The sequence below is a fragment of the Homo sapiens genome, chromosome 12 (assembly GCF_000001405.40).
Source record: "Homo sapiens chromosome 12, GRCh38.p14 Primary Assembly".
NCBI classification, from domain to species: Eukaryota; Metazoa; Chordata; class Mammalia; order Primates; family Hominidae; genus Homo; species Homo sapiens.
Window position 1 is genome coordinate 40115545 of NC_000012.12, and position 576483 is coordinate 40692027.

Sequence of the window (576483 nt, forward strand, 5' to 3'; positions counted from 1 at the left end):
ACAGAGGGACATACAGCCTGAAGAGGTAGCAGCAGCAGTTGTAGTGGGGATGTACCCATGTCCACATTTTAGCTGTGGTATGTTTTCCCAGTGGTAGCAGCAGCAGAAGGGTCTCTACTGCAGCAGCAATGGGAGAGTTAAGATGTACTTGAAAACAGCCTCCAAGTCCGAATCTCTGGCCCTTGCAAAAGTTCTAAGATTTCATATGTAAATTATATAGTATACATTTTATATAATTTATATTCTATAAATATAATGTATTGTGTGTGTGTATATTCATTACGAAGTGTATGACAGCCATAGTACAAGTGCCAGGAGGGCAGAAATGAAAATATACACTTGCAGTTTTCTCATACTACATGTGAAGTGTGGTATGATATCAGTAAATGAAAGATGTATATTTTAATACCTTAAAAAAGCATCAAAATAATGTAAAAGAAGCCAACAAGAAGTAAATGAAAGAAAAAGCAAACTTTTAAAGGCAGAAAAAGAAAATAAAGAGGAAAAGGGGAGTGAAGAACAGCCCAACCATATCAATAATCACATTGAAGATAAGTAGTCTAAGCACACCAATTAAAAGACAAAGATGATAAAATTGAATAGTTAAGTTGCAAAACTCAACTATATCCTGCCTATAAGAAACAAACCTTAAATATAATTAATATATTAAATATTATATATATTTATTTATCAGAGATTGAATATAAAAGTATATACAAAGATACACCATGCTAACACTATTTAAAAAAAAAAAAGAAAAGAAAAGGTAACCCAGGCATGGTGGCTCATGCCTATAAACCCACCTTGGGAGTCCCAGGCATAAGAATTGCTTGAGGCCAGGAGTTTGAGGCCAGCCTGGGCAACATAGCAAGACCTTGTGGCTACAAAAAAAATTTTTTTTAATCTTCTGGGCGTGGTGGCACACACCTGTAGTCCAAGCTACACAGGAGGCTGAGGCAGTGGTTTCCCTTGAGCCCAGTAGTTTAAGGTCACAGTGAGCTATGACCATGCCACAGCACTTCAGCCTGGCAACAGAGTGAGACCTCGTATCAGGCCATTCTTGCATTGCCAGGTAATTTTTAAAGGAAAGAGGTTTAATTGGCTTATTGTTCTGCAGGCTATACAGAAAACATAGCAGCATCTGCTCTTAGTGAGGCCTCAGGAAGCTTACAGTCATGGCAGAAGGCAAAGGGGGAGCAGGCACATCACATGGTGAAAGCAGCAGCAAGAAAAAGTGAATTGTCACACACTTTTAAACAGCCAGATCTCATGAGAAGTCACTCAGTATTGCAAGGACAACATCAAAGGGATGGTGCTAAACCATTCATGAGAAATTCACTCTCATGATCCAGTCACCTTCCACAGGCCCCACCTCCAATACTGGAGAGTATAATTCAATATGAGATTAGGATGGGAACATATATCCAAACTACATCAGATCGTGTCTCAAAAAAATAAAAAAGAAAAAAGGAAAAGAAAGAAAGCTAGAATGGTTATATTAATTCAGATAAATACAATTTCTGAACAAACAATATTACCAGGGCCATTTCTTAATGATAAAGGGGGTCATTCCGACAAGAGGACATAAATCTAAAAGTTAAACATCTAAAAACAGAGCTTCAGCCTGGGCAACATGGCAAGACCTCATCTCTACAAAAAAATACAAAAAATTAGCTAAGTGTGGTGGCATGCACCTGAAGTCCCAGCTACTTGAGAGGCTGAGGTGGGGGGATCACTTGAGCCTGGGGAGGTCAAGGCTGCAGTGAGCCATGATCGTGCCACTGCACTCTAACCTGGGCAGCAGAGTGAGATCCTGACTCAAAAATAATAAAGTAAAATAATCTAAATATAAATAAACAGAGCTTCCAAATGCATGATAGTGATGAAATAAAAATAGAAAAAAATCACAGAGTCAGAGATTTTAATACTTTCTCAATAATTGATAGAACTAGTACACAAAAAATAGTATGTAATAAGGATATAAAATATTTGAATAACACTATCAACCAACTTAACCTAATTGACACTCCATCCAACAGTGGCAGATACACATTTCTTTCAAGTACACACAGAACATTTACCCAAGTTAGAGCATATCTTGGACTTTACAACTAATCTTAGTAAATTTACGATTTAAGACATTCAAAGTATATTCTCTGACTATAGTAGAATTCAATTCAAACCAACAGCTCCCAAATATTTAGAAACTAAATAGCACACTTCTAAATTAACCATGAGCTAAGGAAAGAGCTAAAGGAGTGATTAGAAAGTATTTCTGAACTGAATGAAAAGGAAAACATGATAGATCAATATTTGTACGATCTACTAAAGCAGAGCTAAGGGGAAGCTACAAGCTAAATATCTGTAACAGAAGCAAAAAAGCACCTCAAGTCAGTGACCTCAACTTCACTCTTAAAAAACAAAAAAAGGAAGAGAAAATGAAATTTTAAGATGAGAAGTCAAAGAGGGAATCAGTGAAATGGAAGACAGAGACAATAGTTTTAGTTTCAGTCATCGAAACTAAAAGCTGGTTGTTGAAAAAATGAGTAAAATTGATAATCCTCTCACAAGACTCATAAGGAAAAAACGACAGAAGCCACAAATTATCAGTATCAGGAATGAGAGATGTTACATTATTGTAGATTCCACAAGTATTAAAAGGATCATAAGGTAATATTATAAATATTTCATACTGGAAAAATTTATGAAATAGACGTACTCCTTGAAATAGACAAATTACCAAAGCTCACTCAAAAAGAAAGAGATTATTTGAATAGCTTTATATCTATTAAGAAACTATTTGTAGTTTAAAACTTTCCCATGAGGCAAATTGCAAGCCCAGTCAACTTCACTGGCAAAGTCTACCAAACATTTAAGGAAGAAATAATGTAATTCTATACCCATTCTTTCAGAAAATTGAAGAGTATGGAATACTTCCCAACACATTCTGAGATCAGCATTACCCTGATTCCAAAACCAGACAATTACTAGAGAGCTACAAAACATTTTCCTTATGCACATAGATACAAAGATTCTAAACAAAATGTTAGCAAATGAAATCCAACAATATATTCAATATATTAAAAGAAGGATAATACATCATTTGCTGTTCCTTTTCTTGTTTCCTAAGGTTGGAGCTGAGGTCATTCAACACAGTGAAAGAACATTACGTGGGAAAAGGACAATCTTTTCAATAAATGATGCTGGAACATTTGGATATCCACAGGCAGAAAAATGAAATTCAATCCATAGCTTAAGTCATGTACAAAAATTAATTCAAAATGGATGATAGAATGGAAGGTAGGAAACTAAAGCTGAAAATCTTCTAGAAGAAAACCTAGGAGAAAATCTTTGCTACCTTGCATTAGGCAACGACGTCTTAAATATATAAGGCGTGGTGGCTCATGCCTGCCTGTAATCCTATCACTTTGGGAGGCCAAGGCAGGTGGATCTCTTGAGGCAGAGAGTTCGAGACCAGCTTGGCCAACAGGGCAAAACTCAGTCTCTACTAAAAAAAAAAAAAAAAATAGCCGGGCAGGGTGGCGCACATCTGTAATGCCAGCTACTAGGGAAGCTGAAGCATGAAAATTGCTTGAACCTGGGAGGTGGAGTTTGCAGTGAGTCCTGTTGCACCACTGCACTCCAGCCTGAGTGACAGAGTGACACTCTGTCTCAAAATTAATTAATTAATAAAATAAAATACCAAAAACACAATCCCTAAAGGAAAACACTGATAACTTAGATTTCACCAAAATTGGAAATTCCTCTACTTCAAAAGGTGCTTTATGTTTTAATTGTACTTGTTCACATGCAGTTGTCAGAAATAACACAGAACAATCCCATATATCCTTTACCCAGTAATCCCCAATGGCAACAGCTTGCAAAACTACAGTACAATATACAATATCACGACCAAGATATTCACAATGATACAGAGCATTTCTATCACCACAAGGATCTCTCATGCTGTCCTTTTATATCTACACTGACTTTCCTCCTGCCCTCACCTTCTCCTTAACCTCGGATATTAATAATCTGTTCTCCATTTCTATAGTTTTGTCACTTCAAGAATGTTATTTAAATGGAATCATACAGTATATATACAAACTCTTGGAAGTGACTTTTTTCACTCATCATAATTCTTTGGAGATTAATCTAGGTTGTTGCATGTATTGGTGTATATGTAGCTGTGTAGTATTTCATGGTGTGGGTATACAACAGTTGGTTTAACCATTCACCCATTTGAAGACCTGGGTTATTTCCTGCATTTGGCTGTTATTTATAAAACAGCTATAAATATTTGTATACAAGTTTTTGTGTGAATATAAGTTTTTCATTTATTTGACATAAATACCCAAGGATGTAATTGATGGATTATTTGGTTGGTAAGTATCATGTTTACTTTTTTCAAAAAGTACCAAAATGCCTTCCAGAGTGGTTGTACCATTTTACATTCCTTCATTCTCTAGATCCAGATCCTCCAGATCCTCATCAACATTTGGTGTTGTCTGTTTCTTTTAGCCATTTATATAGGTGTGCAGTGTTATCTCATTATGGTATCAATTTGCGTTTTTTAAAGGCTAATCATGGTCACCCTGTTTTAATGTCCCTATTTGCCATCTGTGTATCTTCTTCAGTGAAGTATCTCTTCATGCCCTTTGCCCATTTTCTTATTGGATTGTTTATTTTTTCACTCCCGATATTCGAGAATTCTTTATATATTTTAGATACTAATCTTTAGTTGGATATGTGGCGAACAAATATTTTCTCCCAATCATCTATAGCTTTCTTTTCATCTCTTAACAGAGAGTTAATAGCTCTTAATTTTGACAAAGCCTATAGTATCATTTTGTTTCTTGTATAGATTATATATTTGGTTTTAAATCTAAGAACTCTGCCTAACCCGAGGTTCCAGAGATTTTCTCCTATTTTTTTTTCTAAAAGTGCTATAGTTTTATGTATTACATTTAATCTCTTGACCCATTTTGAATTAATTTTTGTATAAGGCATGTGACTTAGGTCAATGGTCTTTTTTTTTTTTTTTTTTTTTTTTTTTTTTGCCTATGTATCTCCACTGGCTTCAGCACCAGCTTTGTGGAAAAGGCTATGTTCTCTCCTATTGGACTACATTTGCATTTTTGTCAAAAATTAGCTAGGCCTGCTTATGGGTTTATTTTGGAGTTCTCTATTTTGCTCCATTGACTTATATGTCTAATTTTCTCCCAATACCACACAATCTTCATTAATGTAACCACCTAGTAAGTCTTGAAACTGAGTAAACTGATTCTTCCCCCATTCATTCTTCTGTTTTGAAATTGTTTCCACTATTCTAGTTCCTTTGCATTTCCATATACATTTTAGAACAATCTTATATGTATCTCCAAAAATTCTTACTGGGATTAATGATAGAAATGTGTTAAACCTGTATTTCAATTTGGGGAGAATTGATATCTTTACTATATTGAGTATGTTGAGTCTTCAAATCCATGAACAGGGTTTGTCTTTACATTTATGTAGATATTCTTTGATTTATCTCATCAGTATTTTGGAGTTTGGGGTATACAAGTCCGATACATGTTACCTTAGATTAACATCTAAGTAGTTCACTTTTTTAGTGATCATAAGTGGCATGTGTTTTTAATTTTAGCATCCACATTTTCATGGAAAGTATAGGGAAATATAATGAATTTTTGCATGTTAATCTTTTGTAAGGAGACCTTATTAGTTCTAGATGTTCTTTTGTCAAAAGGCACTTCTTAAGGAATGAAAAGACAAGTCACAGACTGGTGAAATATTTGCAAATCATGTATGGGATAGAGGACTCATTTCCAAAATACATAAAAAGCTCTTGACACTCAATAATAAAATAGCAAGCAACTCAATTAAAAGATGGAAAATATATTTGAAAAAATACCCTGCCAAAGACAATTTAAGGATAGCAAATACATACATGAAATGATGCCTGAAATCTACTAGCTAGTAGGAAAATGTAAATTAAAACTATAATGAGGTATCACTATGCACCTAATTAAATGCCTAAACGTCAAACCTATTGACCATATCAAGTGTTTTGAGGATGTGGTGGGACTGGAACATTCATCTGCTGGTGGGATTGTAAAATGTCATGACCAGTAAAAAAAATACTCTGGCATTTTCTTTAAAAAGTTAAAAATATACATATTATATGATCCAATCATTTAACCTTAAGTATTTGCTAGAGAGATGAAAGCGTAAGTCCATCCAAAGTCTTGTTAATGTTCACAGAAGTTTACTTGTCGTAGACAAAAATCAAAACCTACCAGAATGTGCATCAACAGATAAAAAGACAAATAAGCAGTTATAGTATGTATCTATACACAAAAAACTAATCAGCAGTACAAAGTAATGACCTATTGATATAGGTCTATGTTATCACATAGACCTATATGTGGTTTATATTACCACATAGACGAATCTCAAAATAATTATGCTGAACTAAATAAGCCAGACAAACCAGTATATATTGTTATTCCATTTATTTAATTATTTTGAGGCAAGTTCTCCTCTGTCACCCAGGCTGGAGTGCAGTGGTGCAATCATGGTTCACTGAAGCCTCAACCTCCTCGGCTCCAGCAATCCTTCCACTCCAGCCTCCCAAGTATCTGGGACTACAGGCGTACATCACCACTCCCAGCTATTTAATTAATTATAGTAGAGATGAGGTACCACTATGTTGCCCAGGCTGGTCTCGAACTCCTAGACTCAAGTGATCCTCCCACCTGAGCCTTCCAAAGTACTGGGATTACAGGCATGAGCCACTGTGCTGTGTCTGTTATTCCATTCACATAAAGTTATATTAAATGTAAACTATTCTATAGTTAAAGCAGATATTGGTTGTCAGGGAATGGTATTGGTGGGAGGGGGAAGAACAATAGGAAGAGATTTCAAAGAGGTTTTGAGGAAATATTTGACCTAGATAGTTAATTTCGTTATCTTGATAGTAATGATGGTTTCACAGGTATGTACATATGTCAAAAGTGACCAAATTGTACACTTTAAATATGTGCAATTTCTTGTATGTCAATTATACTATAATAAAGCTGTTTTGTTGTTGTTGTTGTTGTTGTTGCTAATGTTTGTTTTGTTTTTGTTTTCGAGATGGAGTCTCTCTCTGTTGCCCAGGCTGGAGTACAGTGGCACAATCTCGGCTCACTGCAGACTCTGCCTCCTGAGTTCAAGCGATTCTCCTGCCTCAGCCTCCTGAGTCGCTGGGATTACAGGCGCCCACCACCACGCCAGGCTATTTTTTTGTATTTTTTAGTAGAGACGGGGTTTTGCCATGTTGGCCAGGCTGGTCTTCAACTCCTGATCTCAGATGACCTGCCTCAGTCTCCCAAAGTGCTGAAATTACAGGCATGAGCCACCACACCTGGCCCAATAAAGCTGTTTTTTAAAAGCTTAAATGCTTACATAAGCATTTTTTTTAAAAGGACTTTTTTTCCTATTTTATATGCTGACTTTCAATTTGTTTTGTTTGTTTGTTTGTTAAGCATGCAATATCTTTTGTCCATGAGAATGGGAAGGCTGGGTGAAAAATATAAAGATTTGTGTGTCTGATAACATAATGAAGTTGCCATATCAGCAATTTTCTGCCTATTTCTATATTCCTCATACATGAGAAAATTAAAAGCACTTTTTTTTTAAACAATAGATCTTTGGACTTTTTGTTACATGCAGTGTAACTCAAATTCTGACTGATTCAGAAGTTGTAACTGAACTGTTGAACTAAGCCACTGAAATATTTAAAATTGAATTATCATTATAGTATTAATAAGAGTTGTCTGTCCTAGGAAATAGGAAGTCTATGTTTTAAATATAAGACTCCTTCCAGATCAAAGGTAGCCAGAAAATGCATGTATACATCTTAAGTGTTTACAAACGACAAAACCAACCATGCAATATAAGCAGCTAGGCCAGGAGTGTGAGATGTCTATGGAGTTGGTAGAAGAATCAGATACTTTTAAGTTGAACCCAATGATGTGATTTATTTGGGCTATAAGTCACATTGATATATGATAGAAAACAAGTAATGCTAAACCTGTTCCATGAGCCCCTAATAAGAATCCAAAAGAGCCAAAAGCTCTGGTTGTGAAAGCTCAAGTGTTGGGAAAGAGATGCTGAAATTGTCTTAAGATGATGTAATTATTTCCTTACTAAGTAAGCATCCTCTAACTATTAGAATATTTAGAATTAAGTACAGAACTGTTAAAGAAAATCAGAATTATTATATTAATATTTCTATGTTATGGAATCTGAGCATATTTGGAATGTCCTTGAAATAAAAAAGAAAATCGGCTTTTTAGAGAAACATATAAAACATTTAATTCTAATTTAAAATGATTTATTTTGTTATTGATTTAGACTTTAAGTCAAGCCTTTATTAAGGGTATCTATTAAAATATTTAAGAGAACTTAGGAATCAAATTATTTAAAAGCTTATCATCTTTTAAGAACTAATTTTATATTCGAGAGGATTTTAAGGTATACAAGTGAAGTATTAAAGAAGGAAATTGAATATTTTGTAAGTATAGCTTAAAAATATTTTAACATATTGAATGGAACCTATCAAACATTATTCAGAAACTGCTAAAATTTTGGCTCTGCACAGTGGCTCACGCCTATAATCCCAGCACTTTGGGAAGCCCAGACAGGAGGATCACTAGAGGCCTGGAGTTTGAGATCACCCTGGTCAACATAATGAGACCCCATTTCTACAAAAAAATAAAATAAATTATCTGGTTGTCATGCGCATGCCTCTAGTTCCAGCTAGTCAGGAGACTGAGGCAGGAGGATCCCTTGAGCCCATGAGTTCAAGGCTGCAGTGAGCCATAATTGCATCACTGCACTCCAGTCTGGGAAACAGAACAAGACCCTGTCTCAAAAATTAAAATTGGCTGGGCACGGTGGCTCAAGCCTGTAATCCTAGCACTTTGGGAGGCCGAGGCTGGTGGATTGCCTGAGCTCAGGAGCTTGAGACCAGCCTGCGCAACATGGTGAAAACCCGTCTCTACTAAAATACAAAAAAAAAAAAAAATTAGCCGGGTGTGGCGGTGTGCACCTGTAGTCCCAGCTACTCGGTAGGCTGAGGCAGGAGAATTGCTTGAACCTGGAAGACTGAGGCTGCAATGAGCCAAGATCATGCCACTGCACTCCAGCCTGGCAACAGAGTGAGACTCCATCTCAAAAAAAAAAAAAATTTAATTAAAATTAAATAAACTGCTAAAATGCAAAGTAGAATATATTTGTCTGTTGAACATAAAACTTTAAAGAAGAGCCTTAATAAACTGAATTTCAAGTTTTAATATCATAGGAAATGATTCTTTTGTCATGAAAAACTGTTCTTAAAGGTATAAATATCTCACATATAATAAGACCTTCCTGTTTTCATTATGAACTTTGTGCCACATTTCTATTGTCTCTTAAATTCCTTTGTTTTTAACCTACAAATTATCCTGTCATTGAGTTTTCAAGAACATAATTCTCAAGGTTGAAGAAAACTGTATATGTATATGTGTGTTTCTTTTATTAGACTCTGAGTTTCATGAAAGCAGACATTACATTATATCATTATATTCCTCATTACCTTCTATGGACTTGGTTTAGTGCTTGGAATAAAGTATGTTCTCCATAGTTACTCGCTAGGAAGTAGCAGTTGAACAAATTTGCTTGCTTTTCTTAAATAGAAATGTTCTCCAGTCCTTGTACACAATTAATCCCAGCATGAGGACCATTGGTTCTTGTACACAATTCTCAGAGACTTTTGGCTATTTAGCCTCTGGGTCCACCACTGACTGTTGTCCTTGATTCCTAGCAGATATGCCAGGGGCTTTTGGTCATAGTGGCACCAGAATTTCACAAAGAGACTGGGGAAACATACTATGTTTGCAAAAGGCAGCCTTAGAAGAAATGTTTGTCTACCTACTCCGTTATAGTTTACATCATGTAATTTTCATGGTTTTGCTTATTAATAACTTGCTTATTAACTATTTGCTTATTAATCTATTAACTCATTCATTTAACCATTCTTTTTTATGTATTTATTTAAATAGATACAAGGTCTTGTTCTGTTGCCCAGGCTAGTGTGCAGTGGCACAATCGTAGCTCACTGCATCCTCTAACTCCTGGGCTCAAGTAATCCTCTTGCCTCAGTATCCCTAGTACTTGAGACTCCAGGCACATGCCACCACATCCAGCTATTTTTTTTAATTTTTTAATTTTATGAGACAGAGGTCTTGCTATGTTGACCAGGGTGGTCTCAAACTCCTAGCCTCAAGCCATCCTCCTGTCTGGGTCTCCCAAAGTGCTGGGATTACATGTATGAGCCACCATGCCCAACTTAACCATTCTTTATTTTGTACCTACTGCATGCCAAGTACGATAGTAGGTCTTGTGATCACAGCAGTGAGCAGGAGAGACACAGTCCCTTCCCGCATAGAGCTTTTCTTTTGGTTTGGAATTAATTTCTAGTCTTAAGAAATAAAATAGGCTGGGTGCGGTGGCTCATGCCTATAATACCAGCACTTTGGGAGGCCCAGACGGGAGGATCACTTGAGCACAGGGATTTGAGACCAGCCTGGGGAACATAGGGAGACCCCGTCTCAACAACGACAACAAAAATGTGAAAATTAGCTGTGACCAGAACACGAGGCACCCTGCTAGGGGAAGGAAGGTGATGGAGAGTGAGATGCTTTTGGAAAAATAGCAGGGGTGAGATCTCTAGAGTCTTATGAACTTTTAATAAGTTTTTTGTTGAACCTGTTTGATGTTTTCCTCTCTTCTCTTAATCTTTTGAACTCTAGAATATGATACTAAATCATTAATTTAGTCTTCAATATATTGCATCTCTGCTCTTGCTAGCACTTTTAATTGCTACAGTGTAATAATAATTATTATTCATTTTTTAATTTCAAAAACAACTCATGTAATTTCGATTTTTACTGTTAATTCTGCTATCACCAGCTTCTCTGGGAGCTTTCAAGGCCTGCTTCTAAAATAATTTATCTAATGAACATTCCACCCATAGGTAATTTTGCATACATATTCTTACATTTGTTCCTTTGTTCCACAAGTTCCCTAAGGCAAGTTTTTTTCTCATTCCTACAAACAGACCATTGTTTTCACCACTTACCTCTCATGCCAACTGTAGCCCACCATGCCATTATAGTTATGTATTTTTCAAGATTACTTTATAATTTTTTAAAATTCCACTATTTATTTCTGCTTCTGAATTTCCTCATGTAGTCTTTTCCTGTTACTCAAAGAAACATACCTTTGAGGGGACTTTGGAGATTCTTTGACCTTCCACCTTTATTTTACCAACAAACTCTTTTAATTTATGATCCCTTATGCAATGTTTAAAAGCCTAATATATAATGCTTCCATTTCTTAGTATCTTTTCATTTAAAATGGCCTAACTTTTCACAATACCTTGTAGTGGTCAGTTTGATGTTATAAATGTTCATGCAGTCTTTCTTAGCCAAAGTTGAAAATAAAATATTAGTTTTTTAAAAACCCTACAAACTAAGGGTTAATTATCTATAAACTCCTGGGTAAACAACTTTGTTATTTGCAGGTCTTTTATACCAAATATATATTCAAGTTCATAAAGTAATAAAAATGTTGCTAATAATATTGACTTCAGCTGGAAGTAAGCAAAGTGGTGAATAAAACAAAAGATGAGTACTTACATGGATTGATTAGATTAGATCCTCTTTTTATATTCTGCCATCCTTCGATAAGCTTCCTAAGAGATAAGTAAAAGGAAAGTAGCAAGACTTCCCAAGTTATTAGCTGGGAGCCCCTGGCAAATCTGATTTCAGATTTCAGATATCTATGTGTCTTCCTCTCTTCTTTCCCTTCATTTGCCAAGGCTGTTCTTTCTTGGTTAAGTCCTTGAATGACCCAACATTGCTTTCTAGTTTAAACATGTTTAAACATTTATTTTGCCTCTAGTCATCTAATCTGTTGCTAACAGGAAAAAAAGCCTAAGCAGAATTTCATAGAAATGACATTTTTCAGGTATTGGAAAGGAAAGTGCTGATCTATGCATGTTGCCATGGAGTTAGTGTCTGCTTACAATTGCATTCCTTCAATGGCAGGTAAAGAACAGTCCAATTACCAGGAAAAAGCAACACCTCATTTTGGCAAGATAATTTATTAGACTTTGAAATATGTCCATAAGTCAATTGTTTTCTTACTCTCCAACAGGCTTTTAAATACATCTGCCCAAAACAATATTACTAGCTATTTACAAAAGCAAAATCTTGTTGTTAAAATGCTACAGAGATTCTATAATAAAAATAGTGAATGTCTTTTTTTTTTTAAAGCATCTTGGGGAAGAAGAAACTCCATTTAAGAGAAAACTCTTTGTAAAAAGAAAATACTCCTGTATCTTTAAGAGTCCTATGAATAACAGTATTTATTTGATAAAGAAATGTCATCGCTGATCTTTTCTGTGGTTGCTCATCCTAAGGACTAGAATATGAGGCCGGATGTTTTTATTTCCTGTTATCTTACTCACTGCTGCTTTCCCATGTGGGATTTCTATTAACCTGAAAGGTAGCGCCAAAGCCAGAATAAATGTGTGTATAAGAACATAAGGAATGTCACAACAGCCGTGGAAAAATTGATAAAACATATATATACATACATTGCAGTCCTATCTTTTGCCTTCAACCTATGGCTTTTGTATGCATGGAAGAGAAAAGAGCATGTTGACTAGTGAATTGTAAATTACTTGTCACTATTAAAAAATACATATATATTTAAGATAATAGGGTAAAATTAAACACATAAAATCACAGCAGTGTCTATAAAATGAAAAGTACACACCTGCCTCTTTCTGCACCCCACCCCAACTCTACCAAGATGGTCCCCTGAAGCAACCAATGTCAATGATTTCTGTCTTTAGTTATATTGGTGGTTGCCAGAAAAGAGAGATAGATTTACCCTACAGCTAAGGATACTTTAGCTTCCTGGCCCTCCAAATGCATAGTTCCCTTCCAAAAGAAGGTAGAAGCTCAGTAGTGCATCCAAATTTTGTGGGTACCGAATTTACTCATCTGGGAGCACACCCTTTTAAGAAAAAGAACACAGAATTACAACTACACATTGTTAGGGCTCCTCCCAATGCTTTGCAAAGGGCCCCTGCAAGTCAAGATTCCTGAAACACATTTCGTTAGTTTCACAGTCAGTGATTGTCATTTTTAGATTTACCAACAGCATTAAACAGCATCTGTTGATTGTCTACTCAGAAACCAAGAGACATTTAGCAAGCCCTTCCTACCTCTCAATTCTCCTTTCCCATCTGCCTTCTACTTTTTGTTAGGTGTATTGAGTTATTATATTTATAGTTAAGGCTTACAGTCACTAAAATTATATTTGTATACATTGTAGATTCATTCTAAAAACTTTGAAAGGAAAATAAGTCTCAGTACCCCTAAATTGCTAAGTCAAAGGAAAAAGTCAAGCCGGGAACTGCATCGGGCAAACCTGCCTCCCATTTTTTTTCTAAATAAGACAGCTACAAAGATAAAAAAAAAAAAAGCTACATATCTACCTTATAATGTTCCAAAAAGGAAATTCCTGTGGGCCTCAAGATTTTTACCCTAAAACAGTTCTGTTCAATTTCACCCTGGCAATGTAAATTGATAGCTTATCTTTACAGGTGCGGGACAAAGGACAGAACTTAAAGTCATTCCTCTGCTCACCTGAGACAAATGCAGACCTGATGCTTCCTCTGCCCTATTGTTTACATAAAATTACAGATTCACTGAACCAAACTAAGGCATAAGTGACTATTCTACACTCACTCTCACACGTAAATTTGGTATTCAGTGAAAGGCTTATCGAAGACCCAAAAGAATACAACCTTTTGTCTCTTATCCACCTATGACATGGAAGCCCCACCTCCGCTTTGAGTTTTCTGGTCTTTCTGGTCTGAACCAATGTACATCTTATGCACGTTGATTGATGTCTCATGTCTCCATAAAATGTATAAAACCCAGCTGTACCCTGACCATCTTGGGCACATGTCATCAGGACCTCCTGGGGCTGTGTCATGAGCGTGTCCTTAACCTTGGCAAAATGAACTTTCTAAATTGATTGAAACTTGTCTCAGATACCTTTGGGTTCACAAAGCCAAGTATGTTTACACATATACAATAGTGTTTTGTATATGTGTTTTACACATATACAATAAGCACATATGCTATTGTATATGTGTAAACGTACATACTTTATATATACATACTATATATAAATATTTTCCATTGAATCAAGTAATGTGGTTGGATGAATAAAAATGTAAATGCAACCTTGTGTCTCTGAATTTTGCTACTCTAAAGAGAATTGTCCAAGCATCTTGAATTTATGATACTCTTAATTTTGTTTTAGACTTTCTTCCCCACTTCTTTTGGATCAGACATAACAGGCCTTGTTTCTTGTATCCTCTGTTTTTCTTTTTTAATTTCTTTATACATTTCCTGAATTAACTCCTCAAGTAATTTTTATTTAGTTTTGTAGGAGGTTAAGTTCATGAATGTCCTTCAAAATGGAATGACTTCATAGACAATTGCTAGTTTCAGAAAATGTTCTTTATGCAAAACTTTCAAAGGTATGTTTAACTTAGTTATCCCTATGTATTTTACCATAATAACAGGTCTTTAGGAAAAGTTTCAAGTAAAATTATGAGAGTTAAAGAAAGCATGGTTAGCATTGTGAGGTGATGTTTAATTTTTCCAAGGTAAATGAGACCATTCTGAATGGAGTCAACCCTTGTGTTTGTTAGAAGACATGCCTTAATGTGGATAAAAGCAAAAAGAAAATGGTAGACATTACATAATTTAACCAGAAGAGTTACTATTTTCTAAAAATCTAAGCATTTTTTTTCAAAGGGCTACCCTTTCTTTCTGCTTTCTCAGTATTCAAGTTGAGAAAAACCATGCCTTATAAATCACGAACAAATTCTCCTAATTCCTGTCTCAGAATGACTTCAGCGTACAGACTCTCCTTCAACAATTTGATATAAATAATCACCCTTTTGCATTGAACATTTTGTGAAATAAATTGTTTATACTCTGCAAGCTGAGGAAAATAGGCCACTCAACTAAAATGTTTAAAACTCTTCAAAACTATTACATTCATGGCATCTAATAAGAGATTATTATTTTCTTCATGGCAAGTTTCTTAATATTTTTTATAACCATTAGTGGCGGTGACAGAAGAGAATACTATTCTATGTAACTTTTTTATATTTGTGCAAAAAAAATGTGATCATGATGTATTATGTTTACATAAACTGACGTGACCAACATGAATGGTTTTTGTGTACTTACTATTAGTCTGAAGAGCTGTCCAGTGGAAAGCAATGTCTTTGCAACAGTATGAGTATACTGAAGCAGGGAATAAGGAGAAGACTTTGGATTTCTGCTTTGGTACTCCCTGATCTTTATGTTCATTTCCTTTCCCCTCCTTACCCATATTATACCCCTTGCCATCTTTTCTATCTTAATATGTTTCTAAAGTCTATCCATCAGTTTAACACTTAGCCCTATGCTGGGTCATGTCAGAGAACCCCAAAGAATAATAATAGAAATGCCCGAGTAGTTTCCACTCAGACTCGGATGGCAACATTCCTGGGTAGAATTAGAGAACATTGACGCTGGACTGTACGGTGTGGATTGTCAATATAATAGAGGTTTGGAGAAAGAAGTGATCTTTGTGGGTTGTAATTATGTATTGTTTGAGATTCTTTGATTGCTAGCAACAGAAACTGATGGTCTAATGTACGAAAAAAAAGTTCATTGGAAGGAGATCGTGGCTGCCTGAACTGCTTGATTGTATTGTAAGAATGCTGGCCCTGGAATAATTATGCTCTACCTGTTTTTCCATCCTTGTGTCACTTTACTCACATATCAAAATCCCAGGAGAGCATGTGATCATTTTGATTTAACTCAAATAACAACTCTTTGGCTAGGGTAGATGAAGGTACCTTGATTTACAACCTACAAAAATTAGGTATGTATTCTATTTCTGCCTATGATAGAATAGGCAATGATGGAATTGTATATAAGCTGGCAATTTGAAAGCACCAGCCTGTAAATTTCTTGTCTATTCTTAATTACACCTTTGTTCTTGGTTTGGAATCACAACATGACAATCCAAAGAATCCAAACCTAAAGAGACTTCCTACAAATATTTATAATTGTAAATTGAACAATACCTTTTTACTATTCCAGATGATGGTTCTGAAGGCAACAGGTTTGAGTTGAAATTCTGACTTAGGTGTTTAGTAACTGTTTAACCCTGGGGAAACTACTTCCCACACCTCCACAGTTATTTACCTCACAAGATTATTTTAGGGATTAAGACCAATTCATATAAGAGCCTATCACAGATATGCACAAATAAATGGAGGCATTATTGAGTAAACAAATGCATCTGGATTAAGTATAACTGGTGAAGTAGATAAGAGCCCAATCTTCTGTTGAAAAAGCTTTGTCCTGTTCACATTTGCTAACAATTATTAGTTTAACACATTTCCTTCAAATTCTTATTGAGTGAGAAAAAAGTATAAATTATTTTAAATAGAAAAAAACTAACACAGATATTAGAGTTTTTGAAAATGATTTACGAGAAGAAGATCTCATCTAACACTTGTGCTTTGAGACCTGTTCACCCACCTGGTTTTTTTTTTGTTTGTTTGTTTTCTATGTAATTATAGGTGATTGATAGTTTGAGGTCAAGTTTATAAAAGTATAAAGTGTCACCTGCTGCTGCTAATAAGACCTTGTGTGACCTGTTCTATTACCAACATTATAATTGTTCTACTTAATTCAGTACTACATTCTGAGTATCTTTTTTTTTTTTTTTTTTTTTTGAGACAGAGTCTCGCTCTGTCACCCAGGCTGGAGTGCAGTGGCACAATCTCGGCTCACTGCAAGCTCCGCCTCCCAGGTTCATGCCATTCTCCTGCCTCAGCCTCCCAAGTAGCTGGGACTACAGGTGCCCGCCACCACGCCTGGCTAATTTTTTGTGTTTTTAGTAGAGACGCAGTTTCACTGTGTTAGCCAGGATGGTCTCGATCGCCTGACCTCGTGATCCGCCCTCCTCGGCCTCCCAAAGTGCTGGGATTACAGACGTGAGCCACGGCGCCCGGCCTACATTCTGAGCATCTTATTGGTTATCTGTACATTGTCACATTTGAACACTTACAATCCTGAAATCAAACAGTAGGCAAAGAACAGTTGTACTGGTAATGGTAATTATTCTTGATTTTTATCTTTAGGACCTAGGGTTATCGGTACAAAATAATGACAGGGAGATGTATATCTAGGACCTATAGGATGTCTAGGAGCTGTTCACTGGTTGTGTCTTGGTGCCACAGGCCCAGTGATAATTGTGAATGGAAAATTGTAGCAACCACAGTTTGCCAAACACAAAGAAATCAGGGGTATAAACCCCTTGGGGAAGAAAGTCTGGGTCATTCCAGAAAGCAAACAACATAGACCAACCAAGGAGCAGGCCTAGGGTCAGAGAATTCTAAAATTGTTAGTGCAGGAAGGAGATAAATTATGTCAATTAAGGCTTTGGAATCTGGTGTTGCACTGGGGACTGCAGCTTGTTTCACTAACTTTCCTGCATTCAGTCTTTACAGAGATTCCAGCTGGCCACCATATTGAAGGGGATTCTGTAACTGACTGGATTTAACGCAAAGCAAAAAGAGACATGACTGGTAGGCACAAAGAATGGATTGTATTGAAACAATTCCTGTGTGCCACTTCTAATCCTCTTATTCTGGCCTTAGTTGTGGAGACTAATTCCCACGTAGGATTCAACCAGATTCACTGAGGTGCAACCTGGCAGCACATTGCCTTAGGCAGACGTTGGGTACCTCTTACTTTCTGGTAGGGGTATGCCTGCTCATTAGATATTCACAGGAACTCTTAGCATTTGTGCTTGTGTAGAGATGGTAATGCCCCGTGACATAGCTCTTGACTAATGGGGAAGAGACTTGATTGACAAATGCTTTCCCTTTTCTTTCCCCAGTGGATGATTCTGAGAAGCATTTCACTAGGCTTTCAGATGTTCTTTCAAGATTGATCTCCCTGTCATACAAAAGTGGTAGCCAAATCAATATGCATTCCTCTGTTACTTTTCTCTTCTTCCCATTCTCCTTCTGATTCCTAGAACCACAGTCCCAAATAAATCACTCTCAAATAAAAATTTCCCTCAGTTGGTGCTTTTGTAAAATGAGAATATTATTTGCATTCATTTAAACCCGATTAGAGGCCAGGAGTGGTGGCTCACCCATGTAATCCCAGCACTTTGGGAGGCTGAGGGACACGGATCACTTGAGGTCAGGAGTTCAAGACCAGACTGGCCAACATGGTGAAACCCTGTCTCTACTAAAAGTACAAAAATTACCTGAGAGTGGTGGCAGGTGCCTGTAATCCCAGCTGCTGAGGAGACTGAGGCAGGAGAATCACTTGAACCCGGGAGATGGAGGTTGCAGTGAGCCGAGATCACACCACTGCACTCTAGCATGGGTGACAGAGTGAGACTCCATCTCAAAAAAAATATTAATAATAAACAAATAAAAATAAACCCTATTGGAAACACTGTGATTCAAGATTTGCTGTATTTATTTATCTTTTACTTGCTTTTAAACTACGCAAATAAAATAAATGTATTTGAAATATTTAAAAGCAAATATCTGACATTACCATTTTATCTATAAATATATCAATATATCTTTAATATATAAGGACTTTAAAAATATAACTACAATTCCATTATCATGTCCCCAAAATTAACAATATTTTCTTATTATCTAATGCCTAATATGTATTTAGTTTTTTTCCCTGATTGTCTTTTTATAGCTAGTTTGTTGGGATCAGGAATGTAACAAGGTTGTACATTGTATTTGGTACATTTGTCTGTTATAGTTCTCCCAATCTATAGCAGTTCTTTCTTTCTCTCTCGTATTTATTTTTCATACCTTAGTGTTCTTTTCACCTTTACTTTTTAAATATATTATTTTAAAATTCATGGTTTGTATGCACATTTGTATATCTCAACTCATTACAGAATGAGCTATGATATTAACAAAATCGTCTTTCTTTCTTTTGCCATTTATTTATTGATGAAATTGGGTTATTTGTCCTGTTGAATTTTCCACATTCTGAGTTTGGCTGATTGTTTCCTTAAGGTTCACTTCAATTATTAAATTGAAAATATATAAATATTAAATTGAAAATATATAAGCACCATTCTCTCAAAAGTTTGCCCTGCAAAATGTGTGTTGCTAATTACTCAGAATGGTTTCTGTCTTTGCTTCCTTAATATTGACTTTCTGATTTCCAACAGGAGGGCTTTGCATTCTTGAATGTGCTGAGGCAAAGGAAAGCCCATTTCCTGTTCACTTGTTGGAGAAAAGAGTGACATTTATTGGATGTATGCTAAAAATGGACTTCTGCATTGAGATTTATCTATCTGATATCATACGTCATTCCAATAACAATTTGAGGTGTTATAAAAATGTGCACACAAAAACATTTTAAATAATACATTAAGGTACTGGGCAAAAAGAACACTAAGGTAGGAAAAATAAATATAAAACTTCAGCTGTCACTCCAAACAGAATGATAGACTCCAAGAGGCTTCATATAAAACACTCTTGGTCATTCTAGGTGACTGTAACATTTCAGTGGAAGCATGGTCAGTTCTTTACCACATCCCATGGCTTGTAACAGTGCCTGGCCCATAGGAGGAGTAAATCACTAGTTGTTAACTACCATTTAACTGCAATCACACCTCTCCATTTGTGACCGGATTGATTCCTAATAATTATGACTGAAGCTACATGAACTGTACAGACAATTTAAAACATAAATTCTATTATGTATGTATTCTTTGTGTAAGTCCCTCTGGGAATTAAATATTAAGACATTGATTGTAGATAGCATATAGGAATAAGTTCAGCAGGTTTCAAAGGTTTAGGTTGAAGAGGAAGACAGGAGAAAAAGTGAAACACAATCTTTTCATCTAGAAATAACAATTATTACTTTCCTTCAACGAAATAAAAAATAATATTTATAAGAGCACTGCAATAGCACAAGAATGAGGAGCAACTTCAAAATGAAGTGGTGACATGATATTTCACCTTAGTAACTGGGAAAAATATGATAAACAAAGAACACTGAATTCTTCAGATTATATTCATAGAAGTAATTTGGAGCTGAACATCAATCCATAGAGGTGATTAGAATACTTTGGATTAGAACTACATATTTTCTAGGCCAGGTGTGTTGGCTCATGCCTATAATACCAGCACTTTGGGAGGCCAAGGCAGGTGGATCCCTTGAGTTTAGGAGTTTGAGACCTGGGCCTGGCAACATAGCAAAGTCCCACCTCTACAAAAAAAATACAAAAAATTATTCGGGCCTAGTAGTGTGGGCCTGTAGTCCCAGCTACTTGGTAGGCTGAGTTGGGAGGATCACTTGAGCCTGGTAGATGGAGGTTGCAGTGAGCCGAGATCGTGCCACTGTACTCCAGCCTGGGTGACAGAGTGATACCCTGTCTCAAACAAACAAACAAACAAACACCTGCCGCCCCACCCCACAAAACTAATTATTTCATTGAGTGATTCCTGTCTACTTTATAGAAAACAAAACAAATGACTGAGACCAGCCTGGGCAATATAATAAGACTCTGTCTCTGGGGGGAAAAAAAAGAAAGGAAGAAAGAGAAAAAAGAAAAAAGATGAAGAAAACAAATAACTTAAAGTTCACTTAAAAGTATTATAAAGCACATGACAGACCTTTTTTATTATTTTTATTTTTTGTGGGTACAGAGAAGGTTTATGTATTTATGGGATACATGAGATGTTTTGATACAGGCGTGCAATGTGAAATAAGCACATCATGAAGAATGGAGTATCCATCCCCTCAAGCATTTATCCTTTTAGTTAAAAACAATCCAATTACAGTCTTTAAGTTTTTTAAAAGTGTAAAATTACGTTACTATTGACTATAGTCACCTTATTGTGCTACCAAATAGTAGGTCTTATTCATTATTTATATATTTTTTGTACTCATTAACTTTCCCTACCTTTCCCCCCCACTGCCCCACCCCCACTACCCTTCCCATATTCTGGTAACCACCCTTATGCCCATGAGTTCATTTGCTTTGATTTTTGGATCCCACAAATAAGTGAGAACATGCAATGTTTGTCTTTCTGTGCCTGGCTTATTTTGCTTCACATAATGATCTCCAGTTCCATTCATGTTGCAAATGACTGGACCTCATTCTTTTTTTTGGCTGAGTAGTGCTCCATTGTGTATATGTACCATATTTTCTTTACCCATTGATCTGTTGATGGACACTTAGCTATTGTAAACAGTACTGCAACAAACATAGGTGTGCAGATATCTCTTCAGTATACTGATTTTCTTTCTTTTGGGTATATACCCAGCAGTGGGATTACTGGACTGACAGACCATTTTAAAAATTCAAAACAAAGTTGAAACATAATTGAGATATTTTTACAAAATTGAGCCAAAATAGAATTTTAATTTTTAGATACAGTAAAATGAATCTATAACTTGGTTTCTTTTAAAAATCATCAAATATTCAGGAATATTAACTAAAATTGACATATCAACAAATGTTTCAAAGGAGAGAATTAACTTGAAAGTGCTTTTAAATGTAAATTGCTATATAAATAGAAAATATAAAAGATAGTTTTACTCAGTTCTTTGTACCAAGCATCATCAGGCACTGAGGGCAAGTCACAAATAAGCAAGGAAATAAACGAACCACAGCCTGTTGTTTCTTTTTAAAGGATGCTGACAGTCACTTCCTGTCTGAGAGCGTGTCATCTTTTGCTTCCCTATTTGAATCAGGATATTCTCGTGACTAGACATGTTTATATTCATGCCCACACAAATGTCTACCAACTGAATGTGTAAGTCAAGATCAAAAAAATTTTCACTAGAGTATACATATATATGTAATACATTACATAAATGAGGAAAAATAAAACTATATGAAAATCTAATGAGATGGTTTCTGTAGTGCACTAAACCCTCTTGTCTAAGAATTAACCAAAATGAAACATAAACATTTAGTAGACTGGATTTATAGAGGAGCATTTTGAATAGTGGGACAATAATTCTGGATTCTCATGTTATAGTATGGTTGGCTATATATTTAAATCTAAACATTTTAGTTGATTAAATTCATTCAGCTATTCATCCATTCAACAAACTTTTATTGCTTGCTACTGCAGCCAATACTGTGTTTGGTTCTAGTACCTCAGAGGAAAGTAAGACATCCCTTTCTCTCAAAAGTCAACAATCTAGTAGAGGAAATAAAAGTAAATCTAGGATTGTGAGGTACTCTGATGGGAAGAGGTGTGTAGAGACAGCTTTAGGTGAACAAACAGGGGATGCCTAAATTGGCCTAGGGCTATGGCTGGAGAGGTGAGGTGGGGTAAGATCAAAGAACACTTTATGGGGGAAGTGATGTTTCAGCTTACTTTTAATGGAAGAAGAGACAATGTGAAGCGTGTTATAAGAAAAAGAAAACTGCTTTATCCATGGGAGAATTCAGTCAATTCTGTTTGAATGGAGAGAAGGATGATTATTGGGAACAATGGGAATGGAGGGTGTAGTGGAAAGTGGGAAGCAAGTAGTATGAGGGTATTTAGGAATGTTTAAAGTTTCTGCTCCTTGTTTTCTTACTGATGGATTTTTAAGTAAAGGAGAAACATAATCAGATTCAAATACTAGAAAGATAACTCTAGTAGTGTAGAGAAGAGAATTGAGTGACAGGAAAACTCATTAGAGTCCATTGTGGTAAACTAGTTCTGGAGCTGAGGCACTGCATGGGGAGAGAGACTGGTCAGGGGTGGTGACCTTCACTGAGATCAAAAACACCCACCCATTGTGGGGAAGGTTGGGGAGGAAATAATGAGTTGGGTTTTGTAACTGTATTGAGATGTATTGTCCAATTATATGGGTTTAGTAGGAAGTTGGATACATGGGAAACAGCAATGCTTAAGAAGAGGGCATAAAGAAGGAAGGATGTGGAAAGAGGGGAAAACCTCGTGATATTTTGCCTTAAATGGTTAATTCTCTTAGTCAAGTTGGTGGCTATGTTTTGACCTGTCTGGTATTGTCAGGTACACATAGCCTTGGAATTTGAATTCTTGTGAAGAGAGAAGGAACAGTAGCAGCTGGTACCCCAATAAGAAACACAGTGAATGAGTTATCGGTTATTAAAGCTTTTGCTTAAAATACTCATAAAAACTTCTGTCTGATACTTGCAAAGAGCTATTAATAATCTTACCCATTAAAGACATACATTGTCATTTTTCCTTAATAAAAATGTATTCTCTGCCACAGCTGCTATTACCTTATCAACATCTGCCCGTGATTGATAGGAAAGTTTGTTTTTAAAATGAAACTAGGATAAAAAGTCTGTCATTTAATATACTTATATGCAATCTGTATCATGATGGATCAATGAATTTATTTTTAATATGAAATCTGGATGAAAATCTTTGGGTTATTAAAAAATTCAAATGTAAATATATTTTAAAAGACAGTCCTATAAATAACAATGTCAGGAATTTAGCAATAGGATTATTAGTTTATATGAAGTCTTTTGATAATGTTTTTTATTAAAACTATGGTTTTACTTTAATAATTGAAGATACTTTGTAGATATGATATACTTGAATTTTCCATTGACTTACTTATATAAAAGTCATTTGTTATGATAGTTACACAATGATATAAATGTACTTAATGCCATTGGACTCTATACTTAAAAATTTTTTAAATGGTAAATTTGTGTTATTTATATTTTACCTCACAAAAAAAAGTCATTTGCAACACGATTTAATATGCTTAGTCTGGACAATTTCTCTACTGTGAAAGTAAAACCTAAATAGTGAATTACATGCTTTGATGTTGCAATGAGAGGGCAGTTGTGCATTAAATAGCCTTTGGGTGCATCAGAGAAAGATCAGAGAAGAATAAATGTCCCAGCCCACCTCTATTACCCTCTGTTGGCATACCTTAAGAAAATAATTCTTTTAAATTATGTCAAAAAAACTGTAATTAATGAGGACACACTTTAAAAGAATGTAATTATTTTGTAAGTTAATCAAGGAGAATATGAAAGGAAGGACAGGATTTAACTCAGAGACTCACTTGATCCCTGTCCTTGGAAGCAGTCTCTCCTTGTTATCGTGGAGGGTAGCACGCTTGGCAAGAATATACATTTGACACACTTGAGATTTAAAAACTATAAACTTGTACTATGGGATTATAGTAGAATTCTAATTAGTAATATTAGCCAGTCATTTTTTGGCCTTTGATAAAGTTTGAGAGAATTTTCATCATTGCCCAAAGAAACTCTGTAACTACAGTCCCATTAGCAGGCAGTCCCCAAAACTGACAGTTCTTCAAAATTATCTGGAGCGTATTTTAATATGCATTGTCTCTCTTTTCACCCTAGATGGACCAAATCCGATTATTTGGGAATGGGGCCTCAGTTCTACATTTCAATAAAGTATTCTGAGTTAAATTAATGTGATCTATCTGTGAACTTTCATTTATGAAACACTGTGTTAGTTCTGTTTCCATGAGGCAAATATATACCTTCAAATTCACCTTGGTGGGCCTAATACAAGGCAGTTTATTCATTTATTCAAAAACATTTTATTGCATGCCTGTTTCACTTAAGTATATCATTGATGAAGTAGTTACAATTATTTGTGTTATTAAATCTCAACCCTTGAGAAAATGTTCTGCTAATATTCTGCGTGATAAAATGGAAAGTATGCATTAGGCACTTCTGCTGCTTACTCAACTATGATGGTTGTCTGGAAGAAAAGCATTTGTGCCAGTGAGTTGCAAATGAACTACACTTTTCTTCAGAAAACACCATTAAAAGAACGAACATTGACAAAGAAACCATGTCTATTCAGACTTGGATAATTGGCAAATATTTTCTCAAAAATGAGCAAAGTGAGTTTGATAATTCAAGGAAAACAACTGACCGCATTTGTTGTCAATGATAAAATTTGAGTTTTCAAGGAAGAGTTACATGTTGAAAAATGTGTGTCTACCAGAATGAACTTGATGCGTCCCAGTAGTTCAAACATTTTGATGATATTGGTGACATTAATAAATGTTCATTTTTGAAATTATAAAATGAAATGTGTCAGCATTTAGAAAATCTGCATAACCCAGTGGAATAATGTTTTCTAAATGACCAACACATGATGTTACAAAATCATCCACACTTTGTGTAAGATAAAACCAATGAATTTTAGTGTAACAGAGAATGAAAAGTTTATTGATGTTATTTTGGATTTCATGCTGCAACTACCCTTTAAGAAATAGTCACTTGTCAAATTTTGGTGTACTATCAAAGAAAAATATATACATTTATCTGAAACAGATATAAAAATGTCCTCTGTTTTCCAACCCAATATCTGCGAGATGTTGAGTATTTTCTGTACACATCAACCAAAATGACATGTTGCAGTTGATTGAATGCAGAAGTAAAAATATAATTAGTCTTCATACATAGGTTATTTATATTAACATGTAATGATCTATTATTGTTATATGTCAAACAGTTAATAAATTAAAACATGGGCTTTTATATTAGAAATACCAGGATCAAAATCGCTTGACATGACATTTGGCAATTTATTTAATCTCTCTGAGACTCAGTGTTTTCATTTGCACATGAGGAAAATATGAGCAAATCCATTAGGCTTTTTGTGCATTACTAGATAACACATGTAATAAGCATAACACCATTACAATGTAGCACATTACACTGGTGACATTATTTAAGTATTTCTTTTTTCCAAGAGTCTCTAAGTTTTACTCCAGCATGATGTTGAACATCGGAAATAGTGCCTGCACTATGTTGTTTCAGATGTATCTTGATTGTGTTATAACATATTACAATATATTTCTTTAACCTTTATAAAGATTATATAGCCCATATGTGCTAAGGAGAAGTGAAAAGGACAAAGTAATGTCTAATATGTGCAACTGATTTAACACAAGATCAAATCTCAAGATATGGGGGAATATAATTTAAAAACTTCACTGATTAAATAGTAAATCAATGATGGAGATGCAGGCGTTCATTTATTCATTCATTCACTTTTCAAGATGAATTTATTGAGTACATACTCTGAATCAGAACACTGCTAGGTCCTAGTAATCCAAAGGTGAGCAATACAATTTTTGTCTACACATAAGTTATGGTTGCTCAGTGGAAAATACAAATGCCAACAAACCAATGCAGTGTTATAAGTAGCATGCTACATAGGTCTAGAGTGAAGACAGAACCAAAGATAAGGTAGTTATTTTGTCTGTTGGTAATGAAGGGCAGTCTGACAAGATTCCCTAGGAAAGATGATATTGGGCTGATTCTGAAAACAGGATGTACTTGCCTAGTGGGTAATGGCAGTGGAGGTTGTCGGGGAGCTTTCCAGGGAGAGAGAAAAATATGAGCAAAGTCACAAAAGTGTGAAATAACATGGCATGTGTAAGGAGATGCTGGAAGTTCCACATGATTGGAAGAGGACTGAAAATAGGAATGTGGCAAGAAATAAGCTGTGGCCAGATCACAGAGAGCCCTTCCTATTCACAACTGAGTGAGTCACTGAGGGATAAAATAAAGGTTTGTACCTACTTGCTTACATTCCTCCAAATTCATCTAGGATATATTTCCATGAATTTTAACGCAGATTTCAAAAGTGTCTTTTAGATGAAATCTAGAAAATTCTTTAAAAATCCTTCAAAATAATTGAATATCTACTTCAAAAGATGCTCAGGTAGGGTGGGGGAAATTTCCAAGGACTGGATTTGATGTTTATCTTTGTGACTTCGGGTGCTTTTTATGGCAGTTTCATGATAAACATCTGCTTGAATCATCTTTGTTCTTATGAAATTTTGCTTATCCACCGGAGAAACACATACTGTTGGCCCAATTCCAAAACACAATTTCTTCCTAAGATTTTGAAAAAAGAACATAAGTTATTAAATGGCCAAGGTACTGAAAGCACATTAAAAATATCAGTGAAGGGCATGTCTAGGGTTGAGCATTTAGAAATACTTAGAAATTTCATACACAGTAGGACTAATGATTGCTGTAGTGATGGGGCCCTTAAATAATTTTTGAACACTGTTTTTGATCATATTTTCCATTGAACAAGAGGCTAATCTTTATAGCAAACAAAATAAAACAACAATAACAGCAGCAATAAAACAAACTATAGAAAAATAGATAATTCTGTATTATCCTTATACTTGAAAAGGTTTGCCAAAGCCTCAATGAAGTATATTTAAGTTGAGCTAAATATGCTTGGAAGGAAATCTCAATTACAGATGCCAAAAGTTAGAAAGAAGAAAAAGGAGTCATGAAAAAGGAAAAGACAAGTTGACATAAGGTGTCATTTTACATCTCTTTGAAACTATTCTTTTAGATCTGTTTTACTTTATCAGTGGCATACTGAGGTAAGAACTGGAAGCATCAAGTTTTCTTATTGTGGAGAAAAATCCCTTGAGAATACTGAATACCTAAGCAGAATGGTATCTGAAATAATAGGTTATAGATAGGCATACTGGGTCTCATATTCATCCACTCATCCATTTATTTATTCATTCATACATCTGGTTTAGGACATTTATGATGTATTTATTATGTGCCAGTTTCTGACTTGAGCAATTTGATATATCTTATGCTATTTTAAATGTTATTTTCTTTAAGGATCTATTAATATTTCATTCTTGTGTATAAAAATGAAATACCTAGTAATGGAACTAACAAAAGATGTATGTGACCTTTGCAAAGAAAACTGTAAAACATTTTGAAAGACAACTCCAAATAAAAACAGTAACACAGCATGGATTACAAATGGATTAAAAGATTCGACATACTAAAGATGTCAATTTTTCCCCAACTGGTACTTATACTCAGTGTAATTCCACTCAAAACCCGATGGATTTTCTTGTAAAGAATGTCAAGGTGATTCTAAGGATATAAAAGACCAAAGGTTTAAAAATAGGTAAGACTATAGCAAACTGTATGCCTTATCAAATATATATATATAATAATTAAATAATGAAGTATTCACTCAAGAATAAGCAACGTGACCTGTGAAACAGAATAAAGAGTCCAGAATCAAATCTACATATAATTGGAAACTTAATTTATGACACAGCTGATCTTGCTGATAACAGAAGATAGAAAGAAATTTTTAAATAGTGCTGAAATAACTGATCATGCATGTGAAAATGTCAAAACTGAAATGTTACCTTACATATATAATATATTATCTAATATATTTGGAGCAACAAGTCACTCCAAAAACTTAGGGCTCAAAACAATAATAAATATCTTTTTGACACCGTTTCTGTAGGTCAGAAATTCAGGAAGAGCTTCTCTGGCAGTTCTGTCTTGAGTTTCTAATGAGGTTGCAGTGGAGATGTCAGGTGCCACAGTCTTCTGAAGGCTTGACTGAGACTAGAGCATGCACTTCTCAGATGGCTTTTACCCACATGGCTGTTACCAGCCAGTTCCTCACTGCTTCTTGGCTCAGTTTCAGCTCCTAGCCACATGGATGGCTCCATAGTGCTGCTTGAATGTCCTCATGACACAGAAGTTGGCTTCCCTCATAGCTAGAAATAAAAAAGAGAGGACAGGTGGAAATTACAATGCCTTTTGTTATCTAGGCTCAGAGATCTAACACCATCATTTTTGCATATCTTATTTATTATACAGGTCAGCCTTATTCAGTAAGTGGGGATACCACAGACAAGGGTATGAATATCCGGGGCAGGGATTATTGGTGCCATCTTGGAAGCTGGTTATCACATAATTAATTATAGGTAGATGAGAGAATTCTATAACACTTTATAAGACAATCTATAAGAAAATCTTTATGATTTCAGAGCAAAGACTTCTCAAAGAAGCAAAATACTCAAATTACAAAGAAAAAGACTATTTAATTCAACTATATTAAGAATAAGTTCATCTATTTAACAACAAAACAGCATAAAGTAGGAATCAAATCACAAATACCATATTTGCAGCAAATATGATTTAAAATTGTTAATATCCAGACTATAGAAAGAAATTCAAACCAACACTAAAAAGATAAATGATACAAAAGAAAAATGAGCAAAAGCTTTAAGTTCCTAAAAGAAGAAAGAGGAATGGTCTATATTAAAAGACGGACAGTTTCATTAGTAACCAGGGAAATGCAAAGTAAAGCCAAACTGTGATACCATTAAACACCCATTTGATTTGCAAAACTTAAGAAATGTGAAACAAAACAAAACAAAACAAAAAGAAAAAGAGAAAAAAATTTTTAAATTAATTAATTAAAAAACATTCTGAGACTATGATGACGTGGAACAATGGAAAACCTTCCACATGGCCAGCATGAGTGTAAATGGTCCAACCGTTTTGAATCACAATTTGGCGTCATGTGCCATAGTTGAGTTTGTGCATATCCAATTATCCAGCAATTCCTCTTCTGGAGAAAATACTACATATGTTTGTAGAAACACTGTATTAACAAAAAACTAAAAATAACTCAAACAACCAACAAAAGAATGGACAAATTGTAGGATACAATGGAATATCATACAGCTGTGGAAGGGTGGGAGTAAGTCTGCAGGAATTTTTTTTTAATTTAGAGACGTTATAACATACTTAAATGCACATGAGAAGTAACCCATAAAGAGGGGGGAGGATAAAGACTCTAGGAGAGAGTAAAAAAATGAGTAGTGTGAGATTCCTGAAAGGCAAATGAAAAAGAATATGGAGACAAAGGAAAGGATTTCTTCATTACACATGATGCAGGAGGTAAGGATGGATATGCATTTATTCAGTAAATATTTACTATTATCCCTTCCATGCCAGGCTCTGTCGTTGCTACTAAGGATGCAAGTAGATTTGAAAATTGGGGACCGGGCATGGTGGCTCACGCCTGTAATCCCAGCACTTTGGGAGGACAAGGCAGGCAGATCACAAGGTGAGCAGATCGAGGCCATCCTGGCTAACAAGGTGAAACCCCGTCTCTACTAAAAATACAAAAAATTAGCTGGGCGTGGTGGCGGGCGCCTGTAGTCCCAGCTACTCCGGAGGCTGAGGCAGGAGAATGGTGTGAACCCGGGAGGCAGAGCTTGCAGTGAGCAGAGATGGCGCCACTGTACTCCAGCCTGGGAGACAAAGTGAGATTCCGTCTCAAACAAACAAACAAAAAAAAAAAAAAAAAAAAAAAGAAAAAGAAAAAGAAAAAAAAAGAAAAAAAGAAAAAAGAAAATTGGGTGATAGGAATATGATGGAATGTCTACTTAATGGCTCTCATGTTCCTTGTGAAGTAGGTGGTAAAGTCATCTCCTGGGGGTGAGGGGAAAGCTTGGGGCTTTAGGTTTAAGGAGAGTGAAGATTAAAAATTGTATACAGAACAGGAGAGCAAGTAGGGAAGGAAATAAAGCAGCACGGTTGGGCAGTGTTCAAAGCCTAGCTAAGGTTAGTGAATTTATGGACAGAATTCCCAGTTGTACCACTTTCTCCAGCTAGCTCAGTGCTAGCATATATATATATATATAAATATATATAAAATATATATAAATATATATAAATATATATAAAATATATATATAAATATATATATATAAATATATAAAATATATATATATATATAAATATATATATAAATATATATAAATATATATATAAATATATATATAAATATATATAAATATATATATAAATATATATAAATATATATATAAATATATATATATAAATATATATGAATATATATAAATGTATATATAAATACATATAAATATATATAAATATATATAAATATATATATAAATATATATAAATATATATAAGTATGTATATAAATATATAAATATATATAAGTATATATATAAATATATATATAAATATATATAAATATATATAAGTATATATATAAATATATATAAATATATATAAGTATATATATAAATATATATATAAATATATATATAAATATATATAAATATATATAAATATATATATAAATATATATATAAATATATATATAAATATATATATAAATATATATATAAATATATATATAAATATATATATATAAATATATATAAATATATACATATAAATATATATTTATATATATATATATTTTTTCCCCCCAGCAGGTTCAAACAAGAGGACAACATAGCAGAAAAATGTAGGACATGTAGGACACTGGCAAGAGGTTTTTTGAAATAACAGATAGCTGCCAGTGAGTTTGCTGATTAAAATCCTGGAGAGCCATGCGTGGTGGCGCATGCCTGTAGCTCCAGCTACTCTGGAGGCTCCCTTAAGATTGCAGTGAGCCATGACTGCACTCCAGCCTGGGCGACAGAGTGAGACCCCGTCTCTAAAAAAAAATTCTGAAGGAGAATGTATCATTTGAGTGTATCCAGGAATCAAGTAAAGTTATTACATATTTATTTGATGAGAAATACAAGTGTTTAAAACCACAAGTAAAGAGGAGTTAATGTCCTGTTGGAAGGAAACTGACCGATGAGAGACCCGAGATCGAAAGGGTCCTGCAGATATATTTTTCTGCCTTTCTCCCCCAGCTGCTTGGAGATGCAAAAACTTCCACCTGTCCTGTGATACTGAGCTATCTTTTCTTGTGAAACTATGGCCAGTTCCGTAATGCACCATCTCCTATTTTCTTTTCTTCCTTCCCTGCTTCACTTTGCTCTTTACCTCATTCTTGCTTCCCTGGGCTTTCACTTCCTGATAAAACAGCACTGCAGACCTTTTGGTTAGGCTCTGTCTTTTAGGGTACTTGGGGGAAGACAAAGTGAATTTCTCTGCTGAATTTGGAGTTCTTAGAAGTCAACTCATGGAGGGAAGGACAGGGAAGTGGTGAGATAGAAGTGGGAAGATAAATAAGGAACCAAAGAGACAGTAGGAGGCCTGGGTCAATCTGCGGTGAGGTAGCAGCGAGAAATCCCTGGCAGTGCATGGGATGACTGAAGGGTTTTTAGTAACTAGGATGTCTATTATTCAATTTAAGATAATCATGTTGCTTCATGGTAAAGTCCCTCCTATCCCTTTCCTCCCCCTAAATTTGGTAAATTATATTACATACATATAGGCTTTATTCGATTTTCTATTTTGAGGGAGAACAATAAATGACTGAACTTCACATGTGAGTTAACACGGCATGAAATAGAAAGGATATTTCCAGGTGGAAAGATGATCCATTAGCTTAACTAGTTCAAAGGGCAAACAAAAGCCAGAAGAACCAAGACAATATAAGACCTAGAAAACTTGAGAAGAATGTTACACCGACATAGGCATGGAATGGGATGATGGGAGAAAATTTGTTATGCATTAACGGATCTGGAGGTCCCATATGACATACGGGCAGCTTTCCTTACTAGAGGGTACTTCTGCAATTTTATTGATTTTTAGCTGTCTTTGTTTATGCACATATATTCATTTACGTGCTGAAGTCTTTTTAAAGTACATTTATTTTCTTTAATCAATAAGGATTTATGCAATAATATATTGATATTATAATTGAATTATTATGGATGCTACTTCCAGATATGAGATTTTGCTGCTAAGACTGTATTAGGACATTGCTATTTGAGACAATTTATTCAGTCCTGTGCACAGTTGTATAAGGCATGCCAAAAACTGTTCATGCCAATTTTTATGTTCACAAGGCAATAGATAGGGGTGTCCCTGCAGATGTGTCAGCTCCTATAGGTACTGTGGCATTTTATTTTAAATACAGTAAAAAAAACCTTTGTCTACTAAAAAGAGTATACCATAAATATTGGAAAAATTATTTATTGTTTGATAGAAATTTCTACTTTTCAATTTATTAAGTAACCAATAATTTTCAGGAATAAAACCATATACATGGAATAGAAGGAGAAAAAAATGACAAAATCATTCTAAAGCATTTCATAATTCATAATTTATGCATGTCAGTTGAGCTCACAGGTATCTGGCATTTCCTAAATCAAAATGACAGTGAAACTCCCCGCCCTTTGTAGCCTGGTATCAAAATACTTCACATAAAAATGAATTATGAGCAATGTAGCATAACTATACATATTCCTTTTGCAAATAGTTTATGTGAAACAAATATATTTCATTTTTTATGGTTTGATTGAGAAAACATGCCTTAGTGATATTGAATGGTCTGAGGTCACGGACTCAAGCAAATTAAATGTCAGTCTAAACTGTTATATGTATTTACAAAATTATGTCATTTAGCAATGTGGTTTACTCCTATTGGTGGGTAGGAACATACCTTTTAATTTTTCATTAGGAATATGACAGTATTACTCAACTTTTAAAAAATCCCTTTTGTAAAGTGACTTTTGATAAAATAGGAGTGCTATACCTTCCTTTAGTTATTTAGCAAAAAAACACTTCAGTGAAATTGGGAGGAACCTAGATCCTGGAATCAGACGTATTTGGGTTTGAATTATGAGCACTTACCAGATATGTGATCTTACACTTCTGTATTTGAGTTTCCCCATCTTTTAAATGCAGATACTAAGAATAGCTACTGCAAAGTATTATTGTGACAAGTTAATGTTATAATTCTTTTACATGCCTAGTATATTGCTCAGAGTATCATATATGCCTATTACTATTATCATTATTCACTTTCAAAGAAAATTAAGTACATTGATCAAAAATCATTATAATTTTAATTTTTTCACACTGCATATTCTCCCATGAACTCTGACACTCCCCTACTCTCCCTTTCTACCCCATATCCCCTCTTGCCACCTCAAGAATTATTAGACTATATACTTAAGATATTGAATCACATTCTGAACATCAATCTCTTATGATACTAATCTATGACCTTAGGACCCATACACAATTACCTTGTTTTTCCAAAGTTTGTTTCTTTAAATAGTATGTATGGATGAGCTTTTGGCTAATCCTGAAACATGCTGTTTAGAATAAGTAGTCTGAATTCCATTCATCTTTTTGCATACTAACTCTTGAACCTGAAATATGCTCTTCCACACCTAAGCATAATATAATGAACAAGCACTGGCTGGCATTTTATGCCACATATAATTACAATAATGGACCATCCAATTTATAAAGAAAAAAATATGTCCTTCTGTTCCTCCCAAGGGGTTAGATTACTGTGTTGAATGTTACACAACAGACAGAAGTGGCTTAGCCAAATATGAGCTCATTTTCCCCATGTACAAGAAGTCTAGGGGTAGGCAGACCAAAGATGATGCATTAGAGATGGTGCTAACAGAACTCATCAGACCAGGCTCCTTCTCCCTTCCTTCTCTGCCATTCTAGTGTCTTTTATCCTCTTGGTTGTAGGATGGCTGCCCCACCTCCAGATGTCATTTGCATGTCTCATATGGGAGGAGGAGAGCAGGATGAAGGGCAAAGGTGAATTTTATTGCGAAAACAATGACATTCCCACAAGCTTCCTACAGGAAGTTTCCTCCTGCATCTTGTAAGTCTAGATTACATGGGGGCAATTCTACCTTAAAAAGAGTCTATGGAGGAGAATTTTTAACTGGACACAGTGCTGTCCTTAAAATTTGTGGAATGAAGAAGAGATGAAATATTAGGCAGATAATCAGCAGTGTCTGCCACATGGATCAAGACATTTTTGCTTGATTTATAGAGAATGATACTGCAACATCATTATGCTACCAAAGTACACCAGCATCAGCTTAATAGGGAAACATCCTTTACTAATATAAAACATAATACCAAAAATATTCAGTTAATAAAAGGAAGTAAAGTTCAAGATTTTTAGTAAGTCTCAACAGAAGACTCAAATAAACTCTGTAGTACTATATATTAGTGTTAGAGACTTCAGTAGGAATCCCTATTATCTATTAATATCTACTAATCATCTATCTAACCACTTATCATCTATATATATATTGAGAGACAGAGAAATAATTATAGATGTGATTATATACATATATATGTATTATTAGCATACATACATGTGTTTCCTACTTCAGTTTGCTGGGAGAGCCTAGAAGCAATGACACCCTATAGCAATGAGCACACTAAGTCTCTAGATCTTGCTTTCTAAATATCAGTCACCAATAGAAACAATCAATCAGAGCTCCTTGAAGGAATTATTGATTCTAGGGCTGGGATCGGGTAAATACTAGATGAACCTGGATCATCTTTTAGTGCCAGAAGTGCTCAAAAGCAAGCAAGCAAGAAAACAAACAAACAACAAACACCCCCCACCCCCTAAAAAATGAAGGCATGTCAAAAGGTCACAGTAACAAACCTGAAAGAAACCACTATGGCCAAAGCTGGAATAATTTGGGCAGTGAAATAAATAATGTGGTAGTGAATTATAATCCAAAGTTTAAAACACCACACGAGTCTGTGCTGGTACAAAGAAATCATTGAACAAATAAATAAATGGGAGACAATTGGCAAATTTTCCTTCCAGAAAATTTCAAATAACATATGCAGATATTCTCTCCTCTCCCTTCCACCTTGAGTGTGGGCTGAACTCAGTGATGCTCTCCCAAAGAATAGTGAAAGGAAAAATAGCAACTTTCTAGTGGAAAAGCACAACCTTAACCTAGTGGTCAAGGTTCTCATCACCAGTGATAAGTTATGTTGATGCTATATACCCCTGCCTGATATGAAAACCCATAACTCCAGTCTAATCATGAGAAAAACATTCTTAGTGTATAACTTTTATCTTCTTGGTTAAAATTGAACTTGCTAACATTCTACAAAATAGATATTCCTTAAAACTGTGAAGGTCATGAGAAATAGGAAAATACTGAGAAACTTTCACAGAGAAGAGAAGACTAAGGAGACATGACGGCTAAATGCAATATGATATTCTGCATGGGAATCTGGGATAGAAGAACATCAGTGGAGAAACTAGTGAAATCTACATAAAATTTGGAGTTTAGTTAATAGGGATGTACCAGTATAAGTCTGTTAGTTTTGCCAAATGTAGCAGAATAATGTAAGATGTTAACATGAGGAGACACTGATTGAAGGTATAAAAAAATTCTTTACACTATCTTTGCAACTTTTCTGTAAATCTCAAATTGTTGCAAAATTAAAAGTTTTTAAAAAAACTTCCACATAGTTAAAACTGGAAGGGATAATAGCCGGTTCGTAAAGCTTTACAATAACAGTGTGAACTTATGACTAATGGTCTCCAAAGCATCTCAGAGTGGATCAATACAAACTGTTTAAGCTAGGTACAGTTATTATATCAATACTAGTCTGGTTCAGGCTCCAGATCCTAAGGAAACAGAAGTCCACGTGTAAAGAGATATTTAATTTGAACTTTTCACTAAACGGTACTTACGTATGAGATTTCTGGATAATTGTAACCTTTGCAAGGTCAAGTGAAAGCTGCCAGCAGTTGAAATTAATCTACTGTTTTCTTCAAAATCAGGATATTCACAGTTAGGAACCTATGCCTGCAAAAGGAATTTTGGTCAATTCTATGTCATTTTTCCTCACAAAATCATAGAATTACCTTGAGAAATTCCAACTAAAAAATTGTTTCTACTTAAGAACTACATTTGTAGAGCAACAGTGTTGGCAACCAGCTAACATCACTGTGGGATATCAGAATTTTAATCTTGCTTTCCCATTCATTCTTTCAACGACCTTGAAAAACTTATTTAATATGTTCCTTGGCCACTATATGAGGTTGATTAAATTCTGTAGATTAAAAAAAAAGAACAATTATATAATCATCAAAAAGCTACTTGAAATAAAAGTGTTAACATACATATTGTGGAAGGACATTATACCACTTTGTGGAAGTCATACAGATATTTATTTTTTCTCTAGTTTTCTATTTATTAAGAGCAAAGTTGAATAGAAGTAACGAAAAAGTCATTCTTGCTGAGAAACAGAACAAATTGAAGTGATGAATGAAGGTTAATCTTCAAAGATATCCCCTACAGAAAACACTCCAAATATTTTTTCTTGTAGAGAGACTTCCTCCAGAAACCCAACATGAACTTAAACATCCTAAGTTGCAGTTCCATAACAACCGTTAAACTTCAACTTTTAAAAACCTTCAAGAAATGAATAGTCTTGACTCTGCCAACTTAGAAATTAAGAGAAATCTCTTCAAAATATATCAGCATCCTTTTCTTCAGTCTCTGATCTTGAGTTAACTTTTGGGAGGCTTTTGAGGCCCCTGTCATCGAGGAATGCAAGCATGTATAATTCAAAAGAGCCTTGTAATTGTACAGGGACATTCAGGATTAATTATGCATGTTGCCACCTCGCAGAGGTCCACAAGGGGGCACTCTTTTGCTGAACTTTTCTATACATTTCAAGGTAAAAACAGACTATGATAATAGGAATTTGGTCTATATATATTTATTTGTTTCTCATGGTTCTTTCAATTGTATCCTAGTCAGTTTCCTCCTTTGCTATCTTTTTTCAGGTGATTCTTTTTTATTGTGATAAAATATACATAACGTAAAATTTACTGTTTTAAAGTGTACAGTTCAGTGGCATTAAGTACATTGACATTCTTTTGTAACCGTCATCACCATCCAGCTCCAGAACTTTTTCATTTTCCCAAACTGAAACTCTATACCCATTAAAAAATAACTCCCCATTTTCTCCTCCCCCAACCCCCAGCAACAACCATTCCACTTTCTGTGTCTATGAATTTGACTCTAGGTACTTTATATAAGTGGAATTATAAAGTTTCAATTGACATAATTTTTCAAAGTTCATCCCTGTTGTTCCAGATGATTCTCAAATGAACTTTTCAACAATTTTACTAAGTACCCAAAGTTTTAGGAAAAACTAGGCTAAAAGAAGCTGATATTATTGGCACTTCTATATATGTACCTGCTCTTTATTGGTCTTTTCTTCCTCATTTGTCCACATTCCTCAACTTCCTAACTGACTCACCATTGTTTAGTGAGTCAAATTCAACCAACCACCTTTTTTACTTAATTCATCACAAAAATTCCTGTCTTTCTTACCATGGGCTTCAATTCTCATTTAAATGACTGTTCATCTAACATTTGCAGTTGAACATAGTAGTAGCAACTCTATTTATTTATTTAAGACATGGTCTCCCTTTGTTGCTCAGGCTGGAGAGCAGTGGCACCATCTCAGTTCACTGCAGCCTTGACCTCACAGGCTCAAGCGATGATCCTTTCATCTCAGCCTCCTGAGTAGTTGAGACTACAGGCATGAGCCACCACGCCCAGCTTGGTAGCAACTTTTATACAAGGTCACAGCACCGAAAAGCAAAGATAACTGAGTATAAAGTACTTCCTGATCCAGTACTAATGAAGATGGGTGGGGGCAGAGGGTGGTGGCACTGCCTGGATTAAGTTTGTTTTAAAGTTCTCTCACATGATACTATATCCTCTTAGCCAAAAATTGTAAATTTCCTTTTTATTTTTATTTTTGTAGAGATGGGGGGTCTCTCTATTTTGCCCAGGCTAGTTTCAAACTCCGGGGCTCCAGGTATCCTCCTGCCTTGGCCTCCCAAAATGCTGGGATTACAGATGTGAGCCACCATGACTGGCCTGTAAATTTCTTCATATGGCCAGAGAAAGAAATATCAACTGGGAATATTTTAACCAGCTTCACATACTTTAAGCACTATATGGTCTTTGTTAATATCATTTTCCTCTTCTATATTGATGATGTTTGAAAACAAAGTGAACAGGCAATTAATCAAACAAAAAGACCTACAATGCCTTTCAGGGTCCACTGTGCTATCAAGTAAATAAATATTTTTGGAATAGCAGATTATTACACTGTAATGAGTTTAGCCTGAGAATACCATAGCCATTTAGAGTAGTTGGGGCTACAGGTATGAGCTGCTGCGCCCATCTTAGTAGCAACTTTTATAGAAGGTCACAGATAACGCCAAAACGCTAGCATCTGCTAGTGTGCACTGTATGCATGAGAGTCAGAGAAATTATTCCAGAAGAAAGACGAAAGGGGTGAAAGCTCTATTTAACTGCTCCCATTGCTTGATCCAGACACTTCTGACAGTCTGTTTTTACAGACATGGCAAAACAACACTTGGAAGTCATTTGAGAAAATATTCCTGGTATCACAGAGGTAGGCAAAAGGACAATTGATATCTGTTGAATATTTATGTTCATATTGATTAACTCTTTGAGGTTGCAGAAAGAATGAGTCTTCCTCCTCACTAGGCAAAGAGAAGACTGTTACAGAAGAGAGCATCTGACATGCAAAGCATAACACCGATAAGCGTGGCCAGGCCCAAGAGCAAGACTCAAACTTATTCTTTTTCTTAAAGAATCTAACCGCAGCCATGTTTTTCATTGTTATTTTAAGTGTGGGAGGGAACCCCTGCCTTGTTCTTTTTGAAAATCCTGATGCTTTGATAAAATAGTTTCTAAAATATTTCCTATCTACCTGCCCTGCTCTGTTCTGGCTATAATTACTAGGCTAGCCAAAAATAAACTCTCCCAAGTGTTACATCTAGTTGATTGTTGATTTCCTAGAGGGGGAAAAAATAAACTGTAGTAATTAATCATGGAAGCTTCTCTTTAAAAGAATGTTTACGTCATGGCTCAAGGCTCAAACTAGACCGGGTTTCTTATACTGCATATATTTTTGTTTTGTTCATTTTCTTCCTCTTTCCTCCCACCAAAAAACAAACAAACAAACAAACAAAGCAAAAAAAAACTGGAATCTGGTTTAAAGGGTCAAATGAGAGTTTTAGGTAGAAATACAAACTCTTGTTTCTTAATTCCACATTATATGTGGTTACTGTTTTGAGCTGGTGAAATTTGTTGAACACTTAGAATAGTCATCCAAGAACCAGGGGGGACAGAATTTTAAACCAAATAGTCAGTGATTTAGATATAGTTTTAAATTTTTAAAGCTTATTTGACTTTACAGTTCCATTGAATGTAGGATGCTCCATTCTTTTGAAGACATAGGACAATTTGTTTGTTTCTGGACCAGACAAATTTGGATTTCCTAGACCACCGAATAATAATAATAATAATTGCTAACATGTACTTAACTTGCACAAGGTGCAGTAACATGAATATCATGTGGATTGTCTTATGCAGCTCTCCAAATAATGCTGTAAGGTAGCATTGTGGAAACTGAAACCCCTAAAAGTTAACTTGGTGGTAGCTTGTAATTGAGAAATAGAATGTAAACCAAGGTGGTTATACTTAATGCCCTGTGCTCTTAAAACAGTATCATGCTGCCTCCTTGGAGGAATCCTTAATTCAAGTAGGAAGATTTTTCCTTATTACATCTTTGCGACTAAGTTACTGTTTTTATGACTTTAGGCAAATCAATTGAACTGAGCAAGGAAGGTCTTGATTCAATGATTTCTCAAGTCCTTTTTCCTTTTTTTTTTTTTTGTCAAGGGAGTGTCCTCTAGCTGAGTGAAGTCATTTTTCCTTGAATGACTGACAGAATGGCTTTGGTTCACCTGTAATTCACAGTTTAGCTGATCCAGTGTACTGTAAAGTCTGTTTCACTCCACCAGCCAACAAGGAGCAGGCGGCCGTGGTTTTCTCATGTTCTGGGGGAAGCTGTTTGTCAGTGTTAACCTGGCTAACTTTGGACAGCTGCAACAACAACATCTATCCCTTGGCATATGGTGTGTTTAGATGCTAAACACTGCCTCATCTGTGAGTACTTCAGTTTTTGTTTTTCACACGAGCCGGGTGAATATAAAAATAGAGGTAAATAAAAAGAAATAACTGAATCAGCAACCTGGAATTTTCTCTCCTCTGATTAAAGACTGTTGTTAACTGAAAATGCTCCACTAGTTGTTTGAGGGTTTAAGACAGAAAAAGTGGGATGGAGGTGTTTGATAATTTGGTTGCTATGCAACCACTTTACAATTATGTAAGCTCCTACCATATGAGGTGATACAGAAAGGGTGGTAGAGTATGCTGACGCAGTGAGCACACAGAAGACTTTTTTCATGTGACAGAGCCAGAGTCTGAGATCTGCAGTTGCAGAATATTTAGGTAAGAAGTAAATGTCACAAATTATAAAGGCCTTTATTTATAGCAAGAATATGGGATTTCTATTACAGAGTTGGATGAGCAAAAGCTCACCAGAAACAGTATTAGTTTCAAGGAAGGAAGACACACACATCTGTCCTTTGAATCAGGACTTACTCTAACCAAAATTCAGGAAAGATTTTTTAAAAAAGGAAACTAAGAATATGGTATACTTTATTATTATTTAATTAGCCTTGCCCAGTTGAATCTTTTTCAGTAATATTGTAAGGTAGGTGGTACTATTATCCTTATATAAATGCAAAAACGTAGGCTTAAGCGACATTCAGTAATTTGCTCAACATCATATAGTTGGGAGTAAATCTGGGCTGTGAACACAAAACTTTTAGTTCAAGTCCAGTATTGTTCTCATTACATTATGCTTCACAGATGATCATGTACCCTCAGTGTTTCTTTCATATTATACGTTCTATCTTTTATGAAATCCACTGATCTGTTGAAAATCTTATTTTTATTTGTTTTTGCTAGATATCAAGGGTTTATCTCTGACCCTTCCTGGTGGGTTTACTGAATTTCAGAAAAGGCTACCTAATTGATTTTATTGCATATGTTGTAATTTATTGCGTATGTCATTTACTCAAATATGCAATTTATTGCATATATCATTTTAACGTTAACTGAAAGAGAGAAAGTGTGCATAGTCTAAGAAACAAGACAATTGCAAGTTATTCAAAGTGGTCTTTACAATTTAGCCAGCCAAAATCTCTGACTCATGGATCTAATGCCAAGATGACAGCCTCACTGAGGAAGTTTCTTGGTGCGTCTGTTTACAGCTTGGCCAAAGGGCAAGTGGACACTTCTTTTCGAAGGGGTGGTATTATGCTCTCTGGATTTAGAAAAGATTAGTTAACATCATAAAGCTAGAGTTAGATCAGCATGATGTTATGTAAAACATAGTGTTCCCTAATCTTGAGTCACAATAAAGATTAGGTTTGTGTGTTAGGATGATGGTTTATCACATTGTGTAATGTCTGTATGGCTTTCACATATCCCGTATCCATTCATTCTCATTATGATCAATGAAGTAAACAGGGCATATTTATTCACTTCATTTTTGCAGATAATTGAAGTAATTAAAGGAAAGGAAGCTTAGGGACATTAAATGACTTACCTGAGGTCCCATCTGGGCAAGATGGCAAGCCAGGCATCAGCTTTATCCTCTAAATAAAGTTCCAGTCTTTTTTCTTGTCCCTTTGCTGTTAGAATCACTGGTGGCCTTACCACTAACCTTCCTTCTCCTCACTCCTTATCTTCAACTTACTTCTTGCGGGTACTCTTTGTACTTTTGTCATGGGGAACCAGGGCCACTGAAACTAAATTTGTAATTACATGAAGTTAGATTAGGTTGGTTAGATCTTAAAATTGAACTATATGCAAATAAACATGGGGTTCTGTGTCAATTTCAAACACTTGAATGTGGCTTTCAGAAAAATCTTGGATGAGAACTCTAATGTAGAACTCAAAGGAATTACAATGTAATTATTTCATAATTGTCCAGCTGAATTCAACAAACCACATACTAGTGCTAATTTATGCATAAATCACAGTATTAGATACTGTGGGAGACAAAATAAATAAATAACATATTGTCTCTGCTCCTTGGTGGCTTATTAATCATGGGAAAAAGAAGCACATTCTTTACTTTCTATTCTTTGTTCCCTCCCTTGTTGCATTAAGGATTCAAGAAACTCACCATAATAAGCTTTAGTAAAACAAGGTCCCAGGTGCTCTGGCCTTCTTACGTTTTACCTCCCCCTCTTCTTTTAAATAACCAAATACAGTATTTTGTGTCACCAAGCTACATTTGGCTATAGGAAATTTAGCTTTCTCCTCACCCCTAATATTTCTGAGAATTCTCAGGAAATATTTAAATGTCATGATGAGCACCTCTCAGTTCCACTTCTTACTCAAGAAGTTCCTCTTCTTGCTCAATATTCTTTTCATAATCACTTCAGACTCTCTCTCTTCATTGCTTTCTGTACAGGATGTTCCAAAGCTCTTTAATTCACTTTATTATAAAACAGTGCCAACACAGTCCTGATGTATCTGCTGAATCAGCTCTATATTGCCACAATAATGACATGTAGCCAGCAACCACAAAACCTTAGTGGCACACAACAATATATGCTTTTTCCTTGTGTGTCTTGGGTGGTCAGCTTTGTGGCTTTGCTGATCTCTTTTGGGCTTGCTGTCATGTCTAGGAGTCAACTGGCTGTCATCTGATTTAGTAATAGCATTGTGGCAACTAGGGAGGCTCAGCTGTGCTTTCCATGTCTCTTGTTTTCTAGCAGGCTAGCTGGTGCATGTTCTCATGGCAGAGGAAGAGGGCAAGCACAGGCATGCACACTCGCATGAGTGCTTTTCAAGATCTGCTGTATCCCATCACCTAGTCTCCCATTGCCAGAATGCTGGCAGACCCCAGCATCAGAATAAAAGGACACTTCAAATTCACATGGAAAAGGCTATGGAGTGAAAGATAAATTTAGGAAGATAACAAGTATCTAAAGATATTGAGGGGACCGTGTTCCTGCCATTTTGAAAAATCTACCACATACTGAGAAAAAGTGAGAATTACTTTAGGAAGGCAGTTACCACCTAAATAACTAGAGTTTATAGTTTCCAAAAAGCAATTGTTCACTGGTGATCTGAAATGTAATACAGATGAGATAAAATGTTTTTTTTCCATTTTGGAAAATGCCTAAAGGACTTTTTTGGACTTAAAACGTAACTCTAATACAATATGTTTATTTCCAATGTCTAAAATATCAGAAGAGATGACTTTTTTTCCCTTCTTTTACTTTCTTTTCCTTTGTTTTTGTTATTGTTGTTTTCTAAAATGTCAGCTGAGAATTTGATATGAGAATGAATATTAATTATGTTCCATTAAGTTTACTAAACTTTTTGACAGAATGTTGAAATTGCAGATTGGATATATGTAGGAAAATACATGTAATTTGTGGTTCCAAATATCCAGTTATATTTAGGAAATGTCCACAGAAAACAAAATTAAAGTACATTTAGGGAAAAATATTTAAAAATTTTCTAAAACACTATTTTCCTCTTTAGTAAAAAAGATATATGTCCCTTTTCTTGTCACTAGAAAAAAAGGTTTCTATCATTACTTGTACCTAAAAAAATACATCAGTTCCAGCATCTCCTTTTATTCTTTTTTTTTTGCTTTAAAAATCTGTTGCTCAATAAAATAGATATACTAGTCATGGCATTTATATAAATAATAGAATCAGAATATTTTCTACCCTTAATTTTATTGAAGTGAATTTTGATTTGAAAAAATAATTTAAAGATCAGAGCATAAAACCAAACCCAATCTAATTTATTTATTCCTTTTAATAGGTTTTGGAAGTTTTGTAATGTTAAAAAAAATCAGGAGTGGGACAAGAAAATAATTTACTCTAACAGGAGAGATCAAGTTATAGCAATGGTGTCCCAGGTTGCCCTGTAGTTATTAACGTATCCTGAGCATCATTAGAGTCTATTTAATTTTGAAAACGCTTTAGATTTTTGTTGTAAAATATGAAATAAGGCAGTGGACATCTTTATGTACCAAGTGATAGGCACTACTAGTGACTTCTATTTTTTAGACTTTTTAAAATAGATCCATTTTACCTTTACTGTAGAAAATTTAGAAAAAAAAAAAAACAGGAAGAAAGAAGAAAATGAACAATCTCCTGGGCTGGTTGCAGTGGCCCATGCATGTAATCCCAGCACTTTGGGAGGCCAAGGCAGGAGGATCTCTGGAGGCCAGGAGTACAAGACCAGCCTGGGAGACAGAGTATGACACCTGTGTCTTCTAAATAAATAAATAATCTCCCAGAATTCCACATCAGGGAGCAGGAACATATCCTTCCAATTGTTTCTATGTATTGTGAACCCCCAAAATTTGAGACAGGTCTGTTAATTTAGAAAGTTTATTTTGCCAAGGTTGAGGACACACCCATGACAGAGTCCCAGGAGGTCTGGACAACATGTGCCCAAGGTGGTCAGAACGCATAGCTTGGTTTTATACATTTTAGAAAGACATGAGATGTCAATCAACATATGTAAAATGAACATTGGTTTGGTCTAGACAGGTGAGACAACTTGAAGCAAATGCGGGCCAACTCAAAGAGGGGAGGGGGCTTCCAGGTCACAAGTAGGTCAGAGAAAAACAGTTGCATTCTTTTGAGTTTCTGATTAGCCTTTCCAAAGGAGACAATCAGATATGCATTTATCTCAGTAAGCAGAAGGATGACTTTGAATAGAACGGGAAGCAGGTTTGCCCTAAGCAGTTCCCAGCTTGAATTTTCCCTTTAGCTTAGTGATTTGGGGGGCCCAAGATATTTTCCTCTCACATTTCTCCCCTTTTCTTTATTAAAATCTTTTGGAGAAAGCATTTTAGAAGAAAATGAGTCTCTGGTCCCAGGTTTCGTCTGCTCTCTCATGGCTGTGATGGTTTACTCTTAGACAGGTACATACCAAGTTATTAGGAAAGCTCATTTTTGGAAGGTTGTGAAGTCTCATGTCCTGTGAAGAGAAAATAGGGAGAGGAAGGGAGAAAAACAGCAGCAAACAAAAGGACAATCCTAGAAAATTGATATAGGCCACATTACTCTGAAGCCTTCAGTAGGCAGGTATGAAAGTAGCTTATGCATGTAAATAGGTTGCTGTTATTTTCTTCTGAAGTTTAAGTTGTCTAGCTTCAGTTCATAGGGCTTTACAAAAGCAGTTTAGTTTTCAGTGACTCCAAATTAGGAATAATGGGGAAAAAGAGCAGAAAAAAATTGAAAACATTATTTTGAAGACTTGTAGTTAAGAAAAATTAGAATTAGGTTTAAACTAGAAAAAAATAAAAATTGAAAAATGTTAGGCAAGACTAGAATCTAAAAACAGGTATACTATAGTTTTTGAAACATAGTTTTTCTCTCTCCAGTTTCCCATTTTTACTAAAGGCAAATCCTGGCAGAACTGATTTGTTTTATTACACTTGGCCTGATTATTTGTATACAGTGCAGCAAGAATAATTATTTTTTTTGCATAGGTTTTTAAATTGGCTTTGATGGAACTCTATTCCATAGAAGGAATCTCAGATAAGACTTTTTTTTAAAGCCAAGCCCAGCCATGGATTTGTGTCATTAAATACCTACAAGTTGGGTGATCTTCTCCTCTTGACTTTCCAAGATAAACCTAGGGCTCCTGAACCTGTCAGAAAGTGACATTCTTTACCTACCGCAGATCAGGAGCTATGTAGACCAAGGTATGAGGCCAGTTTTTCCAAGGGACTTTTATTGTCTCCATAAGTCAAGCTTGATTCCTTAAAGGAAAGCACATCATTCCAGTCAAAGCCTTGGTAAAACAACCAGTTTCTCCAACTGTGTCCTGTTACAAATAAAAACAGATTTTTTTTTTTAAGAGATGAGATCTCATTATGTTTCTCAGGCTGGTCTCAAACTCCTGAGCTCAAATGACCCTCCCACTTCAGCCTTCCAAAGGGCCAGGATTACAAGTGTAAGCCTCCACACCCAACCAACAGATTTTTATCGCACTTATGCAGATAACTGTATTGTCATAAGAATACTCACAAATAGTTTACAAATTCTGGAGAAATCAGTAGAGAGAAATAAATATGCTCCAAATTTTGTTTGTAGGAACATACTTAATTGTTAAAAGCTGTAAATAGCTTAAAAGTTTTCTTGACTCTGAGAAAAAAAAAACAAAGAATCAGCAATGTTTTATCCAAAAAGTTAAAAAGATTACTTTGTCTTCTACTAGTTCAGTTCATGCATTTTATTCCTGTTCTCCTTGATATTCATGAACATTTCAGCTCTCCATGAGAGTCTTGAAAGTTTCTTCCTCTATTGTAATGTCACAATCTCCAAAGTTATCAGAAATCTGCTTTTAAGGACACCTGTTAGAGTTCTATAAATGATTATAAAACCACCTTCTAAGGAGGACCAAAACAAGACAACAATTGTCCATGGATGACAAAATGTTTTAGGGCAACCATAGTCAAAGACACAATTTACAAGCAAATTTGTTACTTCTGTGGCACACAACAATTTAACATAACAATTATAATTATTACTGATAATGTACACTAAGTCATATCAGAATTATAGGAGTTTCCCATGATTTTGGAAGACATAGCAATGATGTATTCATACAAATACAGCCTAAAGAAAAATAAACACCATTTCATATTTGACAATGTTTCCTGTATAATTTTTATACCAAGTAAGCCAAATTATGTCATTTTTGGATGTTAAGGAATCCAATATTTTGAAGGATTAGTTAGATCAGAAAAAGGCATAATTTATCATTTGATTTTGGAAAGCTTGTCAAATATCAAAGGTGTAAAACACTTGATATCACAGGTCATTGTAAAATAAGTCATTTGTTTGACAAAAGTGATACCTCAAGCATTTCAAAAAAAAAAACCAGCAAAAACCTTCATTCTTTTGGAGAGGAGACTCAATTTTCCAAATAATAAGTCCTAATAAAAACAGTATCAAGCTGATTAAATTTGTTTTTCAAAATTTTATAAACAATCATCTATAAAATTTTAATCTTGACCATGAGATATAACTTCCATATACCTTTCTTAACCTTTATAACCTTTATGTAGGAGTTGACTAATGCTTCAGGAAAACCTTGTTAATCTGAAACAGGCCCATGTGCTGGCCTTGCATCAGTGTGCCTTAGATATTAATGATTAATTTATAGAGAAAGTGAACTTATGTTAGCTCTCAAAATTGGCCCTTACAATCTTACATGCCCCCCTCTTCCTCAATGATCCCTGGGCCTTGAGGACTTGAATAGCTTTAATTTCTGGCCCTGTGTTTCAGGAATGCAGTTTATTTTGATTGACATCTTCTAGTGGGCCTGATGATGGGGTTTCGATTGCTGTTAGTGTTTAAAATTTAGCAGGACTTGGTTGCAATGTGCCAAGATCATGCCACTGCACTCCAGCCTGGGAGACAGAGCAAGACTCTGTCTCAAAAAAAAAAAAAAAGTCCAATGAAGGAAAAGAAGAGGTTGCTATGCGAGGAAATATCAGAGGTGACTAATTTAGAGGCCTCTCTAAAACATTGAGTGAAGACTTAAAACGGCCGGGTGCGGTGGCTCATGCCTGTAATCCTAGCACTTTGGGAGGCCAAGGCGGCAGATCACCTGAGATCAGCAGTTCGAGACCAGCCTGGCCAACATAGCAAAACCCTGTCACTATCTAAATACACAAAAATTAGCTGGGCATGCTGGCTTGTGCCTGTAATCCCTTTTCAGACTCAGGAGCCAAAGCCCTGTAATTCAATGCCACAAGTACTTTAAAAGTGCATACAGAGAGATGCTTGAAGGTAATAATCTTAATTTTAAATAATATTTAAATCTCAGGGTTTTTTTCTAAGCAATCCAAAACTTAATAATAATGTGACTATTTGATTATATAAAAGTTTATTTTTTTAAAAAAAATCCTCTTATTTTGACTTACACAGACTGTTCATGACATGCTTGGAGTTTCTGGTTTCTCCTGAACATCCCTCCTTCTTAAATAACCAGTCATGTTACTCTAGGGCTAAATGTACCATACAAGATTCTTTCTTATGCGAAACTGTTTCTCTTTAAGCTTTCTTCCCCCCCAAAACACCTGAAAAACCCTTTTTATTTTTATAACTTTCTTTACATCTCTTCTGTTTCCTGGTTCCTTTTACCTTGTTTTATACATGACCTTTAAATAAGATTTGAATTAGACAAAAATTATTCACCTTTTTAGAAAGGACACACTTTTTTTTTTAGAAAGAATGTTTTCCTACAAATCTATTTTATTGGAAAATACCCAAATAATGAAATATCTATTATTTAATTTAATATAATTTTAGATTCTAAGTTATGGTGAATTTGTCTACAAGTATTTATCCCATTACATTTACCTAATTATTTTATTTTATTTGCTTACCTAGATTATTTATGAAAACTCTGATAGTCATCATTTAAGTTATGGAACTGATATTGCAAAATTATAACTGATAGAGTAAAAAAGATTTGACCTAACTGACTTCATCTTGCTTTTAACCTCCGGACTGTCCATGTTCATTCCTGGGTGTGGGCCAAACTAACTTTGGGAAGAACTTAGTTTATAGTTTAGCTTTGAAACAAAGGCAATAATAAACCTTACTGCCAGTGGAGTAGACTGCCTAAAGCCACAAGATTAGAAGTTATGGTCATCTTACTAAATTCGAGGCATAGCTATTTTCATTAAACTAATATAAATGTCTTATTTATTAAAGATTGCACAAGCAAAGATCATTCTGTCTTCTTCTGGGTTTATAGATTTTTAACCCCTTCACTGAATTTTGCACAGAAAATGGTGATACCTTTTTTCTGCATTCTCAGTTCTCTGTCAATATCAGGAAGTTTTTCTTTAGCTGTACATTTAGTTATTGCTACTGTTCCATCTTTTCTGATCTCTTCTTTGGAAACACAAACATCCGCATGCTCATTGTCATTCATAGCTATCATCTTCTCTTTAATTATTTTATGTTTGTCCATTTCCAGTTTACTCTGCAAGTTTATTCTTCACAGCTTTGTTACACAATACATGGTGCTTAGACCAGTAGTTGTGAGAGCTTGTTAGAAATGCACAATCTTGGGCCCAGAGAGAACTAGTGCATTGGAATCTGTATTTTAATAAGAACCTTGGATGATTTCCATGCACACTAACCTGTGAGGAAACACTGTTCTACAAGACTGATAAAATTTTCTACGGTATAAATTTTGCTGTTTCTGGCTGTTAGTGCAGAATTTAAGTTAATCATTACATTTTGAGTTTCCCTGCAGAAAATTTCTAATCTTAGCATTTTCCTTTCCATTATATTGTATTTACCCTCCTCTTTTCTTCTATTTTATAACTTTTTCATTGCATAGCACTACCTTTTGGTTTCTCTATTATTTTTCTGTGACTTTCTCTTCATAGAAGTCATGACACTTTTGATGATAATACTAACTTATTAAAACTTTCTTTAGGATCTTGTATTATTAGAAATATATTCCTTCTAATCATTTCATTACTTTTAATGGCAAAAACCACAATTACTTTTGCACGAACCTAATAGTTACTACTCTCTCATTAGCAAATATTCCTCCTAGAGGTCCAACATTTTCTGTGTGTGTTACAAATTCCCATACAAAAGATTCAGTCCTAAGTCTCAGTGTTTATTAACAGACTAGAGAATAAATGGCTGAGGTCCTACTCCTGGTAAACTTTTCAAATTTCTAACAGAAATGCAGACTGGTATGCTCAGATCAGCCTCATTTCTAGGTTTTTGCTGATGTTCACCAAATGTTTCTATTGTCTTATGGCATAGTTTTCTTCCCTTAACCCACTGGTTCTCTGATACTTTAAACTAGTGGGACCCAGGAAGAATTTTTATCTCCAGGCTTTTTTCCCCATATGTAACTGTAATTTTTTACTTTTGTTAACAATACTTTATTTTATTTGATTTCACTGTATTTTATTTTTATAGCGAAGGACTCTCGCCATGTTGCCCAGACTCATCTCAAACTACTGGACCCAGACAATCCTCACACTTTGGCCTCCCAAAATGCTGAGATTACAGGTGCGAGCCTGTACCCAGCCCTAACAGTACATTATTTAGGTCAAAGTGCTACTACCAGTTGCCCCTACATATTGGAAGTCTTTGTGAACATGTTGGAAACAAATAAGGGAAAGGTTTGGGTGGCTGTTCTCTGCCATGTCATAGAGTAGGACTGCGAAGTTGGTTTGCCTGCTGATTTTATGCACAGAGGGGCAGTTATAAAAGCTATTTTTAGGCTTTTTTAAAAAAAGTTTTTCATCTCTTTCAACAAAATGAAGCATATATGTGTGGAAAAGCTTGAATTATTTTCTCCTAATCATTTGCTAGCATCCTTATACTGGCAGAATTTACTTCCAGATTAGGGCACAAAGTAGTCCAAGAGTCTTAGGTTTCAATGTTGTCAGTTTTCCTATGCTTTTCTGTGTTTCATTGGCAGTTTAAAGGGAAATAAGAATAAGGCTTCCTTGGAGTAATTAATTAATTCTTCTTAATTCCAATCCATTTTACTTTATTTCATAAATTTCATCCAAGGAAAATGTCCAGCTTTTCTTTGCAAAATTAAAAATTGTCTGCCAATTAGCTTAAGATACTTGCTTTAAAATCCTTGACGTCTATCCATTTTATTCCAAAACAAATTGCCATTTTTACTGTGCATCATAGTTTTACTTCCAAATTGAAAATTTTACTTTATATTAATCTCCCCTACATCACCTATAAAATTCAAGCTAAATTGATTAAATTTTATATCAATAAAGGCAAACAAGCAAACATTAATATTGAGATATAATTTGAAGTATTAGAATCTTCTCATTCATTAAAAAATACACAATTGTCTTTTTTAAATAAATATGCATTTATATTTATATTAATTTACTTTAGGACAACAATTTAACACATTAATTGTCTCTTTCAATACAGCTTACCTAAAGTTAACATCTGATGACATGATCGCAACTCCATATCCTGAGTTGATTTCAACCTATGATGTTGGAATTTTCCACATGGAGATAAACACTGGGAAGCAGCTAATCATTCTCTCTGGATTTATAAGGAACAAATGGATAAGTGAAACTTGAAAACAATGGCCAAAGTACTAAGAACTAATGTTTCTTCAACAAAACAAATACTTTTACTTTAAGAACAGAAGATAAAAGGCCAAAGTTGTAATATAAGACAAATTACGGAAATATACACTTATACATATAAAACCACTCCTCTTTTTAAAAAATCATGCTTTTTAAGAAGAATCTTCTCATATCAGTGAGAAAGAAAGTTATCTTAACAAACAAAAAGTATTTTGAAAAAAAGCGTTCACATGTATAAGAAAGAAAATGAACAAATAAATAGGAAAAAAGATCTCTGGTTCAACCATATCAAAGCTTCTTCATGTTTGTTATTTTACTCTAAAGGACACCTCCCTGATCTTGAACTGATAATACAGTTAAAAGAATTAACAGAAAGAGAGAGGGATAGAAATGGTCACGTACAGAATGAAAAATAAAGGAAATTTTTTTCTTATTATTTTCCTAATTTGTCTTAATTCAAATGAGCAGAATAGAGTGCTCCAAATCAGAACTGTGACTCACTAGAACTAATATATTTTGTCAACATATTTATAATTGAACATATCAGTAATCTTTCATTTGAACAATTAATTGTGTCAGTAATCATTTATCTGCATAATAGTTATAATTAATTTGTTACATTTATTTAATTATTCATAATTTATTACAAAATGCAACATCAAGAATCATCTAATAACAAAACTTATTTGACAGTGTTTGATAAATATGTTTATGAATGTCCCACTGAGATATGTTAAAAACCACATTGATAGCAAAATTACTTTAAAATACATGCTTTATCATTATGGCAATAGATGCTGTTTATGACTCATCTTGTTTCTATTCTGTACGACAAACTCTCAGATCTTCTTTTTTCAAACTTCGATTTGATCTCTGAGTTTCTGACTTTCCCCTCTCTCTTTCTTACTTATTTTTGAAAAAGGACATTTTGACACTACCAATAATGATAAAAAAAAGAGAGACGAAAAAGTGAGATTAGCAGGTAATTTTTAAAGTTAAAGAATAGTTATATTTAGGCAGGGCACAGTGCCTCACGCCTGTAATCCCAGCACTTTGGGAGGCCAAGGTGGGCAGATCACATGAGGTCAGGAGTTTGAGACCAGCATGGCCAACATGGTGAACCATGTTTCTACTAAAAATACAAAAATTAGCCTGCTGTGGTGGCACATGTCTGTAGTCCCAGCTACTGATGAGGCTAAGGAGGGAGAATCACTTCAACCCAGGGAGCAGAGCTTGCAGTGAGCTGAGATCGTGCCACTGCACTCCAGCCTTGGCGACTGAATGAGTCTCTGCCTCAAAAGAAAAAAAAACAGTGATATTTATTCATTATTGCCACAATAGGATAAAATGATTTAAGTCCATATAAATCTAAGTAAACCTGCAATTGTTTATATCCTAAAAGGACACACAAGGAAGTACGTTTGAAATTAATCATGTGGCTTTCTTCCCACCCCAAATACTCCCCCACTCTCCAGATTCTTTAGAGTTCACTTTTCAAAAGGATTGAAAAAACATATATTTCAAAGTTTTTTTTTTTAATTTAAGGAATTGAAAGAGCAGAAAATATATACTAATCATTCTTCTTAAGCCCTGTGCTCTGTTTCATTTTCCAAAGGCGTCTACTCTCAGTGGTTTGTTTTTGCTCTTTTTGTGGTTATGGTTATAACTAAATATGGTAATCATTTACCTCGCTTTGTTGCTGCATTTACCTGCTATGAAGTATGAGGAATTTAGTTTACTTGCACTTCTACTTTCAAAATTATTGTTTATAGCCTCAATATTAGTTCTCCTTGAATGATGCATTTGAACTCCCTATTTGTATTGAAATAGCTACTATCTTCTACTCTGAAAGATGAATAAATTAATGCACTTACTTTGGACTTCTTTCCATCTCTGTTCTTGATTGTCTTTTAGTTATATAATTGTTTTACACTGTCAAGAATTATAATTCTTATATTTTTGCTGAAACTATTTTTCATATCTCAAATTATAAGTATTGAGTATTTGACTTCAATTTGTATAATCAACTTATGTACAAAGCATGGAAGGATTAATCCACTGTAGAATTCATGGTGTCATGTGATTGATGTCAAAGAAAAGAGAAAATATGATACCATGTCATTTAAACTTTACCACTTGAAGAAAAATTTCACAAGTGCCTGAATATAATAAATTTTATTTTAATATTTTTCTAGCTTTCTTTACTTCTTTTGAGTCATACTCAGGTGCTGGCATTTTGGGGACAACACTTTGGTTTGTTTGGGGTTATATATTTTATTTTTCTGTAGTCTAGCCTAGTCTACTTTTATTTATGGTATATGGGTAGTTTGCTCTCTAAGTTCTTGCATGCTAACAGATCTTTGATTTTTGCTCATATCTGATTAATTATTTGGATGAATAGAGAATTCTAGGTATAAATGGTTTTCTGGAGTCTGTCTTACAGTATACTTATGAGAAATCTGGCCTCTCAGTTATTTTATTTCTCCTTCAATGATCTTGTCCTCCACCTCATGCCAACTTCCCACTTCTATGGTCTTAGACATTGCCATGACCAACCGTCCCATAATCATATTCTCAGATATTCCATTCTCTCCATTTAGCTATCTATAATTATCATATATAGATATAAATTATCATATATCTCCACAACTTTCTAGGGCACACATTATAATATTTTCATAAAATGCCTTATTTTCTTTTATGAATATGATGGGAAATGCTAGATCAAGGAATAATGAACAAAACAAAGGAATATAGATGTTTCATGTATTTATTCAACATTTATTGAGTGCTGACCAAGTAACAGACACAATGCAGACTCTGAGCCTGTAGAGGTAAATGATCAACAACAGCAATAACAAATCTCAGGTCTCAAATCCTAGTAAAGAATTTCACAATCTAGTACGTCAAAACATTAGTATGCTTAACAACTATTGTATTCATGGTGCAAACAGAAATAGGCCTCTACGCTGAAAAATAATAAAAATATGAGAAAGATTTTTCAGGATATATAGCGTTGTTAAGTTTCTTGAAAAAGTTTGGGGAAATATTTTGAGAATAAGATAAATTACCTATTACTAGAATTTTAGGTTTATGTTAAATTTTCTTTACAATAAGTAAGGGATAAAGTAAGTAATACTTTAGTGGTTTAACAATATGTCCACATATTTTTGGCATCCTTCCCTTTAATAATTGGAGCCTAATTTCCCTTCTCTTGAAAATAATCTAGAATTAGTGACTAGCTTCTAACAAGAATGTGGCAGAAGTGACAGCATCCGACTTCTGAGACTAGGTCATAGATGACATTGCTGATGCCACGCTCCTCTCTCTTGTATTGTTTGCCCTGGGGAGAGTCAGCCATCTGCTATGTCATGAGGACACTCAAGCAGCCCGTGGAGAGGCTCACATGGGGATAAAGGGAGGCCTCCTGCCAAAATCCAGCCACAACGTGGCAATCATGCGAGTGAGCCACCTCTGAAGTGGAACCTCCAGCCCAGTCAAGCCTTCAGATGACTGGCACTCACTTTCCTGACTGCAACCTCATGACAGACCCAAAGCCAGAATTGTCCAACTAATGTGTTCCCAAATGTTTTGACCCACAGAAACTGTGAGAACAATCAATTTCTATTGTTTTAAAGTCGCCTAAGTTTTGGGGTAATTTGTTATACTGTGATGAACAGCTACATACAAATTTAAGTTTATTAAATTAGAAGTTGAAGGAGAGAAATGAAAGTCAAATTCTAGTACTCAGTAAATTCTAAAAGCTTATGATACCAGTTAGTTTTTACATCATAACATAATCGCTTCTTTTTTTTTTTTCTGAACAAAATTGCTATGGAAAAACCCAACTCAAAGGTTAGTGAAAGAGAAATATAGTTTTCATTTAAAAGGGAAAGTACAACTTTGCTGTAGGTCTTAGATAAAAATAGATTGTATAATCTGAAAACCTCCCCACAACTTTTTTGTGAGTTTATATTATTTTCTCCTTTTAAAAGATGGTTAAACTGCTAACTAAAAGGAATTTCAGAAGAGAACTGCCATAAAAAATTTTAACTTCTTATACAATGGATAGACTTATTTGCTATTTGTACAATATACATACTATGAAATACAATGGTTTGCATGATTTAGAATTGTGTAAGTTTTTTTGAAAATAACTGTGGAGGTATAAGTGGAAGCTTGACTCCAAAATCAGACTTTTCCTAACTCATCCTCTTTCAACTGAGAAAACTGCCTATCGGAACTGGGTGCATAGGGAAATATCAGACAGAATATGGACAACTGCCAGGACTTGTGGTTTTTTTTTAAAGGACTTGGGCAATGACCATGGTTGGTGTCATAATAAAGCACATAGATTTTTCTTTTAAAAAACATTTGTAAAAGGGAATGGATTAAAGAAGTTCTTTGATCTCAGAAATGGCATATATCTATGTAGGTTGTTTTTTGTTATATTTTCAATTGACTACCTTTCATACTTGGGATTCCCTCAAAGAAATAAAGTTCTCTGAAAAAGCTTTTGATACTTTATTAAAAAATCCATCGTCTGGGCGCGGTAGCTCATGTCTGTAATCCCAGCACTTTGGGAGGCTGAGGCGGGCGGATCACGAGGTCAGGAGATAGAGACCATCCTGGCCAACACGGTGAAACCCCATCTCTACTAAAAATATAAAAAATTAGCCGGGCGTGGTGGCGGGTGCCTGTAGTCCCAGCTATTCGGGAGGCTGAGGCAGGAGAATGGCATGAACCTGAGTGGCGGAGCTTGCAGTGAGCCGAGATGGCGCCACTGCACTCCAGCCTGGGTGACAGAGCGAGACTCCGTCTCAAAAAAAAAAAAAAAAAAAAAAAAAAACAACTCCATCATATGAAGAATATGAAATAAAAAGAATTGGTTGAAGTACCTGCATCTAAAAAAACACAAAACAATGTCGCTTAACAATGGTGAACTTTCGGCTGGGCACGGTGGCTCACGCCTGTAATCTCAGCACTTTGGGAGGGTGAGAAAGGTGGATCACCTGAGGTCAGGATTCAAGACCAGCCTGGCCAAAATGGTGAAACCCTGTCTCTACAAAAATACAAAAATTAGCTGGAGTTGATGCTGGGTGCCAGTAATCCCAGCTACTTTGAAGGCTGAGGCAGGAGAATCACTTGAACCCGGGAGGTGGAGGTTGCAGTGAGCCAAGACTGCGCCACTGCACTCCAGCCTGGGCAACAGAGTGAGACTCCATCTCAAAAAAAAAAAAAAAAAAAAAAAAAAAAAAAATTAGTGAACTTTGTACTTGATCATTATTTCTTTAGATACTTTCTTTAGATACTTTAAATAATGATTTTACATAGATATATATGTATTTGTACATCTCATGGAAAATGTTAAAGGCAAGTCAGATATGAAAGAAAACTAGTTGTTCTAGAAAGAGTGGCAACACTCCAAAGCACAAATGAAAGAAGTCTTGTTGATGGAACTAAAAGAAGCACAGGCAATTAAGAAAAATGTTGAGAACTTAGATGTCAAGCTGGAAAAGAAAAAAAATAAGTTAATGAGATATGCCCATCCAACTGTTTTGAAACATGTTGCTCAGAAAAAGAGGTCAAATTTATTTGTCTCTTGATCAAAATTTATGACTGGATCCCCCCCAAATCAAACATGGTTTGTAAAAGCAATGTTGTATAATCGTTAAGACTGTGACCTCTGGAGCCACACTGCCAGGATTCGGACCTCAGCTATTGCTGTTATTGGTTAAGTCTCTGTGCCATTGTTTCCTCATCTATAAAACAGGAATATTAAGAATTGGATCTCCCAAGATTGTTGGAAAGATTAAATGAGATAAAATGTCTAAAAGTCTTAGACTAGTGCCTAAAGCATAAATATGCTATTATATGAATTACAATAATGGTAATATTATTATTAATTTTAACAATACTACTACTGCTAATAATAAAAGAGACAAGATCACAAGAAACAAACTAGAATGACTTCCCTGGAAGAACCCAGGGAAAACCCAAAACCCAAAACCTCCTGAGTTGTCCTCTCACCAGTGCGACACATGAGACTATGTTGGATTAAATCAACTCTTAAAAGATTGAAGGAACTAAGCCATTCCAGGAGAAGGTAGTCCTGGCCATAGGCACCAGGTAGACCCTGATGCTGAGACTGAGGTGAAAACAGAATTAGAAAGGAAACAATACTGAGCTTCAATTTCTTTAAACTTAAATTTAAAATATGGACAGAAACTTTACTTTTGGACTTTAATTTCTTTCTGGGATTTAATAATGGAAGTGAAAGGTTCATTTAAAAACTGGGCTGAGGATGTTATTTCATAACCAATCTCTGGTGAGTGTTTTAAGACTAATGGCTGAGTACATTTTGAAATAGGAAATAGAAAACGATTTTTTGGCGTAGGTTGTACCATGTCTATAGAATTAGATAATTTCTGTCTCTTTCTGACCTATTTCAAAGATCACTGGGTCCAGTGCTAAACTCCCCAGTTCACTGAGTAAGGAAGACACAGGGGAACAGACATAAGCAGGCTCATGAAGGTGGGGAAGGCTGGCCCAGATGCTCAGCTGGTCTCCCCAAGAGAAATGCATGCCCAAACATAGGCTTGGCTATTTCACCCAATGGGATATGAAGAAATAAAATATTGGAGAGTGAGAACTTCCCTGTTTTTCTCCTGAATTTTTGCTTCTACTAATAGGTTTAATAAAACTTCTACAAAAATATCTTTCCCCACTTGAGGGAGAGTTGGAAGGGAAGGAACACTTCCATATTTTCTCTCCAATCCATTCCTTTTTCAATCCTGCATTAGATTCTTAGGGCTGCCATAACAAAGTACCACAAACTGGGTGCCTTATTATTTCATAATTATTATTTCATAGTTCTTGAGGCTAGTATTCTGTAATCAAGGTGTTGGTTGGGCCATGCCTTCTTCTGAAGGCTCTAGGAAAGTATCCTTCATTGCCTCTTCCTAGCTTCTGGTGGGTGCTGGCAGTTGGCATTCATTCCTGGCTTTGCAGCTGCATCATACCAATCTCTGCCTCTGTCTTCACATGGTCTTTTGCCCACCTGTGTGTTTCTGTGTCCTAATGTATCTCTTCTTATAAGGACACAAGTCATTGCACCAGGGTACACACTAATCCAGTACGATCTTATCTTACATTGTTTTTTGTTTGTTTGTTTGTTTGTTTTTTGAGATGGAGTCTTGCTCTGTTGCCAGGCTGGAGTGCAGTGGCACGATCTCAGCTCATTGAAACCTCTGCCTCCTGGGTTCAAGTGATCCTCCTGCCTCAGCTTCCTGAGTAGCTGGGACTACAGGTGCATGCCACCACGCCCAGCTGATTTTTTGTATTTTTAGTAGTGATGGGGTTTCACCATGTTGGCCAGGATGGTCTCGATCTCTTGAACTGTGAACCACCCACCTCAGCCTCCCAAAGTGCAGGGATTGCAGGTGTGAGCCACTGTGCTAGGTCAATCTCATCTTACATTGATTACATCTGCAACGACCTTATTTCCAAAGAAGATCACATCCGTAGGTTCTCGGGTTTAGTACTTAAACATTTTTTGGTGGGGCGCAATTCAACCTATAATACTGTCTCATAGAAGAGATGGTAATTCTGGTAACTTAGAACTTGACATTCATTGATACATATTGATTGTTGGGTAGGCTCTTTATGCTTTATGGTTCAAGCTGGAGGATATGCCACACTTAGTTTACTTTTTGCATCCAGGCACAAGTGGCTCCATTGTGTTTGGTGTGGCTGAGTGGTATTTATACCTGGCAGGCCTACCCACATAGAAGAGAGAACCACTGTTCTCTGACTCAGATACAACTTCCTGCAACTGGGTGATCAATTCATATTGGGCCCAGGCTATGGAATCAGCTGCCTTCAGTTCAGAGGAAAGGGACTAGGAAGTCTCACTTCTGCTTCAGATCTAAACTGCGTTCTCCAATGCAGTTTACTAGAAACATCAAATTTGGAGGGGTGAAGCCTGCTGGTCTGGTTTAATCAGGTAGTGCTTCGTTTCCTATTTAGGTTGTACTCCTGCATATGTTCCAGTACTGCATACCTATAACTCACTAAAAGGAAGAACTTATGGAAGAAGTGGCATTTGAGCAGAGATCTGGACACAGTGAATTAGCCAGCCATGGTAAAGTGTTGAGGGAGAAAATTCCAGACAGGAAACAGCAAGTGAAAATGATGAGAGGTGGTAACAGAGAGAATCTACGTAAAGGTCAGAGCTACCTGAGAAGAGTGAACAAAGTGAAGTGGGTTAGAAATGAGGTCATAGAGGGACCCAGGGTATAGAGTATGTAAGGCCTTGTAAGACCTGGCAAAATCTTTGTACTTCATTCTAAGCGTGATGGGAAGCTCTAGACAGATTTTGAGCAAAGGGGTGACATTCCATGATTGAGGTTTGGAAGGGTCATCCTGGTGTGGTGTGGAGGAGAGAACATAGAGACAGACGGAGAGGTAATGGTGAGGAAAAGTCAGATTCAGAAGGCGAAAATGTCAGGCTGCGGCTGTTTGGATGTAGAGTGACAGATGAACACTGTTTGATTCCAAACAGTGGACAGATCATTAAGTAAAAATTCTTGTTAATTATACAGGTTGAATAGCACAAAGTTGTGTCTCCCTGGAGACAACTTCAGAATATGACCTTATTTGGAAATAGGACCTTTGTAGATGCAATCAAGTTACACTGAAGTCATACTCAATTAGGGTGGTCTCTAATTCAATGACTGGTGTACTTGTAAGAAGAGGGAAACGTGAACACACATGCACAGTCGAAAGAACATTGTATATAGATGGAGGCAGGAATTGGAGTGATGCAGCTGCAAGCCAAGAAATGCTAAGTGTTGAAAGAAAAACTTTAGACAAATTAAATGTAATACAGCTTGTTTGGGCAAATAATGATTTGTGAATTGGGCAGCCCTACCCCTTCAATCAGAACAAGCTCAGAGACAATCTAGCACCACACTACCATGTGGTTGGAGAGGATTTATGGAAAGAAAAAGGAAACTGACCTACAGAAATTGGAAGTGAGGTACAGAAACAGCTGGATTGGCTATAGCTTGGCATTTCTCTTATTTAAGCAGGGTTTGAACAGTTGGCTACCAATGATGTGCTAAATCTCTGTGACTGTTGGAAGAGTAAGTTACACTCTGTTTACACGTACAGTTAGCTACTGTTCACTATGTATGGAGAAACCTTTAGGCTGAACTTGACGTCACCTAATCAGTTCTTCCTGCTTGCTACACTGCTATACAGACAAAAATCAATTCACTGAGACCATGGCATTGCAATAAAGACAGAGTTTAATTGACACAAGCCCAGGCATATGGGAGAACTGGAGTTATCATTCAAATCAGTCTAAGAACTCAGAGGCTAGGGTGTTTTGGGTTTTGTTTTGTTTTGTTGTTGTTGTTGTTTTTGAGACGGAGTTTCGCTCTGTCGCCCAGGCTGGAGTGCAGTGGCGCGATCTTGGCTCACCGCAAGCTTCGCCTCCCGGGTTCACGCCATTCTCCTGCCTCAGCCTCCGGAGTAGCTGGGACTACAGGCGCCTGCCACTGCGCCTGGCTAATTTTTTGTATTTTTAGTAGAGACGGGGTTTCACCGTGTTGGCCAGGATGGTCTATTTTCTGACCTCATGATCCGCCCGTCTCGGCCTCCCAAAGTGCTGGGATTACAGGCGTGAGCCACCGCACCTGGCCCATGTCAGACTTCTTTTACTGCCATAATCTTTGCAAAGGTGTTTTCAAACTTAAAATATGTAAAGAGGCAGCTTTAGGCTAAATTTAAGTCAAGGATTGCCAGTAAACACTAGATGCAGAAAGAAGCAAAAGAGGATCTTGTCCTAGTACCTTTAGAGAGAGCATGTCCCGGCAGACACATTGATTAGAGGTTTCTAGCCTCCAGCCTGGCCAGCGTGGCAAAACCCCATCTCTACTAAAAATACAAAAATGAGCCGGGCATGGTGGTGTGCGCCCGTAGTCCCAGCTACTCGGGAGGCTGAGGCAGGATAATTGCTTGAATATGGGAGGTGGAAGTTGCAGTGAGCCGAGATTACCCTACTGCACTCCAGCCTGGGCAACAGAGTGAGACTCTGTCTAAAACAAACAAGCAACAACAACAAACACCTAACATGCTAATTAAGATGAATATTGATATTTTGTTTTAGTTTGCTTTTCTTGAGTGCCATGACTTTAAGTCCTTAAGTCCTCTGAGCAGTAGCTCTTCTTTTTAGTTTTCTGTTCACACCCTTAGCTTTTTCACCATTGTTGTCTTTGTGTTTCCTCATTGATATGTATGAGACCTTTTCTACAAAAGGTTTAACTCAAGGCTTCATTTCCTACAGTGTAGTAAGGTAAACTATGTGTGGAAGTCTTTTGCAAACATTTCAGATTTTGTTTTTTATTTAAGCACAGATTTAAAAAAAAAAAAAAAGATATGGACATGTTTTAAAGGAATTTGAAAGAAAATTTCTCCAAAACTAGAATTGCTCATTTCACTTGCATGGTATTATAATATTGGAATGTATAACTGCAAAAATACTGCTTTCGGTAAAACTAAAAAAAGAAGAGATTCCTGTGGAATATATATCTTTTCATACACTATGCTTGCATATGAATTTTATCTCTTCAAAGAAAAAGCCATGCTTTTCTAGTGCTTCTATTCTATATGTATGGAGGAGGCAGAAGAGGAGACTTCAAAATTAGTGACTTTGCATAAGCACTGAATTTAGACTGAGATAATTTTTGGAATGAACTCTGAATTTAATAAAAATAAATACATAGTTTAAAATGTATAGTACATGGTATGCACTTTGAAGCTATGTACTTTCTTCAAAAAGTTGATGTTTAATGTTTTAAGTATAGAAATCATGTTTATAGTTTTTCTGATTACTTGCATTAAGCTAGAACTGATTCCAACTACTTATTCATACATCAAACTAAACTTTTAAAAACATGTGTTGTAAACATCATTGGGCTTTGTCTATGTGTATACACTGTCTTCCCAAATACAAAACCGAAAGTCATGGGCCATGCTTACCTACTTCATTTGTATAGAAGACTCTCAATTTTTGGATGGATTGTCTTAAAAAGAGTTATTTGTAAATTGTTCAAAAATCTGAGATGAATTAGCCGTGACTTAAAGATAAGGCAAAAATGTCACTGAATGTTCTTTCACTGTTATACTAATCAGCCTGCATGAGAGCATTTAGAGGTTGCAACTTTCGTTGAATTTACTTTTTTTTTTTTTTTGAGTTGGAGAGTTGGAGTCTCATTGTGTTACCCAGGCTGGAGTGCAGTGGTGCGAGCTCAGCTCACTGCAGCTTCCACCTCCTGTGTTCAAGGGATTCTCATGCCCAGCCTCACAAGTAGTTGGGACTACAGGTGCGTGCTGCCAAGCCTGGCTCATTTTTTGTATTTTTTTTTTTGTAGAGATAGGGTTTCACCATGTTGGCCAGGGTAGTCTTGAACACCTGACCTCAAGTGATCCCCCTGCCTCAGCCTTCCAAAGTTCTGGGATCACAGGCATGAGCCACTGTGCCTGGCCAGATTTACTCTTTACTGTTAACAGGCGCTCAGACTGCAAAGTTAGACGTTGCTTTCTCAAAGACTGTTGGGTTGTAAATTATTTTTTTCTCATAGAGAAACAAATATTATCTTTCCAGTAGAAGAGATAAAGCCCAAAAGTTATAGTTTTATTGCCCTGACAGGTATTAATCAGTATTTTAAAAATCTGATTTAGCAACCTTTTTTCAGCATTCTTTCTTCGTTGACTTTTATATACTAGTCTCTCCTTTCTTCTTTTGAACCAACTTTACCATTCTTCTGGTTCCCTCATTAAGCAGGTAAATATCTTTGATGTATGCTCACTAGCATTTGTATGAGGGTCTTGTTTTTAACTTTGGAAATACATACTTTCACAAAATGAGAACCTAGAAATAATAGATACTGTGGTTAAGCCCCAACCATGTCTGCCCCCAAGTGAATTTCCTCCCCAGATGAACCTGATATAACACACAATGACATTTTTAAAAATTAGACAATTACAATGACAGTAATTTAAAAAAATATATTGAGAATTTTATTTTAATCAATTTTTTTTTCTTTTTTTCTTTTTGGGGACAGGGTCTTGCTCTGTCACCAGGCTGGAATGTGGTGGCACGATCATGGCTCACTGCAGCCTTGACTTTGGGCTCAAGTGATCCTCCCACCTCAGCCTCCTAAGTAGCTGGAACTACAGGTGTGTGACACCGTGCTTGGCTTGCTTATTTATTTACTATTTTCTGATAGAGATGGGGTCTCCCTATGTTGCCCAAGCTGATCTCAAACTCCTGGCACCTCCCACCTCCACCTCCCAAAATGCTGGATTACAGGTGTGAACCACTGAAACCACATTTGAAAAATTGTGACTGAGACAGTGAAAGAGATCTATCTTAACTGACTCCAACTTGCTTCTAACCTCCAAGCTGTCCTTGTTCATTCCTGGGTGTACACTGAACTAACTTTAAGAGAAACTTATAGTTTAAAACAAAGAAGGTAACAGCACTTTCCCAAAGCAGACCTTCTTGCCTGGGGATTAGATTGCCTTTGTAGGGCTAACATTAGCCACAAGATTAGAAATTATGGTTTAGGAGTCATGCAGCTGCAGCAAGAATCTGACCCTCCCTAAACTGCTACTAAGATCAATCCTTGAGAAATTTTGCAGTCCCTGCACTTGATGGATCAGCTGGCACTACCCAGACTGATTAACTGGATCATCTGACCTTGTGGGCCCCATTCAGGAACTGACTCAATACAAGAAGACAGCTTCCAATCCCTATTATTTCATCCCTGACCAATCAGCATTCCTGGCTCACTGGCTTTCTCCCACCCACCAAATTGCCCTTAAAAACTCTGCTCCCCTAATGCTCAGAAAGACTGATTTGGGTAATAATAAAACTCTGGCCTCCCACACAGCCAGCTCTGTGTGAATTACTTTTTCTCTATTGCAATTCCCCTGTCTTCATGAATTGGCTCTAAGCAGTGGGCAAGGTGAAGCCCTTGGGTGCTTACACCACCCTGCCCGGATTAATGAACTTTCTGATGACAGGTTTGATTAGAGGATGAGAAGAAAGTGGTGTCAACTGGAACATGCCAAGGTTCACAAATTTGGAAAGGAGAACTTTATTTGTCATAACGGGCTGCAGTCTCTGCAGGGTGGCCATTTTGAAAGGCTGGGAAGAGTAGCCTCTGGCCAGAAGCCAGAAACTGCACTTCACAGGAGGAGCAAAAAGGATAGGAATTTGTGCTGAGCATGGTAGCTGAATAGCCATATTTATGAAACTCTAGGAGGATCCATTAATATTTATGATAGGCAAAACATGAACATGTCCAATTGAGCTTCATCCAGTCATGAGTAGCATGCACAAAAAAATGGCAGCATTAGCATGATCTATGGGTGGAAATTTTGGGCCTCTGATATCAAAAGGTGAAGCACAGAACACAAAGAGTCTCACTGTGCAGCCTCCATAGACTGGCTAGAGCCACCCTGTGGTCAGTGGTCTCCTATCGCTAGTGAAGGCTGGTGGATTGTTTTGTTGAAACCTCAAAAGCGAAAGGCAGCATCAGGTGGTTGGTTGAAAACAGCTATGCAGGACGGGCGCGGTGGCTCAGGCCTGTAATCCCAGCACTTTGGGAGGCCGAGAAGGGTGGATCACGAGGTCAGGAGATTGAGACCATCCTGGCTAACATGGTGAAACCCCGTCTCCATTAAAAATACAAAAAAATTAACCAGGCATGGTGGCGGGCGCCTGTAGTCCCAGCTACTCGGGAGGCTGAGGCAGGAGAACGGCGAGAACCCGGGAGGTGGAGCTTGCAGTGAGCCGAGATCGCACCACTGCACTCCAGCCTGGGTGACAGAGCGAGACTCCATCTCAAAAAAAAACACAAAAAACCAAAGAAAACTGCCATGCAGTGAGTCTTTTGAGAGAACTGGTTTCTGCTTAGCCCTATGGAAGAAAGCCTAACGGCAGCTAGCAAGGAAAGGGAGCTGTTCTACCATCCTTTGCATCATGGCCAAGAATGCACTTTGAAGGTTTCTCCAGTGTACCCTTAGCCAAGAGGGAGTCTGTTCAGTCAGTGGGTGTGTGGTGGGGAAGGAGATTAGGATTTTATTTTTGTTTCTCAGTAGGTAGTGGGAGACATTTACAGTCATCTATTCTGATAAAACATTTTAAACATGCTCAATACTTTTAGACATTTGATCCCATTGGTTCTTTATTGTTCACTCTTATCTCAGAGCTTCCGGTGTTTGTTCTTTGATGTGGGTGTATTTTCACATCAGTTAAAAAAGTTATATTTTTTTCAGTCACAGGCAGGGTTACTGGGTATAAATATTAACTCAGCTTTATGAGGCAGGTACTCTTATTGACACATCTGCTTTACAAATGAGGAAACTGAGGTATGATAAGCTAAGTAACTTACAGCCATCAAACTAGTAATTAAGAAGCAGAAATATCCACTTAGGCAGGTTGAGGCCAGAATCCACCTGCTTATCCTCACACAAGCCGACCTGACTCTCAGTGCTGGCTTTGGAAATGGAACTCAATTATCCCAGGTCGCCAGGAGGGAAAATTGAGGTCCAGGAGGCTTCAAGCAATTTGCTCAAGGTTAACTAGTTCATTAGTAGTGACTGGGATTATTTCGTTTCACAATAAAAAAAAGAGAAGCAAATGAGGAAGGCTAGGATACCAAGAAGGAATGAGATCGTTTTGTGATAATTGAACAAAAGCTGGAAGTGACTAAATTCAAGAGAGAGGAAATTATTAATCAAAGTGAGTTTACATGTTTAAAAGTTGTCTCAGGTAGAATTGACTGAAATGTGCATCAATAAAGGTAGAAGCAACTAGATGCAGTTGCTCACGCCTGTAATCCTAGCACTTTGGGAGGTTGAGGTGGGAGAATCACTTGGGCCTAGAAGTTCAAGACGAGCCTGGGAAACAGGGACACCTTGTTTCTACAAAAAAATAAAAACAATTAGCCAGGTGTGGCGGTGTGCACCTGTAGTCCCAGCTACTTGAGAGGCTGAGCTGGGAGGATTGCTTGAGCTTGGAAGGTCAAGGCTGCAGTGAACAATGATTGCACTAATGCACTCCAGCCTGGAAGACAGAACAAGACCCTGTCTCCAAAATAAAATAAAATAAAATAAAATAAAATAAATAAAAATGAAGGTAGAAGAAAAGGTTGAATACAGAGATAAGGCAGAGGGGAAAAAACAACATTGTGAAAGCGCCTTTTTATAAGGTGTTCTCTGGGGTAAGGGATATTGTGTGGTGGTGCTATTCCAGCACAGCAGTATTGTGTAGAAACCCTACAGAGCAAAGACTAGGGGAAGGTCAGCAGTGCATAAGATGTTCAGAAAGCCAGCCTTCAGGTCTTGAATGCATCTTCACAGTCATCTGTCTTTTCACAATTATATTGCTATAGTAAAGCACATTTTCATGAATGGTATTGCTGATGATAAAACTCTAACTTATATAAAATAGGTCATTTTCAAACTACTTATTGCACAAAACATTTTACTTTATAAGCTTTCAGTAGGCCTTTATTAGAGTCCACGGTCCACCAAGCCCATAATTGCAGATTGGTACCAAGAAAAGTGCAGAGATTTCCAACTCAAGAAAATGAGTTTAGTGCATGACAATTAACAATTTGTTTACATTTATTTTTCCTGGTTGGTGTCTTAAAATAAATGAGTTCACTGAATGTCTTTATTCTTAGGAAAGGCATGCTGAAGTATTTAGGAGTGAGTTGTTATTATAATATTTTCAACTTATTTCCAAAGGTAAATATATATATATGCATGTATGTGTATGTATGTGTGTATGTGTATATATAGAGAGAGTCAGAGAGAGAGAGAGAGAGACTCTAAATGTGGTAAAATATCAATTCCTGAATCTAGGTGAAGGATATACAGATATTCATTGTACTACTTTCAATGTTTTTGTAAGCTTGAATTTTTAATACAAATGGAAAAAGATAAAACAGTGTTATAAACCAAAAATAAATTTCTAAGCCCCACAACCAACTGATGGAACCCCGATGCCATTTGGCCAATTGCATTCCAAAGTAAACCTGAAAATCTAGTTCAGGCCATGATGGGAAGAGGGGAGGATGAGACATGCCTCATTATACCCCCCTCTCTTTGGAATCCAGGCACAACTGACCAGCATTAACATTAAAACAGAGATCGTAAAACTGACAAGGCAGACTTTTTGTAGCAATAAGACATCAAGTATAGCATCACATGACAGATAGCAGGCCCAAAAAGAAATCAAAGTATTTTACCCCGAAATACATTTCTTGGGCATAACTGGAAATGGTTTTGCAGAGCTGTCTCTTGTGAGGAAAGTCTTCATTCTGTAGAGAATCTCCCTTCCTCTCCAGGTCTTTCCTCTCATCCAGGAGAGACTTAACTAAGAGTCTGGCATCTTTTTAGGCCTGATAAGAGCTCTCAAGTCTGCTACATGGAGGCTTCACTGCATGATAAAACCTTGGTTTCCACAACCCCTTATCTTAACCCAGGCATTTATTTCTATTCATTCCAGGCCTTCAGATAATAACTCTTTCAACCAACCCATTGCCAATCAGAAAATCTTTGAATCCACCTATGACCTGGAAGTCCCCCACACCATCTTCCAATTGTCCTGCCTTTCTGGACCAAACCAATGTACATTTTAGATGTCTCTCTAAAATGTATAAAACCAAGCTGTAGCCCAACTACCTTGGGCACATGTTCTCAGGATCTCCTGGGGCTGTGTCATGGGCCACCGGTCACTCACATTTGGCTCAAAATAAATCTCATCCAATATTTTACAGAGTTTGACTCTTTTCATTTACAGTATAATGAGTAGAAAAGATTCTTTCAGATTCTAGATTATGTTTTATATGAAGAATTGTAGTCTTGAGTGCTATTATTTTAAGCCAACGATTATTCCATAATTTTGTCTTATTTTTAAATGTTTTCTCATTTTAAAATTATTTTTTATAATTTTGATAATAGCTATTATTTATTTAATACTTACATATTAGGAGTTTTACATATATTATCACTAATCCTCACAAGAGTTCTGAAAGGTACATATTATTGTCTCAATTTTTCCGATAAGAAAATACATTTATTTGCCCTTGGTCACTTGCAACAATAAACGTTAGTGCCATGATTTGTGCCTAAGTGTGTTGGAATACAAACTCTGAGCTTTTCTCATTACATCACCTGCTCCTCATGCTAAGAAACTTCATTTGAAAGTTGGTGGGTAGGTGGTCCTTTGGAGGAGAGCCCTTTAGGCCAATTAAATTCTATTAAAACTTATTATTTTATGCCAAATGAGCAGGAAAACTAGTTCTGCTGCTTTTAGCTGTATCTCAAAGTCTTAACAACAAAGTTATCCACATCTGAAGACCTCTCCAAAACCTTCTCATGAAGGTTCCTTGCCTTATTTAATTGGATTAATTATCATAAGCAAGAGGCAATATACCAACTGCATGTTTAATAGTACTATTTCAACATATATTGACATTTGGTTGTTTCTTCAAGTTCCTAAAATTTTCTACTTTCAAACATGCATATTGTTATCATTAAGTGGCACTTTCTTCCCATAAGGCAATCATTCATTTAACAAATATTTGTTGAGCACTTAATAAGTGCTTATCACACCATGTTTGCATTTTATGGAAAATTCTGTTGCAATCTTAACTACATTTTGTTCCCGTTAAAGATAGTAACATTACATGATTTTCTTCCCCTTCACGATTTTAAAGTTTTCTGGCATAGGATAGTTATCTGGTGGACTATTTTTTAACATATTTACTCATAAGCTCCAAATTAAACAAGAATGTTTAAGTCCACAGTTCAAGAAAATTCACAAAGTTTTTCAGAGTTATTGATAAAGCCCCAGGATATTTTAAAGTAAAGGATCCTGTAATCCCAACATTTTGGGAGGTCGAGGAGAGTGTATCACTTGAGCCCAGGAATTCAAGACCAGCCTGGGCAACACGGCGAAACCCTGTCTTTACAAAAATTAGCTGGAGCTGGTGGCACTCACCTGTAATACCAGCTACTCGAGAGGCTGAGGTGGAAGGATCACTTGAGCCAGGAGAGGCCAAAGCTGCAGTGGTCTGTGTTTGTGCCACTGCACACCAGCCTGGGTGACAGAATGAGACCCTGTCTCAAAAAATAATAAACAAACAAACAAGCAAATAAGTAAAGGATCTTTTCTACTTTGGGATGATTTCAGTAGGGAGGACAGATGAGAGATGATTCCTTGGAATCACCTCTAACATTGTGTGCTTAGATATATGATGAGTGATAGTAAGTGTAGGCATTCTTGTTTTATTTTTACATTATTGGAAAAAAAGTGTATTTGCTTGAAATTTTGCTCATTAAGCTTGGCTATATGACTGCCATCAAGGTAAAGAAGCTTATCTGGAATGGATAATTTTCTCAAGCTCTGTTTGATGAAGTGAGATGCTGTCAAGATTCTCTTTACCATCAGCCCCAGGGATTTTTGACCTCATTTATCTGCAGATCTTTCTTCCTTTAAATGCAAAGTTAGAGTTCATTATTGAATGTGCCTCAACTTGTGTTTACATTTACTTAAGTTTATTTATTTTTTCTTCTTCAGAGCTTGAATTGTAAACTCTGCTTTAGAAGTAGTACAAATCTTCTTCACTCCCCCCATTTCATCCATCCCAGGAACATTCAAAGAAAATTCTTAGAGGTGAATCTGTAAAGGGGAATTAAAGGCAAGCATTGATTCCAGGAAAGATGGAGCAACAACAGCTTTTGCTTCTGGGGCTACAGTGACTTTGCCAACAGTAAGAAGAGTCTCAGAAATTGAGAAAAAAATAAGAAATAGGTTATTTATCTTGAGGCACATCGTTGACCACATATCCAGGCTCTTCCTTCACTTTTAGTTATGAAGCTTACCCTTTTCAATGACCTAGTGGCCTAAATCTCAAGGCAGCCTTAATTAAGGATACAATTTTCAGCTGAGAAACCAAGTTACAGCAAGATATTAAGTTTTTTTTTTCATAGATGTTAGTGTTTTAAAAAAAATAGTTATGTTGAGAAGGCAAAGGATCACTTATAGGTGATTTTAAGAATCAAAAGGATCCTTTGATATGCTTCTAGATAAAACATGTTGGCAATTTTCTACTTGATAATTGATGTACTATTGAGGTCATCACTAATCATTAAAAATATATGGATGGGTCACTTCTGATCAGATATTGTAGAATCGTTGGTATCTAGGTCGTACAATTTTAGAAAGTTCAGGAAAATGTCCCTGGCTCTCATTATCTCCCACATCTGACAGCAGTGATGTAGACATTTGATTCTTTGATTTGGGACTTTTCCTTTCCGGGAATGATCAGTAGAAATCCAAACACTGTGGATGTGGTAAGGCATATACAGTTACTACTCTTTTCACCTTAGAATAAGTTACTTCATCTGTTATCTGGAGAATGAATGGAACAAGACTGAAAGGGATTATATATTAATCATCACTTATCAGCCAGAGTGCCATATGAGGCCTCTAAATAGAGTTGGGATAGGTGGTTGGATAGAGACATAAAAGCCTAATCTCAGCTTTGCTATTATCAACAGGGCATCCTTGTGAAAGTCACCTCCCTTCCCCGGGTTTCAATTTCCTAATTTAGAAAAGGGTATTAGATTAGAATGATCTCTTGGTTACTGCCCAGTAATGTGAACCCCAAAGATCTGAAACAGGTCTCAGTTAATTTAGGAATTTTATTTTGCCAAGGTTGAGGACACACACCTGTGACACAGCCTCAGGAAGTCCTGACAACATGTGCCCAAGATGGTCAGAGCACAGCTCGGTTTTGTACATTTTAGGGAGACATGAGACATCAATCAACATATGTAAAATGAACATTAATTTGGTCCAGAAAGGTGGGACAACTTGAAGCAAAGGTGGGACAACTTGAAGCAAAGGTGGGACAACTCAAAGAGGGGACAGGCTTCAGGGCACAGGTTGGTGAGAGACAAATGGTTTAATTCTTTTGAGTTTCTGATTAGCCTTTCCAAAGGAGGCAATCAGATATGCATTTATCTCAGTGAGCAGAAGGATGACTTTGAATAGAATGGGAAGCAGGTTGACCCTAAGCAGTTCCCAGCTTGAATTTTCCCTGTAGCTTAGGGCTTTTGGGGGCCCAAGATATTTTCCTTTCACATTTCCCCCCTTTTCTTTCTAAAAATCTTTTGGAGAAAGCATTTTAGAAGAAAATGAGCCTCAGGTTCCAAGTTTTGTCTGATCTCTCATGGCTAGGATGGTTTATTCCTAGACAGGTAGGTCCTGAGTTATTAGGAAAGGTCATTTTTAGAAGGTTGTGAAGTCTCATATTCTATGAAGAGAAAATACAGAGAGGAAGGGAGAAAAACAACAACAAACAAAAGAACAATCCTGGAAAATTGATATAGGCCACATTACTCTAAAGTCCATACATTAGTAGATAGGTATGAAAGTTGTTTATGTATGTAAATAGGTTGCTGTTATTTTCTTCTGAAGTTTAAGTTGTCTAGCTTCAGTTCACAGGGCTTTACAGAAGCACAGCTTAGTTTTCAGTGACTGCAAATTAGGAAAAATGGGGGAAAGAAGCAGGGGAAAAAATGAAAAATGCTATATTGAAGAGTTGTAGCCAAGAAAAATTAGAATTAGGTCCAAATGGTAGAAAATAATAAAAATGGAAAAACATTAGGCAAGATTAGAATCTAACAACAGGTGTACTATAGTTTTTGAAACATAATTTTTCTGTCTCCAGTTTCCCATTTTTACTAAAGACAAATCATGGTAAGACTGGTTTGTTTTATTATACTGGGTCTAATTATTTGTATACAGTGCAGCAAGAATAATTATTTTTTTACATAGGCTTTTATTTTATTTATTTATTTATTTGAGATGGAGTCTCACTCTGTCACTGAGGCTGGAGTGCAGAGAAGTGATACTGGCTCACTGCAACCTCCGCCTCCCAGGTTCAAATTATTCTTATGCCTCAGCCTCCTGAGTAGCTGGGATTACAGTTGCCTACCACCACACCTGGCTACTTTTTGTATTTTTGGTGGAGGAAGAGTTTCATTATGTTGGCCAGGCTGGTCTCAAACTCCTGACCTCAAGTAATCCGCCTGTCTCGGCTTCCTAAAATGCTGGGATTACAGGTGTAAGCCACTGTAGCTGGCCTTACATAGGCTTTTAAATTCGATTTGATGGAACTGTGTTCCACAGAAAGAGTCCCAGATAAGACTTTCTAAAGCCGAGCCAGGCTATGGATTTGTGCCATTAAATACCTATGAGTTCAACGATCCTCTCCTCCTGAGGTTCCAAGATAAACTTAGGGCTCCTGGCTCCTGTTAGAAAGTGACAATCCTTACTTGCCACAAGTCAGAAAACATGTACAGGGGCTATGTAGACAAAGGTATGAGGCCAGTTTTTCCAAGGGTCTTTTATTTGCTCCATAAATCAAGTTTCATTCCTTAAAGGAAAGCACACCATTTCAGTAAAAGCCTTGGTAAAATAACCAGTTTCTCGAATTATGTCCTGTTATAAATGAAAGATTCTTATTACACTTATGCAAATAACTATATTGTCATAAGTTAAGAATACTCACAAATAGTTTCCAAATTTTGGAGAAATCAGGTAGAGAGAAAAAAATATGCTCCAAATTTTGTTCACAGGAGTATACCTTACTCAATTATTAAAAGCTGTAAACAGCTTAAAAGTTTTCTTGACTCTGGAAAACAAAATAAAGAATCAACAATATTTTAACCAAAAAGTTAAAAAGATTACTTTAGTCTTCTATTAGTTCAGTTCATGCAGTTTACTCCTGTTCTCCTTGATATTCATGAATATTTCAGCTCTCCATGAGAGTATTGAAAGTTTTTTCCTCCATTGTAATGTCACAATCTCCAAAGTTATCAGAAACCTGCTTTTAAGGACACCTGTTAGAGTTCTATAGCTGATTATAAAACCACATTCTAAGGAGGAGCAAAACAAGACAACAATTGTCCATGGATGACAAAAAGTTTTATGGCAGTCATAGTCAAAAACACAATTGATAAGGAAATTTGTTACCTCTGTGGCACACAATAATTTAACATAACAATTATAATTATTACTGATAATGTACACTATTATAATTATTACTGATAATGTACACTTAGTCACATCAGAAACATAGAAGTTTCCCATAATTTTGGAACACATAGCAGTAACATATTTGTACAAATACAGCCTAAAGAAAAACAAATGTCATTTCATATTTGACAATGTTTCCTGTATAATTTGTATACGAAATAAGCCAAATTATATCATTTTTGGACTTTAGGGAAACTAATGTCTTAAAGGATCAGTTAGGTCAGAAAAAGACATGTTATAATTTTATTTTGGAAAGCTTGTCAAATATCAAAGGTTTAAAACACTTGATGTCACAGGTAATTGTACAATAAATCATTTATTTGACCAAAGTGATAACTCAAGAATTTCAAAAAAAAGGTAAAAACCTTCATTCTTTGAGAGAGGAGACTGAATTTTCCAAACAATAAGCCCTAATAAAAACAACATGAAGCCAATTAGATTTATTTTCCCAAATTTCATAAACAATCTGTAAAATTTTAATCTTAACAATAAGATATAACTTCCATAAGCCTTTCATAACTTTTATTTAGGAGGTGGTAAATGCTTCAAGAAAACCTTGTTAATCTGAAATGGGCCTATATGCTGGTATTGCATCAGTGTGCCTTTGACATTAATTATTTATTTATAGAGAAACTGAACTTACTTTATCTCTCAATATCAGCCCTTCCAATGTCACACTCCCACCTCTTCCTCAATAGTCTCTGGGACTTGAGGACTTGAATAGCTTTAACGTCTGTCTGTGTTTCAGGAATGCAGTTTATTTTGATTGGTGTCTTCTACCAGACCTGAAGATGGGGCTTTAATTACCATCAGTGTTTAAAATTTAGCAGGACTTTGTATTCTTTTTAGACACAGGAGTCGAAGCCCTGTAACTCAATTTCACAAGTACTTTAAAAGTGCATACAGACAGATACATGGATGTAATAACCTTAACTAAAAAAAAAGATTAATTTCAGTTTTTTTCCTAAGAAAACCAAACCATATTAATAATAATATGACAACTTGATTATTTAAAACTTTGGGGTTTCTAAAAACTAAATCCTCTTACTATAACTTACACAGACCATTCATGACATGCTTCAACTGTATGGTTTGTTCTGAACATCCCTCTTTCTTAAATAAGCAATCATTTTACTCTAGGACTAAATTTACCATACAGGAGATTCTTTTGTATATGAAATTATTTCTCGTAAAGCTTTCTTAGCAAGAAAAACCTATTTATTTTTATAACTTTCTTTACATCTCTTTTATTTCCTGGTTCCTTTTACCTTGTGTTTTTTGAGATGGAGTCTCGCTTTGTCGCCCAGGCTGGAGTGCAGTGGCGTGATCTCAGCTCACTGCAAGCTCCGCCTCCCAGGTTCAGGCCATTCTCCTGCCTCAGCCTCCCAGGTAGCTGGGACTACAGGCGCCCGCCACCACGCCTGGCTAAATTTTTTTGTATTTTTAGTAGAGACAGGGTTTCACCGTGTCAGCCAGGATGGTCTCGATCTCCTGACCTCGTGATCTGCCTGCCTCAGCCTCTCAAAGTGCTGGGATTACAGGCGTGAGCCACCGCACCCGGCCACTTTTACCTTGTTTTATACATGACCTTTAAGTAAGCTTTGAATTAGACAAAAATTGCTCACCTTTTTTTTACAGGACACACCTTTTTTTTTGAAAGAATGTTTTCCTACAAATATATTTTTATTGGAAAATACCCAAATAATAACATATCTATTATTTAACTTAATATAACTTTAGATTCTAAATTTTAACAAGTTTGTGTACAAATATTTATCCTATTACATTTACCTAATTATTTTATTTAAATGTTTACCTAGAGTGTTTATGAAAACTGTGATAGTTATCATTTAAGTTATGGATCTGTCATTGCAAAATTATAACTGAGACAGTGAAGAAAATTTGACTTAGCTGACTCCATCTTGCTTTTAACCTTCAAGCTATCCTTGTCCATTCCTTGGTGTAGACTGAACTAACTTTGGGAGGAATTTATAGTTTAGCTTTAAAAACAGGCAATAACAAACTTTACTGCCTGTGGACTAGACCGCCTAAAGCCACAAGATTAGAAGTTATGATAATCTTATTAAATTCAAGATGTAGCTATTTTTAATAAACCAATATTAATGTCTTATTTAATTAAAGATTACACAAGCAAAGATCATTCTGTTTTGGCCTGGATTTATAGTTTTGTAACCTCTATGCCAAATTTTGACACCTTGGAGTACTTGTCAGGGATAAGTATAAAATTGCTTGACTAATAAATGCTAACAAAAATGTATACTGTCAAATTCTTATGACATTTCTAATATTATTTTACCAATAATTTTAAAGCCAGCTTATTTATTAAAGATTTTACTTAAGTAATATGAAGTTGAAAAAGCATTTTACTAGTCTTTTGTTTAGTATCTGATTTTAATTCCTTTTTTGTTAAGCCAATTAATTACAGCTCTTTTATATATTTTTAGTAGTGAAACATTGTATACACAACACATAAATATATAGAAGTATTAGGCATGCCAGTAGAAGTACATCTTATAGATTCATAAAGACTTCTTTCTTTTCCTTTTTTAAAAAAACCTTACCCTAGGCCATTGTCAGCTAAATAGCCTTAAATTTGCATATTAAAGGAAACAACTCCTTTAATCAGATAACAAAATTTACGTCATAAGGTATGAAGAGAAAGTCTGGTGAGCTAGAGGAAAATTAAAACGGATTTAATGGCTGATTAAACATAAAATTATAGAAGTCTATTATAAAGGCCCTCAAATGTATACACATACACATATGCATATACACATACACACACGAAGATTCTATAGCTTTTACCTCAGTACTCTAGCCTTTTGATACATACACATTAGCCAGCTTGCAAAAATAAAAAAATTAAAAAAAGAATACCTGTTAGATCCAAACAGCTGTTTTTATCTCAGTAGAAAAGTAACAGCAGATTTAAAGCAGGCAGAAATGAAAATGGAGATAAAGGGAACCTAGGAACTCTATAGTTTGCAGGTTGACCTCAGGGCACTTTTTCATTAATGTAAATGTACACAAAGACCATATTACTTTCATTTTATTCTGGCAAGTAGAAGTGCCATAAAACCTACATAGTGCTTGAAAGCAGGTCATTCTCCTTGTTTTCTCCTAATTCTTAGATTATCTGTTTCCTGCTTTTCTTTTTTTTTTTTTTTGGTCTTAAAAGGAGGAAATGAGCTGTGGCCTGGGGTTTTTGTGTGGTGGATTGATGCATGCTGCTTGTAGGCAGGACTCCATAGTGTGTCACCACTGAATTGTTTCCACCCCTTATGTGTCTCAGTTTCTCTCTCTTTTGAGACCTCTGAGAGGGCTCAAAATGCCGGGTGATCAGCCCTTATATGTGTTTCCTGGATGAGCCATTTTTAAAATTAATTTTTGTTGGGGATTTTCCTGCAGGGCCATTGCATGTCATAGGGGTCAACCCCTCAGACACTCTCACGAAGGCCCCCGTCACCCATGGGTGCCTTTCGGCTGGGAGGCCTTTTCTTTTCAGAACTGAGAAAACTCTGTCTCTTATTTACCTATGAAAACAACAGTTCAGTTCCTCATGCAAATGCACACAGACGAACCGAATTGAGATTATTTTGGGAGAAAAAGCAATAAAGAAAACCCTTTAGAATGCGTCTCCGAACTAGAATTAGGATCCTTAAGCAAATAACTTCCTAGGCAAGAAAGGAAATAAAGACAGCCAAGACCAGGTCCTGTAAACTGTATTCAGCTGCTTGTAAATTTGTAGCTGTCATTCGACATTATACACACCAACATCAAATCCTCTCACAGTGCAAGGTTATCTCTGGTATTCCCAAATCCATAGAGGTCAGGTCATGCAATACAGGAAAACAGAGCTTTAGACCAAAGAAGAATCTGCCCATGGCTCTTAAAACTCCCCAAAGAAAACAGAACACCCAAAAGGCCAAAAGGGGTGAGTGGCACCTTTGTTTTGAATTCTTTAAAGGAGTTCAAGTCATTAGAAGCCTTCTCTAGATTTTTTTGGTATTGCAGGAAGCAAACATAAAAACCAAGTGCACGTTTTTTTTGTTGTTGTTTTTTGTTTTTTTAATTCTCTTTTGCAGCTGTAAGGAATTTGGGCCAGATTAGAGAAACCTTGTTACCTATAATTTTGAATTCTTACTCTTATTTGACCAAGTCAGGTAGAGTTGATCAAATCTGATGGGAGAAAGACCAGAACAACCAACAACAACAACAACAACAACAACAACAACAAAACTCCAACAATATGATCAATGAGTGCTCTAATGGTAAGGAGAAATTAAGACCAGCTGGTTGTTAAACTTTAGTCAAGACAAAAACTCCCATGCGGCTGCTTACCTAGGGATGGGTCTCAGGCTGAAGAATGCTTTCTACCATTCTAGAAGTAGGAAAAAACTCATCTTCCCTGCTGGGAGCGAGCTCAAACTCCATAAAGGAGTTACCTGCCTTCCATCGTCGTCGTCATCGTCATGGAAACAGGAAATCTTGTCTTCCTGGTTGAAAGCCAGTAAAACTCCAAAAAATGGAGTTGTACAGCAAAATAAACTTTAGATCTCGACCAAATTTGGGGAGATAAGGGATTCTCTGGAGGTGCTGCTCCCAGACCTCAGCAAATTGTCCTGTTGTTTTGAGCCATAGAGTTAGCTGATGTTGGCACCAAGCACTGAAAGGAGATTTGTCAGATGTAAACCCTGAAAATCTGAGACAGGTCTCAGTTAATTTAGATAGTTTAGTTTGCCAAGGTTGAGGACACACACCTATGACACAGCCCCTGGAAGTCCTGACAACATGTGTCTAAGGTGGTCAGAGCAGAGCTTGGTTTTATACATTTTAGGGAGGATGAGACATCAATTGACACATGTAAAATGAACACTGATTTGGTCCAGAAAGGCGGGACAATTTGAAGCAAAAAAGCTGGACAACTCAAAGTGGGGACAGGCTTCAGGGCACAGGTAGCTGAGAGACAAACAGTCACATTCTTTTGAGTTTCTGATTAGCCTCTCCAAAGAAGGCAATCAGATATGCATTTATCTCAGTGAGCAGAGGGATGACTTTGAATAGAATGGGAGGCAGGTATGCCCTAAACAGTTCTCAGCTTGAATTTTCCCTTTAGCTTAGTGATTTTGGGGGCCCAAGATATTTTCCTTTCACAGTGATAATGTTCCATCAGTCTGTCCTTTCCTATTCTAAAACTTGGTGGTCTGGTGAAGAAGTTTACCTGTGTCCTATCTACATCCATCGTCATATTATGCTCTTTGACTTTACCTTATTTCATCTGTTCAGACTAAACAGTCATAAGTATTTGCTCCTATAGAAGCAACTTTGTCTCCTATGCTACTTTAGTATTCTCCTTTGATCCGCTCCAGATTTGTTAAGTCATCTTTAAAGTTTCTTCACCCAGAACTTCTTTTGACTTCCTTTGAGACAATGTGGATACTAAAGAAACTAAGCTAGACAACCTGCCTGTTTCACAATTTCCTTCCTTTCTGAAAAATAACTGGTGTTTTATTGATTCTTTTGACCAAATAATACCCTATACTGATGTTTTGAAGGCCTAATTATGCTCCTGTCTTTGCTAGTTACAGTCTTTGTCTTATTAATAGCGTATGGATTATTTTTCCCTCAATAGGTTATGTTGCTTTTTTCCCAGTTGAACCTTATTTATTATTTTGAGGCCCGGCTGCATTGCCCAATCTGCAAATACTGTTCTTGCTACCTCTTGGGCACCACCACACTCTCAAGTACAATATAAGACAGGAGGAACAGAACACACTGCTTCCATCAAAGTAAATCATGCTTTTTCATCTTCTTCCTACTTCATGCTCAGGAACATAAATCTCAGTAGAATCTCTAGAGGGCCTATCCCATAATGTAAGCTCTAGGGCTTAACCACTGATATGTACAAGGTTAGTAAATGAAGCCTATGGTTCTGCGACCAGACTGGGGATGTTATCTGGGTGGCTTTGACCCCAGTACATCAGACTCATGAGTCATAGATGACCCCTATTCTTATGCTGAATGCGCCACTGTCCTCAAGGTAAAAACTATCTCCACTAGAGAGTAGGAGGGAGAATACCTATAGCCAATGTGCTTTCCTTCCTGTGAGGCTGTTTGTTATTGATGCCACTCAGATGTGTTTTCTATCTTTACCCAAACATTCTGACATCATATTCTTTGTAACTATTTCCTTCATTTCCTATTCAACATATTTCTGTAAGGTCAGTAAAAAGATAAGATTCAGTTCTGTAATCTATATTATATCCTTAAATACAGTTTGTTTTTTTAAGTAAATGGAACATGAATTCAGTGACAAGTCAGAAAGAAGACATGCTCAAATCAATTGGCCCATGTTTAGCAAAAATAATTTGGCAGAGCACCTACATTGGTCATAAGGCCTTCATTAATTTAATAAATATTTATTTAGTCCTTAATATGTTCCAATCACTTTTATATTTGAACAGGCCAATGTGGTACCTCATTCTTTTGGAGGCTTACAAACTACCAGAAAAGAAAAACAGTAAACTAGTAAATCTAATTATATAGAAGAAGGAAGTGAGCTCTAAGAATTAAAGATATACAAAAACTGAATTTTGAGGGAAGCAATAACAATAAGAAATGCATATTGCCAGGCACTTTATATATATTAACTTTTAATCTTCATAACAGCCTTATATCAGTTTGCTGGGGTTGCCATAACAAAACACCACAGATTAGGTAAACAACAGAAATTTATTTTATCACAGTCGTGGATGCTGAAAGTCAAAGAAAAAGATGCTGGCAGGTTAGTTATCTTCTGAGCCTCTCTCCTTGCCTTGCAGGTGGCTGCCTTCTCACTGTGTCCTCATGTGGTTTTTCCTCTGTGCATGCTTACACACACACACACACACACACACACACACACACAGAGAGAGAGAGAGAGAGAAAGAGAAGAAGGGAGGGAGACAGAAGGGAACAATTAATTCCAAGAAATAAGATCTCTCATAGGCAATGAACTTTAATACACTAGTTTGTCCAGTAAAGAAACATGGGACAATAGATATCAGCTTCTCCCCAATTTTCCTATTAAACAAATCTCTCTTCTTTTGGGAAGTAAAAGGGTGGACAGAATGATGGCAGCGTTTTCCCCAGAACATCCCCAAGGTAGGGTAAGTATTGAAGGAAGGTCACTAGTACTTCTTGAAAGGCGAGAAGATTTGGTGAGAGTATCTATTTTATGACCCAACCCAAGAAAGAAATGTGAAGAGAGGAAGATAACAACTTTCTCCACATTTATCACTGAGGATTTCTAGATGTGCATTTATGTGTGCCAAAAAAAAAAAGAAACACTAAGGCTTTATAAATTTAGAAAGGCTAGTTATCACAACCAGTAAACTAGTAAAAAAAGTTAAAATATACTATATTATGCCCTAAAGGGGATATATCAGAATGGTCTGTGGGTCAGGAATGGAAGATACCTAGTCTGAAAAAATTATTCTAGTAATTCTGAAAGGGCCCTTCAATTCCCCTCTGCCCTCTTTCCCAACACACATTAATTAAGAATCATTGATCTCAAGCAAGAAGGGAAAAGTGTCAAAAATAAACCCTTGGGAAATATCAATATTTGGGATTTAAGGAAATGAAGATAAAATTATGAAATAGACCAATAATTTTCTAGAAAATTAGGAGAATGCCAGAGCAAAGTAGATTCCTAAAAGCCAAAGGTGCAGATGGTTTCAAGAAAGGAGGAGTAGTTAATATTAAATGTTGCTTAAAGGTCAATTATCATTAGTATTATTATGATTTCAAATGAAAATGTACCAGTTGTTTCACATCTGTTATCTCATTTGATCTCTCAACAATTGCATGAGGTGAAACTGAAGATTAGAGATGTTAAATAACTTGCTGGGATATAAATTCAGGCCTGTAGGATTCCAAAGACCACCCTATTTCCACACTGTTCTGTGAAGTCATTGGTGGTCTTGGTGGGAGTGGTTTTGGTAGATATTGGGCACAGAAGCCAGAAAGCTTTGAATTGACACAGTTAATAAAATTTAAGAGCGGATAGGCTATGAGGACACCCGAAGTTTAACTGACTTCGGTTTAAATTTTAAACTTTTAAACTTTAAAGTTTAAAAGTTTAAACTTTAAACTTCAGTTAAAGTTTAAAATGAGAGAGATGGAACCAAAGAAGGGAAATGAGTTCATCCTGTGTTTTGCTTTGTTTATATGATGCAGTTTCATACAGTGATTTAGATCACATGCTCTTCATCCATACTGCATCTGCTGGAATCCCGGGCTGCCCATCAGCCATGTGTTATTTAATCTTTGAGTTACTAAATGATATTGAGTTATTTTAAAATTTAGTTTCCAAGAATATTTATTGTTTGTTTCTTTGTTGTATTTTGTTTGGAGACAGGGTCTTGCTTTGTCACACAGGTTGGAGTACAGTGACATGATCATAGCTCACCATAATAAATACTACATTCACACTGTCTTTTACTTTGCTACTGAGTTAGTATCCAGAGACACAATATTGTGTAGGATACTTAAGAGCTTTTATGTATATGATAACACTTTTTGTTGTTGTTCCTAGTCTTAGAAATAATTGCAGTGAACAATACAGGTTTGAGCTGCACAGGTTCACTTCTATGCAAAGTTTCTTCCACTGCTGCCACCCCTGAGACAGCAAGTCCTACTCCACCTCTTCCTCCTTCTCCTTTGCCTACTCAACATGGAGACACTAAGGATAAAGACGTTTATGATGATCCACTTCCATGTAAGGAACAGTAAATCAATTTTTTCTACCTTACAATTTTCTTTACATTTTCTTTTCTCTAGTCTACTTTATTGTAAGAATTCAGTATATAATACATATAACTACAAAATATGTATTAGTCAACTGCTAAATCTTTTTTTTGAGACAGCGTCTTGCTTTGTCTCCCAGGCTGGAATCCAGAATGCAGTGGCACTATCCTAGCTCACTACAGACTTGAACGCGTGGTCTCAAGTGATCCTCTTACCTCAGCCTCCTGAGTAGCTAAGGCTACAGGTGAGTGCCACCATGCCTAGCTAATTTTTCATTTTTTGTAGAGACAGGGTCTCACTATGTTACCCAAGCTGATCTCAAACTCCTGGCTTCAAGGGATCCTCCTGACTCAGCCTCCCAAAGTGCTGGGATTGCAGGCATGAGTCACCATGCCCAGACAACTGTTTATGTTATCAGTAACATAAACAGTTGCTGTCAACTGTAGGCTATTAGCAGTTAAATTTGGGGCGAGTCGAAAGTTATATGCAGATTTTTGACTGCATAGGGAGGTCAGTGCCACTAACCCCTCCTACCTGGGTGAAAAAGCAAGACCCTATCTCAAAACAAAACACAACAAAGAAACAAAAAAGAAATATTTTGGGAAATTAAATTTTAAACTAACTCAATATCATTTAGCAACTCAAACTCATCATGTAAACCAAACAAAAATATTATTCAAGGGTCAACTGTACTCAATATAGGTATAAGTCTCCTCTTTTTATCTTTCCAAATAAATCTTTAATACTGGTAAACTCTAGGACCACTTATTTTGGATAATTTTTCAATTATATTTTATGTATGCTTTTCGAGCATTTACTACAGGAAAAATGTCATGCTAGATGCTAATGCCACATTTCATGTTTCATATTTAAAACTGGTTCAAAGTGCTTTTGGTTTTGGGTTCCTTGCTTCAGTTCCAGAGATATAAAAAGAAATATACAGATGTTATTTGAAAATATTTCTTTGACAACAAAGCAGTAAATCTTAAACTGTTGTTGAAGAACAATCAGGAATCAGCGACAAATTTAGTTTTTTCCTTAGATGCTGCTGAATCATAAAAGCCTATTTTAAAATGTTGCAGTGCTCATACTTTACATTTCTTTTCTTCCAAAGATACTAAAATAAGACATCAACACCCCAGCAATTTTCATACATCTGGAAGGGTCTCCTGGCAATGGGATGCTGATGCTGTAGGGAGAATAATGGTCAGCATTTGAGACATACGCAGCTCATCAGTGGATGAGCTCAGGGTGGATTCCAGCCAGTAGAAACCAAAGGGTTCCCAACTCCCCAAGGACCAATGTAACTCCCAGTAAATGCTCTCCACAGAAAGTGTTATATTCTCAAAGTAAGTCTCAAGCATAAAATATGGTAGTTTCAAAAGAAATACTGGCCAGGCATGGTGGCTTGCACTTGCCCAGCACTTGAGGCTGAGGCAGAAGGATTGCTTGAGTCTAGGAGTTCAAGACCAGCCTTGGCCAAACAGCAAGACCCTATCTCTACAAAAAATAAGAAAACGAATTAGTCAGGCATTTTAGCATGAGCCTGTAGTCCTAGCTACTTGGGAGGGTGAAATGGGAGGATTGCTTGAGCTCTGGAGTTTGAGGCTGCAGTGAGCTATGATCATGTCACTGTACTTCAACCTGGGTGACAGAGCAAGACCCTGTCTTAAAACAAAATACAATAAAGAAACAAAAACGAAATATTTTGGGAAATTAAATTTTAAAATAACCAATATCATTTAGCAACTTTTTATTAGAATTATAGAAATTTCTAAAATAGAGGAGGTAACATCTTTATTACTATAAAAAATAAATATTCATTGAGTGTTCATCTTGTTTCATATATATATTGCTCATCAAGTATTAGCATTTGTTACTGAAATTTTAGAGTGGACGAACTTAAAGAAAGGTTAAATAAACTGCCTGATGTTAAAAACAAAAAAAAAAAAAGAGAGAGGGTTAGGTGTGGTAGCTCATGCCTATAATCCTAGCACTTTAGGAGGCTGAGGTAGGAAGATTGCCTCAGCAGGAGGCAATACTTAGAGGGGGAACAAACTGAGCTCAAAGTTAGTAGAAGAAACGAAATAATAAAGATCAGAGCAGAAATAAATAAAATAGAGACTAGAATAACAATAGAGAAAATTGACAGTAAAAGATGGGTTTCTGAAAAGACAAACAAAATTCACAAACTTTTAACTAGACTAAGAAAGAAAGAAAGAAGTCTCAAATACATAAAATCAGAAATTAGAGAAGACAGTACAAGAAATACCAGAGAAATACAAAGAATCATTAGAGACTACTATGAACAATTATATGGCAACAAACTGGATAACCTAGAAGAAAGGACCAAATTCTAACAAATATATAATCTACCAATACCAAATCATGAAGAAATGGAAAATATGGGCAGATTTATAATAAGTAAGGAGATTTAATTAGTAATCAAAAATCTCTCATCAAAGAAAAGCCCAGGACCTGATGGCTGTACTGGTGAATTCCCCCAAACATGTAAAGAATAATCGTCAGTTTTTCTCAAACTTTTTCAAAATATTTAAGAGGAGGAAATACATCCAAACTCATTTTATGAGGCCAACATTATGCTGATACCAAAGCCAGACAAGTACCCTGTAAGAAAAGAAAATTACAGGCCAATATCCATGATGAACATACATGCAAAAATCCTCAATTTCTAGCAAACAGCACATTAAAAGGATCATACACCATGATCAAGTGGGATTAATTACTGGGATTAAAAGGTTATTCAACATACACAAATCAATAAATGTGATATATAACATTAACAGAATGAAGGATAAATATCGTATGATGATCTCAATAGATGCAGAAAAGCACTTGAAAAAATTCAATATCATTTCATAATGAAAAATTTGAACAAATTAGGTATAGAAATAATGTTCCTCAATACAATGCCTTTATTGTACTACACTACAAACCTACAGCTAACATCCTACTCAATGATGAAATGATGTACAAACCTACAGCTAACATCCTACTCAATGATGAAAAGTTGAGAGTTTTTCCTTTAAGATCAGAAACAAGACAAGGAAAATTATTTATGTTGTTTTAGGACAATCTTAGGGCCTCTTCTAGCTTGCAAGTAAAAACTTTTTTTTCACATGGCTTACTGATGTTTGGAGTAACAACATAAAATTTAAGCATCTTTAGTATACCTACATTAACTAAGATTCATAAGCTTTCTCTATGCCTCATGTAATTTATTAATCTTTTTCTTTAAATTATATTTATACTCTTTAAAATAAATTTAAAATGTCTTTTCCACTTAAAAGATACTATGTTACACAAACTTGCACAACATGTAATAAACCCAAATATATCAATAACCCAGAATAATTATCAGAATTTTGTCACGTATGCTTCATCCATCTATTTTTTCCCTTTCTTTCCTTTCACTGAAGCATTTAAAGCAAATAATAGTCATGTTATTCCACCCCTACATATGAATTTCTAAAACTATACGTATTTCTGTACATAACCACAGTATGTTCTTTCCATTTGGACAAGATGAAGATGATTTTAGAAAAGATAGCTTCTAAAGCTGCTTAAACTCCACACATAGGGAGGAATATCCACTTAAATAATTCTAAATGTTGTATTATAGTTTCAAGAATTCCATTAGTAGTTCTTTACATTGTTGTTCAGTTCTAACTGTATCAGCCCCTTAGAACTCTGTCTCTGACACTTATTATGAAGTACCCATTAAATCACTCAGCTGTGTTTTTTCTTTATATGCTCAAATCACAAGAAGAAAGTAGCATTTTTAGAGCTGTATATCATTTGTGAACAGCTTGCTATTTCTTCTGAATGACAAATGTGAGAAAAAAAAAGTTTTAAATAGCTGTGGCTCACCACAAGAAGTGTAGGGCATAAAGTTAATTGTGTAAAATATAGTATGCTTTTTTTTAAAAAAAAAGGGGAACAAACAAAAAAGAAACCCAATGAAGTACTACATTTTAATATTTTATCTTCCAAGATTTATATTCTTCTCCCAGAAGTCTAGTTTTGGGCATTCTTACATTTTTTTTCAAATTTGTTTCCATCTTTTTTCTAATGTGTCATTTCCTTTAATTGTAAAAATAGATGCCTGTGCTATGAAACAGGTTTAATGAGCAAAAAATTAAGGAAGAGATAAAAATCACCCACAAATGTCAGCACCCAGAAATAACTAATCTATGTCAATGTGTTATATAGACATAAATAGTACTCTATTTTCATACTTTAACATCATATTATGCAGTGTTTTACACATATTATTCTAATTTATACTTGTATCATGATATTGTCAAACCATTTGTATATTTTTTTGGATATTAGGGTTTTTCTTTATTTTTTGCTATCATACACATTGTTTTTAGACAGCTTTATTGAGACATAAGTCACATACTATACAATTCACTCATTCAAAGTGTACTTTTGTTTTTTATCATATGTATAAACGTGTGCAACCACCACCACAAGCAACTTATGAACATTTTCATCATCCCCAAAAGAAACCCTGCACCCTTTAGTCACCATCCCCCTATCCACCCATCCTAGTTTCTCCCTGTCCCTCAATCCCAAGCAACCACTTTTCTATTTGGTCTTTTGTGACTGTCTTCTTTCATTTGGCACAATGTTTTCAAGAATTGTCCATGATGTAGCATGCGTCAAAATGTCATTCCTTTTTAAAGACTGATTATCACTCTGTTGCCCAGGCTGAAGTTCAGTGGTGCTGATATGGTTTGACTGTGTTGCCAGCCAAAATCTCACTTTGAATTGTAGTCCCCACAATTTCCATAATCCCCACGTGTCAAGCGAGAGAAGAGGTGGAGATAACTGAATCATGGGAGTGGTTTCCCCCATGCTGTTCTCGTGATAGTGAGTTCATTCTCACGGGATCTGATGGTTTTTTTTTCTTTTCTTTTCTTTTCTTTTCTTTTTTCTTCTCTTCTCTTTTTTCTTTCTTTCTTTTTTTTTTTTTTTTTTTTTTTTTTTTTTTTTTTTTTTAGACAGAGTTTTGCTCTTTAGCCCAGGCTGATGTGCGGTGGAGCGATCTCCGCTCACCCGCAATCTCCGCCTTCTGGGTTCAAGGATCCTCCTGCCTCAGCATCTCGAGTAGCTGGGACTACAGGCACCTGCCACCACGCGCCAGGCTAATTTTTGTATTTTTAGTAGAGACGGGGTTTCACCATGTTGGCCAGGCTGCTCTCAAACTCCTGACTTCGTAATCCATCCGCCTCGGCCTCACAAAGTGCTGGGATTACAGGCGAATAAACTGTACTGAGCCACAGCGCCCGGCCAGGATCTGATGATTTTATAAGGGGCTTCCCCCTGCGCTTCGCACTCACTCCGTCCTGCCGCCCTGTGAAGAAAGAGCCTGCTTCTCCTTTGCCTTCTGCCATGATTGTAAGTTTCCCGAAGCCTCCCCAGCAATGGAGAACTGTGAGTCAATCAAACCTCTTTCCTCTATAAATTACCCAGTCTTGGGTATTTCTTCAGAGCAGTGTGAGAATGGACTAATACAGGCGCCCATCATAGCTCACTTTAACCTCAAACTCCTGGGCTCTAGCTATCCTCCCATCTTGGCCTCCCAAAGGGCTGGGGTTACAGGCAATCTGTGAACCACCATGCCCAGCCTTATTACTTTTTATGGCTGAATAATATTCCATTTTATAAATATGCAACATTTTGTTTATTCATTCTTCAGTGATGGCATCCATGTTTGATCATGAATGCTTTTACATTTAATCTTTGCATTTCTATTGTTTTTATTTTATATTAGAGTTTTAAGAAGAATTACTTGAACAAAGGGTATGAGTTCTTTCAAGGCTTTTAACAGATATTATCAAATATTATCAATTTTATAGAAGAAAATTAGTATTGCCATTGCTGTTTCATTTGTATTTTTTGATTACTTGAGAAGATAAATTTTTTTCGTATTTTTAACTTAATATTCTGATAATTTCGGTATATCCTGCCCCATTTTATTTTCTGATGCCAATTTTTTTATTGGTTGCAAAAGCTCATTATGGAATGAAGATCTCACCTTAGTGCACATGCTGCCCTGTCTCCATGTGCAAATCTTGCGCAATCTTCACTTCTTAATTGCTACTTCTGCCAACTACCCATCCCTGCTCTCTTCAGTTCTGGTTAAGAGCCCCCTACTCTGTATTGCTTTGCATCTTTATATAGTAATTGTTTAATTGACATTTTTTGCCTATTAGGTTGTGAGCAGAACTGGAATGTACCCAAATAGGGCCATGTAAGTTTATTGCCCAGGGGTAAAAACTGAGGCTAGCTAGTGGAACCTGAAATCCAGCCCTTCTTAATTCCACAATCTGCAATCAACAGGGGTGCCTTTTTCTCTAGCTCCCTCAGAGGTACCCTGTGGACGGCAGCAGTCCTGGGAACTAAATCTATGTTTGCCATTGAATCTTTAATTCCTACACAGCTTTGGCCAAAACTTAATACATGTTTGTTGAAGAAAAGAAAGAAGGAGAAAAGGAAAAAAGAAAAGATAACTTTTTACTCATAGTCTGTTTTTCAAATATATTCCCTCTGTCCTTTGACAAATAAATTTTAATATATTTTTATGTACTGACTTTAATTAATTAATTAATTTTTCTTTCACGAATCAGGCACCTCCAAACCAGGATAGGTTCAGAACGGCTCCTGTAATTTAATTTTTAAAAATTCAACTAAATGTAATAAACTTTCTGGTGGGCTTTTAAGACATTTGTGCTCAGAAAGCACTTCCACATTTTTTTTTTTACAAAGTCTCATATCCCTCTGGAATTTAAAAAGATGATGTTTATTTTAATATGGTGAGTAAAGTTGATATCCTTTTCCAATAATTTGTGAGTTTCTTCAGAGCTATTTACATAATAATCAATTTGTTCCCTATTGATTCATGATGTTTACTAAGTTCCCATGTACGCTAAACTGTTTTAGATCTATCAATTCTGTTTCATTGCCTAACAATATTTGCAAAAATTGCCTATTCTATTATTTTTGTGATATAATATACCTTAATATCTTATAAAGAAAATCTCCTATAATTTTTGTTTCAAAATTTTCTTAGCTTCTCTAGATGAATTTTCAAAACATCATGTTTAATTCCAATAATGATAATACAACCAGTGCCACCTTCATTGGAATCATGGTAAATTTGGGATAAATGTTATGGGTCTTTATCATATTAAATTTTTTGGTTTAGAAATGTGGAATAGCCATCTATTTAAAACTCACCATGTATTTGAATAGTTTTATGATGTTTTCTGCATGTGTGGATGTGTATGTATATGTGTTTAATAGACTCTGACATATTTCTTGTTAGGGCAATTCCTAGAGATTTGTGTATTGTTTTGCTTTGTATTTTTTTTTTTTTGAGACAGGGTCTCACTCTGTCACCCAGGCTGGAGTGCAGTGGCACGATCACGGCTCACCACAGCCTCAACCTCCCGGGCTGAAGGGATCTTCCCACTTCAGCCTCCTGAGTAGCTGGGATACAGGTGCATGCCACCATGCCTGGCTAATTTTTGTATTTTTTTAGAGACGTGGTTTCACCATGTTGCCCAGGCTGGTCTTGAACTCCTGGGCTCAAATGATCTATCTGCCTTGGCCTCTCAAAGTGCTAGGATTACAGGTGTGAGCCATCATGCTTGGCATTGTTTGGTGTTTATTATTTTGTTGCTATTTATATAAATCACTTCACCCTATTTATTTACACACTATTGTTGTTTTTCTGCAAATATTTTAACAAAAGCTTCTATTCTACCACTTTATTAAGGTCTGTTACTAATTCTAAAATTTTCGTAATCATTCTGTTAGATTTTCTAGAGTCATAAAAATATACGTTGCAAATAATGAAGCTCTTTCAAATAATTACTGCTCTCTGTTAATCTTATGCCCTTACCAGAATTTCCAAAGGAAAGCTAGGTAACAATCTTTGTTTGCCTCATTAGACACTGAAGCATGTTGCTAATGACAAATTATGTGAGTATCTGAGTTCCTTGAGAGCAGAGCTCATGCTTTTTCCTTTTCTGAATCTTCAGCACCTGTCACAATGCCTAGAATAAAGGAGGTGCATGATAAAAGTGTATCTCATCAATAAGCTGGTTCAAGTGAATGTCTCTAAGGTTTTCCCATTAGTTATTATCCATGTTAAGGGTATATCTTCTTATTCACAAATTTATGAGTTTGTATTTTAATTAATGCTACCTAATTACAAGAGTGGGAATTACTAATACTGTTTTGTTATATGTTTCTAGAGGATTATTCTCACTAAATATAGATACTATGTATGTTCTTTTTTATGGATATGCTTTACAATAAAAAGTTATGCCAATAAAAACAAACCTAGTAAGTGCTATGTTCATGATGTATTCAGTCTTTGAAAGTATCTATAGTTAACATGGAGGTAAAGAATTATATAGCTTAGTCAAGTGACACAGGTGTATAAACATTAGTTTTTCTTGGAATTATACCAGGCATAATAAATAACAAAAAACATTTTAAGCATATTTTTAGACATTGTACTAGATATTTTACCCATATTACTTTTTGTTATTGTTGTTAATTTCATCAAAGGACTGGGATAAATAAGTTTTGAGAGTTTAAAAGTATTTTTAAAATGTTACCATTAGACCCACTTTTGTATAATTGCCATCAAAGGAATCATAATTTTTCAGGTGGCTAGTCACGGTGGCTCATGCCTGTAATCCTCATCACTTTGGTAGGCCGAGATGAAAAGACTGCAAGGAGTTAATGACCAGCCTGGACAACATAGCGAGACCCCATCTCAAGAAAATATTCCCAGGTAAATCCAAATCGATTTCTTTTAGACAACTGTGGTATAGAATTGTGACTAGTGTATTATTTTATGATCTCTTTTGTTACATCCTTAGTGTCCAATAGGATTTTTGTTGCGTTTGCTTTATATCTGAAATTCTGCATTTTAATTCAGCTACACAAATAATGCATCTTTTCAACAAAACTCAGATACAAATAATGTTCTAATATTGTTATTTATTTCCATACAGCATTAATCTCTAGTAAGTCTAACTTCGCAATCTCTTTTCTCACTTTTCAATACACCTCTAGCTTCCAATTGTTTTGCCTAGAGACTTTAAGGCCTATGACTGCCAGAATGAAAGATTGTTACCTCTTTTCCCTTGCTTATTAAGGTAGGAGGCCATGATGACGCACTTTTCTCAATCTCTTGGCTTTAAATGGATCTTACCTTGGGAGAGTTACAGTGAAGGCATGAGTAATTGCGATTTAAAGTTTTGCTTCTGTGTCATACAACAATGCTGCATCATGAAATGTTGAGTCTTGTCTCTTTTCCTGGCAGATGGCCAGAGGGTGTGATGGCTCCTACCTGACTGATACAATTGAAATCAAAGACTTGCCAAGTTATACCAGCAACTCCAGCAAAACTGTGAACTTACTGGCCTTGGAGGACTATGGATTGAAACACACAAAACATCTTTGGCTGTGCATGCCCTTCACACTGGCTGCCTAGTCCCCTCACAGAAGATTGTACCATGTGGTAGTTGGCGTAAGAAACCATTGTGTATATGAATTTTGTCATGAGGACCTAGTGGTCAGCACTCTTGCACATTACAGAACAAGGAAAATATAGTATTTATAAACTCTTCAGCAGTCCCTATTAGGGAGCCCAAATTCAATTCACCTAAACGGGAAAAGTGCAAATATAACAAAGGATTAGATCAGTTATCAAGCTAAATGAATCCTAAAGCATATTGCCTTCTAAACTAATTTTATTCAATACATAGCTTTAAGATTACTATGTAGATGGACTTTATTTTTTTCAATTAGCTTTGTGCCACTCAGGAATACAAAAAATGTTTCAGATATCTTTTTTAATCCATTGTTTGTTCCCAAATATATATAAACTTCTTTCAATTTTAAGCTATAATTCTGTTGCACACTGTGAATATAAAGTCAGCTGAATCATAATGTCTTGTTCATCCAGCTTCTGTGAACAGGTAGACATTGACTGGAATCTTTCCAAGCCCTTGGAAATGGAAATTTTTAGCTATTGGTTAAGGCAACACTCTTTGCATCTGAAGCAGTGAATACGATGTTAATGCTTAAGCTATCTTAATTTTCCAAATGCTAATGGCATAGTTGAAAGTGTTAATAATATGACTATATCAGATCTTGACTTTAGGGGGGCTTAATTTATCCTATCCTTGAGCAAACCATCTGGCATTGCTAAGCCCAAAGTTGCCTGGGCCTGTGTAACACTGGGTGGGTTTTAATTCTTTTGTCTAGCCTAGTAAATCATTCAATATGGTTAGTTTTTGAATGCCAGCTTGTTTTCAAAACTGAAATATTAAGAGCTGATGATATAAACCAAAATTGAAACTAGAAGAAATTTCTCCTTCCTTATTTTACACAGAAGTGGGCTGGAGCTGCTGCAATCACGGGGATGTCTGATATTGCAACAAAGGAAGCAAAACAGAGCTAAATGAATCCTGTGCAATGAGGAGGCATTTTCAGGTAGTGGCCAGAAACTAGAAACTGCTCTTTTCTGGTTAAAAACGTTTGTGACCCATAAAACCTTCTCACTGCTTACTAAATAGCACAGTTCTGAGATACAAACCAGCAAATTTACAAATCACAATGCTTTTCCTGCTGAATCAATAGCTGTAGCAAATATATATATGTAAAATGCAATGGAAAAATGAAGACCTCTTTAGAAGCCTGCAGAAAATTTATACTAGATATGAAAGTTTGAGCAATCACGTAAAAGCCCTAGTCCCTTAACATTGCTTTTAAGGTCATCAGTGTCCTGGACGTTGGTGACTTCCCTGCACCCATTTCTTCACTCCCCACCTTGAACTTCATGTTTAACTCTTATTTCTTCCAGTACTTAGTGAACACTGTCTTCTCTCTAAGCCTTTTCCTGGAGGAACATTCTCTTGTCTGACTTCCTAAGTCTGAGTTAAGTGGTCTCCTATGTCTCCTCTAATAAACTTATTTTACCCTGTCATTATTCTTAGTGCACTTATTTAATTCCCTGTTTACTAGCTTATCCTGCTTCTAGGTTACAAGCTCTGGCATATCTGTTCTGTTCACCATTGTATCCTGAATGCCTGGCACTTAGAAAGCCTTCAATAAATACTTGTTGAATGGCGTTCATTGCAGAAGCACTAAAGAATTTTTGCATGTTTTTACATTAAGAAAAATCTTAGTAGCAGGATCAGATCTCAGTCATATAGTACACTCAGTTGTGCAAACATGATTCCGGTAATTTATATTCTTTAAATAAACTGAATTTTAATTCCAAACTACTATTTCACTAGGATGTCAAGAAATTTCATCTCAGTCATTTAGGGGCCAGATCCTTCCCTGGGATCTCACAGAACCAGGGAGGTTTATATGAGATCCACGAAATGGCTGAAAGGGCTCCACTGTCTTTCTGGTACTGCTCCTAGTCCACGCATGAGGAAAGAAGCCCTGTCAATCTCTGCTCCTAAGCTACACAGGGTTTCAATAATCTGAGCTGCTTCTGGGAAGCCCCTGCCCAGAGCCCTGTCTTCCTAGTTATTCCTGCAAGGAATTTGCTCTGAAGCCTGGTCACTGCCACGCCTTCTCCAGTTCACCCTACCTTCATCAATTCTGACCTCTTTTTTGATCTTAGAAAAATTTTACCTCCTCCACTTCCTTCTCATTTCTCCCCTGAATGTACCCTCCCCCTTTCATTGGCACTTAACCTTTCAAAATAGGACAGGCCTTAGAATAACAAATGCCAGGAAGGCATCTTGTTCTCAAGCCCCATAAATCTCGGGCAAGAAACATAAACGTCATGGATAATCAGTTACAAATAGGAAGTGGAAGGAAATATACAGAGAACAAATATCCAAAATAATTTTTCAACAGAGAAGACAACTACAAAATCCTGCTACTTCTCGATTTCCTTATGTAAAGATTTGGCCAGATGGCCCAAGATGTTAATAATGTTAGATACAGGATTGGAGATACTGCAGATGGGCAAAGATCACAACCACTTCCCTCAGGCACAAGCTAAAATGGGTACCAGCTTCTAGAAGCATTTGGAAATTAACATCTAAAACACACTGTTTTATTTAAAGTTTACTTTTCCTCTTTTTCTTTCTCTTTTGTATTTATATATACACACATATATATCAATCATATGTGTATGTGTGATGTTTGCATACAATAAACTTACATATATACATGCATACATATATAATACATGTTATATGTAAGTATATAGTATAACATATTTATTTTGTATTTGTTTATTGTATATTAAATTATATATTATATTTATATAATATATATGTTAATAATATTAGATAGAATTTGTATATTACATAATATTGTATGTTATATAATGTGAAAGGAAAATATCTTGTGCCCCCAAAATCACTAAGGTAAGGGGAAAATTCAAGCTAAGAACTGCTTAGGGCAAACCTGCCTCCCATGCTATTCAAAGTATTCCCTTTGCTCACTGAGATAAATGCATAACTGATTGCCTCCTTTGGAAAGACTAATCAGAAACTCAAAAGAATGCAACCATTTTTGTCTCTCACCCACCTGTGACCTGGAAGCCCCCTCCCTGCTCCAAGTTGCTTAGGGAAAAAAAATAAAAATTAAAAAAAAAATTAAAATTCAGATTATTACATCTGTGTATCTCTTTGTATGCACTTTCAAAGTACTTATGACATTGAGTTACAGGGCTTTGACTCTTGGGTCCACAAAGGGACACCAAGTCCTGCTAAATTTTAAACACTGACAGCAATTAAAGCCCCATCTTCAGGCCCAGTACAAGATGTCAATCAAAATAAACTGCATTCCTGAAACATAGAGCCAGAAATTAAAGCTATTCAACTCCTCAAGGCCCAGGGACTATCATGGAAAAGGTGGGTGTGTGAGAATGTAAGAGTCAATCCTGAGTTCAGTTTCTCTATAAATTAATCATTAATGTCAAAGGCACACTGATGCAAGACCAGCATATGGGCCCGTGTCAGATTAACAAGGTTTTCTTGAAGCATTAGCTGACTCTTAAATAAAGTTTATAAAAGGTTTATGAAAGTTATATCTCATGGTCAAGATTAAAATTTTGTAGATTGTTTATAAAATTTTGAAAAACAAATTTAATTGGCTTCATGCTGTTTTTATTAGGGCTTATTATTTGGAAAATTCAGTCTCCTCTCAAAGAATGAAAGTCTTTGTCTCTCTTTTTGAAATTTTTGAGTTATCACTTTTGTCAAATGAATGACTTATTTTACAATGACCTGTGATATCAAGCATTTTAATCCTTTGATATTTCATAAACTGTCCAAAATCAAACTATAAATTATGTCTTCTGATCTAATTAATCCTTTAAGATATTAGGTCCCCTAAAGTCCAATAATGACATAATTTGCCTTATTTGATATAAAAATTGTACAGGAAACACTGTCAAATATGAATGGTTTTTTGTTGTTGTTGTTTTTGAGACAGAGCCTGGCCTGCTGTCCAGGCTGGAGTGCAGTGGTGTGATCTCGGCTCACTGCAGCCTCTGCCTCCTGGGTTCAAGTGATTCTCCTGCTTCAGCCTCCTGAGTAGCTGGGACTACAGGCGCCCACCACCACGCCTGGCTAATTTTTGTATTTTTAGTAGAGACGGGTTTCACCACGTTGGCCAGGTTGGTCTCAATCTCCTGACCTCATGATCCACCTGCCTCAGCCTCCCAAAGTGCTGGGATTACAGGCTTGAGCCACCGGGCACGGCCTGTGTTTGATTTCTTTAGGCTGTATTTGTATAAATGTGTTATTGGTATGCATCCCCAAATCATGGGAAACTCCTATAATTCTGATATAACTTGGTGTACATTATCAGTCATAATTTTTATTGTTATGTTAAATTGTTGTGTGGCACAGAGGTAACAAATTTGCTTGTCAATTGTGTCTTTAGCTATGGCTGCCATAAAACCTTTTGTCATCTATGGACAATTGTTGTCTTATTTTGGTCCTCGTTAAAAGGTGACTTTATAATCAGCTATAGAACTCTAACAGGTGTTCTTAAGTGCAGATTTCTGTTAACTTGGGAGATTGTGACATTAGAATAGAGGAAAAACTTTCAAGACTCTCATGGACAACCGAAATTGTTCATGAATATCAAGCAGAATGGGAGTAAACTGCATGAACTGAACTAATAGAAGACTAAAGTAATCTTTTTAACTTTTTGGTTAAAAAGTTGCTGATCCTTTGTTTTGTTTTTCAGAGTCAAGAAAAATTTTCTTTTAAGCTCTTTACAGCTTTTAACAAGTAAAGTATACTCCTATAAACAAAATTTGAAGTATATTTGTTTCTCTCTACCTGATTTCTCCAGAATTTGGAAACTATTTGTGAGTGTTCTTAACTTACAATAACACAGTTATTTGTATAAGTGCAGTGAAAATCTGTTTTCATTTATAACAGGACGCAATTGAAGAAAGTGGTTATTTTACCAAGGCTTTAACTGGAATGGTGTGATTTCCTTTAAGGAATCAAACTTGACTTATAGAGCCAATAAAAGCCCCTTGGAAAAACTAGCCTCATACCTTTTCCTACACAGCTGCTGCACAGGGTTCCTGACCTGGGGTAGGTAAAGAATGTCACTTTCTATCAGGCCCAGGAGCCCTGGTTTATCATGGAACTTCAAAAGGAGAGAATCATCCATCTCATGGGTATTTAATGGCACAAATCCATGGGTGGGCTCAACTTTAAAAAAGTCTTATCTGAGATTCCTCCTGAGGAACGCAGTTCCCTCAAAGCCAATTTAAAAGCATATGTAATAAATAATTATTTTGCTGCACTGTATGCAAATAATTAGGCCAGGTATAACAAAGCAAACCAGCTCTACCATGATTCATCTTTAGTAAAAATGGGAAACTGGAGAGAGAAATATTATGTTTCAAAACTATAGTACACCTGTTGTTAAATTCTAGTCTTGCCTAACATTTTTAAATTTTTATTATTTTCTACAGTTTGGACAGAATTCTAAGTTTTCTTAGCTATTAGTGTGCAAAATAATGTTTTCAATTTTTTTCTTTTTTCCATTTTTCCTTATTTGAAATTACTAAAAACTAAGATGTTCTTTCATAAAGCCCTGCAAACTGAAGCTAAACAACTTAAACTTCAGAAGAAAATAACAGCAATCTGTTTACATACATAAGCCACTTTCATACCTGCCTATCAACGTATGGACTTCAGAGTAATGTGGCCTACATTTATCTCTCACCTCTCTGTGACCTGGAAGCCATCTGCCTGCTTAAAGTTGTTTCACTTTTACTTCAAGTTGTCCCGCCTTTCTGGTCCAAATCAATGTTCATTTTACATATGTTGATTATGTTTCATGTTTTCCTAAAATGTATAAAACCAAGCTGCGCTCTGACTACCTTTGGCACATGTCATCAGGACCTGACTGTCTTAGTCCATTTTTGCTGCTATATCAAAATTCCTTAGACTGGGTAATTTATTGACAAAAGAAATTTATTTCTCATAGTTTTGGAGAAATCTATGTACCTTGTACATAGCAACAAGATCAATGTACCTTGTTGCTGTGTTCTAAAATGGTAGAAGGGCAAGAAGGGCCTTGTTAGTTCCCTTGAGCCCTTTTATAAGCCTACTATTCCCATTCATGAGGACGGAATCCTCATGGCTTAATTACCTCTTAAAGGCCCCATCTGTTAATACTGTCACATTGGGTCTTAGAGTCCAAATGTATGAATTTTGGGGAGACACATACATTCAAATCATAGCATAGGCCCTGACTTTCTACTCACTGATTCATGAACCCTGTGGGCTGGCTTCAGCCCACACCACCCTTCTGTAATAGCTCTTGGCAAGAAAACCACTATGTCCCTGCCACTAACACTAAGAGACATGGTGGCACATTAGCTCCTGGAGCTTATTTGTCCTTACAAATGTCCTTTTCTTTCCATTCCTTAAATGTTGGTATCTGCTATGGTCTGAATGTTGATGCCCCCTAAATTCATATGTTGGAACTTGATACCCACTGTGATACACCACTAATAAGTGAGGATTTGGGGAAGTGATTCATGAGGGTAGAGAATGGTATTAGTGCCATTATAAATGAGATTGAAAGGAATGCACTAGTTTCTTATACCCTTTCTGCCATGTGAGGACATAGCATTAGTCCCTTCTACCATGTGAAGACACAACGTTCACCCCTTTTGCCATGTGTGGATGCAGCAAGAAGGCACCATCTGGAAGAACAGGTCTTGACCAGACAAAAGATCTGATGGTGCCTTAATAGTGGACTTCCCAGCCTCCAAAACTGTGAGTAATAAATTCTGTTGTTTATAAATTACCTGTTCTAATATAATTTGTTATAGCAGCCCAAACAGACAAAGACAGTATTTTTTAGAGCTCTGTCCTAGGTGTTCTTTTCCTATTCTATAGCTTTCTCTGAGATATTAAATTTTTTCCTAAGAATAATTTATTATTTTTAAATTGGAGGCAAATCTACTGGAAGCTACATTTTTTTTCCTCTTAACTCCTGACCAGAAGGTATAGCCACATACCACTTGGATATGCTACTCACATGTAACATCTAGGATTCTAAAATTGAACTAGTTACTCCTATCTCCACCCCTCCCCCACTGAGCCTTGTTCCATCTCTGGTGGTACTTGGCTTGGTGAATACCACCACTATCACTTATTTTGTAAGCATTCATATTACTTCCTTTGCACCCTCACATAAAATCAGAAAACCAATTTAACCCATTCTGTGACTGAAATTTGTCTTAATCCATTAACTGTTTTCCAATTCTATTGCCATGGCCCCATTCAGGCTGCCATCATCTCTCTCCTGGATCCCTTCAATAGCCTCCTAAAATACCTTCTTTTCCTCTTCCTCCAATCTTGTCATTTTTGTCTCTTTTCCCACCCTAAAAGAATAAACACTGGCATAATGATCACTTAAAAGTACGAATATTTGCAACTCACTATCTTAAGGAAGACTTTGCAGTGGCCACCTTGTTTTGTTTAGATAAAGTCCAAAGCCCCTAACATGACTTACAAGACCCTTCATGGTATGGCCTTGGCTACTTTCTCAGCTTTATCTCCCCTCTCACTTACTATCATGCTGTCATCCAGCTACCAGATCTGCCTTCCAGACTGAAAGGTTTATTCTGACAGCTACTGGCACTGCTGTTGGTAGTCAGCCCTCAGCTGTCATCTGTTTTCGGAGTTCCATATATCAAATGGCTGATATACATGAAGTTATTGTAGAGATCTGGTCCTGTCATTTCAATTCAGGACAGCTCTGAAGGGCCATCTCAGCTTCAGAGCTCCCGGTAGGGTTGGCTGAGGCCTCTGTTAAGACTATCACAGCCCGACTTTTCTCTCCTCTCAATCTCATTTCCTTCCTTCCCTTCTCTTCCATATTACCTGGTAAAGATAAACCTTCTGCACACTAATCTCTGTTTCTGAGAATCTGCTTCCAGGGGAAAACAACTTATAACAACTCTCTGGTTTGCATTCCTGGCTCTAGCCGTACTGAATATCATTGAGTTTCTAGAATGCCTGTCTTGCTCTCTTTTGCCTTCAGGTTTGTGCCAGGAACACAGGCTAGAAGAAAGCCTTCTCTCATCTTATGTCTTATTCTAAAAAGGTCTCCTTTTAAATGTATTCTCATAGTAACCTCATTTTAATGTATTCTCATCCCCTCATTGCGACACCTGTATTACTCAGCACTATAACATCCCTAGATCATAAACTCTGTCTATTTTTGTATCCCCAGTGCCTGGTGAATAACAGATTCTCAGTAAACAATTGCTGAATTCATTTGTTCATTAATTTTGGTAATAGGGAAGCTTCACCCAAGTGTCCAAAATCCACTAGTGAAGACATGCTCTCCAACAGTTCAGTCTCCTTTTCCTCCACTTTTCTCCCAAAATTTATGTTAATAGGACTTTTCCTAGATGGCAATTACTGAAGTTTACTGCTTGTTTTTTTCTGTGTGTTCGTGGTCAATCCCTTTCAGATAATACACTTGTTCTTTAGATATGTTAATACATTTAATCAGTTAAATATACTGTTGCCTGCCTGGGTACAGTTGTCTTTCTTCAAAGTGATTTTAATATATTAGTTTTAATCTGATCTGCTTTTGTTGATTTTATCCTTCAATTTTTCCCCAAGATCTTATGGGGGTGAGGAGTTTCTCTCTATAGTTGCCATGTTCTGGCTGCTAATTACAACATACCCCTGTGGTGGAGGGGACTGTGTCAACATTCTTATTGGTTTAATGTTCCTTTTGTTGTGTACAGTTAAACAAGTATGTTTTCAATTGTTTATAGCAACTTAAATTGTGTTTTAGCAGGGTTATTGCTTTTACTTGGAGAGAAACACTAATTTTATGGAAAAGGTGACAATGGTAATGTAGAGATAATAAAAAGAGGCAAGAAGTAGATTCAGAAATACTCTTCTTAAAGATACTTACAATGGGAAAAAAGTGACCTCATTAATATAAAAAAAAACCTGAAGATTAACTTTACCTGTAAAACAGTCATCCATTCCCATTCACAGCCCAGTGAGCATGCTACATTTGGATTTCAGAGCTCACCACTGTGCAGAACTGTTCTCAGTAAGGTTGTCACTGTTACCCAATCTCAAGGGCACTTTTCAGTTCTTCCTGCTTTTGACCTTACTGGTAAACACTTCTCTGTTTAAGTAGCTGCTTGTACTCCTTTTTTCTCCTCTCACCCTCTCCCTGTACCTCCTGAGCCTCCTTTTACTCTTTCACTTCTTAACATTCCTGAGTCTGCTCTCTTTCTTCCTTTCTAAGCATGGTGAGTCCATCAAACTCAGGACTTTCTAGGCAGTCTTAGGAAACTTTCCCTTTCTCCCCTTATAGCAATTACTATTGTATATTATAATGTAACAGTGTTGTATTGCTTCTTAATTGTTTGAGTATTTGTCTCACTAGATTGTGAGCCGCTTCAGGGTAGAGATTGGGTCTTTTGCATTCCCAACCCAGCAGAGTCCACAAACAATAGGTACACAACAGTTGTTGACTTAATAAATACCCTGGGAGATACTTGTTTCTATATATAAATATACTTCTTTCTACATAAATTCTTGTCAGAATTTGCCTTCTTATTAATTTCACACAGAACTCTAAACAAAGTAAAAAAACCATATTTAATATACTCTAAAAAGATGTGTGCTCCTAATAGCAGGTTTAATTAAAATCATCCATGTGATAGTAAAAAAAAAATCTGGATTTTTCCGAAACTCTAGTACCAGTGGTGAAGGATATAATCCAAACATATTTTTTTCATTTGGAAAATAAGCATATTTGTGTCTTTATTTTATAATTACCTTTGGTAAGGTCATAAAATTATATTCTAAGGATATTTTAAAGTTATTGACTTGAAAAAACAATGTCTCTGCAAAAAGAAATTTCAAGTTACTTTTTTCCTATAAAGAAAGGTGATGAAAAGATTCATCATTTTATTCTTGTTCTTCATATAATAGAGATTAAATACCATGCAGAGATTAAATATCATGACTAATAATTTAATTTAATCCAATAAATATTTCTTTACCTATAATATAGCCAGCAACATAAAGGCAATGATCTGTTTTGGGTGAAATAGACAATGGCTTGGTTTCAGCACCATTCGAGTTGTCTCTGATACACTTACTATACACATGCACTTTTAAAACTTTTAAACTAGAATATAATATTGCCATATAATTTTGGAAGACTGCTTTTCTGAGGGAACCAAGCGTGAAGACTGTGAATACTCTGCTGTTATAATCTCAGAGTGACTCGGATTTGACTTTAATGAGTGATTATTTCAACTGATATGAGAATATCATACCACAGCACAGTTGTAATTTTTATCTCTAGTTCAGAAACCAGAAAAAATGTTTTTTTTTTCAGTATACATAAGGCACAGATGATAAAGGATAAGTGCAGTTTCAGCGATTAGATGGCTTATTTCTGGTTTAATGAAACTCACCTAAAAACAATAAAGTGATGGAAAAAGTTTGGACTGGGAACCTGGCATCACACAGTCCAGTTCTGCCTCTTAGTGATGCCTTTGGGAAGATCATTTTATTCTTCTGGCCTTCCATTTCCATTCATTCAGTTATTCATCTAAGTAACAAATATTCCTCTAATGGCTCCTGTGTGCCAGGAACTGTTTTGAAGAGTTGGTATAGAACAAAATCCAGGATGTCCTCCTGGAATTTTCAGTTATCAATGAAGTACAGTTGACCCTTGAACGATACGAGATTGAACTGTGTAGCTCCACATATAAGTCTTAGATGCCTTCACTTTGTGGCTTCTCTTCCACCTTCTCTACCTCTTCTTCCACCTCTGTCACCCCTGAGAGAGCAAGACCAAGTTCTTCTCCTCCTCCTCCTCTTCTCAGCCAACTCAATGTGAAGATGATGATGATGAAGACCTTATGATGATCCCCTTTCACTTAATAAACAGTAAATGTATTTTTTCTTCCTTATACTTAATAGCATTTTTTACTCTAGCTCATTTTATTGTAACAATACAGTATATAACACATATACAAAACTATGTTAATTGACTGTTTATGTCATCATCTAACATGAAGCATTGTTACATGTGTGTCTTATCTACTTTCAGTAGTTTTATTAGGCATGCACTTTTTTGGGTGTTTTTGGAAAATTTGGATCAAAATTCTGGAATTTCATGACATTGTTTTCTCATATATTGTGAATAATTTATTATTTCCTCATAAGAAACTCCCACACAAATTTCAAAGACTTCTTTAATAATTTGGTGAATGAAAAGTGTTAATGTATTGATTTATTACTTTGAGCATCAGTGAAGTTGAAAATATGTTTAATTATTTTTATTATGAAATAAGTTAGAAACAGAATACGGGTAATAATGTAATGAATACCCATGTACCCAATGACAAGCTTAAAGAAGAAGAAAGTTACAGATACACTTGTAGCCTGTAAAATATCCTTCCTGGATGCATTTCTACTTTCTTCTCCCCAGAGATAACCACTAGCTAGAATTTGGTAAATATTATTCCCAAGTATAATTTTTATACTTTTATACATACATATATATCCCTAAAGTATATGAAACCTTGCATATTTTATAGCATTGGAGCACTGATATCATGCTATAAGTATCCTCTGCAACTTGTAAAAAGTCCAGTATTACAATTTTTTGCTCTTTAGCCACTAATATATGGAGCTCTAGTTTAATAGTTTTCACAGATTTATAAAAGTTCATTATATGAATATATTCACTTTAAGTGTTGATAGATATTCATATGGTCTACAGTTTCATTATAAGCAAAAAATGATACACTGAAGATTCTTACATAAATGTCCTTATGTACATTTGAGAATTTCTTTAAGAAACAGCCTTAGAGTGAAAATGTCAGGTCATAGGATAGACACATCAGCTTTCCTAGATTTTGCCATGTGCTCTCCAAGGTGCTTGCTCTGATTTACACTCTTACCAGTACTACAAAAAGTATTCTAGTTGTTCCACATCCCAGCCAGTAGTTACTGGTATTATCCAACTTTAAGTTTGTGGTTAATGAGATGGTTGTGAAATGGTATCTCATTATGGCTTTAATTTTTATTTCCTTGATTACTTGTGTAATTGAGCATCTTTGGATAGGTTCATGAAGTTTACTGGCCTTTCCTCTTCTACATATTGCCATATATATAATGTACATATATATAATGTACATATATATAATGTACATATATATGTACATATATGTACACATATATATATAATATATATATTTTTAGACATATTCTCGCCCTGTGGCCCAGGTTGGAGTGCAGTGGTGCCATCTTGGCTCACTGCAACCTGTACCTCCTGGGTTCAAGCAATTCTCCTGCCTCAACCTCCCAAGTAGCTGTGATTACAGGCATGCACCACCACAACTGGCTAATTTTTATATTTTTAGTAAGACAGGGTTTCACCATGTTGGTCAGGCTGGTCTCAAACTCCTGGCCTCAAGTGATCCACCCACCTTGGCCTCCTAAAGTGCTGGTATTAAGGCATGAGCCACCGTGCCTGGCCATATTTTTTAAACTTATATATATAAAAACTAGGATACTTATCTTTTCATTTATAATTTGTGATAGTACCTTTTATATATTCTTCTTATTAATTTTTAATTGTTACACGCTTTCCCAAAATCTTCCAGCCTATGGTCATCTTTTAACTTTGTTGATGGAGTCTTTTGTATAGTGTTAGATTTTAATGTCTGTAAATTTAATAATTTTTTCCTATATGAACTGTGATTTTATTTTATTTTTTTTTAGTTTAGAGACAGGGCCTTGCTCTGTCCCTCAAGCTGGAGTGCAGTGTCACAATTGTAGCTCAGTGTAACCTATAACTCCTGGAATCAAGTGATCCCCTTGCCTCAAGCTTCCTGAGAAGTTAGGACTACTGGCATGCACTACCATACCTGGCTAATTTTTAAATATTTTGTAGAGACAAGGTCTCTCTATGTTTCCCAGGATCGTCTTAACTCTTGGCCTCAAGTAAGCCTCCCACCTCGGCTTCCCAAAGTGCTTGGATTACAGGTGTGAGCCACCATACCTGGCCTTAACTGTAATTTTTGTTTTGTTTCTTTCCCTCTTAATGTCAGATAGTTTTCTATATTTTTTTCAAATTTTTTTTTTTTTTTGAGACAGTCTCACTTCTTCACTCAGGCTGGAGTGCAATGGTGCGATCTTGGCTCACTGCAATCTCTGCCTCCTGGGTTCAAGCAATTCTCCTGGCTCGGTCTCCCCAGTAGCTCGGATTACATGCACGTGCCACCACACCTGGCTAATTTTTGTATTTTTAGTGGAGACGGGGTTTCACCATGTTGGCCAGGCTGGTCTCGAACTCCTGAGCTCAAGTGATCATCCCACCTGGGCCTCCCAAAGTGCTGGGATTACAGTCATGAGCCACTGCACCTGGCCTGTTTTCATTTTTTATACAAAAATGTTCAATCCATGTGGAATTTATTTTTGAATATGGTGTGAGGTAGGCATAATCATTTGATGCTTTTTCCACAAACAGTGGTCTCAGATTCATTTATCAAATTGCCCTTTTTTTTTCCACTGATACATAATGCAACATCTCTCATATATCATTTCCATATATGTGAAGATGTGTTTCTGGGTTTTCTATACTCTCATTGGTCACTTTGTATAGCTGTGTCAATAACATGCCAATTAATTTCTATAGCTTCAAAAAAGTATAATGCTTCCTATACTGTATAAGTTGTGTCCTCCATAAGAACACCAGGGTAGAGACTGAAATCCAAATCCTGCTTGATACACCCAGATATAAGGCTGTGCCTACCTAAAAGGCACTTTTTTCTAATTCATAGAAAGACTGCCTGCTGGGTAAACTATGTGCTTTCAGGGCTCCCCGCTTTCATCCTAGGGGTACTTTTTCCTTCTTCAGAAATTGATAGAGAAAGGCTACTACATACTCTGAATGGATGTCAATTGGACATCCAAAAGGACAAGATGGCAATTCTCCCATCTTGTCCTTCTTCAAAAGTGTCTAGTCTATACTAGGCCTTTTGATCTTGCTGAAATCTATGTAAATCTTGTTGAGAATTTCACTAATCTTGCATTGTTTTTTATTACTTTGTAGAGAATTGACATATTTTTGAATTTAGTTTTCCCATTAATTAATGTGATATTAATATTTATTCATGCCTTTTTAATGCCTTTTAACAGAGTTCAATAATTTATTCATAAAGGTTTTGTAAATATTTGTTAATTTATTTTCAAGGTTTCCCTTTCATTGTCATCATACACACACACACACACAATTGCACTTTATGCTTGTGCATCACTCATGTTTAGGAACACATTTTTTTTATAATGATGACATTAAAAAATACTTATTGGTCATTCAAAATGAATTTCCTTTTCAAAACCTTAGTTTATTATTTTTTTTCCTGGTCTATCTGTGGCGTAATACCCTCCTCCCAGTGATTTGTAAGAACTTTTGAAAGTTGAAGGCAAATTGTATTTCATCATATGTATTTCAAATTTTTTCTTCCTGTTTGCCGTTTGACTTCTAGTTTCATTATTGGGTATTTTTTCTTTGACTGCAGAAAATTTAAATTTGATGGAGTCACATATACTACCCTTATGTGATTTCTTTTTTGTTTTTATGTTTCCTTTTTCAAGATTATATAACTATTAATTTATATTTTATTTTTGAAGTTATTTTTATTTAACTTTTTAATCTATTTGATGTTTGCTGTAATTAGTAATGTCAGTTTTATTTTTTTTCTTTTCAGGAAATTAGCCAAATGTTCTAGCACCATTTTATTCTCCACTGAACCCTGCTTCCATCATAAATTCATGCCTTAATCTTCATTTTCAGTCTTGTTAACTACTTGAAGAGTTGATAAATCTTGGAATTTCAGTCAATCAATTAAACATTTTTGAAAACTAAGAGAATACTTTACCTTAACACTGCAGTAGTTCATGGGAGAATGCTCCCAACAAATAATTCATATTTTCACACTGTCTACTCACAGTCTGGCCAATATAGAGTAGATAATAAATAGGCAATAGATGGATGAATGAATTGTGGAAATTAGGAGACATCTTTTAATTTAGATTTATTTTTCTTTGGAAGGGAGGTAGGTTTTAATTTCTTGCAAGGTTGTAATTCAGTAGAACAGGAAGGGAGAAACTAATGCAGAGGAACAGAAGGAATGCATGAGATGGAGAATGCCTAGAAATGTTTGAGACATTGATTAAGTCATCAGAAATGGAAACAAGTTTAGAAACAACTTAGAAAATAATACACTGTAGGTCTGATAAATATTGTAAGATTGGGAGTTTTTTGTTAAATTATGGAAAATTTTATATAGATACAATAGTAGAACAGACCACATGAACCCATCTCATATTATCTTCAACAATTATCAATTCAAAAGTTGTTATCGTTATCTCTATCTCCACACATTTCATCTTTTCCTCCACCACTGGATGACTTTGAAAGAAATCCTAACCATTTCAACTATAAATATTTTAGCATGTCTCTGTAAAAGTTAAAGACTCTATAACAACAAGACATAGACCCAATATCCAGGTTGAGTAGGAGTTTGCTATCTTACTAATCTAATGTATTAACAAAGTCTAGAGCATTCTTATTAAAGTGGTAGAGCATGAAGAACCTTCTACCTGGAGTTAGGAGATTTGCTGGGTTGAAGTCCTGGCTCTCAACTTCCCACCTGTGTGACTCCAGCAAAGCTCTTCACTTCTCAATTCCAAATCTCAATTTCCTCACTAGTGAAAGAAGGATACATAGTAGTAGTTGTATCCATTTCAGAATTGTCATCAGGATTGAAGTAACAGATGTGAAAACAAAACTAAAATTGTGAAGTAGTAACTTCCAGTCCAATCCTCTTCTTTGTAAGTGATCTTGAGGACAGACACATCACCTGAAGGATAGATCATCTTTGCCTAGCCTTGTCTACAATGTTCTTGCTAGGTTTCTTTTCCTAAAAACACATTACTTAGGTACTTAACAGAACAAACAAACAAACAATCAAAAGACAAAACCAAAAAACTTTGGGGTTATAGACACCCATACTCATAAGTATTTCTGAATACCAAGAGAAGAGTATTTAGGTTTGCTTCTCTCAACTTTTCACCTTTCATTTCATGTACCCTGTCCTTTGTCTCAGCTCTAATAGCTCTGAGAGCTGATTACTTTTCGGGTGTCCCAAGTATCAGGATCCTGCCTAGTGCAACTCAAATTTCCAAAAGTTAATTTAGTGGCCTTTTGGTGACCAGAGCTTCAGATAACTCACAGGGAAACAATGTTTATTTCCTCTCCCACTAACAGTCACAAAAAATCATAAAAAAGAGTAGCGGGGGCAGTTTTGATGGCTAACCCCTCTTTCCATCCTTTGGGGGAAAATTGCTCATCTCCCTATAGGTGGAACTCTAAAGACAATGTATTCCTAAAAGGGGCCATCTGGGCGGTGTCCTCTTTTCCCAGCGCCCTGATTTCTATTCTTAGATCTGGAGATAGGCGGCTTTCATTTTTCCTGCTCCCAGTTCCCAGACCTTCCGTGGGGCCGCAGGATCCCCGGCTGGCGGGTCGCGGAGGGTGGCCGGCCGGGCTGCGCACTGCGCGCCTCCGCTGCGGGGCTCCGGGCCTGTGGACTCAGCGGAGTCCGCTGAGTCAGTTTCTTCCCGCGCGACTCCCGGCCGCGCCGCCGCTGCGGTGGAATCTGGTCCCAGGAGGCGGCGTCCGCCCGGGGTCCGGTCTAGGCGTGCGTGGGGGCCACGGTCACGGTCATCCCAGCCAGGCCCGGCTCCAGCAGCCCCACGGCCGCCGCCAGAGTTCTGCGCGGCCCGTCGCCTCGGCGGAGCCTCTGGCAGGCCCCTGAGCTCGTTTTTGGGGCCTGAGTGGGGGAGGAGGAAGCCGAGCAGGAGGGCTCCGGAGAGGGAGGGCAACGCGGGGCGGGGAGCTGCCTCCTTCCTCATAAACAGGCGGGCGTGGGCGCCGATGGGGCCCGCGGGGAGCGCTGGCTGCGGGCGGTGAGCTGAGCTCGCCCCCGGGGAGCTGTGGCCGGCGCCCCTGCCGGTTCCCTGAGCAGCGGACGTTCATGCTGGGAGGGCGGCGGGTTGGAAGCAGGTGCCACCATGGCTAGTGGCAGCTGTCAGGGGTGCGAAGAGGACGAGGAAACTCTGAAGAAGTTGATAGTCAGGCTGAACAATGTCCAGGAAGGAAAACAGATAGAAACGCTGGTCCAAATCCTGGAGGATCTGCTGGTGTTCACGTACTCCGAGCGCGGTAATCACTTGAAAATAAACTGTGCTTTTATTTTTGCAAACTTTCTCCCCCTCCTTACATTTGCAAATTTTGTCCTCCTCCCCTTGACCCTGCTCAAACCCGGACTCTTAAGGAGCCGCAAACTCCCATATCCTTTCCTTAGGGCAGAAAGCAGCTGAGAATTTCAGGAAGGTCTTCACCTTTTTGACTTTTCTCCCCGTTTCAGACTAAAAAGGAGAGGGGGTGCTGTGGATTGTGACTTTGCTTCTTTTCCCCACCCACTTGTTTTCCAGCCTCCAAGTTATTTCAAGGCAAAAATATCCATGTGCCTCTGTTGATCGTCTTGGACTCCTATATGAGAGTCGCGAGTGTGCAGCAGGTAAAGGCATTGTTTTCACTTCAACTCATTCTCCCTTCTGTTTGGAAGGAGACGTTTTACTGGCAATGTTAATATAGCCGAGAGTTCTTGGTTATTCCCAAAATTTGGCTTGAGGAACCTCTGACTGTGATTTTAAGATGGGAATATTGTTAAATCATTACGCAATGTAAACGGGATGAAGAGCCCCAGTATGTGTTCCCTGAGTGTCTTTAAGAAGTAACTTTATAAAACCAACAGTATGGATGGTGGTAGAAGGAGGATAAAAATGGGTTCGGTTTTAGTCTCGTTATTGGCAAGATGAATTCATTAGTGTTTAGACTTGACTATTCCAAGTATCTTCCCAATACAGAGCATGTCCTAGATGAGAAGATTATGAATAGTTTGGAAAAGGGGAATAATTAATAGTGATAAAATGCAACTTTGTCACTAGCAAACTCTTGTAGAGTTCAGCACTTTTTAAAATTCAAAGATTTCTAGCCTTTAGTTGTAGTATACCTTGTAGTATCTAAAGAAAGTGATGTCTTATGAGACCCTCATAGTTTGCAACTGTTGTCATATAAAATGCATGTAGAAGTGAAACTTTTACAATCTGTACCATAGGAAACCCAGAAATTTGCTATGTATCTTGGATTTTTTTTTAAAGGGGGCCTTAAAAATGGTAATTAAGAATGATTTACAGTCAAAACAAAATTATAGGCCAAGGTGATAACTTCCTTCGGAGCACTTAGAGATTTGGGGAACTGAAATCAGTTTTGTCATCTGCATGTTAACTCATGCAGAGAAAGAGAATTGGACTTTGAACTCCTTGGAGGTGCAGTCAGAAAGCCAATGTTTCTTAATGGTTGAGAGGCTTGACAGACATGAGGCATCTCAATCTTTAAAGTGGTGTGGGTCTATCTTTATCTTGATGTTTATCTCTGTATCTAGCTGTATCTAGTCTGGGTGAACCATCTAGCTTCTTTGATATGAGGACATTTACATCTGGAAGAAATATTTTAATTTGTTTTCAACTGTGAAATATTTTCCATCTGACTATTATAGATTTTCACGCTGCTATCAAACCAAACCAAGAAAAGATGGAGGCATAATAAAGATGCTGTTCTTTTAAGACTCAAAGTCGGAATTTTGCCTGTGGAATATGAGTCACTTTTTGGGCACTGGCCTATTGTGCTTCCTGCTCTGCACCCACGTCATCCCTTCTTACTTGTCTCTGCTTTGGTGTTCAGAAGTGCCTGATTCTGGCCACCTTCATTCCCTAGACTCTGTACTTGATAGAGTCACTCCTGCTTGATACTGCTCAGGACAGTCAGATCCTGGGTAGGCGTTTTGGTCTGCAGGGTCTAGATAAGGCAGTGCTATACTTGACAACCCAGGGGAGCCTGGAACATACTTCCTAATTCTTAATTTTAGAAATTGCCCAAGCCTGAGCATACTTGTCCGGAGTAGTTATGAGTGTCACTTAGTATTTCTGCCTAGAGAGTACCAGAGGCAAAGTATGCTGGAAAATAAGGAAGAGTTTTTTTAAAAGTAATTAATTACTTTTTTGGATATATCATAGTTGTATATATTTTGGGGATACATATGCTATTTGATACATGTATACAATGTGTAATGTTCAAATCAGGGTAACTGGAATATCCGTCACCTCGAACATTTTTCTTTGTGTTGGCAACGTTGCAATTTCTTTCTTCTAGCTATTTTAAAATATGCAATGAATTATTAACCATAATTTCCCTGCTATACTATTAAATATTAACTTAATTGCTTGTATCTAATTATATTTTTGTACACATTAACCACCTTCTCTTTATCCCTCCCCATCCTTTCATTTCCAGTCTCTGGTAACCACCATTCTACTCTCTTCCTCCATGAGATCCACCTTTTCCGCTCCTACATATGAGTGAGATTATGCAATATTTTATTTCTGTACCTGGCTTATTTAATTTAACCTAATGACCTCCAGTCCCACCCATGCTGTTGCAAATGACAGGATTTCATTTTTTATGACTGAATAATATTCCATTGTGTATGTATACCACATTTTCTTTTATTTTTAGTTAAGTAATTAATTTAGAGACAGGGTCTCACTCTGTTGCCCAGACTGGAGAGCAGTGGTGTGATCAAAGCTCACTGCAGGCCTGCAATCCTGGGCTGAAGTAGTCCTCCTGCCTCAGCCTCCCAGGTAGCTAGGACTATAAGCATGTGCCACCATGCTCAGCTAATTTTTTTTTCTTTTTTTACTTTTTGTAGAGATGGAGTCTTGCTATGTTGCCCAGGTTAGTTTCAAACTCCTGACCTCAAGTAATCCTCCTGCCTCGGCCTCCATATTTTCTTTGTTAATCTGTTGATAGACATATAAGGTGATTCTGTATTTTAACTATTGTGAACAGGGCTGCAATAAACATGGGAGTTCAGATATATCTTTGATATACTGATGTTCTTTTTTTGGATATATACCCAGCGATGAGATTACTGGATCATATGAAAATTCTCTTTTTAGTTTTTTAAGATACCTCCATACTGTGTTTCATCATGGCTGTGCTACTTTATATTCCCATCAGCAGTGTACCACCATTCCCCTTTTTCTGCATCCTTACCAGCATTTGTTATTTTTTGTCTTTTTGATAATAGCCATTCTGCCTGTGGTGAGATAATATCTCATTATGGTTTTGATTTGCCTCTCCCTAATGATTAGTGAAGTTTAGGATTTTTTTTTCATGTACCTGTTAGCCATTTGTCTGTCTTCTTTTGAGAAATGTCTATTTGGATCTTTTGTCCATTTAAAAATAAGACTTTTTTTTTTTTTTTTTTTTTTGCTAATTGAGTTTTTTTAGTTCCTTATGTATTCTGGTTGTTAATCTTTTGTTGAATGGATATTTTGCAAATATTTTCTCCCTTTCTTTATGTTGTCTCTTCACTTTGTTAATTATTTTCTTTGTTGTGCAGAAGCTTTTTAGCTTGATATAATCCCATTTGCCTATTTTTGTTGTAATTGCCTGTGCTTTTGAGGTCCTACCCCAAAAATCATTGCACAGACCAATGTCCTGTAGCATTTCCCCAGTGTTTTCTTCTAGTAGTTGCATATTTTCAGGTCTGAGATGTAAGTCTTTAATCCATTTTGAAATGATTTGTGTATATGGTGAAAGCTGTGGATCTAGTTTCCTTCTTTTGCACAGCCAATATTTGATTCTCACTGAAATCTCACTGCCCTCCTGGAAATATTACCGGATGTTTTACTGTCATAGCGAAGTGAGAGTAAGCTGCTCACTGAGGATCAAAGAGCTTGTGACAGACCTAAGACTCAAGTCTTCTCACACCTTCAAAATCTCTTTCCATCATACAATCTACTAGCTGCTGAATTCGCAAGCTTTTTGTGCAAGCTAGTAAAAAGCAAAATGGTTTGATACAAATACTGTGGCCATGCTAGGTACAATGACATCAATTTAAATTATCATTGGTCTTAACAAGGGGATGTAGAAAGGGGTCTCCTACTGACATTTTAATACTCACTTAAAAGTAGTATTTTTCCTTCAGATTTCTTTATATTATTAGTATAATTACTGTAAGTATCCTTTACTGCTTTATATGTTGAATTAGCTGGAAGTGCCAAAAGAAAAACTCTTAATGATAAATTTAAGGTATTAAGGTAAATTTCTCCTTCATTTAATTTAATAGTAATTCTTAATTACTATTTAAAATAAAGATTAAGGTTTGTTTCTAGATGCCATTTAACATGATATTCCAGACTGCCAGTTTTATTTTCAAAGTTTGTTTCATATTTTATTAATGTTTCTTCATAAATGACAGTCTTTAGAAAATTGACGGTTAAGCTAGGTGCTTTATATTTTTCTTTTCCTGCCTATCTTTTCACTGTGCTCCTAAATTTTACATCTCTTTATTCTCAAGGGTTCAACCTTTGAAGAAGGGGAGCAAAATAAATGAAAGTGGCTAAAATTTTTTCTTTAACCCCTAGACTCTTTCCTGTTGTGCATTAATTACATGCTTGAGTTTTTAGAATAATTATAATAAAGTAAAACTACCAATTTAATTGTATTGTAACTGTGCAAGATGGGAACCTTCTCTCTTAGAGAGATAAGCTTTTAATTGAATAGATTAATGGATCAATTGTTACCTCTGCTTTGCTGCCAGAGATTCTATTTAATCACAGAAGTTCCATGTAGTGCTGGAGAGCTCAGTTGCCTGAATCTTTTTGCAAAGCGTTTACTGATACTGTTGCTTCACCAACCAAAACAAACAGGTTTTTTCCTTGAGTCAGCTTTGTAGGTACAGAGATGAGTTTGGCATCCTATGTGACTTTTTTTTTTTTTTTTTTTTTTTTTTTTACCACCAGAAGCTGTTCAGAATGTTATTTTCTTAAATAGTTCGGAAAAAAGTCTTGATGTATTCTATGAAAGCACAAAAATAGTCAGTTTCTATGACAGCTGGATTGTCAACGTCTGTTCAGCTTACGTGGAGGAGGATGTCCTACTTGAGTAGTATAGGTAGAAATAGCTATCAGAAATTGCCGCCTTTGAAAGCAATTTGAAATTATGTAAAAGGAAGTAATGACAAAATAAAGCAATTTATGTTTAATCTGGAAAAGATCCAAAAGTAATATTGTAAAGAGATCTTGAGTAATCATTTTTATCTTCCTAAAATAGCCGTTGTTTACTCCCGTAAGCGAGTAAGAAACTTGTGCCATTATTCCTTATTGGGTGCATATAGATTTCTCACCTTGTCATTCAACTCCTTGCAATATTCAACTTTACTTATGCATCCAGCCTTATCCCAAAATAGCCTCTTCCCTGTAGCAGCTTCCTTATCATGTAGCAGCCTACTCTCCTCACCGCTCATCCGTTCTTATACAATCTGGCTTAAGCTCTACCTCTTCATATTATATTCTTCTCTGAGTAATTTCAACTCACACTGAGTCTTACTTTCAGTATTTCTATTATATTGGTATTTATTACACATCACACTTAGATACTTTTCCATTAGTCTCTAGAGGGTACATATATGCACTTTCTCTTTTTTTTTTTTTTTTTGACCATGTCAAGTATAGTTCTATAGTATAATAGAATGAATTGGAGATCCTTTACATTTAGAGAGGGAGGAGTCTACAGTAGGAAGAATAGGTTAATTTTCATCTCCGGTTTGAAATCAGGACTTTCAATTTTTTTTTCAGAGGTAAAGAGCAACTTAGTCAAGTTGGCATCTTGTAAACAGACTGAGTGAAGATATACTTAAAATGCATCTATAATTTCATATTTTATTTCGAAATGTGAAAGAGCCTACTAGGGGTGTCTGTGATCTCTAGACCTTATCAATTCATTCTAGAGAAATCTGGAGGGAGCCATTGAGGAGTTCTACCTCCTGTCTATTTTATAGAGCTCTTTCTCTTTTTCTCCTATCAGATGTAGATTCAATTGCTAAAAATGCCACGTTTCTTGCCTCTATTATTCTAGCTTCATTACTTGGGGAGCAGCCATTCTGATAACTTACATTTTGCTACTAAAATCTCCAACTTCACCTAATCCTTCATTATAAGCCACTTCATTTTTTCCTATAATTAAAATTTTAAATATGTGGAGGAAATTCTGTCAGGTAGATATGACTTAAAACCTACTAAGGGCCAGGTGCAGAGGCTCACGCCTGTAATCCCAGCACTTTGAGAGGCCAAGTCAGGAGGATTGCTTGAGCCCAGGAGCTTGAGACCAGCCTGGGCAACAGAGCGAGACCCCTGTCTTCACAAAAAAAAAAAAAAAAAAATTAGCTGGGTGTGGTGGCACATACCTGTAGTCCCAGCTACTTGGGAGGCTGAAGTGGGTGGATCACCTAAGGACAGGAGTTCTAGGCTGCAGTGATCTATGATTGCACCATTGCACTCCAGCCTGGGTGACAGAGTGAGACCCTATCTCAAAAACAAAAACAAAACCAAAAAAAAAAAAAAAACAAGAAAAAAAAAGTACTAAGGATCTGGTATAGCCATTCTTGCACTTAATAATCTTGGTACAACCTCTAAAACTATTTTTTATAGTTTATTTTATTTTGCCTTATTTAGACAATTGGCATGTCTATGTTCTTCATAATTTAGAAATTATATGTATTTATATATATAAATTATATATATTATATATTATGTATAAATTAAATTATATATATATATAATATATATATATTTGAAATGGATTCTTGCTCTGTCATCCAGGCTAGAGTGCAGTGGCACAATCTTGGCTCACTGCACCCTCTGCCTCCTGGGTTCAAGCGATTCTCCTTCCTCAGCCTCCCGAGTAGCTGAGATTACAGGCGCCCATCACCATGCCTGGCTAATTTTTGTATTTTTAGTAGAGACTGGGTTTCACCATCTTGGCCACATTGGTCTCAAACTGCCGGCTGAAATGTTGTATTTTTTGTATGTCTTTCTGGTATGATTTTTGGAGAAAGGTGTATCCTAAGAATACGGCTTGCTTTTGTTTCTGGGTAAGCATTTTAGGGTATCATTTTGTTGTATAACCATTGTTTACAAGTGAGATAAGCATCTATTCCACTAAGATTGAAGAGATTCATGTTTGACTGAGTATGCTCTATTAACATTCTTTAAAACATGTGAATATATGTCTTTCTTGTTTTCAGGTGGGTTGGTCACTTCTGTGCAAATTAATAGAAGTCTGTCCAGGTACAATGCAAAGCTTAATGGGACCCCAGGATGTTGGAAATGATTGGGAAGTCCTTGGTGTTCACCAGTAAGTATGATAGATATGTAAAACAAATGGCCTTGAGTATTTATTTGTACACATGACAACCTTCCCTTGATACACTGTGTTTGCAATCCAAGGCTACTCCTGTGGAATTCTTTAAAATACAGATATTTTTCCTTGAGTCAATGATTTACATTTATAGAGAGCTTTAAACTCAGAAGTTTGATTTAGAAAGCAAACATTTAAGGTAACATGTCAGAAGTTATTATTTTAATAATATAATCATATAATTATAAAACTGGTTAAGTTGTAGATTTTTGATGAGTACTTTTGAATTCAAACCATGAAGAGATTTTGGCTTTTAATAATAGAATCGATACAAACCACTAGTTCTTAAAAAAATGGGAACTGAGAAAAGTTAGTTCTGTAAGTAGTAATTTGAAAGTTGATGTTCTACTGTCTTTAAATAGTACATTTATATATATATTCCTATATATACAGTAAGTTTAAACTATGGCTTTCAGAAAGAGTTAAGAAAGAGGAAATTAACTTTCAGCACATCTGTAGCCAAATCTTGATAGTAATTTTACCAGCTATGTTTTTGCAGTTTGCAGCATAATGGCTTCTTAGATGAGACTACTTCCTTAGCCATCATTAATTAAGAAAATATTTTCTCAAGAAGAATGTGTTTCCAGGAAAATACATTTTGGATAGCTTTGTTTCTTGACAGTTAAAAAATATCTTCTAAGCTACTGAGGAGGCTGAGGAAGGAGAATCACTTGAACCTGGGAGGCGGAGGTTGCAGTGAGCGGAGGTTGCAGTGAGCCGAGATTGCACCACTGCACTCCAGCCTGGGTGACAGAGCGACACTCTGTCTCAAAAACAAACAAACAAACAAACCTTTTGTCATTAACTTTAAATCTTTTTTATACCTAATATGACTTTTCTTTATCACAGAAAAGGAAATTGTGAATATTTTTTGGCTTCCAATGGTATATGGTTTATGAAAATTTAATTTATGAAAAATTTTCAGGTGTTTGTATTGCTGATCAGTGTCAAGTAGTGCTATAAATTTAGACAAATTAGAGCTATGTGTTTGTCCATAAGTGAACATGTCTGTGCTTATACATTTTCCCCTCTTTGACAAATGTGTTGCTCTTCTTGTTTTCAGTACATAAAGGGTGTGTTTTGGAAAGAGCATATTTACAATTAATTGGAGTTCTCGTCTTCAATCTAATCTCTGTAATTCTATGTATCAGTTCTAAAGTATACAGCATTTGATGAGGAATTACTCAAAATATACCAGTAATTAGGAATTGTAACTTTAAATGTCCCTTGGTTTGGGTGATAATTTCCAGGAAGTCCAAAGATGAGCCAGTCTATAACCTCAGGGAGTGTTTGGGAAACTCATCTAGTCATATTCCTGTACAAACCAACTGTTCAAATTAAATTACATAAAAGTTTATGTAGGAAATTTCATTCACTCACTCACTTACTCATTCACTCACTTTGTTCATCCAGTCATTCATCTTCTATTCATTGAATGTTTTTGAAGCCTGTCCTCTGGGTCAGAAACCATGCAGTTGTGAAGAAGATAGACACACTGCTGTCTCCAGTGGAGTGTATTAGATCACTCCCAGCAAAAATTGATTGTAAAACAGATTTCTCTTTTTTCAAGGCCTTTTCCCTCCAAAGACTTACCAGTACTGAAGAAAAATTTCTTCCGTGGTAATAAAGTCAGGAATTGTGGGAATGGTATAGGGAGAGGTAGGGGCAGGGTGATTAGGAGGAAGGCTGGCAGAGAATCGAAGACTGGCTTCATTCAGGTCCTCCAATTGCCAAATGGAGATTATGCAACGTTTCTTGAATACATACAAAACTCTAGATGTGGCCAGCTCAGTCTTCTTCCAATAATGTAAAGCCAAACAATGCTTTGCAGGAATAGACTAGAGATTATATTTTGGGATTAATAACATAGGGATTAAAATCTTATCTTGAACTAACTAAACATTATTGATATGCTAAATTCACTTTTTTTTTTTTTTTTTTTTTTTTTTTTTAGACAGAGTCTTTCTCTGTTGCCAGGCTGGCGTGCAGTGGCGTGATCTCGGCTCACTGTAACCTCTGTGTCCCGGGTTCAAGTGATTCTCCTGCCTCAGCCTCTCGAGTAGCTGGGACTGCAGGAGTACGCCACCACGCCCAGCTAATTTTTGTATTTTTAGTAGAGACAGGGTTTCATCATGTTGGCCAGGATGGTCTTGATCTATTGACCTCATGATCCCCCCGCCTCGGCGTCCCAAAGTGCTGAGATTACAGGCGTGAGCAACGGCCACCGGCCCACTACTTTTTAATATATCATTAATTTCTCTTTTAAAAACAGTAGCAATCAATAATTTAAATATTCAAATGAATTCTTAATTTATATACACAAACTAACATCTTTATTATATCTCTATATTTTAATATATCAACATGTCTAAGATAATTTATAAATTTACATCATATATAAAAATGGGTTTGCTCTCGATGTATATAAGGCTTCATGATATTTTGAATATGGAGTTGGGTGAAAATAGTGAATCTGAATATTTGAATTTGAATATTTATTGGAAAATAAGTAGTGCTTTTAACTTTTTAAATGAGACACATAATAGTCCCCTGTTGATTTTTTTTTATTTTTTTAACTTTATTAAAGTATAGTTGACAATTAAAAATTGTTTATATTTAAGGTATACAATTGATGATTTGACATGTGTACATTGTGAATTATTCACCACAATCAAGCTAATTAACATTCCCTGTTAGTTTTTATAAGCCTGGTTCAGGTTTGTAGAAAGAAACAAACACACATGGCCAGGCACGGTGGCTCACACCTATAATCCCAGACTTTGGGAGGCCAAGGCAGGAGGATCACTTGAACCCAGAAGTTTAGACCAGCCTAGGCAAAATAGCAAACCCTGTCTCTCCAAAAAAGAATGAAAAAATTAGCCTGGTGTGGTGGCATGTACCTGTATCCCTAGCAACTCAGGAGGCTGAGGCAGGAGGATTGCTCACTTGAGCCCAGGAGTTTGAGGTTTCAGTGAGCTATGATTGCACCATTGCATTCCAGCCTGGGTGACACAGCAAGACCCTGTCTCTAAAAGCAGGCAACAAAAACACATGAGCTTCACTACAGGGAATTAAATACAATGAGAGTAATAAAAAATAGGTGAGCAAAAAAAATGCAAATAAGCAAACTTTTGAGTATGATATTTCATTCTTATCTTGATTTCTGTTTTTAACTCCAGATTGATTCTTAAAATGCTAACAGTTCATAATGCCAGTGTAAACTTGTCAGTGATTGGACTGAAGACCTTAGATCTCCTCCTAACTTCAGGTAATATGTGTATATGTTTTTTGTGTTGATTCAAATTAAAAAAAAAGTTGATACCATTAAGTAAATGTGTGTGTGTGTGTTTTTTTTTTTTTTTTTTTGAAGATCAGGATTAGGGTAGCTTGATTTAAATGTCCTAAAATTGCATCTGTTTTTAGACCTAGTGATGGGACAGCCATAATATAATCTAAATATCAGTTATTTCCAAAATTCTTTCTGTTTCCATCTCTTCTCCTTATCTCTTTTCTCTATACTTTGCCTCTCAAAAATCTCATTCAATACATTGGTTTTAAACATTACCTTATATATTATCCCCAAATCTCTGTTGGTAGTCCGATGTTTGCTCCCAAAATCTGGACCTACATCTCATATTCCCCCAGGTTAGTGGTCATTCCTGCCCTTGCCATTATTACTTCTTTCTCCCTATATATCTTTAATAAATTTTCTATAATATATGTTCTGGAGTATGCCATAATCGTTACATTTTGAAAACACATAGTATTACTTCTTGAGTATTTGCTAGATGCCAGGCTTCACAAGTAAAATGCTTCACGTGCTTTTAAACACCTGAATCTGAAAACACCCCTTGAGATAGGGATTTTATCTCAGTTTTCTAAGTGACAAACACTGAAGTGCAGAGAAGTTGCTTTGGCCACTAAGAGGTAGAAACAGGGTCTGATTCTCCATGTCAGGTTCCTTCCCTGAGAAAACTTTGGCCTGGTAGATAATGGACCTGAAAACAAAAAATCTTGAAATGATGCAACAGTTGTGGGCATTGCTGTGCTGGACACTGGCTATTATATAAGGTTCCGAGAAGAAAGGCCGCTCACAGGGAGCTAATCTTGAAGGGCTGGGAGGAGTTTCCTTCCATGTAGGGGAGGGCTTTTTAGGTTGAGAGAAGTATGGGTGCAGAGGCCTGGGAGGATAGCATGAGAGAGGCTGGACGTGTGATTGGGAAGGTTTGAATTGTCCTCATCAGTCCTGCTAAGAGATGTAAAGACCATGCTGGAGAAAGAGGAAGATGAGAGTATGAGGGAAAAACAAGAAGGTACTCAACATTTCACTACAGCTTTTTATGACCATGTTGTATGGCATGCACTAAGAGTCTTTAACCATGATTTAATTTAACCTCACCCTTGGGAGGTATTTTTTTTTTGACGGAGATTCATTCTCCATTTGGCGATGGACAGGAAGATGAGGGTTTATTAATATGAAAAATCTACCAACACTGGAATATATTGAAGTTAGCCTCATACAGTACTACTACTCCTATTCCAGTATTATTATTTTTATTGACAGAATAGATGCTGTTTGTGTTAAGTTTTGGATTATGATAGGAAATGTTTGGTATAGTAAAAGGCAAGAGTGTGACATGCAGTTAGTCCAAGTACGAAGAGATACCAAAAAAAAAATGTTTAGTGAGGAGCAGAGTTTAGCATATTTGGAGTGAAGACAATGTGCGGAAGGAAAGGAGCTGATGAGATACATGTACTATAGTCGGTTGTGTGAAAGGTCTTGTTTTTCATACTAAGGATCATGAGAAGATCTTAGTAGATTCCAGCAAGGGATTTGCAAGACCACATTTGTGTTTTAGAAATATAATGCAGGCAATAAACCAGTTGGATAGAAATTGGGGACTGTAGAGCAATTAAGCAACTGTTTTTGCATTCTAGATGAGAATGCAAAACACAATAGGAATGAAGGTGCCTTGTTCAAAAGGAGTTTTGTTCAAAAGGAATCTTCAAGATGTGTAGGAGATATTCTTAAAGGACTTGGTAATGAATTGATTTGTTGCTTGGATAGAGAATGAGAAGAGAAAGGAGGGTGGAAGAAGGAAGATGACTTAGGAGTTTCTCTTGGGTAGCTAGTGGATTATGGTATCATTGATGAAGACAGGGAACAGGAGTAGGCCAGGTTTGGGGTAACTGTGGAATATTCAGATGTTGTCTAAGAGGCATAAGAATGTATTTCAGATGTTTGGGGCAAGTTGTCTAGGCTAGAAGTACTGATTGAGACTCATGAAATTATAGTAAAGTGAACTGGGAGTTTATCTCATTTATAAAGATCTAGAGCTTGATAAGTCTAACATCTAGGGCAGTTAAGTAGTTTATCAACAAACAAACAAACAAACAAACAAGAAAACCATGGGTCTACAAACCATTCACAGTCTTCATGTAAAAATTAATTCATGTAAAAATTAACACATTAAATGTTAAAGCAGCTCTTTACTCAGAGCATATTATTCTCTTTAAAATAGGTAAAATCACCTTGCTGATATTGGATGAAGAAAGTGATATTTTCATGTTAATTTTTGATGCCATGCACTCATTTCCAGCCAATGATGAAGTCCAGAAACTTGGATGCAAAGCTTTACATGTGCTGTTTGAGAGAGGTATTTTAAAATGTCAAATTCCTTAAAGTATATATAAGAAAAAAAGGCTTATACTGGGAAAAGTAGAACACAGTTATAATAAGAAGAAGGTTTCTAAAATCCTACTATTTATTAAGAAGTGGGAGTTGTCTGTCAAGGGTGAGGAATGGGGTTAATTCAGAAGTATTGCTTGTTTTGGTGGGGTGAATTTCATTCGTGGGTTATAAATCATGCCCCTGGAGTAGACTTTCTTCAATTGCTTAACAAGGCATAAGGTTTACTTTGAAAACTGGATGTGTGGGTGCTATGAAAGAAAAAATAAAACTGTGAAGCCAAGCATAGGTTACACTGGGATTATGATGTTGAGTCATCACCAGAAATCATAGAAATTGCATAAAGAGCCTGAAGGTTTACAAAGTGTCCTTCAGGAAAAAGACTAATATGCATTTCATAGCCTGGCCCTGAGATTGATAACTGAGATTATTATGTAATTTTAGAGTTGGTTGGAGTCCTTGTTTAGTCTTTCCATTGACCTTAGGAGGAAGTGGGTCACAGCAGTGAAGTGAGCATCCTGCCTGAGGACACAGAGCTTGTGACAGTACAGTTCAATTAGCAATTATTTTAAGAGCCCCTTTTGTATCATTATGAGAGCCAACTGTGCTAGGGGTTTAGATAAGAATGATTTATGTGGGCCCTGTGTCAGTTATCAGTTTACCAGTCTAATTTCTTGCAGTTCCCAGAATGGGATAGATCACCTGATAACTGTTGAATTCCCTGTCTCCTCCCAGAAGGATTTTAAACAGCTTATAGATAATTATAATACACAAGAGTAAACAAAATGGATGAGAAAATAGGTGAAGGGACAATAATATAAAGCTAGATTAAGTTTACTGTGTTTCTAAGGTCCTGCATATTTACAAAGGGGTGGGCCAGAAATTTGTCTGTTTGCTTCCTATCTGACAAAGAAAAGAGGTAAATATCAGTGGTTACAAAGTTCCTTAAGATAAAAGTAAACCTATTATTCAGGAGAAGCAATTGGTCTCATGGGAGATCTGAGAAACATCTTCCCATGGGTTTTCCTGGATGAGACAATAAAGGACATACATTTTGCAAGGAATACAAAGTGTATTGCAGCGAGAGTGACTCTGTCAAAAGTCAGAATAGCATGGGCCTGGTACCCAGCTCTTTGATAATCATACACCGTGAAGTAGAAGATAGTTTACAGCGAGTACGGAATTCCTTCAGGCTGTCATGTATAAATGTTCTATCTTGCAACTAAGCTTTCGATGACAATTAGGATAAAGTTTGAGGTTCTATTGTCTTGCAGGGTCTGTAATCTTCTGTGTGGAAGGTTAGGGGCACATTCTTCTTCCTGGAAGGAGGGCTAGCATCACTTTATCACCATCGTTGTTTAGTCCATCTAAGACACTGGAGGTAGACCATAGAATGTTACAAAGAAGAATGTTGCTCAATAGAAAAACCATCAGTGCTGAGAGGGTTATGACTATAAATGTAGAGTAGAAAAATTTCTGATTTTTCCAGGAGTATCAGGTTCTCCAGGACTCAGGGGTGACTATAAAGTTAATTTTCAAAATTTGAAAGTGTACTGTGGAAACTAGACCATAAAGTGAGAAAGTTCCATGATATTCTTCACTTGTTAGGAAAACTTAACTGATTTCACATTATATTATAGGGACACTCTGGCATAAAATTAAAAAAAATGAATGTTGATCACTTAGAGTGCTGTGTTTTCTAACATATTTCTGGCGCCATTCTCAAGCTAGATAAACTATAATTTTATACATGTTTTTCAGGTTGTTGCCCAATAACAATGACTCCAAATGGAACTTACTGGCTTGATCAAATGACTTTAATTGTGAAAATTAATGATTTATATTTTTGCTGTCTGATGGAAAACCACTAAGACAGAGTATTTCAAAGTCTGATTACTTGCCATTTGCTCAAGTTGACAACTCTTGAACTGAAACATTTAGCCGAGCTGCCCTTCAGCAGCCTACCATTAATGCCTCCCTTTTAAATATTGCAATATGTCCAGTTCCAGTTGGCCATCTTTATTAGTCACTGTCAGTTTTCTCTAGAATTTCCCAAATGAAATTGTAAATAATTTTGTTTTTCTGAGAACTGCTTGCTGACTAGCACTTTTACATTTCAAAACATGGAGTACCTAACATAGGCCGAAACAAAATTATTTGAATCTCCGTAGCTTGTTTTCTCATTATAACATTCTTAGGAAGGGCTGCTTCACAGAAATATATTTTTTATTTAAGGAGATTACACTTGATGTATCTCACACAACTATAATGAATATTGTAATTTTTGAATAATTAAACTTTCATATCATCTTTAAGCTTATTCAGTATTTTGTCTTTCATTTTTAAGTCTCAGAGGAGCAACTGACTGAATTTGTTGAGAACAAAGATTATATGATATTGTTAAGTGCGTTAACAAATTTTAAAGATGAAGAGGAAATTGTGCTTCATGTGCTGCATTGTTTACATTCCCTAGCGATTCCTTGTAAGTAGCATTTAAATGTTATTTATTTTTTGTATCTGAAAAATTACAATATATCTCATTCTGAGTATATTTTAACAATATTTTTATTATTTAGAAACTTGTGGATGCTCAACCCATTCATTCATTTATTCATTTAATTAATTTACATTCACTGACATTATACTGAAGTTGGCTGTGGGCTTGGTGCTGGAGAAACAATCGTGGAAAATACAGATGTGTTCCTTACCTTTTCAGAGCTTGTAGTACAATGGGGGACACAGATAAGTACAGAGGTGATTACAGTGGCAGAAGTGATGGCAGATGGCAGAAGTACCTAGAGTTAGGAGATCAAATAGGAAGTGAGGCAGTGTCTCTTAGCAAAGATTTAATAAGTGGAGCTTCCTGTGCATGAAGGTGTGACCTGAAGTGAGAATGCAGGCAAAGTGGCCCAGGCAGTGGGCATGGTTAATGTAAAGATGCTGGAGCAAGAGAGAGCAGACTGCCTTCAAGAAGACAAAAGTAGCTCAGTAAAGGTGTGGGGTTATGAGTGTGCGTGCATGCATGCGTGTGTGCCGCTGTGCATGCACATCCCCAAATATCCTATCCGTTTGTGTTTCATTGACAGAGGCAAGGGAGAGCTTGATAAGAGGCAGTAAATGAGGCCAGAGACATGGAGTGGAGAGCATGAAGGGCCTAAAAAGCCACATGAAGGAGTTTGAATTTTATTGTGACTCTTGATTAGCATTTTAATGAGGCTTTGAAATTTAGCCACATTTTTCACCAAAAATATTAATCAGAAGAAATTAATTTGATGTGTATGCTACCAATGATTGCTATTAGGCTAAAATAATGGTTCATATTCTGTTTTGTTTTGTATTAATGGTTCATATTCTGTTTTGTTTTGTAAGTGACCATTAACACTTTGTATTTTATGTATTACTTGTGTGGGTTTCTACAGGATATACATATGCATTTATCTAGTGATATTTTCATCCTCACACATGTGAAGTTTTGAGGATTAGAGTTAAACAATGTACCTGGTATGTAATAAGTGTTCTAAAATCACTGACAGGATTATTAGACAATATGTATTTTATATGTGTGTTGTATACTATATGTAATTGCATTTATGGTTTCAGATATGGAAATCACTGTGTCAATCTGAAGGTGTGAGCCTTCGGTGTAGGCAGAGTAAAACCCAATGCCCTTGTGAAAGAATGCTTTTTTTTGGTGATGTTTATAAAATCACAATGTTTTCTTATCCACAGGAAATTAAACACTGGAAAGTGGGTGGGGCTGAACAATAATAGAGAAAGGCCATGGTTTTACATTTCTCTGAGACATCACTGCCAACAAACTGAATATGTTTTTCATTATACTTTTTCCTTGGCTATATTTATTCATTTATTTATTTATTTTGGGCTGGAGGTTTTTGGAATCCATTGTTTTCCACCCACATTGGACATAACTCCAGTAAAAATGTGTTGATTCATAATGCAAAAGTCAAGAAAGTAGCAGCTAAAAATTAAGAAATCAAAAGTTTTTAAAACACTGATTCTAACTGAAAAACATTTGCTTTTCAGTCTTTAAGTCTATTGTTCTGAGTCAAAGCAGTTCATTTCCTTACGTTGTTAATTTTTTTTCTATGTTTAAGCATTGTAATATACTTTTTGTGAAAACAGTTGATTAGTTTTGGTTGTGCCAAAACAAATACTAAAATGTTTTGCAAACAGCCTTTTTTTAAACAAAAAAAGAACAGTTAACATTTGATGCAGAGATATACATGTTTTCTCCATGTAGGTTCACACCTCACTTCCTTTATTGATTAATTGCTTTTTCTGGTAGAGTCTTTCTTTCCTTTCTGTTTTACCTGTGTTTGTCCCTAAGACTTATATTTTAATATTATGCCTCCTCTCTTTCGTTCTCCCATCTTTTCTTCCACCTATTTTGGAGCCTTCAGGAAGCTTGATTTTGCTGCCTTGTACATTGGTTGCCCTTCTGGAATGGAGGAAACAGGTCATAGCTGATTTTAACTGTTCCATCTGGTGACATATTCTTGATTTTCTTTCTTTTGGTTGGGGAAAAAAAAACAATGCAAAAGTCATTCTCCAATGGGGTTGAGCCTCGTTAAGAAATAGACCCTCCACAATGGTTGAACTAGTTTACAGTCCCACCAACAGTGTAAAAGTGTTCCTATTTCTCCACATCAAAAAAAAAAAAAGGTAAGCAATATAACATGAGCCATATCTAATAGGACTTCAGAAATTATCTATCCTATAGTTCCAGGATGACGATGATGATGGTTGTGATAATGATGAAGATTGTGATGATAGTTATATGGGAGATAAAACTTTAAGCACTTTACATATTAAATTCTATAATATTCACCACATCTATTAAAATATGTTACATTATTGTCCCTATTTTACCAACAAGAAAACTGACCAACAAGATTAAACAACGTGACTAAGTTCACACAACCTGTAACAGCAGAATCTATGTCAATCACAACACAATTAGCAGCTATTTCTGTGGCAATTTTCAATAAAGATGTGTCTGGAAAAAAAAAAAAGAAATAGACCCTCCAATTTATTTATCTGAAAACTTATGACCAATACATTACATTTCCAGACTTTCATTTTCAGTACTTTTCCTTTCATTTTCAGTACTAAAAGTACTCTGAATTTTTCCTTTTTTTGATCTTAAGGCTTTAAGCCAAGAAACAGGAATAAAGTAAATTTTCCTTAATGCCAAAGATTAGTCCTACACCCCATTATGTTATTAATGAACAGCATAGTATTTTTTACAGCTACTTAAAGAACATGATGTTTAAATTTGGAAATGCAGTCATTATGCTGCCATCTATTTACAGTCTATATAAGACGTCTTTGTATGCATATTTGAAAGGAGAACATGGTTACCTTATTGATAATTATGATCTCTTTAAATTCAGGCAATAATGTGGAAGTCCTCATGAGTGGCAATGTCAGGTGTTATAATATTGTGGTGGAAGCTATGAAAGCATTCCCTATGAGTGAAAGAATTCAAGAAGTGAGTTGCTGTTTGCTCCATAGGCTTACATTAGGTGAGTTTCTTAGTTAATATGTCATCACACACTGTATGATATACATATACATATAAAACATATATATGTTGCATAATAATGGATAAGTAGCATATTGACATACTTTGAATGAAAATATTGTAAAATCCCAGAAAAAATAAATTAAAACAAAAAGAAAATACTGTAAATTACCAAACTGTTCTGCTGTGCTTAGATGGACTTTTAAAAGGAGTGTCAAAAATAGATGTGTAGAATGTAAAAGAAGTATTATCTTAATCTTATTTTTATAGATGTAGTTCTATAGATGAGTTTTTTTATTGTTGAGGCTATATTTAAAATATAATTATGTAAGAATTGATACATACAAAAATATGCATAACATATACAATATAAAGCATAATGCAAATAACTCACTATCCAACTTAAATGTTGTATATTCCCAGTGGGGGAAGCTACCCTGGGCTTCTTCCTGCCCTTGCTTTCTCTATAGAGGTTAACACTATCCAGAATTTTGTGTTTACAAATCTTTTGTTTATAAATATGATTTACTACATTTTCATGTTTCTCTAAGCAAAATTGTTAATGTTTGCCTGCTTTTGCTTCATCAAAATGTAATCATACTGTATGTTGTCTTCTGCAATTTTCAAATATCAGTGCTATGATTATAAGAATCAGAAATATTTTTGCATGTGGTTGCATGTAGTATTCTATTATTTGGAAATACCACAATTTATTTTTCCATTTTTCTATCCATGGACATTTGGATTCTTTCTTATTTTATGCTACTACTATCTGTGTTAAAACAGATAACTGAAAAAGAACAGTTAACATTTGGTGCAGAGATATACATATTTTCTCCATATATAAATAAGGGTTAATATTTTAAAAAATATTTATTTGCCATTGGTATGTCCTTCTTTGTGAAATATGCAATCTGTCATTTATCAATATTGTTCACAGGATAGTCTGTCTTTTTAAAACCGATTCATAGATTCTGGATAATAATGTTTTGGTGGTAGGTTATACGTATTGAAAATACCTTCCCTTGAACATCACACTCTGGGGACTGTTGTGGGGTGGGGGGAGGGGGGAGGGATAGCATTGGGAGATATACCTAATGCTAGATGACGAGTTAGTGGGTGCAGCGCACCAACATGGCACATGTATACATATGTAACTAACCTGAACATTGTACACATGTACCCTAAAACTTAAAGTATAATAATAATTTTAAAAAAAAGGAGATGAAGAGGTAGCTGCAGGTTGACTGAGCAAGGGTCATTGTCTATTTGAAGTTTCAAAGGTATCTCTGAAAATAAACACAGTTTTTTGCAAGAGTGAAAAAAAAAAAAAAAAGAAAATACCTTCCCTTGACTTGTAGCATGTCTTTTCACCGTCTTTATGGTGGCTTTTGTGATATAGTTAAATTTAATAATCAGTTCCTTTGTGATTTACTCTTTTTTATGTATCTTGTTTAAGAAATCTTAATCTGTCCTTTCCCTAAGATAATAAATATATTGTATATTTTATTCCAAATCTTACTCGTTTGTTAAACTGTTGCAGTTTGTTTTTGTAAAGAACCCAATTCCCCCTCTTTTTTTCAGTGTGGAGAGCTAGTTACCATCACAGCACAATTTATTAGAGGTTCACCTGTTTCCCAGTCATGTGGTATATAAATATGTAAACATATATGCTTATGTTTCTGTCCTTGGCGTTCTGTTGCATTAATCTGATTTGTCTGAATCAGATTTAAATCTGATGTTAAATATAACACTATTTAAATTAATAGTTCTGTAAGTCCTGATATCTGAAAAGCTAATAGGTCAAGTCACCATACATTCTTTTTTAGGCACAGCTTGCCTTTTTTCTTGGGCCTTTACTATTCCATGCAAATTACAGGATTAACTTGTCCAGTTCCTTGGAAAACACTGTTGAGATTTTGACTGGAATTGCACAAAATATGTGGATCATTTTAAGAAGAACTGACATCTTTACATTATAATTTCTTCTATACATGTCTTGCACATCTTAGTTTTTGCTACGTATCTTATTTTTTATTATTATTGTAAATGGTATTTCTTTTTAAATCATATTTTTGAACTGTGTTTTCATAAAGAAATGCAAATGATTTTTTGTATATTGAACTAACCTACCTTTCTAAACTCTTCGTTAATTCTGACAATTTGTTTCTAAATGCACTTAAGTTCTCTACCTAGCAATTATATAATTTGTAAATAATGACAGTCTGAGTTCTTCCTTTCTGCTTCTTATATTCTTTATTTCATTTCCTTGTCTTCTTACATGAGTCAGAATTATTAATATAGTGTTAAATAGAGCCATTGATACTAGACATCCTTGTCTTGCTCTTTTTCCTGATTTTAAACAGAATATTTTTAATATTCTCCCATCCAAAATAATGCATCTTACAAGGGTTTAAACTTTTAAAAAAAATTTTGTTAAGAAATTTTATTTTATTTCTTCTTTGCTTTTGTTTTTTCAATGTGGGCTTTTAAATGTTTGCTTTTATTTTTACAATGTGGGCTTAAAAATATTAAAATATTTAATTTTATCAAATATACTTAAAATGTAGTAAGTCTTTTTTTTCCTTTTCATTATGTTAATATGAAGAAATACATCTACAGGTTTTCTAATACTAAGCTACTGTGCACTTCCTGATAAATTTAACTTGGTCATTTATTAGATTTTTAAAAACACTTCTAAAAAATCTTCTCTGTTTATTTTCACATATACCAGGTGAGTTTTGGCAGCCTCTTGTTTTTTCTTTTTTACCCTTTCTTTTTTGTTAAAAACATCCTTTTATTTATTTAATGATTAATACATGGCTATTTTGTGTTTTGTATCTGATAACTATATATAAAGTTCTGGGGAGTCTAAACCAACTGCTTCTAGGCTGACTGCCTGTCAGTTGCGGAGCCTTGTTTTCTTGTATGGTTGTGAGTTTCTCTTTTATTGAGCATCCTGAGGACTTAAATTAAAGATGCTCTTTCAGAGGTGTTTGCCAGGAGTCAGAGCACAGGACTGACCTGGGAGCAGTTTAGGATATGATCCAGGCTTAATATGGGAGACTCTGGTTGAGACCTTACCTTGCAGAGAGTCTGAAACTGGTTTGTTGAATGCAGCGCCAGGATTCATGCTTTCCCACAAGACTACTCTGGCGTTCAACTCACAGCTCTTGTTTCAGCTTCTTTTTGAACTCCCTCTGCCCCTCAACACACACCTTGGAAATTTCCTTGATATTTTTGTGAGGACAACAATGCATTTAAAAGTGAGAGTGGTTGCTGAATAATAAGGAATGATCGTTAACTGTTGGACATTGATTCTGATGACATTTTCTCAAAAGGATAACCAGGAATATTTTGTACAAAATTAGGATTATTATAATAGGCATTTAGTTTTTCATTGTTACAAATTTTGAGGAAAATCATTAATCATTTGAAAAAACTAATTGACATGTCTCCATTGTAGCAACTTGTATTTTCACTTCTAGTATCATGATTATATCCCCTGTGTAATTTGGAAATTGATTTTAGCATTAGGAAATTTCCTAGTTTCAGTTAAAATGAATTTTTTGTAAGCTGAATTCTATTTTACATGCACAACTTTAGTTTGTTATTTCTTTCCTTGACAAGCATTTATTGAATGTTGTTATATGACTAAAACTGTAAGATGATAATGTTTTAATATTTTCACATTTCTTTCATAGCTTCCAAAGTGTATATATATACTCACATACTTCATATATATGAATCTACTTATATACTGTATATAAAAATATGTATATAAATATATACACATTGTATATAAATGTGTATATATATTTACACATGTATATAAATATACATACAAATGTATATAAATATACATATTTATACACAGATGTATATAAATATACATATTTATACACAGATGTATATAAATATACATATTTATACACAGATGTATATAAATATACATATTTATACACAGATGTATATAAATATACAAATATAAATATATACATTTATATATAAATATACATATTTATACACAGATGTATATAAATATACAAATATAAATATATACATTTATATATAAATATACATATTTATACACAGATGTATATAAATATACAAATATAAATATATACATTTATATATAAATATATATATTTTTTGATACGTACAACTATCTTGGGAGATGGGATATTGTTATTATTTCCACATTTACAGATGAGGTCCTGTGGTTCATCAATCTTTGTGTTTTATTCAAGATTATGTAAGCAGTAAGGGATGAAATCAGGCTGAGAACCCAAATTTCTTCATCCCTAAACAAAGTATTTCTTCTAAACATGGTATCCATTTACTAGTTTATCTCTATCAGGTGACCCTTTATTCATTATTTTTCATGAGAAGGTTGTAGTTGTACAAAGTGGCTGATATCTGATAATGTTTTAATCTAATTCAAAGTCGATTTCTTAAATCCAGGTGTCAGAGTAGCACACTACTGTACAATTCTCTGTTTCATGTTTTACAATTTACCACAGTCAAGTTACAACTTGCACATGTTACATTAAAATGTGAATTCACCTTAATTTCTTGAAATGAGCCAGAAGAAGAAGTGGTTTTGTTTTGTGATCAGGGAAATGCTACTTGACTGCCAAATTGTCTAGAACAGCACATTAAAGTTGCTTGATTTTATACTGTTAAAATTAAATAAAACATGGCAACTGTCATGTCATATGTAACTTTTGTATTATTCTGTAACTTTTTTTGAAAATAAAAAGTGATCAAATTGATCTTCAGGTAAAGAATCTTTTTTCTCTTGATTATCTCTTAGTGGATGATGATTTGTTCCATTTAATGGGTAGAGAATTTATTGTTGCTGTTATTGTTTCAAAAGTAGCTGAATGAAACTCTTAACTTTTTCTTCATAGTTAAAATTAAAACCTCAAGTAAATAAATATTTAACGTTTTGCCAAACTATGTAATCTAATTATGGGCTTAATGCATTTAAAGGCTTTGTATAATTTGCTACGTATTTTCACACAAGTTACCTGAACATAAGTCCAGTCTTCCTGCTGTTTTCTGAGTCACACAGTGATTCAGTGACCGAACAGCTGTTGGCAGTGGTGTGGGTATAATAGGGAAAAGAGACTGATGGGGACAACCCAAGTTTAGACAAGCTGGTAAAAGTAGAAGAAAATCTTCTTGAAAACACTAGTGATCACTAAGGGCTGTGGAGAATTTTTGCTTGGTGGGTGAATGTGGAAGAGGCAACAGCATGGGAAGGTGTTGGTAAAGGAGCTCCATACTTGCTTAAACTGCCTTTTGATTGTGAGGCCGTTGATGAATATTTAGTTTGGGCTTTAGGTTTTTTATGATACAGGATATTTTCCATTTCTGGCTTTGTATCTCAGAGATCACTTAGTTACACTTATAGATGAATAGGAGTTTCAATTCCTTGTTTTAGAAAGAAGCTTGGTAACTGTTAGTGAGTTACAAATAAGCCAAATAGAAGAAGGTACATATTTCTGCAGTATCAGGTAAAGTTTTTCCTCATAAGGATTTAGACTCTTGGATATCATATTAATTCTCAGAAGAGTGGGTATAAAAAGGTATGGGACTTCTTCCTGGGGTGGGTTGGAGGTGGTGAAATACCTTTTTTTTTTTTTTTCTGAGATCATCATAGACAAGATCAAATAATGGTAAACATGCCAATGAATTTTCTAAGCACTATTCCTTTAAGTGAAAGAAGAGTGTTTCAGTAAAATGATTTAATATTGGGTCTTCCAAAAGATGGATTTAAGAGTTTCAACTTTAAAAGACAGAAAAATTAAGTTATTTTACACAATGAATATTGTCGTGCCGTGTGTCACAGACATGACATGAGAGGGAATCAGAGAACATACAGTTAATACAACGCAAACTAGTATCATTACTTTTGCTCAATCACTTCCATTGTCTAAGTAAGATAATTAAAGGACAGCATAAAATAAAATTTCAAAACTTTACTCAATCATATTAAGCTATTTTAATTAAAGTAAATGTTTTAATGCCATTGAATATTCATCACCATTCAAAATTATTGATGTAAATAGTGTTATATGTTAAAGGTAATTTAACTTCCATGGATGAGAATTCAGCTAATGTTTCACTTAACTTTTAGGTAATTTTTTCAATATCCTGGTATTAAACGAAGTCCATGAGTTTGTGGTGAAAGCTGTGCAGCAGTACCCAGAGAATGCAGCATTGCAGATCTCAGCGCTCAGCTGTTTGGCCCTCCTCAGTAAGTAACTTCACTAAAAAGGGGATTCTTACAGAGGCATTTGACATCAAATATGAACATTGTAACAAGAGAATCATATGTACAGATGGAAGCATTCAATGCCTTTTCTGTCCTGTGTAGCTCATTTTCCAGTAGAGGATACTTTCAAGGAAACTAACAGTTGTGACAAATATACACATCTCAATGTAGAGTTTTGCTTTACATCATTCTTGATTTAGCTTTGTCATTAAGCAGCTAATCTGTTTTAAAAAAATTTTTATTTGTGCCTGGGCATGGTGGCTCACGCCTGTAATCTCAGAACTTTGGGAGGCCGAGGCGGGTGGATCACAAGGTCAGGAGTTCGAGACCAGCCTGGCCAACATGGTGAAACCCCATCTCTACTAAAAATATAAAAATTAGTCTGGCATGGTGGCGGGCACCTATAATCCCAGCTGCTCGGGAGGCCGAGGCAGGAGTATCGCTTGGAACTGGAGGGTAGGAGTTGAAGTGAGCTGAGATTGTGCCACTGCACTCCAGCCTGGGCAACAAGAATGAAACTCCATCTCAAAAAAAATAATTTATTTGTGTTTTAAGTTCTGGTGTACACGTGCAGGATGTGCAGGTTTTTCACATAGGTAGACGTGTGCCATGGTGGTTTGCTATACCTATTAACCCATCACCTAGGTATTAAGCCCAGCATGCATTAGCTATTTTTCCTAATGCTCTCCCTTCTCCAGTCCCATCCCCTAACAGGCCCCAGTGTGTATTGTCCCTCTCCCTGTGTTCATGTGTTCTCATTGTTCAGCTCCCATTTATAAGTGAGAACACGCAGTGTGTGGTTTTCTCTTCATGTGTTAGTTATCTGAGGATAATGGTTTCCAGCTCCATCCGTGTCCCTGCAAAGGACATGAGATAATTCCTTTTTATGGCTGCATAGTATTCCATGGTATATATGTACCACATTTTCTTTATCTAGTCTATCATTGATGGGCATTTGGGTTGATTCCATGTCTTTGCTCTTGTGAATAGTGCTGTGATGAACTAATCTTTTCAAATAATCCTCCTCTCGTCTATTAGGTTTTTTTTTTTTTTGGTACCTTCTTCCTCATTTTATTATTTATCTGGATAGGATGGTAGCATTATGAGACGTATAATATATTAAAAATTATCTTTATAATTGACCAAGGCTTCTCCTAAAGCACACCTCATTCTGTTGGTAATATTTCAAAATATGGACTTAGAGTTGGTCAAACTGTTAAGTAGATAATATATATAATGTTTTTATATATTTTTCAATTTTTTTCAAGCTGAGACTATTTTCTTAAATCAAGATTTAGAGGAAAAGAATGAGAATCAAGAGAATGATGATGAGGGGGAAGAAGATAAATTGTTTTGGCTGGAAGCCTGTTACAAAGCATTAACGTGGCATAGAAAGAACAAGCACGTGCAGGTAGGACTCTCATAAATATTAGAGTTATTCAAAATTATGTTTTCCAGTCATTTATATTTTGACAGATTTCTTTTTTCTCCCCTAATCCAGGAGGCCGCATGCTGGGCACTAAATAATCTCCTTATGTACCAAAACAGTTTACATGAGAAGATTGGAGATGAAGATGGCCAGTTAGTAGTTTTGATTTTATATGATAGAAAATTTCAGTTATATTTTAAATCAATACCTATAAAATACCTTAACCGTAACTTTTATTGTTAGAAATATTTTTGATATAGGCATTTAGTTTTAGATGTTGCTGCAAAATAGTAGTAGGTATGTAGTATTTTGATCTCATCACCTTCAGGAGTTAGAAAAGGTAGAATGAGAGTTATTATTGAGAGATTTGGAATCAAGGGTCATTTGGTAATTCATGAATCATGGAGAAAGAATCTTTCTATTTTCTGGCTGATCGTTTTAAAATGCCATATTAATTCATCTTGGGTGATAGAAATTGCAGAGCCATCTGTGATCTTTTCTTCTATGGTGACTAGCCAGCAGGTTGTCAATATCAGAAATTAGATTTGGTTAGAGAGCTTCCTATGATGAGTTCCCAACTGATGTGACAGAGTTGACCTGTCTTCTTTCGAGAGGGTTATTTGAAGCTGTCATCTCTGGATAACTCTTTCAATAGGAGTGCCATTCAAACATCATAAGACCGGCACTCTCTCCCAAAGATACAAGCTGTAGCAAGGAGTTTTGTGCATATCAGGTTTGTTTCATATCCGTGAGCCTTTGTGTTTTATGGCAACTGATTGATTATACTTGTGCTATTTGCAATGGGTATCCTCTGGGTTTTAAATAGTGAATGACTTATTTTGGAAACAAATAGTAGTATTCTATGTCTGAAATCTTGACCGTCTATTTGTTTAATTATCTATTGCTGATAAGAAGGGAATTAATAACACAGATGCTACTTAATTAAATATTTTCATTTTGACAAGAAACAGTAATTCTTTTGAAAACTATGCTAAATTGGCATCTTAATAATCTCATGTTGAGCAAGGCTTTTGGAGATTAGGGTAAGGGAGATTCATGTCGCAGTTTATAAATTTCAGTTCATAGGATACCTATTTTTCAATATCCATAAGATAACTTTAAAATAAATATATTATTAAAACAAAGAAAATATATTTACGTTATACATCTTTAAAACCTACCTTGCTTCTTTACAATTTTCAGTTTTTCCTCTCTTGTTTCCATTCTCTTCTCCTCACTTTACCTTTTTCCTCAGCATCTCTTTACATATCTGCTGAGCTTTTTTATTTCTCTCTGCTGCATATGCTTTTGAAAAAGCATAAAAATACTAATTTGTTAGGATTTAATTAATTCGAGTCTTAAAAAATGAACTATAATTCACTCTTGTAAGTGGAGGTGGCATGAAATATTGTTTATATGCTCTTAATTGTTGTTAGAGATATTTGATAATGGCAAGTGAGAATTTGAGATAGTTATTTAAAAGATTACTACTAACATTTTGTTTGAATTTTTGAAAGTTTCCCAGCTCATAGGGAAGTGATGCTCTCCATGCTGATGCATTCTTCATCAAAGGAAGTTTTCCAGGCATCTGCGAATGCATTGTCAACTCTCTTAGAACAAAATGGTAAGCAGTGGGCCATGTTTTCAAATAAAGGGAAACACATTTTTGTGGTATTTTTAATTATAGAAGCTATATACTGTGAAAAATTTACATAATTTATAAAGCTATATATTGTGAAAGATATCTCTATGTGTAGAGATGTATTGACATATGGATTATGAATATATAGGTAAAAGGATGAAGAATAAAATAAACATTTGTTGTATATTTTTCCGGACTTCTATGTGTAAACTCACACATGACATATACAAAATTTTATGTATTTTGTAGAAATGGGATCATATTATACTCTTTTATAACCAAATTTTATTTATTCTCTTTTTTATGTTGATACATGTGTATTCTCACATTATCATTTTATTTTTAATTTTTTAAATTAATTTTTGTTTTTAGATATGGTCTCACTCTGTCACCTAGGCTGGAGTGCAGTACCATGATCATGGCTCACTACAACCTCAAACTTTTGGACTCAGGTGATGCTCCCACCTCAGCTTCCTGAGTATCTGGGACTACAGGCATGCACTGCCATACCTGGCTAATTTTTTGCAGAGATGGTGTTTTGCCATATTGCCCAGGCTGGTCTCGAATTCCTGGGCTCAAGCAATCCATCTGCCTTGGCCTCCCAAGTGCTGGGATTACAGGCATGAACCACTGTGCCCGGCCCAAATTATAATTTTTAATAGCTTTGTAGTTTTTCAGTGCTTGCCTGTATTCTGTTTTATGAACCAATTTCTTACTGATGAAGTTTTAGTTTGTGTCCAGTGGGATGTTTCTGGAACCCATAGTAAACACCAGTGATCACTTTCCTCCTCTGTTTTCCTTTATACATGGTTCCTATTATTTTCTTGGGAAAATTTCATAGAAATGCAACTGGGTAGAGAGCTATTCACCATTTTAAAATCTGGTAAAATTGTCTATTATAAATTTCCACACTATACTTTTTTAAAAAATCGTTCTTTAATGTAATTCTTATAAATCTTATAGCTTTGTATAATTATGAAGAGAAAAATGGCTTGTATCCCTTTAGAAAGACATGAGTTTTAAGATTATGGTTCAGGCTGCTCAAATTTCTTCCCCCATAAACAGGAATACTGCCAGAAATCCTTAGGTGAAAACTCATCATAAAGGCATTGGGACTTGGCAGCTTTTGCAGGACATTTTTAGAGGGCAAAAAATAGAGAAAAACACTGAAAGTCAGAGACAGAGACCAGTGTAAGCATCAGCTTTTAATAGAGAAACTGGGTAGGGTGGAAAAAAAATAAAGCAACCACCTCATGCATGTTTCTTTATATTATTATTGAAGTCAAATAAAGAGGAAAATCATTTCTTCTTCCTCTTCCTCCTTTTTCATCTCACCTCTCCAATGGCACTTTAATAAAACGCTTGGAGTGGCCAGGGCACTGACAGACAGACAGGGGCTGCTCTCAAGGATAATGAGTCAAAGGGGAAGGAGAGGGAATCGCTGTTCTCGAATCTCTCTTATTCTACTGTGCAGTTAAAGAGGTCTGGACAGGGATTTCACTCCTGAAAATGAGGACTGGACTTTGTGGCTTCTGTTGGGGCACCTTTAGAGTGGAGGTAGACTTTTACTATGTACAGACAACATTGTGTTGGTGACATCATTCATAACCACCTGGAAATCTCCTTTGATATGCAAATCAAACAACCATAACTTTGTGAAATTTCGACTGCTTCCTATTGTGGTGTCTGAGGACTGGTTACATTCAGAGTCCACCCTGATGTCTTTGTTCAGTTTTCTGCTCTTTCTAGTTCCTTACTTCTTTGTTCCTGATCACCTGTCAAGTAAAATGTCCTCAGATCCTTTTGTATTGTCTTTGGAGTTCTGCCTTAATAAAGCATGAAGAACTTGAGTAGCTCGTTCATCAACTTTCTTGGGCAATTTCTCATTGAAAGACACTTGGGTGTCTTTGGGTGTGCAGAGCTGAGCATGGCTTTATGTTTTTAGAAAAAATGGCTACATTGGCAGGCAGAAGAACTGCGTCCTTGGAATCATGGAGGTCCCAAGGTTGCATACATTTTGTGTGACATTTTTCCTATTCAATTAATTAACTAATATTTATTGAGCTCCCAAGTGTGTAGTGTCTGTAGGCACTTGGGATGCATTCATTAAGTAAAAATCCCAGGCTCATGGAGTTTAAACTGTAGTAGGGAAGATAATAAGATTAACTAAAATATGTAATATTTGAGGCAGTTAAGAATAAAAAATGAAGCAAGGAAGGAGAATATGATATGTTAGACATCAGAGGAGATGAAGTTGTGAATAGGCAGCCAGGAAAGAAGGTGACTATTGAGTAAGACCTGCAGGGCGTCGCATATTGTTTTTTGCCTCTGAAAGCAGTTAATTTCCTGTTAAAATGGAGTGGATGAGATCAAGAGTATTACGTAGATAGCTGGTAAATGCGATAGTGTGTAAAATGTTCTATAAAGTCTAACGTGACTTTATGATGAAATTTCTTCTTCTAGGTTTATTGCTTGCAATTTTCAAACCACACATTGGGTTACTGTCTAGGATAGTGATTCTTAAAGTGTGGTTCCTGGACCAGCAGCATTTGCTGGGGGAACTTGATAAACAGTGTAAATTCAAGGACCCCATACAGACCTTCTCAATCACAAACCCTGGAGTTGAGACCCAGCAATCCATGTTTTAACAAGCTCTCCAGGTGATTCTGATGCACACTAAAGTTTGAGAACCACTAACCCAGTGTCATTTTTGTCTTTTAAAGTGTCTTCTTGGCTAGAAGCTAGCCACTTTGGGAAAGGTTATTACAACTTCTGATGTGATCAAGCAAAGTAACCAACTCTTTATTGTATCTTAATATGTGATATTCTGAATGTGTTTAAAAGGTATGAGTTTTTCAGGCTCTGGCAGTATTTTAGAATGTGTATGTGATTTCTATTTATTTCCATGTTTTGTCCTATCTTCTTAAGATAGACTACTTATTTTAAAAGCAGTACTTAAGTTAAAACTTTTTATGTTTCTTTTTCTGCCACTTTCAAAGTGTTGAATCACAGTGTGTAATGTTGGAACTGATATTTTTATAGCGGCTTCAAGACAATTGATATTTATGTGGAAACTTGAAGACAGTAGGTTTATGTTTAGTGAAGGAAGTTTATTACAAAGAGGAAAATTGGCCAGTTGTGGTGGCTCACGCCTGTAATCCCAGCACTTTGGGAGGCCAAGGCAGGAGGATTGCTTGAGCTCAGGAGTTCAAGACCAGGCTGGGCAACATAGTGAGATCCCCTCTCTACAAAATATTAACAAAAATTAGCCAGGCATGGTGGCACACTTGTAGTCCCTGGTACTTGGAGGCTGAGACAGGAGGATCACTTGAGGCCAGGAGGTTAAGACTGCAGTGAGCTATGATCATGCTACTGCACTCCAGCCTTGGCAACAGAGAGAGATGCTGTCACAAAAAGAAACACCAACAAAAAAAGAGGAAAATTATTCCTTAATCATTATTGCTGGAATATAGTTACTTTCCACAAATAGTGAAGTGCCAGTTGTAAAGCATATCTATATGTTTCCTAGACTTTGGCATTACTTTGTGAAAATAACTGTAATTACTTATGTTCTATGTAAATGCTTTCCATTCATTTGTATATGATGGCATATATAGAAATTATAATGTTTGTAAAGTCCACTGGGATAAATGGACAAAGCAGCTGAAGGCTGAAAGCAACCAAGCCTTTTACAGCCCCTTCATTCCCCACACTCCCAAAAAGCTGAGTGAATGGTCGATACCTCCACATGCTTATAACTCATTCCCAGCCCACCAGTGTCTAGCATATCTGGTTAGTCTTAGCTTTATATAAGTGCAGTTATTTGTGAACTTGTTTTAAGTATTGGAATACAATTTAACTTTCATTCTTATTTTGGAGACCATTATTTAAACAGATTTCTTTTTTCCTGCAAAAACACTCTTTTCACAATGGACAGAGACACGGTGATTACATTAAAACCATCTACTCTATGAATAAAAATGTTAAAACCAAAATCCCAACAAAGGGTTAATAAAGGCAAAAAAAATTGGAAATGACATGTGTTTTAAAGAAATAAACATGAATTATCTTTAAGCTGTCAATGAACTATAAATTATGTGTGCTCTTGTATATGCTTTCCTGTAAATTTGGACTATATTAATATTCTAAAGCTTATGGTAAAATTATGAAAATATGCTTTCATATCTATAAGTAACATTTTAAAAAATCTCAGTTAATTTCAGAAAAATACTGTTATCAAAAGGAATACACCTGAATGTTTTGGAGTTAATGCAGAAGCATATACATTCTCCTGAAGTGGCTGAAAGTGGCTGTAAAATGCTAAATCATCTTTTTGAAGGAAGGTAATATAGATTCATTAACTTGTACAGAATATATCATATTGGGCCAGGTAGAATATCAATATTTCAAGCATATTTCTAACAATGAAAAGAAAAAGAAAAACATAAGACACTTGAAAACTGAAGCATTTTGCAATGTAATCTCGTGTCACTAGTACCATAGACTTACTTTATCTGAACACTGAAAGGAATGGCAAGATTGTGGAAACATGTTGAAGGTTTGCTTTTGAACCTGATGCTTGATGTTGACTATATTTTGAAAAGTGGTAATTGTATAGCACATAGCATACAGCAGTTTTTCTAATTATTGTGTGTGTGAAAGTTATAAAAGATAAAATCAGTTTATGGCTAAATTTTGCTCTTTCACAACGAATATATTATTCCTTCATCTGAATGAACTTTGTCTTCTCTTCCTGCTCTCAATCCTTAGTTAGGGAAAATTTTAACTACATCTAGTCCAAGTGCAGAGATGCTAAGATTATATAGCTGGCGGTTAGTGGCACAACAGAGACCATATCCTTTGATCTATGTGTGGATGGTGGTGGGGCAGGGTGGGATGAGGTGGGGGTGAGGGGTGGTAGGTGTGGGCAGAACTCTCATGTGTAAAAAAAATAATTGGCACAGAAGTTGCAGTGAAAACTAATTTTGTTCCTGGTTTTGCCACTAATTTGAGCCAACTGTTTCATCTCTAAAACTTCACGTTCCTCATTGATAAAGAGGAATGATAATAACAACTTTGAAAGTTGTAAGCTTAGAATGTAAGGATTAAATAAATTAATTTTTACAAAGGGATTAGGATAATGCCTGCTGCATTTTAAGCACTCAACAAATTGTGTCTATTGTTGTTATACTGTTACTAAGTGTGAATAAATGAAGTGCATATAGCATGAAATGTAGCGTAACTGCAGACTTGTAAGAAGTAGGGTTACACTGTTTTTAACATCAGTCTAACTAATCTATGTTTATATATCTTTCTAAGCTGTATTTCTCTTATTTAAGTGTTGTTTTTGAACACTGAGATGAAAAGTTTATCTTAAATGTTGATTTTAATGGGGCCGGAAGTGTGCAAACCTTTACAAATGAGGCAAAAACACAGCGGAATAAACTCCAGTCTAGGATTCTGTAGATTCTGGGCAAGGCATTTAATGTTTCTCGCTGCATGCTCTTACGTAAAATGTGTACAGTTGCAGCCCTGGAGATTCCGCATTGGCTCTGACAGTGTGTCTGCCCCTACAGAACTCATGTGAGTCGAGAGACTGATAAGTAAACAGATTATTATAATACAGTCTCAGAATGCAGTGGCAGTAGTGTGTAAAAGACGCAATGGTAAGAGTAGAGTGGACTCAGCTGGGGTTACCCAAGGAGGGGAGGCTCCAATGGAGGGATGTGTTTAAACTGGGACTTTAAGTTGGAAAAGAAGGAATGTATCTCAGTGTCCACAGAACCATGCAAAGTGAGAACATGGTTCTGATATGCACAAGTTTCAGTTAACAAGCAAAGCAAGGATTGACTGTATTAAAGTTCATAGTACCTACTGCATTCTAGTCAAGTGACATTTGCTCATATGTAAAAGAAAGAATAGCTTAAATACCTGAGAGAAACCAAGACTGTAAAACAAATTAAAAATAATTAAAAATACCTTATAAGAAGTCCAGTGATGTTAATCTGGAAGAGGAAGGTTCGTGTGATGTAAAGAGGCCTTGTCTTGGGGTCAGACAAGTTTGGGTACCAGCCTTGTCTCTGTCACTTTCTAGTGATAAGACCTGAATATTTAACCTCTATCTGTCTAAGTTCTTCATGTAGAAAATGGGGATAATAACACCTACCTGCTGGGATTGTTGTTATTGACCCATCGTAGGTCAGAAGGATGTTGTTAGTTTTATGAAGTGAAATAATTCCCGGATTACTATGAATTCTATCTTATGAGTTCAAAGTTTAGACAATTAAAATTATGTATGCTCATACTACTGATTTCAAATGCATTTTCATATAGTCTTTCCTGATAAAATATATTGGTTCTGCCCTCCTGTACTTATTTCAATTTGGTGTTTATACCATTGAATCAGATCAGTCTTTCAATAAGCATGCCAATTTTATATCCCCAGCAACACTTCCCTGGATATAATGGCAGCAGTGGTCCCCAAAATACTAACAGTTATGAAACGTCATGAGACATCATTACCAGTGCAGCTGGAGGCGCTTCGAGCTATTTTACATTTTATAGTGCCTGGTAAGTTACATAGTTGATTGTGGGAAGAGATAACAATTTAAATGGATTTTTGATTTTTCATGAAATAGCAATATTCTAGGCAAATATTAAAAGACTAGTTTCTGTCGACTAAATGTAAATCTTTCTGTTAAACCAAAAAGAGGTTAAATATGATGCAGAAGAGTCACTTAGATTAATTTTTATAAGAAAGCAATATGAATTCAGTAATTTATTTATACAAAGTAACTACAATGTAAAATGTGGAGCTTTTATTTTTAAGGAGGGTGTTCATCTCTGATAATTCTTTTCTATTTTTGTTGCCATGACCTGAGTTCAAGCTTTTTTTCTCTTGTTTGAATTGTACTATTAGCTAATTTTCATACCTGTTCTCTTCCTTCATTTCTATCCTTTTCTTACTCTATGATTGAATTAATCTTTCTCCAATGTGGCTTGTACTCATTTACCTCAATGGCTTCCACCCTCCACCCACCTTTAATTGTTACTGACATCTGTTATCACCTTATTTGTTCTCCAAAGCCCCTTTAAAACACCTATGTCTGTATTCATCCAACACATTTATTAAGTGCTTCTTATGTTCTAAGCACTGTGATGCTGTTAAACTTTAAAAGATGAATTGGAAAAAAAGCACAACTGTACTATTATAGGAGCTTAGAGGTAGATGGAAGTGTAAATAGATAATTAACAGGCAGCGTGAGAGAGGCGATGATAGATGCATATATAAAAGGCTTTGAGAATATCGATGGAGGCACAAATAATTTCTTCAAAGGAGTAGGACAGAGATTGTAATATTTGAGGTGGAAGGGTAGATAGAGCTGGCCTGGTAGAAAGGCCAAGGAAGACATTTCAAGCAGAAGAAAGTGCACATGGTCGGGGGTGAGTGAGGCATGGAGGATAAGGAGAGGAGTGCTTGGGGATGAGTGTGGAAGGAAAGGCTGAGGCCCAAAGAAAAGGGCCTTGAATGCAGTGCTAAAAATTTTTTGCCTTTTAAAAATGGAAGCCAACCCAAGTTTATTAAAATTGTTTGCAGATTGTAGTGTCACACCGAAATTTGCAACTAAAGACAATAGCATTGTGGTGCAGAGGATGATAGACAGGGAGAGAGACTAGATACAAGGAGATTGGGTTGGAGGTCCATGGTAGTCAAGTGAGACCCAGTGAAGGGACCCAGCAATGGAAACACAGATGAGAGGGCAGATTGGACAGATGGTTGGGAGATCTGTTTGATGTGACATCGTGATCCCTAAGTATGAGGGATGATACTTTGTTCTGTGAAGTTCCCAATCTTTTGAAGTCATTTTTGCTTTGTTCTTTTAAAATGAAATCTTCCTAAATCTATCATTTTCTCTAGTTATATAGGTATTTTGTTTCTCTGTATAAGAGTATTACTCAATATAAAAGTTTTTTCAAGGACAGAGCTTTCTTCAGTCATTTTTTTCTGGGCCCCCCAGTCCTCTGGTGGCTATTCAATCAGTATTTTAAAAATTGAATCATGGTGTCCTATTCATAGTTTCAGCTTAGTTTTGAGACGTAATGTAACAGATGTAATTTTACTTGAAAATATTATTGCATGTTTTATTGAATTTTATTTTTAGATTGTAATTAAAAACAATAAAAATGCCTTTTGATTATCCTTAAAGTTGACAGCCTTATTCTTTTGAGGGAGGTTTTGGGTTTTAAAGATAACCAAAGGACACTCAAAAACCGTTTCTGTTAGTTAATAAAATAATACTCTTTTAGTCCAAAAGCAAGTTTTGAATACAGTATTTCTTTTCTTTTATTGTTCTTAAACTGATCCTGAAGGAAAATTGTTAGTTAACAATCAATCAGATGTATTATGGGTGCCCTTGAAAATAATCACTTGAGGACTGTACTTAATGTAAAAAAATACATTTTATAAGCATATCAGTATGTAAGTACATTCTTCTAGTAGGTAAAGGCTTAATCATTTACTGTATGCTAACATATTATACTACCACAGTACACCATACTGTACTGTACCCAACGTAATGTACCATGCCGTGCAGTACCGTATCATTCTAGGTATCAACAAGTAACTATGGTAGCAATACTCCAGTAGTTTTGAGGTTGAATATGATTCTGGTTTGAACATGTTAAGTTGAGGTTCTTATGAGATACCTAGGTGTACATGTATTCATTTATTAGCTAGATTATATTCAGGTTTTTTAGTGGCAAAGATGTACATTATGGCAAATGTGTATAATTTAGGGTCCAATTAAGGATAGCATATTGCATCTAGTGCATATATCTTAAGTTTCTTTCAATCTATTACTGTACTTTTTCTCTTCTACTTTATAATAACTTGTTATATAGACATTGAGCTGGTTGCTTTAAGAAAATAATAATGAAGACCCAGTTACTTTAATAAAATATCATTTGACTTGTTTCTTGAGTTACTGCTAGTTTTAGAGGAAATAATGTGAAATTCTTTAAGAAGGGATATAGGCAAATTGGGAAGTATATAGAGGAGAGTGATTAGGGAGATAAAAGCACATCAAAAAGAGCAATAAGAGGAACTGAGATTGTTTTATTTGAAGAAGAGATGACTCAAAGGGATATGAAACTCTATTCAAATCTACTTACTTATAACCAGTAACAGTAATAATACCAAACAATATGGAGGACTTAAAAAGTATTAGGCATTGTTTGAAGTATTTTAAGTATATTATCTCTTCTGATTCTAACAGCACTCCATGAGGCAGATATTATTATTATTATTATTTTGGTATTGTATGGACTACAAAACTGAGGCATAGAATTGTAGAGATTTTTAAGGTCAGGCCTGATATAACAGCACCAGATTTTCAGCTTATGCAGGCTGACTCCAGAGTAGGCATTTTAAAATAAATATTTGTGCAACAATCTTGTCCTGAACAACTGTTGTATTTAAAGCACTATGTCTAGAATCCTTAAGGTATCGGGAGATGATGAGATTATGGATACTGCTCTCAAAAAAATTTACAGTCCACACGACCTAAAGGACTGTTATGTAGAAAGGAAATTATATCCATTTGAATAGTAGGACCTCAAGTGATAGAACAAAGACTGGAGAAGAAATTTACAGGAATGTTCATTTGGTCTTAATTTAAGGAAGATGTTAAATAAGACCCATTACATGTAGCATGATGTTTTTACTACTCAGGCCAGTTTTAGTGGTCACATCTTCTTAAGGTGTAATAGGCAGCCTCAGAAGTTACTGTGGTCTTGCTCACTGGAAATGATACACAGACAGTTTAAGGGACTTGCCCCAGACCACACGGCAAGAGGTGAATGTCAGAACCTCTTTGAGTACATTTTAAAATAAGGACTGAAAGTTGGAGGAGGGTGGTTATCAAGGCTGCCTTCCTTACCATAGTATTCCCAGCATTAACAAAATCCTTGGCATGTAATTGGAATTCAGATGCTTCTTAAATAAATGAAAAGCCTGTTGTAGCCAGCTTACAGTTTGCATTAATGCAGATTATTAAAGTGGAAGATCATAAATGATTTTTTATTAATATTTATGTCTATAATCTTAGGTTTGGAAAACATTATTCATTCATAATAATTTTAATTATATGTTACATTACCACATTTTTGACTTGTAGTGTTTTTAGCATAGTTCAGCTACAGTGTAGCTTAATAAAGAATATGATTTTTTAAAATAGCAATGCTATTATATAGCCTTTACAGAACTTCTAAAAAATGACATGTTCTCTACCACCTTAATACTGAAACTCAAATCTTATTTTTTGCTACGATTATTCCAGCTACTCTTTTTTGTCTATATTTCATTTCTGCCTTTTTATGTTGTGGTCCAAGTAACTCTGAGCTTTTCTCATGTTGTCCATTGTTGCATAAAAATCTTCCAGCATCTTAAAGCACAGCCTACTCACACAAAAAAGTGATTGTTTGCTACAGAAAATTTCTTCACCATCGTAATTTTTTGCTACTTCAAATTCAGTAAGCATTCTTACACATTATATTTATTTTATATTCAGTGATGAACTATTTTTATAGATTCCTTAAAATTTCTGGTTATTTATTTGATAAGGAAACATGTACTAGAAAAAAGTACAACACATATATTGTGAGATTAATTATGACAATTTCTAGAAAGTAACAGTCTGTTCAACTCAAATGTTTATAAGAAAATTCTTTCTTTATTTATTTATCTGTGCATTTAGGCATGCCAGAAGAATCCAGGGAGGATACAGAATTTCATCATAAGCTAAATATGGTTAAAAAACAGTGTTTCAAGAATGATATTCACAAACTGGTCCTAGCAGCTTTGAACAGGGTATGTTGAATATAAGTTTTCTGTATTTATACTATTAACTAAAATATTAAATTTGGAGAACTAGGGGCGCTTTTTCAGTCTAAGTTTTCTGTTCTCCGTTTGCTATGATAGGAGGAAGTCATGTGGTTAGAGACATAAGATGACAGTGGGGATGTGGGAAGTGAAAAGATATGTACTAAGCTAAGTCCAGCTAAGTGTATTATCAATTATAGATGTAGGCAAGATTCTTTTGATTGCCAGTAACATAAATCCACTCTAGTTTGCTCAACCAGAAAGAGAACCAAAGAGCCATATATGCAGCTAGACCTTGTGAGTCATGCTGGGTACTATGGCTGCTGTTTTCTCTTTCTGTCCTCTGGCTACTTGTCTTTCTTTTCTGGTCTCATAGTATATGGTTTAGCCCATGAAGACATACCAGTGTTAACAGTAAAGTCTTCGGCTGGGCACAGTGGCCCACACCTGTAATCCCAGCACTTTGGGAGGCTGAGGTGGGTGGATCACGAGGTCAGGAGTTCGAGAGCAACCTGGCCAACATGGTGAAACCCTGTCTCTACTAAAAATACAAAAATTAACTGGGCATGGTGGCACGTGCCTGTAATCCCAGCTACTCAGGAGGCTGAGGCAGGAGAATCGCTTGAACCCAGGAGGCAGAGGTTGCAGTGAGCTGAGATCACACCACTGCACTCCAGCTTGGGCGACAAGAGTGAGACTTCGTCTCAAAACAAAAACAAAAACAGACAAACAAAAACAGTAAAGTCTTCTTTGATTCCCTACGCTCCTTTTCATTGTTCTCCGGAGAAATAACCTCTGAAATGATTTGGTATACATTGTTTCCATTTTTTAGCATTTACATATCCATGTTCCTACATTATAATTAAAGTATCCATAAATCATACTGAGTATGAAAAAGAGAAGAAGGGAATTACATTTAAATTGTGTAATGCAAAAAGTATTGGTGGAATTAAGAAGTTTTGGAAATTTTGCATAAGATGAATTGGTTCTTTATTAAAGATGTTAAGAATAAAGACATAATTAGTGTGAACATTTTTATAAAAGGAGGAGCCTATTTAAAATAATTAATGGAAATGATTCCATGTGATTTGATATACTTTGATGAATGTCATAAATTAATTAAAGTGGCTTCCAGAGAGATCTCCCTTAAAAATTCATTTTAAATTGAACTTTATACTGTCACTCACTGCCTATAATATGTTTGAGTCATTTATACTCAAACTTTAATACAATCCTTGAGTATGGCAAGAATTTATGTTGTAATGGGTTAAATTTATCTTGAGAAATATTTGTTGAAAATAAGTATATGGAAGGAAGGGGTTAGGCATTTAGAAGATAAATAAATATGCTTTGTACTCTTCTCTCCTGAATCTCATAAGCCGGTTGTTGATGGCTGTTGTGAAACCTTGGTTCTTTTCTTTAAACAAGAGACACACAGCAGAGGAGATGCAGCATCGAGTAATTTATTGCAAAAGAAAAAGAATATTTTGCAAGTTAAGTGAGGAATAGACACTTATACCCTGACAGAATTCAGGGTGGGCTTACTAGTAAGGATGAGACAGCGTAAATTGGCACTAGGAAGACTCCCTTTGTGGGAGTTGTACATGATTTTTCATAAGTGGGTGGGAAGAAGTGTTACTAGTAAGCATATTCTAGGTTGTCCTCTGAGTGAACATGTGCAGTAGCTGTACATGCTTGTTCATATATCGCATGTCTCATAAGTATCTGAAATCTCCACCCAGGGGTGTGTGTTTTACTATTATAATGAGCAAAGGGTCAGTCTGAGGACAAGGAAAATCAAAATGTGCATGCTCCCCACGCTACCTGACTTCAAACTATACTACAAAGCTACAGTAACCAAAACAGCATGGTACTGGTACCAAAAAAGAGATATAGGCCAATGGAACAGAACAGAGCCCTCAGAAATAATGCCGCATATCTACAACCATCTGATCTTTGACAAACCTGACAAAAACAAGAAATGGGGAAACGATTCCCTATTTAATAAATGGTGCTGGGAAAACTGGCTAGCCATATGTAGAAAGCTGAAACTGGATCCCTTCCTTACACCTTATACAAAAATAAATTCAAGATGGTTTAAAGACTTAAATGTTAGACCTAAAACCATAAAAACCCTAGAAGAAAACCTAAGCAATACTATTCAGGACATAGGCATAGGCAAGGCCTTCATGTCTAAAACACCAAAAGCAGTGGCAACAAAAGCCAAAATTGACAAATGGGATCTAATTAAACTAAAGAGCTTCTGCACAGCAAAAGAAACTACCATCAGAGTGAACAGGCAACCTACAGAATGGGAGAAAATTTTTGCAATCTACTCATCTGACAAAGGGCTAATATCTAGAATCTACAATGAACTCCAACAAATTTACAAGAAAGAAAAAACAACCCCATCAAAAAGTGGGCAAAGGATATGAGCAGACACTTCTCAAAAGAAGACATTTATGCAGCCAACAGGCACATGAAAAAATCCTCATCATCATTGGCCATCAGAGAAATGCAAATCAAAACCACAATGATATACCATCTCACACCAGTTAGAATGGCGATCATTAAAAAGTCAGGAAACAACAGATGCTGGAGAGGATGTGGAGAAATAGGAACACTTTTACACTGTTGGTGGGACTGTAAACTAGTTCAACCATTGTGGAAGACAGTGTGGCGATTCCTCAGGGATCTAGAACTAGAAATACCATTTGACCCAGCCATCCTGTTAGTGGGTATATACCCAAAGGATTATAAATCATGCTGCTATAAAGACACTTGCACACCTATGTTTATTGTGGCACTATTCACAATAGCAAAGACTTGGAACCAACCCAAATGTCCAACAATGATAGACTGGATTAAGAAAATGTGGCACATATACACCATGGAATACTAAGCAGCCATAAAAAATGATGAGTTCATGTCCTTTGTAGGGACATGGATGGTACTCAGCAAAGTATGCCAAGGACAAAAAACCAAACACCATATGTTCTCACTCATAAGTGGGAATTGAACAATGAGAACACATGGACACAGGAAGGGGAACATCACACTCTGGGGCCTGTTGTGGGGTGGGGGGAGGGGGGATAGCATTTGGAGATATACCTAATGTTAAATGACAAGTTACTGGGTGTAGCACACCAACATGGCACATGTATACATATGTAACTAACCTGCACGTTGTGCACATCTACCCTAAAACTTAAAGTATAATTAAAAAAAAATGTGCATGCTCCATACAGGGGCAATTCCCTACTGGAGATAGCTTTGCTTAAATGAGCTGGACTACAATGCAAATGCTGAAACTTACTATATTGACAGTAAGATTGCCACAGTTGCCGCGTCCTGAGGACATGGTTACTTCCTTTTAATACCTATCCTGTCTCATTGTGAGAGGATTAACAACTGTGCATAAAACCAGTTGTTCTACATGAGCACTTAGGAGGGATACCAGCATTGTGAACATAGTTTAAGTACGTAGAGGAGGGAACAGTTAAGTTTATTCATGGTGAGTGTTGGTGAAAAGTGGAAGAGGTACCAAAACAGCCGTATAGATAACTGGTTCCAGTTAGCCAACATTCTCTAAAGTTATTAGAGAAGCCTAAGTGAGGTGTAACCTCAGCAGTCGGGAGCCAAGAGAGCAAGTAAGTGCTGTGATGTGGAGAAAATCACTTTGTTCCAACTGAGAAGAAATGGTTGAGCACTGCTTTTCCCCCATGCCAGTACTGACGCACAGCCTTTCACTTAGCACTGATTATCGATAGGGGTGGGGAGTTAAGGTATGGGGAAACACAAGTAACAATATTTTATTTCAAAAACCTCTCCACTGTAATTCCCCTAATCCTTCATCATGGTTGAGGAAAATGGCTCTAAAAAATGAGAGCAATTACTGTAGCTCCAAAATTCTGTGATTGCATGTCTTACTCTGAATAGCAATTACAAAGCATCAGAGGATTTAGGTCCAAATATTGCAGACACAAGAAAATGAATTACATTTTAATACATCTAAACTTGGAGAGCAGAGTTCCAAATAAGGTAGAACTTGAGATTCAACTCTGATTTATAAAGCAGAGACTAAGAAGAGTATTTATAAAGCGAATCCATGTTTGGATACATAAAAGTGCAATAAAATTCAAGCTGAAGTTAAAATCTCTGTCTAGAACAGCGATGTTCCATTTATGCCTGATCCTTTTAGCTTTTCCACAGATGAAGACTTTGTCACCTGTTCCAGAGAGATATATTTGTTCATTATTGTTTCCAGAGAGCAAAATGGAAAATAAACTCTGCACATTTTGGCCGCATCTGTGTTTTATATGCGGTGACACTCCTGTTCTCTTCAGTGAGGAAATCCAGTAAAGTAAAACCAGTCTTCTGATGAAATGGGCACAAATCAAAGAACTTGTGAGCTTCACAAAAACCTTGAAGCAAAATATACCAAGCTTAAATATTGAATGTATTGATTTCAGTAGTCAAAAACAGAGCTCATCTGCAAAAGCAACAACAACAATGACAACAACAAATTACATATAAGTAAAATTTAAAAAAGGTTTACAGGATGAATATACAGAAAACTATGAAGCTTAGGGGTAGAGAGGAGTAGTTGAATATATGAAAAGATACATCTTTTTTGATGAAGGACTAAATTTTTAAAAATGAAAATTGATCTATGTTTATGAACCATTAGTAAAAATAACAATAGTATTTTCTGGAACTAAGTAAGCTAGTGTAAAATTTGTATGAAAAAATTAATACATATGAGTAATCAGGAGAATTTTAAAAAAGAGTGTTGATTCATATGGCCTAACTCCAAAAGATAATCAAATGTATTATACAATTTTAGTAATTATAATGGTGTGATACTGGCACTAGGGGAGAGAGATCAGTGCCACAGAAGGGTGGCTCAGGAAATAGACTCAAATAAAAATTTGTAATGTTATGATATTCCTCGACTGCGGGAGGAAAATAGATTACTCAGTTACTTGTGTTGGAACAACTAACTCTTCAGCCATTTGGGAAAAGCAAAGAAAGCTGAATATTTATCTTACTCCTTTTGCCAAAACAAATTACAGATGGATGAGATTTAAAGTCTATAATGAAATTGGTATATGTACATATTAAAAGTTTCAACTATAATTGTTATTAACGTAAATGACAACGGAACACCTTGTTGGAGGGAAATTTGGTAATATCTATCAAAATTAAAATGCCATGTTTTCTGATCAGCAATTTCATTCTAAGAATTTTTAATGTAGATATACTTGCTCATGTACATAAAGATTATTAGACATGAATGTTCACTGTGGCATGATTCGTAATTAAAAATGTGGCAACAAACTAAATGCTTACATGGTAATCATTCATGCTGTTTGCCAGATATTTTTATTTCTCCACCTTGTGGTGATTCTGGCATAGTATTTAGTAGTTAGGTTGAAGCATGTGACTAATTTTGGTCAGGGAGTTGTAAATGGAGGGAATAGCTGGTGAGACATCTTGCGGAATACTGTCTCAGGTACCATCGTACCTGCAGTGTTTGAGATAGTAGTTGCTCCATCAGTAGAGGTCCCTGAGGGACTACAACAAGCAGAGTCCCCTCCTGACCTGCAACACATATGTAGCATGAGCAATAATGGAACTTATTATTTTTGCACCCTATAAAATTTTGAGAATTGTTACTGCAGCTTAATTTAATCTTTCCTGACAATACAATACCTATCAATAGAGACTAATCAGATAAATTATACCATTTCCAAATTGTATCATCCTGCATAAATATTAAAAAACAATGAGGTGAGATTCCTAATGTGCTGCTATGGAAAAATCTTCAATTTTCTATGTGTACGAATGTATTTCCCAGGTATTCGTTTTTTCCTTCCTGTATGTTGACACATTATGCACACTTTTGGATGAAATTAATATATTTCCACCGCTTTATGTCCTCTCCCTCACTTTTATCACCCAATTGTAGCAAAGTATATGTTTGCTTTTATAGCTTTAGCTATATAAAATTTTCTAATAGCTAAGTTTGTGGTTCCTGGAATTAAGATATCTGAATTTAAATCTAACACTACTACCTACAGACTATGCACCCTGGACAAGTACTTAATGTCTTGGTTTTGTTATGTATAAAATGGAGATAATAACTGATTTTTCACTTAGAGTTGTTGAATATTTTATAAGATAATTCATGAAAAAGTGTCAGTATAATGCTTGGCACATAGTATGCGCTCAATAAATGTTAATGTTATTACTATTAGATTTAAAAGTATCTTTTGACCCCTGGCTATAGAAGATGAGGAAATCAGAGTATTTGCACTTCTAATATCTCCTGTTTTCCCACCTACTTTTGTTCAATAAATTAACTCCACATTGGCAGGGTAGATAATATTTATATTCAGCTTTCTAATTATGCTTTCTAAGTTTGTGTTTATCTTACTCCTACCGTTATTTGGAAGCAGTCTTCATCTCAAGTCCTTTTGTTACTGTTTTTTCACTCATCTTTTAGTTGTCTGAATTTCTTTAGAAAAGTTTAATTCCCTGAATATTTAATGTTTATATTTTGTTGTTGTTTTTGCCTTTATATTTGGACTCCTAAAAAAAGTTTTGTTGGTTGTAAAATATTGTTTTTTTTTCCTTGAAGTGTTTGTAGGCATTTCACTGTGTTCTAGTACTGAATGTTTTAGTGGAGAAGTCTGAGGCCAGCTTCATTTGTTTCTTGGATATTTTTGCCCAGTGCTGAAAGGATTTTTTCTCTTGAAATCCATCCACTTTATTAGGGTATATCTCAATGTTAGTCCTGGGATATGGTATCCTCATTCTAGCTATACATTCAACTTTTTTCCTGGAAAGTTTTCTTGAGTTGCATCTTTATATACATATACATACACGAATACATATACATGGTAAAGATATTAAGGATAAAGATAGGTGCTTTATAAATACCAATTTGATATAATTTTGGCATGAAAAAAAGCCTGTGGTGCATTCTGAGTTTGGAAGTAGAACTGGATATACTTACTTATTACTATTGTTTTTAATACAAAAATGGAGACAGGGTCTCACTATGTTGCCCAGGCTGGTCTCAAACTCCTTGACTCAAGCAATCCTGCCTCGACCTCCCAAAGTGCTGAGATTACAAATGTGAGCCACCGTGACCAGCCTAAATATCTAAATTTTTCTCTTTCATTATTTTAGCTCTCTTCTTTGGGGCTATCAGTCATATGATGTTGGATCTCTTTTGCCTTAATCTTCTAATTTTTCAAAGACTAATCCAGAGACCACTATCTATCACCATGCCATTACTCATAGACAAGGGACATCATTCCACACATTTAGCTTATTTGTCAAAATCAGAGATGGGATTTATAAAAGAAAAAGAATAAAGGGAGAAAACAAAACACAAATTATCTGGGAATGCGAGTCTGTTTTCCTTTCTTTGGCTAATCTACTTACCTAGTAGCTAGGAAAGAGGCCAGCATGAGTATTTTTCCATTGAGCTGGCTAGCTCAGTCATTGGAGAAACCATTTCAATATTTATGGATTCTCTGAAAAAAACTTGGAGAGTAAAAAAGCATAGGTGGTAGGATGCTGCCATCCTTCTGTTGGCATCTCCAGAGTTTCACTTGAAAAACACCTCCTAAGTAGACACTGATAAATTGATTTTAATCCCTATTTGAGCACCAATGCAATACATTACTATTTCAAGATGGAGCATTAGATAACTAAAGGAAATTCTATTGTGGGCTTGTAAATATCATGATAGTCATACCTATGTAATACATATATGTATATATAAATATTAATTTTTAAACATTTACTTAGCTATTAAAAATCAAATGCTCATATTTAAAATTATTGGTTTATTAATGCACCATCACATGTTATCATGTGATACTCTGAATTCTCTTTTTGCATAGACAAATCAGAGATTACCTGCTGCAAGTCATTAGTCATCATTAACCTGTACTGAAATGGTTAGAGCCTAGGGGAGTTCCAGGTAAAAGGACCAGTAATGAGTAGAAGCTTGTTAGATGTAGAGATATTGAGGACAGAGATAGGTGCTTTATAAATATCAATTTGATATAATTTTAGCATAAAAATAAGCCTATGATGCTCTTTGAGCTTGGGAGTAGAAGTGGATATGTAATTTTCAGGGCGTAGTATAAAATGGAAATGCACACTCCTTGTTTGAAAATTATTAACGATTTTACAAGGGTGACAACAGAGCATTGAAGCAAGTGCTCTGTGAGCATGAAGCCCTGTGTGAAATACACACCTGTGAAGCTGGCCTTGCCTGCCAAACAGGAATGCTGGTACTGTTAATCAAACAGAAAGTTCAGAATGACAATCTGACTTTTTTTTGTAGAAGATACTAAACTTTTGGCCTTGAATATCTGAATTTAAGATACTGGTATCAAGCCAAAAGAAATTTGGGCTTAGAACTTGAAAGATTTAAACTTGTGCTTTGACTTGTGTGCTCACAGCTCTCTGTGTCACAATTTTTTTCATCTGTACTTCGGGACAACAATAGTGTGTCGACATCACAAAGGTTTTGGGAGGATTAAGTAGGTGAATACATATGAAGTTCTTAAAAGAATGTCTGGCACTGAGTGAGTGCTACCTCGGTTTTGGCATCGTTATTGTGGTCATTGCTATTGTTATTATGACTTGAAGTCATATTAGTGTATGAAATCCCATCCATGAATAGAAGACAGAAAGAACTTTGGGCAGGGTTTGGAGGTAAAAGAAGACATTGTAAAGGAGATGGGTAAAGGAATGATTTTAAAGACTGAGAATAATTAGGGGAGTACGATGTCATGGAAATTAAGGGATGATAAGCACCAATTAAGTTGTTATTGGACTTTTTTCTTTGAATGGTTCAAATTCAGAATAATAAGGAAAGAAGTCTGATTATACGAAATTAAAGGGTAGGGTGACTGTGGAGGTAGTGGGAGTTGACTTTTCTGCTAATAAGTTTAGAAATAAAGGAAAAATGGTAGCTTGAGGAAAGAGAGGAGCGATTAAGGGAAAGTCTCTCGTTAACTCTTGTTTTTCATCTCTGAGGACAGCGCTTAGCCCAAGGCCTGACCTGTGATCATTACTCTCTCAAGGTTTATTCCATGGACAGAGCTATCTCATTTCATGCTTATAACAACCCTACATTATTAGAATTGTTTTAGAGATGAGGAAGCTGAGACACACACCAAACCAGCCTTCCAATTTCACTTTGCACAACTTTGAATTTCTTTATATTTCTTGAATAAAAGTTCCACTTTTTAACTTACCACTTCTTAGCAGTCATTGTCTAACTGAGTAATTGTTACTTCATTCATTTAATGGTTCTCAGATTCGCATAATTTGAACCTAAATTTAATTGGCCTCCAAGCTGATGTGCTTACAGAAACAGTGACAGGAAACAAAAATGTCAAGGGAGACTATGTATTATTAAGATGATAAATGAAATGATGTCCAAGCTGAGCAATTAAAGTGTGAAGTAGAAGGACACAGGGTGAGAAACTGATGCTTCTCCTCAGCCTCTATAAAAAAGATACTGAATAAAGATAATTGAGAGGCATTAGGGGACTAGACTGAGAAAGGATTGGAAATCTGTTCACTGAGAGTACAGAAATGAGGAAGCTTGGAAGGCAGAAGATTTTGGTCAAAGACGTCTGGCTTGAAGCTATTTCAGCTCTTTGGATTATCTGTGGTGGAGGCCATCACGTCTTTGGAGTGGAGGTACCATGAAACTAGTGTCTGCAAAACATCATCTAAATGAAAGCAAAATTCCTGAGAAGGATGGCACTATAATTTTTAAAAGAAAAGCTATGAGTTAAGCATTCATATCAAGGTAGATGTTTGGAGTGTATTGCTTGTGTGTGAAAAGGCAGAGATGACCAGAATAAGAGTTAGAGGTATGCTGCGTTTTCTTCTTGGTTGATGAGTAGGATGGCCTGGACAAAGAAGTGACCTCTAGTAAAATACCTTCATAGTGTCAAATCATCTGGAGGAAATTCAGATTAAAGAGGTTGGATGATGTCGTAATTAAGATCCTGGGCTTTTAAGGTGGACACATTTATATTCAAGTCCCAGGCCCAATGCATATTAGCTCTGTTACTTGAGCTTTTATTTCTGCATCTTTAAAGTTTGGCAAACCTATTACATGAAGCTGTTGAGGGGATAAATGAAATAACGCATGCAAAGCACTTGCAGTAAAGACTAATTATCAATATTTTATTTGTTAAGAGGCAGCATTGCGTTTTACTGGTCAAGTATGTAGACTCTGGGGTGAAACATATTTGGTTTGGTTTCATCTCTGCAATTTATAGTTTGTGTAGACTTTGAGAATAGTTCTCAATCATTCTAACCCTCAGTGAATTCATCTTCTAATGGGAGTGATATCAGTATGGATTTCATGAGATTATGAAAAGAAAATGCCTACAAAGTATTTATTACAATGCCTGGCACAGAACAAGCTCTCCTTAATTGTAAAAATGCTAACTCTTATTCTTCATAATAAATAAAAGTAATTAATGTTATAGAAAACAAAATCAAGGATACTGATTTATATTTGGATTACTTGATTTATATTTTGTCAGTCTATAACTGGTCTTAACTAAGGTAAGTATTAAGATCTCATTTTTAACAGCGAGTATTCTTTTGATTTTAGTTCATTGGAAATCCTGGGATTCAGAAATGTGGATTAAAAGTAATTTCTTCTATTGTACATTTTCCTGATGCATTAGAGATGTTATCCCTGGAAGGTGCTATGGATTCAGTGCTTCACACACTGCAGATGTATCCAGATGACCAAGGTCAGTACAATTTGAATTCAGGATTTAGAATAGATTTTTGTAGGGCATTAGCTGGTGACTGGATGTCTTTAAATATTTTTCTTCAGTTTTGAGATTTAAAACAATTCTTTTTTTTTATTTTCCTAGAAATTCAGTGTCTGGGTTTAAGTCTTATAGGATACTTGATTACAAAGAAGAATGTGTTCATAGGAACTGGACATCTGCTGGCAAAAATTCTGGTTTCCAGCTTATACCGATTTAAGGATGTTGCTGAAATACAGACTAAAGTATGTGCATTATCTTGGAAAGAATTTGGGAACTTGTGCGAATTTCACTTTTGGAGCAGTTTGTGTAATTCCCACTTTGCATGAATGGGGTATTCTAGTTAATGGAAAACCATTTATCCTTTTGTAGTATTTTAATTATACAAGCAAAGAAAATTGGATTGAATCTCTAAAGATCCAGTGTTTCATTATGAAATCTCTAAAGTCAGCATGGTTATTCACCATTTATCTTGCCCATAAAAGTTCAGAGAATGTGCTAAGAAATCCCAGCTAGCTGAGTTTATTCGCTTAGATTTTAGATAAATAGAATTTATAAATATTCCAAAGTTTGTCACTCTCTGGGTTTTATTGCAGGTTGCTTACCTTTAGTAATTTTGCTTGTTGATTTTTTTCCTTGCAGTGAAAAAATGTTTTTAACATTTTTCATCAAGCAAAATTTAAAACATGATATATAATAACTGTCTTTGTAAGGAATTCAAGATACTGGCCTAGAGTTAGTTCACGGGAGATTAAGAATAAATTTGTTTTGTTTTGTTTTTTAATTGTAGCAAAACAAATAGTTTTTCTTCAAGAGTTTCTGCCTTGGTTGTGGAGTTTGCAACTTTCATAAACTACAAAGGAATTTTTTTTTTTTTTTTGGAGACAGGGTCTCACTCTGTCACCCAGGCTGGAGTGTAGTGGCAGATTTCAGCTCACTACAACAGCTGCTTCCCGAGCTCAAGTGATTCTCTTGCCTCAGCCTCCTGAGTAGCTCAGACTACAGGCATGCACTCCCATGCCTGGCTAATTTTTGTATTTTTTGTAGAGATGAGGTTTCACCATATTTCCCAGGCTGGTCTCAAACTCCCTGGTCTCAAGCAATCTGTCCTGCTCAGCCTCCCAAAGTGCTGGGATTACAGGTGTGAGCCAAGGTGCCCAGCTGACTCAGGAAATATTTTTTGTAACTGGCAGCATTGACCAGGAATAAAAATACCTGGTCTCTAATCTTTGCACAGACATTATCAGTAAATGAGAGAATATGTGTAAAGTTTTTTAAAAAATTATAAAGTTATGAACATACAAAATTCTTAGATTAATAACAACAATGTGTTTTATAACTGCTTTTCATAATGTGCCTCAGGCTAGGCTGATTAAACCAAGATAGGATTGATTAAAAGTAATCTTAGGGAAAGGGAAGGATTTTGTGCCGGTATGGAACTCTCAGTTACTCTGGATTAATTCATCTAGGCATAAATTTTAGAATCTCTATAGTAGAGTTTATGAACTAAATCTGGCCTGCCAACATATTTTATTTGTCCAGTTCAGGGTTTTGCTTTGTTTTTTGAGACAGAGTCTCACTCTGTTGCCCAGGCTGTAGTGCAGTGGCGCAGTCTCAGCTCACATCACCCTCCGCCTCCTGGGTTCAAGCAATTCTCCTGCCTCAGCCTCCCTAGTAGCTAGGACTACAAGTATGCACCACCATGCTCAGCTAATGTTTGTATTTTTAGCTGAGATGGGGTTTCGCCGTGTTGGCCAGGCTGGTCTCAAACTCCTGACCTCAAGTGATTCACTCACCTCGGACTCCCAAAGTGTTGGGATTACAGGCATGAGCCACTGCACCCGGCCTTCAGTTCAGTGTTTAAAAGTTTTTAATTCGAATGACGTACTTTCTGCACATTTGCATGGCCTGCTCTGCTGTAGCATTCACTTGTTTTCAGAGACCTCTGCTCTAGAGGCAGGTGGATCACCTGTCCCTCAGACATACATAAATTAAGGCTACTTTGCTTATCAAATATTAGTATTCGTAGATACTCAGCATCATAAGAGTTCGAAGTAATAATTTTAATATTTAGATGACGTAAGTTAATTTAAAATTTTTTTGAGATGGGGTCTCACTCTATGGCCCAGGCTAGAGTGCAGTGGCACAATCTCGGTTCACTGCAACCTCTGCCTCCTGGGCCCATCCTCCTGGGTGGGCTCAAGTGATCCACCTCAGCCTCCTGAGTAGCTGGGACTACAGGTGCATGCACGGGTAATTTTAAAATATTTTTTATAGGCACAAGATTTTGCCATATTGTGCAGGCTGGTCTTGAATTCCTGGGCTCAAGCAATCCCACAGTGCTGAGATTACAGGTGTGAGCCATGGTGTCTAGCCAATTTTATTAATATGTAATATTAGAGGTAATAAAACATTAAAAAGTTAAGATGATCCTTGGTGGCTTTACCCAACCTAAATAATACTAAAGTCAAAAGCCCAATCTTTCATTAAAACATCACATGAGTGAAGAGGACAGACTCTGGGGATGTGCTTAAGGTGGTTCTAAAAAAGTAACGGTGTTCTTTATAAATAACTTATTATTAGAATGTAATCCTCAGAGTGCCCTCAGCGCTTCTCAACTACACTCAACATAAATGAAATCTAGGAGTCCACACTAGCCTTTCTGAGATAAACATTTCGGAAGACAGCGCAAAAAGCTGGGGGATATGCTAGGCTCTCTAGAGAACCTACTGTTCAATATTATAATACAAATTTTTACTCTATTGACCTGTTTGGATGTGTAGTTCTGCTGATCCAACCGCTTTAATCCTGTTTAATATCTGGGTTTCATCCTATAACTATGGCTTTAGACAAGCATCTTTGAAAACCAAATTTGAGGGTATTAGTTCTTTTTCCTGCTTTGCTACTGAATGGTTTGTTAACTAGCATTTTATTCTCTGTGCCTGCTATATTTCTTAGTCATGAGAGAGAGAGGGAGTATTTATTTACAGGATAAATACTTTAAAGCACCAACCCAATATATCTATAGTTAAATGAACATCCTAGGTATTGTTTCATATACAAACTCTCTCTGCTTTATACTGTTTATTCATTTTGCCTGTAATTGCTTATTTTATTATTTTTTTTCTTATACTTTTAGGGATTTCAGACAATCTTAGCAATCCTCAAATTGTCAGCATCTTTTTCTAAGCTGCTGGTGCATCATTCATTTGACTTAGTAATATTCCATCAAATGTCTTCCAATATCATGGAACAAAAGGATCAACAGGTACAGTGTTTTTCACTTGCATCCTAAATGTTATGTATTTATCTGACTCTAATTCTCATTTCCACTCTTTTTAGTTTCTAAACCTCTGTTGCAAGTGTTTTGCAAAAGTAGCTATGGATGATTACTTAAAAAATGTGATGCTAGAGAGAGCGTGTGATCAGAATAACAGCATCATGGTTGAATGCTTGCTTCTATTGGGAGCAGATGCCAATCAAGCAAAGGAGGGATCTTCTTTAATTTGTCAGGTAAATATTCAAGGCCTCACTTTTGTCTTTGCTCAGTATTCTTATAGAATGTAAGAGCCCTGCCATTGTGTATCTCTTACTTATATCATATTATTCTTCACTACAGAAATTTACCAGTTTATTGCAATTGTTTGTGTCTTGTAGTAGATTTATAGAATTCCAGAAGTAATAGGGTCCTTTAGGTGTTATCCAGTCTAATCTTTCATTTCATCTGTTTACTTATCTTGTTAAGTTGATAAATAACTTTTCAAATGTGTCCCTTAGTAGGCATCTCTACAACTTAGTCTCCAGATACACTCCACATAACACATAGTTCTAATGTTTTGATAATTTTTTAACCATTTTTTTCCATGGTTTTAGTTTCTTTGCCTAGAAAGTTCTCCCCTGAGGGCTACCACACATGGCTATGCAGGCTGTGGATGGCACACTTTTGTCGGTGCCATTCACAGTGACATGAGTTGCTGTTGGCCAAAGTTGTGTAACACTGGTCTTTCTTTCCTTCTCTCTTCCCTCCTGAACCATGTAAACATATATCTATCTGATTGTTCTGCTCTCCCTTCAAAATATAATTCAAATTATCTTTCTTTAAAGCCCTCCCCATACCTCCAAACCTCCAAACAAAATTAAGATTTACTTCTTTTGTCAGTCTATGAAAATATATACATATCTCTTGTATACTTGGTGAGTTGTGTGAAAATAACAGTGTACAGTGTTCATCTTTGTATCATTCAGAATATCGAGCTCATTGCTTTACATATGGTGTGTATTCAATAAATACTAGGTTCATTGCTTATATTTCAGATTTGTATTATTTGTATAAGTGTTAGAGTTTATACTAGCATTCAGGTAGCACTATGTCTATTTTCTAGAAATTTAATATTTCTAACAAAGCAATTATGTAGTGATTTAATACACATTATTAAATAATCAATAAAGTACTATGTTTGCCAATAGTTTACTTTTTAAACCTTACTGTATTTAATATCCCTACTGTATTTAATATCCCACTTGCCTATGGATTGAAATCAATTTGTTGACTGTTAAGATTAAGTTAATACTAATTAGTAATCAACATAAAAAGAAAAAGAATTTGTAACCCATTTTCATGCATTACGTTTATGAATTAAAATCACATAAACAATCTAATTATTTAAATTTAGTCAAATTTCTTTTAAGCAAGCAACAATTAAAATAGTTGCTCCGCTTTACTAAAGATAATTAAATTTTTCCATCAATAATTTAATACATTTTTACTGTGCATCTTTTGCATGCAGATTATTGCATTAATTTTAATTGAAAATACCGAAGAACTAAAAAGAAACTTCCCCTTCTAAGTCCACATTAAGGAAACAACATACCTAAAAGCACCTGATACAACTGTACTACATTCCCCACAGGAAATCATTTCTACTATTCTTTCAATTTATCCAAATCTTTCTACCCAACAGGATTTTTACTTTATTCCTCTTTCCATATTCTTTTGGACTTCATATGCTTAGTTTTATCTTTTCTTTTTAAAACGAAATCTTAAATCCAAGGATTATGTATTAGGTTTAAAGAATTTATCCCAGTTGTCAGAGGTTATTTATATCTAGCAAACAATAACTGCTGATTAAATCTTGTGGATGAGTTTGTCGTATGTACCTTATTTGTGCCAGAGCAAAATAAGGTAATCAGGACTATTTATTCATTTACCAAGAGGTTACATATTGAAGGACTATCTAGAGCAAGGGTGGAGTTGTGTTAGACTTTCTGCAGAGAATTTGATAATGGAATGTACATGATTGGTAGAGAAGAATATGGAAGTTTAATACTGGGTATGCAAATGCATGGATAAAAACCTCAAGGTAAAACTCATCAAATCACAGTGGAAAAAGTATAGTGAAGTCTGAATAAAAATAATAAGAGGCTGGGCATGGTGGCTCACATCTGTAATCCCAACACTTTGGGATGTTGAGGTGGGAGGATCACTTGAGCCAGGAGTTCGAGACCAACTTGAGAAACATAGTGAGACTCCATTTCTACAAAACAAACCAACAAGCAAAAAACCATGTATGATGGCACACACATGTAGTCCTAGCTTCATGCAGGGTGGCTCATGCCTGTAATCCCAGGGCTTTGGGAAGTCAAGGCGGGAGGATCATTTGAGCCCAGGAGTTCAAGACCAGCCTGGGCAACATAGTTAGACCCCCATGTCTACAAAAAGTCAAAAAATTAGCTGGGTATGGTGGTACCTGCTTATAGTCCCAGCTACTTGGGAGTCTGAGGTGGGAGGATGACTTGAGCCTGGGAGGTTGAGGCTGCAGTTAGCTGAGATTGCACCATTGCACTCCAGCCTAGGCAACAGAGCCAGACCCTGTTAAAATAAAATAAAATAAAATAAAATAAAATAAAATAAAATAATATAATAAGGCTGAGGTGGGAGGATCACTTGAGCCTAGGAGGTCAAGGCTGCAGGAGCTAAGATTGTGCCACTGTACAGCAGCCTTGGTGACAGAGGGAGACTCTGTCTCAAAACCAACCGGTCGGGTGCGGTGGCTCACGCCTGTAATCCCAGCACTTTGGGAGGCCGAGGTGGGTGGATCATGAGGTCAGGAGATCGAGACCATCCTGGCTAACCCGGTGAAACCTTGTTTCTACTAAAAAAATACAAAAAATTAGCCAGGCGTGGTGGCAGGTGCCTGTAGTCCCAGCTACTTGGGAGGCTGAGGCAGGAGAATGGCGTGAACCTGGAAGGCGGAGCTTGCAGTGAGCCTAGATCGCGCCACTGCACTGCAGCCTGGGCGACAGAGTGAGACTCCGTCTCAAAAAAAAAAAAAACAAAAAACGAACCAACCAACCAACCAACAAAACAAACAAACAAAAAACCAACAAAACCAAACACTTCTATCATGCTCATTACCACCTGGGCACTGCTCCAAATACTTTACACAATTTAATCCTTACGACAACCTACGAAAAGGTCCAGTAGGTTCTAATGTTATTCCCATTGTGCAAGTGAGAAGCTGAGGCACTGAGGGTTTAAATAACTTGCCTAAGAACAAGCTCCTGGTAACAGTGTGAAATCTGCCTCCACAGTGCCTGCTTTAATTTCTTGGCTACACAGCAGATTCATGGTAGTGGTGGTAGTGGTGTTCATTTTCTCTAAAATAACAGTTTGAATAATTTGGTTTTGATAATGCACTGCATTTATTATAAATTAGATGATCAGAGAAAGATTGCAGGGATAAGAAATTATGCTTTTGATAATCTTTAGTTATATTCTTAATTTTCTTCATTATTATTTAAATGTAAAAATAAATATCTGTGAGCAGTAGTATTTTCCTGTCATGAAGCTGAAATTACTTTCATAAATATGTGTGAATATTCTAAAGAGAATGACTCTGTAGGATTTAAAGAAATTAATTCTTATTTTTGCTGGCATTTATTTATTTTATCAGATTCACTTTCTCATATATGTCTCTCTTCATGGCACCATATGCCTAAAGTCAGCTTGGATAGTTTGGATCCTCCAAGGAAAATTCCTTCCACAAACATGTGCAGCACACAGTGCTAGATAATTAATAGAGAATATAAAATGGGTTTCCTGTTTCAAGATGGTTTGTAGGTCTGTATGTGTAGGGCATTGACAAGAGAGTAAAACATAAATCACCTTAGTACAAAGTAAGGAGTGAATGGCATATCTTAGAGAAAAAAAAGTTACTGGGCTATAAGAGAAGGCATTTGTGAGTTTTTCCCTCCCTCCCCGCTTCCCTTCCCTTCCCTTCCCTTCCCTTCCCTTCCCTTCCCTTCCCTTCCCTTCCCTTCCCTTCCCTTCCCTTCCCTTCTCTTCCCTCCCCTCCCCTTCTCTTCCCTCCCCTCCCCTCCCCTCCCCTCCCCTCCCTTCTCCTTTCTCTTCCCCTTCCCCTTCCTCTTCCCCTTCCCCTTCTCCTTCCTTCCTTCCTTCCTTCCTCTTCCACCTGCCTTCCTTTTAATTTTGCTATGAGCCCTTAAAGAGGATTTTAGTAATTTGCTACTTAAATTAAATATATTTGCTAGATGTTGTGCTAGGCTTCAGGAATACAAGTTGGATTGCAGTAATGTAAAGCCCTTTGCATTCTAGCAAGAAAACAGATGGGTATGTATGTTTGCTCAGTGCTACATTAAATGAAATGGATGGGAGCCGGGAGGAGAAATGGTGTGTTTGGCCTGAGAGGTTAGTAGCAAGGACTTCTCTGCAAGAAAGTTTGAAGCCAATTCTTCAAGAATGAACACCTTTTTGCTGGGTGAAAAGTAGAGGAAGGCATTTGGGGTAATAGAAATAGCATAAAAGGTAATGAGGTTTGAAAAATTACATGCTGTGTTTGGAAGAATGTCCTGGAGCAGCAGCGTTTTAGAAGGTTTTTAAAGACGATGGTGACTTGATCAGAGCTCTGTAGTGCTTTGAGGATGGGTTGAAGGTGGGCGTACTTGGAGACTGGTGGGCATTTAATTGGTGCCTTCCAACCACATAAATGAATGTCCCCTCAAATCCCTTGGAAACACTTTAATTCTAGAAAATTCAAAAATTGTCCCCAACATCTTTTTCCTCTGAGTTGGTACCCTGGATCTTTGGGTCTTCTTTTCTTTCCTTTTTTGATGTTTTATTTTGGGTAATGAAAGTCACACAGGTTTTGAAGCCAGCAGATTTGGCTTCAAATCCAAGTCTCAGTTGCTTGCTAGCTGTAAGGGACAAATTATATATCTTTTCTAAATACTCATCTATAAAATGGGAGTAATAATTGCTATGGCATAGGATTTTTTTAAAAAAAAGATTAGAAATCATGTGTGTACAGAATTTAGCACAGTAACTGATGGATATTATTTCTATTACCTGTTATCTTGGTCTTCTAGTTGATAGCTCCTTGCTAGCGTCTAGCTCCTTTCCATAGCTCTTCCTGAGTAGGGCCAGCATGCAGTGCCACAGCTTGCTAAGGCTTCTCCTGGATTGCTGAGTTGTTCTAGTTTTTGTGGCACCTCACATGCTAACCCACCCTGAACACATGCTCTGAAAACATAACATTTAGAGGAAGGTTGAAGACTGAGAGACAAGGTATATCTTTGAGGAAATTCAGATGCTTGTCTTGAGGAGCTCAGGAAAGCTAGACACGAGTAATGACTGTCGTTTGTGTGTGGCATTAATAAATTTTACAATAGCTATGTCCCCATTTAGTTATTCTATGTCACAAATAAAGGCAGGACAGTAGTATTTACTGTGTTAAGGTACTGGTTTCCCAGGTATCTTACAGTGAGAAGACAGAAGCTCAGAAAGTGTAAGCAATGTGCATATTTGGTGGAGTCTGGATGTAAACAGAGATCTTGATGCCAAGCCTGTGGAGCTTTGTCTCCATATAATGTTGTCTCTTTCATAATAACTGACTGTCATGTGGCAGATTATTCATGCTATTCTGACATTGATGGCATTAATATCATCTTATTTTCCCAATCTATTCAAGGATCAGTTTTGCCTTATTTTATTTTGTTTCATTCCAAATTGGAGATGTAGAGAAAAATCACATGAAGTTTGATTTGCCAGTCTCCTAAAAGGAAGAAAAATGTAGATTTTTAATATACTTAATTTTTTTTCTTTAATAGGTATGTGAGAAAGAGAGCAGTCCCAAATTGGTGGAACTCTTACTGAATAGTGGATCTCGTGAACAAGATGTACGAAAAGCGTTGACGATAAGCATTGGGAAAGGTGACAGCCAGATCATCAGCTTGCTCTTAAGGAGGCTGGCCCTGGATGTGGCCAACAATAGCATTTGCCTTGGAGGATTTTGTATAGGAAAAGTTGAACCTTCTTGGCTTGGTCCTTTATTTCCAGATAAGACTTCTAATTTAAGGAAACAAACAAGTAAGTAACAAGGAGAATATTTTTTACAATTCTTATTTTTAATAGTATTTTTTTAAGTCACTAGTCTTTTAGTGGTTATTCATGCCAGTTTGAGGGACCTTAAGCCAAAGATATTGCAAAGGTTTGGATTTTTTTTTTTTTTGGCTATGAAATACTTCAAAATGACATTTAAGTTCTTTATGAGATAGCAAATAGTTATTTATAAAAATAGAGCAAAATAGTGGAAGCTTTTTGAAGGGGTACTTTTTAATATATATTTTTTATTATTAAAGTAAGATATCCCTGTTTTTAAAGGAAATATAAAATTATAAAAAAGAAAATAAAAATAACTTATTTTATCTCTTATAAGTAATTAATATGGATATTTTTCCTAACTTTTTATATGCTTACATGTACCTATGCATTCAAATGTATGTAAAAGCATACACACATATTTATTTGGCATTTTTAACTTAGAATATACTTTATATTTCAATTGATAATGCATTTTCTTTATACTTTCAAGCTCATGTGTATTTTGTACATATTATGTGTATTGATGGTAAGTTACCATCTTCTGACACTATTTTTATCTTTTGAGCTCTCTCATTTGTTCACACTAAATGTGTTTTTAGCGTGAAAGCTCCCAGCTTTCCCTGTGTTAACTTAGTCCCATGCCCATCTCCTTCCCCATGGTCATCAAACTCCATGAATCAACACCTTAAGGACCATCTTGCAAGTAACATGTTTGCTTCTCTCATTTTTATGATGCACTCACTAGCAAAACACCAGTTTTGGTCAGTCTACCAGTCTACTTTTTCCCTCAGTTTCACCAAGAAAACTGAGTGCTGCTAGAGAAAAGTACCCATCCATGCAATTTGGTGCCTTTATACATCAAGGTTTCCAACCGCTCAGTAGGCTCCAAAAGTTCCAATCAGGCTGAATTTTCCTCGGTTTCTCAAACACTTCGTGTACCCTTACTTCCAGTCTTTTTCCAGTGTTACTCTCTCTCTACCTAGCTCTAAATTCTCTCTTCACCTGGCTGTCTCTTCATTCTTCCTGTCTCAGTGCTATCACCAGTCTGGAAGGTTCTCTTACATGACCCTATAGCACTTTATTTCTCACATATACTACCATTCACCACATTATATAATTTAATTTTTCATTTTTATAATCTACTTTTTGGTAAATTGTTAGTACCATGAAGTCAATGTCAATTTTGTTCATGGTTGTAACCTTACCATTGATACTAGTGTTTTGCACATAGTAGATTATCATTTAGAATTAAGTATTCAATATTGGCAAAAAATAAAAATTGTGTAATACATTATGTTGATAAGCATGTGTGGAAACATGCTTCATATATTGATATGAATTTAAATTGTCCTCTTTTGAGGACAATTTGGCAATATCTACTAATATTTTTAATATATGTACATACTTTTTTGACCTCACAATGTACTGTTAGGAATCTATGATACAGACATTCTCAATGTGCACAAAAATTATGTACAAAAATGCACATTAAAACATTGTTTATAATAGCAAAAGAGTAGGAAAAAAACCTAAGTATTCCCCAAAAGGAACTATTCAAATAAATAATGGTACATACATGTTGTGGAATGCTTTGCAATCATTGAGGAAAAAAAAACGTGGAGCAAATTTAATGTCCTGATAAAGATTACATTACTCCGTGGCAAAAAAAAGGGCACAGACAGTGTTTTTACTATGCTAATGTTGATGAAAATGCAACTGGAATATGATAGTTATAAAAGTTTGAATATGAAATAAAACCCTCCAGAAATGGGTTCCCTGGTTGTCTCTGGGTCTTTGGAAATTACTGAGACATGGTTAGATCCCATGTTTCATTACTTAAACTAGTCTTATGCCAAAAACCTGCTTACTTTAATCTTCAATATCCGATGGAGAGGAATTGTGGGCCCATTGGAGAGGGACAGAGGGAGATTTATCATTCACTATATTCTCTTTGTTCTGTCTGGAGTTTTTACCATTGACACATCTTACCCAGTTAAAAAAACATAGAATTGTCATTTGATTAATTGGAGGGTATAACCATGATTTCACTGGCAGCTGGTCTGAGTAAAGAACACTTTGGGTCATAGCTTTCAAACATTTTTCAGGTAGTATTTGCCTAAGTGACATATTTGTGTGTGAGCTCATCCTACCGGGCTTCGGGATAATTTCCCATATCATAACATATTACTCTGGAAAAAGGAACCATTTGGGTATATGGGTATAGTGTAAGCCATAGTATCAGTTGCCTTCTTGGGGTTTATCATATGGGTCCACCACATATTTACAGTAGGAATAGATGTAGATACATGAGCATACTTCACTCTGCTACTATAATTATTGCTATTCCTACTGTTGTCAAAGTCTTTTAGCTGATTATCTACACTTCACAGGGGTAATATCAAATGATCCCCCACCATGCTCTGAGCCCCAGGGTTTATTTTCCTTTTTACAGTAGGAGGCCTAACCAGCATTGTATTAGCCAACTCATCACTGGATATTGTACTACATGATACAGCAGTATCATGTAGTAATATTTGAAGTCATTACAGTAGTAATATTTGAAGAAATCTTCCTGGCTGTATGTAGAACAATGAGGACTCAGCCAACTTATTCTTCATAGTAGAGCTAATACATAATGTAATGAAGTTGTGAGAAGAATGTTAACTTTGAAATTCCATCAGGTTTCCCAATAGTCATAATGAATCACTCAGCAAACTTTATAAAAATAACAAGATCCTTTATTTAGCAGTTTATGTGTTCTATGCATTGTGCTAAACATTTTATATGCATCATTTCAATTACTCTTTTTCATCACCATATACTGTATTTATTATCATCTTCATTTTCCAGGTGAGGACACTGATACCCAGGGAGCTCATATAACTCACAAATGGCATTTCTATGACTTGAACACAGGCCTGTCTGGCTTCAAAGCCTAGGCCTTTTCCTGAATAAAGTTAGTTCCATAGAGATTCAGTTTTGCTGTCTACATGAAAGCATTGTGTACATGGTTATGTTTTTTTAAAAAATATATGATCTGCCACCTGTTAATTATTCAGGATCACTAGTGTAAGGTGACTTTGAAAGGAAAAATAGAAATATTCTCCAGAAGCATAGCAATACGTAAGAACTTTGGTCCTATGTATGTTTATTTTTGCATAATTGTTGATTTCTAAGTTGCTGGTGTATCTCTTATTTTCAGATATAGCATCTACACTAGCAAGAATGGTGATCAGATATCAGATGAAAAGTGCTGTGGAAGAAGGAACAGCCTCAGGCAGCGATGGAAATTTTTCTGAAGATGTGCTGTCTAAATTTGATGAATGGACCTTTATTCCTGACTCTTCTATGGACAGTGTGTTTGCTCAAAGTGATGACCTGGATAGTGAAGGTATTTATTATAAAAAAAAACCCTTTATGCTTTATATTTACACACTGACATTGAACAATAGGACCCAAGACAAAAACCTGACCTAAATCATCTGGAAAAACTTGAGTAGAAATGTGTTTATTATCGCAAACAGTTAAGTTTACTAATTTTGGTTAAAGTGATGGGTCAAGGAAGTGTGTCTCTGTGCTTCTAAATGTTATACTAATTGGTTAATGGTTAATATTCCAGGAAACAAACTCTGACTAGACTGGAACGAGATTCCACGCTCTGTCATTGACTAGATCCTTTCGTGGCTTGTGTAAGCCCCTTAACCTTGTTAAAGGTAGTAATGTCGACTTTGCAGGGTTATACATAATAATTAGAAAAAATGTATGTAAAATGTCTGCAACAATGCTTGGCAAACAGGAAGCGCTTAATAAAAAAGGTTTTTATCTTTACTATAGCTTAAAACAATATTAATATTTTAATAGCTCACTTGAGATAACTTTTTAAAAAATTAATATGGTGAAATATATAATGACAATGATTAGGGCTGATGTATTTAGCATTAGCAGTTTGGTAAAAATGGAGTGAGGGGCTTTCTTATTAATATAGTATGATTGAAAACACTGGGTGATAGAATAAGGATATTTGAGAGGGCAAAAAATGAGAGTTGTTCCAAAATATTGTGTCTCAAGTCAAACCATTTTTAAAAATCAAGTGTAGTGATTTATATACATATATAATTTATATAAAATAAAATGCATTCACTTTAAGTATATATTTTCATGCGCTTTGAAAATTAACATATTCATGTGGTCATTGTCGCTATTAAGTTATGCAATATTTTCATTATCCAAAAAAGTTTCTTCATGCCTCTTCACTGAAAACATCCCCTTCCCCTGGCCCCCCTGACCCTTAGCAATCATTTGCTTCCTGACAATGTAGATTAATGTTTTCTCTAGTTTTATATACATAGGATCATACAGTGAGTACTCTTTTGTGTCTGTTTTCCAAAATGATTGTACTATGTTCTACCCCCACCAGCAGTACATGAGCATTCTGGTTGCTCTACATCCTTGTCAGTACTTGGTATTTTCAAGTTACTTTTAGCTGTTCTAGTGGAGGTTTAATTCATTTAGATGTAATTTTCATTTCCCTGATGACTAATTATGTAGAGGATGTTTTCATGTTCTTATTGGCCATTCTTATTTTTGTGTGAAGTGTTGAAGTATTTTGCTTTTAATTGGGTTGTCTTATTATATAAGAGTTCTTTGTATATTCTAGATAGAAGTTGTGACAGGTATATGTATTGCATATTTTTTTCCCAGTCATAGCTTGTCTTTTCATTTTACTAATTCTATTTTTAACAAAACAGAGGTTTTAAATCTTGGTGAAATGCAGTTTTCCAGTTTTTTTCTTTTATGGTTTGTGCTTTTTGTATCCCACTTAAGAAACCTTTTCTTAGCCTAAATTTGTGAATATTTTCTCCCATATTTTCTCTTAGAAGTGTTAAAATCTCAGCTTTGGCATTTAGGTCTAAAACATTTTAAGTTGATTTTTGTGTGTGGTGTGTCAATGAAGAGTTGACATTTATTTCTTTCTGTATGGATATCCAGTTGTTCCAACATTACTTGTTGAAAATATTATATAATTCCTCATTGAATTAATGGAAGCTTTGTTCTCTTTAATTGACTATTTAGGTATGGTTCTATTTTAGCATTATTTATTCTGTGCCACTGATTTATACCTTATTCTTATGCCAATACCACACTGTCTTGATTACTCTAGCTTAATAGCAGTTCTTGAAATCAGATAGTGTAAGTCCTCTGGTGTTCTTTTAAAAAAAATTGTTCTTATTATTCTAGGTTCTTTGCATTTCCATATAAATTTTTAATCAACTAACTTTATGCTGGGATTTTTATTGTAATTAAGTCCATATTTAGATTTTATATAGAATTTATTTATAAATTAAATCATATTACCTATGATTTTAATGTAATCTATAATATATAATTAATACATAAATAATAATTTATATAGATTATATCTATAAATTAATTTGAGGGAACTAATATATTAATAATGAGTCTTTTGACATATTAATGTGATATATAGTTCAATTAGTCTTTTAAAATTTCTAACAGTGTGTTGTATTGGATGTTTTCTGATACTATTATAGATGGTATTGTATTTGAATTCTAATTTCCAGTAGTTCACTGTTGATATATAGAAACATAATTCATTTATTTGTACATGAATTTTGTATCCTGTAAACTTACTAAGCTCACTTACGTGTTCCAGTACCTTATTATAGATTCTACAGGATTTTCTTTGTTCACAATTATACCATTTGGTAATAAAGACAGATTTGCTTTTTCTTTTCTAATATTTATGTCTTCTTTTTTTTTCTTGTCCTATTGCACTGGCTAGGACCTCCAGTACTATGTTGAATAGAATTGGTCAGACTGGGCATCATTCCCTGGTTTCCAAACTTAGAGGAAAAACATACAGTCTCTAATCACTAATTATGACATTATCTGTAGTTTTTCATAGATGCCCTTCATCAAATTGAAGAAGCTTCTTCCTAGTCATTTTTGGAGAGCCTTTTTTTATCATTAATAGGTGTTGAAAAATGCTCTTCAGCATCTGCTGAGGTATTCATATTTTTCACCTTTATTTTGTTAATATGGTCAAATACACTGACTGATTTTCTAATGTTAAACCAACTTGCATTCCTGGAGTAAATCTCACTTGGTTATGGTACATTATCCTTTTTATATAGTATTAAATTTTGTTTTCTAAATTTTGTTAAGAATTTTGCATCTGTGAGAGATATTAGTCTGTAGTTTTATACTTCCTTGTAATTATGGGAGTAATGCTGGCCTCTTGAAATGAATTGGGAAGTGTTTCCCATTCCACAATTTTCTGGAAGAATTTGTGTAAAGGTATTTTCTTCTTAAATGTCTGATAGACTTCACCAGCAAAGGCCATCTAGGTTTTAAATTTTTGTGAGGAGGAGATTTAGAATTATGAATTTAATAACTTTGATAGATGTATGATTATTTTAATTTTCTTTTACTTCTTAAGTCAGTTTTAGTAATGTGTAACTTTCAAGGAATATGCCCATTTCATATAAGTTGCCAAATTTATTTGTTTAATGTTACTTATAGCAATTATTTAATTATCCTGTTAGTGATTTAATTATCCTGTTAATCTCTTCAAAGAATCAGATTTTTGTTATATTGATTTTCTCTATTGTTTGTGTTACTTTCTCACGGACTTTTGTTCTTATCTTTATTGTTCCCTTTTCCTTACTTATTTTTATTTTAATTGACTCTTTTTATAGATTCTTAATTTGGAAGCTTAGAACACTGGTTTTTAGAACCTTCTTATTTTGTAACAGAAACATTTATTTAAGGCTGTATATGTCCTTATAAATATCACTTTCACTGCATCCCAATATTTTGATGTGTCCTCTTTCTATTCATTTAAAAAAATTTAATTTCCCAAATGTCCAACAATGATAGACTGGATTAAGAAAATGTGGCACATGTACACCATGGAATACTATGCAGCCATAAAAAATGATGAGTTCATGTCCTTTGTAGGGACATGGATGAAGCTGGAAACCATCGTTCTCAGCAAACTATTGCAAGGACAAAAAACCAAACACCGCATGTTCTCACTCATAGGTGGGAATTGAACAATGAGAACACTTGGACACAGGAAGGGGAACATCACACACCAGGGCCTGTTGTGGGGTGGGGGGAAGGGGGAGGGATAGCATTAGGAGATACACCTAATGTAAATGAGGAGTTAATGGGTGCAGCACACCAGCATGGCACATGTATACATATGTAACAAACCTGCATGTTGTGCATGTGTACCCTAGAACTTAAAGTATAATAAAATATATATATATATATATAAATTTAATTTCCTTTGTGACTTCTTTGATTCACGAGTTATTTAGAAGGCTGTCATTTATTTTCCAAATATTTGGAGATTTTCTGGATAACTTTCTGGTTATTGGTTTCAGTTTGACTTTTTTGTGCTCAGATAACCTACTCTGATGATTTCTATCCTTTTATATTTATTGAAACATGCTTTATGGATTATCATATGGTCTGTCTTGGTGATGTGCCATGTGCAACTGAAAAGAAAGTATATTCAGCTGTTATTGGGTCAAATCAATAGGCCAAATTGTTTGGTAGGATTTCTCAAGTTTTCTGTGACTTCACTGACTTTTCTTTCTATTTATTGTATTTGATAGAGAAATATTGAAGTTGTAATTGAGGATTTGTTGGTTGCCTTTTCAGTTTTATCTGTTTATGCTTTGTATATTTTGAAGCTCTGTTGTTTGTTGTGCAAACATTAAGGACTATATAACAAAGGACTATATATAAAAATAATTTTTTAAATAAAGTAACCACTTTATATTAATCTAAGTTTGCAGTTAGTATCATTTTCTTCCTCTGGAAGAATTCCCTTTTACATTTCTAGCGCAGATCTTCCAGAAACCCATATGCAGATTACTGGAGCACTTTTTCCATAACTGCCCCAGAACTCCCAGCTATCTCAGTCTCCATAAATGTTGATCTCTATCTCCTCATCTCAGGAAAGCCATGAGACTGTTTAAATTTCTTCTTATGTATATGGCCCTTAATTTGTCTCTAAGCAGAAGGCCAGAGTGATCATAGGGCTCACATAATTTGTTTCCCTTCTTTCGGGTATTACATAGTCCTATGCTGTCTGTTGCCCAGTGTCTGTATCCAGTCATTTAATATATTTATCCAGTTTTCTTGTTGTTTATGTGAGTAGGTTAAGTTCACATTTGTTACTCTATCATGCCTGAAAGAACTCTCTTCAAGTATTTTTCAAGAAAACATTAGAAATTTTAACATAAAATAATTATAAAATGCACTATGCTGCTTGTACAAATAATGTGCTAATAGACATTTCACACACATATAAAGTGGGATAATTATGATAATTTAATAATCTTTATAATTATGTAATTGTTACTAAATTATAAATTATATTTTATTAAAATTCTTAAGCATTAAAATAATTTAAACTATAGAATTAATTAAACTTTAGCAATGAACCAGGCAGGAACTGTTTATATCAGGATTTATACTGAATATTATAAGGGTGGTATTTGGATATACAGATTTTATAATTTGGTTTTGACATAAAATGAATTCTTTCTTTTTCTAAGATAAAGAGTAGGGGAATTTAAAATCATAATTAATTTTTCACAAATGCATTCACATTATTTATCTTTAATATGATTTTTTTATTGATCTTTGTTTTCTTGTAAATTTATTATTTTGAAAGTACTGCCTTTTCCTTATTTTATAAAACAATTATTGCCAGCCAAATTTATTGTGTTTATTTTAATACCATTCCATAAAAGAAACCATGAAACATGAAATTCAAATAGAAATTTATTAAAAATTGCTGACTGTTAAATAATTTGTGTGATTACAACATTTAAAGCAAGATTTGAAAAATTTATAAGAAAAATTCAGGGAGTTAATCCACTCTCTTTCCTATGCTGCTAGACCCTATTCCAGCGGTCTCCATAAAAAAAATTCAGAGAAACAGAAAGCAGTAACAGTGATCAGATTGCATACAAACTTTCTGCACACACATATATTTGTTATAACTTATGTAACCGTTGATTGATTTGGCTTTTTCCTGCTGGACTATGAGCTCCTCTGAGGAATAGATTTATTTTTTTTCTGCATATCAGTATCCCGTGCTTACCCAGTGTCTAGTCTGTAACAGCCATTCTATAAATATTTATGGGTGAAGAAAAATGTTGTTGAATTTTTAAAGTGAAAAACCAACATGGCTTATCATCTCTATTTTAAAGATTTTACAAAGGGAATGGACTGTGAAATTTCCATTAATAAAAATAGGTCTAATCTTCCATGATTGAACTATGATAGAAGGATCTTATGATTGAGTAAGCTTTTTGTATTCACCTTCATGTTATTTTATCATTTTCAAAATAGGAAGTGAAGGCTCATTTCTTGTGAAAAAGAAATCTAATTCAATTAGTGTAGGAGAATTTTACCGAGATGCCGTATTACAGCGTTGCTCACCAAATTTGCAAAGACATTCCAATTCCTTGGTAAGTTAAATTGTGCAATTGTGATTATGTTGTGTTTTGCTGCTGACATTCTCTTGATAACTAAAATTTATGCCAAAGCTAGGAACAATTGGTAGGGATTTCCCTGATGTATGAAAACTATAATTTTGAGATTTTTATATATGTAATAGATATGAAAACATATTAGATGTAAATTATGCTCAATTCACATTTGTAGTCTTTTGAGTATGCAGGGTATGAATTTTTTGGGGCACATATATATATATATATATACTTACAGTACACTTCAAGATGGTTTTCTTCTTTCTTTTCAGAACTCCATGTCTGAAAAGAGCCCAGGCTAGACCTCTACCTAATGGTGTGGGTTGGTCCCATGAACACTTTAGCTAGAAATCTGATAGTGATTTCTAAGAAACCAGACAGAAGTCTGAAGGACACTGAACAAGATGGAGTAGCATAATATAATTCATTGTTCATCTATCTATCTATCATCTATCTATCTATCTATCTATCTATCTATCTATCTATCTATCTATCATCTATCTATCAATCATCTATCTATTTTGGTGTATTGAAAGTCATTTAATTTTTTAGATACCTTTATTATTATTTCAACCTCTTGTCTGTTTTGGAACTATGGAAGGACTATGGCATATTTGCATGAGGAGTCTGATAATTCTAGTTGAGGAAATTGGGAGCCACCTTATTCTCAGGTTCACTTTGAAAGACCTGTTCTAACCTATTCTCCAATTTTGATTATAGCTGAGTACTAAAAATATGAGGGTTGTTTTGTGTTAATTCTAGATCTTAAGATGGGTGAAATGAATGACTGTAGTTGAATCGGTTAAATTAGCTGTCAGTCTTTATATGCTCTTTCGAATTTATATATAAATTTAGTTATAAAAAGTAGTTTGGTTAATGAGAAATTATATGGATATAGCTTTTTCACTCAACCTTTCTGTTTTTCAGTTTCCTTATATTTAAAACAAAGGAGAAAGAGTAGATGCTTTCTAAGGTCATTTGAGCACTGAACTGGAGTTTTCTTTTATCCTCATAATTGGGTTCTTAGTTTTTACTTGCCTATTTTTTCCCATAATTATAAATACCATTAACCCTATTAAAATTTCATGGTTCCTTCCTTATAAAAATGTCCTCTTCTCCAATAAATGACAGCAATTTTATTATAAATTATTTTTTAATAGGGGCCCATTTTTGATCATGAAGATTTACTGAAGCGAAAAAGAAAAATATTATCTTCAGATGATTCACTCAGTAAGTATTTGGATGTAATCATAAGTAAATAGATATTTTGGGCAGAATGCAGTGTTTGGTTGAATTTCCTCCAATTATTCAAATATTCTTGGTGCCAGTTTCATCTTACATAATCTTCATATATATTTACCTAATGATTCCTTCCATAAGCTATAGAAAAATGAAACATACATTTAAAAATTTACCTTTCTTGAATATTATAGAACACATTAGTCTTTTTTTTTACAAGTTTTCTGAAATGTAAATAACACCTCCACCAAGGCCACTCTTCATCCTCTCCTCCAGTTTTCTTTCTTTCTTTTTTTTTTCACACCACTTACACCACCTGATTAAATGCTTTTTATTTACTGTTCATCTCTGCCACTGGAATGTAAACTCCATAGTTTGGTTTTCTACTGAATCTTCAGTGCCTTGAAGAAAGCCTGATTGCTAGGAGGTGCTCACTAAACTTTTACTACATGAATTTAAATTATTTGCTTATATTTCCATTGTTTGTTTGTTTTTGACAAAAGGGTCATCAAAACTTCAATCCCATATGAGGCATTCAGACAGCATTTCTTCTCTGGCTTCTGAGAGAGAATATATTACATCACTAGACCTTTCAGCAAATGAACTAAGAGATATTGATGCCCTAAGCCAGAAATGCTGTATAAGTGTTCATTTGGAGCATCTTGAAAAGCTGGAGCTTCACCAGAATGCACTCACGAGCTTTCCACAACAGCTATGTGAAGTAAATTTAATTTATCCTTGTAACTTTCAAGACATTTGAAGAGCTTTTGTATTTATATCTAATTTGCATAATTAAGTCGTTTAAAAGAACATTCTACTTTTGTGTCACTGGGTGATAAGTCCCCCGTGCCTCTGGTTTTTGCACACATATCTTAGTCTGTGTGATGTTCAGGAGCATCTTTGAGGGCAGGCAATGGAAACAGATCTGATTAGAAAGGAATTCCAGGTTCTGTACGGAGTACATGTTAAAGTCTGTCAAGTGTATATTGATTATACTTTAATCATTTAATTCAAGTAAGACAACTTCAACAATTTAAATTAGATTAGGTAAACTAGAATTAGACCTGGTTTGGTAGTACTGGCTCTGACTCAGCTACCAACTGTGTGACAATATGAACATGTCACTCCGCCTGCTCTAATCCTTCATTTTCTCATCTGTGAAATAGAGATTCAACTAAATGATTACTGAAAGTTTTTTTTTCAGTTTAAAATAATGTGTAACTTAAAGATTTTTTTCTTTTTGGTCAAAGTTCCTGTCTTGTAAGAATTAAAGTATAACATAGTTTGTTGATAGGATAGCTCTCTGAAAATTGACTTTGCTCACCATTTGTATGTACTACAGATCAAAATAGTTTTGAAAGCCAAAGAAGATATCATAAAAGTTAAAATTATTTTAATGCAAATGTTTAAATTGTTAAATTCTCAAGGCTGGGCATGGTGACTCATGCCTATAATCCCAGCACTTTGGGAGGCTGAGGCGGGTGGATCTTTTTGAGTTCAGGAGTTCAAGACCAGCTTAAGCATCAGCAAAATCCTGTCTCTACCAAAAATATGAAAAATTAGCCAGGTGTGGTGGGGTGCACCTGTGGTCCCAGCTACTTGGGATGCTGAGGTGGGAGGATTGCCTGATCCTGGGAGGCAGAGGTTGCAGTGAGCCAAGATCGCACCACTGTACTCTAGCCTGGGCAACAGAGTGAGACCCTGTCTCAAAAAAAAAAAAGTCTTGTTGCAAATGCATTTCCCCCTTTTTAAGCCTAAAAAATTAATCATAATTTTGAGATGTTTTAAAGGCAACATTACATAAATTTTAAGTATATTTAAGGGATGTTTTTTCTCTAAAGTTTTTATATCTGGAGACAGAGAGAAGAAAGAAAGGTGACCCACTCCTCCAGCCATGCCCTAATGTCTAAAATGTGTCTTTCTCTCTTCTCCACTTCTTTGCCTTGCTAAATACTTCAAGCCACCCAGGGCTCAATTTAACTGTCACTTCATCACTCTCTGCTTCTCTTCCTTTTTCCTTCTACCCTCCAGCCAACCTACCCACCTAGCCTCCATGTCCATAACACCTGATGCTTTCCACCTAATTCTCATTCGGTCATCCAATTTGATTTAAAATACCTTTGCCCCCACTAGACTGTGAACTCTTTGAGGACAGGACTTGTTTCAGGCTTGTTTCTGTCTATTCCCAGTGCCTAGTGAGATCTGACATATGGTAGAAGTTTAGTACTTACTGAATTGATTTGTGGAGGAATAAATGTCTGAAACTTGGTAATCCTTCAATTAATATTTGTTAAATGAGCAAGCAAAATAATTTTGGGATTTAGTCTAGTTAAAACAAAGAGAATTGGAAGAGACTGTGACAAGGTGAGACATGCCGGCATTCAATGACTGGACAAGCTCAGAACCTTCTCTTAGGGAAATTTCAAAATGACACCATTAGATGGCACTTTGTTTGTTTGTTTGTTATTGTCAAAGGGTCTCATCTATGTTCCTTTTATAGGAACATTTCCTGATTAAACCTTGGGAATAATTTTAAAATCTTTACTTCAGAATAAGTTAATGAGGGTCTGAAACAAAAGCAGGAATTTTGAAACAACTTCTGGGGCTAAGAGTGGTTAATAAGCCTCTATAATGATATCAAACTCTAGAGTTTCTCGTGTGGATAAATATATTGATAAATAAAGAAGACCATAGAGAAGTGATTGATTTTGGTATTTTAGCTCTTTGAGAGTATTACGTACCTAAGTTTTAAAAAATTGACATAATGTGTAAGTAGGGGTTTGCTATTATCATTATAAAATTAGAAATTGCTTAAAAATAGAAAGTAGAAATTTGAAACAAAAAGTTTCGTAAAAAACAGGAGGTTCTAAAATGAAACACATTATAAGTAACTATTTTTATAGTTAAATCTTAAATATATCAAAATATGTAAAATTTCTGACAGCATTTAAAACATATTCCCAGGATTATATTGTACTTTTTGTTAAATCATTAATTCAAATATTTGTTGAGGCGTATTCTGCTTCCATTTTGCTCTTTCTGGAAATAATTTACAAAAAAGCTGAAGGAAGCTTTCAACTCTATTTTTGTGAACCTGCTTTTTACAATCTACCTGTTGTAATTTTCCTGGTTTTACCCATGCTACAAGCAGAGACGATTGGGCCAATTAGTATACTGAAATTCTGTTGTGGATTGTGTTTTCAACTTTTTGAAAATTCTTGATGGTTCTAGTTACCAGAGGTGTGTAAGGCAGAAATATTAGCTAGACTTAAGTTCCTCAGATGGTTCACTTTAGAATTTTAAACTATTGTCTTTTCAGACTCTGAAGAGTTTGACACATTTGGACTTGCACAGTAATAAATTTACATCATTTCCTTCTTATTTGTTGAAAATGAGTTGTATTGCTAATCTTGATGTCTCTCGAAATGACATTGGACCCTCAGTGGTTTTAGATCCTACAGTGAAATGTCCAACTCTGAAACAGTTTAACCTGTCATATAACCAGCTGTCTTTTGTACCTGAGAACCTCACTGATGTGGTAGAGAAACTGGAGCAGCTCATTTTAGAAGGGTAAGAAAGAGCTCATTAAAAATAAAAGGGTTGCCTAAATATGCTGATGTTAACAAAATATGCTGACATTTTTATAGCAATGAGTTTTAACAACATGGTGAAACTCCATCTCTACTAAAAATACAAAAATTAGCCCAGCGTGGTGGTGCGCACCTTATAATCCCAGCTACTCAGAGGCTGAGGCATGAGAATCGCTTGAACCCAGGAGGCGGAGGTCGCAGTGAGCCGAGATCGTGCCATTGCACTCCAGCCTGGGTGACAGAGGCGAGACTCTGTCTCAAAGAAATATATATATATATATATATAATATATGTATTATAATATATAATACATATATTATATATATTTATTATATATAATACCTATATATTATATATATACTATATATAATACTTATTATATATATACTATATATAATACTTATTATATATATAATAAAAGACCGAGGCAATGAATATTACAACTTTTATCAACTGACTTACATTTTTACAACTAATTTTTAAATTAATGAGTCCTCTTTGATGCTGTTCTTTGAAAGCAAATTGTTTTTGATATTTTTTCTTTAAAGCATATGAATTTATGCAATTTAATCATTATCTTGTCTCTTGTGACTAGAAATAAAATATCAGGGATATGCTCCCCCTTGAGACTGAAGGAACTGAAGATTTTAAACCTTAGTAAGAACCACATTTCATCCCTATCAGAGAACTTTCTTGAGGCTTGTCCTAAAGTGGAGAGTTTCAGTGCCAGAATGAATTTTCTTGGTAAGTGTTCTGTGTGGGTCTCCTCCTTACCAGGCCCTCTAAGTTGTACAAGATGAGTCATATATGGACCCTTTAGTTGTGGATTTAAAAGTGGCATTTCAGTTTAAATATTATGCTGGATTTAAAAAATAAAATTAGCAGGTTGGCAATAAAACAAAATGCTATAAAACTATGAAAAGACATGAAAGAAACATAAATGCATATTGGTAAGTGAAAGAAGCCAATCTGAAAAGGCTACATACTATTCGTTCCCAACTATAAGACATTCTGGAAGAGACAAAATTATGAGGACATTAAAAAGATCAATGGTTGTCAGGGGTTAGGGGAGGGAGAGATGAATAGATAAAGGACAGAGGATTTTTAGGGCAGTGAAACTGTTTTGTATACTATAGAGGGGGATATGTGCCATGGTACACTTGTCAAAACCCATAGAATGTGCAGTATAAAGAATGAACCCTGATGTAAACTATGGACTTTGAGTGATAATGGTGTGTCAAATATTGGCTCATTGATTGGAACAACTGTGCCAAACTAATGCAAATTGTTAATAATAGGGGAAAATGTGTGTGGGGTGGTGGTGGTGGTGAGGGAAGAAGGGATTTATTGAAAGTCTCTGGACTGTGTGCTCAATTTTCCTGTGTATCTAAAGCTGCCCTAAAAATAGTCTATAATTTAAAAAAATTATCACATTTTTATTGTCAGAGGTTAAAATGATAGTTACTTGGCCTACTGTGTAGTACCCTGTGGTTCCCTTTAGTCTTAAACTAAACATGCACATGGCTGCCTGAGCTGGGTAAGGCATCCTGATACTGAGATATTGTTTTTCATACTGAAGTTTCTTCAGCAACTTTTTGTATGATAAATATGATTACTCTTTGCTGTTGTTAGAAATAAAATTAATCATTTAATGGTTTTCAAATTAGTGAAGTTAATGTATATTCATTCAGCTCTTGTGCTTTGCAAGACATTATAATAATGCAAATTATTATCATCACTTTTATTAAAAGTTGTAGAATCCCCTGCCTTCTCTTAGCATATGAAATAATAGAGGAAATTATGTTCATTTGTATCCTAAATGAACATTTTAATTTTAAGGAACAAAATACTTTTATGACAATAAACAGGAATTCCCCATATTTTATCTTCCTTCATAGAGAATACTCACATCTTGCCACCCATGTGTTTATTCTATACCTGACTCAGTAAAATAATTTTTAATTCTATTTAATAGCAGAATATGGCTTAACTACTTATTAATAGTATTTTAATTTGTCAGAGCTTTCAGAAACTAATAATGATCAAAGCCATCTTAATTTGGATAGTATTTTCCTCCTTTTCCGCGCCCTCCCTTCCTCCTACCCTCCTGAATATTGGCCACTTTCCAACCATGATCTTGAAACTGGGGATAGAGTTGTTGACTCACTCACTAGTAAGCAAAGCAAACTCGGTCTCTGTCCTTAAGGAACTTGTGATTAAGTTCAGAGCACAGACAAACATTAAGTAATGATGGCATAAATAAATGTAATTTTATATTGTGGTGCCTTCTGTGGAAAAGTTTCAGGATGCTCTGTGGTACCTCAGGGGAATCTGATTCAGACTGTGGAGTCAGGAAAGCATTTCTGTGCCTGTGACATTTAAGTTGGGTCTGGAAAGAGGAGCATCCAAAAGGACCTTGAAGCTTGTGTATGGTCAGTGTGTCATCTCAGCTGAATCTCACAATGATCCTAATGGTCATACCTAGGACAGGTATGACCTCTGCCCAATTGAGGAAATTGAAGCCGTGAGATTTTTTGTGTGATGCTTACAGGTGCATACAATTAATTATCTTGTTGTGAAAGTTTGAATGGACCCCAGTTCAAAATCTGTTTGCTTTGCACTACACAATCTTAATAGTTTGAGAAGTGGTCTTACATTTGAGAAGATGCCCCATGGAGGTGACATCTGAGCAGGACCACTAACCATTAAAAAATAATCCCATGTAAATGGTGAAACCCTGTCTCTACTAAAAATACAAAAATTAGCTGGGTGTGGTGGCGTGTGACTATAATCCCAGCTACTCGGGAGGCTGAGGCAGAAGAATCGCTTGAACCAGGGAGTCAGAGGTTGCAGTGAGTGGAGATCAGGCCACAGCACTCCAGCCTGGCGACAGAGCAAGACTCCGTCAATCAATCAATCAAACAATCAATAAATCCCATGTAAAATAAAGTTTTAGTTCTGTGGCCTTATGAGTGTTTTCCATACAGCATATGAAACTCAAGACTCTGAAGTCTTAAGTGGAGAATCATTTCGATTCATTTATTTTGCGAATAGGTGAGGTATAATAGCTATCTTTCTGCTTCTCAGGAAGACAGCTTCTAGGAGTGTCCTGGAACATTTTGACCCTTGAAGATTGTCTAGATAAAGAATAACCCATATTTTTAACCTTGAAAATGCTAATAACTAATTCCTCAATCCGTTTTCCTAGAAACGGTAGATTTGTAGATCTCTCAAGTGTCTTAGTGTTCATCTGATCTAGCTACACTCTTTTACAGATAAGAAAAGAGACTGTGTGATTTTCTGTTTCCCAAATTGTGTTTCACAGAATTTTATTTCTTGGAGGTACCTCATACTGCATTTCCTTCTTAACAATTCATAAAGTAGGCCAGGCACGGTGGCTCATGCCTGTAATCCCAGCACTTTGGGAGGCCGGGGCGGGCAGATCACAAGGTCAGGAGATGGAGACCATCCTGGCTAACATGGTGAAACCCCATCTCTACTAAAAATACAGAAAATTAGCTGGACATGATGGCACCTGCCTGTAATCCCAGCTACTCAGGAGGCTGAGGCAGGAGAATCTCTTGAACCTGGGAGGCGGAGATTGCATTGAGCTGAGATCACGCTACTGCACTCCAGCCTGGGCAACAGAGCGAGACTCTGTCTCAAATAACAATAATAATAATAAAATAATAAAAAATAAAAAAATCATAAAATATACCAGAGTATTGAGAACTCAGATATTTTACTTTATTTTACTGAATGTTTCCCAATCTCTTAAGATTATATGATCGAAGAATACTTTTATTAAATAACACCCATTATTATTCCATAGAACACTCTTTATGAGCTAGTACCATAAAGAATTTTTGTCCTTATAATATACTGTATTTTAGTAAAGTGTTCATAGTTGTTTTGCTATAGTTATTTAAGAGTAATTCTAGTTAATCTATATGGTATATAATAACATCACACATAATTTGAAATGAATATTCTAGGAATTTTTACTTTGTACAAATGTTGGGTAGACAAATTTATATTTAAATAGCTGTTTAGCTTCCAGGTTAAAAGGTTCTGGTAAGTATAGCATATTATTTTATTGTTTAGTGGAAGTATTAAGGCTATTACCTTATTTTTAAAAGTGGATTTTTAAAAATTGTCAGTGTGAGAATGGAAATCAAATTAAGTGACACACTATTGGTAGCTGTTCTTATTTTTGAATTTAATGGAAATCTGGTTAAAATGATTAAAATGTTTATCTCATTTTTTTTCTTTTAGCTGCTATGCCTTTCTTGCCTCCTTCTATGACAATCCTAAAATTATCTCAGAACAAATTTTCCTGTATTCCAGAAGCAATTTTAAATCTTCCACAGTAAGTTTATTGTTATTTTAATTTTAAAAGCACATTAGCTGGAACAGAACCTTTAGAAACATGATTTCGATTTAGTCATATAGAGGTAATTGATTTCTAAACCTACTCAACTTGATGTTTTTGTATGTATGAATGATTTTCACTAGATAAAAGACCCAACTCATTACTTAAAATGGAAACTTTTATATTTATTTAGTGGATCATTGTGTAAAAACAACTTAAGATTGTTTAATTAATTGCTGTATTAGTATAATGAAATGAGATTATACTGGCTATCACTTTAACTTTTAAAATTTTAATTGTTTGTGGAACTTGATATGTTGCCAAAATACCCTTAACTTTCACATTATGCTTAAGTTATGTTTGAGTGAAATTTTGGGGGAAGATTAGGCAAGTTTATGTAGTTCCAGGTTTTTGAGATATTTTGGTTAATTCATGAAACCAGAAGCTTCCTGTTAACTTTAAATTCAGGCATTAATTGGATCTTGAGTGTGTTGTAATCTTAAATGCTATTCTAATTATATCATACATGATAAACCAAATTCATAAAAATATATGTGTAAATTTATCTTTTCCTTTGTTTTCTTGCTGTCAGCTATTCCTTCAAACACTATGGCTTTTTAGAATTGACACTAAAATGCTGCTTGCATGATGCTGCAATGAGCTCTTCTGTGAGCTTATATTTAGGCAAATAATAATTAGAATTTAGCCATAGAGAGTGTTACACAAACCTATAATAGCTAAATTACGTCTAGCTTTAGAATGTGTTTAACTGTTCTAACTACTCTACAGCGGTTCATCTCTTTAATCTTCCTAATAATGCCCTACGATAGCCACTGTTATTATCTCCACTTCATAAGAGATGAAGTAACTTGCCCAGAGTCATAGTTCTTAAACACTGGTGGTTCAACTTCAGGCTCTCAAATCACATGCATACTCATATGTCAATAATGCTAGTTTTGACGTTACACTTTATTCTCACCCTGGGGAAAATTATTTGTGATGTTATTTCATGTATTTTGGAAATACTCATTTGGTTTATGTCTTTTCTGTGTATTGTTTTAGCTTGCGGTCTTTAGATATGAGCAGCAATGATATTCAGTACCTACCAGGTCCCGCACACTGGAAATCTTTGAACTTAAGGGAACTCTTATTTAGCCATAATCAGATCAGCATCTTGGACTTGAGTGAAAAAGCATATTTATGGTCTAGAGTAGAGAAACTGCATCTTTCTCACAATAAACTGAAAGAGGTAAGACGATTATTGCCACTTAAAAAATATACTTTATGATTTGCATCATTACAAATTATCATTTTAAGTGATATTTAGCTTCTAAATACCAATTTCATGAAACTAGAAGCTTCCTGTTAACTATAAATTCCTGTCAACTATAAATCCAGATTTCCATTAAATTTAAAAATAAGAACAGCTACTAATGATGTGTCACTTAATTTAATTTCCATTCTCACACCGACAATTTAAAAAAATCTACTTTTAAAAATAAGGTAGTAGCCTTAATACTTCCACTAAACAATAAAACAATATGCTATACTTATCAGAACCTTTTAATCTGAAAGCTAAACAGCTAGATATAAATTTGTCTACCCAACATTTGTACAAAGTAAAAATTATTAGAATATTCATTTCAAATTATGTGTGATGTTATCATATAACATATTATAGATTAACTCAAATTATTCTTAACTGTTACTTAACTATGACAAAACAACTTAGAACGCTTTGCTAATACACAAGATAGTATAAGGATAAAAATTCTTTATAGTACTAGCTCATAAAGAGTGTTCTATGGAATAGTAGTGGATGTCATTTAATAACTATAAATTCAAAATAAGCATTGTAAATATCAATACCATTCAATTTTTTTTTGTTTTTTAAACAAGTTGTAAGCCTACCCTATGGTAAATGGATATGGTAACACAGCATAATTTCCTCAAAAAATTACTTTTGTGATATACTTTTAAAGGATTATATGAATATATACATAATTATAGATGAATGTGATGCTGTGTGTCATTGTATCACCAAATCTCTGTCCAATCTGTTAACAGACTCTTAAATAAACCATTTTTCTCAAGTTGTTACTGGCCTGTATACTGTATTACTTGTTTTTCAGCTTTCCTTGGTACATTCTTAAATTTCTGCATTCCGCCACCATGCTATCACCCTAATGGATCAACCTTTTTTGTTTTGCTCCATTCTCTCTGTTGTAAATCTGAAATTGATAATTTGTTTGTCTCAGAAAATATTATTTTTCAAGTTCTAGCGTATTGCCTACAAAAACCAAAAGAATTAAGTGTCTGACACTGTGAGGTTCAGCAAAACTGTGCATATATTTTGCTACCTGATTTTTTGCCAGCAAATGAGTGTTTTCTATTATAAATATAGTATATATTGCTTAAAAATTTGGAACAGAAAAGAAATTACTCCAATTAGGATGCCACCTAAAGTATAAGCATGTAGCTGTACTTTGAGAACACTAAATTGCATGCAGGTTTGTAGTGACTAGGTCTTCTTGCCTTTACTGAAGGAGCAGAATGAAGTCACAGATAATGGATAACCAAATCCATTTTGTGGTAAGAACTTCCTTACTTTCAATGTCTTGAAGAGATGAAGTATGTTACCAAAGGAGATTGGGTTTTTTAATATTACAGATGAGTGACATAGATTGTTTGGGAGTAAGTTTTTATATGTAAGTTTTTATGTTTTTAAACACATACTGACAACTTATGACAAACCTTTGGAAAGTTTTAAAACTCTGTTGAAAGGTTGTGCAAGCTGCTGATGGAATCTGTGAGCCTTTCTTGTTTCTTATCACGTTTTTTGGCAGAGCACATTTCTTCCTTCCCACCAACAGGTTTTGCCCTTTTTTTTCCCATTAAGATTCCTCCTGAGATTGGCTGTCTTGAAAATCTGACATCTCTGGATGTCAGTTACAACTTGGAACTAAGATCCTTTCCCAATGAAATGGGGAAATTAAGCAAAATATGGGATCTTCCTTTGGATGAACTGCATCTTAACTTTGATTTTAAACATATAGGATGTAAAGCCAAAGACATCATAAGGTTAGATAATTTTTTTCTATTTGGTTTTACTAAATTTATTTCAGATTTTCTACTCTCTGTGACTTTGATGGACATATATTGTTACTATTTAGGGAAAAATAAATAGTAATATTTGGCATTAATATGCTGTGTGTCATTTGCCTTTCATTTAATGAATGTGTTTCTGTGGTGCCACTGTAGAGATTTCTCATTCTTCTTAGCCAGACTAATGTTGAGAGCGGCTTCTCCTCCTTCTGTTTCTTTTCAGTGGAGTAGACTCTAAAAGAAAATAAGTATTGCTATTTGGTCTCTGGTTACCAATTACACAATCTAAAGAAATACAGCACAGTATAATAACTTCTCACACTGTATTTCATATAGCAACTAGTTAACATATGCCTCTTACATCTTAAAGCATTATAGCTACTGACATCATGTGAAATTACTAACTTCTATTTTGCCCATTAGGATGAGTAATCTACTCACCTTGATCAGTTTTGAAAGCACCAAAACTTCTCAAGTATCACTGTTTCTGGTCTTTACACTTTAAGCACTTTAAATATCTTTGGTAATGGATTTTATCCTCCTTTTTGTTCCCTTTCAGCACATCGGTCTTATTACTTTCTCATAAAATCCTTTGCTCCCTTTTCCACAGTTACTGTATTAACGTTGCAGACCTCAGCTCTGTCATCACCTCTCAACTTGACTGTAATATCCACCAAGGCAGAGACCATGGCTGTGTTCACTCACTATTCAAATCTTGGCACCCAACACAGTGCCTGGCATACAATTAATAGTTGTTTAATTACCAGTGATTTATACTTACTCATTCTCTTCTGCCTAAAATCTCTTAAATTTATATTTAACTTCATCTGTTTTTATGAGGAAGGATTTTGTTTTCTGAACTCCTGAGCTTGATTTCATTTTAAAGGAGTTTGTTATCTTTTGTGCTAATTGTGGCTACCCTTCATCCTACCCAATTATTTTTCTCTCTTGAAACTGGAAAAGATGGTCATATAAAAATTGGTTCAGTTCTTACTAAACATTTAGTAGAACTAGCTTTCAGTGTATTATACTGTATTATCTAACTAAATATTTTTAATATTTAATATTTAATTTAATATATAACTAAATATTTTTAAACATGTTTAACATTTTCAGAAAAGACAGAAAGACCTAGAGCAGATTAGAAATTGTAGGCATCATTTGCTTTTTGAAGAAAGACATTTTTTCAAATAGTGGTGCATTCTTAAGAAATAAATCAAGAAAGGTAATGTTGCTTTTTGGTCATATCATCAGGAATGTTGGTCAGATTCTTATTAGTTACAGGAATGAATTGATCACTACTCTGATGTAAAATTCACTTATGATTTAGTCTTTTTCTCTAATTTGAAACTGTGGCAACATTTTAACATATTTCAAAATATATCTTTCTCTATCCATTATATTTTTGATAACACTTTGACTCTACTATTAGTTTAAAGGTGGTTTTTTAGCTACCTAAACACTTCTATTTCATTCAGGTTTTACATTAAGATCATTAGGAATGAAAGCTAACATCTGCTGATAGTATAATAGTTTATATTTATTTATGATGTTATGTGATCTCACTATCCATATATACTATTATATGCATATGTGATATACATGAATATATAGCTATACATCATATATACCATATATGAATATATACACACACATATATAATGTAACTAATATGACCCTATTATCAAGCTTTAACAGTATACATATATCTCTACCTTGTTTCTATGTCATATGGACTTTGTGAAATTTTGAACTTTATAATTTATAGGGTTTTTCTTTTCTTTTCTTTTCTTTTTTTTTTTTTTTTTGAGACTGAGTTTCACTCTTGTCACCCAGGCTGGAGTGCAGTGGCCTGATCTTGGCTCACTGCAACCTCTGCCTCTTGGCTTCAGGCGATTCTCCTGCCTCAACCTCCCAAGTAGCTGGAATTACAGGCACCTGCCACTGTTCCCGGCTACTTTTTGGATTTTTAATAGAGACGGGGTTTCACTATATTGGCCAGGCTGGTCTCAAACTCCTGACCTCATGATCCGCCCACCTCGGCCTCCCAAAATGCAGGGATTACAGGTGCGAGCCACCGCACCTGGCGTATAATTTGTAGGGTTTTTCATACTATTTAAAGACATTAGAATATGTATACATGTATGTATATGTGTGTATATATAGAGGTATATATATATTGCATATCGTATTCTAATTAGTATTGCAAACATATTTTGGCCTTTTGATTATTTCTGGTGATAGTGTAACATGTTTTCTTTGGTGATTTTACCAAACATTATCAACTACCCTAAAATCTCTAGCAAAATATATGCATTAACAGTACTCTGAAAGACATGTACATTATTAGTTATATGAGATATGCACTCTTCTGGATACTATATTTTAGAATAGTGTGACATGTAAAAGAACTCACCTAAATCTCAAGTATACTTTTAAGCAGTTTATTATTTTATTTTTATCTTTCAAATACTAGGTTTCTTCAACAGCGATTAAAAAAGGCTGTGCCTTATAACCGAATGAAACTTATGATTGTGGGAAATACTGGGAGTGGTAAAACCACCTTATTGCAGCAATTAATGAAAACCAAGAAATCAGATCTTGGAATGCAAAGTGCCACAGTTGGCATAGATGTGAAAGACTGGCCTATCCAAATAAGAGACAAAAGAAAGAGAGATCTCGTCCTAAATGTGTGGGATTTTGCAGGTATTTCTTTCTATAGAATTTTAAAATTCACTTTTACCATTTGTTTGGAACAGGGATTCAAAAACTGAGCTTTCTGTTCTAATATCCAGAAACCTGGTAGACTGTATGGAATTATTCCAAAGCCCTTCATTTCTCCTAATTTTACCCTTGCCTCCAGAATGGAGAAGAACATGGAGGGATATGTTAGGAACAATTTGGTGCTAGGTACTTTGATCGGTTGCTGACAAATATGCTAAAAGTGGTCAATCCTAGTAAAAACCCAGAATAGTTCTCTAAACATGGTCTGTTGTTTTTCTCTTATTAGTATGCTAAATAATAAATAGTATTATTCTCCCAGATTTTTTTTTAAAAAAGGATTCTTGCCTGTCGTTTGAAAGATTAAAAAAATTTGTCTCTAATCTTTATTTAGGTCGTGAGGAATTCTATAGTACTCATCCCCATTTTATGACGCAGCGAGCATTGTACCTTGCTGTCTATGACCTCAGCAAGGGACAGGCTGAAGTTGATGCCATGAAGCCTTGGCTCTTCAATATAAAGGTGATTTGTTCTGATCATTTGAAAATAGAAAATAATTCATGTGTCTGTGTGCGTGTGTGTGTGTGTGTGTAAGTTAATTTATTTTGGGCAAACAATTGCTTCAGTCTCTTTAAATACTTTCTTAAAAGAAGCACTAAAATTTTGAATTGGGAAACTTTCCGAGTAATGAAGTCATAACATGAAAATTGTATGTTCCATGTTGGTGAATGTTATTGGTAACCTGAAACTCTTTTATGCTGTAAAACTTGAAAATATATATGTTCAACTGTTTTTTAATTATATTATTTCTTAAATGAAATCTAAATTTTTCTAATTTAAAATAAGCTATATTAAAGAAAAGCAATCTATATATATATATCTCATCAACTTTGTACTCAGGGGCCATTTAGTGTGAAATTCTTCAGATTGTATCCTTTAAGTGGTCCCAGATTATTATGCTGTTACATCTGGAATCTCCCTTTTGTTGCTTTTCTATCTTTTCCTTTGTTGTCTTGTTGTCAGCTATTCCTTCAAACACTATGGCTTTTTAGAATGGAGACTAAACTGCTGCTTGCATGATGCTGCAATGAACTCTTCTGTGCATAAAGTCCTTAAAAAGCTTGTGTCAGGACATTTAACCATGTAATTGGCTGCATACATGCTTGTTTTGTAATTTGGGTATTTTTTAATGTTTCTTTTATTAACTTTTTTACAGCTAGCCAACGTGAGCAAATAGTACAGTGGCAGTCATATTTGCTTGAGTGGCTTTTATTCTTTCATTGTAGACTCCAAATTGGTTGACTTTAAAACGAATTTAGAAGATTAAATTCACAGATAAGGAAGAGAAAATATAAACTATATGACGTTAATTTGATATAATTTGTGGGTTTATGAAATGCTTATTTTATTTAGGAGTGAATAACTCATCTTAAGGCATGAAGATGGGAAAGGAAAACTATACCACTACCGTTATATATGCCACCTAAAAGGGTGAAGAATTGGGTTAAGAAAGGCCAAAAATGACTTTTTAAAATGTCGTAAGGTTACATTTTTTTCTTAGGTTTAAGGAAAAAAGGACAGTTGTTCTTTTCTTCTTCTGAAGTCTGCTAGTTTCTCTTTTCCATTCAAGTGAATGTCACGGAAAGCAAATATCAACAGGAATGTGAGCAGGCCCAGTTTGAAAGCAAACACAAGAGGGTTTTGTGTCTTTCCCTCCAGGCTCGCGCTTCTTCTTCCCCTGTGATTCTCGTTGGCACACATTTGGATGTTTCTGATGAGAAGCAACGCAAAGCCTGCATGAGTAAAATCACCAAGGAACTCCTGAATAAGCGAGGGTTCCCTGCCATACGAGATTACCACTTTGTGAATGCCACCGAGGAATCTGATGCTTTGGCAAAACTTCGGAAAACCATCATAAACGAGAGCCTTAATTTCAAGGTAACATGGTAGGCTGGTAGAGAAATGTAATTTATTGATTCTCAACTGCCTAGAAATGTCAGAAATTTTGAGAAGTGAGCAACTCACTTAAAATTGTGGGTTTTCTTTCCTTGTTGCTGTTAGCATTATTAAAGTCCTTTCCATTTTAAAATTATTTATGCCAGACTTCATTTCTAATTCATAGAAATGGGAACAAAAAATAATTAGAGGAACCTGAGAGAAACTAAGAGACCGTTTCTGGGATACTGAGAAAATGTTTCTGAGAGAGAATCTGAGAAAATGTTTTTGATGCCTTTTCTGATTCAACTTCTTATAGTGGTGATTCAATCACAAGGGTAAAGGTGAATACTGAGGTCTTGGGATCATCTTTCTTCTATTATTCTTTAACTGTTATTTTTCCATTTCCTCTTTTCTTTTGGAATTCCTGTTTTATGGACATCTTGATCTTTTGTGCCACTCATTCATGAATTTTGTCACTGTGATTCCCATTCCAATTTTTTTCCCTCCGTATTGTGAGGCAGCTGTTTTATTTAGTCATGAAGACCACTAACTTGGTTTTCAGCAGTGTCTCACTAATTACTTAGTTCATACAAAATGGGCTTTTTATTTTAGGAATTATGTTTTAAATGTTTAAAGTTATCTTCTCGTAAGCCAAATTTTTATAAAATGTAAATAAATCAGTTATCAGAGAGAACACTTTTTTTTTTAAATACTTGGCAGAAAAAAGAAATCTTCACTGGGTACTACAGGGAGTGTGGTGTAAACTGTACTGAAAAATACCCTTGATAGTTCCATATGACAAACATAATGATGAATTTCACTTAGTCTGTCTTGGCTTAGCTCAATAGCACTAATGATCAAGATACTGGCTGATAAATAGAGTCCTATTTGGCCTGGGCAGTCCCAGCATAATTATGTAATAGTGTCCCACTATATTCTCAAAAGCATTCCAATTTGGATGATAAATTATATAGTCACCTTGGTTATAACTCCATGCTGGCCAGTTAGCTTAGTTCTGTTCCATTTATATAGATTATGTGTGCTTCACTCCAAAACCTAATGAGCCATTTGTAAAAGTGATGGCTTTTGCGGTGCCCAGGGAGAGAATTTGTATGTTTGTATCCTTCAACACACATTTATTACAGTTATTAAAAGGTTTTATTGATGATAGATGGTAATGTCATGTAAAAATGACATATTATTTATTTGTAGACTTTCCTATTCTCTTGTTGGACATGTAATTAGAAACTAATATGACTTAAAGAAAAACAAATACACAAAATTTATTCATCCAATTAATCTCTTAATCCAGGTGTTTTTTTTTTCTGAGACTATACCCATACTTCAATAACTTTGTTGTTACTGAGAATATTTTGAGTTTCCCTTTTTGTCATTGTTGTCAGAGAATGTATCATATCTTTAAAAAGACTTGTTGGAGGATGAGTTTGTTTTGAAAAGGCCTGAATTTAGTTGATGCAAAGTCACAGATAAGATGGTTCATTAAGCTGTATTAATACTGCTTTTGTCTAATAGATATCATTACCAATAAGTCAGACTAGTTTTTCTTTTGGCACTTATAAATCACCTTTGAAGACAACTTTTTACAAGGAAATAAAACAAATGCTTTGAGAAATACCAGTATTATTGAAAGAAAAGTATATATTGCTAATGGATGCAGCATTCTGGCATAATGGTTTGAAAACTCATTTGATTGCTTTGTAGAAGAATGACTCTTTCAGATGACCCAGGGCCTGTGAGCCTGCCAGAACTTGAAAATTCTTTCTTCCCTGAGGTGCTTCAACCTGAATTCAAAGAGCAGCTTTTAATCTATTAGAGATCATTTTTTGTCCTCTCATTTATTTTTCATATTTGCCTTTGATCTTAGCTCTTCTCTAATCTTTTTCTGTCTCAACCTTATTAACAGGTGTCTGTGCAGACACTTTTAAGTTTTGTTTTTTGGCTCAGCCTGTCAGTTAACTGATAATCATGCTGAAAGGAGAAGCAGGACAAAACAGAGTTCAATGCTGACAATACTCCTTTTAATCTTGTCCAGCCCATTAGCAGAGCAGGCATCTCTGTGGGCCTTGAGACGTAGTCCCGTAAAACTCATCCCGTTTCTACTTGATTTGCTTTCTTTGAGAACTCTTGTTTATTTTTATATGGAGGTTTCCTGCCTTGGATTAAAACATAAACCTCAATCTGAAGTTCAATTTCATCTTAATTTATGAACGACTAAGAGAGGGAACATGAAAAGTGGAGGTTAGTGAAATTATCTCTAATTCTCTGGGTTAAGAGATACATGAAAACAGTCTCTTGAGTAACCATTTGCAGGTAAATATGGAAGTAATGGTTATGGTTGTCTCTTTAAGTTTTTAGTCACAAGTAGAAAAAGACCAAGTTAATTTTTTTCTGTGTGTGCTGAATTTCTATTTGTAGTAAGTGTAAGAATTTAAGCAGAAATTCTGATTCGTATTTTCAGATAAAAAGAATATGTAATTTCCATAGGTCCAGAAATAGGGAGAGTTTGCCATCTGGTGGTTCTTAACGGCACTCTGGATATTATTAAGAGTTGCATTTCTATTTAAAATTATATTTTAAAAAACGTTTGGAAGATACTTTTATTGTAGAAACTATCCTCTTAGGGCCATTCTTTAAAAAAATCTTATTTTATATATTTCTCATTTTGTTGATAGTGATTAGATTCTAAGAGCAACAGAACAATGATCATCCTCTCCTATCAGAATCACTGATGTTTAGATGATTTCTCATTTTCCCAAGTTCAAGGTTCCATGAAAAACATAGCTTGAGTGGGATTTTATGTCTCTGCGTTTCACTGTTGATATATATGTCCTCCCAATATAACATTTTACAAATAACCAAGCACAAAATTTAATATTTTACCTTGAATATTTAAAATATAATAATATCCAAAAGCTCTTGTAATTTGTACTGATATCTTATACTAGCGTGTCTGTTTCACATTAAGTTTAATGTCTTAGGATATAAAAAATCTTTTTTATGGTTAGTGATTTATCTTGTTTTTTTTTCCATGGAATTTCTGGATAGCGAGATAAATATTTCCATACTATTTTATTTGATATTTCCAAATTTGCCTCTGAATCAACAATTTTCCTATTTTAATTTCATTGTACTTGTTCCTTACAACCTAAATAGCTTTTTATTATATTTTGATTTTATTTAAAAATGTACTTCTGAATAATATATCTGTTTCTGTAAAAACTGTTAGCACTGAATTTGCCAACCATTTGACAAATACACAAATAAAATAGATTTTTACGGCTTGTCATTTGTAATTTCATAGATCCGAGATCAGCTTGTTGTTGGACAGCTGATTCCAGACTGCTATGTAGAACTTGAAAAAATCATTTTATCGGAGCGTAAAAATGTGCCAATTGAATTTCCCGTAATTGACCGGAAACGATTATTACAACTAGTGAGAGAAAATCAGCTGCAGTTAGATGAAAATGAGCTTCCTCACGCAGTTCACTTTCTAAATGAATCAGGTTTGTGTTTTTCGTTCCTTATTTTCAAAGCTCAGCTGTAGTAACTTATAAAAGTGTTTCTGAATCTTTTATAGAATTTACATTCAAAGTTGAGAGAATATCCATACGGTTCTTTAATAGGCCACTGATTTTTTTCTTTTTGGAAGATCATCATGTGTGTTCATGACAAATCATGTATCATGTCATAAGAAAACAAATTTAGAAATCACCTAGGAGTAAAGCAGTGGAAAGAGTCCCTGAGTGGGAGTTAAAATATTTGGGTTCTAGAACTTGTCTTTACTATTCAGGAGCTGTGGAACCCTGAATAGTCAAATGACATTCATAATGTCAAATGAGTTTAGTGCATGTGAAAGTTATTTTTATATTGCAAAGGGGAATTATTGTTGGCATGGTCTAACTGGGACGCTTGGAGAGTCAATGGCTCCCTGAGATGATGCAGCTTCTGAGTGGAAGATCTAGCTCTCTTGCATCAAATATTGATCTCAAAGATGAAAATTCTCAAAGCAACTTCAGTGCTAATTGTGTACTTGATCATATTACCTTGCTAGAAATGTGTGAGTTGTTTGATAGTACTAGAGTAAGTGACTGGGAAGCTGCTTTTGATCCCTAGATTCTGTTGTATAAAAAATAGCTTCCCGTGGTTTATGATCTGTTCCTTTTCCCCATCGTTCTTAAGGTATGCTGAGATATGCTGTGTTTCTTATCTGTATTTGAAAATAAAACATGTCTTTGTAGTGTGTATTCAGCAAGCGAAACAGAAAATTATGAATTTCTACTTATGTGTGAAATATGCTCTGTAATGCATGTCAGTGTCTCAAATATGCTTAAATATGATCATTTTATGTAGTTTAAAAATACTCCATTATAATATTGGAACTTTAGACCATAGGATGCACAGCTTCTAGTCCCAGCTCTGTCACTAGCTATGCTGAAATTTCTTCACCTGCAAAATGAGGAAGTTGGACTAGATTTTTTCTAAAGCCCCTTGATATTTGTTCTAGATTCCATGTTTCACTGTTTGATGACTTTTTACTACAGGAGTCCTTCTTCATTTTCAAGACCCAGCACTGCAGTTAAGTGACTTGTACTTTGTGGAACCCAAGTGGCTTTGTAAAATCATGGCACAGGTTGGTGTCTTTTATTTTTGTGGCACGGGGGTTATGGTCAAAGCATAGAACAGATGGCGCCCAGAGCATTGAGCATTTTAGAATTTGGGTTTAGTTAAGGCAGAAACTTTTGTGAATTTGGAAAACTGTGGAACATTTCACATAGAAGACTACTTGAAGAGCTTCATGGAAGAAGGAAAGATGTCTTGAGTTCACTTCCATGACTTGGTTTTCAAGCCACATACAGATGTTTGTATCACTCTGCCCCATGCTGCTTTACTAGATCCTGATGATGTCATTGGTTTGGTTACTGAATTAGTCAATTGAATGATGGCTTTGTGGAAATCCTTGGGGTAAACACATATAAGAAAATTAGGTTGCTGAGCCTGTGAAACCTCTATCTAGATAACATGGAGGTGAGTTTTGACTTAAGTGAAATGATCTGAGCTTTAAATGCTTACGATTTTGAAAACTTTGGATGGCCTTGGTTATAGCTATTTTTTTCTTATATTTCACATGGAAAATGATTTTTTTCTCCAAATGATAATCCATTACCAATGAGTTTAATTAGTTATAATAATCCATCTCTGTAGCTTTGACATAAAAGACCATTTGAGCAAAACATACTACCTCAGGGCTTTTCAACCCCAGCATGATGACATTTTGGGCCAGATAATTCTTTGTTGCACATTGTAGGATGTTAGCAGCATTTTTGGCCTTTATATTCGAGACGTAAGTAGTATCCTCTAGCTGTGACAAGCAAAAATGTATCCAGACATTGCTAAATATTGCTTGGAGAATGTGAAAAATTACCCTAGTTGAGAAACATTAAGCTACTGATTTGTTGATGAGTAAAATTTATAGTTTTGCATGTGGCTGCCCGAGTTCCTAAAATTATTATATATTTTTATGTTAGAAATATCTCTTCCAATTAAACCATAAAGGTAATTAAATTCACTCAGGCAGCCTTGAATAATTGTTCCTAAATTCCATCTAAGGAAAAAAAGGAAGCTATTGTGAAGAGAGAACTCAGTTGAGGCTAAATCCTGTACCATGGAACTCAAGAGCATATTGAAACATTGCAATCAGCAATTATTTGCAGTGTGTCAGTTATTACTATTTTGGTAGGTATTTTTAAATTAGATTTTCAGCCTTCTGCACATATGTCATGGATAATGTGATTTTACTCAATTATTAAATGATAATGGAGACAGTAGTGTGACCCAGAGCACTTACTTGAGCATCAGCTTGACCTACGTTTCAGTCTCTTTAATTACTTATTAGCTCTGTGAAATTTCTTAATGCATTAAGCCTTTGTTTACTTACTTTTTAAATAAGGAAAATAACAATTATCTTCTATATTGCCTCCCTGGTTCAGTGTAAGTGAGGGGTAAATGTTAGCTAATTTTATATTGGATCTATTTGGCAATTTAAAGAATGTTAATCAGGAAATTTTAAAAAATTCAGAACTATAAAGAGGTACTTACGTAGTTTTGGAAAGTGTGTCATGTATGGGGACAAATAAAAAAGATGTGTAGGTAGCTGCATCCTGTACAGCAAAGGAAGTTTTAAATATATCCAGCAATTTTGTTGTCCTAGCTGGCGCACAATAGTTATCAGGAGGTAACTCAACTCCACATAGTCAAGGAAAAGCTAAAGTTGCTCTCTAAAGTGGTGTGTTTCCATGTCACTATGGAACACTTGAAGTTGCACACATGTGAACATTAGGATGGGTATATCTTATACAGTAGAATAAGGAAGAGGTTTGCATCAGAACTCCCCTTTTAAAAAAATGCAGATTTTCACTATGACTGCAATAAAATTCCTGAAGATTCTGTGGAGTAATTAAGTTGAAACTCCATGAAAGTTCTTCTCATTAGCATAGTTATAAATATGATAATTTAAGTAAAAATTAAGTTAATTTGAGCCACTCAAAGTTACTTTTAAAGACAGATTTAAAATGTCAATAAAATGATAATTTAAATTTCCGATTAACCTAAAAAAGAAGTGCCATCATTTTTATTTATGCCAATAAATTGAAATATAATGTCATTTTATCACTAAGGTTTAAAGGAAATGAAATCTCTAAATAATCAAGTGAAACCAAGAGCAACTTGTCTGACAGCTATTAGCAAAAATAAATAGGAGTATTCACCTTCATGAATCAAGGCAAGGGCCGGAATAATTTCATGGTGCAGAAGCTCTAATGAGCCCACCCACTCTATGCGCCCCGAGCTGTTAGGTCACTAAACTTATTAAAAAAAGGTACCATTAAGGCAGGGAGAAGTTTACAAGACTCATTTAACTGTATGATAAAAGAGATATGAAAGAGACCTATTCAATTAATCAGGTGGAACATTAAAAAGCTTACATGGCAATTTAACCTTGATAAAAATACATGGGAGAAATACAAAGGAATTTGGAAAATTCTCTTTCCTTGAATAAGGCATCAGTTAGCTATTCAGGTTATGAGGTTGAAGGAATGTTAGGAGCTCTTTTAAAGGTGATAAAGTCAAGATAATGTTGCAGATTTTATTCTTATGTAACAAACCCCCTCGAAACTTGGAGGCTTAAAATGTGAACAATTTATCATTTCTCGTTCTTCTGTGGCTTGACTGGGCTCAGCTGCGTGGTTCTGCTCCACATGGTATTGGCAAGGGTTATTCACTTGGCTTCATTCATTAAACTGAGCTGGAAAGTGCAAGAAAGGTACATGCATGTTTTTGGAGTATTGGTGCTTCTCCATGTGGCCTATCATATGGCTAAGTTGGGCTTCCTCGTGGCACGGTGATCACAGAATAATTAGACATCTTTCATGGTGGCTGGTTACCAAGAGAAATGAAGCAGATTTTTTCTGTCCTCTTAAAGGCTAGGCCAAGGACTGGCAAAAATATTAATTCTGCTACATTCTAGTAACCAGAGCAACCACAAACCTAGCTCAGATTAAAGGGGAAGGAAAAGAGACTCTATATGAATAGCACCTATGTATAGGGATGGAAATGATGTGTCCATCTTTGGAAACTTCCACTATAAATAGTGGTAGCACGCTATAGATCCACTAGGAAAATCAAGCACAAACTCTTTAAAAAATAAGTGTATCTTAGTAAAATAGATTAGAATAACTAGATAATAATGGCTAACATACATGAGGTTAATATGTGCTTTTCAAAGATTAGCTCATGTAATTCTCACAGCAACCTTTCCAAATGGTACTTTATTAGCCCCTATGATACAGATGAAGAAATTGATTGACAGAGAGGTTGAATAATTTATCCAACGGTACACATTCAGGAAGAGGTAGAGTTAGAATTTCAAACCAAGTAGTTTGACTCCAGGGCCTATGAGTTTATACATTCATAGGGCTGATATTCAAATGAGAGAAGAGAAGTAATAAATAAACATATAATATGTTGAGTGGTACAGAGTGCTACAAAGAAAATATGAAGTGCAGTTGGAGATGAATTGTCAAAAAAGGTCTTAGCACTTAAAAAACACTAAAACAGCAAACAATTCTCTTTACCACCTAAACTGTAAGAGCGATCTGGAATTGCTATAAAGTACACAACATGGGAGAAGTCTTAAACAACAGTTTTTATTATTTATAGGCCCATTGCACACTGTCATTAAATACCAATATGTTCAATCAACCATGCATTCATTGATTCAATAAATACTGTACATACAAAATAGAAATACAGAAATGGGTAAGACAAGTCCTTGGGCCTAAGGACTTTATAACCTGGTATTTCACTCAACTACATGATAGCATAAATAATGTTTGCTTCTGTTTAAGTATTCCTTAAACATTATAGATCTCCCAAAGAAAATTAAATACAAACCTCTTTTTAAAGTGAATTTGACAAAGCAAAATAAATTGGAATATATAGATAAATATGCTAAAATTTGTCATATGTACTTTGCGTACTTTACATGTGTTATTTCATTCTCAGGGCAATCTAAGACAGTCACTTTTATTATCTCATTTTATAGAGAAGAAAGCTGTGCAGTAAAGAAATCAAATACCTTTCCCAAGGTTACAGAGCTAGTAGTAGAGCCTGGATTTGAATCTGGGTTCTGACTGATTTTTAACTGCCATGACAAGGATCAAAGCTCAAAGTGTGATCTCTGTGTTAGAAACATCGGGGTTGCTCTTTAAAAAAGCCGATTCTCAGGCCTCAACCCAGACCTACTGACCCAGACACTGCAAGTAGAATCCATCAAAATGCAGTAGTTACTTTGAGAATCATGAAACTCTGCTACACAGTCTGTCTTCCTATTCATGGAAGTCCTCTCCTAGTATATAAATGTGAAGTAATATTTCTATTTCAAACCTGTATTGATAACTGTCTGGAAGATAATTTTCCTGGGAATATATTATTGATGAGACTGCAAAACAGATGTGAGGTATTGGATTGATCTTTCCATTGTAGCTAGGGAAATACTGATGTTCATTGTTTCAGTGAAGTTCAATGATTTCCTATCCGAATTAACTCCCTTAATTTAACAATTTTTTTTTTTTTTTTGAGAGTGAATGCCCCTCTGGGCTTCTAGGCCACATGGTTGCTAGAGAAATTAGGTACTGTGTTGCACTTGAAAACACTAAAATCTTTCTGACTACTTTCACTGAGCAAAGAGACATAAAATGCTTTAAATTTGCAACATTTCAGAAAATAAATTTTAGTGATTATTTATGACTCGAATCTTTCAGATTTTGACAGTGAAAGTGGAAGGTTGTCCAAAACACCCTAAGGGCATTATTTCGCGTAGAGATGTGGAAAAATTTCTTTCAAAAAAAAGGAAATTTCCAAAGAACTACATGTCACAGTATTTTAAGCTCCTAGAAAAATTCCAGATTGCTTTGCCAATAGGAGAAGAATATTTGCTGGTTCCAAGCAGGTAAAGAAAACCTTAAAAAATTAATTGCTACATGGAAATTCACTATCTATTCTTTTAATTGTCAAACTAACTGTAGTCTATAATAGATGTATTAAATAAATAAATATATTTTGCTTCTAGTGTAAACCTCCTACTGACATGTATCATTTATTTTGGAATAAAACATTGCATCTGACACTTTAACAATATAGTAAATCACTTACTTTATGTGTATAGTTACTAGTTGGCTTATCACTGTTGAAATTATTTAAGAAAGGTAAATAGTGGAGATTAATGTGTGTGTGTGTCTGTGTTTGTGTATGTGTGTGTTCTTAAACAACACTGAGAGAGTTTATTAAGCAAGTTCTGAGAAGATAGTGAGTTTTCAACAGAATTTTAAAAGCATTTATGGCATCACAATGGATGCCTATGTTTTAGCCTATACTATGGAAATTTTTCCTACTGCTCTAAGCAACTGGGAAATTTATAAAGTAATATGATGTTGAAATGTGCAAATTACATTGATTGATGGATGCAGCCAATTTTAAAAATAAATATACACTTTTTTTCTAGGACATGTATTTTTCAGGATTTATATAAGATTACATTTGTCTATGCATAACTAATTGTAATAATTTATGTATTAGTGCACAGGGATTACCGAAAATATTTCATGCATCTACATCTGAGCATGCATTTGAATTGGTTATTGACCACTGAATTTTTGGTGTAGGAAAAATATGTAGTGAAACAATGTTACAAAAAGATTACAATTGTTTGGAATGATTACCTTCATTGACTTTAAGCAGTAAAATCATTTGCTCAACAAGGTTGGGTGTTTTGTGAGGCTGTATAACCATAGTGTCCTTTTGCCTTTAGTTTGTCTGACCACAGGCCTGTGATAGAGCTTCCCCATTGTGAGAACTCTGAAATTATCATCCGACTATATGAAATGCCTTATTTTCCAATGGGATTTTGGTCAAGATTAATCAATCGATTACTTGAGATTTCACCTTACATGCTTTCAGGGAGAGGTAAGTATCTAATGAAGACTTATTAGATTTTTAGAGACTATTAATTTAGACTTATTAATTTTTAGAGAAATTAGGGAGATGGCATATGAAAAGTAATATGCCATTTTCTCAGAGTTTACTTGTTTGGAAGGCAGCTGAAGAATTAGAAAATAAGCTCATAAAACCTTGGAGTAGGCAATCTAAAGACACACAAGCACATATAACCTCATCTAATTTGTCAGGAAGAAAATTCCTTAGGTGCTCACTCAGATCTTGACTGTGATTACATTGTAGGGACTGTAATTATCTCTTTTCTGTTGCACAGCCACTAAGACATTTACAAAAAAAGAGCAAATCCGGTGTTTATAATGCTAACTCTTTCTTCTAAAATAAATAGAGACATTTTGGTACTCCAAAGGGAAAATATCATTTTGGGGATTAAAATTAGCTTTACACAGGTGTTACTGGTTTCCAAAATAAACCTTACCTTGATTGGAATTAATCAACATATAGGTAGTTACATTGCATTAAAAAGTTCAGAAAGTTTTGCGTTTAGCATGATCAAAAACTTCTTTTTAAAAATTATGAGGATTTATTTATGATTTTCTTTCTTCATCTGTCGAGCATATTAAACTGCTTAACAGCATCAACCTGAAATGGATCTTAATGTGCAGGGGATTTAACTCTTTTTATTGTAAAGTTGTGGATAAAATATTTAATAGATATGGATGAGGACTCATATCAGTAACAACCCAATACTTTATTTCAAAATGAATAGATCTGTATTACAATCACTTGTGTTGTGTGCAGTAGATTTTTTCCCTTTAACTTAGGAAGCAGTTAATAATTAATGGCTCCATTTTTTAGAACGAGCACTTCGCCCAAACAGAATGTATTGGCGACAAGGCATTTACTTAAATTGGTCTCCTGAAGCTTATTGTCTGGTAGGATCTGAAGTCTTAGACAATCATCCAGAGAGTTTCTTAAAAATTACAGTTCCTTCTTGTAGAAAAGGTAAGGAAATCAATTTGAATGTTTTCAATTGCAACACTAAAGAAATTTAAACTTAAAAAAAAAAAAAACTTTACCTTAAAGCTTTGCGACAGTATGAGGTTTAGACAAGGTGTTGAGCTCTGTTTTGAATCATGTAGGCTGTATTCTTTTGGGCCAAGTTGTGGACCACATTGATTCTCTCATGGAAGAATGGTTTCCTGGGTTGCTGGAGATTGATATTTGTGGTGAAGGAGAAACTCTGTTGAAGAAATGGGCATTATATAGTTTTAATGATGGTGAAGAACATCAAAAAATCTTACTTGATGACTTGATGAAGAAAGCAGAGGAAGGTATGTTTTGATACAACTTACAAATGCTTTTAAGTGATCCTTCAATACTTATGAAGTGACTTTTAATAAATGTAAATATTCTTATCCATAAGGGATGAGTTGAAAAATAGTATATTCAATTATAGGGACAGTTCAGAAAACTGAATTATATTTATTACCAATAAAATCTTGTATTCTAGATTCAGAAAATGTTGATTTGAGGGTTTGAATGCTGGCTTATTGAGCAACATAACCTCATCTGTGAAACCGGAATACCAACCACATCTATCTCATAGAACTGTTATAAAGATTCAAATAGACAATACATGGACCTAATTTACCAACATGTCTGCCATATAATAACAGCTGCAGCTTCATGAATGTGGCAAAAGCAGAGAGTAGATAACTTTCTAGTCAGATGTCTGGTAGTCTGCAGCAGTTCAGAATTCTACAAGTGAACGTAGGAATAAGTTTTTAAAATTCCAAGTAGATAGATACTAAGTGAATCTTTAAAATGTTCTCAAATTTCCTAGAGAAATATAGGATTGGTTAGAAAGGGAGGGATTAGAAATTATAGAAAATATTCCATTATTTTTTCACATCAAAACCACAAATTTATGTATCTCCTTAAATGTTGTTTTTATTTAAAAAATGTTTTATTACTTCTCAGGAGATCTCTTAGTAAATCCAGATCAACCAAGGCTCACCATTCCAATATCTCAGATTGCCCCTGACTTGATTTTGGCTGACCTGCCTAGAAATATTATGTTGAATAATGATGAGTTGGAATTTGAACAAGCTCCAGAGTTTCTCCTAGGTAATTCTTTTTGTTAATTTGAGAATAAAAATTAGGATGTAATTTTCTCCTTATAATTTAGAAAATAGATTTCATAATTATATTGTCATAGATTTTACTGTCTTCATATATTTGTTATAATTTTTGTATTTGGAATGATATATTTTAAAGGAATATAATATTACAGATCTGGAATTTGTTTTGCACATAATCATGTAGACTAGGATCAAGATGAGGATGAGATTATCATGGAAGCAGAAATATTTATGAAATATATCTTTGTATTTGCCTTAATTGCCAGGGATATGGGAGGCAAATAAGACAGTTTTCAGGTGAGTTAAGTGAAGCAGCCATATTTTATAAAATGACAGAATAGGTAAAGGAAGCACACCTCAGTGTAGCCATAGCAGGGGTTTTATGACTCAGTGTGACAATGCTGAATTCTCATAGAAATATTCATTAAAAGCCTTGAAATTAAAGTCAAAAGTGTTACATGGTGACATACTCAAATACTTTTTTTTTTTTTTTTGATATGCTGAACAATTTACATTTCTTGGTTCCGTGAATTCAATCAGTGATTTTCAGTAGAGTATGATGGAAATCATTGAATTCATGTAGCATGTTTAGGTGCTCATTGAGAAAAGGTGAAGTCATGGTAACCATGTTTCAATATTCTCATTTGTATCTTGACTTCCTGCACATGGATTTTTGGGCCTAAAAGATGTTTTTAAAACATGCTCATACACTTCAGAAGATGAAAAGTGTATGCATTATAACTACTTTGGGAAAGAAACAGTCAACATATGTTACTGTATGTCATTCTGTAGATTACATGTGTGGTTTCTCATGTCTCTCAGAATAAAAGCTAATGTCTTTACAAGACCTGCGATGCTGTGATCTGTCTGGCTCCTCGGTTATCATTTTTAAAAAAAGATATACTTTGTACAAATTTTTTTAATTGACAAGTAAAAATTGTATATATTTATGGTGTACAACATGATGTTTTGATATATGTATATGTTGTGGAATGGAGAAGTTTAGCTATTTAACATATACATTATCTCAAATATTTATGTGGTGAGAACTATTAAAATCTACTCTCATAGCAATTTACAAGTATACAGTATGTTATTATTAACTGTAGGCTGACATACTCAAGTTTTAAACATTCCTGAGAGTCATTGGGACAACTATGAAATGCATTAGATTGATTTAATATAAAGCATTTGAAGACAATTTTGACCTTACTTTGTTTAGTTTTTGTTGTTGTTGTGTGTATACATTTAATTTTAATCAAATTACCCCAGAAATAATGCCTAAGATCTGTCAGTCAGGACATAATATTATTAGCAAAAAGTTGTCCAAAATTTGAGACATGATATTTAAAGCTAAATAAACTCCTTTATACCCCTCTTATTGGCATTGATTGGGAAGTTTAGGTTGAATTTAAATGCTTTGGAACTCAGGAAGTTAATGTATTAGTAATAGTGGGTTAACATAAAATGCTGAATTGTCCTTGCTGAATCCTACATCTTAACCCCAGACTTCAAGGTATACAGGAAAGTACCAGACATGGTGCATCCTTCCTCTGAAGAAATCCCAAACTGTCAGACACAGATCCCTAAAATATTTCTTTTTCCTGCATTAAAATGTGTTTCAGATGAATGGACACGTTTTGAGTAGTGTATGTGGAAACGTCATTTACAAAGTCTGTTTAGTTGGCCAGGTGTAGTAGCTCACTCCTGTAATCCCAGCACTTTGGGAGGCCGAGGTGGGTGTATCACGAGGTCAGGAGTTGAAGACCAGCCTGACCAAGATGGTGAAACCTCATCTCTACTAAAAATACAAAAAAATTAACTGGGTGTGGTGGTGGGCATCTGTAATCTCAGCTACTCGGGAGGCTGAGGCAGAGAATTGCTTGAACCTGGGAGGCGGAGGTTGCAGTGAGCCGAGGTTGTGCCACTGCACTCCAGCCTAGGCGACAGAGCGTCTCAAAACAAAACAAAACAAAAAACAAAAAAGCAAAGTCTGTTTAGCTACCCATATAGGAAAATGTTTGTGATTACTCTCCCTTCTCTAGACCCATGTCCCATAAATCCATAAATCCCATGTTCATTTACAGAAAGCAGTCTAGATAGGAGTTTCTCAGTCTTTGAGCTGTTGCCATTTTGGCTTGGATAACTAACTCTTTCTTATCGAGGGTCATCCTGTGCACTGCAGAATGTTTGGCAGCATCTCTGTCTATCCACTAGATGTCAGTAGTATCTCCCCTTCCCTCAGATGTGACAATCAAAAATGTCTCCGGATGTTGCCAAAGATAAGGGGTGGGGTTGAATACCAGTGATTTAAACAAATTAGGTGTATCCTTCTAAAAACATTTTACAGGTAGCGACTCCAGCATCTTTATATTAGAGTAATCTGGAGAAGGTTATGCCTCTCTCAATTTTCCCTCTTTCCATTTTTATTTGTAGGGCAGCAATGCATTCAGGCTTTTGGTAACTCTTTTTCCCAAGATAGCAGTAACTATTATGCAGTGAGTAATACGACCCACCTTAATAGATATGAATAGACTTGTTTTGTGAATATATTTTAAAATATAAATGTATGGGATTCTGTTCATGCGTCTGAGAAGCCACAGGGTACATTTCCTCTTTGTGGAGCTATTTATTTTTCTGGAGAGCCAAGACAGGTATTTCCACTTCAGTGGTGTGATTTGAGGGGTTAGGAAAATTTCCTTGCCTTCAATTTTCTTTCCAACCTAGATGTCACAAATACATAATAGTAGTCCTTAACTTTATTTTTGTTTTCAGTCACCTGAAAGACATGACAATCCATACTCCATATTAATGCAGCGGCGATTCTCAAATAGAGAAGGGCTTTAAAAAATTAGAAATCTCTGCCGGGCGCAGTGGCTCATGCCTGTAATCTCAACACTTTGGGAGGCCGAGATGGGCGGATCATGAGGTCAGGAGATCGAGACCATCCTGGCTAACACGGTGAAACCCCATCTCTACTAAAAATACAAAAAATTAGCCAGGCGTGGTGGTGTGGGCGGCTGTAGTCCCAGCTACTCGGGAGGCTGAGTCAGGAAAATGGCATGAACCTGGGAGGCGGAGCTTGCAGTGAGCCGAGATCGCGCCACTGCACTCCAGCCCGGGCGACAGAGCGAGACTCTGTCTCAAAAAAAAAAAGAAAAAAAAAAAGAAAAAAAAAACAACTAGAAGTCCCTACTCCAACTTGAAATTTGGATGTATCTCCCTAGAGTATGTTTCTTCTCTATGCTGCATTGCAATTTTTCTTTGTTGTTGATAGTTGTCCAGATTGAGGGGAGGCAGAACAAGATGCATCTATATGTTTCCATCTCTCCGACCGATTCTCTCCCTTCCCCCTCTACTTGCTTTCTTTCTCTTTTCCCTCTTCTGTTTACCCGATTCTATTTCTGATTCCAGTATGTAACAGTTCCCTCTGAAGCTCTCTCAATACCAACAATCCTAACTAATGGTTTTTAAAAGTCAAATATTAAGTACTGGAGGGATAGAATGAGAGAATACCAAGACTGATAAGATGCAAATAATACTTTTAACATATTTACAATCTAATAGAAATACAAGACATGCTCAAATAAGTTAATTATTTTAATATACTCTCTCTGAGCATAAAATATAATTATATATGCTCATTATAGACATATAAAAAATAAATAGGTAGAGGCTTTCCATAGATGTGTAATTTCACCACTTGAAAATTACTATATTTCCTTATAGACTGTTTTGTGTGTATTCACTTATATCCATCAAGTGACTACATTTCAAGGCACTATATGAGAACCATAAATATTGTACAAACAGGATTTGCTAAATGTCGGTGGAGAGTAACAGTCCACGGGGCTGATCATGGTCAGTTTGTGAGGCAGGCCTCCAAACTCCTTGGGGATTGAGATGATGGAGTAGCAGAGCTCTTCAAGGGTATGGAGGCCTGAAGGTACAAAGCATGCTCAGGAAATTTTGGCTATTGCGGTTTGTCTAGAGCACTTGTTCTCAACCTTACCTGCTCATTACTAATTCTACTAAGTACAGAATTAAAAGAAGAAAAAAATCTAATGACCATTTCCTCCTGGGACTAATTAGATCAAAATCTTTGAACCCAGACATTAGCGTTTTAAAAAGCTCCTCAGATGTACTATTCAGCCAGGACTGGGGCAGGGAAAGCTACTGAACTCCAGCCTTGAGAATGAGAAGTAGAACAAGAGGAGAACTTTAAAAGGATTTAGGGGCCACTATATGACTATGGAGCTGAATTTAGATTTGATTTAGTAGGCAACGCGGAATAATTTGTTTCTGAACAGGAGAGTGACACAATCAAAGTGGAATGATAGGAAAATTAATTTTGCAAGAGAGAGAGAATGAGTTGGAAGTAAGGAACTCAGAAGGCCTCCTGGGACTCAGCAGAAAGCTCTGAGGCCACCAAATGGGTGTGGTGGTAGTGGAAATGGAGAAGAAGGGAATGTAAATGAGGCTACACAGTGGACTGCCACTGTTAGCCGTGGGGTTAGACCACAGCAAGAGTTAAAATAATTCTTCAATTTTAACTCCAGAAGGGCCTCAAAAAGACTTTTTGTCTTGTTATCATCAGCTATATGGAAGGTAGAATAAAAACTAGTTAGGAGAAAAGGTAATAAATGTGGCTTTTGATAGGCTGTGATTGAGTTGGAAGGGCATACCAGTGAAATCACCAACACAAAGTTGGAAGTGTAGGAAAGCACTTAGGAGGTGGCTATAAGTGAAAATGTGAAAATTCTCTACATTAAAGGGATAGATGAAGTCACAGAAGTGGATGACATAATTGAGCAGGGTATGTGTAGAGGGAAGACGGGAAGGTTAAGGACAAAATCTTTACATATATCTTTCTTGGAGTAGAAGGAAGAGGAAATGTTAAAGGAGATTTGATTCAATGAAACAAGTAGGTCAGGTTTCTATTCAAATTTACAACAGATATAATTACAACAGATATAATTTATTTAGTTTTTTTCGCTTGGACAGCTTAATTTAAGTGCTTTGTATTTTCTTTTCAAAAGGTGATGGCAGTTTTGGATCAGTTTACCGAGCAGCCTATGAAGGAGAAGAAGTGGCTGTGAAGATTTTTAATAAACATACATCACTCAGGCTGTTAAGACAAGTAAGAAATTCAATAATATAATTATATTAAATTGCACATTATTAATCTACTGGAACTCTTATTTTGCATACAGTTGTGAAAATGCAAAATAATGACCACATTTCTACTTAAGTTTAATTATGCAATCCTAGTTTGTCTTTTCGTTGTGGAGTAGAAAGTTTTGTGTTATTTCTCCTGTTGAGAAACAAAACACTGTATCTGAGAATCCTTATAATCGTGATACATAGTGTGTTGTAAAACTTTTTGTAAGACTCACTTACACTCCTCTTTTTACTTTAGAACCTTGCTGTTCAAAATGTGCTCCATGGACAAGCAGCCAGGCATTACCTAGGAGATTGTTAGAAATGTAGAAACTTGGGACTTTTCAGTGCCATATTATTGTTCCTGATACTCCACAGTAGTCAGACTCCTAGCTGCCTCCACCTGCTTCCAGACCTTGAAGCCTAGCAAGCTCCTGACTTCGCCTTCTGTTTTCTTCAGAGTATTTATCTTTTACTTTTCTGGTCTAGGGAGAGAATGATTTTTATTTTTATTGAACATGACTTCTGTGTGTTCAGGGTGAAAGAAGAAGTTTAATGCATGATCTCACATTGCTAATTTGATTGAAGGTTAGAAATCTTAAACTAAAACTCTCACTGATAAGCTTGCACCTCTCTTTTCTGGATTTATCCACTTTAATAAGAACTGCTATTGATTACTTGCTACAAAGATGGAGAAAGTTAGCATGCTTATCCTATTTCCTACTCCCTGTCCCTGTCCACTTCCTAAAACTTAAAATTGGTTGCATTAATTTTCCTGATATAGTAACAATTATAACTTGGAATGATTTTCAAAACTTTTGTTTTTTTAGTATACCAACTCTAGACAGCATGGACTGACTCCTTGCTATGTGAGATGAGGAAAATTAACGCTATTCTTTCTCCTTTTCCCATCACCTTCTCAAGTTCTTTAATTTATTCTATTATTTTTATGTAGTGAAAGTTTATAACATTTATATTCTGGTCTGTACTCATAATTAAATTGTTCACATTTTGTCTATAGTTTGGTTCTGAGAACAAAACCAATAAATGCCATTTATATATTTTTTTATTTGTACAGAACCAAAATATTTCTACTTCTAGATAAAGAAATGCAACCTTCTGTCACTAACTTCTTTTACTAATAGAATAGTAACATTCCAAATATCAAAGTCAAATGGATTCTCTATTGTTATGTATTTATCATCAATTTATAAAAATAAAGGCATATTTTAATTTGGTCACATTTTTACCCTGATTTAAAAAAAAATTTGTTTTTAGAGATGGAGTCTCATTAGGTTGACCAGGCTGGTCTGGAACTCCTGGCCTCAAGTGATCCTCTCACCTTAACCTTCTGAGTACCAGTGGTGATTTATTTTATGTAGCTTTTTGAGGTTTTCTGATTATATACATATATTTTTAAAAAACGTACTTCAGGAAAAGATATATATTTTCATCATGACTTCAAGTGTTTCTAAGTTCTTAATCATACAGTTTGTATAACAGAATCTACTTTCTTCTTGAAGACATTCCTCATTCAGCACATGACTTACTGCTCTAAACAGGAGAGATGGATTTCTAGGCTGCTTGTGCAGTGATTAATCTATGAGTTAGTTTCCTCGCCCTCTTTGATTACTCTCAATATTTCTTGGATTCCATCCATTCTCTTGGTTGGATTGTCCTTAGTTTTTGTTGAAGAATATCTTCGAGTAATTTTTTTAAGAAAAGGTGTTTGTGAGGTAAATGTTTTCAGTCCTTACATGTTAAAAATATCTTAGTTTTGCCCTCCCATGTGGTGGATATGTCATCACACTTTATTTTTTAGGAATCTAGGCTTGAAACAATTTTCTTCAAAATTTGAAGAAAATTCCATTGATTTTTAGTGCCCACTGTTGCTAATGAAAAGTCTGCAGTCAGTCAGATGTTTGCTCCTATCTAGGATACCTTTAATTTCATTTTGAAAACTGAAAATTTGACCTTTTGAATTTCATTTGTTTTCAGTGTTCTGAACCTTTACAAGTATGTGTTTGTGTGTAGGTTGTTTTTCATTCCATCTAATTCATTATTTTGTGAAAAATTGTCTTCTGTGTATTCTCTTCTATTATTTATTATTTCCTCCCTAACATTTATTAATCATTTTTATTGACAACTACTATGTACCAGGTTAGGTGATGGGACATATGATATATATATAGTAGTAAGCTAAACCCAGTCAAGGCTCTGCTTCTCTGGAGCCTATATCTAGTTACTTATGATTCATTATTGCTTATCATTGCTCCAAGAGTATATGTTAGATGACAAGCCTTTTGGGTCTATCATCCATGTTTGAGTTCCCTCTTCAAGTTTTATCTATAATTTGTGTTACTTACTTGACTGTCTCTTACAGGTTTCTAATATTTTTTAGAATTGCATCATCTATTATTTAGCTTTCTGGTGAATTTTGTTTTGATAATCATATTTTCCATTTCCAGCAATTCTTTCCATCCCCTCTGGTTGTTCCTTTGTAGCCATGTTTTTGGATAAAATGTCCATAGGTGTTTCTGTTCATGTCAATTAGAATTTTTTTTTGTATTACTTGCATTATTGCTTTTTTCTCTGAGGTTATTTGCTCTGTGGGTTCATCTTGATCTTTCTCTTTTATCTTGTCAGTTTTCCAAATTGAGTAGTTTTGGGTGACTTCGTATGAAGTAAGTACTCTATTGATTGTTAAAGAAGGACTGTATTGATTATTAAAGGTAACTAGAATGGGCATTCTTCACATTCATGTAGGTTTGCTTGTTCAAGTTACCACTTTCTGAACAAGAAGGTTAGACCATAGACTTTTAAGGGCTGCATACTGCAAAGGGATACTCTGTTCTTTAGGTTACATGGGCAGGGATCACTGCTGAGACCATACCTGCCAAAGGAAGGCAGGCTTTGCTCTCTAGATGCTGGACTTGAAATTGTTTCCCCTCTGCTTAGTGCTGCATTATTTTTTTTGCTTCTTAATCTGCTGCAGAGTATCTAGATCAGGGTGTCCAATCTTTTGGCTTCCCTGGGCCGTATTGGAAGAAGAATTGCCTTGGGCCATATATAAAATACACTAACACTAATGATAGCTGATGAGCTTAAAAAAATTACAAAAAAAAAATCTCATAATGTTTTAAGAAAGTTTATGAATTTGGGTTGGGCCACATTCAAAGCCATCCTGGGCCACATGCGACCTGTGGGCCACAAGTTGGACAAGCTTGTTCTAGATACTTCAGACTCTGTTCTACATCTCTTCATAGATCAATAACTTGCAGCAATGAGTTTATCAGATAAATTATGTTCACTTTTCATCCATAAAAAAAGTCATGGGAGGTACTCACCATAGGATTGGTTTAATCCAGTCACTCTGGCCAATTTTCTTTAAAATTCCTTTAACCTTGGTATATTGGTTTAATTCCTTCAGAATGGCTTTTCCCATTGTGATAAACTGGTTCCAGGCTTCACGAGTACTTATTCCAAGTACAGAAGGAAAGAGGGTACCTCTTTTGAGTACTTGTATTTCAAAGGAATCAAATGGCCTACATAATAACCCATTAAATAAATAGATGTCTCTCAGCCCCAGTGAGTCATCTGTGCTTTTCTCAACAAGCACTATGTTCAGGGCAATGCTTTGTGCTAATTGGCTTTAGGCCTTTGTTACCAAACTGATCACTGTGGCCCTGAGGGTGCTGTTACTTAGAATATTCCCACCTTTTCTGAGAGGCTGATGTTGGGGTCACTTCCCCCTGAACTAAAGTCCAGGGGCTGCATGGGTGAGGGTTGAGTAACTCAGTACTCTAAGGAGGAAAGGAAGGGGAATATACACTGTTAGTTAACAGTGGTTATTCCTGTATTCTCTCTTGTTTGGATTCTACTGGGGATTTCTTTCTTTTTTTGAGTCTTTATTGACATTAGGAATGAGAGATAGAAACAGGGTGAGAGAGGAAGTAAAATTAAATGTGAATTCTTCCATCTTATACCAGAACTCAACTGTATTTTTGGAATCTATATATCCTTACTTTTCCCTTGATTTATTACAAAAAATTCTTAGTGGCTACACTAAGTAAATTTTGTAACCTTTAAAAAATACATAGTTATAATATTTTAAGTACTCTGAGTAATAGAAGATTTCATGTGAGTACAAAATATCCTGGGGGCATTTTAATTATTAGTAACAACAGTCACACTGTAGTTCTAGAACCAAATTGAACATTTTATATATAGAAGCTTATCTGTGAATCAAATCTGACATAATCTCTTTTAATGTGTAGGTAATTTCTTATATAAATTGATTTTTTGGCCTTGCTGTCAGCATGCATTTCAAATTTTACACCATGTGTTTGGGGAGCTATGGTGGAAATTAGTACATTAAAAATGTCTACAGAGCCAATTAGTGTATAAGCAGGGAGGCAAACTAAGGGAATGGTGGAAGAAATTAAAAAAAAAGGGGTGTGCATAATGTGCTTCTTCTCTTAAAAAAAAAAAAAGAAAAAGACAACAACAAAAAGAAAGAAAAATGACATTTGACGGTCATTCTACCAGTAGTCATGGGGCAGATCTATATTATACTGTACTATTACGCTGTTTTTTCTTTGCAATTAGTGAGTTGCTTTTCCAGGATAGAAAATTTGGATTAGACCTCTGTCTGTGCCTATGAAAACAAGCAGAGCTAACTTAACTCCTTCTCATCAGTTCTAACCAACTGACATGGGCATTAAAAAAAAGATTTTATCTACTAAGCAAATATGATCACAGTCTGAAGCTTTGTTCTTGGAAAATCCCCTCTCAGGGTGTTCAGCCTTTCTTCTTCAGCTTGCAGAATTCTCCATGTTTCAGTTTCCTGATAAATCAGTGGGCGCCGCTACTCCACATCTTTGAAGCTGGTTGTTAAGAAGCAGTGCTTCTGCAGCAATCACAGTTTAAAGCATGAATCAATTTAACATCACACAAGCTATACATTTCAACAGAGTTACAGTTTCAGAGTAAAGTGCAATATACAGTATAAAGCGAATCTGGAATTCAAGCCCAACAATGTCATAAAAGAGGCTGTGAAGTCTCACATGATGTGGGCCACAGAGAGGGTTGTTGCCATTGGATCTTAGCTCAAATACTACCACATCTTCGGAGTGGCCTGCCATGGGCCACCCTTACTAAGGCAATCCCTCTGTCCAAGCCAAAATGATATCTCGGACTTTTTTTGAATTGCAGAGAGATTGTTGCAGCCAGGGATTGCCTTAGTAAGGGTGGCCCATGGCGGGCCTCTCTGAGGATGTGGTAATATTTGAGATAAGATCTGAATGGCAAGACTTCAGCCATGTGAAGGGTGGAGGGATTTCTAGGGAAAGGGGTCAGCACAGGCAAAGACCCTATGATGGGAAGAAGCTGGGCACAGCTTGGGATTGAATGAATGCCAATGTGGCTGAAGGGTGGTGATTGAAGAGGAGGGGGAGACGAGAAGGTCTGGAAGGCCTGGGGCATGATCAGATCAGGTGCTGAGGCCGTGGAAGTAGATGGGATTTTCATCTAAGGGAAATGGGAAGTCATTAGAGAGTTTTCAGGAGGGGATGATATGTATTTTTTTAAAATTGAGCATTATCCTCGGTAAACTTTTGTAGTCGTTAAACCAGAGATTATAAGCAGGTTTTACCTCATATGCCAGTTGCAGCTGATTAGTAGTGGCTATAGAGAATCCTGGGCTGAGAAGGATACTGTGGCTAACCAGAATTCAGTAGATGAGTTTGACGTGGCCTGTTAGTATGACTACACTGTGTGCACTGTTTCTGCATTAAATGTCTGATAAAAACAGAGCCAAAGGAAAAATAGAACTTAAAAATTTAATTCTGACAGTACAGTTGACCCTTGAAAAACATAAAGGTTGGGGTGCTGACCCCTTGTGCAGTCACAAATTTGCATATAACTTTTGACCTCCCCAAAAAACTGAACCACTGATAGCCCACTGTTGACTGGAAGCTTTACTGATAACATAAACACTTGATTAACACATGTTTTATATGTTATCTGTATTATATACTCCATTCTTACCATAAAGCAAGCTAGAGAAAAGAGTATTTTATTTAAAAAATCATAATGAAGAGAAATATATTTAATCTTCGTTAAGTAGAAGTGGATCATTATAAAGGTCTTCACCCTCATCATCTTCACATTGAGTGGGCTGAGGAGGGGGAGGTAGAGGAAAGGTTGGTCTTGCTGTCTCAAGAGTGGCAGAGGTGGAAGAAAATTTATGTATATGTGGACTCATGCACTTCAATCCCATGTTGTCCATAGGTCAACTGTAGTTTCAAAACCAGCTTTTTATTACTGAAAATACGGGAAAAAAAACTCAGAGAAGAAATGGAAAGTTTGCTATGATCCAGTCATACAGAGAAATCCATGTTCAGCCTGTTGATGCACTTTAAAGAAGGAGATACGTGGGTAAAACCTGATGTTGAATTACTCTTACATGATTTTGGACTTTTGCAGGAGCTTGTGGTGCTTTGCCACCTCCACCACCCCAGTTTGATATCTTTGCTGGCAGCTGGGATTCGTCCCCGGATGTTGGTGATGGAGTTAGCCTCCAAGGGTTCCTTGGATCGCCTGCTTCAGCAGGACAAAGCCAGCCTCACTAGAACCCTACAGCACAGGATTGCACTCCACGTAGCTGATGGTTTGAGGTAAGTAGGTCATGTTGTTTTCTATTCAGTGCATGACAAGTGTGATCCAGACTTGCTCTCAGGTTCTGAGAACACTTCCCAGTAACACTGTGCCCCAGTAACAATTTATAAACAATTTGGATGAAAACTACCATTTCCCTGATCAAATTTTGTAATTTCAGAAAATAAGAGTATGGAAACCATGCAGAACCTCATAGCAAGTAGTAATAGACTTTGAACCCACAAGTTCTGCTCTAGAACCCATCATCTTAACCCTGTACTGATCTGCCTTCTATAAAAATGTATAAGTTAGGCTTCACAGTATCAAAGTAAGTGTCAATTACATGATTCCAATGAGGAAAGATGAGTCCATACTTCTCAAGGGGACTAGAGTGATTCATGTTGGATTCTTCGGCATGACCATCTCACATGTCTCAGAGGCACACCTAACCCTGCATCCAGAGCAAGCTTTGGAGAGGGAGCACACTGGAGTGGAAAGGCTGTGGTCTTTGAAGACAAAAGGCCTGGGATTCATCACTATTCCACACATTTAGTAACTGTGATTTTATATCTCTGATTCCCATTTTTTAAATAGTCTGTGAACCATGACTAATATTTAATGCATAAAATTATGATGACTTCTGTAATAATTGGAGACATTCCAGATGAAACTCTTGATGTCCCCTCTGCCATTGCTCCCCAACCCCAGTCACCCTGTTACACCTGAGAGTCACCTTACATTCCTTTCTTCCTCTCTCATTTCACAGCTAATCCTTCAGCAAATCTTTTCAGCTCTGCCACCAAAATATATCTTAATGCTTCTAACAATTTCTCTCACTAACGTCTAAATCTGAGCCAGTATCATCTCTCATTGCCTACTGGTCCCCTGCTTCTACCTCTGTCTCATGATAGTCCCATTCCTCACCCAGCCTCTGGAGTGATTTTTCTAACATGAAAGTTGGATCAGGACTTGTTCCTGTTATTACCCCTCCCCTGCCTTATTTCTTGGGTACAGTGCTCAGCCACTCCCATCCCTGAGGTTCCTTGCAGATACCAGAGGCTTTATATCTGCTGTTGATTTCACTCAGGAATGTCTGACTCCCAGATGTGCTCTCTACTTATTATAAAGGATTATCTGAATCTTTCTGAATCCTTTCATTTAGGACTCTCAGCAGAGAGGATGTCCGCAACGACCCTTTGTCTCTCCAGCCCCTATAGGACTATTGCTGCCTAGGATTCTTTATGTTTTCATTTTTTAAAAACTTATTTATTGTCTGTCTTGCCATCAGAATCTAAGTACCATGAAAGAAGGGACTTTTCGTCTTGTTTGCCATTGTATCTCTAGCTCCTAAAATAGTAAGCCTTCAGAATTACTGTGTTGACAGTAGGGGAAGGGGGAGAAAGGAGGAAAGAAGGAAAACAGTGCCTGGGGCATAGAAGCCAAGCAGTGTATGCAACTTTCCTTCTCTTCTTTCTCTTCTGAAATGCTATGAATATGCCTTTTAGGTAGTATCCAGAAATGTTCCTTCCTGAAAGGGTCCAGAAACTACTGAAAACTGTACAGATTATGAAATGAAACAGGGTGCAGGGATTTGGATTTGAGTTGATGTTTCTGCTTTTGAACACCAGGGGGAATCTTGGGTTACATTAATCTAGGTAAAGTGCAGAATAGTCTCCTGTATTTCAGTGCCCTCTTTCCTTCATTTAACTAACTCTAGGTTCTAGTTTTTCCCTAATTCTTCCACAAATCCCCAAAGTGTTTATTTATAAAGTGAAGAATTGCTATTTTTTAACACTGTTCGAAACACCTTATCTCTAAAATGACTTATTCTAGTTCTCTGAAACCTTACTTTAAATAACAAATCCAGCAGTTTCTGATGAAGTAAATGAAATGTCAGCATATTTTAAAATAATTTGCCTAATTTGTTCTTAGCATAATGCCAGAAAAGCTTTCTGGATTTTGTATCACAAAAGGCTAGTAGATTTCAGTAGCTATCAATCTTCTACCAGCACTAAGTATATTTTAAAAACTCAGCATTAAGGTTTATTTTTCCAAGTATGTTTCAGCACAGGAAATAAAATCATGCTCCTTTGGAGTCCCTTAAATGCTGGAGCTGTTTAGAGTGACATACAAGAACTTTCTTCACGTTACATGCTCTCTCTTCCTCCATCTTGCTTTTAACTGTTAGCTTACTTCTCCAATTCAATCCACTTCGTTTGAACTCTTTATCATAATTCTATAAAACTTATGAAAATACAGTCAACTGCATTTTCTGTATGTTTCTGTGTTTCAATATCTTCAAAATGGAATGTACTGCCTTGGTACATCACCCACTATGAATCTGTTATTTCTGTTATATCCCACAGTTGCCAGGCCAGGATACTTGTCCCATCCAGGCCAAACACCTTCCCCCGAAAGCAAGTATGCATTTGTCCACCAGGTCCTTGACTCTATTTTACATTATCTTTTTAGTCAATTCATTTATTTTTATGCCACTCCTGCTGTCTTGGTTCAGTATGTCCAGGGAATTATCAGAATTTCTTTTCTAAAATAAAAATCTGTTTATGCTTGCAATTCCTTGACAGTTCTCAATTATCTGCAAAGTGCATCCAAACTTCTTGGCATAGCATCAAAGATCTTTCTGTATGCCTCTTGCTTCCCTTTGCGGCCCCTGCCACCCCACTGCCCACACTGCATTCTAGCCGTGATGACAGGCTTGAATTTTCAGTTATGCTCATGTCTGTCCATCATTGTATTTGTTATTCCTCTCTTTCCACCAAGTTGTCTGCCTAGAGAGCTCATTTTCCTTAAGAATTTCTTCACAAACCATCTCTACTATGAAGCTCAAGTGTGTCATGAAGTGTTAGCTTCTCCAACTTGTGTTTCTTGCAGACACTCTGTGCAAGACATTGACTTAGGTGCTAAAGAGGGAAAGCTAGATATTATATTGTTCTTGAGGTTGAAAGCTTACAGTCTAGTAGGAGAGTCAACTTTGCTGTCTTTACCTCAGTGTTTTTCTCCCTCTGTGCTTCCCTAGCACGTGGTACTTACATATTTCTGGAATCTTGATTAAACACCTGTTTGAGGACTGTCTGAGCACAATCCTTCTGGATTGTGACACCCTCAAGGGAGCAGAGATACAAAGATGGCTTTGTATACTAAATGACTGGCCCTCATAGATACCTAGTACATATTTGTCAAATAAATGAATGCATTCTATTTTTGGAATAATTCTATTCAGAATCAGATAAAGTTTACTTTAAGCTATGAAGAAAGAAGTCTCTTAGCAACTCTTACAATAATCACAATCAAAGAATGACTGTTTAACTTAATATAAACCAGTTTGTTTTAATAAAATATTTGACAATAGTCATGGTTACACAATGCATAAATTATGGCTAAATTATTATCAGGAAGGAAAAATCTTTACTTATTATTTCAAAAGCTATTTTGCTAGTCTATTAAAAGCTATTAGAACTGCACTTCTTAAGATTAAATTCTATAATTGAACATTTTAACTAACCAAGATATTATCTCTTTGCCACTGACATTATTTCAAATTAAGCTTAACTATTTCTTTTTAGCCTTTGGAAAGTATTCTGAAAGAGTCTGTGTTCTATAAATATACTTAAAGAGGCATGTCTTATAAAGGATTTGGATACTATTCAATGATGTATGACTTGGCTTTAGCTTTTTTATTCTTAATCTCTCAGCTTTTCTCTTCAGCAGGGGAAGAGTACCTAATGGCCTTTCAGTAATCCCTTGGTAAATTTTTCTTTCAAGCCCATTACTTACTGTGAAGGTCAACTTCATTAGTGTATTTATCTTATTTTTTTCAGCCCAAAATAGGTATATTGAAATGAATGGGCCTAATGTCAAATGTCCCGACTACATCCTGGAAGAGAGAGAATCTTCAGCTGTATTAGTTGATGCAGTTAAATAATATGTACTCTCCAGGCCCTCATACAATTGAAAGTTCAGGGTATCGTTGCTGCTCTGCTTCTAATCCTTCCAGAAGTGATTGGTGCTAGGTGATGGAGTAACTATTAATTGATATAATGTGAGCCAAAACCAACAGTCACGAATAAGCAAAGGATTTAAATTTAACTCCATTAAGTCTTGTGAGAAATTATTTTCAACATAGGTTATAACATACCTGTGACATCACATGAAATGCTGTAGTCAATTTGACATCATGGGGCAGAGAAGACAGAGTTGGAAATCAGAATTTTATAGACATCTAATGTGATAATAACATTAGTAGCTGAGATGCGGTAAGCTCTTTGACCATGTTTCCAGAATGGATAAGACCTGGTTGAGATGAAAACTTTACACTGTTTTTTTATATTAACTATCTTTTACTCTTTGCCTGAAATGTCCAACTCTAGTTGCTCGTGATTGCGTGGGTCAGTCTCCAGAAGGTTGGACTTTAATATTACCCGTCATCTTTTCCAAGACAAAATTGTATTCATTCTAACTCTTAGCCCCAAATTTTCTTTTTTAACCTTAATATCTAACATGATTAGGTTTATGGTAAATTATATACTCAAACAGAAGAAGAGACTAATAGCAAGCAAAAGTCTTATATTTTCATTTGTTTTCATCCAAAAAGTAGAAAATATTTTCCAAACATTGGGAAACATTTTAGTCAGAAAAATAAATATCAATGATAAATAGAATAGAGAAAAATTTTAAAGCTGAGCTAAACCTCTATGTGGTTTTAGGAAAATCAAAACTATTAAATAAATGGCAAGTACAACAAAATCCCATCAATTCTTATTTAACATACTTACATTTTGAAATAGTTAAAATATTCATATGATCATTGAGAGAATTCAGAATTGCCTTTAAGTAATTGTTCACATATACAAAAGAAAAGTCTCCAAAAATTGGGTCTTTGCCTGAGATAGATTTGTCTTAAAATTGAAATCATTCACTTATCAGATTTGACCCTTTTTTAAAGCATAACTTTGCTGTGTAATATTAGACTTATATGTTTTGATTTCCTTCTACAATATCTCTTAACTTTAAGGGACAAAGTGAGCACAGAATTTTTGATGCTTGACATAGTGGACATTTATATTTAAGGAAATTAGGACAAAAATTATTATAATGTAATCACATTTGAATAAGATTTCCTGTGCATTTTCTGGCAGATACCTCCACTCAGCCATGATTATATACCGAGACCTGAAACCCCACAATGTGCTGCTTTTCACACTGTATCCCAATGCTGCCATCATTGCAAAGATTGCTGACTACGGCATTGCTCAGTACTGCTGTAGAATGGGGATAAAAACATCAGAGGGCACACCAGGTAGGTGATCAGGTCTGTCTCATAATTCTATCTTCAGGATGGATAACCACTGACCTCAGATGTGAGTTCAGAAGAGTCAAAAGGAAAACAGAGTCTATCACATTGTGAACAGAGGTTTATTTTGTGAAAAAATGCAAGCATCACATTGTGATTTTTATCATTGTATTTTGTAGGAAAAAAACAATTGATGTAATTTTTCAGGGCAAAAACTGAATAAAAAGAAGAGAATGTTTGATATCAAGTTATATGTTTTAAAGTTAGATTTGTAGATTCTTTAGATACTCTAGAGGTCATAAAAAGTAACAGCAAAAACTTTAGTCTAGGTATTGTTGGCACTTGTGAGGCAAATCAAATTCAGGTCCACAAATTCTTTTTCATAATTCTGAAACCCAAAGAACTCTGAAAATCCCAAGATTTTTTAAAAAATGACTAATTTGGTGTCAAAACCTAAGCAAGCTGACTTGTTGCTTATTACAATCTTTATTTCTCATGCTCAGTGTGAATATGCATACATTTTGCTGCAGAAATATATACATGTTTGAGTACAGGGGGCTGGCCGTGACCCTACTGAGGGTTTCTGTACACATCACTGTCTACCCTGTGGAATCTTACCTCCCTTTCTTAGTTCCCAATCCTGAAAAGCAGTTATGGGGCCAGTGCTCTGTACAGACATGTTGTCTCAGACATCAGTTTGAGCAGGAAGTAAATCATTTAGGGGTTGGCATTTGTTTGGAGTGTGGGGAACACTCTATCTTTAGGGAAACTTTATATAGTTAGTTATTTGTAAGTAAAATTACAGGTGGCTATACATCATCTTGCTGATTGCAACTCAATTAAATCACCGTGCCTGGCACAGAAGAAAATATGCTACAGGATATCTCACTAGGGAAAAGGTTCTAGTTCGTTTCCTGCGCACTCAACTTTTGTACTTAGATAAGCAAATGGCCCCAGATTCCAATGCCTGGTTTTATTTTTGCTCCAAATACATATATACTCTTTTGTTTTGGATAGTTACATTTTAGAAGTAGACTGTGTATTCTCATAAACACTTCAAAGTGTATGTTCTGGCTGAGAGTGTCTCTGTGTTGTTCAATAATAATAAGACTAATTATCATTTTTTGAGTACCTGCTGTGCGTCAGGCCCAGTGCCACGTATATTAGAGACAAGATCTCTTATCCTCATGCCAGGGCTGGAAGTTAGCTATTAGTTTCTCATTTGCCAAATGAGAAAACTGAGGCTCAGGGAGATTATGTAACTTGCAGAATATCACTCAGTAATTGGCCAAGATAAGAATTCAGTCTAAATGAGAACCAGATCCAGAGATATTTGGCTTTAAATTCTATAGTCTCTCCTAAACCATATGCAACTCTAACATGAAGAAGCTTATTTAATCTTCACTATTAAAAAAGTCAAAACAAAACAACAGAGCCATGAATAGCAAATATTGTCAATGAGAGGTTTGGAAAAACAGTCTTAAAGGATGAAATTCCATAGACCTGATATATTTCCACCTGGAAAAAGTGGGCATGGGACAGTGATTTTCTCTTGAAAGATCTGCTCATTTTTGTCATGGGACATGAAGGTGGACTGGACCACTCAGTTTCTTCTTTCTGCATCTCCCAACCCAGTCTTTCTGTTCATGGGGTGAAAATCTGTTGTTGAAGCCTTGTCTGCTTAATTGGACAGTGGATCTCTCGGGTCCCTGTGGGCTGTGCGCTTGTACTTGAGCTCTGCTTCTTCACTCTGTGGTCTAGGCCAGCTAGCAGCCAGCTGAGTTCACCTTGGTTCAGACTCATGGCCTTTCATTTTCAGTATCTGACTTCCTGGTTTTGCTGAAAACCTGTCTAAAATGTAATATCCATCTGATTCTTCATACCAAGCCACACAATTCTTCCTGATCCCTTTTAATCTCCAATATTGAATGGTGGTAACATAAATATGGAGACAGATCATGTCAGAAACCCAGGGCCTAATCTTTTCTTTTCTGCCTACTCTTCTCACAGGCTGCTTAGTACTTTGTAAGCTTTTTTTTTTTTTCTGGCTGTAACCTAGATTTTCTCTTTATCATTACTCTATTTATTATTGTTAGAGCACTTCTGATTATCTCAGCCCTAAACTCTGCCTCCAATTTTAAATAACAATAACTCCCACTCCTGCTAATACTGCTACTACTACTACCATCACCAAACTTTTTCTTCCCCAAAGCAGTTCTGTTTGGGAAGGAAACAGTTCCCTCTCATACAATTTCAGTTATCTTCTTGTCTTTTCCGTTTAATGAATCTTCCTGTTAATGTTACATCTTTTAACATGGAAACTTCTAGAGAAACAAAAGACGATGGATTTGTTAAACCTTTTGGGTGTATTTTTATACTAACTCTTACTGCAGCGTGTGCATTATGAGTGTAGGTCCATTACGGCTGTATTAGGAGCAGAACCTTCCAGAGCATGAGCGATGTGCTGGGCTTGTGCTTAGCTCTATCCATGAGTTAAGTATCTCAATCCTTAGGACCCTCTGACATATGTGCTATTATTATTTCTAGTCTATAGATACAGAGACTAAAGTTTAGAGAATATAAAAAAACATTTACAAGGTCCTATGGGACAAAAACTGTAGGACAAAATGCAAACCCAAGCAGCCTGAGAGCAGAGCTCCTGGTCCAGCACTGTGATAGCTGGGGACGCAGAGACAGAAACAATGCAATTATTGACAGGGACCATGGTGCTGTGTCTGTCCACATTTTGAAGATAATTATGGTTTGGATATTTTCACCTTTAAATAACTTGGAGAGTTTCAACATTAACTCAGTCAGATGGATACATTTATATCATATCCTGCTGGGAGTGACAGTTAATTCTGGGTCCTATGGCAATTGCACTTTTGACTGAGATGAATGCTGACTGATGGCTTTAACATTTAACTAATGCGATAGTATTTAACACACCCATATAAATACTATAGTCTTCGGGTAAATAAAATGTTACCGGCTGGACATACATGAATATCTGATGGAGATTATGGAACATACTCTACTCATACTTCTCTGAAAGTAAAAAATAAAAGATATGTTTCAGTACACAATGTGATATGTACTCAGACTTAATTCATAAATTTCTCTTATCCTTCATCCGTGGATCTTTTCTTTATTTACTTATTGCGTTTGTTAAAATGCAGGCTTCTCTGAAAAATTATTTTTAAAAATAGTTTTTAGACAATGAATCATATTTTCTCAAGTATTTTAACATTGTAATCATTATGATAATTATCCAAGGGGAAATTATACTTATTTTTTATTCATTTATTCATTCATTTGGCAACAATACATTGAACATTTACTAAGCATCAAACTGGCTCTACCACTTAATAGTGGCATGATGTTCATCAAGAAATTGTTAGTGCAATCAAGAACACTAGAAATTCATTGGATGAATTTAAAGAAGCTTTTAGAAGGGTATTATATTATAATTGAGGCACTTTATGAATATATAAATAATATTATGTTTTCATGCTAGAGATCATGCCAATGAAGATATTTACTTTGAAAAGGAGAAGATTAGAAGTTTAAAAGCATTTCCATATTGAAGTAAATATTCATTTCCATATCTTCACAGTTATCTTTCTCTGAGTTCTCTGACTCATTGTGAAAAAAAATCCCAACCTTCTTCACAGCTCTACCATCTTCGGATTGTTGCCTAGAGGGGTAAAAACTATTGTAAAAGGATGTGTGCACTGGATGAGAATTTAGAATTAGACGAAATGACCCCTAGAGTCTTTTCCTGCTTTAAGAGCCTGTGATTCCAAATTCTAACAGTACATTTATCAAGAAAAAATATGCTGAACATTTAAATAGTTTTTGAATAGTACCTAGATATAATAGATACCTAATAAATGTGCTCAATGAATAATAAATAACTGGTTAAGATTTAAATAAGCCTCCAAAATCTCTTCCACATTCTAAGAAGGGAAGCATAAAGGTTGTTAATGAACTAGTGACTGTGTGGGTAGCTCATTATTTTTAAGTACTCTTGACTTTGCTGTTCATTATCTGTGTGGCCTTAGGAAAATACACACATTTCTGAAAGGATTATGTCGTTTGTAAAATAGAAAGTCCTTATCTGTCTACCACAGATGATTCTTATGCAAATCAAATGAAATGTTCAATAAGGTGTCTGTAAAATAGTAGAGAGAGATGAATTAGGAGCTATTGTGATTTGTTTACATTATGTCACAGGTGCACTTTATTAGGGATATGTTTTATCTTAATTACACAATTCTTTAACTTAGATTTTGAGAATTATATTATGGTTATATAGGAAAATGCCCTTATTCTAAGGAAATGTATAATATATTTAGGTCTGAAACATTGTATCTGTAACAATATAGTATGTAAATTATGCTAATTCACATGATAATTATATGTAATTATATTAATATATTACTATGTATACAATATATTTACATGCATATATGTGGGGAAATGTTATCAGTTAGTGTAGTAGGGGTTATCATACTCAAATTCGATGTCTCCATCCTTCCAACTCTTCATGCTTTTCCAGCATGGTGAGGACTGCTGAGCTCCATCTTTTGCTGGTAGTCTCTCTGTCAAATAGAACTGTTTCCAAATTCAGTCATTTGCTCCTTGAAGGCTATGAATTCATACTTCGTTATATTTTTCTGGCTGCATATTTAAATTACTTTAACAATCATATAAGTTCATTGTAAAAATTTTGGAAATAAAAAGGAAGATAAAATGCACAGATAATTTTAGCAAATGAAATAATAATTATATTGGGATGTATTTCTTCCTAGATTTTAATTATGTACATTCCCATCAACTTTTTATTTTGAAAATGTTTAAGCCTAAAGAACAGTTGAAAGAGTAGTACAGGCTGGGTGCAGTGGCTCCTGCCTGTAATCCCAACACTTTGGGAGGCCGAGGTGGGTGGATCACTTGAGGTCAGGAGTTCAAGACCAGCCTGACCAACATGGTGAAACCCTGTCACTACTAAAAATACAAAAATCAGCTGGGCACGGTGGTGGGCACCTGTAATCCCAGCTACTCGGGAGGCTGAGGCAGGAGAATCGCTTGAACCCAGGAGGCAGAGGTTGCAGTAAGCCAAGATCACACCCCTGCACTCCAGCCTGGGCAAGAGAGTGAGACTCCATCTCAAAAAAAAAAAAAAAAAAAAAAAGAAAGAAAGAGTAGTACAATATACATTCATACTCATATACCCGACGCATAAATTCATTGATTATTTACTTTTTGCCCTACTTGTTCTTTCTTGCTCTCTTTGCGTATGAATGAATCATTGAAATTAAGTTGTAGACATCATGCCATATCACCTCTGAACAGTGTGTATATTTCTTTAGAATAAGGATGTTTACTTACATAATCATAATACCATTATCACAGCTAAGAAAATTAATTCAGTTGATTTTTTCCACATATTTGATAACTTTCTGTCTATCCACGATTATGTCTTACATATTCTTTTAATTTATGTCATAGCATATCATCTTAGAAAGTGATCCCTAAGTTACTGCATGGTATACATTGTTTAACCATTTCCCTTTGTGATTGGATGTCTTTAGGTTGATTATATTTTTATTATTATCACAAATGTTGAAATCACTCTTTTTTTCTGAAGAATTTAAAAGTAATTTATCTGTCTTATGGAATAAAATATTTATTTCCCCTTAAAAGAATTTCAGGCATGAACCCAAGAGAGAAGGCTTTTTTTTTTGTTTTAGTTGTTGTTTTTATTTTTATTTTTTATTTTTTGGGTAGAAGGAGCAGAGAGACAAGTTCAGGAAATAATGAGAGTGTTAGAATTTTGTTCAGGTTAAAGTGAGTTGGAGTGAAGTTTAGAAATCTCCTTTCTACTCATCTCTCCTGTTTTTAAAACACTGTCCTGGAAATAGTTAATATTAGGAACGAGAAAAATGGTATAGGTTTTCCTAGTACACTTTATTTCTTAATTATGAAATTCTACTTAATAACTTACCATTGAATGTTTATCCTTATTATCATTCAAGGTAATTTTATTGAAGATTGAAGATATTTATAATAAAGATTGAAGGATTTTATTGTCCTGTGTGGTCAACCTTGGGGGGTGAGATGTTATGAGACAGGACAATTAATTGACTTGATCAAGGTACCTTGTTATAAAAATAACACAGCCTGGTTTAGAACATCTCTTCCTGACTCTCTTATTTGGCATATAGCCTAAGTGTATGCCTCCTTGGATGTATGAGCCCTGATGTTGGTCATATTTATTATTTTATCTGCTTACTTTCAGGGTTTCGTGCACCTGAAGTTGCCAGAGGAAATGTCATTTATAACCAACAGGCTGATGTTTATTCATTTGGTTTACTACTCTATGACATTTTGACAACTGGAGGTAGAATAGTAGAGGGTTTGAAGTTTCCAAATGAGTTTGATGAATTAGAAATACAAGGAAAATTACCTGGTAAGTTCTGTTTTCTCTACAATGAAGATTTTTTTTCTTAATATCAGCAGCTTCATTTTTATTTAATTGTAGTTGTATGCTTAATTCCTTAAACAGATGATCATTTTTTTTGTTTAGTGCATAAATATTCTTAAATCTTGTGATATATTAATAAAAATCACCTGAAAAAGGTAGCAGTTTTAGGCTTTTTAAAAAATCCGCAATTAATATTGGTGTAGTTAATATTATATTTAGAAACATAGAGAAGGAAATTGCTGTTAGAACTCCACATTTGGTGATTTTTAATTTTCATAAAGAATTACTGTGTACTCATTATCCTGGAATGTTTTCGTTTTCTTGGAGTGAAATAATTTACATGCAGGAATGGAAGACTGAATGATCTATAATAATAATTTTTCATAAGAATCGGTAAATGTGTATTTAATGTTATCAAAGCTCATTTGGAATGGTTGTCTCATGCTTTCAAGAAATTAGAGGACTTTGTAATTCATTCCTTAACCATTACTTTAGTTCTCACCACAAAATAACATTTTAAGTTTATTTAGCTCTTTCTCATATTTTCTGCTTTCCCTTTCATTTAAAAAATACTTTTGAGTGTACACAATGTGCCATGTACAGGAAATAGAGCTTTATCTTTTTTGGGTATAACTTCAAGATCATGGCAAAAGAAAACTTATTATTAATTGGATAAACCTTAGATATAATCTAGGTTATTTCCCTTATTTTACTAGTTTTCTAGTGAAAATATTCAGGTCTCTGCTGGGTACAGTGGCTTACGCCTGTAATCCCAGCACTTTGGGAGGCCCAGGCAGGCAGATCACTTGAGGCCAGGAGCTGGAGACCAGCCTGGCCAACATGGTGAAACCCTGTCTCTACTAAAAATACAAAAAGTAGCTGGGCATGGTGGCATGTGCGTGTAGTCCCAGCTACCAAGGAGGCTGAGGCACGAGAATAGCTTGAACCTGGGAGGTTGCAGTGAGCCGAGATTGCGCCACTGCACTCCAGCCTAAGCAACAAAGTGAGACTCCATCTTAAAAAAAAAAATTCAGTTCTGTGTTCTGCATCAACCAGAATAAGCTACGCCTCTTATAAAAAACAAATGTGCACAAACCATCTGTGAGGACATAAGGATTAAATGCTTGCTTACTTTGAGTATTAAAATAAAAAGTAGAAGCTTTATTATATGAGTAAAAGTGTTTCCAAAGTCTATTTGAAATGCAGGTACAGAATGAAAATCTGTTATTTTATTAAATCGTTATTTGGGTCTCTTTTTATTCCATAAAAAAAAAATCTTTTCCACATCTCTTAGTGGAGATCAAGTTAACAAAATTAGCTTTAATTTTGTGACAAGTAAATTTACATAAATATAGGATTATGGAGATAATATTTTTCTTTGCAATGTCTGGACCTTTTATAAACATTGAGAGGAAATATAACCATTCTTACTTATTTAGTATGCTAGCATGATGTTTTTTAATGTTTTAGATCCAGTTAAAGAATATGGTTGTGCCCCATGGCCTATGGTTGAGAAATTAATTAAACAGTGTTTGAAAGAAAATCCTCAAGAAAGGCCTACTTCTGCCCAGGTATTCTTAAAGTTTTGTTAATATTTTGTACAGAACATCATTTGCATATATGCATATATATATAATCTTCAAATATATATACTTAAACACATAAACACACAGAGACAGAATTAAAAATAGTTATAAGGCAAACCTCCTATAATTTTCACCATCCCAGGCACAAAAAAAGGACATTGCCAAAACCTCACATGCTCCCATATGCCTGTCTCCTCTTCTCTTCTTTGAAATGCCTGCCCATTATTTTGCCCATTTTTCTGTTGACTCTTTTGCCTACAAATCAAATCAGAAAAAAATTTTTATATATAACATACTAATCCTTTCTTGGTTTTATATGTTGCAATTTCTTTTTCGAGCTGGTGGCTTGCTTTTTAAATTTCTTGTAGGGTGCCCGTTAATGAATGGAATTTCTTAATTTTAATATATATAAATTTAACAATTCTTCTTTTTCCTTCTTTTCCTGGTTATTCCTATTTGGTCCTGTTGTAGAGCCCATCTTTCTTTTAGAGCTACAAAAATATTTACCTGCAATTTCTTCAAACATTTTAAAAGTTTGCTTTTGACAAGATTTTAATCCATTGGAATTGACATTTTTATCTGTATCCCATTCCTTTTTTTAATGTGGAAGACTAATTTTTTCAGGTTGATTTACTAAATGGCTTCTCCCCTTTTGTCCCATAGATCTGATGTGTCCATTTTGTAATTTATTAAAGATAATGTGCATATCCACGTGTACACTGTCTTCCACTGATCAACTCATTTATTTTTCCTCCAGTATTACCCTGTCTTAATTCCTGTAGCTTTATAATGATCTCCTCTCCCTATTTATTTTTCTCATCCAGGAATATTTTAACCAGTCTTAGGCTTAGCTTTTCTATATAAAATTTAGAATCATGCTGTCAAATCTTATGAAAAACCACATTGTCGTTTGGATTGGTCTTGGATTGAATATGTTGACAATCTGGAGATGATATCCTTATGATATTAAGTCTTTGTATTCTTTTTCTTATTTATTTATTTATTTAGAGGCAGGGTCTCACTCTGTCACCCAGGCTGGAGTGCTGGAGTGCAGTGGCAGGATCACAGCTCAATGCAGCTTTGACCTCCTGGGCTCAAGTGATCCTGTCGCCTCAGTCTCCATCAGCCAATTGTGTGCCACCAGACCTGGTTAACTTTTCCTTTAATTTTTTTGTAGAGAAAGGGTCTCACTCTGTTGCCCAGGCTGGTCTTGAACTCCTGGCCTCAAGCAATCCTCCCGCCTAGGCCTCCCAAAGTGCATGAGCAACTGCACCTGGCCAAGTCTTCCTATTCTGGAATGGCATGAATTCTCTCTGTTTACTTAGGTCTTCTCAAGCGTCTTTCAATAAAGTTTTGTAATGCTACATACAGGTCTTGCATATCTTTTGCTGGATTTTCTTGCTGCAAATTGCTTTAAATGCAGTTCATGGCTTGAGATTTGTTTTTTAACTGCCCAGTTAACGTAAATCTGGTCTATGAATTGTATTGACAACAAGCTTGTGAGTAGCAATTTTTCAGCAACCTTTTGCTCCCTCTCCCCGCTCCCTGCACAGTCCCAGAACAACTTTCCTTATATACCAATGAAGGTGGAAATGTGGACAGGTTGATTTCTCCTTCTTGTTTATGCTGAATATGCAGTCCTTTGGGGTCCCAGCTTTATAGGTACAGTCCCTTTACTAAGACTGTCTATCTTGGGAAGGCCCTAGACTCCAACTTCTCTCCCATGGGCCCCACAAAGCATCCAAGAGTATACATTTATATTATCTCACTTTGTCTTGGCAGACAAATGTCTTCAGGGCAAGTCTGGCTTTAGGGGTCCACTGACCTCTCTGGTTTCTGTCTCTCACTGTGATTTCGGCCTGATAATTCCTTATGGTGTCAGATCTTCAATGTTTTTAATACATTGTTTTTAAAAAAATCATTTAGCATTTTAAATTGTTTTTAGTTGGAAGATTTGCCCAAGTAACCTTGTCCACCATATTATCTGAAAGAGAACTCTTGTCATGTTTTACACTGATACACATTTTAATAAATGTGGGTTATCTTTATGTTGTGAGCTCTTGATTTGGTATTATAATTAATTGGAAAAGTTTTAACTTTAAGTATTCTGATCAAAATAGTCAAGTACAACTATAATGACTTTATCAAATATTACATAATTTTTCTTCTACTTGGTTTACTTGTTTTTTAATTTAGGTTACCATCAATGTTAGTCACATGAACTTTTATATTTATGTCCACAGTAAAAATTTTTCATAGCTTGTTGTTTTTCTTTCTTGTTTTTTCATTTTCAATTATACTTCACCTATACTTAACAGAATACTTAACAAATATGTATATATATGACAATATTAAAAAGCTTAGACATACTTATTTTATGTTTAAAATATAACATATACTAGGCAAGACAGGAAAACTCATCACTTTTATGAAATGAGGCACAGACAGAGTAATGGGCTTTCTTGGTGTCTCCTGAGTGGCGGGCAGGTGGCCATGTCACAGCTCTAATCCCAGTTTCCTGACTTCTGGTTCTGTTTTCTTACGGTGCCTTCACACTGTCTCTCCAGATCAAAAACAGAATCTAGAGATGACTTCTAAATTTTGTTACCAAAGACTGAAATTCCTGTTCCTTTCAACTACTAGAAGCTCAACTAAATTGTTGGCCCAAGGGTTTTTCTCTCACTGGCGGTGGCTCTGCAATATAGAATTGCATGCAGAGTACCTCCTGACTCCGCTAAAATCCTGTTTAATTGACCCTTGAGATTTTCTTTTCAAGTTAAAAAAAATACTACACATACCAAAGAGTATCAAGCACAGTTTAAAAATACATATTTGTCTTTTCATGTAATTTTATTTGTAGTTTAGATTACTAATCTTGGTGATCTAGTTGGGTTCCAGTTTAACAGTTTTAGGTTTTGCTTGACAGAGCTATAACACTTCAGTCTATATTTGATTTTTCAAGGGAAATGAGTTAACTCGATAAGTACTGTTTTGTTATCTTTAAACTTTCTCAGGTCTTTGACATTTTGAATTCAGCTGAATTAGTCTGTCTGACGAGACGCATTTTATTACCTAAAAACGTAATTGTTGAATGCATGGTTGCTACACATCACAACAGCAGGAATGCAAGCATTTGGCTGGGCTGTGGGCACACCGACAGAGGACAGCTCTCATTTCTTGACTTAAATACTGAAGGATACACTTCTGAGGTAAATCCAAATGCTCTTTAAATCTTTCATAATTTAAAGCATATACCATTTGGAAAGTTACTTAGGAATAAATTAAATAAGAGCCAATGTAGGATTATTATTCAATTAGCCTTCTGTTAGAACAAGAGTATTCAAGAGCAAATGTGTTTTGCTTTAGAATCACAGCATATGTCTTAGCTCAGGGTCCCTAGAAACAGAGCCTGAGATGGGTTATCTTGCACAAGTGATTTAAGGAAAGAGAATCTTAGAGAGAAGTAGAGGAAGCCAGAAAGGGCAGAGGAAAAAGCTCAGCAGAAATGTGGTTTCTGAAGAGGTCCAGCCTCAGTCTCTGCCCACAAGGAGCTCTGGAATATGAATAGGAGCACAGAATTTTCCCACTGCCAGGCAAGGGAGCCAGTCTTTCATTCTCACATATTGTTCAGTCATTGGCTGCAATCTGCTGGGAGGTGGGGGTAGTGTAACTTTCAAGGCATTTCTGGGCAAGCTGCCTCCTGTCATCTGAGGGTATTCTGTGATAAATAGCACATCTCTGAACTATAGTAGCCAACACTCAGGGTAGCTGGGGATGGCGTACCTGATGGATAAAGGAGATCTGGACATGGCTCCTAAAAGTGGATCAATACATTGTGTTGGCAAATATAAGATAAGTTTCTAGACTTCAAAGACAACCTAGTATTTTGACTGCTGCCTGAAGATAAATATTGTGCCTCAACATTAGTTCTGAGGTTAAACAATCTTTTTTTTTTAATTGATCATTCTTGGGTGTTTCTCGCAGAGGGGGATTTGGCAGGGTCATAGGACAATAATGGAGGGAAGGTCAGCAGATAAACAAGTGAACAAAGGTCTCTGGTTTTCCTAGGCAGAGGACCCTGCGGCCTTCCGTAGTGTTTGTGTCCCTGGGTACTTGAGATTAGGGAGTAGTGATGACTCTTAACGAGCATGCTGCCTTCAAGCATCTGTTTAACAAAGCACATCTTGCACCGCCCTTAATCCATTTAACCCTGAGTGGACACAGCACATGTTTCAGAGAGCACCGGGTTGGGGGCAAGGTCATAGATCAACAGCATCCCAAGGCAGAAGAATTTTTCTTAGTACAGAACAAAATGGAGTCTCCTATGTCTACTTCTTTCTACACAGACACAGCAACAATCTGATTTCTGTATCTTTTCCCCACATTTCCCCCTTTTCTACTCGACAAAACCGCCAACGTCATCATGGCCTGTTCTCAATGAGCTGCTGGGTACACCTCCCAGACGGGGTGGCAGCCGGGCAGAGGGGCTCCTCACTTCCCAGAAGGGGCGGCCGGGCAGAGGCGCCCCCCACCTCCCAGACGGGGCGGCGGCCGGGCGGGGGCTGCCCCCCACCTCCCGGATGGGGTGGCTGCCCAGCGGAGACGCTCCTCACTTCCCAGACGGGGCGGCTGCTGGGCGGAGGGGCTCCTCACTTCTCCGACGGGGCGGCTGCTGGGCGGAGGGGCTCCTCACTTCTCAGACGGGGCAGCTGCCAGGCAAAGGGGCTCCTCACTTCTCAGACGGGGCGGCTGCCGGGCAGAGGGACTCCTCACTTCTCAGACAGGGCGGCCAGGCAGAGATGCTCCTCACCTCCCAGACAGGGTTGCGGCCGGGCATAGGCTCTCCTCACATCCCAGACGGGGCGGCAGGGCAGAGGCGCTCCCCACATCTCAGACAATGGGCGGCCGGGCAGAGCCGCTCATCACTTCCTAGACGGGATGGCGGCCGGGAAGAGGCGCTCCTCATTTCCCAGACTGGGCAGCCGGGCAGAGGGGGCTCCTCACATCCCAGACGATGGGCGGCCAGGCAGAGACGCTCCTCACTTCCCAGACGGGGTGGCGGCCGGGCAGAGGCTGCAATCTCGGCACTTTGGGAGGCCAAGGCAGGCGGCTGGGAGGTGGAGGTTGTAGGTAGCCAAGATCACGCCACTGCACTCCAGCCTGGGCAACTTTGAGCACTGAGTGAACGAGACTCCGTCTGCAATCCCGGCACCTCGGGAGGCCGAGGCTGGCAGATCACTCGCGGTTAGGAGCTGGAGACCAGCCCGGCCAACACAGCGAAACCCCGTCTCCACCAAAAAAATATGAAAACCAGTCAGGCGTGGCGGCGCACGCCTGCAATGGCAGGCACTCTGCAGGCTGAGGCAGGAGAATCAGGCAGGGAGGTTGCAGTGAGCCGAGATGGCAGCAGTACAGCCCAGCTTCGGCTCGGCATCAGAGGGAGACGGTGGAAAGAGAGGGAGAGGGAGACCATGGGGAGAGGGAGACGGAGAGGGAGAGGGAGAGGAACAATCTTCTTATATGGTTTGAAGGAATGAGAATTCACACTGAAAAATAATTTTTAATTTTAGTTTCAGATGTCATCTTGATAGGCAAAACTTGTCTGCCAATTAACTCATTTATTGCTGAAAATTAAATAAAATTGGCATTGTTTTTAAAAGTAATGCAAGAAAGCAAAAAGAGTTATGTTGATAACAGAATCCTTTATTCTGTACAAGTTCTAGTTGCTTAAGCTTAAATCAAATCCTGCTAAGTATATTTTCTTTTCTTAACAGGAAGTTGCTGATAGTAGAATATTGTGCTTAGCCTTGGTGCATCTTCCTGTTGAAAAGGAAAGCTGGATTGTGTCTGGGACACAGTCTGGTACTCTCCTGGTCATCAATACCGAAGATGGGAAAAAGAGACATACCCTAGAAAAGATGACTGATTCTGTCACTTGTTTGTATTGCAATTCCTTTTCCAAGCAAAGGTATGGTAGTGAATTTGATCAATGGGGAAATTACAGATCTTTTAAACGACTGAATTGTGTGCATAATTGTTATTGCATCAGCAAAGATTGTTCATTTTTAGCCTATTTTCATTGGTTTGCATATATTAAAGGGAATTGTGGAAGGTCACAGAGATATTTGTTGTTTTTCTGAATACAGATCTAGCTGAGACATTTATAAAATAAGTCAACCATTTATTCAGGCCTACCAGCCCTGCTCCTGGTATTACCTCAACTGTGGCTCTATCTCTTTACTTCTCCTCAGATCAATGAATCTTTGTAGGGCCTCTTCAAGGATAAATTCTCATTCATTCATTCTTTGAAAAAAAAAAAATATATATATATATATATATGAAACCCATTGTGTGCCAGGCTTAAACATACCAGTTATCTAACTACCAAATTAAGAAAAAAATTAAATAAATGAATTAATAAATTCTTAATAGGTGAAAATGACTTAGCTCTTATCAATTGCAGGGTTCTTGTCCCAAAGAAATATATCTACATAGCAAAATTTCAGGTGTGAGTTGTAGGTTGGTGACTGTAATATTTGGGGCAGGATGATTTCCAGGAGGCATTAAGATTATACCCTATATATTTCTCTGGTTTAAGTTAGTATTGGAAAAAAAGTACTAGAAAAATGTGAAGCCTGTTTTTTGTACCTGAAATATCAACTCCACTGGCAGTTTCGGAGTTGAAATTATTTGAATATGGTCAAAGAAAAATTTCAATGGATGGAATTGGGCAAGGACGACTTTATTCAAGCCTATCACAGCAGGGGAGAGAGATCAGACTGAACTAAACTCCACTGAAACAAAAGGTGGGAGAGTTTTAAGCGCAGGGGTGAGCTAATGGAAACGTACTGGAGCACCTTGTTGGAAGGAAGTGGGAGCAGTTGTCAATGTGATTAGGCCATCTGTGTTTGCTAATTGTCCCTTATTGAAGGTAGGCTCCTACTCTCCCACAGACACTGGGGAATTCCTTCCTTCCTTCCATCCCTCCCTCCCTCCCTCCCTCCCTTCCTTCCTTCCTTCTTCTTTTTTTTTTTTTTGAAGGAGTTTTGCTCTTGTTGCCCAAGCTGGAGTGCAATGGCATGATCTTGGCTCACTGCAACTTCCACCTCCTAAGTTCAAGCGATTCTCTAGCCTCAGCCTCCTGAGTAGCTGGGATTACAGGCGTGCACCACCAAACCTGGCTAATTTTTTACATTTTTAGTAGAAACGGGATTTCACCATGTTAGCCAGACTGATCTCAATCTCCTGACCTCAGGTGATCTGCCCACCGCAGCCTCCCAAAGTGCTGGGATTACAAGTGTGAGCCACCACGCCAGGCCTCTGTCTTGATAATTACATTTCAAAGGAATGGCTCCCAGGTCCTTGGAAAAGACATTCTTGGGGTATAAAACTGGGAAGAGTCTGGGAAAAGGGGCAGAGAAAGAATTTATAATTCCAAGTCTTCTAAAGTAAATACTCTAAGAAAAGGGAGGTTAGGAATTTATAGTTGAGAAGTCTATCTAAAGTTTAATAAAGTGGAGGAGAACATTAAGGCCATTTTAGTCAACATACATGTTCTTTTTGTAACAATTTCAACATTTTTCCTTTTAGCAAACAAAAAAATTTTCTTTTGGTTGGAACCGCTGATGGCAAGTTAGCAATTTTTGAAGATAAGACTGTTAAGGTAAATGTTGAATGCATTCTACATCTAAATTTATTTTAAGTCTTTTGTTTTATATATATCTCACACCCCTCTTATGGGATTATAAACTCCCTGAGAGCAAGAATCATAAATTATGCTGTATTTGTATTGCTTCATAAAATCTTGAACACAGTAGATCCTCTGAAAATACTTGCTGATTGACTGTATATTTTATATGAATGAACTAAGAATAAAATGATAAATGACATCTGATTGATAATATTGGGAATGGAAATAATTCAATTTGTACATAACTGAGGCAGATAATTCCTTATAAATATATTGTGGAAAAAAAACAAAAATATACTTAAGTTTTAAATATGGCTTGCCATTAACTTTTTCTTAAGCATTGAAGAAATCATTTAATTTTCTTTTCTTCAGATTCCTATTTAGTCATTAAAGCATTCATTTCTCTATCCATCTATTCATCTTTGGTTCCATCTATTCACTCAACTTCCTACCCGTTCATTCTCCTATTGCCAAAAAGCTTATTATCTGATGAGAGACAGGGAAGTAGAGTATAACCCTTAGGTTATTTCTTTTGTAATTTTTACATGGGAAAAAGAATAGATTGAATGTAACAATAATATTTCGAATATGACCTAAATTTTTTTATGTATAATATTTGTACATATTTATGGGGTACATGTGATATGTTGTTACATGCATAGAATGTGTAATGATCAAGTCAGGGTATTTAGGATATCCATCACCATGAGCATTTATTTCTCTGTGCTGAGAACATTTCAAGTCTCCTAGTTATTTTGAAATGTTTTTAACTGTAGTCACTTTATTGTACTATTGAACATTAGAACTTATTCCTCCTATCTAACTGTATGTTTGTACCCGTTAACCAGCCTCCCTTCATCCTCCCCTTCTCCCACACACCCATATCCTCCCAAGCCTCTGGTAACTATCATTCTACTCTCTACCTCCATGAGATCAACTTTTTTAGCTCCCACATATGAGTGAGTACATGTGATATTTGTCTTTCTGTGCTTGGCTTATTTCACTTAACATAATGACCTCCAGTTCCATCCATGTTGCTGTATATGACATGATTTCATTCCTTTTTATGGTCAAATAGTATTCCGTTATGTAAATACACACATTTTCTTTATGCATTCATTCATTCATGGGTGCTTAGGTTGATTCCACTTTTTTTTTTAGCTATTGTGAATAGTGCTGCGATAAACATGGGGATATAGGAATCCCTTTGATATACTGATTCCCTTTCCTTTAGATTAGTATCAGTAGTAACATTGTTGGATTGTATGGTAGTTCTATTTTTAATTTTTTTGAGAAATCACCATTTTGTTTTCCGTAGTGGCTATAGCAATTTACATACACACCAATAGCATATGGGCATTCGTTTTTTTCCGCATCCTTGCCAGCATGTTATTTTTTGTCTTTTTTATAATAGCCATTCTAATTGGGTGAAGAAGATTTCATTGTGGTTTTCATTTGCATTTTTACTGATGATTAGTTAATGTTGAGCATTTTTTTTCATATATCCATTGGCCATTACTATGTCTTCTTTTGCAAATGTCTATTTAGATCCTTTGCCAACTTTTTGTTTTGTTTTAAGACAGGGTCTTGCTTTCTTACCCAGGCTGGCTCACAGTGGCATGATCATAGCTTGTTGCAGCCTTGACCTTCTGCACTCAAGTGATCCTCCAACATCAGCTTCACGAGTAGCTGGGACTACAGGCGTGTGCTACCATACCTGGCTGTTTATTTTTTGTAGAGATGCGGCTCCACTATGTTGTCCAGACTGATCTCAAACTCCTGGGCTCAAGCAATCCTCCTGCCTCATCTTCTCAAAGTGCTGGGATTACAGGCATGAGCCACCATACCCAGCCCTTTGCCTACTTTTAAATGGAGTTCTTTTTTTTTTTTCCTGTTGAATTGCTTTTTCGAGTTTCTTGTGTATTCTGGATGAATAGTTTGCAAATATTTCCTCACATTTAATGGATCCTCTCTATATTGTTGATAGTTTCCTTTGCTGTGCAGAAGCTTTTTAGTTTATTATAGTCCCATTTGTCTAATTTTGTTTTTGTTGCCTGTGCTTTTGGGATCTTAACCATAAACTCTTTGTCTAGACCAATGTTCTGAAATGTTTCCCCTGTTTCCTTTTAATAGTTTCATAGCTTCTGGTCTTACATTTAAGTCTTTAATCCATCTTGAGTTGAATTTTGTAAATGGTGAGAGAGTGGGGCCTACTTTCATCCTTCTGCATACTGATATCCAGCTTTTCCAGCACAATTTATTGAAGGTGGTATTCTTTCTCCCATGTATGCTTTTGGTGCCTTTGTTGAAAATTAGTTGGCTTTAAATATGTGGGTTTATTTCTGGGTCCTCTACATTGGTCTACCTACCTGTGTTTTTGCCAATACTGTGCTGTTTTGGTTACTCTAGCCTTGTAATATATTTTCAAGTCAGGTAGTGTGATGCCTCCAGCTTTGTTCTTTTTGCTCAGGATTGTTTTGGCTATTTTGGCTCTTTTTCGGTTCCACTCAAGTTTTAGAAATTTTTTTTTCTATTTCTGTGAGAAATATCATTGGAGCTTTCATGGGAATTTCATTGAATCTGTAGATTGCTTTGGGTAGTATGGTCATTTTAACAATATTAATTCTTCCAGTCTGTGAGCATGAATATCTTTCCATTTGTTTGTGTCCTCTTCAATTTCTTTCATGTTTTTCAGGTTTCCTTATAGAGATCGTTCATCATCTTTGTTAAATTTACTCCTAGGTATTTTATTAATTTTTTGTAGCTACTTCAAATGGGATTGCTTTCTTGATTTTTCAGCTACTTTGTTGTTGTTGTTGTATAGATATGCTACTGATTTCTGTATGTTGATTTTGAATCCTTTACTATACTCATTTATCAGAACTAAGAGTTTTTTTTAATGGAATCTTTAGGTTTTTGAGTTTTAATTTTAATATCTCTAATCATTTAAGATGGAAAGTAGTTTTTTGAAAGCACAGATTTTATGGAGTTTTGTTCTGTGGATACTCAATTTGCTGAGTGTGTTTTCTTTTTTTTTTGGCAAAGCTTAAAGGAGCTGCTCCTTTGAAGATACTAAATATAGGAAATGTCAGTACTCCATTGATGTGTTTGAGTGAATCCACAAATTCAACGGAAAGAAATGTAATGTGGGGAGGATGTGGCACAAAGATTTTCTCCTTTTCTAATGATTTCACCATTCAGAAACTCATTGAGACAAGAACAAGCCAACTGTAAGTTATTTTTTATCTGTACAAGTAATTTATCATTATACTTTTGTTTTTTCCTTATAATCATTAATAATACTGTTGATAATTCATAAGGAAGATCTTTTAAAATGCATAATTTATTTTCTATCATAAAATTAAACTTTCATTATAAAAAATTTTGAAAATTCCAGAAAGCAGAAGGGTATTTTTAAGAAGTCACTCAACCTAATCACTTTTAGGGATAAAATATGTAAACTCATTGTAATCTTAGTAGTATTTATCAATCTAAATTTTTTAACAATTTTTATTATCTGTGTTTCAAATTAGACATGAAATTGGAAGACAATCAACTTTGTATTTCACCAAATTCACGGACTATACATATGCAATTTGGGTAACTTCCATTAAGTATTGATTGTAGGAAAGATAGACAGCAAGTATTCTTGCTTGTCCAAAGTTGTTTCTAGATTTGATAATTATACAGATGTCTACTCACAGCCAAGTTAGTGATACCAGTTTCAAACAAGAATAAAATAAAATATTAATATAAACCTCTTTCAAGTTTGCTTTTTTTCAGTGGTATTTTAATCAAATCTTTGCAGTTGGTTCTTATTTATCACATTCCTCAGTGATAAGCAGTATAGGATTGTGGATAAGAGCATAAATCATAGTTCAGATATTGCTTTGCCATCTATTGGTTTTGTGAACTTGGGCAATAACCTTTCACATCTTCAGTCATCTCTTACCTGAGGATTGTAATATTCTCTATCTCAAAGAGATATTTGGAGGAGTAAATAAGAATGTTAATATATGGATCTTAATTAACATAATGACCAGCACCTGGTAAGCTGTCAATAAACATTAGCTATTATTATTATTATTAGCTTTGAGTCACAAATCCCTACCTTAGGGAATATCCTGGTTTCCCATTATCCATCAAATTTCCCAAGATTGGCACTTGGGAGTAATCTTTGACTCCTTTGTTTTTTGCTCCCTTTATCCACTTGACCCTCCTAATTGTCATTTGAATCTTTGTACTTCTCACTGTTCTCAGTGCTGGTACCATGGGCCAGACTGCCATCCATTATCTGTGGCCACATTAACAAGAGCATCCAGTTCTCACCCTCTGATTATACTCTCTTCAACATATTTTCAGCATTGCAGACAGAGGGACCTTTCTAAAATGTACATCAATCTGATGCAATTTTCCTGCTTAAAACCCTTCAGTGGTATCCCATTGTCCTTTATATGAAGTCCAAATTCCTTAAGACAGCCTACTGGGCCCTTCATAATTCAGTGCTTGCTTACCTGTCTAGATTCATATTTTGCAAGCTTTTTGCCATCTGTGCTTTACCCAAACTGAAATTGACTCAGATCTCTAAGACAACCTGTTATTACCTTTCACCCCCAACCTTTGAATGTGGTCTTCTCCTTACCTGGATGACTATTATGCCCCCTGCCTATTTCAGTCCAAGCACCACTTGCTCTGAGTGGCAGGTTAGGTGACTTTGTGCTTCCATTGCATCTAATGTTTTCCTTCACAGTAGCTATAATTGTATTTGTTAAAGTAGTTTCTCAATACCACTAAATCTACTGGCTTTCAACATTGGCTGTGCATTTAGAAACCACTAGGTAGCTGAAAATAATATGATACCTGGGCCCTACCTCAGACCAATTAAATCAGACCAGTTAAGCCTGGGATGGGGATCAGATTTTTTTTTTCAGGTTCTCAAGTGATTCTAAAGTATATTTGAGGTTAAGATATACTGCGGAGTGCAGTGTATTATAAGTTCCCATGAATGAGGATTTTTATTTCTGTCTTTACATATTTATTTACTAGTATGTGGTTAACATTTGGATCAACTCATTCTCATTCTGTAATACCCACATTTTAAAAAATGAATGTAAAAATGTCTTTTATTATTTTTATTTTTCAAATTTAATTTTAGATTCCAGGAATACATGTGCAGGTTTGTTACAAAAGTATAGTGCGTGATGCTGAGGTTTGGAATACAACTGAACTCACAACCCAGAAAGTGGGCATAGTGCTTGATAGGTAGTTTTTCATCTTTGCTCCCCTTCCTGTAATTTCCACTTTTAACCCAATTATACAAGCCTGAAAACCTTTAAAAAGAAAGGGCCTCCAGTTTATTTTTTTATTTCATAGCACATTTTATGGGATTATGGATATCAGTTAACTCTTTAAAGTTCCATATAAGATTTGGAGCATAGATGCTTTACTAGAGAGCATCCATAAAGATCAAGCTCTCAAAGATGCTCATCTCCCAAAAGAGATTGGGACCTAGATGCATAAACACTTAAATATAAATATTTGCTCTCTTCTGAACAAGTATCTCCTGTGGCCTTGGTCTCTACCCCACAAAACAGACATCACATCACTAATCAGGGGTTGCCTCATCATCAGTACCCTCATCATCATCAGTACACACCGACTGAGAGGCATGTTGGGTAATGAAAGATGACTGCCTTTGAAGCCGGAAGACTCCATAGGACTTTTGGAGTTCTAGGTCTGCAACATGTTTTTAGTCCTAGGTCGGCAAGCATGATGTTAGTCATAGGACCTTGAGCAAATTATTTAGCATTTGTACATGTTTCTTTCTACTATTAAAAACATTGAGATTTATCATATTTTATGTTTTTTTATTAAGGATCAAGCAAGATAACACACAAAAGTATTTTATAAAATACGGAAATTCCATGCAAAACTTTGTCCTAATTGGAACTATTTTCTATTAAATACAGCAAATATCCAAGAAGGAATTACCTAAAGCGTAGTGGCTCTCTGACAACACATCATATTTTTACCTCCTTTTCCAGAATAGAAAGAAAAGGGGGAGGAAAAAAAATCTTCCTACTCTAGGATATACTAATGATTGTTAAATCTTTATGGTATTTTCATGTTATCTATCTGATTTAAATGCAATTTTGACTATTTTTACATATTCCTCGTTGTTCATTCATACTGTAGTGCCTTCTTCTATTCCCCCACTTAACAGACTGCTTGATTATATCAGAGGTGCTTATCTGTGCAACTGTTTACTGGACGAGGGGTATGTAGAAAATACATTGTCCTCATCCTTATGAAATTACACTCATAATCTAGTGTGAGGGATGCACTAATAAAGACAATTTTATATTTAATAAGGTCTATAATATGACAGTGACACCAGTGGGGAAAAGGGACTGGTTGGTCTATTTTGATAGGTCAGGGAAGAAATCCAGAGGAGCCGACATTTAAGTTCATCCTCAAAGGCCAAGTAGGAGTTTGCCATGCTGATGTGGCCCAAGGTAGCCAATCTGTTTGTGAAATATGTACAATGCCAGATGTCTTAGGTTGAAAGGGAAATATTTTAAGGTGTTCGTAATTTTTCTTTATGTTTAAAAGGGGAAAATGGCAAATATTTTACTTTCTGTTTATGTTTGGATGATGTGGATTTTTGTTTTCTATAATTTGACTGGCTTAACTGCAAAGATATCCCTTGCTTTAAAATTTGAAGACACTGCAACTAAATTTTATTTCAGCATTTTATATTTTATAACTCTAGGTATAAAAGGCTAACACTTAATTTTCTGAGCATTCATGAAACAAAGTTTTGCAAGAACATTCAAAAGTTACAGATATAATATTTCCTTCAGAAATTTAGATATAGTACAAAATTCTACAAAGAGCCACATAGAATTGAAACTAAAAGTAAGACCAAAGTAAACATTGGACATAATCTTTATTTTATTATCACAAGAAATTAATATAAAGTAACCAAAAGTAAGTAAAGTACCAAAGCATGTTATATATTCAATTCAGAATGGTTAGGGAAGAATATGAAATAATTGCAATAGTCTAGCTTGTTTAGTTTTCAAAATAGTGTTTTTACATTAAGAACTAATATAAGGTTGTATTACACGTAGAAATTTTAAGAAGAAAACAAATAGTGATGACTTTCTATTTTTTTTTCTCTGTAGGTTTTCTTATGCAGCTTTCAGTGATTCCAACATCATAACAGTGGTGGTAGACACTGCTCTCTATATTGCTAAGCAAAATAGCCCTGTTGTGGAAGTGTGGGATAAGAAAACTGAAAAACTCTGTGGACTAATAGACTGCGTGCACTTTTTAAGGTAAATTCTGTGGTTTTTAATTTTATTCCCAAAAGAATTATCTTTGCACTTCATGTGTCACAGAGGAAGGATTTTTCTTCCTTTCTGCCTCTGAATAGAGAATTTTTTTAAAATGCAGAAAAAAATTTGTAATGCTTCTCAGCACCATCTTTTCAGATCAAGAAAATTTTGTCTTCAGAACATAAAAGAATAGGCACATAATGTGCATAGTTTTCTCATGGTATTACAAAGAATGTTCTCGAATGAAAATACTACATTATTGAAAATGAGCATATTGGAGTCTCTGCTAGCTTTGACATAGTTCTGTCACAGTGTCAAATATACTATTTATAATTAAATTATGGGCCCCAGGATTATCTGCTCTAAAGAAAAAGAGTCACAAAATAATAGACAAATATGGGGGGAAATGCAATGGACTGACCGAGGCGCTAAGGAGTGGGGATCAAGACCCCAGAATGAGAGCATAGTGCTTAGTCTGATGCAGCCTGTGAGTGACAAATCCATAGCAAGCACATTCTTTCTGTGCTGGTGCTGAGAAACAGGACCATTTTCAAGCTTATTTGCTAGCCACTTTATATTTTTATTTTGTTTTGATTTTACCATATAGATCTATGATACTCTTGAGAACATTTTAGATTACACACTATATCTGTAAAAGGATACTTCAAAGTTTCCTGTCTTAGATTCATCTGACAGTTTTTCTATGGATTGTGAGAAGGGCTCACAGTTTATGTTCAGAAGGGCCAACAGGTCTCCTTGATAAAGGGTTCCTTACTTCCTGAAGTACCAAAACGATTAGGATTCTTTTATTTCTGGACACTTCATTTTTGTCATGAATTAGACTATTCACTGGTTCTGGGAAAAAATTCAGTGGTTTGTATCGATATCTTTTACATGTGAATGACTATAATTTTATGTTCCTTTGTAACATTGAGACTTCATGTAAAACTTTTGACTCTAACTTTTTTTTTTCTTTATCCTGGGCACATGTATGCTATTTTTACTGAATTAGATAGCTTTGGTATTTATAAAAATTGTATCCCTCTTATTCATAATTTCCTGAAAATGAAGGGCTATTGTTATCTTTGATAATTTATGCTTCAAGTAAAGAAGTGTGGCTCTTTGGCATCTGTATTTAGCAAAATTTGCTTTGTATAATTTTAATGATGCATAATGGTGGTGGTGTCATGTTTTAATAATTTAAAATGTTGTTTATGTTATCATATGTAAATAGCATTTATCTCTTAATTGGTGGTAAAATTATTAATGTATACTTTATGGTTCTAGGGAGGTAATGGTAAAAGAAAACAAGGAATCAAAACACAAAATGTCTTATTCTGGGAGAGTGAAAACCCTCTGCCTTCAGAAGAACACTGCTCTTTGGATAGGAACTGGAGGAGGCCATATTTTACTCCTGGATCTTTCAACTCGTCGACTTATACGTGTAATTTACAACTTTTGTAATTCGGTCAGAGTCATGATGACAGCACAGCTAGGCAAGTTTCTTTCCTTTAGATATTTTTCATATTCTCTAAGTCTTATAAAATATGCCTTTATTTTACGTTTACATTTTCTCTGAACTTTCCAGTGTCATATGGATGGTCTTGGAGGGTCACACAGTGAAACATAAGACTGGTATAAATTGTGAATAGGGTCATTACAGAAGTGGAGGGAGTAAATGCTCTCAGTCCCACAAGAGAAGCAGATTACTGCAGCTGAACACTCAGTTTGGGTCTTACTTGCTTTTTTCCTTTTTACCTAAGGCAAAAATGGGAAATACATGGTATTGAATATATTTTACTTTTTGAGCAAAGAAAATAAAGAAAATGTTTGTTTTAATCATAGTCTAGCCTCCCAGCTTGTTAAAGAATCTCATTTGGTTTTTCATTCTATAACAAATCTTTTTTCTTGCAGCAATACATGCTGAACTGCACAACCTACAAATATTGACAAATCATATTTTACTCAAACTTTGTCTTTTTTTGCTTCTATTTTTATATTTAAATATGATAAAATTGTGATAGCACATAAAATATATTTTCTGCATAAATATATTTGCGTCTTCCTTTGATAATAATTTGTTTTAGAAAATAACAATAATAGCATATATACAAAAGTTTACAAAAACGACACTATGGGGTTTAATTCTGAAAAAAACTAGAATTTATGTAACTTTAGCAAATAATGAATGTTTTGAACATGGTGAAGAAAATATATTCATTGCAAGTATATGTGAAAGAGGAACATGTGTTTTTCTAGCACCTTCACCTATTTTTCATTTATAGACTTTAGAGTTGCACAGGAGTTACAATTAGATGCTCTTAATGACTGTAAACTATTAAGATACATGTCCACACAAGCAGAGCAGTAGGTCTCTCAATAGGTTGTCTCAGTAGTCTTATTCTACCAAAGTTGTTGCATTCTCTAGTTGAATTGTATGTACTTTGGGACCCAAATAGCTTGCTTATAACTGAAGTTATAGTGGAATGTCTATGGGTTATAGTTTGATTTTAAAATAAAGATCAATTGGAGGATAGCCTACAAGGTGCTGCATGAGCTGGCTTCACTGTACCTCTCCTGCCTCCATCATCTACCACATTCCTACCAGATCTTGCTTGTCTAGATGAACATCCAGTTCTTCTCAATTACTATGCTATATTTTGCCTCAGGGATTTGCACATGCTGTTTATTTCTTTGCTTAGTTAACATAGCTTTTTTTCATGCTTATTTAACTCATATGCTTTGAAATGTTAGCTCCTGTGTCAAAACCTCTGAGAAGCCAACACTGATTAGGTCAAAGTTCCCGCTTTGGGTTCCCATAACAGCTTTCTTGCATAGTTTTGATCATGGTCATATTTTTTTTTCATTAATGCTAGTCTCTTCACTAGAATATAAACTCCAAGACGGTTGGGTTAGTGTGTTTTTGTTTACCCCTTTTTTCCCAGGATCTAGCCTAGGGCCTACATAGAAGACTTTTGATGCAAATTTGTTGAATAAATTAGTGAATGATTTGAAAAGAAAATATGATATTTTGACATAGTATCAGTATATCCATCCATCTAAGTGTCCATCTAAATACTCATATTTGTACTAAATACTCATATTTGTACCTTACCATATCCAAAGAACTTTTCACACACATTACCTCGTTTAACATTGTAACTTTGGGAAGGGTAATGTATAAATACTGAGCCTATTTTATAGAAAGGTTAAGCTGTTTTCTCAGACTCACATAATTAAGAATTGCAGCAAGGAGTGGATCACAGATTTTGTTATTTTTTAAAAAAATGCTGGTCTTTATTCAATATAATTGAAGGGTCACCTAGAAAATAGAATTGTGAATTCAGTTCCAAGGTATTTGTGTCTTAAACTATGAACAACTTTACTTTTTTTTCAGGCCAGTTTAATATATAGTTTTAACAGAAAACTTACATATTTTGTTTTTGTAAAGGAAGCCTTAAAAATGTCATGCTGGTATTGGGCTACAACCGGAAAAATACTGAAGGTACACAAAAGCAGAAAGGTAACATTTAGAAGGATACTGTTTTCCAAACAGGGCAATGATGTGAATGATGGTAACATATTATGTGTTTCATAAATTTGTAGAAAATATTACATATGGTATAATCAGGAATTTTAATTGGTAGTTTATAGTGTAAAGAACTTAGACATAAATTTTCAAAATTACAAGTGATATGAAGTGTTAAATATTTATATTTTCAGCTGAAGTAGAGGTGTCAATCACTAGCTCAACCTTAAACGAAATGTGAATATTTTTTACAACTTATCTATATCTACATAATGTCTAATTTTGAACAGTGTTTGAAAAAGCTTTTATTTCTTTTAGAATATGAAATGTTAATTTATTAAATGTTGATACTCTATTTGAAATTTAATAGTTTCTATAATGTATTATAAAACTTTTCCAAGTATAGTTTTTTATAAATAATAATTTAGTACATTAGTTATAGCTGTGTTTATATTTACATTTATCTAAGTCAACTAAAAATACATGAGCCAAACTGAAATAAAATAAGAATGTTTTATGATGGATCTTTGAAACATGATTTCATTTTTTTCTTTTTCTAGAGATACAATCTTGCTTGACCGTTTGGGACATCAATCTTCCACATGAAGTGCAAAATTTAGAAAAACACATTGAAGTGAGAAAAGAATTAGCTGAAAAAATGAGACGAACATCTGTTGAGTAAGAGAGAAATAGGAATTGTCTTTGGATAGGAAAATTATTCTCTCCTCTTGTAAATATTTATTTTAAAAATGTTCACATGGAAAGGGTACTCACATTTTTTGAAATAGCTCGTGTGTATGAAGGAATGTTATTATTTTTAATTTAAATATATGTAAAAATACTTACCAGTAAATGTGTATTTTAAAGAACTATTTAAAACACAATGTTATATTTCTTATAAATACCAGTTACTTTCGTTCATTAATTAATGAAAATAAATCTGTGAAGTACCTAATTTAAGTACTCATACTAAAATTTATAAGGCCGATAATTTTTTGTTTTCTTGTCTGTAATGGAGGTAAACTTTATTTTAAATTCTGTGCTTAAGACAGGACTATTGCTTGTCGATTTTTCTAGAAATCTGCACGGTATAATGAAAATATTAAGACAGTTTCCCATGTAATGTATTCCTTCTTAGATTGCATCGAAATGCACTATCATATATGCTTGTAAATATTCAAATGAATTTGCACTAATAAAGTCCTTTGTTGGTATGTGAATTCTCTTTGTTGCTGTTGCAAACAGTGCATCTTACACAACTTCACTCAATTCAAAAGAAAACTCCATTAAAAGTACTAATGAAAAAACATGACATACTGTCAAAGTCCTCATATCTAGGAAAGACACAGAAACTCTCTTTGTCACAGAAACTCTCTGTGTCTTTCCTAGACATAATAGAGTTGTTTTTCAACTCTATGTTTGAATGTGGATACCCTGAATTTTGTATAATTAGTGTAAATACAGTGTTCAGTCCTTCAAGTGATATTTTTATTTTTTTATTCATACCACTAGCTACTTGTTTTCTAATCTGCTTCATTCTAATGCTTATATTCATCTTTTCCCTAAATTTGTGATGCTGCAGATCCTACATCATTCAGATAGAAACCTTTTTTTTTTTCAGAATTATAGAATTCCACAGCTCCTACCAAGACCATGAGGATAAATATCTAACACTTTTCAGTTGCTGAAGGAGAAAGGAGCTTTAGTTATGATGGATAAAAATATCTGCCACCCTAGGCTTCCAAATTATACTTAAATTGTTTACATAGCTTACCACAATAGGAGTATCAGGGCCAAATACCTATGTAATAATTTGAGGTCATTTCTGCTTTAGGAAAAGTACTTTCGGTAAATTCTTTGGCCCTGACCAGTATTCATTATTTCAGATAATTCCCTGTGATAGGACAACTAGTACATTTAATATTCTCAGAACTTATGGCATTTTACTATGTGAAAACTTTAAATTTATTTATATTAAGGGTAATCAAATTCTTAAAGATGAAAGATTTTCTGTATTTTAAAGGAAGCTATGCTTTAACTTGTTATGTAATTAACAAAAAAATCATATATAATAGAGCTCTTTGTTCCAGTGTTATCTCTTTCATTGTTACTTTGTATTTGCAATTTTTTTTACCAAAGACAAATTAAAAAAATGAATACCATATTTAAATGGAATAATAAAGGTTTTTTAAAAACTTTAAATGCTTTTAAGCATGTTTATGAATTTTTAAACTTTGTGATAGTGTTTTGCTTTTCACATATAGGTCTGTTATCCATCTCATAGGAAACTTTGTATTAATTTGTATATGGGACATTCCACAATAAGAAAGTGCAACTAAAGTTTTTTCCTTGATAACTTATGGAATATTTAAATTTAATTTTCTATAATACATATAGTTGCCAGGATCCCAGGACAAAATCTGATGGGCATGATACATTCTATTTTCAAGTTCTCTTAAAAAGTTTTTGTAAGTAAACTTGTTTGCTCTTGAGTACTGAAACAAAATATAAGACTTTAGAGCAAATGACATATACAAAAAAAAGGCACAGTCACTTCAACTGTTTTCTGATTAGAAGCCTAAAATAACTTGCTAATTATGATCAAAATACAAGCATATTATCGTAACAAAATATTCTTTTGGGAAAATTTTGAATTAAGAAAAGGGAGCCTCTTTGACTCTAATTCTGGTAGGTACTCTATCGATTATGTGTGAACTATTTCAACTAAAACGCAACTTATTTTTCATCAAGGCAGTGAAATATATTGATGAAACATAGCAGAATTACCAAAAAAAGATTGTCAATTTTCCTAAGTTAAATGTAAGGATGCAAATGTTCTAATATTGAGGGGAGATAAAATTCAAAACCATTGGGACTTTGCTTCTTTATCCATCACTTTGGGTAGCTGAACACCTAACCTGGTAAATTGAATGTTTTTCATGGAGGCTTATCAGCAATTCAGTAAAATAGTAAACTATGTCAACTCGGGAGAAACTGACATCCTCATTCTCCATGCTAGCCAGTTTCTCATCCAGGGTGTCATTGTTTCTAATAACAATTCAGAATCTGGCTGCTTAAAGGCACCTACGTACGTGGTTCTTTCTAATTTGTCAAGGCATTTGGAGTGATCCTATCACCCTGATTTCAAGCAAAAGACAGGGAGGCACCTGACCCAAAGGCCTGCTGTCTGAACACACTCTGAATGGGTGAGCAGAGATGTGCTTTAAGATAGAACCTAAGGTGGTTCTCTCTATGTGCTGCCCTCACACTGCTCTTGATTTCTACCCTTACCTGGGAAGTCTCTACTTGATGTCTGTCTTAGGCTAAGAAAAAGAGAAGAGAAAGGGAATGAGTATTAGCATCTGGATTCTGGGGCTGCTTCTTGGCCTCTGTGAGAATCCACTGTTTCACAGCAATCACAGCCTAGAAAACTAGACTTTATGGAGTAAACAATAGGTATCATTCTGACCTGGGCTTCACCACAATCACCCACTGAACACTCCCAAGAGAAGGTTGTTACCATTTATTTATGAAAATACCAAACTATGTGATACATACTCTATTAGAAGTATTATGGAAAAATAGAGAATATGTCTACCTGGCCAGAGAATAGAGGATCTGGATCACAAAAAAAGTACAAATATTTAAGCAGAGACTTAGGACAAATGGGCATTCAACAATTTAGGACACATGGGCATTCTACAATTTCCAGAGTGAAGTAAACATTCTAGGCAGATAAATCACACATGTGCTGTCTTAGGAATGTGAGCTTATTTTGAAAGCATCCCTATCAAATACGTGCTAAAACTTGTGACAAGTTCCCATTCCTAGAGTACTTACAGGATACACTTAAGTGACTGAAGATGCAAGAGAAATATATATTTGTGTATGGATATAGCATTTTATCATTAATTGAGAGATTATAAAGCTAATGAGCTTTTCTTTGCAGAGGGAGTATTTGTTAGGATGAAATGGGGAGAGATGTTTCAAACACCAAGTTTATCTTATAGGTTAAGAAATCCTAGAAGGAATCCATGACTTTATGTATATATACAATATATGACAAGAGATTTCCCCATCTCATTACAAAATGAGCACAAAGTAACTAACTCAAAGCTTTTGCTATTATGATAAAAGTTTAAAAGGCTAGTACATAGCAGAAATGTGATTTACTATAACGGGGGTCCAGGGGATAAAATATTTGCAAGCTGATTGTCTCATGTTGGCAATGTTTTCATTTCCTACTACGTTAGGTAACACAGATGAGATTGTACATCAGAGTAAGAAGGCAACCACTAATAGAAGCTGCATGCGGGCAAAAGACTATTCTCTGACCATAAGCTTAGTTTAGATGGATCCTTGCTGCAATCACTAAATTCATAAATCTGTGCTAGTATTGGATCAGGAAATCTCTGCACAAGCAGATAAATAAAAACTTTCTGCTTTGGCTGAAATAACTGCTTTTAGGAAAAGAAAGAGTATATGCTTATTAATATAGCTTGGGATGTGGACCTCTTTGACGAGACTATACAATTCAAGGTAGACAAAGTATGCCTAAAAATAAATCTAAAATAAACTTGTATATTCAAATGGAACATATTCTTTAATAATGTCATTTTTAAGGGCTCTGCATTTATTCCATAAATGCTGCCATTATTGTTCAGTTTTTCTTAATTACCTGCATTCACTTTAGAAAACAGAAAAAAAAAAAAAAAAAAAAAAAACAGAAACAGTTGCAAAAGAAAGCAGCCAGAAAGAACATACATTTAGAATTGAAAAAGACCTTGGTCTAAATTCTAGATTTGGCATTTACTTAGTAATCTGAACTGGAGCAAGTTGCACAAATGACCAGAGAATCATCTTTTTTTTCTGTAAAATGGCAAGAGTAGTATACCCACCTTCTAGAAGGATGAGTGTAAATTAAGGAATTGTGCAATTAATTCCCAGGCAAGTCACACACAAGCACCACCTTATGAGGGAATTCATATTAGAAATCAGTGTCACTAAAAATACTTTTCTCTAATAAAGCACACATTACTATACATTTTGGATCTTTGGAAGTTGCTCCTGGAAACTACTAATAATAAGTTCAAGGTGCCAAGGGGTTTAATCTAATTTACCAAACAATTAAAGTGTGAAAAGAAACTACTATCAAGATATTGACTCATTACATTATGTTTTTATGCTTTTAGTGAAAGCCACGGCCAGATACAGCTAGAAAAATGATCTCTGCCCTCATGATGTCCTTATGATTGCCTTCTCATCTGTTTCCATTGTCACTTACTGATCTACATTTCTATACTACATGGGTCTAAATTTCATTTCAGCCTGTAACATCAAGAGGATTTTGTAGTAGGAAACCTAAGTGGTAGTTGCAAAGATTTATCAGGGGTTTTCAGTCTGCAATTACTAAAATAAACACATTAAGTTCATCTCTATTAACAGTATTAATTACAGATGTGCTTCATTTGCTAGTATGAAGAGCAGTGCAATGGATAACATCTATGATTTTTTCTTTAAACAATTCACTCCAATGAATTGCCTGAAGCTCTTGATTTCTGGATAGTACACATCATCCATTCTGAGTGGGATAATGTTTTGTGCAATAAGAAGGAGAGTGAGTTTGCTCTTTTTGTTGATTTTGATGGATGGGGTGGGAGAAAAGAGCAATACTGAGGTTGAAGATCACTGGGTGACAACTCTTCTGCTACAGCCAGAATTATTTTTTTGATGTAACTTACACACATTGCAAACAACCTCTATTTTCCTTTGTGCTCCTCCCTTCCCCACCTACAATATAGAATTTTACTATTTATCCATTTCATGTCCACTCTGTCTAACATTACTAACTAGTACAATGCATGTAAGACATAATTATATGTGAGAATAAAATTTCACATTAAAAACCATCTACACATTTCTGATAATTTTGGACAGTTCTTTATTCTTAGAGTGGAAAATTATAAAATAATTGAGAACATTTTAGTTTTGTGTGTCATTGTCCTTAGGTAAAGCTGGCAGTATCTTTGGCTCTCAATAAACTGCGTGTTTAGCAAGAAGGATTTTATTTTAAAGATAAATGTTTTTGCCACATACGATAGAATATCTTCATTGTTATGTACTTATTTCAAAAGTAAACATAAGTGGTACCAATATGTTGTAATACCATAAGTTAAATATTGTGTTAAGCTTTTAGGTAAATTCAGTCACCTCTTCTCTAAATGCTCTCAGTGATTTTATACACTTTGGTCTTCCATAAAGATAATTAGTATGTGTCAATTACTGAGAAATAAGCTGTCCTTCATCCACGGGCTGCTGACATTTTGCTTTTTACTTCTTCCTTTTGTGTTACTGACTTTCTTTAAAGAAAATGGTTTTCCAGGTGTTATTTTCTAAATGTCATCACATAAACTGAGGCATAAATTATTTAATTTCTCTCTCAAATAACTTTTATGCTTTCAAGGTAATGTAAACAGGAAGAAGGAAAACACATAATTTGAAACACTGACTGAAGAAGATTTTTATAGCACAACTATAAATTATGGAAAATGAGAAGAAACAGTCAACCTAAATCTTTAATCACTAATTGGAATCTTGTGTATCAAAAACTGATGCAAAAAATCTCCCTTGCAAATCTACACAAGCAGAAGAATTAATCCTTTTTTTTTTTCTTTTTTCATCTTGTGAGTCAGAATCAAACACATCATAGAGGTTAGGGACATGGGCCCTGGGCTGTTGGGCCTGGCCCCCTCTCTTATGCCACTTTGTTGCTCAATCTTTCTTTGTACAAATGTCCTCATATACAAAAAGATATAAAAATACTACCACAGACAGCTGTTGTGAGGAGCATGTTGTTCTCAGATTCTCCTTATACCCAAGCCTAAAAGGACTTTTAGGTGCTTTCTATTTGTTGATAAGAAAAAGGAGAGTTTTAAAGTTTGAAGCTGGTAGGTGGAACCAATATTCTGGTGATTATTCACTGAACTGATTTACTTGAGTGAGTGAAAGATTAAGGTCCCTGGATTATAAAGCAGTGACCAGGAAAGCTGGTAATTTGGCATCCTATCAAACTCATACTTTGTGTTTAGCATTTGTTTAGTGGGAGCTGGGAGAAACTGACTTTGTGTTAATAAAAATAATATGAAAACAAATTGGCTTTTGTTTCATTTCCAGTAACAAGTTAATGATTTGGAGAAGTCCACCTCCTGAAAACTAAAAAGGTTAGCTTAAAAGGAAAGGAAGAACATTAAAATGAACATCTAAAATTACCAAAGATCTGATGAGATGGTATGGAACTATATGGCCAAAATCAAAGTGAAGGTGGGAACACAAAGATATAAGCAGAACACCAAAGCTGTGTTTTCTTGTGAGCATTTGCTTAACCTGGTAAATCTGACCTTTAGTTTCCCCAGCCTTGAAAGGATCAGATCACATCTCAAGGTCAGGAGTCAAATACATGGGTATTTCCATTAGGCTGGGGCACCAAAGGGATACAAGTCAGTGTGACAATCAGAAGCAAAACCGTCCACCTTCTACTCACTGACAAGACCCAGAGAAGGCTCATAAGCAATTCCTCCTGGAGTTGCTCAAATTCACATCATGTATGTTATTTTTTTAAAAAAAATTACTGAAGCTTTTAATTAAATGAAAATTTTAGACAGAGAAGACCTCAAGCAAGGAAGTTTATCAGGGAAAAGAAGGGTGTTGTGTAATGATAGAAGTGTCTTTATACCCACGTAGACCAGTTGTTAGATGGGGGATGCCTGAAGAAGGCAGAGTGAGCTTGGGCATGGTCACATTTTCAGCAGAGGTATTTCTAGGAGAGGGCTGTAAGGTAAGTTGACAACCTTCCCAGTGGCTGGGGAAAATGAGTTCCTTCAGGTGTGGGTGGCACTGAACAGTATTTATGAAAGAAAACTCAATAAATAAATTAATAAATGCATGTGTAAATAATTGCCTTGGTGAAGGCATTTATTGATTCTAGTGAAATTGAGATGAGGTTTCAAAGGACTTAAGGTATATGTGGAATAGAAGACATAAAACGTGGAGATACTAATTACAGATTGACTCTTCAGTAAAAGCTGAAACCCAAAATAACTACAGTCGTGTGCTGCATAACGTGTTGGTCAATGATGGACTGCATATACAATGGTGGTACCATAAGATTATAATGAAGATGAAAAATTCCTGCCCCCTAGTGACATAGCATTGTAGCACAACGTGTAACTCACTTGCCTGTGGTGATGCTGGCATAAACAAACCTACTGTACTGCCAGTCGTATTAAAGTTTAGCACCTACAATTATGTGCATTACCTAAGACTTGATAATAAACGTGATATTACTGGTTTATATATTTACTACAGTATACTTTTAATCATTATTTTACAGTGTATTCTTTCTCTCTTTTTTTTGAGACAGGGTCTCATTCTGTCACCCAGGCTGGAGTGCAGTGGCGTGATCTCGGCTCACTGCAACCTCCACCTCCTGGGTTCAAGGGATTCTCCTGCCTCAGCCTCTTGAGTAACTGGATTTGCAAGCATGCACCACCATGTTCGACTAATTTTTGTATTTTTAGTAGAGATGGGGTTTCACCATGTTGGTTGGGCTGGCCTCAAACTCCTGACCTCAAGTGATCTGCCTGCCTCGACTCCCAAAATGCTGGGATTACAGACATGAGCCACCACACAGTGCCTGGCCTATTTTAGAGTGTACTTCATATATATATATATATATACACACACACACACACACACACATATAAATATATACACAGCTTCATTATAATCTTATGGGACCTCCATTGTATATGCAGTCCATCATTGACCAAAACATTATATATATATATATACACACACACACACATATATACACATATATATGTGTATATATATGTATATATATAGATATATAAAGTTAACTGTAAAACAGCCTCAGGCAGATCCTTCAGGAGTTGTCCCAGAAGGCAGTACTCTAGGCTATGGTTTGTGTTTGTGTTAGTTTTTAACCAAAAAGTTAAAAAAAAATTAAAATAGACAAAAGCTTATAGAATAAGAATCTAAGGAAAAATATTTTTACAGCTGTAAAATATGTTTCTGTTTTAAGCTAAGTGTTTTTACAAAAGAATCAAAAAGTTTTAAAATTAAAAAGTTTATAAAGAAAAAAGTTACGGTAAGCTAAGTTTAATTTATTATTTAAGGGGAAAAAAATAGGATGGGTGCAGTGGCTCACACTTCTAAGTCCAACACTTTGGGAGGCTTAGAAAAGAGGATTTCTTGAGTCCAGGAGTTCGTGACCAGCCTTGGCAACAAGGTGAAACCTCATCTCTACCGATAATGCAAGACATTAGCTGAGTGTGTTGGCACAGGCCTGTAGTCCCAGCTACTTGGGAGACTGAGGTGGGAGGACTGCTTATGGCCAGGAGGTGAAGGGCAAAGGTTGCAGTGAACTGTGATTGTGACTCCAGCCTGGATGACAGAGCAGGACTCTGTCTCCAAAAATAAAAATGGAAAGAAAAAAGAAAAAAAATTGTTTTAAAATACATTTAGTGTAACCTAAGTATACAATGTTTATAAGGCCTACAGTAGTGTACAATAATTTCCTAGGCCTTCACATTCACTCACCACTCACTCACCGACTCACCCAGAGCAACTTTCAGTTCTGCAAGCTCCATTTATGGTAAGTGCCCTATACTGGCGTACCATATTTAATCTTTGATATCATATTTTTACTGTACCTTTTCTATGTTTAGATATGCTTAGACACACAAATACCAGTGTGTTACAATTGCGTATAGTATTCAGTACAGTAACACGCTGTATTGATTTGCAGCTTAGGAGCAAAAGCTTATTCCATATAGCCTAAGTGTGTAGTAACTTATACCTTCTAGATTTGTGTAAGTACGCTCTATGATCTTTGCACAAAGATGGATTTGCCTAATGACACATTTCTCAGAAAGTGCCCTTGTTGTTAAGTGATGCATAACTGCTATTCTTAGAATGGTAGACCAGATTTCACCCATGCCACACTTTTACAGTCCCTCACTGCACAAAGTAAAATAGTCTTGGTGTTGAGCATAGCAAGGTGGTAAGAAAAGCATCTGAGTCATTGTAACTCTGAAGTCACAAGAGATTTACAGGTCAAATTTATATCACAGATGTTTCTAAAAACATTGAGAGGTTTATTATTGAAAGTAGTTCCATTAGTAGTTAGGTGCCTGGGATAAGAAAATCTAAATCTTCTCTAATGAAATATATATTTATCCTATTAATATTTCTCAAATAATATGCTTTCTAAAGACAATAAGCAGTGTACAATGTACAGTTCAAATAAATGAAGCTTAAGAGAAAAATGACGACGTGAAAGAGATGCTTCAGGATCAACTAAGAGCAGAAAAAAAACAGCTAAGAGTCCAAATACCAGAAGGTGAAACATAGGATCTGAAATAAAGACACATTTGAACATTTCTTCAGCGGGCAGGAAGCTATAAATATGATTAAGGGGATTTGAAAAAGAGTCAAGTAGAACTTCTAAAAAGAAAAAATATAATATGTATAATTTAAAATATCATATATGGAGTTCATAGCATTTTAGATACAGATGAAGGAAAAATTAATTAACTGGAAGATAAGGCAAAAAGGATTTTCTAGAATGCAACATGGACAGAAACAGAGATGAACAATGTAAACCAAATAGTCAAGACTCTTCAAGGTGGAGTAATAATGTCTAACTTATGTCTGATTGGAATGCCAGAGAAGGGGAATATAGAGGAGAAATATGTTTGAAGAGATAATGACTAGGATATAACTAGAACTGATGAAAGATACCAATTTGCATACATACAAGAAACTGAGACTCCAAATAAAGATAAATTAGGACATCCCCACATTGACACACTAAAGTGAAAATGCAGAAAATAAAAAGAAAAGGCATGGATGACTCCCACAAAAAATGTTGGGTGAGAGAAACACAATGCAAAGAATTTATATAGTATGCTTCCATTCACATAAAATTAAAAATCAAAACTGAACTCGATTGTTTAAGGATGTATAAATATAAGTGGTAAAATTATAAGGTAAGTAAGAAAATGAAAAATAGAAACATTAAGAGAGTGGTTATTTCTATAAAGAAGGGAAAGAATTACAATTGAGAAGTAGGCAGGTAGAGGATTCTGAGATGCTGGAAAATGTTCTATTTCCTGACCTAGCTGGTGGGTAAATGGGTATTTCTTGTATAATAATTCCTTAAAATATAATTTTATGTTTTACATATTTATTTAGTACATTATGTCTCTAAATTTAAAGATGAAACAAACTAATTTACTTTCACTGAATGAACTAAAATTGTCCTGAAAACATTTGATAATACATTTCCCAAATGTCTGAGCTTCTCATCTCAGTTTTAGTTGTTGATTTTCTCCAGCCTGTCAACTAGAGCATATGGTTTAATAAATATAAATGATTCACAGATAATGAAAAAAGCCATTCATTTCCACTTAACATTGCTACATCATGCCTTTTCAGTTTTAACATCAAAATTAAGACTATACATTCAATAAAATTGTGAGATTTTAAGCTTAGATTGTTGGGTACAGAGATATACTGAGAAGTAAAGAAGAGCAGCAGGTCTGGTGCAGATAATTATTTAAAGTTTGACATATGTATTTAAACTTCTTATAAAACATACAGATGGAAATATTCAATAGATGGTTGTGAATACTGATCCAAAACTCAGAAGAGACTGGGGGGTCAGAAGCAGATTTGTAAGTCATCTGTTGAGAGGCCATCTGTATTTGTTTGCTAGGACTGCCAAAACCACAGACTGGATGGCTTAAACACTGAAATTTATTTTGGCTAGAAGTCTGAGATCAAGGTATTGGCAGTGTTGGCTCCTTCTGAGGGTTGTAAGGGAACTATTGTTCCAGGCCTCTCTCCTTGGCTTGTAGGTGGCTGTCTTCTTCCTGTGTCTTCACATCGTCTTCCCCCTGCACCTGTCTTTGTCCAGACTTTCTCTTCTTATAAGGCACCAATCTATTGGATTAGGGTTCACCCTAATGGCCTTACTTTAATTTAATTATTTCCTTAAAGATCCTATCCACAAACAGGGTTATATTCTGAGGTACTAGGGATTACGACTTCAACATAGGAATTTTTTCAATGTACAAGGAAATTTAGCCCATAACACTATCAATTAAAACCTGAGACAAGATGACCTGGCCAATGTGCAGAGCACATTGAGAAAAGAGAGCTCTGAAAAAAGCCATATTCAGAAGAGTTAGAAGAGGACAGAGGCTGAGAAGGAGATAGTTTAAAGAGATAATCAGTGAAGTAAAAAATGGCAGAACATTCAATGAGGATCTATCTGGACTTAGTAAAGCAAATGAACTTGATGAAGCTATACGTGGTGACCACTGATAGAACAGAGTTTACAGAGTGGGAAGGAGTGGAAGGCTGAATGAAGTGCATAAAGGAGTACATCTAAAAAGGCACAATGAGAATGGAAAGACAGTAATGAATGTTAAGAAGTAGAAGAGGAGATGTAGAAAGAAGGAGCTGATATAATAACTGTGTGGGTGATTGTGCAGGACAAATGATAGAGTGACCATTAAAATATGGCTTATGATTGAGCACAAGAAATCATTTCAATGATACAAATGCAGACAGAAGACGCAGGTATAGAACTTTTGTCAGGAATACAGCTTACTATAGAGACCTATTTACCAGGGGAAGGCCAGTGTTCAAATTCCTCTTAAAATGTTATTAAGGGGAGTTCATATGACAACTGCAAGTATCAATACCACCATAATATTCTATTCAGAACACTGACAAAATTTCTCATGTATGCTTTTTTAAAATCACTATCCGAAAGTCCATTCCAACATTGTGAGTTTCTTCTGCATACTAAATACTACTCTAGGAAAATGCTGAAAAGTTAAATTGGAGGAGATAAATCACTTTAGAAAATTATTTATTGTTTACATCTAATAACATTATTTATGTTTTACATAATTATGTTAATTTAAATAATATTTATTTTAAAATTTAATTGTACTTTTACTTCTCTTGGAATGAAACTTTCCATATAACAAAAATTTTTTAGATTTTCAGACAATCCATTTTCAAATGTAATTTCAGCTCATAATATATAGAAAATGGGGAGCTTCTTTTCCACAATCCAAATAGATATTATTTAGCATTTTCTGTATTTTCTCCTAGTACAAACATTTCATAAAAACAAACTGATTTACAGGGAGGGGAACAACATATACTGGGCCTGTTGGGGGGCGGAGGGAGGGAGAGCATTAAGATAAATAGCTAATACCTAGGTGATGGGTTGAGAGGTGCAGCAAACCACCATGGCACACATGTACCTATGTAATAAACCTACACATCCTGCACATGTATCCAGGAACTTAAAATAAAATAAAATTAAATTAAAATTGCCTTGCACATACTGATGCTATTGTTCTTTCAACAGTTGACCTTTTCTCTGGCATTGTATCTTTAAGTGTGCAGACACTTAAGCCACAACATTTTAAAACAAGGAGACATTTGACTATTGTTCTTTCTGATGGATATGCTTTTAATCTATGTATAGAAGTTATGCAGTATATGTTTTCATATTATTAGACGACTTTATCCAATTGATATACTGTTACAAAAGAGTTACATGCTTAATGTCATTGTAAAACAAGCTACCTAGTGAGAAGTTCCTGAACAAAATGAATCTTCTTCCTAAAAAAATTCTTTTTCTGCATTCTATTTAACATTTGCTAAGTTGATAGTATTAATTCATGTGTATATATTATATACTTTTTCTATTATGTTATCAATTACACATGCTTTGAAATCTGAGAGGATAAAAAAGCTTTCATACATAATCATCAAATTATCAGGGTCTTCATAAAAGTTTTAAAATACTCATAGAAAAGCAACAAATATAAACATAATATGCTGTCATTTTATTGTTATCTTGACTTTTAGTTCCAGTGTAAACCAAATTTTATCTATGGTTATTAACATTGCAGTGGAGAAGTTCTAGAAAGCATCATTAAAACTTAGTGATTATTTTTCACTACTAGTTGATTTTGAACTGTTAAAATCAAACAGAAACTGTTAACACCACCAGTACATTCGTCCTTTGTAATAACTCACTGGGGGTGAATTTAGGCTAGAAGTTTCTAATGGTAGGACTCTCTTCTTATCCATCATGTATTCCCAGTTTAAGTACTGTGTGAAATAACTGCATGTTGTATTAAACTGAATCACGTCTCAATGTAAATAGTTGCAATAATAAAACCTATTTAAGAATTGGTTTTTTGAATAGACTATTTAAGTCTATTTAAGACTAAATGACTATTATGACTATTACTATTGCCATTGTTATTTAATGTCACCTTTTTTTTTGAGATGGAGTCTCACTCTGTCACTCTGGCTAGAGCGCAGTGGCGTGATCTCAGCTCACTGCAACCTCTGCCTCCTGGGTTCAAGCGATTCTCCTGCCTTAGCCTCCCGAGTAGCTGGGATTACAGGCACCTGCCACTAAGCCCAGCTAATATTTTGAATTTTTTTAGTAGAGACGGGGTTTCACCATGTTGGCCAGGCTGGTCTCAAACTCCTGACCTTGGGATCTGCCCTCTCTTGGCCTCCCAAAGTTCTGGGATTTCAGGTGTGAGCCACCGTGCCCAGCCTTAATGTAACCTATTTTTGAGCCCAATAAAATTATTCACTAAATCAATCATTCAATATTTATTAAGCACTTATTTGTGCCAAGTTCTCTTCCAGGCATTGAGACTCAAGAGTGAACAAAACATGCAGAGATCCCTGCCCTAATCAAACTTACATTCTACTACTAAAGACAGATAATAACTACATGTAGTAAATAGATTACATTAAGATGTATACATCAGCTGGTGGTGAGTGCTTCAGAGAATAGGGATAGGGAAGGAGTGGAGTGGGGTAAGATTTGCAGTTGAAAGTAAGGTATTCAGGAAAGGAGTTCAAGTGAAATTAGTATTTGAGCAAAGACATACATGGGGTGAGAAAGTGGAATCTGGGAGAAATAGCAATTACACAAAAGTATAAAAGGGTCTGCAAGAAATTTAAAAGTCTTTTAATTTATTACAGAATTTGGTATAGAATATTGATAATATAATCTTATTATGTTATTATCCATCTTCTTAGACATCTGCTTAAAACATATGCAAATTATCCACATTTTAAATCCCTTACATATAGGGAGGTTTTAACTCATTAAAGCTGAAGTCTAATTATAACTCTGAAAAAGTTATTTTGGAGGAAGAACTAATTATAGCATGTAGAAGTGTGTCAGGCCAGGTGTCACTAATGCAGGCCTCCACAACAACTGTTTCCGTGCTGACTGAGTGGTGAAGTTAAATATTAAAAGCCAGTGCCCTTATACAAAGGCTGAGATTTAACAAAAGCCCATCAATAGTTTTGCCTAGGCATTTCCTGGGCCTTAAAGCATGACAAAATAATGAAGGAATTCTTAACAGGACCACTGAGGACTAAATAAGTTTTATTGTGGGTCTAAAGAAACTCCCCAGGCCTCCATAAACAAGTTTATTGGGAGTCTGAAGGAACTCCTCAAACCTCCGAGATTTAGCAGGAGACAAGATAAGGATAATCACCCCAGCACCTGGACCCATTCAGATTAAGTAAATTTACTGAGGCTCTATAGGAACTCCTTCAGAACTCAGACGTTAGTTATAGATTTAAAGAAGTTAGGCCGGGTGCGGTGGCTAATGCCTCTAATCCCAGCACTTTGGGAGGCCAAGGTGGGCAGATCACGAGGTCAGGAGATTGAGACCATCCTGGCTAACACAGTGAAACCCAATCTCTACCAAAAATACAAAAAATTAGCTGGGCATGGTGGCACACGCCTGTAGTCCCAGCTACTCAGGAGGCTAAGGCAGGAGAATTGCTTGAACCCAGGAGGTGGAGGTTACAGTGAGCTGAGATCGCACCATTGTACTCCAGCCTGGGCAACAGAGCAAGACTCCATCTCAAAAAAAAAAAAAAAAAAAGACGTTATATCACTTATGTCTTTAGATGAATGCACATTTACACCTAGACATATAGTTTATATACTATATAGCTTAAGGTATATAAGCTCTTGAAAAATTTGTAATTTGGAGTTGGCCTGGTGATAATTTCCAGGCCTTCTCCCTGTAACTGGTTGCAGAAATTAAAACTCTCTCCCTCCCTATTTCATCTGCATCTCACTATTCGGCCCTGAGAAATAGCCCAATCCTCAGTTTGGTCTGGGAACGGAAGTAAATACTAGCTATTTGTAAAATATGTCATAAAAATCTGAGTTTTAGTGAGGTAAGGGAGCATATTGCGTGGCTATCTGAGGAGCATATTCTAAGGAGCAGAAGCAGCAGTACAAAGGTGGGATGGTGTATTAATCCTTTCTCTCACTGTTAATAAATACATAACTGAGACTGGGTCATTTATAAGGGAAAGAGGTTTAATTGACTTACAGTTCAGCATGGCTGGGGAGGCCTCAGGAAACTTACAATCATGGCAAAAGTGAGAGACAGGACTAGCTGGATTTCCTATAAGAATTCCTAAGCCTAGCTGGGGAAGGTGACCACAGCCACCTTTAAACACAGGGCTTGTAACTCAGCTCACACCTGACCAATCAGGTAGTAAAGAGGGCTTACTAAAATACAAATTAGGCTAAGAGCAGGAGGTAAAGAAATAATCAAATCATCTATTGCCTGAGAGCATAAGGGGAGGCACAATGATCAGCATATAAACCCAGGGCATTCAAGCCGGCAGTGGCAACCTCCTTTGGGTCCCCTCCCATTGTATGGGAGCTCTGTTTTCACTCTATTAAATCTTGCAACTGCACACTCTTCTGGTCCGTGTTTGTTCCGGCTCGAGCTGAGCTTTCATTTGCTACCAAGCACTGCTGAATGCTGCTGTCACAGACCCACTGTTGAATCCTACCCCTCCGGATCTGGCAGGGTGTCTGCTGTGCTTCTGATCCAGTGAGGCACCCATTGCTCCTCCCAATCAGGCTAGAGGTTCACCATTGTTCCTGTGCAGCTAAGTGCCCGGGTTCATCATAATTGAGCTGAACACTAGTCACTGGGTTCCACGGTTCTCTTCCATGACCCAAGGCTTCTAATAGAGCTATAACACTCACTGCATGGCCCAAGGTTCCATTCCTTGGAATCCATGAGGCCAAGAACCCCAGGTCAGAGAACAAAAGGCTTGCTGCCATCTTGGGAGCAGCCGCCACCATCTTGAGAGCAGCTCACCACCATCTTGGGAGCTCTAAGAACAAAGACCTGCTGGTAACATCTGGTTGCCTGCACGGGGATTCTCCAAAGCGATGAGTAATAGACCACTTTTGCTTGCTATTCTGTCCTATTCCTTAGAATTGGAGGAAATACTGGGCACCTGTTGGCTGGTTAAAAATGATTAGCGTGGCCACCGGACTTAAGACTCAGGTGTGAGGCTTCCTGGAAAAAGGCTTTCTAATGACCCCCAACCCTTCTGGGTTGGGAGCATTGGTCTGCCTGGAACCAGCTTCCACTTTCACAATTTCCTGGGGGAAGCCAAGGGCCAACTAGAGGCAGAAAGCTGTCGTCCTGAACTCCCGGCATTGGCCGGTCGAGTTCATGGCACAGCCAGAAGTCTCTACTCAATAGTTGCCCATGAATGTGCCCCTACCTCTCCTTCTGACCCATACCTCCTGGGTCCTGACCAAGACTTTCTTGAAAGTGTAGCCCCAAAATTCTCCTTACCTCTGATCCCTGCCTCCTAGGTACTAATGCTTCAGACTTTCATTTCCTATCCCAAGTATTAGAGCAAGTTGTATCTCCAAAGGGATCTAAGGAAGCTCAATGCTGCGTCCTCAGGCATCTAGGCTGTGAATCCAGTGAGTCTGCCCCTGGTATCCCTCCCAATTTAGGTATACAGCTCTTGACATGGGCAGTTATGTGGGACCCGTTCCCCACCACCCTTGCCAGGGCCCCAAGTTTGTAAGTGGCTAGGAGGATTGCTCTCCCATTGTGCAAGATACTCTCCTCTCCCAATTTCTACCCAGCTTACCCTCCCCCTGCAATACAATCTCCAAGCCTTGGCTCCTTGGCCAGGGCCTTAGAGCTGATGACCCAGTACTTTAACAACTGGAATTGGGTCTACAACAACATAACAGATCAGGGTGAAAGCAAAATGAGTAAATTAAAGGGAAAAGAGAGAAGGCAGAGAGAGGGAGAGAGAAGAGAGAGAAAAAGGGAGAGAGAGAAAAGAGAGAGAGAAAGTCAGAGAAAAGAAAGAAAGAGAGAGAAAAAAGGGAAAAAGAGGGAAAGAGAGAAAGATAGAAGTGGTAAAGAAAAAACAGTGTGCCCTATTCCTTTAAAAGCCAGGCTAACTTTAAAACCTATAATTGATAATTGAAGGTCTTCTCCATGACCCTATAACACTCCAATACTACCTTGTTGTCAGTGTAAACAAGGGCATAGCCTGAAAACACTGAGACCACGGACAACCCTTAGCCTTCCTATCAAAAATCCTTAACCCAGTAACCCACGGATGGACCAAATGCATTCAATCTGTAGCAGCAACTGCTTTGCTAACAGAAGAAAGTAGAAAAATAACTTTTAGAGGAAATCTCATTGTGAGCACACCTCACCAGTTCAGAGCTATCCTAAGTCAAAAAAAGCAAAAAGGTAGCTTACTAACTCAAAAATCTTAAAGTATAGGGCTCTTCTGTTAGAAAAAGGTGATTTAACACTAACCACTGATAATTCCCTTAACCCAGCAGATTTCATAACAGGGGATTTAAATCTTAATTATTATGCAAAGGTCCGACCAGACCTAGGAGGAACTCCCTTCAGGACAGGGCAATAGATGGTTCCTCCCGAGTGATTGAGGGAAAAAAACACAATTGGTATTCAGTAATTGAGGGAAACTCTCGTAAAAGCAGAGTTAGGAAAATTGCTTAATAATTGGTCTGCTCAAACGTGCAGACCAATTTTGCACTCAGCCAAGCCTTAAAGTACTTAAAAAACCTGCAAGCCCATCTTTTTCTCCTCGCTCTCCTTCTCACAGGAAAAAGGCACATAGGATAAAAAGATCCATCTCTCATATTTCATACCCAAAAGGACTTAATCCAGGGCAACAAAAAATTTAAGACTGATAATCAGGGTGTATTTCTACAAAGGAAAAGAAGGACAAAGGCCCTAGTGGGCAAAAACTCTATCTCAGTTCTGACTCAAAAGGTTGTCTACACCCTCTCTGAAATGAATTTGCATAAGAACTGTTGTTTATGGGAATGCATCTTGATGGGGCAGCTGGGTTCTTATGAAATATTCAGAAGCCCAGCCCAGCTCTAGAACTCACCCCTAGCGCAAAGGCAATGTTGGGCACGCTGGTAAAGGACCTCTAGAATCCAGCAGCCCAGACCCGTTTCTCTGTGGTCAAGAAAGGTGGGAAAAGGCGTGCAGGACTACTACATCGGTGAGCGTAACTAATCCGATAAGCAGAGGTCCATGGGTGGTTATGCACCCTGGAAAGGAATAAGCATTAGGACCATAGAGGACGCTCTAGGACTAATGCTCATTGGAAAATGACTAGGGTTGCCGGCATCCCTATGTTCTTTTTCCAGATGGGAAACATTTCTCCCAAGGCAAAAATGCCACTAAGATGTATTCTGGAGAATTCAGCCCAGAGTGCATATACCTTTTTCTCTGTCAGACTTGAAGCAAATTAAAATAGACCTAGGTAAATTCTCAGATACCCCTGATGGCTATATTGATGTTTTACAAGGGTTAGGACAACCCTATTATCTGACATGGAGAGACATAATGTTACTGCTAGATCAGACACTAACCCCAAATGAGAGAAGTGCCGCCATAACTGCAGTCCGAGAGTTTGGTGATCTCTGGTATCTCAGTCAGGTCAATGATAGGAAGATAACAGAGGAAAGAGAACAATTCCCCACAGGCCAGCAGGCAGTTCCCAGTGTAGACCCTCATTGGGACACAGAATCAGAACATGGAGATTGGTGCCACAGATATTTGCTAACTGACGTGCTAGAAGGACTAAGGAAAACTAGGAAGAAGCCTAATAAATTAGTCAATGATATCCACTATAACACAGGGAAAGGAAGAAAATCCTACTGCCTTTCTGGAGAGACTAAGAGAGGCATTGAGGAAGCATACCTCACTGTCACCTGACTCTATTGAAGGCCAACTAAGGTTAAAGGATAAGTTTATCACTCAGTCAGCTGCAGACATTAGAAAAAAACTTCAAATTCCACCTTAGGCCTGGAGCAAAACTTAGAAACCCTATTGAACTTGGCAACCTCGGTTTTTTATAATAGAGATCAGGAGGAGCAGGCAGAACGGGACAAACAGGATAAGAAAAAGGCCACCACTTTAGTCATGGCCCTCAGGCAAGTGGACTTTAGAGGCTCTGGAACAGGGAAAGGCTAGGCAAATCAAATGCCTAATAGGGCTTGCTTCCAGTGAGGTCTACAAGGACACTTTAAAAAAGATTGTCCGAATAGAAATAAGCCACCCCCTCATCCATGCCCCTTATGTCAAGGGAATCACTGGAAGGCCCACTGCCCCAGGGGACAAAGGTCCTCTGAGTCAGAAGCCACTAACCAGATAATCCAGCAGCAGGACTGAGGGTGCCTGGGGCAAGCGCCAGCCCATGCCATCACCCTCACAGAGCCCCAGGTATGCTTGACCATTGAGTGCCAGGGGGTTAACTCTCTTCTGGATACTGGTGTGGCCTTGTCAGTCTTACTCTCCTGTCCCAGACAACTGTCTTCCAGATCTGTCTCTATCTGAGGGGTCTTAGGACAGGCAGTCACTAGATACTTCTCCCAGCCACTAAGTTGTGACTAGGGAACTTCACTCTTTTCACATGCCTTTCTAATTATGCCTGAATTCCCCACTCCTTTGTTAGGGAGAGACATCCTAGCTAAAGCAGGGGCCATTATACACCTGAGCATAGGAGAGGGAACACAGGTTATTGTTCCCTACTTGAGGAAGGAATTAGTCCTGAAGTCTGGGCAACAGAAGGACAATATGGACAAGCGAAGAATGCCCATCCCATTCAAGTTAAACTAAAGGATTCCACCTCCTTTCCCTACCAAAGGCAGTACCCACTTAGACATGAGGCCCAGCAAGGAGTCCAAAAGATTGTTAAAGACCTAAAAGCCCAAGGCTTAGTAAAACCATGCAATAGTCCCTGCAATACTCCAATTTTAGGAGTACAGAAACCCAATGGACAGTGGAAGTTAGTGCAAGATCTCAGGATTATCAGTAAGGCCGTTGTACCTCTATACCCAGCTCTACCTAACCCTTATACCCTGCTTTCCCAAATACCAGGGGAAGCAGAGTGGTTTATGGTCCCGGACCTTAAAGATGCCTTTTTCTGCATCCATGTATCTTTAACCTCCTTGTTAAGTTTGTCTCTTCCAGAATCGAAGCTGTAAAACTACAAATCATTCTTCAAATGGAGCCCCAGATGCAGTCCATGACTAAGATGTACTGTGGACCCCTGGACCAGCCTGCTAGCCCATGCTCCAATGTTGATGACATCGAAGGTACCCCTCCTGGGGAAATATCAACTGCATGACCCCTACTACACCCCAATTCAGCAGGAAGCAGTTAGCGCAGTCATTGGCCAACCTCCCCAACAACACTTGGGTTTTCCTGTTGAGAGGGGGTACTGAGAGACAGGACTAGCTGGATTTCCTATAAGAATTCCTAAGCCTAGCTGGGGAAGGTGACCGCACCCACCTTTAAACACAGGGCTTATAACTTAGCTCACACCTGACCAATCAGGTAGTAAAGAGGGCTCACCAATTAGTCTAAGAGCAGGAGGTAAAGAAATAGTGAAATCATCTATTGCCTGAGAGCACAAGGGGAGGGACAATGATCGGGATATAAACCCAGGGCATTCGAGCCGGCAGTGGCAACCCCCTTTGGGTCCCCTCCCATTGTATGAGAGCTCTGTTGTCACTCCGTTACATCTTGCAACTGCACACTCTTCTGATCCATGTTTGTTCCAGCTCAAGCTGAGCTTTTGCTCACCATCAACCACTGCTGAATGCCACTGTTGCAGACCCACTGTTGACTCCACCCCTCCAGATTTGGCAGGGTGTCTGCTGTGCTTCTGATCCAGTGAGGCACCATTGTGACTCCTGATCATACTAGAGGCTTACCATTGTTCCTGTGCAGCTAAGTGCCCGGGTCCATCCTAATTGAGCCAAACATTCCACGGTTCTCTTCCATGACCCACAGCTTCTAATTGAGCTATAACACTCACCGCATGCCCAAGGTTCCATTCCTTGGAATTCATGAGGCCAAGAACCCCAGGTCAGAGAACAAAAGGCTTGCTGCCATCTTGGGTGTGGCCTGCCACCACCTTGGGAGCTCTAGGAGAAAAGATCCACTGGTGACAAAAGCAGAAGCAAACATATCCTTATCCACATGACAGCAGGAAGGAGAAGTGCCTAGCAAAGGGCTAAAGCCCCTTATAAAGCCATCAGATATCATGAGAACTCACTCACTATCACAAGAACAGCATGGTGGTAACCACCCCCAGGATTAAATTACCTCCCACTGGATCTCTCCTACAATACAGGGGGATTATGGGAACTACAATTCAAGATGAGATTTGGGTGGGGACACAGCCAAACCATATCAGATTCTGAGTGTGATTCTGAGGTATGAGTGTACCTGGTGAGCTCCACCAATAGTAGGGAGGCCTCTGAGGCTGGAGTGGAGACAGTAAGAATAGGTAGGTAGGAGGTGAGATGAGAGAGTTGGGGCTGATGGAGCAGGGCCTTGTAAGCCATGTTAATGGTGTTGGTTTTATTTTGAATGAAATGAGGCCATGCAGAGTTTTGAGTGGAGAAACACAGCATAAGAGTCAGTTTGCACAGGACCATGCTGGCTGATGTCCTGAGATTAGCCACAGTGAATAAGTAGATGAATAGAGAGACTAGCTGAAAGTCCATTATGGTAATCTAGGCCAGAGGTGATGGCAGCATAAATGAGGGGTATCAGGGTGGTGGTAGTGGGGGTGCAGAGAAGAGGTTGGACTCAAGATTAAAGTAAAAATTAAGAGGATTTTCTGATGGAATGAGTAGGAGATGGGTGAGAGAAAAAGAGGAGTCAAGGATGGCTCCAAACTGTAGGTAGAGGTAACTGGAAGAACAAAGTCTCCATTAACTGAGATGAAAAGACATTGGGAGAAGCACATCTGTGGAAGAGATGGAACATGGAAGTGGAGTTTCATGTTGGGCACATTGAGTTTCAGCTGCCTAGCAGACATTCAAATGAAGATGATTAATATGAGCCTGGAGCTCAGAGGAAAAGGCCAGGCTAGATATATAAACTTGAAAGTAATGAGCATATACATGGTATTAAAATTCATAGAATTTGAATAGAATCCCCCAAGGAGTGAATAACAAAAAGAAAGATTCAAATTTGAGCCTCAGGGTCCTCATGTTAACAGGCCTTGGGATATGAGAAGGAATCAACAGAGGATAAAAAGGAGCAGCAAATGAAATAGAAAAAAGCTTGGAATTTGCAGAAGTGACATAAAGTGTACTGAAAAGCAGGAATTGATCAACTGTGTTCAATGCTGTTGTTGAGAGGTTGATAAAATAAGGACTGAAAATTGACCATTAGATTCACAAAAGGGGATCAATCACCACTGTCCTTGCCAAGAACACATCTTGTTCAGTGATGGAGTGAAAACTTGAAGGAACAAAGTTTATGAGTGAACAAGTCAGGAAGTAGAGTCCATGAGCACAAATACCTCTTTTGTGATATTTAATCATTAAAGGGAAAAGAGAAATGAGAAGAGAGCCAGAAAGGAAGTGAGTTCCACAGTTTTTTTTTAAACAGCTTTATTGAGATATAATTCTCATTTCATAGCGTTGTTTCATGTATGTATTTATTTATTTTGAGTTAGGAGAAATAAGCTCATGCATTTATACTGTTGAGAATAATCCAAAAGGGGGGAAACCTAGAGATGAATGAATTGCTGGCATAATATTCTTGGATGGAATCCAGTATACAAATGAAAGAGTTGGCCTTTGATCATGGCACAGAGAGTTCATCTGGATAAATAAGAACGTAGGTAAAGTTTGAGTAGAAATCTGGTAGAGTTTCTTTTGATAGCTTTTGTTTTTTCAGTAAAACTGGAAATAATGTTATTAACAGAAAGGGATGATGGGAAAGAGGTGTTGGATGTTGGAGAGGAGAGAAGATATGAAATAGAAGAATATGACAGCAAATGGACTAGAAAATATAATTGCCTAGCTGTCTTAAGGGTCCATTCAGGGTAATGAATTTAAGAGAGACAAGTTAGCATATGGTTCATAGATGAACCAGTTGTGTTCATCTGCACTGTGTAGTTGGAAAGAGGAAAGAGTTTAATTTAAGCATGGTTAGGGTTGTGCCAAGCAAATGTAATGAAATGTTCCCCGATTCTCCTAAGCTAAAAGTAATCTCACCTTCCTTGGAGCTTCCATAGCATTCCCTTTCAATCTTGCTTATTGAAATGTTGTATCTTGCATATATTCTTAGTTGCTCAACAGCCCCTGATAACTTTGTATCATTCTGGCTCCTACAAGTCTAAGCTTACTGTGAAGCATATAGCAGAATAATTATGTCATAATGATAATCTAAAAAATGGGTTTCCTGAGATCAAATCTTCTTCACAATGAAGTCGTGTATGATAAAGAAAAGAACATCATCAATGGCAGTGTTATTGTGAGTCATATGTCTCAATGTATAAGATAGTTCCCTCTGAACTATATTTTTTTCTATGTTGGAGAAAAGTCCTTTATGTACCATCTTAATGAATTTGTGAATCATTGAAAGAAAAAAGGCTGGGTTTTGGAAAAATGACAAAGTCTATGAGTTGTTAGTCTCTTTAACCTCCATTTGTTACCTCTTTCTCTGTTCTTGGAGTGAGTCCTCTTCTCCAGCTCTAAAATGTCTATTGTTTACCATCTCCAAATACCTGACTCATAGAAAAAGCTCTGATACTTACACTGGTGTCAGATTTAATATTGCATGGCCTTCAGTAAATGTGCCACCTTAATCAGGCAAATGCAATTAAAATGTTGTAATCTGTTAAATTCTGTCCCCTTTTGAAATAATTTAAGACTCAACAAATAGACTAAACAGATTTGGCCAGCCAAGGAGTATGTGTAAAAGCATTCAATATGTATTGGTGAGGCCCTCTGAAAAGGTAGGAATTATTTATTTGTTTTAAGTGAGTTGAGTCATGAGTAAATAAAGGGGAAGAAAAAGGCTGTTGGTCCATACCTTTTCCCCCTTTCCTGGATTCTTCTGCTTTTCTGGGGAGATAAACTAAGGACTGCTTTCATTTTAGCTGCTAAAGTCTTTTCTTGGTAGCAACTGGGAGCAGATGAGGAGCAAATGGCATCAACGAAGCTGTGGAGGTGGCCTTTCCATTTTCCAGGTCCACCTGACTGGCGCAAGAGATTCCTCCCTTGTTAATCCTCTCTACCCTGCTCATCACAGACCAGACCAGAACTCCTCCCAGATTCTAACTTGAACTTCTCTCTTTACCCAGGATATCTAGATATATATATTGATGAATGACATTTTCTATTTAAATTTGTTTTTGTCCTAAAACATTCTTTTTATGTTGTTTTCATTTTAATATATTTTCTACTTATTTACATATCTTATTGTAAAGTAAAAACCTATATCATTAGAGTCTTACATATCCTTTTGAATAATAAAGCTATTACTGTACAGTTATACATCTTAGTGCATCTATACCTATACTTATAACCTGTGTTTCTTTAAGAAAATGCCTAATAACGTATTGATAAGTAAAGAGTTCTTTGTTTCAAAGTAGGTTAATGTTTAAAATATATTTTGTTGTTAAGGGAAAGACAATTACAATATTTAATCACAATATTTGAGTTTCTTGAGGTATTAAGACTTCTGCAGTGATTAATAGGGGATAGATAAATGTGTGTATCCTCAGCATATTTAGTTTTTAATCCTGGGGCTTTTAGTTCCTGGTTTTGCTGTTTGCACAGGGTGGCAAGAAGACATGTTCTGGGTTTGGTATGAGCTGGATTTGGTCCAAGATAGAAGATGTCATAGGAGTAAGGCACTAAACAGACTGAAAGTGGATTTCATCTTTGGCAGCCTATGACATTTACCTTTGCTCTCTTGTCACCAAGTTTACCACACCTAGCCCATGATGGCAGACAGTGGGATGAGTGGGTATAAAAACCAAAGTTACAAGGGCCCTTGTAGACTTGTCTCTCCAGAATGACTATCCTCCATTTCTAGGTCCCAAATCACAACCATGAAGTTGATCTTATGGTACTTGGTTGTGGCACTTTGGTGCTTCTTCAAAGGTAAGAAACTAATTTAAAGAATTCTTTCAAATGTGATGGACCCCAAGTATATATTTGTCTGAATGTTTAGTGTTCTGTAGATCCAACATTTTTCTTCCTAGCAATCTTTCTTACACTACACTTTAAAGTAGGATAAGAAAACTGGATTTTTCATCTTACTGTGTATTACCTCAGCTTTAACAATCGTGTCTTAAGAGTGTGGATACAAGCATACCTTGGAGATATCTCGGGTTTGCTTCTAGCTTACCACAATAAAGTGAATATTGCAATAAAGCACACACAGTTTTTTGCTTCCCAACACTTATAAAAGTTATGTTTACCCTATACTGTAGACTAAGTATACAATAGCATTATGTATAAAAACAATATATATACCTGAATTAAAAATACTTTATTGCTAAAAAATGCTATGATCATATGAGTTTTCAGTGAGTTGTAATCTTTTTGCTGGTTTGATGTTGACTGCTGCTGAGTACCCAATGTGGTGGCTGCTGAAGGTGGTGGGGGTGCTGTGGCAATTTCTCAAAATAAGAAAGCTATGGCATTTGCCACATTGATAGACTCTTCATTTCATGAACGATTTCTTTGTAGCATGCAATGCTGCTTGATAGCATTTTACCCACAGTAGAACTTCTTTCAAAGTTGGAGTCAGTTTTCTTAAATCCTGCTACCGCTTTAGCATCTATCTTTGTCTACTCTTCTAAATCCTTTGTTGTCATTTCAACAATGTTCACAGCATCTTCACCAGAAGTAGATTTCAATTGAAGAAATCACTTTCTTTGCTCATTCATAAGGGGCAACTCGTCATCTGTTCAAGTTTTCTCATGAGATTGCAGCAATTCGGTCACATCTTCAGGCTCCACTTCTAATTCTAGTTCTCTTGCTCTCTCTACCACATCGACAGTTACTTCTTCTACTGAAGTCTTGAACTTCTACAAGTCAGCTTCTTCCAAATTATTTTAATGTTGATATTTTGGCTTCCTCTCATGAATCATGAATGTGCATCTAGAAAGGTGAATCCTTTCCAGAGGATTTTCAGTTTACTTTGACTATATTCATCAGGGGCATCATTATTTACGGCAACTATAACCTTATGAAATGTATTTATTTCTTCAATAAGAAGACATGAAAGTCAAAATTACTCCTTTACCTGTTGGCTGCAGAATGGATGTTGTGTTAGCTGCCTGAAAACAACATTAATCTCCAGGTACATCTCCATCAGAGCTCTTGAACTCTTGTCAATGAGCAGTAATATTTTGAAAGGAGTCTTTTATACTGAGCAGTAGCTCTCAGCAACGGGCTTAAAATATTCAGTAAGCCCTGTTGTACACAGATGTGCTGTCATGCAGGCTGAGTTATTCAATATTTAGAGCATGGGCAGAGTAGATTTAGCATAATTCTTAAGGGACCTAGGACTTTCAGAATGGTCAATTACCAGTGGTTTTAACCTCAAGTCAGAAGCTGCATTAGACCCTAAAAAGAGAATCAGCCTGTCCTTTGAAGCTTGGAAACCAGGCATTGACTTCTCCTCTCTAGCTATTAAAGTCCTAGATGTCATCTTCTTCCAATCAAAAGCTGTTTTGTTTACAATGAAAATCTATTGTTCAATGCAGCCATCTTCATGAATTATCTTAGCTAGATCTTCTGTTCTGAACTTGCTGCAGCTTCTCCATCAGCCCTTGCTACTTCATTTTGCACTTTCATAGTATGGAGACAACTTGTTTCCTTAAATTTAATGAGCTAACCTCCGCCAACTTAAAACTTCTCTTCTGTAGCTCCCTTACCTCTCTCAGCCTTCAGACAACTGAAGAGAGTTAAAGCCTTTTTCTGGATTACAGTTTGGCTTAAGGGAATATTGTGGCTGGCTTGATCTTTCCAGGCCATTCAAACTTTCTCCATATCAGAAATAAGGCTGTTTGGCTTTCTTATCATTCATGTGTTCGCTGGAGTAGCACTTTTAATTTCCTTCAAGAACTTTTCTTTTGCATTCACAAATTGGCTATGTGTTCAGCACAAAAGACTGAGCTTTCAGCCTATCTTGGCTTTCCACATGCCTTCCTCACTAAGCTTAATCATTTCGAACTTTTTGATATTAAATGCAAGATCTGTCACTCTTCACTTGAACACTTAGAGGCCATTGTAGGGTTATTAATTAGCCTAATTTCAATATTATTGTGTCTCAGGGAAAAGGGAGGCCCAAAGAGAGGGAGAGAGATGGGGGCAATGACCTGTTGGTAGAAAGGTCAGAACATAAGCATATATTAAGCTTGCCATCTTATTGAGTGTGGGTGATGCCTCAAAACAATTACAAGAGTGATATCAAAAATCACTGATCACAGATCACCATAACAGGTATAATAATAATAATAAATTTGAAATATTGTGAGAATTATGAAAATGTGATACAAAGACCTGAAGTGAGCTCATGCTATTGGAGAAATGGTTTCAATAGAGTTGGTAGTCACAGGGTTGCCACAAATCTTCAATCTGTAAAACACACAATATATGTAAACCTCGGTAAAGTAAAGCACAATAAAATGAAGAGTGCTTTTAAATATATGTATACACATTTAGATATATTTGTTTTTAGCAACTGCCTAGAACTATTACTAAGCAGGTCACACAAGATACATACAGTGTTGTTTGTTACTCATTTTCATCACAGTTTATGCTTTGATGGTTCTATCTTGAATGCATATCCATATTAAGACTAAAGACGCAAACAGGTAATCATGTTTTTCACAAATCAAGAAATTATCACCAGTTAAAAAACTGGGTCATCATCAAAAACAACACTTTAACATCTTTCCTGGATATTTTAGAAAGTTCATTAATTAATTTCAGAAATTAATTTAAAGGTAAGATGTCATTTATTTTGAGAAAATTAAACACTAAGCAAAATGAAAAAATGTCTAGAAACAAACATTGTTCTGTTCCTGAAAATGGCAGAAAAGATAACATTATCCAAATGTAAGGGAAAAAGTCTGCAAAAAGCAGGTTTTTTCCATATCTAAACTTAAAAGTCTATTCTCTAAATTTGAAAGTAGAACACAAAACATATATCTTATTTTTCTCTGAGATGTCAGAATATAGAGAACTGCAATTATTTGTTATAATTAAGAGAAAATATTTCTGTTTAATCCAACTATCTGGGAAATTGTCTGATGAACCATTAGAAAATGATTACTTTGTGTAATAGTGATTTTCATAATCTTACATAGTGCTTTGCTATATTCTTTTTTCCTGTTGCATAAATGTGTTTCTTGTTTCCTAAGTAATGGAGCAAAGAGTACATTATTTTCAAAGTATTTATTAAATGTCATATCACCATAAAAATAATTTTAAAATTACTTGTTAAAGTATATTAAATTTACTGAAGAATTGGCTCATGTTTCTAAGGTAAATTCCTATATATCCATCCATTGTAGATCTGGAAAATGATTGTGACTATTTCAATAGGCTTTCCATGGATAGGCGACTTATCAACAAAATTCAGATTTTATGTATTTATTCATGATGTCATCGTGGGAACTAAGAAACATACTTGGAAAACTGCTCTTTGCAGAAATCCTAGGTGCCTTATTTGAAATAAATTTTTGTTGCTATTAGTCAGTGTGATTTACGTTTCAAATACAGACACTCATCATTTTCAGTAGGTTATAGGATGATAAATCTTGGGGACTGGAAGTTGCTGAAAGCAAATATTTAGGCAGTATCCATATAATCAATTGGAAGAAACATTTGCATTGTTTAATCAAGCATAACTATACAGAAAGAAAAAAATTGAAAAACAATTTTTCTGGTTAAGTAGAAAAAAACAGTTATAAGAGACATAGTTCAGGCATAAATATGCATAATCTACTTTTATTTTTTTCTCAGGCTATCCTATATTACCATTAAAGTCCATATTATTGATTCTGTTCTTTTATTCTTGTTTCTTTTTTGTCTAATTCACTGCTTATGAACACATTACCCAGAAAATGTTTAGGGGAAATAAAAGCATGTAAAATTTAGATCAGAAAATATACTTTAGATCAACAGCTGTAGTCATGTGAAGAAGATATAAAATATTGGCTAATATTAATTTGTGAGCTTAATTTATTTCGTCATACATATTTTCAAGTCTTAGTTGGCACTGAAAATTTGATATCAAGTATGCTGGTAGGTAAATGTGTTACATAGATCATTTCCTATTAAATAGAAAAGCTGTGAAATAATAAATTACTATTGAAGTATTACACTTATCAGATAAAAACAGTGGATTGCTTATATTGAATTTTAGGGAAGAACGAAAACAAAAAGAACATCTTTTTCATTGTCTTAAAATATGTTATAGAGAATTATAAAATAACCTGTTTTTTTTCTCACTTTTAAAATAGATGTGGAAGCCTTACTTTACCGACAAAAATCAGGTCAGTATCTTTCAGGAATTAATCTTTACTTTGAAACATTATGCTGCATTGTGAGGCTGCTTTTGGAATCATAAAATTAGTGTGTTTCTTACACACTTGGTTTTGTGAATGAGCTCCCATGATGCCTCATTTACCCCATGTGATCTGAACTCCTTAATGACAGGATTTTGGTCTATGCTGTTCACCCTATATTCATAATGCCAAGAGCAGTGGCTGCAATGGAGTAGGTCCTCAGTACATCTTTGTTTTAAATGAATAAAATAAATTGGGATGATCAATATAAGATTTATTTTGCCTACAAGAATTTTCTACATGAAAGTAACCAAATGCTTTGCAAGGTAAACTTTCTGAAATAAACCAAGGATACCCTAACTTCTTACCAAAGAAGACATGGGACTTCTGAAAATAGCTTAATCTTTTTTTAAGGACATGAAAATGCATGTCCATTATCATATTATATCTATACAATGATGCCCTTGGAATGTACTGACTTGAGTAAGACAGTTTGTCCCTATTCCAGAGATTGTTTCTGAGTTTCTTTGTCTGCTTTTGATTTGCCTTTCTGTCCTCTGTCTTCCATTCAACAGCTAGCTCTATATTCTCATGGGATCATCATGTCTACTTTTAGCAGTCAGTTCCAATTCTTACCTATTGTTTTCAGTCCACTGGGCTGAGAACACCATCGATCCAAGCTCATTAGCCTTGTACTGTGGTAAGGATGTGCACTCTGAGTGAGGTCTCAAGAGATTTCTCCTGATGGGTACAGTGAATAAGCAAGAATTCATACATGGGCTCAGTGATATCTCTATTTGCTGCAAGAGGATTTGGGGACAACTTCTTGACTGCAATCTACATTTCAGATAGTCAGAATTTTCCAGGTGTTTAACTTACATAAAGAATATTACTGTGCAGTTTTCTTTTGAAGCATTTATATTAAGTGTCTCCAATCCACATCTGTAAACCATTTCTTCTTAGCCTTTGGCTAAATCCGTGTGTGTGCATTTGTTTGTGAAGCTACGTAAGATTTGGTTTTGACAACAATTTATGAGAACATATGGGAAATGCTTTATCTTTTAAATGTGCTATTTACTGTTTGTCTTAATTTACTCCTTCCTCTCTGGGATAGGTTTACTGACCGTAAGTCTTGGATTTTCCTGAATTGGGTTTTAGTTCAAATTTCTAAAAGTTTATCTTAGTATCAGACCATGTGCCTTGACTATTTATTTGAATAATGCGTTCAGTTTGGGTTTAGAAAATTTAAAGGTTACAGAGCATAGATAAGCATTAAAAACAAAGCACAATCCTGTAAGTCTCCAAATAAAAATGTTACTGAAAACATCTTTGAGGTTTCTTTAATATGTAATCAACATGCAACTTTATGCAAAATTCTATTGCCATTGTTAAGTACTTTATTTCACAGAATTATTGAGAAAATTCTTTTGGAAACCAATGACTTGATGTATTTAATAAAAATATTTTTGTATTTGTAAATCTCAATAAGTGTGTGTGTATGTAAATTATACTTTTTGTTGTAAAGTACCCATTCTTATTGTGAGTTTTTGACTCAGCTGTACTTACAATAGCTTGACAAGGTTGCACATTTACATGCCATTTATTTAAGTATGGAGAAAATTTACCTTGATTTACAATAATGACATTTAAATAATTTGTAAGTTGTGTATACATACATTTTAGTATTCAGCTGGAAACTAGAAATTGTAGATATTTGACTCAGATTAAGTAATTGTACTCTATTCAGTACCTTTGTCACGTGAAAATATCTTTTAACTAAAGCTTCTGCGTTTTACCAAAAGAATAATAGTCTTTTGAAGCACCTTTTCAGGCATCTAAATATTATTGAGTGCTGCATTCTAATTTATGCATTTAGACTGGGCGTGAGAGTGACTGGAAAATTAGCCCAGACTTTCCCCTTTCTGGAGAAGCAGAAGTGTACCATGGGCAATGGCTAATTACCATATTTATGCCTGAGTATTAAATTCAATGAGTATATCTCTTTGGGAGCACCTCCCAAAGACAAGAAATGGCTGTAATCAAGATTCACTTTCTAATGGCAAATCTGTCATTTAGAGACACTACTAATGACAGCAATTCTCCCTTTCTTTCTTCAGATGGTAAAATAGCAGCAAGCAGATCAGGTAAATTACTTTGTTCTCTTTTCTTATACTGTTTATACTCAAAAGCAATAGGGTGGTAGTGCTTTGCTTTGGACATAGGGCATATCTCCCCTGGAAAAATCCTTCAAATGCTTAAAATATAATCTCTCTTATTATTACAGACATGCTTTAATGTGTTTTTGTATAATCTGGGCCAGACATTTTAATCTTTGATCAATACTTACACAGGTGGTGAAATTTAAAATGGAAAATTATTCTGGTTATTTGTTTAACCTAAAATATCTTAAACCTGTGATAGAAATGTGTATGTAAATTTAAGGCTTTACTTTCCTATATTTTCATTGGCAGGACATGCTGTTGTTTTTCTCTTCCAAGATTAATTCCTTAGTGATCTGCTTCAAAATCAATCTAGTTTCAACAGTCTTACTAGATCCCATCAGGTGACTGAATATCACCATTATCCTTTACTGTTTGTTTCTCTACCCACTGAAATGAAAAAATGAACCATAGCAAATCAACAAGACTGCTTTTATGAAGTTTTTCTGAAATCCAACGTTAATATTATTGCTAATATCAACTTAGACTCAATTTTATTCTGGTCTATTGTACACAGCAATCAAAATAGCCCAATATACGTTCCTGTGCTTTTCTTATAGGGCATTTTACATCCCTACCTCATTCTACAACATAAATAAAATGTAATTTTAAACAGCCTTCTTTGAGGGAAAACATAAACTGAGATTAGGCAGCAGCTCAGTTGTGTCAGGAAGACAGCAAGATTATTTTTCACAGCCATGGACAGGACTCATTAAGTTCCATCACAGTGATATAGTAAGAGTTTCTCTACAAAATCTGGTTGTTACTTTTGTAAATGGGGGCATACGAGTTTTCAGCATTCCTTTAGAAGCCCCCATTCACAAATGAGAAGGAAGTAAGGGTACGCTTGGGGTTCTATAGTTCTCTGAAAGTTCTTTAAAATTCTGAGGAATTGAATTTGTTCCTATGTGTCTCAGGGAACCTTCCAGGTCTGGGTATTATTTAGGAGGGACATGAGGTTCTCCAAAGCTAGAGCTGCCTTAAGTGAATAAAAATGGCAAGCAAGAAAGCCCCCATCAACCACTCAACCAGTCAACATAAAACTGGACAAACTGGCCAGGCATGGTGGCTCATGCTTGTAATCCCAGCACTTTGGGAGGCTGAGGCAGGCAGATCACGAGGTCAAGAGATCAAGACCATCCTGGCCAACATGGTGAAAGCCCATCTCTTCCAAAGAAGAGAAAAATTAGCCGGGAGTGGTGGCGGGGGCCTGTAGTCTCAGTTACTTGGGAGGGTGAGGCAGGAGAATCGCTTGAACCCGGGAGGCAGAGGTTGCAGTGAGCCGAGATTGCGCCACTACACTCCAGCCTGGCAACAGAGCAAGACTCCATCTCAAAAAACAAACAAACAAACAAACAAACAAAACTGGACAAACTTCAGGGCATTGTTATCCCTCAAACTCTTCATTCTTCAATGAGATCAAGATTCCTACATTTGAGATAAGGATTGTAGGCCAATACAGGACTTCGTGTTTTTTGATATCCACTGATTTTTACTGATGTCAGAAACATAATTCATTTGTTCCCGTTACTTTAAAAATCTTCCCACCCGCACAGTTGAATCATGTTCACCTCTCTTATCCAGCCATTTCTCTCCATGAGGTAGGGATGAAGAAGCAGAATTATGTCTATTTTTCTTTTCTACTCCATTCTGTGGTTTAAAATTAAAGTGTAAGCTAAACCTTCCGAAATTTTGTGCAAAATGTATGCAAAATCTAGTATGACTTTATTATGAAAAATATAAACATTCTATTTATCCTTAAGCTATAAAGTAGATAAACATTTTATTTATCTTTGTGCATTGTATAAGCAACCTGTCTTTAAGCAAGATGAAGGCAGTGTACATCGCACTTAAGAGCAAAGGATTTCTTGGCAGATTTTTCTAACCGTGTGATCTTAGACAAATTAGTCAGTCTCTTCTCAATATCTATTTTCTCATCTACAAATGAAGTAGTTTAATGGCACCTATCCCATAGAATTGAGGCTATTAAAGCAGTAAGGCATACAAAGTACTGTCATACAGATGTTGTACATTTGAAAAACATACTGACCATTACTCCTAATAACTTCAGCAGCAAATATTTCTGAGCAAGTTTTATATAATAAAAACAAAAGGGATAAAGTAAAGTTAATAAAGTTAGTGAAGACGAATGTGACACACTGAATATCTAGGATGCCAGGTCTACTCATGTCAACATTAAAATGAAGAAATACTGCTCTAATAAAATGAAGACTCTAATATATCTCTGGGGTTGAACTTGGGAGAGGTATGATGAGTATGGTGAACAAACACATCATGAATTAAATAAGTGATATAAAATGCATCTAAATGAGTTTGACGCAGTAAGTTTGCTGAGACAAGTCATATGTATTAAAGGGCAGGGTTTATCTCAGTTGAATGCTGTGTTTAAGACACTGGACTAGGTGCACTCATCTCACTTAATACAGTCATTTAATTAATACTTCTATTATGAAGCAGACATGATCTTATCCTTTTTTATGATGTACTCCCCATTTAATAGATAAGAAAACTTTGTTTTAGAAATGTTAAATTGTTTATCCAAGGACAGGCCAAGAACACAGAACACAGCCAGGGGCAAAAGTACAAATGCAAGTGTGTAAATAATAAAAAAGTTACAAATAAAAGGAACAAAGTAGCAAATAAAATGGTTTCTTTCTCCTACTTTGACAAAAATACATTCATGGCAAGCTGGAATGACATTTCCTATGCAGAATTTTTAGATTCATTGGAAATCAATGCAAGAACAGTGTTGCCTGTGCCCTATCCAAGAAGTAGCCCTGCTCCATCTATCTCTGGCTTAGTCACACCGGGAGGGACAGCCCAGCTTTCCTATCTCAGTCCACCCCTTTCTGCAAACTGACCACCCTCTGTTCATTCCTCACACCTAGGGCTTCAGTCTTTGCAATGTGGTCTCACCTGGGGCAGAAGATCTCAGGAAAGATGCCCGTGCACGTCCAAGTAGCAGGCTTGGAGCTGCAGCCTGGGGGACTTAGAATATTGTCCAGAAATGGGGAAGGGCATGCACAGGCTCTGAGTAGACAAAAGCTCTTCACCCTCACCCTGTATTCTGTGTTCTCTGAGGAAGGCCATGACCCAGGAAGGCCAGCATGAAACCAACATAGATCAGAGCAGTAACCTCTCTTGCCTAGGTCTAAGAGAGGTAGTGGCCAAGACCACACTGATTGCAAGAAGGGGAGCCCAGATGGGTTTGCTGAAAAGTGCATACTTTTCACACAGCTAAATACTTCTTTTCTTCCTTCTGCTTTGTCATCAAACTAAGATATTTATATATTAAAGTGCAGTTCTGAAACTACATGGCATCGAAGAAAGACAATGAGAGAGAGGGTAAAAGAGGAAAGGAAGAACAGTATGTGGAAAACACGGGTGGATAGAGGGAAAGAGGAGACAACGAGAGGAAACACTGCATGTGGAGAAAGGTAGTATAGTCATTGGAAGGTTACCTAATATAGGTAATAATATAAATCGACTATACATGATTTAAGCACTTGTATTCCTACAATAAAAAGTTTTATTATAGAATAGACTTTAAAGCAGAATGTGATGCACATACAGGTTAAGATTGCCAAAACAGAAAGACATAGCCAAGCAGATGTAATCTATCACATACATGTTCTCAAGATTAACAACTAGTTCTCAAGTGAACTTCATAGCACCATTAGCCATATAGTTCAATCTAAATTTACAGGGTAGTTGGGGTGGCCACCTGTGTCTGCTGATTGTCTTTAAAAGAAAAAAAATAAATTTCTTGTATATTATGACTGGAGGTAGGTTTGCAATTTGTAACCAGGCACCAGCTGAAGTTAGGCTCCTACCTCCCAGGAACCTAGGAGATGGGGAAGTTATCTTCCTCTGTGATGACATGTCAAAGTGATGGTGCCAGGCCCTTGGGGAAACATTCTTGGGGTGCTTGTCTAGTCTTTAAAAATATTTTTATTGCATTTCAGAGAGGTAGAGAAATAAATCACAAGTTTTCTTTTTCTTTTCTTTTCTTTTTATTTTTCTTTTTTTTGAGATGGAGTCTTGTTCTGTCACCAGGTTGGAGTGCAGTGGTGCAATCTTGGCTCACTGCAACCTCCGTCTCCTGGGTTCAAATGATTCTCTTGCCTCAGCCTCCCGAGTAGCTGGGATTACAGGCATGTGCCACCACACCCAGCTAATTTTTGTATTTTTAGTAGAGACAGGGTTTCACCATGTTGGCCAGGCTGGTCATGAACTCCTGACCTCGTGATCTGCCCCCCTCAGCATCCCAAAGTGCTGGGATTACAGGCATGAGCCACCATGCCCGGGTGAAATCGCAAGTTTTCTAAAGTAAATAATCTAAGCAAAAGTGTGTAGGGAGAGAAGTCTCTTCTCCTATTTTGAGTATGGAGAATTAAACTACTTATTTTTACTTGCATTTGCTCTTACGTATTCTTCAAGTTTTACTCACAAATAATGTGCTTCATTCTCTTGTCTATTCACTGTTCAAAATGTATGTCTTCCACAACTTTACAGGAATGTCATCATTATTATGACATTATTAATTCTAAAGTATTTCAATTTTATCGTAAAGATTTAAAAAAATGCCTTGATGGAAAGCACATATGCATCATGTAAGACAGTATTTCTTCTCTTAAAAGTGATCTTGTTGGTGAATGTATTTACTAAATAAATATGAATTGAGTATCCTGTATAGTTCAGGCACTCCTCTTGTCACCTGGGATACTTCAGTGAATTAAACAGGCAAAGAAACATTGGGTTTATGCAGCTTAAAACCTAGAAGGATACAGTCAATAAACAAAAAACATTATAAGCAGTAAACATGTTATATTACAAGGTGATAAAATCTGTGGGATAAAATAGAGTAATATTAAATATAATGGTATTTGGGAGTATAAAGGTGGGGATGAAGTTGCAGTTTTAACTTGTCAGAGTGTGCCTCACTGAGATGAAATTTAAACTGAGACTTGAAGGAGGCTAACTCTACAATTAATTTATGAGTAAATGGTTACATCTTTGCAGGAATACAGAAAAGAGAGTCAGATATGTTATCTTAATTTTGTCAGTTATAAGGAACAGTAGCCAAGGACAGTGTGGATTCAACATAGCAGAATATTTTGCTGGGTGTCTACGTTCATTTGCCTTGCTATCCATAAGGAAATATCTGAGGCTGGGTAATTTATGAAGAAAGGGGGTTATTCACCTCCTGTATTTGAAGGCTGTATAAGAAGCATGGCACCAGCCTTTACTTCTGGTGAGGGTCTCTGGGTGCTTCCGCTCACGGCAACGGCCAAGGGCAGCTAGCCTTTGCCGAGATCACACCGTGAGAGAGGAAAAAAAAGAGAGGGACGAGGAGGAATGACAGCTCTGTGGGAAGTAACAGAGCGATAGCTCACTCATTACCAGGAGGACAACCCAAGCTATTCCTGAGGGGTTTGCCCACATGACCCAAAGAATTCCCAACAGGCCCTACCTCCATCACAGGGATCAAATTTCAACATGGGTTGTGGGGAGACAAACTCCTAAACAATAGCAGTGGGAAGAGGTGGGATGCTGGAACTTGGGACTTATGAATGGGGAAGAAAGCAGATTGGGGAGTTTCTGCTCTGTCCAGGAGAAGAGTCTCTCTAGCACACATCGATGATTGAATTTCCACAGCTTGATTCTCCTCTCTTTCTTAAGGTCTTAGAACCATGACAAAAAGACATGGATAGGTGGTATATGCTGTTCAAGTGCTGCCAGAATAATAAGACTTGTATAAAATAAAAAAGTGGCTTTTGATAGTGTCATAATCAGACCACTTTTATAGTCTATGCTAACAATGCTGTTTTCAAATAAAATCTTCTGTTATTTGCTGTAGGTGGCTTCTCTTATGGTAGTTCATCCTCTGGTGACTTGGACAGAAAAAAGCCACTCTTTAGCTTGGAATTTGGTTCTCCAGGAGAGACTGAAGACAAGTCCAGACAACGTCAGGATGCTGGGAGTCCAAAGTCAGAAGACACCCCAGCAGGTACTGTTACAGAAAATACACTTACATAGCAAGCATGGTTTTTTTTTGGATAATATGATAACCTTTGTTTTATTGAAGATGTGGCCTTAATAGAAATGTGAAGACCCTATAGGCACTAATGCTAGTTCCAAAGAGAATGCTAAATTCTGTCTTTAGAGAATTCTGGCAAAGAGGTTTACAATAATTATTGCCCTGGTAATATTTATTTTGTATGCTATCTTTATATGTAGTATCTTTATTGTTATTATAATATATTTCATTGTATAAATTAATAATTTAAAGTTCTTCCTGGACCCAAATATAGTGTAAGATCTCTCTATTCACATTTCTGTAATCTAACCACCATTCATTTCCTACATTAGGATTCTCTCTTTAAATTACACCCTTAATTTGCTAAACAATATTATAAAGCAGAGTTTCTAAAAAGTTTATGGCCTGCAATTTTTTGGGGAGGAAAAATTTTAAATGTCTTTAGGTGAGGTATTTCATCTTTTGCTGTATAAAATTTTAAATATCTTTAGGTGAGGTGTTTCATCTCTTTTTGTATTAGTTTTATTCTCATGCTGCTATGAAGAGATACCTGAGACTGGGTAATTTATAAAGAAAAGAGGTTTAATTGACTCACAGTTCCACATGGCTGAGGAGGCCTCAGAAAATTTACAAGCATGGCAGAAGGGGAAATAAACACATGCTTCTTCAAATGGTAGCAGGAGAGAGAAGAATGAGAGAAGAATGAGTGAAGGGAGAAGCCTCTTATAAAACCATCAGATCTTGAGAACTTACTTATTATCACAAGAATAGCATGGGGGAAACTGCACCCATGATTCAATTACCTCCCACTAGGTCCCTCCCACCACATGTGGGGATTATGGGAACTACAATTCTAGATAAGGTTTGGGTGGCCACAGAGCCAAACCATATCACTTGTTTAACACATTTCTTCCCCCTGCCAATTCAAATTTTTTCTGTATTTTCCTGGTCTCTGAAATCTGTATGGTTTGCACCTCTACAAAAAAGAGAAAGAAGGAAGTCCAGTGAAATCAATAATTTCAATATCTCATATGAAAATTTAATATTGGAGTTCATGTAATGAAAAGGCAGTAACCGTTTTGGGTGTAGGAGGTGTGGTTATAATATCTTTAGGCAGGACATAAAATTTTATATCTTTCCATGAGGTTGATATTATTTTATCCACATTCATTATGTAGTCTTCATTTAATAGTAAAATAAATTTTGTTTAAGGGAACTTTGTTTTAGAAGTGTTAATTTGTTTAACCAAGGACAGGCCAAGAGCACAGTCAGGGTCAAGAGTATAAATGCAGATATATAGACAATTAAAGGTTACAAATAAAATAACAAAATGGTACATAAAATATGTTTTTTTTTTCCTTCCTTGACAACAATATATTTGTGACAATCCGGAAGGCAGGTTCCAATGTAGAATTTTCATGTTTACTGGAATTCAATGTGAGAATAAGGTTGGCTGTGCCCTAGGCAAGTTCTCTATAGCCTCGCTCTTTCTATTTTCTGCTTAGTCCCATACTGGGAGGGATGCCCCAGCTTTGCTATCTTAGTCCATCTTCTTCCACACACTCACCATCCCCTGTCCATCCTTCAGATCTAGGGTTTCAATCAGTGTAATGTGGTCTCACCTGGAGGAGAAAGTCTTGGGAAAGATGCCCATGCAGGCCCAGATCCCGGGTTTGGCTATAGCCCTGGGGACTTAGAACATGGTCCAGAAATGGGGTAGGGGATCACACAGGCTCTAGGTAGGCATGCCTTCTTCACCCTCAGCCTGCAGCCTCTGCTCTCTGGAGAGCATCATGACCCAAGGAAGGCCAGAGTGAGACTTGCGTAGATCAGATTAGGAACTTCCAAAATGTATGGATTAGATGATTAAGTCCCAGTGGTATATGTTGTTTCAAGTGCTGCTAGGATAATGGGATTTATACAAAATAAAATGTGGCTTTTCATAATGTCATAATCAGATGACATTTATATTCTGTGCTAATAATGCTGTTTTCAAATAACATCTTCTGTCATTTGCTGTAGGTGGCTTTTTTAACAGTAGTTCATCCTCCGGTGACTCAGACAGGACAAAGCCATTCTTTAGCTTAGGACTTGGTGCTCCAGGAAAGGCTGAAGACAAGTCCGGAGACAGTCAGGATGCTGGAGGTTCAAAGTCAGAAGACACCCCACCAGGTACCGTTCCAGAAAAACATATGTACCTAGCAAGCAAGTGCTTTTTGTTTTCATTTTGGATAATCTGATAACCTACGTTTTATTGAAGACAAAGCCTGCATAGAAATAGTGGAAACCCTAAAGATGCTATTTCCAGGGCCAGTGAGAGTGATAAATTCTGTCTTTAGAGAATTGTGGCAAAAAAGTTTACATTAAATTAATTATTGTCCTGATAATATTTATTTTTAATGTTATCTTTATATTTAGTATCTTTATTGTTATGACATATTTCAGTGTGTAAATTAATAATTTAAAATGCTTCCTGGACCCAAATGTACTACAGAATCTCTCCATTCACATTTTTATAATCTAACCACCATTCATTTTCTACACTAGGATTCTCTCTTACACACTCAGTTTACTAAATAGTAGCATAAAGCTGAGTTTCTAAACAGTGTGTAGACTCCATTTTTTTTTTTTTAGGAAAAATTTTAAATGTCTTTAGGTGAGACATTTAATCTCGTTTGACATATCTTTCCCTGCTGGCCTATTTAAACTTTCAATGTACTTGCCTAGTCTCTGAAATCTTTAGAGTTTATACCTCTACATGGGAAAGAAAGAGGTTCAGTGAAATAAATAACTCCAATATTTTATATGAAAATTTAATATCTGAGTCCATGTAATAAAAAGGCAGAAATAGCTTTGGGTATAGAGATGTGGTTGTAATATCTTTAGGCAGAACATAAAATTTTATCTCTTTTCATGAGTTTGGTAATATTTTATCCTCATACATTACGTAGTGCCCATTTAATAGTGAAATAAACTTTGTTTAAGGAAACTTTGTTTTAAAAATGTTAATTTGGTTAGCTGAGGACAGGCCAAGGGCCCAGTCATGGTCAAGAGTATAAATGCAGGTATATACATAATTAAAAGTTACCAATAAAGGAACATAATAGGACATAAAATGTGTTGCTTTTTCTACCTTGACAAAAGTACACTTGTGACAACCTGGAAGGCAGGATCCAATGCAGAATTTTTAGGTTTATTGGAATTCAATGCAAGATCCGTGAGGACTGTGTCCTGGCTAAAGTCTCCACAGTCATGCTCCTTCTGTCTCTGGCTTATTCCCGTACTGGGAGGGACATCCCAGGTTTTCTATCTCAGTCCATCTCCTTCTGCACACTGACCACCCCTTCTCCATCCCTCAGACCTAGGGGATGGTATTTGCAATGTGGTCTCACCTTGGAAAAGAAGGTCTTAGGAAACATGCCCGTGCATGCCCATGTAGCAGACTAGGGACTGCAGCCCTGGGGCCCTAGAATGTGATCCAGAAAGGGAGACTGGGATAGCGCAGGCTCTGGGTAGACATAATCCCTTCACTCTTGGCCTGTATTCTGTGCTCTCTGAGGAGTGGCATGACCCCAGGAAGGCCAGAGGAAGATGTGGGTAGACCAGAACAAGAATCCCTGTTGCCTGAGTGGAAGAGAGCTACTATCCAAGGCTACCAATTGCAAATGGAGGAACCCAGATGCAGAGTTTATACTTTTGCTCTGACTGAATACTGCTTTGCTTCCTTCTGCTTTGCCACCAAACTAAAATATTTATATATTAAGATGCAGCTCTGAAACTACATCACATTGAAAAAGACAATAAGAAAGATGGTAAAAGAGAAAAAGAAGAGTGTGTAGTGAAGAATGGTAGATAGAGGGAAAGAGGAGAGAAAGAAGGGAAATACTGTATATAGGAAGAGTAGTACAGGTAATAGTGGTTGAAGGGTTAGGTAATAAAACAATAGTATATATTGGCTGTTCATAATTTAAACATTGCTTTAGTCCTAAAACAAACACCTACATGCAAATTTTATAATTTCAAAATCTCTTGAATGTTGAATGCCTTTCCCTAACACTACATAATAGATTATTATTTTGACTATTCTTATAATCACAGACATATTTTATTTTTCCTATTAGTTTTAGAAAAGTAGAGATATACTTGCTAGAAACATGGAAAATGGCTAAGAATTCCAAGAGAGGTTGTTGGGGAAATGTCTTTAAAAACAGTCTCCTGCCACCTCTGAAAACCTGTTCTGACAGGCATCTCGCTATAAAGATTGCAGACACACAGAAATATTTCTTTTTTATAAAACAAGCAGATAAAACAATTACATGTAAGTTGTGAAGATAAGAAATAACTAGTTTTTGAGCAGACTTGACAGCATCATTAGCTACAAGGTTCATCCTACATTTACATGGTAGTTGGGGTAGCCATCTGTGTTTACTGATTGCTTTAAAATAAGAACTAATTTCTTGTATATTATGACTGGAGGTAGGTTTGTGATTTGTAGCCAAACACCAGCTGAAGTTAGCATCCTACCTCCGAGGAATTTAGGAGATAGGGAAGCATCTTCCTTATGACTACATTTCAAAGTGTTGGCCCCCAGCCCCTTGAAGAAACATTCTTGGGTGTTTATTTAGTCTTTAAAAATGTCTATATACATTTCAGAGAGCTAGAGAAAGTACACACAAGTTTTCTGCAGGAAATGATCAAATAAAAGGTGTTTGTGGAGGGAGAAATCTCTTTCCTTATTTTAATAGGCAGAATTAAGCCACTTATTTTACTGTATTTGTGATTACACAGTCTTCAAGTGCTATTTACAAATCATTCACTTCATTTTTTGGTCTATTTGGTGACCAAAATTTATGTCTTCCACAACTCTACAGGAATATCACAGTTATTAAGATGTTATTAATTCTGAAGTGTTTAAATTTTATATAGAGATTTCAAAAAATATACAAATGGCATGATAGAAAGCATATACACTTCATGTAACAAGGTGTTTATTACCTTAAGAAGTGGTCTTTTTTGGTGACTACACTTATTAAATAAATACTGAGTGCTCTCTATTGTTGAGGCACTGGTCTGGGCACCTGAAATCCCTCTCTCCATAGAACAGGCAAAGAAAACTTGAGTTTATGGAGCTTAAAATGTAGAAGAAGGGTACAGTTAATACTCAATAAGCATTATAGACAGTGATAAAAGGTGCATCCCAAGGGGATATATTTTACCTTGTGTATTACAAGGTGATAAAATCTATGGGATAAAATAGAGTAATATAATGGTTATTGGGAATGTAATAGTGGAGTGGGGTTGCAATTTTAAGTTGTCAGAGTGTGCCTCATTGAGATGAAACTTAAGGAGGTGGATGCTACAATTAATTCATGACTAAATGTTTACATGCTTTCTTCCTTGCAGAAATACAGAAAAGAGAATCAGGCATGTTATCTTCATTTTATCAGCTATAAAGAACAGTAGCCAAGGACCATGTGGATTCAACATGGCAGAATATTTTGATTGGGGGAAGTGGGATGCTAGAACTTGGGGCTTAGGAATGGGGAAGGAAGCAGACTGGGGAGTTTCTGCTCTGTCCAGGAGAAGAGTATCTAGTACACATCAATTATTGAATCTTCGTAGCTTGATTCTCCTCTCTTTCTTGAAGTTTTAGAACCATGACCAAAAGATGCAGATAAGGTGATTAAGTCAACCAGTGGTGTATATTGTTCCAAGTGTTGTCAGGATAATGAGACCTACTCAAAATAAAATGTGGCTCTTCATGGTGTCATAATTAGACTACCTTTTTAGTCTGTGCTGGCAATGTAAGTGTTTTTTTCTTCACTGTAGGTGGCTTTTTTTATGGTAGTTCATCCTCTGGTGACTCAGACAAAAAAAAGCCACTCTTTAGCTTTGAATTTGGTGCTACAGGAGAGGATGAAGACAAGTCCAGAGAACGCTGGGATGCTGGGAATTCAAGGTCAGAAGACAGCCCAGCAGGTACTGTTCCAGAAAAAAATACTTACCTAGCAAACAAGTGCTTTTTGTTTTCATTTTGGATCATCTGATAATCTTTCTTTTGTTTGCAGCACATGGCTTTAATAGTCATAGATACTCTAAAGGCACTGATTTCAAGGCCAATGAGAGTGATAAATTCTGTCTTTAGAGAATGTTGGCAAAGATGTATACATTAAATTAATTGTTCTCCTGATAATTATTTTCATATGTGCTCTTCATACTTGGTACTATTATTCTAATGATGAATTATTTTTCTGACATTTTTACTGTATAAGTTAATAATCAAAAATGCTTCCTGGGCCCAAATGTAGTATAGATTCTGTCCACTCATGTTTCTCTCTGTATCTAACCACAATTGATTTTCTATATCATGATTCTCTATTAAACTAACATATCCAGTTTGTTGAGTGATATGATAAGGAACAGTTCCTAAACAGTTTGTGGCCTGCAATTTTGTTTTTCAGAGGAAAAAATTTAAATTTGTTTAGGTGAGGTGGGGTCCTGCTGGTTCAATACAATTTTTCCTACTGTTCTACTCAAATTTTTGCTGTACTTGCCTGGTCCCTGAAATCTCTATAGTTTGTACCTCTATAAAATGGGAAGGAAGCAGTCCCAGTGAGGAAAATAAGTTCTATATTTTACATTAAACATTAATAGTTTTGTCTCTGAGGTGAAAAGGCAGAAACAGCTTTGGATGTAATATCTTTATGAAGGACACAAAATTTTCTATTTTCCGCTCACCTGTTTTGGGACTGACAAACTCAGTAGGACTAAGGAGACAAGACAGATCCATTTACACTTGTTTACATTAGGTGTTAGTCATTTTCTCATGTTCTGTAGAGCACAATAAGTTTATCGTTGATGGCCCCAAAGTTTCACCTTTCTTATGGAATTATTTCAAATCTCATAGTAAATTGGTTGCCATTCTTACTCCTGATTCTACTACGTAGAATTATATATGGAAAGATATGGAATAAGGGAGATCAAGGAATATATCAGAAACTAAAATGTAGCTCTGCTTCAAGCAGTGTGCAGGGATTAATTTCTTGTATTGTATGAATGAATACAACTTTTCTGTGGTAATGATTGTATTTCTGTATGGCAGATAAAACCAGTTCAGCAGGTGGTACTGTTTGGTGGTACTGCTTCAAATCAAAATTAAATTGGTAGGGGTCCCCGATCAAAATGGATTAGATGTAGGTTCAGTAAATGCATTAGCTGACTCTGACTCTGCTGCCAGGGAAACCAGGTACTCTGTGTTGTTTCTTAGTTTATGCTTTTGTCAGAATAATCAATTAATTAATTGATTTAATTAGCAAAGCAGGAATTGGTGGTGTTTTTGACAAATACAGATTTACTGTTAGAGGAATTAATGAGAAAAATTTGTAAACTCTTTGTCTGGTTCATAAAAAATCTATATTAACTTCAACAGAAATCAGTAATTTAAACAATTTAGTGAAGAGGCAAGTAGGATTGAGACTTCCCAGGAGCTTAGACCTGGGAAGAAGAGTTTCTATCCCCAGTCTTTCACACTAACCTTTGGGAAAACCATTTAACCTCTCTTGTTCCCAAATTTTGTCATCTGGAACAGATAAATCTTGGGCTCTTATGTTTGAATGACATCTACCATGTCAACTTTTAAAATCCCATTACCCATATTTGAACTAGTTTTCTTGAAAAAGAAGGCTGGAGAAAATAAATTTACAAAAGTATGGGTGAATAGCCTTTCATATTCAGAAACTAGAGCCAATGAAGGAAGTGAATGACAAGAATGCATAGTAGCTCTAGGTATTTTTGATTTAGAGCAATTTACCTGAAAAGATGTGAACACTGGTAGAAACAAGAACAAGGAGTTCACTAGTTGTGAATCCATTGACCTTGGTGCTCATGTCAGTGACTCAGGAATTCTGATCCAGAGACTATTAATGTAAAATACAAATAATTCTTATTCTTTCTATATTACTCCCAATAACACTTTAATTTTTCATTAAGCAGAAACATTTTGCCTTTTGATTTTGGAGTTGGTGGTGAAAAGAAGAGTGAATTAGTATTTGGTTTTGGTAATTCTGGCTCAGTTGGTGTCAGTGGTCTTCAACAAAAGGCTTTGGTGAAAATGAAATACAGAGCACTGGAAATCAAGTTCCAGTGATCTGGATATTACTATTCAGGTTTTTGCATCAAAATAAAGAATCATAAGATGTGTTAAAATACTCCCTTGGTGACAATGATTTTTTTCTTTCTTTCTTTCTTTCTTTTGTTTTCAACAGATAGCACCAACACAAGATATGGTGCTGGCTTTAGTAGCAGTGGTGCCTCTCTGGATGTGGGATTTGGTTGGGGGATATCTGATGAAAAGGGATTGGAAGTCAGTAAAGCTGATGGGAGAGAAACTAGAGGCAGTGGATCTGCTGGGGGTGAAACCATAGTCTTTGGACCTGATGCAGGTAGCTCAGGTATTCCAACTAAGACTCAATCCTCAAAATTTTAGATTGATTCAGTTAATTAATTGGTTAAGATGCTTTTATTTTAATGTCACTTAACAACAAGATTAATTAATTAATGTTAACTTTAATCACATTTTGATTTTCCATTAGTTGGAACTGGTTCTTCTGGTTTGAAACTTGGAGCAGGGAAAGGTGATGCTGCATTTGGTTTTGAAGTTTCTGATTCGAATTCATTTGGTGACACTGGCATTAGTAGCAAAACAGTTGAAGGAAATCAAACGAGTAGTTCTGGAGGATCTGTTTCCATTGATCTAGGTATTAATATCTGACTTTTGTGCATAAAAACGTCTGAGTCATAAAATATTTTCAATGCACAGTGACAATTATTTTATATTCTGCAGGTGATACCAGTTTCAGAAGTGAGAATCAATTTGTTGGTGGTGGCTCTCTAAATTCGATATCCAATTTATGGGATTCTGGTCAAGAGGGATTTGGAATCAATGAAATTGGAGGGAATGGAATGAGTGGCAGTGTATCTGCTGAGGCTGGATTCAAAGGTTTTGGATCTGATTCAAGTAGCTCAGGTATTCTAGCCAGTTTTGTTCCCGAGATATCCACCTGAATTCCAAATATTCATTTATTTAAAAATATTTTGATTTTTCTGTTAGTGGGAATGCTTGAGTCTCTTGAATTTGGACTTGGAGGAAAAAAAGTTGGAGCTGGATTTGATTTTAAGTATTCTGGTTCAAGGAAATTTGGTGGTAATGAGCTTAGTGAAAATGGAATAAAAGTTACTAGAGAATCTAGTTCTAGTGATTTAGGTATCGATATTTAATTTCTTTGCATTAAAGTTTGAATCATAAACTTATTGAAATGCATTCTGATGATAACCATTTTATATCATGTAATTGGTACCAGTGCAATAAAAAAGGGATTTTTTGTGTGTGTGACATAGCAGAAAATTTGGGCTTCGGTTTGGAGAAATTTGGTCAAAAGGGATTTGGAACAAGTGGATCTGGTTGGAATGAGCAGAGCAGCAGTAAATCTGATGTCAGTGGCGCAGGTGGTTTAGTCCTGGACTCTGCTCTGGTGAAATTTAAATTGATTTCAACCTTTCACCCATTATTTTATTAACATTTTATTTCTTCACCAGTGGAAAAGTCCTGGTTGTTTGAATTTGGACTTGGAGAAACGAAGGGTGGAGCTGAATTTAACTTTAGAGATTCTGGTTCAAATCAATCTGGTGACAATGGCAATAGTAGTAAAGATTTTGATGGAAATGGAGTAGGTAGTTCTGGAGGCTATAGTGCTAGGTACTAATTGTTAATTTCTGTGCACGAATGATTCTGAATCATAGTAGGCATTGAAAGTAATTCTAGTGACCATAATTTTGTATTCAACAGGTGATTCAAGTGCAAGAAATGGGTTTGAAAATTCTAGTGGTATCTCTGAAGATTCAGGAGTCATATTGGGGTCATCTGATCAACATGAAGTTGAACTCAGTAGAACTGGTGGGAATAGAAAGAGAAGCAGTGACCCTGATGAGGCTGGAAACTTGAGTCCTGGATCTGATGTCAGTGACTCAGGTATCCTAACCTGGACTCTATTTCCAAGAAATTCCAATTAATTTCTTTCTTCTTTATTTCTTTTACTCACATTTTGATTTCCATTAGGAGGAAACACTTGGTCTTCTGATTCTGGAAGTGGTGGAGGAGGTAAGAGTGCAGATGAACTTGGTGTTGGTGCTTCTGGACTAAATGAATTTGGTGAAACTGGCCTTAGTGGTTCAGGTACCTGTGATAATGGAAGCAATGTTACTGGATCTTATTCCTATGGCATAGGTGTTGAGATTTCTGATGATCAGAAAATCAGAATTCTAAGATACATCTTACAATAACAATGAAAATTGGAAACACTATTAATAGTAATTTAAAAGCAAGTCTGCATTCTTGAATGTTGAAATATACTTAGATGTAATCAGGCAAATGATATTTAACATTTGTTGGAGTAAGATGTGGAACCGGTTTCACAGCTGTGAATATATCAATGTGGAATTCTTTTTGTTGCTTTTATGTAAAATTGATTTAGAGTCAGTTGAAGAGATAGTTAAAGTAGCAGCTGAACTGTTGGTCTCAAACTTTGTATCCCAAATCTGGACTTGGCGGCTTTAATTTTCTTTGCAAGCCCATTGCTGAGAAGAGTAAGACTTTCATCCATTTTTAAAATCCTTATAAAATTTAATATTTCCACTTAATGAAAACATTTGATTGTATAGTCTTGGAATTTGTAGTACAAATTGTTAAAATAATATGTATTCTTGATGCAGAAACTGTTTTGATGCTGTTACCAGGGCTGGAATGTCCTGGGAACCACTAAAGTAGGCGACAATAGAACTGGGGGCAGTGGATCACTTCCAGTAAAATGGAGGTTCTGGAAAATATTCAGGATTAATCTTTAGAATTCAACTTCAGGATTAATATCTTTTTCTTAAAAAGTGAAATGTAATGAGCAAGACGTACAGTGTAGTGTAGTAACAGTTGACCTGACACAGGATTGACTATCAATTAACCTGTTCCAAGAAAGGCCTGGCCATACAGAAATAATAATTTTAATTTTGGTCGTTCTTAAACTTTGGACATCAGTTTTGAAGTCAACACTTCCATAGAACTAAGAAATTTGAAGTCATTTATTATTTATTGGCACAGATTTTTTTTAATCACAGTTGGTACAAATGGTTTAAAAGACACCTAATTTAGGAACTCCAAATAGGCTACCATTAGCTCAGGTATTCAAATATAGGTTTTCTTTCTGAGAAATGTATTCAGAATAATTACATCTTATGTTTCTAGTGTGGAGTGGTTACCAATTTGTGGTGTTTTTTTTTTTTTGGCTATTTGGATGTTAGATTTTAACTGCTTTGATTTTTCCACGTGAGATAGACTTTACTAAGTAGTGTTATTTTGGGTAGTGTTCCTAATGGCAGTAAATCTGGTGGCTTTGAAATGGGATGTCTGAATCTCTTGACATTAATGAAGGTGTCAGTTCATTTAGATTAGTGGTTTTCATATTTCTGGTTTCTGTGAGTGCAGAATCTTTTGTTTAATTGACCTCTTGAAATAGTACCCAGGTTTCCTAAAAGTAAAACAATTCAGAATGGGAAACAGTTTGGTTGACACTGGGATAGGAGACCTAGAACCCTGTGTACTGAACTCTTTTCTGTTACCCTTGACAAGTTTTAAGACAAATGATCTAGAAAAAAATTGATTTGGTGTCAGTTAATTTAGAGGCAAGGCATTTAATTTTCTTACCCCAGCAAATTTTTGAGTTGATATTTTTTTTCTTGTACAGCTTTACACAGTCTTAGTCTGCTAGCATTAGCATTGCTGGACTAGGACCTATGGTCTATCCGTCAGATAGTCTTTAAAAATCACTTTACCAAGTAAAATTATACACATAAAATAGCCTGATAATTTGTATTAAAATAGGTGTCACAAGCTCGTCTGAATATAGTACGTCTGGACCACTCAATACTCCAGGTAATCTGATTTATGACTTTGGGTGTTTAAAAGGTACACACATATATATACACTTACAATGTTGTAATGTTCTGCTGATTATTGATTTACTAGGACTTGATATTATTTTTTCTCATATTGAACTCTTAAGTGCTACTTCTCTTTGGATACTAAAGTTTAGATGGCCAACTAAGTATTTGAAACAATTTCATGAAATAGAGAGATTAAACCACATTTTAAGGGAATTCGAATAAAACATATTACAACTCCTTTACTATTTTAGACATAGTATTTTTTAAATGCCCTCATAAATAAATTAGGAGTTCAATATATTTCCACTCAGTCTGAGTAAATACAACCTGTAGTAAAGAGAAGAAGCTTCAAGATAGGTGATAAAGAGTATTTTGGAAAAGATTTTACAATTCTATCAGAACATCTACTTTTGTTATTGTTGTTGTTGCTTGCTTTTAGGCAATATAAATTTATTTGTTACAAAAAAGGGTCATTAGATATAAACAATCATGGGAAATGTAAAGTTTTAAAGTATACAGATTTTGCCCTGTGAGTGGGAGAATTGAATTTTCCTTATAGATAATTAAATTATTAGTATTAGATAATAGACTGATTTACTAAAATGTACCTCGGTCCTATTTGTGTCATGGCTCCTGATAAAAATAAGCATGCAATGTTTTATTTCTAAAGTTGAAAAATATTTCTTTAAGGGGTGCAGCATATGTTAGTAATTGTACAGGACCGCAAATGCATAAGCTCTTAATGATTCGTGAACATACTGAAAAAGTGTAGACTGTAGAGTTAATCATGTATGTGACTTTGGCAAGTCCCAGCTCTCACAAAGTTATCTATTATATGTGTCATATAATATACAGAATAAAAAATTCATTGATGGCCTTCAATGCCCACTTTTAAGTTCCCATGTAGAAGTTCCAATATCTTGTATATTTAAAATGAATATATGTCTTAACATTGAAATAATCTGTGCATTGTGTTGAATAGAAAAAGGATCCCACATTCCAGAAGCAACTCCAAAATACTCAGAAACAAATGCAATTATTGGTAAGTAAAAATGGTTGTGATATTCATTCATATATTTATGCCCAAGCCAGTACCTAATGAGGTCACAGAATCAAATTTACAAAATTTGAAACTCGTTTTATTTATTTATTTATTTACAAGGTCTCATTCTGTCATCCAGGCTGGAGTGCAATGGTGAAATCATAGCTCACCATAACCTCTGACTCCTGGGCATGAATCCTCGTGCCTTAGCCTCCTGGGTAGCTGAGACTATAGGAAGGCACCACCATGCCTGGATATTCCTTTTTCTTGGTAGAGGCAGAGTCTTGCTATGTTGCCCAGTCAGACTTGAACTTCTGGCCTCGAATGATCCTCCCACCTCAGCTTTCCAAAATGCTGAAATGACGGGCATGAGCCGCTGTGCCCAGCCTGAAACTAGTTTTTAAAATGTCCCCATCATCTGTCTGTTTAATCGTTGTATGTTTGAGTGATATCGCATTTGTACTATTTTTTCTCCAAAAAAACATGTATACACACACACATATATACATACATCTATACACATTCATATATACACACATTTATATGTATAGAGATAAATGACATAATTCTTTACCTTCATTCAATATAAATGGGACTTCATTCAGACTTAGAAAAACTATCTCTACAAAAAAAGCAAAGCAAGAAAGCATACAAACCACCACTTCCCTCCATATATTCCTTCCCATATTAGAGACAATTTTTGTTTTCCTATGGGAAGCAAGATGTTTTAAATCTTGCTTTATTTTAGCCAGAATAGCCAACTTAGGGTATGCTAAAGAAGTACTCATGTACTAGTTTTAGTGAGTCTTTGCAGTAGTGAAAGAAAGAAAGCACTGATTTAAGGTGGTGGCTGTGAGAATTGAACCTGTCAGTGATTTTATTTCTCTTAGGACAAAAACACTTTAAAACAGACCTAGAAGGTATGCTAATTGTTCTAAATAATTATGTACACGTTCCTCTGAATATTTTATAGGTGAAATATCTACCTGGAGCAAAGGAGCATATAAATCTTTCAACGGCCGCATCTTTTTCTTTGAATCTTCATGCCCATACACTTTCTGCCGTCACTGCATTGAATCTGGAGGGGATTTCAATATTGAGATCAAACGAAACAATGATAGTGAGATTGAAAAAATAACAGTTCTAATTGACAATAACGACGTCTCTATTTTTGGTGACACCATTTTAGTTAATGGAGAAAGGTAAATAACGTAGTGTTTTGGGTAAATGATATAAAATTATTTGAAGTAACCTGAGCAAAAAAGGAAAAAAAAAAGAAAAAGATAAAAAGGGAGATGATACTTTCTTCCTATTTTGATGCTCTTATCGATATTTATAATTGATCATTGGCCAAGAGTTTGATAAATGTGTAAGACTTTGACCTATTTCGGATTGTAAGACATTATATTTATTCCTGTAACAAGAAGGAAAAAAATTCTGTTGTTTGAGTATACTGACTATCTAGATTATGGGAAACGTGTATTCAACAAAACTGAATATTTTTGTTGAACATCTCAGGACATTTCAGTTTTCATTTGCAAGTTTAACGCCAAGTATAAATTTAAGATTTTATAAGTTAGAAATTGAGGAGATTAAAACTCTTAGTCCATAATTTTTAGAGGGAGCAATTCAGATTTGGAAGGGATGGCATATTTGAATACTTTCCAGGATAAGAAAATGAGGCATGATATTCTACTTGTGAACATTTCAAGTTATTTTTTTCTGACACCAAACCAATGTTTCATCCTGTTAATTTCTCCAAAGCCCCAAGGATCTATTAGTTGTTTTTTAGAAGTTCTTCCAATATTCAAAAAAGCCATTGTTTCTCTTTTTCTGAATTGATAAAAAAAACTTCAATATTTACCAGCAAGTATAAGATACTAAATTGTTGGGTGACATGAATTATCAGAAAACATATTATAATAGCATGATTCTTACCTTTTTACATATACTTGTATTTTATATTTTTCACTGTACAGATACCATATAACAATAAGTTGATTCACATAAAAAAATATGGAGAACATAATGTTCTGAATAGCCGTAGAGGAATCCTGACTTTAATGTGGGACAAAAATAACAAACTCTCGGTAAGTCTATCTATGATTTTCTTATAATCCTGTGCTTTTTGTCCTTTAGTTAAGTTACAAAAACAATACATTATTAGGGAAGTAAGAGCTAAGGCTTATTGAGAAATCTCTATGTATTAGTCACTATACTAAACATTATCTCATTTAATATTCAAAATATCTTAAAATACTATTAATAATATTTTGCAAATGATGAAACTCAGGAAATGCAGAGTAAGAAAGTTATTAGGCTGGTGCGAAAGTAATTGCAGTTTTGACCATTACTTTTAAATGGCAAATACTGCAATTACTTTTGTACCAAATAATTTTTTCAAAGACACATAGTTAGTAAATGGTGGCCTCAGGACCTATTCAAATTCCAGAGCCAGGTCCTTAAGAAAAAGCCCTCTAACATCTCTAAGTAACCAGCTTAGATAGAATTGTATTTGAGGAGGCGTGGCCCTTTGGTTTGGGTACATTTTGTTTTGAGATATGTTTAACATTTCATGAACATATACATGTAATTTATTTTTAAAGCTCACTCTTCACAAGCAGTATCCAACTTGTGGTCTTTGTGGTAACTTCAACAGCACTCCAGGTAACATTCCAATGTATCATTCCTAAGAACTTGCTTTCCAAAATAAAGCTAAAAACTAAAATAATTTTTCAATTTTCTTTTGTCTAAAGAATGAGAACTCATTAAAATGAAAAAAAAATTTACATTGCCAAGTTCATATGTAGCTTGAAAATAATGCACACATAAAAAGAATAACTTAAACTAAACAATGCTTTCTTTTTAAGGGCAAGATATTAATGAGCACATTGCCAATAGTAAAATTCCTGGTGATTGTCCCAATGCTGTTGGTAAAAGCTATGAAGTTTGTGAAGATGGAATACAGGTAAGAAATTTATATTTCCTTGTGTAGCAAATTCTAGCAATAGTTCCCTTGGTTTCTTTTTTAAAATAAATGTTATTGTGTATATTTAAGATAGACAACATGTATATATGTTTGTCTGGTATGTGATACACATGGATAGTAAAAAATTTACTACAGGGAAGCAAATTAACATATCCATCATCTCATCTGAAAGATACTTCAACTTTTTTTTGTTTGTTTGTTTCTGTGGTAAGAGCAGCTGAAATCTGCTCATTTAGCATGAATCCCAGATACAGTACAATTTTATTACTTACAGTCTTCAGATTGTACATTAGATCTCAAGACTCCCCCAGCCCCTGTAACCACTGTTTTGTTCTCTATTTCTCCAGACTTAATTTTTTAAAAAAGATTACACATGTAGGTGTTGCACATCTTTATGTGTAAAAAGATTACACATAAAGATGTTGCATGATCATCTTCCTGTTTCTGGCTTATTTCACTAGTATAATGTCATCCATGCTCATCCATGTTATGCCAAATGGCAAGATCTTGTTCTTTTTTAGGGCTGAATAATATTCCATTGTGCATATATGAGCCACAGTTTCTTTATCCATTTGTTTATTTGTGAACATTTAGGTTGTTTCCATATGTTAGTTATTATGATTAATGCTGCAATGAACACAGGAGTGCAAATATCTTTACAAGGTGGTATTTCATTTCCTTTGGGTATATGCCCAAAAGAAGGATTGCTGGGTCATATATTAGTTCCTTTTTTTTTTTTTTTTTTTTTTTGTGACAGGGTCTCACTCTGTCACCCAGGCTGGAGTGCAGTGGCATGATCTCTGCTTACTGCAACATTTGCCTTCCTGGTTCAAGGGATTCTCCTGCCTCAGCCTCCCGAGTAGCTAAGGTTACAGGCACATGCCACTAGGCCTGGCTAATTTTTGTATTTTTTGTAGAGATGGGGTTTCACCATGTTGGCCAGGCTGGTCTCAAACTCCTGACCTCTAGTGATCCGCCCGCCTTGGCTTTCCAAAGGTCTGGGATTATAGGCGTGAGCCACTGCGCCCGGCGGGTAGTTCTATTTTTAATCTCTTTAGAAATCTCCATCATGTTTTTCATAATGGCTGTACCAATCTACATTTCCACCAACAGTGTATAAGACTTGCCTTTTCTCCACACTCTTGCCAGCTCTGTTATCTTTTAACTTTTTGATAATAGCCATCCTAGCAGGTGTGAGGTGGTATCTCTTGGTGATTTTGAGCTGCATTTCCCTGATGATTAATGATGTTGAGGACCTTTCATATACCTGTTGGCCATTTGTATGTCTTCTTTTGAGAAATGTCTATTTAAGTCTTTTGCCCATTTTTAATTGGTTTATTTCTTTTTCCACTTTTGAGTTTTATATGTTCTTTATAAATTTTGGATATTAACCCTTAATCAGATATATGGTTTACAATTTCACCTCCAATTTTTAGGCTATGCTTTAATTTTGTTAATTGTTTCATTGCTATGCAGAAGCACCATTTGATGCAGTCCCACTTGTTTATTTTTGCTTTTGTGGCCTGAGCTTTTGGTGTGATATCCAAAGCATCACTACCAAGGCCAATGTGCAGGACCTTTTCTCCTGTGTTACTTTTGAGATTTTATATTTTCTGGCCTTAAATTTAGGTCTTTGATTAATTTTGAATTGATTTTTGTGTATGGTATAATATATGGGTTTAATTTTATTCTTTTGCATGTGGAAAACCAGTTTTTCTAGCACCGTTTAGTGAAGAATCCATCCTATCCACCATTGTGTCTTCTTGGTGCCTTTGTCAAAGATTGTTGGCAGTGTATGTTTGGATTTATTTCTGGGCTCTCTCTTCTGTTCCACTGGTCTGTGTGTCTGTATTTATGCCATTATTATGCTGTTTTTATTACCATGGCTTTGTAGCCCTTGGTTCCAATTTAAGCCCTTGGTTCCATATTCTCCTAAGCACTCATATCTTCTTCTTAGAATTCTGTAACTAATTCCTCTCCAATGTTCCTATTTTCTGTTTTTCAGCTTTAGTCTAGCTGTATGTGCCAAAATAATTTCCCTCCCAAACACTATGATATTTACCATATATTAGTGTAACAATTATAATTTCCTTTGCATAGTGTTTTAGTTTGTCTTTATGGAAACTGACATGCTTCACCTTTGCGCTGTCATCTCTTGATGGGTACTGTCTTTGATTCCTCTCTTACAGTTTTGAAATCCATTATGTTCCACTCCCTTACTTTCGCCCCAGATAGCCAGTCTGAATTGTCATCCCTCATATATTTTACTTTCTTTTTAAGAAAGTTACAGATAATATTTTTGACAACAGCATTTGCAAATAGTTATCATTTACTCTGTGAATTTTCTGCACTTCTGTAATGCTATTATGTTGAATTTGATAGACTGCATCCATTTGGTGACTGAATGAATGTTCACACATTCCTATTGCAACTAGAATAGAATTCTCAAGATCAAGAAATGTGTGGCTAGTATTGATAAAAATATTTTTGTTTTATTGAAAGAGGGTGTTGCAATTATAGCCATCCAGTCATCTTACAGCAAAAAAAAATTACACAGTGGCATTATACAAGATCATCTGGCATCTTCGTTGTGAAATCTTACTTGATCTTTGCAGTTGGAATTGGTTTCTCTTTCTTTTTTTTTTACCTTATGGCTCTCATTGGTACTTATAATAAGATACCATCTATAAAAATTGCCCAAGTTTTTCTCATATGTTCCCCATAAAATTAGAAGTTCCATGATAATAGGGATTATACATTGCGGTAGTTGCATAATACGTTGAAAACTTATTCCTTGCTGCTCAAAAGTGTTAGTTAAATGATTACATCAATTTACATTCAAACCAATGTATATTTACTAAGGACCAACTTATGTACAAGATATTCAACTTATGTACAAGATATTGTGTTTAGCCCAGAGCATAAAAATTCATATTTCTTACTCTACAGAAATCTATAATCTAGTGAGAAAAATGTACAAAAAATAAATAGGTGAAGAGTAATATTTGAAGATTTTGTTTCACTTAATTTTATACCTCATTTGGAGAATGTTATCAGCCTGCCTCCAGCCTAGTTGGTACAAATTGTACGTTCGGGCCGGGTGAGGTGACTTATGCCTGTAATCCCAGGACTTTGGGAGGCCAAGGCGGGTGAATCACGAGGTCAGGAGTTCAAGACCAGCCTGGCCAACATGGTGAAACCCCGTCTCTACTGAAAACACAAAAAATTAGCTGGGCGTGGTGGTGGGCAACTGTAATCCCAGCTACTCGGGAGGCTGAGGCAGGAGAATTGCTAGAACTGGGAGGTGGAGGTTGCAGTGAGCCGAGATCACGCCACTGCCCTCCAGCCTGGGAGACAGTGCGAGACTCTGTCTCAAAAATAATAATAATTAAAAAAATTGTACATTTGTTCGACAGTAGCTTTTTTGTTTCTCTAAAAACAAACAAATTATTACAATAGAAAACAGCTATATGGTGGTTGAACTATGTTGAAATTAGAACTTTTTTCATTCAATAATATATGTCATTACTTCTTTTACTGAAACAGAACAAATATGTTGTTCCCAGAGCAAATACCCATGACTCCGACTAAGAAAGGACAGAGTCACTTTATTTTATGGTCATCTGTTTGATTATAAAATATGAGGAGATTAACAGTTAAAGGGACAATATCCCTTCTGTCTATTATGGTATTCTATCAAGTACCATCCCAATCTTTGGCATTAATCAATCTCTCTTCTCACCGCTTCCATTTTCTCTAGCTCTAAAATTCATGTCACCTTTAAAGATGGTTTGGATAAGCTGAAGTACAATAAATTTTGAAGTCATTACATAGCAATCCAAGATGCCAAGTTTCCAGAAGTATTCTCTTAGGAGTCACTTTACCAGCTATAATACTTCAAAAACCTCCATTTCAATGAACATCGTTATACAACAATCCAAAATGCCAAGAATCCAACAGTATTCATTTAGGAGTCATGTTACCAACCATAATACTTCAAAAACCTCTATTTCAAACAGCATCCAAGCACTTTCCTTGTCAAAGCTACAGGATATAATGCAAAACAAAAACAAAAAACTTCTGTATTTATCCTTTAAACGATTCCTTATTGCCCATTATCCTTATTGCCCATTTTTCTTATTTTTATTGCCCGTTTTAATAAAATAACATGCTTTATTTTGTAGCACTGTAACAAAATTATTGGAACCTACTTTGAGAAATGTGGAAAGGTTGCTGCTCTATCCAATGACTACAAAATGATCTGCATTGATGAATACTGCCAAACTAGAGACAAAACATCTACATGTGACACTTATTCAGAACTGTCCCGCCTCTGTGCCTCAGATGGTCCTGGCACCTTTGAATCCTGGCGAAGCGACTCCGATGTGGTTTGTGGTAGGTTTTTACCTTCATTGTAGTTACAGCTCTGTAAGTTTCTACAGTATTTTTTTTCTTATTTTTTAAAATTATACTTTCAGTTCTAGGGTACATGTGCACAACATGCAGGTTTGATACATAGGTATACAGTACTTTGAAGTTAAGCTCCATTGCAATGTAATCTCAAATGATTCTAAGCCCTGGAAGGGGATCCTAGAGATGATGAAGTCTCATTTGTCACATGTACTTACAAGGAAACAGGTTCGTTTAGGTGATGTGACTCACCTCAAATTGCAGTGCTTTGTGTTAAGATCTAATTTAAAATGTTGTACTCATTACAATCAAAAAAAGTCACTGAAAACCACAAGTAAATTCTGTAAAAAATAACTGGACAATTTATCAAATGTATACTGATTAGTGCTATCATTTTCTTTCAAAAAGATTAATAAAGTGTAAATACGAGCTTCATATACAAACATACTTTCCACATATGCTTAAGTCAATCCTCATAATACAAGCAGAATATAAATTTCAACTTACGATGAAATGAAATTACAGAAAATATATATTTCCTGTAAATTAGATATTGTATCATAAAATAATGCACAGGAAATTGGCATAATTTAGTTGTACTGAGTATCTTTAAAGGCTGACTTCTACCTTGTAACTCAGACTCAAAGAATTCCATTTGAAAAGCTCCTCCTTAGAAGAGTGTGTATTTATTACATTAGTTTCCTCTAATATCCGTGTACACATATTTTTATATTTCTCCAGGAACACAAAGATGTCCAGAACAACATATCTACAAAGAATGTGGACCCTCCAACCCTGCAACTTGTTCTAATGTGGCTCCTTTTCAAGACAGTGAATGTGTGAGCGGCTGCACCTGCCCAGAAGGTAGTACACCAATGAGAGTATTTACACTAAAACAAAACAAAAGCTAAAAACAAAGTGGAACTCAAGTCATGTCAGAGTGGTGTCTTATTTATAGCATGACATTCCAACAATTTAACTACTTCTAATATATCCTCTTAGCAAACTGCAGAGGAGGGTTAGAGAGAATTTTAAAGCTAATGTGTATTTCCATCTCTACAATACCTGAGGGCTTCTGTATTCCACAGAATATGTTTTAGTCCCACATTGAGTGCAATAGGACTGTGCACTGTGTAGCAGTAACTCAAACTCAGAAAATTGTTTTCTATACTCTTGCCAGTTTTCAAATTAGGAGTAATTGCTTTAACAAGAAATTATCATTTTCAGTGCATGTTACGCTCGAAAGAACTATCTCAAGAGTAATTTCACAACACACTGCTGAACAATTTACTGATGTTTGTAGAGTTTTGTGGTTAGCCTTATATGATGTGTTCTAGGTTATCTGTTGGATGACATTGGAGAGAAAGGAAAATGTGTATTAAAAGCTGAATGTCCCTGTGAATCCAGTGGAACAGTGTATCAGCCAGGAGAAGTCCGAGAAGGTCCTTGTGGTTCTCAGTGGTATGTGTGTGCTTTTTGTTCACATATTACTGATGGTAAAATAATACCAATATTTTTATATAATTTGAAAAAATTCCTAAATGCACCCTTAAAATAAACTTTTAAGAAATAAAAAGCAATCTCACTGCATTTTCTGTGTTGTTGATGTTTTGTTTTTAGACTCAGTGTGTTTTTTATTATAAAATATATGATCTTTCTTGGTGCCTTTAAAAGATAATATTCACTAACAGAAACAGTGTTTTCAATAGTAAACCACTTGGCAGTTGCAAATATAGAACAAAGTATAGTATAAGATTTTGGTTATAATAATGAAACAATAATGATGCTAATTCTGCCAAGAATATTTAATAAAACATACAGTTAGAAAGAGCCAAATACTTTTCAAATAGTTTTTATATGTGGCTAGATTGGTGAAGATGAATAATATATCTATTCATCAGTAAATTTTAATGTACCAAAAGTTATTGTAGATGATTTCACTATTAACTGAATACCCAGCTTGGGTCTTCCTTCTGAGTTCCACAACAATATAATGACCATTGAGATTTCCCCAGTCTTCATTATGGCTTTTCTCTGAAGCTCTAAATTTCTGCAATACTACAAAATACTTTTCCTGAAATGTATTGTGTCTTTCTGGGGACATAATTTGGCTTAATAAAAAAATCTATTTTCTCTATAAATGGAAAATGTTTTATTTTGGTGATAATAATCAATATTAATTTATATTATATGTATATTAATAATTAATTTTAATTTGTATGAAGAATTATAAATAATAGTAGCTATAATTTATTAAATGTCTATAAGAGCACTGTTCAAGAGAAATATAATGTAGGCTACAAAAATGATCCACATATATCATTTAACAGTTTTTAGTTGACAAATTTTTAAAAGACATGAAGAAACAGGTGAAATTAGTTTTAGTCGTGTATTTTATACAACCCAATATATCTAGAATACTATTATTTACACATAAAATTAATATGAAATCAAGTTAATGAGAGATTTTACAATTTTTTTTTCCTCCTTAAGTCTTCAAAATCTGTATGTCTTTTACATTTATAGTGGGTCTCAATTTAGATGAGACACATTTCAAAAGCTTGCTCGATGTATTGTGTGGTGCAATTCTACAATGTGGCTTGTGGCAGGTATTTTAATACTGATAATGAACCGTATTCCATTTTAAAAAATCTCTGAAATCCAGCTTGTAAGTTTCATATGCTTAATTCATGAGAAGTTATCATTATAGTCAGGGCTTCTAAAATATCAGGCTACCACCATCAATGAGACATTTTATCAGAGCTGAGACGTTGGGTGGGAAACAAAGATGGTCTAATAAAGCTTAACCAAATGTCTTAACTTGTGATGATTTTTTAGTGTGATATTTTATTTTCACCATAGAGAAAATACAATTGATAACCCTCAATATAACCATTACATTTTAATAGCACATGCCAAGATGCAAAGTGGTCTTGCACCGAAGCATTATGCCCTGGAAGATGTAAGGTGGAAGGAAGTTCCCTTACCACCTTTGATGGTGTTAAGTACAACTTTCCTGGAAACTGCCACTTCCTGGCCGTTCACGTATGTAATAGCCTGCAATATTTGAGCAAACTGATATACAAACAAAGCTATTCCTCAACCAATTTAGAACACAATCTTCACCTTGAATTAGTATTTAAAGAAATAAAAAGTGAACAATCCTTCAGTTACTGGCTATGTATTTCAGTATGCTTTCTATCACATACTGGCACTGATGGTATTACCTGTCAGTATTAAATTAACACTACCTGTCCTCCTTGGAAATTCCTTGCAAAAAAACAACCTAACAAATAGAACGCTCTTCATTCACTCATAATCATCTAAATACACAGGGAATTTATTTCATTTTTCTGCTTTTCTTTGTGTGTGCTCACTGTTCACTACTGCTTCAAATAAAATAATCTTTTTTTTTTTTTTTGAGATGGAGTCTCACTCTTTCACCCAGGCTGGAGTGCAGTGGCATGATCTCGGCTCACTGCAAGCTCCGCCTCCTGGGTTCACGCCATTCTCCCACCTCAGCCTCCCAAGTAGCTGGGACTACAGGTGCCCGCCACCACGCCCGGCTAATTTTTTGTATTTTTAGTAGAGACGGGGTTTCACCATTTAAAGGATGTTCTCGACCTCCTGACCTCGTGATCTGCCCTCCTTGGCCTCCCAAAGTGCTGGGATTACAGGCGTGAGCCACCACACCCAGTCAAAATAATCTTTTACATTCCGTGAAGCATCTTTCACTTCCATTATTATTCCCTTAAATTTATTTTTAGTTTTTATAATATAATAATAACACTAAGATAGAGGCTATTCTTACATTTAGATTCTTCTCAGTACGAAAATTTTAAGTCATTTGAATTTCAATGAAAGAGTGATTCCATTTTGTATTTTGTGCTACAGAGGATTAGCAATCTAGTCTACCTGAGAATTAGCGATTTTATATAATCTGTCTGGTAAGAAATGAACAGAATTTATGAATCCTGAACTGAGAAATGTTGTTTAATGTCCTATAAGCTACAAAATGTAGTTGCTGCTACTAAAAGTCACTCTTCCAAAATAAAGCTTCTTGGTTGCCTACCAACATAATCTGCCTTTCCTTCTTTTTTTTTTTTTTTTTTTTTTAATTTGAGATGGAGTTTCACTCTTGTCACCCGGGCTGGAGTGCAATGGCTTGATCTTAGCTCACTGTAACCTCTGCCTCCTGGGTTCAAGCGATTCTCCTGCCTCAGCCTCCCGAGTAGCTGGGATTACAGGCGTCCGCCACCACGCCTGGCTAATTTTTGTATTTTTAGTAGAAACGGGGTTTCACCGTATTGGCCAGGCTGGTCTCGAACTCCTGACCTCAGGTGATCCTCCCACCTTGGCCTCCTAAAGTGTTGGGATTACAGGCTTGAGCCACTGTGCCAGGCCTGCCATTCCTTCTTTTTATGCTCCTCTAAATCCATTAGGATACAGGATGGGGAAAGTAAGAGGGAAAAATGACAAAGCGTAGGGAACATTTGCTTCTTATAGATTACAGATTTCCAGACATTGAAATGAGATCTGGAAGTCCATGTTTGATATGACTTATATTACAGTTTAACAAATTAAATACCTCCCACATTGGATTTAAATAGACATTGTGAACTGTCCAGAGAAGAGAGGCAAACTATGTTACTGCTAATTCCTAAGAGTCCTTATGTGGCAGCACATTCCCTTTGGGAAGACAAAAAGTAAAAATAAAATTAAAAAATGATGACTGTGAAAATTCATCAATGGTAAACTACACGGATATAGTTTATGCAAGATACTTGGACCATCTATAAAGCTCTTGGCCAGTCCTGAGGCTGTACTATGGGCTGAACTAGGTTTCTATTCTCAGAGCACTCTGATTGTAGTAGGAATTGTACATATTTAAAATTCAAACTTTCATTTGGAATGAATTACCTAGTAATAGCATACCATAAATAGAATTAAATGACATTCTAATAAACATTTTAATGAAATTCATTTTTTACAGAATGAAGATTGGTCTATTAGTGTTGAGCTCCGTCCGTGCCCAAGTGGTCAGACAGGAACGTGCTTAAATAGCGTTACACTTCTCTTGAATTCTGTAAGTAATAAGCTTCCTAAGCCTTATTCAGAGTCAAATCATATCACTTATTTTATAAATTCAGGATTTCTGAGGTTGAAGAAGAGAAGTTTTACTATGTATAATCAAAGCTTAAGTAAAATTGCATAGAAAATTGATGAAGTCTCTGGAAGTGCCGGCTAGTTGCAAAGGTCTTGAAGTATATCAAAATTACTCTACGTATACAATTAATATGTTGATTATGGATCAAATTTATGTGTTCATTGAAGTGTTAAACTTTGCGGACCATTTATGAAGGAAGGCAATGGCATTAGTTTAGAGTTTTATTTATTTGGAGTTGACATTATAAGTGGAAATAGACCTAAATGGGAAGGGAAGACGAGTAGTTTGGACTTTGGCCTTTACAAGCTGTTTAACCTTTGGATACCCAAGTTACTGTCTTAGGTTTCCATTTCTGCATCCACACGTTGGGGATGAAGATTTATTTACAATCTGCTACACAGAGTTGGTATGAGAAACAAGGAAGCAAAGTGTGCCTTAAAAATGCTTTTAAAATGTCTATATTTTAGATATTTATTAATTAATCCAATAGCATTAAACATGACATAAAAATTTGGGTTCATATATTACATTAAAATTAATACTGTAAATTAATATTAACAAAGTGTTTTAAATATTAGTCTGTTCCAGTTGACAAATACGTATTCAACAGTGATGGAACAGTCACAAATGACAAGATTAGAAATCAAGGTTATTACTATTCAGGTAAGTTTAATGACAACATTTTAAAATAAGTGTAAGATGCAGTCATTTATTCAATTTCTAAAGCTATTACGTTTCTGACTTTTAACAGATATCAAAATGTTAAAGTATTTTAAGAAAGTAAAAACTGTTGAACATGTTATTAATGTTCATAATTATTTTAACAGATAAAATACAGATATTCAATGCATCTTCCTCATACCTTCAAGTAGAAACATACTTTCATGTGAAACTACAAATACAAATTGTTCCTGTGATGCAATTGTATGTTTCTATGCCACCCAACCAATTCACAGACACTGTGGGTAAGTCCTCTGGATACAGTTTTATTCCCAAGGCTGAAATATTACCATCACTTATTCTAATTTCCATTGTCTCTTAATTAATAACATTAAACCAATAAACCATTTTGACTTAATCTTTCCTTCCACATTGTAGTAAAATAATTCCAACTTGCTTTTTCTAGTAAATATGCCTTTACTTATTACAAAATCTATTCTGTAAAGATTTGAACAATTTAAATATTTTAAACATTTTAAATTAAGGCTTTTATTTAAATGAGATTTGATAATATATGTGTTAATGTATCACTTTGCTAGTATGTGCTACTAAGGCTTTAACCTGTAGTTGAATAAATGAAAATATTGTAGATATAAATCTTTTGAAAATCACAATTCATATAAAAGCTACACTATGACTTGTCTTTCTGGGAGATCATATGGTCATTTCTTTCACTGATGTTTTCTATCTTAGAAATCAGTTAACTACAGCCATAAAAGTTGAGCAAAACAAACAAAGATTATGGCAAGTGCCACAAAGACTATTAATTTATAAACAGTAGAAGCTTTTGTAACACACCTTTACTTGAGAAGGTAACTTATTTACACAAAGGAATAGATGTAACTTATAGGTCAGAAGGGTCCAGGTAAAAAAGGCATATAGCACTCAACATGATTCAACTCTCCACACTGAAATCATGCAAATGTGAGTCCTAAGTTCCCACTTATAAGCACACTTTCTGTTGGCTCCTCAAAAGAGATAAAGTTACAGTGACAAACAGGAAAAAGACAGTATTCATGGCAAATGGCGTTTCAGTGCTCCTGGAATTCTAATGAAAGGGCATTTGGGTGAAATCTGAAATGCCATGAAATTTTTCTTAATGTATGAAGGCTAAACAAGACATATTCTCAGGTAGCTTCTACAGGTTTTCACTTGGGTGAAGAACTGAATGTGCAGTGAGGATGTGAATCCAAAAAATTGAGTAGGTGAGGAGATGTGAAACTTTGTTGTGTGCTCTTACACAGGACTCTGTGGTTCCTACAACAACAAAGCAGAGGATGATTTCATGTCAAGTCAGAATATATTGGAGAAGACATCTCAGGCATTTGCTAACTCTTGGGAAATGATGTCCTGTCCTAAAGGAAACCCCTCTTCATGTATTAGTATAGAAAAAGGTAATATTAATTGACTATCAAATCTGTAATTACATATTTGTTGCTAGGAATTATGTACTTATGTATGTATATATGTAATAATATGATAATCCTGGTTTAAGCTAGTTTTTGTTGTACTGTCTGAATTTTGGAGGACACAGCAGAGAAGCAGTCTGGCTGGCTGATCTTATTCCTATAAAACAAATATTTCACTGGGAGTTCATCTTGGTTGTTTGGTTTTCTATATCTACTCTTTTCCTCCTTACACAATTTTCACCATCATTATAGAATAACAAGATTAGAAGAGATTTGGGGCACATTTAGTTCTTCAATTATTCCCTCCTTTAACTTAGTTATAAAAATGGTCATTGGTTGAAATAGCAAGACTTGCCCAAACTGGTGAAGCCACTTGATGAAAGAGCTATAGCTAGGTCCAGGTGTCCTAACCACTGCTGTCCAAGCCCCAATACAGAAATTAATTAAACTTTACACTGGTATGATTCAGCTTACATTTATGCTTACCAAAAGGCTTTTAAAATATTACTGCAATTTATTTCTACCAAAACTCATGAACAGTATAGGCGGGACTATTACCCCCACTAATGTAGATAATGATAATGGAGCACAGAGAGGGTTAATAAAGATCCTTAGTGAGTAAGGATGACAGATCAGAAATCCAAGTATTTTAAATCCAAGTCATGCTTTGGTTGCTCCCCTGGTATTGCTGATACTAACAAATGTTTTATTTTGTGTTGCTTCTTTCATTAAAAAAAGAGTGCAATGGAAGCTAAGTTAAAATATATTATATTGACATGTTAATTAGTTGTTTCTAAATTAATAAATATTAGAAATAGTCTTATCAGATTATAATAATATTTTAACATTACTAAGGCAATTCCTTTTGAAAGCATAGTTTACTAATTTTGATTTAAGAGAGTTGTTAGAAGCATTAATGTAAACATCGTAATATATATTTCAGGGTTTTGATTATCATATTATTTTGGTTTTGGTGTGTTGCAGTGAAAACAATTATAATGAGAATGTATATCTCATAAGAAAGCAAGTCAATTTATGTTAAGCAGACTATATGCCACCACTTTGGAGAGATATATAAATTAATTAAATTTAATTTTCAGTGCTTTACATTTAACTTAACATAAAATACAGAAAATTAAACTGTATTTTACTAATCTGCTAGTAATATTTAGATAAAAAGTGGTGATACTGGGTTGCAAATTTGTTAAAAATTTTGAAATAATTGGCCTCAGTTTGTTTTTAATAGAGACAGCTTCCTTTATTACCAAAAATCATTAAGCCAAGCACTTGTTACTCAGATGCTATTGTTATGATTTTTTTTGTTAATTTAATACTATGCTAGTTATTTATAAGCCAACGAAATACCAATTAAAAAACAAAACAAACTTAGTGTATTGGAATTATTGATACTGGTTGTGCTAATATATGACCTTCAGGAAAACTGATATAATCTTCTGAGGTGACAGGGATCGTGTAGTGGGGGTGGAGGGGGGGCTGTTGTTGTTGATTTATTTGCCAACTCATCAGAATTTAGCTATAAGTATATATTTTAAAGTTAAAAGACATCTAAAGATATAATATAGTCCCCTAATTCCATTTTTATATAGAAACTGCATTTCAGAGAAAGGTAAATTGATTTAATCCAAAAATCCAAAGCTAACAAAGACTTTGCCTCTTAGTGTAAGATTTTTTTTAAATTACAGCATGCCATTTTTGCACATAGTGACAAGTTAGATGTATTACAGCAAAACACTTTAAAAATTGTTTTAATAGTGAGAATTATTAAAATTTTACATCTTTTCTTTCAATTAAAGAATTATGGCCGAGTGCGGTGGCTCATGCCTGTCATCCCAGCACTTTGGGAGGCCAAGGTGGGCGAATCACAAGGTCAGGAGATCGAGACCTTCGTGGTTAACATGGTGAAACTCCATCTCTACTAAAAATACAAAAAATTAGCTGGGCGTAGTGGCACGCACCTGTAATCCCAGCTACTCAGGAGACTGAGGCAGGAGAATCGCTTGAACCCAGTAGGCAGAGGTCGCAGTGAGCCGAGATGCCATTGCACCCCAGCCTGGGTGAGTGAGACTCCATCTCAAAAAAAAAAAAAAAGAAAGTATAGTATTATATCATTACTGAAACTAATTTTGAGTGCACTGATTTTCTTCCAGAAAAATTTGCTGAAAGGCACTGTGGAATTCTTCTTGATTCAAGTGGGCCTTTGGCTTCCTGCCACCCAATTGTGAACCCTAAACCCTATCATGAGGTATGTGAGGCTCTAACATTAACACCTCTTGTTGAGAAATACTTTGCTGATATTGACAAAAGCATGTAGATATTAAATATTTTCAAATAACAACCATTGTCAGTAGATTAAAGTATATCCTTAGATATGCATTAGATTCTATTAATTTATTCTTGTGTTAGATATACCAACTTCAAAAGTGGTTCTGGAAAATAACCCCAAATAAGAAAAGTCTTGAATAAGTTTCTCTTTCTGCCTTTTCTAAATGTTTTGACAAGCAGGCTAGTAATTCATTTACTATTTTGAATATTTAAAAATGTTTTTGAAAGTTTCAAAGAAACTTTTTTGGGGTAGAAGAGTGGTTAGGAACTAAATTATTATACTCAGTTTACCTGTTCTTCTGAGTAACTTCATAATGCAATATAAATTTGTTTCTTATTTTCAAGGAATGCAAAAAATATACTTGCACTTGTGAAAACAGTCAGGACTGCCTATGTACAATTTTAGGCAACTATGTGAAAGCGTGTGCTGAGAAGGAAACATACATAGTGGGATGGAGAACTGGCCTATGTGGTAAGCAGCAGAGAAGATTTCAATAACTACTTCCTTCTCAGTTTCGCTATAGTCGTGTGTGTGTGTGTGTGTGTGTGTTGTGTGTGTGTGTGGTTTAGGCACATGTGTTTACAAATTTTTACCTGGTTCTTTCAAAGATGATTTTTTCTGTTTTATTTTTAATATCCTTGTGCAATCCTTATATATTTTACTTCTTGATTTATTGATCTTGATTTAATATATTCACATATAAAGAAAAAGCAGAATATATGTGTATTTATATATAAATATATGTTTCTGTTCAATTATCGTGTGCTGAAATTTAAATAATGTTGTGACCGCTAATGCATTTGTAAATGACATTTTAATATGAATAATTTATGTTGAGAAAAAAACAAAATGAACCAATAAATTAGGGGCTCAACTATCATATTTTTAAAACCGTGCTTTGTTTTAAAATATTTATTGCACTGTTTGAATGTGACTTCACAAAAACACTTGATTCACCAAGAGAAAAACAAAAACAAACAACAAACTTTGTAGAAACACACCTCCTGTAGATCATATTTAACACCTCATTGCTTGTATCCAGTTAATCAGTAAAGTCTGTCCATTTCACCTGCAAAATCTCTCTTAAATTTATTCACATCTCTCCATCTATATTGCCACCAACCAGGTTCAAGAAACCACCATTGTTTTTCTCCTGGGTGATTTCAGTAGCCTCTTTCAATATTCACTCTTGGCTTCCTCTAATCCATTTTCTACAGAGAAACCAGGGTAATCTTTAAAACCAAGCCAAATCGAACTAAGCTCACTATGTGACACTCCAGTCTAAAACAAGTTAATGGTGTCTCATTGCTCTAAGGCTAAATACCAAACTCCTTAAGGGGGCCCTGTAAATTTTAACCACTGATTCATTCTATCTCTGGCCATATAGCTTCTATTCTTCTATGTACTCTTTAAAAGACTCATTCTCCCTCCGACTTAGGCTATTCTCCAGACAGAATCACCTCTCCCTAGACTGTCTTATTGCTCTTCATCTAACCCACCCTCTTCAGTAAGTGTAGATCCTCATCTGTACATACTTAGTGCTTCCCCTCTTGTTTCTTCATAGCATGTACCACGACTGTCCTTCCACCAGGAATTTAAGCCATGTGAAAGCAATGTATTGCCTCTCCTGTTTATGGGCTTAATCCCCAGCAAAGTGTTTAAACATATAATAGGAATTCAGTATTGACTGAGAATAAAAAATAATTTAAAAAACTCAATGAACAAGGACTTAAAAAATTCATAATCTCTATTATGAAAACTCATGATAATATCTATAAACATCAAGCTGAAGTAAAATTGTTTGTTTCCCTGGATATGTACATATTCTTTCTTTCTTTTGTCTCTGTACCAACAGAACATTCTTGCCCAAGTGGCCTAGTGTTCAAGTACAATGTAAAAGCCTGTAATAGTTCTTGCCGATCCTTGTCAGAAAGAGATAGGAGCTGTGATGTAGAAGATGTTCCAGTTGATGGATGCACCTGCCCTGATGCAATGTACCAGAATAATGAAGGAAACTGTGTACTGAAATCTCAGTGTGACTGTTACATAAACGACGAGGTCATGCAACCAGGCAAACTCATCCATATTGATGACAATAAATGGTATGGAAATTATACGTATACTTGCTATGACACTGAAATCAAGAGACTGCGTTCTTTTCAGATAAATGATCTTTCGTCAGTATGAAGTCTTTTTAGACCTACCATACTTATGATTCTTATTTATTAACAAAAATCTATTTTATTCTGGAAGGCTCATTGCATCCTAATGGATATAGATGACTTATCCCACTCTGGTTTTGTTTTAACACCAGTAGAAAAATATTCTGGTAGCTTCTATATACCAGATGTGAAATGATTTCATATTCAGAAGATGCTCTCTAGCTGTCTCTCAGTAGTCATCATTCAACAAACACTCATTAAGTGTCTGCAGTGTGCCAGGCCTTGTGCTGAGTGCTGGAGTTGCAAAGCTGAACGAACATTGTCCTGGACTCCGAGCAAGCAGGGCACAAACCACTAGAAGGAGGTTTATATACTAGAACATGGTAGCAGAAGGGGCCAGGCACTACCTGAGGAGATTAAGGAAAACTTCTCAGAGAAGACAGGCATATGAATTGTGCTAGGGAATGGATCTTTTTCCAGACAAAATTGAAATGTAGAGGATGACTTCCTGTAGAGTAAAGAGAATGCACAGATGTAGGAAATGTTTGAAAAAATTTTACACATGCGGGTTGTTTTGTATAGGATTGGGCTAGAAACATTGACAGTGGTCAGATCATAACCAAGAATTTGGACTTAGTTTCTGAAGAATTTAAGAATTTTGACTATTTTGTAATGGCTGAGGAGGCTATGATTTCTACAGTTTGGAGCAAATTCATTTTTTTCTTTTTTTTATTTTTATTTTTTTTGAGATGGGGTCTCACTTCAATTGCCCAGGCTGGAGTTCAGTGGCACAGTTTTGGCTCACTGCAGCTCCAACCTCCCTGGGCTCAAGTGATTCTCCCACCGCAGCCTCCTGAGTAGCTGGGACTACAGGTGCATGCCACCATGCCCAGCTAATATTTTGTATTTTTAGTAGATACGGTATTTCACCATGTTGCCCAGGCTGGTCTTGAACTCCTGGACTTAAGCAATCCACCTGCCTTGGCTTCCCAAAGTGCTGAGATTACAGGCATGAGCCACTGTGCTCAGCCTGGAGCAAAGTAATTTAAGCATGTTTCTAATTCCATAGAGAGGTGTAGGAATTCTTGCCAAAATGAAGTAGCCACTCAAAAATATTTTGAATATGCTTCCTTTCTTTTCTTTGGTTTCATGAGGCTATCATTAACAGTAAGTAATTTTTCTTGGTCATTCAAAAGGAAAGCCTAGGTAACCCCTTTATATCAAAGCCCATGAGCCTTTTGCTGGGGTTTGATAATGATAATTTCTTTTTCTCTGTAGTTTTTGGGGAATCAATAGATTAACTTTTTAATGGTGCTTAATAAAGAATTACACTATTTTATCTGTATTGGATATTAGCAAATATGCAGTCTGCTCTTTTTTTCATGGGAATCAATAAATTAACTTTTCAATGAATCAGGCTAGGACCTCCAAATTACAGTTCCCTTCACCACTACCCTATTTGAGACTCTCCTCAGCTGGCACCACTGTGATAGCTAACTTGGTTGCTCATTATTGCTTTGTCTCTCTGTCTCATGTTTCCTGCAATGCTGCAAGAATGTGTAGCCTAAAACCACATGCATACCTATGTAACAAACCTGCACGTTCTGCACAAGTATCCCAGAACTTAAAGTATAATAATAATAATAATAATAATAATAATAATAATAATAATAATAAAGAATATGTAGCCTAAAGCACTATTCTGATAGGGCCACCTCCCTGCTCAGAAACTTTAGTGACTGACAGTTACCTGGAGAACAAATACAAATTTGCAAGTCATTTAAGGCCATCTAAAGTCTGGCCCCAACCTACATATACCACTTCCGCCCATTTTGCATCCTGCCTTCCATCCAAACATGACTCATTTGAGTCACTGGAACATATCTTATTCTCTCCTACACCACAGTTTGGCATCTTATCAGAAGTATTAAATTTCACTTATCATCAAGATCCAGCCATCCTTTCCACAAGGTTTTCTCTGATGTCCATAAAACCCTGTTTGTATATTCCTGTAATATTTACAAGGTGATATCTTATCCTTTGGTACATTTTATGCATCTTCTGGGGATGGTGTCTCACTCATTTAACTAATTGTCCTTGAAACTTATGTCTAAATTTATAAAATTGTTTTATTTCCAGCGTCTGTCGGGATGGAATTCTTCTTTGCCAGATTCCCATTGATTTAACCCTACGTAAGTGTTAAAATCACAGTGCAAGTTTAAAATATCCACTTTGGCTAAAGAAAACAGATCAATAGGCTCTTGATTAATGACAATTCTTATTCTGCAGAAAATTGTTCTGGAGGGGCTGAGTATGTAGACTGCAGTGATCCCAAGGCACAGAGAAGAACCAACAGAACATGCAGTACTCGGAACATACCTGTTTTTGATGTAAGTAACATAGTATTAGAGTTTAGCCATTGAAAAGTTTTGTTTCGAGTCCTAGGAAAGCTACAATTTTAATGAAAAATAATTAGAAGGTCATGCTCTTTTTGTGTGTTATTTTCAGTTGTCAAAGATTGACTCCAAATACATACTTGGCATATTTAAGCATTTAAATTAATGCTGATAATATGACATGATTAGAATGGTGCCTCATGGTGTATATTTTATATTTATTCTTGTAGGAGAACTTGCCTTGCAAACGTGGGTGCTTTTGTCCAGAAGGAATGGTTCGAAATTCTAAAGGGATATGTGTCTTTCCTAATGACTGTCCATGCTCTTTTGGTGGACGAGAATATGATGAAGGAAGTGTCACTTCTGTTGGCTGCAATGAATGGTGCTTAATAACGGATTCTTATTTTATTTCTTCTGGATATTAGAAAATATGCAGTCTGTTCTTATTTTCATAGGAAAGAAGAAGTCACACTTTGGGATATTTGAAAAAAATGACCAAATATAGTTAGAAAAAATGCTAGTTTTATTATTTATTTATTTATTTATTTATTTATTTATTTATCTATTTATTTTGAGACGGAGTCTTGCACTGTCACCCAGGCAGGAGTGCAGTGGTGCCTTCTTGGCTCACTGCAAGCTATGCCTCCCGGGTTCATGCCATTCTCCTGCTTCAGCCTCCCCAGTAGCTGGGACTACAGGCACTCACCACCATGCCTGGCTAATTTTTTGTATTTTTGGTAGAGACAGGGTTTCACCGTGTTAGCTAGGATGGTCTCGATCTCCTGACCTTGTGATCCTCCTGCCTCGGCCTCCCAAAGTGCTGGGATTACAGGCATGAGCCACCGTGCCCGGCCAAAATGCTATGCTTAAAACAGAACTTTATGTAGCATTGTATATATTGAACATCCTACTTTATAATGAAGACAACTCCAAAATTTAAATCAATATGAAACATTATTTTGTTCTTCTTTACAAAAGCAATATTAGTATATGAATCCTGACATAATATAATCACTACACTCTCTCATTTTTTCCTTTTAGTACCTGCATTAAAGGGTCTTGGAGTTGTACCCAAAATGAATGTCAAACCATCTGCCACATCTATGGGGAAGGTCATGTTAGAACTTTTGATGGGAAGAGTTACAGTTTTGACGGTCTCTGCCAGTATTCATTTCTTGAGGTAATTATGAGTATGTCTTATTAAAATGTTTCTGTACTTCTTAATTATTCATTTGTAGATTAGTTCCAAATAATTTTATTTTCAAAATGGGAAATATTTTTAAAAGGTCCCTTGTATGTTTCCAGAAGGCAGTAAAATGTTATATTGTGTACTGCTGGCTCTGGAGGCTAGGACTAGATTTCGATACTGGCTCCATATTTTATCAGATGCATGTCTTTGGGGACATTCCTTAACCTCTCAGTGTCTCAGCTTCTGTATTTACAAAATGGGCATGAAAGTAGCCCCTACTTGAAACCACACGAGAGCACACACTGGAGGACATACTAGTGCTCAATAAATAAATGCTAGATATGATTGTTCTAACAACAGCACTGGCAGCAAAAATTATGACTACCATTTATGAGTGCTTCTTTGCCAAGCAAATTTATATATTTCATTGCATTTAATAATTATAATATGATGAGACTGATATTATTATTCCTATGATGCAGATGAAGAAATTGAAGTTTAGAGAGCTTAAGCAACTTAAGCTACCAAATAGAAAATGTCATAGTAAACCTAGACCTGTCTGATTACAGAGTTCATGCTTACATACATTCCAGAGTTCATCTTGTTAAGCTGTAAGCTTCCTAACTAACATTTAAGGGGTAAAATTTAGATTGTATTGTATTTATTCATTAGTTTTGTTTGAATATCAAGTTTCATAAAAGTCTTTGAGGAAATAAGGCCAAATTTATCTAGCTATTTATAGAGTCTAGAAATAAATCTGTGACTACAAACATATATACTTTAAAGACTTACATATTTATAGAATAATTCTGAACTTGTGCAGAAGTAATGGGAAAATAACTGAGTCAAAACAAGTTAGCTAGAGTGGACTTAGTCAAGGCTAACTATCTGTAAATGTGTTAAACTATTGTTTTTTTGGAAATTCCGTAACACAGCATATGGCGATTTATTGAGTTTGAGGAAAATATTTTCTCTAAGAATATTTGTCTGACACAAATACTGTAGTTGAGTTCGTGTCTCTAATATTCACAAACTATTATAATTTTTATTTTAAAGGATTATTGTGGTCATGAAAATGGCACATTTCGTATTTTAACGGAGAGTGTTCCATGCTGTGAAGATGGGCTAACGTGCTCAAGAAAAATTATAGTTGCTTTTCAGGTACAGTACTATTTTCTTTATTTTTTCCTCTCACATTGTGAGAAGCCAAATAAAACTGTTATTGTAAATCTGTCTGAATTTACAGGATCAGAATATTGTCTTGCAAGACGGTAAAGTAACAGCAGTCAAATCTACAGAAAGTAAGAAATGTGAACTCAATGCAAATGCATACTCCATACATACTGTTGGCCTGTACTTAATTCTGAAATTTCAAAATGGAATAATCGTGATTTGGGACAAAAATACAAGACTGTCTGTTATTCTGGATCCAAACTGGAATGTATGTATATCGCTAACAAGTGAATAATGGGGAAGCAAAATCATTTCTGTTACTAAAATTAAAGACGGGTATTCATAGACAGAGTGTAGGAGAATGGCAGGGTCTCTGTTAGAGTAACAAGCCCTCCACCTTTCTTCAACCTTATTGTGAGATATGAAATGTAATCAAAGATAATAAAATCTGGTTAAAAAGTAAATGCAATAACCTGAGGCATTGTAGCTTAACCGTATTTGGTTACTTGAGATTATCACATGATGTGATTTTCAGGTAGTTGATATATTTTGAATTAAATGTGTTCCTTGGAGTAAATATTTTAAGAAACCAAAGTAGTCTCATGTGTAATTTGAAACTAGCAGACATACCTGTTTTGGTTCTTTAGACATTTTTTCTGCATGATACTAGATGATTTTGTGACATGGGGTATCTTAAATGGGAGAATAATCTTATCCACAAATTCTGGAATCTTATCCATGGAAACTGGAATTTTATATAGATTCATGCTCCAATATACATAATCATGATATCTATCTGTTCATCTATCATCTATCTGTTTGTCTACCTATCTCAATGTCCCTAGTACAACTAATTTTTAAATTTCCCTTTCTGATCAATACAGGGCAAAGTGTGTGGTCTTTGTGGAAATAACAATGGTGATCTCAAGGATGATTTCACAACAAGATACTCTTCAGTAGCTTCTGGAGCACTGGAATTTGGGAATAGTTGGAAAACAAGCCAAGAATGTTCAGATACAGTGGCTCAGACTTTCCCATGTGATTCAAACCCATACTGTAAAGCCTGGGCTGTGCGGAAATGTGAGATCCTCAGAGACAGCACCTTCAGAGACTGCCACAACAAGGTAGCATTGTTCTGAAAGCAGTGACTTACACAGGGTTTCCTCCCAGAGACTCATGTGCTGTGCTCTGCCTAGGTTGACCCCAGTGCTTACCATGATGTGTGCATTGAAGAAGCCTGTGCATGTGACATGGAGGGGAAGTACCTGGGATTCTGCACTGCCGTGGCTATGTACGCAGAGGCGTGTAGTGCAGTTGGAGTCTGTGTCTCATGGAGAAAACCAAATCTGTGTCGTAAGTGAAGTCCATATGTTGTTGTTCTTTCAAAACGTAATTAGATAGAAGTGTTTCGTTAGACCCTCAGTCTTCCTCTCATATTTTCTATAAAACACATGTTTGTATACCTACAAACATGTTAATATTTTTGTTTATGATGTGCAAAAATACCTAACTTAAAAAATAAAGCACGTGGCCCAGAGCTTCAAGTTTAATTTTAGTTTAAAAATTTGTATTTTCACAGGGGGAATAATGAATACTGATGGAGAATATTTCTCATTCATACTTAGATGATGAACTGTTTACCTATCTTGGTATATTTACATCTCTTTCAATATTTACCGAATATATTACTTTTGCTTAAAGTGCTCACACATGTTTCCTTGAAAACTTTCATAGAGTCCTATAGAAGATGAACTGAAAATTGAGTATAGACTGAATCTCGATACATATAGAATGTAATAACTTTAATAGAAATGAGTCAGCTCTTTTCCTTCTAAGTATTATGAGAGAAAATATAAGAAGGTTAAAATAGAACCCTCATTTTATTCAGTTTTTTATGCACAGGATTAGATTATATTGACATCTTTAGTTACTTCATTTAGGAACTGTTATTTACATATTAAAGAGCTTAATTGTCTAGGATTTAGTTTTCCAATTTAAAGCTGAAATTGAAACCATGAATCTAGACTATGACCTAAAATATCTCCAAATGATAAAATTAATGTTTACTTTTTTAATCTCAAACTAACCTGACTGTGAGATGGCAAAACAAAGTGCTATTTTGAGTTTATATGCCTTCCCCTCTTGTGATCTATTTTGACTTATATGACAGTTTAGATAAAGCCAAAGGAACTTGATAAGACCTGATATACTTTAGATATGTTTATTATTAATATCATCCCAAATCCCTTGTTAAAATGCTTTGGAAAATGAAAGGTGAAAATTGTCATATAATGAATGAAAGTAATTTAATATAATTCAATTACAGCTGTCTACTGTGATTACTACAATGCGCCTGGGGAATGCAGATGGCATTATGAACCTTGTGGCACAGTGACTGCAAAAACATGCAAAGATCAGCTCGTTGGCCAGAAATTTTCTTCACTTTTAGAAGGTAAGACATACTTTAAGAATATGCATAAAGTAGTGCAAATGATATTCATCTTAACTGGAAAGGATTGTTTCTCCTAATTTCGTGTCTAACATTTCGTAATTTAATGAATAGTTATCTTTATTATGACATTAATGTTTCTACATTAGAAACATTTTCTCTAAACATAAGCTTAGTGGGGGATGGGAGACAGCACTCTGATCCTATTGTCACTCTTTATATCTTTGATTAGACAATGTTGTTTAGTGTGAATGCAGTTTCAGAATGCAACATATAGTACAGTCTTGCTTGAGTAGTATAATTACCGTAATAATTAACTGTATCTCACACTTAAGCAGCATTTTATTCTTAGCATTATATATTTTAGAGAGAAACAAAGAACGGGCAAGAAAACAGGATAACATGAAACTTTTCCAAAAGTCACATCTGTGTTAAATCCTTTGGCATACTTTTAGCCTATTTTGCTATGACTTCTGTATCTTTACCTACTGTTGCAAAGACAGATATTTGAAACTGGCATTCACATTTCAAGATGTGTATTTACCAGAGCCTGTTTTATGTCACAGCATCACACCCATTATGAAAGTAGCAAATCATTTAAAATTACTTTAAGAATCATTTTAGAAAAAAATAAATCAACCAAAATCTGTAAGTTCTTAGTTTGACATTTCACTGCAAGAAGATCTGAACCTTCTTTTATTTATATATTTTCATTATGAGTGTGATGTTGTTTTGCTATTATCTACTTCACTTCATGGCATCATTTAAGTAATTTTACAAATATATAATATACAGTATAATGTGTTTCAGTAGATAGAGATGAATTGTGGGTATTTTTACACACAGGTTGTTATGCTAAGTGCCCAGATAGTGCTCCTTACTTGGATGAGAACACCATGAAATGTGTCAGTTTATCTGAGTGCAGCTGTTTCTATAATGATGTCATACCAGCAGGGGGAGTGATTGAAGATAATTGTGGAAGAACATGGTATATTCTCTACTAACTTTTCAATGAGCAATTTTGACTTTTGCCTTTTCATTTAGGAGAAAAACCAAATATATGTATGAATATATTATGTTAATAATATATATGTTATGTATACATGTATATATCTATAATTTTTGATCCTGCCATTTCTAAATGAGAAGGCCAGCTTTAGCTTCACTTTATATCAGTTATGTGAGTTATTTTTATTTTCAGACAATTCACATGTCAACAAATGGTTTGTGTAATCTTATACTTAATAATGCAGAACACAGGACGGAAAATGTCATTGTGTAGTTTTAGGGGAAAAGAGTTTTAATTCTATAAATGTAAGATTATGTTCACAGGCTTTCAAACAGTTACATGGAAGCAAATTGACAGGGTCATAGTAGGTCACCACGGCCATCAAATAACATCGTGTTTGAAATTGACTATGTAAGAACTACCTTTAAGGGTCACCTGCACACCATTTCTTCAGGTGCCCAGAGCTCCTCAGTGAAACGATTGGGTATAGCAGCACATGGAAAAACAAGCAATTTGAATCAATAGTATTCTTTTGGGGAAACAAATATTTACTTCTATTTGGTTTTGTTTGTTTTCAATCAGACAAGTCATTGTTTTAAATTTGTGAGCTGTATGCAAATAAGAGTCAAATTTTCCAATTCTTTCTTTTTTTCTTTTTTAAATTTAACTTTCAGCTACTGCATTGCAGGGCAGTTGGAGTGCAGTGGTAAGTCATTAAATTTTACACTAATTGATTTATGACAAATCAGAGGAGGGGCTGGGAATCTTTTTTAGACCAATCACCAGAAGGGCAGGGACTTAATGCATTAAGCTGTCCCTCCGAAGACTGGTACAATTCCATCCCAGAGCGATTATCCATGGTGAGTCGCTGTTGGAAACCAGTGCTGCCAAGATATGCTGAACAACTGTCAGATGGGGCCATGGCTGATACTCAGGGGGTGCACCTACTGCATACATGCCCCTGCCTAACTGTAGGTTCTGGGAATTGAGGGAGTGAGGCATCAGTGAAAACAGTTTAATGAAGGGAAGGAATAGAAGATGAGAATCAATATAGAATGAATTAAATAACTGAAGGATTGTTCGTGAGCAACACATATCTCTCACTGCAACCTCCACCTCCCTGGTTCAAGTGATTCTTCTGCCTCAGCCTCCTGGGTAGCTGGGATTACAGGCACCTGCCACCACACCTGGCTAATTTTTATATTTTTAGTAGAAATGGGGTTTCACCCTGTTGGCCAGGCTGGTCTCGAACTCCTAACCTCGGGTGATCCACCTGCCTTGGCCTCCCAAAGTGTTGGGATTATGGATGGGCATGAGCCACTGCACCTAGCCACAACACACATCTTAATAATAAATCTCAAAAACCTTCAAAAGAATACGTGAGCTACTCCTTTTTATATTAGGAATTGCAAGAAGTAAAATAAAAAGAGACATGACTTATAGACAAATTGAGTTGTAGAATTTTTTCAAGATATAAAAATTCCTGTCAATAACAGTAATGTATGATTATTTCAGAAACTGCTCCTACCAATTCAACATTTGCAGGTAAAATCATCATTATATTTTAAATGTTGTATTTCTGATTTCTTTGTGTAGCTAATCCTTTATGATTTCACTTCAATCTATGCCAGTAAAAGGTATGATGGTAAATCTGCTGATATAAAAATTTTAAATTAAACTGAACAGTTACTAGAAATATGTCAGAATATCATTTCATTATATTCCTATTAAGTTAGGAATATGATTAAACATACAATAGGTATTATTAGTTAATATTTATGTTATTAATTCATTAATATTTTAAATGCATGTTAGTTAAATATCATCATCCAAAGCTTGATATTTTTAGATAATAATTGAATAAGTGGATGAAGTAGAAGTAAATGTTGCCTTCTGTGAAGTAAATATTTTAAAACCATCATCATGCTGGAGGATGATTTGAAAACAGAAATAAAAAATTATTTCCTTCCTTCCTTCCTTCCTTCCTTCCATCCTTCCTTCCTTCCTTCCTTCCTTCCTTCCTTCTTCTTTCCTTCCTTCCTCCTTCTTTCCTTCCTTCCTTCTTTCCTTCCTTCCTTCCTTCTTTCCTTCCTTCCTTCTTTCCTCCCTCCCTCCTTCCTTCCTTGCCTGCTTTCTTGCTTCCTGTCTTGCTTTCTTTCTTGTTTTGAGGCAAGGTCTCACTTTGTTGCCCAGGCTGGAGTGCAATGGTGCGATCACAGTGCACTGCAGCCTCTATTGCCTAGGCTCATGTGCTCCTCCCATCTCAACCTACCGAGTAGCTTGAACCATAGGCATGTGCTGCCATACCTGGCTAATTTTTTATTTTTGTAGAGACATGGTCTTGTTCTGCTGCCCAGGCTAGAGTGCAGTGGCATGATCATAGCTCACTGCTTCCAAAGCATTGGAATTATAGGCTTGAACCATCACCCACCCAGAGCATTACAATTATGTTTACTCAGGAGGATGCTGGATGTTAGTTTTGGGACATTTAACTTCTTGGCAATATAAGTACACTTTGAGTTGCTGTAGTACACTTACATATTCCTGCCTTGTGTGTTATAAATTGGGATTTTATTTCCTGTTGATTGATACTTGGAGGTGGGTAGTATAAATTAAGAGATAGTACAGAAAATAGGAGACCTTAGGCTTTGACAATTTCTTTAAAATTATGCAGCCTGCTGTAAAATGCTAGTTAAATTTTAGTTATTTTTGGTCACTTATCTGAAGCGAAGTTATCACATGTCAGGGTTCTGAACCACATTCCTTTAAGTTATTATTGGCCCATAAAGAGACCTTATAAAGTTCCTATGGGATTTTGGTTAAGTGATAATAACAGGAAATAGTTATTTTTGGTGGACGTACATAAATATATGGTGTTATTTGTATTGATATAAATAAAAAATTATTTTGTCACTTAACATCTGTACACGTTTCAGAAATTTTAATTTTAGTTTACGACAACTGGTTTCTTGAACTATATTTCCAAGCAAAAATTATTCAATTAATTTATTTTCATAAATATTGTGTTTCCTAAACAGTTTCCACTACAACAGCTACCACCATATTAAGCACCGGAGCAGGTAAATAAGTTAAAAATTGCTAATTATTTTTATAGCTCCTAAGTGAGCAGCAAAGATAATTTATAGTTCAGGAATCATGGCTCTTTTTTCAAATTTTTCATTCTCCATTTATGTATTTGCTAAAGGCCCATGCCAAGTAGGAGGTCTGTATGTAATTGTAACATTAGTAAAGAACATCTTCCCTTTTCAAAGGTTGTCTGTCCTAAGAACATTCTACATACTACTGATGTGGAGGAAGTGGCTATGTCAGAAAATTCTATGTTAAATTCCTTGAAAGTAATTTACAATTTCTTTTATTAACATTAAGAAAATTTTAACTTTAATTGGATGCTTTATCATTAAAACAGTAGCTAGTGGAGTACAAAAGTATATTGAATTGTGTAAACATCTGATAAGTGAACTTAACTTACATTTAATCATTTATTTGCATTCTGGAGATCTCAAAACATGTTTAAATAGATATGGTTAACCTCATCTTTCAATACCAGTTTAATGTTCATTTCCAAATATTTGTCTTCTTCTTTGCATAGCAATTACACTGGTTACCGGTGGCCCAAGCACAGGTAAGCTGTCACCTCTAAGCCACAACTTAATCAATGGGGGATTTTTAAAAACACCCAAACCTTCTTTTGCAGTATTATATCTTTGCAATGACATTTTTAGAAGAAATAGACAAAGTTTCTTTTTTAAAAAAGAATTTTTTAGAGAAAGCTTTTGGGGAAAAAAAGCATTATACCAAATGATAAGGTGTTTTGACCTTTTACTCAAGGCCTATAAATTTTAAAACTAATATTTGGGCTTCTATTCACCTATATGATGATTTTTTTGTCTGATACAGTCATTTCAAGTTGATCCATTTTACATATGACCATAGATGTTCTTGGAAGTATAATTTTCCCTGCATATAAAACTTAGTTTTTCCATTGTTTTCTCAAATTCAGCAGCATCCATTCCAGCGATTACAACATCAAGCAGTGAAACAACAGGTAGGTAAATCAGAAAATCCATAAGTGACAAATAAAGTTTTGAATAAAGGTTTGTATCTGAAACCTTGAACAACTTAAATATTGGAATCAACATCAGTTTGATTACACATTAAAAATATTTGGGTTTGAATTTTCCCTCGGACCATCCAAACAGTTTCCCTAGTTTAGTTTGCTATTTTATCTTTCCACCTAAATTTAAAAATTCATTGAGTATGTTTCAGTGTCTTTAATGAAAATGAAAATATGAGAAAAAAAGAATTTGAAAACAATGGCTAACAGACAATTTAGCACTGTGACTCTACACGTTATTGTTGTTTTTAATATATAATAGTCACCTTCTTTTCTTTAAACTAATTAATTGTACAATTAAAAAGATGTCAGTTTTGCTCAATTGAAGATTCACATGCGTAATGTATGTCATTTCTTTCTAGAGCCTATGTGTTTGAGAAAATCATCCATAGATTTCTCCCTTCCAACTCTGCGCTATTTTTCACATACTCACTTTTCTATACTTACGGTCTTTACCCCCAACTTAGCACTATTTCTCTTCTTTGTTATTTATTAATTTATCCAGTCTTAAATGAATACATTCCTTCAAGTCACAGACCATGCTTCGCCATCCTTGTATTCCCAATTGTACCTAATGGCAAGGTACAGAATAGTTCGCATTCAGTATTTACGGAGTGAATAAACAACTCTTCTTTTTCCCCGTGGAAAATTTAGAACTCAGGTTTAGAATTTTAGCGCAGAATTTCTGGTGAAGGTTAAACTATTTATTAGATATTAGTTATACTGGTAAATCCGACAGTTCATACATTTCACTCATTAGAGCTAATCTTCTATACAAAGATAGAGTGTAAAACCAAGACTATTATTGGATTATAAATTGATATCATAATATAGAATTATGACTATAATTTAAAACGTTTTCTATATCTTAGTATTGTCTGAGTTATTTTTTAATCAATATATTTTTATATTAAAGGAGTAAATATATGTATATCTTAAAGCATCAGCCATCAGTGCACAATATTATTAAAAATACCGAAAACAGCATGCTACTTCCTGTCAAACTTTCTCTTATGTTGGATACCATTAGCAACACAAAGCATTACTAGCTCTTTCAATGTAAATCTCAGAAAGCCTGACACATTTCACAAATGTTCTTCTTCAGTCTGTAATCATAAATTCATTTCAGAAGACCAATAACAATTTCATCCCAATGGTTTTTTGAATTATTTCTTACACACTGCAGAGTAATTTTCTAGTTACATATTACCCTCAGTCACAAGCAGTGGACTACATCCCTAATTCTCAGCCTGGTTCTGTTTCAAAGATGATTAATTTGGTTCAGTTACTAAGTTCTCCTTTAGTCAAAGTCATTCATCAGCTATTAAAACTTTTGAATCTTGTGATCATTTAAAGAAATAATTTTTTCCTTGATTTGATGAACTGCATAGATATGCATGAATCATAAGCAGCTTAGATAACAATTTCATCTATTTCTTCAGTATCATGATGATGATATCTATATCCTATATCACAATACTTACCTAAAACTATTAAAAGTGGTTTGATTTTTCTAGCTTATATATATATATATATATATTTTCATTTCAAACACCTAGTTTTGAATGTAATATTCAGTTTTGTCAACCACTTTGTACTGTAGCAAGCAAACTGTCCATGGAAAACAGAAGAACATAAGTAGATTACCCTGACAGGGTTTTTGTGAGAAACTGATTAAGTTTTGGATGTAATATTTTGTCTCATTTACTGTAAAACACTATAAAAATCTTATCAGTCATCTTCATGGCAGCATTTTAAAAATTATAAATCAAATGCAGAGTTGAATTATAGGAAAGATTACCTGGGTGATTTTTTCCCTGAATTCATTTGGCATTATTTATGACTTTTGTGCTTTGCCTTACTGAATCCTAATGTTTTATTTTATTTCCCTGAAATTCTGGTAGATATTTCATGCTCTGTAAGCATAATATTAATAATTAACAAAATGCTATGTTAGTATTTTATTGAAAGATATCCTAAAATGACTTTTATTGAGGATTTACCTCATTCTAGTCATTATATTAAATATTTTTCATTCAGCATCTCATTAAATCTGAATCCTCTGATTGTTATTCTGCACAGTCCTCCTCACCTCATCATTTTATAGGTGAGGAAATGCAAAGAGCTTAAGTAACATTTTCAGGGTTATAAGGATCAGAAGGAAAAGGACTTTCTGGCATGATCTAGAGAGAAGTCAGGATTGGTTTTCTTTTCCTTGTTATCCTTGAAAGCCAGAAACCGTAGTCAACATCATTCTAAAATCAGGAGACAAAGAAGTATAAAAATGTTTATTTTTTCCCTCATATTAAAATTTTCCAATTGTGCCACAAAATGTATGTGTTTCAAATAAACTTAGTCAAGTAATCCCAAGGTACAGAAAACATTATCAAATTATCAAATTAATAATATATTCCCAGCATTTATTAATAATGTATGTGTAGCTTATCTTGTTGCTGGAACAGATTAGGAAGTGCTAATTTTCCAGATAAACTGAAGCATACAAAACTTTAATTAAATTTTAGTTAGATGTATCAAATTTCAATTAAAAATAATGATCAGTGGTAAGAATTAGAGGTAATTCTTAGTTCCTTATCTTTTCTGAGGCTATGACCATATCACACTATACAGATGGGCATTTAGAAATCATTCAAATAATGATTAACTTAGTTTTCCTTTAAATCTGTGACTTGAGGGCTTGGAGCATACCAGTTGGCCATCTTTGTTGATTCAATTAACTGGAAATCATAAATAGTCTACTTCAACTTGTGCTAGGGACTTGGACTGAGTACAAACTATTCAAAATAAAACGTGATATTTCTGAATTTTAACAACTAAGAGATGACATGCCGATTTTCTTATGACCGAGGAATCATGATCATTTATATAAAGTGAGGATGGTAATCAGAAGAAACCCAGAAAGTGCTAGATAGGTGTTTACTGATATTTTTATTTTGGAGCTCCAAAGGAAAAAAAGTCACATCTATTATTTTTCATTTTTCATGTAAGAATAAAACATTTTCCTTTAAGAGATACCAACTTATTTTTTCTTTTTACACTCTTTTTCTTTCTAAATTCATCCAATAAACATTATGCCATTGTGAAAACAAAACAGTTTAAGTTGTTTACTTATGGAATTCTTTTTAAAAGAAATAAAGGTCTTTTGTAGGCAATTGTTTTGCACAAATTGTAGGCTTGAAAGATGCATCCTATTTCTTTTACTGACAATGGTGGCGTAAAAGTGGAATTGACAAATTGTGATGAATCCATAACTACAAAATGATTTTTGTTTTTAAGTCTTCTAGTGGTAAGCCTCACTTGATCAGTGATGAGAACAATGAATCCCACATTTGTTTTATTTTAAAATAAATGTTTGGATATCATCACTAGCAAAGGGTTTTTTTTTGTTTGTTTCTTTCAAAATATAGTATGCATAAACCAAAGATATTTAAATAGAGATTGAAAAGTAAAAGGTTATATTCAGGTATAATATAACTAAGAAGACACTTCATTTCAAATATGTATTGCCTTTCCATGAGCTATCTATAATAAATGAAAAGATTTGTTTCTTGGACATGGGAACCCATTTCATTTTGGATAATATATTAGTGCTTTTGAGCAGAACCAATATGATAAGTGGGATAAATTAACTTAGTTAAAACTTTCCTACTTTTACTTTTTGCTTTGTCTTAAAATAAATCAATTAAACATAAAAACCTATAATTATTGAACACAAAGGTAAGATTTATTTTAAAAAGAGTCTCAGTGGGGCAGTGGGCTAGGGAGTGCAGGTTTTTGCCACTAACTTGTTCTCTGGATAAGTACTGAATAGAAGACAAGGTATGACTTCATTGTTGAATAGATCTTAAGTTTTTTGTTGGGGTAAATAGCATAGAAGTAAAGGGTAACTTTTGAGGAGTTTAGAAAAACATCACAGAAAACTCTAAAGTGAAAGGGAAGCAATATGCAAACTTTAATTTCTCCACATGCTTTCTGTATCAATTTTCTTTTCCATACAGTGAATGCTTTCAAAGGGCTAAAATACCCTGAGAGATGCCTAACCATTCTAATAAACATGCTATTTTTAGAAGAAAAATTATGCAGTTATGGGGCTTTTCCTCTTTAGATTGACTGATCTTGATACAGAGCTAATATTTACTGAGCGCTACTTTGCGTATATGGCATATACTATCTGATTTGATACAGAAAATTCCCTGAAGTGATGCCATCATTTCCCCCTATTTACAAATGAATAAATGGAAACACAAAGAGGTTAAGTTATACATTCAAGGTTACTTGCTAATAAGTTGCAGAGATAATTAAAATTCAGAACATATTTCCTAGACTCCAGTCCTAATGCCCCTGTGTTTCCATGTTTAAAGAAGAGGATGAAGTTGAATTTAATTTAAATCAGTTATTGAAGTAGCAACATGTAATTACAGATTCTGATTTCAAATTGGGACTTACGTTAAAATCATAGGTTGTTTAGTAGGTTTATATTAAAACAAAAAATCCCCCTTTTGAATGAGTATGTATGATACTGACATATAATTTAAAAGTGGGTTTCTGTTACACAACAATATAATCTGTTAAAATGCATATTTGCTCAAAAATTTAAAATCTTAGAATGTTACCACTGTTAAGTTATATATAAATTTTGTTTATACAATGTGCTTATTATAAAATAGCATCAATCATAAAAAAACAGAATCGCATCAGGCAAAGGGAGGTAGATGAGTATAGTGGAATGTGGAATTCGAGAAATAAGAATTTGAATCCCTCCCCTTAAAGTTTGACCCTGTTTTAAGTCCCTCAAGCAGCCTGAGGTTTAAGTGTTCTCATCTGTGAAGTGGGAACTAATAATAATCTCTACATGGAAAGATTTGAGAAAACAGTAAATGTAATAGTGCAGCTTAGTGTAATACATAGTAAGTATTCAGTAAAGGCAACTTTATTATTGGTGAATTTTATAAGGAATAATTAACTAGGTGAATGAGTTTAATACTTTTTCAGTTACTAATCAGAAACATACTGCTTCCTGAATTAAAGCCAATTTTATGAATTTTTAAATTTTTTCAGAATAAGATATTTTGCAAAAGCTATAGCTCTGCAGTACTGAATTTGTTGTTTATAAGGCGAAATGTTATGGATACTCCTGAAGCTTATCTTTCAGACATGTATTTTAAGTAAAATAAAATTCATTGAAAAAAATGCCAAAATATTTTTTCCTTGTAAAAATTAAAACGATTCTTAGAAGTAATTTAAAAACTTAGTGGTAGCTAGAAAATTAATTAAAAGACTTTATATTAAGTTTATAACGAGGTGAAACACAAGTGGAGAAAGCCACTTGGAAAAGTTTTTAGGGTGGAGTATCATACTACCATGTAGGCATGCAGAGCTTTTAGTGTTTCAGTAAAGGCAGCTCCTCCTATTACTATTTACGTCTTGTCCACAAAGAAGCTGATGCATATAATTGACAGTATCAAGTACTTCCAGCATGTATGTTCATTTGCAAGTAATGGAAAAATCAGTTGAAACTGTAATGGTTATGGATGTAAAAATTAATGAGAACGGGAATGCTGTCTCTATCAGTTTTGGTAATTAAACCCAGAAGAAAAGTGAGTTCTCATGTATTCCTGTCAGCAAAGGCTTATGCCTACTTTTATTGCTGTATCAATAATTTCAGATTACATCTTCTGAAATTCATTCATGGGAAAAAGGAGCTATATCATAGTAGCCTGACTGGTATGCACTCCAGTCTGTGCCTAGTTTAGATAATTCTACGACCCTGATTAAAGATCGGTCCTCGAAATGCACGTGAGCATGTTGCCATCTCAGCAACATCAATTATAAGGAAAGGCCTATAAATATGTTCTTCTGTGCATATGGTAAAAATAGTGATGATCAGCGCACTACCACCTACGATGTGCAACTGTGTTCTTGAATCCATGTTGATTAGAGCATATTTATTTAGATGTGTAAATATTGGAGATTTGATTTTATTCCACATGATAATGCTGCTTTTAATTAAATGTAATCGTCTTCAATTTGAAAGTGCTCAAACTGGATCACTGGAATTCCATAAAGTTTAAATCAATACTGGGAAATGGAATCTGCACCAAAATCTTTGGGAATATCAGGGTCTATCTATTCTTCCACATCATTCTAATCTTGATAGTCTCTGTGGATCATGGCATAACAATCTTTCCATGCTATTCTTACAATTAGATCAGCAAGATACTTTGATTCAAATGTCCAACTATTGTGCTCATTAGTGAGAAAAGATATTAAGATCTGATTTGGTCAGTTGGTGGAGTCTGTGTGATACTGATTTTGAAAATTCTTAACTAAACCTTGTCAGCTCTTGAGAACTGTCACAAAAACTTTTTCTTAAACTACTTACCATACTTATTTAAATATACATTCTGTAAAGAAATTTGGGGAGACAGGATATTTTATTGTTTACTTGATATTGTGTTCTACAATTTCTAGTCTAATTTTTAATATTTCCATTAACAAGATGAAGGGGTAATTAAGAAAACTTGAAAAGTGCAAGAGGTGATGTGTTATACACACAGGCAGAATAACATAAAAAGCAGTATAGGTCACAGTCCTGATTACTGGGTGACTTACATTTGAGTCCTAGTTTTGTCACTAACCAGCAGTGTGATCTTGAACAAATCACTCAACTTTTCTGAGCCCCATTCTCTATAAGAAAAATGGGTAAAATATTTTTACTCCATTCATTCATTCAGTCTATGAACAAATACTTATCAAGCTCTTATTATGTGCTAGGCACTCTTATAGGCCTTGGAGATACTAAAGTGAATAAAATTGATGTGGTTTCTGCCTTTATAAAGCCTACAGACTAGTCAGGAATATGGATATCAATTAAGTAATTACAAAAACAAATGGAAACTTACATCAACACAAGAGCTATGGAGTACCTAAAAGGGCATGGGATGAGAGGGAAGGGATTTAATCCTGTCAAGGAGCTCAGGAAAGACTGAAGAAAAGATGATTGAGTTGAGAACTGACCAATGAAAGCTCAACTAGGAGAAGAGGAGGAAAGAACCATGTTCCAAGTACAGAGAACTGCAAACAGCAGGTAGAAAAGATAGAAAGACCAGTGTGGCTGGATGAGGAGTGAGGATCAAATAGATTGTGTGAGAAGTTTGTTTCTCTCCTTCTTTTTTTGAAGTTCCAAAACACTATAAAATTGCAAAATGGTATTGTTTACATAAAGTAAGCAATGGATTTCCATGGATTTTTCAATGAAAATTAACACTGAAATAGAGAAAATACCTGACTATTTATTATTTATGAAAACCTCAAATTAATAAAGGCTTATTTTTAAGTGCATAGGCCCTCAATAAACATTTGATGAGTTTTATCACATCCCTGGCAATGGGCAGGCATTGGGAATACAAAGGTAAAACATGGCCTCTTCCTTCAGGAGTTCACTGATAATCCACAACAGCTGTTTAGGGTAAATTCAAATTTATTTTTATAAACCTGCTATATCAAATCATAAATATAAATTTTAAAAAATATTTCTCCTTTTCCCTCCAAGTCCTTATAGACTAAGTGTTACTCAATATAAAAATATCCAAGCTGCAGACAACCAGAAGCTAAGAAATGTTGAAAAAACCATAAACTGCAAAAATCAGCCTCTGCTTAACAGAGAATTTATTGCCATTGTTGATATACATTCCATTTACTTTGTATTTAGTAGAATTCAGCATATGTGTATGTGTGTGTATATATACATTGGAAAGTACATCATGTATGTCACTATTTTAAAAATGAAATATAAATTTATTATTAACTCTAAACACTAAATATATTACAAATTACTCTATATTGAAAACTACACGACAGCAGAACAATCTCTCTAGTATTTTTTCCTTGAGGTTGGAAAAATTCACATTTCTGTTTTCCTTTTTAGGAACAACTCTAGGTCCTCTCACCGAACCTTTTACTACAGGTCAGTATATTAATTCCTGGTTTTACATGTTAAATAAAAATATCCAACTCTATAAATTATTAGTCACTTTGGGTTTTAAGAAAGAATTTATAGGACAGTTTGGCTTTAGAAAAAATATTTCAAACAAGTAGTTTACTAGGTTTTTACCACTGGTTTTAAATTTTTCTTAAAAACCTTGAATTTTACTTGTTTTCGATCAGTTTATATTGACTGGCTATAGAAACATGGTTTCTAGTTTGATTTTCTTCTTTATCATTAACTATTAACATAGCATCTGCAACAGTAGTAAATATCTTTAATTTTTTTTTAAAGAATATGGGTTGCACATCTAATAACATATGTTACTCTCTTAGCTTTCTAAGCCTAAAAGTAGCAATTAACTATTTCATGATAGTGTTTCTTTATTGTTATTATCAGTGCCAGGCAACAGTGATTAGGGCATAAAGATCTGCTTATTTTATTTTATTTTTAAATTTTAAAAATTATTTTCAAAAATGTGGATACATAGTAGATATATACATATATAGCATACATGAGATATTTTGATACAGGCATGTCATGTGAAATAAGCACATCATGGAGAATGGGGTATCCATCCCCTCAAGCATTTACCCTTTGTGTTCTAAATAATCCAATTATGTTCCTTATTTTAAAATATATAATTATTATTGGCTATAGTCACCCTATTGTGCTATCAAATAGTAGGTCTTATTCATTCTTTTAATTTTTTTGTACCCATTAACCATCCCCACCTCTCCCTCACCCCTCACTACACTTCCTAGCTCTAGTAACCATCCTTCTACATTCTGTGGTCATGAGTTCAATGGATTTGATTTTTCTAGATCCCACAAAGTAAGAACATGTGATGTTTGTCTTTCTGTGCCTGGTTTATTTCACTTAACATAATGATCTCTCATTCCATCCATGTTGTTGCAAATGACTGAATCCCATTCTTTTTTATGGCTGAATAGTACTCCATTTCGTATATTGTTTATCCAGTCATCTGTTGCTGGACACTTAGGTTGCTTCTAGATCTTAACTATTGTAAACAGTGCTGTCACAAATATAAGAGTGCAGATATGTCTTTGGTACACTGATTTTCTTTCTTTTGGCTATATGCTCAGCAGTGGGATTGCTGGATCATATGGTAGCTCAATATTTAGTTTTTGGAGGAACCTCCAAACTGTTCTCCACAGTGGCTGTAGGTTCTGCTTATTTTAAAACAGTTATTTAGAAAAATATATGAAGACCTAGTGTGACTCAGTTCAAGATGCAGAAAGCTATATTTGTAAAAAAGAAAAAAAGGCAATGATATTAAAAGAAATTCTTAGGGAACTCAAGGCAGAAAGTCACTGGCTTTACTGATTCTATTTTCTATAGTAAAATTGATTAAACAGTTAACTCACTCCATGGCAATAAAGTCCTAATAGACTTCAGATGAGAAGTTAATTTTATGTTTTCTCAGGCATTACTGAAACTTCAGTTCCCATCATCTCAACATCTGGAAATGCAGGCATGACAGGAGTAGTGAGCCCCACCGTCACTGGTGCTTCAGGCATGGCAGGTAAATTAAATTCAGAACAAAGTATACCAGCCTCAGCTAAGCAACTCATTTTAGGAGATGCTACTCAGGACAATATTTTGCAAAATAAAAGTATTAGAGTTAGGTGATTATTCCTCATATGTAATTGAAATGTCATATCTTTAGTCTTTTCACAAGTTGCTTCCTTAAAGTATATCATGTTACAATTATATGTGATCATGACCTCGATAGTTGTTGGCACCTATGCATTTTTTTTTTTTTTTTAGCCAGATGTTTGTTTTTTCTTTACATTTATCAGGGACAACTGGAGTGTTACCAGGTATAACCACAGGAGCTGAACATGGAAATTTAAGTGACTTCAGAACAGATGAGACAAATAAATGAGTCAAATACTATCTCTTCCATAGCCGATTTCTACTAGGAATCCTCTGTTTCAACTTGGCAACAACTTTACCCTGAGTACAACATTATATAACAGGGCCAAATGTCAGAGCTATTGAAGTCAGCTAAATGACCATGGAGAAAAATTCAATGATTAATATTTAATAAAATACTAATGATATGTTTCTGTGGCACAGGAAGATTTCTGAATTGTCTTCAAATATGTAGTATGTAATTTAATCAACAATTACACCACGGTAGTTATCTGTTGTTATTCGCAGTAGGTGAGAAAATAATAAAAGGTCTCCAAGCTGGAAGAGGCAGGTTTAGAACACAGAATCCTGTCTGGTGTGGAATAGCTAGCTCCACAGCTCTGTGTGTGTATAAAAACCTAGATCCAACAAAAGCCAATGAGGATATGCTTGCCGTACACATCATTGACTGAATTTTAACTACTGTTGGTTTCATGAATAAAATATTATTGGTTTCCTTAAGCAGAGGTAATTTGGATAGAAAACAAAAAAGCCACAATTCACCCCTGTCCACCATGCAATCAGCTACTAATTTTAAGTATCTCTTAAGTTTCTTCTCTGCATCAATTTGCCTCTGCTTTTGTTCAGATGTTAAACATTTTCAACCTAGCCTCCACCTTGCTCACCTTCCTCCAAACACAATGGTGTTTAAAGTGTGGTTTCTGGACCAGCAGCATCAGCATCTTCTGGGAATTCGTTAGAAATGAAAATATCTGGGCCCACCTGCCTAAAATCAGAAGCTATTGGAGTGGAGCCCAGCAAACACTTTACTAACAAGTCCATGCAACAGATGCTCATCAAAGTGGAAAACTACTGCTCTAACATTTCCACTCCTTTCTCGCTTCCCTCCCAATCTATGCTGCCGTCAATACCATGGCAGAATGGACTTCCAAAATCTCAACTATCATCATGTCACTCCACTACTTACAATTCTTCAATTGTTCTGATTGCTTTTAATATAAATCAAAACTTCTTTACATACATACGTGGGTTAAAAGCCATTTCTTTAGTGTATACATGGAACTATTTCTCTTTATGCATTTGCTAACAAATCCATGGCCTAATTTTATTTTTTCTACATTTACTTTCCCTTAGCAATTTTCTTGATTTAAACGTTATAACTTAAACACTTTTTGGAATAAGATATAATTTACGTAACAATTAATGGTTTAAAGGATATAATCAATGTACACTAGCACAAATTAAGAAACTGGTTCATTCCAATTAGGTCAGTAAACTTAAATTTTAGAGTAATGACCATTTGTTTACATTTCTTAAAACCTGCATCAAAATTACTTGGATAATAATGATAAGTCAATCAGCTATCTCTTTTGGTTATGAGGCAGTATGTATAAGGATTTTGAGCAGGGCTACTCAAAGTTTGGTCGACAGATGAATACAAGCCAGATTGTTACCAGTTTTTGATGTAATAAGAAATGAAACAGAGACTAAGCATTTAAAAACATAGCAATTTTACAGGATGATTTTTGTCTATTAAATAAAGACTTGTGTTTCATATGGTTTTACTTTTAAAAATTTCATTTCTCTATTTTATGGCCTTTTTCAAAGTATCCATCTAGCACACACTGGAAATTTTACAAAATTGATCTTTTGCTACAGATTGTTTGAGAAGCACAGGTAGAAGTATTAACTGTAGGTAGACTGCTTGAATTTGGCTCCTGGATCTGCTGTCAACCAACTTGGTGACCTGAAGCAAATCATTTAATCACATCTAATAAATAAGAATAATATTATGACTTGTTTCAGAGGAATTTTATAAGAGTAAATGAGTTGGTTTATGTGTAGGACATTTTTTTTTTTTTTTTTTTGAGATGGAGTTTCATTCTCGTTGCCCAGGCTGGAGTGTAGTGGTGTGATCTTTGCTTACTGCAACCTCCGCCTCCCGGGTTCAAGCGATTTTCCTGCTTCAGCCTCCTGAGTACAGGCACCCGCCACCAGGCCCGGTTAATTTTTGTATTTTTAGTAGAGACAGGGTTTCGCCATGTTCGCCAGGCTGGTCTTGAACTCCTGACCTCAGGTGAGCCACCTGCCTCTGCCTCCAAAAGTGCTGGGATTACAGGTGTGAGCCACTGCGCCCAGCCAGGGAATTTTTAAAAATATATATATTTTTAAAATCAAAAGTAACCAGAGGCCCTCCTGCCCTAACAAGGAGAGGAGAGGAGGGCAACACACCCAGGGGACCAAGCAAAGGAGCTACAACCCCAGGACAATCACGCAAGTCAGGACACGTGTTTTAGATCTTGTTAAATGGGTGTAGTCAAAACATGCTTTAGCACCTGATAAATGGGCATAAGCAAAACATGTAAGCTGCTCAAGAAACTTGAAATTTGACTTGAATCTCCCAGTCTTTTCCTTCAGAAGTACCATATGTTGAAATTACTGCTACTGTGTTTGTCAGGTACAACTGGAAGATCCATGGGCACTACCACAGGAGCAGGCAGGGGAAGCACACCTGGAGTGTCAGGCACTGGGGCCACCAGCCCTGGGAACCCAGCAGGCAAGACAGAGACCCTTTTGGGGGCTGTGATTGGGGTCTAACACAAGCTTTCCCAAGACCCCAGAATACGATAACGAGATTAAGTAAAGAAAACCAAGGACGATATTTTAGGAAAACGACATGAAACTGAATATCCTGAAAGAATTTTTTTTGCTAACTATCCATATATATTAAGCACCATTATTCTTCCAAGTAGGAACAACTGGAGGAGTGGATGCAGCCACCACTGGAGCTGCTAGTGAAAATACATCTGAGAGAGCAGGTACTGGAAGAGCAAAATCATCATGATGCTGTCCTATGGACACGTGACCTTTCTGCTCAAAAGTTAGTCAGAAACAAGGTTTCTTGGGGAATCCAAACATTATGTAAGGCTGTGTGTCCAGAAGATCAGAACTATACCAACAAGTATATGCTGTATATCTAATACTGTGATAGATTCTCTGCGGGATACAAGAAAAGAATAGGGACATACATTTGTTCTCACTCTACTTTACTATAGAGAGGAAGGAATAAATATTCCTACAGATGTAGATGATAAAGACTAAGAAAGGCAGGAGTTAATCAAACAAATAAAAGATGCATGCTGGAGCATAAGGCAATTCTAGTAAGAAGAGACAAGATAATTCAATGCTGAACTACTCAATGTTGAACAATGAATTATCTGCATGATTACTATATTTTACAAAGAAAGACTCCTTTATTATAATCAGTACAATATCAGAGTTTCCTGATTTATCTGATTTACCTTGAACAAGAACTTAGGATATTTATGAGATAGATTCATTTTTTAAAGGAAAAAAATGTATATTTTAGGTCACTTTTATAAGGATTTAACTTTCTTAGCAGACATTGTTTTTTTCCATGATAAAAAATTAGGCACACCGAGGGTATCTGGAGAAACCCCTGCAGTCGGAGGTGGCAGTACCCCTGGAGAAGCAGGCCCTGGAGCCACAGTTTCTGGTAAGATCAACCAGGCTGGACATAATGTCTCAGAAGCTCCCAACCATACCTCCCACACTAAGTGATGCTGTGTAAATTCAGGCTAGAACTAGTATTAGAATGCAGGGCTGAGGAAAGTTGGAGGGATAGTTTCTTTCACTTCCTTTTTCTGGAAACTTCCAAGTAGTCATAGTAACAGAAGTAATAACATGCATACCTGCTCCTGTCTTGGTTTCAGGAAGTACAGGAGTTTCTGCAGGCTCCATCACTGCCAGCCCTGGAGCCTCAGCCACAAGCTCTGAAAGCAGCAAATCAGGTAAGTAAAAGGGAAAAGTCAGTGAGTGTGCAGGAGTAAAATGGAGCATGTGGATCTGCCCACATTTTCTTTATTTAGCAGCACTGTAAAGAATGAGAAGAACTGGAGTTAGGAAGCCCAGTTACTGACCACAGGTATTGCAGGTAGTAATCGGCCATGCAGATTCAGACAGAGGTTCCTGTGCTGGAACTTCTGAGTCTGTGAGTCTGGAGTGGGGCTAGGGTCATAGTTTGCAATCCTAACTACAAATTAGAATCAACTAGAGAAATGTTTGAAAATACATATTGAAGAATCCTTCACAGACTAATTGAATCTGTCCCTGGAAGAAGGGACCAGGCATTAAATATTTTTTAAAAGCCTCATGGGTCCCACATGCAACCTGGGTTGAGAACCGCTAGGTTCAAATATCTGAATATTGAACAAGTAAATAATAAACAAGCTTATTTACAAGGAATAAGTAAATAAGCACTCTGAGGGATGCCAACAATCATATACGATTCTTATGATCAATTTTTGGAAAGAATGAGCCATTTCTGGAAATGAAGAAGTGTAAACAAAAGGTATTTTGAAAGCAGAGAGTAGCACCCTATGTTCTGCTAAATCAAAGATCATGATACATATTTATTGTCTATTTTGAAAGGAACTACTGGACCCTCAGTGGGTGGAAAAACTGGAGCCACAAGCAGTGAAGCGACATCATCTGAAGGCATGTCAGGTGAGTAGAGGATGTCATTCCGAGGCTGTGGCTTTTGGTGAAAAGGACAATATTTCATCAGACCTCTGCAAATTTCACTAAGTATAAATGCCATCCAACAAAAGATAGAATGGTATATAACTTATTAACATTTTTCAAGAAAAGTTTTAATTTATGCTTTCTCTAAATATTTCCTTCAAAACTACTATGGCACTGGGTTGTCACAATAATGTATATGCACTCCCAATACTGTGTTTGTCAGGTGTAACAGGACAGTCTCTTGGATCTACTGCTGGATCTGACAGTGAAATCACAGCTAAAACATCTTTCACTGGTTCCAGTCCACCTGGGAAACTCACCAGGCCAAGCCCGGGCTCACCTGGTCACTTTAGTGGTGGTGAGTCAGAAACCTAGTTGGAACTTCAGATTCTTATAAGTTTAAGTGAATTTAGAAGGGATGTAATTTTACAACAAATGATCATGGATAGTTTAAGTAGACCACCTACCTCTTTAAAGAAACCCTGAAATTTGTTCAAAGAGTTACTTCATTGTAACCTTTTATGTAGACTAGGCTTGCCAGAGAAAATATAGGAAACCAGTTAATTTGAATTTCACACAAATCAGGAACAGTTCTTTTAGAATGAGTATGTCCCATGCAATAATCAAAACACAGTGTTTATTGTTTGTCTTGGATTCATATTTAACTGGGTGCCCTGTATTTTTATTTCATGATTTTGAAAACTCTGATGCAGACTGAGCACTGTTGCTCTTTTCAATTAGGAACAACTGAATGGGGAAATGTAGCCACCACTGGAGCTGCTGGTGAAAACACTTCTGGAGCATTGGGTATGGAAAGAGCATAATCAGAATAAATCTAGACAGTAGAAGTGTAATTTTTTTTAAATTACAAAATTAAAATTTTGTCGGAGACAAGTTTTCCTGGGGAATTTAATTATTATTATTTGTGTAATGTCAAAACTGCAGAAGATCAGAAATAAATCAAGAAATATTTGTTGTGTGTTCAGTATTATCCTGGGGGATACAGACAACATAAAAGAGGAGTTGAGTAAGGTATTTGTTCTCATAGAACTTCATTTCTGAGCAAAAGAAATTAATATTTATAATACACACAAAAGCAAAACCATGCAAGGCAAAAGATAATCAAAGTGGAGGAATTGTTCAATGACACGCATTGGAGTAAGACTTGAGAGGCAATTCTAGTAAAGTGACTGATTAATTTGATTAAAACAACAGAATTATTCTATTTTGAAAAGAATGTATTATAATCAGTGCACTACAAGCTGTGTCTGTATGCCTCAACTTGAACAAAAACTCAAAATACAAGGAAGCTGAGTGAAATTTTAAGAATCTATCCAACTGCAAGGGAATAAAAAGTAGTTATTCAGGTTTTGGGGAAGGAGGATTAAAAACAAAATGTTCTTCGAATCCAGAACCCCCTGCACAAAGGTAGTACAGAATAAAATATAGGTTTATTATTGAATAAGCATTAAAACAGAATATGATGCACATCAGAGGCAGTCTGTTAAGAGACTGCAAAGTCAGAGAGATATTTCACTCTTTTATATTATATAGCCAAGCAGGTATGACCTACTACACACATGTTCTCAATATAAATGATTATAGTCTTCAAGTAGAAGGACTTGAAAGCACCATTTATTACACATAGTTCACCCTAAATTCGTCTCTGGAAATGAAGCAAGTGAGTAAGCTGAATCTGTGAAGAACCTTCCTTAACCTAATTTCTTACATATTATATCTCTGTTGTAAATATCTGATGACCTGGTTAAATATTCAAACACACTAAAAATCCTTTTATCACAAGCAGAATGTAATTTAATTAGTCATAGTATCAACCTGATCCTTAATTTGCACTGACACTAGTAGAATCGAATAGGATTTAAGCTCAAGAAACCAATGGAAAAATTAAAAAAAAAAAAACCAGGAAAATAGTGGCTGCATAAATTAGAGTCTATAGATACCTCTTTCTTCAAATCATAAAGATCAAAACAGAGCCCACACCTACGGTGTGTAGAGGAGACAGAGAAGAGCCAGACTCCAAAAACTGGGAACGATGGCTCTGAGGCTCACCATAGGGCTGAAATATAGGTAAGGGCATCACAGAAAATAGAGAAGTATAGAGAGGTCCTAATAGTGGTAGAATACCATGATTCTAGTGGTTCAATCAACTAGAGTTGAGCCTCAAAAGGAAAGCCCCACAACTTGAGTGGAAAATGCTGAGAGAAAATCTGGGACCTGGCAGGTCAGAGAGCCCTCATGAATGGAGTTGGAAGAGTACTGGAGAATGCATGGAAGTCTTTGGACAGGGGAGCAACCCTTGGAGCCTGGGTGCCAAAGGAAAAAAATAGGTATGGAAAAATAAGGGTCTCAATAAAACAAGATAGTGATGAAAGCATCAGAAGACAGACAAGGAAAACGTGCCACTTATAAACGAAGCTCCCTCACTGTAAGAACGTAAGAGGGGAGCCCTTTATCTGAGAAATCTGGGAAGTATACTGAAGCCTCCCTGCTGCCCCCTGCGTAGAATCTCCCGCTATTACTGGCCCACAAAACAATAATAATAATAATAATAATAATAATAATAAAGAAATTCCAGTATCGATACACAGCTATTCCTTTATATACATTTTCAAAAACTTTGCATCAATAGCAAGCAAATTCTAAAGATCTAGTCATGAAGCAAAAGAATACAAAAACATAACATTAACGTAAAATAACTAAGGAAACAACCGCAGCTACAAAGATACATCAAAATTACAGATTAAAAATTAAGACTGGAAATAGATAAACAGCAGGAATGTTAAATTGGAATTGGTGAAAACCCAGGAGAAAATTGAAGAAAAAGAAAAATTATCTCAAAAGACCAAATAGCAAGGTGTTCCATTGAGAATAAATAAAACTGAAAATACAGCAAGGATATTAGAGGATAGAGCTGAGAAGAGGTAAACCCTACCCCTGAAATATTGCAGACACTTTCAGAAAAGGTATAATGGGCTAGAGAATGATATAGTTTTAGGAAACAAACAAAAGTATCCAAGATATATTATTGCCTTATCTGGAGAAGAAAAAGCAATGAAACAGAACTAATATTTAAAATTATAAATAAGGAAAAACATTCTGAATTTAGAAAAAAACCCCTAAATCTATGTAGTGAAATAACCTATCATATACCTGGAAGAATTAATCCTGAAGAGTCAATTATGCAAAGTATTCTGAAAAACAATTGGACTTGCTGTACTCATAGATAACAGGTAGTAAGTAGTCAAGCGAATTATTTAAATCTCATGAGCTAAGTACAAGAAGCTTCAGTTTACAAAAAAGGAAAAATGAGCATTCAGGAAGAAACTAATGCTTGATTATTTTTATTAATACTGATTTTTAGTGACTTTTTCAAAATTAAGGCATCTTTTAATGTAATTCATAATATTAATAGTAGATCTAAGGGAAACAAAACGACCCACAGAGGCTAAAAAGGTATTTGATAAACATTGAATAATCATTTCTGATGGGAAAAAAAGACCACTCAAAATAATAGGAATGAATGGATACTTCCTTAAAACAGGGCCAGACTTGGTGGCTCACACCTGTAAGCACTTTTGGAGGCCGAGGCAGGCGGATCACTTGAGGTCAGGAGTTTGAGACCAGCCTGGCCAACATGGCAAAACCCCGTCTCTACTAAAAATACGAAAATTAGTTGGGCATGGTGGCGGGTGCCTGTAATCCCACCTATTCGGGAGGCTGAGGCAGGAGAATTGCTTGAACCTGGGAGGCGGAGGTTACAGTGAGCTGAGATCGCACCACTGCACTCCAACCTGGGCAACAGAGTGAGACTCCATCTCACAAAAATAAATAAATAAATAAATATAAAGTACATATACCTCAGCCACACGTGTAGCATCTTAATAAGGAATTTCTAAACCTATTCCACTAACTTCAGGAACAAGGTAAGGAGATATGCAATCATACTATTATTTAACAGTTTCTGGAGTTATTAATAAATTGGATTATATAGCAATTGATAGCATGGAATTTGAAATAGAAAATATTAAAGTATTTCTATTTACAGATGATATAATAGTGTACCTGCAGAACTGTAGAGAATCAATGGAAAAACTATAAGCAGTAAGATAATTTAATAAGGTACCAAGATACAAGATTAATCTATAAAAATTAAGTCTTCATAAATACAAATAATAAGTTAAAATATATATTTGAAGAGAAAACTCCAATTTATGCAAACAACAAATAAGATAAATTACCTTGGAATAATCTGAACAAGATAAAACTTACATGAAGAAAACTTTAAAACTCTCCTTAAAGACATAAAAACATTTTTGACCAAATGGGAAGGCAATCCATATCAGCGTGCCCAAGAGCCCTTCAAGTTTTGGGACTTGCTAGAAGGACTCACAAGACTCAGTATAGAATCATACTTGTGGCTATGATTTATTGCACAAAAGGATGCCAAGCAAAATCAGCAAAGGGAAAAAGTGCATAGAGCAAATCAAAAACTAGAATAATAGAAGATGTGAATTGAATTACAGAGAAAAAGAACTATAAGTGATTCTTAAACCTCTGAGAAAATGGTCAACTTCACACAAGAAAAATGCAAATCAAAACTACACTGAGATAACATTTCTCACTTTTTAGATTGGCAGAAATTCAAAAGTGTGACAACAGCCCTGTTGACAGTTCTGGAAAGAAACAGGTGGTGCTCTGCGCATTGCTGGTGGGAGCACAAAATGTTACAGCCCGGAGGAGGATAACTTGGCAAAATCTAACAGAATTACAGACTCGTTTATCCTTTGACCCAGAAATCCCGCTTTTAGTGCTCCTGAAGCTAGACGACCAAAGTATAAAATAACATATGTATAAGCTTTTCATACCGGCATTGTTTTTTTATAGAAAGAGCCTGGAAACAACTCATTAAAGACACATTGAATAAAAGATGACAAAAAGCAGCACTAGACCATCCTAATAGAAGAGTGAGAAAGATCTCTATGGACTGATCTAGTTATTTCCAGAATTTATTGTAAAGGAAAAAAACAAATCAGAATTGTATATACCATTTATACCTTTATGAAAAAAGAGGGATGTGTGTATGTGTGTGTACATATATGTATATATGTTTTGTAAGGATATGAATTATATATACATATGCAAATATGTATACAAAAAACACAGAAGATAAACTAAAAACTAGTGAAAATCATTACTTATAGGAAACAAATCAGAACAGCAGAATTTTGAGTTCTCTGAGTATTCTTTTAAATATAATTTTGGCTTTCAAAAAGGAAAATGTCATAAGTATTTTTAAAAACACAATTAAATCAAAATAAAAAAAGCAAAACCTAAAACTGAAAACCAACCAAAACAAGTGAACCTAATTGAATATCAAATTATAATCACATGGAGAAAATAATTATTTCACGTGACTTTAACACACAGTAATTAGACAGTATATGCTAGTATCATGTATTTTAATGGCAAAAAGACTGCTAGGAAATTTTAAACTTCATTCAGTAATTTTCTTCTTAGTAGTTACATGAGTGTTCTCACTTTGAAATGGTTTTTTATATATTACAGAATAAAACAATTAGTAGTTATATGAATGTTATTAGAAATCAAGATTTTAAATGTAAGAGAAAAGAAATACAATAATTAAATCACGGCTGGATGAAGTGCTCACGCCTGAGATCCCAGTACTTTGGGAGGCTGAGGCCAGCAGACTGCTTGAGCCCAGGAGCTTAAGAGCAGCCTAGGAACACAGTGAGACCCCTATCTCTACAAAAAAAAAAAAAAATACAAAAGATTAGCTACGCATGGTGGCACATGCCTGTATCCCAGCTACTTGGGAGGTTGAAGTGGGGAATCACCTGAGCCCAGAAGTCGAGGCTGTAATGAGCAGTGATTGCACCACTGCAATCCAATTTGGGAGAAGGAGTGAGATCCTATCTCCAAAAAAAAAAAAAAAAAAAAAAAAAAAAAGAAAAGAAATCAAATAAAGTAAATTTCTTCTGTAATGTTCCATTTGAGTGAGAAATATATATATAAACTTATATATACCATTTATATAAATCTAAATATATGATATATATAGAAAATGTATATTTTTGTATATTAGAAATATATACAAACTTATTACAAATATATGTGATATACTCAAATATAGGTATAAATATATATACTTCTAATATATGGAAATCTATATCTTCCAATATAATACATTTATTATCTATATATTTATTTGTCTTTATATCTTCCATCTCTGGCCACTGAAATGGCCTAAAAGCAGTGGTACCCTAACAGTAGTGTGCACCCCTTGTCAGCCAGTTTGGGCTCCTAAATTTCTGTGTTCACTGTTGCTTGGAGAAATGGTTAATTCTAGGTCTTGGACAAGAAAAGTACAAGGTGAGCTTGGGACTTCTTAAGTCAGAAAATGAGGAAGCATTCAAAGACTTAGGGAGCTCTGCCTAAATGACAAGGGTGCTAAACTGCATGAGTTCCTGTTGGCCAAATTTGGAGAATTTTGAGCACTGAAAAAATTATTTGTAATAGATTGAGGCACATTGATAATATTGAAACATACATGACCCCAATGATAATTAATAAAAAGAAACAACCACAGCAACATTTGATAATGTTAGTGGTGACTATCATGTCAAGTCCTTATTCTGAAGATTGGTAATTCAAGAGAAAAATTAATCAATTATCAAGTATTTTTATTAGAAACTATGGATCAAGATATTCGAATAGTTCCAGTTGATCAGAGAAATCTCTCTTTTTAAAGAAAAATTCCAACTAATATATGTTGAAAAAAGACACAATTGGAAAAATCACTGTTTTGAAATGCTGAATGAAATAGACAAGGAGCATAAATAAATGCTGAAATCATTGAGTGAAAGGTTGACTAGGACTTGGATGTTTGCTTGATGCCAAAGTATCACCCAACAGATTACTTGCTAATTGCAGAATTGAAAAATGCTTTACACTGGAGAGTTCTGGTTGTCACCACCTAAACCTAGTGATCAAACATAGCATCACTGATAGTGGGGACTTGATGTTTTGTGTCTCCTTTTGTGATATATCACCTAGAAATTATTCCTGCCCAAAATGATGAACCTGAAACTAATCAAGTTCTTATATCCCTTTCTAGATATTCTAAATTTAGCTATTCTCCATGATGTCAATTAACTTATTCTTTCATCCTCTGGATGCTCTGCAAACTGAAAGTGAATATAGGAGTTTAATTGCAATACAAGACCAACCTCTTCAATGTTATAAAATAGAATTAGAATTTCTGCTTGGAAAGATAGGGAATTTGCATTTTTAATAGGCTCACCAGATGATTCTTACACACATTAATGTTGAAGAATTACTATCATTCAATATTCTCGAACAGAGAATATATTTGTGATGAAGAATATTGACCTGTTAATTGGATAAAGAGGAAACAATTGCAATATTTTAGGTAGGAGGAAGGAAGACATGAATTTGGGTGGTGAAAGTAGCCATGGAAACATCATAAATAACCAAGTTGAGTTTAACAAATTTTATCATATTACTTTTATCCTCCTCTTCCTCCCCCTCCTCTTCCTCCTCCTCCCTCTTCTTCAAAACAAAACAAAATGAAACAGGAACAACCAGAATATCAGGTGAATTGACAACACTGGCAGGAAGAATGACTGGGATGCTAGGCAGTGAGTTGGGATTTAGTATCGAGTAAATGGCTAAATAATCACAGAAGCTTATTCACTCAAATCAATTACACTGATCAGAAACAAAGCTATTGAAATACTCAGACAAAAGGATAAATAATGGGGATGTCTAAGAATGTTTAACAGTTGCCTTAATTTCCTAGAAACTTTGGAAATTAATGTAATCCTAGCTGCCTTTGTATGTTGACCAGGTTCAACAGAAGGGTCTGTGGAAGCCACCACCAGCGCAGGCAGTGGAAACACAGCTGGAACATCAGGTACTGGGGACACTGGCCCTGGTAACACAGCAGGTAAGACAAAGCACATCTAGTTGTCAGAGCAATGGTCAAACACAAAGGTCTTATATATAATTAGCATAAGTCCAAGTGAGTTTTAAAAAAAGAAGTTAATTATAAGAGAATGAGGAAAATTCTAGCAGTAATGTTTAATAATGAACTTTTGTCAAAAAGCATTTGCAGCATGGCAACAATCTATAGGCAGAACCTCGTTATTTTTCAAATTGGATACAACTGGAAGATCAGATGCCACAACCACTTTAGCTTCCCGTGAAGTCACATTTGGAATATTATTTATATCTAAAATTATGTTTAATTAGCAGAAGTGTGAGCTCTGATTTCAAAATTTAATTTATCAAAAGAGATTATGAAGAATTCAGTACTTGTAAATAGATAAATGCAAATGTTACCGAAAAGTGTGGGAATCCTCGATTCTTTTCTAACTTGGAAGAAATAATTCAGCCAAGAGATGCATAGCAAGGATTAAGTAGCAGAGTTTATTGAAGGAAGATGAAGCACATTCTTAGAGAGGAGTGGAAAACAGTTCTGAGCTGGTAGGGCTGAAAAAATAGTAGTAGCAGGGTTTATTTAAATATGAAGTACACTCTGAAACACAAGGCAGAGTGGGCTGCTTAAAAGAATGAGCCAGCAGCAGCTAGTGCTGGGGGACTGCTTTTATGAGAATCTTACCTGATTATTCATGAAGGGGCGTGAGGGGTGTATTACTTGCATGCATGTTTCAGGATGTCTCTTTGGGCGCGCATGCTCTGTCGTTGTACATGCTGGTACACACATTGTATGTCTCATTAGCATTTAAAATCTCCACCCAGGGATGTGCTTTTTACTCTTATAATGAGCAAAAGTCTACTCCAGGACAATTTTTTGGAGGAGTGTGCATGCTCCTCAGTGAGGAAAGTCCCTAACCTGATTATCTCCAGCTGGGGCCTGGTAAGTCCCCTTCAAGGCAAGAGGAGCTCAATCACAAGGCCAGAAGTAGCCAGTGTAGCTGTTGTCTTTTTTTGCTGCCTGTCAGAAGGCGGCACTGACTATGAGTTGACAGCGTCTCCAGGACTTCTTTTCCCAGGGGGCTCCCTTGCCTGCTCATTTCTGGCTATCTGCCTACTCTAACACAAACACTTGTATTTTGGTCGGACAGTATTTATTGAGAGCTTAGTAATGTGTTAGGTGCCAGAAGATGCTCTTATATTTACAAAGCTTAGAATTTTTAGAATAAAGTAATATTTAAACACATGAAAAAAGCAAAAAGTTAAGTAATACAGCAAATGGTAAATGCAGTTTGGAGAAGAATTTACTCTGGAATTATAATTTGTAGATAATTCTAGAAAGAGGCACATTCAGTGTTGAAGGCAAATAAGGATTGTGATGGGGTAATAGTGCCTTATCAGATTAACATGTATACTCTTCCTGAGCAAGAAACTATGAGTATAAATATTCTGGAAGAGATTTCCAAGTTGTTTCAGGTCACAGTGATTGAATAAAAGCGAGTTTCTTAAACTGTTTGTTTTCTCTGAAAGTCTCAGGCACACCTGTGGTATCACCTGGAGCAACTCCTGGAGCTCCAGGTAGCAGCACCCCTGGGGAAGCAGACATTGGAAACACCAGTTTTGGAAAATCAGGCAAGTCTGGACATGACTCCTTAACAGTTCTCAACCCTGCCTTCCTCAGAAGTGTGTGATGTGGACTATTGGTCAGGCTATAACTGACATTAAAAGTGTCAGAACAAAGGGAAAGCATAGGGGAGATGCCCTTAATCCACTATACTTTAGAAATCTCAGTTCTGTGCTATCAGCACAGAATAGGGACCAGTACATTTGCAGCAGTGAGCCTGAACCATTGTTGTTGATAACCAGGGACCCCAACAGTATCTGCTGCCTCAACTACCAGTAGCCCTGTGAGTAAACACACCGATGCAGCCTCAGCCACAGCAGTGACAATCTCTGGAAGCAAACCAGGTAGGTAAAATGGGAGACCCTGCACTTGCCAAGGGGCAATATGGGATGTTCGTGTGAATACTGTTCCTCAGAATCAATGTCATGTTGTTAAGCGAGTAAATCACTTAACCTCTGTAACCTCTGTTTTTGTATCTGTAAAATGTGGGTCAAAGTGATCTATTTTGTGAACTTGGGATGAGGAGCCAAGAAAATAGTGAATAGTGTAAGTCAAAGTACATTTTTCAAATGTGGAAAGGATCATTATTGTTATCGATACAGAAAAATGAAGATTTCTGTAATTTTTAGGTGGAAGTTAATTTAAGTGAGAATTGGTTATATCATAGCTTAAGAAATTCTGTGAATGCGTCCTTTCCATTTTTGCCTTTGCCACAGGTACACCTGGAACACCAGGTGGTGCAACTAGTGGAGGCAAAATTACATCTGGATGGTCCAGCAGTGGCACCAGCACGGGCGCTTCAAATACACCAGGTGAGATTAGCAAAGCACTAAAAGGTCACAAAAATGGGAGTCAGTGTAGAAATTTGTTTATAAAAGCTTATTCAGTAGGGTATTAATTCAGTTGAAAATCTTTCCTGCTTGAAACTTAGAGCACTGTTATTTAAATATTCTGTGAATCCTTTAAAGAGGTTGCCATTGTATGCTTTGTTATTCAGTATTTATGCACTATTGGGATATCAATTAGTGCAATACCTGAAATCACATATAATAAAAATGATCTGATAATTTAGATATTTTCCATTATTAAACTAGACTAGTGCAGCATTTTAAATCTGATATTGTCACATGGCCAATTTAGAAATCACTGGAATGTTACTTGATACAACCATAATGGAGTTAAGTTTTAAAAAAAAAAAGCAATAGTGACCCTCTAACACTTTATCTCATGGTTGGTCCATAATTATTGTTTTGGAGTTAAGGGCTTCTTAGGATGTATTTGCTCATTTAGTTACAATTTCATTGTCTAAGTTCTGCATTTTTCCACACAAAATCATTTAGACAACAAGCTAACATAATTCAATATAGGCTAAAATACTAAATAATTACAAAATAATATGTTAGTTATTTTTGCAGATCATTAATTAATTATATGATTTTCCCATAGTACAAACATTTGAGAATTCAATAAATTCTTCTCTGCCACGAATAATATAATATGCTGTTGGGCATTATAAGGTTACCTTACATCAGCAAGAATATTCAAATTTCAAACTAGAATTCTTTTTTTGCAATCTTTTGCAAAACACCACTGTCTTTAGTATTTGAAATTGTTGTGGTTTAAAGTATTAGCCTATTTTCCCATATGCTCTTTATTGAACAGAGACCTAGAACCTTGATGAACAGCTTTCCCCATTTCTAAGAACAATTTAATAAGCAACACTGTCTTCTGAATTGTTGAAACATTCAGAAATCAGTTTTCTTCCTAAAACCTCTACACATGGGTTTTTAAAAAGTCTTCTTTTCTAGAATTTGCAAGTAGGGTTTGTCTATAACTCATTTGCTCAAAGCTGACCTGTTGAGGAAATATGTAAACTATGCAATGGGTGTTGCAGATCCCTTGCTAAACAATGTTTGTGTCTTGTAAGACTTAACTTGCTTCAAATGACCAAAGAGATAGATTACGAATCAATTTATTTATTAATATTTGAATACTTCTCAGAAAATAAGCCAAAAAAGTGCCTGAAAAATATAATTAGTAGGATAAAAATTAGTAGATAAAACCATTCTTATATCTTAGTTTCTACTGGATATATTTAATACAATATTATTTATAATATAAACATATGAAGCAGTCATTAACCATTATATAATATCATGTATAAGTTATCTTAATCTGTTTTAACAAAAGTAAAAATGATCATCAGAAAACAACTATACAAAGTATAAAATGGACAAATGTTTTCACATATATTAACTTACTTGAATCTTACAGACACCCTATGCAGTCAATAATATATTAGTAATTATTCACATTTTATCTATGAAAAAATCCATGTGTTTACCCCAAAATCACAGGATAAGTATGTTGTTAGGCCAGGTCAGGGCCTGGATTGTTGATTCTTCATCCAGTCATTATCTTTTACTAGACAGACCACCAACATGGTGGATTTCTGTTAAAACTAGAGAAAGATCTTGTCACGTTGCCTATTTTTGTTTACAGTTGTGTTCCTAGTGCATAGCTCAGTTCCTGGTTTGGGTACTTGATAAATATCTGGTGGATATCTGGTAAATAATTCAATAAGTGAATAGTAATTCCCAGTCTGGTAAAGGATGAAGTGGTTTTATTCTTATCAGTGAGGTAAAATAACAGGTCACATGGAAGGGAAACTTCTGGAAGGATTGGAGCTGTCAGGGGGTAGTGAACTCTTTTCTGCTCTACCCAAGTAGTGGAGTTTCACTCGAAACATGTACCCATACACACATAGACACACCACTGTGCAGATCCATGTCTCTACAGATCCAAGGTTTCCATCTTCATCTGGTTCCTTAGTGGTATTCTTGATATATTAGGATCTTCAGAACCAGAGCCTTCTGGGTGATACTGGATTTCCCTTTATGCTCACATCTGTTCTCTGAGTCTTCCCCATATTAGAAAATGTTACCATCACTGACTCAATTCACTCAGGTAAAAATATTGTAGTTATCCTTGATGGCTCTCTTTTTTTTTGTACCTCTCATATCTAAACAAGGCCTGTTACTGCTACTTCCAACACATATCTTGACCCTATCCACTATTCTCAGTCTCCTTTATCACAGTTTCAGCACAAGCCACTCATAAATTGTCAGAACTTCTGAAATCACCTCATAATTGTTCTTCCTAATTCTATGATGCACCCCCTGCCATATATTTTCTACAGAGTGTAAAGAGGGATTTTAAATGTATATCAATTCTATGCTATTTCTCCCCTCTTTAAAATTATAGCCCCTTGCATTTAGAAAAACCTTCAGTCTTCCTCCCCTGATTCATAACATTTCGCTTGCTCCTACATATCTGACCTTACCTTATAATATTCCCCGCCTCAGCTCCCATTATCCAGATATACTCAACTTCTAGCTCTGCTTTTCTAGCAAGCATAGCTCCATCAGACTTACGACCTTTGTACTGGCTGTTACCTCTGCCTGGAATGCCATTCTCCTAGAGCTTCACTAGCAGGTTGCTTCTTGTTATCAGACTTCAGAATAAAGACCATCTTCTCACAGAAGCCTTTGCTAACCAGACAGTCTAAAATAGAACATCCCATTTTGTAGTATCAATTCACTTTATATTAATGCTCTGAAGCTTTTCTTGTTTGTGAATTTGGTTATTGGTTGGCTAGTTATTTTATTTATGTCTACCTCTCTCTTCCCACTAGAATGCCCCACGGAGCAGAGAACTGTTTATCTGCATCCCCTTTGAACAGCTACTTAATCTCGCTTTAGTTTCTATTTTATAAAAGAGAAAAGAAATATTATATATCTCATAGTATTAATCTAATGGTAAAATGAAGTGATACCTGTAAGTTGCTGACAACTTCTTTGACACACAATAGACATTAGATAAATGATTTTTATGAAAATAAACAAACAGAAAGAAGTTACGCTAGAGCTGGCACAGTGAAGATCACTGTGGTCCCAGGTACTCAGGAAGATTACTTGAACCCAGGAGTTTGTGATCAGCCTGGGCAACAAAGTGAGACTCTTTTTTTAAAAAGAAGTTACAATGTAGCAAAAAGACAAGTATGAAATAATATGGTGGTTATGGAGATGAAGAGGTATAAAAGCTGTACTAGAGAAATAAAGCCTCATGAGTCTTAAAGGTTAACCAAGGACCAAAACAGCTATTAATATCATTCTGCTTTTACTATGTGTTTGTGACAGGGGCAACAGGATCATCGACCGGACAGACAGACACAAGTGGACCATCAGCTAAAGTAACAGGGAATTATGGACAATCATCTGAAATACCAGGGACAATTAAATCATCATCTGATGTTTCAGGGACAATGGGGCAATCAGATACAACATCTGGACCATCAGTTGCAGTGACAAGGACTTCTGAACAATCGTCAGGAGTCACGGTGGCATCTGAACCATCAGTTGGAGTATCAGGGACAACTGGACCATTAGCTGAAATATCAGGGACAACCAGACCATTAGTTTCAGGGTTAAGGACAACTGGATCATCAGCTGAAGGATCAGGGACAACTGGACCTTCATCAAGAGAATCAGTGACAACTAGACCATTAGCTGAAGGTTCAGGGACAAGTGGACAATCGGTTACAGGATCAAGAGCAACTGGATTATCAGCTACAGAATTAGGGACAACTGTGTCTTTTACTGGAGGATTAGGTACAAGTAGATCATCTGCTAGAGAAACAAGGACAACTGGACCATCAGCTGACGGGTCAGGAACAACTGGACCATCTGTTGTGAGATCAGGGACAACTAGATTATCAGTTGGAGTGACAAGAGCAACTGAATCATCACCTGGAGTGACAGGAACAACTACACCATCAGCTGAAGAATCCAGGACAACAGGACCATCTGTTCTAGTGACAGGAACAACTGGACAATCAGGCCAAGGATCAGGGACAACTGGAAAATCTTTTATAGAATCAGGACCATCTGTTGTAGGATCAGGGACAACTGGACCAACATCTGCAGGATTAGGAACAACTGCACCATCAACCAGAAGATCAAGCACAACAAAACCATCAGTTGGAAGAACTGGGACAACTGGACAATCAGGTGCAGAATCAGGAACAACTGAACCATCAGCTAGAGTGGCAGGTGTAACTGGAACATCAGCTGAAGTATCAGGAAGAATTGAACCATCAGCTACAGAATCAAGTACAAGTAGACCACTAGGTGAAACAACAGGGACAACTATACCATCAATGGAAGGATCAGAGGCAACTGGACCATCTGTCATTGGATCAGAAACAACTAGACTATCAGTTATAGGATCAGGGACAACTGGAACTTCATCTGGAGGTTCAGGTGCAACAAGATCATCAGGTGGAGGAATGGGGACAACTGGACAATCAACTGCAAGATCAGAAACAACTGGACCACTTTTTGGATTGACAGGAACATTTGGGCAATCTGCTACAGTGACTGGGACATCTTCAAATTCAGCTGGAGTGACAACACCTGAAAAATCACCTGGAGTGGCAATGACAACAGGACTGTTGGTTGAAGGATCAGCTACAACTCAACCACGTATTTTAGAATCAGAAACAACTGAATCATCAGCTGGAGTGATAGTGACATCTGGACAATCAGCCAGAGTGACTGGGGCAACTGGACCATCAGCTGGAGAGACAGGAACAACTGAACCATCAACTGAAGGATCAGTTGCAGCTGTATTATTTGTTATTGGATCAGAAACAACTAGACCATTAGATATAGGATCAGGGACAACTGGAACTTTATCTGGAGGTTCAAGTACAACAAGATCATCAGATGGAACAACAGGGACAACCAGAAAATCAACTGCAAGATCAGAAACAACTGGACTTTCTGGATTGACAGGAACATCTGGGCAATTGGCTGGAGTGACTGGGACATCTTCAAAATCAGCTGGAGTAACAGTGACATCTGAAAAATCAGCTGGAGTTGCAGTGATAACAGGATCATTTGTTGAAAGACCAGTCACAACTGGACCACCTCTTTTAGAATCAGAGACAACTAGACCATCAGGTGGAGTAACAGTGACATCTGGACAATCAGCCAGAGTGACTGAAACAGTTGGAGCATCAGCTGGAGTGACAGGAACAACTGGACCATCAACTGAAGGATCAGGGGCAACTGGACCATCTGTTGTGGGATCAGGAACAACTAGACCATTAGCTGGTGAATCAGGTACAACTGAGTCATCAGCTGGAGTGACAGGGACAAGGCCATCATCATCAAGAGAATCAGCAACAACTGGACCATCAGATGAAGGATCAGGAACAACTGGACTATCAGCTGGAGTGACAGTGACATCTGGACAATCAGTTAGAAAGACTGGGACAACTGGAGCACCAGCTGGAGTTACAGAAACAACAAGACCATCTGTTGTCAAATCAGGGACAACTGGACCATCTGTTATAGGAACGAGGACAACTGGAACTTCATCAGGAGGATCAGGTGCAACAAGATCATCAGGTGGAGAAACAGAGACAACTGGCCAATCAGCTGTAAAATCAGGGACAACAGAATCATTTACTAGGTTGACAAGAACATCTGGGCAATCAGCTGGAATGACTGGGACATCTGCACAATCAGCTGGAGTGGCACTAACAAGTCCTTTTGTTGAAGGATTAGTGACAACTGGATCATCTACTGTAGGATTAGAGACAACTAGACCTTCAGCTGTAGGATCAGGAAAAACTGGACCTCCTGTTGTAAAAGCACAGACAACTGGACCATCAGCTGGAGTGACAGTGACATCCGGACAATCAGCTAGAATGACTGGGGCAAGTGGACCATCAGTAGGAGTGACAGGAACAACTGGACCAGCAAGTAAAGGATTAGGGACAATTAGACCATCTGTTGTAGGATTAGAGACTACTGAACTATCAGCTGAAGGATCAGGGACAACTGGACCACCTATTGTAGGAGAGACAACTGTACCATCAGCTGGAGTGACAGTTACATCTGGATACTCAGATAGAGTGACTGGGGCAACTGAACCATTGGCTGGAGTAACAGGAACCATTAAACCATCTGTTGCAGGATCAGTGACAACTGGACCATCTGTTACAGGAGTAGAGACAACTGCAAAAACTACATCTGGAGGATTAAGTACAACTATATCGTCAGTTGGAGGAACAGGGACCACTGGACAATCACCTGAAAGATCAGGGACAACAGGACCATTTACTGGATTGACAGGGACATCTGCACAATCAGCTGGAGTCACAATGACATCTATCCAATCAGCTGGAGTGCTAGTAACAACAGGACTAAATGTTGATGGCTTAGGGACAACTGGAAAAGCTCTTATAGGATCAGGAACAACTGGATTATCAGCTGAAGCTACAGGGACAATTGGACCATCAACTGAAGGATTAGAGAAAACTGGACCATCTATTACTGGATCAGGAACAACCAGACCATTAGTTACAGAATCATGGACAGCTGGAACTTCATCTGGAGGACATAGTACAACAAGTCCATCAGTTAGAGGAACAGAGACAACTGGACAATCAGCTGCAGAATCAGTGACAACAGGGCCAGTTACAGGATACACAGAAACCTCTGGTCCATCAGCTGGAGTGACAGTGACACCTCGGCAATCACCTACAGTGACTCAGACAACTGGATCATCAGCTGCAGTATCAGGGACAACTGTACAATCTCTTACAGTATCAGGGACCACTAGACCATCATCTGGACAAACAGAAATAACTGGATCGTCAGTTAAAGAATCAGGGACAACTGAATCATCAGCTGTAAGGTCAGGGACTACTGGACCAACAGCTGGAGTGACAGGTACAAATGGACCATCATCAGCTGGAGTGACAGGGATAACTGGATCATCACCTGGAGTGACAGGGACAACTGGATCATCACCTGGAGTGACAGGGACAACTGGATCATCTGCAAGATCAGGGACAAGTATACCATCAGTTGGAAAAACAGGAACGACTAGAACATCAGTTGAAGAATCAAGGACAACTAGACCATCAGCTGGAATAACAGGTACAAATGGACTATCAGCTGAAGTGACAGGGACAACTGGACCATTAGCTGGAGTGACAGGGACAACTGGACCATCAGCTGGAGTGACAAGGACAACTGGACTGTCAGCTGGAGAGACAGGGACAACTGGACTATCACCTGGAGTGACAAGGACAACAAGATCATCAGCTGGGCTAACAGGGAAAACAGGACTATCAGCTGGGGTGACAGGGAAAACTGGACTGTCAGCTGAAGTGACAGGGACAACTAGACTATCAGCTGGAGTGACAGGGACAACTGGACCATCACCTGGAGTAACAGGTACAACTGGAACACCAGCTGGGGTTACAGGGACAACTGAACTATCAGCTGGAGTGACAGGGAAAACTGGACTATCATCTGAAGTGACAGAAACAACTGGATTATCATATGGGGTGAAAAGGACAATTGGACTATCAGCTGGGTCGACAGGGACAAGTGGACAATCAGCTGGAGTGGCAGGGACAACTACACTATCAGCTGAAGTGACAGGGACAACTAGACCATCAGCTGGGGTAACAGGGACAACAGGACTATCAGCTGAAGTGACAGAGATAACTGGAATATCAGCTGTGGTGACAGGGACAACTGGACCATCAGCTGGGGTGACAGAGACAACTGGATCATCAGCTGGAGTGGCAGGGACAACAAGACTATCAGCTGGAGTGACAGGGATAACTGGACTATCAGCTGGAGTGACAGGGACAACTGGACTGTCAACTGAAGTGACAGGGACAACTGGACCATCAGCTGGGGCGACAGGGACAACTGGACTATCAGTTGGAGTGACTGGGATAACTGGGCTATCAGATGTAGTGACAGAGACAACTGGATCATCTGCAAGATCAGGGACAGGTATACCATCAGTTGGAGAAACAAGAACAACTAGCACATCAGTTGAAGAATCAAGGACAACTAGACCATCAGCTGGAATAATGGGTACAAATGGACTACCAGCTGAAGTGACAGGGACAACTGAACCATTAGCTGGAGGGACAGGGACAACTGGAATATTAGCCGGGGTGACAGGGACAACTGGACTATCAGCTGGGGAGACAGGGAAAATTGGATCATCAGCTGGGGTGACAGGGAAAACTGGATCATCAGCAAGAGTGACAGGAAAAACTGGACCATCAGCAGAAGTAACAGGGAAAACTGGACTATCAGCTGGAGTGACGGGGACAACTGGACTATCACCTGGAGTGACAGGGACAAGTGGACTATCAGCTGAAGTGACAGGGACAACTGGCCCATCAGCTGAAGCTACAGGGCTACCTGGAGTATCAGCTGGGGTGACAGGGACAACTGGATCACTAGCTGGAGGGACAGGGACAATTGGACTATCAGCTGGGGTGACAGGGACAACTGGATCATCAGCTGGGGTGACAGGGACAACTGGACTATCAGCTGGGGTGACAGGGATAGCTGGACTCTCAGCTGGGGTGACAGGGATAACTGGACCATCAGCTGGAGTGACAGGGACAACTACAGTATCAGCTGGAGTAACAGGGACAACTGGACTATCAGCTGAAGCAACAGAGATAACTGGACTATCAGCTGGGGTGACAGGGACAACTGGACTATCTGCTGGGGTGACAGAGACAATTAGACTATCAGCTGGGGTGACAGGGACAATTAGATCATCAGCTGGGGTAACAGGGATAACTGGACTATCAGCTGGAGTGACAGGGACAACTGGACCATCAGCTGGTGTGACAGGGTCAACTGGACTATTAGCTGGGGTGACAGAGACAACTGGACAGTCAGCTAAAGTGACAGGGACAACTGGACAATCTGTCGGAGTGACAGGGACAACTAGATCATCAGGTGGAGTGACAGGGATAACTGGACTATCAGCTGGAGTGACAGGGACAAATGGACTATCAGCTGTGACAGGAATGACTGGACTATCAGCTGAGGTGACAGGGACAACTGGACTATCAGTTGGGGTGACAGGGATAGCTGGACTCTCAGCTGGCGTGACAGGGATAACTGGACCATCAGCTGGAATAACAGGGACAACTACCATATCAGCTGGAGTAACAGGGACAAGTGGACTATCAGCTGAAGCAACAGGGATAACTGGACTATCGGCTGGGGTGACAGGGAAAACTGGACTATCTGCTGGAGTGACAGAGACAATTGGACTATCAGCTGAAGCGACAGGGACAATTGGATCATCACCTGGGGTGACAGGGACAACTGGATCATCAACTGGGGTGACAGGGATAACTGGATTATCAGCTGGAGTGACAGGGACAACTGGATTGTCAACTGAAGTGACAGGAACAACTGGACCATCAGCTGGGGTGACAAGGACTACTGGACTATCAGCTGGAGTGACTGGGATAACTGGGCTATCAGCTATAGTGACAGAGACAACTGGATCATCCGCAAGATCAGGGACAAGTATCCCATCAGTTGGAGAAACAGGAACAACTAGAACATCAGTTGAAGAATCAAGGACAACTAGACCATCAGCTGGAATAACGGGTACAAATGGACTATCAGCTGAAGTGACGGACAATTGGACCATTAGCTGGAGGGACAGGGACAACTGGACTATCAGCTGGGGTGACAGGAACAGTTGGATCATCAGCTGTGGTAACAGGGACAACTGGACTATCAGCTGGAGTCACAGGGACAACTGGACCATCAGCTGAAGAGACAGGGGCAACTGGACCATCAGCCGAAGTGACAGAGACAACTGGACCATCAGCTGGGGTGACAGGGACAGGTAGACTATCAGCTGAAGTGACAGGGACAACTGGCCCATCAGCTGAAGTAACAGGGCTACCTGGAGAATCAGCTGAGGTGACAGGGACAATTGGATCACCAGCTGGAGTGACAGGGACAACTCAGCTATCAGCTGTGGTGACAGGGATAACTGGACTATCAGCTGAGGTGACAGGGACAACTGGACTATCAGCTGGGGTGACAGGGATAACTGGACTATCAGCTGAGGTGACAAGGACAACTGGACTATCAGCTGGGGTGACAGGGACAATTGGACTATCAGCTGGGGTGACAGGGACAACCAGACCATCAGCTGGAGTGACAGGGACAACTGGACAATCAGCTGAAGTGACAGGGACAACTGAACCATCAGCTGGGTTGACAGAGACAACTGGATCATCAACTGGGGTGACAGGGGCAACTGGACCATTAGCTGGAGTGACAGGGACAACTGGAATATCAACTGAAGTGACAGGGACAACTGGACCATCAGCTAGGGTGACAGGGACAACTGTACTATCAGCTGGAGTGACTGGGATAACTGGGCTATCAGCTATAGTGACAGAGACAACTGGATCATCTGCAAGATCAGGGACAAGTACACCATCAGTTGGAGAAACAGGAACAACTAGAACATCGGTTGAAGAATCAAGGGCAACCAGACCATCAGCAGGAATAACAGGTACAAATGGACAATCAGCTGAAGTGACATGGATAACTGGACCATTAGCTGGAGTGACAGGGACAACTGGAATATCAGCTGGGGTGACAGGGACAACTGGACTGTCAGCTGGGGTGACAGGGACTATTGGATCATCAGCTGTGGTGACAGGTATAAATGGACTATCAGCAGGAGTGACAGGGACAACTGGACCATCAGCTGAAGAGACAGGGGCAACTGGACCATCAGCTGAAGTCACAGGGACAACTGGACCATCAGCTGAAGAGACAGGGGCAACTGGACCATCAGCTGAAGTCACAGGGACAACTGGACCATCAGGTGGAGTGACAGGGACAAATGGACTATCAGCTGAAGTGACAGGAACAACTGGCCCATCAGCTGAAGTGACAGGGCTACCTGGAGTATCAGCTGGGGTGACAGGGACAATTGGATCACCAGCTGCAGTGACAGGGACAATTCGGCCATCAGCTGTGGTGACAGGGATAACTGGCCTATCAGCTGAGGTGACAGGGACAACTGGACTATCAGCTTGGGTGACAGGGATAGCTGGACTCTCAGCTGGGGTGACAGAGACAATTGGATCATCAGCTGGGGTGACAGGTACAAATGGACTATCAGCTGAAGCAACAGGGACAACTGGACCATCAGCTGGAGTGACAGGGACAACTGGACTATCAGCTGGGGTGACAGGGACAGCTGGACTATCAGCTAGGGTGACAGAGAGTACAGGACTATCAGCTGGGGTGACAGGGACAACTGGACTATCAGCAGGAGTGACAGGGACAACTGGACCATCAGCTGGAATAACAGGTACAAATGGACTATCAGCTGAAGTGACAGGGACAACTGGACCATTAGCTGGAGTGACAGGGACAATTGGACTATCAGCTGGGGTGACAGGGATAGCTGGACTCTCAGCTGGGGTAACAGAGAGTACTGGACTATCAGCTGGGGTGACAGGGACAATTAGATCATCAGCTGTGGTGACAGGTATAAATGGACTATCAGCAGGAGTGACAGGGACCACTGGACCATCAGCTGAAGAGACAGGGGCAACTGGACCATCAGCTGAAGTCACAGGGACAACTGGACCATCAGGTGGAGTGACAGGGACAAGTGGAATATCAGCTGAAGTGACAGGAACAACTGGCCCATCAGCTGAAGTGACAGGGCTACCTGGAGTATCAGCTGGGGTGACAGGGACAATTGGATCACCAGCTGCAGTGACAGGGACAACTCGGCCATCAGCTGTGGTGACAGGGATAAGTGGACTATCAGCTGAGGTGACAGGGACAACTGGACTATCAGCTGGGGTGACAGAGACAATTGGATCATCAGCTGGGGTGACAGGTACAAATGGACTATCAGCTGAAGCAACAGAGACAACCGGACCATCAGCTGGAGTTACAGGGACAACAGGACTATCAGCTGGGGTGACAGGGACAACTGGACCATCAGCTGGAATAGCAGGTACAAATGGACTATCAGCTGGGGTGACAGGGACAACTGGACTATCAGCTAGGGTGACAGAGAGTACTGGACTATCAGCTGGGGTGACAGGGACAATTGGATCATCAGCTGTGGTGACAGAGACAACTAGACTTTCATCTGGAGTCACAGGGACAATTGGACCATCAGCTGAAGAGACAGGGGCAACTGGACTATCAGCAGAAGTGACAGGGACAACTGGATCATTAGCTGAAGTGACAGGGACAACTGGGCTATCAGCTGGGGTGACAGGGACAATTGGATCATCAGCTGTGGTGACAGGGACAACTGGACTATCAGCTGGAATAACAGGTACAAATGGACTATCAGCTGAAGTGACAGGGACAGCTGGACCATTAGCTGGAGTGACAGGGACAACTGGACTATCAGCTGGGGTGACAGGGACAACTGGACTATCAGCTGGGGTGACAGAGACAACTGGACAATCAGCTGGGGTGACAGAGAGTACTGGACTATCACCTGGGGTGACAGGGACAATTGGATCATCGGCTGTGGTGACAGGGATAAAGGGACTATCAGCAGGAGTGACAGGGACCACTGGACCATCAGCTGAAGAGACAGGGGCAACTGGACCATCAGCTGAAGTCACAGGGACAACTGGACCATCGGGTGGAGTGACAGGGACAAGTGTACTATCAGTTGAAGTGACAGGAACAACTGGCCCATCAGCTGAAGTGACAGGGCTACCTGGAGTATCAGCTGGGTTGACAGGGACAATTGGATCACCAGCTGCAGTGAGAGGGACAACTTGGCCATCAGCTGTGGTGACAGGGATAAGTGGACTATCAGGTGAGGTGACAGGGACAACTGGACTATCAGCTGGGGTGACAGGGATAGGTGGACTCTCAGCTGGGGTGACAGGGACAATTGGATCATCAGCTGGGGTGACAGGTACAAATGCACTATCAGCTGAAGCAACAGGGACAACTGGACCATCAGCTGGAGTGACAGGGACAACTGGACTATCAGCTGGGGTGACAGGGACAACTGGACTATCAGCTGGGGTGACAGGGACAATTAGATCATCAGCTGTGGTGACAGAGACAACTGGACTATCAGCAGGAGTGACAGGGACAACTGGACCATCAGCTGGAATAGCAGGTACAAATGGACTATCAGCTGAAGTGACAGGGACAACTGGACTATCAGCTGGGATGACAGGGACAACTGGACTATCAGCTAGGGTGACAGAGAGTACTGGACTATCAGCTGGGGTGACAGGGACAATTGGATCATCAGCTGTGGTGACAGAGACAACTAGACTATCAGCTGGAGTCACAGGGACAATTGGACCATCAGCTGAAGAGACAGGGGCAACTGGACTATCAGCAGAAGTGACAAGGACAACTGGATCATTAGCTGGAGTGACAGGGACAACTGGACCATCAGCTGTAGTGACAGGGAAAACTGAACTATCAGCAGAAGTGACAGGGACAACTGAACTATCAGCTGAGGTGACAGAGAAAACTGGACCATCAGCAGAAGTGACAGGGAAAACTGGGCTATCAGCTGGAGTGATGGAGACAACTGGACCATCAGCTGAAGTGACAGGGACAACTGGATCATCAGCTGGGGTGACAGGCACAACTGGACCATCAGCTGGAGTGACAGGGACAACTGGCCCATCAGCTGAAGCGACAGGGCTACCTGGAGTATCAGCTGGGGTGACAGGGACAATTGGATCACCAGCTGGAGTGACAGGGACAGCTCGGCTATCAGCTGTGGTGACAGGGATAAGTGGACTATCAGCTGAGGTGACAGGGACAACTGGACTATCAACTGGGGTGACAGGGATAGCTGGACACTCAGCTGCGGTGACAGGGATAACTAGACCATCAGCTGGAGTGACAGGGACAACCACAGTATCAGCTGGAGTAACAGGGACAATTGGACTATCAGCTGAAGCAACAGGGATAACTCTACCATCAGCTGGGGTGACAGAGACAACTGGACTATCTGCTGGAGTGACAGAAACAATTGGACTATCAGCTGGGGTGACAGGGACAATTGGATCATCAGCTGGGGTGACAGAGATAACTGGACTATCAGCTGGAGTGACAGGGACAACTGGACCATCAGCTGGTGTGACAGGGTCAACTGTACTATCAGCTGGGGTGACAGCGACAACTGGACAATCTGTTGGAGTAACAGGGACAACTGGACCATCAGCTGGTGTGACAGGGACAACTGGACTATCAGCTGGGGTGACAGGGATAGCTGGACTCTCAGCTGGGGTGACAGGGATAACTGGACCATCAGCTGGAGTGACAGGGACAACTACAGTATCAGCCGGAGTAACAGGGACAACTGGACTATCAGCTGAAGCAACAGAGATAACTGGACTATCAGCTGGGGTGACAGGGACAACTGGACTATCAGCTGGGGTGACAGGGATAGCTGGACTCTCAGCTGGGGTGACAGAGACAATTGGATCATCAGCTGGGGTGACAGGTACAAATGGACTATCAGCTGAAGCAACAGGGAAAACTGGACCATCAGCTGGAGTGACAGGGACAACTGGACTATCAGCTGGAGTGACAGGGACAACTGGACTATCTGCTGGGGTGACAGAGACAATTGGACTATCAGCTGGTGTGACAGGGACTATTGGATCATCAGCTGGAGTGAAAGGGACAACTGGACAGTCAGCTGAAGTGACAGGGGCAACTGGACAATCTGTTGGAGTGACAGGGACAACTAGATCATCAGGTGGAGTGACAGGGATAACTGGACTATCAGCAGGATTGAGAGGGACAACTGTTTCATCTGCAAAAGCAGGGACAAGTATACCATTAACTGGAAAAACAGGAACAACTAGAACATCAGTTGAAGAATCAACGACAACTGGACCATCAGCTGGAATAACAGGTACAAATGGACTATCAGCTGAAATGACAGGGACAAATGAACTATCAGCTGGGGTGACAGGGACAATTGGATCATCAGCTGGAGTGACAGGGACAACTGGACTGTCAGTTGAAGCAACAGTGACAACTGGACTATCAGCTGGAGTGACAGGGACAACTGTCCCATTAGCTGGGGTAACATGGACACCTGGACCATCTGCTGGAGTGACAGGAATAGCTGCACTATCAGCTGGAGTGACAGGGAAAAGTGGACTATCAGCTGGAGTGACAGGGAAAACAGGACTATCAGCTGGAGTGACAGGGACAACTGGACCGTCAGCTGAAGCAACAGGGAAAACTGGACTATCAGCTGGAGTGACAGGGATCACTGGACCATTTGCTGAAGTGACAGGGACAACTGGATTATCAGCTGGGGTGATAGGGACCACTGGATCATCAGCTGAAGTGACAGGAATAACTGGACTATCAGCTGGGGTGACAGGGAAGACTAGATCATCAGCTGGAGTAACAGGGACAACTGGATTATCTGCAAAATCTGGGACAAGTATACCATCAGCTGGAAAAACAGGAACAACCAAAACATCAGTTGAAGAATCAAGGACAACTAGACCATCAGCTGGAATAACAGGTACAAATGGACTACCAGCTCGAGTGACAGGGACAACTGAACCATCAGTTTGCACAACCACTGTAATAGGAAGAACTACAGGAGAGCCAGGAAGTAAGGTTACAGCCCCTGAAGGCAAATCTAGTTAGCTAAAGATGGGTCATTTAATGTGAATAACGTAATTTTTGGTGTTCCAGACTTGAATCTGTGTAAATTTATCACAATTAAATATGTTATTAAGAACTCAAATTGGTGAACAATGATGGGGGCTTTCCAGAATATTATAGATTCCTTAGACTTTTTGAGTTTATGTTTTCATGAGGACTACTGTAGGTGTTGGCAAGGGATGCACAGCTGGAGGACCAGACTCGGGCCACTACAGTTGGGAACCCAGCAGGCACAGCTCACCTGGGTACTGTGGTGTGGTCCAACATAAGCGTGGCTGAGACGTCCAATTATGATCGTAAGACGAATCAATTATGATTTAACCAAGGACCTAAATAGTGGAGAAATGATTAAGAGATGACCTAGATTTATCAATGTCTAAATTTGAATTTTACATAAGGGGCAGTAAGTTCATTATATTTACTAAGATGAACCATGTAAAGCTGATAATCAATTAGTGCTTTAACCAGGCAAAACTGAAGAACCACATGGAACTACCCCTGGAGCAGGTGAAAGCAGGACCAGATTAACCACACCTGGAAAATCAGGCAAGTGGGGTTGGAAGAATTTGGTCCCAACTGTAGCTCAACATAAGGTTTTCTTTTTTTTTTTTTTTTTTTTCTTTTTCTTTTTTTTAAAGACAGAGTCTCACTCTCACCCAGGCTGGAGTGCAGTGACAAGATCTCAGCTCACTGCAACCTCCGCCTCCCAGGTTCAAGCAATTCTCATGCCTCAGCCTCCCAAAGTAGTTGGGATTACAGGCACGCACCACCATGCCTGGCTATTTTTTATTTTTATTTTTATTTTATTTTTAGTAGAGACAGAGTTTCACCATGTTGGCCAAACTGGTCTCGAACTCCTGACCTCAAATGATCTGCCTGCCTTTGCCTCCCAAACTGAACATAAGGTTTTCTGATCAATGTAATTATCGTAATGAGTATATTGTAAATAAGGAAATCAGAAAGTCAGATCCAAATCATCTATTAGGTTCGTGCAAAAGTAATGGCAAAAACCGTAATTACTTTTGCACCAACCTAATAGTATTTAGGACCTTATATTTTATTAGGTGTTTTAGGACTAGGATGGAAGGAAAACAAATTGTCTTTACAGTGCTGATTTTATCAGGAAATAAACCTTAAATGAAGAAGCTTAAAGCAAGAAAATAATTGAGCACTTTTTGGTCAGCCAGGAACTGTTATAAGTTATGTAAACATGTCACTAATTTTCACAGCAACTGCTGAGATAAATGCTATTTTTATTCACATTTTCAAATGAGAAAGTCAAGGAGAAGTTTAGTTAGCTGCTGCAAGTGATAGTGTACACCAGAGAGGTCTGTCCTCAGAGCCTATTTCTTACCTTCTACACCATCCTCCCTCCTATGGCAGTGGGTATAAACTAGAGCAGAAAGGAAATATATTCCCTGGAGGGAATATCTCAATGGAGTCTCAGATATGCCAAATGCAACCTCTCAAAGAAAATCAGATTGATGAAAAGTCTACTATACCCGAAGTATTTGGACATTTTCTATTATAACAGCAGTGTCTCATGTTTTACTATTTAATTAAATTTTAATTATTTTTATTGCCATCTGTGTGTCAGACACTGTGATAAGTGTGTGGGCACAGAAGTGAATGAGTCTGACAGGGCCACTACTCTCAGGGCATCCTGTCTAGTGGGGGATTTAGCCAGTAAGAGAGAAGTACCTCAATAGTATTACAATTAATGTTAAGTGCTAAGAATAAGGTGAGGGTGCCAGGACAGTGACCTTCCACCTGGTGTCCCAAAGAATGAAGAGGCAGTTGTCAGATAAAGAGGATAAGACAGGGAGGGAAATGCTAAGAGAGCTCCATGGGGAAGGAAGTCAAAGGATCTTAGAAAGTTTAAGGTAGAAAGAGGCCAGGGTTCCCAGTGCTCTGTTAGGAAGCCAGAGGGTGTACAAAATAAGCCCAGAGAAGTCAGAAGGACCCTGTTCACACACAACAGAGCCTTGCCGCACAAGTTAAGGATTTTAGACTTGTTGCTAAGAGCTACGGGAAGTTACCAGAAGGTGAGAGACAGAAGAGTGACATGATCAGCTTCCCATTTTTAAAAGATCAGTAAGACTGCAAATGTGAAGAATTGTATAAAGTGAAAATGGAAGCAGAGAGATTTGCTAGGAAGCTATTGCTCAATCAAGGTAAGAGGCAATGGTTTAGGATAAATTATGGTGGTGGATGGAAAAAAGGGAAAAATTCAAAACCTATTTTTGGAGAACCATCAAGGGAATTTGGCGGTGGTTTGATGGGGATTTCGTTAAGGGTACTTTTCAAGTTAATATTTAGTTACTAGGATGATGGTTCTATCAGTTATTAAAATAGGGAATGTGAAGGAGCAGCAGTTTGCGGTGGGAAGATCACAGCTTCATGTTTGAAAGTTGAATTTGAGATGTCAGGGAGAAGTACAAATGAAAATTTCGAATTATGCTATTAAGATTCTTTTTCATTTGTTTTAAATTCAGCTACAACTGGAGTGCCTGCTGCAACTTCCCCAGGAGCTGAAGGTGAAAGCATAGCTTCCACGTCAGGTACTGGAACCACAACTGGGTTCAAAGTAGTTATGTTGATAAATATCTGGATAGTGCTCCAATAAAATAAGAACACTGCTCCTGACTTTACACTTTTTAATCTCAGTTGCCACGGGAGCCATCCCTCGGTCAACAATTGCACCAGGAAGTACCACTACTGGTAAGTAAGCAGGGGGATGTCAGATGTATTTTTGATTTGTTTTCATGCTCATTGCTTAATTTAAAACAGTGAAGTCATTAATAATAATAATGCCAGTTAATTACAATGTCTTTAAATATATTATCTCATAAATTACTTGAATGAACATTATTATCTCTTTTTGCTCATTAGGAACTTAGACGAAGATATTATCTAAGTTGATATGTTCCTGCAGCAAGCCAAATGGTGAAATCAATATTTTTCTCGATTGTTTATTGATTCCAAAACTGTGCTCTTCAGTGTGACGCCTTCCTTTGCTAAAGCAAAATATACGATGTCTTTAGTAACCCATCAATAGGCCAGGCGCGGTGGCTTATGCCTGTAATCCCAGCACTTTGGGAGGCCGAGACAGGTGGATCCCGTGGTCAACAGATTAAGACCATCCTGGCCAACATGGTGAAACCCCGTCTCTACTAAAAATATAAAAATCAGCAGGGCGTGGTGGCGTGCACCTGTAGTCCCAGCTACTCAGGAGGCTGAGGCAGGAGAATCGCTTGAACCTGGGAGGCGGAGATTGCAGTGAGCCGAGATCAGGTCACTGCACTCCAGCCTGGGCGACGGAGCGAGACTCCGTCTCAAAACAAACAAACAAAAAACACCAATAAAGCTCGCTTTTAAAATCACAAAGCTTAAATGTTTCCCATTTCTAACTAAAAGAATTGGAGCAGCAGGTTAAGAAAAATAAGATTTTTATTGTAATAAACTGTGGCACTTCCTATTCTGAAATAAGATTTGGAGAATTTTATTTGACAAAACTATAATATTATTGTTTTATAAGTCCAAATTTTATAACTTTCCTTCTTTTTACAATGATTCACAAATACTTATAGGGCAATTTCTTTTTCCTAACACTGAGTAAATGAACAAAATTATTATTTCAAGGCTACAGTATATTATTGCTTAAGGTTCTCAACTAGTAATATATTAGTATGATAGCACTTGAAAAATACATCATTTCTCAATGTGCAGGTGTCTAACAGAACCCAGAATCTAATGACTACATTGCTCATTAATAGTTTAAGGAATAGAATGCTTACCTTTTTTTTTTCTTGTGAAGATTTATGCCGCATTATTCTAACTACTGTTATAAAGTCTCCTGTGTAAATTAATTTTACCAACTGTTTGCTAGAAAATAATTAATTCAGTAATTTAATTCAAACTAAATTTGTATTGGCTCTTTATTCAATCTGTGGTTATGCAAATGTAAACAAATTGGCATGATTCATATTATATATTGAACAACATAATTATAAGTTAACAACATGGCCATGAACAGGTAGCTATTGGGACACAGTGTGTGACTATTGGGGCATAGTATGTCTTTTATCATTTTTGGCACTTTATAATCTCAAAACAGCTTTAATTAAATGTAACCAAATAATAATTACCTGTGTATAAATATTTTTCTTAGAAAAAAGGCAGTGTTTTGTTTTCAGTTTGATAATCTGTGATCATAGAAATCATACACGATTATTTAAAAGAGCACTTTACAATATGTCTCACAAGAGAACATTTACTCTGACTTAAATTTCTAAGATAAGCCTCTATAGGAATAACATCTGTTTCTTAAACAAAATTTAATTATCATGGCATTTGCCACACTGAAGCAAAATTTTTAAAGGAAATTCAAATAAATTCTTTAATTTAAGTGTGGATTTAGTTTATCCTTTAGTAAGCTCTGTTAGAATTCCACCACAACTAATTGTAGGTAAGCTGAAATTCAATGACATGAAAATTTATTTCTGCACAATGTGCTTGAAATAGAATTTCTATCTTTTCCATTTGAGCACTGAAAAACATTTAAAGGACTGTGTGTGACATGCGTCTCAAATTATAACCTAATATACAAATTAACCTTTGTAAATGGAAATAAATCAAATATTTACATTTATAAATATATTTGTTTTTAAATTTCGGTGACATCAAAAAAGCCTGAAGTAGCAGGTGAAAAAATATGAGATTATGAATGTGCATTTGAAAATATAATGTTACATTAATGGAATAGAACACATGGTACCAGAAGTCTTACTTTATCTGATTAGTAAAACATGAACTTCAAATTTGATTTTTGTAGAATAGGGCTTTTGATATTTCTATTCTCATGCCTTCTTAAATCATAATAAAGTTGTATTGAATCCTTTATATAATACTTAAATTCTACAGTGATTGTATACAAGTATACAAACTCAGACAGACCAAAATCACTACCAAAACATCCCCCTTATTAAAAAGAGGTAGCACAGTATTTCTCAGCATATTAAGAGTTATTTGTCACCTACTATTTACAAGAAAATTATTTAGCTTTTAATGTATCCTGATATCTCTTTTTTAAACTTAAAAACAGTTTTAAAAAATAAGCAAAAGTAGCTGATTCTTTTTTTTTGTTTGTTTTTGTTTTTGTTTTTTCAAGACAGGGTCTTGCTCTGTCACCCAGGCTGGAGTGCAGTGGCACAATCTTGGCTGACTGCAACCTCCACCTCCTGGGTTCAAGTGATTCTCTTGCCTCAGCCTCCTGAGTAGCTGGGATTACGGTGTGTGCCACCACACCTGGCTAATTTTTTGCATTTTTTAGTAGAGATGGGGTTTCATTATGTTGGCCAGGCTGGTCTCAAACTCCTGACCTCAGGTGATCTGCCCACCTCAGCCTCCCAAAGTGCTGGGATTACAGGCACAAGCCACCATGCCTGGCCAAGAAGCTGATTCTTTAGAACATCTCACTTTAAAAAAAAAATGATTTCTCCTTCTGATCCTTTTAGCACTTAACATTGGAATATAAGCTCCCTGAAAACAGGCATTTTTGTCTTATTTTTCACTGATTTAAAACCTCTTCATGGCCCTTATCTGATGAGGTGATTATTTCCATACTTGTCCCCCTGATCCATTAGATTCTGCCTTTGTTGAAAGGGGACCAAGCCTTATGCATCATTAATGTCTTACATGGGGAGCTTTGTGTATAACAAACACTCAATACAGCTGAAATATGTTTAGCTTTCATTCACTATCTATTTGAATAATGTAGGCATTATTTTCCCTAATTTGCTGGTAAGGAAACTGAGATTCAGAGATTTTTAACCTGTTTAAAACCACACAACTCTTTTGATTCCAACGCCTGAGCTCTTTCTACTCCTCTGCATTTCCTTTAGTCTAGACTATTGTAGGCAAGTTTCCTCTCTTCCAGTTTTCTCTATTCTCAGATGTGTTCTATCCGAAGCAGTGGTCAGTGGTCCTCTATTGACTGTTATCTCTATTCATGTCATTTCTGTCATCAGTCTATGTTAGCAGCTACCCATTGCCCTTCAAGTAAATTCTAAATGCTTTAGTGTAGTATTTGAGTCCTTGGAGACCCCATCTACTTTCCAAACTTCTCATCAGCCCCCTTCACATAACAACTTTTAGCCTCACTTGAATTAGTTGTTGGCACTGTTAGAAGTTCCTTTATAAAATTTTATAAACTGATCACTAGAAAGTTGTTTTCTCACTGAATTTGAGCTAAGTTTCCAGTTATTTTTTACTCATTCTATGTTCATATAACACATATTGCTATGTTTCCCTAAACCTTGGCTCTTACTATGTCTTCTGCCTGATGTTCCCTTCCTGGACTTCACATAGACAAATCCTAGGCAATGGTAAAGATCTAGATGCTGTCTTTTCCAGAAAGCCTTCCTTGACCCCACTAAGAAGGAGTAATGCTCAGCAGTTTCTCATTGTCTCAGGTACTCAGTATATATAAACTGTCTTTTGTAGCAGAGAGCTAAGGCATACTGAGATCAAACTAGGTGAACACAAGAGAAGATCATTTTTCATCTTTGTCAGGGAAGGCCAGGAAAGGACATCTCAAGTAGAGAACATTGTCACTCCCTATGATTTACAAATGGAATAGTTCAAGCAGAGAAACTCGTAGAATTATAGATTTGTTAAGTACCCAGAAAAGGCTACTTGTTATAGCAAAGAACACACAGATAGTGTCTAGATTCAGATCTTTTCATGGCAGAATGAGTCAGTATGGTGATCTCTGGACTTTCTGTGTTTCAGGTACCACTGGGGTAACCACTGGCACAACTCTTGCCCCTAGAAGTTTCAACATAGGTGAGAACAAGCTGAGTAGAATTTTCCCATTGGAACTTCTTTCAAGGAGCTATCTCCTCAGGTTTTATTTCTAGGCAAAATTATCATGATAATAATCCAAAATCCTTAATGTCTTCCCAATTGTGTCTTTCTTCTTTTCCTCATTCTCAGAGGCCAGAAGTTCCTAGGAGGAAGCAGAATCTCTGTAGGTGGAATAGCTCCAGCTCAGCCTGCTAAGCCATTATTGCGCTTTTTGATCATCTTTCATTAAGCAGTGTTGCCTGAAATGCAGCCACACTGCTTTATTCCATAAACTAAACCTTTAAAAAAATGCAAAGCAGTTACTAGATAACAAATGACAAGCTTGAGGAGCCTAAGACTTCCTTCTACCTTAAGGAGCTCATTCAGTGCACTAAGAAGTCAAGTCACTGGCCACTGGATATATGTGTACTGAGAAAACTTTCATTTCCAAGCACCGAATCTCAAAGACACTAAAGCGCCTAGAATGTTGTTAGGAAATTTGCTATAAGAAAGAGATGCTACATTGGAAACACAGATTAATTCTTGCCATTCGAAAGCTCAAAGAAAGAGCATCCTAATATATTGTAAGAAATACAAATTTTTGAAAAAGCAATTCCCTAGTCATGGCATGTTGACCACCATTTCTTTATTTCAGGAACTTCTGGTGGAATTTCTGGGAAAACCCTCAAACCTGGAAGTTATGTCTCAGGTAAGTCACCACATACCAGGACATCCTGGAGGGAGCCACTTAGGTAATACAGTTGACCCAGCATGCTTTTCTTTTTCTTTTCTTTTCTTTTTTTTTTCTTTTGAGATAGGGTCTCACTCTGTTGCCCAGGCTGGAGTACAGGGGCATGATCTTGGCTCACTGCAGCCTTGACCTCCTAGGCTCAGGTGATCCTGCCACCTCAGCCTCCCAGGTAGCTGGGACTACAGGCTATTTTTTGTAGAGATGGGGTTTCATTACGTTGTCCAGTCTGGTCTCAAACTCCTGGACTCAAGTGATCTGCCAGCCTTGGCTTCCCAAAGTGCTGGAATTATAGGTGTGAGTCACCACACCCAACCGTCAGCATGTTCTTACTTTTTCCCTTTCTTTTCTTTCTCAGAGGCTACAACTGCTACAGGGACTCCTGGAGCAGGACCGTCAGGAGGTGAGTGTTCTCATTCCAAGACTTTGGGTTCTGTTGATTCATTGTTTGGGATTGCAGCTTAAAACAGAAGAATACGAAGGTTGAGGACACATTTTACACAAGGCCAAGTCAAATTGTGAATCCCTCTGGAACTGCCATTTTCATGACCCTCCAACAAGTGTGCCTGAGTCCTGGCTTTCAGAACTAGTTCTCTGAAGTCAGGAATGAGACCGTCATTGCTTTAAAGTTCACAGAATTTTTTTTCACAGGCACCACTATCAGTTCTCCTGAAGTCAGTACCATTTCAGAAGTTTCCAACACAGGTAAAATTCCATAAAGAAAATGTAAGCTGGCTCTTACTCCTATGTGAGTTTTGTGCATGTGTATGTGTGTGCATGGGAATGGTTTAAGGATGACATGAAATCAACCACAAAAGTATCACAGAGACATTTCTAAAGAACTTTATATTTCATTTTTCTCCCTCTGTAGTCATCCCTGGTACACCAGGGAGACATAACAGGAATTGAAACAGGCAGGCATGAAATGAGCCTCCATCCCTCTGTCAGCAGGCTAGAATGTAGGGGTGTTCACTGGCAAGTCGCCTGCGAATAAATGAGCCAAGGAAATGAAATGAGAGAAGGACACTCCTAATTTAGCATTTGCACCATTTATAACATTAAGTCCTGAGAAAGGCCCTTTTAGTTGCTTCCATGATGAATTTGCTAAATTTGCTTTTTCTTGTTTTAGGTATCACTGGAGTAGGCTCTGAGACATCTATTGAAACAGGAATTTCCAACACAGGTAAAGTTGAAAGAAAACCGTCTCTATGGACACACAGATGAAATGATGTTTTTTTGTAGAGTTGTTCTGATGAATAACACAAAATCTGTCTTCTCACTAGTGCAACTCCCCAGAATTTACAATTCCATATCCTGTCTCAAAGGCTACAATTTCTGCAGAACACGTTGGCACCACTGAAGCTTCATTCACAATAGGGGAGAAGGAGCAACTCATGTCTTTGTTGTTTTCAGATTTTGACACTCATAGCGAGACTAGAGAGAGGAGGATTCTGGAGAGCAGTTTGTATTTACTTTACTAATACTACATTTTTGGCCAACAAATTCTTTATCAGTTTAGACATTTTTCCAGAAAAGCTACTAATTACAGATTGCAGAATCATACTTCTAATCCTGGAAGACAGGATGATTATACTGATTGTTCTAAGTAACTTCTGCTGTGAAATTACAAACATTAGAAGCTTTTAAAACAGGAGGGGGTGATAAAACTTGCTGAGAAACACAGAGGAGCTACAAGAACCCAGGAAACACACCTGCCCTGTGTCAATGCTTCCTTTTCACAAATGAAGAGCTAAATATTTTCACAATGTCTGGAGTTCTCAGCACACTCATGGCATTCTCAGCAACCACCCCACAGCAGGCACCACTCTTGCATCTGACAGCCAAGACACAGGGAGGAGAACAGGTGAGCATGGGAGAAACCCACATTGTCCTCCTGACAGGAAGATTATCACAGGTTGAGAACATTGTCACTTTGGTTGCTTTGGTAATCAAACGGTTAATGAGAAAATACATAGGGCTCATCATCAGGGAAGAGCTAGGGAAAATGCTAGTTAGATATAAGTTAGATTTAGATTCTTTCTAGAGGCAGGTCCATAGGAAAGAAAGATTAATCACCATGGTGATCCCAGTCCTCTTGGTGTTTCAGCTACGACTGGGGTGGCTCCTGGCACAACCCTTGCCCCTGGCAGTTCCAGTACAGGTGAGTCTGCAGGTTGGCAGGGAAGTCTTCAGAGCTCCTCCCATAATTTGATATCTTCTCTGGTGCTTGTCTTTTTAAGAGTAATATCTTATTCATTTCATAGTGATTGAATATTTTTCAAATATGTCTTTTCTGTTTTTCTGTCTCTCAGAGGCCACAACTTCCATAGGAGGAAGTGCATCAACAAGAGGAGGAATAGCCACAGGTGAGCATTGCTGGGTCATTGCACTCATTTGCCAATAATATCCAATAAAGACTGTGGTGCGAAATGAATCCATGTGACTGGATTCTCCCATATTGAGTACTGATCGAGAACATATTACCGTTGTTCATTGATGAAAGATCGGAAACTCAAATTTCATTCTTATTTCCTGTGCTGTAAGCAGATTCTCCTTCCACACCCAAGGCAGTCGTACAGTCATTTGATTGACAGTTATATAAATGATCTAGAGATAGCCCCCATTTCCCTGTTCCAGAACACTAGAAAAAAAAAAAAGTATCGATAAGTGAAAATGTCTTTGGTAGATATACTGTGGGAAGGATATTATATGAGAAATATACAGATGTCATTTTAGCATTTAAAACCCAGTTTACTGACATATTGAATAAGTATATAGATTTTATCAATTTATTTGCTTGTTGCCCATTACCCACTTTCTTAAGACCACTGGGGCATTCTCTAGAAAGACTCTGGAACTTGGGAATGACAAGACAGGCTATTCCAAAAGCACACAGGGAATACTACACCTTGGCTGCTCAGGTGACAGGCTCCTAGGGCTACGTAACCCTGTATGTATTCATACTGCAGTCTTTATTCTTGTTTTCTTTTCTCTCAGAAGCCACAGGTTCCACAAGAGGGGTCAGGACCACTGGATCAGAAGCTCCAGAAGGTAAGCTTCATCAGTCCCCAGGCTTCAGAGTTCTCATCTTTGCCCTGTTGTGGGATACTGAGGTAAACACATAAATGAGAATGAGGGCCAAGGAAAGACAGTTACTTTTTATCTGGAAGCACAACATGTATTCTGATCTTCTGAGTTATTCTGCTAAAGAATTTCAGAAACTGGGTGTATTAGTTTGTTCTCACGTTGCTTTAAGGAACTACCTGAGACTAGGTAGTTTATAAAGCAAACGAGTTTAATGATGGACAGTTCTGCAGGCTGTATGGAGGCATGGCTGGGAAGGCCTCAGGAAACTTACAATCATGGTGGAAGGTGAAGGGGAAGCAAGTACATCTTTACTTGGTGACAGTAGAGAAAGACAGAGTGAAAGAGGAAGTGCTACACACTTTTAAAGAAGCAGTTCTCGTGAGAACTCACTATCACAAGAACAGCAAAGGGGAAATCCAGCCTCTATGATCCAATCAGCTCCAAACAGGTTCCTCCCCCAACACTGGGGATTATAATTCAACATGAGATATGAGTGGGGACTGAGAGTCAAACCTTATCACTCGGTTATCTAAGTCAGGCATTGCTCCATTTCCTGTGTGACAATTTTAGTACTCTGGACACCTGGCTGAGGCCCACTGACTTGCAGCAGCCTCTGCAGAACCCCCAATTCTTCCATTCTGCTCCTCATGATTCCACAAAGTACTATAACCTGCTGACATCTATTGAACATATTTATTATACTTGTTTATTTTCTGTGATCCCTCTCCCACAAATGGAAACCTCACAAAGCAGAGACCGTTGTCTGTTCTTTTCACTGAGAAGAGAATGTCAGGTACAAAGGATTGCTTACGGAATATAAGATGAGTAACAAGTATGTACTTATTTTGAGTGTCACTCTGTTTACTTCGACAACTACCACCACGGTTTCACCTGGTGCCAGCAGCGGTTCACAGGGTCCCAAGCCAGGTAGGATGAACTACTTAAAATCACCAGTGGGAGGTATAAATATCTCATAGAAGTATATTATTATACATCTGATTATCACAATATTATCAGTTACACAAACGAGAACATTTAGAATGTTCAAGACATTTTTCCTCCTCCAGGAACACCAGGAAACTACATCACTGAAAGTGAAGTTAGTAAAGTGAATTTAAGCATCTTTCCTTTTTTAACTGAATTTAAGCTATTACTGTCTTTGAATAGGCTGCAGGGGAAAGGATAATCCATAGCAAATCATCTGTCAATAGTTGGGGGAAAGTTATTCATTGTTAATTTCCTTTGGAAACCAGAGTTCTTAGGAAAGGTCTTCTAGTGGTTCAGGAACACATTGATGATTCCAGTATTATTTGTCCTATTAGCTCCTTTATTTTTCTCATTTTAGGTACTTCTGGAGAATTCTCTGGGACAACCATTTCATCTGGAGGCTTCCACACAGGTAGTTGAATGAGAACGAGTTCCTCATCTGGAATGCATGATAACTTTGCAGAGCTGCAATAATAAACTAGCACTGTGATACTTTTCCCCAGTATCTCAGATTCCCCAGACCTCTTTATTCTCCTCTTTTCTCAGAAGCCACAACTCTCACAGGAGGTAGGGGCAGTATTGGAACTGAATCCAGAGCAGGTGAGGTGGAGCAGCTCATGATTTGGGATTTACCGTGAATCATGACTCTCATTAGCATGACTTGTTTGGAAGCGGGCTTTCCTACAGAATATTTTGCATTTATTTCTGGACAATGCATCTTAGAACAAATAGTTCTGCCTTTAAATTAAATATTTTCCCCAAAATTTACCAATATCATCTTAGAAGTGAGATGGCTCTTGTAATTGTTCTGAGAAATTTCTCCTGTAATGTTATATATAAGTATGGCTAGGATATTAGTAGGAGCAAAAAACATTTGTGATCCAGGGAAGGAGAGATAATGTAAATGAATCCTAGAAATACGTGTATAGAGGTTTCCATGCCCTAAAACCAATACAATTATTAGTGCTTTCTTGATGTCTCAAATTGCCAGCAAACTTAATTTTTTATGTTTCATCCCTGGCAGTAAATTGGTGAGTATGGAAAATTGTGTGTCTCCCTCTCATGGAATGTATATTGCTTCAAGCTGAGGAAGTGGCCCCTCTGATTGCATTGAGAATTAAATGGTTTTACAGGTTGACAGGGAACTCTTCAGAGCTCCTCTCATAATTAGATATTTCTTTTGGTGTTATTGTTTATGAGAGTAATGTCATATCTGTTTCATGGCCTTTGAATATTTTCCAAATATGTTTTTTCTGTTTTTCTGTCTCTCAGAGTCCACAACTTCCCTACCACAAAGTGCAAAAACAAGAGGTGGAATACTGACAGGTGAGCATTGCTGGGTCATTGCACTCACCTGGTAATAATATTCAATAAAGCCTGTGGTTTGAAAAGTATCCATACTCTCATTTCTCCCATATTAACATTGTTAGGAAAGTTCCTACCATTTTTCACTGACTAAATATAGAATCTCAAATTTCATTCTTATTTTTTGTGGTTGAACAGACTCTTCTATTGCCCCCCAAGGAAAACATGCAGCCATTTGACTGACAGTTACATAGAAAATCTAGAGTTAGCTTCTATTTTCCTATTCATGAAATATTGAGAAAAGGAAGCCTAATAAGTTAAAAAAAATTGGGCAAATATACCATGGGAAGAATATTATTTGAGAAGTGTAGAGATTAGCTTTTGACATTTAAAGGCCAATTTATTGAAATAATAAATAAGTATACAGCCTGTGTCTATTTATTTGCTTAATACTCATTTCCCACTTCATGGTAATGAGGTAATGACCCACCACTGCCCCATCCCTTTCTTAATAGCTACCAGTGGGGCATTCTCTGGGAAGACTCTGGAACCTGGGATTGACAACACAGGCAAGTCAAAAAGCACACAGAGAATGCTACACCATGGCTGCTCAGATGGCAGTCTCCTAGGGCAACGTAACCCTGTACTCCCCATACTGCAGACTTCATGCTTGCTTTCTTTTCTCTCAGAGGCCACAAGTTCCACAGGAAGGATCAGGGCGACCGGATCAGAAGCTCCAGGAGGTAAGGTTCACCAGTCCCAGACCTCAGGGTTCTCCTCATTTCCCTGTTATGCTGAGGTGAACACATAAGTGAGAATGGGGGCAAAGGAAAGGGGGTTACTTCTTGCCTGGAAGCACAACATGTATTCTGACCATCCTGAGTATTCCTGCTAAAGAATTTGAGACACTGGGTTATGTATGTCAGGCATTGCTCCATGGCCTGTGTGACAGTGTTAGTTGTCTGGACACCTGGTTGAGGCCCACTGACCTGCAGCAGTCTTCTTGGAACCCTGATTGTCCCCACTTGCTCATGATGATTCTGCAAAGTACTATCACCTGCTGCCATCTCTCAAACGTATTTATTACACTTCCTGTTTACTTCCTGTGTTTCCTCTCCCACAAATGTAAATCACATGAGGCAGAGACCTTTCTCTCTTCTTCTCACTGTCAGATACAGTGAAAATTCTTCTAGAATATGAGATGAGTGACAGGCATATTCTTATGTAGAAGTTGCCCTTGGTGTCAGCAACAGCTCACAGAATCCCATGCCAGTTGGCATAGGCTACATAAAGACACTAAAGGAAGCTATAAACATCCATGTATTTATTCTTAAAAACATGATAATCACAGTATTACCTGTTCCACAAAGGAAAACACTTAGAATGTTCAAGACTTTTTCTTGCTCCTGGATCACTAGAGACCCAAGTCACTGGACATGAAATCTGTAAAGTCAGATTAAACATCCTTCTTTCTAAATAGGCTGTGATGGAAGAAGTAGTTAGTAGCAAAACAATAGTGGATACATTGCAGGGAACCATTATGGTTCATTTCCCTCCAAAACAGATTATGAGGAAAGATATTCCAGTGGATCAAGACAGCATTGCTGTTTCCAGTGTTGTTTGTCCTATTAGCTGCTTTACTTTCTCATTGTAGGTACCTCTGGTGAATTCCCAGGGACAACATTTACATCTGGAGGTTCCCACACAGGTAGTTGAATGGGAAGGAAATCCTCATCTTGAATGCATGATGACTTTGTAGCGCTGCAGTCAAGAAATAGTGACTCAGTGTTTTTTGCCAGTGTCTCCCAGACCTCTTGATCCTATTCTTTCTTTTCTCAGAGGCCACAACTTTCACAGGAGACAAGGGCAGTACTGGAACTGAATCCAGAGCAGGTGAGGATGAGCAGCCCGTAATTCACATGTTACCATGAATCTTGACTCTCATTAGGATGACTTTTTTGGGAGTGGACTTTTCTGCAGAATATTATGCATTTATTTAGGGATAATGAATCTTGGGCCCAGGAGAACTTCCTTTAGATTTTATATTTTCTAAAACTTTACCAATAGCCTCTTTCAAAGTGGGATATCTATTGCATTTGTTTTGAGAAGTTTCTCCTGTGAGGGTACATAGAAACGTTGCCAGGGTGTTACTGGGAACTATGAACAGTTTTGTTGTAGGGAAGAAGAGATAACTTAAATGAACCTTAGAAACATTCCTAAAGAGTGGTTTTCATGCCTTAGAAGCAAGAGAAATGTTTGGTATATTCTTGATTTGTAAGAGTCTCAGGAAAATTGTTTGTCTCCCATATTCCAGGGAGTAAAATGGTGAACATGGGGACCACCACCTGTTTCCTGATGGAAGACCAGAAATATTGCCTCAACTTAAGGAATTGGACCTCCTGATTGTTTTGCTAGTAAAATGGATATGCAGAAAATATACAGGGCATGACATCAGGAAGGATCATGGAAAGCACCATTTATAAATAATTCAGATAGGCCTAGATAGTTTTTAGAGGCAGGCCTAGAGGAAAGGGAAAAGTTGATCACCATGGTGATCCCACTCTTCTTTGTGTTTCAGCCACCACTAGGGCAACTCCTGGCACAACTCTTGTCCCTGGCAGTTCCAATACAGGTGAGTCTGCAGGTTGCCAGGGAACCTTCAGAGCTCCTCCCATATTTCAATGTGCGATGTCTCCTCTGCTGCTGTTCTTTCCAGAGGTTGTATCATGTTCTTTTCATGGTCCTTGAGTATTTCCTAATATACCTTCCTTGTTTTTCTGTCTCTCAGGGGCCACAGCTTCCCCAGGTGGAAGTGCAATGACAAGAGGTAGAATAACCACCGGTGAGCATTGCTGGGTCATTGGACTCACTTTTTAATAATATCCAATAAACCTTATTGCTTTAAATGTATTCATGTCACACATTTCTTCACCACTGAGCATTGTTAGGTAAAATCTTACCTTCATTCATTAATTATATCAGGTAGCTGCAAAAGTAATTGCGGTTTTGCTATTGCAGATCATAACAAATTGGCAACTCAGAAATAGCAAATCAGTGATAGCAAATCAGAAACTGAAAATTAATTTCTTTCTATACTTTAAGCAAACACTTCCTTTAGTCTTCAGGTAATCATGTAGCCATTGGACAGTTAAATAGAGAATCTAGAGTGATAGCTGCTAGGACCCTATTCCTGAACCCTAGAGAAATGGAGACCCAATAAGTAAAAATTCCTTTGGTACTATACCATGAGAAGGGTATTATATGAGGAGTATATGGATGACCTTTTGGGATTTAAAGCCCAGTTTCCTGAAATATTGAAAAAGTATACAGATTTATCCATTTATGAGGTTGTTATTCTCTGCCTACTTGATGATGATGAGGTACTGACCCATGACTACCCATCTCTTTCTTAATAGCTACCACTGGGGCTTTCTCTGGAAAGACTCTCGAATCTGAGAATGACAACACAGGCAAGTCCACAGCCACACAGGGAATGCTATGCCATGACTGCTCGGGTGACAGGCTCCTAGGGTTACATAACCCTGCACTCTCCATACTGTAGATGTCATCCTTGTTTTCTTTTCTCTCAGAGGCCACAAGTTCCACCAGAGGGGTCAGGACCACCAGGTCAGAAGCACCAGGAGGTAAGCTTCGTCAATCCAAGGCTTCAGAGTTCTCATCATTGTCATTTTGTGCTCAGGGTAACACATAAATGAGAAACGGGGCCAAGGAAAGGGGGTTACTTCTTGTCTGGAAGGACAACATGTACTGTGGCCATCCTGAGTAGTTCTGCTAAGGAATTTCAGAAACTGGGCCATCTAAGTCAGGCATTGCGCCATGGCCTGGGTGACAATGTTAGTTCTCTAGACACCTGTCTGTGGCCCACTGAGCTACAGCAGCCTTCCTGGAACACTGATTCTCCCCGTTCTGCTCATCATGATTCTGCAAAGTACAATCACCTGCTACTATCTCACTAACATGTTTTTTACACTTCTTGTTTATTTCCTCTGTTCTTTCTCCCACAAATGTAAATCACATGTGGCAGAGACCCTTGTCTCTTCTTCTCATTGACAGAAGACTGTCAGACACAGTGGAAATGCTTCCAGAATATGAGAGGAGTGACAGGCATATTCTTATGTAGAATGTCACTCTGTTTACTTCAATGGCTACCACCCTCATTTCCCTTCGTGTCAGCAGCAGTTCACAGGATCCCATGCCAGCTGGCACAGGCTACAGAAAAACACTAAATGAATCTATAAACATCTCCTATGTGTTTATTCTTAAAAACATGATAATTACAATATTACCTTTTCCACAAAGGAGAACACTTAGAATGTTCAAGACTTTTTCTTGCTCCTGGATCACTAGAGAGCCAAGTCACTGGATGTGAAACCTAAAAAGTGAGATTAAACTTCCCTCTTTTTAAATAGACCGTGATAGAAAAAATAGCCAGCAGCAAAACAATAGTGTATACATTGTAGGGAAAACCATTCACGATTCATTTCCTTCAGAAACAGAGATTATGAGGAAAGGTCTTCCAGTGTATCAAGGCAGTATTGCTGTTTCCAGTGTTGTTTGTCCTATTAGCTGCTTTACTTTCTCATTGTAGGTACTTCTGGTGAATTCCCTGGGACAAGAATTACATCTGGAGGTTCCTACACAGGTAGTTGAATGGGAAGGAAATCCTCATTTTGAATGCATGATGACTTTGTAGAGCTGCAATCATAAAATAGCAACTTAATGCTTTTTGCCAGTGTCTCCCAGACCTCTTGATCCTATTCTTTCTTTTCTCAGCGGCCGCAACTTTAACAGGAGGCAAGGGCAGTACTGGAACTGAATCCAGAGCAGGTGAGGATGAGCAGCCCATAATTCACGTGTTACTGTGAAGCTTGACTCTCATTAGGATGACTTGTTTGGAAGTGGACTTTTCTGCAGAATATTATGCATTCATTTAGGGATAATGAATCTTAGGCCCAGTAGAACTTCCTTTAGATTTTATATTTTCTAAAACTTTACCAGTAGCCTCTTTTAAATTGGGGTATCTATTGCATTTGTTCTGAGAAGTTTCTCCTGTGAGGTTACATAGAAACGTTGCCAGGGTGTTACTGGGAACTATGAACAGTTTTGATCTAGGGAAGAAGAGATAACTTAAATGAACCTTAGAAACATACATAAATAATGGTTTTCATGCCTCAGAAACAACAGAAATGTTTAGTATATTCTTGACGCATAAGAGTCCCAGGGAAATTGTTTTGGTCTTCCATATTCCGGGGCATAAAATAGTAAATAAGGGGAACACTACCTGTCTCCTGATGAAGACCAGACATATGGTCTCAAGTTAAGGATTCGGACCTCTTGATTGTTTTGCTAGTAAAATGGACAAGGAGAAAATATACAGGGCACCATATCAGGAAGAATCAGTGAAAGCACCATTCATAAATAATTCAGATAAGTCTGGGTAGTTTTTAGAGGCAGGCCTATAGGAAAGGGAAAGGTTGATCACCATGGTGATCCCACTCTTCTTTGTGTTTCAGCCACCACCAGGGCAGCTCCTGGCACAACTCTTGCCCCTGGCAGTTCCAACACGGGTGAGTCTGCGGGTTGCCAGGGAACCTTCAGAGCTCCTCCCATATTTCGATGTTCGATGTCTCCTCTGCTGCTGTTCTTTCAAGAAGTTGTATCGTCTTCTTTTCATGGTCCTTGAATATTTCCTAATATGCCTTCCCTGTTTTTCTGTCTCTCAGGGGCCACAGCTTCCCTAGGTGGAAGTGCAATGACAAGAGGTAGAATAACCACCGGTGAGCATTGCTCGGTCGTTGCACTCACTCTTTAATAATATCCATGAAAGGTTATTGCTTGAAATGTATGCATGTCACATATTTTTTCACATGGAACATTGTTAGGTAAGATCTTACCTTCATTTATTAAGTATATCAAGTTTGTGCAAAAGTAACTGCAGGTTTGCTATTGAAATTAATAGCAAATCAGACACACAGAAATAGCAACTCAGTGATAGCAAATCAGAAACTCAAAATTTAATATATTTCTGTACTTTAAGCAGACCCTCCCACTAGTCCCCAAGGTAATCATGCAGCCATTGGACAGTTACATAGAGAATCTAGAGTGATAGCTGCTAGAAGCCTCTTCCAGAACTCTAGCTAAATGGAGACCCAATAAGTTAAATTCTTTTGGTACTATACTGTGGGAAGGATATTACATGAGGAATATATAGTTGACCTTTTGGGATTTAAAGCCCAGTTTCCTGAGATATTGAATAAGTATACAGATTTATCCATTTATGAGGTTGTTATTCTCTGTCCACTTGATGATGATGAGGTACTTACCCATTATTACCCATCTGTTTCTTAATAGCTACCACTGGGGCTTTCTCTGGAAAGACTCTGGAACCTGGGAACAACAACACAGGCAAGTCCACAAGCACACAGGGAATGCAACACCATGGCTGCTCGGGCGACAGGCTCCTAGGGTTACATAACCCTGTAATTCCCATACTGTAGATGTCATCCTTGCTTTCTTTTCTCTCAGAGGCCACAAGTTCCACCAGAGGGGTCAGGACCACCAGATCAGAAGCTCCAGGAGGTAAGCTTCATCAGTCCCAGGCTTCAGAGTTCTCATCGTCGTTTTGTGCTCAGGATAACACATAAATGAGAAACGGGGCCAAGGAAAGGGGGTTACTTCTTGTCTGGAAGGACAACATGTATTCTGGCCAATCTGAGTAGTTCTGCTAAGGAGTTTCAGACACAGGGTTATCTAAGTTAGGTGTTGCCCCATGGCCCGTGTGACAGTGTTAGTTCTCTGGACACCTGTCTGAGGCCCACTGACCTGCAGCAGCATCCCCAGAACCCTGATTCTCCCCACTCAGGTCATCATGACTCTGCATAGCACTATCACCTACTGCCATCTCTCGAGCATATTTATTTTACTTCTTGTTTATTTCGTGTTTTCTCTCTCCCATAAATGTAGATCACATGAGACAGAGACCTCTGTCTATTCTTGTCTCTGAGAAGTGGATGTCAGGCACACAGGAAATGCTTCCATAATGTGAGATGGGTGACTGGTATATTCTTATGCAGAGTGTCACTATGTTTAATTTAGCAGCTACCACCACAGTTTCATTTGGTGTCAGCAGCAGTTCGCAGGGTCCCAAGCAAGGTAGGATGAACTACTTAAAGTCAGCAGAGGAAGGTATAAATATCTCATAGGAGGGCATTGCTCAGCATATGATAAGCACAATATCGCCGGTTATTGATATGAGAACATTTAGAATGTTCAAGTCTTTTTCTCCTTCCTGGGAGCACAAGAAAAGCACAACATTTGAAGTGAAATCAAGAAAGTGAAGTTAAGCTTCCTTTTTCAGTAGAGTACAGGGGAAGGGATAGTCAGTATAAAAACATTAGTAAGTTGGCAAAAATTATTCATGGTTCATATTTTCTGAAACAAGTTTTCAAGAAAGGTCTTCCAGTGGTTCAGGACCACGTTGCTGATTCCAGTACTGCTTGCTCTATTAGTTCCTTTAGTTTCTCATTTTAGGGACTTCTGGTAAATTCTGTGGGACAACCATTTCACTGGGAGGTTCTAGCACAGGTAGTTCACTAAGAAGGTCATCGTCATCTTGCATGGGTGATAACTTTATAGAAATTCAGTGATAAAATAGCAACTCAGTACTTTTTACCAGCATCTTAAATTTCCTAGACCTCTTGATTCTTCTCTTTCTTTCCTCAGAGGCCACAACTCTCACAGGAGACAGGAGCAGTACCGGAAGTGAATCCAGAACAGGTGAGGATGGCAGCTTATGATTGGGGAGTTACCAAGAACCATGACTTTCGGGATAACTTGCTTGGAAGTAGGCTTTCCTACAGAATATTAAGTAATTTATTTAGGGACAATCTGTCTGAGGCCAAATATATTTTTTAATTTAATATTTTCCTTAACCTTTTAATATACACTTTTCAAATGGGTTGACTCTTCTAGTTGGGGTGTAAATGAAATGTAATTGTTCTGAGAAATTTCCCCATAACATTACATTGAAACATTTTCAACGTAGTAGTAGGAACTAAAAGCAGTTTTAACCCTGGGAAGTAGAGATATATGAATCTTGGAATCATGCCTACATAGATTTTTTTTTTGCCCTAAAGTAATAGAAATAATTAGTAGTAAGTCAATGGGTACAAAATCACAATTAGATAGCAGGCATTAGTTCCGGTGGTTTATAGTGCAGTGGAGTGCCTATAGTAAGCAATATTATAGTATATATTTGAAAATACCTTGAAGAGATATGTGTCAGTCCATTTTCATGCTGCTGATAAAGACATACCCAAGACTGCATAGTTTATAAAGAAAAAGAGATTTAATGGACTCACAGTTCCACAAGGCTATGGAGGCCTCACAATCATGGTGGAAGGCGAAAGGCATGTCTTACATGGCAACAGGCAAGAGAGAGCTTGTGCAGGGGAACTCCCCTTTATAAAACCATCAGATCTTGTGAGACTTATTCACTGTCATAAAAACAGCAGGGGAAAGACCCACTCCCATGGTTCAACTATCTCCCACCGGGTCCCTCCCATGACACATGTGAATTGTGGGAGCTACATTTCAAGATGAGATTTGGGTGGGGACACAGCCAAACCATATCAAGAGGATTCTAAATTTTCTTACCACAAAGCTATGATAAATGTCAGAGATTATGGTTATGCTAAAGACCATGACTTGACTATTACAATGTGTATACATCTATATCAAAACCTCACGCTGGAAATATGTAAAATTATGTGTCGATTAAAAATGTAATTAGAAATAGATACAATTATTATAAAGCAAATATTTTTTGTCTTCTACTCCTAGCGGTGAAATAGGTAAATATGGGAGAAAACTATCTGTCTCACTGTCGTGGGATGCTAGATATAATGCCCCAACTTGGTAGTTTATTAATGAATGGGAAAACACATCCGAGTGGCAGCCAGAGAAAGTGGCCTTTGACATCCAGTTACTACTGGCCTTTGATGTAAACAGATTCCTTCTAGAGGCAGGTCTTCAGGACACAAGCGGGAGTCACTGTGGTGATGCCAGTTCCTCTTGTGTTTCAGCCACCACTGGAGTAGCTCCTGGCACAACTGTTGCCCCTGGCAGTTCCAAGACAGGTAAGTCAACAGGTTGACATGGAATCTTCCACGTGCCCTCCCATAATTAGATATCTCCTTTGTATTATTTTTTGCAGGAGTAGCACCATATCTTCTCCACAATCCTTAAATATTCTCCAGGTAACACTTATCTCTTTGTTTCCCTTAGAGGCCACCACTTTCCTAGGAGTAAGTGGAACAACAAACATTGGAAGAGCCACGGGTGAGTGCTGCTAGACTAAGACCTTTAATTCCTAATGAAACCTTCAATAGTCTTCTGAAAATATCTACATGATTCGCATATGCTATATTGTGAAAATACAGAGAAAAAGACTAGACAGTCATTATATTGCCTCCTTATTTCCTGAGCTTAGAAGGGCTTTCATTAAAGCATCGAAATGTAAAACCATGACAGATAAATAGGTAATATGGGGAGAAAATTCCAATTTCCCTGCCAAAAAGAAGGACATTATAGTTGAGAACTGTCTCAGTAAAATTGCTGTGGAAAGAAATGTTGCATGGGACAAGTACGAATTACTTCTAGCACTGCAAGTGTCAGAGTAACAATTTGCTTCTAAGTGGGGATTTGAGATCCCTATTCAAATCAGTGGACAAACAGTTGAACTAGTGACTCCATCTCTTTGTTATTGTAAGTATTACTAGTGTAGTCTCTGGAAAAACACTGAAACCTGGAAGTTACAACACAAGCCAGTCTGAAAATACATGCAAAATCTGGACATGGGCACCGTGGTTGACATACTCTGCCCACAGCACTGTGTATAGTCTCCCAAACCTTAATCTTTACCCCTTCTTTCTTTTCTTTCTCAGGTGCCACAACTTCCATAGTAGGGAGTGACACCAGCCAAGCAGAACGTCCAGGAGGTGAGCTTTTTACTCTAAGACCTTGGTGCTTTTATCAAATCCCTGTTCTCTGCAGTGAAAACATGGGTGTGAAAGTGGGTAGAGGAAAGGAGCCTGCATTTCCCCTGGAAATATAACATGCCAGAGTCAAAACCTGGGTGTGCATAGGAATTCCCTGGCCTCACCTGGGTTATCCCTCTGGATTTCCAGGAGCCCAGGCTTGCAGAGCTAGTTATTATGTAGCAAGGATGAGGGCAAGCTGCTGGATAAACCCTGCTTATCAGGGTCCCTGACCCTTTTATACAATTTGCCTTTTTCCTAAAGTGTTTACTAACATCTTTCACACTGACTTATTTATTACGTTTATTGTTCATTGCTGGCCTCCAGTTACTAGAATGTAAGGTGCATTAGGAGAGAGGTCTTTGAACATTTTGCTCACTGATACATCCCAAGGGCCTAAAACAATATCACATGAAAGAGATATTTAATAAAGCTTAGTTGAAAGGTGAAATGTATTATTTGAAGAATTTTTCACTCCACTTGCCTTAATAGGTACAACTGTGGTTTCACCTGGAGCCAGCAGCACTTCACAGAGCTCCAGGCCAGGTAGGAAGGACTAAATACAGTCCTCATATGCGAGGATTAGAGTTAACAAGTTCTATTTTCAAATTCTCAGTATCAAAATGCCTGAGGTAATTGATGAGTAAAATTCAGAAAGATGAATCTGTCATCTGCTTTTTTTCTCCTGAAGGCACCTCTGTCACACCAGACAGTTCAGCATCTGAAAGTGAAACAGGTGAGGAGGAGATAGGGTTACCATCAACATTCAGTGTGCTCTATGGAAAGGGAACCCCAGGAGCAACAGGCCAGGACATGAAGTGGTAGTCACTTATAGTTCATTTCCTTACAAAACAGAGGCTTTCAGGAATGTTCTTCCAGTGGATTAAAGCCACATAGCTATTTCCACAACTGATTTAGGGGGTAATGCCATGTTTATCCCTTTCTTTTTCCACTTTTAGTTACTACAAAAGAATTCTCTGGGACAACTGCTATATCTAGAACTTCCCACACCGGTAGGTTAATAAGCAGGAAATCTCCATGTTTAACCACATAATATAGTTATTAGAGCTGCTTTGATGAAATACCAACCTCATTGTTTTCTCAATATCCCAAATTCTGATCTCACCATTCACCACTTCCTCTCTCAGAGGCTGCAACTTTAACAGAAGGCCGCAGCGTTCCTCCATCTGGATCCAGCCCCAGTGAGAATGAACAGAGCACAGCTTAGGGTTTAGCATAAATTATGACTCTCCCTAGGCTCGCCTGTTGGGAGTGTGTTTTCCTAGGTAGTGGTTTGCATTTACTTTCAGTGTTTTCTTACACTGAACACATTCTGGAAAACTCTTAAAACCAACATCTAGCCCCACAGCTGTAACTTTCTAAAGAGGGGCTGGTGGTACAGTCAGCATAACAGATTTCTCCTGCAAAACCACGTATACCACTGTGGTGTAGAGGGAGCTGACAAATATTGTATTTCTGGAAAGAAAACAATATAAATTCTCGAAGCAAGCATATCCTGTATAAAAGTTTTCTTACTCAAAAAAGCAATAATGATATGAAATATTTTCCAGTGTTCTTGGCACATGACAACATTGTTCTGGTTTTCATCCCATGGCAGGCACCCCTGCAGCCTCAGGAGGCCAAGCAACTGGGAGCCTGACAGGTGAAGGGGAGGGAAAGCCACCCTGTTTCCTTGTCTGGGAGTGAATGTATGAAATTCAGTGGAGGGGCCTCAATTTGGGCACATTACTATTTCCATTGCTCTTTTAATTTGCTATGGGTCATAGCAAAGGCATATGATTCTCAGTTAATCAGGAAGCAGTGAAAGGGCCCTTTGATATAACAAAGATACACCCAGATTCCTTCTGGAGGAAGGTCTTCAGAAGACAAACACAAGTCACTGTGATGATCACAGACCCTTTGTGTTTCAGCCACCACTGGGGTAGCTCCTGGCACAACTGTTGCACCTGGCAGTTCCAACACAGGTGAGTCCCTGAGGTGGCAGATTCCTCCAGGAGTCCATCTATGACAAATTCTCCTTCAGTGTTATCCTGGGTAGGAGAACCACCTTAAGTTTTCCATGGTCTTGAAATATTGTTCATCACTCCTGTCCTGTTTTCCTCTTTCTCAGAGGCCACAACTTCTGTAGGAGAAAGAGAAACAACAAAAGCTGAAATAATCACAGGTGAGCTCTGTTAAGATATTAACTATTCCTAAAACCTTCCCAAGAGTCTGGCCTGAAATATGTAAACACTTTTTGGATTTCCCAGAATTAGCATATTAAGGAACATCTAACAGAAGTCCAATATTTGACATCGATAAATCCAGTACAGACCTTTCAACTTTTCCTCCTTATGTCTTGCACTGTGTGTCTATGGATCCTTCATCACAGCATCATGAGACCCATTCCCTGACAGTTACATAGATGATTTGGGCCCAAGTGTACACTGCTATCATTAAACCCTAAGAAAGGGACTAGTGGTGGAGGACTTTCTCTGAGAACAAATCACAGTAAACTTGCTCAGGGAATGATATGTTTCATGGGCAAAGTGTGGATTCACTCTCAAAATTAAAGTCCAGAAAAATTAATTTCCTGGTATATTAAAGAAACAAACATTTCATTTGTTTTATTATTAAGAGCCCATGCCTGTTAAATTAAGGACCGCAAATTGACCAGTTACAATCCTTTCTTATTTCAGGTACTACTGAGGGCATCTCTGGGAAAACTCTGGAAGCTGGAAGTGCCCACACAGGTCAGGCACTCTGAACGTGGCCTCTTGGCCATGTGATCTCATTGCTCAACCCCAACTTATGAGTGAGAACAAGCAGTTTTTGGTTTTCCGTTCCTGTGTTAGTTTGCTGAGGATGATGGCCTCCAGCTCCATCCATGTGCCTGCAGAAGACGTGATCTCATTCCTTTTTATTCAGCTTGACATTTTCTATCATTTTTCTCCTTTAATTATACATGATGCTTATTTTCTGTATCCCCTCACTAGAAAGCTTCATGAAGTCAACTGATTATTAAAATGCCTCAAGTTGCATGAAAGAGTTCTACTTATAAAGATAAAACCATGCTTTGTTTCTCCTGTAGGCACTTCTGTCACAGCACTATGTCTCTGGAAGGCAAACAGTTCAGGGTGATCTAAAGCCCTATTCTCCCCTTGCCTTGTAGTGAAAGGGAAACCCAGTAGCCACACATCTATCCCATGTTGGCCTGGAAAGCCCAGTGCTAAGCAGCTGTTCATTTTTTATTCTATAGAAATAGTGTCCTCAGGAATGGGCTTCTAGTGCTTTAGGGCCACATTGATGCTTCCAAGCTTAGTTGGGGAGATAATGCTCTATAGTTCCATTTTCCTTTTTTGCATTTTAGGTGACACTGGAGAATTATCTGGAACAACCATTATATCTGAAAATTCCACCACAGGTAGTTTAACAAGAAGGAAATGCCCTTATTTAATGTCACATGTCACAATATCTCTTTTAGGACTGCTATGATAAATTACACCCCCAAATCCCCTCCAGTATTCCAAATTCCCAGACTTCACTATTCTATTTTTTCCCTCAGAAGCCACAACTTCCATTGTAGGGAGTGGCACTGCTGGAACTGAACTCAAAACTGGTGACAATAAACAGCCCATACTTTGGCCTCGTAAGGATTAGTACTCTCAAGCTTTCCTTGAGAGAGTTTGTGTTTCATTTAGAGACATTGCAAGTAATTCAAAATAGGATTGCTGTTATTTATTTGTTTATTTATTTAGAAAAACTACCAATCCTAGAATTGAGCCTCCCTTCATCAAGTCCGAGGTTGGGATGGGATTTTTCCATTGTGTTACAAGTCTCACCAGCATTTGAGCTGGAAACCAGAAAGTTTTCTGTGTGAACGTGCGTGAAGTAGAAAAGAGCCTCATGGAAACAGGGTGCATTTATCCATACTTGTGTAGCCCACAATTGGCTTGCCCAACATTTTCTCCTATCTCTGAAATTTCAACACATTTAAGCCTTTCTTCCCTGCTCTTTCTATCTCACAGCAGGCATCACTGCAGCAACAGGGAAGCAAGCAGGTGAGCATTGGGAAAATGCATCTAGTTTCTCTTTTGTCAAGTTTTCAGTTGTGTTTGTACTTGAAACATTGTCTCTCTATCTCCTTTTGTTATGAACTGTTGAAAGCAGGAAATACATCTAGTTTTCCACCTTCCCTGTGCTCAGAGAAAGAGATTTCTGTTATGGCAAATAAATACAGAAATACAGCATATCCCTTTTAGATTTGGGTCCTCATTTGACTTACTCATTCACTATGATCACCTCAGTCTCTTTGTGTTCCAGGCACCTCGGAGGTAGCTCCTTCCACAACAGTTGCCCCAGGAAGTTTCAGCACAGGTGAGTCTACTCTGTGGTGGGGAATCCTTTCATGGGTGCTTGCTACAGTAACATGCCTTTCCTTTTGGTGCTTCTATGCAGGAGCTCCACCATTCCATTCCATGCCCCCTGAATCTTTTCCATTTGTGTCTTTCTTCTTCCAGCAGCCACAACTTCTCCTGGAGCAAGTGGAACGACTGGGGTTACAACAACTACAAGTAAGAACTGACAATCCACTACCTCCTTCACAGTAGGTCACATTGCTTCAATCACATGTACCATTTGTACGTCCTGTGAAGAGCATTTTTGTTGGAAAAAAAAAACACTATTCCAAATGGACAAGATTTTACCTAATACATAAATGTCAGACACTCAAATACTTTTATCTTCCTTTCCTCTGCTTCAAGGAGACTTCACCATGGAGCTAAGGCACTGAACATCAGTTGTGTGATTGGAGAGAAAAGTCTTTCTTTCCCTCAATGATATATAAAGGAAATAATAGCTATTAACATTTTTCTCATTAAATATTCTATAGAAATGGTGCATGCAAAACATATAGATTAACTCCTGGTCTAGAAACCTCTGAAAGAGCTTGCTGACACATTAACAAAACAGAGTTCCCTGAGCCCATCAAAGGTTGTTTTCTTTTCATTATGTGTAAAGAATAAAAATATTGATTCCTATCACTCTAAGTTCCAATGTGGTAGCCACTGGCAAAACTTTTACACATGAAGAGTGTAATACTTAAAGCAATAAATAATGATGATTATAGTAATGAGCATATTGATCATTTATGAATTCCTTACTATATCCACTTTTTAAATTAGAGGTTTACATATTTTATTCCAATTAAGAAATACCTAAGGTCCAATTAAGAAGATAAATTTACAAGTGCTGTATCTCTCCGTTTTAACAATTAAACTTATATATTTATGTTTTCCATTACTTTTAAAGTCAGAAGGCCTTCTTTTCTGACTTAATAGAAAGTGTCCAGACATTTTGAATTGAGTTCTCTTGTAATGACATCAGCTTAGCTCATTTCTCTTTCTTAATACTCAATTAATTTTGGTTTTCTTCAAGAGACCACAACTTCCCTAGGAGGAAGTGGCACCACTGGAGCAGAAATAAAATCAGGTAAAGACTTTGAGGTATTTATGTTTATTGTTGTATTTTGATAAATTTCTTAGAGGAAATTTTTTTAATGAGCTCTTAATTTGGCAATAAATTTAAATTACAGAAAATTATCACAGATAATGTAGAGATTCCCTTTAATATGGAGTGTGGTTTTAAATTTCCTTTGAGGCTATAGTATTTCAAGGAAACAGAGTTTCTTCTTAGATTTGAATTTGTAAACTCTTGAGTCCAAAGTTCCTAAAGTCTTTCCTTTCGGGAGACTAACCTCAGGGTTCTAGGTCTCTGGAGAGGAGAGTTGCAATAATAGCTCTGGCTTTGAAGTGGTTTTCCGTTTGAAAAGAGCATAGTCTGTATAACATTTGTGTCCTGTTCATAGATAAAAATTTAAGATTTTCTTTCTTCTTTCTTCTTCTTTCCTTCTCCTCTTCTTCTCCTAATCTCTTTTCATGTGGAGCCACCACTGGAGCACCAGGAAGTAGGACAGGTAAACTTGGGGAAAGCCTTTCATAGGACCTTCAACATTGGCATAACAATAATCATTATGATGAAGGCGGGATATTGCTTACTGCATTAACCTTGGCCTTGTAAAGAAACACAATAAATCTGAAACATGGTTGTCCTTATGTCAGTTATAAGTCCAGGAAGTGTGTTTTCTTGCTTCAAAGTCACAAATAGACCTACTGTTGGCCACATTTTTCTAGGGTCACAAAAGAGTTCCCATGTAGATCCCTCTCTCTTCTTTCCTACCTAGGCACAGCTGGAGTGCCCTCTGCTACAACAGTCTCCCCTGGGAGCTCCAACTCAGGTAAAGCACCAGGCTGGGAGGAACCACTACTTGGAAAGGGCTCCTCAGTGAGGCATCTGCCTGGGTGACCCTACCATGCTTTTCTCAGATGCTTCTAATCTTTGCCCTCACTGCTGTTCTTTGTCCCTGTTTTGCAGAGGCCACAACTTCTGTAGGAGAAAGTGGAAAAACAGGAGCTGAAACAATCACAGGTTAGCTCTGTTAAGGAACTAAGTTTACTTTGTTGTAATTTCCCATGTCTTGATAGAAATATGGCAAAAGTTTTAAAATTTTCTATATTTGGCATATTAGGCAAAAATTTAGCAGATGTTCAATATTTAATATCAATAAATATAGTTCAGATACTTCAACGTTTTTCCCTTATGTCTTTTGCCTTGGGTCTTGGAACCCTTCATCCGGGCATCATAAGGCCTATTCCCTGACAGTTATATAGGTGACTTTGGCCCAAATCTATCTTTCTGGACTGAAATTCTAAAAATAAAATTCAGTGGCAGAGGACTTTCTCTGTAAACTTTCTGAGGGAATTATAGGTTCTATGGGCAATGGATGGATCAACTCTTAAAAATGCAAACTCCAGAGAAATAAATTTTCTGTTTTATTAAAGAAAAAATTTGTTTTTTTTTTCTTTAGGAGCCTATGCCCATATCATGAGGAGCAACAAACTGACCGACTGACCTCAATCTTTTCCTTTTTCAGGTACTACTGAGGGCATCTCTGGCAGAACTCTGGAGGCTAAAAGTGCCCACACAGGTCAGGAATTCTGAACATGGCCCTTTGGGAAATACAGGTTATGGGGCCATAGAATGTCCAGGGCAGTCTTCATACTTCTAATTCCTTTCTCTCTCAGAGGCCACAACTTTCCCAGGAGGCAGCAGAACCACCCAAGCAGGACCACACCGGGGGTGAGCTTGTCAGGCTTAGGCCTGAGGCTCTCATCATGTCTCTATCTGGTAGCTACAGAGAACAAATAGTGAAGGCATTTGAAGTAGGGCCTGCATTTTATTCTGGGCAATATGGTGTCCTGTCAACCTGGTCAGTTATTCTGCTCCTGAATTTCATGACCTTGGATAGTCAGGCAGGTACTATTCTAGCTTATGGAGATATTATTTTTTCTCATAAAAGATATTTAAAAATATTTCATATATTTTTGCCTTCCAGGACTTCCTATTCCCCTACCCACATTGCTTTTTCACTCACAGCTTGATACTTTTTTCTCATTTTTCTCATACACTTACACATGATGTTGATTTCCTCTCTCCTCTCACTAGAAAGCTTCATGAAGACAACTGATTATTAAAATGCCCCAAGTTGTATCACACAGTCCTGCTTATAAGTATAAAACAATGATTTTTTCATCCTGTAGGCCCCTCTGTCACACCAGGGGGATATATTCCTAGGAGTGAAACAGGTCAGGTTGATTTAAACCCTATTTTTCTCTTGCCTCATAGTGAAAGGGAATCCCAGAAGCAACACATCCATCGCATGTTGGCCTGGAAAATGAAGTGCTAGGAAGTTGTTCATTTTCCATTCGCTATAGAAATAGAGTGTCCACAGGAGAGGGCTTCCAGTGCTTTAGGGCTACATTGATGCTTCCAAGCTTAACTGGAGACAAAAATGCTCTATTCCTTTATTTCCTTTCTTTTTTTTTTTTTTTTTTTTTTTTTTTTTTTTTGCATTTTAGTTACCACTGGAGAATTGTCTAGAACGAACTTTATATCTGGAAGTTCTAACACAGATAGCTTAACAAGAAATACCTCTTATTTTAATGTCAGATGTCATGATTTTTTTAAGGCTTCTCTGATAAAATATCTTCTTCCAGTATTCTAAATTCCCAGCCTTTTTCATTCTCCTCTTTCTTCCATCAGAGGCCACCACTTCCACAGAAGGGACTGGTACTTCTGGAACTGGATTCAAAACTGGTGAGAAGAAACAGCCCATGATTTGGCATCATAAGTATTAGGTCTCTCAAGCTTTTCTAGAGAGAGTTTGTGTTTGTGTTATTTAGGGACATTGCAAGTGATTCAAAATAGATTTGCTAGTGGAGGTACGTTTTGTTTTGAAAATCCACTAATTCTAAAGTGGATCATTACTGCTTCATTTCTGAGGATACGATGCACTTCTCCATTTATGTTCCAACTCTCGCTAGCAGTTTAGGTGGAATTCAGAAAGTTTCAGTGCATGTGTGTGAAACAGAAGAGCTCTGTGGAACCAGGACACATACATTTAACGTGTACATTTGAACAAAAATGCTGGCTCAGTATTTTCTCCTACATGTGAAGTTCAATACATTCAAACTCTTTTTCCTCCTCTTTCTATCTCACAGCAGGCATCACTGCAGCACCAGGGAAGCAAGCAGCTGAGCATTGGGAAAATGCATCTAGTTTCTCTCTTATCAAATTTTCAGTTGTGCTTGTACTTGGAAACATTGTATCTCCTTTTGTTATGAATTGCTGAAAGCAGACAAATACATCAAATTTTCCACTTGCCTCGTGCTCAGAGAAAGAGGATTCTGTTATGGCAAATAAATACAGAAATATAGCATATACCTTTTAGATTCGGGTCCTCATTTGACTTACTCGTTCACTGTGATCACCTCAGTTTCTTTGTGTTTCAGGCACCTCAGAGGTAGCTCCTGCCACAACGGTTGCCCCAGGAAGTTTCAGCACAGGTGAGTCCACTGTGTGGCGGAGAGTCCTTTCACAGGTGCTTGCTACAGTAACAGGTCTTTCCTTCTGGTGTTTCTATGCAGGAGCTCCACCATTCCATTCCATGCCCCCTGAATCTTTTCCATTTGTGTCCTTCTTCTTCCAGCAGCCACAACTTCTCCTGGAGCAAGTGGAATGACTGGGGTTACAACAACTACAAGTAAGAACTGACAATCCACTACCTCCTTCCCAGTAGGTCACCTTGCCTTGATCACATCTACCGTTTGTACTTCCTGTGTAGGGCATTTAAAAAAAAAATTTTACAAATAGGCCAGATTTTACCTAATATGTAAAAGTTGGACACTCAAATGCCTTTATCTTCCTTTCTTCTGCTTCAAGGAGACTTCACCACGGAGCTAAGGCACTGAGCATCAGTTGTTTGATTGGAGAGAAAGGTCTTTCTTTCTCTCAGTGATATATAAAGAAAATAATAGCTATTAAAATTTTTCTCATTAAATAATCTATAGAAATGGTACATGAAAAAATATAGATGAACTTCAGGTTCTAGAAACCTCTGAAAAATGCTTTTTGACACATTAAGACAACAGAGATTAACCTCACCCCATCGAAGGCCATTTTCTTTTCATTCTGTGTAAAGAGTAAAAATATTGATTCCTATACCTCTCTAATTCCAAGTTCCAGTGTAATAGCCACTGGAAAAATTCTTACACATGAAAAGTCTAATACTTAAAGCAATAAATAATGATGATAATAGTAATGAGCATGTCGATCATTTATGAGTTCCTCACTGTATCTGCTTTTTAAATTAGAGGTTTACATATCTTATTCCAATTAAGAAATACCTAAGCTTCAATTAGTAAAATAAATTTATAAATGATGTATCTTCTCATTTTCACAATTAAATTTGTATATTTATGGTTTTCATTACTTTTAAAGTCAGAAGGCCTTCTTTTCTGACTTAATAGAAAGTGTCAAGACATTTTGAATTGAGGTTATCTCATGTAATGACATCAGCTTAGCTCATACCTCTTTCTTAATACTCAATTAATTTTGGTTTCTTTTCATCTTTTAGAGACCACAACTTCCCTAGGAGGAAGTGGCACCACTGGAGCAAAAATAAAATTAGGTAAAGACTTTGGAGTATTTGTATTTATTGTTGTTCTTTGATCGATTTCTTAGAGAAAAATTTTTAATGAGCTTTTTATTTGAAAATAAATTTAAATTACAGAAAATTATCATAGATAATGCAGAGAATCTTTTTAATGTGGAATGTGGGTTTAAATTTCCTTTGAGGCTGTAATATTTCAAGAAAACAGAGTTTGTTCTTGGATTTGGACTTGTAAACTCTTGAGACCAAAATTTCTAAAGTCTTTCCCTTCTGAGAGACTAACCTCAGGGTTCTAGGTCTCTGGAGAGGAGACTTGCAATAATAGCTCTGGTTTTGAAAAGGTTTTCCCTTTGAAAAGGGCATAGTCTGTATGCCATTAGTGTACTGATTTCTACAATGTAGAAATCACCAAGATGTCATATTTTAGTTTAGAGATAAAAATTCAAAATTGTCTTTCTTCCTTCTTGTTCTTTCTTGTTTTCTCCTCTTCTTTCTTCTCCCTTTCTCTTTTGATTTTCAGTAGGAACCACCACTACAGCACCAGAAAGTAGGACAGGTAAACTTGGGGAAAGCCTTTCATATGACCTTCAACTTTGAACAAATCTTGGTAATAATATTCGGGGCAGGAATATTAGCCACTGCGTTACCCTTGGCTTTGCAAAAGCACACAATAAACCGGAAGCCTGTTAGTCCTCATGTCAGTTATAATTTCAGGAAGTGTGCTTTCTTGCTTCAAAGTCACAAATAGACATACTGTTGGCCACATTTTTCCAAGGGTCATGAAAGAGTTCCCATATCCATCTTTCTCTTTTCTTTTCTACCTTGGCACAGCTGGAGTGCCCTCTGGTACAAGAGTCACCCCTGGGAGCTCCAACTCAGGTAAAGCACCAGGCTGGGAGGAACCACTGCTTGGAAAGTGCTCCTCAGTGAGGTGTCTGCCTGGGTGACCCTACCGTACTCTTCTCAGATTCTTCTAATCTTTGCCCTCACTGCCATTCTTTTTCCCTGTTTTGCAGAGGCCACAACTTCTGTAGAAGAAAGCAGAATAACAAGAGCCGAAGTAATCACAGGTGAGTTCTGTTAAGGAACTAAGTGTACTTTGTTATAATTTCCCATGTCTTTCTTGAAATATGACAAAAGTTTTTGAATTTTCCATATTTGGCATATTAGGCAAAAATTTAACAGATGTTCAAAATTTAACATCAATAAATATAGGTCAGACACTTCAACATTTTCTCCTTGTTTCTTGTGCCTTGGCTCTAAAATCCCTTTATCAGGATATCATGGGGCCCATTCCCTGACAGCTATATATGTGACTTGGGCCCAAATCTATCTTTCTGTATCTAAACCCTAAAAAATGGAACTTGCTGGTAGAGGACTTTCTCTGTAAACTTGCTGAGGGAATTATAGTTTATATAATGAATAATATATGGATTAAGTATTAAAATACAAACTGCAGAGAAATAAATTTTCTGTTGTATTGAAGAAAAAAGTTTTTTTCTTTAAGAGCCTATGCTTATATCATAAGGGGCAACAAATTGACCAACTGTCCATAATCCTTTCCTATTTGGGGTACTACTGAGGGCATTTCTGGCAGAACTCTGAAAGATGGAAGTGTCCACACAGGTCAGGCATTCAGAACATGGCCCTTGGCCAATAAGCTTATGGGACCCCAGAATGTCCTGTGCAGTCTTCATACCTCCAATTCCTTTCTCTCTCAGAGGCCACAACTTTCTCAGGAGGCAGCGGGGCCACCTGAGCAGGATTACCCAGAGGTGAGCTTGGCAGACTGAGACCTGGGGCTCTCATCATCTCTCTATCAGGGTGGGTACAGGGAACAAATAATGTGAACGCATTTGAAGGAAGGGCCTGCATTTTCTCCTCAGCCATATTGTGTCATATCAACCTTGGTCAGATATTAGACTTGTAAATTTCATGACTTGGATTGTCAGCCAAGCTGTCTGCACTATTCTAGTTTATGGAGACATTATTTTTTTCTGATTAAACATATTAGAAAATATTTCATATATTCCAACCTTCCAGGACTTCCTATTCCCTTACCCAGCCTTTCCACTCACAGCTTGATACTTTTTATCATTTTTCTCATATACTTACACATGATGTTTGTTTCCTCTCTCCCCTCACTAGAAAGCTTCAGGAAGACAACTGATTATTAAAATGCCCCAAGTTGTATCACACAGTCCTACTTATAAATATAAACAATGATTTATATCTCCTGTAGGTACCTCTGTCACACCAGAGGGATATGTTCCTGGAAAGGAAACAGGTCAGGGTGATTTAAAGCCCTATTCCCCGCTTGCCTCAGTGAAAGGGTATCCCAGCAGCAACCTATCCATCGTGCGGGCCTGGAAAATGAAATGATAGGAAGGTGATCATTTTCCATTCTCTACAGAAACAGTGTCCACATGAGAGGGCTTCCAGTGCTTTAGGGCTACATTGATGCTTCCAAGTTTAATTGGAGACAAAATGCTCTGTTGCTTTATTTCCTTCCCCCCAACTTTTTTTTTTTTTTTGGCATTTTAGGTACCACTGGAGAATTTTCTGGAACGAACTTTATATCTGGAAGTTCTAACACAGGTAGCTTAACAAGAAGTAAATTTTTATTTAATGTCAGCTGTCATATTTCTTTTATGGCTTCTATGGTAAAGTAATATCCCAATATCTTCTTCCAGTATTCTAAATTCCCAGCCTTTTTCATTCTCCTCTTTCTTCCATCAGAGGCCACCACTTCCACAGAAGGGACAGGTACTTCTGGAACTGGATTCAAAATTGGTGAGAAGAAGCAACCCATGATGTGGCATCATAATTATTAGGTCTCTCAAGCTTTTCTTGAGAGAGTTTGTGTTTATTTTATTTAGGGACAATGCAAGTGATTCAAAATAGATTTGCTGGTGGAGATACTTTTTTTTAAATCTACTAATTTTAAAATGGAGCATTACTGTTCCATTTCCGAGGATGGGATGGAATTTCTCCATTTGTGTTACAACTATTGCTAGCAGTTTAGGTGGAATTCAGAAAGTTTTCAGTGTGTGTATGTGAAACAGAAAAGAGCCCCATGGACCCAGGACACATGCATTTATAAGTGTATATGTGAACAAAAATGCCGGCTCAGTATTTTCTTTCTTATGTCTCAAGTTTTAATACATTTAAACCCTTTTTTCCCTCTTCTTTCTACCTCACAGCAGGCATCACTTCTGCCCCAGGGAAACAAGCAGGTGAGCATTGGGGAAATGTATCTAGTTTTGCTTTTATCAAATTTCCAGGTGTGCCTGAAGTTGGGAACAATTTCTATGTGCTTTGGTTTGAATTGTTGAAAGCAAGCAAATACATGTAGTTCACCATCTGCCTCATGCTCAGTGAGAGATTTCTGTGGTGGCATATAAATAAATAAATATATACATACATAGAGCATATTCCTTTTAGATTCAGTTCTTCATTTGATTTACTCATTTACCATGATCACCTCAGTCTCTTTGTGTTTCAGGCACCTCTGGGGTATCTCTTGCCACAACAGTTGCCCCTGGAAGCTTCAGCACAGGTGAGTCCACAGTGTGGTGGGGAATCCTTTCATGGGTACTTGCTGTGATAATATGATTTTCCTTTTGGTGATTTTATGCAGAATAACCACCTTTCCATTTTAAGTCCCCTAAATCTTTTCTATTTATGTTCTTCCTCTCTTCGCAGCCACAACTTCTTCTGGAGCAAGTGGAATAACTAGGGCTGGCCCCAACTCAGGTAAGCACTGACGAATCACTACCTGCCTCCCAGTAGACAACGTTGCCTGAATCACATCTACTGCTTGTACTGTCTGTGAAGAGCATTTTTCTGAAGAAAGATTATCACATAGGCAAGATTTTATCTAATAACTGAAGGCCAGACACTCAAACTTTTTAACTTTCCTTTCCCCTGCTTCAAGGAAACTTCATCATGGAGCCAAGGCACTGAGAATCAGTTAGGAGATTGAAGATAAATGTTTTTCTTCCTCTCATTGATATTTAAGTGAAGTGATTGAGTTATTGACATTTTATTCATTAAATATTCCATGAGATACAAATGATGTGTAGAAAATATATATAGATTAACTCTTGTTTCTAGAAACCTCTGAACAGAGCTTGTTGACACATTGAGGAAACACATAGTTTTCTTATCCCCATCCTAGGCCATTCTCTTTCTCATTATGGGTGAAGAATTGAGATATTGATTCTTATTTCTAATTCCACAATGTAATTACTACACACTGGTAGTCACCGGCAAAATTTTTTCTCATGGAAAGTCTAATACTTAAAGCAATAAATAATGATGATAATAGTAATGAGCGTATTGATCATTTATAATTTCCTTGCTATGTACATATTGTGTACGGCCTTTACATACCTTATTACCATTGCAACTACCTAAGGTCCAAAGAAGACCCATGAGTTAAAAATGGACAATTAAACTTGGTCTTGAAGATAAACACTTTTACATGGAAAAGGGTTTCTTTTCTGACTTAGTAGTAGATGATAAGACATTTTGAATTGTATTTGTCTCATGTAGTCTCATCAGCTTAACGCACCTCTCTTCCTTCATACTCAATTAATTTTGGTTTTCTCTCCATCTTTAAGAGACCACAACTTCCCTAGGAGGAAGTGGTACCACTGGAGCAGAAATAAAATCAGGTGAAGATTTGGGTATTTTCATTATTTATTGTTACAGTTTGATTCCAAGTTCATGGATTTCTTAGGGAAAATGGGTTTTTTAAGCCTTTTATTTTGAAATATTACATTATGTAAAATGTGCAAAGATAAAGCAAAGAATCCCTTTCACGTGGAATGAAGTTTTTATATCCTTTGGGGGCTATGGTATTTCGAGGAAACCAGCAATACTTTTTGGATTCAGATTTGGAACCACTTGGCCCCAAATTTCTTAAAGGCTTTCCCTTCTCAGGGACTAACCCCTGGGTTCTAGGCCTCTTGAGAGAGTAGATATAATAGCTCTGGCTCTGAAATGGTTCTTCCTGTGAAAAGAGCTTAGTCTGTATTACATTACAGTACTGACTTCTATTCATCTTAGAAATCATTAAGATGTCTCATTTTAGTTCAAAGAAAAAATTCTAAATCTTTCTTCTTCTTTCTTCTCTGCCTCCTCCTCCTCCTTTTTCTTTTCTTCTTGTTCCCCGTCTTTCCTCTCCTCCTGTTCCTTTCTTCTCTTTCTCTACCTCATCCTCTTCCTTCTTCTTTTTCTCTCTCTTCATACTTTTTTTTTTCCTCTTCCTTCTCCTTTCTCCTCCTCCTCTTCCTCCTCCTGTCCTCTGCCTCCTCCTCTTGCTTCTTCTCCTCCGGCTTCTTTTTTTTCCTCCTCTGCTGCTTCTTTCTTCTCTTCTTCCTCTTCCTTCTCCTCTTCCTACTCCTCTTATCTTCCTCCTCCTCCTTCTCTTCTCCCTTCTTTTTTTTTTCATTAGGTAAATATGGAAAAAGCCTTTTACATGACCTTTAACCTTGGCAAAGATTGGCAGGTATATTAGCCATGGTGTTAACCTTGGCTTCGCAAAGTCAAATGGTAGACATGCAACACGTTTATCTTTCTGTCAGTTATAGGTCCAGAAGTATCTTTTGCTGTTTCAAAGTCACAGATAGACTTGTTGCCCACATTCTTCCAGGGATCGCAAAATTGTTCTCACGTTGATCTTTTTTTTTTTTTTTTTTTCCCACCTATGCACAGCTGCAGTGCCCTCTGGTACAACAGTTGCCCCTGGGAGCTCCAACTCAGGTAAAGCACCAGGCTGGGAGGAACCAGTGCTTGGGAAGGGCTCCTCAGTGAGTTGTCTGCCTGGGTGATCCTACCATACTCTTCTCAGATTCTTCAAATCTTTGTCCTCACTGTTATTCCTCTTCTCTCATTTGCAGAAGCCACAACTTCTGTAGGAGAAAATGGAAAAACAAGAGGTGAAATAATCACAGGTGAGCTCCGTTAAGGAACTAAATGTACTTTGTAATGACTTCCCATGTCTCACTTGAAATATAGCAAAATTCTTTGACTTTTGGCATATTAAAAACATATGCCATATTTTTGGCATATTAATATGGCAACATTTGGCATATTAAAAACATATTTAGTAGGTGTTCAATATTTAACATCAATAGATACAGTTCCAACACTTCAACGTTCCCTCCTTGTGTTTTGTTCCCTGTGTCAAAGCCCTCTTCATCAGGCTAGCATGGGGCCCATTCCCTTGCAGTTATAGAGGTGACTTGGCCTGAATCTATCTCCCTGTAATTAAACCCTAAAAAAAGGGTCTCAGTGGTGGAGGACTTTCTGTGTAAACTCACCGAGGGAATTATATATTCCACGAGCAATATATGGATAAACTCTTAAAACTAGAAAGCCCAGAGAAATAAATGTACTGGTATATTGAAGAAACAAAGTTATTATCTTTCCTTTAGGAGCCCATGCCCATTTCATGAGAGGCAACACATTGACCAGCTGACCACCTTTCTTATTTCAGATACTACTGAGGGCACCTCTGGCAAAGTTCTGGAACCTGGAAGTGCCCACACAGGTCAGGAATTCTGAACATGGCCCCTTAAGCAATATCAGCTTTGGGAAACCCAGAATGTCCTGTCCAGTCTTTATACCTCCAATTCCTCCCTCTCTCAGAGGCCACAACTTTCCCAGGAGGCAGTGGGACTACCCGAGCAGGACCACCAGGAGGTGAGCTTGTCAGGCTGAGGCCTGGGGCTCTCATCATCTCTCTATCTGGGTGGCTGCAGTGAACAGTAATGAACAGTAATGCAGTGAAAGTCTTTTGAGGGAGGGTCCTGCATTTTCTCTGTGGCCACAGTGTGTCATATCAACCTGGTCAGTTATTCTGCTTGTGAATTCATGACCTCAGATGTCTCAGCCAGGCTGCCTTCAGTGTCCTGGCTTATGGAAACGATTTTTTTCTGATATGAAGTATGAGCGTATATTGCATATATTCCAACTTTCCAGGACTTCCAACTCTCCTTACCCAGTTTTCCTTTCCACCCACAGTTTGAGACATTTTCTATCATTTTTCTCCTTTACTTACACATGATATTTCTCCCCTCCTACAAAACTTAGTGAAAACAACTGATTATTAAAATCCTCCAAGTTGTATCAAAGAGTCCTACTTATAAATATAGAAGTGTGCTTTGTTTCTCCCGTAGGCACCTCTGTCACACCAGGGGGCTATGCTCCTGGAAGGGAAATAGGTCAGGGTGATTTAAGCCTTATTCGTCCCTTCCCTCATAGAGAAAGGGAAACCCAGTAGCAACACACACGGCCCAGGTTGGCCTGGAAAATCAAGTACTTGGAGACTGTTCATTTTCCATTCTCTACAGGGATACAGTGTCCTCAGGAAAGGGCTTCCAGTACTTTAGGGCCACACATGGATGCTTCCAAGCTTAACTGGGGAGATAATGATCTATTGCTCCATTTCCCTTTTTTGGCATTTTAGGTACCACTGGAGAATTGTCTAGAATGACCATTATACCTGGAAGTTCTAACACAGGTAGCTTAACAGGAAGGGAATGCATCTTATTTAATGTCAGATGTCATGATATCTCTTTTAGGGATGCTATTATAAAGTAATACCCCAATATCCTCTGTAGTATTCCAATTCCCAGATGTCACTATTCTCCTACTTTTTTTCCTCAGAGGCCACAACTTCCACAAAAGGGACTGGTACTTCTGGAACTGGCTTCAAAACTGGTGAGAATAAACAGTCCATGATTTGGGGTCATCCAGATTAGGAATCAAGCTTCTCTTAAGAGTATTTACATTTTATTTAGGTACACTGCAAGCAATTAAAAATGAATTCTCTATAGAGTTAAATTTTTTTGGAAATCTACTAATTTTAGAATTGAGCCTCACTGCTCCAGGTCTGCGAATGGGTTGAGATGTCGCCAGTGGTGTTACACCTATCACCAGAATTGGAGCTGGAATTCAGAATGTTTTCCTTGTGTGTGTGTGTGTGAGTGTGTGTATGTGTGTGAAATAGAAAAAAATTCCATGGAACCAGGATGCATGCATGCATATCTGTGTATCTGTATATGGATAAAACTTTGCTTTAATATTTTGTGCTACATCTAGTTTGCAGCACACTTAAACCTTATTTCCCCTTCTTTCTATCTCACAGCAGGCATCACTGTGCCAGGGTAGCAAGTTTGTCAACATTAGGGAAATGCATCTAGTTTCCCTTCTATTAAATTTCCAGGAGAAGCACCTGAAGTTGCAAACAGTATTTCTCTATTTGCTTTGGTTATGAATTGTTGAATGCAAGCAAATACATCTAGTTCACCCTTTGCCACAACCTCAAAAAAAGAGATTTCAGTTATGGCAAATAAATACATTATATCCCTTTAAGAGTCAGGTCTTCACTTGACTTACTGAGTCATAATGGTCAGTAAGTCAAATGAAGACCTGACCCTAAAAGAGATATAATGTGTTTCAGGCACCTCTTGGGTGGCGCCTGGCACAACAGTTTCCCCTGGAAGTTTCAGCACAGGTGAGTCCACAGTTTCTTTACTGATTCCACAGGAATCGTTTCTTGAGTGCTTGCTACAATAATGTCTTTCCTTTGGTGCTTCTATGCAGAAGCACCACCATTCCATCCCTAGGCCCCTGAATCTTTTTCATTTATGTCCCTCCTCTCTCAATAGCCACAATTTCCCCTGGAGCAAGTAGAACGACTGGGGCTGCACCTGCCGCAGGTAAGCACTGATGAACTACTAACTGCTTCCCAGTAGACAAGGTTATCTGAATCACATTTACTGTTTGTACCTCCTGTGAAGAGCATTTTCTGAACAAAGATTACTGGTTAGGCAGGATTTTACCTAATAACCAAACGTCAGATCCTCAAACTCTTTTATCTTCGTTTCCTCTGCTTCAAGGAGACTTCAGCATGGAGCTAAGGCACTGAGAATCAGTTGGGTGATTGGAAAGAAATGTCTTTCTCTCACTGATATCTAAAGGAAGTAATTGAGTTATTGGAATGGCTGTCATTAAATATTCTATGAGATATAAATGGTGTGAAGAACATATATAAATTAACTCTTGATTCTAGAACCTCTGAAAAGAGCCTCTTGACACACTGAGAAAACATAGCTCCCTTACCCCATTGTAGGCCATTTTCTTCTCATTATGGCTAAAGATTGAGATATTGATTCCCATGGTTCTCTAATACCAAGTTCATTTTTGGTAGCCACTGGCAAAATTCTTGCACATGAAAATTATAATATTTAAAGCAATAAATAATGATGATGACAGTAGTGAGCATATCTATCATTTATGAGTTCCTTACTATATACGCTTTTTTATTAAGAATTCTACATATCTTATTCCAATTAAGAAATAACTGAGGTCCAACTAAGAACCATGTGAGTTAAAATGTTTTATCTCCCCATTTAAAAAATTAAATGTGTGTATTAAAGGTTTCCATCACTTTTACAGTCAGGAGGTCTTCTTTTCTGACTTAGTAGATGACAAGACATTTTGCATTGGGCTTATCTCATGTATTGACATCCACTTGCCCATCCCTCTTCCTTAATATTCAATTAATTTTAGTTTTCTTTTCATCTTTAAGAAACCACAACTTCCCTAGAAGGAGGTGGCACCACTGGAGCAGAAATAAAATCAGGTAAAGACTTTGGGGTATTTACATTTATTGTTGTATTTTGATAGATTTTGTAGAGAAAAACTTTTTTTAATGAGCTTTAAATTTTGAAATAATTTTAAGTTACAGAAAATTTGCATTGATAATGCAAAAATCACTTTAATATGGAATGTGGTTTTAAATTTCCTTTAAAGCTATAATATTTTAAGGGAAACAGAGATTCTCCTTGGATTTGGATTTGTAAATATGTGGGCCCAAATTTCCTAAAGGCTTTGCCTTTTCAGATACTAACCTCAGGGGTCTAGGACTCTGCAGAGAAGGGTTACAATAATAGCTCTGGCTCTGAAATGGTTTTCCCTTTGAAAAGAGCATGGTCTATATAACATTAGTGTACTAGCTTCAAATCAGTGTAGAAATCATTAAGATGCCTATATTTTAGTTCAGAGATAAAAATTCAAAAATATTTTTTCTTCCTTCTTTCTCTTTCTTTCCTCCTTCTTCTCCTTCTCTTTTTCTTTTCATTAGGAGCCACCTCCGGAGTACCGGGAAGTAAGACAGGTAAACTTGGGGAAAGCCTTTCAAATGACCTTCAACATTGGCAAAAAAAAAAAAAAAAAAAAATTCAGGACAAGCGTATTAGCCATTGTGTTAACCTCAGCCTTACCAAGGAACACGATACACATGGAAAATGCCTCTCCTGTCAGTTATAGGACCAGGAAGCGTCTTTTCCTGCTTTGAAGTCACAGATGGACATGCTGTCAGCCGCATTCTTTCAAGGGTCATAAAAGGGTCTCTATGTTGATCTTTCTCTTTTCTTTCCTATCTAGGCACAGCTGGAGTGCCCTCTGCTACAACAATTGCCCCTGGGAGCTCCAACTCAGGTAAAACACCAGGGTGGGAGGAACCAGTGCTTGGAAAGGGCTCTTCAGTGAGGTGTCTGCCTGGGTGATCCTACCATGCTTTTCTCAGATTCTTCAAATCTTTGCCCTCACTGCTATTCTTTTTCCCTCTTTTACAGAGGCCACGACTTCTTTAGGAGAAAGTGGAAAAACAAGAGTTGAAACAATCACAGGTGAGCTCAGTTAAGGAACTAAGTGTACATTGATATGATTTTCCATGTCTTGCTAGAATAAGGCAAAAATCTGAATTTCCCATATTTGGCATATTAGAAAAACATTTAGCAGATGATCAATATTTAACATCAATAAATATAGTTCAGACACTTCAACATTTCCTCCTTATGTCTTGTGCTTTGGGTCTAAGGACCCTTCATCAGGGCATCATGGAGCCCATTCTCCGACAGTTATAGAGGTGACGTGGGCCCAAATCTATCTATCTGTAACAATACCCTAAATAAGGAACTCTGTGGTAGAGGACTTTCTCTATAAACTTGCCAAAGGAACTATATGTTCCAAGGGCAATATATGGATTAACTCTTAAAAAAAAAACCAGAAACTCTAGAGAAATAAATTTTCTGGTGTGTTTAATAAAAATGTTTTTTTTTTTTCTATAGGAGTCTATAACCATTTCATTAATGACAACAGATTGACCAACTAATCACAATCCTCTCTTATTTCAGGTACTACTGAGGGTAAAACTCTGGCAGCTGGAAGTGCCCACACAGGTCAGGAATTCTCAACATGGCCTTTGGGCAATACAGCTTATGGGGCCCCAGAATGTGCTGTGCAGTCTTCATACATCTAATTCCTTTCTTTGTCAGAGGCCACAACTTTCTCAGGAGGCAGCGGGAGCACCCGAGCAGGACCACTGGGTGGTGAGCTTGTTAGGCTGAGGCCTGAGGCTCTCATCATCTCTCTGTCTGGGTGGATACAGGGAATAAATAATGTGAAGGCTTTTGAGGGAGGGGGAATTTTCTCTGGGGCCATATTGTGTCCTATATCTGGTCAGTTATTCTGCTTGTGATTCCATGAGCTCAGATGGCTCAGCTAGGCTGTCTTCAGTACCCTGGCTTATGGAGACATTTTTTTCTGATATGAGGCTTGAGAGTCTATTCCACATATCCCATCCTTCCAGAACGTCCAGCCGTCCTTCACCCAATTTACCTTTCCACCCACAGCTGGACACTTTCTATCATTTTTCTCATTTAGCTATACATGATGTTTATTTCTTCTCTCCCCTCACTAGAAAGCTTCATGAAGTCAACTGATTATTTAAATGCCCCTATAGCTGTATCAAAAATCCTGCTTATAAGGTTAAAACCTTAAGCAGGATTTCTCCTGTATTTCTCCTGTAGGCGCTTCTGGTACATCAGGAGGATATGTCCCTGGAAGGGAAACAGGTCAGCGTGATTTAAACCCTATTCTACTTTGCCTTATAGTAAAAGGGAAACCCAGCAGCAGCACATCCATCTCAGGTTGGCCTGGAAAAGGAAGTGCTAGAAGTTGTTCATTTTCCATTCGCTACAGAGACAGAGTATCCTCAGGAAAGGGCTTCCAGTGCTTTAGGGCTACATTGATGCTTCCAAGCATAAATGGGGAGAAAATGCTCTGTTGCTGCATTTATCCCTTTTGCTTTTTAGGTACCACTGGAGAATCTTCTGGAACAACCATTATATCTGGAAGTTCTAACACACATAGCTTAACAGGAATAAAGTGCCTCATATTTAATGTCAGATGTCATGATATCTCTTTTAGGGCTGCTATGATAAAATAACACCCCAGTATCTCCTCTCAGTATTCCAAATTCACAGACTTCCCTACTGTATTTGTTCCCTCAGAGCCCACAACTTCCATTGAAGAAACTGGAACTTCCAGAACTATATTCAAAACTGGTGAGACTAAAAAGCCCATAATTTGGGGTCATCTAGATTAGGTCTTTTAACTTTCCTTGAGGGTGTTTGTGGTTTTTATAAAGACACTGCAAGTGATTCAATACAGGTTTGTTATTAGGGAGAAATCTTTTTTGAAAGGCTACTTATTCTAAAATTGAGTCTCCCTTCATTGAGGCTGAGGATGGGATGGGATTTTCCCATTTTGTTACTAGTATCACTAGCATTTGAGCTGGAAGCCAGATAGTTTTCTGTGTGTACATGTGTGAATGTGTGTGAGGTAGGAAAGTGCCCCTTGGAACCAGGGTGCATGCATGCATATGTGTATATGTATCTTACGATTGGCTTCCCCAATATTTTCTCCAACATCTGAAGTTTCAACACATTTAAATCTTTCTTCGCTCTTCTTATGTACCTCACAGTAGGCATCACTTCAGCCCCAGGGAGGCAAGCAGGTGAGCATCAAGAAAATGCATCTAGTTTCCCTTTTATCAAATTTGTAGTTGTGCTTGAAGTTGGAAACATTTTCTATGTGCTTTGGTTATGAATTTTTGAAAGCAGGCAAATATATATAGTTCACCATCAGCCTCATGCTCAGAGAGAGATGTATGTTGTAGGAAATAAATAAATACATAAATACAGCATATCCCTTTAAGATTTGGGTCCCCTCAATCCCTTTGTGTTTCAGGCACCTCTGTGGTGGCGCCTAGCACAACAGTTGCCCCTGGAAGTTTCAGCACAGGTGAATCCACTGTGTGGCGGGGAATCCTTTTATGGGTGCTTGCTATAATATCTTCCCATTGAGTGTTTCAATGCAGAAGCATCACCATTCCATTCCATCCCCCCTGAGTCTTTTCCATTCATGTCCTTCCTCTGCCAGCAGCCACAACTTCTCCTGGAGCAAGTGGAATGACTGGGGTTAGAACCACTTCAAGTAAGCACTGACAATCCACTACCTCCTTCCCAGTAGACAACATTGCCTCAATCACATGTAGTATTTGTATTTCCTGTAAAGAGTATTTTTTGAACATAGATTACCAGATAGGCAGGATATTACCTAAATGACTAAAGGCCCGACACTCAAATTCCTTTGTTTTTCTTTCTTCTGTTCCAAGGAGACTTCACCATGAAGCTAAGGCACTGAGAATCAGTTGTGTGATTGGAGAGAAATGGTTTTATTTCTCTCATTGATATCTAAAGGAAATAATTGAGTTATTGAAAGTTTTGTCATTTAAATTTTCTGTGAGACAGAAATGGTGCATGGAAAACATATATACGTTAAATCCTGGTTCTAGAAACCTCTGAAAAGAACTTCTTGGCACTTTGAGAAAACACATAGTTCCCACACCTTCATGATATGACATGTTCATTCTCATTATGGGTAAAGAATTCAGATTTTGATTCCTATCACTTTTTAATTCCAAGTTTCAATGTGGTAGCCTCTGGCAAAATGCTCGCATGTGAAAAATCTAATAATAAATAAGGATGATAATAGTAATAAGCATATCAATCATTTATGATTAATTTCAGTTCTGACTGTATACCTTTTGAAATTAAGTTTAAATAAATTATTCCAATGAAGAAACACTTAAATTTCAATTAAGGACAATATGATTTGAAAATATTTTATCTCACCATTTAACAATTAAACTTGGATATTGAAGGTTTCCATCATGTTTACAGTCAGAAGGATTTCTCTTCTGACTTAACAGTAGGTGACAAGACATTTTGAATTAGGCTTATTGCACATCTTGACATCCACTTAGCTCATCCCTCCTCCTTAATACTCAATTAATTTTGGTTTTCTTTCCATCTTTAAGAGACTACAACTTCCCTAGGTGGAACTGGCACCACTAGAACTGAAATAAAATCAGGTAAATATTTTGCAGTATTCATTATTTATTGTTGTATTTTGATAGATTTCTTACAGGAAACATTTTTTAACAATAACTTTTTAAGTTACAGAAAATTTGCATTGATTATGCAAAGAATCGCTTTAATGTGGAGTGTACTTTTAAATTTCTTTTAAGGCTGTAATATTTCAGGGAAAACAGAGTTTCTTCTTAGATTTGGATTTGTAAACATGTGGGCCCAAATTTCCTGAAGGCTTTCCCTTCCTAGAGACTAACTTCAGGGTTCTAGGCCTCTGGAGAGGAGAGCTGTAGTAGCTACAGCTCTGAAATGATTTCCTTTTGAGAAGAGCGTAGTCTGCATATCATCATAGTGTTGACTTGTATTCAGCACAGAACCCATTAGGTTGTCATGTTTTACTCCAGAGATAAAAATTCAAAATTTTCTTTTTTCTTCTTTCTCTGTTCTTTATTTCTTTTCTTTCTTTCTTTCTTTCTTTCTTTCCTTCTTTCTTTCTTTCTCTTTCTTTCTTTCTTTCTTTCTTTCTTTCTTTCTTTCTTTCTCTCTCTCTCTCTCTCTCTCTCTCTTTCTTTCTTTCTTTCTTTCTTTCTTTCTTTCTTTCTTTCTTTCTTTCTTTCTTTCTTTCTTTCTTTCTTTCTTTCTTTCTTTCTCATCCTTCTTCTTCTTCTTTTTCTTTTTATTAGGAGCCACCACTGGAGCACCAGGAATTAAGACAGGTAGATTTCAGAAATGCCTTTTTTTATTATTATACTTTAAGTTCTAGGGTACATGTGCACAAAGTGCAGGTTTGTTACATATGTATACATGTGCCATGTTGGTGTGCTGCACCCATTAACTCGTCATTTACATTAGGTATATCTCCTAATGCTATCCCTTCCCCCTCCTCCCACCCAATGACAGGCCCCAGTGTATGAAGTTCCCCACCCTGTGTCCAAGTGTTCTCATTGTTCTATTCCCACCTATGAGTGAGAACATGTTTGGTTTTCTGTCCTTGCGATAGTTTGCTCAGAATGATGGTTTCCAACTTCATCCATGTCCCTACAAAGGACATGAACTCATCCTTTTTTATGGCTGCATAGTATTCCATGGTATATATGTGCCACATTTTCTTAATGCAGTCTATCATTGATGGACATTTGGGTTGGTTCCAACTCTTTGCTATTGTGAATAGTGTCACAGTAAACATACATGTGCATGTGTTTTTATAACAGCATGATTTATAATCCTTTGGGTATATACCCAGTAATGAGATGGCTGGGTCAAATGGTATTTCTAGTTCTAGATCCTTGAGGAATCGCCACACTGTCTTCCACAATGGTTGAACTAGTTTACAGTCCCACCAACAGTGTAAAAGTGTTCCTATTTCTCCACATCCTCTCCAGCACCTGTTGTTTCCTGACTTGATCATTAAAAAATGATCGCCATTCTAACTGGTGCGAGATGGTATCTCATCGTGGTTTTGATTTGCATTTCTCTGATGGCCAGTGATGGCGAGCATTTTTTCATGTGTCTGTTGGCTGCATAAATGTCTTCTTTTGAGAAGTGTCTGTTCATATCCTTCGCCCACTTTTTGATAGGGTTGTTTGATTTTTTCTTGTAAATTTGTTTAAGTTCTTTGTAGATTCTGGATATTAGCCCTTTGTCAGATGGGTAGATTGTAAAATTTTTCTCCCATTCTGTAGGTTGCCTGTTCACTCTGATGGTAGTTTCTTTTGCTGTGCAGAAGCTCTTTAGTTTAATTAGATCCTATTTGTCAATTTTGGCTTCTGTTGCCTTTGCTTTTGGTGTTTTAGTCATGAAGTCCTTGTCCATGCCTATGTCCTGAATGGTATTGCCTAGGTTTTCTTCTAGGGTTTTTATGGTTTTAGGTCTAACATTTAAGTCTGTAATCCATGTTGAATCAATTTTTGTATAAGGTGTAAGGAAGGGATCCAGTTTCAGCTTTCCACATATGGCTAGCCAGTTTTCCAGCACCATTTATTAAATAGGGAATTCTTTCCCCATTTCTTGTTTTTGTCAGGTTTGTCAAAGATCAGATGATTGTAGATGTGTGGTATTATTTCTGAGGGCTCTGTTCTGTTCCCTTGGTCTATGTCTCTGTTTTGGTACCAGTACCATGCTATTTTGGTTACTGTAGCCTTGTAGTATAGTTTGAAGTCAGGTAGCAAGATGCCTTCAGCTTTGTTCTTTTGGCTTAGGATTGACTTGGTGATGCGGGCTCTTTTTGGGTTCCATATGAATTTTAAAGTAGTTTTTTCCAGTTCTGTGAAGAAAGTCATTGGTAGCTTGATGGGGATGGCATTGAATCTATAAATTACCTTGGGCAGTATGGCCATTTTCACGATATTGATTCTTCCTATCTATGAGCATGAAATGTTCTTCCATTTGTTTGTGACTTCTTTTATTTTGTTGAGCAGTGGTTTGTAGTTCTCCTTGAAGAGGTCCTTCACATCCCTTGTAAGTTGGATTTCTAGGTATTTTATTCTCTTTGAAGCAATTGTGAATGGAAGTTCACTCATGATTTGGCTCTCTATTTGTCTGTTACTGGTGTCTACCCTTGTGACATAGTGAAAGAGAAACCCACTAGCAACACATTCATCTCTGGTTGGCCTGGAAAATGAAGTACTAGGAAGTTGTTCATTTTCTGTTCTTTATAGAAATAGAATGTTCTCAGGAAAGGGCTTCAATGCTTTAGGGTTGCCATGTTGATCCTTCCAAGCTTAAATGGGGAGACAATGCTCTATTATTCCATTTCTGTTTTTTTCCATTTCAGATATCATGGGAGAATCTTCTAGAACGACCATTCTATCTGGAAGTTCTAACACAGGTAGCCTAACAAGAAGGAAATGTGTCTTACTTAATGTCAAATGTCATGCTATGTCTTTTAGGGCTGCTATGATAAAGTCCCACCTCAGTATCCTCTCCCAGTATTCCAAATTCACAGACTTCACCACTCTTTCTTCCCTCAGAGGCCACAAATTCCATTGAAGAGACTGGTACTTCTGGAACTGGATTCAAAACTGGTGAGAAGAAACAGCCCCTGATTTAGCATCATAAGTATTAGGTCTCTTAAACTTTGCTTGAGAGAGTTTGTGTTTTATTTAGGGATGCTGCAAGTGATTCAAGATAGTTTTGCTGGTGGAGATACAATTTTTTTAATCTAATAATTCCGGAATGGATACTTACAGATTTATGTCTGAGGACGGAATGGAATATTTCCATTTGTATTACAACTGTCACTAGCATTTGAGGTGGAATTCAGAAAGTTTTCCATGGGAGTGTGTGAAATACAAAAGAGCACCATGGACCCAGGACGCATGCATTTATATGTGTGTGCATGCTTACACATTTTCTTGCTTTTTATTTTCTCCTACATCTGATGGTTTCAGCACATTTAAAACATTTCCCCCCTCCTTTCTATCTCACAGCAGGCATCACTGCAGCACCAGGAAAGCAAGCAGGTGAGCATTGGGGAAATCCATCTAGTTTCCCTTTTATCAGACTCCAGAAGTGCCTGAAGCTGAGGGCACTGTCTCTCTATCTGCTCTAGTTGTAAAGTATTGACAGCAGGCAAATGCATCTAGTTCACCAACTGCCATATCCTAAGGGGAAATGACTTCTTTTATAGAAAATAAATATAGTATATCCCTTTTAGATTCAGGTCTTCATTTGACTTACTCATTCACCATGGTCACCTCAATCCCTTTGTGTTTCAGGCACCTCTGGGGTGGCACCTGGCACAACAGTTGCCCCTGGAAGTTTCAGCACAGGTGAGTCCACAATTTGGCACAGAGCCATTTCTTGGATGCTTTCTACAATCATATGTCTTCCCTTTTGCTGCTTCTATGCAAAAGCAGACCATTCCCTTTCTAAATCCCGGAATGTTTTCAATTTTGTTTTGTTTTGTTTTCACTCTCAGCAGCTACAACTTCTCCTGGAGCAAGTGGAGTGACTGGCACTGGACCCACTGCAGGTAAGCCCTGATGAAGCACGACCTGCTTCCCAGTAGACAACATTGCCTGAATCACATCTAATGCTTGTACTTCCTGTGAAGAGTATTTTCAGAATGAGCATTATGAGATTGGCAGGATTTTACCTAATTACCAAATGTGACACTCAGACTCCTTTATCTTCCTTTCCCCTGCTTCAGGGAGACTTCACCATGGAGCTAAGGCACAGAGAATCAGTTGGGTGATTGGAGAGAAATGTCTTTCTTTCTCTCATTGATATCTAAAGGAAGTAATTGAGATAATGAAATTTTTGCCATTAAATTTTCTGAGATAGAAATGGTGCATGGAAAACATATACAGATTCAACTCCTGGGTCTAGAAACGTCTAAAAAAGAGCTTGTTGGCACATTGAGAAAACACAGTTTCCTCACCTTCATCCTCAGCCATTTTCTTTCTTATTTTTATTTTGGGTAAAGAATAAAGATATTGATTCCTTTCACTCTCTAATTCCAAGTTCCAACGCGGTAGCTGCTGGCAATTTTTTTTTTTTTTTTTTTTTTTGAAGACAGGACATCCAAGCAAAGGCAATTTGTGGCCAGCCTTGAGATTGTCCCCACTCCCTCTGGCAAAATTCTTGCACATGAAAATTCTGATACTTAAATCAATGAAAATGATAACAGTAGTGAGTATATCTATTATTGATGAGTTTGTAATATAAACATTTTTATTAAGAGGTTTACATATCTTATTCCAATTAAGAACTACCTAAAGTCTAATTAAGAACTGTATGAGTTAAAATTATTTTATTCCCCATTTAAAAAAGTACACTTGTGTATTCAAGGTTTACATCACTTTTAAAGTCAGAAAAGTTTCTTTTCTAACTTAGTAGGTGGCAAGACATTCTGAATTGGACTCCTCTCATGTAATGATATCACTTAGCTCATCCTTTTTCCTTAACACTCAATTAATTTTGGTTTTCTTTCCATCTTTAAGAGACCACAACTTTCCTAGGAGGAAGTAGCACCACTGGAGCAGAAATAAAATCAGGTGAAGATTATGGGGGTTTCATTATTTACTGTTGTATTTTGATAGATTTGTTAGGGAAAACATTTTCTCAATGAACTTTTTATTTTGGAATAATTTTAAATTATAGAAAGTTTGCATATATTATGCAAAGGATCTCTTTAATGTGGAGTAGAGCTTTTCATTTCCTTTTGAAGCTGTTTCAAAGGAACCAGTATTTCCTTTCAGATTTGGAACAACTTGGGCCCAAATTTCCAAAAGGCTTTTTCTTCTCTAGGACTAGCCTCAGGGTTCAAGGCCTCTAGAGCGGAGAGTTACAGTAGCTGTGACTCTGAAAGGGTTTTTCCTTTGAAAATAACTCAGTATGTGTATCATTGCAGTACTGACTTGTATTTGGCATAGAAATCATTAAGATTTCACATTTTAGTTCAAGGGTAAAAATTCAAAATTTCCTTTCTTCTTTCTTTTTCTCCTTTTTTTTCCTCTTCCTCCTCCTCCTCCTCCTCCTCCTTCTCTCTTTTCCTTTTCATTAGGAGCCACCACTGGAGCACCAGGAAGTAAGACAGGTAAATTTGTAGAAAGCCTTTTATATGACCTTCAATCTTGGCAAAAATGATCAGCAGGCACATTAGCCACTGCATTAACCTTGGCCTTACAAAGGTACATGGTAAACATAGAAAATGCCACCTCCTGTCATTTATAGGTCCAGGAAGTATCTTTTGCTGCTCTAAGGTCCCAGGCAGACATGATGCTGGCCACATTCTTCTAAGGGTTACAAATGTGTCACTCTGTTGATCTTTTCCTTTTCTTTCCTGCCTAGGCACAGCTAAAGTGCTCTCTGGTACGACAGTTGCCTCTGGGAGCTCCAACTCAGGTAAAGCACCAGGCTGGGAGGAACCACTGTTTGGGAAGGGCTCCTCAGTGAGGTGTCTGCCTGGGTGATCCTACCACGCTTTTCTCAGATTCTTCTAATATTTGCCCTCACTGCTATTCTTTTTCCCTTTTTCTCAGAGGCTACAACTTTCTCTGGAATCACTGAAGCAGTAACAGTCCCAAGTAAAAATGGGAAGTTGGTGAAATAGTTCTAACAATTCAAATTGATTGAAATAAATACAGAGTGATCTCCTCTGAAAATCTTTGTCCAAGCCCCCAAATTTCAGAATACTAGTGTTTCACTCTAATTTTTACATTTATAGACAGCAGAATATTCTCTCTCTTTTCTCTTCTACAGGATCTATGACCACTGCACTGGGGAGCCAACTCTCCAGCAGTCAAACAGGTGAGCATGGGAAAGTATGAATAGCTGCCTGATATTTACCAGTACTCAGAGAATAAGGATACTTCTAATATGAGAGCTTAGCCTTTGCTTTTTTTAATCTTTTTTGGAATGAAGTATCCTTGTTGAAAGGTGTATGAGGAATTCTGGAATAGGCCCTCTGAGTTAACAAAAAACATAATGTTTTTCTTCTAATCCTTCTGTTAATGTAAATTAAATGACATAAGTTTCTTCCTCTTAGTGATTCCAGGTTCCAGTGGCACCATCTCTCACACAACTGTTGCACCTGGAAGTTCTGTTACAGGTAAGTGAATATTTTCAGTGGCAGTCATCACTTGTTTAATTTCAAGGAGGAATATGTAAACCCAAACATCTTTTCTGCTTCATTTCCTCTTCCAGAGGCCAAAGCTTCCTTAGAAGCCATTAGAGTCACTGTTGTGAAATCACTGAGAACTAGGGGTCTCGGAGGTTAGCATAGCCATTGAGTTGTGTCATGAGTTTGCTTCTGGATCTGAAAGATTATCATGTAGGGAGGGCAGGTGCTCCCATCCATTCCCCTGAGCTGGCTTCTGAACCAGCCTTTTCCAATGACTGGCCTTAGGACATAGATTTCTGGAGAGGGTAGTAGGAGCTGTAATTCCCTGGACTATTAACCCAGTGGATATTATAGGTATTACTACAGAATCTGCAGGAGTCAAGACTGGCCCAGAAGGTTCTGTCTCAGGTGAACAGATGACTAAAATGAACCAGCAATTGCTTTCCATCCTGAGCTTTAAATATTAAGTTGCTGAATGGTTTCCTCAGTGATTGATTACATGTCAAAACATACTCAGAATCTTTTTTCCTACTTTCAATCATTAGGAACCACCACTGGTGCATCAGATGATCAAGTCACTGGAAGTAAAACAGGTAAATATGTTAAAGAAATTATTTTGTCTCACATTTGAGGGTTTTATATTATATGTGCTAGGTAAGCCTACTGAAAGATAGGCTTCTTGAGAAAAAAGTCTCTGTTTACTGATCCCTAGTACTAAACAGGGCTCAATAAATGTTTACTGAAGGAACAAAATAATTAAAATATAGGAAAAATACATAATTCAATCCAGGAGCAAAAAGGTCAGTGGAAGAACATGCTAATAGAACAGCCACATGGACAAACTACTCTGTGTCAATGGTGCCTCCCGGAGCTGGCCAGTGCACAATAAGAGTGATATGGCCCTGGAAATACAGATTTATTTTATACCTAGACTGCCTCCATGCAAAAGAATCTTCATGATGACACCATAGCCTTCTCATTTCAGGCACTACTGGTGTGGCCTTGAGCACAACTGTTGCACCTGGAAGTTCCAGTACAGGTAGGCTAACAAGCTGAGAAGAAAGCTCCCTTTCTGGAAATAAGATGGCAAAAATGTCTTTCACATTGCTCTTCTTCTATAAGAGCATCACAGTGTATTTCCCCGTCCTTCTAAGTCCTCATCCTTTACGCATTGCTTCTCTTTTTCTTCCAGAAGCCACAACTTCCACAGGAGTCCATAGAACCACTGTAGTGGGACAGAAGACAGGTGAGAATTAATGGTGTGTGCGTGTGTGTGTGTGCATGCATGTATGACTTTTGAGTGATAATAAATTACAATTATAATTTGCTTCTTAATAGGATAGTTTTTCGAGGAGGAGTTTTTGAGGAACTCTCATCTAAGATCAGCATTTTGTTACTTGATTTTGAATTAACTTGGGCAGATTTCCTTCTATTTCCAGGGCCAAGCCTCACATATATGTCTCTGCAAATGAGAGTGAAAGTGATAATTGTATGAAAAGTTTTCTTTATACATTTTAGTTATCTCCATTTTAGGTATATCAGAAAAATTAATTACTGGCTCAGAGGGTTCTATTTCAGGTCAACAGAAGGCCAAAATGCACACAGATTTGCCTCGAACGATATATTTTTCCTTGAGCACAATAATGACTGAAATGTACAGTAGTTATCTCTATAACTCTAGTCTACCTTTATATTAAAAAGTTTTTCTATTTTTATCCTTTTAGGAGCTACCACTAGAGGGTCAGCAAAGCAAGGAACTAGAAGCACAATAGGTAAATATGGCAGGAAAGAAAGCCACTTGTCTTACTGCCATTGAATTCCAGAAAAATTGAGTCCTCTGTTGAGGAATTTGCATCTTTATTTGATTTGGGAATAAAACTATGCATGAGAAAACACAGGCCGGGCATGGTGGCTCACACCTGTAATTCCAGCACTTTGGGAGGCTGAGGTGGGTGAATCACCTGAGGTCAGGAGTTTGAGACCAGTCTGACCAACGTGGTGAAACCTCTTCTCTACTAAAAATACAAAAATTAGCCAGCTGTGGTGGCATAAACCTGTAATTCCAGCTATTCAGGAGGCTGAGGCAGGAGGATCACTTGAACCTGGATGGAGGTTGCAGTGAGAGATAGCACCATTGCACTCCAGCCTGGGTGACAGAGAGAGACTAGGGTAGCTTCTGGCAACACATCTAAACCTGGGAGTTCAAATACAGGTGAGCCAGCCAGCTGGTGAGAGTCCTCCACAGAACAGTTTAGTAGTAAAGTGCCTCCCATGGCTCTGTTATTAAGAATAGTGCATCCTTCACTTTCCTCACAATGCTAATTCCTCTCACCTCATATTTTCCTACCTTTCCTCTCTAAGAAGCTACGACGTCCTTTAGAGGCACTGGGACCACAGGAAGTGGAATGAATACAGGTGAGCACACAAGCTTCCTAACCTGCTCACTTTTCACTTAAAATAAAAGCAATAGTAGCTAACACTTTCTAGCATGAACTATGTTCCAGGCACTACTACACATTTTTCTCATTATTATTTCTTTTATCCCTCATCCCAAATTGTGAGGTAAGCACTATTGTTCTCACAGACTTTCCAGGTGAGAAAACCTATGGCTCGAAGATATTCACTAACTGAATGAAGATCACGCAGCGATTAAACAACAGATTTCAACTCAGGCGCTCTGGCTTCAAAATCCATCCTCTTAACCATGATACTAAATCACCACTACACTATACCACTACACTCTTTTGTCATGCCTCAACTCATCTAGAACACTACAATTTCTACAACACCAATATTTTGCCCAAATGAAAATTCAACAGGTAATCAGTCCTGCTTTGTTCCTTCTTCTAGGGGTATCAGGTAGCCAAGTCACTAGCATTCAACTAGGTAAATAAAGTACCTTTGTTTTACTGACATTGAGCCCAGAAAAAGAGACGTTCTCATTGAGACTCCACCACCACCTCACATTGCACCCTTCCCCCACCAAGTTTATAGTGAGAATGGAGCATTACATTTGCAAACACAGAAACTAACTTTGGAACAAGCTATCCCTGAAAATGTTCTTTTTGCATAATGAAGAATTCTGAGGTTGCCTCATTCTATTATAGAATGTGCTTTTATTATAAGAATAAAATTGATATAGTAGTACCCTTCCATTTTGTTTTTAGGTACTACTGGAGTGGTCTCTGGCAACACCATCTCACCTAGCAGTTTCAACACAGGTGAGTCAATGAGGAAACAGATGCTGTTGGTTTTTTTTTTTTTTTGGTTGGGGGCTAACTGCAGCAATGGTACATTATATCTTTTGATGATTTTCTGTTAGCCCTCACTACTTTCTTCCTTTTTATTCTCAGAAGATATAACTTCCATGGAAGGAAGCATAACCAATGAAAGTGGAATTGGCAAATATATATATATATATATATATATATATACCCACACACATAAATATATATGCATATATTAACATACATGAGAAAAAATGAGAAATGAGAAAAAAATAACAAATATATATATATATAATTTTTTTCTTGAGACAGTCTCACTCTGTTGCCGAGGCTGGAGTGCAGTGGTGTGATCTCAGCCTACTGCAAATTCCACCTCCAGGGTTCAAGCAATTCTCTTACCTCAGCCACCTAAGTAGCTGGGATTACAGGTGTGCACCACCACACCCAGCTATTTTTTTTTTTTTTTTGTATTTTTAGTAGAGATGGGGTTTCACTGTGTTGGCCAAGCTGGTCTTGAACTCCGGGCCTCAAGTGATCTGCCTGCTTTGGCCTCCCAATGTTCTGGGATAACAGGCGTGAGCCACTGCGCCTGGCCAAAGAATTGGCAACTCCTGAGTTCCCACAAATCTACATTGGGCTTTTGCCTTTTCATAGAGATATTTGTTAAACAAAGCTTGTATTTATAAAAATTGTATCATTTATCCTGGGGCCAAACCTTATACTAAAATTATAGAAAAAGAGGCTCAGAGTCCAGAAATATTCCCCTTTTAACATTCAAGCTATTACCCCAGTACCTACAGAGGCAATATAAATCCATATAGTTCTATTTAAGGCAGCAGAGATGATAGAAGTTACTCTGGAGGTTTAGATGTGTCATACTTTGGAATTCGGATATTATAAGTTTATTGAATGCAGTTGAATACCTTTACACAAATATTGTTTTCATTTCTTTTCATTAGAAGCTACCAGTGGCACATCTGAGAGGCCAAACCCTGGAAGTGAAATAGGTAAGCGTGAAAAAGACCCCAAAACCTCTGACATTTAACTCTAAGGAGCCAAATAATCAAGGCTGGACTACAACCTAATGTGTTTACTGTGAGTCTGAATTTAAAAATGGAGAGCACACTTCATGGTGACAGGATAGCACAAGAAAGATCTTTTGCTGCTTTCAAGTCACAGACAGTCATTGTTGTCCATGCTCTTCTTGGGATGGTAAATGCATCACAATTTGGGTTCTCTTTCTCTCTCCCTGCTTTAGGCACCACTGGCATAGTCTCTGGCACAACAGTTGCACCTGGAAGTTCCAACACAGGTAACCTAATAGGGAATATAAGGGGCTTCAGTCATGGAATATGACTGATTCCCTCCCCGCAAACATACACACTCCCTGCCATACCCTGGGAATACCACTGGATTTTCTCAGTTATAGGATTCTTCTGAATTTACTTCTTTTCTCCCTTCACTTAGAAGCCACAACTTCTTTGGGCAATGGTGGAACCACTGAGGCTGGAAGTAAAATAGGTGGGCACTGGCAATCAAATGATTATTTTTTCTTTTCATCTTAAAGTAAATCAAATTGGCTATAATGAACTTAGTGGACATTTTCCTCAATCATTGAGTACAAATTACCAGGATATAAATAGTTTACTCCTTGTGAATTGCAGGTTACGTATTTGCAATACAATGACATCATGAGACCATGCATTATGTATCACTTAAAGCAAGAAAGTTCCTGATAAACCTTTTAGTTCACTTGAGAAACCTATGATTTTTTTTTCTAAACCAAATCCTAATTTTAGATGAAAAGGAATTCATAAATTGATTATCTCCTCTTGTGATTGCAGTTACCACTGGGATAACTACTGGCACGACCATTGTACCTGGGAGTTTCAACACAAGTGAGTCATGAAAGAGTTGGAGAAACCTGCCTACATGAACTTCTGGGGACCTGATGGCTCCCATAGGGATATTACATAAAGTAAGACTGTTACACATTTTTCCAAATGTCTGCATTCTATATCACTTTCTCCTATTTCTCCTCAGAGGCTACCACTTCTACAGACGTTGGAGTTGCCACTGGAGTTGGAATGGCAACTGGTGAGTGGTTTGTTTTGGGTTCTCAACAGTTCTTTGCTTAAGTTTGTGGTAGTGATGAATGAATGGAAAGATGAGCTGAAATAGGATTTTGTATTTCACTTGAAGAGACATGTCAGGTAAATCAAGATTGGGCCCTTGCTCTTCAGATTGATTTTCTCCATACACTAGTCTTTTTTTTATTTTTTTAATTTTTTCAACTTTTATTTTAGATGTGGGGGTGGGGGTACATGTGTAGGTTTGTTACATGTCCTGAATGTATTGCATGATGCTTAGGTTTGGAGTATGAATGATCCTGTCACCCAGGTACTGAGCAGAGTACCCAACAGTCAATTTTTCAATGCCCCCTTCTTCCTCCCCTTTATAGTGGTCCCCAGTGTCTATTGTTGCTATCCATATATCCATGAGTATCCAGTGTTTAGCTCCCACTTATAAGTAAGAACATACAGTATTTGTTTTTCTGTTCCTGCATTAATTCACTTAGGATAATGGCCTCCAGCTGCATCTCCAGCTCCATCCGTGTTGCTGCAAAGGACATAATTTTGTTCTTTCTTATGGTTGTATAATATTCCATGGTGTGTATATACTACATTTTAAAAATCCAGTCCATCATTGATGGGCATCTAGGTTGATTCCATGTCTTTGCTATTGCGAGTAATGCTGCGATGAAAATGCAAATGCATGTGTCTTTTTGGTAGAAAAATTTGTTTTCTTTTGGATAGGTACCCACTAATGGGATTGTTGGGTCAGACGGTGGGGTTCTGTTTTAAGTTCTTTGGGAAATCTCCAGACTGCTTTCCATAGTGTCTGGATTAATTTACATCCACATCAACAATGAATAAACATTCCCTTTTCTCTGCAGCCTTACCAGCATCTGTTTTTTGACTTTTTCATAACAGCCAGTCTGACTGGTATGAGATGGTATTTCATTGTGGTTTTGATTTGCACTTCTCTAATGATTAGTAATGTTGAGAAATTTTTCATATGCTTGTTGGCTATGTGTATGCCTTCTTATGAAAAATAACTCTTCATGTCCTTTGCCCACTTTTTAATAGGGTTGTTTTTTGCTGGCTAATTTGTTTACATTCCTTGTAGATTCTGGATATTAGATCTTTGTCAGGTGCATAGTTTGCAAGTATTTTCTTCCATTCTGTAGGTTGTCTGTTAACCTGTTGATAGTTTCTTTTGCTGTGCAGAAGTTCTTTAGTTGAATTAGGTTCCATTTGTCAAATTTTGTTTTTGTTGCAATTGTTTTTCGCATCTTTGTCATGAAATCTTTGCCAGGGCCTGTATCCAAAATGATATTTCCTAGGTTATATTCCAGGGTTTTCATAATTTTAGGTTTTGCATAAAAGCCTTTAATCTGTCTTGAGTTGATTTTTGTATCTGATGTAAGGAAAGGGGTTCAGCTTCAATCTCCTGCATGACTAGCCAGTTATGCCAGCACCATTTATTGAACAGGGAGTCATTTCCTCATTGCTTGTTTTTGTTGGCTTTGTCGAAGATCTAATGGTTGTAGTTGTAGGTGTATAGCATAATATCTGGGCTCTCTATTCTGTTCCATTGGTTTGTGTGTCTGTTTTTGTACCAGTACCATGCTGTTTTGGTTACTGTAGCATTGTAATATAGTTCGAAGTTGGGTAATGTTATACCTCTAGTTTTGTTGTTTTTGCTTAGGATTGCCTTGGTTATTCAAGCTGTTTTTTGGTTCCATATGAATTTTTAAAAACCTTTTTTTTTCTAATTTTGTGAAGAATGTCATTGGTAGATTTAAATAGCATTGAATCTGTAAATTGCTTTGGGCAGTATGGCCATTTTAATAATATTAATTCTTCCTATCCATGAACATAAAATCTTTTTCTATTTGTTTGTATCATCTCTGATTTCTTTCAGCAGTGTTTTGTAATTCTTATTATTGGGCTGTTTTGCCTCCCTGGTTAGCTGTATTCCTAGGTAATTTATTTTTGTGGCTATTGTGAATAGGATTGTGTTTTTAGATGTGGCTCTCAGCCTTGATGTTGTTGATGTATAAAATGCTACTAATCTTTGGACACTTATTTTGTGTCCTGAAACTTGGCTGAAGTTATTTATCAGGTCTACGAGCTTTTGGGCAGATACTATGGGGCTTTCTAGATATAGAATCATATTTTCTGCAAACAAAGATAGTTTGACTTATTTCCTTCCTATTCTGATGCCTTTTATTTATTTCTCTGGTCTGATTGCTCTGGCTAGGACTTCTAGTACCATGGTGAATATGAGTGGGGAAAGTTGGCATCCTTGTCTTATTCCAGTTCTCAAGAGGAATGCTTCCAGCTTTTGCCAATTCAGTGTGATGTTGGCTGTGGATTTGTCATAGATGACTCATTATTTTGAGGTATGTTCCTTCAATACCTAGTGTTTTATGGGTTTTTAACATAAAGGGATATTGAATATTATCAAAAGCCTTTTCTGCATCTATTGAGATGATCGTGTGGTTTTTGTTTTTAGCTCTGTTTATGTGGTAAATCACATTTATTGGTTTGTGTATGTTGATCCAACCTTGCATCCCAGGGATAAAGCCTACTTGATCATGGTGGATTAGCTTTTTGATATGCTGCTGGATTTAGTTGGCTAGTATTTTGTTGAGAATTTTTGCATCATATCAAGGTTATTGTCTTGAAGTTTTCTTTTTTGTCGTGTCTCTATCAGGTTTTGGTATCAGAATGATGCTGGCCTCATAGAATGTGTTAGGGAGGCATGTCTCCTTCCCAATTTTTTGGAATAGTTTCATTAGGAATGGTACCATCTCTTCTTTATTCATCTGGTAGTATTCAGCTGTGAATCTGTCTGGTCCTGGGCTTTTTCTGGTTGGCAGTCTTTTGATTACTGATTCAATTTCAGAACTCTTTATTGGTCTGTCTAGGAATTTAATTTCTTCCTTGTTCAATCTTGGGAGGTTATATATTTCCAGGAATTTATTCATTTCTTTCAGGTTTTCTAGTTTGTGTATATAGATGCATTTGTGGTAGTCTCTGAGAGTTTTTTTTTGTTGTTGCTGTTTTTGTTGTTTTTTGGTAATTCTATGGAGTCAGTGGTAGTATTTCCTTTGTCATGTCCGATTGTGTTTATCTGGATCTTCTTTATTAGTCTAGATGGCCGTCTATCAATTTTAATTATTCTTTCAAGAAACAAACTCCTAGATTCATTGATATCTTGTATGGTTTTTCACATCTTAATTTTTTTTTCAGTTCAGCTGTGATTTTTGTTATTTCCTGTCTTCTGCTAGTTTTGAGGTTGGTTTGCTTTTGTTTCTCTAGTACCTGTAGGTGTGATGTTAGGTTGTTACTTTAAGAGCTTTCTAACATTTTGATGTGGGCATTTGGCACTATAAACTTCCCTCTTAACACTGCTTTAGCTGTGACCCAGAGATTCTGGTATGCTGTATGTTTAAAAAATATGGAATGCCTCACGAATTTTTGTGTCATCCTTATACTAGGGCCATGCTAATATTCTCTGTATCACCCCAATTTTAGTATATGTGCTGCTGAAGTGAGCACAATAATTTCTTTGTTAGTTTTCTGCCCTGATGATCAATCTAATGCTGTCAGTAGGGTGTTGGAGTCCCCACGATTACTGTGCAGCTGTCTTTTTGTGGGTCTAGAAGTACTTGCATTATGAATCTGGATATTCCAATGCTGGGTGCATATATGTCTAGAATAGTTAATTCTTCTTCTTGAATCAAACACTTTATCACTATGTAATGCTCTTCTTTGTCCTTTTTTGCTGTTGTTGGTTTAAAGTCCTTTATGTAAGAATAGCAACTTCTGATCTTTTTTGCTTTCCTTTTGCATTGTAGATCCTTCTTTCTTTATTTTGACTCTGTGGGTATAATTACATGTGAGATGGAGCTCTTGAAGACAGCAGATGGATGGCTCTTGTTTTTGTTTGTTTGTTTTTGTTTATTTCCAACTTGCCACTCCACACCAGCTTTTTAGATGTGATTTTTATGAAACTAAGAATGATATGTTATTCTGAATCCTTTATCCATCTTGCCTTCATATGGTCAGCTGGAGTTTTCAAGAGCCTAGAAAATGCCAGTCTTGGTTAGTAAAAGTGTTTAATTTGCCCATCTTGGACTTCTATTGCATATTAAACCTATTCTCATGGGTTTATCCTCATGACTAAGGTTCCAAGAAATTTAATTAAAAAAAATTCACCCCCACACTTCCAAGAAGTCCCTATGAAACGTGAGGGAGCAACACCACAGGAATTAAAACTGAGGAGCAAAGGAAAAGCACTTCTTTCCAAAGTATTTAACCACAGCAAAAGGGCTCCAGAATAGAGTTTTGCCACAGTTGAGGAAGCCTAGGAGAAAGTACGGTTTTTGTTTCTCTTTGCATAGAGAAGCCCTTGGATGGCTTATAAGAAATGTGAATTTTTCCAAGTCTATGCTGTTCTCTGGGTTAAAAAAAAAGTCATTACTATGATCTCTGTCTCTCTTGATCTCTCTCTCTCTGTTTTACTATCTTTCCCTCAATTTCATTTTCATTTCAAATCCCCTGGAATATCTTCTTTCATCACACTTGCTGGAAGTTTCGACAGGGATTAGTCAAAGTTACAAAAGAAAGCTGTCTCTGAGTACCTCAGGCAAAAGGCCATCTTCTTTGAGAATATTTCTTCTACTATAACATGAAATATTTTCCAGATTTCAAAATTAAGTCATCTCAACTTCTTCCTCTACTACCAGGAACTACAACTTCATTACTGAACAATACCACTATTAGAAATTAATTACAAACAGGGGATTTCATTAATTACTAGTGAAATTTAGGCCCTGATAGGAGATGATAAAACTTTTCATTTGAAGACTTATTGAAGTCCGTTGAAGGTAGTCATATTAATGCTGTGGAATACCCTGAACTAAAGATTTAATTTGAAACATCATTGTTAGGACATAGCTTCCCAGAAGTAGATACCTAAATGGGGACAGGAATTTTTTTAAGTAAAGTATTTCCACACTTGTCTTTGCTAATACTACTGTCATATCAAATAAAGTCACCACTAACCAAGAATTCCAGGCTGGATAAATAAAAGATGACTGAAATAAGCTTAAGACATCTTGGGGGTCTTTTGTTTACTTGAAAGAATTAGGACAGAAAAGAATATTTTCTCTTTTCTATTAAAATGTCTGGGGGATGTAAAACAATATGGAATTTTCAGGGAAGTATATAATACAATAATACAATATACTTGTGGAAAACAACCCAGATGTTGAGAGAACATTGAAAGAGGGAATGTTGGGAAGATTTTAGAGCTTCTAGATTGCAAAGTTGGGACAGAAATATCATGAAATGAAGAAAAAAAGATCACTCATCAATTCTATATTCTATAAGAATATTATAATATTGGCCTCAATTATAACACAAAAAATTAAAAAGTTGATTCCATGGGCAATGAGAAGGGATTTTTAAAGAGGTTAATTATCATGCCCAGGTTGGATTCTTTGGGAAGATTAATTTGTCACAGGTAGCAGATTGATATGAAAGGAGAGTAAGAATAAGGGTGGAGGTATGTTGTATAGTTTGAAGTCTCTTGGAAGTGACAGATGATTAGGGACTGAAATAAGCTAGTCGTAAGGGGATGCAGAGGCGGAAAGAGTGTGCAAGATGTTGGCCAGTTAGAATCAACAAGTGTGGCTGAGGAGATAAAGGAGAGGAATAAATTTAGATGACTCCTAGTTCATGATTTGAGTGCTTGGGTGGATAGATGATGGTGCCATCTACCAAGTTTGGGAATATACTAGAGGAATTAAAAATAATATTTGATAGATGATACAGTATGGTCTGATTTTTATCGTTTGAGTTCAAATTACTCTGAGGTTTCCAGGTAGTGATGTCCAGAAGAGTTGATGAAGGTGACTGAGGCCCAGAAGAGAAGCCTATACTGGAATAGAGAATTGTCAGTCATTTGCTTACAAATAATATTTGAAACTTTGGGTACTGATGAGTTATTTAGGGTTACATTAGCCCTAAATAACCCACTGTATGTTATTTACATACAGGGAGAAGAGAAAACAGACAAAGATAGTCCTTGGGCTCTCCAGGACCTAAAGGGTGGACACAGGCAAAGAGCCTGAAAAGGAGAGGAGTTCTGGTTTAGCAATTTCCAATGTGTTTGACTTAGCACTGTGTACTGAAGTACTGGGATATACCACATTATACCAGGAGACCATATTGCCTCTAATTTTGGGATTCAGAATCTCAAACAGGATCAGCCAGAATTTGCTGGGGATGTGTTTTTTTAATATTTCATTTTTTCAGAGAACCTAGCCTCATAGTTATGAAACTTTGAAAGTAGAAAGTAGAAGGGGAAAATCTCTCTTGAAAGAATTAAAATATCAAGATTCTCAATCCTTTTCATTTTTTAAACTTTAGGGATCACCAACATAATTTCAGGGAGAAGCCAACCTACTGGAAGTAAAACAGGTGAGCGTGGGGAATTGAAAAAGGTGAGGATGGGAAAGGCCCTCGTTCATGATACTAACTTGGAAAAGAGGGATCCCAGAGGACTGAAGCTATCCAAAATGAATACTATAAAACAGGGAAAACCATGTTTAATTTACCTCTTGGGAAAGGAATCCTGGAGAAGGAATGCATTGTTTCACAGAAACACATGGATTTGTTCTAAACCATGATTTCGATCCTATAAAACACTGCTCATATTACCCCCTCTTCTTTCAACATCTCATCCCAGGCTACACTGTAACAGGCTCTGGAACAACAGCCTTACCTGGAGGTTTCAGAACAGGTAAGTCAAGTCGTAAAAGGAATTCTCCTTTAAATGGCTCTCAGTTAAGCAGTGTAATTGGATTGTTTGCAGCTCAGTGGATGGATACCCCATTCTTATTGATGTTCTTATTTCACATTGCACCCCTGTATCAAAACATCTCATGTACCCCATAAATATATACATCTACTATGTATGCACAAAATTTAAAAATATTAATAAAAATAATAAATGCTCTCAAAACAACGTCATCTATTGCCATATCATTTTCATGTTGACAGATTCTCCATCTTTTCCACTTTTCTTGATTTGCTCTTACAGAGGCCACAACTTTTAAAGGTGATGTTGGAACCACTGAAGCAGAAATTTCATCAGGTGAGTTTTTTCACATTTTGGATTCTCCATGATGTTTCCATTTGAGTTTACTATGTACAGATTTTGAATGAAAATGAATGTGGCTGGAAAGTGGTTGCTTACCCTTTAATAAGAGATCATGAGGCCAACCTAGATCAATTCTATGAATTTTCCAAGATATATTGTAGATGTGTTAATAATTCTCTAGACACATTCTTTCTTTACTCCCTTTGTCTTGTCAGGCAATACCCCAGGATCAACGGGAGTCACCAGCAGCCAAGAAGGTGAGATTACTATGATGGATGCAGGTAATTTTGCTGATTAAGAGATTACTCAATCGATGCAGGTAATTGTGCTGATTAAGGCTTTGATTTAGATATTTAACCTTTGATCACAAGTTTAGACACACTTTGTTGTCTGGTTTTCTTTCCCTGGAGAACTTGTCCCTTTTCTTACATTTACTTTAGAAATCTTTACTGGAGGTAAATCATGTGCATATAAGAAAAACATTCTCAAATTTAGTAATTGAAGTCTGGATGATTCTGGATCTAGAGAAGTGAGATCTATGAGGCAATTGTGACTTTCCTCCCCCATGTTTCCCTTGAACATACAATTATGAAAGAGTCCATTGGAAAACATGCCAGGCTTAACATTTGGTGCAAGAAAACTTGTTAAATTGTTTTCTGTTGCTTCAGAGAAACGAGGCTATGTGGAAAAGCCATACATTTCTGATGATGGGAAAGGTGTTGTGTCCTTCCCTCTTATTACAGGCACCACTGAGGTAGCCTCTAGCATAAATATTTCTGGAAGCTCAAACACAGGTATGTAAATATTTAGTAGGTAGCTGTAAGAACCTAAGGCTAGAAAACTAAGATCCCTTCTGTGGAACTGACTGTAGCATCCACACATCAATTGCCTACCTCATTCTTCTTTGCCTTTCTTAGGGTTAATGAGTGTCTGTCAGTGGTAAAATCTGTTTAACTCCACTGGGTTCTCATTAATGACTCCTATCCATTGCTTCAGCATAGGGAAATATTGGGGGTAAAGATAAGACTCAGGAAGTCCCATTAGGGAATTTACATTTCCTAGCCATCTATGGTTGTTTTCTTGTTTTGGGGTTTCTCAGGCTCATGCCAGAGTCCCCAGGTCAGGCTGTGAAGGCACACAGGGCACCACTAAAGGAGAGAGCAGACACTGAAATCCATGAATTCTCATCTGGCCAGAGGAGTTATTTGTGTGTCTGTAATTCACAAGGTGCCCTGTGGGCTAGCTGCAGCACTGACCCAGAAAGTCATCTGATTTGCTTTCTCTTCCTCATGTTTATCTCTGAGGATAGGAATAAGGGCTGTGGCTGATATGAATTTGCCCTCATTTTCCTTTGCAGGAACCACTGTGGTATCAAGTGGAATCACTGGAATCCCAGAAACTTCCATCTCAGGTAATAGAAATTATTGTCTCAAATGAAGATTACATGCTCAACATTTCTCTGTCTTTAACACAAAAGTAAATACTTTTTACAAAGTAAATACAGATAGCCAATATTTATCTCTATGAATGAATGTCACACTTCAACTGTAAAATAAAATTGCACCTGATGTAAACAGGCAAAGAAGACTTTGTTCAAGACTATTACAATAAGCGTCAAAACCATTACAATAGGGGAGAGAGATTGAATTCAGCTCTGATAAAGCAAAAGGCAGGAGAATTGTTTAGTACTTGGCTAAGCTAGTGGAAAACTAATGGTGGATGTTTGGAGAGACTTTAATCTATATGATTAGGTCATCTGTGTTTGGTAATTGGCACTTAATCAGGTCAAAGTTAGGCCCCTACCCTCCCACAAAGATTGGGAGATAGAGGCATTATTTTTCTTGATAATTGTATTTCAAAAGAATGGCTATCAGGTCCTTGAGAAAGATATTTATGAATTGCAAGATTGACAAGAGACTGGGAGAAGATTTACATCTTGAAGGGGCAGAGGAAGAATTTAAAAGTAAGGCAAGTTTTCTAAAGTAAATAAGAAAAGGGAGATTAAGAGCCAATAGCTAGGAATAAACCTGTCTAAAATGTAGTTAAGCTGAGGGCAACATTAGGTCTCTCATTTTCTCATTTTCTCCCACTCTCTCCCTCCAAAATTAATACAGGAGAACTAAGAAACCAAGTTACATGAAGTAAGATTTAAGTGTGAGAAAAGCTCTCATCATTTAGAGAAGGGGCACCAGAAGTGAAACATGTATAGAGTAAAGTGTGAGAAAAGCTTTCATCATTTAGAGAAAGGGCACCCAGAAGAGAAACATGTATCAGGGTCATAGGAGAATCTTCACTTCACCTCTGTGAACAAGGGATTGCTACAATAAGAAGTTCTTAGTGTTTCCATGGCAGGGGCATGAGCTAGCATTAGTAGATGTGTTAGTATATTCCAAGTGCTTTGGTACTCTTGTTCCACGTGGACGTGTCTTAGGTAAATGCTCTTCTGAGACCAGAAAAAAAAAAAAGAAATTTGGGGGGGTGTTGATGGATGTGTTCATTATCTTGGCTGGGATGATGGTTTCACAGATGTATAAATAGGTGTCATTAAATTATCCACTTTAAACATGTGTGATTTATTGTAAATTAATATTTTCAATAAAGCTATAAACAAAGAAAAAATAAAAAAAAAGTTTATTGCTCTTCCCTTGCTCGTTTTAGGTCCTTCCAAGGAAGCATCTGACAAAACCACTGCTCCTGGACCTCCTACCACAGGTAAGTCAGATACTAATAAATGCATTTGTCTTGGTGGCACCTCAGAAGACAGGATAGCTTATCTGCAGTTCTCACAGAAGTAGAGAGTAGGATGATGGTTACCAGTGGTTGGGGTAGTTGTATATGTGGGGAGGGGTATGGTGGGGAAATGTTGGTGAAAGGATACAAAATTTCATATAGACAGGAGGAAAAATTCAAGAGCTCTATTGCACAAGATCATGACTATAGTTAATAATATATTCTTGAAAAATGCTAAGAGGGTGGCATAATGTAATTCTTCAGAACATCATGTACAAAATACATAGTTTTATCTCTCCATCTAAAACATGAAGAATAAAAAATTATTTTTAAATGAAGTTAAGCTGTAGCTCCTCTAGTCCCCTGTACTCACCACTTTTGTTCCTTTTTAAGCAGTCACTGCTTCCACAGGAGTCAAAGAAACTTCTGAAACTGGAGTGCAAACAGGTGAGTATTCAGTGTGGCTTTGATTATACATAAGAAGTTGAGTTAGGAGGAGAGGGGTAGGAGAGAAGTGAAAGACTGAGGCCAGGATGATGGCATTCAACTTCGTTTTGGAACACAACTTCAAAATTCCACTAGGGATACCTTTTTTTTTTCCTCTGGGAGTTTTTGGTTCAGGCTTTTGCTGGGGCTCCCCTCCTAAAGACTCCTTCGTGCAGACTGAGAATTCTGAGCAGAGAATTATGAAGGGTGCTAGTCCTAAAATGTCTTATATTTCCTTTTGCAAGGCTCCACCTTGGTTACAGCTGGAGTGCCAACAAGACCACAAGTATCCCAGCCAGGTAAAATCAAATGACCGAAATGAACTGGAATAAATTGTCTGTTCCACCCAAAGCTTTCCTTGAGTATGAATTTGTGCCATCATTTGGGCATGTACATAAACACAGACTTGATATGTGTAGGTTATTCTAATTTTTAAAATCACAATACCATCCATTTATGTCCTCTCAGAAACCACTGTCGTGGCAACCAGAGAAGTAGAAACCGAAAATAAAACAGGTCAGTATAGGAAAAGCCCTAATTTCTTTGTTACTATTTCAACTAATATTTCTTTAGTACCTTATGTGTGCTAGACTCTCTAGCAGACATTAAAAGCAAAAACATCAGCAAGATGCAGCACTTGCCATTTTTTATTCTGTGTGTGTGGGAGGAAGAGATTATTTTGGGCACAGATAGTATATATTTAGTGATACCCAAAAATATGCACAAAAAATGTGGTCCGGGGGGTGGAGTGAGAGTAGTGCTAATTTCTGCTTATTAATTGGTAGTGTGGAGTGAAGACATGAGAAATGGCATGATTGAGTTTAAAATTGGCATGGATGGGGAGGGTATTCCTGCCAAACAGCCCTGGAAAAGATAAAGATATGAGACCTCATGGGGGAAGTTCAGGAATCAACCAAATGTTGGCAATAACTAAATGAGCTTCAGGGAGGTAATGAGATTGGAAACGTAAGTAGAGAAAAGTTCATAAAGAACCAAACTTCAACAAGACTATCCTTGTAGTAATGGGGTACCCTTAAGGATTTGATCAACAGCCTGACATGATCAGATAGTTGAGAAATTACTCTGATGCCAATGTAATGATTAGGAGACTGTTCTCTATGGCTCCTCTTGCAAATATCTCCAATGAACGCTTGCAAACACTGGTCAGGGAATATTTTCTCTTGTATTTATGCCTAATTGATCTTCTTTCTCTCCTGTTGCTGGTTTCTGTTAATTTGCTAAGCATCCATAATTAGCACCTGGCTTAGCCTCCCTACGTAGAGTTGGAGACATTTGATTACCCAAATTTCCATACCTTTAATTCATTTTGTAATCTATATTTTGGGCCTATTAGTTGTTGGGATCACTTTACCTAAACATGTAGAAATTTTGAGTTCTTTTCAAATATTGTGTTGCTCCTAGGTCAGCCTTTTTCTTGGTAGGTTGATATACATATACACACACACACATATGTATACATATATGTGTGTATATGTGTGTATATATATATATACACACATATATATATATCAACCTACCAAGAAAAACCTACCAAGAAAAACATATATATATTTAAACAGAGTCTTGCTCTGCTGCCCAGGCTGGAGTGCAATGGCACTGTCTCGGCTCACTGCAAGCTCTGCCTCTTGGGTTCAAGCAATTCTCCTGCCTCAGCCTCCCTAGTAGCTGGGACTGCAGGCAGGCACCACCATGCCCGTCTAATTTTTGTATTTTTTGTAGAGACGAGGTTTCACCATGTTGGCCAGGCTGGTCTCAAACTCCTGGCCTTAAGTGATCTGCCCACCTTGGCCTCCCAAAGTGCTGCAATTTACAGGCGTGAGCCACTGCATCTGACCAGATTGAATACAATATTCATTTTGTTTTTAGAAGTTTTGGAAAAGAATTTGAAATTTATGAGGGAATTGTTCGATTGACCAAAATATGTGACGTGTAAAGGCTAAAAAAGATACATATTTCCAGTTTAAAGCATTTGTTGGGGGAGAAGTTAGAGCAAAATTGAAGTATTTCAAGAAGATAAGGAGAATAAAAGTTTTTAAATGACTAAAACTGGGTAATTAATAATACTCATTTTATACTGTAGCAGAATTATTTTTTTCCCTTTTTAAATCTCTTTTATTGTTCTATTCATTAGATCTGCCTTCAAAAAATTTTTGAAGAGTTTACCTTGATGTTTTCTCCTTTTGATACTTATATTTTTCTCTCATTAAAATGTGAGGTCCAAAGGAAGCACTGTACAGTGGAATTTCAAATGCAGCGAGGAGCAGGAAGGGGGGATAGATGGGAATATATCTATTTGTAAGACTAGCTATGTAGACAATTATTTTCAGCAATAGAATAATGAATTAGATAACTATACTTGCCCCAATACTATTCCAGTAACTTCAGAGACTAACTTAAGGTTCCTGTTTTTACACAGAATGTCTAGCCTCACTTCCACCAGCTCCAGGTAATAATTCCACGACTTCAGAATTGTTCCACATTAATGGTTCCTCTTGTCAATCAAATTTCAGAGGTCACGCTAATAAAAGTCACTAGCCATGGAAATGTTATAAAATAGCAAAACATGTATTGGATTAACTTAGCTTTTATTCACCAAATAGTGAGTAATAGTTCATTTCCTCCTTCACAAACCAATGAAGCCAAACCAAACAAATATACCTTGTTACTTAGATCAAAGCAAGGTTTACCTACTAAATGTTTCATATAATTATGATACCTTAACCAAAATATTATCACTTGATAGTGAGCATCTTTTTAAACTAGATAATTCCAACTTGAGGGATGAGCTGTAGTAGAAAAAAAAATCCATTTAGCCAGAGATAAGTAATTTTAGAGAACTTTCAGTCCCTACCATTCTCAAGACAATGTGGTGTGCTTTGCAGTGAGCAAAAAAAAATTACTAAAAAATAATTCTCTGACCATAGTACATAGTGGGAGAAGGAAGGTCTTCAAAGACATAGGCAATTTTCATATCAGGCAGAAAATAAATTTCCAAGTAAAAGTATAAACTATGTATTATATATAGAGTGCATATTGTATGTCACTTGTATATTTTAAGGTATCCCCAAGAATTTCTTTTTTTAAATTTTATTATTATTATACTTTAAGTTTTAGGGTACATGTGCACTATGTGCAGGTTTGTTACATATGTATACATGTGCCATGTTGGTGTGCTGCACCCATTAACTCGTCATTTAGCATTAGGTATATCTAGGAATTTCTTTACAGTATTGGAATTGGAGAACACAAATAGACCAGTCCAGGGCATGTAAATGAGAGAAGTGAGACAAAGTTGAGAAGGTCAGTTTGAGTCACAATATGAGAGACCTCAAAAGCTAGAATGCTAGAATAAACTGTTTGTTTTACACAACTATAAGGGGCCATCAAAGTAGTAAATGAGATGAGAATTAGGCTTTAGAAAAATTACATTACCTCATTGGATCAGAAAGAGATATGAGTCAGAATAACTCCCTTAAAAAAGCCAGTAGAGTATGCTAGATCAAAACTTTAATAAGATCTTGGAGTGGCATTTTAGCAAGTAGAATAAGGAAAGGAAGAAATGAATGTGAGTGTAAAGATACAGGATTTGGCAGTAGATTTGACGCCAGTGCTAGAAGGAAGAAATCAAATGGCTCCTTGATTTTAAGCTTGAATGATTGAAAGTATAGTTCTATCCTTAGAGAAGGAAGCCAATCTAGAAGAGAAGCTGGTTTTGGGGGGAAGATGATAAAATATGTTGTGTGCACATCAAGTTTTGGGTTTCTATAGGTCTGCCAGGATTCTGTCTATAGGTTGAGAGAGAACTGGCTCCAAAGCTATGAGAGAGGTCTGGGCTGGAGCTGGGCATTTTAGAGCCATTCTTTTGATGTTATGGTGCACATTGTGGAGACAGAAGAAAGAATTAGAGCCAAAATGAGAGGCAGTAAGACAAACTGCCAGTGAAGACAAAAATTTCAGAGCATTAAATCTGAAGAAAGGAGAGCATTTTTCAAGAAGGTAAGAATGAAAAATGTCAACTATGGCACAGAAAAACTGAGAAAGGGCCCTTGGGTCTGGTAATTATGAAGCCATGGTGACTTGTAGGATTGGAAAAGCGGAAGTCAGACTGCAAAACAGTAAGTCAGTTAGTAGCCATAAGATTGATTGACCACTGCCTGGAGAAATTAAGAATTATCCTTTGCGGAGGATTGTAAAAATAGGATATGCCTGTTGGGAACAGTTTGCTTGAAGCAGGTGGACGTGATTTTATTCACCTTAAGGCAACATAAAATCTTCTATAATTCAGTCACTCTGAAATCCTAATGCCAATTACAGTACTGGCCACCTGGTGGTTATCTATAAATAACAGATGGTTATATTTTGCCAAATTTAATTACCATTTATCATTTATGTCAACGGTTTGTCACGGTCCATTGGGAGAAGAGAAATCTGTAAGTACACAGTTTTGCTCTACTTTAATCCAAATTTGCTCTCATTCCTGTATTTGAATAGAAGTCTAAACTTGGTTTGTTTATGTAGCCTGGAGACATATGGACTGCCAATTGCCACAGAGGTACCTGTACTGATGCAAAGACTATAGACTGTAAACCTGAGGAGTGCCCTTCTCCACCCACATGCAAAACCGGCGAGAAGCTTGTGAAGTTCCAATCTAATGACACCTGCTGTGAAATCGGATACTGTGGTGTGTATTTTAATTGAATATGTTTGTTGGTTTTTTATTCACATATTCAAGAGATACTTTTTGAGCTACCAATTTTGTCGAACATAATACTAGGCAGGTGTAATAAATAATACAGAATTAGTATAATAATATTTGCATTCTTAAATCTTACCATCTTCAGAATGGGGGTTACCCAGAATTAAATTATGAATATAATCAGTAGATTAAAGGAACACTATGCTATTATGGGTAGAAACATAGTTGGTTTCTATGTATGATCTCATCTACAATTTCTGTTTTATAAATAGAAATTATAGTATTTTAGAATAAAACAATATGTTTATTTTTCAGAACCAAGAACATGTTTATTTAACAATACTGACTATGAGGTAAGGTCTTTTCTTCATTAAAATGTTTTTGTTAATTATAAGAATAAATTTAATGCTGGGCTACATTAAGGGACTTTCAGCCTATTTTATATATGTAATATACATAAGTATATATATTATATACATAAGAAATTATATAATAAATAAATATATATGTATGTATATATATATATTTTAACCCTAGTAACAATGGATTGGAATCCGTTCATTTTTTTCCCCACCCCCACTTCCAAAGGAACATCAAATGTAACACTCACCATGACTCTGCAAAGGAGGAAAACATAGTACTTGATCATTAACTACTCAGCAGTAGAGCTTCTGAACAAAATTTCCCAAGGGCCTTGCCAGATGGAGAAGACATACTTTGTAACATTCAAATCAATGAATAGAGTCAAACTGTAATTATAACCAGAAAGATCAGATGGTCAAGCTGTCAGAGATCAAATAAGAAAACCCAAAGGGCTAGAACCCTATTATGCAGCTACAGCAACACAATACATTCAAGGCTGGATTTTGACAACGAATTTGACATTTTGGACAGTAATTTAACTTTTTAGAAAAAAGTATAAGGAAGCCGTAAAAATCAGATGATTCTCAAATTGATATTAACACACTTGAAATGTGATAGTAAATATTAAAAAATCTAAAGTGAAATATATGTGGTATATTAAGAAATAGATAAAACAGCCTATGAGAGTTTTACTTGGATAACCCATTTATCACACTCAAATTTCCACCTGGACTTCTTAATTTTTAGTTTCCAAAGTTGATCTGACTTGAACCTGTGATAGTTTTTAAACACAAAATATGATGATATTTAAGGAACAAAAGGAAAGCTTTCTTCTGATCATTTAATAATAAAATTCCAATTTATCAGAAAGTTCATCTTGTCTGAGGCTGTGAAATAAATGCAGTTTCTCTAACTGTTGTTTGAATATTTAACATAAGCTAATTATAAAGTAACACCAGAGAACTTTAAAAGTATAGGAATATAGGCCAAGAGAAAAGTAAGACATCTTGTGAGACTTGTCATTTGTTTTAATATGATAAGCCTATTTTGTGCCATTTTTTCCCCACTTAAATTTCTTGTTTCCCCTTAAGCTTAGAACATAACAATTGATTAACTGCTTGATCACTATAAAAAACCTGTCTTGAAAATTTCTTGAAAATATAATAGAGTAACTGTTGGTGAATCTTAATTTGAGGATTGAGAATCTTGACACACTCTGTGCTCTCAATGAACAAATTTGGTTTATTCATGGAAGTGGAAGACTTTCAAACCATCTTTTCTTTTTTACTACTAACCTAATGACAAAGTGCCTCTGGAAAATCACTAAACATGAATTTGAATTTTTAAACTGATGTTCTTGCCAACCTCTAAAAGAAATCAAGGTGAATAATTATTTTGTTTTCTTCCCCCTCTTTTCCTCCCAGATTGGTGCTTCATTCGATGACCCCAGCAACCCCTGTGTCTCCTACTCCTGCAAAGACACGGGCTTTGCTGCAGTAGTCCAGGACTGCCCAAAGCAAACCTGGTGTGCAGAAGCAAGTCATCTTAACTAATGAACGCCGAGATTCAGTTCTCATATTAAACAAACCCTGGCCGGGCGCGGTGGCTCAGGCCTGTAATCCCAGCACTGTGGGAGGCCGAGGCGGGCGGATCACCTGAGGTCAGGAGTTCGAGACTAGCCTGGGAAATATGGTGAAACCCCGTCTCTACTAAATATATAAAAATTAGCTGGGCATGGTAGCAGGTGCCTGTAATCCCAGCTACTCAGGAGGCTGAGGCAGGAGAATCACTTGGGCCCAGGAGGCGGAGGTAGCAGTTAGCCAAGATTGTGCCGTTGCACTCCAGCCTGGGGGACAACAGTGAGACTTCATCTAAAAAAAAAAAAAAAAAAAAGAAAAAAAAAATCAACCTGTCTTCTATCTCATTAGAAAATGTTTGTGTCTGGCTAGCAGACATAAATATCTTGTAGGTTGTATAGCTCTTTAAACAAATTCATCATATCCAGAGCCCAGATGATTCCAGACATGCTCATGTTTTATTGTTAAGTATAAATTATTTTCATATCAAGAAAGGCTCTCATGTTTTACAGGCTTTATAAAACTTAATTTAGTGCTAATCTAGAAGAAGTAAGTTATTATAGAAAGCATTTTGCTATTTTGAAACTAAAAAACTCACTAACTTTTAAAAATAGCTCAGTCTATAAGAATACCAATTTTTCTGTATAATCATGTCTGGGTACTTTAGATCTTTCTTTGTGTCACAGTTTTCTCCATTTCTATGCCCCCCAAATATGACTGGGTTTTATATTAATGAATGCTTAAGTTTCAATTATTAAGGGAGGTTTAAGTTATCATTTTTCTTTCTGAAGATATAATTGATAATATGGTTTAAAGTTTTATTTTTGAGCTCTAATACCGGATTTCAATATTTATCATGCTTTCACTTTGTTATAATTTTAAAACTATCAATTTCTCAAAGGTGCTGCTTCTAATTATGTTTCTAATGTATTAGTAGTAATATTATTGTTAAAGTATTTTTCAGTAAATGAGAAATAATTTAATATTATTTAATGTTATCTTTGACAAGAATTTAGTTTAAAGCTTATTTTTCCTTGACTCCTTGTTGAAAAATTTTAGTCACATTTTTATTACTCAGCTGATCTTTCTCCTTTTCTGTCCTTTGCTTACTAGATCTGAGGTAAGATTGTCCATCTGTCCCATTTCCTGTTTGTGATGTGAGGCATTTTAACAAATTAAGAAGTGTTATATTATTTGCAGAAAAATTTGGAATAACGTTTCCAGTCTTTTTTCTTTTTTCTTACCCTTACAGGAAGACAGAATCTATGATTCAAAAAAATGTTGCTATACATGTGAGTAAAGTTAAGTTCTGCATAGAGAGAAATGTAAGCTGTTGACAAAAGTTTAATTTCTTTAAAACAAAATGGCAGATCATTAAGAGAAAGTATCTCGTATTTTTAACACAACAGGTAATCTAGCCTACATGTATAAACTTCCATTTGATATTTGTACATAATGTATTATGGCCACATATTCATGTTGATTGAAACATTCTTCTCAGTAAAAATAATAATGTTTACAAGGGAACAAATGTAATTTTCATGGAAAAGATGAGCTTGTTCTTTTGCATCAGCAAGTTGTGTTGTGAACTGGTGCATTAGATCATAAGGATAATCAGTGATGAGAAAATGGATGTCAAAAATAATTAATCCACCCCTGTTTTTGATGGATATCAAAATAATCCATTCGCCCATGTCTTCCCTTCTCCCTTCCTCTTACTTCTCCCCTCAACCCCTTCACCTGTGATAGTGTGATAGTGATAACAGGAACAACAAGATACCAGTAATCTGAGTATTAACCAGCTACCTTGTAATGATGCTGAGATGGTTAATCACCTCAATAATGTTGTGAAGTAGTTGCTATTATTTATAGGTTAAGAAAATGAAGGATTAGCAATTGTTAATGTTAAACCTCACTTCTGACTCTCTTTTCCATTTCATTTTAGGTAAGAATAATTGCAGATCTTCCCTTGTAAATGTGACTGTTATCTACAGTGGTTGCAAGAAAAGAGTTCAGATGGCAAAATGCACAGGGGAATGTGAAAAGACTGCCAAGTGAGTTCTTTGAATGTGTATCATGTGTAAACTTTGTAACCTTGTGGAGAAAATGGATCTTTTTAAATATTACTCGGAAAAACTTTTATGTGAGAGCAATACTATTCTGTTATCAGGACCAAATGAAAGAAGAATCTAAGATATTAAGATCTGAGAACTAAAATATTCACTTAAAATAGTGATGAGTCATTCTGAAGTAGTTTTCTAAATATACATGATACATTTGTAACAAATTTAGTCATCTCATACAGTGACTACAGAAAATATTTAAGCAAAGAAGTGAATTTCTTGAATTACTTAAACTTGAAATTTAGATAGTATGCTTTTCCTTTATGTACACTTTTATGTATAGATTAATATAGAGATAATAATCTCATATTAAGTTATATTTAAAATTGTATTTAGTTTACTTTTTTGCCATAATGCTCCAGTTATGAGATTATAACTTCCTTTCAGATTTCTTATTTCTCTTGGTCTTGCATACCAAATACCACCGAGCAACATCAGAGCTTTACAGTGACAGGGGGAATGCAAGGTCTAGAAAAAGAATAAATTGGTTACAAGGCTTGCTAAGTCACTTAGACAGTTACAGTTTGAGCACTGATGTCAATTTATTTTTAAAATTCTAAAAATGTTTATTACTGAATTTTTCTTTTAGGTACAATTATGATATCTTACTCTTGGAACATTCATGCCTTTGCTGCCGAGAAGAAAACTATGAACTCAGAGACATTGTACTTGACTGTCCTGATGGCAGTACAATCCCTTACCAATACAAGCATATCACGACCTGCTCTTGTTTAGACATATGCCAACTATATACGACCTTCATGTACAGTTAATGCTGACATCACCTTCCCAGTTTTAACAGGCCTGGTATTTATTTTATAAGTGAGGAAAAATAATCATTTAAAAAGTGAGAATAAACTAAACAATGTGAGAATAACTCAAAACAATGAGTTCTCATTGTGAGGAATTTTGTTCTCTTGTTGACTGGATCTGAAAAATAAACACAACTTGACAAGCAATTCGTGAGCAAGGGTATTTATTTTACGGCAATACGAATTCTGCAAGTCTAGCAGAAACTGGATCATATCATGACTCTTCAATATATTTTCCTTTTATCCTTCAGCTTCTTATGCCCTTCTCCCATTTCATTTCCTTCACTTACTGAAAATGTAGACTTGGTTTCCTTTTCTCACTTCCTGTGCCAGTTGCATCACTCTTCCCATCCTACTACAACTCCTCCTGCTAGGACACCAGTGACCTTCTCTAGCTCTGCCTACAGGGTCTGACAGCATCTCCACTCTTCCTTTCTTGAGACATTTTTCTCCTTGTTTCTATGATATTTCTTTTTTCTTTCTGTGACATCATTTTAAATGTTCCTACATCATGTGGACAGCTTTATTTCTGCCAGTCCTCTGAAGTTTAGTTTTCTAGTCGCATCCTGTTCTGCTTTACATTTTACTCAGTCTTTGGCCAATTTCGTCAATTTAAGTAGATATATTTACACTTTGAGGATTTCCAGTCTGTATCACCACCCTCATCCTCTGAGTCTCAGACACATTGACACAACTTTGAATTTAACATCTCTCACTGGATGCTCTATAGGTACCACAAACTCAGCAAGACCAAAACCAAAATAAATATCTTTCTTTATCTCAGTCCTGTGCATGTATATTGTATACCAGTGAAATAGGTAGCTAAAAAGAGAGGTTAGGCCAAGGCAGGTGGATCAAGAGGTCAAAGAAAACAAGACCATCCTGGCCAACATGGGGAAACCCCATCTCCACTAAAAAAATGCAAAAATTAGCCGGGCATGGTGGCGCGTACCTGTAGTCCCAGCTACTCCGAAGGCTGAGGCAGGAGAATCACTTGAACTGGGAGGCAGAGGTTGCACTGAGCCGAGATCGCGCCACTGAACTCCAGCCTAGTGACAGAGCAAGACTCTGTCTGAAAAAAAAAAAGAAGAGGCTGAGGTTGACTAACATTATGGCTGTCATCTTTAATACATTCTACTGCCTTGCTGTCTCACACACATCCTTCTTCCTGAACATATATATTCAAATGTGCCTTGGATAAATTATTTACACAGGTAAAATGTAAAATGTGTGCAATTATTAACACCCTTATCCCCTTCCCAACATGAAGGCAAACCCAAATTATCATAACCTATTTATGAACAAGTTCTTACTTTTCTGTATCAGTTGGACTAGTGGTAAATTTAACTACCATCAAACACTGTATGTCTAATGGTGGAGAAGAAAATAGATGTGTTAGTATATTGGTAATTGCTACCAAAGGTGGATAACAATTCCTTATGAGTGGGCATTACAGATCTCACTTCTACAGTCAGTTCCAGGGCCTTTGACTTTCCTCTATGTCTGTCACTGGTTCCAGGTTTTCCTTCCTCTCAGTGCATACCAGAGTTCATCATTTCACAAAATTATGAGGAGCTTGAGGCCTTGAAAATCCAAATGGGTGAGGTTGCAGGAGTTTCTTTAATAGCTTTTACCTCAGGAAATAGTAGAGCACAGAGTCAACATTATACCCACATTACAGTCCTTACCATGTGGTAGCAGCTCTATTTTCACCTGACAGTCAGATTTGATCATCCCAGATAATATACTGACAGCATTTTCTGCTTAGTAAGCCTGCTTTAGACTTATGAGAGACCCCAAATGGCTAGCTGGGAGTTTCAGAACAAGGGAGACAAAATGAATATTGATTTCTGGTCCAGCTAATATATTACATCCTGCCAACAGCACACCAACTAATCCCTCAGCTGGTATCAGAGTGGAGTGCTCAGTAGGCTGATCTTTAAGGTTTACCATCTGTGAACAATAAAGCATAATACATTTATTGAGGTATGTATGTACCTTTCTTTTCTTTGATTTGACGCTATATGAACTTTTCTTCACTTGAAAATAAATTCCTTTGGTTAGAAGCATTGCTGCACAGCATTTCATGGCAGTGAATAAAGTATTCAATAAGCCTATAGATAGATGTGCTTGTCTAGGCGTATTAGACACAAAATGAAAATGCCAATCCATACTTGGTTATCTCAGAGAAAATAAATGCTGTCTTCCCACCACCAGAAAAGGATCAAAGTTGTCTCCTTTTTACCAAGTAGCTGAGTGACGTGATACTATGAAAATGGAAGATCACTGTCTTCCATTTATTTAACAAAACCATGATCATTAGCATGGTGGTATGCCAAGTGGCTTCAGTGGAGGGAATTTAGGCTGCTGAACCCCTGTATGACCCTTATTTCTGCTACAATTGCTACCTTCTTCTTTAAGCATTCACTTATGTTCAGGTATGGATCTGTTCTGAATTATTCATACAATTCCCCCAACCCTTCTTGTCATTCTCCATTTTTTCTCCCCTCAAGTCCTGGGCTATCTATACAAATTATTTGCTGTATCTGCAAAATTAGTGTGAATCCTCAATTCAGGCCAACCTTCTGCCAAGCACAGTGGCTATAGAGAATTTTCCTTTACAGTTGTTGTTCACAGCACTCCTAAGATAGTCTCACTTTTCACTGACACTGGGTCTATAGGCAATCTAGCTTTGAGTCTTTTCATCCTGTGTTAAATGATTATAAGCAATTCCTCCTCTAAGCAAAAGGCATTAATTCAGAGAAATGTGGCAGCCAGATAATAGCGCATTATGGGCCTTAAGAAATTATTGCATGGATCTGACTTTCTGACTTGTGCCTTTGAGACCTGAATGGACTCTATTCTGTATATATGACTTTGCCTTGATGATGGATTGCTGCTGAGAATGCCCAAATCCATGGCAACGTAGAAAAGCTAATGTCCCCTCCAGGATGAGGGGCTTTGGTTCACGGTCACCTGTTATTTTAGTATTGACAGAAAGCTAGTATTTGCTGAAAATAGAAAAACTGCCTCAGGAGGTAGTGTGGTCTTGCTCTCAAAGCTCTGAAGCTGCTATTGCTATGACCATTTTACGACTTGTCATTGGCCCCTCCACTAGGTTTTACTTTTCTGTTATAGATTCTTCTAGAACCATTGGATCAACACAGATTATGAGTTGAACATTGAGGTAGCTTTTACCGAAAACTTGATAATCTGAACTGATCTTATATTTTGTCTGAGTCCCTCTAGAGTTATCAGGTCTTAGGTCATCCAGTGAGTAGACCTAAGAAAGACATTTATATCCATATAGGTTTCTTGATTTTTCTAAAATCCAATGGGTCTATTTCCTAGTGTAGGTGAACAAAGTGTGAGAGAGTGTCCTTCACTTCAATGATGAGGACCCACTATCTTCATATTACTAAGATTTAAGCTGATTACAGAAAAAGCCAAAATAACAGTAACTTTAAAAAGATAGAAATGTATTTCTCTCTCATACACAAAACTGGGTAGGTGACCTAGAGAGGCATGGCTGTGCCTAGTCTCTTTGGTCTTATTGCAGAATGAACTGTCCAGCTTCCATCTTGTTGGCCCACAATGGTTCCCACTAGTCGCTACCATCTCAATCTTATTCCAATCAGCAGGAAAGTAGAATGGGAGAGGAGAGTGTGTGTTCCTCCTCTTCTGAGGCCACACATACTTCCACTAACATCCCTTTGGCCAGAATGAGAGACACAACCGTCTGGAACCACAACCAATGCTTCCAAAATGAGGGTCTATAGGCTGTCTATAGAGTAATCATTGGGGATCTTTATAAAAATACAGGTTTATGAATTTCATCCTGAGAAGTCCCGTTCAGTAGATCAGAAAGCAGGTAGCTAAATCAATTTTTGCAAATAAAATTCTAGGGGCCATATTGTTCCATTTAGTAATGGAAACATCCAGAAAAACAGCTACAATTTGAGTCATCACCAGACTAAGTTTATTGTGAAGGATATGGTGATGCACTGCTCAGATTCACCTTCAGAAAAACAGGGCTTATTCCACAGCTGCTGAGAGTGCTGCCAGAAGACTGCTTTCAGCTGTCAGCCTCCTTAGGGGTTTGCCTCAGCTAAAGACAGCCACATCCCCCACTGATATGTCCACCTTCTGGAGAAAAGAGGGGCGTGAAGTGAAAGGCAGAGGAAAGTAGAAAGGCTCAGAGCTCTCTCCCCAACTTGGTCTATGAATTCTTTACTCAGAAAGTTGCTGAGGCTTTCATTGAAGATGCACAATGTCTTGACTCCCAATCTTGCTTCCTTCCTTCTCTTCCACAAATCTGGATTCCAAGAACACTTTATAACAAACCTGCTGCATGTAAATCTCCATCTTAGAATCTGCTCCTAGGCAGCACAACCTGTGCCACTTACAGGAATTAAACATCATTCTCTAGAGCCCATCAATTATTTGTAGCATTCAAGTCTGAGAATTTAATGGGGAAGGATACAGAAAGCAGCCTACCTATGTCTTTCAAGTCTTTGATGGTGGCTTTGAAAAGAACTAAATGGATGAGGCCTCCTCTACTACCCTATTTCTCATTCCCTTCCCCCTTCCATTGTACAAATAAAAAACATATGCTTTCCTATATGCCAATGAGACTATTTTAATAGCCTCAAGACAACTGGTCCTACTGTAAAATTAATGACAAGGAGTAAATTTGATTACTGACACTCAAAATATAGAACTATAATTTTGTCAGAACACCTTGAAAACTCAATATTTCTGACTATTCTATCTTTTTCTCTGCCTATAATCCATCCCCCATATACTAGTCACTCTCTTTTCATCATCTGCCTTTCTACAGGTGGTAGTCCTATATATACTTTTAATTACAGTTATTGTTAACATTTATTTGTTCTTTATTATCCCTTTTAATGTAAGTTTTTGGAGGGCAAGAAGTTTGTATCTCTATCCCACAGCTCTGCCTCTAATACCTAGAAGAGGATGTGGCATAGAGTAGGTAATCAATAAACATTTGTTGATATTTGAGTGAAAAAAATCTAACAAAGGCAGCCAGTTAAACAATTCAGTTACTTATCTAGGAATATATTCATCAAGTAATTTTTTGCAATGAAATTGCAGGTTCTTGTCAGTAATTAAAATTAATTATATCTAATTAATTATTGTCAAAAACTCTGTTTTGAGAAAACTATTCATGGAAAATTGTCTGCATTCAGTCTGGCCATTCTTCATATACTAAATTATATCCTTGGAGTAAATAAATGAGAAGGTGACATCTCCTAGTGTATGACTTCTCACTAGAGATATGGAATGCAGAGCAGTTAAATACACAGGCTGTGGAGCCAGATTATCTTGGTGCAAATATTGGTTCCCCCCACCTAATGCTATATAACTTAGCCTTATTTCACAAAATAACATCTTTACTGAGGTGTAACTCATACCATAAAATTCATCCTCTTAAAATGTGCAATTCAGTGAGTGTTAGCATATTCACAAGGTTGTGCAACCCTCACTTCTATATAATTCCAGAATATTTCATCATTCCAAAAATAAACCCAATACTGATTAGCAGGCACTCCCCATCCTCCCACACCTCCAAGTCCCTGGCAAACACTAAACTACACTCTATTTCTACAGATTTGCCAATTCTAGACATTTTATATAAATGGAACCATACAATATGTGACCTTTTGTGCCTGGCTTCTTCCACTTAGCATAATGTTTCCCAGGTTCATCTTTGTTGTAGTATTTATCACTATGTCATTCCTTTATACTGCTAAATAATATTTCATTATTTGGATATACATTTTGTTTATTCATTTATAGATAGTTCATTGTTTCCATATTTTAGCCATTATGAGTAATGCTTGTCTGAAAATTCATGTACAAGTCTTAATGTGGATACATATTTTCAATTCTCCTGGGTATATATCTCACAGTAGAACTGCTGGGTCATATGGTACCTCTATCTTTAACATTTTGAGGAACTGCTGAACTGTTTTCCAAAGTGACTGCACCATTTTACATTCCCATTAGCAATGTTTCTCTACATCCTTACCAATGCTTATTATTGTCTTTTTAAATTATAGTCATTCTAGTAGGTTATTTAACCCTTTTATACCCAATTTTCTTATTTGTAAAACAGAATAAAAATATGTACTTCCGAAGTTTGAGGTTGTATAAACATCTGCTATCATAGTTTTGCAATCTGTGATTATTCTACTTTTCCTCAACCTTGCAAAGCAGCTTATGACAGTTAGATGAACTGATTTGCACACTGCTTACTTTATCTCTACTTAGAGAAATTGACAAAACAGAAATACACATAACATTCTTAAGTATATAGGAAATAACTATTTCATGATAGTAATTCATAAGAATACCTACAATTAGATAGGGGCATTATCATAATCAAGTTTTGTCATAAAGAAATATGTCAAACTTTGGGAATTGAGAAGATGGTAGCAATACAGGTCACCGCAAAGTTTCATTATGCTCTAAATGTGACAGTCTTGCTAATATCACTATTTTAATAACTATCTAAAAATTTTCAATTACTTTTATAATAATTTTATTAGGTCCCTGTAAACTATGTTCCATGGTTCTATTTTCAAAATTGGAGTAATTTGTTTCGGAAATCATTTTTGTTCATTTTATTTCTATTGTTAGGCTGGTTGGTAAATAATTGAGATAGAACTGCCATCTTTCTGGAATTATCAAAAGCCAATTTCTCTTTCACCTATATGTAGGAATCCAAACTTCCCAGTAAGAAAATTCCAAATTTGTTACTGTGTAGGATAAAGGAAGGGACCAACATCGTTCGTTCATTCTCTCTTTTTACCCATGGCATAAAGACACCAGCTAATTCATAGGGTGTTTGTAAGGATTAAATGAGATCCTTGATATTTGGGATTTCCTTAGAAAATGCTAGCTAGTCACACGTAATGAGTTTCATTGCCATTCTTACTGCTTTCCCTGCTTTCCTTATCTGGTCCCTCAGAGACCCTGGCTGGTTCTCCGACTCTCTCTTACCTTCTCCAGTGCTGGAGTTACTTGATGCTGACCTCCAGCTACAGTCCTGCATCACCAGGGTCAGTTCCTCCTCTAGCATCAGCTCCCACCCAACTTTCTACAAAATTGTTGCCAGTTTGGCATTGACTTTGTGCCTCAACTCTGATAGCTGAACATTCATCTTGTTCCTGAAATCCAGACTCATTTTGTTTTCCAATTTTGGTGACTGGCCAAGAAAGAGGTTCAGGCTCTAGGAAAATAGAACCTCTGAGAACCTGAACCTCTTTCTTGGCTCTATTTTTCTAGAGCCTGAACCTAATTTTTGGCCGCTTGCCAAATAGCACCATCTCAGAGAGTTGGCCTTACTATTTTGTTATTTCCCTTCATCTTCCCCTTCCTCCTCCTTCTTTTCTCCCCTCCACTTCACTCTCTGAGTCTTGGATTCTGCTATTTGGAAACACTCTTCTTCTCTCCTACCTGTAGTGTGCCTTGATTTCCCAACATATTTTGGCTCAGGTAATTTTGTTAAACTAGCATGTGACTTAGGCAATACTTCCCTCAAAAGAATTCTATTGTCCTGGGCCATAACTCCCCCACTATACAATGTTCAAGAAATGCCTTTGCTATTATAGATTATTGAAGGTAATTGAAAGAGTTGTCCAGCCATATTGTTTGATTTGCATGGGGCTCAGGAGTCTTGTGACAAAGAATATAAGCCTGTCCATAAGGGCTTCAGGCATAAATAGACTTATTTTCTTTGTAGGTTAGAATTACATTTAACTATATTTGAGATTGATGCCAGAATCTTCATGAAGCATCAACTATTTCTTTTATGAGGGTCATGAGAGAGCTACATACTTAAGGAAAAAATGAGAGTGGGATACAAGCTGCCCTGATACTGTTAGCCAGGCTTGTCCCGGTGGCATGTATAAAATATTCCCTTCTCTTTGGATGGTAATAGAGGTCAGATAAGGAAACAAAGTGTTCTCCTGTCTTCCCAATACCCTGTATTTGAACCTATTTCAGTGAACTTAATACCAAGTCTATGATCAATTATTGTATGGCTGTCACAGAAAAGAAATAAATGGAGTGTCAGTGAAATACTGCCTGCATGTTTGTGTAGCTATTGCTCTTGTGTTTTTCGTTATGCCTATGTATCCACCTGCTTCTAATAATGAAATGAGCATTCTAGTTGTCTTGACACACTTTGTAATTGGAAAGTTATCAAAAGATTTCATTAAAGTTAGCATTACTGTCCCATAATATATTTGGCTAAGAATTCACCTACTGTTCAATTTGGCTTTTCAAATCATGTCCAGTTGTAAAATCCAATCTGCACCAGAGAGTACTATGTAATAGACACTGCATTGATTTCTTTAATAATTATTTACTGAACAGTTACTATTCTAGGCCCTGAAAATACAATGATTCATAAGCAAAGATTCCTTATACAGAGTTTACTTCTAGTTCAGAATAGTAGTACAGTTTACATATAGTTTAGTTTACATACTACTAGTATATATAATAAGTATATACAGTAGTAGTTTACATACAGTGGGAATATAACAGGAAATAAATAAATAGAAGCTCTGAGAAAAATGAAACACATTGCTAAGACAGAACATGAGAGCATGAAGAAGAAGTTACTTAAAACAGACCTGGTGTGGTGGCTCATGTCTGTTATTTTAGCACCTTGGGAGGCCCAGGTGGGAAAATTGCTTGAGCTCAGAAGTTCAAGACCAGTCTGGGCAACACAGTGAGACCTCATGTCTACTAAAAATAAAGAAAATTAGCCAAGTATATGGCACACACCTGAAGTCCCAGCTACTTGGGAGGCTGAGGTGGGAGGATTGCTTGAGCTTAGGGGTTTGAGGCTGTAATGAGCCATGATCAGGCCATTGCACTCCAGCCTGAGGGACAAAACAAGACCCTGTCTCAAAACAAAAAAAAAAACTACTTAATACTGTGTTCTAAATGTATCAGTTAGGCCAGGCTAGGATATGCTGTCATAAAAAAATTAACTCCAAAATCATAGTGGCTTATAACAAACTTTTCTCACTCATGCAAAGTCTACTATGAGTTTTGTAAACTCTCCAAGTCAGTAGTCCTCCATGTAATGACTCGGCAATCAAGATCTCTTTAATCTTGTTGACATGTCAATATGAGACCAGCCCAGTTGTGATGGAAAGAAAGAGAGATTAGAATATTCCCAATGACTCAACCCAGAAATGACACATTTTATTTCTGCTCACAGTCTAGTAACCAGAGCTGATCCAATGTCCTTGTAATTTTGCAGCAGAGTTTGGACATATGATAATCCATGTGCCTAGCAAAAAGGTGTGTGCTAGTGATAGCAACAGGAGACAGACAAATTCCTAGGCAGACAGAAATGGATCTCCGGTGAAACCCAACCTTCAAGTGAAGGGCAGCTGAAAGCCTGAAAACCAAATGGCCAGCTCTAGATAGAATCCACAACTGAAGTGAGAACTTCCTCGTCTTACCTACTCCCTCTCAACTGGTTCCTTCTGAATGATGCCTTTTAACCAATCAACTAGTGCCTTTTCCAAGACCATCCATGGAAGAACCAGCACCCAATTCCCTATTGTAAGCCCATAAAAGCCCCAGACTCAGGCTCACAGACAGGTATTCACGTCAGGTCCACTCTCACTGTTGAGAGCTTTTCTTTCACTCAATAAAATTCTATTCTGCTTTATTCATTCTACAGTATCCACATACCTCATTCCTCTTGGTTGCGGGGCAAAAACCTGGAACTCGCCAAATGGTGGGAGTGAAAGAGCTGTAATGCTACTGCCTGCCAAGCTGCAGATAGCAGGAATAAATTAACTGTAACCATCTTGCCAAACAACAGGAGGGAAGAAGCCACTGGGTGCCACTGTCTCCTGCTTGCTGACATATGGGATTGAAAAAGGCACTGGGCACCACACAGGCCCACTTGCCAAGCTATGGGAGTGAAGAAACTGCTGTGTGCCACTTCCCTCCCCTTGCTGAAATATGGGAGCAAAAAACCACAATACTAGTGATATGTACCCCACCTCGGAAGTTCTCCCTGATGCTTGAATAATAAGAAAAAGGCAGACATTTGAAGATAAATGTGATAAACAGTGCAGGTAGAAGAAGTTAGAGTAAGTGCATTAGTCTGTTCTCATGCTACTATAAAGAAATACTTGAGACTGGGTAATTTACATAGGAAATAGGTTTAATTGACCCACAGTTCTGCCTTGCTGGGGAGGACTCAGGAAATTTACAATCATGGCAGAAGGCCAAAGAGAAGCAGGCACCTTCTTCACAAGGTGGCAAGACAGAATGAGTGCAAGCAGGGGAAATGCCTGATACACATAAAACCATCAGATCTTGTGAGATTCACTCACTATCACGAGAACAGTATGGGGAAAACCACCCCCATGATCTGATTACCTCCACCTGGTTCTGTGCATGACATGTGAAAATTACATTTCAAGATCAAATTTTGGGTGGGACACAGCCAAACCATATCATTCCATCCCTGGCCCCTCTCAAATCTCATGTCCTCACATTTCAAAACACAATTATGCCTTTCTAACAGTCCCCCAAACTCTTAGCTTATTCCAGCATTAACCCAAAAGTCCAAGTCCAAAGTCTCATCTGAGACAAGGCAAGTCCCTTTCACCTACAAGCCTTTAAAATTGGAAGCAAGTTAGTTACTTCCTAGATAAAATGGGGTTACAGGCATTGGGTAAATACACCCATTCCAAATGGGAGAAACTGGCCAAAATGAAAGGGCTACAGGCCCCATGCAAGTCTAAGGTCCAGTAGGAAAGTCATTAAAGCTTAAAGCTCCAAAATGATCCCCTTTGGCTCCATGTCTCATATCCAGATCAGGCAGATGCAAGAGTTGGGCACCCATGGTCTTGGGTAGCTCTGCCCCTGTGGCTTTGCAGGGTACAGCCCCCACTTCTGGCTGCTTTCACAGCTGGTGTTGAGTGCCTGTGGCTTTTCCAGGTGCATGGTGTATGCTTCAGTGGATCTACCATTTTGGAGTCTCGAAGATGGTGGCCCTCTTCTCACAGCTCCACTAGACAGTGCCCCATTGGGGACTCTATGTGAGGGCTCCAACCCCACATTACCCTTCCACACTGCCCTAGCAGAGGTTCCCATGAGGGCTTCACCCCCGCAGCAGACTTCTGCCTGGACATCAAGGCATTTCCATACATCCCCTGATATCTAGGCAGAGGTTCTCAACTCTCAGTTCTTAACTTCTGTGCACCCGCAGGCCCAATACCACATGTAAGCCACCAAGGCTTGGAGCTTGCACCCTCTGAAGCCATGGGCCCAGCTATAACTTGGCCCCTTTTAGCCATGGCTAGGATGCAGGGTGCCAAGTCCTGAGGCTGCCCAGATCAGCAGCAGTGCAGCCCTGGGCTTGGCCCATAAAACCATTTTTCCCTCCTAAGCCTCCAGGCCTCTGATGGGAGTGGCTGCTGTGAAGTCTCTGACATACACTGGAGATATTTTCCCCCTTGTCTTGGTGATTAACATTATGCTCCTCATTTCTTTTGTAAATATCTGCAGCAAGCTTGAATTTCTCCCCAGAAAATGGGTTTTTCTTTTCTATTGCATTATCAGGCTGCAAAATTTCCAAACTTTTATGTACTGCTTCCTCTTGAACACTTTGCCACTTCGAAATTTCTTCCACCATATATGCTACATCATCTCTCTTAAGTTCAAAGTTTCACAGATGAAGGGCAGTGGCAAAATGCCACCAGTCTCTTTGCCAAAGCACAGCAAAAGTGACCTTTACTCCAGTTCCCAACAAGTTCCTCATCTCTATCTAAGACCACCGCAGGCTGGACTTCATTGTCCATATAACTATCAGCATTTTGGTCAAAGCCATTCAAGTCTCTAGGAAGTTCCAAACTTTCCCACATATTTCTGTCTTCTTCTGCATCCTCTAAACTGTTGCAACCTCTGCCTGTTACCCAGTTCCAAAGCTACTTTCACATTCTCATTTATCTTATAGCAATGCCCCACTACCTCAGTACCAAATTACTGTATTAGTTCATTCTCACACTGCTATAAAGAAATACACAAGACTGGGTAACTTATAAAGGAAAGAGGTTTAATTGACTTATAGTTCCACATTCCTGGGGAGGCCTCAGGAAACTTATAATCATGGTGTAAGACAAAGGGGAAGCAGGCACCTTCTTCACAGGGTGGCAGGACAGAGTGGGTACAAGCAGGGGAAATGACAGACACTTATAAATCCATCAAATTTCATGAGACTCACTCACTATCATGAGAAAAGTGTGGGAGAACTACCCCTGTGATCTGATTACCTCCACCTGGTCCTGCTCTTGACATGTGGGGATTACAATTCAAGATGAGATTTTTGGTGAGGACACAGCCAAACCGTATCAGTAAGGGTTCTAATGTGGGAACAGAAAGAAGACCAGTGCAATAAGGAAAGAATGATATGTGTTTGTATCAATGAGGAAATCAATGAACTAACCATGTAAGCACAATGTAGCAAGTAGTTCAGTTTTAACGTCACTATGATTAGAAACCATTGAAGCTGTTTACAAAGAGAAGTGACATGTTTTGGTTTATGTTTTTAAAACCACAAACTAACTGATATAAAGATAATTGTTTGTAAGAAGGCAAAAGGAGAAGCAGAGTATTAATGAAAACATCCCTGTGAGAGTAGTGGTTTGGCCATGCATGGTGTGATAGATTGCAAAAAAGGTCACAAATGCCTCTCATCCCTGTATATACCCAAATAAGGCAAATGCCTAGCTGTGGCCAACAGGACAATTTGTTTACTTCTGTGTTCATCCCATAAAAGCCCCACTGCTCACACTGCTGAAGTAGAGCTCACTGAACATTTTCCACTTTTGAGTGCTGCTCAAATAAACTCTGTTAAATTTCTTTAATCTGAAGTTTCTATTTTAACAGTTTCTAGATATCAATATGTTTTTCTAGAAATCGATAAATGGAAAGAATCAAGTGTTTTCACAGTAAATCCTATATGTACAGGTAAGAAACCGAATAGTTGATGAGAGAAATTTCTTTGTAATGGAAACTAACACATGTAGGAGAAATGATAGAATGCAAAAATAGGCATTTTAGACTCCTAGTAAAATAATGGATCTAGGCAATGACCATCAATGGCTGCTTATACCATTGTGTAACAGATTGAGAATGACTTTGTAAAGGCTGACACCTCCTGTTACACTTTTGTAGTATTAATATTACAAGAAATGAAGAAACCAGAAATTATGTTTGGTGATGCAATACTCAGAAACAGCACTAACTATAAACTATTCTTGATATAAGTATTAAACCTGAATCCAATCATGCATCTATATTTAATGACCAATTATAGAAACATTCTAATGATATTGTGAGGATACAGAATCAAAGCAGGAAATAATGACCCAGATTTTTCAGTAACAGAATTATAAAGGAGGAGGAAATGATATATATTAAAAGGGACATAGGAATCAGGAATTAAATGTGTTGTGTAGATGTGGTCTGGGTCCTGATTTGAACACATCAACTACAATAAGACATTTTTGAGACAGAAAAAAATTGAGCATAGATTGTGTATTAAGTGATATGAAGGAACTGATATTAATTACATTGGTATAATGATGCTATTGTGATTATGCTTTCTTTTTTAATCCTTATTTGTTAGATATATTCATTTGCCTATTTAGTAGTAAAATTATTTGCTTTAGAATACTCTAGGACAAAAAGCAGTGATATTCTTGTGTGCTTCTTATGTCATATGCTGGGTGGAATTTGGCAAAGGGATTCTCTAGGGGCAATGTGGTACAAGGGGGATAATGTCAGGCTTTGACTACACAATGACTTGAAATAAGATCACTTATATTTCAGAGAAACACCCAGACTGTGTTTTCTTCTTTTCATAGGAAACTTATACTGGGTTCTCAATATTTCTGTGCACATTCAATATTTCCAACAATTATAGTTACTATCTGAAAACTTTAAGGGATTTAAAGACACAAGATGACAAGAAACAAGTCCATCAACACTGCAGGATATTCACACTCAGTGTGACAACAGCTCACAGGTGAGTAGAGCATCTTACTCTTACTGTTACTATGCCAGTTCCTTGACTGCCCTTCAGCACTGTAGACTGTGCTTTATTGCCCTGATTATGCACTCTTATACATTCACAAGTCAAAGGTTCTTGCATATTTCAATACAAATGAGAGTTATTTTTGGTGCCATCTTCAAAGCTTCGCTGTCTGACATTGCTGTCATAACAGGCATATTCAATTAATTTACATAGAGCAAAAATGGGCAAGCCTACCCATGGAGTTTGAGACATACAGTTTAAGTGCCATAGTAACATTTACTGCACCTATTTTGGTAGGTATTCCCAACGATAGAGCTACTTATATATTTTCTTGATTCCCTTTTCACCAAAATATTGAAGGTAAATAAGCCTGTGACATGGTTGGAGCTCAACAAATTCTTTTGGAATAATCTGTAGGCTATTTCCTTCTAATATCATGATACATTGGATCAAAAAATTCCTTTGGAATAGTCTGTAGGTTATTTATTTTAAAAATCATGATACATTGGAACTTAATGTCCTATGGCACAACATAATTTTGCAAGCACTTTGCATAGAGGAAGTGTTAAGTCTTTGGTTTAGTTATACCAAGATTCTGGTTTTGTGGGTCAAATGGTCAAATTACTACTATCTTAGTTCATTTTGGCTCCTATACCAAAATACCATAGCCTGGATGGATTATTAACAATAGAAATTTATTGCCCAAAGTTATGAAGAAAGGTCCTGGCAGATTGGCTGTCTTGTGAGGGCTAACTTCCTGTTTTATAGACAGCACTTTTTCTCTGTGTCCTCACTTAGTTTAAGGGGTGAGAAGTCTCTCTCTGGTGTCTTTTTTTTTTTTAGATGGAGTTTCCCTCTTGTTGCCCAGGCTGGAGCACAGTGACGTGATCTTGACTCACTGCAACTTCCACCTCCCGGGTTCAAGCAATTCTCCTGGCTCAGCCTCCCGAGTAGCTGGGATTACAGGCACCTGCCACCACGCCTGGTTAATTTTTTGTATTTTTAGTAGAGACAGACTTTCATCATGTTGACCAGGCTGGTTTTGAACTCCTGGCCTCAAGCAATCCACCTGTCTTGGCCTCCCAAAGTGCTAGGATTGATTACATGTGTGAGCCACCACGCCTGGCCTCTGGTGTCTTTTATAAGGGTGATTATCCCATTAATTTGGGTTCCACTCCCATGACCTAATTATGTCCTAAAGTCTCCACCTCCTAACATCATTACTGTAGAGGTCAGGGTTCCAACATATGAATTTTGGGGAGACACAAATATTTTTATATGGTATTTAAATCTATAGCTGTGTATTGGAGAGACTTATTTTTCGGTTGTTTTATATTTTTTTTGGAGAGAAGCCTAAATTACTGTTGTATACATGAATCCTTTAGTAATAATTCTTTTTTTAAAACTTTAATTATACCCCATCTTCTTGCAATAAGATTATTTAAAAGAACTTTCAATAAAAAGATAAAAAGGCTATGTGTGGTTTGGGCAAGATCCTAGCAAATGTTGGAAAGGCAGGATAAGGAATAAGAACAGATTTCAATTCGAAGAGTATCCAGCTGTGAGTCAGAAAACACTATAGTATACACTGAGGGCCTGACAAGTGGGTGAATGGAGTTAGGAGTCAAAGTGGGAATTTTGGAGGTCAGGACCCTGTCCATTCATTCATAATCTTTGAAAAGCCATACCCAGGGTCTGGCTTAGACATTTCTGTACTAGTGCCAAACAACCAAAATACAAAAGAGGGAATAGGAAAGACAGGACATAGATAGTAAGTATGCCCAAGCTCACATCTAAGTTACTTGGCTGTCTCACCAAAGATAAACAATGAATTGTATAGCTCTAACCATCTGATATAAAATTATGCAGGATCTGAGAAGAGACAAGCTTTGTCCTAGTTTTGTACCATGAGAATAAATTTTGCCAGATTTTTAGAGTTCATTTTAATACCTTTGGAAAAAATGGGCATGGAGAATGTAAATATTATGAAGGAGATAATGGGGAAAACTGTGCTTATTTAAGTTTCTGACATTTTACTAGGAATAAATATATCTCAAGAAAGCAGATGCTCATTCTATTTATACATCATCATAATTACTAAATATCCATTTATTCAATAAATTTCAGTTGAGCATCTGTGTCTCATGCCCTGTAAGTGGGCCATGAGCATGTTCCTACATTCTTGGATGGTTACATGATGTGATTACAAAGGAGATCAAAGGAACCTACTTTAAATATGACACAATACAGGACCTCTCTGAGGAGATGAGGTTTTGGATAAGACCTGAAAGATGAGAAAGTGCAGGGTATGCTGAGTACTGAGAAAAGAATTATAGGCAGAAGAAACAAGGAAAGGTTGCCATCTTCAAAAAACAAACAAACAAACAAGCAAAAAACAGCAAATAGCTCATGTTGCTCAATTTATTAAGTCAGATAGTGTCCTGAGATGAGGTTGGAGAGCAAGCAGGTGCCAAATATATATGGCATTATATGTCAAGTATGGCTTTTTAATTTTATTCTAATTATAATTTCATCTATCTACCTACATACATATCTACTGGCTGCTGTGTGGAAAATGGATTGGAAAAAGGGTAAAAGAAGAAACATCAAATGTTAAACTTAGCATTTATATATTATGCATAAGGAAGAAATTTATGAAAATGTATCATTTGGTTTACAGATGTGTTTTTCATATTGTAACTCAATGAAGTATTCCTGAATACAGATCACAACTGAGTCATGATTGCTTGCAGCTAAATATGCAAACCATCAAATTATCCAAATGTGTTTATGTCTTCTCTAAACTCTCAACTTGCATTTACCTAACCTCAGGCCAGTAATCCAGCTGATGAGTTGGTCATAATTCAAGCTGACACAATCAATCCAAATTAGTCATGATCTCTGTCATGAAGAAATGTGGAATAAGGGCAGTGGGGCATAACTGATGTTCTCTCCACTGAGGATGAATTATTGTAAATGTCTATAAATAATAACACAATATTTTAGATTTCTTTAGTCCTGTATTTATGTGAGTTATTTTACTTTATTATGTGGGTCAAATTTAAATCCAAACAAACTGTCAAAAACTGTTTAATATTTTATGCTGAAGGTAGGGCTAATAATTCATTTTCTAAGTTTGATTGATTAGAAAAGGGAGAAAATATTTGCAGAATAAAATCAATTAAAATAATTAAGGCTCAGTAACATTTTCCTAAGGAGACTGGATTTCAAGGAATAAGTGAACATAATAATACCTAAACTGTAATGTAAAGAGAAAGTAGGATCCAAATCCATCCCAGATCTAAATCTTGAGTGACTAGTAATCAAATTCAGTGATGTCAACAACCAACGCATGACACGATTTCATTCATTTGTATGAGTAACACAACAGTCAGTACTTCCAAGTTCTTTTTCTTCAATGTGTATATTTTGAATTCTTAAACAGAGACGTTTAAAAGAATTAAGAGCAAGTATGGGCAAATAGGTTCTTCCTTTATGACATTCAGTTCTATAAAAGGACAGAAGACAAGTAAATGCACATTTGAAGGACTTTAGAAACTATTTTATCTACTGCTTGGACAAGCTAATGAATTCTCTAGAGCAAGAGTATGGCAGGTTAATTTATTTCCCATTGACCCAGCAACTAATGTATATAATATTATGGAAACCTTTGTTTATTGCCATGGCAGTGCTAAGTAGGAGGAATTATCCTGAGGTTTGAATGTTCAGTACTTTTTCGACATTCTCTGAAATATTTGACATGTATTTCTGCAGAGGTCTTCTCTCTTGTTACGAGAAACTTATTTTGTTTAATTAAAAACTAAGAAAACATAGACACAACAGCAAATTAGCAAGTATGAATGGTAATTTATAATCCACGGTTAAATTTCATCATGATAGTAGTATAGAAAACAATGCCTTTCTGAACACCACATTTTGCATATTAAAGAATAGTAGAATTAGCAGATAGTTCTCATAAACCACAATCAAATAATTAAAGAATTAGTCTAGGATATACAAATGGTTTCACCCTCAATGTCACCTTTTATGCTTTCTATTTTTTGTTTCAGTGCAAATTCATTAACCTACTCCTTTTGATGCCTGTCCTTCTGTGAAAAGATTCTTTATGCTGAGTGTTCTTCACTTATCACAATATGTGAAGGAAGAGACCACAACTTTCTTCAATCTTTTCAGTTTTCTTCTACCTATTTCTTAGTTTCCCTAAATATCTAAGCATTCTCTGTTCTAAATAATCATGTTCAAGTGCTTTCATTTTCTTGAACATGTCTTTCTATCACATCTGTGTTATCATTTATATTTTTTTCTTCCCTACCTTGTCCATATGGTAAGTATGAACTCATGTAGGAAATCAGTCAAGGTGGTGGGAGAAATTATAGGAGAAACACAAACCGTCTTGGAAAGCCAAGGTTTTGGAAAAGCTTCGAAAGATAATTTGGCTGAAGGCAGCCAAATTCTCTTATCCGGAGCCTGAGAGCAAAAGGTAGATAACAAGGAAGTGTAAAGGAATTGATCTAGATAAGTTAGTTTACTTAGGCCTCGGGACCTGGCCTTTAATCATCTGCGTGCAGGACTGCTCTCTCTGGGGCGGGACGGGGCGGGGCCGGGGGTAGGCGGTGTGGGGGGTGAGTGGGCAGCGACCATGTTAATTACCACAAGAAGTGTGGACTCAAAGCCTTTGTCATTAAATCTGTACTAAATAAATGCCTGCAGTGCCAACTTGTCCTGGCTGTGGCTGCTGTGACTCTTTATGGCACCCTCCTCCGTGTCTGTGAGCAGCCCAGTCCCCTTGCCATGCAGCCAGGCAAAAAGCCTCTGTCTGCATACTTTTTTTAATCCGTCACTTGCCCGGGGTCTGCCAGTCAGACCCAGCAAACTCACCTGTCATTGCTTGTGTTCCACAAGCCCTTTCTCATGAGAATGCCTAACTACTGGAAAAGAAATATTACTTATCAAGAATCTCTGCTTCATCCTGGACACAGATGACTGGATCAGAGTAAATAACTGGTTCAGCTATGGCTCCTCAGATTCTCTTTCCCAGGAATTTGGATTTGGGATACTGAGGGGCTATACAAAACACTTTCAGGAAGTGCAAAAGCAGATACTGTACTGAACGAGACAAACCAATGGTGGTGATGGGAATGAAAAAACCATACAACAGGGGGCATAAGTGACAGTAGCAAACCAAGGACACATGAACACAGAAATAATAGGAAAGCAGGAACTAAGAGTATTAGAGAAGAGAAATAAGTCTGGAAAGAAGCAGAATTGAGAGACCATGGTTTCCTATGGGAAAGAGTCACAGAGAGAATAAACCCACAAATGTGCCATTTTCAAGAGCCCAAGCTGTTTTATTCCTGCAAAGAGAGAGATTTCCTTCCAATCTTTTTACTGGATTTTATTTTTCAGTTTGAGCTAATTGAAGGAGTTTTCTTTGACAGCCCTCTCTCTCCCAGAATGCCTACCTTTTCCTACCCTTCCCCAGTAGAAGGGCCCCTCTGTGTTCAGATGCCTCATTGCTATGATTTCCATTGTTATAGTTCCTTTCTCATTTGGTCTTGAGGTCTCTCTGTCAAGGTTGGGCATAAGCCAAGATAGACACTCTCTAGGAGAGCCCGTACTGAGGGAAAGTTATGTTCCAGTGTGTCCTTCAGGTGAAACACTGAAGGACAGTAAAACCAAATGTATGAAAATACATTGAGAAGGGAAAGATTTTCCTCTAGCACCCCCAGAAAGAAATACAGCCCTACCTACACCTTGATTTTTGCCCAGTGAGACCCATTTTGGTATAGCAGGTAAAACCAAAATGTATGAAACGGAAGAAACATATTACTTAACAGATCCCAGAGAGGCTAGGGGAGCTGGCAGGAGGCTGACAGGAAGATGAGGTGACAAGAAGCTCAACCAGTGGATGGGAAGTGAAAGGGAGTGAAACTTGTGGGACTATGCCTTTATTAAGGCATGGTGTTACCCTTTAGGTTTTTCCTTGAGATTGTGGATTGGCTAGTTTAAGAAAACACAAGCAAGAGGGGGAACATATTTACATGACTCTGGTGTTGACCATTAGATTTTATCATGGTAGCAGCTGTGGGGTGTGTTGGGTTTTTTTAGTTAGTGAGATAAGGAATAGGTGGGCTATATCTCAAACAACCACAGTGGGAAAAATTTTAACTAGGCCAAAAGTGATAGGGTAGGACTGGGTTTCAAACAACTCATGTCAGGTCTAAAAGTGGATGCTGAGGCAGCAACTTCATTAAAGAAATTTATGACACTCATATATCCTATATGTGCTTTTTTTTTTTTTACAACCTCCATTAACCTTTGCTCAATGTACTTTTTTATGTCTGTCTCCATCATGTTGGATACTTAATAAATATTTGTAGAATAAGTGAAAGAGTGAATGAAACAGTGAACAAAATTATTTTAAAATCTCTACTGTATTGTCCCTTAAAGCTAGACTCAGAGATTGGAAAGTTCACATGCAGCCTTCCACTCCAACTTTCTAATTTAAAGATAAGAAAACTCAGCCTTGAGAAATTAGGTGACTGTCCAAGGCCACACAGTTGGTTAGTGGCAAGGTCAGACCTGAAACATAAGTCACTGGTGGTACAATCCAGTGTTCTTTCCAGGAAGCAAACAGAATTTTTCTTTATTTTATATCTTTATTTGTAACCTCACCCCTGATTAAACAAACAATACATGAATTCAATAGTTTTGGAAAGCTGCTTAGAAATATTCATTAAAAGAAAGCATCTGAAACTCTATGGCCCAGAAATTTTGCTCTTAGGTATATACCCAGCAGAAATGTGCCCATATGTTTAACAAGAATGTTCAGAGCAGCCCTAATAATAGTAGCCTCCAAATAGAGACAACTTGAATGTCCATCAACACTGGAGTAGATGAATACACTAGGGTACATTCACAAAATGGAATACTAAATAAATCAATGGGAATGAAAAAAAACTATAACTACATGCAACAATGTAGATGAATCTTACACAAAGTAATATGAAGGCAAATAAACCAGACACAAAATAATATGTACTTTATGATTCCAATTTTTAAAAGTTCAAAACCAGGCAAAATGTATTTATGGCTTTTTTGGACTAGTATGTAGGTTTTGAGTGGTGTTCACTTGAAAGTTAAGAAAAGAAGCCAGAAATCAAGACTAAGAAATATTTAGAACATAGGATGAGTATTAATATTGTTGCATATTTCCAATCATATTTTATGCATGTACACACTATCTGCACTTTTGTAATCCCCAAAGTTCAAAACCCAAGTTTTTTTTATAGCTCATTTGGCAACAAAATTCTGACCTGAACTGAACTCATTTGGTGACAAAGCCTGACCTCAACTGACATGAGGCTATTTATAGTCTTTATTTTTTCACTTGGGGTGAATATTCATACATTTCCTGCAGAAAGATTAATGTGCTTGAATATAGGATGCTGTTGCAGACACTGCTGAGAGTGTTATCTTTAAATCCTAAAAATTCTGAACTTCAAAATACATCTGGTCCTAAGGATTCAATATATGACTTTAGGTATTGTGGTAGGCAAAGTAAAGACTCCCCAAAGATGTTCATATCCTAAACTCTGGAACCTGTGAATATGTTAAGTTACATGGCAAGGTGGAATTAAGGTTGCAGATGAATTAAGGTTGCCAATTAGCTGATGCTGAGATGAAAGATAATCCTGAATTAACTTGGTGGGCCCAATGTAATCACAAGGGTTCTTATGAGTGAAGATGGAGACAGAAAAGAGAGAACCAGAGACAGCAGTGTGAGAAGACTCGGCCCAACACGGCTGACTTTGAAGATGAAGAAAGAGGGTCATAAGCCAAAGAATGTAAGTAGCCTCTGAAAGCTTAAAAAGGTCAAGAAAAAGATTTTTCTCTAGCACCCCCAGAAAGAAATACAGCCCTACCTACACCTTTATTTTTGCCCAGTGAGACCCATTTTGGTAGTAATTTGGTAGTTTGTTATGGCAACAATAAGAAACTAATACATCTATATTTATATTATATATACATATATACACATGTATGTACCATGAAATTTATACACATATGTATGTGTGTATATATGTGTGTATGCATTTAGATATATAGTGTGTATATATGCTTATACACATTTTTACACAATATCTGAATCAAACAGTGAATGGCACAGAATAGAAAATAAGAATCTTGAGGCCGGGCATAGTGGCTCATGCCTGTAATCCCAGCATTTTGGGAAGCCAAGGTGGGCGAATCATGAGGTCAGGAGTTCAAGACCATCCTGGCTAGAAACCCCACCTCTACTAAAAATACAAAAAAATAGCTGGGTGTGGTGGCACGCGCCTGTAGTCCTAGCTACTTGGGAGGCTGAGTCAGGAGAATCGCTTGAACCTGGGAGGCAGAGGTTGCAGCGAACCGAGATGATGCCACTGCACTCCAGCCTGGGTGACAGCAAGACTCCATCTCAACAAAAAAAAATAAAAAAGAATTTTGAATAGATGAATGAATGAATGAATGAATTGAATGAATTGAGAGTGGAAAGGAGTCAACTCTTGGGCTGTGTAACAGGCAACTATTGTTACATAACAAACTCAAAACTTCAGTGGCAAACAACATTCTTTCTAGATCACAAGTTTGCAGGTCATCTCAGGCAGCTTAGTTCCATATTTCATATCAGCTGGATGGCTTTGCTCCACGTGTCCTCAGCGTCCTCTCGCAGTGATGGCAGAGGCACAAGGGGGCATGCCTAAATACCCATGCACATAACCTGCATCAAGTCTGCTAAAGCACTGACAAAAGTAGGTTACATGGCCAAGTCCAAACTCAAGGAGCAGCAGAGTATACTCATTTTTTTTTTATGGAAGGAATTGTAAAGTTACATGAAAATGAAAATGAATACAGGAAGAGGTGAAGAACTGTGACCAAAAATTAATTTACGATATTTATCTTGCCTTCTATCAAAAAGCAACACTGAAGCCAAATATGGGCTTTGGGCTAGGCCAAACTGAATAAGACCTTCAAGGACCCAAGAAGGAAACTATAAACTGTCATGCAAGAAAGAATATAGGAATGAGATGCAATTGCCAAGGAAAAATAGTTTCATTTGATTATCTGGTTAGTAAGGAATTAACTAGGAGTGACGATATGTTTTTTTTTGTTGTTGTTGTTTGTTTTGTTTTATTTTTTAAGACAAGAGTCTCCCTCTGTCGCCCAGGCTGGAGTACAGTGGCGTGATCTTGGCTTACTGCAACCTCTGCCTCCCGGGTTCAAGTTATTCTCCTGCCTCAGCCTCCTGAGTAGCTGGGACTACAGGCACATGCCACCGCGCCCGGCTAATTTGTGTGTGTGTGTGTGTGTGTGTGTGTGTGTGTGTGTCTGTGTGTCTGTGTATTTTTAGTATAGACGGGGTTTCACTGTGTTAGCCAGGATATGTTTTAAAACAATAATTTATAAATTTCAAGAAAAGTATTCTTAAGGTAGACAACTATTAAATGTCTAAAAAACAAAATATACACTCAAACTATCAGAAGAATGAACAGATTTATGTCATTATTTCTTTTTAAAAGTTTTATTTTGTTTTTAATTGACACATAATAGTTGTACATACTTATGGGATATATTGTGATGTTTGGATACATATATACATTGTGTAATGATCAAATCAGAGTAATTAGCATATCCATTACCTCAAACACTTGTCATTTTTTGTGGTCAGAATTTTCAAAATCCTCCTTTTCAGGTATTTTAAAATATTTTATACAATACATTGTTGTGGACTATAGTATCCTGCTGTGCAATGGAACACCAGAATTTCTTTCTCCTAACTATACCTTTGCACCCTCCTCCCTACTCTTCTACTCTCTGGTAACCACTATTCTACTTTCTACTTCTATGATATCAATAATTGATATTCCACATATAAGTGAGTCAATGTGGTATTTGTCCTTCTGTCCTTGGCTTATTTTCTTAACATAATGTCATCTAGGTTAATCCATATTGTTACAATGACAGGATTTCATTTTTTTATAACTGAAGAGTATTCTATTATGTATATATACCACATTTTAAAATCTATCCATTCATTTGTTGGTGGCCACTCAGGTTGATTTTCTATCTTAGCTATGTGAATAGTGCTGCAATAAACATGGGAGTGAAGATACATCTTTGACATACTGATTTCATTTCCCTTGGAAATATACTCAGTAATCATCTATATATCAACAGCAAACTATCCGAAAAACAAATAAAGAAAGCAATCGTATTTACAGTCACTACAAAAAAAAACAAAAAACCACGAATAAATTTAGCCAAGGAGGTGAAAGATCTCTATAATGAAAACTACAAAACACTGATGAAAGAAACTGAAGAGGACACTAATACATAAAAAGAGATCCCATGTTTATGGATTAAAAAATTAATATGTTGCTAAGATATCCATACTACCCAAAGTAATCTACAGATTCAATGCAATCTATATCGAAATACCAGTGAGATATTTCATAGAAATAGAGAAAACAATCCTGAAATTTGTATGTAACCACAAAAGACCCTGAATAGCCAAAGCAAGATTAAGAAAAAAGAACAAAGCTGGAGGCATCACACTACCTGATTTTAAAATATACTACAAAGCAATATTAACCAAAATAGTATGGTACTGGCATAAAAACAGATACATAGACCAATGGAACAGAATACAGAACTCCAAAATAAATTCATGTATTTATAGCTAATTGATTTTCTACAAAATTGCCAAGAATGCACATTGGAGAAAGGACAATCTCTTTAACATGTGGTACTGAGAAAACTGGCTATCCATTTCCAGAAGAATGAAACTAGATCCCTATCTCTTATCACTTATAAAAAAGTAAACTCAAAATAGATTGAAAACTTAAGTGTAATACCTGAAAATTCTAAACTAGCAGAAACAAATGTAGGTGAAAACTTTATGACATTGGTCTGGGCAAGGATTTTTTTTAATAAGACCTCAAAAGCACAGGCAACAAAAGCAAACATAGACAAATGAAATCACATCAAACTCAAAAACTTTTGCACAGCAAAGGAAACAAACAGCAGCGTGAAGAAATAACCTACCGAATGGGAGAAATATTCACAAACTCTGCATCTGACAAGAGGTTGATATCCAGATTATATAAGGAAATCAAACAACTAAATAGCACAGAAACCTGATAATTCAATTTAAAAATGGGCAAAAGATATGAATACACATTTCTCAAAAGAAGACATACAAATGGCCAACAGGTATATGGAAAAAATGTTCGACATCACTAATCATCAGGAAAATGCAAATCAAAACCACAATGAGATATTGCCTCACCCGTTAGAATGGCTACTGTAAAAAAAAAAATGCTGGTGAGGATGTGGAGAAAGGGGAATTATTATACTTTGTTGGTAGGGATGTAAATTGGTATAGCCATTCTGGAAAAAAGTACAGAGATTCCTCAAAAAAGAAAAAAGTAGAACCATCATATAATCCACTACTGGGCATAAATTCCACTAACGGTCATATATCCAAAGGAAATGAAACCAGTAGCTCAAAGAGATATCTGCTCTCCCATGATTGATTAATACAAGCCTGTTGAGGCTGATCTTGGTTTCAAAATTCCATAGGCTAAACTATTATATCTTTAGGAGGAGATATAAGAAGCCACATCAGTGCCCTTAACTGTCCCCTTATTATGCATGGACAAGATGAACAGCACCCCATAAAAGAAATTAGCAGATTTTCCCTTGCAATCCAAGAAGCATGTCTATGTTTTGCCTCTAGCCTCCTCTCTGAACATTCTTGCGTGGATTTTTGTTTTTTTCTCATTACCCTGTACCCTCCTCATAGTCACTTTGTATTCAGGCCCAGTACGCAATTTTCTTTATTCCCTTGAAAGCCCTTTCTCAGGACATCCTTAGATTCACCTGCTGCAGACCGTACATCCATACCCAGGCATTCCAGCCCCAGCCTAGCTCCCTAGAACTCCAGTAATAGTCCAACATTTCAGGTGCCAGGTCATCAACAAAAAGAGAAACATGGACGTGAATAAGGTAGACTATTAAAATCAAATAAACATTTTATTAATGGATTTGCACTTTCTTATAATTCTGTGTCAAATCCCAATAATGAGAATATGGCACATACACCATAGTCAGTGTTGTGATTATTTACACATGTTGGTCCCATTGGGGCCTTTTCAGATGGGTCCTTCATTGTCCTCATGTGACAGATTCTGAAAACACAGTATGATTTTGACTAATGGAATCAAAAATGATCAACTGTTGAGAAAATTTCATTAAGATTATTTCACAAGATTATCAGTCTCTCATCATAAACAGGCTTCATGGGAACCCATAATGTAACCACTATTTGGGGAGTATTGTACCAAAACAAAGGAATTGAGGTGTCTTGAAACAGTATTTTCCACCATAAAATAACCCAGCCAATGCAATTGTGAAACTTGAAACCAGGACCCACGTTTCCTTCACTGAAAAGTGACTGCTTTAGCTGCTGACCACATTTTGTATCTGTTCTTCCTTTTGTAGGTACCGTGTGATCTGCTGATCCTGTGTCAGCTCTGCTCTTTGGATATGTCAATGTTGCTATATACGCCAAAGTGAGACTTTGAATATGTACCTTCATTGGAATTTGGGTATGCAGCACAGTTCTTTATGATACATGTTCCTGGGATCTCATAGGTAAGGTGGTTTGGAATGGTTCACTTCATCTGTTATGTGTTAAGATTATTGTATTAGAAGTGTGGGTTCTGAGGAACTTCACTGATTCCTTCAACAAATATTTATTGAGTGCTCACTATGCAGGAGGCACTGTTCTGAGTATTAATGAAATAGTAGTTTTTTTTAAAAAAAAAGTCTGTGCCCCCATGGAGCTTATATTATGATGAGCGAGACTGCTTTTAGTTAAGCAAACTACTATAATATACTATTATGCTATGATACAAGCAACAAAAAAATGCAGGGAAAGGGATAGACAGAATTGGGACGAGGCAGAAAAAGACTATCCTAGATTGAGTTTTTGAGGAAGGCTCTCTGAGAAAGCGATTATGGACTTTAGACATGAAAAGAACGAGAAGTCATGCCTTTTAAATACCTGGGGAAGAAGTATTCCAGGCAATGAAAACTTGAGTTCAAAGGCACTGAGTTGGGAGTACAGTTGACATTTTCCCAAGTGGGTAGGGTTGCTAGAGGAGTGGATGAGAGGAAAATGATTGGAAATAAGGTATGGAAAGGAGGCAAGGGTCAGGTTGTAGAGGACTTTGAAGGCCATGGGGAGGACATTGGAGTTTTTTCTAAGTCTCAAGTGGGAGATTGACATGACCAGATTGAAATGTTACAGGGTTCACTAGTAACCCTTGTAGTATGAATGGTAGTGTGAGGACTACAAAAGAGAAAGTAGGGAGATGGATCATTTGGGTATTTTAGTAGTTCAGGCAAAAGATGATGTTGGTGAGGGCGGTGGCAGTAGCAGTGAGGAAGTGAGATATGGACAGGATGAGATAGAAAAGACATAGTGATGACTCCAAGGTTTTGGTTCTAAATAATTGAAAGGCGACCATTTTCTGAGATGGGAAACACTGGGAGAGGAGTTTGGGGGCAGAGTTTTGCATATATTAACTTCAAGATATTTATTGAATAGCCAAATAGAGATCTCATAGAGAGGGCTGGGCAACTGAGTCTGAAGTTCAAGGAATTGTTTGTATTATAAATACACACTGGGGAGTCATTTCTGAACCCTAGGTAATCTTAAAACCATGGTACTTGGTGAGTTTACCTATAGGATTGAGTCTAGCCAGGGTAGGGTTGGATCCTGGAGGCTGGATCCCTGGGGCATTCCAACAAGTGCAGAAACAGGGCCTACAAGTGCCTTGTGAGAAAGGAGGAAGCCCCGAGTCTCCACCATGAGTCTTCACACCATATGCCCTGAATATTTCTGCTAATCCAATATCTGAAAGGCTCCTTGATCATGGTTTCTCTAAATATCACTACATTAAGAACCAATATTTATATCAGTAGGTACTAATACAATATTAGTAATAAATTGAGATATCAACTTGCTTATCTCACTCTTCCGAAGAATAACTAAAAACCGCATAGTACGTCTGACTTTTCCTTACAGACTCTCCCACCACTGGCCCCCAAATTCCATTTCTGGAATTTCCAATGGACTTATCAGATTTTATTTAAAGAAATGTTAATAGAAGCAAACTTGTCAAATATGACAAAAGCTGAAAAATTGTTTAAAGGTTAAATAAATACTAAAATCTGAGGCTAATTATTTCTAAAATGTAAAATTTTGTCACATCCCCTCGAAGAGATTAAAAAATAATTTTAATTCAGTCCATTAGAGTAAACTGATTTTTTAAATAGAAGGAAGTTTCTGAGAAAGGAATTAATTAGTCATAAGGGCCATTAGATCTCCTAAAATGAACAGAGGGTTCCACTGGAAATTATATAAATATTCATAAAAATATCACTTTTACTGATAAGATGTCATTTGCTTTATTAAAATCATCTCATTTGAAGAAAGTATCCCCAGAGAATTATGAGAATACAGGTTAGTAGGAATATTAACTATGACAAAATTTTAAACACCTTAATTCTCCCTTTTAATTCTCCTTATTTTGGGGGGTGGGGGCAAGTAAGTTTAACAAGTTAATTTAAAACTTGAAAATTATTGTTATGTGTCTTCCCTGTCCCCACTTTATTAAGATATAATTGATGAATAAAAATTGCATATATTTATGGTGTACAACATGATGTTTTGATATGTGCATACATTGTAAAATGATTAAATCAAGTTAATTAACATATCTATTGCTTTATATACTTAATTTTTGGTGGTGATAACCTTTAAGATCTACTCTCAGCTATTTTCAATTATAAATTACATTATTATTAGCTGTAGGTACCGTCCTATACAATACATCTCTAGAACTTATTCATCCTATATAACTAAACCATTGTACCCTTTGATCAACATCTCCTCATCTCCCCTGCCCATCAACCCCCCAGCCCCTGGTAACGACCATTTTACTCTCTGCTTCTATAAGTTTGACTTTTAGATTCCACATATAAGTGAAATCATGCACTATTTGACCTTCTGTACCTGGCTTATTTCACTTAGTGTAATGTCCTCCAGGTTCATCCGTGTTGTTACAAATAACAGAATTTCCTTTTTTAAGGCTGAATAATATTCCATTGTACGTATGTACTATAATTTGTTTATTCATTCATCTATGGGTGGACATTTAGGTTGTTTCCATAGCTTGACTATTGTGAATAGTGCTGCAGTGAACATGGAAATGCAGATACCTCTTCAAGATCCTGAATTCAATTCCTTTGGATATATACCCAGAAATAGAATTGGTGGAACTACTGGATCATATGGTAGTTCTATTTTAAATAGTTTGAGGAACCTCCACATTGTTTTCCATAATGGCTGTACCAAATTGCATTCCCGCCAGCAGTGTGCGAGAGTTCCCTTTTCTCCACATCTTCATGAATACTTATCTTTTGTCTTTTAGACAAAATTACTCTACCCAGGTATGAGGTGCTATCTCATTGTGATTATAATTTGCATTTCCCTGATGATAAATGACTTTGAGCATTTTCTCATATACCTATTGGGCATTTGTGTGTCTTCTTTTGAGAAGTGTTTATTCTGGTCCTTTGCCCATATTTTTAATTAGGTTATTATTCTTATTATTGCTATAGTGTTGTTTGAGTTTCATATATATTTTGAATATTAACCCCTTATTACATGTATGATTTGCAAATGTTTTCTCCCACTCCATAGATTGTCTCTTTACTCTGTTGATGGTTTCCTTGGCTGAACAGGAGCTTTTTAGTTTGATGCAGTCCATCAATTTTTGCTTTTGTTTCCTGCACTTTTGAGGTCGTATTAAAAAAATCATTGACCATACCCATGTTAAGAAGCATTTTACTTATGTTTTCCAATAGTAGTTTTACAGTTTCAGATCTTACACTTAAGTGTAATGTATCTTATGGTAGCTGTTGACATGCCAGTTTATTGGTAATGGCCAACTACTTCTCACTGATGGAAGAAGGCTATACTGTCTAGAAAATATCTGCTGCACATACGATGGCAAATTAGAATACACGATTTCTACTCCCAAGTCATTCAGAGAGTTGTAAAAGAAAGCAAAGCAAAATAAAATATTATAAAATTAGGTTTGGTCCACTCACTCTGGATGATCTTAGATGGATGTTTGGGTTTTTTTTTATCATGTAACCTCAAATTGCATTGCTGGATTCCAGGTATAGCAATTTTTTATAGTATAGGTAGACAGGTAATACTTTTGGATGGTTTAAAAGTTATCTCAGCTATGTGAATATATACTTTTCCATTTTGAATCTATGTTTCTTTAGGAACCTAAAGCTTCCTTCTTTAGGAAACATAGATTCAAAATGGAAATAATATATATTCACATAGCTGAGATGGCTTTTTGGGTTCAACATATTCTAAAAATCAGCATTAAAGATGTGTCAAAGTTTTTAGAATTACATGAAGAAGAAAAAATACTCTTGAAATCTGTAACTCTTGCTCTAATTTCTGTTATCCCAGATTGAACTCTCTGCCACTATATTATTCCTATTTTTGGCAAGAGAATGTGAGACATTAGAATATCATTAAAATTAATCTGCTTTGTTTAAAAAGTGCATTACTGTAGAGGACCTAAAATCTGGTTTGCACATGTATCTCCAAAGCAGGAATACCTATCCTTCAGATATTGCCGATTTTCACCAGTCTCAAATTGTGCTAAGCGTTTAAGTCATATCCAATTCATTTCTCAGCTTATATATTTTGAAATTTTATATTAGTTCCTGTTTCTATTTCCAGTGACATCTTCTAAGCTCTTTTTATCAATAATAATGACAATAATAACGATGTTTATTTATTGAGCAGTTACTCTCTGCCAAACACTGTTGTAATGATATTATATTAGCTCACCTAATTCTCAAAACAACACTGTGAAGTAAGATACAGTTAGCATCCCCATTTTGCAGATAAGAAAACTGAGGAAATGTGATGTTAACTGGCTTGCTTAAGGTCATTCAGCTGGGAAGTGGCAGAGTTGGGATTTAAATTCATGTGATTTCAGAGCCCATCCTCTTAGCATGTTACATAGATCATTTCTTTACATCTTGGTCTTTAGCTTATTGGTAACTTTTAGAAAAAAAAGAGTATAGTACATAGAGTTAAAGAAAGAAATCTCTACTTCTTCCTAAATAACTAATTTTTAACTCTAGTGGTCCTTAAACATACAATTCCTTCAGTAACGAGGCTCTCCTGCAGTGATCAATGGTTGTGTTTCAAGGCCCTCCACAGCTAGTGATTTATTTGATTACTTACTGTTGAGTTGGGATAGCAAGGTGGTCTCAGTGAACAGCCCCTGGGTACTTGCACATAAGAAACATGTTTAATGTACAAGATGATAGAATTAAGGAGAGGGTGGGGACCAGATTAGAGGCAGCCTGGGTAAGCCAGATTTCTCTAAATCGGGGGGATATTTTTTATTCATCTCAATATCTGACTTAATTCAGGAATTTTTAATTTAAAATTCAATTAGGGAGTTTCTATTATAAATGAAGTGTTGTTTTATGTAATTATGAATTTCCCTGGATAGCCTAAGAGTAAAATAGTAGCAACAATTTCATTAAAATTGCTCACATCAAAACAGGGAACAAAACGTGTTTTTATGTGTCTTTTATCTTTCCCTTTTTCTTTCAAAACCGTTTTGATTATTCAGCCATGGTTATTTTAGAAATAGCTCTATGAAGAGCTTTTATACTACTAATTTTCTGCGGCCCATAATAGTGTTCATTGCTGGTCTTCAAAGAGCTTTTAACAAACGTTATTACATTAAAGAAAAGTGGTAGGCATCACCAACCATATCATACAGGCAATCATTCCTGAAAACCTAGACATAAAATGGTCTTGCCTGATATTACAAAGCAAATTAGTTTCAGGGTTAGACAGCTGATTTAATGTTATCTATGGCATAATCTGATAAGAGTTAAAACTCTAGTGAAATAAAAATAGTAATAACATCATGAAGATGTCTGTGATAGGGCATGGAATGTATATATATATATATATATATATATATATATATATATTGCATTTATAGAATTATTGGGTTGAAAGGGAACTTAGGGAACATTTTATCAATTTTTCTGGTAATTTTCAGGTAAGGATAGATTAAGTGATTCATCTAAAGCCATGCAGTTTGCTCACAATAGAGAAAGTTCTAAAATTTCATTTCATTTTTATTCTACAGTTATTGAGAGGGTAATATATACGCCAATTTTCTGATGTGTGACAAAAATTTAAGATAAATAATACACTAGAGCTGACAATATGGGAGGAAAAGTAGGTAAAATAATAATTGTGATATGGTATGATTGTTTCTGTGAGAATAGAGAGTCCACTCCCATTCCTACTCCTACCCTGTTGACCCTACCCCTTACTGCCTCTTCATATGCCATGTCAGAAAAGTAAATGTCTTGCTTTTAAAACAATCAATTTTGACTTGGAAATTACACTAATAATTATGCCACCAAACTAAATTCTAGAAAAGTAGAGTTTATAGTTGGCAAAATGCTTTGTCAAATTATGTCAAATACTATTCTTCTAAAAATATTATTCATTAAGTATATATGGATATACATATATTTATAATATATGTGTGTATGTATATAATCCATTAATTATAGATGGATGTTAAAGTTAAATTGTGAGATATTCTGTTTCTTTAATTCTAATTATTGAGTATTCATGTCTGAGTTTTGTATCCTAAGCAAATAATCATAAACATGACCCTATTTCCCCAGATGCTTACAGTTTGTTATCACTGTCATACAGATACACATCTCAGCCAAAAAAGGAAACACTGAATGGATTAGAAAGTCCAATAAATAACTTAAGTGATGCATTTAATTTTAGGGATTTGAGAATGCTGTGAATTTCTTAGCAGGAAAAGCTAAGCAGGGCAAATGGTGAAATGAAAATCATCACTCAAATGCACTTCCAGGATTCCTGGAGGAATTGTGGCAGCAGTGAGAACTGGCACAATTAAAACACTTTTAATTTAAGAAAAGAGTATAAGTCTGATCCAGTGCTTTAAATAGTATAAGCACCTAGTGTACATTACATTTCCCATAATAGTACAATACTGAAGATTTTTATATCTGCCTATTCCCATATTCCCATGGTACACACTAGTGATTTTAAAATTCACAACTAAATTCTTACTTCTAACAGTAAGACATTAGCTTAGAATTTCCTATAACCCCACATTGTATTACATTGTATTACAAAGTCGCTTCTTTTTGAGCATTTTATTACCATTTCTCAATATTGATCACCCTCTGCCCAATCTTAAACATAACGAGGATAGCACATCATTTTCCACACATGGTATGTTTATAAAATTAGTTTTGCCAGGAACATCTCTGCTATGAAAGGAATAGTTATCAAAGAGAGTGCTGCCACTGGTTTTCTGAACAGCCTTAGGCAGGTCACTGACCCTTGCCATGGTTAGAGTCTTTCTCTTTTTGGACACTTTTATTAGGTATGATAAAATATGAGGGCTTAACAAAAGTTATTCCTGAGAAAGCAGAAGGGTACACATGGGAGAAGTCTCCTAACATCAAGATGTTACTAAGCATCTAAGGGGTGTGACTGAATATAAATTACGAAGAAAATTAGTGGAGAATGTGAAGCCAGAGTGGTAAAAAGACATCAGTAAGCCATGCAAAATGGGATTCTCTGTGTGCTCTTATAATTCCTCTTTGTCAATATTGTATCAGTTTTAATATTTCTAGGTGGTGATATATACCTAAGTTACTTTTCTGCCAACAGAAGGTGTTACACAAAAATACGAAAATACCTAAATAATGCTTTCAAAAGACAGGCCAAAAAGAAATTGTTTTAACAGGATCATTGTGAGCTGTTGTTGTTTCTAATATTCAAACAGAGTTTTTGTTCATAGAAAGGACTATTTAAAGTTATCAGGGTTTAAACTAATATTCAATTTATTAAAGTTAAAAATTAAAATGGCCTAATTTTCTTAATAGCTTCAATTTCTACTTACAAATCTCATTATGGTATTAAAAAAATCTAGCAAAATGATAACTCCCTTTAATTTTTCTTGGATTATTGTTTAATTAACTTAAATGGAACAGAATAATTTCCCTTAGGCAAGTAGTCTCATTTACTAATTTAATTAATTAAATTTCCTGGAGCATTTTATATTACTTTTATAAATACAACATATTTGAGCTGCAAAATATTGCTGAAACACTTCACTAGTGTTAAAAAAAAGAACAACACAACATTGCTGAAAAATATTAAAGAATATCTAAGTAAATGAAGTGGTAGTTCATTTTCATGGATTGGAAGACTGAACATTATAAAGATAGTAATTCTTCCAAAATTGATCCATAAGTGCAGTGTGAAGTCTATCAAAATCCCAGTTAACTTTTTTTTGCTGAAATTGACAAGCTGACCTTAAAATATATATGGAATAGTGAAAAATTCCTGAAACAGAACAAAGTTAGAAAACTACTCAATTTTAATAATTACTACAAGGCTAAAGTAATCAAGAAAGTGTGGTAAAGCTAGATACACAGATCAATGAAAGAGAATTGAGAGTCTAGAGATAGAGATAAACCCTTATGTGTCTGGCCTGTTGAATTCAGATAAAGGTGTTAAGCCAATTCAATGGGAAAAGAATAGTCTTTTAAACCGAGTGCTGAGAAAATTGGCTAGCCATATGAAAAAGATGAATTTAGACCCTTACATCACACCCTACAACAAAATTAACTAAAAATTGGCCATATACCTAACTGTATAAGTTAAACATTTAGAAGAAGACATAGAAGTAAATCTTATTGATACTGGGTTAGGCCAAATTTTCTTAAGTGTGACACCAAGTCCAAATGTTTTTTTAAAAATGTGAAATTAAAAACTTTGTGATTCAAAAGACACCACAGTAAGTAAAAAGTAAAGCCATAGAAAGCGATAAAACATTTGCAAATCATATATCTGATAAAGAACTTGTAAGCAGAACACATAAAGAACTTTTGCAACTCAAGAAGATAAATAATCCAATTAAAAAATGGTCAAAAGATTTAAATAGACATCTCACCAAAGATTTATGAATAAGCACATGAAATAATGCTCAGCATAGTGCATCAGTAGGGTAACGTCTGAGTTAAAACCACAATGAGATATCACTTTATATTCACTCGAATGCTGATAATCATAAAGAACAACAATAAGTATCAGTGAAAATGTAGAGAAACTGGAACCCTCATCCATTGCTAGTAGAAATATAACATGGTACAGATACTCTAAAACAATTTGGCAGTTTCTTAACAAGTTAAACATAAATTTACCAAATGATCCAGTAATTCTCCTAAGTACCTTCCTAATGGAAATCAAAGTGCAAATACTTTGTACAACAATTTGGCAGTTTCATAGCAAGTTAAACATATATTTACCATATGACCCAGCAATTCTACTCCTGATACCTACCTAATGGAAATGAATGCATATGTCCACACAAAGTGGACACGATCATTCAGTGCAAATGATCATAGCAGCATATTCATAATAGCCAAACTGTGGAAACAATCCAAATATCCATCAACTGGTGAGCAGATAAAACAAACATGGTGTATCCATTCAATGGAATACTATTCGGCAATAAAAGGGGGAAATGCTGCGCATAAATTACCTTTAAAACATTACAGTAAGTGAAAGAAGCCAGACACAAAGGCTACAGATTTTTATTTGTTTCCATTATTTATATTATTTATATTTCTATTATTTATATTTCCATTATTTATATTAAATATTCAGAAAAAGCAAATCTATAGAAATGGAAAGTAGATTAGTGGTTGCTTGGGACTCAGTGTGGAAATATGGTAGTTGAATAATGGCCCCAAAGATGTGCACGTCCTAAAACTCAAAACTTGTGCCTGTTACCTTACATGGCATAAGGGACTTTAATGATGTCATTAAGTTAATAATTTTGAGGTGAAGAAATTATTCTGGATTATCCAGGCGGGCCCAATGTAATCGCAAGGGTGCTTTTAAGAAGGAAACAGGAATGTCAGACTTAGAGAAAGAGATTTGCAGATGTTGCACTGCTGACTTTGAAGATGGAGGAAGAGGCCAAGAGCAAAGGAATGCTGACAGCCTCTAGAAACTAGAAAAAGGCAAGAGAACCAATCATCCCTGTAAGAGCCAGTAGCAAGGGAACAGATTCTCCCTTAGAGCTTCCATAACGGATGCAACTCTGTCAACACCTTGATTTTAGTCATATAAGACTCATTTTGGACTTCTGACCTTCAGAACTATTAGACAATAAATGTGTGTTGTATTAAAGTATGTGGTAATTTGTTATAGTCAATAGAAAACTAATACAGAAAGTGACTGCAAATGACCAGGAAGGATCTTTTTGGGTTGTGGTTATGATGGTACAACTCTGTAAATTTACTAAAAATGATTTAACTGTACACTTAAAATTAGCAAATTTTATTGCATATATATTATACTTCAGTGAATTTATTTCCTGTTAGTTAATCTAGTCACTATCTGCTTACCTTCCTTATTTTTGTTCTTCCCATCTAGCGCACCACAACTATAATGTCATTCTAATGACTTTAGATTCTGGATTTTTTTTTCCACTTTGTTCTTGCTATTGGAGCAAACTCTACATGCTGTTGGAAAACTGGAGGCCGTGTTGAAGTTTTACAAATAAGACTTTTTTAAACTGATTTTTACCTTTCCTTACTTTTGTCAACAGTCTGTGAAACTGAATGTAACCTTTTCTTATTGATAATATTTAATAATTGTTCATGTTATTGATATTGATGAGATGCTTTGGTCTAAACTTATTCCTAGAATATACACCGAAACATTATTTTTGAAATCTATGATTTTCACTGGCCTATTTTTATTAAAAGGAATAAGAAATTTGCTCAAGAAGTATACCAGACCACATTTTAGCAAAATTAATTGCCAAATCAAGCACTGAGGGTGTCTTCTAGCTGCTATATATAAAATAACACTGTAATTTCTATTTGCTTTATCCCATCTACTGAGTTGTTTGCAACATATAAACAAACCAACTTTCTGCTTTAATAAAGCATCAATAACTCCTTCTTGTGAGCCTCAACAATTTATTTCCTGTTCAACCTAGAGGTAGAGCTCAGCATCATGTACTGATAGCTGATAACATCCTAGATTAGGGGTGTATTTTTCTCATGTAAAAAAAAAAAAATCCCAGAAGTCAGTAGTCCATGATTGGTACAATAGTTGAAGGCAGTTATCAAAGACCGAGGGCCTTTCAGCTTCCAGCTTTCCTACTCTTAACATGAGACTCATCGTAAGTCAGAACTGCCTATAATCACACAAAGGCATATTTTGAAGCCATTAATGAAAATTTGTACAAGAATTGTTAATGCTATAAAAACTTTTACAATATATTAGCTGAAAAAAGTAAGTGAGAAGTATATGCTCTTTGCACTCTTTTTTATAATAAAGACATATTTCTTTTTTTTTCTTCAACTTTTAAGTTCAGGTGTACATGTGCAAGATGTGCAGGTTTGTTGCATAGGTAAATGTGTACCATGGTGGTTTGCTGCACAGATTATCCCGTCATCTAAGTATTAAGCCTGGCATCCATTAGCTATTCTTCCTGATGCTCTCCCTCCTCCCACCCCCCACCCTCCAACAGGTCCCAGTGTGTGTTGTTCCCACCCCCAAAGTGTCCATGCGCTCTCCTCATTCAGCTCCCACTTATAAGTGAGAGCATGTGGTGTTTGGTTTTCTGTTTCTGTGTCAGTTTGCTGAGGATAATGGCTTCCAACTCCAACCATGTCCTTGCAAAGGATATAATCTCATTCCTTTTTATGGCTGCATAGTATTCCATGGTGTATACGTACCACATTTTCTTTATCCAGACTATCGTTGATGGGCATTTGGGTCGATTTCATGTCTTTACTATTGTGAATAATATTGCAATGAACATACATGTGCATATATTTTTATAATAGAATAATTTATATTCCTTTGGGTAAATACCCAGTAATGAGATTGCTGGGTCAAATGGTATTTCTGCCTCTAGGTATTTAAGGAATGACCACACTGTCTTCCACCATGGTTAAACTAATTTATACTCCCACCAGCAATGTAAAAGCATTCCTTTTTCTCTAAAACCTTGCCAGCATCTGTTGTTTTTTGACTTTTTAGTAGTAGTCATTCTGACTGGCATGAGATGGTATCTCGTTGTGGTTTCGATTAGCATGTCTCTAATTATCAATGATGTAGAGCTGCTTTTTTTCATATGTTTGTTGGCCACATGTATGTTTTCTTTGGGGAATTGTTTGTTCCTATCCTTTGCCCACTTTTTAATGGGGATGTTTGCTTCTTTCTTGTAAATTTAAATCCCTTGCAGACTTTAGATATTAAACCTTTGTCAGATGGATAGATTGTAAACATTTTCTCACATTCTGTAGGTTGTCTGTTCACACTGATGATAATTTCTTTTGCTGTGCAGAAGCTCATTAGTTTAATATTTCATTTGTCCATTTTTGCTTTTGCTGCAATTGCTTTTGGCATTTTCTTTATGAAATCTTTGCCTGTGCCTATGTCCTGGATGGTATTGCCTAGATTTTCTTCTAGGATTTTTATAGTTTTTCATCTTACATTTAAGTCTTTAACCCATCTTGAGTTAATTTGTGTATATGGTGTAAGGAATGGGTCCAGATTCAATCTTCTGCATAAGTCTAGCCAGTTTTCCCAGTACCATTTATTAAATAGGGTATCCTTTCCCCATGGCTTGTTTTTGTCAAATTTCCCAAATATCAGACGGTTGTAGGTGTGCAGTCTTATTACTGAATTATCTAATCTGTTCCCTTGGTCTATGTGCCTGTTCTTGTACCAGTACCATGCTGTTTTGGTTACTGCAGCCTTGTAGTATAGTTTGAAGTCAGGTAGCATGATGACTCCAACTTTGTTCTTTCTGCTTAGGATTGTCTTGGCTATCCAGGCTCTTTTCTCCTTCCATAGGAATTTTAAAATATTTTTTTCTAATTCCATTAATAATGTCAATGGTAGTTTAATGGGAATAGCATTGAATCTATAAATTACTTTGGGCAGTATGGCCATTTTCACAGTATTGACTCTTCCTATCCATGAGCATGGAATGTTTTTCCATTTGTTTGTATCCTTTCTGATTTCCTTGAGCAGTGGTTTGTAGTTCTCCTTGAAGAGGTCCTTCATTTCACTTGTTAGCTGTATTCCTAGGTACTTTAGTCTTTTTGTAGCAATTGTGAATGGGAGTTCATTCATGATTTGGCTCTCATCTTGTCTATTGTTGGTGTGTAGGAATGCTAGTGATTTTTTCACATTGATTTTGTATCCTGAGACTTTGCTGAAATTGCTTATCAGCTTAAGAAGCTTTTGGGCTGAGACTATGTGGTTTTCTAGATATAGGATCACGTCATTTGCAAATAAAAATAATTTGACTTTCTCTCCTCCTATTTGAATACCCCTTATTTCTTTCTCTTGCCTGATTGCCCTGGCCAGAATTTCCAATACTATGTTGAATAGGAGTGGTGAGAGAGTGCATTCTTATCTTGTGCTGGTTTTCAAGAGGAGTGCTTCCAGCTTTTGCTCATTCAGTATGATATTGGCTGTGGGTTTGTCATATATGGCTCCTATTATTTTGAGGTATGTTCCTTCACTACCTAGTTTATTAAGCATTTTTAACATGAAGGGATGTTGAATTTTATCAAAGGCCTTTTCTGTGTCTATTGAGATAATCATGTGGTTTTTGTCTTTAGTTCTGTTTATGTAATGAATCACATTTTTTATTTGCATATGTGGAACTAACCTTGCATCCCAGGAATGAAGCCATGATTGTGGTGGATAAGTTTTTTGATGTGCTGCTGGATTCAGTTTGCCAGTATTTTACTGAGGATTTTTGCATTGATGATAATGAGGGATATTGGCTTGAAGTTTTTTTGTTATTGTTGTACCTCTGGCAGATTTTGGTATCAGGATGATTCTGGCCTAAAATAATGAGTTAGGGAGGAGTCCTTCCTTTTCAACTTTTTGAAATAGTTTCAGTAGAAATGGTACTAGCTTTTCTTTGTGCCTCTGGTAGAATTCAGCTGTGAATAATCCATCTGGTCCTGGGCTTCTTTTGTTTGTTTGTTTGTTTAGTAGGCTATTTATTACTGCCTCAATTTCAGAACTCATTATTGGTCTATTCAGGGATTCAATTTCTTCTTAGTTCAGTCTTGGCAAGGTGTATGTGTCCAAGAATTTATCCATTTTTTCTAGATTTTCTGATTTATGTGCATAAAGGTGTTTATAGTATTCTCTGATGGTTGTTTGTATTTCTTTGGGGTCTGTGGTGAAATCCCCATTATATCTGATTGTGTTTATTTTATTCTTTTCTCTTTCTTTCTTTATTCGTCTAGTTAGCGGTCTATTTTATTTGTTTTTTCAAATAACCAGCTCCTGGATTCATTGATTTTTTGACGGTTTTTTTGGGTCTCTATCTCCTTCAGTTCAGCTCTGATCTTGGTGATTTTTTGTCTTCTGCTAGCTTTGGGGTTTGTTTGCTCTTGGTTCTCTCATTCTTTTGATTGTGATGTTGGGTTATTAACTTGAGCTATTTCTAGCTTTTTTATGTGGCATTTAGTGCTATAAATTTCTCCCTTAACACTGCTTTACCTGTATCCCAGAGGTTCTAGTAATTGTCTGTTTGTTCTGATTAGTTTCAAAAAACTTCTTGATTTCTGCCTTAATTTCATTATTTACCAAAGAGTCATTCAGGAGCAGGTTGTTCAATTTCCATGTAATTATGTGGTTTTCTGTAAATTTCTTAATCTTGAGTTCTAATTTGATTGTGCTGTGGTCTCAGAGACTGTTACAATTTCAGTTCTTTTGCATTTGCTGAGAAGTGTTTTACTTCTGATTATGTAACCAATTTTAGAGTAAGTGCCATGCAGTGATGAGAAGAATATATATTCTGTTGTTTCTGGTTGGAACCTTCTATAGATATCTGTTAGGTCTATTTGATCCAGAGCTGAGTTCAAAGAGTTCAGATCCTGAGTATCTTTGTTAATTTTATATCTCAGTGATCTGTCTAATATTGTCAGTGGGGTGTTAAATTCTCCCACTATTATTGTATGGGAGTCAAAGTCTCTTTGTGGGTCTCTAAGAACTTGCTTTATGAATCTGGGTGTTCCTGTATTGGGTGTATATATATTTAAGACAATTCTTCTCGTTGAATTGAACCCTTTGCCATTACGTAATGCCCTTTGTCTTTTTTGATCTTCGTTGGTTTAAGGCCTGTTTTGTCAGAAACTGTTAGGTTGGTGCAAATAACTATGGTTTGGCCACCAAAAGTAATGGCAAAAACCACAGTTACTTTTGCATCAATGTAATAGCATTGCAATTCCCGCTTTTTTCTGTTTTCCATTTGCTTGGTAAATTTTCCTCCATTTCTTTATTGTGAACCTACATATGCCTTTGCACGTAAGATGGATCTCTTGAACACAGCATGCCTATGGGTCTTGGCTGTTTATCCAGCTTGCCATTCTGTGTCTTTTTATTGGGGCATTTAGCCTATTTACATTTAAGGTTAGTATTGTTATGTGTGAATTTTATCCTGTCATCATGATACTAGCTGGTTATTTTGCAGACTTGTTTATATGGTCGCTTCATAGTGTCACTGGTCTGGTCTGGGTACTTTGGTGTGTTTTTCTAGTGGCTGGTAATGGTTTTCATTTCCATATGAAGTACTTCCTTCAGGGGCTCTTGCAAGGCAGGCCTGGTGGTGACAAATTCCCTCAATATTTGCTTGTCTGAAAAGGATCTTATTTCTCCTTTGTGTAGGAAGCTTAGTTTGGCCAGATGTGAAATTCTGGGTTCAAATTCTTTCTTTAAGAATGTTGAATATTGGCCCCCAATCTCTTCTGACTTGTAGGGTCTCCAATTAGAGGTCCACTGTTAGTCTGATGGGTTTCCCTGGCCTTTCTCTATGGCTGTCCTTAACATTTTTTCTTCCATTTTGACCTTGGAGAATCTGACGATTATGTGTCTTGTGGTTGATCTTCTAGAGTATCTTACTGGGGTTCTCTGCATTCTTTGAATTTGAATGTTGGCCTGTCTTGCTAGTTTAGGAAAGTTCTCCTGGATGATACCCTGAAGCATGTTTTCCAACTTGGTTCCATTCTCCCTGTCTCTTTAGAGTCAGTTATGTTCCTCTAAACTGGCTATTCTGGCTCTCAGTTTATATATCATTTTATCATGATTCTTAGCCCCTTTGCATTGGGTTACTAAATGCTCTTTCAGCTCAGTGAAGTTTGTTATTACCCACCTTCTGAAGTCTACTTCTGTTAATTCAGCCATCTCAGACTCAGCCCAGTTCTGTGCCCCTGCTAGAGAGGTGTTGCAGTCATTTGGAGGTGAAGAAGCACTCTGGCTTTTTGAGTTTTCAGCATTTTTGCATTTATTCTTTCTCATCCATGGGCTTATCTACCTTTGATCTTTGAGGTTGCTGACCTTTGAATGGAGTTTTAGTGGGGTCATTTTTGTTGAGTTTTTGTTTTCTGTTTGTTTGTTTTTCTTTTAACAGTCAGGCCACTCTACCATAGGGCTGTTGCACTTTGCTGGGGTCCACTCCAGGCCCCAGTTGCCTCAGTTTTTCTCATACCTGGAGGTATCACCAGTAAAGGCTGCAAAACAGCAAAGATGGCAGCCTTTTCTAGAAGCTCTGATCCAGATGGGTAGTGACTTGTTGCCAACTCAAATGTGCCTATCAGAGGTGGCTGGAGACCCCTGTTGGGAGGTCTCATCCAGTCAGGAGGAACAGGATCAGGGACCCACTTAAAGAAGCAATCTGGCTGCTTTTTGGTAGACCAGGTGTGCTGCAATGGGGGGAACCCTTCCTCATCTGGAATGTTTGGATTCTCCAAAACCAGCAGGCTGGAATGGCTGAGTTGGCTGAACTACAGAGATGGCAGTCACCCCTTCCCTCAGGAGCTCCATCTCAAGGAGAGATCAGAACTCTGCTCATAGAACTCTGGCTGGAGTGGCTGAAGCCCCAGCAGAGAGGTTCAGGCCAGTGAGGAGGAATGGATTTGGTTTCCCCTTAAAAAAGGAGTCTGGCCATGATCTGGCAAAGCAGCTATGCTGTGTGGAGGGGGACCCTTCTGCATCTGGATTGTTTGGATTCTCCAAAGCCAGCAAACTGGAATGGCTGAGTTGACCAAACCACAGACATGGTGGCCACCCCTCCGCCTGGGAATTCAGTCCAGTCTCAGGCAGACTCTTGTTGCCATTGGCTGGCTGGAATTCAAAGTCAGTGGGTCTTAACTTGTGAGGTGCAGTGGAAGTTGAGCCTGCAGAATGACTCTGCTTGGCTCCCTGGACTCAGCCCCCTTCCTAGAGATATGTACAGATGGATCCCCTGCCTTGCCAGGGATCCCAGGGCAGAAGTATGTAAAACTCCTGTGTCTCTGTGTGTGCCTGAGTGGCTTCTCTGCCTAGACTCCACACAGCTCTGTGTATCAAACCCAAGGCCCTGGTGGCAGGGGCTCATAAGGGGATCTCTTGATCTGTGTGTTGTAAAGATCTGTGGGAGAAGTGTGGTTTTGCAGGAGGAGTTGCACAATCACTCAGCAATTCCCTTGGCTGGGAGTGGGGGGTTCCTTTGGCTCTGTGATGCACCCAGGTGGGCCATCGCCCTACCCTGCTTTTCTTCATTCTCCATGGGTTGAGTTATTTGCCTAGTCACTCCCAGTGTGAGAACTTGGATATTTCAGTTGAAGGTGCCAATTCACTTGCCCCTTTCATTCCTCTCCGTGGGTGCTACAGACTGCAACTGCTTCTAATCGGCCATCTTGGCCTCATTTCTTGGCTTCACAGGTGTTCTGGAGTCTTAAATATGGATCTTCCAATGCCAGCAGATCACAGATGATGGGGTCTGTGGCAGAATCACCTCAGCCTCCTGAAGCAGAGTACATAGGGCAGGGAAGACCTAACCCCAAGCCCTGGTTCTATAATATTATCTTCAAAGAGTACATGTATACATGTATGTAGAAAACACTAACAGATTATGCTTAAGAGACAACCAGTGTTTATCTGCACAGTAGTTCCCCTTTATCCATAGTCTTGCTTTCTGTGGTTTCAGTTACCTGTGGCCAGTCATGGTCCAAAAATGTTAAGATATTTTGAGAAAGAAAGGGAGAGAGTGTGAGGAACTCCCCCACCCCCAGCCAAGGGAAGTGATGAGTGATTTTGTAACCCCTCCTGAGAAACCACACTTCTCCCACAGATCTTTACATTCATACAACTCTTGGTATAGTATAATTATTCTATTTTATTATTAGTTACTATTGTTAATCTCTTACTGTTCTTAATTTATAAACTAAACTTTATCATAGTTATAAACATACAGGGAAAACATAGTATATATATATATATAGTGTTCAGTATTATCTGAGATTTTAGGCACTACTGCGGTTGTTGAAACATCCCCTTGCAGATAAGTGTATACTACTGTATAATTAGAACTGTAGATTAATTTAGTTTTATTTTTGTATATCTGTATTTTCTGTAATAGTATACATTTCTTTCATAATGAAAATATAAAATGAAAGTTATTATTTTGAAGGGGTGAGTTTACTTTTCCCCAAGGCCCCAATAAATATGCTTCCATTTATACAGCTTGGCCAGAATTGAGTCACCTGGTCACTCATAACTGCTAAGGAACATGAGGAGGTAAATATTTCTACTCTAAATCAAATCAAGGTTTTGATAGTAAATAAGAATATAAACTGGGCTAGCAAATTACAGTGTCCACTGTAGATGCAATGTATGCTGAATTTTGCATTTAATGATTACTCAGCTGTAATTTGCCTAAAAAAATGACCTGTAAATAGGTGTATATACCTAGTGGTTATGTGTTAGTTTGTACATAAACGAGATCAGAGAACCATGATTTGGTGGGAAAGCATGCCTGGATTCAGACCTGGGTTCTAATCTTATCTTTAATATTCTTATTTGTTACTCTAAAAAAGTGGAAATAATACCTATTTTTATGATGCTTAAAAAGAATAAGGACTATGAAGTGTCACCTATATATAAAGAGAGCTAAATCAATTGTTGAATTTACCAAAAAAAAAGTCATATGGTTTAGCCATTCATAGGGAACTAACTTTAATTCTCTCTCTATTGTGTTAGGAATATCTGTGTTCTATGGAAATTGATTCTATTTTTAGAAATATCTTACTGTTGAAACGTTCTTTTCCTTATTGACTCAAATTTGTCTTCTGTTTTATACCAAGGCTCTTACTAAGGGAGAACTTCTCTTGGAATTTAAACACATTGCATGATAAATAGATACTTTTTCTATTTGCAGTGTTAGATTTAAGGGTTATTATTATTTTCAATATAATTTATGTTTGTTTCAAGGGAAAAATAATTCCTGAAATGTTTTCCATTGAAGTCATGTGTCGCTTAAATGTTCGTTGCCAGTGTGACTCCAACAAATAACTGCCCTTATAAATTAACTTTGATATTACCTAATTAATGAATATGAATGTGTCCAGTTTTTCCATTTCCTTTCAGGGCAAGCACATCTGGTACTTAGAAGCATTGCTGCAATCTCACACAAAGAGGGTTAGTTGATGAAGCTTGTTGAATATCCCATGTGCCAAAGAAAGCAACTTGGCTTCCTCTGAATACTCTATTTCATGCCCCAAATACTGTGTGAGTGTCTAAAACTGCACATGTCATTCTGATAGTGTTTTGCTTCTCTGATACCCAGTCCAATATCGAAGGCATTCCTCTATGTTCTTGGGGCATTAACTGGGTCCCAGAGTATCTTCCAAGCCTGATGTTTCCATGGGACTGAAAGTCAATAGGCCCATCTGCCCCACCGGAAGTGGCTTTGCCATCTGGCTTTAGGAAATTGGGTCATGGCTTACTGGTTCAAAGTGAATTGGTAGTAAATCTTTCTTATGTTGCAGAACAAAACACAATCATGAAAAGACTGCCTTTGAAAGGTAAAAAGACACATCTCTGGAGTCATCCTCAGCTCATTTTACCCACATATGCTGACCAGGAAATCATCAGTCTAATACCATTTATGGAATGCCAGATGTTTTATATTCATTATCTTTGCTACTCACAAAAACCACATGTAAGTTTTATTTCCCCCACCTAATAGATGTGTCCCTAGTCTAAGAGAGATTAAATGAGATGTCCAAGATGCACAACCCGGCAGAAGTGCATCTTAGAATCAAATCTGCATCAGTACCATGGCCTCTGCACACACCTGCTTTCCATGACCTAATCCCAGCTGCGGTGTCACTCTTCCTGCCTCTATGCCATTCTTTTATACTGTGGTCTAAAGAAGTCAATAGGTTTTCATAAATTGGAATATACTGTTGGTAATGTTTTTTTCCTGAAATAGTAAACAAGCTTTGAATTTAAACTAAACAAAACAGTACTTGCCCTTTAACATTTTCCAAAGCCAAGAAGGAAGAATCCTTGAACTGCTTTCCTAACTTTTCTATTATAACATGTCCATCCTTCTGACTTTGGCTCTTCTCAATTGCAAAGATTTGTTGACTTACTTGGAAACAAATGTTTAAAGCCAACTCATCAGTACTCATTTGGTCAGAAGGGAAATTTAAGAAGTATGTAAATGTGATTAAAATGGAAAAAATTATTCTCTAGTTCAAATTGCTTCATGGTCTCACATGATAAGCCTCAGTCAGAAAAGAAAGGAGGCTATGACTAGGTGTGCCATTATCTCACCTAGAGAATAAAGATTTCCAGAAAGGAACTCCTCTTGTGTTTAAAATCACCATCTATAAGGATTTTATAGGCTGCAAGCTTCATGTACATTTAAACTTAACCTTCTCATTTTTATTGTTGGTTGAATCAGACCTACTTGAAGTATAACAGCAAGAATATTTATTTACAATTTTCAGTATTAATTATCCAATTGAAAGTACCAAGTGAATGATTTAGAACTCCTACAATATTATTTGTTTTGTTTTGTTTTGTTTTTGAGACAGAGTCTCGCTCTGTCGCTCAGGCTGGAGTACAGTGATGTGATCTTGGCTCACTCCAACCTCCACCTCCAGGGTTCAAGCAATTCTTATGCCTCAGCCTCCTGAGTAGCTGGGACTACAGGTAGCGTGTGCCACCACACATGGCTAATTGTTGTATTTTTAGTAGAGACGGGGCGGGGGTGGTTTCACTTTGTTGGCCAGGCTGGTCTCAAACACCTGACCTCAGGTAATCTGCCCACCTTGGCCTCCCAAAGTGCTGGGATTACAGGCCTGAGCCACCGCTCCCGGCTGTGAACTCCTACAATATTATTTGAGAAGTCATTTTCCGTGGTATGCTGTATATAATGTAAAACACACACACACACACACACACACATTATTTTCTATGTGGTTTCTAAAACAAAAAGCTTTCTATCTATTTTCAAGTCATTCTAATTTTAAGATGTAGAAATTACCTTTGTTTTCAGAGTAAGACATTAATTTTCAGAAAATATAAATATCCATAGAATATCTATATCTATAGATATAGATATATAATATGTGGAGATAAATAGATACTATGTGGATACATATATATATATATATCCTATTTTATATATCTCTCTCCTATTTCATATATATATATATATATATATATATATATATATATAACCTCCCCACATAGCATAATGGCATTAATTGAAGCAATGTAAAATAATGAACAGGGTGTACTACTTTCATGTACTTTCATGTATTTATTTTCTTTTTACTAGCAATTTCCTAGTTTTTAAAATGAGCAGACTTCTAAGATTGGAATCTGAGGAATGTCATTTTTTATGAAGCTTTTTCATAACACATTTCTTCACTGAAATCTCTAGGTCACTCAATCTGCTGAAGCAGTCTTAAGCTCTGCTGATCCCAGTCAGAGGCCAGAAGGAACATTTGCTTAAATTCAAAACTCTCTCTGCAATATACCCAGGATTTGGGGTTCACAGAGAAAAAATCCAATAAGCCTAAACTGGCTACTGATAGATTCTGAGACAGGAGTAGGTTAGAGGTCAAACGTGGAAGATGATATTGGGGCTTAGAGACTGATACCCCAGAATATGGTACTTTGACATGGAAAACTGAAGAAGCCTCAAGATCTCTCTGACTCTCCTCCAACTCCTGTCTCTCAATCTCTGTCTCTCCCAATGTGCAGAATAAAAATGTTCTTGAAGTTCCCTTATCTGGCAAAAGTCCGGACCCACCAAAGAAGAAAGCAATTACCTCTGGTCCCTTCCTGAGTTTTCATTAACTGAACTCCTTTGGCCAGAATGAAGATGAAAGTCTCAACACACCTGCACACATTTGCAAACTACTGCTCTGCAGGTCCAACAGACTTTGTCCCAGGCCCCTGTATGTTTTTTAAGTCTATTGAATTTCCCTAAAAATCCCATACTACCCACCTAAAATCATCCACATTTCCCCATCTCCATTTCTCCTAATAAGAAGGGTATATAAGTATCTGTACCCCATTGTGTGAGTGGGGAATCACTCTGTGATTTTTACCCCATGCACATTAATACATCTGTGTGCTTCTTCTCTTATTAATCTGTCTTTTGTCTGTTGATTTTTAGTGAAACTTCAGAGGGCAAAGGGGACGTTTTCCCATGGCCCCTACAGTGGGATAGAGATCACATTTTGGTATAGAGCTGGGGACTTTAGAAATAATATGAATGGGGTACTATATGGTCACAGTTAGTGGGCTGAGGGAAAAAAACAAAAAAAAACATGTTAAGGCCATCTAACGGGATGATTCTTATAGTCTGGTTTGTCTTGTCTTCTTTTGCTATAGCTTCCCTAGGTGATATTTTCAATAATTGTGGATTAAAGTAATATCTTTATGCTGGTCACTACTAAATTTACATTTCAAGTCCAGATCTTCCTTCTGGGAAGCACTCTCAAAACTTCTTCCTACACAGTATTTTCACAAGGGTGTCTCAAAGGCACAGTCTCCAAAACAGACATCTTTCATTTTCCACCAATTCATCTTTCCGTTTCATTCTTCTTCATCTCAAAAAGTGGCAATACCACCCTCCTGTCAATTGCTCATGATCAAAATGTCTTCCCTTTTCTTTATTCACCTAAGTCCCATTGATTTGACTTTCAAAAGATTTTTGGATCTACTCATTTCTCTGAAAGTCTCCTGTCATCACAAAGTACAAAGTACCAACACCTATTTCCTAGATCATGGTGTTAAATTCCTAATTCACTTTTATAAACTTTCTTTCCTGTCCTCTTACAATACATTGATTGCCAGCAATGACTAAACCGAAAATGTAAATTGCATCATGCCATTATTTTGCTTAAAGCTTCCCAATGTTTACTCATTGAACTCGAAATAAAATCCTAAGTCTTTTCAGTGGCCTAAAGGCCCTGCATTATCTAGGCCTAGCTGCAATTTTCTCTATTCCCACCACGACATACTCCCACTACAGATCTCTAGTATCTCTGGATACTGAGTGTTCCAGCTCTATCCTAGCTCATTGCTTTTGCACATGCTATTGAGAGGTGACAGCGTGCTAGCAGTCCTCACAGCCCTTGCTCGCTCTCGGCGCCTCCTCTGCCTGGGCTCGCACGTTGGCGGCACTTGAGGAGCCCTTCGCCCGCCACTGCACTGTGGGAGCCCCTTTCTGGGCTGGCCAAGGCCAAGGCCCCTCAGCTTGCGGGGAGGTGTGGAGAGAGAGGCACGGGCAGGAACCGGGGCTGCGCGCGAGTTCCGGGTGGGCGTTGGCTCGGCGGACCCCGCACTCGGAGCGGCAGGCCGGCCCCACCGGCCGGGGCAGTGAGGGGCTTAGCACCTGGGCCAGCAGCTGCTGTGCTCAATTTCTCGCTGGGCCTTAGCTGCCTTCTTGCGGGGCAGGGCTCGTGACCTGCAGCGCGCCATGCCTGAGCCTCCTCCCCACTCCGTGGGCTCCTGTGTCGCCCGAGCTTCCCCGACGAGCGCGGCCCCTGCTCCATGGTGCCCAGTCCCATTGACCACCCAAGGGCTGAGGAGTGCGGGCGCACCGCGCGGGACTGGCAGGCAGCTCCACCTGCAGCCCCGGTGAGGGATCCACTGGGTGAAGCCAGCTGGGCTTCTGAGTCTGGTGGGGACATGGAGAACCTTTATGTCTAGCTAAGGGATTGTAAATACACCAATCGGCACTCTGTATCTAGCTCAAGGTTTGTAAACACACCAATCAGCACCCTGTGTCTAGCTCAGAGTTTGTGAATGCACCAATCAACACTTCGTATCTAGCTAATCTGGGGGGGATGTGCAGAACCTTTGTGTCTAGCTCAGGGATTGTAAAGGCACCAATCAGCACCCTGTCAAAACAGACCACTGGGCTCTACCAATCAGCAGGATGTGGGTAGGGCCAGATAAGAGAATAAAAGCAGGCTGCCCTAGCCAGCAGTGGCAACCCGTTGGGGTCCCTTCCACACTGTGGAAGCTTTGTTCTTTCGCTCTTTGCAATAAATCCTGCTGCTGCTCACTCTTTGGGTCCACACTGCCATTATGAGCTGTAACACCATGAAGGTCTGCAGCTTCACTCCTGAATCCAAGGAGACCAGGGACCCACCGGGAGGAATGAACAACTCCAGACGCCCGCCTTAGGAGCTGTAACACTCACTGAGAAGGTCCGCAGCTTCACTCCTGAGCCAGCGAGACCACGAACCCACCAGAAGGAAGAAACTCCCAACACATCCGAACATCAGAAGGAACAAACTCCAGATGCGCCACCTTAAGAGCTGTAACACTCACTGCGAGGGTCCACAGCTTCATTCTTGAAGTCACTGAGACCGGACACACTCTCTCTTCTGTCTAAAATGCACTCATCTCAATTTTTTTCCGTGACTAGCTCATTATCTTCTTTTTAGGTCTCAACTGCAGTGCTACATCATCATGAGGCCTTCCATGACCACTGACCCTTGCTCTCTTCAAAACTATTATTAAAGTTTGCAACTGCTTATTTATCTATCTCATTTATTTGTCTGTCAGTCACCCTCACTACAATGCAAGCTGCATAACTCCTTTGTTTACTACATTATCCCAGCCGTCTGTTAAATTAATGAGTTGATGAATAGTCAAGGAGCGTATTTTGTTAATACAAGGAAGCAATTTGAGAAGATGGACCAGAAGAAGCCTCTCTGGTCAGAGGGAGTTTCCAAGGAGTTTTGGGTTTCCAATCAAGATTCCCAGTCAGCCCTGCCTTATGTCAAAGGAGTTTGTTAACATCCCTCGTATTGTGAATCCTACTGTATTTCCACCTCCTAGTTGTTAAGTAGGGGAACCGTTGAGCATTTCAAGAATTGTAGTGACCAGAGAAGCCTTATCCCAGATGGAGCAATTTCTCTTGGGTTCTCAAAACTGCTTAACTCTTGGTTTTACTGGCCTATTTTCTTCACAGAGACTTAAAAGTGGGACCTCAAGAGATAGTCTGATGGCAAAAAGGGCTGCCACCAGATGGCAGCAAAGAGTTGTCTTCTTGCATGGTTACTTTTAAATCTTGCCCCTATTTAGAGGTATTAAAATATGATTGTTTCTGAAATACACTTACATCATCAATGACTTTCCCATTTGGCATTTGTATCTGTTTATTTCAAACACTTCCAGTTCATAGATTCAATGGGAAAATTCCACTAGATAAAGGGATATCTTCAGAAAAGAAAAAACTCAAATTGGAAATTTTTTGAATGAAAAATGATAGGGCTGGGCTTTGTGGCTCATGACTGTAATACCAGCACTTTGGGAGGCAGAGATGGGAGAATCGCTTGAAGCCAAGAATTCGAGGACAGCCTGGCCAACATGGCAAGACCCCTTTCTCTACAAAAACAAAAAACATTTAGCCAGGCATGGTGGCATGCACCTTTGGTCCCAGCTACTTGAGAGGCTGAGGTGGAAGGATCGCTTGAGCCCAGGAGTTTGAGGCTGCAGTGAACCATGATCAGGCCACTGCACTCCAGCCTGGGCAACAGAGCGAGAACTTGTCTCAAAGAAAAAAAAAAGGCTTTTCTTTCCTAGAAAATTACTTAACTTTAACCTTAGAATCTTACAATCAACATAGAATGTATGTAATTTGAGTTATGATGAAGACTTTTATGTTTGAAAATGAATTAATTCACTTGACACCAACTGACTAAAAAAAAAATAAGAAATATAAGGAAAGGTATGTGCTGCTGTATCAGGTGCTCTCAATAGTGATGCACTAACACCTGTGTAGTTTTATTAATCATTGGGATCATTTTGCTATCCTGTTGGAATTGAACTACTTAGGCTGGCATAAAAGCCTTTAACATTCTACATTTGAATTAGCGTCACTAACTCACTACAATCACTTCCCCCTCCATTATCTACTCTAGTCATGATAAACTCCCCACTTCCCAAACACTTCAATCACATCAGTGCCTTTGCTCATGCCAATCCCAGGTCTATGAGTAATCCAGCAGCTCTTTTGAGTTGAAAAATATCTATTTATTTTTCAAGAACCATCGCAAATGTAACTCCTTCTGGAGGCTTTTCTGCCTTTCATTCTCTTTCACACAGAAAGACCCTCTTCTTTGAGTTTCTATATGTCACCTCATGCAATCATTCATCCAGTAAATAACTATTAGATAATTCACCATGCATTATATCTAATGTGCTGAGTAAATAACAAGCACATCACTGCTATCATAGACTATAGAAGGATAAGGAGAAATTAAATGAAGAGTTATTGTATGTTGAATGCTATAAAGATCTATAGGACATATATCTTTTACATGTGATAGAGGATTTCCTGAATGCTAAAACAGATCTAAAGAATGAATAGAAGCCATCTAGACAAAGAGAGGGGAGGCAGAAATTCTAGGTAGAAAAAAAAAGAACATGTGAAAAACCACTCAGAAGATGGTATCTATTAATTCAAGGAATCACTAGTTCAGTGTGGTGGAGCAGAGAGAGTAAGGGGAAGGACACTCAAATGAGGGTGGAGAGTTAGGAAGGGGAGTGGATAGTTCAGACTCTTTAAAGCCTTATTGAGGATGCTGGACTCTACCCAACAGTAGGGAAAAGTCAGCAGCAGCTTTTAAGAAGAGTGATAAAATAATCAGATGTGGATTTGATCCATTACTGTAACCCTAAAATAGAGAATGGATTGGAGAAGAGCACAAGTAGGTTTGAGGAAGTGTAGGGAGGTTATCGGAATAGTCTCAGCAAGTGCTTTTGATAGATTGGACTAGGGCTGTAACCATGGGGATGGAGAGAAGTAGATTGATTTGAATGTTATTAAAGAGGCAACATTGCTGGACTTGGTGATTGGTTGTGGGGAATAAGGGAGAAGAAGGAATCAAGTGGGCTCTAAGGTTTCTAGATTGAGCCACCGTATATAGATGATTGTGCTATTTCCAGGGGTGATTTGATTTTTATATTACTGATTAATATTTAGAGTTACATGGCTCCTTTGTTTAATGTGCTCAAGACGTATATAATAAGAATAAATGTCATGTTATTTCAAAACTAGGATATCAAACTTATAAAATTCATGTTTAAAATAATTTCTGGAATTCTAAAGAAATACAAGTTGTAAAAAAAAAAAATGTCGGCCGGGCGCGGTGGCTCACGCCTGTAATCCCAGCACTTTGGGAGGCCGAGGCGGGCAGATCACAAGGTCAGGAGATCGAGACCATCCTGGCGAACACGGTGAAAGCCCGTCTCTACTCAAAAAAAAAAAAACAAAAAAAACAAAAAACTTAGCCAGGCTTGGTGGTGGGCGCCTGTAGTTCCATCTACTCAGGAGGCTGAGGCAGGAGAATGGCGTGAACCTGGGAGGTGGAGCTTGCAGTGAGCCGAGATTGCGCCACTGCACTCCAGCCTGGGTGACAGAGCAAGACTCTGTCAAAAAAAAAAAAAAAAAAGTCATAATAATGAAGAGACATATCAGACTAGGACACCTGCAGTAATAATTACTCCTACTGCTATCAAATTCTGCCTATGTTTGCTGCTTAAAGGAAGCTTTTGCCCTTTCCTCTCTGTTTTCTGATCCTAGTAAGATTCACATCCTCCTGCATTTTACATATGTAATGCTTTAGAAATTAAAAATAGAATCTGCAAGCTGCAGAAATTCTAATTGAACATTTTAATAACTTCTTTTCTTTGGATTAATCAACTTTCCAAAGCATGAGCTATTTTTAGCATCAGTTACACTTCTACCTTTGTGCCCAATTCTAATTCTCTTCACATCACAGAGGATCTCTTTACAGCACTCTCTTTGAAATCAATCAGCGCTTTCAGGAGTTATGCAGTGGAGGATGAGAATTGGGTCATGGCGGACATTCTCCCTCACATAAGGCTGAATTCTTTCACTTCCAGGTGCAAAGACAGAGTTAGATAATTACCAGTTAAAGAGCAAAAAGAAGACCATTAGAGTAAACCCTTCCTTACCCCCCACCCCGCCAAAAAAAACAAAAAAAAAACACACAAAAAAAACAAAAACTTACCTTGGTAATGCTATTTCAGATTGGTCACGTTGTTGTTCTGTTTCCAGAATTTTAACTTCACCAAGAAACAAATTACACTGAATAAATTTGCTATTAAAATTCCTGGTCTGCAAAATGGGAAGCAATATCTAATGCAACCTCCTCATACCCAACTTAACACTTAGATTCCTGGGAAGATCCTGAAAAGACCAGGAGGCAATCTACTGCCTGACAGATAATCTACTTGCAGGAACTTTAGACATTTCTATTAATTGTATGTTTGATGGAATTTGGAGTAAGGTAACAATAGTGATTTGCCCTCCCCCTTCCTTTTTAAGAGGAAGAGAGTCAACACACTACCTGAAAGAAGGTTGTGAGATCTTTCATCCTTCCCCCACTGCCAATCTGTTCATTAGAGTTTCAGGTTCTATATTAGTCCATTTGTGTTGCTATAAAGGAATACCTGAGACTGGGTAATTTATAGGGGAAAAAGTTATTCGGCTCATGATTCTGATTGGCTGGAAGAGTAGTCATCTGGTGAGGGCCTCAGGCTGCTTCCACTCATGGTGGAAGGGGAAGGGGGTCTGGCAGATGTGGAAATCACGGAGATGCCAGGATCTTCTTAACAACCAGATATCCTGGGAACTGAAAGAGTGGGAACTCACTCACTTCCCCATCCAGGGAGGGTATTTATCTCTTCACAACGGATCCACCCCCATGACCCAAACACCTCCCATTAGGCCCCACCTCCAACATTGGGGATCAAATTTCAACACAAGATTTGGAGGAGACAAACATCCAAACTATAATGCATATCGACCAGAAAAGAGGAAAATCATGTCTTTTCTTCATTCATATTGATTTTGAAGTTGTCAGAAGGCTACTCTTCTAGCCTTTCTCCCAACTCCCATTATTCAAATAAAGTGAGGTAGATGGGATCAGGGTAGACCAGAGCAATAAATAATTCAGGGGAAAGGCTAGGCATGGTGGCTCACACCTGTAATCTGAGCATTTTGGGAGGCTCACGTGGGCAAATCCCTTGAGCTCAGGAGTTCGAGAACAGCCTGGGCAATATGGTGAAACCCCGTCTCTACAAAAAATTTGCTGGGCGTGATAGAACATGCCTGTAGTCCCCCGCTACTTAGGAGGCTGAGTGGGAAGCTCATCTGAGCTTGAGAGGCGGAGGTTGCAGTAAGCCTAGATTGCAGCATTGCACTCCAACCTGGGTGGCAGAGTGAGACCCTGTCTCAAAAAAGAAAAAAAAATTAAGGGGAAATTTTAAGTGCATATACTTCGTATTTCATATGTTCATCTTTTTAGGAAACCAGGTAGGATATGCAGAATATTTATCATCCCATAAAAAGAGTCCATGAGAGGAATATTTGGAGACAGTAATAAAACTTAGATCTTAACTAGTTTTTCACACAGATACAATTTCTTATTTATCCACTACCCCTCTACCTATTGAAGCCACTGAGGTCCTTAATGCCTTAGCCTTTTAGGCTGGGCATGGTGGCTCACGACTGTAATCCTAGTACTTTGGGAGGCCGAGGCGGGCAGATCACCTGAGGTCAGGAGTTTGAGACCAGCCTGGTCAACGTGGTGAAATCCCGTCTCTACCAAAAATAAAAAAATTAGCCGGGCGTGGTGGCGAAAGCCTGTCATCCCAGCTACTTGGGAGGCTGAGGCAGGAGAATCGCTTGAACCTGGGAGGCAGAGGTTGCAGTGAGCCGGGATAGTGCCACTGCACTCCAGCTGGGGCAACTCTGTCTAAAAAAAAAAAAAAAAAAAAAAAAAAGCCTTTCAATTGCCTCTGAAAAGAGAGGGCACTACAATCCCAGATGAAAGAATTCTGAATGAATTCTTACGAAAAAACATACCAGAAAGAATGCCTTCCACTACAAGAGAAAGAAAAATTATTTTGATTTTCCAAAGTAAATAAATTCCTATAAGGATAGAAGTTTTGACTATCCTGAGATAAAGCTCGAAGCAAGAAAATGTAATGTTGGACTGGAAAGTCAGTAGAGGAAGAGTCCATTTCTGACTCTCCTCACTACACACATCTTCTCCTTTGGTAGCACAGAAAAGAGATAATAAACCTCCTTTATGGTTTAGGGGAAAGGGTTTAAAGATTGGAAGAGGAGAGTAAGAATGTTCCCATGTGGACAGAGAGTGGGATCCTGCCTTTGTCCCTCCCAAGGTCAAAATAGAGGTTGTGTTTATTCTATATCTGCAAATAAATTTGAGAATTGAAGAGCAGGAGTGCCCTACTTCTTATCTGGATTGTTGAGAAGGGGAACTTAGGCAGAACATTGCAATCATAATGCAGGAAACATGCATGCAAGGGCAGTTAGAGAGAGAGACAGAGACTCTCACCCCTATCCGTTACCATTGTAAGGTATCAGCTGCCAGCGGTGAATCCATATGGGTCTTCAGCAATCTCAGTTCTTGCCTCCTCAGAAGAAAGAATTCAACCCAGTGACATAAGGCAGAAAAAGAGACTAAGGCAAGTTTCAGAGCAGGAGTGTAAGTTTATTTAAAAGGCTTAAAGCAGAAAAGAATTGAAAGAAAAGTATACTTGGAAGAAACTCAAGCAGACACCAAGGTCAAGTAGATGTTTAACCTTCATCTTAGGTTAAACTTTCCCATGATTCCTTCCCATGATTCTTCCCTTAGGGTGGGCTGCCTGCATGCCCAGTGCCCCTCTTACCCTCAGGAAGTGAGCATGTACAGTGTGTTTAGGAAGTTGTATGAATGCCCGTCTGAGGCTTTCTTCCTTTTTCCAGTAGAGTGCCTCAGGAAAGTCATACTCCACCATTGTGTCTCTTAATGTGCATGTCCAAGAAGTCGCTTCTTCCTGTCATCTGTATTCAGTTATGACTTCAGTGCAATAGGTGTGGATCATCAGGGAACAGCCTCTCCCTAGCACCAGCTGCTAATTTATCACTTTTAGAGATGCAAGGTGATAACTACTGAACCATCATCTGGCATTCCTAATAGGTGGGAGAGCCCTCTTCTGCCCCACTTATGCCTATCTAATAAACTGTAACATGTCCTCCTGCTCTCATGGACCAAGAGCAGTGTGGATGAGCATCTAAATTATGTCCATGTTCCCTTGAAATTGATGCACAGGAAGGCTGAGAAAGTATAGGTGGCACTGGGGTCCGGGAGGAAAATTAATTTTTTCCTCAACCCTCATAAATTCTTAGTTGGCATGACCCTGTGTAACTAAAGACAAATTAATAAGAGAAAAGCAGAAGTTTATTAACATGCATGTTTCATGTATACAAGGAGATATCCAGGGAAAGAGTAATTTTCAAAGAGGGAGCTTTGATTTCCAGCTTATATAGTATCTTCAGTAAAGAATGGCACATTTTTAGGGAAGTGACAAGACCAAGGTAAAGGACTTTGAGTCTTTAGGAATAGCAACTTGTGGGAAGAAAAACAACTGGCAGATAAATGTTGGGGAATACAGTTTCTTCATGTAGATTCTTCTGGTGCCATCTCCAGGCCAATACAGGTCTAAAGTTTTCTTCAGTGGTTAACCTTTTTCTGCCTGGTAGAAAAAGGGATGGGGTATCCTTTGTCTTTGTAAATCTATGTTCTGCTTTTAGGAAAATGGAGAAAGGGCAGGGAGCTTTCCTGTATCTGCTTTTTCTTTTTTGCCTTCAGATTGTTGAGCTGAAGATATTAATCTTATGCAAAAGAGGCATGTTTTTGGGTGGCATAGTCTCATCTCCCACATTGGATAGGCCTTGGAGCTTGGATGAGGAGTATGTGGAGTGAACTGTATTGTCCTGGCAATTGAGAGCATGGCAGTACCATGGGTGGTATGTGCAGTAGATGGCAGAGGGGATGGATGTTGATAATCCAAGGCCAAGATGGATTATATATCTTGCTGAAGGCCAAGCAGGACAGAAAATGGCTGTGAATAGATACCAACTTTCCCTTGTGGCCCTAATCATATATAAGCACTTTCTCCCTTAGGGAGAAGAGAGGAGCAAATACTCTTGAATTAAATGAATTAAAATTCTGTTTTAAATTCAGTGAAGATTATTTAATATGAACCAGCAAGACTAAGAGCTCTGTTTCACTAATAGCAAAATGGAGGTTTGGAGAGACTGTATTTAGTTCAGTTAATGAGAATAGAAAGGAAGTTCAATTTTTACACACCTGAGTGCACCACAAGCTTCCCACCACCACCATCAACAACGAAGGAGACTAAATGACTTTGTAAGTGCCTTATTCCCTTTAAATATTTAATTCCTTTATTAGCAAAGTGGTTCTTGTTTCCTACAACTGAGACCTGAATAACAGATATGCAGCGCCATGTGCAGGCAGTGATTGTAGCCAATGGACCTTTCTAGATGGAAATCTGGGATTGGTTATCTAATCAAGTTCGAGTTTAAGTCAGTGAGGACCAGTTACCATTGGAAAATGGGATACTGGTAACACATAGCATGTCATGATAAAGTAGTTCCTGAATTATCACTTTTCGTCCAGAACGAAACGTTTGCAGAAGGCAAGGCTTGGTGGATAAAGTGGCTACTGCAATAGTATACTAATAGTAATGTGTATACTAAAAATCACACAGTATATATTTTAAAAGAGTAAATTTTATGGAATATAAATTATGTATCAATAAAGCTATCATTAAAGAAAGAAGCTCCTGTAAAGTTACTGAGAAATACGATTTTTGCATTATCAACTAAATTCATGGATAGATGTCATGAGTGCATTTTTATGAAGTGATCACACAGTTTGAAAGGTTACTAAATGATAAAATTACAGGATATTAAAAATTACTTTATCATACAGTGGTTTCTGGAAGGCATTTATTCAATATAAATGCATTTTATTGGACAGTGAGGACATGAAAAAGACAAAGAATTTGTTGCCCATGATATGCAGAAAAAAAAAGCGAAGTAAAGGAAAGTTAAAAAGAGAAAACAAATTATTTTGGGAAGTGAATATAAGGCCTCCATGAATGGTCACCCTTGACCATGGAGAATATAAGTTAGTTTTTGTGACATCTTATTTTCTTGTGCCTTTCTTTCTTTCTCTTTCTTTCTGTCTTTCTTTCTTTCTTTCTTTCTTTCTTTCTTTCTTTCTTTCTTTCTTCTTTCTTTCTTTCTTTCTTCTTTCTTTCTTTCTTTCTTTTTTTTTTTTTTTGATAGAGTCTCACTCTGTTGCCCAGGTTGGAGTGCAGTGGCACAATCTTGGCTCACTGCAACCACCACCTCCTGGATTCAAGTAATCCTCCCGCCTCAGCCTCCCAAGTAGCAGGGATTACAGGTGTGCACCACCATGCCAGGCTAATTTTGTATTTTTAGTAGAGACAGGGTTTCGCCATGCTGTCCAGGCTGGTCTCAAACTCCTCACTTCAGGTGGTCCAACAGCCTTGGTCTCCCAAAGTGCTGGGATTACAGGCATGAGCCACAGACCCCGGCCTGTCTTGTGTATTTCTCATTGGCTATAATTCCTTCAACATGTAACATGACTTCATTTCCTTTCAGTTGCTATAAATGCTATTCGAGACAAGTGTTGGCTTTTAAATTCCTTGTCAATTAGCTATTAATATAATGAAGACAACTTGGATCTTGTTGCCCCAGGATTAAAATTAGTAAAAAGAAGTTTTTACTAAATCATAATAAGAGAAATCCTAATACTCTTGTCATAATTTCTATCTTATTACAGAGTAAAAGAGTCACTAAATTGGAAACGAGTTTTTACGTATCAAAAAATTATGTAGCATTTATCAATACCACTCAGAAATATAGCTTTAACCATAGCTTCCTGAATTATTTTGTAACTTGCTGAGGGGGAAAATATAGAAAACATAGCTTTCAGTAAGGCATGTGGTGTGTGTTTAGTATTAAATGTTTGGCTGAAAGTACTGTGCTAGAATTTTAAAAATAAATTATGGGGTAGACTGTTATTTCAGAGTGAAGACATTAAGGCTGAAATGTCCATACATTTGATACCTAAAACTGAAAGACCAAAATTCTCCAATTCTGAAGTCCAAGAAAGGGGTGTCACAACTTATGCCATTTATTGAGAGCATAAACAAGTGTAGTTTATATTTACTAGAATATTCCTTCTGAAGCAGCTCTTCAGATGGGGGAGATAATTTCTTTTCCTGTTTCATTAGCCAGATTTAAATGTCTGAGAAACAACATCTCCTTATTCTCCTAGGCTGCAATGAAACTACTATCTTGGGGATTTAGCATCTCCCTTCCTTTACAAAATATGCTCAGCAAATGGCACCAGTTAGCTGTAGATTGGTAAGTTGGTGTTATAATAATTGTGACATCCATAATGTTTTGTAAGGCAATCGATTTAATAAAATCACAAATGTGAAAAATGAAAAAAGAAATCACATGTATAGGATGTGAGGAGCCTCACTCCCCAGACAGCCTAGTGCCTGCTTAAGGGGCTTGGGAACAAAATGCCCATGGTGGCCAGGGTGGCACATGTTTACAGGCTTCCCCTCACCAAGGCTAATCTGGCTAACAGTATTGTTAAATGTTTCACTTGCCAAAACAGAGACTAATGCTGCACTATGCCAGCATATCCCACAGGTGCCAGAAAACATCTGGGGGCAAGATGGCTACTTTGACCCACATCTGTCAGATTCATTTTTTCTCCCTGAAACAGACACACATTCTGAATTTGAATTTGCCTTTTTTGTCTGTTCTCTGCTAGCATCAACATCTATGAACTTAGTGAACGCTTCATTCACAATACCAGGGTTCCACACAATGTTATTTCTAACCATGGGGCTTGTTTTCTATGGCAGGATAAATGGAACAATGTGCTGAAACCTGAGGAATTTTCCAACTGTGCTATGTCTCCCCTTACAGAACTCTCCTTATAGAATAATGAAAATGAAACAGCATATTGAAGACTCAGTTACAGCACTTTCTGGAAGATAGCACCTTGTGAGGTTAACAGGGTGTTTTAGAAAATGCATTCTATGATCTTAAGCAGTGAGTCATTTCCTAGCTCATCAAATTTAAGTTGGCCTGGATTGTAAAGAGTGCAATTATTTTATGTAAAACTAAGAAAGAAAAATATACTATCAAGTAAACTATAACTTTCAATGATTGTAAGAAGCAGGCTGATGTCAGAGACACAAAAACCTTAGAAAAAGACAAAAGAGATGTGATGTAAAACAAAAGAAATATTGTAAATTTTACACTTTTTTTCTGTAGCCATAATTCAAAAGTCAAGGAACCAAGGAGTGGAAGTGAAAGTGATGTTTTAACCTACCATACCAATGTCACCTTCACAAAATCCATGCCATTGTGGACTCTTCTGTCATTGTTTTATTATTATTATTATTATTATTATTATTATTTAAACCTATTCTGACAATTTAATTATGTGGACTTGTCAAAATGTTATTTCAAGATTGTTCAAAAAAAGGGACCTAAGCAGACCAATTTAAAGATTTATCTCTTGCTAGTGACATTTATAGAAGACAGAAATGTTAGTTAATTAAGAAAAGATTTTCTGATTAGAGATGATTAGGCTTCTGACAGTCAGCTGACAGTTAGAGGGTGGGTGGGTGACTAGCTTTCCAGAACAGATCTCAGGCTTATTACAGTTCATGAGGCAATGATACAATGGTGCTTAGGCTATTTCATTAGGTATGCCAAATTTTCTTGGAAGGAGGTTGTGAAATACATTCCAGACCAGGTTTGGGGCAATATTTTCCTTAAGTTTCCAAAGGGAAAAATGCTTCCATCAAGGACATAACAACAGTTGCATTTTAGGCTCTTCTTGAAACAAGCAAAACAAAACGAAATAAAATATCAACTAGTATGGGAGTAAAATAACTGTTCCAGTGATTAATCGAATTACCAAAGAAAAATCGGGCTACTATTTCACAATGGAGACAAAAAAATACATCTGGAGCCAAGTCATCTAAATTGTCTCCAAATAGTGGCCAGTCTAGGGATAAAAAATAATGGAAAATTATATTGGCCAAATGCTCATTCAGGCAAGACCAGCAAGGAGCCAGACATCTCAGAATAAAGATTTGGATCAACGTGCAGACAAAACAAACAAACCATCAAGCAAAACAAACAAAACTAATCAGCTAAGGCGTTGGGCAAAGAATGTGATGTAGGTCATAGCTATACATAGTTCTATCTGTTTATGTGATGTATATATCTCTACCTACTAGTTAACTTTTTTCTTCTCTTCCCTTCCTTTTCTTTTTTTATATAGGATTTGTGTGTGTGTGTGTATGTGTGTGTGTGTGTGTGTGTGTGTGTGTAAGACAGGGTCTTGCTCTATCATCCTGGCTGGAGTGCAGTGGTACAACTATAGCTCATAGCATCCTCAAACTCCTGGGCTCAAGTGATCCTCCTGCCTTAGACTCCTGAGTAGCTGGAACTGGGATTACAGGCACACACCACCACACCCAGCTAATTTTTAATTTTTTTTTGTAGAGATGGAGTCTCACTTTACTGCTTAGGCTTGTCTCATAGAATGTATCATCGATGTTAAATTTCTAATTTAATTTATAGCTTTATACATAAGAGAACAATCTAAGCTGCTGTAGAAGAGAGTCTAAAATCCAGTAGCTTAAGGTAAAGGTTTATTTCTCTTTCATATAATAGTTGGGCTTATAGTCTAGGGCTTGATGGTGGCTTGAGCCACTATCAGAGATCCAAATTCTTCTACTGCTTGCTCTCCCATTCCTAGAATGCTTTCCCTGCCTGAAATGTCAAAGATAGTTGAACCTCACATGCATATTTCAGTGTGTAGGAAAGAGGAAAGGAAAAAGGACAATAATGTTGAAGGTGGCATTTCAGCTGAACTAAAAGAAGATGAGTATCACAAAAAGATCATTAGAGTGACTGATGAGACTTTGGTTCTCTCCTTTTGGAGAGATGGCAAATGCATTATATCTGTATGGTAATGGTTATTTTAGATTGCCATTGTTGGAAGTTTAAGTATATGGAGAAATGTATGGATAAACGTTGCATACCCAGAAAATTGAACTTGGTGGATATAATGAAACGACCCTCATATTCACTCCAACTTTCTCCTCATGTGACTTTCTATACAGCAAAGATTGCAAAAATTAAAACTACATGTTTTAGATTCCTTTGAAGATGAGATTGAAGATGAGAATTATGTACTGTATGTTACATAGAACTGCCTGAGGCATGGAGAGCAGACGTCTCCCTGTGCTTTGGGTGTTATTTTTGGCAGGCACCATTGTATACTTGTTGGTTTCACTGAAACAGCATTCCAACCACTGACTTCTAGACTGGAAGTTCATATATGTTTTCTGTAAAGGGCTATAGAGCATATATACCAGTTTCATGGAACAAGAGGCCACATACAAGCTCTGTCCCAATTCCTCAACTCTGCCGTGCAGTGAAAGCAGCAACAGGCAGTACGTAAACAGAGGAGTGTGGTCATGTTTGCTGCCTGGATTTGGTCTGGGGAACATTGATTTCCAGCATCTTTTCTGGAGCATAGTCTTGGAAAGGCAGATTCAAGCAGCATTGGTGGCCCTACTCAGCAATGCATTCTCTAGTCATTGAGAGTGACTACAGAATGGGTGTCAGGAGGGAGTTGTGGAGATGCTGGCTTATTTTCTGGATCACAGTCAGAAAGGCTTCTGTGTTTCCCTCTCTTCCTAACTGTGGTAAGTTCCCTGGTGAGCCAGTTCTATTGTATTGATCTTGGAATCATTCCTGGAGGAAGCTTAGGATAAAGTCTGCCTTTCCACTCCTTTAATGATTTTTGTAAGCACTTTGTTTCCTACATTTAAACCAATGTCGACATAAAATATGTCTATGGTGGATTCTGTTTCTTGTAAATAAAAACTGTCTGATCCTAGCTTACCTCTACATATCATTAAGAGTCCATAACTCTCAGCAGGCAACATGCCAGGAAAGAGAGGCAAAGGCTAAGTGGATGTGAGGATATCTGGTTGCCTAAGGAAATGCTTTTTTCCCTTCCATAGAAAGCCAGAATAACACCATGCACAGTGCATTTTGGTCTGAAATCTTGGCAAAGAAGGCTTAAGCTCTGACTTGAATTCAACAAAATCACACTGGATTATGATTAGAAATCACACATTGAGTACATCAAGCTTTCCTTCCATTTGGATAGAAAAGCTACCAGCACCCACATGGATAGTAAATGGTACAAGAGATATTCTAGCTTGTCTTTTGGCAAATGCTAGGCTTGATTTTGTGGCTCTCCATTCCAAATTACTAGAGAAAATAGTCTATAAATATGTTTAAAATGCTGATTAATGAGGGAATATTTACAGTTCTGAAGATTCCTTTCTATTAGAAACAGATAAAACAGAAATTATTAGAAGATGTCTGACTGTCTTCTAATAATCATCTGACTGAAGAAGATAGGAAACAATCATAGAAAGCCAGGAGTAAGAAGTGAAGATTAGGATGCAAAGACAGATGACAGAAGTAGAAATAGGTATGGCTAGACTTACCAAACCCAATCACAGAGCAAAATCAGTGTTGAAGAAGAAGTGAAGGTAATAAACTTGCAGAAGATCAAATGAAGATTTGATACATGACCATGAGGTCTAGGAAGGTAAGTATCAAATCTTTAGGGCAGGCTGCCAGCCTGGATGTCTTCTTCCAACATATGGCTTCACTTGTCACTCTCTTAATAGTGCCTTTTAATAACAGAATTTCTTAATTTAACAAGTATAATTTATTAATCGTTCCTTTTTTGGTTGGTGCTTTTTGTTCTGTTTAGAAATCTTTGCATACCTCATTTCACAAAAGTATTTACCCATGTTACCTTCTAAAGCATTGTATGTATATTTCACAATTAGGTCCATGAATTAATTATTGTATTAGATGTAAAATGGGGATCAAAATTTGTTTTTTCATATGGATATCTACTGATACAGCACCAATTACTTAAAAAAAATCATTTACCTACTCTCAGTGGCACTTTTGTCACATATTAGATTGGTTGGATATGTATGTGTCTACTCCCGGATTTTCTATTCCATTTAATTGGTCTATTTACTTCCTGGTACAACACTATATTGTTGTAATTATTGTAGCTTTATAGTAAATTGTGATATCTGGAATTGTAAGTCCTCCACCTACATTTTTCAAGATTTAAAAAAAATTTCTTTAGTATTTCCGTATACATTTTAGAATTAGCTTTTCAATTTCCATATAGACACCTACAGAAACCTGCTGAGAATTTAATTGCAATAGCAATACATTTATAAATTTATTTAGAAAGAACTGACATTATAATTACTATGAAGAGGTTCATAGCTCCTTATAGGACTTCTATAGGCAGCTATGGGTGAACAGAGCTTTTCAAAGGTTTCTAGGATGTCCTCCAGAACTCACCTTAGGAATAAAGTTTGCATGATGTCACACAATGTGACTCTCTTCTAAGTTTGTCTTGTCATTTCCATATTCTAAAGTAAGACAAAGACCCTTGAAGTTGCCTTTGACAAATCTGATGTCAGTAGAATGGGCACTAATAATTCTCCCACAGGGAGGGGCAGTAAATTCTTGTGAAAATAACACTCTATCCGACTTAATATAAGAGGCTCAGCCAAAATCTCAAAATCTTCATCACTGTCCTGAAATCATAAGATATAGGACCATCTATACAACTTAAAAGCCGTGTATTAGTCCATTTTCACATTGCTATAAAGACCTGCCCTGAGACTGGGTAATTTATAAAGAAAAGAGGTTTAATTGACTCACAAATCCGCGTGGCTGGGAGGCCTCGTACAATTATGGCAGAAAGGGAAGCAGGCACATCTTACATGACAGCAGGTGAGTGAGACAGTGTGAAGGAGGAACACTCACAAACTTATAAAACCATCAGATCTCATGAGAACTCACTCACTATCATGAGAACAGCATGAGGGAAACCACCCCCATGATCCAATCACCTCCCACGAGATATCTCCATTGACATGTGGGGATTATGGGGATTACAATTCCAGATGAGATTTGGGAGGGGACAGAGAGCCAAACTGTCAGAGGAGTTTGAACAAGAGCAACTCCATCTTGAATAGGGGCTTGGTAAAATAAGGCTAAGACCTACTGGTCTGCATTCCCAAGAGGTTAAGGCATTCTTAGTCATAGGATGAGACAGGAGGTCATTGCAAGATACAGGTCATAAAGACCTTGCCGATAAAACAGACCGCAGTAAAGAAGCTGGCCAAAACCCACCAAAACCAAGATGGCGACAAGAGTGACCTCTGGTTGTCCTCACAGCTCATTACATGCTAATTATAATGCATTAGCATGCTAAAAGACACTCCCATCAGTGCCATCACAGTTTACAAATGCCATGGCAATGTTAGGAATTTACCCTATATGGTCAAGAAGTGGGGGAACTCTTGGTTTCAGGAATTGCCCACCCCTTTCCTGGAAAACTCATGAATAATCCACCCCTTGTTTAGTATATAATCAATAAATAACCATAAAAACGGACAACCAGCAGCTCAGGCTGCTGCTCTGCCTATGGAGTAGCCATTCTTTTATTCCATTACTTTCCTAATAAGCTTACTTTCACTTTACTGTATGAACTTGCCCTGAAATCTGTCTTTTTTTTTTTTGCTTTGTTTATTTATTTTTTTAAATTATACTTTAAGTTCTAGGGTACATGTGCACAACATGCAGGTTTGTTACATATGTATACATGTGCCATGTTGGTGTGCTGCACCTGTTAACACATCATTTACATTAGGTATATCTCCTAATGCTATCCCTCCTCCCTGCCCCCACCCCATGACAGGCCTGGTGTGTGATGTTCCCCTTCCTGTGTCCAAGTGTTCTCATTGTTCAGTTCCCACCTATGAGTGAGAACATGCAGTGTTTGGTTTTTTGTCCTTGCGATAGTTTGCTGAAAATGATGGTTTCCAGCTTCATCCATGTCCCTACAAAGGACATGAACTCATCCTTTTTCATCGCTACATAGTATTCCATGGTGTATATGTGCCACATTTTCTTAATCCAGTCTATCATTGATGGACATTTGGGTTAGTTCCAAGTCATTGCTATTGTGACTAGTACTGCAATAAACATACGTGTGCATGTGTCTTTATAGCAGCATGATTTATAATCCTTTGGGTATATACCCAGTAATGGGATGGCTGGGTCAAATGGTATTTCTAGTTCTAGATCCTTGAGGAATTGCCACGCTGTCTTCCACAATAGTTGAACTAGTTTACAGTCCCACCAACAGTACAAAAGTGTTCCTATTTCTCCACATCCTCTCCAGTACCTACTGTTTCCTGACTTTTCAATGGTCACCATTCTAACTGGTGTGAGATGGTATCTCATTGTGGTTTTGATTTGCATTTCTCTGATGGCCAGTGATGATGAGCATTTTTTCATGGGCCTGTTGGCTGCATAAATGTCTTCTTTTGTGAAGTGTCTGTTCACATCCTTCGCCCACTTGTTGATGGGATTGTTTGATTTTTTCCTGAGATTTGTTTAAGTTCTTTGTAGATTCTGGATATTAGTCCTTTGTCAGATGGGTAGATTGTAAAAATTTTCGCCCATTCTGTAGGTTGCCTGTTCACTCTGATGGTAGTTTCTTTTGCTGTGCAGAAGCTGTTTAGTTTAATTACATCCCATTTGTCAATTTTGGCTTTTGTTGCCATTGCTTTTGGTGATTTAGACATGAAGTCCTTGCCCATGCCTATGTCCTGAATGGTATTGCCTAGGTTTTCTTCTAGGGTTTTCATGGTTTTAGGTCTAACATTTAAGTCTTTAACCCATCTTGAATTAATTTTTGTATAAGGTGTAAGGAAGGGATCCAGTTTCAGCTTTCCACATATGGCTAGCCAGTTTTCCCAGCACCATTTATTAAATAGGGAATCCTTTCCCCATTTCTTGTTTTTGTCAGGTTTGTCAAAGATTAGATGGTTGCAGATGTGTGGTATTATTTCTGAGGGCTCTGTTCTGTTCCATGGGTCTATATCTCTGTGCTGGTACCAGTACCATGCTGTTTTGGTTACTGTAGCCTTGTAGTATAGTTTGAAGTCAGGTAGCAAGATGCCTTCAGCTTTGTTCTTTTGGCTTAGGATTGACTTGGCAATGTGGGCTCTTTTTTGGTTCCATATGAACTTTAAAGTAGTTTTTTTTCCAATTCTGTGAAGAAAGTCATTGGTAGCTTGATGGGGATGACATTGAATCTATAAATTACCTTGGGCAGTATGGCCATTTTCACAATATTGATTCTTCCTATCCATGAGCATGGAATGTTCTTCCATTCGTTTGTGTCGTCTTTTATTTTGTTGATCAGTGGTTTGTAGTTCTCCTTGAAGAGGTCCTTCACATCCCTTGTAAGTTGGATTCCTTAGTATTTTATTCTCTTTGAAGTAATTGTGAATGGCAGTTCACTCATGATTTGGCTCTCTGTTTGTCTGTTATTGGTGTATAGGAATGCTTGTGATTTTTGCACATTGATTTTGTATCCTGAGACTCTGCTGAAGTTGCTTATCAGCTTAAGGAGATTTTGGGCTGAGATGATGGGGTTTTCTAAATATACAATCATGTCATCTGCAAATAGGAACAATTTGACTTCCTCTTTTCCTAATTGAATACCCTTTATTTCTTTCTCCTGCCTGATTGCCCTGGCCAGAACTTCCAACACTATGTTGAATAGGAGTGATGAGAGAGGGCATCCCTGTCTTGTGCCAGTTTTCAAAGGGAATGCTTCCAGTTTTTGCCCATTCAGTATGATATTGGCTGTGGGTTTTTTATAAATAGCTCTTATTATTTTGAGATTCATCCCATCAATACCTAGTTTCTTGAGAGTTTTTAGCATGAAGTGCTGTTGAATTTTGTCGAAGGCCTTTTCCGCATCTATTGAGATAATCATGTGGTTTTTGTCTTTGCTTCTGTTTATATGATGGATTGCATTTATTGATTTGTGTATGTTGAACCAACCTTGCATCCCAAGGATGAAGCCAAGTTGATCATTTCTTTACTTCTGCCTTCATTTTATTATGTACCCAGTAGTCATTCAGTAGCAGGTTGTTCAGTTTCCATGCAGTTGAGTGGTTTTGAGTGAGTTTCTTAATCCTGAGTTCTAGTTTGATTGCACTGTGGTCTGAGAGACAGTTTGTTATAATTTCTGTTCTTTTACATTTGCTGAGGAGTGCTTTACTTCCGATTATGTGGTCAATTTTTGAATAAGTGTGATATGGTGCTGAGAAAAATGTATGTTCTTTTGATTTGGGGTGGAGAGTCCTGTAGATGTCTATTAGGTCCTCTTGGTGCAGAGCTGAGGTCAATTCCTGAATATTCTTGTTAACCTTCTGTCTTGTTGATCTGTCTAATGTTGACAGTGGGGTGTTAAAGTATCCCATTATTATTGTGTCGGACTCTTAGTCTCTTTGTAGGTCTGTAAGGACTTGCTTTATGAATCTGGGTGCTTCTGTATTGGGTGCATATATATTTAGGATAGTTAGCTCTTCTTGTTGAATTGATCCCTTTACCATTATGTAATGGCCTTCTTTGTCTCCTTTGATTTTTGATGGTTTAAAGTCTGTTTTATCAGAGACTAGGATTGCAACCCCTGCTTTTTGTTGTTGTTGTTTTCCATTTGTTTGGTAGATCTTCCTCCATCCCTTTATTTTGAGCCTGTGTGTGTCTCTGCACATGAGATAGGTCTCCTGAGTACAGCACACTGATGGGTCTTGACTCTTTATCCAATTTGCCAGTATCTGTCTTTTAATTGGAGCATTTACCCCATTTACATTTAAGGTTAATATTGTTATGTGTGAATTTGATCCTGTCATTATGATGTTAGCTGTTATTTTTCTCGTTAGTTGATGCAGTTTCTTGCTAGCATCAATGGTCTTTAAAATTTGGCATGTTTTTGCAGTGGCTGGTACCGGTTGTTCCTTTCCATGTTTAGTGCTTCCTTCCAGAGCTTTTGTAAGGCAGGCCTGGTGGTGACAAAATCTCTCAGCATTTGTTTGTCTGTAAAGGATTTTATTTCTCCGTTACTTATTTAGCTTAGTTTGGCTGGATATGAATTTCTGGGTTGAAAATTCTTTTCTTTAAGAATGTTGAATATTGGCCCCCACTCTCTTCTGGCTTGCAGAGTTTCTGCCGAGAAATCCACTGTTAGTCTTATGGGCTTCCCTTTGTGGGTAACCCAGCCTTTCTCTCTGGCTGCTCTTAACATTTTTTCCTTCATTTCAACTTTGGTGAATCTGACAATTATGTTTCTTGGAGTTGCTCTTCTTGAGGAGTATCTCTGTGTCAATCTCTGTATTTCCTGAATTTGAATGTTAGCCTGCCTTGCTAGGTTAGGGAAGTTCTCCTGGATAGTATCCTGAAGAGTGTTTTCCAACTAGGTTCCATTCTCCCTGTCTCATTCAGGTACACCAATCAGATGTAGATTTGGTATTTTCACATAGTCCCATATTTCTTGGAGGCTTCGTTGGTTTCTTTTTACTCTTTTTTTCTAAACTTCTCTTTTCACTTCATTTCATTCATTTGATCTTCAATCACTGATACCCTTTCTTCCACTTGATCAAATCAGCTACTGAAGCTTATGCATTTGTCATGTAGTTCTCCTGCCATGGTTTTCAGCTCCATCAGGTCATTTAAGGTCTTCTCTACACTGTTTATTCTAGTTAGCCATTTATCTAATCTTTTTTCAAGATTTTTAGCTTCTTTGCTATAGGTTCGAATATCCTCCTTTAGCTTGGAGAAGTTTGTTATTACTGATCATTTGAAGCCTTCTTCTCTCAACTTGTCAAAGTCATTCTCCATCCAGCTTTGTTCCATTGCTGGTGAGGAGCTGCGTTCCTTTGGAGGAGAAGAGGCGCTCTGATTTTTAGAATTTTCTGCTTTTCTGCTCTGGTTTCTTCCCATCTTTGTGGTTTTATCTACCTTTATCTACTTTTGGTCTTTGATGTTGGTGAAGTACAGATGGGGTTTTGGTGTGGATGTCGTTTCTGTTTGTTAGTTTTCCTTCTAACAGTCAGGACCCTCAGCTGCAGGTCTGTTGGAGTTTGCTGGAGGTCCACTCCAGACCCTGTTTGCCTGGGTATCACCAGTGGAGGCTGCAGAACAGCAAATATTGCAGAACAGCAAATTTTGCTGTGTGATCCTTCCTCTGGAAGCTTCGACTCAGAGGGGCACCCTGCTGTATGAGGTGTCAGTAGGCCCCTACTTGGTGGTGTCTCCCAGTTAGGCTACTCGGGGTCCAGGGACCTACATGAGGAGGCAGTCTGTCCATTCTCAGGTCTCAAACTCCATGCTTGGAGAACCACTACTCTCTTCAAAGCTGTCACACAGGGTCGTTTAAGTCTGCAGAAGTTTCTGCTGCCTTTTGTTCAGCTATGCCCTGCCCCCAGAGGTGGAGCCTACAGAGGCAGGCAGGCCTCCTTGAGCTGCAGTGGGCTCCACCAAGTTTGAGCTTCCTGGCCACTTTGTTTACCTACTCAAGCCCCAGCAATGGTGGGCACCCCTCCCCCAGCCTCACTGCCACCTTGCAGTTTAATCTCAGACTGCTGTGCCAGCAGTGAGTGAGGCTCTGTGAGCATGGGACCATCTGAGCTAGGCATGGGATATAATCTCCTGGTGTGCCATTTGCTAAGACCATTGGAAAAGCACACTATTAGGGTGGGAGTGTCCCGATTTTCCAGGTGCCGTCTGTCACAGCTTCCCTTGGCTAGAAATGGGAATTACCCAACCCCTTGGGCTTCCCTGGTGAGGCGATGCCCCACCCTTCTCCGTGGGCTGCACCCATTGTCCGACAAGCCCCAGTGAGATAAACCCAGTACCTCAGTTGGAAATGCAGTAATCACCCATCTTCTGCATCACTCACACTGGGAGCTGTAGATTGGAGCTGTTCTTATTCACCCATTTTGGAATCTCCCCCGCTGAATTCTGCCTTGTGTGAGATCAATGAAGCCTCTTCTGGGGTCTAGATTGGGACTGCTTTCTGGATACAAAACCATATCAGGCCAGAAATAGTTGTAGAGGATTTACAGGAATCAACAAAAAGTTACGTTTTAACAGTGGCTCCAAGACACATTTATGAAGGTTGAAACTGATTTATCATAACTAGCTTTCTGAGAAAAAAAGTGTGTTAAAGAATGAAGTGAAATAACATATATAAAATTAGTAATACCAACCATGAAATGAGGTGTGTGAGTTTTCTATTTTATTATAATCCACTGTAAGATTTAGTTGTCAGACATAGTTTATGGCCCCCAGCCAGATATTTTAAACACTAGTTATTTATATGATTTTAGATTTGGCTGCTGAACTACACACACTTCCAGGGCTTTATATGTGATCACTGGGCTCTGGAGCCAAAGGAAGCCTCAATTGCACAGGCATCCAAGGCCCATGGATTGAAGCAGAGCTTGTGGATGGAGATGTGAGGTTTGGTTATACTTCTCTTTACAAATAGAACAAAAGTGATCCTCCTGATAGATTTGTAATTCAAATGGTTATAGCAGCTTACAGAAAATAAGCACTCATTTCAAGGTATCTTTTGAAGTCACTGAGTTTTGTTAGCTTAGAAAGATATCTTTGGCTCTTGAAAGTCAAAAGGAGTAAATTCTGTCTTAGGGAATATACATAACCCAGTGAAAATGTTGACTGATAAACTTTTTTTCCTTTAAAAGGACTTGGGACTAGTAGCATTCTAGATAATTGTACTGATTTATGTGCTGCTACTACTAGCAAATGCTTACATAGAACATTCTGCTTTAGCTATAGTTTGATAAGTGTAAATTTCTGCTATCGTTGCTGAAATTTCTACATTGAAATTAATGGAAGTTATCTGAGTACAATTTACAACAAGATAAACAATGTCAAACAAAGGTCATTTCCTGTTGACTAAGAAAATGAGGTAAAATTAAAATATTCATGTGTAATGACAAATAAGATTTGTAAACAAAATATCCAACCCATTGGGAAGGGCAATTAGTAAAAGAAACAATAGGCTTTAAATGCTGGAAAAAATATCAAACTTTATTAATACCCTGATCAAAATAAAATAATGTTGAGGATTGTTTATCTCAACTTAACCCCAACTTCCATTCTGAATTGGAAAAATTGCTCATGGAAACTTTGAAGTTGAAGACCACTACTTTCTAACTTTTTGACTTCAATATACATATCATTTGTCTATCAACAGTAATTCCAAATTTTCAGGTGATATTTGCATCCTTGCATATGGTATGCAAATGGAGGTAGTTTCTAAGATTACTGCTAAATAGGTAGAGATTTGTCTTCACTCCCTTTCTTTCTGTTCTTTTTTCTCCCTCCCTTGTCCCTCCCACCTTGAATACCTACAGACATCTGTGTACTACTGCTGCCAGTCTACTTGTCACTGCTTCAGAGGTTGCTAGTCATCTCTAAAATCCATGTTTGCCTCTGTTTCTCACTGACGTGAGACATTATCTTTTCCAGCCTTTTTCTCTGTTAAGTGGAGCAAGGAGACAGAGTTCAACAATCTGCAACATTTACAAATTGAGTGTCTAAAGTTTATTTCCAGATCTGCTTTCTCTTGTTTCCCTTCTCTGTTAGCCAGATGCAAAGCATTCAATGGAAGTTATGGAGGCTCTAGGTGATAGAAGAGTCACTGATAAAAGAAACCTGGGTACCCAAGTGACTATATGGGGCACAGAAACCCGCTTCCCACTGCCTCCACCCTAGCCAACCTCCACATTCAACAAGGATGGGAGTAAATAGTAATTCTTAATTTTGGTAAGTTATGAGGCTTGAGAATTGTTTATGAGCAGTTAGCATATCTTCACAAATATAGTGTTCTCTTTCCAGATGATTTGTCCATTCTCCACTTACCCTTTAGGATAGGAGTTGGGAAACTACGAAATTGGCTAAACACAGCCATGGCCTGTTTTTGTACAGTCTGCAATCTAAAAGAGTTTTTTTTTAAGTTTAAAGTGTTTATTTAAAGAACAAGATGAGAAGGAAGATGGGGAAGAGGAAGAGGCAACAACATGACAGAGATAGCATGTGGCATAAAAACAAAAAATATTTACTGTCTGGCCTTTTACAGAAAATGGTTGCCAACCCCAGCTCTAGAATATTAGGATCATCCAAGATCCTTGGTAAAAGCCTCAATGTGCCAGGCTGCTCATCATGCGGTCATCAGTGTCTATCTAAGCCAAGACTGCGACTCTGCACCCTGCCACAGTTTTTGGCATCCAGGTTCCAGATTAGGGCAGGGCTGTCTGCAGAGATACAAGGGGTGGGCATGGGGTGGGCATTCTAACTTATCCCTGAGCCTCAGTTTTTCACGTGGGTCCCCATGGGCACCTCTCTTTGGGCCTGGGGTCACACAACCACCATTTGAGGGGAGCTATAAGATTTTGGTTTTAACACTCCAAAGGCTGGAAAACAGACTCAAATTCCTGGGGAAGGAAATATCTTCACTATCCCTCTCATGGTTTTCACATTGTAATCTATTAGGTTGGTGCAAAGTAATTGCAATTTTTACCATTGCTTTTAATGCAATTACTTTTGCACCAACCTAATAGTTCCAAGATTTCACAAAACTATCAGTGTAAACATTGTTCCCACAAAAACTCTCATGGACACTAACACAAGAATGGAGGCTGATACATGTTATGTATGTGGAGAGGGCATATCTAAGAGTGTGCATGTAGTACATGTATGGTATTTTCTACACTGGCAAGCAACTGGCTAAAATATCCTATTATATTTGTGTTTGTGTAGGACTGACCATCTAATTAAAATATTTGAAGCTATCTATGCCAGGCATTCCATTTTGGGAGTGGAAGTTTCTTGACTCTAAAATTATAAAAATTTAGTTATTACTTAGCTAACTATATTTAAGAGCATTCTAAAAATAAAAACCGAGGTTCTGGGGACAGAAGAAAAAAAAACATGGTTTCTCTTGGCTGAGAGGAATCATGTACACCTTACTAGGGCGTGGGAGTCACAGTCTTGGTGCCTAGAGTATTAAGGCTGAATTTTATAATGGCAGTGTCTACACCAAACTATCCTACCAAACACAACTAAATCTGGCAACTGAACTATCATAAAATATAAAAAAGACAATTTATAGTTAGTGAAAAACTTTAAAATCTCTTGGAATTCAAACCAGTGTTAGACTGAATTATAGTTTCATCAGAATAAATTCAAAAGCAAAACAAAAAAGGACAAAGAAATGGCTGACTGCCCAAACATAATTCCGGACTTCTTGACATCTGCTGACTATGGATTTATTTGTTCTTGTAAATGTTTTCTTGAAAAATAAAGCATATCCCAGATATGTAGTCCTATCTAAGCAATCACAGAACTTTTAATGAAGTTAGGAAAGTTTTTAAATGTTTTCATGAAGTTAGGAAAAGTTAAAAGTTTTAATGAAGTTAGGAAAGTTTTTAAAGGAAATACAGTTTTAAACCTTGGGTTTCGGACAACATGTAAAGCAGGCCCGGTGTTATTATGCTTTACAAATATTTTAGGATTACATACTTAAACTAGAATAAATCACCTATTTCTCCAAAATAAAAGGACCACCAAATTTTATGGTCAACTCTCTCTTCCATGTCTGAGAGAAATATTGCTTGCAGAGCCAAGGAGGTTTTGTGCATGAAAGAGCACATGAATGAAACAAATCCTCTTGCCAATCTCCCTTCACTGACTTCCAGGGAATTAACATTGACAGGCTTCCTGATGTCAGTCCCTCTCCTCCAACAGGCTTCTTATCCATTTTAATTCCCTGATGGAGTGACTGGATAAACAAATCCACACCATGTTGGCATTAAACACTAATATTTTTATAAGCCTTCAACAAATTTCATACCTTTGGCTTTTTGGCAAGGTTTGCCCTCTCAGGGAAGAGAAAGTCAAAACCTTTTGTAAAACCCCACAATTATTCTTACTCTTTCAAGGTTATTTTTAAACAGACTGCTTGAAGAGAGCAAAACTGGCTTTAGCTTTAAACTCATTGATTAAAACTGGGAGCAACATGGATACATGATCTTTCTGTATGGATAATGGAGATAATGGTAATGTTTTTCAGCAGGTAATAGTTTTAGGATTTAAAGGAGGTGTGTTTTTGTTGTTGGTGATGTTTTTTTTTTTTTTTAATTTGTCTTTTTCCCAAAGGAAAAGCATTTTTGTTTTGCAGAAAACATATTTTAACATATTTAAACATATTTTAAAGTACTCCAAGAATGACTGGCTAATTTAAATTTCATTTAAGAAAAGAACTAAGAATGAACTTCTAAAAAAAGACTAGCATAAAGGTTACACCTTGGACAGGCCTGATGTTTCCTGTACATGATCAATATCTAATGCCAGCCATATGGTTTCTATAGAAGAGCAGTTTGCCTGAATGAGCAGGTCAGTCTTCTAGGAATGACACACCATTACCAGTTTACAGATCATTCCCGTCTTTGTCCGTGAGTCACAAAAGGAAGTAAGATAATTTTCTTCTGGTATTTTATTCCTTTCTTTCTCAGTCACCTTTTCCTTGCCTGGAGCAACAAGGACCCTTGAATGCAGGCATCTACAAAGACTGCAATATTTCAGCCCATTTGAAGCCTTCATATTGAAATTCTGCAAATTTGTATTTCATATTCTTAATGCTAATGCTGATTAGATCTTGGAGCAAAATGCCCTAAAACAGACGCTGGTTTCTTTTTCTCCAGAATAGTTTAAATTGCCTATACATTTAAAAAACTATATTACAAAAGCTCATTTTCTACTATTTTATATTGTATTTTACTTTATTACCTCATAACCTATTTGAACAATTAATTGATGGTTTCTCATAAAACTGAGTACAGATCTTTGCTTTTACAATGTCCATTTTCTTACATTCTCAATATTACAATGCCTGGCAATGTAGTCATAAAAGTCAACTCTTTATAGAAAAACTATTTAAGAATGATAATCTTGACAAAATGTTATTTTAATACAATTTTACACTTTTATATATAATTTATTTTTTGCATTTTCTGTAAAAAAGCAGTGCATCATTTTGGGGGGAATGTCTGTGAAAATGCAAAGCTTTATTTTACTCATGCGCTTGAAGAAGGCAAGAATTACCTAAGACAGCTTTTTATCCACATTTTTAAATTAAAATAAACATTCTAAACCATAGATAATAATATTATAAAATATTTTATTAAATCTGAGATGGTCTAGAATTTTGAATAAAATTATTTGAATCAAGCTAAGTACAGGCTACTGGAAGATTTTCAACAAAGAGAATTTGACAATTTAGATAAGAAGCGACAACAAAGGCCATTACTCTTCCTGCTGTGAGAGGTAGTGTCACAACCTTGTGGTATTTCTGAGATGATGGAAGGCCAGGCTGATGAGAAAGCTGATGTGGCTGTTAAGAGTTCAAGAACTTTTTGTCCAAACAAAAGCAACATGCATTATGTAGACAAGAAGGAGAGACAATTTACTTTCAAGGTAGCTACTAAAGGAAGCTTTTTTTTTCAGACTTGAGATATTTTGAGATAAACAAGATCTTATATTTATAAAGCAATATACAAAAATGTAATAGCCTATCAAAAAAAAAAAAAAAGCTTCTGTCATCTTACAAGAAAGTACCTGATATATTGTAGAAAATGTATCCTTACTTCACCCTCTCACTTTGAAACAACAATCACAAAAATTGGGTCAATGGAGAACTTTCTGGGAGGTCATACTAATTCACAGGGGCAGAGATAAAACAAAACAAATTTGATTAAGAAAAGTCAAATGCAAGTGGAAACAAAGCAATGGAATTGTGTGAAAAATAGTAGGCTCATGTTTCCTATCAGTATATGAATTTAGACATTTTTCACACTTTCTACTGAAAGGTCGGGGGAAAGGGAAAAATAATATAAATAAATCAGTGTTCCTGGATATACAACATATAGACATTTTGATCATGAGATCTAGTGTCTGAAAAAGGAAAGGAAGAAAAGGAGGTAAAGGGAAGGGATAGTTTGAGAACAAGGGAAGGAGGGAAGGAGTAAAAAGAAAAGGAAAGCAAAGAACACAAACCGTTTTCAGAGCACTCACTGAGCTCTGGGTACTGTGATAGGTGCTTTCATGTATGTCACAGGATCTAATTTTTAACATAACTTTATAGATAAAGATTATTACCCCATTTATGTAGAAGAGAAAGCTGAGATGCATAAAAATTAAATAAAGCAAACTGAAACCAGGATTAAAAATCATTTTGACTGTTACACTCATTCATTCTCCATTTTATCACTATCATTGGAAATCATAAATATTAATCTTCTCACATTTAAATGACTAATCTTTGCCCAGTGAAGTGGATTTAATTCCTAGAGGTGGTAATCTTTCTATCAAAATTTGAATCTCCAAAGAAACCTCAGTGTTTTTGGCCCCAGTCCATGTATAATGTGTTTTAACTATGGAATCTGCAACATGGACATCAGTGGAGACAATCCACAGCCTTCAAAGTCCATCAAACTATTAGAATGTACTGATTGGGAAATCATTCTGTGATGGCTGCTGTTTTCTTAGTCAGGGGTAGTGATCTTCCTTTTAGAAAAGAATAGTTTAGCTTCTGTAACCACTCAAGGGATTCTCCCTGCCTGCTGAATAAAGACAGGCATTGCAGTAAAGAAAGAGTTTAACAGACAAGAGGTCAGCCAAACCACATGGGAGATGGAATTAGTACTCAAATCATCACATCCAAAGCTCTAGGATTAGGGGTTTTTCAAAGGCAGTTTGGGGAAATTTATAGGGGTAGCCAGGTAACAGGTGCTTGATGCTGATTGGTTGGGGCAAAGATGAAATCACAGGGAGTCAAAGCTGTCCTCCTGTGGGCGGAATAGCTTCTGGGTGGGGCCACAGTAGTAGGGCTGGCAGGTTCAGGTAGAGCCATGAGTTTCAGACATGCAAAAATTCCTGAAAAGATATCTCAAAAGGCCCATCTTTGGTTCTATGATAGTGATGTTATTTGCAGGAGTAATTAGGGAAGTTGCATTATCTTATAACCTCCAGAATAAAGGCTGACAATCATTTATGTCTCTGCCTTAGCAAGACTCATGCTCCTCTCCTACCCCAGTCTGATGGCCTCCCATTAGCTTTACAAAAGTGGTTGAGTTTCAGGGCAAAGCCCATTATCATTTAAACTATAGCCTGAATGTCTTCCAAAGTTAGCTTTGCCCAATAGCCCAGGAATAATTAAAGGAAAGGCAAGATAGGGGTGGACTAGCTCAGATCTCTTTCAGTGTCATAATTTTCTCACTGATATACTTTTTTCAAAAGTGGTTTTACCTCAGAGAGGAAAGGATGTCATTGTTGAGAAATACTTTTTTTTTAATAGTTAACCACCAATTCCTGGACCAGATATAACTGACTTTGCACCCTAGGATTTTAACCATCTGCTATACTGCTTTCTCTGATTTTGTTTTCTTTGCCCAGTTGCAGCCCTTCAAAGCTCCACTCTTAGTTACCAAGCAGACTTTCTTCCTGCTGCTCCATCTCTTTTTATTGAGGTCACTTCAATCTCCTTCTGTCTCTTGTATCCTCCCGTTATTGGTTCCACCTTGGCAACTTATTTGGATCTGCCTCTTGCTAAACGTGTATGCTATGTCCTGCTGTGTTTTCTGGTTTGGGTCACACTGCCCTACAAGAAAACTTTGGAATCAATGTCCAGGATCTTAGGCGATTCCCTTCATTTGGGGTAAATCCCTGGGGGCTTCATGAAAGTTGAGATGCTGTGGGCAATATTGACACAGGAGTTTTCTTAGTTACTTTGTAAGCCAGGGACCTCCAGCCAGTGATGCCCCTGCCTGGGCCTCACTCGGCCATGCTCCCTGCCACTGGAGGCAGCTGCCCACTCAACCCACCCAGGCTGTGCCTGGCTTGTGCACCAGCTGAGCCTGCAGCTGGGCCAAGCATGCTCCAGTCCACCTGTGCTATAGCTCATACCCACGTTCAGCAGTTCCTGAGTTCTTGTCCCATGTCCAAGAATAATGAGGATATTCTGACAGTTGAAGGGTGAGGAGGGCAGAGAAGAATTTTGTTGAGGATGAAACAGCTTTTAGCCAAGAAGGGTCGTGAGGGTGGTCAGCCACCTGGAGTTGGGTGTTTCTCTCCCAGTGTGGCTGAGTCCAGAACTTTGATGGGCTCATAATAGGGGAGTGCATCCTGATTGGTTTGTGAGTATGCAAAAAAGGTTAAAAACAAAGGCAGCACTCAAAGGTGGGCATGGCAGTGTGAAAAAACAATTAGGGAAGGGTAGGTATATGTAAAATAGGTGAAGGCTGGGGATCAATCAGAGGAAAGCATGCCAAAAGGGAAGACAGGTTCTCAATCTTTTCCCTGGATTTGAATTATAGCTTGGCTTTCAGGCTTTAAACTGTCTTTGGTTTGGAGTTGGGGTTTCATAGGGGTCCCACTCCTATCTGCCTAGGCATTTGTCTGCTTCCTTCCACTATCAATATGAACCTAATGACAGTGCTGCAGTATATTGATTCAACCATTCTCTTGCAATTTCTTGTCCCCTTTACCTTCCAATATTGTGACTCTCATTCTCAAATGGGCCCTCAATGTTCCCCAGTAGATTCACCCACCATATTTTCCTAGTACATTCTCTCTTACACCTTCACAGATGGCCATCTTATGCCATCTCTCTCCTTCAACCACCAGTACCTCCTCCTCGCTTTCCAATCAGAATAGCTGGCCTTTCTTCCTCTATAGAAAATCAAAGAAACCAAAGGATACAATTCCATATGCTCCCAAAACCACTTCTACTGACTTATTAATATATTTGCCTTTCCCCCATCACCCGTAGATAGAATAACCACCAACTCATCTATGGTCAATCCCTTCATTTGGGCACTAGCTCCCAACCCTTCATGCCAATTCAAATACATTAGTTTAGCAACTGTCTATTCTCTGTGGCATCATCAATTTCCCCTCTTTACTATATCATTCTCAATATCATACCAATATGCTATAAAACCTCTTATCTACACCTTTCTTGTTGCTGCCCCATTTCCCAGTCCTCTGTTCCAGTAAATTTTTTGATAATGTTATCTATGTTTGCTATCTCTATTCCTCTCTTCTAATATTTTTCAGTACCCATGACAATCAGGCTTTTAATTCACTGAAACAGCTCTTGTCAAGGTCTCCAATGACCTGTAATTGCCAAGTGCAATGGTCAATTCTCTGTTCTCATCTAATATTTAATAGAGTGATCATTTCCTTATTTCCACTTTCTTCACTTGACTTCTGGCATATTTCTCTCTCTATCTCACTCTCCCTCTCTCAGTGCCCTTCTTCCTTAGCTATTTCTTCCTAATCTTCTTTGCTGGTTTCTATTCATCTCTCCTAACTCTAAATTGGAGGGCCCTATGACACAGTACTCAGATGTCTTCCTTCACTCCCTAGGTGAGCGCAACTAGTCTCATGGCTTTCAACATGCCCTCACTTCCAAACTTATACTTCTAGCCCAGGGGTCTCGGCTGAACTCCAGACTCATATACTCAACCGTATAGTTGACATTTCCACTTACAAGTATAATATGTAACTCAAGCTTACATGTCCAGACCAAATACTGATTTTCTACATTCCTGCCCCAACCTGCTTCTCCTATAGGCCACCCCATGTCAGTAAGTGGTAATTCCATTTTTTCATTGCTCTGGTTAAAACATTCCCTTTCCCTTTCTCTTCTACCATATTCAACCTATTACTAATCCTACTTGATCTATGTTCAAAATATATCTAAAATCTGACTATGTCTAGCTATCTCTACTACTATCACCACTGTCCAAGCCACTGTAATCTTGTTTGTGTATTATATCTACAAGCTGTTAACTGGTCCTTCTACTTCTACACTTGTTTCAATCTATTCAGTCTATTCACTATACAGTAGCTAGAATGCTCTTTTGAAAATGGAAGGTTGGGTGCTGTTACATTTCTAACCAATACTATCCAATGACTTCCTAGCTCATGCCAAGTAATAGACAAAAATCCTGTGTCTACAAAATGCTTTCCTCTCTTCCCAACCTTTTCAACTTTGTCTCCTACCAATTCCCCACTCATGGCTTATTCTGCTTCAACTACATCAGCCTTGCTGCTGGCTTCAGGGGTTTTGTATGCAGTTTCTTCTGCCTAAATGTTTACCCTGAGTTCTACGGCTCCCTTCCTCACTTCCTCCAGGTCATTGTCCATGTGTGCCTCCTCACTTCCTCCAGGTCATTGCCCATGTGTGCCTTCACTGGCAAAGCCTCCCTGACCTAGTATTAAGAAGCCTTAATACCTCATGACTGTCCCCAGCCCTCCCTACTCTATCATGTGCTTATTTCTTCATTTGTTTTGCTTATTATTTTTTATTGGCAATCTCCTTTCACTAGACTATAAACTCTATGAGGGCAGCAAGCTTTCCCTGTTCTTTGAAATGTCCCTCATGCCTACAGTAATATCTGTCTCAGAGTGAACTTCAATAAATATTGTTGAATAAATACATTGGGATAATAATAAGATTAACTAATCTGACTTGTTTGCTGAGGAGGTATTTTCTTAGAATGATCACCAAGCTACAAATATTAAAGGTCTTAGGCAAAAGAAAAAGAAAATGAAAGCAAGCTAAGGTTTCCTGGTAATTTGCTTGGTTTGTGAAGAAGTCAACCTTGATTTATATATTACCTGATGGTATGGATTTTTTTTTTTTTTTTGAGATGGAGTTTCACTCTTGTTGCCCAGGCTGGAGTGCAATGGCATGATCTTCGCTCACTGCAACCTCTGCCTCCTGAGTTCAAGCAATTCTCCTGCCTCAGCCTCCCTAGTAGCTGGGATTACAGGCGCCTGCCACCACGCCAAGCTAATTTTTTGTATTTTTAGTAGAGACAGGGTTTCACTATGTTGGCCAGGCTGGTCTCAAACTCCTGACCTCAGGCGATCCACCTGCCTCGGCCTCCCAAAGTGCTGGGATTACAGGCATGAGCCACTTCACCTAGACTGGATTTTGGCTTTCATCCTCAAAGTCTAACATTATAACTAGGCCTGTGCTCACAGTAAAGGAGCAGAAAATGCCATATGAAGCTTGCCTTTGAAGTGTCCTTACAAACGTTCTGACACAATCTTCTCCCATCACAGACAGACCAATGCTTGCTCAAGGGCACTCAGCAAATCAAGGGCAGAGCTTTTTATTTTTGAATCTATTTTAACATACTTGTATAACAGAGATGCTTCAATTTTCTTTCTTTTTTTTGGTAATAAAAACTATCCAAAATTTAACAACAAGAGAGTTCGGTGCTCTTTTAAAGTCATGTAAGAGCCCTGACTTACCAGCCTACCAGATCTGTCCAACAGAAATACAACGTGAACCTTATATGTAATCTGAATTTTCTAGTAGCCACAGTAAAACATTTTAAAAGAAATGGGTGAAATTAATTTGAATAATATATTTTATTTAACCCAATGTATGAAAAATATTATTTTGACCTGTAGTCAATATGGAAACTTATTAGTGGGGAAGTTTACATTCTTTTTTTTTTCATGCTGTTTTTGAAATTCAGTGTGTACTTTACACTTGTAGCAGGTCTCAATGTGGACTTGCCACACTTCAAGTGCTCTATAGCCACATGTGACTAGTGGCTTACATATTAACCAATACAGCTTTAGGGAAACCACATATTTGACATTTTTTTAAAAAAAATTTTAATTTTTAATGACATTTATTTATTTTAATTTTATTATTATTTTATTTTGAGATGGAGTCTCACTCTGTCACCCAGGCTGGAGTGCAGTGGTGCCATCTCGGCTCACTGCAAACTCCGCCTTCCAGGTTCACGCCATTCTCCTGCCTCAGTCTCCCAAGTAGCTGAGACTACAGGCGCCCACCACCATGCCCAGCTAATTTTTTGTATTTTTAGTAGAGATGGAGTTTCACCGTGTTAGCCAGGATGGTCTCGATCTCCTGACCTCGTGATCTGCCCACTTCAGCCTCCCAAAGTGCTGGAATTACAGGCGTGAGCCACTGTGACCAGCTGTCATTTATTTTTAATAGTCTCCAGATTCCATAAATTTTGATCATAATGTTAATTTAGAGATGACTGGTTTAATGCAATCAACCTTTTGTCCAGTAGTGAAACAAATAACTTTTATTTAGTAGAAAATATAACATCAACAATCATGATTTTATTGTCATGTGGGAGTTTTGTACCTCAGTTTTTCATCCTTCGTCAGCATTCTTTTCTGTGCTGACCATATGTCCACCCACTCACCACATGTCCACAGAACAGCCTTTCCTATTTCCTTCTGAATCAACTTTGCAGACCTGGTTACTTCCAATATTAGTGAGTTAAATGCCTCTTTGGCATGTATTCATCAAAGATTTGCAAGAGAATTATGTTTTTAACTTTTGGAAATGTATATTTTGACATGTGGATATTTTAATTGGCATAGTTTAAGGCATCAAATTTGTACATTGAAATGTTTCATCTTTTCAGTCAGCATCATCAAATTTGTCTCTTTTAGCTGGCACACAGAAATCTAATCACAGAATAAGTACATGACTGCCAGTACAGAGGGATTTGTGGAACCTTAAGACAATCCTTTTTGCTGAGAAATTATCACCCTTTAGGGCTGAATTAAATTCCAGCCAGGTGTCAACAAACTAGAAAACACAGTTATCTGGAAAGGGAGACATCAGTAAAGCCTCTTGCCACCCCCTGTCCCACACCTGAGAATTTTCCTGAGGAAACAGGACAAAGTAGCCAAAAGTATTGAGGAAGGAAGCATAAATCTTACTTTGTGTGTGTTGCAGCAGGGACTGGGGAGTAAGTATGAAGATGATGGAACATGAGGACAATTGTGTCACAGGTGCTCTGAGAGTTTCTTGAAGAAAAAATACTTCCTAATTTCACTTGGATTTGGCCTTACCAACATTTTAAACCACATGAAGGCATGATGACATTGGCACAGCAAACATCTGTTTAACTTACTGGAATTTACCTATGTCCCACTTGAAGAAAACAGAGAGTAAAGGAGAAACATAGAGCAAGAGAGAAAGAGTGAGAGAGATCTCTTTAGTTGTACGTTTGTCTTTTTCTTTGTCAAATCATGGCCTCTCCTGTTGCAGGCCTCAGGGAAAGAGAAACGAGAGCACAAGGTCCAAGTGACACATATAAGATTAATTCAGTGTTTGAGTTTCCAAACACTAACTTATTTAAGAGTTAAAGGATGTTCAAAAGCAATTTTGACTGTATGTGATTTTTGACTTACCTAACCCCTGAAGAGAATAAATATCCTACCCTGTTATCATAGAAACCTGTCAAGCAATTTAAGTAAACCATGATTCAGAGCATCCTTGTATCTCCTTGTTACCCAGTGCCATTTCCCAGCACTTAAAAACCTGTTCCTTCAACATACTTCTTCTGAGCTCCACCCATTTGCATCTCCTCTCCTTCCTTCTTGGAAGGCTTCTGCTCCTAGTTCACAGTCTCACTTGAATCTCTCATTTAATCTGGCTTTTATAAAAAGTTTCTACAACGAAGTAGAAAAAAACCTCCACCTTTTTCTTAACTTGGGCTTGTCCACAGGTCATTTTCTGCACATATCACAAATTTCTCAGCTCTTTAAGCAAGATTCTTTGTCATACTCTGGTCTTGTTACCTCCACTGGAGACCTTTTTGGAAGAGGAGGTCCTTTTATTTCTTGTCCCCTTGCTCTGGACAGCTTTATCTGCTTGCTTTTCATTGTCTGTCTTCCCTACCATTCCGTCATAAGTGCAGGGACTATATGTTATTCACCATCCCGTCTGGGCATTGTAGGCATACAATTTTGTTGTTGTTTTGAGTAAACAATTGAAAGCAACACGTTGTTAATAAAGAAGTAGGTGTCTAAATCAAAGCTATTCAAAACTTGGAGAAAAGAAGGAATTGTTGAATGACTGCTGTTTCAAACAGTTTGCTTATACTATTTGATACAGCAATACTGAGAGATATGTATTATCACCATTTTATAGACTAAGAGTTTGGGAGTCAGAGAGGTAATGGGAACTCACTCATTGGTTCTCGGCCTACTAGTTGATTCCTGCAGGCTAAATTTCCCAGGCTTGCTGTGTAACTGACTTCTAGCTGAGTTTGGACCAAGTGCAACATCAAGCCTTCGTCCTGTGGGCAGGACAAAGGACACTGGGGAGTATCTCTCTGTCCTCTTGTTTCTCAGAGAACACTGGTGTCCTCTCTGGTGCTCCATTTTCTATTCCTCCATCTCCTTCTGATTCTAGCTTTTTCCAATTGACTCCAGCCCCATACTCCAATAGATGTCTTTTCCTTCACAATCACTTCAGCCTAAGGATGGTAGTCATTTCTTGCTACTGCTAATCTTGGTTGATTAAACACTTCCTGTTTAGCTTTTCATCTCTTTTTCATTGTGTCAACCTTTTCTTGTATAACTTTTTTGCTAGTTTACATATGTAGAGTGGCTTCTGTTTTCTGACTGGACTTGAAATACACAGGGAGTTTATCCATGCAAACTCTGCCAACCTGTACCTTTCTCTGGTTAAAATACTAAGTGCTAAGTACTGTTACTGGCATATCTGGCATATTTCTTTTATCTTTCTTTCTTTTTTTTTTTGGAGACATAGTCTTGCTCTGTCACCAAGTCCATGATCTCAGCTCAGTGCAACCTCCACCTCCTCCTGCCTCAACCTCCTGTGTAGCTGGGACTATAGGTGTGTGCAACCATGCCTGGCTAGGTTTTGTATTTTTTGTAGAGATGCGGGTTTTACCATGTTTTACCATGCTTCCCAGGATGCTCTCAAACTCCCTGGCTCAAACAATCCACCTGCCTCAGCCTCCCAATGTGCTAAGATTATAGGCATGAGCCACCATGCCTGGCCTCAGTTACTGGCTTATTTCTAAGAATCCAACTTTGCAGTAGATGAGAGCAACACATATCTTTCCTAGTCTGAGTAGAAATGCAAAGATGAATAGTGATAATAATTTTATTTCATAATTATCCATGCAACTTCCAAATCCTTTCACATGACATTTAATTTTCACTATATTTTAGGAGGAGCCAAATATTTTCTCAGCCTTTCAGACAGAGTAAAGCTGAGGCAAAATAAAGTCAAATGATTTGTCTAGGTTTTTGGGTAAGCCAGAGCTTTTTCTACTAGGATGTTACGATTAAGAGTCAACATTTGCAAACTCCTTTCAACAGAGATGGAAGGGAGGGAAACAGACAGAGGAATGCCATCTAACTTTCAGTGGCACTTAAAGTCACACTCCAAATGTCTTTAGCAATGCCACTTGGGAACATCACAGGGCATTTGCAGCAATCTCAAAGACGCTTGGCATTCAAATCAGATATTGCCACAAAAGATACAGAAGAATGCTAAGAAAAAATATACATTATATGCGTCTGTAGATGTATGCACATCCATATCCATATGTACACCTGCATTAGTATTGTCTGTGTAACATAAGGAGACAGAGACTAGAAGTGTAGTCTCTATTTCCTCCCAACTAATAAAATTACTCTTACTTTCAACACGAAGGCAGATTAAAACATGTATAATATACAAACAGCCACTTCTATTACATAAGATGATCATGTAAGAGAAAAAATATTAACTATATATAAATGTCAAAAAAACTAGTAATCAATGATGTTAGTACTAGTTTTAAAGAATGTGTGGAATAAACCAAAAGAAAATGCCATTAAAAAAAAAAACAACAACAACAACAGTGTAAGCAGTACTTGGTGGCTCATGCCTGTAATCCTAGCACTTTGGGAGGCCAAGACAGAATGATCGCTTAAGCTCAGAAGTTGGAGACCAGCCTTGGCACCATAGAAAGACCTCATCTCTACCAAAAATCAGATAAATTAATTGGGTGTGGTGGTGTACACCTGTAGTCCCAGCTACATGGGAGGCTGACATGGGAGGATCACCTTATTTTGCATTCTTCCATAGTTCTTGGAAAATGACAGGTATGATTATTCTTTTGTTATACATACCACCTATCAGCACAGCAGTCAACAGGAATTCAGTGAGTTTTATCTTGTTACTCTGTTTTATGGGGAATATGATAATCTTTTCAAACATAGTTGGTGATGTTCATGGTCTAATAACATCTACTGTGGGCAGGGCTGGGCTCTGAAGACAGGCCAGCCCATTAATTGGAGCAACTCCCAAGTGTAGGTCCAACAAGAAGAACATAGCATGGGACACAAGTAAACAGTTAGGGATTCTGGGCAAGCAAGTCTCACAGGATGGGTGTTTTAAAATAAAGCAACAGGAGATCCTGGCCCATGGATAGGACATAGACCATGCAATTCAAGAACAGATTTATTATTCAGGTGTTTTTCCATTGCAAATGACAGAAATTCAACTCAAAACAGCCTTTTCACAAAAGAGAATATATTGTTTCACGTACCAAGAAGTCTGAAAGCACTGAAATTTCAGTCACAGCTAGACCCAGTGGCTCACTTAAAGATATTTTAAATAGTACTCTGTCTCACTCTTCATCTCTTGAACAGGCTCATGCTGCATGGTAGGCCAAATGGCTCACCAGAGCCCGATTTCATATCTTAGTATCCTATTAACCTCAACAGAATAGGTCTTTTCTGATTGCCCCAGAAGAACGGTTCTAAGGAAGATACTTCTTGGCCTGTCTCGAGTCAGGTGCATATTCCTGGACCTGTCACAATGGCCAGGAGGCTCCCCAAAGATGGGGGAATTTTGGCCAGGCCTGGATCCTATTCCCTCCTCTGTTTAATGGGGAGTGACAAGATGTATATGAACCACATGAAATGGATTTCCCAAAGGAAAGAGGAATTACATTACAGAATAAGAAGGAGGGAAAGCCAGGTAGGCCAGAATAATAAATGTCCACTACATAAACAATAATATTCAGAAAGACAGGGGTTTGACACACAGGAAGCCTTTACATGTGTGAAAACAAACGGATTCTTTGTTTGTGAGGGATGCCCAGAGGTGGTAAAGATACCAGTGGGGAATGGACACGATGCTGTTATGATATGCATTTTTTTCCCAGAATATGTGTCAGTAAAAAGGAGAAATTGAGTAACACCAAACTAAAAGATAAAAGATGAATTCTCTACCACCATTTTTTTTTGTCTTCTACGTGAGCAGCAGGTAAAAAATTGCTCCCCTGAAATGGATCATTAATTTAAAACTAGCTAAATGTAAGTTGTCAGAGAAATGTCAAGAGTTATGGATCTAGTAAAGTTAGTGAAAATATAAAGTGTGTAATTGCTTACAAATGAAAATAAAACCCAAATGTTTTCTATCATTGAAAATAGTAGCCATTTACCTGTGGCCCTATTTTAAGTTATAATTATAAAAATTCATTATTGTTTACATTATCTTTATTTCCATTTTTTACTTTTTGCAATTGACTATTTCTACTTCTATTTTTAAATGTTGCCTTTTGCAGTTAATTAAGGGATGGTTCTTTTTCAGTGTAGAAGGCAAAGACAGTTTTAGTAGAGAAGAAAGAGATAGGGTTTGGGGTTATTGGCTGATTATACTTGATTCCTTTTGAACTATTCCTTCTATCTAACAAGAAGTGAAAAAATGTATGCTGAATACAGCATTAATTATCCATGGCTGGATCCTGGAAGCCACATTGAAGTTCTCTGAATAATGAGAAAGTGCTGAAAATAAATATTAAAGATAAAGTATTACTGACCATGAATTATTATACTTTGAAAACATTTTGTTTATATTTGACTCTTTTAAGAATATAATGTCTTCAAATTCTTCAGCCTTCTGTGCCATTTCTCTCTCTTTTTGAACCTTAAATATGAATGTTCTTAGTAGCACTGTTCACAATAGCCAAAACTTGGAAAGAACCTCAATGCCCATCAACTGATGAATGGAGAAACAAAATTAGGTACATTCATACAAGATTCTTAAAAATTTCCATTTTTATTTTAGATTCATGGGGTAAATGTACAGATTTATTACAAGGGTATATTGTGTGGTGCTGACACTTCTGTCTTTAAAATCCTAGTAACAGTAGTGATATGATTTGGCTGTGTCCCCACCAAAATCTCATCTTGAATTGTAGTTTCTGTACTTCCCATATGTCATGGGAAGGACCTGGTGGGATGTAATTGAATCATGGGGCAGTTACCCCCATGCTGCTCTTCTCGTGATATTAAGTGAGTTCTCACAGGATCTAATGGTTTTATAAGGGGCTTTTTGCTTTTTGCACAGCACTTCTCCTTCCTGCCATGATATGAAGAAGGATGTGTTTGCTTCCTCTTCCACCATGATTATAAGTTTCATGAGGCCTCCCCACCCATGCAGAACTGTGAGCCAATTAAACCTTTTTCCCTTATAAATTACCTGGTCTTCGGCAGTTCTTTTTAGCAGCAGGGGAATGGGCTAACACAGCAAATTGGCACTGGGCAGTGGGGCATTGCTGTAAAGATACCGAAAAATGTGGAAGCAACTTGGAACTGGGTAACAGACAGAGGTTGGAATAGTTTGGAGGGCTCAGTGGAAGAAAGAAGATGTGGGAAAGTTTGGAACTTCCCAGACATTTGTTGAATGGCTTTGACCAAAATGCTGATAGTGATATGGACAATGAAGTTTAGGCTGAGGTGGTCTCAGATGGAGATAGGAACTTGTTTGGAACTGGAATAAAGGTTATTCTTTCTATTTTAGCAAAGAGACTGGCAGCATTTTGCCCCTGCCCTAGAGATCTGTGGAACTTTGAACTTGAGAGAGATCATTTAGTGTATCTGGCAAAAGAAATTTCTAAGCAGCAAGGCATTCAAGATGTGACTTGGGTACTGTTAAAAACATTCAGCTTTATGTATTCACAAAGATATGGTTTGGAATGGGAACTTATGTTTAAAAGGGAAGCAGAGCATAAGAGTTTGGAAAATTTGCAGCCTGATGATGTAATAGAAAATAAAACCCATTTTCTGAGGAGAATTCAAGCTGGCTGAAGAAATCTGCATAAGAAACAAGGAGCCAGATGTTAATTGCCAAGACAACAGGAAAAATGTATCCAGGGCATGCCAGAGGTCTTCATGGCAGCCCCTCCCATCACAGGCCCAGAGGCCTTGGGGAAAAATGGTTTTGTGTGCTGGGTCCAGGGCCTTGCTGTTTTGTGCAGTCTTCGCACTTGGTGTCCCGGCCAGCTGTGGCTAAAAGGGGTCAAGGTATAGTTTGGGTTGTTGCTTCAGAGGGTGCAAGCCCTAAGCCTTGGCAGCTTCCACATGGTGTCGAGTTTGCGGGTGCACAGAAGTCAAGAATTGAGGTTTGGGAACCTCTGCCTAGATTTCTGAGGATGTATGGAAATGCCTGATGTCCAGGCAGAAGTCTGCTGCAGGGGCAGAGCCCTCATGGAGAACCTCTGGGGAAAATGTGGAAGGGAAATGTGGGGTTGCAGCCCCCGCACAGAGTCCCCACTGGGGCACTGCCTAGCTGAGCTGTGAGAAGAGGGCCACTGTTCTCCAGACCCCAGAATTGTAGATCCACCAACAGCTTACAGCACAAGCCTGGAAAAGCTGCAGACACTCAATGCCAGCCTATGAAGGCAGCCAGAAAGGGGGCTGTACCCTGCAAAGCCACAGGTGTGAGACTCCCCAAAGCTGTGGGAGCCCACCTCTTGCTTCAGCATGACCTGGAGGTGAGACATGGAGTCAAAAGAGATCATTTTGGAGCTTTAAGATTTGACTGCCCTGCTAGATTTTGGACTTGCTTGGGTCCTGTAGCCCCTTTGTTTGGACAATTTTTCCAATTTGGAACTGCTATATTTATCCAATGCCTGTACACCCATTGTATCTAGGAAGTACCTAACTTGCTTTAGAGTTTACAGGCTCATATGCACAGGGACTTGCCTTGTCTCAGATGAGACTTTGGACTTGGATTTTGGGTTAATGCTGGAATGAGTTAAAACTTTGGGAGACTGTTGTGAAGGCATGACTGTGTTTTGAAATGTGAGGACATGTGATTTGGAAGGGGCCAGGGAAAGAATGATATGGTTTGGCCATGTCCCCACCCAAATCTCATCTTGAATTGTAGTTTCCATAATCCCTACATGTAGTGGTAGGGACCCAGTGGGAGGTAATTGAATCATGGGGCTGGTTGTCACCATGCTGCTGTTCTTGTGATAGTAAGTGAGTTCTCACAAGAGCTGATGGTTTTATAAGGAAACTTTCCCTCTTTGCTTGGCACTTCTCCTTCCTGCTATCATGTGAACAAGGACGTGTTTGCTTTCCCTTCCACAATGATTGTAAGTTTCCCGAGGCCCTCCAAGCCATGTGGAACTGTGAGTCAATTAAACCTCTTTCCTTTATAAATTGCCCATTCTTGGGCAGTTCTTTATAGCCGCATGAGAATGGACTAATACAACTAGTTTGCATTTTTCTATCCTCCTTGATTTATAGGAAATACTGTCTTATACCACATTTCTCTTTCCAAATATTTCTCAGTTAAATATTTCTCTCTTCTTTTACAAATGCTTCCTGCATGTCACTTGTCATCTTTTACTTCAAGCTGCTTCTCTGGACTTCCAAACATGTCACTGCTTGCAAGGTCAATATTACTCTTCTAGGACATTGGAGCACTCCTACGTGTGGGAACATGTTCATCCAACAACTTTTTAAAGTTTACTGTTTAACAAAACTACACAAAAGCATAATAACAGAAAAAGTTACAATGTAGACTGCAGATGGGAGGCATGGAAATCTCACAGCCCCCCTTTTGCCAGAGAGCAGACATAATTGTTCCTACATTCACTTGCCACATCCCTCCTCCAGGGATCAACCAGCACTCTCCTAATTCCCATACATGTCACTCTGCTGCAGAGACTGATTTCCTGGCCATGACCATGTTACTTTACATTAGACCTTCCTTACTTAGAGTCCAGATGTGTAAACTTGAGACATTATGCACAGCTTTTAGAATTTCAATACACAAGTACAACTTATTTTATTATGCTTTGCTTTATTCTACTTTGCAGATATTGCAATTTTTTTTTTGTAAACTAAATGTTTGTGGTAACCCTGCATGAAGCAAGTCTATTGGCATCATTTTTCCCACAGCATGTGTTCACTTTGTATCTCTATGTCACATTTTGGTAATTCTCACAATATTTCAGACTTTTCCATTATTATTATATCTGCTACTGTGATCTGTGATCAGTGATCTTTGATGTTACTATTATAATTGTTCTGAGTTGCCATGAACTGCACAGATATAAGATTTAATTGATACTTAATTGATAAATGTTAGGTGTGTTCAGACTGCTCTACCAGCTAGCTCTTCTTCCATCTCTCTCCCTCTCCTGTAACCTCCCAATTCCCTGAGATACAACAATATTAAAATTAGGCCAATGAATAATTCTACAATGGCCTCTACATGTTCAAGTGACAGGAAGGGAAACACACCTTTTACTTTAAATCAAAAGCTAGAAGGATTAAGCTTAGTGAGGAAGGCAAGTAGAAAGCTAAGATGTGCTGAAAGCAAGGCCTCTTGTGCTAAACAGTTAGCCAAGTTGTGATTGCTAAGAAAAAGTTCTTGAAGGAAATTAAAAGTGCTACTTTAGTGAACATACAAATGATAAGAAAGCAAAACAGCCTTTATTGCTGATACGAAGAAAGTTAGGCTGCTCTGGATAGAGGATCAAACCAGTCACAACATTCCCTTAAGCCAAGGCTTAATCCAGTGCAAGGCCCTATCTCTCTTCCTTTCTATGAAGGTTGAGAGAGGTGGGGAAGCAGCAGAAGAAAAGTTGGAAGCTAGGAGAGGTTGTTTCATGGTGCTTAAAGAAAGAAGCCATCTCCATAATATAAAAGTGCAAGGTGAAGCAGCAAGTGGTGATGAAGAAGCTGCAGCAATTTATTCAGAAAATCTAGCTAAGATCATTAATGAAGGAGGTTACACTAAACAACAGATTTTCAATGTATACAAAACAGCCTTATACTGGAAGAAAATGCCATGTAGGACTTTCAAAGCTAAAATGGAGAATTCAATGCTTGGGTTCAAAGCAATGCAGCTGGTGACTTTACTCTGTTACCATTCTAAAAATTCTAGGACCCTTAAAAATTATGCTAACTCTACTTTGCCTGAGCTGGTAAATAGAAAAACAAAGCCTGGATGATAGCAAGTATGTTTACAGCATAGTTTTAATATTTTAAGCCCTGTATTGAGACCTACTGCTCAGAAAAGATTTCTTTAAAAATATTACAGTTCATTTGACAATGCACCTGGTTATCCAAGAGCACTAATGAAAAAGTAAAAGGAGATTAATGTTGTTTTCATGCTGTTAACACAACATCCATTTTGCAGCCATGGATCAAGGAGTAATTTCAACTTTCGAGACTAATTATTTAATAAATGTATTTTGTAAGGCTATAGCTGCAAGAGATAGTGATTCTTAAAGGATCTGGGAAAAGTCCATTGCAAACCTTCTGGAAATGTTTCACCATTCTAGATGTCAGTAAGGACATTTATGATTCATCAGAGGAGCGCAAAAATCAACATTAACAAGAGTTGTGAAGAGGTTGATTCCAGCCCTCTAGGGTGACTTTGAGGGGTTCAAGACTTCAGCAGAAAAGTAACTGCAGATGTGATGGAAATAGCAGGAGAACTAGAATTAGAAGTGGAGCCTGAATATGTGACTGAATTGTTGCAATCTCATGAGAAAATTGTAACAGATCAGGAGTCGCTACTTATGGATGAGCAAATAAAGCAGTTTCTTGAGATGAAATCCACTCCTGGTGAAGTCGCTGTGAGTATTGTTGAAATGACAACAAAAGATTTAGAATATTTCATAAACTTGGTTGATAAAGCAATGTCAGGGTTTGAGAGGATTGACTCCTCTTTTGAAAGAAGTTCTACTGTGAGTAAAATGCTATCAAAGAGTAACACATGCTACAGAAAAAATATCTTTCATGAAAGGAAGAGTTAATCAATTTAGCAAACTTCATTGTTGCATTATTTTTAGAAATTGCCACAACCACCCCACCCTTTAGCAGCCACCAGCCTGATTAACCATCAACATTGAGACAACATCCTCCACAAGCTAAAAGATGACTACTCACTGAAGGATCAGATGATTATTAGCAGTTTTTAGCAATAATATCTTTTTAAAACTAAGATCTGTACATTAATTTTTGAGATAATGCTGTTCCTCATTTAACAGACCAAAATATAATATAAACATAACTTAATATGTACTGGAAAACCAAAAACTCCATGTCAATTTTATTGTGATCTTTACTTTATTGTGGTGATCTGGAACCAAACTCACAATATCTCTGAGTTATGCCTGTATGGAAAAAGCCTCTGTTCTAGAATACACCTACATTTGCATATCTAAAAGGTTCCCTTAAAGAGTTATCTCAATCCAAACCCCACCATACATACATATATGACACACAGAATCTTCATGAAAAGATAAATTCTGCTGTATCTCAAAGGCAACATGCAAAGTAGTAGTTTGTCCTGAGACACTGTTTAAGAGAAGTCAGCGAATATATTTTAAGTCCATGAATTGCATTTTAGAAATGAAAGTACAAAACTGTGACCTCTCTAAGGATGCAAGAGAGTGGAATATGATCTCTCATGTTCGTGAATACACCACTGTTAGTGTGTAAGAATGATACTGACTTTCAAATATGCAAATGCATCACTGTGATTTCAGGGATTAAATGACTGCCATAATTGGACCTGCAATCCATTCTATGGACCATTTCTAAAATTGCCATGATTTGGAATTTTCTGGATCTGAAAGTGAAGTACCAGAGTTTAGGTTTGCAAACTATCAGCATAGTCTGTAATAGTTCCACACCGATGTAATTATGAAAATGTGTCTTATCCATTCTTCCCGTTTTGAGGGTTTTGAATATCCACATTATTGAAAGAACAGCACAAGCAAGAAGCAATGTCGGAAGGCGGTGACAGTCTCTGAGAGGGAGGAGATTTTTCAGTCAAGCAAGGTTTCTGCAACCTTCTACTGACTGTTAGTTAAGAAGCAACATGTGGAAAAACAACTGAAGGGTGGAAGATGAATTATGAGATTAAAAACCTTTATGCCTAACCAGAATGGTGGATGGAGGTTTTATTAGGAAATATATTTATTATTTTATTCAATGTACACTTAGTGACTACTTACTATTTGTTATGTTCTGAATTGTAGAGGACAGAAACAAGAAACCACGTCTACACAAAGGTAACATTTATCTAAATTGTGTACATATGTTTACTCATGTATGCACACAAAACTGTTAATGTTAAATGAGATAATATGTAAACCATGCAATAAAGAAAGGTAGAAAATGATTAGGGAGTTCAGAAGACAGACCTACTTGGCAGAGAACAAAGAATTAGGAATAGCAAGGAGAATCATTCGTCTGGAAAAACAAGGTACACGTAAATGAAAGGTGAAATATAAGATACCTGGAGGCCCTAGAGTATCCATGAATACTCTTGTATGTTGTTTCATAACAATGAGATTCTACTAAAAGCTTTTGATCCAGGGAATGACACAATCAGTGTTGTACTTTAGGAAGTCAGTCTAGTGCTAGAAAGAAGGTAAGGATAAGATAAAAGAAGAAAATTTAAAACTAGAACAAATTTGACATATTTGCAGCTAGCTTATGAAATCGTTATATAAAGATTATTAATGAATTTCACAAGAGGGAAATAGTTTGACCTTTAAGAGTTCACATTAAATGTTTATCCAGGCTTATGTAAGTTATTAAACTGAAATCATTTCAGATGTTTCACAGTGTTTACTGAAGTTTCCTCTTGGCTTTTTTTGGCATGTGCAAATATATTGCAGTGCAATAAATGCACTGAAGTGGGGAAGAGAAAGCTGCCCTTTTACCCCTCTTGTTGTGTCCTATGTAGCTTTAGTGACAGTAGGGAGCAGAATAGGATTACTATAGAAGCCTAGAACTGGCTGTGTCTGAGCTGTGGCTGCAGATAATGAAGGCATCCACAAAGGAAACATATTTGCTATTACTTCTATTCTTTCCAAACATTTTTCATCATGAACACATTAACTGATCTAGCCTTTGGAGACTTAAGAGAGTGTCAGGAAGATGGAATTGAAAGCTGCCTCGAGAGAATTCTTGTGGAAAAAATAATGTTGGGCTGAAGGAGGCTTGTCATTATACAGTATCTGGGAAAATGCATAGTTAGCATTCATTCTAACAAGGGTAAAAGAAAAATTCATTATTATTTGGCAATGAATCTTCTTTATTAATTCCCTCATTTATCTATTAAAGCTTTAATGAGCACCAAACACATATTACCATGCTAAAGTCTGGAGAAACTGTCAAGGACTCCAGCTTAGGGTACAATTAGCAGTACAACAGGTTAAGGGCAGTGTAAGAAGGAGAAACAACAGGCAGAAGTAACATGTGGAAGGGAGATGTCAGTTAATCAGGGAAAGCATCCTACAGAGGTAACAGCTAAGCTGAATTTTTATAGATGAATAAGAATTTGTGAAGAAGTATGTTTGTCAAGAGGTCATCTCATTCAGAGAGAAACAACACCTGCAAAGACATAGGGAAGTGCCAGAGAATGACTAATTAGAAGGCAGAGACCATATATGACTGGCATAAATCATTAAGTTCGGAACTTACCCTACAAAGTGTGATTCTTTTTGAAGACCGTTTCATATTGTCAAAATCTGAAATGTATAAACAACATACTTACAAATAGAATCTGTTTTGGTTGGCATTTTTTTTAATCTTCAACTAAATTTTTATATGATTCCTTCAATATTGACACAATAAAGAAAGACAGTTGGTATAGCTATCTTTCTGGTTTGCCAGGACTCGGGGAGGCTGGTTGAGGGTCTGGATGTGAAGTTGGGAAAATTGAAGTGCTTTCCAGTGGAGGACATTTTGTAGTCAAAGTAGCAACATCTGAGAGTGAAATTCAGATCATAAAATATGCAATGGGAGAAGAGCCAAGAAAGCTTATTTAATTTGCTTCAGTAAATGAGTTAACTCATGTGAAGTGTTCAGAACAGTATTTGGCATATAACACTCAACAAACGTTAACTACTATTATTAATATTATTTATATTTTAAAAGAAAAATAGAGTAGGAAGAAATAAGGAATATTATAGATGTGGAGTAGGGTTTTTCATTAACTCAGTATAAAGATATCACAACTGATACATTCAACAAACATTTATCAAACATATTCTCTGGGCTAGGCACAAAGATTCTGGAATATGGGGACACGGAAGGGATCAAAGGAGACAAAAAGCCCTGCTTTGCTGAGTATGGCTTAGTCTTAGGAATCTGGAGCCAAGGCTATGTAATGGACTCCCAAATCTGTGGGTACTGCAATGGCTCTCCTTCCTGTCTCCTTCTGCAAAGCCCACTGAAGAGGGTCCTGGTGAGGAGCAATATGACGGCCAGAAGAGAGAGCACCATTCCCACAGCTGACTGCAAGACTCAGCCAATCTTCTGGCTGCTGCTGTCCTGGATCTCTGGGCCCAGCCCATGCCCTCATCGCCTACCCTGACTTCTCCCTGTGTGGGGAAGGGGTGGTGGGGAGGTTTCCCGGGGGTACTCCTTTTGTGCAAGGATGTTGCTCCTGCTGCATGGCGGGCTACTTGTATAGCTGAGTTTAATTTTGAACTGAATGTTAATCAAGTATCAGATCAATTATGACTTAGAAGCTTTTGAGGCATTTTTTCTGAGTAATCTAACCTAATCTATCATAGCTAAACTGATACTTACCAGGAAAAATAAAAGCCCCCCCCTCCACCACATTTCATTTTGTTTAAATTCTAAACAAAATGTAGGAGTGGATGATGTCAACAGCTGTCAATGTCATGGTCTGAGAATATCTTTATTGTTGTTTAAACTGTGTATTTTTATGTAAAATTAAAACTTTACTTTGAAACTAAAAATTTCACATAAATGTCTGTGTAAGTTGTTAAATTTACTATGTAATGATTCCTTCTATTGTCTGCATGACATTAAAACTTGGTGTAACTTGCTCTGCAGAGCCATTCGGCACTTATTTTATCAGTCCAACACCTTAAAAACCTCTTTTTCATGTATTTTTATCTTTTCACCCAGAGGAATGTAGGGACAATTATATCATTGATTCTCAACTATTTCTTAAACCTAGAGATACACTCAGGCTTTCAGGATTGAGACTAGTTGTTCAAAATTGTATGGATAGATTCAAACAAATTTGTCTTTTACATGCACACACGTACTCATACTCACTCACATGGACTGTCTTCTGCTAATGATGGAATTAGGCTGAATCAAGTCATCCAGTAAAAGAACAGGAAATTCAGGACAATTGGTCTGTGAGAATTTGGAATGAAAAGTGTTATTTACTTAGAAAATGGATCCACTAAGTGTAAATTAACTTAAATTATACTCTTTTTAGGGGGTTGGGATAAATAGACTGCTAAGTCAGGAGAATTACATATAATTACTATGAATCACTTTCATTGAAATTTTAACAAAATGTCTCAAGATCTTGCTGAAGAATATCCCAAGAGCAATGTACATTAGATGATAATACAGATAGGAATATTTTAAAAGCAGATGAACTATTGTTTCTAAATATATTCTATTAAGATATACCTTAAGGGATCTTCTTTTATTTAACACTATATCAATAACACAGTGACACAAGCTAACTTGTCAAATCTAATCACACAAAACTGGAAGAGAAAAGTAATATAATGGATAATAGAATCTAGATTCCAGAGAAATAATGATTTTAATTAAAAAAATAAATTATAGGATGAGAAGAACTTGATATAGATGTTTATGTGGGTAAAAAAAGCCAGGAAGTTTTAGTTGACTAGAGAATAATATAAATATATCATGAATATTAAAGATATTGCAAAGACTGAGAAAGGCAAAATAATTTTAATCCTCAGTGGTCATGATACATCTGGAATATTATGTTTAGTAATTGATGTCATGTTTAAATAGAGACATCTGCAAACACTGGCACCTCCAATGGAATTTAAGTGATATGAGGAAGAAAATGGAAACCACGTTAACATGAGGAAGCACTGAAGGACCTACAAGTGTTTACACTGTAGAACACAACATATTCAAGAGAAATGCTAGTTGTATTCAAATATATAGAACAATGGTAAGTAGATGAGTAATTAGTTTAATTTTGTATTAGTCAAGAAGACAAATCTACAATCAATAAGTAAAAATTAAAAAGAGGAATTTGACTCAATGTAAAGCATTTTCATTCATCAAAATTGCAAGGGGAGAAATCTTACGCCAAAAAATCCCTTGTCATTGTTTCTTGTCATTAGAAAACTTCAGCTAGAAATCAAATGACAATGTTTTGAAAGTTGTTAAAGGAAGCATTCATTTACTTTGTAAAAGTTCGGGACTTGCACTGCCAGTTGGATTCTTTGGGATTTTCCAAACGTATTTAAATTTTCTAAAATTGTTCAACTAATATTCCAATTGCAATATTTTTATATATAGTCCTTTAGGATAATCTCTTTTCCTTTTATTTAAAAACAAATCCACAGAAAATGTGAATGCAAAATGAAAGTCTCTTTTCATCTCTTTTAAGAAGAGCAAAGTGATTAATTTTTTAAGCTTGGCATGGCCAAGCAAGTTTACATTGAAATTATGCAAATACAAGTTATTTCCAAATAAAACAAGTTTTACTTTAACTGGCATGTGAAATATGCCTTGACTTCACTTACATATATGCAAAAGGTTTTGACTTCTGCTTGGAAACATTTCCTTTTTTTTCCCTTCCACTTTTTACTTTTTTTTTCAACCTGGATTTTGGATTCTCCAATATAGTAAGTATATAGTGTATAATTTGTGGTATAAATTCCTCAATATAGTTGAGCATTAATGTTTTCAACAGAAAAGCTATACCTCAGCTCTTCAAGTGCCTGTTTTGTCCAAATGTCCAAACCTTCTATTTAGGATGGATAGTTGGATGGACTACAGAGATGACAGGTGAACCTATCATAGCAGCATTGTTCCTCCATCCTAGCATCACCAGTGCTATGCAGAAAATAGGAATTTTTCTGGAGAAACCCATATACTGACAATTTGACAGTTGGTTCCCCTTCTTCAGAGGGAAGTGGATATTTGTGTTGTATTCTCATAATTTCAGAAACACTGAAAAATTTATGTAACTAGAGTTTTTAGTATAAAATGAGAAATTTATTGGCTACTATTGGGATTAGTTATAAATAATAGAACAGTGTGTGTGAGCTTGCTTACTAGATTAAGTGCAAACTTCTTTTTGTTTTTGTTTTTGTTCTTTTACTTTTTTTTTTTTTTTCTTTTTGGTTAGGTTAAACTGCAAGATTTCACTTGGCACAGCTCCTAGAATGTAAGGGAAATTTAGAAGCAGCTAGAATTGTCCTTCTTTTCACTTTTGTTGAGATTGATGCCAGAGGCATGATGGAATACAAATGTGTGCTACTCCATCTTGTAAGTAAGCACATTCTGTTTACTTAGGCACAATGCAGACGTAATTTTGTTGATTTCATTCTTTGCATAAACAATGAGAAAAGGAAAGTCAGCACAACAAAGGAGGAAAGAAAAAAGTTGTTGACTTGTCCAACTTGAGCACTGTTGAAGTTCAGTAAGCTGTAGTAAGAAGTTATTGAGAGAATAGTGGAATTTGGAGTCTAAATTCCTGGACTTAAACCACAACCCTGAAACTCATTAAATTTATGACCTTGGACAAGCTATTAGCTTTCTCTGAGTTTCAGTTTCCCATTTGTAAAAATGAGGATAAGGATAACCCGTCTTGAGGATTTGTGATGAAATCCTGCCTTTTCTAAAGGAATCTGGCACACAGGGGCTACTCCAAAAAGACTATTTAAATCTGAGAACTCATTGTTCTTTTATTCCAAGTTGCCTGGTTTCTGCTATATTTCATGATAGTTGAAAGTTTTGGCTTAACTATTTAACAATCATGCTTCAAAGTAATTCCAAGAAAAGATAAGGTGAAAAAAGAAGGATATTGGATGGGCTGCAAATTTATTTTTTTCTATTTTCTTTTCCTGGAAGTCTTTCTTCCAGGATTTGGATTATATATGTCTTGTTTGTATTCTTTTAGTGGTAGCCTTGACATTGAAAATTGCCTTTCAGCAAGTTTTATTAAGTGTCAGTATTTAATAGATTCTGCTACTTCTGTGGCCATTACTTGATGTTTCTGATTCAGATACTTTTTGTTGCTCACTGTTAGTTTTTTTTAATAGTTTGTTGTTCAGATTAGAAAAAAATGTATTATCGAGGTACATTTTTGAAAAACTTAAAAATGTTTAGCTGATTTTTCAAACTAAATTAAATATTGTAATTAAAAACAAAAATAGTTATAAAATCGAAGTTGTCTTTCAAATTATAGTTATAATTTGGTCTTAAAATTTCTAGAGTTTATAATATTCTGCTTCCCAGGTGATATAATTTGGTCTTAAAATTTCCGGAGTTTATAATATTCTTCTTCCAAGATGATGTACTGATCCCTCTACTTCTCTTTTCTGGTTGAAAATCTCTCTTTTAATCCTGATTACCCTTTTCTCTATTATATTAATCCATTTTTTCAACCACCAGATGTCCATGTTTGTATTATTATTTTTTTCAGGAAGGGTACATAAATGTATTCTTTATTAGACCTACATTTCTAAAATTATATTTTTTGCCCTGGCAAATAAATAGAAGACTGAATTTCACCAAGATATTAGTCAGTGAATGCTAAGTGTCAGGATGAGGTACTCTTATTTGTATTCCAATTAATATAGTCTCTAAACTAACTCCTCAAATATTCCACCAGGAACAATTTCTTAGGAGGGTACATAATTTTTAAAAAGTTATTACTATGACAAATTATAAGTAGTTGTCCCTTTGCTCTACTTCTTCCTACTCACAATTTCTGTTTCCCTGAGGCAGCCATTTGCAACTCTTTTGATATGTTTTTCTAGTATTAATTCTCAAAACTGTAAATTGTATGTTTACAAATCATCTGTCATCTATGAGTTATTTTCTAAACATCTGAAGAGCTGAAGATTTAACTCTCTTTTGTTTCCTCTCAAATCTCCCACATTCTTCCCCTCCACCTCTTCCAAACCATCACTTAACTAAAATTTTTACAGAGTGGAGGCTTGTAGTTCTATACTGACACTTTTTTTGCTGAATGTGATGGTTAATTTTATGCATTAACTTGATTGGGCCAGAGAATGCCCAGGTATTTAGTCAAACATTTTTCTGGGTGTGTCTGCAAGGGTAATTTTGAATGAGATTAATATTCAAATCAGTAGAATGATAATATGGTGGTCTTCACCCAATCACTTGAAGGTCTGACTAGAACAAAAAGGTTGAATCTCCCGAGCGAAAGCAGGAACTTCTGCCTGAACGTTTTGGAGCTGGGACGTTGGTCTCAAACTGAAGCATTGGGTATTCTTGGTTCTCAAGCCTACTGACTGTTGAAATAGAAATTACAACATTGTCTCTCCTTGTTTTCAGAATTGTGGAGAAACAAATTTCTATTGCGTATAGCCCACCTACTCCATGATATTTTGTTACAGTAGCCCAAATATATTAGGACAATAGTTATGGACATGGGTATACAAATATCTTTTGAGACCCTGCTTTCAATTCTCTCAGATATATATCCAGTAGTGGAATTGCTGGATCATATGGTAATTCTATTTTAATTTTTTGAGAAATCACTATACTTTTTCTACAGTGGCTATGCCATTTTACATTTCCACCAACAGTGCACAAGGATGCGAATTTCTCCACATCTGTCAACAATTTTATTTTTATTTTCTATTTGTTACTTAATAGTAGTCATCCTAATGGGTGTGAGGGATCTTTATATCTTTTATGGAAATGAATATGTTGTCTACCAGAGACAATTTTGATAAACTGTATTATCATAAGAAATTATCTGCTGTATTTTCAGTTTTCAACATATATCTAAATTTAGTTATTTTACAATACATACATTATAAAGATATATATGTATCATATATATTTTATGTTAATTTTATGTTAATCATGTATATAATACATATTTATATTTTATATATTTATATATTTTATAAAATATATTATGTATGATTAATATATATTACATATATAATATATGATCGATATATATTACATATATATTTCTCCTATATATCAATAGTAATTTTTGCCATTTCTTTTCCTTTATTTTTACTCAATTAGCTAGTGTTTTTTCTATTTTGTTGACTTATTTAGAGAATCAAGATTTTTGTCTGAAAGACTGTTTTCTGTTCACTACCTCATTAATCTCTGTTTTTATCTCCATTATTTTCTTCACTCTGCTTATTTTGGCTTACTTTTTAAAACTTTTTGAATGGGAAATTTATTTATTTACAATTCATCTATCTTCTATTGATACATATGGAGCAAGAATTGGCAAACTATTTTTGTAAAGGGCCTATAAATAACATATATTTTATGTTTTGCGGGCCATACAGTCTCTCACAACTACTCCACTTTGCAGTTGTGCAAAAACGGTCACAGAATATGCTTAAATGAATAAGTATGACACTTTTTGTAGGCCATACAAAACAGACAGTGAGTTAGAGTTCACCACTACTGTGACCAGTAGTTTTCTGACCCCTGAAACAAATGCTTAAGTTTCTGAGTTCTCTAATTTTTCTTTAAATATATCCCACAGATTGTAATAGGTAGTTTTTTATCATTCTTTTTTTCCAGAAAATTTTGTTATTTCTGTTTGTGTTTCCCCTTCTATCCAAGAGTTACTTAGTGGACAGTTTTTATTTCTGTGTGAAAAAGCCATTTTTATTTTAATTTCTCATTCTTTTACATTGTAACTAGAGTGTGTTGTCATTGTTTCAACTTATGAAAGTTGCAGCCTTCTTCTTTATGATCTAACATATGATTTCTTTTTGTAACTAGTCCATGTGTACTTGAGAAGAAACTATACTCCATATCACTATGTAGTGTCATGTTTGATATAGCTCCATAAGACCTATATTGTTGATTATGTTATTTACATTTTCTCTAATCCTTTTTTTCTTCTACCTGTCTTACACTGAGAGTAATACATTAAAATCAAATAAATATAGTGTTTCTATTTTATATCTCCTCTCATTTGTTTTAAGTGATTGTAGTATTACTTAGTGCTTAGATATTCATAACTTTCATATCTTCATTGTAAGTTGTGGCTTTTAATATTTTAAAGTGCCCATTTTTCTCATTTAATACTTTCTGCCCTGAATTTTACTTTAATGTCAGAAACACAATTCCTGCTTCCTTGTTGTTCCCATTTGCCTAATATAGCTTTGCTAATGCCTTTATTTCTAGCACATTTGAATTATTATGTTTTATGTGTGTCTCTTGTGCACAGCAGAGTTGAGTTGCTTTATGAGCCAATTCAAAAGGAGCTTTCTTTTAGTAGATGAGTAAAGCCTATTTATATTCAATGGTACAATAATTATGTTGGTTTCTGTCATATTATGTTATAATTATTGTGTCTATTATGTTATATTTACTATGTGCCTTTCTGTATTTATGGAGTTTTATTTCCTTTATTTGAAAATCTCCTTTTGTATTTAGAAAGTCTTGTGATTTGTATTATCTACTACCTATTCATGCACACCTTTAAGTGCCTTTAATAACCTTATTTCTTCCTTAATGTTTTACTCTGCAGTTTGTGAAATGTACATGGTATTCTTTGACTCCCGCCTATCACCTTTACAGTCAATGCTCTTATTCCACTCTCTCCTTTCTCTTTCTTTTCTCCTTCCATCTATTAGTTGTGTTCTTTCTACTTTGTCAGTATATGTAATGCTTACACACTGTTCTTTCATTCACATATCAACTTTGTATTAGTGTTAGTTCTACAGTTAAACACATTAAATGTTCATCTTTGGTCCTTTTGTATAAGCTTCCCCAGGCATCTGTTTTGGTGAAGTTTATCTTGTGATAGACTACTCATGAAGAGCACGAAAATAATACACCTTGAGTTTCTTTTAATTCAAAGCTATTTATTTCATAAGCTTGTTATTTGAAGGATGACTTGGCTGCATATAAAATATTTTTCTCACACCTTCTCTAGGTTTTTAAAAAGTGTGCTTATTTTTTTTTTAATGTGACCTTGCTTTTTATGTTGCTTATGAAAATTCTGGCACCAGCCTACTTTTTTTAATCCTTATAATTTTGTTTTATCTGCAGATGCTGATGATTTTGTTTTTGTCTCATAAAACCTAATCATTTTACTAGGATATGTCTCAGAGTTATTATTCTGGGTCAGTTTTCCCAGGTACACAATGGGCAGTCAGTTTTTAAATTAAAGTTTTCTTTTGAAAGTCTTGTTAGATTATAGTTTTAAATATTATTTCTGTTGATTGTGTTGCTTTCCTTCTTCTGGGTTTCTAATTATATGTGTGTTAGGTCTTCTTTGTCTTCTATATCACCTACTATCTCTCTAAACGTGTTTACTTCTTTATTTCACTTCATTTTTGTGGTTTCTTTTCTTTCCCTCTTTCCTCAATGCTCCTTACTAAATTTCCATTTAAATCTATTATCCCTTGAACATTTGGTAATTTATCCTTCTTTTCTAATATGATTTATGTAATTTACTAAACTCTTGTTGCTTTCTTTCAGTGGAAATTTTGTTGATGGTGCTTTTTTTGGGACCATTTGTATTCTTAGCTTTCGCATTTTTAATTTTTGTATTTTCTAAAAATACCTTCAAATTCCTGTTTGAGGATTTTAAACTAAGACTTAAGTGTTGTGTTATAGGTTTATTCTGCTTTGTGGCTTGTTTTATTTTTAAGGAGAAATTTCCTCAACTGAAATCTTGATTCACACCTCCTGTTTTCTTACTTCAATGCCATATATAAAATTTGTTTGATTTATTTCTATTTGTGAGCATCTAAAGGACAAGATTCTTTGTTTGAAAGCTATCTCTTAGTTTATGGAAATGTAGTTTTGTTAATGGTTCCTTATGTTTATTTTGGTGATGGTTTATTTTTTCTCCTTTTGTTTCTGCAAGATTGTTAATTCCCTCCTCTTTGTATTTTTGTTTTCCTCTACTACCATATTTTCCCAAGAGGCATCACCCTTCTCTGTTTATCTCTCTTCCCTAGAAGTAGTTCTTCTCTCAGGCTGTCACTGCAGTTCTCACTTTCAAGTATCTTTCCTGTAGTAATGTGAATTACCAAGTATCAGGCCAATACTTGTGCATTTGCTGCTGAATCCTTTTCTTGCCCCCTTAGGAATACTTTTTCCTTAATGCATATATTTACTCTGTCCTCTTTTCATGGACTTTCTTAAGCCTCCCCTCTCCTATCATCCATACCTGCAGGTATGCAACAGCCATGGGAACTCTGTCAGAAATTGGGTGTTTATTTATTTACACCTAATCTGACTCTTTTAGTATCCTTTTACTTTTAATAATGCTGAATACTTGGGTCATATGTGATTTTATTTGCCTTCCTTGTTGCTCTTATGTTTTTTGAGACAGCGTGTAAAAATATTCAGATTCAGACAGTCACCCTAAACCTCCATAAATCTAGTTTTAAATAAGGTTTTTGAAATTGAGCCTACATTTGAAAATACATGACATGAGCACCATATCCACAGTTCTATAGCAAGACATGTCCCTTAGTTTTCTGAAAATAGTCATTTCAGGCCAGGCATGGTGGCACACACCTGTAGTCTCAGCCACTTGGGAGGCTGAGGTGGAAGGATTCTATGAGCCCAGGAGTTCAAGGATGCAGTGAGCTATGCACTCTAGCTTGGGTGAGAAAGTGAGATCTTGTCTCTTAAAAATAAATAAATAAATAAATAATCAACTTTTTTTGTAGCAGAACTATAGTTTAATCTCTTAGACAAACCACCTTCTCTGAATAAGTTGTTTCTAGAAATGTTTTTCATTAATAATTAGTAGTTATAAATTAAAGTGAGTATCTCCAGACTCAACCTTGTGACTCTGCTCTATAATCTGGTCAGTTTATGGCTTAATTGAGTAACTTTATAACTCTTCCTCTCTTCTGATTGGTGTAAAAATTTTACCTATTCCAAGTTTAGGGAAATTATGTGTGTGTAGGGGAAAATAAAGTTTGGGTACCTAAGCAGAATTATGAGAGTATTTCTATTATGTGAAGGGAATTAATAAATTACCAACATTAGTAAGTAAACCACCAAGTTATTTGATGTAAAAGCATTAGAAAGCTTTGCTTAAATGGACTGACTGTATCACTGCAGTGCTAACTCCTTTGAGCCTACCTTGGAGCATAACCAAGCAGCCTACCCTGGCTCTGACTGGACCACTCTATAGGACAGTTCATCCAGTGGGGAGTTGTCAGTTTGTGACTATGTGAGTGCTCACCAAAATTGTTCTTTCATTACTGCCTGCCATGGATATATATATATTTTTAAAATAGTCATGTGTTATTATTGTTATTTATTTATTCTAAAATACCTGTTGAGGCCGGGCGTGGTGTCTCATGCCTGTAATCCCAACACTTTGGGAGGCCAAGGTGGGCAGATCACCTAAATTCAGGAGTTCAAGACCAGCCTGGTCAACATGGCAAAACCCTGTCTTTACTAAAAATACAAAAATTAGTCAGGCTTGGTGATGCATGCCTGTAATACCAGCTGCTAGGGAGGCTGAGGCAGGAGAATCGCTTGAACCCAGGAGGCAGAGGTTGCAGTGAGCCAAGTTCGTGCCACTGCACTCCAGCCTGGGTGACTGAGTGAAACTCCCTCTCAAAAAAAAAATAATAATAAATAATAAATAATAAATCTGCTAAGCACGTAAGTTCCTGTTCTCATAGAGCATATGCTCTTGAAGAGAGAGAAAAGAGATATACAAATAAACAAATAAATACCAAGTTTTTTTCCTACAGGAAAGTGTTAGGAAAGGAAAACAACAGTGTGATGTGATAGTGAAGATACTTTAATAGTGTTGTCACAAAAGTCTTCTCTAAGAGGTGACATTTAAGATTAGACTTGAAAAATCTTAAATAGCCAATCATGAGGAACCAGGCAAAGGTCTTCTATAAAAAGGGACAGCAACTGAGTTCGGCACATTTGAAAAACAGAAAGAAGGCCAGTATGACTAGAATACAGTGAGAAAAGTGTTGAATGGTTTAAGATGAAGTCAGAGAGGTGAGGAGGCCCCAGACCATATGTAATGAAAAAGAGTTGGATGTTCTAGCTGGAATTCAAGGCTATTAAAGGGTTTCAAAGGAGGGAGTAATATAATATCAACTTTACTTTTAAATGATCACTCTGGTTGTTTGAGTAAAGCAAACAGCTGGGAGACATGAGTGGAAGGAGGGAAATCAATTAGCAAATTATTTCACTAGGACTCCAGAAAGATAATTGTTGGTAGATTTGATCAGAGTGACAGCACTGATGATACATTAGAATATAATCTGGAAGAGGATTAATATGAATTATGAATGAATTAGATGAGTGAGTGAAATGGAGGAATGGAGGATGACTTCTTGATTTTGAATTTGAGCAGCTAATTGGACATTGAAAAAATAATCTAAAAAAATTGGCGTTTAATATTGCAGGAATTGTTGCTGATTTGCTTTATTGTCATCACAAAAGTAGAGAGGAGGGATATAGGAGAGCATAAAAGTGGACTGGTAGGAAGTTTCCATTTTCTTTTGTTGCATCTGGTCAAAACCCATGGTTTAGTTTTACAGTATTGTTAGGGTCCGCAGGGATTCAGTTAGTGGCTGAACAATGATGGCCTGGGCCTCAGCATGCAGTAGGCTGTGCACCTCTGCTTAGTAGTGTTGTCAGGGAAGTCTTTTCTGAGAAGTGCTATTTAATACTAGAGTTCAAAAATCATAACCAGGCATGTGAAGAACCAGGAGAAGACCCCTTTTCAAAAAAAGGAACAGCAACTGAGTTTGACAAATTTGAGGAACAGAAAGAAGGCCAGTGTGGCTGCAACATAGTAAGCAAAGTGCTGAATGGCTTGAGATGATGTCAGAGAAGTGGGGAAGGGTCAGATCATACATAATAAAAAATAATTGGACATTAACACTGTAATGTAGGGCCGGCCATTCGAGAGTTTTAAATAGGGGAGGACTTAGTTGAGAGAGGACTTTTAAAGTGAGAAAGCATCTAAGGGTGGAGTAATTCCAGTTCCAACAACCCTGCATCTCCTATCAATTCCATTATGCTTTTCCAAAGAATTGTGGCACACATGAAAAACTTTAGCATCTCATATCATTTTCAAGACTACAGTTTAAATAAATCATTATAGTGTGTTTTTCTTTTTGTAACTAACCTGACTTAGGTTAGTGTTTTTACTAGAAATTTACTAGTCAGTAATGGGATTTTTGATAGTATAAGAACAATCCACCTAATGTAGAATAATAAGATTGTAAAGAGCAGTAGCAATATAGGAAAAATTGAGACATTCAGCTATACTGGAGAGGTATGATAGGCAGCTTCCAGCAATATATGCGATAAATATATATGTCTATATCTAATCAGTTAACTCCCTTTAGTTAGACCAACAGGTGGAGGCAAGTCCAGGCTTTGATCCAATTTTATTTCAATGCCAAATGGTACAGCTTCTTGAGAAAGGGAATTATTATGTCTACCTAAAGTGTAAGTAAGTTTTCTTTTAAGTAGAGCTTCTTAACTGAAAATTCAGTGGTGGCTAAATGCTTAGATTTACTGGAAATAGGCAATAGTTTCTCAAGCTGTGCTTTTTGCTTTCCTTGTGTGTTGAGATATTTGTGGTTTATGTTCCTCATAATATTACTGAAGACTCAAAGGAATGGCAACAGAACAAGACAATGGAAGATCTCATTTTCTTCAGAAACAACAAGCTGGAATTCAGAGTCCTAAAGTTTGAATTCTACATATTTTCTACTTGTCTAGGTGGATTTAGAATTTTTGGTGCTTTAACCTGTGACTTGCCGTATTTTCATATTTAAAGTTACGAGAGCATCAAGTTAACACATAATGAAGATAAAAAGTGACACAGCTGCTCTTTCTATAGTGAGAAACTGGTGATATGGTCCTTAAAAATCTCTGCTATTTCACATGAGAATAAGGAAACTAAAAGCAAAGTAAGTTGTCACTACAAAAATACATGTATGCTATTTCTTATCCTTTATCTAGTTGATTTTCATTTGTTTACAAATACCTAATTCATATGACACTTTTTCTGTAGGCATCTCAAATGACATATAATTGAAAGTAGACAGAAGTAACTTTTTTTTTCAGTTCTGACTAGGATACCCAATAAACAAAATATAGCCTTTGCCTTAAGGAGCTGTTATTTGCAATGAACAGAAATATATCAATAAATGCCTACAACAAAATTTTATAGTATCATGATAAATTTATGTGTAAAGTGTAGAAGTACTGAAGAGGAAGTGGTTATATCTGGGCATGGGAGTAGGAAGAAGGGATAGAGAAAGCTTAACGAAAGAAATAACTTCTGACAAAATTTTGGCGGGCAAACAGGAATTGACCTGGTTGAAAACAGTCTAGGTGGGGAAGAGGGAGGAATCATGTCCAGGTTGAGAGAAAAACAGGTGTGAAGACAGAGTCAAGCAAAAAGAATGGCATTAAGGGTGCTCTGTTTTGTTTGTGTTCCTAATTCTTTAATTTTCTTTTTTTATAGGCAACAAATATTTATTGAGTACCTATCACGCCCTATGGACTGTTTACTTTATGAAGCTTAAGTTCTGGAGAAGGGGTAGGTAACTATATTCTACAAGATAGGCAATAAACCCAATGAACACAGAACACATACTGTAATGGAAAATGCCATTGAGAAATTGGAAGTAGGAAAGGGGATGGAGAGATCTGGGATGGGGATTGGTGAAAGTGAGTTTTAAATGAGATGGTTAGGAATGGGCTCACTGAGAAAGAAATATTTTAATAAAAATCTGAACAATGTTTTCATGCAGAAAACAGAAGAGCATTTCAGGAGAGAAATCAGAAAGTACAAAGGCCCTACAACTGGAGTTCTCCTCATTTACTTAAGGATTAATGAGAAGGCCCCTGCAGTTTCTAATTATTTTTCATCCTCTTAATGCTTATGATTTAATCACAATCGACTCCTCTCAATGCTCGAGTATGCCTTACTATTTTACAATATAAATTTTTTATATTTTTTTCTTACTAGGAATGCCATCTTACATCTTCATTTCCCTGAAAATAAACAATTTTTACTTTAAGAATAGTTAAGTGTTCACCCAAGTGTCATCTGTACTTCCTTTTTTTTCCTCTTAGGCATATTGTGGTGCTGTTGTCACAATGCTCCATTGTAAATTGTACTCAAGTAATCAGTTAGTTTTGGACGTTTTGAATTTGACATGATTTTGAATCAACTAGATAAAGATGTTTACTAGAGGAATGGATGTATGAATCTGAAGTGCAGAGTATATCCAAGGTTGGATATAGAAAGATGATCTTATAGGATGAAGTTGGTACCGTAAGAATTTGTAGTATCACAGAGAAGAAAAAGTGATAAGAAAGTCAAAAATTAGCTCTGCAATTTTTAATAAAATCAACAGTGAGAGATAGTCCGAAAAAGAATATTTGAGGAGGGAGCTTTTGAGTTCTTAGAGAACTAGGTAAAAAAATAAGGAGAAAATTGAAAAATGATGAGAAAGCCACATGTGAGGATCACAGTGGAAAATGTTTAGTTCTCAGGGTCTCTTACTGTAATTAGAGGGAAAGGCAGGGTCAGAATCACTTTCCATGAGAAAAACTTGAACATGTTTGTATAATAAGGGGAAGTCTGTAGAGAAATGGATGTTGGACATATAAGATATATAGACGATACTTGCTAAAAAGGGAACAGGAGAAGGATGAATTTTAAAAGCCTGTCTTCTGGTATTTACTGCAACTAGTCAGCCTTCAATTGGAACACCCATGAAAATTCAGAGGAAATTTGCAAAATTACAAAAGCCTAGTAAACTAACATCAAACAATAACTTGTCAGTCTTTGGGGGGATTTCATTCCAACTATTAAGACTTGTAGTTTTTCACACTTTCTATAATGAGCATATATAATTTACTGTATTATGTTGGGTTACCCAGGAAGCAGAAGCTAAGATTTGTGTGCAGAAAATTTACTGGGGAAAATCTTCACTATGGACATATTTTCCTTTTTGGCCTTACACAGGGTTATAATAGCAGTTTTTAAAACCTTGCCTGTGATTATAATATCTGAATTTTCTCTTGAATATGAATCACATTTTCCTATTTTTTGGAGGAGAGGGGATGAAGTGGAGAGGAGTGAAGCAGGAAATTTTAAAGTATATCTGGGACACTATGATGATGAGTCCTGGATTCTGTTGTGTGTATGTGGTATTTTTTTTTTGTAAGAGTATTAATTGTTTTGGTTTGTTTGTTTTAGGAGACAGTTAACTTGGTTGCACTCAACTCCAAACTCTGTCTCCCCTTGGACAAGCAGCTGCTGAAATCTCTGCTAAATTCTTGTACTGGTTTCTTAAGGTTACTATAACATAATGTGACCACAATGAAACAATAAAAATTTACTCTATTATTTGAAACAACAAAATGTCTTAAAATAACAAAAACTTACTCTTTCACGATTCTGGAGACCCACAAGTTCTGGAGACCCACAAGTCCAACTCAGTATCACTGGGCTAACATTTAAGCGTTAGCAGGGTTGTATTCCCTTCAGAAGCTCTGCAGGAGTCTCATTTGCTTGCTTCTTCTAGCTTTCGGTGTTTGCTGGGACAGCTTGGCATATGGCTGCATCACTTGCTTATCTTCAAGGGCAGCATCCCAAAATCTCTCTCTGTGGTATCTTCACATTACCTTCTGCTCTGTGTAGTAAAATCTCCCATTGCCTCCTTCTTATAAGGATGCATGTGGTTGCATTTAGGGCGATCTCAGCTGGATAATCCAAGATAATCTCTCCATCTCGAGAGCCTTAACTTAATCACTACATAGACTGTCACATAAGGTAACACTCACAGATTCCAGGGATTAGGGGAAGAGGGTACAGACTTCTATTTACAATTTTTTAAAGCCTTATTTGGGCTGCTTGGAGTTTGCCCTGTGTTTACAGAGTTTAAGGGTCAGTTTAAGATTTGGATAGAGTTTATATTCTGAACTGGGGACTCTCTTTTTCTGGATGTCTATTTTCTAAGATTCACCTGTCTTACTTCTTTCTTCTGTTGTCATCTAGAGTTCTGTCCACTATTTCTTCAAGACAGAAAGATCGTGCCTTTATTGTTGTTTGAGACTTGGCCATCCTGTTTGGAATCAGCCAGTTTCTGCATTCAAGACCAAAAACTAGATGAAATAGGAAGCTACTTTCTGTCATTTCCTTTTCCCACAAATATTCACTTCTTCAGTTTCTGCCTGCTTTGGACTATTCTACAGTGCCCTCAAGTAGGTGTTCTTCTCTTTTTCCCAGAGTTTATAGTTTTTATCTATAGGGTAGATGGTCAACAGTAGTTACTCCTCTATTACTGAAAGCTGGGCCTGTACATTTTTTTTAAGAGCACATGGGGCATTTACAAAAAAAAAAAATGCAAGTTTTGGTTTATAAACAAAGTCTCAACAAATCACCATAGGTTGCAACCCTTTTAAAGTATTTTTCTGACAAAAGAAATTTAAAATTCTAAAACAAAAAGATAAACTAAAAACCTTAAATGACTATATATAAAACAATGGACTTTTAAATAATCTTTGAGTCACAAAAGAAAAACAAAGATTAAAAAACATTTGGACAACATGCTAAAAAAGACATTAAAATGTGTCAGATATACTAAAGCACTACTTAGAGAAAATATTATAGCCTTAAATGCAAATATTTAAAAAGAGAGAGGGTGAAAAGTCAATGATGTATGTTTCCATCCCAAGAAAAAGAAAAAGAATACCAAATCCAAACTAAGTAGAAAAGGAGGAAGGAAATAATAGAGATAGGAGCTGAAATAAATAAAATTAAAACCAAATATACATTAGAGAAAAATAACAAAGCCAAATTGATATTTGAAATGATGAACAAAATTTCTGAACACTGTGAAAAACAGACAAGAAAATAGCTGACAACTTATCAGTAATCAGGAATAAAATTTAGATTATAAATACAAATCCAATAGACATTAAATATAATAAAGGATATTGTGAACAGTTTTGTTCAAAATATTCAAAATAAGTTTGAATATTTGGATGAAATGGACAAATTCTCTTCTCTGTTCCTTCTCCTTTGCACCTCTGTATTATTGTGTGAGGGTGGGATGTATATTTGGGTAGATGACCTTTTATAAAAGAACTGCTTTATTGTATTAGGGCATTCTTGCATTGCTCTAAAGAAATGCTTGAAACTGGGTAATTTATAAAGAAAAGAGGTTTAATTGGTTCACTGTTCTGCACACTGTACAGGAAACATGGAGCTGGCAGCTACTCGGCTTCTAGAGAAGCCTCAGGCAGTTTACAATCATGGCAGAAGGCGGAGGGGGAGCAGGGATGTCACATGGTAAAAGAAGGAGCAAGAGAGAGAGAGTAGAGGGGAGGTGCCACATGCTTTTAAACAAACAGATCTTGTGTGAACTCAGTGTGAAAGCTCACTTATCACTAAGGGGATGGCCCAAGTCACTCATGAGGGATCTGCTCCCATGATCCAAACACCTCCCACCAGTCTCCACCTCCAACACGAGGGATTACATTTCAACATGAGATTTGGGTGGGGACAAATATTCAAACTATACCATTAGCAAATAGTTTTGAATATGAGTATTGTTTAACTTTGCTCCTCATTTTATGGCATAGTAAACTGAGGTTTACAATTCTTTCCCTATTCTCTTAGCTAGTTATTAGTGGAGAGTTGAGCAAAGGTGTTGTTGTTTAAAAGTTCATGTGTTGAAAATTTAATACCAATGCAACACTGTTGAGGGGTGGGACCTGTAAGACATGATTAGGTCATAGGGCTCTGCCCTCAATGTGTGGACTAGTGCCCTTATGGCAGGAGTGGGTGATTTATAAAAGAGTAAGTTGAGCCTTCTTCCCTCACCCTCCTTTTTTCCCTCTGCCATGGGATGATGCAGCAGAAGGCCCCCACCAGATGTCAGCCCTTTGATGTTAGACTTTCCAGCCTCCAGAATTGTAGGAAATAAATTTCTGTTCTTCATATATTACCCAGTCTCAGGTATTCTGTCATAGCAGCACAAAACAGACTAAGATAAAAGGTCTTCTAACGTCCAGTCTTTCATCCACTTCAGAGGGTGAAGGTATCCATTATTTCAAAGAGCTATTCAGAAAATAGGATTTTCAGTGTCTATAATGAGAGTTGGTAATGAAAGGAAAGGACATATTAATTAAGGTTGAGAGTGGGAGTTCACTAATAATATCTGACTGCTGACTTTCCATGAATAAGGAGACTAAAGCTACAATTTAAACAACTGAATTGAGCATTGGCCACTCCCCATGAGTTGTATGAGTTGAAAGAATTTGAGGACACAGTGGCTATGAACTAAGGAGTAACACATCCTTTTGTTACATTATACATTGATTCCTATTATATAAATGGGGCAACATGAAAGATAAATTAGAGGACTCCATTGTGAAACAATAGATGTGAAGATGTCCTTGCAATATTAGCATGTGTCCTTTTCTGTAAATTTGCTCTTTTGGTGCATAGCAGTTACTGCTAAAGCTAAGAGATTCAAATATTACTCTTAATCCCTAAAAAGATTACAGTGGCTCTGCATGAGTAGCAAGTTGCTGCCGTTTAATATATATGCAGTATTTAGTATTCAAAAACTTTCCCGTCCTGGTCTCCCCACCACGTGGCACTGATAGTGTGTGTGTGTGTGTGTGTGCATGCAAGCTTGGTGCACTGTGCATCCATCCCATTGCCTGGATTCCCAGTTGGCTATGTAAAAGCTAGGTCAGTGAGCTGACGTGATCTCTGAGATGCTGCAGACTGGGTTTAGCATGACTCTCTTTAAACCAGCAGGCAGAACCTTGGTTACCTTTCTGCTGTGGTAATTGCAGCTTAAAATATTAATTGGAAAAGGCCCGTTTTCCTTACTCTCCTGCTTTTTTGCCATATCGAGTATGTTAGAAATTGTTCTGGGAAGCCTGGAGAAGTGAGGAAACGGTGGGCGGAGCAGAGGAGAAAGAAAGGGAGTACATGCTGTGGAAAGCTGCACTGTTGCTGTAGTTTCCTTTCCCTTCACTGAGGTTTAATCACTAGTTGGAGGAAATTGGAATGTTTGAAGAAGGAGGGCCAGTGCAGGGTGGAAAAAGGAGGGGAAGACAGGAGAATTCAATAAGGCCAAGGGCAGTTTAGCAAAGCAATGCCCAGTAAATTGTACTATGGAACTCTGTAAGTGACTAGGGAGTCAGAGCCATCCAGGGCACATGACAAAATTGTCCTACTGTTTCTTTTGAAGATCTGCAGACAGGTTCTATACCAGACTGCCAGATTGGAAGCCTTCAGACTATTGTTTCTATAATTCCCTTCTTCCTAATTTTAGGGACAGAAGTGCCAGCTGGCCATTCATTTTCCAACAGCTTTCTTCATACCTCGACACCAGTCCTGATGACTCTGATCCCATACTCATGAAGCCGACCTCAAACTTACAAGCACGTTGAATCTGAGCTGAATTTATAGTTAAAGTGGCATGCTTTCACATATTTTTATAGACGCTGGAAGATGAGTACACCAGCTGGATCAGTCCTGAAAACATCAAAAGGCTGGATGATACAGGGAGGAAAAAGAGAAGGAACTCTGCTGAAAGAAATACCAAAACTCTTATTGTTCATGTGGTAGAAAAAGTAATGAATGAAGTCTTAAGACCTGGGGTCTAGCTGCAGCTTTCCCCTAACTAGTCACATGACCTTAAGCAAATTCTGTCCCTCCCTCACAGAATAATGAGTGGAATTCAACAATTCTTTCTTTTTCTTTTCTTTTTTTTTTTTTTTTTGAGACAGAGTTTTGCTCCCATTGCTGCCCAGGCTGGAGTGCAATGGTGCCATCTCGGCTTACCGCAACCACCTCCGTCTCCCAGGTTCAAGAGATTCTCCTGCCTCAGCCTCCTGAGTAGCTAGGATTACAGGCATGGGCCAGCATGCCCAGCTAATTTTGTATTTTTAGTAGACACTGGGTTTCTTCATGTTGGTCAGGCTGGTCTCGAACTCCCAACCTCCGATGATCTGCCTGCCTCGGCCTCCCAAAGTGCTGGCATTACAAGGAGTTCAATACTTTCTAAGATCCTTCAAACTTTCATATTTTCAAAACCATATATTTGTCAGCAAATACATATTAGATGTCTGCAATATGCCAAGCATTATATACCCACCTATAATAGTTTACTGCCTTTGTTTTTGAAGGACCACATTTCTCTTTGGTTACTCAATTTCCTCATGGTGAAATGCGACTAATGATGACTCTCCTGCTTATTTTAGAACACAGAGGGAAATTGTATCTGAAAGTGATTTGGAAAATCTAAAATGTTCTGCAGCAGCAGATACCTTTGACATATTCATTTGTATTGTGGGAACATATGTACAGGTTTTTCTCTTTGAGATAATAAGCAATAACCTGAAAATGCTCTGTTTTACTTGAAAATGTGTGAGATGCCTGATCCAGAGAGAAATTATCTTAATACTGTTCCAGAGTTGTGTTTGCATGTACACACAAAGCTGCTAATTAGATCACAGTAAATGCACAAAGTAACATTGTCTGCTTGAAGAATAAAGAATGTGTTCCATGAGAGCTTGCCTATTTTATTCACCATCACATTTATAATAGTAATATTTGTTGAAGGAATGAATGAGTGAAGCAATGAAAGAACGCAGATAGCAGAGATGTCTTTAGTTTTCTTTTCATTACCAATTTCAATTCTTGTGTTGTCTTCAATATTTAGGTATTTTCTTTGATACTTTTTCTTCTCCTCTGATTACCTCTAGAGGAGAGTATGTTGAAGCTCATTTTGACTCAAAATAATTTATGCTTAGGAATCAAAAGATGTTCGTGTTGCAAACACACATTCCTTAGAAATATTACTATTGTAATTGCTTCCTGAGATCATCTTTAATGTGTCCAATACATTATTCTGCTTTAGTTCTGTAGCACCTAACACAGGGTATGGCATTGAAAAAGTACTCAGTAATTCATGAATGATTTGGCCAATCCAATGGAATAACTGGTGTGAGTACCTGGGACAGAGGTGCATGACTAATAGGAGTATTGTGTAAGAAATGACACAGGGGTTCTGAAATTTTGCCACGGCATATTTAGTCATTTCCATTCAGTGTTAAGATGGTTGTCACCACACAAATAATATCTATTTGTTCACTGTAAATTTTCTCCAGGGTCCCTTCCCACCTTCAAATGCATTATTTTATTTTATTTTATTATTTTATTTTATTTTATTTTATTTTATTTTATTTTATTTTATTTTATTTTATTTTATTTTATTTTATTTTTTGAGGCGGAGTCTCGCTCTGTCGCCCAGGCTGGAGTGCGGTGGCGCAATCTCCGCTCACTGCAAACTCCGCCTCCTGGGTTCACGCCATTCTCCTGCCTCAGCTTTCTGAGTAGCTGGGACTGCAGGCGCCCAACACCATGCCCGGCTAATTTTTTGTATTTTTTGTATTTTTTTTTTTTTTTTTTTTTTTGAGTAGAGACGAGGTTTCACCGTGTTAGCCAGGATGGTCTCGATCTCCTGACCTTGTGATCCGCCTGCCTCGCCTGCCAAAGTGCTGGGATTACAGGCATGAGCCACCTCGCCCGGCCCCCACCTTCAAATGCATTAATCGGATTCCTTCAGTATTATGAAGAAAACATTATGAAGAGCCTTACCTGATGATAGTAATAACAACCGTAACCACTAAGTAGAGTCTATATTTATTAATAGCAATGTCATCTTCTCTAACAGTTGTCCAGTGTCCCAAGCCTGTCATAAGCTCTTTGAAGCTCTGTGAGAATGAGAGTTGTGTCTTATGCTCAGCACTTAAGATGGCTACTTAATTCAGATAGAAGAAGAATGTGGCTATTTGCAGGCAGAAGGCAACTTGATTCCTCACATGGTACTATATACTAAGACACCCTACACTCCCAGTTTTACACGTGGTAGTTCTAGCACGTTCCTTCATTTAAGGAGTCTCTTGAATTCCAAAATTTCCAGATTCCACCTGAATAAATGGCAGAGATGGCAACTGGACACAAAGTTATTTTACCCTGTTCCCTTCACATAAAAGGCAGGCTTGGGATCACTTAGGTTTGGGGGCATAAACATCCTCTCAGTGTCTGAGTACTAAAGAAATGATAAACTACTATCAATAGAAAAGTAACAGATCACTTAATTATCAATCAGTCTAATGGTGATTATTTTAAGACTTTTGCCACAAACTGAACTGCCCCAAAGCAAATCTCTCATGCAGTTTGGCCTTAATTTCTTTTACCCTTTTTTTTTTTTTGAGAGGTTATTATGCAGTGCTTTCCCGTTTAAAACACTGTTTCTACCAGGGAATATTAGGGGGTCTTCTGCATTACAGACTAAGCAATTCCGTCTTTTCTCAAGAAAAACTGCCATGTTACATCTGGACAAAAATGGAAACTTTAAAAAAAAACCTCACATCGTTTTATTTTCCTTTCTGTGTGTGTATTTTT

At 36.7% G+C, this 576483-nt stretch overlaps 2 protein-coding genes, 5 long non-coding RNA genes and 2 pseudogenes across 25 annotated transcripts, besides 8 other annotated features; 4 read left to right on the plus strand and 5 right to left on the minus strand.

The window, feature by feature from the left end:
- Positions 2397 to 2456: an enhancer, noted in NCBI's record as "active region_6206". NCBI's record gives its function as "activates an Ori minimal core promoter by ATAC-STARR-seq in GM12878 lymphoblastoid cells {active_cell/tissue: GM12878}" and the evidence as "EXISTENCE:reporter gene assay evidence [ECO:0000049][PMID:35858748]".
- On the minus strand, positions 26222 to 108278 carry LRRK2-DT (LRRK2 divergent transcript). Of its 2 annotated transcripts, NR_186757.1 has the most exons (9): positions 108115 to 108278; positions 51709 to 51823; positions 46778 to 46894; positions 45675 to 46509; positions 43034 to 43174; positions 42310 to 42511; positions 36485 to 36599; positions 28491 to 28760; positions 26222 to 27090 (listed from the first exon to the last, which is right to left on the minus strand). It is a non-coding gene; the product is annotated as an LRRK2 divergent transcript (long non-coding RNA). The 2 variants fall into 2 exon arrangements; NR_186756.1 differs by lacking the exons at positions 26222 to 27090; positions 28491 to 28760; positions 36485 to 36599; positions 42310 to 42511; positions 43034 to 43174 and adding exons at positions 69959 to 70077; positions 73539 to 73661; positions 74709 to 74850 and having other exon boundaries at positions 45096 to 46509.
- LINC02471 (long intergenic non-protein coding RNA 2471) lies at positions 40695 to 52303 on the plus strand. The gene is made up of 2 exons (NR_146526.1): positions 40695 to 40799; positions 51704 to 52303. It is a non-coding gene; the product is annotated as a long intergenic non-protein coding RNA 2471 (long non-coding RNA).
- LOC105369735 (uncharacterized) lies at positions 91500 to 93914 on the plus strand. 3 transcript variants are annotated; one of them, XR_007063561.1, is made up of 3 exons: positions 91500 to 91712; positions 92247 to 92453; positions 93321 to 93376. It is a non-coding gene; the product is annotated as an uncharacterized LOC105369735 (long non-coding RNA). The 3 variants fall into 3 exon arrangements; XR_944865.4 differs by lacking the exon at positions 91500 to 91712 and adding an exon at positions 91977 to 92079; XR_007063560.1 differs by lacking the exon at positions 91500 to 91712 and adding an exon at positions 91977 to 92079 and having other exon boundaries at positions 92247 to 93914.
- Positions 107532 to 109359, minus strand: LINC01779 (long intergenic non-protein coding RNA 1779). The gene has a single exon (NR_186584.1). It is a non-coding gene; the product is annotated as a long intergenic non-protein coding RNA 1779 (long non-coding RNA).
- Positions 109219 to 109578: a silencer, noted in NCBI's record as "silent region_4355". NCBI's record gives its function as "represses an Ori minimal core promoter by ATAC-STARR-seq in GM12878 lymphoblastoid cells {active_cell/tissue: GM12878}" and the evidence as "EXISTENCE:reporter gene assay evidence [ECO:0000049][PMID:35858748]".
- On the plus strand, positions 109453 to 253741 carry LRRK2 (leucine rich repeat kinase 2). 12 transcript variants are annotated; one of them, NM_198578.4, is made up of 51 exons: positions 109453 to 109738; positions 110011 to 110096; positions 116730 to 116839; positions 120082 to 120170; positions 122425 to 122559; positions 124939 to 125073; positions 128006 to 128137; positions 134282 to 134401; positions 135688 to 135830; positions 135921 to 136000; positions 137366 to 137472; positions 141704 to 141833; positions 143936 to 144060; positions 148245 to 148357; positions 159039 to 159183; positions 159310 to 159449; positions 162344 to 162472; positions 162547 to 162717; positions 168331 to 168589; positions 171807 to 171995; positions 178001 to 178119; positions 179301 to 179370; positions 179883 to 180100; positions 182699 to 182949; positions 183565 to 183713; positions 187245 to 187338; positions 188404 to 188590; positions 190241 to 190422; positions 192923 to 193152; positions 193562 to 193689; positions 194887 to 195105; positions 198428 to 198629; positions 199668 to 199756; positions 204444 to 204631; positions 205490 to 205644; positions 206491 to 206637; positions 206775 to 206966; positions 207616 to 207762; positions 212816 to 212916; positions 219423 to 219613; positions 224750 to 224910; positions 231209 to 231379; positions 232865 to 232965; positions 235995 to 236189; positions 238755 to 238948; positions 240571 to 240643; positions 243716 to 243900; positions 247858 to 248010; positions 249298 to 249506; positions 251462 to 251533; positions 252100 to 253741. In NM_198578.4, the coding sequence occupies exons 1-51, from the start codon at positions 109588 to 109590 to the stop codon at positions 252219 to 252221; spliced, it is 7584 nt and encodes a 2527-aa protein (NP_940980.4). In that variant the 5' UTR covers positions 109453 to 109587; the 3' UTR covers positions 252222 to 253741. The 12 variants fall into 12 exon arrangements, 11 of the variants coding, with proteins under 11 accessions (NP_940980.4, XP_005268686.1, XP_011536179.1 ...); XM_005268629.5 differs by having other exon boundaries at positions 251462 to 251515; XR_007063041.1 differs by having other exon boundaries at positions 249298 to 251515.
- Positions 110777 to 110866: an enhancer, noted in NCBI's record as "active region_6207". NCBI's record gives its function as "activates an Ori minimal core promoter by ATAC-STARR-seq in GM12878 lymphoblastoid cells {active_cell/tissue: GM12878}" and the evidence as "EXISTENCE:reporter gene assay evidence [ECO:0000049][PMID:35858748]".
- Positions 239208 to 328352, minus strand: LOC105369736 (uncharacterized). Of its 5 annotated transcripts, none has more exons than XR_944868.3 (6): positions 328279 to 328352; positions 304676 to 304767; positions 300757 to 300894; positions 283016 to 283120; positions 280368 to 280442; positions 239208 to 239283 (listed from the first exon to the last, which is right to left on the minus strand). It is a non-coding gene; the product is annotated as an uncharacterized LOC105369736 (long non-coding RNA). The 5 variants fall into 5 exon arrangements; XR_944869.3 differs by lacking the exon at positions 239208 to 239283 and adding an exon at positions 256441 to 256508; XR_944867.1 differs by lacking the exon at positions 239208 to 239283 and adding an exon at positions 273919 to 273968.
- Positions 277850 to 455213, plus strand: MUC19 (mucin 19, oligomeric (gene/pseudogene); the record flags this gene model as incomplete). The annotated part of the gene is given in 172 exon segments (NM_173600.2): positions 277850 to 277955; positions 282335 to 282367; positions 284497 to 284523; positions 290480 to 290629; positions 292682 to 292831; positions 296489 to 296638; positions 298924 to 299109; positions 299251 to 299415; positions 299502 to 299684; positions 300504 to 300686; positions 300774 to 300815; positions 302586 to 302636; positions 303630 to 303689; positions 304663 to 304891; positions 305662 to 305779; positions 306296 to 306356; positions 306560 to 306657; positions 310863 to 311073; positions 311830 to 311952; positions 312426 to 312549; positions 313998 to 314133; positions 316082 to 316174; positions 316834 to 316918; positions 317083 to 317220; positions 318220 to 318369; positions 320553 to 320647; positions 321073 to 321199; positions 322584 to 322830; positions 325030 to 325082; positions 325180 to 325280; positions 325517 to 325668; positions 326328 to 326466; positions 327532 to 327636; positions 327722 to 327916; positions 328533 to 328772; positions 328845 to 329001; positions 329975 to 330100; positions 330944 to 331085; positions 331781 to 331812; positions 332622 to 332651; positions 334145 to 334186; positions 334717 to 334749; positions 335128 to 335172; positions 343187 to 343225; positions 344691 to 344789; positions 347896 to 347961; positions 348576 to 348659; positions 348877 to 348954; positions 349595 to 349669; positions 349911 to 350045; positions 350429 to 350494; positions 357597 to 357695; positions 359216 to 359317; positions 359552 to 359653; positions 360026 to 360121; positions 363509 to 369859; positions 369861 to 375761; positions 378403 to 378468; positions 378575 to 378628; positions 382700 to 382753; positions 383409 to 383462; positions 383860 to 383904; positions 384153 to 384206; positions 384631 to 384684; positions 385609 to 385662; positions 385814 to 385867; positions 386499 to 386552; positions 387934 to 387987; positions 388122 to 388175; positions 388848 to 388900; positions 390531 to 390588; positions 390720 to 390773; positions 391459 to 391512; positions 391669 to 391722; positions 392297 to 392350; positions 392471 to 392524; positions 393490 to 393543; positions 394415 to 394468; positions 394625 to 394678; positions 395253 to 395306; positions 395427 to 395480; positions 396624 to 396677; positions 397985 to 398038; positions 398187 to 398240; positions 398846 to 398899; positions 399431 to 399484; positions 399630 to 399674; positions 399898 to 399951; positions 400557 to 400601; positions 400870 to 400923; positions 401070 to 401123; positions 402309 to 402362; positions 402967 to 402999; positions 403262 to 403315; positions 403459 to 403512; positions 404375 to 404428; positions 404883 to 404912; positions 405180 to 405233; positions 405371 to 405424; positions 407099 to 407152; positions 407848 to 407901; positions 408045 to 408098; positions 408972 to 409025; positions 409528 to 409563; positions 409839 to 409886; positions 410024 to 410077; positions 410729 to 410782; positions 411552 to 411605; positions 411747 to 411800; positions 412211 to 412243; positions 412513 to 412566; positions 412713 to 412763; positions 413633 to 413686; positions 414729 to 414776; positions 414914 to 414967; positions 415513 to 415566; positions 415665 to 415718; positions 416485 to 416538; positions 416685 to 416738; positions 417481 to 417534; positions 417689 to 417739; positions 418612 to 418665; positions 419167 to 419199; positions 419469 to 419522; positions 419660 to 419713; positions 420221 to 420265; positions 420362 to 420415; positions 420896 to 420940; positions 421379 to 421432; positions 421852 to 421884; positions 422118 to 422171; positions 422310 to 422363; positions 423250 to 423303; positions 423985 to 424017; positions 426075 to 426128; positions 426271 to 426324; positions 426730 to 426762; positions 427018 to 427071; positions 427221 to 427274; positions 428245 to 428298; positions 428808 to 428840; positions 429095 to 429148; positions 429286 to 429339; positions 429506 to 429553; positions 429792 to 429854; positions 430412 to 430459; positions 430852 to 430905; positions 431059 to 431112; positions 431591 to 431638; positions 432228 to 432281; positions 433034 to 433087; positions 434053 to 434100; positions 434352 to 434405; positions 434561 to 434614; positions 434938 to 434991; positions 435137 to 435190; positions 441601 to 441651; positions 441920 to 441973; positions 442549 to 442590; positions 443691 to 443744; positions 444992 to 445045; positions 445460 to 445510; positions 445795 to 445848; positions 446018 to 446065; positions 447987 to 448016; positions 449969 to 450000; positions 450089 to 450251; positions 450582 to 450619; positions 452054 to 452168; positions 453463 to 453498; positions 454152 to 454260; positions 454919 to 455213. Coding segments are annotated over 172 exon segments (24561 nt in total), but the record flags the coding sequence as incomplete, so codon positions are not given.
- Positions 303207 to 303376: an enhancer, noted in NCBI's record as "experimental_28494 CRE fragment used in MPRA reporter constructs". NCBI's record gives its function as "activates a minimal promoter by MPRAs in K562 erythroleukemia cells, with activity observed for both the introgressed and non-introgressed 12:40812638 variant alleles {active_cell/tissue: K562}" and the evidence as "EXISTENCE:reporter gene assay evidence [ECO:0000049][PMID:34662402]".
- Positions 358892 to 360091: an enhancer, noted in NCBI's record as "MED14-independent group 3 enhancer chr12:40868238-40869437 (GRCh37/hg19 assembly coordinates)". NCBI's record gives its function as "activates an origin of replication core promoter dependent on BRD2, BRD4, P300/CBP and CDK7 cofactors, and independent of MED14, by STARR-seq in HCT116 cells {active_cell/tissue: HCT116}" and the evidence as "EXISTENCE:reporter gene assay evidence [ECO:0000049][PMID:35650434]".
- LOC100420584 (microtubule associated protein 6 pseudogene) lies at positions 363609 to 364565 on the minus strand (annotated as a pseudogene).
- Positions 386870 to 387070: a silencer, noted in NCBI's record as "peak1679 fragment used in MPRA reporter construct". NCBI's record gives its function as "represses an SCP1 promoter by STARR-seq MPRAs in K562 erythroleukemia cells {active_cell/tissue: K562}" and the evidence as "EXISTENCE:reporter gene assay evidence [ECO:0000049][PMID:32103011]".
- Positions 402717 to 403218: an enhancer, noted in NCBI's record as "NANOG hESC enhancer chr12:40912063-40912564 (GRCh37/hg19 assembly coordinates)". NCBI's record gives its function as "activates a minimal SCP1, AML or CMV promoter by ChIP-STARR-seq in naive H9 embryonic stem cells {active_cell/tissue: H9 hESC(naive)}" and the evidence as "EXISTENCE:reporter gene assay evidence [ECO:0000049][PMID:30033119]".
- Positions 438617 to 438723, minus strand: RNU6-713P (RNA, U6 small nuclear 713, pseudogene; annotated as a pseudogene).
- Positions 449925 to 451124: an enhancer, noted in NCBI's record as "MED14-independent group 3 enhancer chr12:40959271-40960470 (GRCh37/hg19 assembly coordinates)". NCBI's record gives its function as "activates an origin of replication core promoter dependent on BRD2, BRD4, P300/CBP and CDK7 cofactors, and independent of MED14, by STARR-seq in HCT116 cells {active_cell/tissue: HCT116}" and the evidence as "EXISTENCE:reporter gene assay evidence [ECO:0000049][PMID:35650434]".

Coding starts and splice junctions, on each gene's coding strand:
- LRRK2 (NM_198578.4), top strand. CDS start 109,588: ATGGCTAGTGGCAGCTGTCAGGGGTGCGAAGAGGACGAGGAAACTCTG. Junction 125,074..128,005: donor ACATTCCCTAGCGATTCCTT/GTAAGTAGCATT, acceptor CTTTAAATTCAG/GCAATAATGTGGAAGTCCTC. Junction 148,358..159,038: donor TCCTAGCAGCTTTGAACAGG/GTATGTTGAATA, acceptor TTTTGATTTTAG/TTCATTGGAAATCCTGGGAT.